The 576,716-nt window shown below is 37.1% G+C and overlaps 2 protein-coding genes across 3 annotated transcripts; both read left to right on the top strand.

The window, feature by feature from the left end:
* Positions 1 to 3,043: 3,043 nt before the first annotated feature.
* On the top strand, positions 3,044 to 59,109 carry MTR (5-methyltetrahydrofolate-homocysteine methyltransferase). 2 transcript variants are annotated; one of them, XM_050894801.1, is made up of 34 exons: positions 4,299 to 4,381; positions 7,219 to 7,229; positions 9,434 to 9,648; positions 12,826 to 12,915; positions 13,741 to 13,810; positions 14,973 to 15,065; positions 15,158 to 15,264; positions 16,538 to 16,597; positions 18,822 to 18,916; positions 23,466 to 23,566; positions 23,918 to 23,979; positions 24,844 to 24,911; positions 26,025 to 26,101; positions 27,245 to 27,357; positions 28,778 to 28,918; positions 29,580 to 29,765; positions 30,353 to 30,532; positions 32,520 to 32,636; positions 32,734 to 32,874; positions 36,025 to 36,114; positions 36,741 to 36,893; positions 37,459 to 37,566; positions 41,235 to 41,335; positions 43,964 to 44,031; positions 44,831 to 44,951; positions 47,908 to 47,989; positions 48,773 to 48,871; positions 50,094 to 50,169; positions 51,392 to 51,547; positions 52,244 to 52,440; positions 54,970 to 55,170; positions 56,413 to 56,605; positions 57,354 to 57,466; positions 57,600 to 59,109. In XM_050894801.1, exons 1-34 carry the CDS (start codon positions 4,299 to 4,301, stop codon positions 57,684 to 57,686), a joined length of 3,855 nt encoding a protein of 1,284 aa, XP_050750758.1. In that variant the 3' UTR covers positions 57,687 to 59,109. The 2 variants fall into 2 exon arrangements, with proteins under 2 accessions (XP_050750759.1, XP_050750758.1); XM_050894802.1 differs by lacking the exons at positions 4,299 to 4,381; positions 7,219 to 7,229 and adding an exon at positions 3,044 to 3,065.
* Positions 59,110 to 207,267: 148,158 nt separating this feature from the next.
* On the top strand, positions 207,268 to 548,626 carry RYR2 (ryanodine receptor 2). Its single transcript, XM_050893208.1, has 107 exons — positions 207,268 to 207,342; positions 207,487 to 207,606; positions 232,029 to 232,133; positions 254,988 to 255,008; positions 263,286 to 263,300; positions 273,007 to 273,081; positions 273,839 to 273,917; positions 275,062 to 275,174; positions 287,513 to 287,612; positions 291,064 to 291,160; positions 301,159 to 301,233; positions 304,601 to 304,757; positions 311,500 to 311,664; positions 313,265 to 313,386; positions 316,406 to 316,589; positions 317,304 to 317,439; positions 323,466 to 323,561; positions 330,866 to 330,984; positions 331,383 to 331,516; positions 337,585 to 337,826; positions 342,242 to 342,434; positions 344,168 to 344,384; positions 345,646 to 345,750; positions 349,931 to 350,034; positions 354,871 to 354,954; positions 359,832 to 359,991; positions 371,035 to 371,182; positions 378,622 to 378,830; positions 381,937 to 382,111; positions 388,303 to 388,511; positions 389,418 to 389,770; positions 390,829 to 390,943; positions 391,817 to 391,977; positions 392,655 to 392,814; positions 393,081 to 393,167; positions 393,954 to 394,180; positions 395,140 to 395,941; positions 396,475 to 396,675; positions 396,798 to 396,903; positions 401,270 to 401,413; positions 404,116 to 404,389; positions 407,216 to 407,330; positions 407,922 to 408,054; positions 409,260 to 409,363; positions 410,765 to 410,900; positions 411,596 to 411,782; positions 412,258 to 412,363; positions 413,640 to 413,760; positions 414,972 to 415,141; positions 416,146 to 416,366; positions 417,679 to 417,769; positions 420,970 to 421,110; positions 421,936 to 422,099; positions 424,410 to 424,488; positions 425,140 to 425,229; positions 426,336 to 426,473; positions 428,720 to 428,797; positions 431,742 to 431,817; positions 434,481 to 434,607; positions 437,997 to 438,112; positions 439,665 to 439,729; positions 441,767 to 441,888; positions 445,137 to 445,186; positions 450,337 to 450,397; positions 452,090 to 452,328; positions 454,676 to 454,757; positions 456,765 to 456,895; positions 458,662 to 458,982; positions 460,393 to 460,633; positions 461,050 to 461,137; positions 462,731 to 462,823; positions 463,156 to 463,326; positions 464,283 to 464,342; positions 468,585 to 468,719; positions 471,426 to 471,482; positions 473,030 to 473,142; positions 475,372 to 475,468; positions 479,820 to 479,923; positions 480,537 to 480,588; positions 480,737 to 480,790; positions 482,448 to 482,471; positions 493,372 to 493,471; positions 494,427 to 494,506; positions 496,546 to 496,622; positions 497,966 to 498,039; positions 499,619 to 499,636; positions 505,848 to 505,928; positions 506,935 to 507,023; positions 508,632 to 508,760; positions 511,331 to 511,435; positions 514,243 to 514,324; positions 515,460 to 516,763; positions 517,143 to 517,207; positions 519,072 to 519,219; positions 520,779 to 520,865; positions 521,716 to 521,934; positions 524,153 to 524,283; positions 524,926 to 524,968; positions 527,692 to 527,825; positions 535,612 to 535,672; positions 537,050 to 537,196; positions 539,107 to 539,241; positions 541,601 to 541,757; positions 543,613 to 543,677; positions 544,976 to 545,076; positions 546,612 to 546,663; positions 548,334 to 548,626. Exons 1-107 carry the CDS (start codon positions 207,268 to 207,270, stop codon positions 548,427 to 548,429), a joined length of 14,997 nt encoding a protein of 4,998 aa, XP_050749165.1. The 3' UTR covers positions 548,430 to 548,626.
* Positions 548,627 to 576,716: the final 28,090 nt, after the last annotated feature.

Below are 576,716 nucleotides of genomic sequence, written 5' to 3'. Positions count from 1 at the left end.
TAATTTAGTAAAATAAGAACAACACTCCGTACGATAAAGAAAAAGCACTTTTCAAGCTTAAGGGCATGCTCACTGCAAATCCTTGTAGGTTTCCTGCAAACATACCATGTGTTAGAGCTTCTCAAAGAAATAGTTCAAAAATCTTAGTAACTGCAGGTGTGTGGCAGCCTTGGGATAGGGACACGCACCGGGACTCTTAGCACTGCGCAGTACTGTCATCATTGAAACTAAATCAAGAAAAGGGACCTGAAATCCTCTAACATTGCAAAACATATTAAGGCTTAAGTTCTGTGTTGATACTCCTTTGTTGGATGATCTGATTTGATAATCACTACCCTTAACCACTCATTCCTCTTCCCTTCCCCCTCTGGAGTGTATCTTGCCTCGGCTGTGCTCATTCAGTTGTCTGTACAACTCCAGTTTCTCAAGCAAGTTAAACACAGTCTGAGGCTGGGCGGCTGCCGCCCTCTCTTCCTGCTGCTGCTCCTACAGCAGCTCTGGAGACCGTTCAGCCGCAGATGAATTGCATCAGAGACCTGTTCCCACTGAAAATTGACCTTTAAGGAAGAATTGTGTTTGAGGGCTAGCACCCGCACAAGGAAAGGCACGGAAATATGAGGATGGCGCAGGGTGGAATTTGGACTGACTTTTCACAGCACTGCACAGTCAAAGTGGCTCAAGCTGGTTGTGAAACTGCAGAATAAATGGGATGTGTGAAATGATCCTTTTCAAAAGCACTTTTCAGCTTTTTCTTTTTTTTTTCCTTCCCCCTGACCTACTTTGCAGCAGTTACACAAACAACTGCATCAGCACACGCAAGGACGTGCTGAGCTATGGTACAAAGATCTGTTGCCACAAAGCAACTGTGGAGACAGTGAGCTTTTTAACATGAATTGCTGCCAGAGAAAATTTTCATAGCATTAAGTGGCATGACAAAAAGGTCAGAAGTTGACCAAAAGCCAAGCAAGGAAATAAACACCCTAAAATCTCTTAATAAACGGTTCTCAAAGCATTGCTTATCTCTATAGTATAGGCAAATTATGCGTCAAAGGGATAAAATTTTTAGGAGTCCCAAAAACTCTAGGAGTACCTGACTTTTGCTTCTGTTTAGTGTATTCCACTTCTGTTGTTAGGCTTTTAAAGTTTATGGGCTTCTAGACCATCGCATCTTACACTGGAATTTTGGGACACATTTTTGCAGTGGGAGCTCGGACTGACCACTGCAATGGTTTGCCAAGAGGCAACGTCCGCTCTCCAGCGATGTCTCCTGGCATTCAAAACTGGAGCATGGACCAGCTCTACATGCTCTACATGTGCTCTGTGTGCTCTATATGCACTACAACTGAAGCTGGACTACTATCTAGTTGATTTGCAGGCTGCCTATATTTCTTCTGAAGCTGAATTAGACATATACATTATTTAAGCATAAAAGTACATTTTTTATATGTACTTGCATCACCATTGACCAAAGTGACAGCTGATTATAAAAGTTCCTAGATCGCATTGGACTCAAAGGGTTTGTAACCAACTGTTTTTGTGTCTCAAAAGAAAATTCAAGAGTAAACATTTAGCCTCCAGGAATCATCTACACTAATGGCTTTTAACTCATTTTGAGTCCCCTAAAAAATTTCCAGGGAAAATGCAGAAGCCATTATTAAGTACGGTACATTTAGCAACCCACACGCTCAGCTGTTAAAAGGCTTTACCGTTACTGCACAGAGCTGAGGCCCAGGCACCTGGAGGGAAGCAAACTCAGTTCATTCCTGTTAGCACAGAACCAGCAGCCTCTGCATCTTCACCTGCAGTATTTGCATTGCTTGCTTCAGTTACTGAACCAGCCGAGGAAAACAGAAAAGGCTGGTCAATAATCCATTTTACAGACTTCCTTCTTCTTTTCATATTTTGAACACTGAACTAGTTTAAATGACAATGCTGTTCACGTTTATTACTGGCATTTGAATTACTAACACTGTAAATGAGAGCAGCGGTTATTCCCTTGAGCTATTCTGACTCTGGGCAAGCAAGCATCCGCTATACAGTGTAATGCTTGTGAGGCTGCTCTGCAGCTGTAACAGGCAGGGATTTCTTTCTTTTAAAATATGAGTCCTCAGATAAGAAGCTGAAAAGATCTATCATCGGAAGTGAAACTCTTGTGTCAAAATAAGACACATTTTATTTGTTTTGTTCAACTGTCAAGCAAACTGTGCCTTAATTTGCTCGCTTCCTTTAGTATAAACTTGTTTCCAGGTTTACATGCCAGTAACATGCATCCACACATCACTGGCAAGTCTGATGTCCAGTTTATGTAAGGCATATTTACATCTGTTTCCTCTCAACACTAAGTCTTTAATTGCAATACAAGTGTTGTTGGCATTTGAAAGACTTATTCCCCCCCCCCCCCCCGAGATGAGGGGACAACTCATTTTGTTTAGCCCTGCCTGGCGGCAAAATCATCCCCCAGTTAACTACAGGGGCACCTAAAGCTATCGGCGTTTAACGTTAGGAGAGTTAGTTAAAGACCAGGCTTTGCTCTCCCCATCCAGCCGTACGTTTAAGAGCCGCCGTCCTCAGGCTGCAGAAAGAAAGCAAACCAGCTCCTCGGGTGAGTTTTCAGCCTGCTACTGCGGCTGCCGATCCAGCTTCAGCAGGTACTGCCGCTCTCCAGCCGCGCCGACCCGACCCGGGGGCAGAGGGCTCCCGGGCAGTGGCCAGCCAGGCCGACAACGGGCCTAAACGAGCGCTGCCCGCCGCTGAGGGGCAGCTCCCTGAGACCCGCAGCTTTCGCCTGAGGCAGCGTGTGTGTGACAGGCGGGGAGACACCCCCCCCCCCCGCAGTCCGTTCCCCCTCGGGCCAACGGCAGCAACGGCCGCCCCGCGCGGGGCGGCAGCCCGCGCTTCCTGCCCGCGCTCTGGGCGGAGCTCGCGCGTCAAGGTGTGACGCGGGAGCCCTGCTGCTCGTGCTCGCCTCACGGATTGCGCGCGAGCCCTCTGGCCCCCCGGCGCGGCGCGGCGCGGCGCGCAGCGGCGGTGACGTCTCGGCAGCATGGCGCCCACGGGGCCGGCCGGCGCCGACCCGCCGGGTAACGGGCGCGAGCGCTGGGGTGGGGGGTCGTGGCGTGTGCGCGAGCGCACCGGGTGTGGGGGGGAGGTGGCAGCGGCGGGCCGGGGCCGGGGCCCGCCACGTGCTGCTGTGGCAGCGGGCCGGGCCGGGGCGGGGCCTTCCCGCCTACGGGCGGGGGGGGACGGGACGTGGGGAGCCGCTGAGCCGCTTCCCCTCTCCCGGGAGCGGCGGGGGCTGCCGCAGCGGGCAGTGAGCTCGCCCTCCCCTCAGCATCTGGCGTTGGCCCGCGGCTCGACACGGGCGCAGTGGCACCCTGGGGCGGTGCTGGTGGCGGGGTGTCAGTTACTCGCAGCGTTTAACTTTTGCAAAAGGCGCGTTCGGCGGCTCGGCGTGCACTTCAGCGGGCCGCGCCCAGCCGAAAGGGCGGCGTTGATGGCGCTAGTGAATAAGGGCGCTTGTTGCAGGAGCCCCCGGCCGCTCCGGTGCTGAGCCGGTCCCTTGGAGTAGGCTTCGCTCTACTTAGAAGGGGTCCGGAGGGTGCTGGGGCACCCGCGCCGCCCCGTCGGGCGCAGTTAAGCCGGAAAAATAAAAAAAACCGAACTGCGTGAGAGGCTGCAGCTTGGTGGTAGGGACTAGGTGTGCTGCAGCTGCTCCGGCGCTGTAAGCCAAAAGTGTCATTTCGCGGGTTAAACCGAAGTCGTTGGAAGGGGAGGAGAAGTGACATCAGCTGTTAGTTGGCATTGTCGGTATTTTAAAATGGACAGTTCTGTCAGTGGCTGCTTTCAGTGGTGCTGCTACCTGCAGAGATCCCAAGCACTTTCCTTTTTGATATTTCTGAGGGAATGCCTGCTGCTGAGCCTGTACTTCAGCCCAGGCTTGCATCCCTTGGCTTGTTAAAGAGGCCCGCAGTCCTTCTCGCTGCAGAGCTGTGTGCAGCGTCGACTCCATAATCAGCTTTTCTGATCCAAGGTTTTTCCAGGTTCCTCTGGCAAAGGTGACGTTGGCCTGCCCTGCCCTGCCCTTTCTCCCATGCTGTTTAGGGCCAAGCCATGGCAAGTGACTGTCCTGCTGCTGCAGAACCGAATGGGTTTGGCTGAAATGGGAAACATGTGAGGGTGTTTCAGCAGCAGCTTGAGAAGTGGTGGCCGTTGGAGAAAAGTTCCGCTTAGGTGGAAGCAAAAATTGTGTGCTGGGGGTGTTTGTGGAGCCCCACTGAACAGGCAGAAGGCAGTAGATGATGGTGTGTACATCTGGCAGTGATGCAAAGGACTTGCATTTGGGAGCAGGCCGTCGGGAAGCTGAGCGAAGTGCTTCTCCCTAGCCTTTCAGTGGCAGGGGCATGCCACAAAGCAAGGCTGTACTGATCTGGAGGCTGGTTTGTTTCCCCATGGTTCCTCCCTGTAATGAATGTCTGATAATCTGTTGTGAACAGTTTAATGTCAGGAGATGGACAGTTGTGGTTATAACAGAGGAAGCTTTCTGAGCCTGGTATTTGCGTATTTAGCTAGAGATGGTGGGCACAACTAACAGGACTCCCCTGTTATTCTGAGACTTCAGTGACTTTTGTGGTTGTCGTTTTGCCTTTCAAGCTAACTTTGTAAATTCATTGGCCACACAAGTGTCTGTCTCTTTGTTACGGAAGACCTGAATGGTTCTTAAGACAAGTGCCGACACGGAAAATGCCAGCAAGGTGCACATAGGTACCCAAGGTGAAGTGGTAAGATCCAATGCTTCTCTCTTTGGATAGGCAGGGTAACAAATAACTTAGCAATAGGGTGCTGCTGCCCACTGTTGTAGAGGACCTGTCTGCCATCTGTTGCTACAGTTCATGAAACTCTTAATGTTGCCAGAGGGCATCCAGTTGAAGAAGATTTAATTAATTAAACAGCAAGTAATTCTAAGGTTATGAGCTGTCTGTGGCAGGCTGATAGCAGGAGCGTCCTTTCTAGCTACTATTGTCATAATTTCTGTGTGCTGCACAATAATTTTTTGAATGATGGAGAAACTTGTGCTTGGAGCTCGTGCGGGGCAATGCTGGTTTTCTGAATTAGGATGTGCAAATGTGGGGTGGCCCTGTTGCCTGTTAGGACAGGACCTGGTCAGCCTAGGAAATAGGGGGTACTGTAAGTGCCTATAGCTCCTGGTAGTTCTTCAGTTTGTGTTCTTTCACATTAACGTGATGAAAATACTATAATACTGTCACAGCTGAGTTGATCTTTTATTAAAAGCTTTGGAAGCAACTTGTAATCCTTTATTCCTTTGCAAGTACCTGTATATCAGACTGTTGTCCCAAAAATTCAGGATTCTTTTACCCGGTGTGCAAAAAAGCCGATTAGCACACAGAGTCGAGATATTTGTTTATTTCATGTCTGTGCAGAGATGGGTGCTAGGTGGTAACTCCACAAAGCTAACACTCCGTTAACATATGGTAAAACATTTTATACATTTTGAGCAACAGTTATCAGTACTTTTACAGTTTCGCTTAGTGACCCTTGTTCCTATTGGTTCTCGCAAGCCTCACCTCCACTTCAAGTTGCAGCGTGTTCCTTTTTTACTGCGCATGTTCTGTGAGGAAGGGGTTTCTGTTGGTAGGGGGCTCTCCCTACCCGAGGGCGGGTTTCCTATTACGTTAATTAGGATAGTTCACTCAAAGTTCAAGTAGCTCTTTGGTTGCCCTTGTGCTTATCTTGGTATTTCTTTACCCGGCTGACTTATGGTGTCATCTTGTTTCTCTTCTCAAGGTCGTGCCTCGTTAACTAAGCAGCATCCTTTGTTTTGTTTCTTGTATATCTCCAACATGACTATTTTATACTAAGAATAAATTTTTAATAGAAGTGCATAAATAATAAAAAACACCTTTTGAGAATCACTGCAGGCATCAGAAAAATGTGTTTTTAAGCAAATTACAAGCTTTGAAGTCCTGTTTCTTGTGGAGAATATGCGTTTATCCCTTCAATTCTGCACGTATGGCCTGTGTGTGGGTTGGGTTGGGTTAAGGAGATGAAGGAGCATCATCTTGCCCTATCCCCTGAGCTGTTTAGTTGCCACATTTTGAAAATGGAAGGTTACAGTTGGGCAAAGTTTATAATTGTTAGTGGTAGAATGACTGGAGGGGTGAATAGCTGTTCTACAGGGACACCTTGTGTGCTATGCAAACTTGGAAACATCTCCAAGGGGTAAAAGCACCCTGTCTGTGCTGGAGAGGGGAATTATGTGAGTTGAATGCTGAATTAAGATGACGCTACTTGTTTAGCAGAGCTGACTCCTAGCCTCCTCCCTGCTTTTTTCCCAAGGGCAGAGTTCAGCACTTTCTAGCATGGCTTTATGAATTGATCCTCTCTGATTTCTGGGGTCTTTTTGGACCTGTCTGCAGACTTTGTTTCCAACTTGAAAACTGCATCATCAGTGTGCCAGAGCACGACTTCAAGTAGTGCAGGCTCCTAATGGAAGAAGAGTCAAGTGTTATCCATAGCGAGCACAGGTAAATTGGGTTTTGGTGGGCTTGGAGCTATGCCGTCCATTTGTAAAACGTAGAGTCTGTGTACCTCTGGCACTGATGGCCACCTTCGTGATTTCCACCCTATTTCCTGCAGCTTTTTGAGATGCTGCTGAAGAAGCACAGTTTTTGAAAGCTTCTTCAGAATAAGGCTCTCGCAGAGCTGGGAGCAGAGATGAGGCAGAAATCTGTGCTCCTATAAGCAGAAAACAGTACACTGAAGCGGCATCTGTTCAGTGAGGCAAGCTGTAGAGAAGGCAAAACAGACTATGTGAGGTGCAGGATTTAAAACCAAACTGTAAATCTTTGTTTGCTTCCCAGTGTGTATAAGAAGATAGTTGGGAAGCATGTGGGTAAAAGGGACAGAAGCCTATGGAAAGGAGGACTGGTTCTGGGAGGGCTCCTGTGGCCCGCCTCAGCTGTCTGGGCTGCAGCTCTCAGCGTCAAGGAGTTGACTTAGGAGGCTACATTAAAGCAAAAGCAAGCTCTAATGTGTTGTCCTGGTTTCAGCTGGGATAGAGTTAATTTTCTTCCTAGTAGCTGGTATAGTGCTGTGTTTTGGATTTAGTATGAGAATAATGTTGATAACACATTGATGTTTTTAGTTATTGCTAAGTAGTGTTTAGACTAAGTCAAGGATTTTTCAGCTTCTCGTGGCCAGCCAGCAAGAAGGCTGGAGGGGCATGAGAAGCTGGGAGGAGACACAGCCAGGACAGCTGACCCAAACTGGCCAAAGGATATTCCATACCATATGACATCATGCCCAGTATATAAACTGGGGGGAGTTGGCTGGGAGGGGCGGATCGTGGCTCGGGAACTAACTGGGCATTGGTCGACAGGTGGTGAGCAGTTGCATTGTGCATCACTTGTTTTGTATATTCTAATTCCTTTAGTATTATTATTGTTGTTATTATTCTCATTATTTTACTTCCTTTTCTGTCCTATTAAACTGTCTTTATCTCAACCCACAAGGTTGTTTTTTTGGTTTTGGTTTGGTTTGGTTTGATTTTTTTTTCCCCGATTCTTTCCCCCATCCCACTGGGTGGGGGAGAGTGAGCAAGTGGCTGCATGGTGCTTAGGTGCTGGCTGGGGTTAAACCACGACATGTGTATGTCTCGTTGGGTTGTAGCTCTTGCAAAGCACAAGAGTTATGGTCCATGGGAGTCTGCACTGCAGAAGTACTTTCAGATACAATTTTTTGAGTCTTGCTTCTGAAAGCCTTTAGCTCAAGGACTGATTTTATTTTCATGAATAATTTGATGGTTTAACGTGAGTAGGTTTAAGCTCTTGTATAAGGACCTGCTGAGCCTGCCTGTGTGGTGTTCAAACTTTCAACTTGAAATGAGGGTGGCTTGCTTTTTTGTATTTTAATCTCTCTTCAAATGCTTCATACTTGTTATAGAGCAAATTTTATTTGGCTTCTCTTCTTGATGAGACTACATCTGATTTAGAGCTATTTTTCCAGAGTGTTGGTATAAATGTAACCTTGTAATACTTTACTGTTGGCCTCATCTTCTCTCCAGCGTATTCTTTTTTAACAGTACTGATGTCAAAACAGAAGTTCCATTGCAAGAATGCAGAAGGAAAAAAGTCAAATCAGTTAGCAGTTGCCAGTGATTTTTAAGTACTACTGTGTAAGTTGTAATGAGACGTAAGGATATTTTTGTGCTTCAGAAATCATTTGTTTTTACAAGTGTTTTGATGGTAGTGCATAACCAAAATGCAAAACAGGTATTTACTCAAAGTGAGTAAGCCCAAGCTGAATGAAGGAGAAAGATGAAGAATAACACATTGTTCATCTACATGGTTGTGAAAGAGAAGTGGGATCCCACTCTTGTAAAATGGGTTTTTGATAAAGAGGCTGTTTGATTATTTTGCTATATGCATGTAAGTGTGTCTTCATTCTGAAATGATTCTGCGTATGTTCTGAAGAGGAAAATAAGGATTACTTTTGTTGGGGTTTTTGGTTTTGTTTTTGTTGTTTTGTTTTTTTTTCCCCCAGTGTCTCAGATTATAGTTTTGGCTTTTTGTTTAATGTTAGGAATGGGCTTTGTTTGGGATCTTAAAGCATTACAATACTGCATCATCATTCCTAATGATAGCTCTGAAATTTCTATAGTTTTCTGTTTCAGTTATTGTTAGACTTACTCTGTCCAATATCTTGTAATTAGCATGTGATTTGCTTGATTTGTTTTCTTCTGGCATTGTTGTGGAGCAGAAGATCTTGCTGTGTTTGTGCAAAAGAAGGTAAAACCTGGCTATTATCTGTTGGTGTATCTTGGTGTTTGTTCACTAACAGAAGTGCAAAATGGTTATTTACTACTGTAACCCTAGAAAGAGGTGAATTTGGGACTCACTCGAAGAATTGTTTTTGCTTGCTCAGTTTATTTCTCCATCATTATGGTATAGGCAATTGAAGTAGAATTTTTTTTAAAATGAAGTTTACTAGTTTCTGGTTTGCACTTGTGTACCACTTACAGTATGGTGCCTGGTACCAAGAGGCAGCTCTGTGTTGCTGGTCAAATGTTGCTGTGGTGGAAATTATCACACTTTTCGGGGTTGGAGACTAGTTTATACAGAGAGTTTGATGTATGCCCTTGTGAACTTTTGATACTCTTTTTTTTTTCTGCAGCTGACTGTGTGCAGTCACTGTACTTAGGTGAAGGACCAATTGAGTCTAATTCTATTTAGATAGATGCAGCTGTTACCTGACATCAGCTGATTGGAGCTGTAGGTGAACTAAACCAATTACTGTTTGATTTCAGTAGAGCATTAGTTATTTTATTCTGTTTCTTAAATGGGAAGAGCTCAGGTTGCACAAATGTATAGATAGGGAATTTGAAAGCTGCTTAAATATTTGATTTATTTTCTTACAGTAGATCCCCAGAAAAGCGTGGAAGAAGAAATTGAATCAGTTCTGCAGGAGCGGATAATGGTTTTGGATGGAGGCATGGGTACCATGATCCAGCAACATGCCCTGTCAGAAGAGGATTTCCGAGGGCATGAATTTAAAGATCATTCCAGGCCTTTGAAAGGCAATAATGACCTTCTCAGTATAACTCAACCTGATATAATCTGTGACATACACAAGGTAGGTGGTTTTGATTTCTGTCTCTTGACAAGAGAAGGAAGGAGAATTTGGCCTCTGCACTCCCCTTTTCCATGCCACAGGCTACTGGCTCTGCTGCGTCTTTAGAGTGCTAGGTAACCATGCGAAAAAGAATGAGCAGATTTGACTGTTCTGGTTGTGTGAGCACAGCATTTGTGTCTTGGTTCCTGGTGTCACCCAGGCAGTATTGTTTTTAAATCCCTTTTTGACTTATGTCCCTGGTGCATTTCTATTAATTGTAGATTCTGATTTTTTTTCATTTTTCTTTCCTTTTCTCCTCCTGAACCAGCACCTGAAATGCATCGAAGTAGGACATATCTGAATTCTAGATGCATGTTTCTATAACTGCGTATTAAAGAGCTGTTAAGTGTGGCAGCCTGAAGCAGGCCTTTCCATAGTTAATGAGTATATGGGCTTCCTAATGAGTACATGTGCTTCCATATTCTCATTTTTTCCCTAGAATATTAATGTGTGGCCCAGAGAATAAAACAGTCCAGAGTTGATCGTTAAGAATTTGCGAACAAATTTTATTATTTCCCTATCTTCAATTAGACTTTAAAAAACAACTTCCTAAGTCTTGTATTTCTTAAGTTGCAGGTATTTGTAGGTCTTACTGTAATAATTGGAATGTTTGAATAGCATTGCAAGTAGTTGATATTCAGTTGAAGCCTCACATCTGTTCTGGGTTTTTCCAATTATTTATTAAAAAGATCTGTATTTCATTGATTAGAATTATAATTGGCTTATGTTTGTTGAACATGGTATGTAATCTGTGTTTTTATATTTACATTCTAACTGTCATTCTTTGGATTTTAAGAAAGATGAGTTGAAAAGAATCAGAGTCTTTGACCTATAAAAATTTCAGGAGGAAATGTTCATAGATTGAGTTCAGTCCCTAGACTGTCAACTGAGCTGTAGTGGTCATGAACCTTGGAATTTATAATAGCTTGTGGGTTTAATTGGGTAAGCTGGTTTAACAGTTGAATTTTGCAGGTTTGGCAGAGCAATAGTGATGTGACTTGAGAATGAATGTATTGAGTCAAACCAAGTAGCCTGCTGTCATCCCTCCAATGGCCACTTGTAGGTGCTTTAGGAAGAGTGTAAGAATAGAACAAGGCTGTGGCGGTCCCCATGCCTGCAGCAACTTTTGGGTCAAGTGCTTTCTGAGCCATGGGTGGTGACTTCATATTTTATAGCTACCAGTGGTTATTTCTTCTGAGAATTGGACAGAACTTGAAATAAAAGATTAAAATATTTCTACAAAGTAAATATAATCCCACTATATGTATGGTGGTGGTGGTTGTTTTTTTTTTTTTTTTAATGACCCAGTGAGTCAGATCTCACATATATCAGTAACTTGAAAAGTAAATGTTAGCTGTACCTTGTCTGGCAAAGTAAGATTCAGTGGTAAGAGAGATGATGTATTTTCAAAGGCAAAAATAATCTTCGTGCTTTGAACATATTGTTTCCTTCTGTGGTGGTAGACAGTAAAGTTGAAGGGTTTTTGCTAAAATGACAGATCTGAACTAAATAAAAGCTAGTACACAGCTGTACACATTTAACATCTTTCTTTATTCTAGATGATTTTCAGAAACTTCATTACTTGGTTGTTAGTGTACATGTAAGAACTTGTATATTTTCATCTAGCTATTTGTAGGTATTTCCATATGTAACCAGGAAGAGCTGAGAGAAAGGATGTTAGTTTGCAGCAAAACATGTTTTAAAGCAAACTTAATTCTTTTCTGCTGTCATTTGGATCAAGACTTTATTTGCCCTGTTGAACCCCCAGAGCTCATCTTCTTCTTATAGGAAAATCTGAGTGGTTTATGGTTAATGGCCACATCAGTATTTTTGACTTTCAGCACTTCAAATGTCTTCATTTCCTTGAGTATGCAGGGGTCGCCTAAGTGTTAACCTGATCAAAAAGAGGAATTAGGGAGGGAGGAGGACAACTGATAGAGGTTATAAAAACTCAGACTACAATCTGCAAAAATATTTCAGTTTGTAGTGATTTCAGTTTACTTCAGTGGGAATTAGACAACCAAAATGGAGCAGAAGTTTTTGTGAATTGTTTTGTGAATCTGGGCCATTAGTTAAACTTTAAACGTGATCTGCACAAAACATAATTCTCCTAAGCTTGTATTCTGTCCCAGTATGCTGTTGTGCTGTACAGCTCCCTTCAGAATGTTTAAATTTTCTGATCCTCTGTTGTTGTTTAACTGGTGCCTTTTCTGAGTCTGGTTTAACCCTAGCCAGCAACTAAGCACCATACAGCCGCTCGCTCACTCCTCCCCCTCCCAGTGAGATGGGGAGGAGAATCAGAAAAAGTAAAACTCGTGGGTTGAGATAAGAACAGTTTAATAACTAAAGTAAAACAAAATATAGTACTAAAAAAAAAAAATTGTAATGAAAAGGAATATAACAAAAAAAGGGACACCCCCCCCACCCACCCCCCCAAAAAAAACCCCCAGTGATGCAGTGTAATTGCTCACCACCTGCTGACCGATGCCCAAGAAGTGATCTGCCCCTCCCGGCCAACTCCCCCCAGTTTATATACTGGGCATGATGTCATATGGTATGGAATATCCCTTTGGCTAGTTCAGGTCAGCTGTCCTGGCTACGCTGCCTCCCAGCTTCTTGTATGCCTGCTTGCTGGCAGAGCATGGGAAACTGAAACATCCTTAACTTAGGATAAGCACTACTTAGCAACAACTAAAACATCAGAGTGTTATCAACATTATTCTCACACTAAATCCAAACCACAGCACTGTACCAGCTACTAAAAAGAAAATTAACTCTATCCCAGCCGAAACCAGGACAGCAGCCCTTGCTTGCTGATGGCAATTGGACTATGTCCAACCGTGTCGCTGTGCAAAAATCTAGAATGTGCTCCAGGTGCTGGACTCGGTGACAGAGGTGACTCTATAAATGTCACCTGTTAATAGAAAGTGTGGCTGACACTAAAACTCTGAAAATTGGTTACATGGAACACTTCTATTGCTTTGGCCCTCAGAGTAAGGCCTTCAGAGTTTGATCTGCTTTGAATTAGGAGATGATTTGTGACTTTTTGTCAACTGAAAGAGACAAAGTAGTTGGGTTGCTTTCATTCCGTATCTCAGTTCGGAAGGTCTTGGAGTTTTTTTCTTTCATGTCTTGCAGGAATATTTGCTGTCAGGTGCTGACATCATTGAAACTAACACTTTCAGCAGCACCCGAGTTGCACAAGCTGACTATGGCCTTGAGCATTTGGTAAGAATGCTAAATTATTTACACATTAAAATGTTAATCAAGATTTTTGTCTTAGCAGCCAAGATTAGCTTAGTCCCAGAGTCCACTGGTATTGTGTTTATTGACTGCATGCTGCCTCTTGAGCCATGTGATGGGGTTGTAGCTCATTTCTGCTGCTGTGGACAATTGTACTTACTGTGTGTGACAGTCATAGTGTGCCTCTTGTTGACGAAGGCACAGGCAATAATAATTTGTCCTAGATTTTGTTTGAGCATTCACAGAATGTCTCGGTTCTGTGAACAGGGATGTTTTGCTTCAGTCCTTCCAACATACCAAGTGCAACAATGGAACTGCTTTTTTCCTGGAAGTTATTTGCGTGGTGTTTGTGCTGGTGTATGTAGAAGTCCTTTCAAGCTTGCATTTGTCATACCTATTCTGTGTTATGTGTTGTTTTCAGAATTTGAGAAATATGTGAAAGAAAATACTTGGAAATATGCTACTTGAATACAAAGTGAATTTAAAAGTAGTTAATTTTGTCCTCAAAGTCCTGTTCTTCAGCTTCTGTTGACTTCAGCAGGATTTAATTAGTACCTTACAGAATGAAATTTTATGATTAGCAGCTGTAGGCTGGGGCATACGTGGGATGAGACCTGCCATGTAACTCTGTTGCTGAGATGTATAGAGCTGTTCCTTTTGAAGTTTTGTAATAGTGCTTATATGTATTTGTATGGCTTAGGGAGCCTTCAGAGTGTACTGCAAGCTACTGAATGGAAGTGTGTTTCTTTGAGGATGAGTTATGCTGTACTGAACTAAAGGTTAGTTGGTAATTTTCTGTAATTGTTCTAGGCATATCGGTTAAACAGAGTCTCTGCACAGGTGGCCAGAAAAGCAGCAGATGATGTAACTGCTCAGACAGGTAAGCAATATTTATTTTAATTTCTTATTCATTGTGGTTTTGACTGTCTTGCTACAATCTTTGAAATGTTGCTAACTAGAGGGTAGCTTGATGGTTTACATCACAGGGACATAACTTGCAGACACGCACACTTTTCATTTTAGGCACAGTAGCAATTTCACATCCCTACTCATATCACACCAATTTCAGCATGTTTGTAGGATCTGGTCCTTAGTTTGTTCTGCAGGATGGCTCTCCTGTGCCTGCCTGTTTTAGACTGCAGGCGATACATATCTTCCAGGTGTGTTTTAGAGAAAACAAATTCAGCAGGGACTGCTAAAGTTACTTAGGTTTGTACGGCACAAGTCTTTGTACTACAGAATTAGGATAGCTGATTGTAGGTAAATGTGGATTACCAGTTACTCCTAGTGTAAGTCTTGCGGTTTGACTTCACTCAGCAGCTACTGGAATGTGCTTAGTATGTGACCGTCATCTGTAAATGTGCAGTCTTTTACCTTCCGGGCTTTATGTGAGAGGGTGATAGCTCATTTACACTGCTGTAGGCAATGCTGTCTTTCAAAGACAAGTAATTTCCTCTTGTATTCTGGCATCAAACTGTATTTCAAGCTAACAGGGCTGCTGCTGCTGTCCAGATAACACCTTACTGATGTGATTCATAGTATGCAGTAAAAATGTAAGATTTGAAATACGCTTTAAAAAAAAAGTGAGGTTTTTTATGAACACATGCCAGAATATTCAAATCAGGTTATCTAGTGAAAAATTCCAGGACAGTTCTATGCTGTGCATTTAAAGTAATTGAATGAAGCTTCCTGTGTCAGAGACAAATGATACTTAGAAGAAAAATTGAGCCAATTGCCTTTTTCATAGATGTTCTTCTGTCTCATGTGTATACACTGAACATCTTGTTGGATAGGATTAAAACAAAAGTCAGCTGTGCTGTGCAATCTTGTGCTGATCAAACTCTTGATTTGAGACAGGAGTTTCCTGTTTTATAGTTCTTCATCCCTGAATGATATGCATGTCTTGGTGTCCTTGGAGTGTTTTTACATTGACATGGCTGTCATTGTAAAACCAGAGGTAAATTGTTTTGTGACGTGTGGTTTGTTGTTTTTTTTGGTTTGGTTCCCCTCCCCCCCCCCCCCCCCCCCGTATCTTGGTTTAGGAATTAGGAGATATGTTGCTGGAGCCATGGGTCCAACAAACAGGACACTCTCTGTGTCACCATCTGTGGAGAGACCAGATTACAGGAACATAAGTAAGTATTTATAACCATCAAGTTATTTAACTTAGGTGATGGTCTTGAAAGAGATACCTCCAGATGAAATTAACATCATTCCTGTTTTACAGCTTTTGATGAACTCGTTGAAGCCTATAAGGAACAAGCCAAAGGACTTTTGGATGGAGGAGTTGATATCTTGTTAGTGGAAACCATATTTGATACAGCCAATGCCAAGGTGAGACTCTTGGAAAAAAAAATACTCAGTAATATGTGTGTTTGGTGTACTACCTAAGGAAATTCAACGTAGTATTTGTAAGAGCTATCAGCTACTGCTTACTAAATACATGAAAAGACTCTTCAGTCAATAGCAAACAGGTAGAATGTAAGGAGGTGGTTTTTAATCACCCTTTTCCAGAGTTTTTCCTTTGCCTTTTAATATGTGCTGTTAGTATCTTTCTGGCTGTCTGTGCCAGCTGTCCTCTTATTCCCAGAAGCTCTGCTGTATTGCAAAACATCTCCAAATGCATCTGATGTTTTGTATTGTTCAGCATAAGCAGGTCCAAAGGATGCTTGTGATGCACACTGGAGACGGAACGTCCAGTGTATCTGATTGCAGGCATGGGAAGGCTTGTGAGACAGTCATGTTAAAATGTGGGTTTTTTGGGAACTCTGACACTCTGTCATCAGCTTTAAAAAAAGAACAATTGGGAGTAGAGGATTAGAAGGGTAAAATACGAGGAATAAGCCGTTGAAATATGCCACAATTCATGTGATTTTGACACTTCCTTCTTTATCTAATAATTGCTCAGTGCAGGTGGTGGAGTTGTTAGAGCGCTTAAAACTGTCTTGCAGTTTTACGTGGAAAAGTCTGGCTGGATATGCACACAGCGTTTCTTCAGGCTTTTGCCACAGGCTGATTAACGTGTGCAGTGGCATGACTTGCCCTTTGCAGATTGGACCAGTCATCATGAAGTTTGGCTAGGATCCTATAGGCTTAACATAGTGCTGAGCTCATGTTCATATGCAAATTTCTTACGCTAAGGAGGCAGGAAATTTTCAGGACCTTCCAAGGGGTCACTGCAGTCCTTACTGTTAAAATTTGTGCTGGTTAGAATCGTTTGCAAACTGCATGTCTAAACAGATTCAAGGGCAGTGAATGCGTACTGAGAATAGTATATACAATCGTGTTTGGGCTGGGGATTGTGCTGCAGGTGTGAGGGAGAAGTACATGCCGATGTGGTTTGGGTTTCAGAGTCGTCTTGGTCTTACTTGGCTACCCCATGGTACTTCCTTTCTACTTGTTACCAAAATGTGTTTTGGAACATCTGGAAGATGTTAGGGGTAAGGGCAAAACCTCTTGAATGTAGTCAGTTCTTGCAGGCCATATGAGGTAGCAGGTTGCATAAAAAGCCACAAAAAAATATTAGAAAAAAAAAAAAAAGCAAACCCCTACAAACTAAAGAACTCCCGAAACGTCCATTAATATTTTGCAACTTATTCTTCTATAGGCAGCTCTTTTTGCACTCCAGACATTGTTTGAGGAAGAGTATGCTCCCCGACCCATATTCGTAAGTATATATTATTTATTTAATATTTTACATATACTTAAGCTTGATTTGTGAACTAGCTGAGGTGGCAGTTAATTGAAGTGTTTTGAAATGAAGGAACTAAGTGTCTTGGAAATGAACTTTTTTCACATAATTGTGAAAGGAAAAACTCTTATGCAAAGAGCTTTATGAAATCAGCCTTGGGTAGCTCTGTCCAGCTTATCAATCTGAAGACTAAGGAATGACTTCATTCCAGTGTGTATTCATTCCGTGTATTTCCACAGGAAAAGGTCTGATGATGATTTTTTTTCAGGCTTGCTGTCTTAAGGGTAGTAAGAACCAGTGCTTCAAGGATGAAATTAAGCAAATTCTGCCATATTTTCAAGTAGAATATGAGTGGCCATTTGAAGTCAGAAAAGGTCTGTCTAACTCCACATTCTTTCTCTGAGATGTCTTTTTCTGACAGCGGGCAGTCATGAATGTGTAGGAACGAATATAGAAAAAGAATAAGCTTGTTTTGAAAGTTCCGATGTATTCTTCCAGTTTTCTGCAGTTTGCAGCCCAGGCTTTCTGATCTGCAGTTTGTATCTGTTTGTACCCTTTTGTTGAATGTGTTTACTCCTTCCTTGAACCTATGTTAAAACTCGTGTGGGACCCAGGCATCCACAAAATTATCTGTCAGTAACTTTTGCAGCTTATGAATGCACTGGTTTGAAAGTTTGCTTACTTTTGGACATTCTACCTGATAACTTCTTTTGTCTTGCCATTTGTCTCTTGAAAATCACAGCGAGCAGCTGTTCCATGTTCTCTTTGCTGCGTAGTCACGGCATTTATAGTCCTCTGTGAGAGCCTCCTTTAGTCATCTTTTTTCATCCTGAAGAGCTATTTAGCTGCTCCATACCATTCATTCATTATTCTTGTGACCTTTTTGTTTTCCACTTCCTTAAGTCAGAGGGGAATTAGAATAGCATACAGCAGTCAAAGTGCAGACATCAGGGATTTGTATGATAGCCTAGCGATGTTCTTTGCCTTGTCCATTCCATTCTTTGTAGTTCCTGACGTTTTACTGCTAGTGAGCTTTGAAGTTGCATTCATAAAACTTTCTTTTGTTAGTCAGATTAGTTTCTTGAGCAGTAAAGACTAGTTTGGAGGTGTCATTATGTAGAATTTTTCCTGTGTTCACAACTTTGTACTTGATCAGCAGTGAGTTTCCACTTTTTTATCATTCAAGTCAGTTAGCATTGAGAGTTTTCTGATTACGTAGAGTTGACTTTTTGTCTTCAATATCCTGAACAGAGTGGTCAGTGAGCTTGGTTGCCTCGATGTCTGCTCCCTTTCCAGTTCAGTTATGTTGAGAAGTACAACCCTTAGCACAGCGCTCTCTAGGATTCCACTGGTCACCTCCCTTGACTGAGTAGTTTCAAGGAAAGTAGCATCAATATTAAAGCATGTTTTGGAGTAAATAATGGATTTACCTTTGCATGGAGTCATCTAAACTCATTCCATCTTCTGGAAAAAAGATTTGTAGACTTGGGAAGTCTTTCCTGGCTCATTCAAATACCTCCTCAATTCTCAACTTTGTACTTGTTAGTTGGAGTCAAGACATTATTTATTATTTGCACATCTCTCTCTGTATAGTACTAAAGAAGTATAATTATACAGGTTAAGACTTTTATCTCCACTATGAAGTTGCAACATCTGATGTTCCCACGTAGCAAAAGGAGTAACTTGTTTTTAAGGCCAGTCTCCCCATCCCACGCCCCCACCAACTACCATCAAGCAACCTAAAGCAGTCCTGAGACCTGAAATAACATAAAGGGGGAGGTAGAGAGCATGAGGAGGATAGGAGAGGAGCTGTGACTGCTGATAGCTGCCTAAACAGGTAACCACTGCAGATTGGTTCAGAGGCCATCGTCAGAGTGATGCTGTGGTACTAATGCTACCTTGCTGCTGAATGGTTCATGGTAGTTTTCTTCCCCCCCCCCTTCCTTTTTTTTCTTTTTCTCCCCCCCGAGGCGGGGAGAGAGAGAGAAAGAAGACTGGTCAAAGGTTAGCCTTTCCCCTAGCTAAATATTTAAACGTTTATAGGGAGGAAAGGGTTTAATTTTTCTGTTTGGGTTGTGCCTCATCACCTTGAGTAGAGCACAGGTCCCTCTGCTTTGACTTTTAGCAGTTCAGCCATTTAAATTCTCGTTTTTATTGTTAATTTAATTCTCTCTTTTCTCTGTGCTCAATTGATATTTAGGTTTCTGGAACCATTGTGGATAAGAGTGGGCGTACCCTCTCAGGCCAGACAGGAGAGGCATTTGTCATTAGTGTTTCCCACAGTAAGCCACTTTGGTAAGGAAATGTATCTTTCTCTTAGTAAGTAATCTGTAGATTGTGATTCTTTTCTATTTTAACTACTTGCTTGCAGCTAAATGGAAGCTATGCTAACTGTGATCATATTTAATCACATGTATTGCTAACATGTTCTACTATGGTTCTGTCATGGTTTAACCCCAGCCGGCACCTAAGCACCATGCAGCCACTTGCTCACTCCCCCCCACCCAGTGGGATGGGGGAGAGAATCGGAAAAAAAAACCCTTGTGGGTTGAGATAAAGACAGTTTAATAGGACAGAAAGGAAGGAAAAATAATGATAATGATGATGATAATAATAATAATATGACAATTGTATGGTCTAATTCTTTTAGTATTACTAAGCAAGTGATGCACAATGCAATTGCTCACCACTCGCTGACCCATGCCCAGTCAGTTCCTGAGCCACGATCCGCCCCTCCCAGCCAACTCCCCCCAGTTTATATACTGGGCATGATGTCATATGGTATGGAATAGCTCTTTGGCCAGTTTGGGTCAGCTGTCCTGGCTGTGTCCCCTCCCAGCTTCTCGTGCCCCTCCAGCCTTCTTGCTGGCTGGCCATGAGAAGCTGAAAAATCCTTGACTTAGTCTAAACACTACTTAACACACTGATGTTTTTAGTTATTGCTGTCAATGTTATTTTCCTACTAAATCCAAAACACTGCACTATACCAGCTACTAACTCTGTCCTAGCTGAAACCGGGACACGTTCCCTCAGCAGAAATTATGTTTCCAAAGAACGCTGAATTTTTAAAACATTGCTTTAAATAATCTGTGGTTTTGTGTTTGCAACAGCCACTGAAATCACAATTAGGTCAAAGCATTAAAAAAAAATAATTCTGAAACTGTAGTTTGCCATCTCCTACTGTTTCAGATTGTGCCAGGAGATAATTCCTGGTATGGGCAGGGCTTACATCTCTTTCTTAGAGGGAAGCAGTGCCAGCTCAGAATATTTCAGGGTGGCTTGAAAGACCAAATCATAAGATTTCATTCCAGTGTTCTTTTTACTCAACTCTTACAAAAATGTATATATTCCCTGAGTGTTTTTCTCAAGAATGTGCATTATTGTTTTGAGAGCTCCTGATGCCTCCATTTACTTGCATTCTTTTCTGTTCAGTCAGAAAAGTTGAAGTAAGTATGAGATTAAGAGCTGTGACAATGCACAATATAGCAGATTTTGGTCATTGTGCAAGGTTTTGCATGTTAATTTGAATACCATTCCCTGTTTCTCTACTTTGTGTTTCTATGCCCTATTCTACTTCCTCCTTGCCTCATCTTCCTCTTTACCATTTCTTCTCTCAGATTGGTTCTTCACACAAAAACTTACACCGGAAATAGATGGTTTTTTCCTAGAATATTCTAACTTAAAACATTTAATTCACTGTTAGCAGTGCATGCCATGCACATTGTGATGAGCCATTGTTTGTTTTTACAACAAAATTCCAGCTAAAACGTGCAATCTGTCATCTCAGTGATACAAAAGCAGAAGACTGCATTCACAGCTTTCCTGACTGCCCTTGAGGCTCCACTTTCCCAGACCAGACGGTGCTCCAGAAGTAACATATGGAGCCTCTTGGAACAGGGTGGTAGTTGACTCCTCTCAGCATCACAGCCTAGTGATCCATATTTGGCATGAGTCTGTGTCAGATAACCTTGCTCATAACTCTCTCACCTCTGAAGAGGAGAGAAGGGCACTGGAGCAGAAATCAAGAATTTATTAAAACATATTTCATAAAAGCTATCATGGATCTGAATGCTTAGGGCCTATTTCTCATTTATGCGAAGGCTACTATACAGCGCTGGCAGAAGGGTTTTAGTTGTGGGAGCAGATTGCGTTTAATGTTGTTTCTGTTGCCAGATTGGTACAGAGTGGCTTTAGGGTTGTGAAAAAGCTGATTAATAGTAGTATCCTAGGGATCATGTTATACGTGTTCACATGTTTCCATTTGGGTTTTGTATGTCCTGTTTAGGGTGATGTGTTGTCCTTATGTCAGTTTGGTTTGGAGCTCCCCCTAAAAAGTGTGCACTTTGTGTCCAGTTGATATAGGTAGTAGCTGAGAAACTCATGAACTGTGCTTAGTAAGTGCTGAAAGATGTGTGGCAAGCTGCTTGCTATGAAAGGTGCTCAGATGTGGCATGAGTTCCCTTCATGTTATTTCGGATCCTGTGATTGTTTCTACTGTGGTAGCATTAAGAAGGCATGCGCTGAGCTTAGGGCCCTAATGTGGTGTTTGTTCTGGTCCCAAGGGCACTCTGCAGCCTTAGCTTTCACAGGAGCTGGTGGGTGACTGCTGTGAAGAAATGAGCAAGGGAGGGAGGTGATGTTTAAGATGAGGGTGTGATGGTTATTACACTAGGGTAGCAGTGATAGCATACCAGCAGTCTGGTTCAAGGTGACTGGCTTTTAAGGCATGGTTAATGGTTTGCTTTTCTCAGATGTTTTCTTTCATGATGCTGTTGAGTGCTGTGGGGAAATAATACAGGCCACAGAAGCTACTTATTGTTTCTGAATGAATGTGCATGTCTGTGCTCAGTTTGACTTGGCAGTTTTGAAACAGGTAATGCTTGGATGGTGTCGTGCTCATAGATATATTTGTCAGAAACCCCTGTAGTGGGTAATCATTCAGGCAGTCTGGAGGGCCAGTACCTAGCAAGTCAAGTGAGAACATCAAGGAGGGCTTGTTTGCTGAGTATGCTGGCTGCCTTTACAGTATCTCTCTGGTAAGGTGAGGTAAAGAGTGACAGGTGACTTTGTACTCAGAACTGGAGACAGATGGATATTAAATGTGGAAGGGAGAGATGAAGCTGCCTGATACAGGAGAGAGCTTGAAAAGAGGATGTGGGGAGTGTGAGCTGGAAGCTTGTAAATTGAATGACTTAACAGTAGGAAATACATTGCATTCATCTGCGTTTGGTAAGGACAGTCTTGTTAACCGTTCTTACCTTGCTTTGCTTTGAAAATCCTGAGGGATGAGCCCCCACTTTGAAATAAATTCCAGAACCTCATTACTGTAATTAATTGTGTATTCCCTATGCATGCTGTTTGTATCCAGGGGATCTGTATGAAGGATTTAAATATATGTAAACACAGAGTAGGGAAATGAGAATAGAAGGGTTCTTTTAAAGTTTTTCTGTTTAAATAGAATGGCCCTTCTGAGATGCATTAGAAAAAGCACTTCAAAGGTAGAGCTGGCTGGTTGAAAAAACAAACATATATGCCCACCCCTTCCCCCCCCCCCCCCCCAACTCCCCAAAAACCCAACAAAAACCCAACACCCCTAAGCTGTTGGAAGAAGGGGTTTGTGTATTGTTTGGTCTTATTACATGACTGTGTGATATTCAGGGCCCTGATTTTGGATGTTGCTGTGAGCCTCTCAGATCTCAAGGATTTGTCATTCTGTTCAACAAGTGAATCTGGCTGCAAGCATTTACTGCTACTACTTGTGCAGTTACCAAGCCCCTGCCTTCTCCTTGGAAACAGGAGAAAAGTCAAAAACCATTTTGTGCTCCCAGTGCTGTGCAGGGCTTTATTGCTTTTGACCTCTGGGAAACTAAGTGGGCATACATGCACTTTATTAACTTAGCTACCTCTGAGGCAGCCTCTGTGGCTCAGTTAGTTGGGAGATGTGGCTGTTGTCCATTTCTGTTTCAGTGGGTTAGCTTGCATCCTCTCTGAGACTGTTATTCCAGGAAAGGAGAAAGCTTTTTTACGTCTTCCTCTTCCAGCAGCACTGTGAGCACCTTTCGAGGTTTGCAGTGCTCATAAGATGGTTTCTAGAATGGTGCAGAGAGATCAGGAAACATATGTAAAAGATTTCTTACATACTTTCTGAAAGAGAAATCTCCCTTTTTAATATCAATGTAGACATTTTGAGTGCAAGTCACATTTGTGTATCTCATTGAATGAAAGAAAACATGATTGTACCTCATATACTGGTAAAATTGTTTGAGAAGCTTATTCATGCAAAAATACTGCTGTAGTGCTGTCTTGGTTACTAAGATGTAGCAGATTTGGTTGCCCTCCATCTTGGGGGAGGCACTTGATTTCTTCCAAGGTTGACATAATTTATGTATAATTTTAAAAGCAAATGATGAGTTAGCGGCTTGAAGCAGGTCTTGCTTTTTCAACCTTTGTCATACTTCTTCCTGTAGCACAAGACTCCTTTCCAGTCTGTCATTCTCATTCCACTTGTTCTCTCTCTCACCTAGAAAATACAGAGCCATCGTGTTGCTGCAGTTGCTGTCAAAATGCTGCCACTTTCCTCCTGGATTTTGAAATGAAATCTTGATTTACTGTTCCCAGTTCAATTCAGTCCAGCCCCCTTCCCCCTTGCGCTTTTCTTCCACCTGAGGGTTCTCCTTTTGCACAGTCTTGCTGTATTGATGATGATGATTAAAGACATTGGAGATCAGGTTGGTTTTGTTGTAGATGATTGTGGGAGTTAGCAGTTGCCAGCACTAACATTCGTCTGTTTTGTGTGTAAAAGGTGTTTTTACCTCAAAATAATTTTTGAAAATTTATTTTCCAGTATCGGCTTAAATTGTGCTTTAGGGGCAGTTGAAATGCGACCATTCATTGAAACAATTGGAAAATGTACAACAGCCTATATCATCTGTTACCCCAACGCAGGTGTGTTGGTGCAAATGTTTCTATGCTTACAGGCAGATGAAATGTAACTAAACCATTCCATCTCATTAGCAATAATAGAGTTGAATTAGCTTGAAAAGATGATTGTTTTTACTTTTAAAAAGAGATTAAGAATATTTTAAACTGCTGAAAGTAACTGTTGTTAGTTCTGTGACAGTGAACGCAGAATGCTTTCTTGCATAATTAATAATCCATTGAGTAATGATTGCAAGGGTGATGAGGCATTTTAGCCCTCATACAAGTGTAGCTACTTTAAATTTGTCTTTTATAGAATTTAATTCTGTTCTTGTGGGCTTTAAACAAATTGTAATACTAGAAAAACTATGTTTCAAGGTCTTCCCAATACTTTTGGTGGTTATGATGAAACTCCAGAAGTGACTGCCAAGCATATAAAGGTATGAAATACTTCTTGTGAGCGTGTCATATCTGACATACTAGTAGAAAAGAACTCTTTGCTTGTATTTTATGTGTATTTGTTGCGGTATTGTGGTGAGTTTTTTTCCCCCTCAGATGGCTCTATAGATCATGTGGATTGTTTATGGACAATTTGCTGAATGATAGTGATTTGAGATACCAGGTTAGGAAAAACTACTTAGGAAACTGAAAACCTTAATTACTTTCATGTCCTACACTAAGTAGCTTTCCTGCAGCTTGATCTGTGGATGTTACTCGTTTGCACTCCTATGTTCTTACTTTTACATTTGGGAATTGTTCAAAAAGCTGAGCAATTTTTATGAACTTGGCAGAATTTTACAGTTGTGTGTATAGGAACTGCTGATGTTGGTGGTGTTCCAGTGCAGGGTGTCCTTTCACATGCCGCTTGATCTGTGCAAGACAGAACTGTGTGGCTGGAGCTGCAGTGTGTCAGTGAGAATGCAGTATCTGCTGCATGTTAATTCCCTTTTATGATACAGTGTGTCTAGTCTTTGATACTCATCCAAGTTTTCATCTGGGGCTTCAGTATAAAGTAGGCCAGTTTCAAATGTAGTTTCCTAAAATTAGGTGCTGAAATGGCTGGTTAGCCTTGGGAATCCACATCTCAAAACAAATCCTAAAGAGAAGAAATAGTACTGATTGTTTTTTAATTTGATTTTTTTCTTGTGATTCCCCCAAATTGCTTAACATATGGATAATAAATATATAAAAATATATATATATTTTAAATATATAATTATGTATTATATATATTTATATCTATATTGTATATATAATATTCTTTATTAATTTGAAACAAAATTCTCTTTCCCTGCCCTTTACAGAATTTTGCTTTGGATGGTTTGGTCAACATAGTTGGAGGTTGCTGTGGTACTACACCAGCACATATCAGGTATCTCATGAGCTACAACTTTAGGTACACTGGGAAGTAAATTAAGTGCTGCTTCTGTGGAGCAATATTCCATGGCTTGTCTTAGAGTTTCCTGAAAAGATGGATCACTTGAATGCCAATAGCAGCAATATATGGAGGAGAAATAAGCTGGCTTTCATAGCCGTGTGTATCGTGAAGAATGAGTAGAGGCATGATTCAAACAAGGATTACACCTCTGCTGTTTTATCATATAAAATTGTTTCAGAATTACTCCTCCCTCTTTACCATCGGATAGAATAGACTTCCCATCTCTGCTCCCTTACGCCGTACGTTCCTTCTCTTTCTGGCATTCTTAGCCAGAAGGGGAAACTTAAGGTTTCCTTTGATGGTAGAAGGAAGGAAGGTGTGCGGGTGTTGGGGGAAATGTCTGAACAGGTGATCTGGGAATGCTGTACAGATGGTGCTAGTCCTGGCCAGTCAGAGGGAGCATTTCACCTCTTTCTCACTGAAAGTAGGTCAGTGGGAAAACCTCCCTTTTTCACCTGGGCCTGAAAGAGAAGGGGCCCTTGTGATTAATTTTTAGCCTGATACAAACTGGGAAGAGGTGGTGTGTGAACATGTAGAGGACACCGTGTGTCGCTCCTGACTGGAGCGAAGAGAAGGGGAATGTGAACACCATGGGTCATTCCGGCATCTGAGAAACGTGTCTCAGCACAGAACAATGTTTGTCCCTTGGTTCTCTCTCTCTGTCTCTCTCCCCCCCCCCCCCCCCCTTTTTTTTTTTCCTGCAATCATCAGCAATTGCTCAGCTCAGCAAATCATGAATATGGTAAGAGTCAGTGTGGTTGAGGACTGGTTCTGATATCCATCAAGTGTCCCATTGGCATAGTATCTCACGTTCTGTATTTGATAAATCTTCAGCTTTGTACATTCCCTGCGAATAGCTGATAGGATGTTCTGGGAGTATGTTTTTGCCTTTGGCCACACAAAGTGAAACTAGCTAATTAGTCTTGTCTGCTACAGGGCTAAATTGGAGATGCAGGTACATGTCTAGTATATTTTGTTTGAGTCTTGTCTGGAGTGGTTTAATTTTAATTGAAAATTTTACTCTACTTTCCTCTTTCTGTAACTCAGGAAAATTGCCAAAGCTGTGAAATTCTGTAAGCCTCGCGTTCCACCTTCTCTCTCTCAAGGATACATGCTGCTGTCAGGTAAAACTGAGTGTAACAGTTTGAGCTTTATAACTCATGCAACCTTCCTTTATAAATTTCTTTGCTGTTTTCTGCTGATCAGAATGACACTATGAGTTTCTGGTTCTACCTGAATCCAGCAAGCTTATGGATGTGTAACCAGATCTAAATCTTACTGCTTTGGCCAAAGGATTAATGGAACATTTTATTACGATCTTGTATAATATAACCAAGCCAGCATATTTTACTCTGCAAGTCTCAGACACTTTGTAATGGTGAGTGAGTATCTTTATCCTCACTTTGCAACAGGGGAGGGTCAAGCACAGAGAGTTCAGGTAATTTGACTACAGTTGATGACAGAGCTGGGACGAGATCCTTGTTCACTTGCTGTGAGAGAGCTGCCCTGTGTGACCTCAGATGTCGATCTAGTCATACTGGGACAGTGTTCCAGCAATACATCCAGGTCTAGAATGTCTTTTGTTTTAGCAAGGTCTAGATCTGTATGTTCCTCAGCCAGGGCTTCTTTTAAGCCTTTGGGCCATGTATCCAAGTAAAACAGTACCTTCTTTTTGGTCTGGTATTTTAATCTCAAAGTCAAATTGGTTTAGCATAAATTAAATAAATCATGGTTGGCTTGTGGTTTCATGCATTAGCTTATTCTGTTCTGCTGTAAGGTTTGTTTGCCTCTGAGTTGCCTGCTACCCAAGGGTCCCACTTAGATTGTTTCTCTGAACTTGGGTACGTGGTTAAGAGCTGTCCTTGTTTGTCAGTCAGTTCAGTGGGCTTCTTCTCTGGTGGTGGTAGAGTCATGAGATAACAGAGTTGGAAGTTGAGAGAAGGTGTGTATGTGCGTATATGTGCCCAAAGAATCGTAGCTTCACGTCATTTTATATTGGACAAATTGGTTGTTACTTTTTGTGGGTCAGGTAAATTACTGACTGTCATTCATGAAGGATAGAAACCTTTGGCATATGTGTTGGAAGTTGTTTCATTGCATTTCTTTGCTAGTTACTCATTAGATTTGTGCACGTCCTGATGTGCTGAGAAATCACTATTCTTAGAGAGACACCTCTATTTCACAGTTTAGAAAAGGGATTTTGTCTTTCTTACACAGTTTTTTTCTTTTCTGTTTCTACAAATATGTTCAAAAATTATCTTTTTAAGGTCTGGAGCCATTCAGGATTGGGCCATACACCAACTTCGTTAATATTGGCGAACGCTGCAACGTTGCAGGATCACGGAAGTTTGCTAAACTCATCATGGCAGGCAACTATGAAGTATACATTTCAACAATAATCTTATAGCTGATGCTCTGATTTTTCATTGCTCCATTGCACTGTGTTATTAGTTGTTTGTTTTGCTGGCACAAAGCACTATTCTACACCAGGTACAAGAATATGAAAACAAGGAGAATTTACTTTCTCACTGTCCTTTGGTTCTGTGCTTACCAGCTCCTAATAAATTTGTGAGAAGGGTTTTACAAGGCTTTTTTTTTTTTTTTTTTTTTAACAAGTGTTACAGGAAACATGATTTCCATTTTGAATTAAGTTACACAGCTGATGATGGTTTAGAAAATGTCCTGGTCTGTGCTGTAAATCCACAGGATTTACAGAGGAGGGAGGAAGGAAAGTGGGTGTAATCCCTCCTTCCAGCATGAGGGGTACCTCTGACTTGGGATAGATTGCGGCACTGTGCAGCCCTCACTCTCTTTCCCTCCCTTCTCCAGTCCTGGTCAGCATTATGGTTGCATCTAATCTTTATATACTTTGATCACTGGCTGCAGCATGCTACATGAGACTTGCTACAGAAAAAGGTGCTTAGAAGGTAATTGCTTTCTTGAAACAGCTGCAGGGCAGAAATGAAAAGGCTGGAGGGCTCATTCTTTACTGCTGTAAATTGTTACTGTAACATTCAAACAAATAGTAAAGCGACATTTCTTGAGAGCTGAGACTGCCCCAGAGTATGCTCTGCTGTTCTAGTTGATGCAATCAAAATTAAAGCCTTAGTTTGTTTTTTAGGAAGTTTGACTCTTAAACTCTTAGAAGTCATGAAGCAGGTTAGACCTATTAAATAAAGAGAGCTTTAAACACAGGTTGTTAGGGACTGTGAACAACTAAAAACCTTTTTCTTTTTTTGTCTCCTCAGTCTGCAGAGTGATAAAAAAGAGAAAGTGAACAGAGAGGGGTGTTCAGATAATTATGTGGGCTGGAGAGAAAGCTTTAGTATTTCCCTCTTAGCACTTGGTGATTATTCTGCAGCTGGAAAAAATGTAAAACAACCTCCAAAAATTAAGTACTCTGTGTTATAAAACAGCAGAGCTTATGATGCAAGACCCTTATGTCATACCAACACAGAGACTGTTTTCCTGTAATCTTGTGCAGGCAGAAGTCCTTGTTACCATGCAAATCTTAACTCATTCAATTAAGCATATGACCAACTGTCTAAAATCAATGACAATACCAGCATATTAGTTCTCTGTCATGTTTTTGTGAACAAATTAGTTATCAGTTGTGCCATACTAACAGCTTTTGTATGTTGTTGTACATCACAGACCATTTCCTTATTCTCTCATGGGATGTCTTATAAATTTTTACATTTTTGGCTGCATGCTTATTTTGGAGAAGTGAAATGTTATCCTGAGAATGACTAGGCTTTTTTCTACTGACTGTTGTTTTGGTTTTTCTCTTTCTTCTTTAGGAAGCCCTGAGTGTAGCCAAATTGCAAGTTGAGATGGGGGCCCAGGTTCTTGATATCAATATGGATGATGGGATGCTGGATGGCCCTTCTGCAATGACCAGATTTTGTAACTTGATTTCTTCAGAACCTGATATTGCAAAGGTTGTAATTGAGTCACTCCAAAGCACAGTAAAGAACATTTTATTGAGTTGGAAATTGCCTTTCAGAAAATTTTGATATTGATTTATTTATTAACCAGTTTAGGTGCTTAATAAGCACTTGTAGGTGTCCCCCAACAGGAAAAGGCACTATAATAGGGAAGGCCTTTGGGGGAAACAGGTTTTAACATTCTCTATCTGATTTTAGCTAAATATATACCAGTCCTTTTCATTGGTTAGAAAAGCCAAATGCAGGTTCCTTCTGCAGCAGTTATGAGCCATAATCTATATATTGGCAGTGCATAACAGTATTGCTTTCCACAAAACTTAAAATTGCTATGGATATAGGATGGTTTTAAAAGATACTTCTGCAGTGTGCATTCTCTAAAAATGAGTACCTAATTCAGAAACACAAGACAATACAGGGAGAAGTAGAGGTCTCTATATAATATGTGATGGAGTTGCCATAGAAGCTCTTGAGTTAAATTTACTCTGAGTTTTGCATTTAAAGCAAAGTGAATCTACAAATACCATCTGGAAACTTTTTGTTCATAAATGCTGATTAATGTTGTGTGCATTTTTATGTCCAAATGGGCAAACAGCATGTGGAACTCTAATTCATAACTTGTGGGTATTCCCCTGGCTTACTTCTCTGTTATTTACAGGTGCCGTTATGCATTGACTCCTCAAATTTTTTGGTGATTGAAGCAGGTTTGAAATGTTGCCAAGGGAAATGCATTGTAAACAGCATCAGTCTGAAGGAAGGTGAGGAAGATTTTTTGGAGAAAGCAAGGAAAATTAAGTTGTATGGAGCAGCTGTGGTTGTTATGGCTTTTGATGAAATGGGGCAGGTAAGTGTTGCTTTAAAGGAGAGGTGTTTTTCTTCTGGAGTGCAAGGCTTTCTTCCTCTTGTGCAAGACAAGTTTTGTTTCTTTGACACAGGTGTTCGAAGAGGTCTATATAGTCTTAGCAATAGTTTTGACCCTGATATGTAAGCATTTCTTATGCTGCTCACGTTTGAGGAATCCAAGTACTGCTTTAACTGTAGCTCTGCTAGCACAGGAGTGTGTCTCTTGCTATTCAGCCATGGTGAACTCTTCCTTCCTTCATAGAAGATTTTTTTTTTAGTTCAGAAACTGTGTTTTGCATGAGAGTGGAATCTTTGTGAATTAATTTAGTTATGTCAAAAAACACATATTAAACTTTGCATAGGATGATGAAATTTTGGGGAACAAAATTGTTTTTAATGAGGTGAGTCAAAACTCCAGCTACAGGTGTGGTGATATTTTTAATACAAAATTCTTTTATATAATCCTTTTCTAATATTTGTGATGTTCGGATTTTCAGTCTTGAGTCATTGGAACTGTAAATGATTTCTGGGGAGTTTATTTTTTGTGTTGTCTGTAAGTTTCATGTCAGAATTCTTTTTCTCTACTAGGCAACAGAAACAGAAACCAAGATTGCAATCTGTTCCAGAGCTTATCACCTCCTTGTGGAAAAAGTGCACTTCAATCCAAATGATATAATATTTGACCCTAATATTTTGACCATAGGAACTGGAATGGAAGAACATAACCTGTATGCCATGAATTTTATCAATGCTACTAAAACTATAAAAGTGAGTTGTAAGCTTATTTTAACGTGAAGTATTTTGCTGAGATTACTTAAAAATCTGTTGTGGTTTAGGCCCAGCCGGCAACGAAGCACCGTGCAGCCACTTGCTCACTCCTACCCCTCAGCAGGATGGGGAGGAGAAAATACAACAAAAGACTCGTGAGTCAAGACAAGGACAGGGAAGGATCACTCACCAATTATGGTCACAGGCAAAACAGACTCGGCTTGGGGAAAAAGAAATCAATTTAATTTGTTACCAATCAAATCAGAGTAGGATAATGAGAAATAGAACCATATCTTAAAAACACACCTTCCCCCCACCCCTCCCTTCTTCCCAGGCTCACCTTTGCTCCCCATTCCTCTACCTCCTCCCCCCTAGTGGCGCAGGGGGATGGGGAATGGGGGTTGCGGTCAGTTCATCACACGCTGTTTCTGCCGCTCCTTCCTCCTCGGGGGAGGACTCCTCACACTCTTCCCCTGCTCCACCGTGGGGTCCCTCCCGCGGGCATCAGCCCTCCAGAGCTTCTCTAACTCAAGTCCTTTCCACGCACTGCAGTCCTCTGCGAACTGCTCCAGCGTGGGCTCTCCCACAGAGTCACGGCCTTCTCCGGGCCCAGCCACCTGCTCTGGCATGGGGTCCTCCATGGGCTGCAGGGGAATCTCTGCTCCACCGTTAACCCTTCATGGGCTGCAGGGGGACGGCCTGCCATCTCACCAAGGGCTGCAGGGGAATCTCTGCTCCGGTGCACCTCGTCCCTCTCCTTCTTCACTGACCTCCATGTCTGCATGGTTGTTTCTCTCACATCCCGCTCCTCTCTTCACTGTAGCTCTTCTTCCTCCCCATTTTCAGCAGTCTTTTTCCCCTTTTTAAATATGTTATCCCAGAGGTGCTGCCACCGTTGCTGATGCGCTTGGCCTTGGCCAGCAGCGGGTCTGACTTGGAACTGGGGAAGCTTCTAGTGGCTTCTCACAGGAGCCACCCCTGTAGCTCCTCCCCTGCTACACAAACCCCTGCCACACAAACCCAACACAAACCCCAAATCACCACAAAACAGAAAAACACCCCCCCACCCCCAAACAACAACAACAAAACACTGCTGCAAAATAATACGCATTTTAAATTAGCGAGGGGGACTATTCCTCTGAAGTGCAGCCATTACTCAGTATTGCTGTATTTCCAATAGAAGAACTTCAAATAGTTCTATAAATATATTTCAGTCCATTATCTCTACTGTAAATATACTATATTAATTAAATGAGATAATCACATTCATGTTCTAGCTAAAAGGACCTCTTTGAAGGTACATGAAAGCTGCTTTTTAAAATTAATAAAATTTCCATTACTGTGGAAGGGATTTGTGCAGTAACCTGACTTTTTATTTAGCCAAAATGTGTGGAAGGCAGTACAGCAGTGAAGAGCATCACCTGAATACAGCCAAGGAAGCTGCACTGTTGTATTTTACAAGGCAACTTGATTGGTCTGGAGATGCTCTGTCAGTAGCAGTCTGGGGCTTGAACACCCCACAGGCTCTTTTGTCACCACAGAGCTTCTGGAAGGGAGGCTGCACCCTTGAGGTCAGCTGCTCAGCTACAGCCTGCTCCTAGACATGCAAGCAGGCAGGTTGGCTGCTCCTGTTTCCAGAGGAGTGGGGAATGGAAGAGCCATAAGTAGGTCTGCATGGGGAAAATCTGGAATGCTGCTGTGGGAGGACTGATAAGTTTAGAATAGCACCTATGACTATGGAAACCATGGTAGTTGCTTACACATAACTAGGCTGGATCCTTTCCTTTTACTTGTATTTTTTTCTACAGAGATTTGAATTGCTTTTTATGAATTTGAGTAACTAGAAGGATCTGGAACAGGGAAGAGAGAAAGGGTGCATAGCCAATGCACTGCAGCTCAGGGCCCAACTGCTTTATGGACTGAATGCTTTGCTTAGGTTTACTTTTTGGAAAGCACTTGTCTAAAAATCTGTGTGCACTTCCTATAGGAAACACTGCCGGGAGCCAGGATAAGTGGAGGTCTTTCCAATCTGTCTTTCTCCTTTCGAGGAATGGATGCCATTCGAGAAGCAATGCATGGGGTGTTCCTTTACCACGCAATTAAGGTATGATGTGCTTTTGGCTTCTGTATGTTTGCACTTGGCAGATGTGCAGTGCTATGTCTGACAGCCCTGGTTGGGGGATTTTGTATGTTTTTTTTAGTATGGCATGGACATGGGAATTGTGAATGCTGGGAATCTGCCAGTGTATGATGATATCCACAAGGAATTGCTACAGCTGTGTGAGAATCTAATCTGGAACAAAGATCCTGATGCGACAGAGAAACTTTTACATTATGCTCAGGTAACTTCCAATTTTAAGCTTTGAATAATAGTTAGCTTAGCACCTGGGCTTTAACACCTCCCTGCTGATGATAGGTTGAACAGCCTATAAACTGCGCGTGTCAATCTAACAGTGGGTGTTAGAAGTTACTAATGATTCTACAAGTGGTTCAGTTATTAATACAGAATAAAATGTGAACTCTGTGATAGATTGAGCCTCTCGAATTTCATAGGTGCCTTGAAAGATCCTGCACCAAAGTTCTTCATATGCTGCAGGAGACCAAGCTGCATAGGCGTTCTTTTTAAAAAAAACAAACCCAAAACCAGTAAGAAGCAAAAAATCCCCACCAAGCTCTCCCCAAACCAAAAAAAAACCCCTCACAACCAAACAAAAACCAGAAAAGGCCAACCCACAACTGAAGCAAATCTTGGTGTGGGAGCTTAATTGACAAGTGCACTGTGGGAGACAGAGTAAACCTGTCTCTCTGGTGGTAATGGTTTGCTTGGAGTATATGTAAAAGGTGAAGTAGTTGCCTGTGGTTCCTGGCTGTGCCATAGGGTTTCAGTTCATGTAACTCATGTCAAGAGTGAAGAATAGCTATTTGGTGTTTTGGAGATGCAGTAATGATGGTGGTGATAAAAGACAAAGATTACACACTTGAAGGTTTCCAGATTATCAGCCACAAGACAACTGGTGAAATCCTGTTTTGAACAGAACATACAGCAAAAATCTCACTGGGTTAGGTGACTCTTAGATTTTAAGTGCACAAGAAGGTTTGCATGCCCATCTTGTAGCTCCTGGAGGTATTATTTCTGTGCACAGCTTCATTTGTAGTTTGCCCTATGGTGGTGTGTGCTTTTTAGGAACAATGGCAACATGTTGAAAACCAGTACAGGAAGACTCTCCCTATCCCTTGTGCTTAGGCTATTTTAGATGGTGCTCTTAGTGTCTAATCAATTCACCTGGGAGTGATCTTGTCTATAGGAGCAGAGTTTTAGCATTAGGGTATTCAGGGTTGCATAACGTGGAAGAAAAAAAAGAAGGGGAATTAGAAACGGATTGCTTAAGCAGTGTGTCTGCAGAAGGCAGAATGTGAATTTAAATGGAGCATGAAAAGTAGAAATGGAAGTGGATGACGACTCCTCCTAGGTCTAGATGTTTGGGAAGCCATTGTTGGAATCTCTGCTCTTATTCATGGTGGTGGTTTTATTGTGGGAGTAAAACAGCCCCCAACTGCAAAAAAGAGAGACAGTCTTGATTCAGAACATCTTTAAAAGCTCTATTAAAATCTAACATAAAATAGTACAACTTTCAGGTTTTCACTGGAGGTAAGCATCCTGATTTGGGTTTCATCTTGGCTCTGGACAAATGTCAGAGTCCAAATAGATAGTCACTTACAGCCAATGAGAAGGATTATTACATAAAGTTTTGCAGTTTGAGGCTTATTTCAAAATATCTATTCAGATCTTCCTCTGATATAGTGGAATTGAATGGCTCAGTTCTTTTGTCTAAAGGTGAGTTTTTTAACACAAAAGTGTATTCATTAGTCAGTAAGTGCATATGTTCTTTTTATTTCCAATTACTGCAGTTCATTCTGCACAAAGAACATAGAATGTGCAGTCCCATTTCAAGTATCGCACCTCTAATAAAGTGCCAGTGAAGTTTCCTCCTAGTTCCTTCAGGTAATAGTAATGTACCTTGCCAGTGGCTCGAATGCTAGACCTGTGGGGAAAAATGAGGAACTTAATCCTTGCAGATTTAGGAGATCAGTCTTCATTTGAAGTTTGAGATTAAAAACCATTTTCCACAAAGTGTATAGCTGCAGACATTCTCAAACTGAAACTTTGTCCCATTTATGGCAATGGGAGTTGCGCTTCCAAAGGTGGGTTTTTTCATCCTCAGCACGCAGTATAATCATCCTGTTTTTAAAGGTCTGCATGTAGTGCTTGCCACTGTGGTCCCTGCATGCCCACCCTACAGCTTCATGGGTTATTTTTAGGTTGGAATGGTTCCCTTGCTAAAGTGTCTGGGCAGAGGTTGAGGAGCACTTGGTGCCTTTTCATTGAATCACAGAAGGGCTGAGGTAGAAAGGGACCTCTGGAGATCATCTAGTACAACCCTCCTGCTCAGAGCGGGGTCAGCAAGACCAGGGTGCTTGGGGACATGTTGAGTTGGGTTTTTAACATAACTCAGGACGGAGACTCTACAACCTCTCTGGGCAACATTTTCCTCCTCCTTTCATTCCCTTTTTACAAACTAGACCTATGAGGGGAATAAAGTTTGGCAATGAGAAGCTGTGAAGTTAGCTAGCATTCGTATAAACATCAATGAAAACTTGTTCTGGTTTTTGTTCCCATGAATGAGATCTTGTTTCCGTGAATTTTTCCCATGGCTTTATCTTTAAAAACTTGCTGATGAGCACTCAGAAGTATAGGAGGTTCATAAGGATTGAGAGATGTCCGATTATGTCGAATAACCAAGGGAGAAGAAATTACTTGCCTGAAGTGTGGTAGTTGAAGTAATGGATAGAATGCTCCTCCATGAGCCTTCCTGGGTGGGTCCTTACGAGCTTTCTTGCATCGTGAAGCCCTTTTGGCCTTTGCATTCATAGCAAAGGGGAGTGTGAGCATGAGGCAAAGAGAATATGCGAGAGTTTGGGACAGTCTGTGTGCATGAGAAACAGTAGTTCTGTAGGCTGCCTGGTTGAAAACACATCTGTGATATGGAATAACATAACCCATTGCAGTAGAAACTGAATTAGTGCCAAATTAATTAGAATTTTAAAATGAAGTGTAGTGTGTGGGCCAGGAATCAATTTAAATTATGTTCCCAGAAGTAAAACCCTTAAGATCAGTCATTTCATCATTTTTAAGAACATGAAAATTACTAAACTGCTCCCTTTTTTTTTTTTTTTTTTTTTTTTTTTACTTTTTCCTTGTTTGTTTTGTTTACATCTTCATTGAGGTATATACTCTTTGGGATGTAGACCCCTCTGTCTGTAGTATGTCACAGGTGTTTGCAGTATGATTTGCATGTGTATAAAAAAACCTTTGAATAATCTAAAATTATTTTATGGGTCAGTACTTGAAATTATCCTCACTTTTCTAAAAGTAAAGTCTGTAGTTGTACTTTTTATGCTTGCAAGCTCCTATGAATGTCTTTGCTTTTCAGAATCATGCCCAAGGAGGAAGAAAAGTTGTACAGACTGATGAGTGGCGGAAAAGCTCTGTGGAGGAAAGGCTGGAATACGCTCTCATAAAGGTGAATCTGTGCAGAAAATTGTCCTACCAATCAGCTCTGAGACATGATCTCAGCTCAGACTTTAAGGGACAGTTTTGGCTTTAAAAAGTCTTCAACTGCCATTCTTTTAAAAGCTATTAGTTAATAATGAATAATATATTTAATTAACTTCAATAACAGAGAAAATTCTGGTGATTTGTCTTTAAACTTTGCAAGTTGAAGATCTTTGACTCTTAATATTTATTCTGCTAGTGTTAGTAGAAACATACTGCTTCTACTTTGTAACATATTGCTTTTACTTTCTGGGGGTTTTTTTGGTCCTTTAACAGTACTGTACTGAGTGGCACTTGTGCTGAGGAAGAAATCTTTGAATGTTTTGGTTTTTCTTATGACATGGTTAAGAAAAACAAACCAACCTGTTAATACTGGGGACTCTTGCTTTGAATAACTTTATATGCCTAAGAACTACAGTGTTTTGTTTCCTAAGAAAACCTATTTTAAATACACACTTGAGGTATTCTTAAAGACTAGCTGTATCTAAAGTATCTGTTTGTACTTTCATTGTGATCTTTTGATGGGAGAAGGCAACTAAATAAAAGCTGTATTTCTAGTAAGATAAAAGCTTCTCATTTTTTTTTTTTTCCCAGGGCATTGAGAAGTATGTCACTGCAGATACAGAAGAAGCAAGATTAAATCAGGAAAAATATCCTAGACCTCTAAATGTAATTGAAGGGCCTTTGATGAATGGCATGAAAATCGTTGGTGATCTTTTTGGTGCTGGAAAGATGTTTCTGCCTCAGGTAATGAGAAAATGATTTCATATATTTTCCTATTTTGCAAAAACTAGCATTGTAAAATGTAGCCAAAATATTCTATGCTGGCTGTTTTTTCAGATATAGCACATGAATTGTGAAAATTCCGGTGCTGCTAAGAAGCAGTCCTATTTTTTCTTTACTTTGGAACTTTTTATTTTACATGTTTGTTTCCTTTCTTCCTGAGTGTTTTTGTTTTATTTGAAATGCAGTTTTAAGTCTGGGCCTGTGAAAAAGAGCAAGAGAGAAAAAAGATCCAAATAAAAATTGCTACGTTTAGCACCTTCCAAGTCTGGGCCTGTTTGTAGCTTCCAATTCTGTTGTGAGTGGTCCAAGAGGTTGCACTGTGAAAGCAAGTGTCATGTGTAGACTCTTAGTCCAGTAGGGCCAGCAGCCTGCTACCACAGAATGCTCTGCAAAGCTGGAATCTGGGTTTGCAAATGAAGTTTTGTTTATTGTTTGAATGGGTATAAAAGAAAGCTAAGAGAAATCTGAGGCTATTCCTATACCTGATCTTTATTGTTTATTTCCCCCCCTCTGTTTATCTATGCAGGTGATAAAGTCTGCTCGAGTTATGAAGAAAGCCGTTGGCCACCTTATTCCTTATATGGAAAAAGAAAGAGAGGAAAGGAGAGCCAAACGAGGCAGCATAGAGGAAGAGGCAAGACACAGTCCTTTGTGCTGTGACTCTCATAGCATGCCATGACAAAAATTGAAATTATTTTTTGCTAATGACATGTATTCAGCTTTCATGCTGGAGAGTTGATGCAGTCGTATGGAAACTGACAATCTTGGCATAATTTGAAGTAGGTCTGAAATTCATAAAGTGCAGATTTTGTGGAACTCTGCTTGGTGTGTGCCTAAGCTGTTGTCACAAGTTTCCTGAAGGATGCCATAAGCCTTTGTAGTCCCTTTATACCAGTGTTACTTATTTCTTGTATTTTTGTAGGCATTTAATTCTAGTGTTATTTATTTATGGTACTTCTAACTTTATGGCAAATTTTGCCATTTGCTTCTACTACTTCTGCCCTCAGTGAACTCTGGAACTCCCTTTTGCATGTTCAAAACCTGTTACCGTGTTTCTCTTTATTCAACTCTTCCCTTCCCCCTAGCCCTGACCATTCTCCCAGCTAAACAAACCAAATTCTTCCATCCTTTTTCTTCATAGCTTGTGACTTCAAGACCTCTTGTTATGGTAGAATAGTATGCTCATTGCATGTGTAGCCATGACCAAGTTGCAGGGGACAAGTGTTTATGAAAACAGGGTCTGAATATAGTTGTCTTTTCATATGTGTGTTTTTCCACCAGTTTCTGAAGACTACTTTTTATGTAATATATAAAATATATATAATTGAATTCAGATCCTTGTGGGCCTTTCCTTTATAGCATTTCCTGTTTCACAGCCAACAGTTGGTGATGCCTGAGAATAGTTTTATCAATTACCTGTGCATGTACTTGAAGTAATTTCTTCCAAATTTGGTTAATGGAATATGTGATAGGAGCATTGGAAAAATGAAGATATAGGATGTCCTTGTTTCTCCATACTGACGAGATTCTATTCAGTAGAAAAGAGAGTTCAGATGAATTGGACAAAATCCCCTTTTAAATACTCATGTCTACTGTTTCTTACTATATTTATAATGTGATAGGTGCTTACAGTTTTGGTGGTTAAATATTTCTTCTCTTGTCTTTGACTATCAAATTTAGGTTTGATGTACATTTACTTTTCTTTAGTTCTGTGGAACCTTGCCTTGTCTTCATGAGTTCTCAGAGACAATAGCTATTATCAGAATCTGGTATTTAACACACACACAAAAAAAGGAAGAATAGCAGAATTTCTCTAAACTGTGATATTTCTGTATTTCCTTCGGTATCCCTTCTGTGGATTTTTGAACGGTTCCTAATTCTTTGCTTGAAATCTTCTTACACGATACCTTTCTATTTGCTCTGGATCTGTTGTGTGATTGTCCAGCATGAATGTAATGAATACAGCAAATAATTTAGAAAGAAAAATGACCTGATAATCAAACCTGACTAATCTTAATGGAAGAAGGAGAATGCCTAGTCTCTTTTCCCATGCTCTTTCTGGATGCGAAGAAGGTGTCTTCTCTCCAGTATCTCAAGCAGATCTGTTCTCTGGCTGTCATGAGTCACCTTTCTATGTGTCATCTCTCTCCTGCTCATGCTGTTCTTTTTTATTTTAATTCAGATGACAATGCCCATATTTGGCACCTTCTGGTTTGTTCTGATGCTATTGAAGTCAGTGAAAATCATTACCCCATTGCTTCCATGAGCACTGGGTTAGGATCTGCTGTGAACCCTCTGGCACTTCACTTCTTTTTAGCCAGAGAATTAAGTGGAATTTGAGAGGTTCTTAAAAATATAGCAAGCACTCTGAAGAGACTGTGAGATATTCTGCATGGCTGAGGAGAGCAGGAGGGAAAAAGTAGGGCTTCTGTCTTCTTGCTTCCTCTACCTTCTGCTGGACAAGGGATGTAGTGCCTTCCTCTTCAAAAAAAATGTTGTCACTATATAGAGAATTGGTGAGAGAGGGAAAAACAGCTGCATCTATCTTCAAAGTTAGATGTTGACTTGAAGGAAAATGATTTGCAGACTCTGGTAGCTGATCCATCTGATGTTACCCAGGCTACTGTAACCTCCAGGACAGTTTTAGTCACAGACTGCTACAAAATGCAAAGCATTGATAGTTACATTTGAGGATAAATAGCTGTGGCTGTGGATCTCTAGCAAGTTTAAAGAAAAGAAGCCCTTTGGATGTGTGCCCAGAGTTTGAGGACCTCCTTGCTTGAGACAATTGAAATCACAGTGTGCCCTAAATAGGGTTTATTTAAAATGGCGTGTGCTCTGGCCCATGTTGTTTGCTGGCCAGCACAGATTTTCCTTCTCATGTGCAAATCCAATTTTTTTTTTTTTTTTCTTGGATATCAATCACTAGTTAAATCATCAGTAGTTGTTGGGTATGATACATGTGGGCAGCACTTTTTGTTTTTCCCCCAGTCCTTGATTAATCTCTTTCCCCAGTTTTCTCTTACGTTCCAGCAGTATGTTTTCAGCTGCAAATTTTGTTATTGATGTACTGAGATGTCTGACTTACAGACCTCCATTTTGCCTTCTCTGTTCCCTGGTGTTCTGTAAAACAGGAGCACTGGGGAGATAATAGATTTTAGTAAACAGCAGCATTGGTGGGGATCCAGAGATTTTATTCAACAAATGTATTAGGACCATGGGAAATGCTAGTATCACTCTTGGAAATATATTAAGTTTTTTCCCCCAGAAAATTGGAACTACAGAAGGTAATGTAGGCTCATGAAGTAGAGCGCTGCTCGATACTGTCCAGAAATATAACATGCTTCATAGAAGGATCTAATCCTCCAGTTCTGCCATCTGCAAAGGAGATGAGATACTGGCTGGAAAAATATTTTGTAGATTCACATAAAATGTGCTCAAGTTTCCACTTTATTTAAATTCTGTGCAATTTAAGTAGTCTGTTACTGGCATCTGATCCTGCACCAACTCAGTCATGGCACTGTGATAGCCTGGAGCTGCTCCAAATGACAACACTGATTATACAACTAAAAATGTATCGCAAAGGCCTATGTCCTGGTGGAGAATTGTTACAGGAAGTTCCACTGTTGCCCTGCTGGTAGGCCCCCTTGGTCAGGGCTGAACGCCATCTAGCCTAGGACCAGATTGTGACAGTGCAGCTTCCCTTCTTCAAGGAGATCCTTTTTCCAGCCTGTTTGTTCAGCTTGCGTAGTCTGAAGTAGCCTGAGCACTGCACTGAAATGTCTCCCTTGCTATTCATGTTGCATAAAAAATTAGTCTCTTCTGCTTTTGCTAATTCCTCTCATTCTTCTCAGCATTGCATTGAAAGATTGTTCTTGATGCACAAACAGGCATGTAATTATGAGTGTTCATACCCTTTTGTTCTAAGTATTTAATCTATTTTAATTCTTTATTGATGAGGTTTATATTTGGAGCAGAGGTACCTTAGGACTTCAGTTACTGCACTGCACAAAATGCTATCCAGATCTGAAATTTTTTATCTGCGATTATGTTTTTTTTAAACACAGGTTTTTGAATAACATGCGCGCAGTTTGCAAGAATAATTCTTGTGCAAGTTTTTATTACCTGGATCTTTTAAAATAGTTTTTAATATTGACTATATTACCTCTACTATGCTTTGCAGTTCCTTGTATTGCAGTAGGAGTCTCGGTCACGGATTAGGATTGCGCTGTTAAAGGATCTGTGCGAACATACTGAGGCTTCCAAGTAATTTAACTCTTGTGTTACGTGTTCGACTTTCAGGATCCTTATCATGGTACAATAGTACTAGCAACTGTGAAAGGAGATGTACATGATATCGGCAAGAACATTGTGGGAGTCGTTCTGGGCTGCAACAACTTCAGGTAAAGAGACTACCATTAGGTAGCTGGGAACACAACTGTATAAGGCTAGCTAATTAATATATCAGGCTCGCTGCAGCTGTGGTGATAAGAGGTGGGCATTTCTTGGGAACTGTCCTCTGTTCCCCAAGTTGTTGTTGGGAACACAGATCATACCAGCTATTGCTAATGGGGAGGCAAGAGGGAGTATAGCCTCCTCCTTTAATACTTTTTTCCTAATAAATTGGCATCTGAGGTGAATACAGTTTAACATCAACTGAAACATAGATGAGAGCATCAATTTTTGTATTTGTTTTATATTAGTTAAATATAGTAAGTATAATGTCTTAAACATACATATCATGTCTGAAGAGATCAGATATGACAATTGCAGTAGGCAAGACTACGTATGGGTTGTGTGTTGGGAAAAAGGAAGTCTTGTAAGATTTGAATGAACCTTTTAGTATGTTTTTCAAGCTGTTTGTTAACTATGAGGTTTTAAAAACTTGCTGGGGTATGTTTTGTTAAATAACAGATGAGATTCTCGTCCTGTTTCTGAGCTTCAGAAGGTAGAACTTCAAGAAAGGTCAGCTCTTTCAAGGCCTGTGTACATGCAGCAGAGTTGGCAACCGTGTTGGAATGAATGATCACATTTCCATCAGAGCCCTTTGTTAAGTGTCTGTCAAATGTTGCGCAAAGCTGAATCTGCTTCAGAACTCTGTCTTACCATTCGTTCCTTTAGTTTTGTTTTTGACTTGGGGCTGTAATTTGCTCTAAAAAGAGCCAAAATGATCTCTTTATTTTAAAACACAAAGGGTTGAAGCCAGTAGCAGTGCTGTGTATATGCAGTATATTCCATTTCATTATCTCTTGAAATTCTGTCAATTGGTTTCAGGCTTTCTTGAGCTTTATTTAGACTTACTGAACTGAAGCCATAGTGTTTTCTGTCACTATGAGTATGAGTGAGGCTGAATGAAGCTAGCAGGCTGGGGTGACGTACTTGAAAAAAAGAAAAACCTTGGCAATGGCTAGGGTTAATAGGAATAAAATGCTAGCAAGGGAAGTGCTGTGTCTCACTTCATAAAATGCATGCTTTAGTAAGACAAAAAAACCTTGATGTGAATCATCTTATGTTCCTGACATAAGCTATGATGTCCACAGAACCTTTTCGTATTGTCCAAATAACTTCAGAAATGCCACTGCTGTTGGTTAACCCTGGTAGGCAGCTAAGCACCACACAGCCATTCACTCACTTCCACCCAGCCAACCTCAGTGGGATGGGGAAAGAGGAAAGCAAGAATAAAAGCAAGAAAAATTGTGGGTGGAGATAAAAGATGTTTAATAAGTGAAGGAGAAGTGGAAGAAGAGAGAAAGAAAAAACAAGTGATGCAAAGGCAATCACTTGCCACCTCCCCTGGGGGGGTACACTGATGCCTAGCCAGTTCCTGAGCAAAAGATGGCTAACTCCCACTAAACCCCTTCCTCTCCCTTTTTATCGCTGAGCATGACATCATATGCCATGGAATATTTCTTTGGTTAATTTGGGTCATCTGCCTGGTTGTGTCTACTCCCAACCTCTTGTGCACCCCCCAGTCTATTCCCTGGGGGGTCAGAGTGAGAAACAGAGAAGGCCTTGATGCTGGACAAACGCTGTTTATCAATAGTTAAAACATTAGTGTGTTCTCAGCATTGTTTTGGTCACAGATCTAAAACACAGCACCATACCAGCTGCTAAGAAGAAAATTAAGTCCATCTCAGCCAGACTCAGTGCAACCACAAAAAAATTATTAAAAAAAAAGAAAAAGCCTCTTACACTTGAATTTTCTTATCTACTCTATCATCTGGAACTCTAATGTGTGGAAAATTTTGCCAGACTGTCCTGGTTTTGGCTGGGATAGTTAATTTTCTTCTTAGTAGCTGGTACAGTGCTGTGTTTTGGATTTAGTGTGAGAATGATGTTGATAACACACTGATGTTTTCAGTTGTTGCTAAGTAGCGCTTATCCTAAGTTAAGGATGTTTCAGTTTCCCGTGCTCTGCCAGCAAGCAGGTGTGCAAGAAGCTGGGAGGAAGCACAGCCAGGACAGCTGATCCGAACTAGCCAAAGGGGTATTCCATACCATAGAATGTCATGCCCAGTAAATAAACAGGGGGAAGTTGCCCGGGAGGGACAGATTGCTGTTCCGGCATCGGTCATCGGTGGTGAGCAATTGCATTGTGCATCACTGGTTTTTTTTCCCTTGAGTTTTTTTTTCTTTTTTTGTCATATTCCTTTTCATTACTATTATTATATTTCATTATATTGTTGTTAGTATTGTATTTTACTTTAGTTATTAAACCATTCTTATCTCAGTCCACGAGTTTTACCTTTTTTTCCCGATTCTCCTCCCCCTCCCACTGGGAGGGGGGAGGAGTGAGGGAGTGGCTGCGTGGTGCTTAGCTGCTGGCCGGGGTTAAACCATGACACAGACCCAGAAGTATTTCCTATATTAAAATTCCCAACGGAGGTCTTAAGAGAAACAAACAAACAAAAATCTCAATTTTAACTTCAATTTTAGGTCAGTCATTTACAGTAAGAGCATTGTATTTGCCCTTTAGCAGAAATTTGACCTGTTTTTTAAAGAATCTTGTGTCATCTCACTTCTTTTCACAGAGTTATTGATTTAGGAGTCATGACTCCATGTGATAAGATATTGAGAGCTGCTGTTGAGAACAAAGCAGGTATAGAGAGATTTCATTAGTACTCCTGATTTGTTTGATTTTTCAACCCCACTCGCATTTTTTATTGCTACTCATTGCATTCCTATGCTGTCTATGATTTGGTCAGACTATCTTCAGATAAATCAGAACTTTTGCATTAACAGTAGTAATTATTTAGTATTTGGCACTTCCGTGAAAGCCCGAGGAACTGTAAGCCTGTATCAAAAGGACAATGCCAAGAGAGATGTTTTAGTATTTGTTTTACAGATGGATAAATGGAGACTTGGAAAGGTTAAATAACTTTGTGTTGGGTCTTAAATCAGTAAAAGAACTTGGCATTCAGCCTGCGAGATCAGTGAGTGTGAAATCAGGAATTAATTGTTCTAATAAATAAGGAACTTTCTGAAACAATGAATTGTGTGGAACATAGGTGGTGAAGTTTGAAAGCGTTTGCTGTTTCTAAGAGCAGAGCTTATAATTATTTTCCCTTATTTCCCTCCTCAGTGCCGAACTTCTGAGGTTTGAAGCTTGCTAATCAGAAGTACTGTATATTTGTTGCTGAAACTAGAGCAGTAGGTGTTCAGCAGCTATGAAGACTGAGAAATATCTTAAACTGGGGATTTGGAATCACTTTCATTCTTGGAACGCTTTCACTTTCAAATTAGGTCAAACCTCGCTTCTAGACTAGCAACTACTCTGCTTTTTATCTCGCTATTATCTATCTGATGTATGAAAGAAACCTTTCTGTAATAATTTCTGTGTCTTTCTAGAGTGGATTTGCTAAACCTTTTGTGTATGTGTGTTTGTAAATTTGCAATAGATATAATTGGCCTGTCTGGTCTCATCACCCCTTCTTTGGATGAAATGATTTTTGTCGCCAAGGAAATGGAGAGATTGGCAATAAAGATTCCTTTGCTGATTGGAGGAGCAACTACTTCTAAGTAAGATATCTCAGTTGGGAAGATGGGGAATGTGTATGAAAATAGTGTTAACCACAGAAAAAGAAAATTTATAGCCATTTCTCTCTCCCTTTCCCTCATTTTCCCCCGACACGCATACTGGTATATATTTACTTAAGACTGAATGTTATTTCTTATATCAGAAGTCCTAGAACATAGGAGGTAAAATGCAATTGGGCCACAACAAATAATGGACATCTTAAACATTTCATTTTTGTGAGTGTTATGTATTTTGCAAGTGTATATTGTATGTGGAAGTACTATATTTCCTTCTAAAAGTTCACGTGCCTATGCATGTGAATACGGTTCTGTTCTTCTAAGGGGTTGAATGATCTGTTTCGATTCACCAAAGCATTCTGAAAATGCAGGATTTTGAGACTAGAAATGGTCATGTTGACATCAGGGAGCTATTATCTTTAAGAAAGTTAATGTATTTTCCTGGATCATTGTTCAGCACTGTGCTGACTGGGTTGAGCCCTCAGTCCTGTTCAAGGAGGCTGATAGGGGATAAATTCTAGCTGCTTGCCTTGAAGTAGTTACCATGTTGCTTTTGATAGACTGAGCTTTTTTGTTGAGATCTTGTTCTCTCAGATCCATTCAAATGAAATAATACAGCTGCTATGATGTCCTGAAGACCAGTGTTGACAGCTCACTGACACCTAGTATAAACAGTACCACAAATGTGTTTTGGGCATGTGTGATGGCCTTGGGTCACGCTTTGCTAACTGGTTTATGTACAATATGCTTGAGTACGTGATAGCTCAGAAGGCTGCAGAGGTCATTTCTTGCATAACTAGAAGCTGTTAGCAGTGTTGCTTTCTTTATGAGAGCAGCACATATTGTAGCAGTACCATTGTATTCTGTATTTTTGGCCTTAAGAAATCATCCCATAATTTGACAGTGGAGAGTAGGATCACTACCTGTCCTTATTGGTCCTCTAGTTACAATGCAAGGTTAACTGTATCCTTTTTCTCCTTGTCCATATGAGTCTCTTTTCCTATGGCTTTGATACTGATAACAAACATGGAGGTTTTTTCCTTAAAAAAAAAAAAAAAAAAAAAAAAAAAAAAAGCCTTACCCCCCCTTTTTTTAAGTGGAGGTCTTAGGAGAGCCATTTCTTCAGATCTTTTTAGTGTTTGTACAGAGGGCATTGTGGCCTAGTAATTGATATCAAATAACCAGCATCAAACAATTTTGTAGAATTTATTCACAGAGATGAATGTAGCTAACAGCAAGGCAGCACTAGTTTTATCCTTGACTGTGGAAATTATTGAAGAATATAATTTTGCATACATAAAAAATTTTATTCATGTGAACTGTTTATAAATATATACTTATGCATATGCCCAGACACATACAGTTTCTATAAAATATATGTCAAGTAAAGATATTCTTTATGGAAGACTGGATTGGTAATATATATTTAATAATACTTCCGCAGTCTTAAGTTTAACCTCATGTGTGCATTCTCAAAGGTTGTGTACATGTCGGAGGCTGCTAATGAAGAACCATCTGCACTTTTTCTCTGTAATAAGTAGACATTGTTATTTGGAATAAGGAGACCATAAGTACTTGGAAGGGTGGAAACTGAGGTTAGTTTGAAAGAGAGAGGGGCTGGATTTTGTCTATAGAATCTACATAATAGAGTTTCTTCATAACTTACAACAATGATGATGTTTGCATTCTTACTATAGTGCTTTGGTAAATTCAGATGCTGAGAAATAATGGTGACAGTTATGGTAATGTTTATTTTTAAAAAATAAAAAAATTAGTATGTGCTAGTTGATACAGTGCTACTGTAGGACCATGCCCTGTTTGTTTCCTTTGTCTGTTCCTATCAAAATAGAAGATACAATTTCTTTTTCTAAAAAATAGAGCTGCCAAGATCAAAAGTACATCACCTAGAAGCAAATTAAGACGATCCTGGACAGTTGGTTACACAGCTGTGTTGCACAGTCATCAGTAACCTCCATGTCCAAGTGCTTTAAATATTTGACAGAACCTGAAGAAAAAGGAGATCTTATCTTTGCTGTGGAAGATCGCTTCCTGGGCTCTGATTTAAATTGATTTAAAAAACGCTGTTTGACCTTAGCATTCAAGAAAGCAAACTGAGCTTTCGCCTGCAGGGTCTTTGTTCCTGCACTTGCTTGCACAGTTTGCCGGGACTCTGAGCAACAGGGGTAGTCAGCTGCATTTCGCGTGATAACTTAGGCCTCAGTTTAGGACTCCAAACTTTAATTTGATCAATGAAGTACTACAATATAGAAGGGATTCTTCATTATATGCTGAAGTATTTCAGTGAGGACTGGAATAGGAGTAAATGCTAAATAATTTGGATGAATTGGGAGTTTTTAATGTGAATGACTTGACTGACCAAGCAGGTGCAAATTTGTAATATTTATTGACCACTGGCAGAATTCCTTCTTCAGGTGAGTAGAGGGCTTGTGCCTCTGGTTTTGAAGAGCAGCATCGTAGAAATGGAATTGAATAATCATCACTGAAACATGTTAATGCTAATCCATAGACCCAGAAACTGGCATGTGGGAGAGAAAAATGTAAGATGAGCAAAAAAGATTAAAAAAAAAATTTTAGTTCTTGGTAGGCTTAGTTTGGAATATTCTCACTGAAATTTTATGTGACTCAAACTAATGAGTTGCTGATTTTCAGTCAGCTGGTAAGACAGTTGAGGGAATGTGAGTTGGCACATTATTTATGAAGCATTCTGATACTCTTTGAAGAAAAGTGTTTATGTACCTATTATTAAAATCTGGGTTTAATCATCCATGCATAGCAGATGGATGAATTGCTTTCTTCTTTTGAAGTTCTGGTCTATGCATTAAGTCAGGATTTATTTCGCTGGGGGGTTTTGTCTGGTTTTTGTTGTTTTGTCTTTTTTTGTTTCAGTTGTGAAATGCTCACTCTTTCTTTTTCATTGAAGAACACACACAGCTGTTAAAATTGCCCCACGATATAGCGCACCTGTAATTCATGTCCTGGATGCATCCAAGAGTGTTGTGGTTGTAAGTTCTAAATTATAGTTTCTCATCCATGCAAAAATATATGGCCTGTTTTCCTGTTGTGCCTCTCATCCTTTCTTCTGAGGCTTAACATTATGGCAGAAAACTGAAGAGGCACGACAGAGACCAGTTTCTAAACTACGTTGCTTCAGTTATTTTTTGCTGCCACGTGGTTATCTCATCTGACTTGTGTCAATTATTGTCACTGGATACCTTTATTTAAATACCCATTTCTCTTGCCAGGGTGACATGATTCACTCTGAGTCCTTGACTAGTTTTGAGGTGTTTTATAGTGAAGAGCGATGGGGTTAGATGTGAACTGCTATTCTCTCTATTTTGGATATATTTCTGAAGTTAGTGATACGGCAACATTAGTACTATGAAACATGCGGCTGGAGTTTTTTGGGATGAATGCTCTCTCTATCAGACAAATGGGTAGTCTTAGCTGGCAAATACCTGCTGGAAGGAAGTAGGCCAAGCTGTGTGTTGTTTTTACGACTATTCAGTCTCTAAAGTCTTGGAGTATTCTCCTCTCACGTCTTTCCTGAGCCAGACTTGGCTCTGCTAATATTACCTGTGTCATAGAGCAGTGTTGTCAGTAATAATCGTATTCTTAAATATGTTTTGAATCTAGTTTGCAGATTAGTGGTAAGGCTTAGTTTAGTGTTGTCAAGTGTAATTGGAAGCGAGTCTGAAAGACAGATGGCTTAGTCTGAAGTTCATGCTCTGTCCTTACTATAGTATGTTACAGTATGTACTTAGTGCTTTCTCTTCCCTTTTTTTCAGTGCTCCCAGCTCTTAGATGAAAGTGTAAAGGATGATTTCTTTGAAGAAATATTAGAGGAATATGAAGAAATTAGACAAGAACACTATGAGTCTCTCAAGGTACAAATGTAATTGATTTAGCTTCTTTTCTTGTTTGAAGGGGTTGGTACTTGCCTCATTCAGTTTCAGCTCCTTATGAAGACCTTCAGGTATATTTGTTCTGATTTAAAACATGCAGCAGAATTCATGGAAAACTTCCAGAAGTGCTTATGAAATCAAATTTTTTAACCTATAAGGGAAAATTCAGCATGAGTCTAACACATGCTTGGCAAATTCTTGATTGTCCTCAATGGCCATCAGTGGTATCTAGGACATCTCCATGGACCTGGCAGTCATGTCAACTTAACCAACCTACAGGAGACCAATGCTCTCCTGGAGCAGTAGCTGGAAACAGGGAGCTACACTGGGGTAATTAAAATGGCACTGGTTGCTTTTACTGGTACTAAGCCAGACTCTATTGAGTATTTTACACCACCATGCTTTCCTGATGTGTTCGTATTGTTTAGGTTAGGGATCTGAGCAGTCTCAAAGTAGAGAGCTGAGGCTGCTCTTTTAGGAAAGTGAAGAGAAGGAAGCAATGAAATGTGGAGGTGGACTGTGCAAATTAACAACAGGAAACAAATAACATATGACTCCTCTGAGGCCATCTTTGTAAATAAACACAGAAGCAAGCTGAAAGCCGTCTGGCTCTTACCTGGTCTCTTGATAAAGAAAGATAAAGCTTGAGGCCTCCTGCTGAGGACATTTGGCTTGACCAAGTTTAAGACTGTCTTTGCACAGGGAACAGTCCACTAAGCTGAGATCACTGAGTGCAGCACTCTCCTTTAAGCAGAGGTCAGCAGTGAATTCATGGGCCTTACTGAAGTTGTTAGAAATTTCCTGTGCCTTTCAGAAGATCTAGTAATTTGCCTAGAGGCATGCTGCAGTCACTGGTGGTGGTGTCACTGCAATCCTAAGCTTTTTGCAGGCAGTCGGAGAATATCTTGCTGTACCTGTATTATCATGTGTTTTGAAGTAATAAAGGAACTTTTGGTGTAGTTCAGAGGAACTAGGAATCTTGTAGGCCAGTTTCATTAGAAGTATACAGGAAAAAATAATGATATGGTTGTGATGTAATCTTACTTTACACTTGTGAACTGGGAGTTGTTGGAACTGAAACTGTCTGTGTCAGATTTGTCCCAAAGACTATTTTGAGTAAAACTCTGCCACCAAGTTAACAGTTACAGTTTATCTGTCTGAAACATGGCTGGCTTTGTGGAAATTAACCTTTATGTCCACACAGGAAAGGAGATACTTGTCTCTACAGCAAGCTAGAAGAAAAGGTTTCCATAATGACTGGCTATCAGGCCATAAACCAGGTCAGTTTAAATGTTGTTGTTTGTTGTTACTGTGCCTTTCCTTTATTTTATTTTATGTATTTGGTTTATATATATATTTAATTAGATTATGCTTCATTAAACTTCAGGATATAGTAGTGTAACAACTTGAGTAAATTGGTGTCTGTCTGAGCAGAGATTTTTTTTTGCATAAATGTGAGCGTCCTGTTTCTGCTTTATTTTTCACAGTGTATTTAAAAAATAAGTTAGTAGTTAATAAAAAAATTGGAAAAAAAATCCTAAAACAATGAGTTACCCATAACACCATATAATCAAAGATAGGTCTAATGCCTACTTTGCAAAATAATGTCGGACTGGCTCATTATAGCGCAAAGCTTACTATACCATATTTAGGGAACACATGTTGTGATATGGCATTTATATCAAATTCCTCCTTACACTTTTTCCTACCCTTCCCCAATCAGTTTCTGTACCAGTTTGTTTTGATTTTTTTTTTAAATTAGAGACTAGAAGTATAAACAGCATTCCACAAGAAGTTGCAACCTGCAGTGACATTAACACTTCACTGCTTTCTGTCACTTCATTTACAAGACTCAACAAAATGCTAATTTTCAATAGCTCATCTTAATAAAGGTTGTGTTATAATGTATTGAACAGCACAGACAAAACAAGTGCAAAGCTTGTGGCTACATCATAACATAGATCCATCTCGCTTTTTCACTTCTGCACATGCATCTGAACAAGTGTGTGGTAGTTGCAAAAGTTCTTATAAATTACGTATTAATTTACAGAACTATTCTACAGTACCACAGCACGTAATATGTCTGTGTATAGAAAGCGGGATTTGTAAATATGAAAGGTCTATGTCCATAAATATGTTAGGTATTGATAAGTTCCATAGGTTTTTTGGTCTTCTGAACTTTTTTCATTGGCCAAAATACTGGCCAAAACAGAAGTCCAACAGCTAGTAAGTGTTGATTTATACGAAAGAACAAAAGGCCTTAAATTTTCTATTTCAACTTTATATGCCTTTTATGCCTTTTTTTTTTTTTTTTTAAATCACATTGTTAACTGTAGAGTATGGTATGACTTGGGAACGATATGACAGTGAGAATTCTAAGACAATTACTTTGGAAGAGGTCATTTGAAGTGGTGGAGGCTGGTGAGCATCAGTTATGCTGCACATATAAGAGCAATATTAAATGATTTTCATCATGTCGGATTGTACTTCTGATTCCTACAGTTAAACCAAAATTCATTGGCACAAAAGTCTTTGAAGATTATGACCTGAAGAGGCTGGTAGAATACATTGACTGGAAGCCTTTCTTTGATGTCTGGCAACTTAGGGGAAAGTATCCCAACCGGGGTTTCCCTAAAGTCTTTAATGATAAAACTGTAGGTGAGTATTGAAATTGCATTTAGTTCACGTAAATAATCCTAACAGACCTGCCATGCTGCATTAAGATTCTGAATGTTTTGAAATACATAGGAATAGTGAAAACATGTGGAAACCTAGTGTCACTGAAATAATTTGTTTAAAGCAACACTTAGTGAACCAAGTGTTGGCAAGTGAGGCTGAAAAATAAATGGGGAAAAATGCTCAATCATCTTATTTAGAATTCACCTGCCAAAACACAGGGTGGTATTTTAATGACAGAAAATGGCAGCAGAGCACTTAATATATCTGTGTCCCCGTTGTGGGTGAAGATGGCAAGAGGGCTCTGCCTCCTGAAACTATTCAGTAGGCCTTGACATACATGATGAAAATGCAAGGGTGACACTGAAATCAATGTTCGGGGTCTGCTGCACTGTGGTAATGTAGGTGCACACACGTTCTCTGTTGCTCATTTTATTCTGCGTCCTCTACCTCTACTAGAATGATGCTGGCTGAATTTTTTTTTTTTTTCCAAGATATATGTTGTTACAGCTGTATAGACATAATCATACTGCTATCTCTCTGTTTGCTGTAGCTGACAGATTGTTGCAGTCATCAGAGAATTATTTGGAAAATGAGCCAATCTTCAGCAATTCTTAAACCCATTTAGCCAGTTGTGAAAACATGCTTTTTCTAAAGGGTTCTCTTTTTTTCTGATAGGTGAAGAAGCAAAGAGAGTTTATAATGATGCTCAAAATCTACTGAAAACGTTGATTAATCAAAAGAAATTACAAGCCAGAGGTGTGGTTGGGTTCTGGCCAGCTCAAAGTGTTCAAGATGATATCCATTTATATGCTGTAGAAGAGGCAGTGGGATCTTCAGAACCAATAGCAAAATTTTATGGCTTGAGGCAACAGGTACAATGACAGAACATTTGTTAAATAAAGTGTTTGGTTTTTTTTTCCCCCTGAATTGCAAGGATGTAACAGAAGTGCTCTATTAAAATCTGTGCAGAAAATGGTTGTTGTAATCTGTCTGCAGCTGTTGTCTTGCCATTGCTTTCAGTAATAACAAGGTCTTGTTAGTGATGACCCGGGTATTTATATTGTAGTATTTGTAGTGTTATGTATTGTAGTAGTTGTACAAACTGCTTTATAGATTTGACATCTTCAGATGTGACATGCATTTTCTGTCTTCATTTTAATATTTAAGATGTCCTAAAGCACTGTGCTGTATAAATTCATCACACGGATCCTTTGTGCTAAATTAGAACCTAACGAACCTTAATTCTCTAATATCCTGGATTCTGCCTTAGATGAGAAATTCTGCTTGAATGTGTTGAAGGTTAAAAACACTTATAATTAAAATACCTGGAAAATAAAGCTCAATGGAGATAAGTGTTTTTGATAGTCTTAATTTTAATGTAAAATTCCCCATACGAAGAGGCAGTTTAGAATTAGTTAGTTGGCTGCTAATTCTGATTGAGAGAATCATTATTTTAAGTATTCATGCTTGAATCATACTTACCTAGGTTTGCATTTATTTTGATAGATTGAACATTTTCAAGATATTCTACCTCTCCTTCTTCCCTACCTTCTGACTTGGCTTCTTCATAATTCACATATTCAGAGCCATCAAACATGGCAGAAACAAATTTAAAAACTACCTAGATTTCTGGAGTACAGTATTCTGTGAGGACAGTCCTGTGCCAATATTGCAGAACTGTACTAAGAAATACATGACTTTATCTGTTCCAGTTCCCTGGAACAGATTATCTGTTGCATGGAGATGGATCTAGTGTATCTTGACAATCCATGGCAGTTGTTTATATAAACTGTTCTCACAAGCTTTCAGGCAGGGCTGTTCGAGGGCCTTACGACCTAGTCAAACACTTTGATATCCCATGTAAATCAAGTTTACTACAGTTTCTTTTCCTGGCCTTTTCCCAGGGTTCTCCCAAGGAGAATATCTGATTTGATGTTCTTCTTGTAATGGTTTTTACTATTGGAATACTGTTATTTTCCTTAGTCTTTTTATCTTGTGTATTCCCAATTTATTCAGGCTTTTCTCAAAGGTTAAGGCCATGAAACTCTGTGCTATTGTGGGTACTGTTCTTCTGGACTCTACGTATTTTAGCTGCATCTCTTTCAATCTGGTGTACGTAGTAATTCAGCAGAGGATTCACCAGAGCAAAGTAGAAGAGAATAATTGTCTGCTGTTCCTTATATAAAATGTTCCTTTCAGTACACATAGTTCTCTCCAAGACATTGACGCTATTAAGGATGTGACGTAAATCTAAAAGTTGGAGATGCATTTAGTATTTTCCTTAACTGTAATCATTACAGAAGAACCTTAAAATTAACATCAACTTCACCTGTGTGGAAAAAGGATTTTTATTCAGTTTTATGGTACTTTCTGTAGCCTAGTAGGTTATAGAAACTAGGGAAACAGTTGACCGTTTTTCTTCATTTTTCAGGGGTGGAGGTGTTTTATTTGTTTTTTAAACTACAGTTGGGAGTGGGTGGAAAGCATTGTTAAAATTGTCATAGAATAAGAAAACTTGAAGAGGAATCTTCAGCTAAGTGATATCCATGAAATAACTTTTATCTCTCTGTAAATTGGGTAGATTAACAGGAGCTGTGCCACTTTTTAAATAGCAGTCATGTTCCCACAATGAATACGCTGATATGATCCTCAACTGTAAAACTTCTTGTTAGGTGCTATGGCCAGCATTCAGTCACCTCTTTCTATTCCCTTTTTTCCATTTTGGAAAAGGATCCAGTGAGTGGGATATTTCCTATTTGCATAAACCTACTTGAACTTTGCTTGGGATTCAACTTTTCAGTAGTGATAGATGCATTTTGTTTGTATTTGCGTGTGGCTAGTGTAAACCTACATCCTGGGACACTGTGTTGTCTGGATTACTGAGCACATGGTTTGTAGCGGAAGAAACTAGGAGGGTTTATAAACTCTCACAGCCATTCTAAAATGGGAATTACTGAAGAATTCTGCAGTTTGCGTAACTGGGATGCGAACTATCAGCCATCAGTTTTGCTAACAAATGTGGAATCGGTGAATGCTAGAGATGGAAAATTCCTCCTCTTACCCAGTGGCTGGCACAAGTGTTCCTTATTTTGTAATAATTTGTCTGCAGAATAAGCTGTTAAATCTTACCAGCTGTAAATACAAGCAAAACATCTCTATATGTGTGTTCAGCACAGCATCTCTCTTCTTTGACGTTTTGTTCTTCAGTGATCCAAACTGAAGAGAGGTGTTTTTCTTCTAATTCAAGTACAAGAAAGCCGTCATGGCTCAAAGACTAGTTAGGTGTTTGTCAGAAATGTCTTAAGCCATTTAGTCTTAAAAATAGTGGTCTTTAATAGTGCACTAATACGTAATATATTTTTTAAATGTTCTGATTTATTGCATTGTTATTGTTACTTTAGGCTGAAAAGGACTCTGCCTGCACAGATCCATATTACTGCCTCTCTGACTTTGTAGCACCACTGGATTCTGGCATCTGTGACTACTTAGGCCTGTTTGCTGTGGCCTGCTTTGGTGTGGATGAGTTATGCAATGAATTTAGGAAACAGGATGATGAATACAACATCATAATGGTAAAGGCTCTTGGCGATCGGTTGGCAGAGGTAAGAGGTTTTATCATGTGTTTCCTTGCAAATTTTCTGACTGTGTACTAGTTTGCTTGACAGGTTGCTGTTTCAAGTTTTAGCATAAACTTAGACTGTTGCCTGTAATGTATGCTCTACATTAAATCTGAGAGTGAACTGGTTCTACTGAAATTGTCTTGAGAGGAGAGTCCTCTTCTGAGGCAGAGGGGACTCTGCTGTCCGTATCTTCCAGCTGCAAAAGCATCTTTGAGCTCTTTATGAGGGTTTTGATGATTGATAGAATTTAGTAGATTTTAAAACAAGACTGTTTAAAAAGAACTATCTTTAAATCTTGTTTTATCTACATGAGAATGTGCTTGGACCCAGGTATGACCCACTGATTATATTCTTGAATTGCAGACATGCCTTCTGCTTTTAATGGTGACCATGCAGATGCATCCAGGGTACAAGTCTTTTGACTTAACATGTCTTAGGCTTAGACAGACATGCTCTTAAAGCTCTAACTGGTTTAAAAAATGCCGTCCCTTCCCTCCTACCTCTCTATCCCCATCTGCCTCCCCCCATGCTTACACCTAAGTAACTATGTTAAAACTTACAGCAACTTCGGTGCAATGCAAATGGGGTTAGCTCTAGTTGTGTACTTCAAGCTATAACAGAGTTTCAGAAATTATTATTACGTGCCATCTAAAGATATTTACTGAAGTGGAAATTCCTCCTGTACGCAACCACTGCTGGCAAAATAGCGTAAGCTGTAAGAGCAGTTAAGAAAAGCTGTTGCCCACTTTCAGCTAGAGGAAAGAGCTACAAAGAGCAGTGGCACTTACAACTGATACTAGCATGGATGCAAGAATGATGTGGCCTTCCATAGCTAGACCTGGATGAGATACCCAGCTAGTCAAGACCTAATGACTTCAGTGCTATAATGAAGTATCACTACCATAGGCTGATGAACTTCATCTTTTCTGGTTACTTGTCCACATCTTTACCTCTTCGGAGTATGTAGGATTTTAAAGCAGGACAACCAAAAAACCACTGTCTATCAATAAGAGAAAAAACTAAAATACTTGAATTAGCAAAATAAGTATTGTATGTGAATTTTAATGCTATCAGATTTCTCACCTATGATAAGAGCTCCCTTAAAAATTAAGACGGGAATGGGGAGAAAGTCTTTGTCATTGTTTGTCTTCATCAAATAGCTATTGCATCAGTCTGCACAAATTTAAAAAAAAAATAAAAAAAATCTTTGCATTCTATTCCAAGGCATTTGCTGAGGAGCTCCATGAAAGGGTTCGAAGGGAATTCTGGGGTTACTGTAGTAGTGAGCAGCTAGATCTCTCTGACCTACGCAGAATTAAATATGAGGGAATTCGCCCTGCCCCTGGATATCCAAGCCAGCCTGACCATACAGAAAAACTCACCATGTGGAAACTTGCAAACATTGAGGAAACAACAGGTACCTCTGTCTGCTTTACTAAGATTCTTAAACTGGTTTTATGCGAATGAAAGATTGAAATGCCAACAAAACAGCAAATTGGGTGGTGCAGAGCTACATAAAAACACCAAACTGAAGCGGTTGTGGGAATTGTTGTCTTCCCCTTTTCATTGCCATTTTTATTTTGCCTCATTCAAGGAAAAGTTTGCAAAATACTGCCAGTGCTTTTGGTGAAAGAGTTATGTCCCTAATTAGCAGATTGCATGCAAACAGGGTTCTGCTGCACAGAGAAAAATTCTAGCATCCTTATGGTTGCAAGAAGACATTCCAGATATAAAGAGGAAAAAAGCCAATCCAGCAGTGTATTTCCTGGTCCACAGAAACCTTGAGATGGTAACTCTTAAAAAGGAATGAATTCCATTTGTTTTCCTCTGATATTTTACGTGTCAGACATTTCACTGCTACTTCCACAATTCCCAAAATACCTTCCTGTGTTTCAAAACCTCTAGTTACCATTTGCCAAAATATCTAAGTTTTTTCCTTCAAACTGTGCAGGTATTCTACAGTAATACTGTAATGAAAGTCTGCAATATATTTAAAGCTATGTGTATTTTTTTAATAGTTAACAAGTGGAAAATGGTTTTGGTTTTAGTTCATCTGAAAGCTTCTTGGTTTTTGAGTTTGCTTGAAGCTGCCGCGCAAAAGAGGGTTCTGAATTTATGCTTATTATCAATTTAGAGAATAAGAAAATTCTCATTCTCTTTTCTAGGAATTGGTTTAACTGAATCACTAGCAATGATACCTGCTTCTGCAGTTTCTGGCCTCTACTTTTCCAGTCCCAAATCCAAATATTTTGCTGTTGGCAAGATATGTAAAGATCAGGTAACTTGCACTATCCATTGTGGTAGTGTTACAGCATTCAAAAACGCCTTGTGAGCAGATGTTCCAAAAATTTTTGTAAACAGTAAAAGCTAGAGTTTCCAAATCTTCATCATGTTTTGTGGTCCCTTTGCAGGTTGAAGATTATGCACTGAGAAAAAATCTGTCTGTGGCAGAGGTGGAGAAATGGCTGGGACCCATTTTGGGATATGATACTGAATAACTGTGACAACTTGTGGGCGAACATTTTCTTTTGATGGTCTATTCGCCAGACAGAACAAGAGAATCCTTCCCACTGAAAACGGCTTTCTTCCATCCATCCCAATAGTTTGTCTGATTGTTTTTAATTTTTGATCAAGGAACTTAATATTTCACGTCTGCCCTGTGCTCTTGGCTTGGGACCATGAATGTATTGCAGATCTCTTAGCCATAGCAATATACTTTTATTTATTTTTATTTCTTGCACAAATACCGTAGCTGAGCAGCTAGATGTAGTGTGAGATGTGGAAGCTGCAAAGCTCTCCTGTCCTCAGGAAGGCTTTGAAATCAGGGGCAAGAATTTCTATCCCGTTGGCTGTGGATGTACGTAGAACAGAATTTGACTTCTGTTATTTTAATGTGTTTTGGCAAGTCCAGGTACAGAAATACGATCTGATTTTTCTGTAAAGTCAGCAAAGGTTTTATACTGAGTGATCAAGAACAACTGAAGTACAACAGATCTCCTTTTTTAAAATCTGTCTGCTCCATGTTTAGGTCTTGTGATTAGGAACTTATGTTGTTCTCTGTGAATAATATCAGGATCTTAAATGACTTTGTCATTCTGATTGTAGTTAGAACTATCAAAATAATACAAAGTGCTGGAGCAATATCAGAGGTGCTGTATTATGACAGAACATGAAATGGGATGACTGAGCCCATGGAGTTGTCCACCTCATGCTTCCTCTTCCTTTCAGCAAGCCACAATCTGTTTCTCCTCTGTATAAAGGGTAATGGCACTTCCTACCTTACAGTTATGTTGTGAGGCTTAATTCATGTTTAAACAGTCTTTTGTATGTGAAAAGTATGAGAAGCATAATTGTTACTATAGACAGACAGAAAGCTTGGAGCTGACTTCAGTGTTCTACAAACTGTTTAGGCTTCCAGGTACCTGGATTTTAAAAGCAAATAGTAGCAATGCTATTGTAAGTAACAGTTAATACCGTAGGCTTATTCTTCAGATTTAACTCTGAGTGAGCTAATTGTTAATAGCTTTTAATAATCTCTGAAAAGTGCCTCGGGTATTATTTAAATGCTAATTTAGTAAAATATTATGACAGAAAACCCTCATTTTTCTGGTCTCTAATTGTAAAGAAAAGACCAATATTATAAAGAGAAAGTTCTTATAAATAGTTTGTAATCTATTAAGAGCTATATAATTTTTGTAATGTCTTCATCTGACTTTATGCTAAAAGAATCATCTTGTATCAACAGTTTAATAAAGGTTAAGCTGTCAATGGTGTTATCCTATTAGAATCCTTTAAATGGCAACAATAAAATGTGTGCAATAGTCTGAACAGATAATGTCAAAATTAATATGCACATTGTACCATGAATCTGAAATTATAAAGGCTGCTATGGGGTTTTTAAAGTAGTTGAGTAAGTGTGTTCTTAACGGAATGTTTTAGAATGTCTCATCCTTTAATGACTTACAAAAATAATTTCTAAATGGATCTCCCCCCCCCCCCCCCCATATCGAGGGACTTGAGACATGTCCTTGTTGATCAGCTGATTCTTGTTGCTGGAATGGTTCTTCAGTAGAATGCTCTTTTAGACTGCCAAAAATAAAGTAAAAAATTTTTAATATAAAGGGAAATTTGTTCCTGAAACATGTAGCCTGCAAAAATTGAAATCCTCTTTGCTTTCTTTTTGGTACTTGCACTTTTGCAAATCAATTCAATGCTTGGAATATCTCCTCTCCACCACTCTTCCATATTCTTACATTTGGAAGCAGAGTGCCCTATTAGTCTGAAACTTTGATCGTGTGAATGAGGTCAAAATTTGACTCGTACCGCTTGGTTGGTTTGTTTATTTATTTTCCTGAAATCAGTAGCACATAGTTTGGTGAGTACAGCTTTAGCAGAATCAGACTGACAGAGCAGTAGGTGCACTGCTGCGTAACAGTGGTGGTGTTACCGTGCGTACAAGCAAAGAGTTTCAAATGATGTGCAATTACTTATCCCTTCACACACGGCATCATACACTGAGAAAAATCTTCATCATTGCCTGCAAAACTCGTTATTGTGAGAACCTGTTTGGAAGAATTACTCATTGTTATTATGCAAATGTTTTTACCAAGGACCATTTCTTTAAAAGTTTGTTACTTTAAATTGTCAGTTGACACTTTGAATAAGGCAAATCATTCTTCTCTCCAGAACAAAGGTAAATTGTGAAGGAAAAGGGTCTCATAGTTCTACCAGGTAAGACTATTTTACTTCCATGAAACTATACTGAAAAGCCATAGTAAGAATATACCTCTCTGAAGTAATGAAATGGAGTGGATACTGCCCAGGAAAGACCGACAGTTTTAGAATGCATAAAATATTTTTTTGCAGTGCTTTTCTAAGTACTACTAACAAAGGTACAAGGCGTAAGAGAGGATGAAAAATTAAGAATGTTTTGTAAACAATTCTGGTTTAATTCTTGTGAATTTGGATACTGATTTTTTTTTTTTTTTTTTTTCTGTAAGTCAGGCCAGCACCCCAGAGATTAAGTTTTGATGCACATATCTTAATTTATGAGTGTCAGGAGGGAATACTATCCCTAAACCTGCCCCTTCATTATGAGGTCTCTTTCAGTGCTGCTGTTACTCCTGGGAAGATTGTAGTGCAGTTTATTTTGGGGTGAGGGTGCTACCATAGGTCAGGCCATTCCTCAGAAAACCCCCAAAACTCACATTTATTTTTTCTGTGAGTATTTGAGCATGTTTTTGAGAATCTTCTGCTTCCTTGTTCAACAACATGAACCTCAGTACACCCTTTCAGTTAATTTCTGCTTCTTAAAACACAAGTGATGTCCAGAAACTGAGGGGAATAGTGAGAGGCCTTTGAGGGTCTTACTTTTTAGAAAGGGGCTAGTTTCCTAGTAACTGTGACTGGGTTTCATGAAATGCTTTTTGAAATCTTTGGCTGATTTACCTGAGCATGCCATGAAAAAGTGGGTTCAGTGTCTTAAAAGAGTTTGAAAAGCAAGAAAAGAAATAACTTAGTTCAGGAGGCTGGTTCCATACAGAAACAGCAGCACATGTTCTCAGTCACTGGAGAAATAATTCCTGTGCCCTCAGTTATCATAGCCTTGTCATGGCAAAGCCTGTTCAGCCCCTCTACAATGTAATTTCGTTTGATTGTCAGGCTTCTGTAGGTGCCAGTTTTCAAATGAAGATACACTGTGAACAGAATAGAAACATGTTTATCCTGCTTTCGCGCATGATTTGTATACTGTCCAGCTAAAGGCAGAACTGAAAAACCAATGCAGGAAGCCTCCATGTTTGTTCTATTAATACCACCATGGCTGAATATCCTGAGATTTTTGACCATGCCACATGCCTGATATAAATAGCTGTGTGAAGTAGAACTCAGCTGAGATTACCAAACTTGGCATTTTGGATTTGTGATTCAACTTGAACCAGGATGGCAAAAGCGAGCTGGTAGTTACCCTTGCTGGCCTGTAGCTGCCATGACGACTGAGAAATGATAGGCCCTGTTCTCTGCCTCGCTGCCATAGCACCAGTGGGGCCTGTGCCTGAAGCTCCTCACCTCACGCCAGGGTGGTCTCTGCCATTCCTTCCTACAGAAGGAGCATGAAATCAGTGCAGGGAGTGTGGAGAGTCAGGCTTATCCCATCTTACTTCTTAGCTCATGGTCTTTTCTACCCCATCTCACTGTTGAATCAGCCTCCTCTTCCTCCTTTTCCCTCCAGCAGTGCCCCCCCATAGCTGCATGTCAGGGTCCTTCTGCCAAAATGGAATTGTAGGAGGTTTTAAATAAGTCTCTTTTAAAGTCTGAACCAGTTGCTGTTCCAGGAAGAGGAATTTTTGCCTGGCAAGTGTTGGACAACATTAATGTGGTGCTAATAGCTCTGCCTATAGGAGCCTTATACTATATATGTTAGTCATTCATAACAGCTAAGGAGAAGGCCATGAGATGTGTTAAACAATTCCCTATGTCTTAACAGCATCTTTAGTTATGTGGTTGTTTTCATCTAGATAGCAGAACCAAAATGTGTATTAATTGCATCCTTTGTCAGTGTACTGTTTTAAGCCCACAATTAATAATAAACTAATAATAATAAGCTAACAATAATAAAACTATAGAAAACTAATGTCACTTTCAACTGAAGTATTTTAATGGTATGAATTGTTCAGATGAAGTAAAGAATTTATTTGTGCCTTGCTGTTATAACAAATGCTTTTAAAATTCTTTAGGTAGTTGATGACAATTATTTTATGATGAAAAATTTATCTTGAGTACAAACTCAGGTTATAAAACACTAATCATTTGATTTAAAAGGCTTTACCACTGCTGTCTAGAAATAGCTGATAAAATGATTGTTAGGAGACTGGAAAGTTTGCTGCGCTACTTGGAGAAATTTCTATGCATGTAGGATTACCTACGCGTAACAAAAGAAGCTAGGGTGGCGTGGGATTCACAGAGGGTAACTTAATTTCAGAAGAACAGGCAGTCCTCTAGAGAGGAGCTGGAAGATTAAGAAAGAGTTATGGCAAACATATGTCTCTTAAAATGGGTATTCTCAATATTAGTCTTGCAGTAAGTGAAAATAAAGGCTGTAGCCTCTACCTTATGTATACCATCAGAGTATAAGAAATGCAATTTGAGAAGAATTTTTAAGGAGCTTTCATTAATCTCATGCATGCTTGGGATTAATGAGTTATATTTACATGTTTATGAGTGAGAGAAGGAGGAGGAAATAATAACTAGGTTGTGAACTTGTTCTAGGGTTAAGTAACAAGCTGTTAGAAAACAGGGGGGAAAAAACCCCACCTCTTGGGAGTTGTTGGAATCATTACTTAGGTGAAAGTTTTTGACAGAATTTGCACCTGACACTGGCATTCCCTGACTGTGGCAGAATATTGTGATACATGAAAATAAAACATCCTGCTTTTTCCAGGACTTTCAAAGATGTTAAAACTCTGCATCAGCTCTGTATCTGCACATAGATGTGAGTGCAATTTTGACCTGAGAAGTACTTCAGTCTAGTAGATAAAGTAGCACTGGGTGTGTAGATGTAATGGGTTTTTTTTGTGTTTTTTTTTTTTTTTCCTTACTCAAGATGTTTAAAAGATCTATTTTTTCTGTATTTGGGAGTGCAACTTTCACTTGATGTTTTGTTCTTACTTTACTCTTATATACTTGGTCTGTACTCTTTTCCCCTCTTCCTGCTCCACAATACAGGTGTGAAGATGTAACTCAGAGTCCTCTAATGGCCTGTGAGTGCTGCATGTTGTTTGTTTAGGTTTTTTTTAATAAAAAGAATACATATTATCTTGTTTTTGTTGAATTTCAACAAGGTTCTTGCCAAATGTCCTCTTGCCAGGAAGTGGACAACTTCATTCCTTTTAATCTGGCCATCAATTGGAAATCTAGGTTGAGGTTCAGCAGTGGAGTGCAAATATGAGGTCTAAAAACGTGTCAGTTCTCTGTGGTTGGTGGACTACTTCTGCACTTCTGTTCCTGTTACGACTTTGTGAGAACAAATATATACATATCTTTCTGTAGATTAGGGCAGCAGTGGTACAGGAAGTAAGAGAGATAAAAAGCTGCACTGTATGGCCAAAGGACTTACTTAGCAAACTGTAGAACGTGTACTCTAGCCACTGTTGTTGATCAGGCTGCGTGTTCAACTGCTGTCTCAATCTTGTCTGTACTCAGCTGCTTTTATTTCAGGAAATCGCTACTCATGAGATCTCATGCTTTGCTAAATACCGTACAAGGTCCTCTTCGCTTAATCAGGCATTTATAATGAATGACTTTGCAGTAACTATCTGCTGTTATACTTTTGGCTTTCATAAACCTTTCTGTAACCAAATGGATGGCTTTCTTCAGAATACTATTATAGAGCAAATAAATACATTGTTTCTCTAAGGCCCATAAGATCAGATTTTATTATCAACACCTGATCTAACAAGTTTACTCATGTGGTCAAGGGTTTGCAGACCAATCTCGTTAGTCAAGAGGTTTGCTACTTACAAAAACATGACCATGTTTATGCGTTTTATTTAGGAAATCAATGTAAGCACTTAATTTTTTTACTTTTACTTTCTTCCAAATATTGTTCCTTGCATCTCAGGGCAGCTAAGGGAGTAAAAGTTTTGATTCAATTAGACATTAGGTGAAGATGCTGTAAGACGGGAGTCAGCAGTCAGCTAAGCCTAAGTGAAAATTTTAGGCTTTCAGATGTTGGATCAGCAGCATTTCATGTCATTTTAGGCATTATGCTGCGTGCTTTGCCTCCTCCTTTTGTATCAGTTTCTCCCACAACTGAATCCTGCTGCTGCATCCAAATTCCTGGTTATTCCACAAGAAGTGTTTGACATGGATTTTGTTGAAGATTTTGATGTGCATTTCCAGGATTATTTTTCCAAAAGAGTTTAAAGCACCACACTGTAGATGAACATTTCAAGTTCTTGAACTGTAAAATACTTGTTTTTCCTCAAAAAGTCTCCAGGTACTGATGCATTTTTTACTACTCAGTGAACTGAATCAAATAGCCTGCATTTCCTCACAGCTCTAAGTATGTTAGAGGAGGGAGTGAAGAGTGAAAGGAGGTTTTTATGGTACTCTTATTCTCAGTTCTTGATTAGCATATCTGTCTGCTGTCACATTCATTGCTTGGGAGCTGAAGTGAGCTATAGAACACCTTAGCAGGTGTTCTAGTGTCTGATCGAGCTGCTGTTAATGTCTATGGAAAAATTACTACTTACCTGAAACACAACTTTGATCAGTCCTAATACAATAACCTGGAAAGAAAATTCAGCGTTAAAGTCCTATCAAAAACACTTGAGGACTAACAGGATGTGCTGCTAAACCTCCTTCAGTGGCTCAGCTTCATTGAAATAGACGGCTGGGACTATGAAAGTAATTGTTACTCTCATTCTGAAACACTTACCTGACAGCAAGTGATACCCTGTCAAGCCAGGAACAGACGGACTTTCCAGCTGTGGGCCCAGTGTGATCAATTGTAACCATCCATCTTGGGGCCGTTTGAGGGAGATTGCCGAACAGAACCAGCAGAATGGGTATTGGTTCTGTTTTGCAGTCTGAATGATGGGAGGTGTAAAGGTGCCTTGCTTCAGCAGACGAGGACTGGCAAATGCTCCGAAAATATTTTCATGATTTCAAGCCTCTTGTGATTTCAAAAAAAATACTGTTTAATGAGATTTTGAGCTTTATAGTCCTTGATGGTCACGTGGATATACATTGTGCTAACTTTCTATATACTGTTGGAGTTTCATTTGGCCGTTTTTAAAGAAGAGCTGCCTTTTAGTTAAATTTCCTCCTTAAATATATGTTTCATGTAATGTAATTCTACAAATATCGGCAAAATCGCAGTACTGTCACATCTTTCATGCTGTTTGTGCGCACAAAGTGCTGAGCAATGGCAAGGCAGCTGCTGTAGTATGGCTATTGCTAATCAATCCGAATAAATTTGAGAATTGTGTTATGGTTTCTCTCCAGAAATGTCGGCATGAAGTATACAAAAATCTCTTGCTTTTGTAGCTCAAATGAGGGCTCTGATGATGTGAAATTCTTGCTGTTATGTAAAACATCTTATCATGTGATCTCTTGATCTGTCAGTAAAATATGCCTTCATTATAAGTAAACTGATCATTTTTTCATTTTCTCATGGTACTTTTAATGGCTGCATACTTACTTACTTTGGAACTGGCAGGTTCATTCATCATTTTTTGCTGCTGCTGCTTCCATTCTTGCCACTGGAGTTTTTACTTAGCTTCCAGACTGTTACAGTTCTCTTCCACTCATGCTTATTTGCCAAGTAGCTTGGAAGTCAGACTTACTATTTTCATATCTTCTGTTGGAAATGCCACCAGTTGCGAAGAGGCCATGCTTTGCACTCAGCTTTATTGTTGGTGGGAATCTTTCTAAGCCATCTGCCCACAGGATGTCTTGGCCTTTATTGGCAGCTGCTTTTCTTCATGAAGTGTGAAGGTAAAGAATGGTAAAATGAATTCCTGTCTCTGGGCTACGGATTGGTTTCACAGTTCAAATTTGTAGATTTGGGAATGTACAAATAATAAGAAACAACAATGCATTCCCATCCCCACCCCTGCCAGCAATTGTAAGGCAGCCATGGCACTTAACACTTCATCTCTGTAGCCTTTGGAGTGGTGGTATGGAAAGCAGCAGTGCTGACGGAGCTTTTGCTGGAGCAGCTGGAGAAGTGACCTCTTGCACAGAGCGGTATCCTCCCCTCCCCTGGCTGAGGAGTTGAAGGTGCTGGAAAACGGAGGCGGCCAAGTAAGTGTGTGAAGGATGTAAATGTTTCTCTCTGTTCGGCTGCGTTACAGGGGTTTCTTTTTCCAAAAGGAGTCTTAATAGTCCAAAGCTTCTAACACTGCATTTGCTGATTGCTAAAAATGCATGGACGGTTTTTCTGTCCCTTTCCCAGCGTAGAATTAGTTTATTTACTACAAAGCTAATAATGATTACAGGATTGGAGGAAATCGAACATGAGACTGCTGCTAAATTTAAATGTAGCTCTTTGCATTAATAAGTCTGAAAAGCCAGAACAGTTAGCTTAAGAAGAAACACATGTGGTTTTGTTTTTGTCTCTGAAATAAGTTTTCCATAGGATGGTTTGTGGGTGCAGCAGCATGGCTATTTCCTCTGAAGCAGAAATTGAAGCACTTCTCTGTCTGTCACAACAATCACAAGCTTTTTAATATTTGTGATGGAGGATTTTTTTTTTACCCTGCTGTAAAGTGTATACCTGTTGCATTGATGGGTATTGGGCAAAAGCAATCATTTAATGTTTGATATTTCTATGTAAATATTACAATTACAGCTGTTAGGGGAATGCTGCCTACTAATTGTGTTCGGCCTCACTCCCTCCCCTTGGTGGCAAGCGGCATGCCTTTGCTGGAGGTTTGCTTGGAGGTCGGTATGAGCTGAGGAGAGAGAATTTTCACTGCTCCCCTTCTCCACCTTTGGTACAAGCAAAATCGAAAGGCACATGCCTTGCAGTAGCCCCAGACAGCACTGACATTAACTCCTGCGGTTTGGGAAGAGGCGTGCGGCTTTTCAGGATTCTTTCTGAGCTGCGACTGAAGGATAGTAGGTACCTGCCCACAGATTGCTGTTCAAGGGCTGAAAGTCCCACATCATCAAAAGTGAGATTTTTTCCAAAACTGGTATTGAACTTTCAGGCACTTCATTCAGGTACGCTCATTTTGGTCATCTGCATCTGCTACTGGTAATGATGAGCCAGTATTTATATATATAAAGCACCTATCACCATATTGATTAACATTCTTTGGAACCACTCTGATGGCAGAGGTAAGAACAGGAGTCAGCCTGTTGGTACCTCAGCATTTCTGTTTCCAAGCAATTTAAAAAAAAAAAAAAAAAAAAAAAGCCTCAAGACTTTGCTGCCAGCCTGCCTGGCTGGTGTTTGATACTGCTACTCCATCAGGGTTGGAGGGCGACCTGTTGTGAATGGCAACAGTTTGCACCATGACTTCTCCCAGCTGTGCTGCAGAACAGTGCAGGTGTTGCAGAAGGGAAGTGGGACATGAAGGCTCGGACCCGTTACCAGTCACGGTAGCGGTGTTTAAAGCACACCCCCACCCCAGCTGCAGAACTTGGCTGTTTCAATAGTGTAATGTTAGGTGCGGGTCAAGAGGTAGGTAAAAGCCTGTGGTACCTGCTGAGCAAGGGCCATGTTGCTGGCTGCAGCATGCGTGATGACCATGTGGCCATGCTGCAGAGCCAGCTGAAGCCCAGGCTGTCGTGACTGAATAGGTGAGTGCTTGCCATGCAATACTGCTGCAACGGGAAATAGGCTGAATGTTTGACTGCAGGATGCATAGAGTTTCTGGTGCACTCAGCTTCGGCATGGCTGTATGCCCAAGCATGGAGAGGAGAGCCAAGTTTGCACTTGGGAGTATGATGTAGACTCGCCCTTGTCTGATGGCTAGAGATCAGTGAAACCCTGTTCCTATATGACCCCCCTTCTGATTTACTGTGAAGCTACCATGCAAAATTGTTAGCACAGAAAGCAGATTGATTGCTTCTAATAGCTTGCGTGAATTTTATTCTTGATTCTTGGGATTCCTGACCAGCTGCTGCCGCAAAGTAGCTGCAACAATCATAAAAGTTTTGCCTGCAGAAGCAACTACTGTAGTGGAGTGTGGAGAGACACCGCTACTTAAAGGACTGGGGAATCGGCAGCCATTGGGAACCATGCAACAGAGCACTTGAGATATATCTTACCAGCCTGCAATTTGTGTTCTAATTTGAGCCCCAAAAAGGGCCTTTTATAAACCAATGAATATGACTCATTAATGAAATACTCATAGATAATGTAGGCTCTGTAATCTTTTGATCCTTCAATCAAAACTTGGACATTGGCTGAACTCCAGTTTGTAATATAAACCTGATCCATCTTAGAATGCAGTTGACCTGGCTTTAAAATATACTCTGTTGGTAGAGAGTAACCACACTACATTTCACAGTAAAATGAAACATTGCTTAATACAGGTACCCAGTTACTCTGCAGAAGCCAGATACACTGTACTGTAGGTTGTGTTTTATTAGCCAGAGAAATTGCTACTGATCCCAAAATTTGGATCTGCTACGTACTTTTTTTAATTCTAGAATGCACGAACAGTGGATGTTAGATTACTAGACACAAAGCATAGCTGAGCGTGTTGTATTTCCAAAGGCACGATAATTTTAAGAAGTAACTTCTTGATGGAAAAAATGATGTATAAGCATAAAATATTTCCTGCTTTCAGAAAGATAACTGGACAGTATTTATGTGAACAGATGAGGTAAGTACTGTGTATGCACAGATTGGATTTTGTTCCATAAATATGTATTTAGCAGGTGTGCCGTTCTACAAGCACAGCCTTATGCTCTATAAAGGAGGGCTAGAGGAGCACAGTGTAGTTAATCACCAATGCTTCTGTGGACCAGCATGAATATTCTTTCAAAAGAGTGAGAATTCTATGTTCAGCTTGGGAGTTTACAGCTTTTATATGCTATGCCTTTAGAGTATAGCTAAGTAGAGTTTGTAAGTCTTCACATGCTTTGTGGGGGATTGTATTCTTTGTTGCTTGTGAAATAGAGAATACCAGCCTCTCCTGCAACAGAAATGTTAATTAGGATGATTTATTTTTCTACTGGAGTGTGAACTTAGTCTTACCACATTTGATTACATAAAGGATCCATATAAGGAATAGATAATTAAGAAGAGGTGTCATTCATATGGGAAGAACAACATAACTTTGTCGACACTTTAATTATCAAGGTTCTTACTGAAGAATTCTTATCATCCATCAACCAAAAAGATTTGGTTTCCACTGACAGCAACTCTATTTTGCTTCCTTCATCATCCTTGATGTTGCAATAAGTACTGCAAATTTATAGGATGCACTATATTGTCAGGTACACATTTGAGAAACTGCTTATAATCAGCATTAGAGGGTAAGCAGACAAATGCACACACCATGCATGTGGAAGTTGGATAAACAGTTTGAATCTTTTTCTAGCTGACTAGTGTGCTGGTTTTGGCTGGGGTAGAGTTAATTTTCTTCATAGTAGCTAGTATGGGGCTACATTTTGGATTTGTGCTGGAAACGGTGTTGATAATGCAGAGATGTTTTTGTTATTGCTGAGCAGTGCTTACACAGGGTCAAGGCCTTTGCTGCTCCTCACACCACCCCACCAGCGAGGAGGCTGGGGGGGCGCAAGAAGTTGGGAGGGGACACAGCTGGGACAGCTGAGCCCAACTGAGCAAAACGATATTCCATACCGTATGACGTCATGCTCAGCATATAAAGCTGGGGGAAGAAGGAGGAAGGGGGGGATGTTCGGAGTGATGGCGTTTTGTCTTCCCAAGTAACCATTACACATGATGGAGCCCTGCTTTCCTGGAGATGCCTGAACACCTGCTTGCTGATGGGAAGTGGTGAATGAATTCCTTGTTTTGCTTTGCTTGCGTGCGTGGCTTTTGCTTTACCTATTAAACTGTCTTTATCTCAGCCCATGAGTTTTCTCACTTTTACCCTTCCAATTCTCTCCCCCATCCCAGCCGGGGGGAGTGAGCGAGTGGCTGTGTGGTGCTTAGTTGCTAGCTGGGGTTAAACCACAACAACCAGAAATAAAGGGTTTGAGATATCCATAGACAAACTGTGAAAAGAGGCATCTTTTTAACATGCTTCCACAGATATCCTCTGAACGGTGTTATCTGCACCCCTTTACCTTTAGATTATATTAGTAGTTATTTCACAAAAATGCAATTTGAGTTCCTTTGCTCCCAAACCTTCTCTTTTTGAGATTGCATGTTTTAATTTCCATGTGTTTCATTATTATAATAGTTTAGTAGGTTCTTTTGCATACAGCTTAAAATCACTTCTATTTTCTGTGTTTCTTAAAATTGGGCATATACATGTCTAGTGCAACACCATGGCTTATAATGGAATTATGTGAAAGATTGCCCTGCAGTTTTATTGTTCAGTAATGAAGACAAACTCCTAGGAGTTTCAAGATGACTTGATTTAGTTCTAATACCTAACGTGGTACTGAGTTGGATCAGATCATGTTCAGATATATATATATTATTTTTTTGACTACTTCTAGTCCCATTTTTCTGATTTTCACTGAATTGTGGTAATCCTATTGAAAGCACTGGAATGTTGTTGGTAAGGTCTATCCACTGGAAGCACAACACTTGAGGCTTCTCTGCACCGTTGGTGCCTCCAGAATTTTGCCTTTCTTTATTGTTTCCTACTTGAAATGAGATGCATTTAGTACAGAATTAATGATGACATTAAGGAGGGAGATGCTCTTGTATGAGGTGATGCGAGGCTTGCCAAATGCCTATTTAGACTGCACTAATGCACAGCGGGTTGTTCAAAGTGGAAGCCTGCCAGTGACCTACTGGTGGTGTTCGTGCCTGGAAGCTGGTGCTGTCATTGCCTGGCCCTGTCCCCAGCCTCAGCGCTCATCCCTGCTGGCACCAGTGCTTGTGGCTGCGGGGAGGTGCCTCAGCGAGCTCATGTGGCTGCAAAACTAACCCTCTCTCCGCCCTGCCTGGAAAGCCAAAGCAGCTGAAAAGTAACCCCCTCTTGTTTTACTATCCAGCTGCTTACTGTGAATTAAGAATGTCCAAGAGACATGCAGAAAGAAAGGTGGGCGAGGTGTGGGGACTATTATTTGGTAGGAGTGAGTGTCAGCTTAAATACACGTTAAAGCGTAGCTCAAGTAGTTTGCTAAATGGCAGTCCTGACTCCACAGTAGTTAAGGTTATGAATGTGGGAGACAGGGCAAAAGAGGCAGTCATCTTTTAAGCTGTAAGGTATGCTGCTACTGATAGGACACCTAACTCACCCTGCAAATGTTCATATTCCTGTTTTGCTGGTGATGTTTAAACTATTCAGAAATGCTTGCCTGAGAGGTGTGGTAGTGAGACCCTGAAAGTTCACAGTTCAGAATATACGCTTTTCTTTGACTAAAAGGGTAATTGACTTAAACTGATCCTTATCGCTTGACTTTGTTTATTCAGTATTGAACCACTGACATCTAAGGATTGTGTTTCAAGTTATGGCCTTGCAGTGAATTAAAAAGCATAGTAAAAATACCTGTGGGAGATATCAAGTATAACAGCAAGAAGTACTGTGTAAACAAATATTTTAGGCTCTCAAAGCTTTGTCGCATTCTGCTTATTCTAAGCACTGAAAATTAAAGGCTTCAGAATTGCTGAACTATTTGAAGGAGTAAATGCAGAAAGAAAGTCTTGATAGTTTTGCAAAATTTCTTCTTGTGGGAAGAAAGGCTTCTTGATAAGATCTAAAATGAAGTCCTGCCCAAATGTGGTCATGGAAGAGTGCCTGAGCATAGCGGTTTTCACAACAGCAGAAATGTTAACAGCAGCCATATTTCAATGAGGACAGCTACATCCTTCCAGTATTCAGCACGCTACTCCATGGCCCTTGTCTTCAATAGCTGCATCATGTTTTTGTGAGCAATCAAACACCTGCCACCCTGCTCAGCTGCAGAGGGGCTCTGTTTTACACAACAGTGTAATAAAATTGCTCTGCACAGTACAGAGAAGCTATGCCAAGACCAGTGCTGCTTTCCTGGTGCAACTGTGGCTGCACTCAGGGGTTTGTCTCCCAGGCTGTGTCAAGGAGGAACCCACCTCCTCCTGCCCGTCTTGCAGAACTAGGCCTGCAGGAGCCTGTAGATCAAATGGGAAATGAAGACGTACTTTTATTTTTTTTACAGTCACGGTAACTAACTGATGAACAAATCACCAAGTGCTAAAATAGTAAGGATTTTCTAACATATAACTGATTTACTGAAAGATATCAATCTTTTCATCTGCAATTACTGTGCAAGGAACACGTAGCAAAATCTCTGTTGTGCTATAGAGAAGTCAGATAATATGGTCAAAATCTGAAACTTGTAACTGGGATGGTACATTGTGGTGGCTCTGTCAACACTTTGCCTAATTTTAGGCAAGAACTTGTTCCCTTTTTTGCTTATTTTATCTTAATAGTACTTTTGGTCAGGCTAAAGGACTACTACCCCAAAATATATCTCTGCTCACTTACCGAGCAGTAATCGAACCAAAAGCTCCCTACTGTGGAGACAAATCTCATGAGTTTAAGCTGCAGAATAACTTGCTAGAAACAATGAGAATGAGCCCTCAATAGTGTACTTTGGAGCATAGTACAAAGCCAGTAATTTCACACAGATTCCCCCCACCCTCTCCCCCAGCAGCAGGAAAGACAGACAGGCACAAATGGTTTAAAAAAAAAAAAAGTCGAAATAACAAAACCTCATGCAAGTCCAGGTCATTGACGTTTGAATTTGTTCATGCCTAAATGTTACTCTATTAGGGTCCTACCAGCATATGTCAGAAAGGGTCCATCAATGTTACCTACTGTACAGGAAGGAAGGAAATTCTTAGAGGAGGGGACAGAGAATTAAAAGGACAGGGAGGGCCAGCTCTAGTTTGAATTTGTACCTGGACAGTGGAGGAAATGTGGGCTGCTGCAAGGGGCCTCTTTCCCCAAGCCAGCATTTGCTGCCCTTCCTGATGCTGTTGAGCGCTAGAAGGATGGTTCTCAGTGGGTTTGTGTCTTTACTCCCTGGGTCCTGCGAGGAGCAAGGCTTCCTCCTCCTTGCACAGAGGGCCGCATAGGAGATATCGAGGAGGTGAGACTGAAGGCAGGATCAGGGGAAGAGGGAGGTGACAGAGGGGCTGTACCCAGACTGATCACCATGCTCTGCACCCCATCATCCTACTCTCCTCCTAGCCTCATGGGGCTGACTGGAGCATGGGGTATCTCCCTTTCAGCAGTTTCCTTGCCACAGGAACGCACCAAAGGAGGACTGGGGCTGAAGTCGGAATATAGACACAGCCTAGAGTGAAGCTCTACAATTGCTCCCAGGTCTACTGCCTAAAATACAGCCCCACACAACAGATCCCTGGAGCCTCCTACACCCTTTGTAAAACATCAGTCCTTGTCCCTGAATCCTACTATCCCATTTCCTGTATTTTCACCTTCTTCATACCGCTGTTGGGTCTGAGCTCTTCCTTCCCGCAGCCTAAAGCTTCCCCTGGCATGTTGTCATGTGCTGCTGGCAGAGCTGAGAGCTTGGGCAGCTCTTCTGGGAGGAGAGTGGTTTTACAGCACAGCAACGTTACCCTAGACATACTCTATTCTTCTGGAGCTGTGTGCATTAGCATAAATGGGTAAGTGCAGGCACCTTCCTTTGATGTTCCCTGACCCTACTGCAGCACCGGGACATTGTATTAGCATGAGAGAGACCATGATTTTTTTTTGGCCTCCCAGCTGGCCATGTAAGGCAACAGCCATAGAGCACTTTCTGGCAGATCCATGTTGTTCACACAGGTTTCAACTGAATGCAAAACACTGCCACTGCATGAGACAAGCCTGCCTGGGAGAGCGCACTTTGCTATTTGCTTCAAAGGCTGCCTTGGTTGTGGGTGTAAGTGCATGCTATTCTACGCACAAGAGTAGCCATGTTGTGTAAGTTCGGGCACCTAATTTAGGAACGTAGCTGTGCTAGGTTCCCTGTACGGGCTGTGGAAAGAAAAATCCTTCCTCGGAGAGAGATTCAGGGCAGCAGCTGAACTGCTCTTCCATTCAGTGTAATAAAAATGACACACTAAAAGCTCTAAGCAAATAATTGTTATAAAAGCTCTACACAACATTAACTGGTCTGGTAAATGCCTACATTTGCTCTCTTACACATGCAGCTGTAAGGTCTGTGTTCCTTTACAGCTTCTTCAGTCTGTTTTGAATCTTCTAGTGGACTGCGGCGTATGGAATGGAAAATTAAAACTTTAGATTTATGTGTTGCTGCTTTGCCACTTTTGGCCACAGTAGAATACTTATGAATGTGAGATGACAACAAATATTTAGTTGTACAAGTAACTGAGATGGTTATATCTGGGAGCAGAGGGAATGGATAATTCATCACTCTAACAGTTTCTACGTGCTGGAAGAGACTCTGTGGTTTTGTAGCAGGGAAGTAAATAGAGAAGCACTCCCAGTCCCCCAAGCTGCAAAGACCAGACAAAAACTGAGCTGCTGCAAAGCAATTTACATGAGCATTGCCAGCATGATGGACACACTAGGAGTTAGCAAAATAGCAAGTGCAGTAAGAACAGACAAACCTGTGTGCATGAAAAATCTTGGTAATACACACATCCCTTTCCCTAAACTTTGTGTGGGGCCAGTTTTTCAACATTTTCTTTTTTCAAAAGTTTTAGCAAATGTTCTAAGTTTTGAAAATCTGTGCAGTATCTACGTTAGCTTGGGACTTGTCCAAAAATGTCAAAAGGCACTGCAGTCTTGATGATCAACTTGGGAAAAAAGCAGAGCAAGGCTTTCATGGTTTTTAAGCTCAGAAGAGACTATTAAAGTCATCACCTACTCTAATCTCTTCTACAGGCTGTAGAACCTTATCAGTTAATTCTGCATAATACCTTTATCTCCTATTTAAATTACATCATCTTTCTTAGAGGGCCATGTAGGCTGTAGGATTAAAATCTTTGTCTTTAGCTGGTGCTTGATTTTGTTTCAGAAATAGAGAGAGCTATAGATAATATGATTCCTCTTATGTGCTTCCAAACAACGACACAGCTGAAAAGCTTGAGCTAAGCTTTCCCCCTCCCTTAATCTTGCAATTGAGTTCTGCAATTTATTCCTTGTGAGTTGTACTCTGATAGTAAGGCAGGACCAGGGAAAAACACTAGGGACATTTCTTGCTAGCTTTCTCAGTCATCAGAATCTGTTCAGGGTCACTCTGAGACCTCTGAATAATATTTATAAAGATATAAGAGGAGAAAAAGCAGTTAGAAAGAGACTTCACTTAAATAAGTTTACTGGGAGGGAAAACTTAATATGCTTAAGTTAACTTTTGAGAGCTAAAGCAATCAGGTTTTTCTGTAAGAATTTAGATTTGCAGGGGCTTTCCACTATGCAATTATTCATCCGTAGTTGGAAAGGCAAAGATATGGTATAAAATCTGGGCAAATCTGAAGTTCTGTCTTGGTGAGCGCGCTGCCATAATTGTGTTGTCTTTAGCAAATTTGGAAGGTTAGGCATCTTCAGTGTTCAAGCCTGTTTCTATAGTACTATATATTTAAACTGACTAACGGTAAATCAAACACAGAGCCCTCACTTTGGCCAGTTATTAATGAAAAAATAATGTAAAAACCACTAGTTTGTTTCTACCTGTATTGTCAGGACAGAATAAAGTTGTAATATTCTGTCTGCACCTTTATTAGCTTAAAAATATATTATTCATCTGTTTTATTTACTTGTCTATAGTACAGTAGGTCTTCTGGCTTCCTATGATGTTTCTGATTTTAGTGTTTGGTTGGTTTTTTTTGAACGCAGAAAATGAAAGGCTAAAAGTGCTGAATATTCTGCCTGGGAACCTTGGCATCCCTCTTCTCATATGCCCCTTTGGAAAGTTTGTGGAGTACGATTTTGCAATTGATCAAACTTCACTTTCTGTGGTATTCAAGCAGTTTAGGAAAATTACTCTGAAGGCTAACTAGAGGGGATTTAATAACAAAGCTGGATATATAGCCAGCCACCTTCTCAATTTTAGACAAACATGATTGTTGATTCAGTATGTGACAAGTTACTATTTCTAATCAAAATGATATCTAGTATGATTTTGAAACCAGTCACCAAAAATACCTGTTCAACTAGAAGCAATTCTTACTATAAGCAAAGTATAATAATGGATTTTTCAGCATGTAGTTATATATGCGTACAGCTGACAATTCAGCAGCAAAATTAAAGATGGTAAAAGCTAAAAATCAATAGGCTTTGCGGGTAGAATTTAAACTGGGATAATGAATAAGTATTTATACTGAGTGGGAGAACAAAACAGGCAATCTGAAACAGTAATTGATATAAAAATACTAAAGATATGTCAGCAAAAATTTTATACAGGTATATGAAATTTCAGAGTGACATCCCTAGAAGGTATATTTTGAAAGTGGAAAGGTACACTTTGATAGTCCTATTACCTATTAATCACTGAGATGTTACGGGGCTATTAAAAAGTCCAAGAAGGAAAGAAACAGGACAGTTGAACATCTTTATCACAACAGTCATTTAAATAGGCTCAGACTTTAATTCCCTGTAGGCTGTTAATTGCATATCCACCTGATATCCAGTTCTGAAATTAGGCCTTTGTGTTCTTGATACATTGGTTATTTAAATACTGAATAATATTACTTGAAGGAACTAGGGCTGCTTTGCATCTAAAGATTTCTTTTAACTGGATTAAATTTTCTTCCATTGAAGTGAAAGAAAAGAGTACATCTCCCATAGATGAAAATTTTCTCTTTGTCAGTATTCATCCTTTCTCAGGCTAGAAACAAAAGATCGAAAAATGTTGTCATTCACCTGTTTCTGGGGAGCTCTTACAAAGAAAGGATCTTTTTATCTCCTGCAGCTTGTTCTCAGGGTGCTGTTCTGCCCCGGGTGCCTGCAGAGCTCCCTCCGAGCCCTGCGCTGGTGGGGCGGCAGGCACAGCCAGCGCTGTGAGGGGTGGTGTAGAATTAAGGTTGGTTTTTTACATGGCTTAAATTTTCACAAATTCAAGTGTTTGTGTAGGCATCACTGTATCACAAATTCAAGTGTTTGTGTAGGCATCACTGATACACAGAATGTATCTATCTGGGTTCCAGCATCTTCATAATGACTACCAGAAGTCTAAATAGCATTAGTGTATTTATTGTGATTCTTTTAAATGTGTCTTTCTGTTGTTATAGGGTCAATGTGAAATAATGTATTTTCTTTAACCAAAGTTAGTGAATTGCACGTGAACGTGAGAAAAAGAAGAATGCCACTTGAGACAAACATAGAAGCAGTCATGGACAAGGACATAATTTAGTGTATCGGTTTCCAAGTCTGGATTTCTTAAAAACATTTAAGAAACCTGTCATCTGTCATCTTCTCTACAGTGGATTCTGTTCTCTGATAATTACCCAGGGACAGTATTTGTATACTCAAAGATGTTTACTGAATTTCTTTTCTCTTGAAAGTTTTAGTTTGAAAACATAGATACAGCACGAGAGATTAATAGTTTCAGTATCTATATTGTTCAGAAAAATAGGGTCAAGTTACACTTGTTCTTATCGCTGGCTGTCCTTAGCTTAACACTGCTTCAAGATAGTGTTGAAATTTTTGGGCTAAAAATATCCACTATAGCTGACAACTAAATGGAATCAAACCTATAAGGTTGTTTTATGTAACACTGAAAGGGCAAGAAAAGCCAACAGACCCAGACCGAAAAGGAACCTTTCTACCAGTTAGCATAGCAGACTTTTAGATTTCAGCTCTTGAGTTTTATGTTTACTGCCACCCCTAAATGCATGCATGAGTGTCTGGAGAATATTACCAGTCAGGAGGCACAGAAATATACGAGCCTTCTGGTCACCTAAAGGAAATTTTATAGCTCTTTCTGTAGCCAGAGCTCTCTCTGGGGGAGGGCCACAGCACAGCTCAGAGCTACATTTCAGCTGTAGTTTCTGAATCTGTGACTGGGCTATGTAAGCTCAAATGTCTTATAATTCATATTAAAGAAAAATGGGAAATTCATGGGGGTAGGAAAGAAACAGAACTTATTTGTTGAGCAGAAGCCAGCATGTAGAGTATAATGGTCTTTATTTTGAGACAAAAAAGTAGTAACCATCTGTACAATGAAACTCATTCTGCAAGCAAAATATGTGTTCAGATGTAAGCTTCTGTGATTTCCTTGTCCTTTGATATTATCTAACCTTCTTTTACGCACTTTTTTTCTCCTACTGTTATGGTGTCTCTCTATCCCTCTCACTGTTTTGGTCTGTGGTGTAGGACTCAACGGTCAAACAAGACACAGTATCATGCTTTCCCATTGTCAAATACCTTTTGCTTCAAGGACTCCTTAAACATCAAGCTCTACTGTTGCTACTTATGATGCAAACCCTAAGAACATGAGAGTTTGCTGGTGCAAGGAACTTCCTCCTGGCTTGGCTGTTAAGCATTGCATAATTTCATTGCCTGTATAAACTGTTTTTTCAAATTTGATCTTTGATCAAATAGAGCTACTACCTACCTAACTCATACAAAAGTTTTTTTCTTTGCAGTGGTTTTCCCTAGGAGAAACCTTAAGAGATTAGTGTTATTTTCAAATGCTTTGATGTTCTGGGCTCACATCTGATCCTCTGAAATGAATTTTCCAGGAGGCAGGGGCTGATATAAAAGGAACAATTTCTTACTCTAAGTGCATGGCACACTCACTCCCTTAAATCAATGCTTGTATTTAAAAAATGTCAAACCCATTCAGAGTAATTACATGTGCTATTCGTCCTACAGAGAGAGGAGGAGAGTTAATTCTCTCAAATGAACTGAATATGACAAATATTAGCCAGGAGCTTATTGCTTATCTCAGAGATGCTTGGATACTACAGTGTTGAGGGGAAATACTATGTAAAATAGGAGAGGTTACTCAGAACTTGCAAGGCAACACTGAAGTATCTGAATTAATTCTACCAGAGAACAGTGTTTTCCTAGGATCAGGCCTCGGTGCACTAGATTCTATAACACACAAAGCTGAGGCATTTACTCCTGTGCCTACTGTTATTAAATACGACCACATGAGAACATCGATATGTTGCTTTCAGTTGGCACTGCTGCATAAGAAACTAAGCATAAGGCACAAACATGAAGTGATTTCTTACAATGTTTTCTTGTATGTGGTTTCTTACAATGATTTTCCTGTAACAAGAATTTTTTTCCTCTCTGGCAAATCAAGGAATGAGAGAACATGATGGCTGACACCAAGAGGATTTACTGTTTATATTCCAGCCCATGGATATACTCTAGAAACTGTAAGTTGAACAGCAAATTGTAACTCTCAATGAAAACTGTGGTGCAAACCCATGGAACGCAAACCTCTTTTTTGTGTGGTTTTCTTAAAAGTTTTTGTTTGTCTTTCTGCAAAACAGTATAATAGAAAGTGTGATATTCTTTCTGTGCTCTAAGGAAAATCAAAGACAGAATAAACGGCAAATGGGGGTAAGATGACAGTTAATTGGCCAAGATGAGCAGTTTGCTCCAGATGAAATAATAATCATAGTGGAAGGTGTTGGTGTCTTATTATAGGAGCACATATCTCATTGGGGCGTTTCAGGAGACATTTATTATATCAGAATTATGCCTGGGATGTGCCTGATCTTGCTCGAAGCTATCGCTCTCCACTGGAAATGCACGTGGTGCTGTACAAACCTAGGGATCGGTAATTTCCTGATACATGTTCCTGGATGTTACGCTGATGTCTCTTTCCTATAACAAGGAAAACATTTCCCTCTCACTCCCCTACTTTAATTCTATAATTTCCTTCCTCTAAAACATTGTTAGATAAATAAAGAGATGTGTAGCTGGCCAAGGTTGAATTGCTACCCATCGTGCTATCAAGAAACATCAGATGTTTGGATAGCAAGTTTTCTACAATTGTTCAGGATCAAACTGAAAAAAACCCAGAGTTTGGATCAGAAAGGAAATCTTCACCTCCTCTCACCTTCCCAGGGCCTGACTGGCAAGGAGATGGGGATTTTTATTTTTTTACTGTTCTTGAAAGTCTGAGGTGTATCTCACTTTCTTCAGTCCTGTGAACATTTTCATTAATAAACCCCTTGCTTTTTTAAGGGAGTAACGCATTGCTGATATCCTCTTGGTCTTCCCCCCCATCACAGTGCAATGTCTGAATTTCTCATCTTGTTTGTTGAGACTTGAAAGTCTTGTTTGTTACAATGGGCTTAAGTATGTTTATGCAACAGTGTTCTCATGGGTGCTCCCGTACTAACTGTTCCCCTTATGGCATTGGCTGTCTTCCGTGACAATGGCTCTGTTACAGTCCTGTGCATCTACATACTTCCAACTTACACTCAATGTGTAATTGAATTACCTGTAATGTAATTTTGCAGTCTGAGCACTGTATGTTTGGGATGGTATGCAAAAACAAATCCCAGGCATACTGGGTGTCCAGGCCAGTATCACTTTCCTTGTCACTGTACATTTCTCTGTGAAAAGGACCTCTGTGAAAGCACTGTTGCAGGAACTTCTTGCTGCCACGCTGCGCGCTCCGGGAGACGCAGACCTGGCAGACGTGGTGCTGCTGGCCGGTGTGGTTCCCAAGTGGCTCAGAGCAGGCCCCATTGCTTCATTTCCCCACAGAACACATCGCTTCACCCCAGAGATGTAACCTGCCGCTCCATACCTGCGTGTAGCTGTTGCATTGCCTTTTTGCTAATTGCCTTGCTTTTCTTTTCCTGGTCATGCACTGAGTTTTGTGTCATTTTAGAAAATGGGCAGCAAGCATATGAAGAGGTATTTTTTTACTGCTAATGTCACCACAGATGGGAGCACAGTCTCCCTGAGAAATCTACTTTGGATGTATTCCACTAAATGTAGGGAGAGAGGGCTTTTTCAGGAGTATGTAGTTTGTGTGATTCATACTCTGGTCAAAAAGATGGGGCTCATGTATTTATATAGTTTTTCAAAGGAAAATAACTTGTCTATTCTAGACACATGCTCAATGAGGCCACTCAGTTGCTGGGCCATGGTCTGTGCATATGAATCGATCCTCGTATATTTTGTCAGTTGCATACGAGTCAAAAACTTGTCCACAAATCTTTTGATTTGTCACATTACAAAAGTCCCACTTCTGCAGCCTTGTCATAACAAAGCCACCCAGAAGAATAAGAGTTGTAGGAGCAGGCCCTTTGTATGAAAACAAAATTCTAATATGTATTCTGCAAAATTTTTAGTAATAATATCCTGAATTACGCATGCTTAAAAGGAATTTTTTAGCACAATAAGAACTAATAGCAAGAAATTAATAAAGCAAAATCATTTTAGCTTGATAACCAGTTTTAAAAATTTGCAAGACACACAGTTTATGTGTCATGAAGTAATATCCCGAAGTAAGTTGATGGATACAAATAGATCTCAGCAAAATAGTAAGGAAGCTGCAACTGGCAATAATGCCAGGGTGACTGAAAATCTTTATTATCTCTACATCTAATCTTTATTATGTCAAGATTCTGTGGGATCAAGAACAAATCAAGTGTAAATCCAATTGGAGTTTAAACTAGTGGCTTTTGTATGCTACAGGGCAAATCTGATAATCTAAGAAAACTGAGAAAAATAGGCTTTTTGTACTTTGAAAAATGCAGTTACTGACTGTTGCAAGGTTTGAGGAAATGACATGGTTATCTCTGCTTGTGCCGAAATTTCTTCTCTAGTACAATTCCAATGATCTGCTTGCTTTTGCCATGTCTGAATAAGACTGACTTTTTTTCTTTTTAATAACGAAGAAGCAGAATATGTAAAATACTCCATTGTGTAAAAACAAATCAAAATACGTGACTGACTGTTTGATCTTTCTAAAATAATTAAACGTGGTGAGTAAATCCACTGTCTTTCCCCCTGTCACTGATTCTTTGGGCCTACAAATGTTGAAATTAAGGGAAGGCACAGATGAGGCTGATGGACAGCTATCACCTGATCCTGACAGGTGTCCTGTCCAAGCTCCACTGAGGAGAGACTGAAGGGTGTTATCATTCCCCTGAGTTAAGCTAAATCCATGACACCAAATGGAATATATATAACGTACAACAGTTGGGTTTCACCACCACCTCTATCTCATGTGTCCATTTTCTTTCCTACCCTCCTCTTCGAGGTCTTTTTCTGACCTTTGTGTGTGTGTTTTCCTAGGAGGTGTGACTTAACTGATTAAGGCTATGGCATGTCTTGTTTCACTGCTACGAACCCATGACTAAAAGGGCAGCTAAAAGCAGCATTGTAATCAGCAGACGCTGCTAGGAGTTTGCCAGGTTTTGGAGTGGTTGATAAGACCATGTGCTGGGTCTGTCTGTTTCCAGGTGCAAGTGAGTTGAAAGTAAGAGACGCACCAGAATAGAAGCTCTTTTTCTTTCTAATTTCTGTTCTTTTCTCCTCTTTGCTGTGTGGGCTTGGTTTGCTTTAAAGAAGTAGTACTGATTTCAGCTAACTATAGCTTTTTGTCCCAAAGGGACACATTGCCCTCTTTAACACAAAGTAGAAGGGGCTTTCCCTTATGAAAACTTTCTCTAAAGACTGCAAAGGCAATGGAAAATGAAAATTGTTTACTGTTCTGCTTAATGTGTTTTATTTTTTTCCCTTTTTTCCTAGTTTTAAGAAAAGAGTCAAAGCATTTTAATTTTCACTGTGAAACTAAATGGACATTTTGAAACTCTTAATCCAGGTGTTATACACTGTCATACTCAAATAAACACTTTTGATTCACTTTCTCTACCAAAATTAATATACTTCCCTGGTCATTTGACAGAAAAAATTCTCTTGAGCGTTTGGGGAATGACCCAACCACTCGGACCTCTGCCCGATCGGTGTCGCACCCTGAATCCTTCATAAAGCTTATTATGAAGAGCAGCTGTTAACGTTGTACCTCTGACTAGCAAGAACAATTTTATTGAATACCAGCAAATGTTACATGATCTCAGACAGAAGTCAAATGTACTTATAACAACTTTCTCCCAGCCCTTATCAGAGACCAAGATGTCCTCCATCTGCAGGAAGCTCCTCTACTACGTGTTTTTTAAATGGAGCAGACATAAGGCATAATCAAAGACTTTGCTCTCCACTATTTGGAGCATGGGCATAAGCATGCTACATAAATTTGAGAGATTCTGCTCTTAGTTTGGCAAAAAATAAAGCTGTGCATCATGCCATATGTGATGAAACAAATAAACTCAGCTCTGTGGATAGAGCTAGTTTTCTGTGCCACTTCAAGTGGACTAAATAGTACTTTTGAGCTGCACTTGCACTTAAAATGGGCAGAGCTCAGAGGGGGTGCTTTTGCAAGCACTGCAAGGGAAAATAAATGCATGGAAGTATCACTACAAATAGCTACCTCCTTGAAATTCAGTATATATTTAGTTCTTAGGTTGTTGCTTGCTTTCTTTCACCAGTAGTGAAGGATAATGAGCTTCATGGACCGTGGGAACCTGCAATTGAAGCAGAACTGAGTTATCTTGCAAAAACAACATTAAAAGGACAATGGGGGATCATACTTGAGGGGAGAGGAAGTGTAGAACTACCAATGTGACTACTTGGATGACAAAGCTTTATGTCAAGACTCATTAAATGCCCTCCTTTGTGCTTCTTTTCCTTGGCTAGGACTAATGTGTCATTTGAATGTTTTATCTTGTGTCATTTGAATGTTTTATCTTGCCTGTGAACAATTACATTTATGAATTCTGAGAGCAGATCCAAAGTGCAGGGGTCACTGCATGCAAAAGTCACAGTTGTTTCCCCTGTAGCCGAATGACATTGAAATACAGCTGAACATCCCAACCATTGCTCATACAAGCTGGGGCGTGGGCAGGATAAGCAATAGCAATATCACTGCAGAGAATAGTTATCCTAGAGCTAGTATTACCTGATGTGGGCAAAAATTGTTAAACAATTCACTCCCTTAAGGTCTTGCTTGGCTTTAACTAAAAATAAACTCAGCTGTCAGTAGAAAAGATCTGCTATGTAGCCTAAACGGGAGCTTGTCGTCTTGACCAGTAATAAAAGCACCTTTCTGCAATAGGAGAAAAGCAGTCGTAGTTCTGTCATTCTTAAAGTCTAATTCAGAGTGGATATTGCAGTTGGTGCTGCCATATTTGCTCTGATAGTTCCATCCTCACTTAATGCTAGCGTATATATGTATATGTGCGGTCTTATCTATGTGTATACGTATAGTCTCATTATACCTGTTCTGTGTGGTAAGACAGGTAAAGAATGTTAACATTATGTTTTAGGATCACTAAAGGCAGGGACTGAAATGGATTAGGAAGTTATGTATTCTTGTTAGCAGGATAAGCAATGAATCACAAACAAATTGTTGCCTTCTGCTAAATCAGCAAAAACCTGAATGTCCCACTGTTAATTGTTTAAGAGCTCATTTTAATAGTTCCCTGTAGCAGTCAGCTCAAAATCTGCTAATATTGTTCCAAAACATAAAATCCTTATTCTCTGCTGCTTTGTAGTGATACACATCTGGGTAATGTGGGTGTAAAATGTTATCATTCTGTTGTGGGAGAGCTTTATACCCACTTTTTGCTGGTGTCAATGACTACACATGCTAAGAGCCAAGCATGGAATCAAGCCTTTACAATAAAGTTCAATAAGCAGATTAGGCAGAGTTGTCAGAGAAATCTGAGCTGCAGTGCTGCTGTTAATGCCAGAAATCATGATGTATTGTTAAAAAAGCAAATGTTAATTGGACAATTAAAATCCCCATTTACGATATGCAGAAAAGCCTGGGGGTTCTGCTTTAATGTGAAGCTGAGTGTTTCAACTGAAACCATGCCTGCCTTGAAATGAAATGTGGACATTTACATATATACGGTTTGTAAATATACAGATATTTACAAACCTCTGATTTCTAAGTGGGTGACACTGCAGTGCAGTTTCCCTTCCTTGCTTAGGAATATGTTGGCCTGTTAGAAATGTTGAAGCTGGATGGTGCTTCAGTCTTCCCGTGGTTTGAGAACAATTGCTCTGCTCAGACTGAAACATCCTGCCCTGAGCTAGCCTTTTCATGCTGTGATTACTAGGAGGTTAGCCCTACTGAATTAGAGTAATAAAATCTCCGAAGCTATTGAAATGACCTTGGTAACCTCAAAGAGAAGATGGTCTTAAGTGGAGTAGGTGTGATTCTCTTGCTTTTAAAGAAGTAAAACCACTCTGCTCAGAGTGGCTCAATGACAACACTTTGCAATAGTTACTTCATATGATACGGTTTTTCTGTGATTACTTTGCTGTATCATAAGGCATACAATGCAGTGTCATATAAACATAGTTAACAGGCTGCACAATGTTTATTCGTTAGAAAAAGAGCTGTGCACTAAAAGGAGTGAAAAGAAAGATACTGCAATATTATGATTGATTTTAAAGATCAAATAAAGAAAAGCAAAAATAAAGATGGGAAATACCTGATATATTAGCTGATATTCACTTACTGTTTCAGTGACTACGAAATTAGTCTCTGCTGTCAGATGAGCCTGGAAAGCAGGAGCACCTTAGTTAAGAATTTTGGATGATGCAAAGAGAAAACAGTTCAGCTTGTCTGCACTGATCACTCAGTGAAATGCCCCGCATGTGAGAAGAATGGATCAGAATGTTAGAACTGTTTTTTAAAATCCCATATTCTGGGAAACGTAAAGGAACTTTGCCTATGGAATTAGTCTGAGCTGCATGAACTAGAGCAGAATCGATGAACTGGGAGGGAGAACCGAACAGGAAAAATAAGGTCTGGAGGGAACTAGTAGTCCTGAAAATTATGTGAACAGTTCTACAAAATACTGAATAGACACATCTAAGATCTTAGTGACAGTACAAAACAATCCAATTAAGAGGTGGAAAATATTTTTGAAACAATTAATGATCAGTGTTTTGTTGGACCTAACAAGAGTCATTGGGTTTTAAGCAAGATTAAAATAGATTTTTGTACATAATAGGAATACCTATTGTTATTACAAATCAAATATAACAAAGATTTTTAAATAGATATTCAACCAAGATCAAATATTTATGACTGGAAGGGAGGGGAGAACTAGCTAGTTCCTGTTTGCATCAGTTCTTTGCTTGCCACAGAAGGTGACCAGAAACTGGACTTCACAGATTTTAGGTCCAGTTGAGCATAGCAAACTGTATGTGTCTTTAAAATAACAACAGAAAACTCTGCATCCTTCCTTTTCAGAATTCAGAGTATTATGCTCTATAGATTTTGATTCAGATGCATTTCAGCATCTCTCCTTATTTTCTTCAGTAAGCAGTCACAAAAAGATGCAGTTTCCAGTTTCTAGAGGTGAGGTGTTTTATTAGTGCTAGGGGATGAGATACTAAGTGCCTAAACAAAATATTTATGTAATATAGTTTCCTCATAGAGCTTCAGAAAACAGTTTTCTTTTTAATTATAGAAGTAACTGAACCATACTAAATATAAATCTTGTGCTAAAGCAAGAATGTCTTAAGTACTGTTAATGTCTTGCTTTATTCTTAGTGTGTGATACAAGACTCCAATTAAGGAATTCTGTCACTCCTTTACAATAACTATTGTTTTTCAATAAATTAATCTGTTTTACAATTGTGTTAATGAATAATTTCTTAAAATCATATTAGTGAAATGGAGAATTGAATGTTGGTTATTTACAATATATCATTGTCCAGATACTGTATCTACAACAGTTAAGTGCTTGTTGTGACTGGAATGTAATCTCAGTGGTTTTGGTTCTGTTACCTCCATGGAACTTTCACTTCTTAATGGCTGCAGAGACTAATCTTGAGTTAAGAGCCAAACATTTTTTCCTCTGCATTACTGCAGTGGTGTTTAGATTTGTGGCTTTTAATGTCAAAAGGAAATTATAGCTCATGTATGCCTTTCCAGGCAGAGCAGCTCATGTAGAGGACATTAGAATGACTTAGAGGAAGTCTGGAATCAACTCACCATAACTACACAGAAAAACAAATCCTTTACCCTGTGTAATTATCCTATGTTTACGAAATTAATAATTAACTGTGAAATCTGGGGGCCTGTGTTTTTGCTGGTCTGTGAAATAATGGTGGGGAAAAGTAGCCTCATTACAGATTTTGCCTATGAGTATGTAGTGAATGTCTGGTTTTTTTCCCCAGTTGTCTGCACTGGCCTGTGCACAAGGTTATTTGCGCTTACATACAGTATTTAATGCTCATCCTTCTGACTTTGTCACCCAGTGAGGGAGCAGGAACAATACTCTCTCACTTACATGACGCCGCAGACATCACAAAAGCTAGTAAGAAGTATTCTAAGGTAAAAACCGAGTGTATAACTCTCAAAACTATGGCCTGAATTTTTTTTAACAATTATGAATAACAAATATATTAGTAAACCACTTTGCACACAATTTTTGACTCTAAAAAGCTAAATTAATAATTTGTTCACAGTGAACAGTGCCTAGTAACAGCTGTAATCCTGTACTTGTGTTGTCATAGTCACAATTCAAATGAGATGTCTGCATTATGACGAGCTATGGATCCAAGTTTTAAGTTTCAGTTCCTGGTGGTGTTTTGTGTTCTGTGTGAATAGTCAAGTCTTGGACTTTATGTTATGATACACTTGAAAAAGGGTACTAGAAATGGCAAATGAAAGGTAAAAATAAGGATATTAATCTAATGATATTGTGGTTTGCAGGTTTAATATTTACAATTGAAAGACCTTAAAAGTTTCCTCCTTCCCTTCCTCCACCTCCTCCTTTTTCTTTCCTTTTATTCTAGCAGCTTCTTCAGGCTACTACATCATCACCTCACACAATATTTATGAGAAAAATACATTTCAACTGCTGGTATAAAGGGTATTCAATTAGAGAATGGTCAATCCAACTGAGTTTTGCGTTGATTACCCATTTATCAGTAATTTATAATCATTTTAAGTAATGTAAATATTTCCCCATGGAAGTAATATTCTTTTCATTTTCTCTGAAGCCACAAGAATTATTGGTTACTTCTCCAGAACCTGCCAACAACTTTCACCTTTGGTAGCTAGTATCTGATGAATACCTGTAATGCAGAGAGTTCATTTTCTCCTAGCAGAAATTTCATGCTGTTCTTAGTGTTTGTGCTGTCTACCCTCGTCCTTCTTCCCCCTATGTACAATTAGTTGTCTCAGCAGCCATGAAAAAAACTGTTCTTTATCTCCTCAGAAAAAAATGCAAGTCTGCTGTATCACTGAAATTTCATTTTTTGAAAATGAAAGTGTGAAAAAACTGCCTTCTCAAACAAGTTTCTTTTGAGATAGACAAATCTCTTAACAATTATTTGTATTCCTCAAGTTACAGAGTAGCACTATGGCTACTAAAATTTCTCCCAGAAAACTGCCTGTTTCTTTAGAAACATGACTAGAGTTGTTAAATATCACACAACTGGACTTCATAGCAAAGACTGTCATCGTAGAGACAGGGGATGAAGTTTTCCTGGTTTTACATGTTATGTAGGTCTTTACTGGAAAACTATACAGCATTAATATCTAGATTGCTGGATATTAATAATAAGAAGGAGCGATTTCCCCTTCTTTGTTCCAGGGAGTTATTCAGGTCCTCAGACATTAACTGAATAACCATTCAGAATAAATCAGGAACACTGAACATCTAGATGCTTACTTGAAAAGATTTTGCAACACCTTGAAAACCTGATTATCTCCAACTATTTGTGACTGCATTGATTTTTGAGACTGACATATGGTTAACATAAATTATTAATAAAATTAGAATTACCTTCCTATTGCTTCCTTATCATTGGCTAAACACAGATAGAATTTCAATTGCAAGGACACAAGCGGAAGAAAGCACCAACACATCTCCATTTGTCAATAAAAGCGAGAGAGTTGGATATATCCTTATATATACATCATAACCATATAGTACTAGTATATAGTTACATAATGACATAACCTGTTACAAGACCTAGGAAACTAGGAAATTCTGTTTTGAGGATGGTATTTCATGTGCTCTTTTAATGTATATCAACAATATTTAGAAATATATGAAAAAAAAGAAATAAGAAAAATAATAAGAAAAAAAAAAAGCCTTCAAAAAACTATTTCTTGGTCTAGGGAGAGAAGTGTAGACTTCCAGACTTTGCCACAGCCATGTTCCAGACTACACTTAGGCATGAACTCACTAGCTGCAGCTGACAACAGAAGGCAAAGTAACATAAACGGTCTTAGAAAATGACTGTACGTATCAAAATGCAAAACGCAATTTTTTGGAAGACTTTTCCTGTAATTAAGCAAGATGTATAGGGCTTGCCTTTGCTTTTGCTTAAAATCAAGTTCTTATAAAAGAGGAAATGCTTCACTGTCTGAATTTTATTGTAACACTGTATTCCTGTGTAAATTCTTGCATACATGCTGTATATAGACTACAGAACATATACTTAATGACGGACATGCAATTAACATTTATACTGTATTTTATGTGTTGAAGATAACCACTAACTAAAGAAAATGCAGTATATTATTGAACTCTGGGGTGATCATGATAAGCCTATAACTACGTGGTCTTTGGTCTTAGGTATAATTATGCTTCCTTAAACTCTGCTAATCTGCAATAAAATCTCATTTTAAATTTAATGTGGAATTGGGTCTACTAATTTTATCCTTGTTTCCAAGTCACAGTTGGGACCTAAGCTGGCATAGATTTTACACTGCTTCCATTTCATTGACCACAGTGGTGTTGATTTATGACATGTGATAGGAGATGCAATCTCTAGTTTTACACCATTTGGAATAACATGTTTTCAAGATTGATATCTGGCTGAAAAGTCTGACATACTGTCAAGAAAGAACAGTGTGAGGAAGAAAGGACAGTATCTGCCCCATGTAATTCCTATTGGCATTATCTTATTCTGTGCTTCTAAGAAGAAAACAATAGTGTGGTAGTATATTCTGCTAGATGAAAACAAAGAAACACTTAGGAGTTCCCTTCATGTTACTGAACACTGAATGTTCACAATACTTATTATTACAGACAGCAGACATTGTTTTACATTGAGTGTGTGCTTACAAACATATCCATGCATCTTCTCCTAACATTATAAGTTTCCTAATTTAGGTGATTAAAATTTATGAAATTGAAGTGCTAAAATTCTTACAATAGTGTCCATTTATGTTTAGTTCAGAATCCTGCTGGGGGACCTCAGAAGCACTGTTGCACTGGTGCTGCTGTACTGCCTCTACATCACACAAAGCAACCTTTTTTTGGTCAAAATTGGTAAGGGCATACTATGGATCCTCACAGTGCTGCTGCCTTGATAAACTAGGGTTGCAGGAGCAAAAAACCCTTGCTGTGCAAAGGCAAAATGCACTAAGTAAAGTATCTGTCATAGCGACAATTACAAATGTGCATGGAGATGGGCAGATTTCAGATGGGATTTTAAGAAGAACATAGCAAGAACAAGGCAACAAAAGGAACAGTATACGGTAAGCAGCAGGTCACATAATGTGGGAGAACTTCTGGACTGAAAATTTGAAAGACTGCTTCTAGGTCGGATGAAAAAGGAGCAGACATACTACATGCATGTCATAAGACAACAAGTTAGCTAACAAAATATAAATTAGAGCTACAAGGGAACAACAATTTTCTTACTAAAACGTTTTGTTAATCTTCAGAGGCTGTGTTAAAAACTTCAACTTCCCAAATCAGTATGGGATTTTTTTGGCAGAAGTAGAAACTGGTTTTTTTCTGCATTTTTCTGTGGAAAGCACGGTTGTCAGTTGGTGATAAAAATCTTCAGACTTGTGGAAAACAGTGGGCATAATCAGATGTAACGTAGATTGAAAATGAGCAAATAAGAGTGGGGAACACAATGTTAACTGCTATGGGCTTGACTGGCATCTTGAGCTTTGGGACTGGCAGTCCTGTAGCAAAGTGCCTTATTCTTCCACACCCACACAAAAAAATGCAATTCCACTGAATTCCACCTGCAAATACCAGCCATGGAGGATGTTTATTCTTTTAGTTTTCCCACTAGTTCACCTAAGAAACAATTCTGCGAACTTTACATTACTTCCTGTTATGATAGAAACTACTGTTATTTCTACTTAAAAACAATCAGTTGTTTTTAATTATTCAATGCAATTAAGCATAACTACTGATTAAAGCCTCACATCAGCCAAAGTGCAGTCCTTTTAAAACACAACACCAGTCCAATATCCTGAAAACATTCCTGATTTTTTCACGCGGGTAGAGTAAGCCTGTGTGTTTTGAGTGGAAAGGGGAGAGGCACACACATTGTAGCTGATTTGTGTAGCAAGTAATGTAGAGGAAGTCAAAGCTACGTCCATCAGGAATTTACTTAGCTTGTTCAGGCGTTTTTGTTCGTGCTGACTTTACATTCTATGTGTATTTTATAACTATATTTAATATGCTTTTTGCACATGTGTGCATATAATATCTTGTGTATGGTGTATGCACATATGAATATTTGTCCTTGATGAATAATTTAACAAGAAGCTGTGCTTGCAACTACATTTGATCTTTATCACCCTGTTCAGAAAGTTTCCAGAAGAATCTTTTACCTTTATTACTTTTAACTTTGCTTCCTAAGTGGTGTGTGTCTCTCTGTTACTGCATAATATCTTTTGAACTAACTGGGAAATTCAACAATTTAACAGAGGGCTAACAGTATCATACATGCTCCTAGCCATTTCATGAAAATGGATGCATGGGTAAAGAAGACACCAAAGAGTATTATCTGCTGTCTGAAAACTGAGGCACACATTTCACTCATATTAGACATCAACAAATCTGCATGTTAGAGAAATATTACTGCCCTAGCATGGAGAAGATTCAGCTGGGGTTTGCATCTTGCTAAACACCAAGGAGTCTAATTATGAGCTTCAAATCTGTAAGAAACCAGGTATCATCAGTTCCACAGTTCTTGGAACGACTTCCATTACATCATGATGTTGTACTGAAAACTGTACAAAATGTTTCAGCCACTGATGTTATAGTGGACTATTTATAGATTTTTCTCTTTCTTTCTTTTCTTTATAACGTCCTTGCCTTACATGCAGCAAATAAAGCAGGCACTTAATCTACTACTCAGCTTCAAAGCACGATGGAAAGTATCCTGGATGTTCTGTGATCTAACCAGACCTTGGTCCTGTAAACCCATGTGAACTGAGCTTTACATCCATGTGAAATACATTCGCAAATTGTTGTGTTGGAACTGACTTGTTCTGTAAGTGGGATAAAGTACAATTGTATTTGTTCAATGCATCTTCATGAAACCTAATTTTTTAAAGTTATCCAAACTCAGGGCTTTTCCTCATAATATGGGTCTGTTTCAAGAAATATCTCTCAGTTTAAATAATTTGGAGGAAGGGATATTTAAGAGGTTTGAATATTGCAACAATATGAAAAAATGTCTTTCACTTTTATCATACTTAGAACAAAATTATTTTCAGTCAGGAGTAAGTTTGAGAGGTAAAAATCTCTTGAAGTCAGCAGTAACTGAAACCAGGAAATTATAAAGGAAATGCTTAAGCTGTCATAACTCTGGAGTTCATCTGTAGAACCTCTGTATTAAATACTCATACATTACTTGCTCTAGAGACCTTATAGCTGCTCTTGCAATTTCCAATCTGTCAGAAGAACAGGTTTTCTACTGCTAGAAGTAATGATAAAATCTCAGAAGTGTTTAATATTACTTTTTCATTATGTCCTTGAACAGTGTAAAGTTACAGATTATGGGTATGGCTTCTCAAGAAACACTTACCATGTCTTCTGTTATGCTAGCCACACACTGTTTACCAAAATTATTGTGATTTCATTATGTTTACTGGGTTTGGTCCTTCAAAAGCCTTCTGCAGTCACACATCCCTCACGCATTTTACTCTGTCAATGATCCAATGCTAATTTTACTATTTTTTAAGATATTCTACTGTCCTCACCTCATGACCATTAGCACAGCCTCTCCGCTATGTATTTATTCCAGAGTGCTGTTGATGTTAGAAGTCCTGCAGCTCTTGTGAGTTGCCAAACTTCTTTTCTACTGGAGGCCTAGCTTCCTCGCTGCTAGAACTAATGTGTCCTTCGTAAGTTATAGTCTGTACGAATGCTCATGAAAGATGAGCTATTTCATGGCAACCCTCTCCTTTACCCCATGGTAAATGCATGGTAGCTATCCTTCAAGTAAATTGTATTTTAAAGCCTTTCATTCAGCCTGGATTAAGCGCACTCACACAATGGTTAGAGGCCAACACCCAGTGAAGCCATGTTGTACCTTCCACCTCTTCTCCCTGAGAGTACTGTCGGCCGGCAAAAAACTCGCGCAAAGCCGTTTAAATTCTCCCTCTCCTGAGGTATCTCTCAATGCCGCACATCACGCGTAACTCCGGAGGGACAGACTTGCCCAGGCAGACACGGCGCCGGCCTACCCAGCAACTCCCGAAGGAGCTGAGGCAGACCCAGGCCCCGAGCGGCGTGAGGTACGTGTGACACGGCCGCCTCGGGCCGCTGGGCCGGGCAGCAGCCGCCTGAGGCGAGCCCCTGAGGCAAGCCCCCTGCGGCGGCGGCGGCGGCGGGGGGAGCGGGCGGGCGGGCCGTCAGCCGCCTCTCCGCAGAGCAGCCAGTAAGGGGCGCTGGGCGGCGGGTTTGGTGTGCGGAGGGAGCGGGCTGCGGATCACCTGCGGCAGCGGGGGGGCCGGGGAGCTCCGCCTCCCCCTCCTCCCCCGGTTAATCGCATCCCCCTCCCCCCGCGGCAGGCACTGGCAGCGGGGCGGCTGGGCAGAGCTGTCAACCTGCTGCAGGCGGACGGGCACCCGCACCCCGCTCGCAGCAAGGGCCGGGCTGGGGCTGCCGGCTCTGCCGCCCTCGCACTTGCCCCAGCCCGGTGCGGTGTGGCGCGGCCGTGAGCCTCCTGCCGCCGCCGCCGCCCGCCCGGGCACCGGGAGCAGCGCCCGGGCGAAGGAGAGAGAGGGCGAGCCATGGCCGAGGGGGGCGAGGGCGAGGACGAGATCCAGTTCCTGCGAACTGTAAGCGCCGGGCTTGCCTCCCCCACCTCCACGCTGGCGTGGGGCAGGGGGCCGGGGCCGTGCGGGCGAAGGGCTGCGGGGGGCGACGCCTGGACCTTGCCCTGAGGAGAGCTGTGGGGCGGGGGGCACCGAGACTCCGTGTGCGGGGGGGGGGGGCTCCTGCCCGCGCGGGGGTGGGATCCGGGAGGGGGCAGCGGGAGGCGGGTGCGCTCTGCCCCCGCCGCCCCGGGGGAGTCCTGTCAGGGAGGGCTCTGGGGCCCCAGCCCTTTTCCTCTCCACCTGGCAGCGTGTGCCCCCCGTACCGGCGGGCGGAGGGGCGATAACTCACCGCTCGCTCTGCGGGCGATGCCGGGATAAGCGGGCGGGGGGAGGCGGCGGTGCTTGCCCCGGGCGCGGGGCGACGGTGCGGCGGGGGGACCCCGGGCAGGCTGAGGTGCGGGCAGCCGGGCGGGGGGCGAGCGGCGGGGGCCTCCCCACAAGTACCTCTCCGCGCTGCCTTCCCACCCGCCGATGTGTTCGCGTACTGCAGATACTAACCAAGCAGCCCTCCCCAGCTTAAAAGCTGCAATCACACTCCTTTTGCAAACATAGAATTGAGAAAAAAGAAAAATCACCTCTCGCACCCCACCTCCTCCCCACCAAGGTTCACACTAACTTGCAGGGGTTCTCCTCGCTGGGCACAGACTAATACGTTTTCTTTGGTGTGAGCATCCTTTCTTTACTTCTCTTTTCTTCAGTCCAAAGCATGTTAAGGCGCTAGAGCATTTCTTCCCTCAGTTTAATTAATACGTTAAGACTGCTGCATTTTATGCTTATCTGGATTATTTTTCTTCAAGCAATGCTTTTATTTACCTTCTGGGCCATCTCCCAAGTGCTGTTTATATGCACAATCCTAGCAAGTTTTGCAGATGGGCATATTTGAATGGTGGTGTACACAAACTCTGTCACAGTTTGAGGAAAAATTGCTGAGACATTTGATAAGTAGGGCTAAAAACACTGAGACTGTAGGGTAAAGCTTAGCTTCCTTTTTATTTAGTACAATCTGTTTTAGAAAATGTTCATGATCAGTGTCTTGTAAGAAAATACATTAAAAAAGGAGGGGAAAGCAAGCCACATAATGTATGTGAAGCATATTCATATGCTGTTTGCAGCATTGTGAATCCTGGATCTCAGTCTTCTTATGTTTATTTCAGTCAGAAACCGTAAAATAATAGATATACATCCTATTATTCTTTTTTTTGTTTGTTTGAGAATTCCTAGGAAATCTGGTTTTACAGGGAATACAGCTGTTATGCAACACTGGCATGAAGATTGTCAACTTTTTTTCCTCTCAGCGTTATGTGACTTCTATTGTAGTGTTGTCTAACACCTAAAGACAAAACAGAGAAATACTTCTTTGAAAGATAATTTGTCATCTCAATTTATGAGAGTTTTATTATTAGTACTTCGCACTGGTAAACATTTTTGGAAGACTTGTACAATGGCAGTCTTACTGCAGGTTTGAATGTTAAGCTTAGCTCATGGAAGGGCTGTTATCTGAATGCTTAATAGGGAAAGAGAAGCAGTGAGCATGCTAATACTGCTCAGCACAGATACAATAATGTTAAACTACAGCACCTGACAGCAGCAGCACGTTATGTAAAACAGCACTCCTGATAATGTGCGTCAGGCTTAATACAGCTTTGGCAAACGCAGCCTTAGACAATACTTTAAAAAATGTTTAGAATGTTGTACTGGTGGTAAAATGACCTTGAACATGGTAAACTGAGGCATGGGGGACGCTTTTTGTGTAGTGAAATAAAAAAGGCCTGAGAAATATCCTTTTCATGTGAAGTTTTGAATCTCTAATCTGTAGTTGTATGTAAGTAGTGATTTTTACTCCTCTTTTCCTTCCACTTTGTCAAAGTTATGAACATTACTTGGAAAAGTCAGTTGCTTTAAGACATATTCTCGATGTAGTCTTCCTTCTTTCTATTCTTAGAAAGCTTGGATTAGTATTCTCTAAAGCTATTAGATGTGTTTAACTTTCTGAATGGCATTGATAGAAGGCACTGGAAATTGGATATTACCTGGTAATTGCTGCAGTTTCTCTTTTTAGTTATTTATTTTTAAAACAGTAATTAGGGACAGACTGATTCATAAATGGTTTGGTAGATAAACAGAACTTTTCAAAGAACACCTTATACAAACGAAAAAGCTTTCTGTGCTTTGAATACCTTAATGATGACGTCTGTAGGCCTACTACGTGTAAACAGTGCTCTTCATATTTTGTCCTTTTGATAGGACCTGATAAACTTTCTAAAATTGCGGGTTCTCTTTCTGATATTTCAAAATTACTGTAGCATTTTTAGAGTTTACCCTGGAATGTAAACACAATATATTATTTTTAATGTTTAAAGAGAAATATGAGATTTTATTCAATAAAAAAATTTCTTTATTTGCATTAAGCCACTAAACTGAATTTGTATTTGCCATCTACATGCTGATCGGTAATTTCTTTTTCCTTTCCTCTTCACACATTCCTGTTTGCCTAATGATTCCTCTTCTTGTTTGCTGCTTTTATTTTATTCTTATTTTTTGATAAGGTGGCATCATGCATTTCCTCCTACAAATTTGCTGCTAGGGTGGATTTCTGTTTCTTTTGGGAACAATTTGAGTTTGATACGTCACTTCTGAGAAGTGAATGTGACCTGTTAATGCCCTGGATTTCTGGAAGCATCAGTCCTTACATTGTTTGAGATAACTTCGGACAGACTGGAATTCCGCTCTATGCTGTTCAGTTCTCCTCAAGGAAATCTTCAATAGTCCTGTGAATTATATGCTTCTCCACAGACAAGAGTCTCCCTCGTTACTTTGCTGAATACTCCAGGTGGAGACGACCTTGTATTATGTGTAGCCTTTTTTAGGCTTGGACACACATTCTCCTGACTTCTCCCACTGAATGCACACATGCTGTGCAAGAGGAGTGAAGAGGAGCGAAGAGGAGCAAGTATCCTGCTCTTGCTTTTGTTAGTTGTGTGTCTAGAAAGGACTTCTTCCCTGTAGAGGATTTTTTTTTTTTTTAATATTAGAAAGGAGAAAGATGTGTACAAAAGAAACTTTCATTGTTTAGTCTTTACATTCAAGAATCTAAAACATTTATAGTTAATATGGAAATGACCTGGTTTTTTGTTTGGTGTGTTTTTTTAGGTGTGTTTTTTTTTTTTTTTTTTTTTTTTTTAGGATGTGTAAGTTGACCAGAGTGAAAATAATTCAGAGTTCCAGGAGAGACCAGAAAATGTTTTTGCCTAAATGCATAGGCTCCTTCCATAATGCACACATGCAAGGACTGTTTTTTGTGGTGCAGAACGCCCATAAGGGAAGGCCTTCGTGTGGCGTGGGGTGGTAAGCTGATGATAGGATTAAAACAACTGCAGTATTTCAACAAAATACTGCCTATGAATATGCCTTATATTGATTAAAGGTGTCCTGAATTTTGGGAGCAATATGTACCTAAGAGTGATGAGAAATGTGTAATTTAGCTATTTGATCTTGGGATGTTCCTGATGCCAGTACGTACGGTTTTCTGGAGTTTTGGAGTTTCTTAAATTAGAGGCAGGTCTTCTTTTAGATGTTTATGGTAGGAGGCACCACCAGGACACACTAAAGTAAGGTCAACAGGTTATGGTCTTTCTTACTGTCCTCTGAGATAGTGAAGACTACCATGCCTGTCAGAAATCAGAAGCATAATCAGTGTGAGCAGCACATTTTACCCAGGTCCATTGGAGTGGTCGTCTCCTTTTCATCTCTTCCTTTTTTTTAAAGATCGGAATGCTGATGTTCCACTGTGTACTCTCTTCTAGTGCTTTTTTCATTTGTTTAATTAGCAACTTGCAGTAAAATAGGATCTTTTGCTTGAGCGAACACATTCTGTGCTGCCTTATTTTCTACATGGACTTAATTGTTCTGAGTGTGACTGTCAGAGAAAAGTGTAAGGGTACTTTCCAACACTGGAAAAGTACTTTTAAATGAGGTTAAACATTATTTAGGATTCATGTTTGACATGCAAAATATTTTATTCACTCAGTGCTGGGATTTAATACTTCAGATAATAAAGGAATGGAGTTTATGGCAGAGAATTTTTCTTCGCTCTGAAATGAAGAATGTAATATGGTCACATTTCAAGGACAGGAATTCTGTGATTCCAGAGTCACTTCTGTTCCAGATATTCCTCGTTATGGCAGCATTTAAACAATGAATGTCACTTTAAATCTGACTAAAATCATATGCTTAGATGCCATCCTGAATGAAGATTCTGTGGAATTAGAGGACACAAGAGGAACCTGGAAAAACAAGATATGAAGATTATTGTAAATAAGTAACTAAACATAAGAAGAATTGTTATGTAAATCTCTCAGTGAAATAGAATAGAAAAAAATTCTCTGTTTTTAAATCCCTCGATGCTTTTCATATGCTGCTTATCTTTAATAGGGTTTATCAAAATATGTTAGATTCTGGTAGCTGCAATCATCAAATGTACAAACACGGCTGCCAGAATTCATTGAAGAAAATGCTCAAAAGCAATCTTGGATATAAGGAGGAATTTTAGAAGGAGAGAACACTGAAAAACACTTTGGCTAGCCTTTGTTTATTTTAAAAAGTATTTCTTGTACCTGTCAGTATGTGACTTCTGAAGATTCACCAGGGACTGGCACAAGAGACCACTGTTTAACAGCTCATGTGAGGGATGGCGTGGCTGAGATTGCAGCATTTGTACCTTTCTCTCTAAGGCACTGCACTGCAGTACAGATACCGAATATGATCTCAAATTCTATTTTGGAATTGAGCTGGACAGGCTGTTTGTAGTGAACAGGTTTTAGCTAGGACACGTAGTCCATTTCTTATTTGGGAATTATGTGTGGCCATTTTATATAAAAATTTTTTGATTCCAAAATTGTTTGACAAACATTTTATACCACCATTAAAATGATATTACTGGATAAAATCAGTTGTCTAGTCTGTGTACTATCTTGGTCAGTGTTCTGCATCTGGAAGTTGTCTTTATCAGATGTGTGAGAAGGAGGCTGAGGAAGCTCTGTAGCAAATAGTTGGTCCAGCAGGGAAGTTTCTTGCTAGCCCTGTGAGTTGGTTGACTGATGTTCAGAGAGACAGAGAGCTGCTCTTCCTTTCAGCGTCTGAAGATGTTTTGATGCATGGTGCTCTTTCATGTTGCAAAGGCCTGAGGAAAATCTGTTGCAGGAACTTAAGCTGTGGACAGACTTTAAAGAGAGAATTCCAGTTAATTTCTGACCCAAGATTTAGAATGGTCTCAAAAGCTATGTCTGCCTTTCGCTTCTCTATTTGAATGCTGTATTATTACAGGCATATTGTAAAGGTGTTTTTTTCTCTTACATAGCTGTGTGGAAGGTGCACAGGATGATTCTAATTCAGGAAAGTACGCCAGTCTTTCTTGTGCGGGGATAGGGATGTGTTGGAGTATTTCTCTGAATCAAGGTAAAAGATTGGAAACCGACTGTGTGGGGAAATACTGACAGTGGGCTGCATCCAGGAAGTACGTCAATTAAACTGAAAATACAGAGATCTTCTTCTTCTGATTTTTATACTTATGGGTGCTTCATGTTAAAACTCTGACTTAGTTTTGGTTTTGTTTTCTGAATTACACCTAGGCTTTTGTTTAAATTTCCTGAATTGACTGATAAAGTAGACTTGGCTTTGTGTGGATCACAAAAGAAAAATCAGAAACTGCATATGTATTCCTATACTTCCTAATAAAACTTAAGTGACATAAATTTATTTTGTTTGGTGTCATGGTATTAGTACATAAATAACCTTTGTTGAACTGTAAAATGAACACATTTTATCAGAGTGAATGAAAGAATTTTAACTTTCTCTTACTGTGGTTGTTGCGATTTTAATTGTGATTGATGGAAGAAGTCAGTGATGTATCTTCTATATTGTGGATATCTAAATATTTTTTTCTTAATTTGTGCACAAAAGGAGTAATATCTCTTTACTCATTAGCAAGTACTTACTTGCAAATGCTATACAGAAGTCTCATAGAATGGAGTTCTGCTTAATTGTCATAAATATGTACCACACATTTACTGCTGTATATTAAGTGTTGATAACAATACCTAAAACAAATACATTAGTCAAATGAACAAAATATTTTTTATAGCACCAGTTTTAAAAAATATTTGTTTTTTGCATATGTCAATTTTAATGGGTCTCATGGTCACCACTGTGAAGTGATGTTCAAGGTCTCAAGAGTGCAACTCTGATCCCCATGAAGATAGAACTATTGATTTCAGTGTAACTAGGACTTCATATCCAGACTTTGTTTGCAGGCAGAATGGCTAGAAATGTGCACATAATAGTTGTTCCTGTGTAAATGCAGGTTTGTTTCTGAAAACTACTACAAAACTCTATGGGAAGATTCAGTCTTCTGGCTGGAATTGCTCCTAGCTGTGGCACTGTTAGGTTTTCTTTATGGCTTACGTGATGAATCCCTTAACGTGTCACTTCTGGGAAATTAAGCTCTATGAATTTCTGGAGATGGCTGTCCCTTTCATGGCACTAACATATAAATAAAATTACAGCAATTTTCTGTTTGTATTTTATATTGGTGAAGGGCTTGCTCTTTTATCCATCATCAACAAGAATTTTGCTAATGATTGCAAGTGGACAGTTCCTCAAAAGAATAAGTAATTTCTAAGGTTGAATGGGTAATGTTTTCCTGTTAATACCCTTCTAGACTTCATCTCTGAACAAAAGTGGTCTCCTCTTTTGTGAGGAAGGTTCTGTATCTCTTAAATGGGAACTTCTTCTTGACATATAAAACTACCAAAAGCTGAGTTCTGCCTTGATTGAGCTACTTGGTTTGAATTTTCTGCTAGAGTATTCAGTGTAGGGGAATAGAGGCAGTAGCTAATGAAGTACATAATCTGAGCATCCTAATTTTCTTATATTTTGTCCAAATTCATGCATATGTATTATACAGATGGCTAGTTCGTTTGGTCTAACTTTTCCTTTGTTGATAAGTACTTGCATTCATAATATGAATTCTTGAAGTAGTATTAATGTTATTCTGAAGTAGGAGGAAGAGGGTATGATTTTCCTGAAGAACAAGAAGTAAAAAAACCCCAAAAGCTAAACTAGTAAAATGACTGGAAAAATGAAAGCCAGGGCAGACTTTCAGTCCCAGTGTCTTGTCAGTGCTTTTTCTTATTTAGATTAAAAAGCTTTAATAGACACTTTTATAAAATGTGGCAAATAAAACGATAAAAACTTAAGAGTAATGAATTTTCTTTTAATGAAAGCTGAAATGTGAACCCTGTTACTTTGTCCTTCAGACAGCTTGAAAACACCCATTTCAAACCTTAACTGTGGTCAGGTGGAAGTGAGAACAGAGCACTTTAATTATTGACACAATTTTTACCCTGGAATTTCTCCCAATAGCAAGGTAAGGATAGCCTGGCATAGTTTTCTGTCTCTGGTCTGTGTTCTGCTAAAGACCTATACTATGTTTTGCAAGTGTATGGCACTTAAACCATGTCTGGCTGTGTTGTCTGTATCGCTCTGGGAATGGAAGGCCTCTTGAAGAGGCTGCCTGTTGCCTGATGCATCTCAGTAAATGAGAAAAGGCATAAAGGAAGTAGTTTAGGTAACAGTTTAAGCCTTTTAAAGGCAACCACAGCAATGGGGAGCTTACTGCAATATTCTGTGCCCATCGGGGGCACAGCAGTGGTATTGCTTTGTTCTCATAACAAATAGAGCAACTTAAGGGCAGCCACTGCCTGCAACATCATCACAGAAAAGCTCACCCCAGTTTCCTTACAAAGACTAGCAGGAACACCCATGTGCTTTTACTGCAGTGTAGTTTTATGCTGCGCTCCCTTGTTAATAAGCGTGAGATTCATTAACTAATTATGTATTCACTTACAAAAGAATTCTTGCTTTTCTTTGTCATTTTTTACATAATAATGGTGGTGTAACTTGTCAGGTGAAGGGTTTAAACTCTTCAAATATGTTGCTACTTCTAGAGCCCGATAATATGTTACTCAGCTATAGATTTGAACAGATGTATGTTGGAGGCATGTACTGTAATTTAGTAGAAGCTTTGCTTAGCTTCTCAGAATTGCTTAGTAAAAACAAGCAAGTATTTATGTGCCTACTGTTTGGAAAGTTAAAGATATGACAGGTAAGATGTCATAATATGAGGTGTATTAACTTATTGACAGTTGCAATTTCTGTTTAAATGTAATGCTATAATGGTCAGTTTTATAGTATTATGTGTCTATAGGAGCATTCATACTAGCAGCTACATTAAATTTTAAATAAAAAGATGGGTTCACTCTTTCAGTGTTGTGGCATACTTTAATGTTTGTGATAGTCAGGAATGACTTCCTTATAAATACCATGTGCTTGAAGAAAATTGGAAATATAATAGGTTACCTAGTAATGCGGTAGACTTCCCAGAGGGACTTTGGCAAAAGTTGACAAGATATCATTCCGTAAGATGCATGGATCAGTTAATTTCTAACATGCAAGACATTTTAGTGCAGGAGAGGTTTTTTGTTTTGTTTGATTTGGTTTTGTTCATATCCTGAACACTGTAGGACCACAGAGAAGGAGTAACAAGATCATTACATTTCTGAGGCAGGTTTGCAGAGGATTTCAGAGTAATTAATGCTGTGTAACAACATACTTCTATTACCTGATTGTTTTTCACTTGACTGTGGGAAATAATACCTGATAGACATTAGCTGGCAGAACCAAATGCCAAACACTGGCATATCCTGTCTCTCTACCTCTGTGAAAACTTCTCTGGAATCCTGCTGTGAAAACTGAGTGCACTGAATTTGAAGAATGTCCCTGCTTAAATCCTTCTTTCAAAGGAATGATGGAAGAAAGCAACACAAAATTTGCATTGGCTGTCTGTGAGTTTCCTGGGGATTGCCAGAAAGTGGAGTTGTATTGGTGGAATCAAGCCACAAATGGCTGTCTCGTACAGCTACATTTCTTCCTTCCAAACCAGGCAAAGCTGGAAAAAATGACTGCCTGGGCTTTGTGTGGGATGCATTCTTTGGTTTCATAAAAGGAAAAAGGGGAAAGAGGAAGGTATCTTCCTTTGCTGAATATGCCAGAATCATTGGTGTATGAACATCTTCCATTCCTGTGATGGCCAAGTAGAATTCCTTATATAGGAATTTAGGTGGAGGAATGAATGGAATTTGAAGAGTGTTCAAAGTAAGCCTAGGTGATTGGATAGATCTGCTTAAGACTCGTAGACTCAGAGGATTCATTCACTGATAACTGATCCTCATTGTACATCAGGAATGTAGCTATGCTGATAAACATTTGAAAATCACCTATGGTGTGTTTATTTTCTAGCTGCAAAATGGAATAATTTCATTAGAACTAGCAGAGGCATGCTAAGCACAAGCTAGATGATTAAACCTCTCTGTACGGACACATGACCTTCATCCTGAAGCAGTCTTTGATAAAGCATTTGGTTCCAATGGTGACAGCAGCCACCTAAATACCCTGTACAGACGGATAGGAATCCTTTAGCCCTACAACAGTCATGAGAATGCTGTGTGGTTCTAACACTGAGGGTTAGACTGAAAATAAGCATCAATCGTGACTTCATATTTTTAACTATTTTCTGCATGTTTATGAAGTAGATTTTGCAATGCTAATGCATGGACAGTTATGTGCATTTAGGCAGTCTTGTTGTGCGTACCAGGGAGATGGAATGCATATCCCCTTTTCCATGCAACAGAAAAGTAAAAAAATTCACAATATGTGGTGCAGGGAAATACTCAGTGAGAATGAAATGGGGATGGAGAGAACCTTTCTTCTGGTGTTACAGGTAATTTAATAGCCCTTCATTGCTAAAGAGTTGGAATAATCTTCTTTAAAAGCTTGCGTTAAATAAATGTGGGATTTGCTTTTTTTTTTCCTGCCCCAGTTGACACTTACAGAAAGCAAAGACTTGTGTCATGATTTGACATGCACCAGCAGACAGCTGAAGGAACTGCAGTATTGCATTCATGCAGATGTGAAATGATTCGTTCATGAGAACTATCATAGCAAGTGTGGCTGAAGAGACCTAACTCTCCTAATAAAGGAACTGATAGAGATCACAGTCTGTGCAAATAACACCGTATGAATTTTCAGGGCCAGAAATGTTAGATAACGTTGCTGAAGTGTGATTGTTGAGGCAAAGAATCCATGAAACTGTACCATCACAGATCTAAACACGATGCTGGAATAGTAAGGATAACACGGATAAGAGTTGTATTTATTATTGCATACGTAAGAAGTCTGCCTAATTTCTTGTAGTCATAGAATTATGTAGCAAGTCCTTTAGAAAAGCTTGTGAGTAAAAAAGCACTAGTCTAGTATTTAGTAATTGCAGGAGGGTGATAGCTACATAGGTAAATCCAGAAAACTTCTCAAATGCTATAGGTGTTCCATCACGGTTGACTGAATTTCTGTAGGGTAAGCTTGTGAATTAATGATTCACATACTAAGGTGTTTTTGAGTAGGTCTTAGCATGATAGTCTGACTGCTTGGTCAGGTATGTCAGCCCTTATTTACTCTTCAGTCACTTTTAATATGTCTACTGTAGTGAATATGCATTTTAAAAGTTACTACTTTTGATACTGATATTTTGATGGAAGAAGAATCTTAAAGCTTGCGAAAAGAAAGGATTGCAAAACAAGTCATCAGTGAAGGCCTGATCTCCGTTTTGAGCTGACCAGGGTTCTTGCAGAAACATCCTGTAAATTTTGTTTTGATATGAGAAGGTTCCTGAAATCCTGTAGAAGAAATGCTGTTGCATTTTGGATAGTTTCAGAATACTACTTGCAATGTTATGCCTCCAAGTCCATTTCTGAAATCTGTTAGCAGTATCTCATACAAGATTACTGTATTTGTTTTGTACATTATCTGCTGGTTCATTGCTTTTGCGATTGCTTTTCGTTGGACTTTCAACCTCTGATTCCAAAACTTTTTGTTTAATCTCTCTCACTCTTCCTTTTTCTTGTCACAGCTGCTGAGATCTCTGTCTTTTGGTATTGGGTTTGATTGCTCTTCCTGATTTAAAGTTTGCTGCAGCTTCAACCTAAGCCTGTGGCAGAACTTGCTGTTGTCTTTAGTTACAAATTTAAGCATTCATTCAAATTGGTAGAAGGATATTTTCCTGAAGGGGGCTCTTAAATTTGGAATTTCTTCCCTTCTTTTTTCTTTTTTCTTTTTAATTTCCCTCTTGATCTGAAAAAGGGCAAGGTAAAGGTTTTTTCTTTTTTCCTCTCTCAGAACAAGAAAATAGGTGTATTAAAAATGTCACATGAAGTTTACTAAGTAGGAGAGAGGTTATAATGAGAACTTCAGTAATATGTGTTTCTCCACATTATTTGCATTGATGTATGGTTAGTCTGCATTTTCTTTCTCCTTTTCCTTTGCATGCTTGACATCTGGAAAGCTCATTGAGCTGAAGGACTCCAAAATTATTAATTTCAAATGAACAGAATTTGTCTAGAAAGGGAGAGGGATAGAATGTAGGAGGGAGGGATGTCAAATCTCATAGGTGAGCTTTGTCATCCTCTTGAGAGGCATAGCTTGTTGCCTGACTTTTCTCCAAAATAAAATAGATGCTTTTGCATAAAAGGTGTAATATACCTCTGAGTTTAGACACAAAAAGAAACACTTTCATTTTCCATGGAGTGGGAGAAGAAAAATGAGTAATTAGGTAGTGAGAATTAGATTTTCATGTTCCTAAAGGTGAATGGAGGTATCTTTTTCTAGGTGAAATGTGTAGCTCAATTCAATAAAAACTATATACCTGCATTTTTAAATACTGAAATATTTACACCTATTTATTGACTACAGCCAACTGAGAATGTAGGTATTATTTTCTTTTTTCTTCTGATTTAGGAATTTTCATACCTGTTTTAATTTACTGAAAATTAAATGAATGTGGTTTAAAGGTATATCAAGCTGCAATGTTGACATATTTTATTGATAATATTACAGGCATCACTTTATTCTGATTATGTCAGAAGTAATGTATGGCTCTTTTATGATGAGATTTCTAGTTGAATTCTAGCTTATAATTTGTATGTCAGCTGCAATTGCAGCTGAAGTCTCTGAATTTCTTCTTTCCTTATACTATAAATCTGTTAGTGAAGCAGAATTAAACACTTTGTTTTATCCCCATTTTTTATTCTGCTTTCTGTTCTACAGTTTATTTTTTACTTGACAGCTGCAAAGATAGAAGAGCATCAGTGACAATATTCTTCCCTTCCAAACCAATTTGTTTCGGGGGTTGCCCCTCAGGCTTGGTAAATTACCTCTCTGCAGAAGTCCTGTTCCTGGCTTAAGGAGTTGTTTGCTCTGGTCCTCTGCACAGAGGTACATTCTGCTGACTCTGAGAAAACCTCTAGGTGAGAGTTACTGTATCAGTTTTCTGAAGCTGTAATCCTGTAAAGTAATCCAATTAATATAATGTGTGAGAAATGCTCAACCTTCAGAACTTGATGGGGGAGATTTGTTTCCATGCATGGCATTTGCATTTCTGTTTACATAGGAAGGCCTTGCTGCACTTTTTGATTTACTAACAGAATAGACTAACATGGGTCACAACACACATTCAGTGAAGGAATGAGTTTAATTGGGTAGTGAACTGTGTAGGAGTGTGAATGCTAACAAAATTACTACTTTATGTACCTATGTGACTTCCTCTTGATGAGTGAGGTTTTTTATGATGATTTATGTCTGTTACAGAATTACAGTTTGACAATTGGAACCACATCTAGAGCTTGGGAAGCGCACTTTGTTGTAGTAAGTTCTTATTCAAAAGTTATGGTTTGCTATTAGTGGTTGTACCCTAGTAATTTTTTTTTTTTTATTGGGAGGGGCAGAGAAATGAGAAGTTCTGTGAGTGAAATGGATTTGTAGCCTTGTATACCTTTAAACAGAGTAATCAGCTGAAGAAAATCCTTATCTTCCTTTCAAAATTTCTAGCTGGATCTCATTTTCCCTGCCTGAGGAATAAATCATTTAAATGAAAGAAATACATAAAACAGGCAGGTTGGTATAACAGGTTGTTAAGGGTTATTTTATTAGCAAAAGGCTAGAAGAAAATACTTATTTGTACCAAAAAAAAAAAAATTTGTACCGTATTTTTTTTGGCCAGAAGCCTGAGAACAAATCCAGTATTACAAAGGCTGCTTCAAGTAAAAACCTGGCTCTCTTACCTATTGGTTAAATTATATTGCAATCCGAATGTAAATTAATTGATTTTAGTATAATATCTAGCAGAATAATCTACCCTGCATCGTTAAACATTTTATGAATCAATTTGCTGGTCCATGATTGCAGGGGTCTCTGTATGGCTATGTATGGTTTTTTTTATAAGTCTTGTTCTGTTCTCACTGACGTTAATGTCAAACCTCCTCTAGATTTTAACCAGAGCTGAATCATACACTAATAGCATTGTGTGCTATTGTATATAACAGCCTAAATGTGTCGAATGCATTCCTTGTCTACCATTTTAAGTACAATTAATATTTATCTTGCTTATACACCAAAAGTGTATGACCTGGCTTTTACATAATTAGTTTAAAAATGTGTATGCATTGCTAACTGTCCTTCAAAATATTTACATCTAATTATTGGTAAACTGTTCCAACTTTGCCACACAGATGTGCCATCTTGTCCAATTCAGCAAAGGTAATAATCTGTCATATGTTCCTCTTTTCTGAGAAGAAAGCTAGATTTTTCTTTTTCTACAGATCTCCCTGAAGTCTTTGTTAAGAAGCTAAATGTCATTCTTGCAGAGTAGCATTTGTAATTTGTGTTAACAGTGTGCTTTTGCTGTGTCCAGCATAAATTTTATTATGTCAACCACGGAACCCAAAGTCAGCTCTAATTTGGATTTGAGATTACGTATACTGTTTAATTTACTCAGGAAGTCATATATGCTGTGAGGGAGTGCTGCTTTTTTGCTTGATACATACAAAACACTTATTTTTCCTGTTTATTTCTTTTACTCTTTTACTGTCATATTTTTCTTTATATCTTTTTAAAAAATTTTTTTTCTTGGTCTGTATTACAAGATTGGGAGATCTGTCTTATCTTGAAGCTTTTACTTTTAGGTGAATACAATTGCTTTTGTGTAGTTATTGAAGAAAGTTTCAATTATACTTCAAGGTAAGAAACTATCTTGTCACAGAGTTTCTTAAACATCTTAAGCTCTCCTGCAATTTTTTTTGGTGTCTGCAAGCCTAACTAAAGCCTGTCTTGGGAATATCAGCACTTCATGGAACTGAGCTCTCACATTGCAGTGTTGCTCTTTCAGCCTCATGTGTTAACTATGGCAATGGAAATAGCGAAAATTATGCACACTTTCAGGTTCATTGTAGAGAGCAGGTAAATAGTGAAATAGGTCTTCTAGTTTTCTGAGTTTATCAGAATAATTTACCTTTTACTTGGCATGCAGCAGAATATATAATGAGAAAATATATAGGCATAGGAATATTCAGGTCTTTACCTTCTACTCGCATATTACTACTCTGCCTAGTCTAGCACTTCAACTCCTGGCTTACAGTAAAGCTGAAAGGCTTAAATGGAAAGATCTTCAACCAATTTTTGGTTACACATGATTTGCATGGCAGTATCTGGTAACAGTCCTTTTCCAGGTTATTTCCTGCTGAAATAGTCTGTCAGTTTCTCTTCATACTTACTGGGTTTTCCATACACAGAACCAAACCTTCTGTGCACCCTTGCATGTTTTATTCTACAGTAGTAATTGTTTTCCAGTTGTCCAGAGACTTCTCTATTATTGGAAACAAATTATTACAAATGATGGCATGGTCTCATTACTATGTTTACTTAAAATGTTGTATAGCACTTACTTTTTTTTCCTTAAACACAGGAGTTAATTTGGATCAGAGTGAAGAAGGAAAATCACAGATATTGATACTTGCTTGAAAATATACATTATTTGCTTTTCTCTTCTGTTTTTCTTGTTGCTGATTCATGGTGGTTCTTGACCTTGTAGGGATTTATGTATGACTAATGATAATGATTTATGTAAACTAACACATATCTGGAATTGAAACAAATTTTCAAACTTCAAATTCTTTCAAAAACACATATCTTTCTTTATGAAGAGCTAGAGGGCTGAGCCCTAAATGGTAATCTTTTGTCTTGAAGAGGATGATGTTGAGAAAAATGGAAGAATGTATAAACAACCTCTTGCCCTCTTTTAAAACTGACCTACTGGTATACATTGTTTTGTTCTCTTGGTCCAACTCTTGCTGAAGTAAAGGTTAATGCATTTCTTGATTTGGATTTAGTATTCTTTTAAAATGAAATATGTTTTCATATTAAAGATTTTATACCCTAAAGAGATAAGAGCATTGTAAAATTCTTAAACTCATTGTAGTTTTGTGATTTAAAAAAATATGGTTTATCACACTTTTTTCTTTGGCTACGGATAAAGAATTATTTTGAAATACTTTAACACTGTAATATTTATTATAGGGGAGATGGAAACTGCTTTTATGTATTACTTAATACTTTCTGTTTTCTAAGATTCTTGTGACTTTTTGGTTTGTTTTTTTTCAGTCAACCTTTGCTTTTTTAATTTAGGCAAGCAGGAGCTATACCTTTTCTTTGTCCTGTGAAATTCTGTTTGATTTGCTCCCCCCCCGCCCCAGTGGTAAGCAAGGTCTAGTCTGTAATTTGTGTTCCTCAGTAAGGAGGTACAGTGTAGTAAAATCATAAATAAATACATTTTTTAAGACTGGACATGTGTTCCTGAAAGCTGTAGTAATGTTTGGGTCAGAGAACAGAAAAGAATTTGGGGGGACTTGGATACTTCTGGTCTGGAAGGTAGCCCAAAACACCTCTTTCTTCCACTCTTTATGAGGCGAGGGAAACCATGTTGCAGAAGAGATTTCCATCACTCCACTCAATCTTGCAAGATAGAAAACAGATCAGAATTGGGCTACCCAGGTTTGGTGCTGACTTCCAGGAGAAATTAATTCCCCATTGGCTTTTCATTGCACTAGCTTCAAATTTCTCAGCAGCAAGAGAAAGCTGGTCTGGAATGGATTGTGTTTCTCCCATCAAACCCTCTGGTCTATGGAAGGCAGTTCTCTCATTGTACCTAACACTTTTTTGGCAGGTTCAGCTGGGAACGTGAACCTTTTACTTCAGTGCTAACAGAAGATTCTGAGGTCACACCTCCTGGTGGCCAAGGACTATTTCTTTCATTGGATGTGTAAGAGAATCCAAATGAGAAAGTGTGGTCAGTCAGCAACATTAGAATTCACTAGGTTTTGGCTGTGTAATTTCTGTTATTTCAATAGTGTTCTTTTAATACTCTATCTAGAGATGGTAGCTAGCTCTCTTAGCTGTTTGCATGTTATATTTTCAGATTCAGTCATTTGTGCCAAGGATTGGATTTTTACATGCTGTATGTTCAGACAGTATTTAACAAGTAGTAGAGGCAAACAGAATACAAAAACCAGTGCATTGTGATTAGCCCAATGCTGCAGAACATTAATAATTGCAGAGAGGAAGTCTTTGTAGCTGAAATGTGCACAAAGTCCATCATGATCTTTTGAAATTCAGGAATGTGTCAATTGAAAGTATCATTGTAACTGATGCATCACAATGATGCTCATGAACTGGCTCTGGAGGTTGAGAGAAGCTGCTGTTACAAGACCTGGAGGTGATCCAGGGGACAAACGGAGTATTATTAAAGATTAGCTGATAGAAGTATCATTCCCACCTGATTAGTCAACATGACATCTATGAAACTGTGGTACAGCTTGCAATGTGGAACTCTCCTCTCCAGTATTGTTTTAAATTGAAGACTTTTCTTATGGAGAAGGATTATTTTTAGATTGGGGGGGGTGGGTGTTTCTTTTGGGGGTTTTTGGTTCTTTGTTTGTTTTTTTTAACAGCATGTTATGTTACTAAGGTTGCTTAAGGGAACTATCAAACTACTAAGCCTCTTGAAAGGTTTTCATGAACTCTTTTTTCCTTCTTCTTTCTTTTTCTTTTTTCTTTTTTCTTTTCTTTTTTTCTGTTCTTCAGGCTTTGGGCATTAGAAATTCTGTTGCATTGTTCTGGTACATTTCAGTGCATTAGCTGCACAGCTCAGCTGGCATGGTTTTGTTGGCAAACCAGGCTAAACAGAGGAGATGAATCATGCAGTTTTTTAGTCGTGGAGCTTGCAAGATGAAGAATGAAAAGATAATTTTTTTTTTCCTGGAAGAGAATTGTAAAACATGAGAAATGTAATGATTTATGACTGGTCCTAACTATTTCTCTTTAATATGGATTGATTTTTAAAAAACAAATATTCTGATGTTCTTTTCTTTCTGGTTTAGCTTTTTCTTTGGATCATGTGGAGGGAAATCTGATGGGAGGGCCTGCAAGATAGTGGAGTCCAGGCAACTACGAAAAATTAAGTGCCACTTTGTTTAGCTACAGAGAGGTTGTAAAGATCAACTGTGGAACAAGTATTATGAATTGAGGCTACTTGTTGCTTAAGGAATTTTGGATCTTTGAAATATTTAATCAGTTTAATCTTTGATTAACTCTTACCCCTCTATCCTAACATTCGGTTAAGAATCTCTGTAGAAAGCACCTCCATGAGTATTGGTGATTATGAGTGAAGATGAGGGTCCTATCACAAAATATGTTTTTATTACTAGGGAGAGAGTGTGGTCTAGTTGACAGCACATTGGCTAAAGAGATGTGGCTTCTGATTTCTGGAAGTTCATCCTCTGAAGAGGAAGCTTAAGTACAATGTTGTTGGAAAATAAAACAACCCTCAGATCCCTCTTTAGGTATAAAAAAACCCTCAGCGAAACTGAAGACACAAAATTACTGTATATTCTACTTCTGCTGCTAAAACGGGATTTGTTAAAATGTGAATCAGTGTGTGTATTCATATCCAGATTTCCATCTGTAATTTGAAGACGAAGTTGCCTTCCTCTTGCTGTAAATTGCCTGGAGACTGATTGATCAAAAATGTGAAGTCCAAATTAATTATAACCGTCACTGTTTTCCTGCTGATTTTGACTGCTCCTGGGCACTGAGCAGGTGTTTTAATTGAACCTTGGTTTTCTTGGTGATTAATGCAGTCTGAATAGTTAAAATTATTATTAATGCACACTTGGCACTTTTTTGGATTTCTCACAGAATCATTGAGGTTGGAAAGGACCTCTTGAGATCATCTAGTCCATCTAGCTTTTGAACATCTCCACAGGTGCAGAGTCCACAGCATCTCAGGGCAATTTATTCCAGTACTTGTTCACCTAGAGAGGAAAAAAAAGGTGATCTTGAGTTCAGCCTGTCTTACCTCAGGCTTGTCAATAGTTTTAGAACCTACATTGGTCCAGGCAAGACAGCATGAACTGTCTATGACAGCGTGAACTGAACTATATACCATGACTGCAGGATTTTTCCATAATGAATAAAAGTACCCTTTTAGAAGAACTTCATAAAGAAAAGTTGTTCACATTCAGATTTAAAATGGTCAGTGATTAGAGTACTCTTGCAGGATCTGAATTCAAATTCAGTCAGTCAAAGTTTCCCTTATTCCAACTCTGGACATTGGGCAGTGAACTACCAGACCTTTTGACACATGCTTTTTTATTTTCCAGAAACAACATGAGAAAGAAATACAAAAACTTATTTCCTATTAGGAAGCTACCTTCAAACCTCCTTGGGAATTCTAATGTTAAAGGATACTTTTTTCAGTAATGTGTGGGTGGTTTGCTTTTTTTTTTTTTTGGTCTCTTCTAGTCTGATTGTGCTCATTCTTCATAGAAAATGTTAAGCTGTATTATGCTTTTTTAAATTTAAAGAAAATAATTTTTTAAGAACAGTACCTAACTGCTATATAAATCATTTTGGAGGAGAGTTAAATGCAAAGGGAAAAATATTATATGAAAGATCCTTTAGATTGTATTGTATGTAAAATCTTTTATCACTATCAGAGTGATTAAAAAGCACAATTAATTTGATGGCCACAATGAACAAGAAGAAGAATTTCTGCAAATCTCTATAAATAAGAAGATATAAAACTTGGAATGTTAAAGTCAGCTTTGATTTGAGAAATAAATGTTGAAGAGCTTTTTGCAAAGAAATATTTGGAGTCTTTAGATAGTTACACAGAAATATTGCATCACTTTGCTTTTGCAAAGCTGAATTTTCTTCCACTATGTGAATGGTGTAAGTCCAGCTCATGAGCTGTCATGATCTGACTTCTAACTTGCAGAGAGGAAAGTTTTACAGTTTGTTCTCTAAACCAAAGCAAATGTCCCACTCAATTCTTTCATCAGTGTTTCCTGATTAAGGATGGGGTCCCTAAGCTGTCAGACAAGTTATAACAAATCTGGCTGTATTTGGCACTGTTTCAGTGCTAGACATGATACTAAAGACATTAACATCTTGATAAGATGTTTTAATGTTTCTTTTGTGGTGCTGCCTTGGTGACAGCAACCAAGTGGTAGTGATGTGACGTGCTAGTGTAGATAACCTGCCTGTGGTTTAACCCAAATTTTACTTAGTTTTGCTCGAAGTGTAGTGTCTGTACTCACTTAAAACGACACAAGTTGCCTGTGATTTCTCCACCTTCACATCTCAGCTCTGTGAGAGGCATCCATAATGGGAGCTCTTAAAAAGTCATGTTAGGGATGGTTACATGGTAAAGACTTGTATTTTCTGTCTAGCAATAGGTGCTGCAGTATTTAAGTGACTGACACAAAGAAACTGTTGATGACTGGTGCTGGCAGAAAGCACTAATTTTGATTTGAGGTCTATCTCACAAAAAGAGCTCTGGCTTTGTTGGACTCTTGACTGCTTCTGTGGGGGTGTGTGTGTGTATGAGTATGGATGAAAGTACATGAATGTTTTTTCTGAGCATTTTCCTGTGTTTCATGTCAATAGGAAGCTACTGAAATAATTTAAACCATTGTCAGAGGTCCCAATCTGTAGTGAAGGATCTGCCGTGTGTACAGACTGGTACTTCTTGTCACCCTTTAGTTTGATAAGAGACAGTATATAAATATGGAAGATACAATTTTCCATGTAACATTTGTATTTGAATTCTGAAACAGTTGTATTTACCTCTTACTTCCTTAACATATGGGTTTGAAATAGCGTAAGGTGCCTTAGATTAGTAGTGAAAGTATACCTGAAGGAAATGAATTTTCAGATAGAATTTGAAGAAAGAGAACCAATTACTATGTCTTTCTTGAAGAACAGGGTAAGATATGCTAGGTAGGTCTGAGGAGAGGGGAAGAATGGATATCTTTCCTAGTGAGACAAAACCTGAGGAGCTACAATGTGTATTCAGTTATCAGAGGAAGGATCACAGCTGTTTGATGCAAGAGGAAACAAGAGACAGAATTAATTATTATTATCATCGATTGTATTACATAGTGCCCAGAGGGCTCAGCTGAGGCGAGGGTGCTACTATGCTTCTGTACAAAAGTGCGGTGAGTCACAGTTCCTGCCTGAAAGAGCGTAGACTCCACATAGGCAAGATGGAGAAACACTGAGATGAGATGAAGGGACAGGGAAATGAAGTAGTGTGCCCAGGGACACAGAGGATGTCTTGGGGTCCATTCTGGGCTCCTCTGGACTCACGATGACTTAGGATACAGAGACTTGGAGAGCTATGCCATTGAAGATGAGGACATACAATATGGACATTATGTGGGAGGATAGTGGAAGTCAGTGCATAGATTCAAGGCCTAATGGACAGAAGACTGAACAAAAAAAGGTGACTATTTGCAACTTATTCGATGGTTGTTATCAGAAATATGTGAAAAAGTCTCTGAACAAAATGTATAATACTGCTAATAATAGCATAGTTGGGAAAAAAACATTGCAGTTACTGAATTGGAAGTTCTAAATTGTGGTTGCCTGGTTGATTTGAAATAGTGCCTGGTCTGTACTGGTAATATTTAATTTAAAGTAGTATACGTTATGGTTCCTGTGTTCATGTCATATCAGAATAAAAAGACTGGGAGGAAGTTCTTTTTGAGAAGCCATTCTTAAAGGAGAAAATGGCAGGGGGGACACAACAATTATTCCGAGTAACTGTGTAGCCAAGTAATAACTGTAAAACATACATCCTGGAGACTTGAAAGTGTTGAGTCTTCTTTTACTGAGTGGTGTGGGAGCGTACACATCCTCACATAAAATAATATTTGAGCAGAATGTTTTGTTAGAAGTGAGCAGAAACAGCAACTAATTTGTGCATTGAACTCTCCCAAGTTTCAAGTGTTAATGGATAAGCTATAAGTCTGCTCCAGCCATGTATTGCAAAACCTGAAGGGAAGCTTGGCATCTGTATAATCTTTATGGATGTACATGTGGTACATGATTTGTTTTGATTCCAAATGGTTCTCAATGTCAGTTAAAAGAAGGAAGCTAGGCTAATAAGGAGTGTGGGGCTTTTTGGTTTTTTCGGTCTGCTCTGATTAAAGTAGTGGTTGGCCTAAGTTAGAATTTCCTGAAGCGCCTAAAAAGAAGTTGGAATTAGAATTGAATAAATATAGGAATTTTCAGAGAATGTTTCCAAGGAGATGCAAGTTGGCTTTGGAGGTAATTTTTAACTCTTACGTTTGTTTCTTCTGTGCACCTACAAAATGTGTTTTGTTTCATGTACATTGATTTGTTTTGTCATTCTGTGTTGCATATGTACTAATATTATAGGTGGTCAGTGCGGCTTTTATTTGTGCTTAAAAGTGGTCTTATTTAAATGTTATTTCTTTGCAGCTGTATTATGTAAATACAAGATACATTCTGGATGAGGAGTCAAAGCACACTGCAATTTGCTGTGACAGAGTATGACCATCCTTAGTCATAAAGACATATGCAGTGAGAAAGAAGGGTCCTTAATGCTAGCATAATTTAAACTCTTAATTTACACTTTAAAATCCTGAATGGTAGTTAGCTATTGGATTCCCTCCCTAAACTTCAGTATATTATCATTATTGTAGGAAATTTTGGATGAAATATTTCAAGTGAGGGTAATTAATTCTTAGAATCTGGTTATTCTTTTAGAAATGTCTGTTCTGTGGAAACAGTGAGAATTCAGTTTGATTTTTTTTGTTGTTGTTGTTTGTTTGTTTGTTACATATTGTGATTTGTTTGTACAGGCAAAAATAATGAAAGCAATGAATTAATAAGACATTACAGGTTTTTTGTTTTGTGTTCTGGTAAAGCAGTGAATTTGTAGTTGGAAACTTGAGTAAGAAAAACATTTGATGGTTTAACACAATGGAATTTTTTCTTTGTGGAAGCTGCCTTTAGTAAGCTTTGCATAGGTCAAGATTTTCCATTTTTGTTTCAGTAAAGTGAAAGAATGCTTTTCTAGCTATGTCTTCTGTCTGTCTTTTCCTAGTCAAGTTAGTACACAGATGTCTTGTCAAGGTATTACTAGGTTGGAAGAAAAATGAAAGATGATTTTATGGTTGTGGTTAAGTCCCAGTGAGAATCAAGACTGGTATTTTCCGTGGATTTAATGACTCACCTGAAATTTGAATGCAGATCTGTACTGGTGAATAAAAAAAGGCAAACAGAAGCAAAGATATGCAACCTGTAATACACTGTTTCTAAAATGAGCAGAAATACCATACCAAGATGGAATCTGAAGATTTAAGCAAAACAGGGATGTCACTCAGCATGAAGTACCAACTGTTTTCAGCTTACTTGGTATGCAAGAGCATACTTACAGATGACTCACAGTTAAAATGTCTTACATAAGATTGCCCAAGTATTTAGTTCACTTCAGGTGATGGAAAGACACTGTAAAATTAGTAATAAAAACTGTATCCAGTTGCTCTTACTGGTTTATAGAGTTTTTTTGATTTTTTTTTTTTTTTTTTTTTTGGGTCAGGCCCTGTATTACATTCATGGATATATGCTCCCCCCCCCCCCGCCCCACTCTTAAAATAGGCAAATAATGTCTTAAAAAGAATAGTTAAAAGAAATTATACGACACTGCACTTATGATTTAATGTCAGAGGTTTACTTTCCTCAGGAAATACAAATTACAGGCTAAAGCAGTGCTTGCTGTCTCAAAAGAAAGGCTATTCTAAGACTTCAACTCTTGCTAACATCGTGTATTTAAAAATCTGTATATCTTCTACTGTATTCCGCATCAGTGCTCCCAGAGAAGTAAGCTAGACTGCTTTTATCCTTAATTGCAGTGCTTTTATGTGTTGTATTTATTTATTTACTATAGATTACATAAGAACATAAAAATAACTGAAGACCAAGGGGTCCATTTAGCTCAGTATTCTGTCTCCAGTAGTGGTCAGTAACAGCAGGGGAAGAGGACAAGAATATACTCTGTCCTGGTGATACTTAGGCCTGGTGATACTGAATTTGGTAGCAAATTGAGTTCCGCAGCTGAAGTGGATGTTGCATGGGGAAGTGTTGCTTTCTGTTTGTGTTGAAGCCGCTGTGTGCAACTTTTAATTGATGATCCCTAGTTCTGGTACTGGAAAGGGCAGTGAATCGTAAGTGAAAAATTACTGCATGTATTTGCAACTATTGTAATAATTTTTGTTTTGTAGCAGGTTCAGTATTAAAAAAAGGAAGCGTTTTTGATTAAAAGAATAATTTTTTTCTTTTTTCTTTTTTTTTTTTTTTAAATGTTACCCAGCTTTACAACAGAGGCAACTTTTGAAAAAAAGGTTTTTGAGAAGTAACTGGGGTTCTTTGTATATTTTTTTTTTTTTTCCTACAATTTCACATTCCCCATCTACTTTTCCCTTTTTGTGGTTTTTAACTTGCACTTTTGTGGAAGGATTTGCAACTGCGGATTTCCTGACTTTTGTAATTATGGGTCCAAACAGTTGCATCTGCATGTAGCCTGTATTCTGGAGGCTTCCTGGTCCTTCGTAGCAGCAGCAACCTGCTTGTCTCTAGTTGTGGCTGTTGGGGAAGGCATTTGGGGAATTAGAAATATTGTCAAACATGCTTCTGATTTTCACCTGAAAGGAAATCATTACTACTTGCTTATTGTGTTTTCATCACTATGTTGAAATCTTTTTCGTCATGGATGCACTGCTATGCAGTTTTGTCTCTGCATCCTGACTGGGATGGCTGGGCTCAGCGTCGGGAAGCCCACAGAAGCGTTGCTGGGGGGTGCACAGAGAGGGTCACAGTGGCCCTGCCCAGCCAGCTGCTGCTGCCTGGGCAGAGAAATCCAAAGTCTGTGATAATGGGATGCACTGGATCTTCTCAGCTGGAGGGAGCTGACAGGGTCGGGGGTGAAGGTCAGTGCGCCGTAAGGAAAATGATATGGACTAAGCACTGATGTGTTTTGTTGAGGCTCTAGTTTCTGACCCTCTCCTTTGCCCCGTCATAATGTTGCTGCTCTCATATATTTGAGAGTGAGAAGTGGTTGAGTGGTAGCTGAAGAAACCTTCTGGAGTTGTGTGCAGCATTTTTTGGCAGGACACCCTAAGAAGTCAACAGCAACTGTGATCAGATAGTCATGGGTAACACTGTAGCCTGATGGACATACAAGGTGTGATCTTCCATGGTTGCACAGGCTGCCTATTTTCCTGTGCAGGAGAAGAGATCCATCCCCTGGCATACCTGTATTGCGAAGACTGGCAGAATGAGAAGTGATTCAAACCCTGGCCTTCATGCATGCATAGGTGAGCAGAGCAAACAGGGAACAGGCAGTGGGTTGTGCAGTGCTGCGAGGGGGCAGGCGGTCTGTGGTAGGCTGTGGCTAAAGTGCTCACCCTTTAATCAGGGTGGAGGACAAACTTACAGTCTAAACATTTTATTGGAAGGCAGTAAAATCTCTTATGCATCCTGTCTAGATTTGTTTTGCAGTAACGGTGCTTAGCAATTACAGGCGTCTTGTCTTTGAGTGCTGGAAAGTATTAACTAGTAAGTGCCAGTGTTCAAACAGTAAATCTTAGAGGTGGAAAATATTTTTTTTCTTTTTTATTCCAGTAGTTGCAAATTGTTTTAAAAAAAAAAAAAAAGCAGTATGGGTATTTTTAATTTGATTCTTATTGTAAAGAATAAGTTGAACTGTAAAGTGGTTTTTTTTTTTTTACCTATGAGAGGCTGCTGAGTTGATGAATGTTAAAGTGGGCTGCTGTCTTGAATTTGACAATAATAAGAAACAAGTCTTGAATTTGACAATAATAAGAAATAAGAATTCCATTAAAACTAAAAATTAATAGTTGTTGCCATTCCATATGCTTAAAATTAATTATAATAATAAGCTAACTACCTCCCAGTCAAATACTCAAACACAGGCTCTTCTTGAAGTTCCCAATCTGTTAGAAAGACAATGAGATGAAGGGAATTTCCTCAGGCAGCAAAGAAACCAGTGTTGCACCTGCTACTGCTCACTTTCCAACCAGGCAGCAGACATGGTTTGTAACACCCCCTGTAAAGATTTAGGGAAGAGAGAAAACAACAGCTGCTTTTGTTGGTAGCTGCGCAGTGCACATGACAGTGTCTGTAAGTATGAGGATGCACTGTGTGGTAACCAAGTGGTGAGCATCTCTGGTGTTCTGAAATGGAGGTCACTAATTCCCACCTTTCAGTGATGGCACTTAATGCTTGGAGATACTGAGGGAGAGAACTGAAAATACAAGGTTGGCTAAAAAACCTGTTCGTTTCAGGAGGAAAAATTGTAAGCTTTTAGGTTTCCTTTTAGTTGTGACTTTAAGAAAGGCATGTTTTTAAAGTTTGGTAATAGATCCTTTTTCTTACATAAGATTTAAGATTAAAATTCTTCAGAGCACCTCCATTACATTTTCAAAAGCAGTATATACTGAAAAGAACATATTATTTCATTGAAATTTAGGGGCAAGGAAAAGCATACATTATTTTTAATTATTAAGATATGAGTATGTGAGCAGAAAAGTCTTCAACTTTGGCTTTGAGGGTGATGTTGTCATTGAGCTTTTGGGTTTAAAAAAAAAAATTAAAAAAATAATTAAATACTTCTTCTTGCCCTGACAACAAAATGGAGAATTATCATTATATTTGTCATTATTATATGTGGCACTTCACACTATAAATAGGTCAAAGAATAACATTTACGCACACATATCTGAGTCCTCCATTTTTTTTTTTTTTTTTTTTTTTTGCCACTGGGCTGTGTATTTGTTTTAAATGGGATGCATGTGTCCCTGAGGGATCATGAGTACTCCCCTCCCCCCTGCTAGATGTACTTCTCACATCCTTAGGCTAATAGGGAGAATGATGCATTCACATTACTGCTCCATTTAAACAGTAACTGTTGATAAGAAATAAATACTTCATTCCCAAATGGTGTCTGCAGTATTTAAAGGTTTGGCAAGTTTTCAAGGGGATAGGCATGAATTCAACACTAAATTGCTGCTGCTTCTATGGAAAATAATGAGCTGTGTCATTTGATCAGGGACAAAGTGACTATCGAGAAGGGGTGATTTTGAGGAAGCAGCTATTAATAATAAAGAAAAAATACCATTTCTCATGTGAAACTGTCCCCATAGCTTGTATGTAAAGTAAATAATGTAGTTCACATAGTTGGGTGAACCTATAGAAATGTGGGTTGTAACAAACTCAGTCACTGTTTCCCTAGAAATCCTCACTGGTTGCTTTTTTGCTCTTTGCTGCTGCTGCTGGTATCCTTGCCCACCAGTTTGTCTTGTGGAAACACCTCCCTGTATTCCCTCGCAGTGCCCCTTGCGTAAGAAGCAGAGAAACAATCTTCCTGATGGGTTCACTGGCTGCTTTTTTTTTTTTTTTTTTCCTCCTCGAAGAAGCCACAAAGTATTGATTGCATTGTCGGTATTGAACTGATGGGAAGATTGTTGCATTAATGAATGGAGGTCAGTTGCTACTCTGTACAAAATTACAGTCTTCAATGATCTGTTTTTCTGGTTTGATCAGGCTTGTATTATTCAGTACAGTTCAGTTTTAATTTATACTATCACAATATAAAAGCTCAGGCAGATTTTGACATAGTACGCTGAACTGAGATAAGTATCTCCAGCTTGCTCAACCAGAAGCCTGTGAGACTTGCATTTTGTACCTTTGACGGAAACAGTTTTGCACTGAGAAGGCTTTTGCTGTGGTATCTGCTCTGAGATGAAGATATTCTCCGAACTGCCTGATAGTGAAGGCTCTCACTGATTTTTATTGGCAGCTGTACCTACCATTTTTTAAAGTCAAATCCTGAGCATGTAAGAGCTGTCTAAAAGTGGTGACAGTAGACACAATTTGCCATTTCTGTACTCCTTAAACTGCACATATTGTCTCTTGACATAAGCATTTCCCGTCTTATTTTTCACTCTTTCTGAAAGTGCCATAGCACCTGTCTTTGAACTGAGACACATCATGGATTTAGCTGTGGTTGCTGAGGCTCAGAGTCCACTGCTGACTTCTGTGAGAGATCGTCTTACATGTCTAAGGTCGAATATTTGGTGACTAGACCAAGTCCGCTAATGTACAGTTAAGCTAAGTCATGTCTTTTTGAAAGCAAAGCCAAAACCCTTAAGCAGCTAATATTCTGTTATGAATTAATAATTTCCTTCGACAATATGTTCCTGTGGCTATTTACCCTCACAGTTAAAACCTGTGCTTTCTTTTCCTATGACTTTTTTCCCTAATTTGTCCTCTAGTGATGTCTAATTACCAAAAGATAAACTTAGAATGCATTCATAACCTACAACAGTATAAATGGTTACAGTCCTGTGAGATATAACAGCAGTCTAGTTCGTACCTTTCTCAGGTTTAGTTTCGTGTCTGTGTGCAGGTGATTTTTCCTATGCAGTGGCTTCACCATAGATTACATTCAAATAGACACAATCATTTACCATATCCTTTATTATATGTATATCTCAGTTGCTTTTAGTAAATATTTTCTTCCTCAGGATTTTATTGTAGAGGTAGTTTCTCCTTTATAACCATCTCTGTTTTTGCTCTAGTTATAAACCATGTTTTGGGTTTGGGGCATGGTTTTTTTCTGTAATTTCTTCTTTTATTGTGTCAACTAACTTTTCAGTTTCCTCAGATAATTCAGTAATGATTTATTTCTGATTTTATTGGTTTTTCTTTCATTTTTTTCCTCAAATAAGGATCACTGATGTATTCTTTTAATTTGTTTTAGATGTTTAATTACTGACAAGTGATTAAATACCAATCCAGTTCAACTTGTATTCAGTGGGAATAATGTTGTGTTTCTTTTTTTTTTTCTGGTTTACATCTCTCAGGTTGTTTACATTTTCTTTTTGCCTGGAATGAGTAAGTTATGGTGTATGCATTTCAGAAGAAATCCAGTATGTGCTTTTTATCTTAATAAAGTCATGTGATCTTTCCAGTGTAGAGTGCATGAGTATTTTTGTAGGTGTCTGAATGTTTAAACACAGCAGCTTGGGTTATGTAGCATAATTAAAAAAAAAAAAAAAACAACTGTAGATTTTTTTTTTTTTTAGTTGCATGACTAAACAGATTTTATTTAGTTCACATGATTTTGCAGCGTACTAAGACAAACAAGTCAAAAGGTATTTGTCCTACAAATCAGTGCAACAATAGATCATCTACTGTAAAAGCCTGTGGTATTGATCTTGATTTGTAGTATCACAAGCAAGCCTGAATGCAGTCTGGTTGTTATGTGACATGCTGAAATGTCCCACAGCAGTGCATGTTAATGGAGGAAAGCACAGAGGAAGAGTGGAAACTGGTTCAATTTTCAATTTTTAGGGGCACAAATAGAAAGTGATCTTATCAGAGTCTGTCTTGCATTGTATATTTGGACTGTGATTAAATCTTACGAATTTTCTTACATGAATGATTTAATAAAGTCATTCACATTGGAGATTAGTCCTGTTGCTTACATAATGGTGATCTCACATAGTTCATTGCAGTGTGAAGACACCTGAAGTGCATGAGTAATTCTTGCTTGTGTCGGTTGGGAAGAAAAATATATAAAGTATATTGGAGTTGGGTGTATATGCAATCTTTCTTTATGGACCAACTTAAAATAAGATGCCTGCATAAGCACATGTGAAATTGTTGTGGTTTAAAATATACACATCAATACAGTCTTTGGATTTTCATTGGTCAATTAAGCTAAGCTAGGGCTTGAGAAGTGGGATGAAACTACACTAACGTAAAGCCACCTCTTTTCAGAAATTGTACCCTTTCCTGTGGTCATCTTTGTAGGTGTACTGTGCTTGGTTTATCCTTAATTTTTCAATTTCTTTCCTGTGATCAGGACACACAGTGGGGCTTGAGAACAAAGTGCCAACAGCATTCCATAGTCATAGACAGTACCAATAATGCAGTTATTTATGCTTTGTAAAACCCTACAAAAGAGAGATTGAAGTAGAGAAATTCTTAGTCTGTTAGTTATGTTTTAGAACCAACAATACATTCATAAACAACTTCAAATTAAAAAAAAATGTTAGCATTCACAGCACCCCTTTGCTGTTTCTCAAGATGCTAAGTCTTCACCATGCTTGAAGTGATTTGTATCTCTTTGCTGCCCACATTTTCAACAACTGTTGTACTGAGGCTTCTAGGTTAAACTTAAATGTGCCATGGTAAGTGCTTCTTCTGTCTGAGGAAACAAATGTCTCTTCATTGGAAAGAGCCTTTGTTTGCTTAAGTGACAAGCCAGTGCTCTCTAGCACTGTTTGCAGAGGGTTTCAGCGAAGGATATGCTTGGTGTGGCTGCTTCTTTTGTCCACCCAGGGTGGATAAAAATCTAGAACTATTTTCCTTCTGAATTCATGTCTTTGTTTTCAGTGCAGTTAGCTGTATTATGGTTCGCCAGGTCAGGTACTGACATAAATGAGGATGGTGTTTTTTCTCCCTCTGTCAATAAATATTAAACCAAGAACACTGAGATTACTTTTCAAGCATATGTGTGCGCACCTTGGGCTGCCTTTGCTTTGGTTCCAGGCATTATTGTTGGGTATGATGTTGAGGTATACCCTGTTCTGAGACTGGATTTTCCACTGTTGAGTCCCCTAATGACAAGAACAGAGGAGGCAGATATACCAGAGCAAGGGTTGATATTGTTCAGATTTGATTCCAAAGTTTGACTCATTCTTAGATCTACCAAATTTCTCAGAAAACTACTTGAGAATATCAAACTATCAATGACATTATGGCCTCAAACTGCTAAAATATTCTCTGAAATACTCTGTATAAAATAGCATGGGTGCCCCTGATAACTTCACTTTGAGAGATTTGTTCTTCTCTTCATAATGAAAACCATTATCTGTTTAAAGAGGTGTTAGGTGTTTATTATGGTTCGTCTTATTAATACCTGACTGTAAGAAATGAAGAATAATAAAATGAAGAAATTTTTATTAATTCCTGACCAACCATGATTAAAGGCCCTCAGCTGAGCACTTTCAATTGACTCTCTTCAGTTTGACTTCAAGTCTGACTGATTAATTGAAAAGGCAAATTTTAAAATATTTAATGTCAGGACCCTGAATCTATTTGGAAAGTTTATTGATGTTCTCAGTTGTCACTGCTGTGGGAGGAGTACCAACATGTAGGCTATGTTGTCTGGACTTGGCCTTTATAGTATTTAGGCATGCTGTGTTTGCTAAGACACCACAGAATTCAAGAGCAGCAATATTTATTTGAGTTCTCTCTGCCTTTAAACCCACAAATTCCAAAGTTGTAAATTTCTATTTATCAGCCCTCAGCTGTCCCAAATCCACAGTGTAAACAAGAAAAATTCAGTGTTCCCATCCTGCACAAAATTGATGCATGGTGGTTTTTGTTCGGTTTTAAAGCCGTCAGTGAATGCATGAACAAGGACACTGATAAACTTGGCTTTCTGTCTGCATGAGTATGAAGCTTACCTGGGAGCTCTTATAATTTGTCTTTTAAGTCCTTCTGTCAGTGTTAGAATAGATTGATCCATAATTCAGATTATTTTAAAAATCAAGTGAGCGTGTGTAAAAATTTGTAAGTAAATGATTTTTTTTTTCTTTTTTTTCCCCCATGTAGCCAAAATGAAAATGCATAGTAGATTTCTAACTTAAACGTCACATCCCTGGTAGCAGAAGCTACATTTACATATGCTCAAAAAATAAAAGAAAATTACATAAGCAAAATCCAATAGTTTGCTTTGCCGTAAGATCAACTCATAGCCTGCTTGGTAAATTAAATTTATTGCTAGCCTTTTTCTCAAAACCAAAATTTTGGACTAAATATTTTCAACTTGGAATTTTAGGTTTTATTCTTTGCTTTTAAAAATCAGATTGTACCAGATTGTGTCTTACATAACCGTCTCTAGGATGTCCAAGTGCTTGACTGTTTGCTGTGATTGGAGGGCTGGCCTGGATAGTGGGAATTTCAAAACTGCACCCTTAGGGCTTGGTGTCTGTAGCTGCTGCTCTTCCACCACTTCTGTGTAACACTGACAACTTTGGACCAACTTTTCATAGATGGTCATGTTTTCTTGACTATCCGATGTGAAATACCTGGACCTGATTTGGAGAAGTGCTGAGTGCTCACAGGTGCAACAGAATCCAGTATTGGATGTGTTTCGAACATGTAAATTGTTACGTTATTGTAAGTATTCCAAAAGCGCTGCTCCCAGGCAATGCATGTTGGGCACTCAAAATTAGTTGGTCCTTTTTACCTTCAGTTGGTCTTGAGTGCTTTTCCCTGTTTGTAAATTAAGGCGATGACATTTTACCTCGGAGGGCTTCTGCATGGGATTCTTCAATGCCTGTCAAGCTGTGAGGTGCTGGAGTGCTGTGTCCTATAGAGAGAGCACCTGGCAGGGTATGAAATCTGCTGATGGATGGAATGAAGTGGTGTGCGATAAAGATGACAAGACGTCAGGGCATGTACTGAACACCAGAGGTGAAACAAGCTATTGAACCTCTTTCATTCTGTGCACTGTTACAAGGCTTCATTCTGTGTGTGTGTGGGGAATATAATTTGCTCATAAAAATTATTAATAGCTACTTTGTAATCCATGTCTATGTGAGGCAAAGGATACAATGATACTAATCAGGGAAAATCCAGAGGGAATTATCTAATGCTATGGTAATTGTACACATATGGAGTGGTCCATTGGAGCAATTACAGCTATTATGCACACCTTGGCCTTCCGAGAAGTCTGTGTTTCCTGAATAAGATCAGAAGCTATTTGCCCTTTCTCTTTTCCTTCAGTTAATTCAGTACTGTCGTGGTTTAACCCCAGTCAGCAACTCAGCACCACGCAGCTGTTTCCCCCTCCCCCTCCCAGTGGGGTGAGGAGGAGGAAAGCAAAGGGAAAAAAAAAAAGTAAAACTCATGGGTTGAGATAAGAACAGTTTAATAACTAAAGTAAAATATAATACTAACAATAGTAATAATGAAATATAATAATAATAGTAATGAAAAGGAATGCAACAAAAAAAAGGGGGGGGGGGGGGGAGAAGAAAAAACCAGTTATGCACAATGCAATTGCTCACCACCCGCTGACTGATGCCCAGTTAGTTCTCGAACCGCGATCCGTGCCGCCCGGCCAGCTCCCCCCTGTTTATATACTGGGCATGACGTTCCATGGTATGGAATACCCCTTTGGCTAGTTCGGGTCAGCTGCCCCGGCTCTGCTCCCTCCCAGCTTCTTGCACACCTGCTTGCTGGCAGAGCATGGGAGACTGAAAAGTCCTTAACTTAGGATAAGCGCTACTTAGCAACAACTAAAACATCAGCGTGTTATCAACATCATTCTCACACTAAATCCAAAACACAGCACTGCACCAGCTACTAAAGAGAAAGTTAACTCTGTCCCAGCCGAAACCAGGACAAGTACTAATGCATTGATCTGGTGCTTTCCTTCTTGCTGTCTTATCTGCGATTTTTTTCTTCATGCCTTTTTAAGTTGTGTGTTCAACTGAAGATAGGTTCCACATCTTCTTCTTTACAGTAGCTAAAATATAAAGTGTACAGTAGCTTGATTTAACTTTGAGAAATAAAGAAACTTACTGGTATTGCATCTCCACATACATTTGGCAAAGTAAATGTGATTTTTATTTTTTCCACTCCCTTTCACCTTGCTGCAGGCATTAGCACATACAGAAAGTAAGTGTAGAATAAGCGTAGTGTAGAGTTTCTGCTTATTTTGCATAAGTGTAAATTACATAATACAGGGTGCAAGACAACAGAGATTCAAGATTTGTGTCTCTCTCTATACAAGTAGCTACAGCGTCTTACATCTAGTCAGGAAAGTGTGTCTTGTATTTCACATTCCCTGTACTAGAAAATCAGGGGGTAACGTGTCCAGTGTTTTCTAATATTATCAGCTATGCATCCAGCACTTAGGTTTATAGCCCTCACAGAAAGCGAAAAGTTCCAATAGGTTATACCTATGCTATGTCAAAGAAGATAAACTTTTTTGCATTTTTAAATTGTAGTGGGTTTTGTAATAACTAAAGCAAGTTATACATTTGCTGTAAATAAATATGCAAACCCTCTGCCATTTTCAAAAGCAGACTTTGTTCTAATGTTTTTTAAGAAATGGTATAATGGATAAATAAAATGAACATTTCAAAACTTTTTGTTAGTATCTGGCATTACTAACATACATAAAGAAAATGATCAATTTTATTTCTAACACAGGTTGGGTTTAAAAACTACATAGAGGGTGTATGTATGTCCTATGTATCCTATGATATATGTACCTATTATACAAGAGTATAATACATTTGCTGCTTTATGGAGCAATAGACCTCCAGAGATGGATGCAAATCTGTAATATGTGCCAAATGAAATTTTAGGTGTGGAAAAATAGAAACATTGCATGAGCTCTTCAAGCCTTTGGGTAGGGCCCCTCTGCATTGTCTCTTCTAACAGTGCTTACCATCTTTATCTTCAGGAACATGTGGCCCAGGTTTGTGTAAGGCGAAGCCAAGTAAGCGAGATGGAGTTGAAGGCTTTACCTCTTGGATCCATGATGTATTTTTTTCTCTTCTAGGTGACTGCCTAAGAAATAGGGTTTTTTAAGAATAGTTTCTCTGTTTTCTATTCCCAACATTCTAGTGCAGGCAAGTATCTTTTTATATTGTAGCAACACTTAGGCTGAATGACAGATTGATAGGTTAAACAATAAGTCTTAGAGGCATTCTTTCTATACAATTACCTTAGGTCTTCCTCCTAGGTGTGTAAAATAAAACTCCTAAATTTAAAAACTGTTGTTCTGTTTACCCTGTAACAGTACCAGGGGAGAGAAAAAAAAACCAAACAAAAAAAAAAAGCCAGGACAACGTAGGAGAAGGTATAGGTTCAATGAATTTTTTTTTCACAGACTCCTAGCTACTTTGACTGCCTGTTGGAAGGGGTCTTTAGAAATTCTCTGCCTCCAGAGAGCTTGCTTTTATAGCAGCTATAGTTCTTCCAAATTGACTCATGTCAAAAAGTTAGTCTTAAAATCTTATGTCCCATCTGCCAACTTCTCAACATTTTACAGGAAACACTTCCCAAGAGTGTCATTATATTCACCCTAGTGTGCTGGTTAAAAGGACTCTGGCTGTCATTGGGACACTAGCCATCTGGAGCGTGGAGAGAATTACTGTCTCTAATATGGTAACTGCTGGGAACCTCAGTGGAAGATGTGGGTCCCCTTTGTGCTAGGTGATTCACTTAAAGAAAAGGGGAAAAAAAAAAAAGCCTAGTTATTGGTCTTTAGAGCATGCAATTCACATTTTAGACAGAATAAAATGGATTAAAGACATTAAAGGTAAGGATGAGATAATAATAATAATAATAATAAAGCGGAACTAAGGAAAAGTTAGACTTTACCACAGAGTGAGCTTGAGTTAAGAGCAGTGAAATGACTTGTGAGATTGACAGCTGAGGTAGGTTTCTTTGTTCCAGAAATAATGGGGGAAAACCCCTCCAAATTAAGTAGCTTTTGAATTAAGTGTTATTTTACTTGTTCAGATGGTGTTTTTACACTGTAAAATAATCTCTTAGTTTCTGGTCAACCCTGGAGGAATTGTAAAAGCAAAACTTCCTTCCTGTGATCTCTGATGGTGTTTTATGGAAAGAACTAAATTCTATACTTTCCATCTGTTCTTTAGCACTGTCAACTGCTAGACACTAACTCATCCTACTGTTAAGAGTAGCAAGTCCCTTTGCTGCCCATTTCTGTCCTGGGTTTGAGTCCAGCTGGCTACCTAGGCTGCAGGAGAGTACTGAAGGAGAAAAGCTGCTGCCACCACTAGCAGCGGAAAGATCTGCAGGGCGTCTTGTGAGAACGGGTGCTTAAACAAGCTGGTGTTATTTTTCTGGGCAGAATTTTCAGATAGCTTCTGCTTCACCTGATTTCTGTGCTGCTGAAGTTGTAAAAAAGTAGGTAATTACGTGATCTATCTCATTAAACTAGAACTTGAATTTTATCCTATATGTAGGATGGTTAGGATTAATATTAATTCAGATACCATCCCTACCAGAAATTTTTCAGAATATGGAGGAAATCGTTATTCTAGTATGTTTTTCCAAGACAATATTGTATTTCCAGGTTTAGAATGATCGAGCAGATCAACAGACCACTGGGACAATAAGACAGTCTTCTCATTGTTACTGAACTTTTGTGTTGCCTGGATACTGATTTCAACTAAATACATTTGGTTTGGACTTACGATTTTTAAAGAGATTTAATCAGAAACAAAGACACTTGCATAACATTCCTTAGCATTGCATCCAAAAATGGTCACAAACTTGAAATGATAAACTGGATGTTGAATGTTTACTGCTTGTTAAAAACCATTCTGAGATTTTCACAGTAGAAAGAATTACCTTTTTATATAGGTATAATATAGTAAAAATATTTTGACAAAATGTAAGAAACTTTGAAATTGTTTCAGAGTGAGAAAGCTGATGTAACTGGTACCTGTGGCCCTCTGAAATGATTTTTACTTATTATTTTGTTTTTGATGTAGAAACATGAGTGAGTTTTCCTCCAGCCATCTGGTGACGTCTCAAAGTATACCGTAAATTAGGAAACACGTCTGAGTTTGTGTTTTGATTGCATGACTGGGTTGGGGCAAATCTTACCATGTATTCATGGTATCTCATATACATGGGTTTGTCAGGAGTCTGTTTGCTGATACAGCTATTCAGTGGAAAGGATTATCATATGATACCTTTTCCTTTCCATAGTTAATTTTTTAGCACTTGTGGCAAACTAATGTAATTCGTTGTTGGTGAAAATTCTGAAGGATAATATTCCTTACAAAACCTGAGTAACCTCTTCATTTGCTTGATTGATTTCCTCCCTTTTAAAAAAGGACAGAAAAGAAGAGAAATGCTGCTGCTTTCATTACTGTGGAGGAAATATATAACATAGCAGATAACAAATGTGTATTGACAGTAGAAGCACAGATATATATCGTAGTGGGTGCTGAGAGGGAAATTGAAGCAGCCCTTATATTCTGGCAGTCGGATAGTGTATTACTTGCCTGCATTCTACTTCACCTGGAGGACATAAGTTTTCATCCCAACTCCTTCCGCATCTTTTCCAAATCTGTGCAGCAAGATTGAATAAAATCACTATCCAAAAAGAGGACTTCATATGAGAATAAGTACAGGATGGAAAGAAGCAAAAACTCCTTTGTATTTAAAATCATTTGGAAGGTACAGAAGAAAATAGGTACAGATTGAAAATCTGCAAAATGTCAAAATATCAGAATTTCTTAGATGATACTGTTATTATGGGGGTGGGTTAAAGTATTTATTTGCATAGTGATGTGAAAGTCAGTCTTACACGTAGTCATTACTTTTTTAAAAAAGTAATCTCACCCATTGTATCACATTATTTTTGAAGTATGTTAGTCTAAAATTGCGTACCACTTGAAGGTAAATAGCAGGAACATGAACAGACGTGAAAAACTGGGAGTGGAAGCCTAGAATTAATATTGATCATTCTAATGTCTGCCATGTCTCCAAAATGAATTGAATAAAAGCATACTTTTGCCCCGCACCTTGCTAACTGGTGGAAGGATGATTTTAGTTTTGTACAATGTTGCCATTTTTTCCATGCTATATTTGTCTGATGTAACAGATGAGGCTTATAATTAATTACTTTCTCCTTGGTATGGTCCCAAAGAAATTTAACATCACAGGCTCATCAGTAAGTTATATCTGGGATGTGCAGTATTTGGAATTGGTGTTTCAAGTAACAGTTTATTGGAGAATACTATTAGCAAAAAAATTTTGGTTTCTTAATGTTTGTTTAGTAATGGCAAGTGAGTTATGGAGATGTGAGGGACAAATGGAATGCCATACCAATTATTTAATTGAGCTGTAATAACTTTTAGTGTGTCTTTGTACATGGAAGGTAAATCACGCCTTCTAATTTACTAATTCTCTTTATTTAGTAACTTGGATTATGTTGTGCAAGGTAATGTTCTTGTGAAATACTTATTTCGTAAGAAAAATGTAACTAATAAAGTGACACAGTACATTTATATAGCTTCTGTAGACTTCAGTAATGGACTTGAAGACTATATGTCATCTCTTCTTAGGGGGCCTTGTGAAAAAGTTTTCCCCATTGTAAGAGTATATTTCCAATAATGTCAATAACATTCTGAAAGTTACCAGCAAAATACCATTACAGACAGCATACACAAATCAATATAAGACTATCTTTAGATTGATGAACCTGCCCAGGATGAATAAACATACAATGTATGTGTGTGCTCACATGAGAATTTCATCAGAGGGTTGTGTCAAGGTGACTGTGGACCAACTAATATTACTTAATCACCTGGAAGAATTAATTCCACTGCTCAAGGTATTAAGAAAGGCTGTTCCAGCATTTTCTTATGCCATACATGCAGCCTCTTGCTTAAATTATATTTAAATTCTGATAAATAACTGATTTTTTTTTTAAATAAGCATATATTAAATGAAGAGAATCAAGTGAATGTTACATTTTAATTGTGTTAATGAACAGAAATCTAATGCATTATTTACGAAGAGATAAGGAGGTGTATTTTATGTGTCTAACTCTTCTTCCTCTGAGAACTTTTTCTTCATTATTCCTTTACTAAAGCTTCACTTGGCATGTAAGTTCCAGTAGAGCTTTGGTGAAACTGCAGTACAGAAGTTGGTATACATTAGAATTGCACTGTTTTTCTGTCAATTTGCAGGGGTTGAGGATGAAGAGATCATTGTATTCACATTAAATTACTTATTTTCCAAGTTCCAGGTTTAACTTAATGTTAGAGGTCTAAAAAGCAAATTACCGGTCAGTGTGTTACACTGGTAACATTAAAAGAAATGAGACAATGTGGCCACAGGTGAATTTCTTTCCTAAGTGCCCTACAAGAAAATGTAGCAAAAAAAAAAAAAAAATTAATAAAAAAATGCTCTGGCATAGCTTTGATGAAAGCCTATAAAACCAGATAGTCATAAGGAAAAAAACAGGAGAGCTCCAACTAAGACCTTTATTTGGCTTTGGAAGCTTTGCTTTACTGAATATTTGATGAAACAGACTGCAGAGCTCTGCAGTACAAGTCTAGTCAAATCCCTGTTGGCAGTTAAGAGTTAGTTGTCCTTTCTGGGATTTGCAGTGATTGAATCTGCCCACATCCCTGTCTGACAGAGAGGAGAGAGGGGAGGCAGAGACAGCAGTGAACATAATAAACAATTAACTTAAACAGCACTGTTTGAACTTTGGGTGCTTTCAGAATGCTGATACTTCACCAGCAAAGTAACCCGAGACAAAGTTCTGCCAGTAAAACAAGATATTTTAATCAACCTTCACTCAGGAAGGGTAGAACGGTATATGACAATATGACTCAAACTTTGCATGCGATAATCCCCCCTTTTAAACTACTATTGGAACATAAGGGAGTAAGGTCTAAAGTATAACATCGTTACATCTGTGCCCTTGCTGTTTGGAATAACTTAATGTTATAATGGATTTGACAATGTTAGCCTCCTCACTTCTTCTTACAAGGTATGCAGTTAACCTGTGGATGAGATTTTAACTACTACTGTTATATGCAGAGAAGAAAATATAAACATGTATGGCCTAGATTTTGGGAACAATAGAAAACACTAAGAACTTAAAGGCCACTTGGAAATCTTGAATGTTTTCATATTGCATATGACAGCCAACTGAGATAGGGGGGGGAAAGCGTGGAAGAAGAATCCACAGTTCTGTTTATGCACCAAGGATTTTGTACAGGACTGATGGGTGCAGGGTTGGAAGAAATGGAAAGGATGGAAAAATAGTGACCAAGAAAGCAGATGGGTGCTGGGGCAGGAAAGGGAATGAGAAATAGATTAGAGAGGAATAACAGAGTTGAGATAGGAGAGGGCAAAAAGAATGAAGAGAGGACTACTGTGTGAAAGGAGCAGGGAAGAGCTGAAGCAACTTTTGGAAAGAAAAATAAATAAAGATGATGTGGAGGACAAAGATGTAAGCAGAGACAGGAAAAATAATAATGGGATGGAGAGAGAGGAACAAAAGAATAAATATAAGGAGGAAGGTTGAGTAAAATCCATCTTGCCAAAACCAGAAAAAAAAAAAAGTATCTTTTTTTAATGCTTATAAAAGCTGCTGTTCTAAATGTATGCTAGCTGTGTAGCTCCCATCCTGTCCACTGATCTCAGGAAAGGATGGTAGGGCTGTCAAACAATAGTGCATGCAAACTTATAAAAAATGGAGAAATATCACCTAATGATAATAGGAAAAAAGTCAACTTGTGCTCTTAATTTTTAGTGTGAAGATTTCAAGTACTATAGCACATCTCTTGGTAAAATCAGCATATTATTTTGATGACATTATGAATTGCATTTATAATGGTCATAGCTAATGTGAGATATTGCTGATATTTTTTCTTTGGTGGTTTTAGAATGTACACTTTGTATAAGTGCATGAAGAGACCACATACATGTATAATAATTTTATGTGGTAGAGATACAAAGGCTTCTCTATTTTGAGGTGATTATAGAAACTAGGAAATTCTGTAGCAAATCTTTACTTGAGTGTAAGAGAGGGTGAATAAAACATAAATTTTGTATAAAATATAAACTTGCAGGAAGTTTACAGGATTACCTTTAAGTTCGTAGGAATATAGCTATATACAAGTTGCCATAATTCTCCTAAGTATTTTATTTCAAGCTGCAAATAATCTTTTAAAACATATATTTGTGCATAAACTTGTGCAAAGTATTAATGTCAGAGTAATTAGGCTAATAATAATGATTGGGATAAACATGATTCAGTTTGCCTTTTCTGCTCAGTATGTTCCCACTCTCCTGGAAAAATTGATTCTAAACAGATCCACACTTTTGCATGTGGATCTGTCCAACAAAAAGAAATGATTGGAAGGTTTCTTAATTCTTAATCAAGCGTATGTATTTTCATCTTCCAAAGTACTATGCCAAGAAGATACATTTGAACCTTAAAAAACTTTTTTTTTTTTTTTTTTTTTTGGTGAATACCCTTGGTGTTAAACAGAAAGTTAAGCTTAAATATGAAGACTTCCTTCATCCTTTACAAATGTGGCAGTATGGGCTCGAAGAGAACTCAAAGGATAATCTAATATAAATACCTTCAGCAAGAATGAGACCATAGCAAACAGCTGTTACTTCTGGGCATTCTAGCACACACATAAAATATTTAAGATCATGTATGTTTCTGAGACAAGGAAAATACCTGTGGTTTTATGTGGCAACAGATTTATCTCCTCTTTCTCTGCTGTTTTGAAAAATTAAGAAAACTAGGTAGCCTTCCCTTGATATAATACAATTTAGGTGGTCTTTCAGATATAAAGGTTAGTTAAGGGGTTTTTTTGTCATTTAAAAAAAATTATTCTTGCAGCTGGTCAAACTGGAAGAAAAATAGGAAAAGTATTATACAACATAGCTAGTTCATTTATTTAGATACATAGTCCCAGGATGTGAGCTTGGTTTTTTTTTTTTTTTTTTTTGTAATAATTGATATGTTGCTATCTAGTACACTGAGAACATTATCAAACAATTATTGAAATGGTCTTCAAATTAATATGTAATTGTGATATCTAAAAAAAAATAATCTGAATTCATTTATTGTGCAAGAGTATTTTTGGAATCCAAAGTACTCTGTTGTGTTCACTATTGATATTGATGCACCTTATAATTTAAAACTGTCAACCAAAATTTTCCAAAATGGGCTATTGAGATAAAATTCCTAGCTTCATACTTTGGTGTCTGATTTTCAAAAGAACTTGAGTAGGCCAATGGTTCTCTGAAGGATCCACAGAAGATATTGTGCTTTTTCTGTCATTCAAATCTATTTTTTTTTTTTTTTTTTTGAACTGATGCTTTCTTTATGAACCTTGGTTCTTGATTCAGAAAAACACTTAGAATCTTACTCAAGGCCCACTAGGTTTAAGGTACATCCTTGAAGCCAGGATGCACTTCAGTGCTTTCTTGAATTGAGGTATCAAGGAAGTAGTGTTTTTCCCCTTAAAAATCTTTGTAATAGCAAAAGAACATCTTTGCAGAGACTAAAAGACAGCTCTATTCTGAAAGAAAGCTGCTTGCTGATTTGCAAAAGGCAAATGTTAATGGATTTACACCATTCATGACTAATGTACGATAGGGATAAAAAATGAGAATAGAAATGCTGAAGTGATTCCAGTGTGATTACATCCAAATTATACTGCTTGTTTCTTTCAGAACAGAAAACAATGGCAGGCTAACGAGAGCTCTACTTTTTCTTAATACAATAAAGCTATTAACCAACTGGATCTGCAAACTTTTGTTTCTGCAGTTTGCATCTGTTCAAAAGGCATTATAGAGATAAAACAGTTAATTTCTATTAGCTCCTGAAGTCACATAAAAGCTTAGAAAACTACTGTGGGTGCAGTTATATTTTCAGTGATGCATTACTTCATCCAGCCTTAGGTCTAAAATAATAGCATGAAGTCACTACCTGGCCATTATCTCCTTTCAGTAATATGCTGCTTTTTCAAATCCCATCATAAAATTATTTATGGATTATTTGCAGAATTCAGTCCCTTCTTTATATCAGATTTCAGTAAACGTAATAGTAGTCAGGGACAAGACAACACTAAATATCTTCATGCGACACTGCTTTTGTGCAGTAAAATAATCTTATCACTTCTGGGAATGACACTGAGCAGGTTCAATTATGGGCAGGCAAGCTTGAAGCAGAATGCAGGGTTTTACGTGTGTAAGCTTAGTGGTGATTAAAATATTTAAGTCAGCCAGGGCTGTAATTTGAGACTAGTGTTTTCTGATTAATATTTGCTGGGGTTGGGAGTGGGGGGTAGGGACAGGGACCAGGAGGTACCTTTTTCCCCAAGCTGGAAAATGTCAGCATCTAATTTTGAAACGTTGACTTTTTATGTTTGTTCTTTTGTTATAATAAACTATTTCAAGGGACTCCAGAATTAGAAGATAGCTTTTGATAGAGGCAAAGACTGCATCTTCAGGTGTTTTCCTTTAAATACAGCTCTGACTGTATGTAGTGCTGTCCTGCAAATCCCAGTGAAACCCAAATTCAGTACCTCACTGCTACTTGCCTGCTCTGGTTGTCATAAGTGTGGGGCAGAGTAATGGAGATCTTCTGTCAATCTTTACATATTCGTACTGTCCACTTGTAGTGTGTGTGTGTGTGTCTTGTGCTGATGAGAGATTTAGGAAGCTGATGCAATGCAGTGCTCATGACACTGTTGTGGTGTAGCCAGATCAGTCAGTAAAATTGCTGTGTGTTGGATGAGACTGGCATGCAGATGAGAGCGAGTTGGATCAAAGCTGAGGAACTCAGAGAAGATGTTAGTTGGCAGAGGGAATCGACCAAGATCTGTTAGGCATAATATCAGATGCTGTGGCCAAGTACTGAGTGCCCTCTGTCAACTGTGTTCCAAATCTGGGCACGTGGTGACTCCTGCTTGCTACTGGGTTGCAGCAGTAGCAGCCACCACTGTTTCTGTTTCTGTTTGGCCAACTGGCCTCTGTTACTGTACTTTGTCAGAGCTGCAGCTTTCCAACAGGGTACAAGGTCTTGCAGTTCTTTTTTTATGTGGTTTGCTTTTTCATGAGTTCATTAGGTTTAATCTACGGTGTAATTACTCTTCTTCAAATGGGCAGGATCTACCTACCTGAGTACTGATACTACAGCAGCTAAAAGAATATGAATCACTCGTTATCTAAATACCTATGAAGTAGCTGTAGGCAGGAACAAATGCTGGTTGTTTTTGAGTCTCTTCAGGAGTTCTGTGTTCAAGTTCTCATTAGTTTTTCTCTTAAGTATACACCGTGTTGGATTTGTTCAGTCATTCTTCCTAGCCTCTCACCAAGAGCTATATATAAGCTAGCAATATATGCACTATATTCCATGACCGCATTGTCACAAAGGAACAATTCATGTGTGTTCATGACAGCCAGAATGTGTTGGATACTGCCTTTCATTAGGGAAAAAATTACGGCATGCCAGTACTTTCCATCTAAAGAATGTGTTTAAAAATAGACAGTGGTTCTAGAGAATTTCCAGGCTCACAAATAGCACACGTGCTACAGTTTATCTCCATTTCCTGAAGGAACACCATCTGAGTGGCGAACTGAACACTGGTCAAGATAGTAGGGTGTTAGGCTTCAGAATAACTAATGACGAGCCATGAGAAACACCAGGAAAGGTTATGATTATTTTCTTCAGTAATCTTGGATCTTCCTGAATGTGTTGGTGCGATTTGTTTTGTTTGTTTTTAAAGACCATCATTGCCATTACAGTAAGTCCAAAAGCAGTATTCAAGTATTCCTGAATTTACTCTTATCACTAAAATATCTCTTAGTGGTACAAGCATTGTAAAATAGGAGTAGTTGGTTTTCCAGACCTTAGTTGGTAATTCAGACCTTGATTTATAGTTCTTTTAGTCTTTGTGTAAGAAATTGGGAAGAGGTAGAGAGATTAAGAATAGTTCTTTCATTTTTATCGATCAATTTTAAACTGTTAGGTAATATTTTAATTTCAAAATTTTGCTGATTTCTTCCATTTTTATGGATTATGCAGATTGAAAATGTTAGGTCCTCACAATGAATATACTGAGTCAATACATCTATTTAGTGTGTGTGATATGTCAGAACTTTATTACTTTAGTGATACAAAGGCACTGCATGTTTTCTTTTGAATTGCATCCATTGCAATCATGGTGATGGCAGATTGATATGTTGTTCGCTGTTTGGTGGTGGGAAGCACGAGATAGTAGAAAAGTGGAAGAGAACGTCTGTCTTGGAAATGTATTGGTTAAATAGTTCAGACTTTTGTGCATTGTACTTCCACTGTCTTTTGCAGTCTGATGTACGCATTTATCTTAACAGTTTTTTCTCTGGCAGCAGCTAAGACCTCATGCATCTGGTAACACAACAACAGGTATATATGATCAGGAGGTCATATGGTCTGAAGCACTGGGCTACATTATTAGGCTAGGAAATATGTTACATACCTTGGCTTCTGTAAATGCAAGTCCCCTGGCAGGTAACATACTCTTAGCTGCAGTGCAGCAGCCATTCCACTGCTTTATAATCCTCTGATAGATCTGTATTCCGCTTTAATTAGATAAATATAAATTGAACTTAATGGTAAGATTTATCTGATGTTTGTGTCAGCATGCTCCTGTGGCAGTGTCATGTTTTCTGGCCAGACAGGCAGTAGAAATGGAAAGCGGGGCCTATGTGAAACCAGTGGAAGAATAACTATGGCTAGTGGTGACAGAGAGGGAGGTATGTGGCCTTGGTGCAGCTCTGGGACATGCTCAGCCATTGGGATGTTTTGTGAAGCTTTTTGTCATGAAGCTGCTCAGCCCTTCTAGGTATTTCAAAAGGGAAAAGCTGCCGTGACAGTAACCACACTTTCTCCTCCCTCTCTGGGTATATGGAAGCTTAAATTATTTCTTCTTTTATCTGTTTCTGTGAATTCGACAGTTGTACCAGAGGTTTATTCTATGCAATTTCTGTTCATATAGATTATTCTACTATTATTAAAAGTTTCCTGAAGGTTTTTTTTTCCGGTCACTTTTGTGTAAAAAATTTCTATTGCATTTAAAACCTTGCTGGTGGAAGTACACAATTGCATATATTAATAATTGCATCTGTTAGCTAGGTTGTATGTAGTCTTAATTAAGGCAATTTCATCTGCCAGAGGGCCTTGTTCTTCTTTATTAGTCTCAGATAGATTGAATTTGCATTCAGCTGACTACAATCAAAGATTTCTAATGAAAATGGAAGTCCCACAACAGAATCTTCTCTGTCCTGTTACCTAAACATGAAACTAGCTGTTTATGCTCCCCCCATGTCAACTTAAGATACATAGGCAAGCACATTGTAACTTGAAAGCCTCACAAGCAACATTTTACTTTGACATTCAGTATACACTGCGTCTCTGAAGCCTAAGAATGTCCAAGAAGCAAAGTGTTGCTTTTGAAAATCACAAAATTATCTCTTGGAGTTAGGTATATGGTATTTCTGGGATGAGAAATCTTGACGGATGTTTATAGTTAGTAGTCAAAGTGTTTGTTCAGTTAAACAGTTTCATACTCTGCACAGTGTACGGTAGGTTCACATATATCTGCCACATAAATATGGCATATATTTACATATTAAATTTCTTAGGCTTAGTTGTTTTAAGTATCTTAACGTGGTGGAGGAATCATTGTCTTGCCTCTCGCCTTTTCTCTACTTCCTGTGGTTAAAACCTGCCTTCCAGCATGAGTTTTACTTCTTGGTGCTATTGTACCACAGGCACAATTCTCTCGAGCAGGGAGAGCCACTCCATGACCTGAAGAGTCTAAACCTGAAAAGAGAATCAGGCTCAGAGCTTGATCAGCATCATGTTCACTGGACCAGTCTGATTCTTTTTCTTTCCAACCTACCTGTTTTTCCATTTCAGACAAAAAGACTGTTGACCTAGATGATCACATACCTTCCTTGTGCCTCTCTTTTAAATTGCCACATAGGACTAAATTCATTGCTGTCTCTCCTTGCAGTTATATTGGCAAGTACTGTCAGTGTCTTCCATCTTGCTGCATTCCTGCTGGGAGAGACAAGGCTCCTTGAGAGAGTAAGACAGGCCAGTTCAGGATTGTCTCCCTTGAGAGTACTCCCAGTCACTCTCTATCCTCATAAGGGACCCCTGCTTCTCTTTTACTTGTAATATTCAGGAGCTCCACTGAAATCAGAGAGTGATGCCAATGCACAGATGAATGCATACCATACGCTTTGTGAAGTTACTAGCATGGAGGGCCTTTGCTCAGCTTTAGCCACATTCTTGACACTCTGAAAATCAGTACAGCTAAATGGAAAAGGACATTTGCATCTTCCTTTTTCTTTTTAAAAATTTTGCATTAGATATTCCAGTTTCTCAAAACATATTAAACAATGGCAAGCAAAAGACATCAGAGAAAAGAGATGAATCTCTTGAAATGATACATTTCAAGGTTGTTTAAAAATGCTCAAGCAGTAGCATGTGCTTTAGCTAACAAGTATAGGAAATTGAGATAAGTCTCATTTCTACATAGCCTACCTCTCTAGGCTCAGTGGCTTGTGTCCAAGATCCTTCAAAGAAGGGTCTCATTTTGTATTTAAAAAATCTCTGTAAAATAATCTAATCAGAATACATTATGTTTCTACTTTCTTTTCTCTAAAGAATGAGCAGTGGGGGATTTGGTATTCATGGCTTCTACAGCTTTGGAAAACTATATAACAGCCCACATAACATGCCTTTTGTAAATGTGTTACAAAGCTTCAACAGAAAGATACTTGTACAGCATATAGACTTGCATTTGGCAAATTAGGATCTTGTAGTTTGTTACCATTAATTAGAGGGATGTTTATGTTAAAAAATTATAATAAGAAGCTTAACCCTTGGTCATTGAGCACTTGACTCATAAGGAATTTTTCTTCCCCCCAGACCAGAATGATGCAACTATTTCCAAGATCTTCCTGAGAGTGATTTCTTACCCTAAATTACCATCGGAATTGCTGTATCTTCCAGACAGAAGTTGCTTAACTTTACTGTGGGACATTAGGACAAGTTCGGCTCAGTGTAATGTCACATGATACTTGAAAAAGTGTGTCAGGTGAAGCTGTAAAGCTGTCAGGTCATTTGAGGATTGTGAAATTACTACTTGAATAAGAGAGAGCCTTGGATTAGTCCCTTTAAAATATAAAGGGAGAAGTAAGGATCCCCTTGGCCACATTTGCATTCAGTAATAAAATGCAGCTTGAATTAAAGCCTCACAGCATACATATACACAACTACTGTGAATGCAATAGCAAACAGGTCATCCATGTGACAGTGCTTATGCAACTGCTTTTATGATACATAGTGAGGTATGTCCTAAATTCTTGAGGGAGGCAGCAAAAACTTTGGAAGAAAGGAAGGCAGCAGCCAACTGCTTGATTTGATGTTCTCTTCCTTATTGAAAGCTTGCCCTCCTGCTGGGACTGTTCCTCCCAGCTCCACTCCCACTCCCCTGCTGGATGTGTGTAATAGTATATTGCGAAGATCTAGAGAACGGCATAACTTAAGTCTACCCTTAGTAAAATTTATAGTGTTTGAGAACTAAATGGTTACTTGCCTAGCATGAGAAAACTTATTGAATATCCCAGGAAAATAAGAAGACTATGACAAAGACGCATGTAACTATACAGTGGCCTCTACTTAGTAGTTGCAATGTTAACAGAGTGGGGAAGAACTCAATTCTGAGGATCTGCATGGGTGGAAGATCACTGGGTTATGTATGGAGGCATACCATAGTAAAAATAGCATAATGGTGACACAAAGGAACTTATTTTGTTGAAATCTGTGTTTTTGGCATTTGCTTAATTTCCGGTAAGTTCTTTTTAAAATCTAAATCCTTGTTTACTCGCAAGTTTTATGGCGGGGGAGGGAATTGATGCCTTTGTTTCTAAAATACTTTTGTCTTTCCTGTCCTTTAAAATCAGCTAAAACCAAAACACAAAGCTGTGCAGATGAATTCACTTAAAAAAGTCATTAGAAAATTTAGTGGTCCAGTCCATTTAGGATCATAGCTGTGGAACTTGCTTTTCATTCTACTTCTATCTGACTCTCACTGCAGACTGGGAATAAAAGAGCTAGAAGAGCACATCATGGTGACTCAGACATCCAAACTTCTTCCTGTGTCTTTATGGCCCCTGAGTTTTGGACACCATTGGAATGCACGATATCATCAGTGGATAGTAAAATAAAAGGGAAAAGAGGAAAAAATAAAATGGTAAAGATCATTGGTGAGACGGAGATGGGGAGCAGGCTCAAGGCTGAGAAGAGCAGGAAAATGTTGAGGAGATTGGAGAAAAGGAAGGTTTTTTGGATGAGGTGCAGGTGAAACAAGGAAGCAATAGGAAGATAAAGAAAGTGAACAGAGACTGGAAAATAAAAGTTGGAGGAAGCCATTCCAGGACAAGAAGTGAGGAAGGCTTTTGAGGATGAAGAGTAGAGCATAGTAGAAAGAAGATAAGGTGGAAGGACTTATTCTCCTGTGAAGAAATGGATGAAAAGCATAAAGAAACTCCATCCTAAGACAGAGTGAATGATTGTTCAGTGGTTCCACAGCCTGTGTTGTGTAGGCCATGTGACTGGGAAAGAGACATCGCTAAATTAGAGGGAAATCAACACTGCAAAAGCAAGAAGAGAGCCTTACAAAGAAGAGAAGACTGGGAAAAGTTTAGGTTCTTGGAAAAAAAAAAACCAAACCCAAACCCCACCACCAATCCATTCTTTCATCCCTGTCCACACTGTAAGGACCCTGAGGACACTTGTAGACATTACTGTCCCTGCACAGCCCCTCCCAGGGCTCCCCCCAACCTGCCCATGGCCCAGGACCCCATTTCAGCCCCCCAGGGCCATCAGCCCCTGCCCCAGCTACACTGCAGCAGGGCTCGTCTCCAGCTCCCCACAGCCCTGCCCTGCCCAGCCACGGGCCACGCTAAGCCATGCCCACCTGTGAGCCCACATCCTAGCCTGGCTTTGGCCCATCCCCGGGGAGGTGCCCAGTACCTGGAGTTGGGGCTGCTCCTGCCTGGGGGGTGGGATGGGCCCTGGCTGCCAGGCCCTGCCCCAGCAGCCCCCATGGGGAGCGTCCTGCCGCTCCTGGTGCCTGGCCCCCATGGAGCTGTGCCTTGACATGCACGTGGCTGGCCCTTGATTGCCTAATATGTTTTTCTTCTACTTTAAAACACTGTGAGGTCAAGCAATGCTGATGTCAGCGTTCATGCATTATTGGGAAAATGCTGATTGAGTTGCATGGAGCATGCAAATTAGAGGAGCAAAGTTTGTAGAGCATTGGTACCATGCTTTTATTAGACTAACTAAAAATCCCAAACGTTTGGATATACAGTAGCTTTCCTGGGTCTGATCTTGTCTGTCTATGTCCTTAAGACTGTTCTTGTGGTCCTAAAACTACTGTATATCCTAAAGGAGAATACAGTCTACTAAAGAGCTGAAGTTTTTTTTCCTGGAGGGAGGTTACCAGAAGCAGTGTTGCTTATACCTTTGCTGGTGAGTTGGAGGGAGAAAGTGGAAGGTTTGCTGATTGTGCTGAGTTGCTTTAGTTTGTAGACTAGAAGTGTGAAATTTAAATGCATAACTGAAATGAGAGGAAAATTGCATAAGAAATAAGTTTTGGATGAATGTGATGTTATCCAAAACAGCTTAATATTCTTTTCTCATATTGCAGGCTTTGAAAAAATGAGAGAGGAATATTTGTCCTTTTAGGAAAAGCAGGTAGGCTGGTGAAGATACTTGACTAGGGCATAGCAGAATAAAAAGAATGTAAAGCCTATTTGTTTAATAGTAGTCCTCATGTGATTGTGTACTCTTTGTTGCCTTGCCTTCAGAAGCATAAATCAAAACTTGAAACTGGCTAGAGAACAGTAAAAATAATGAAAAGTAGGAATAGCAATATGACACTAACAAATATAGATTTTCTTTTTATAGATTTGAAGGAGTCAAAATTCCAAGATAACAGTGAAAACTGGTTGTTATCTTCTAGTTTGTACGATAATGTGAGAAAAAAGGAATGCTCTTGGAACTGTAGTGCACCAAAAAGGCAGTAACGCTTCAGTGAAGTTCCCAGTTTCATTAATATCAATTTCAAGGAACTGGGTTTGAAGTCACTGCACAGATCATACAAGGGAATTCTCAGGAGTGGGCTGTTCCCCAGGCTCCCATTTGTCTCACTGAGCATTCTAGTCGAGGTAATGATAAAAACAATAATTAAAAAGTCATATTTTCTGTAGGATTGGGAGGATTGAGTTGATCCCTTGCAGGGTCAGGAGGGTTGTTTTTCCTCAATATGTAATGTTGCACAATTGATTTAAGCCCACAGTTGTTATTACTTTTTGGTTACGTTTCATTCTAAAGCTGTTAATCAGTGTGGTTGCTCTAATGCAATAAAAATCGACATACGTGATAGATGTTAGCTTTCATTTAATGGCTGTTTTTTTCCTTTTTTTCCTTTTTTCTTTTTTTCTCTCCAAATAGTTCATTTGTTTGAAACTTTTAGTCTTGAAGTTACTTCTTGCTAGTTGATCTGGCAATTGCTTAACTGCGCTTCCAGTAATATTCAATTTATCAGTGTATTCAAGAGGATAACTTCAATTATTTTCCTTTTGCTCCAGATCAGAGTGTAAATGGTGTCACACAGTTGAAAGTTTCATAGTTGGAGAAAATAGAAGTACTTATTTGAAGTGAGAAAAAATACTGGGCTGCATATACAGAGAAAATTGCATCTCTTTTTTTAGTAATGATAAAAATAACAAGAATAAATCTTGAACTACATTCACACACTTGCACATGCAGCATAGATACAGAAGAATTATTTCAAATTGGATGATTTAATTTTTGCAAAACCAGCACAAGGCATCAAAATCACCTATTTAGTGGGGCTCAGTATGAACCAGTAATAGGATATAGCTATGAAGAAGGGAAATGAAAGTGTGGGATATGTCAAGCAAGGTATTTCCAGTAGACATAAAATTATTAATACCGTTGTATTAAGTCAATGATGAGAATTCTTCTGTAATTTTGCATGTAGTTCTTGCCCCTATTGTTCAAGTGTGAATTTAAGCTGGCGCAGGTAAAAGTAAAGGCTGTGGGCTGATTATAGCAAAGGAGAGACTGTTTTATGAGAGATTTGGAAGAGCTTGGCTTGTTTAGCCTAGGACAATAAAAACTCAGAGTGTGGCCTTTAAAAATGTCGCAGGGGTAAACATCAGGGAAGGGTAAGAATTGGTTAAGCTTAAGGACACTGTTGGCACTAAAACAATAGGGTATAAACTGACCCTGAATAAGCTTAGCCTGGAAATTAGGAGAGGGTTTCTAATTCTCAGAGGAGTAGGACTTCAGGCTGCTACTAGGTACAAAGATGAGGGACAGAAGAGAACTATGGTAAAAGTGGACCTTAGGAGGTTGGTGGATACCCTCAGATGATAACTGTGATGATAGAACCAAGGGTGGAAGCAAAGGCCCAGGAGCTTTCCTGCAGTTTTGTTTTTGTTCCTGTGCACATGTTCAGATTGTTATTTCACTGGAGAGAACTAAGAGAGTTATCTGGAGTACTTTGCATATCGTTCTGGAGACAGTTTTCATATAAGATCCCTATTTGTTCTATTTCTGTTCCAAGCTATTGAGGAAGTAACGAGTTGATAGTTCCTTTTTTTAAATTACTGTGATCAATATTTTTTCAATTGGTGAGGTATGCCTCATTGGTGTGCCAACATTTAAAGTGAACTTTAGCAAGCTGAAATACTCAAGCTAGTGCAGGCTCTTCCAGACATATGAGTTGTGTCCCTGCTCTGGCATTGCCACCAACAGTGGTGACAGTAGAGAGGTATGGGAAGATGCAAGAAGCAGCAGCAGCATAGGAGGAGAGGCAAGGATGCAGCACTAAGAAAGTGATGATAGGGAGGTGAGGAGGCATCCCTAGCCATTCTGGGCAAGGACAGATGAGGTGGGCAGCATCAACAGGCAAAGATGCAGTGTTATGTGGCCGGGAGGGACAACAGGGAAGGTCAAGGGTGGGAGGTGAGAAAAAAGGGAAGAGAAAAGCTGAGAACCCAGGGCTGATAGGACAGTCCTGTGAGAGGTATAAAGAAGTACACAGGAAGAGGAGAAAGTAGTTGTGGTGAGTCACATCCCAAAGAGCAAGGTGAACAATAAGATGCATTTGCTTCCTAGTGCACTTGAAGTTGACTCTATAGAGAAGGATTTTGAGAGGATGATATTGCAGATAACAAAAGAGTTGTTCTGTGCTGGTGTAGGGATTTGTTCCATCTTTGCTGAAAAGGTGGGAAGTATGTGTGGATTTCTGACTTTTAAACTATCTTTCTGCAATGCTTTCTTCTCTAGATAATTTTTTTCTAAACTTTTTTTCTTACTGGGTTCTGCCTCATGTCTTGGTTGGGCTCCCTTGTTTAGTAGGGGAATAGTTGACTTGCTTATCATGTAACCCTTACAATGAGAACTCTTTGCTGTAAGCTCTGTAGTAGAGGCGGGAAGTTCTCTCTGTGATCTTGTGTTCTTTAGGATATCTCTGGTTAATCTGTATCTTGTTCTTTTTAAGTTGTATCTCTGTGCCATGGACACAGTGCTCAGGCATTCATAGTTGTTTGAAATGGCTGTGCTGTGGGCAGTAGAAACTTCACACGGGCATGTGCAGGCCTAAAATCACAGACGTTGCCTCTGGGCAGTCTGGGAAGCCCATCCCCAGCTGCCATGGGCTCCCAAACCTCTATAAAAACTACCAGATATGGCTGGCTCTGACAGTTGTAATATGTTGATTACTTTCAACAAGTAATTACATCAGGGGGAAAAAAAAAAACCCAAACCCAGACTGACTGGTATATGCAGTCCAAAACAAAACCACAGTTTTAAGTAGTATAGTCACATCTTTCCCTTTTTGCTGTTCTTGAATGCTTTGCCTGATTTGCCTTAGCATCTCTAGGAAAAAAAAACAACTTTTGTGTAAGATAGTGACAGCCACTGAGCAAACAAGAACCATTTAAGCCTTTCCTTTTCTTTGGGTTCCCCAGTTGTGTTCTTCCCCTCTTACCCCAATGTGGAGAGTTTGAGAAACCAAAATATAATGCAGAATTCATAGCAACTCTATTTCTTGTCAGGAAGCAGCGCCAGAAAAACAGCACATTGTGTAATGGCTCCTTATGGATGCTGTAAAATCCTTGAAGAAATCCCATAGAATATAAGGATGTATATGTACCTGTATCTGTGTATATGGAAAACTTCTGAAAGGGACCTACTGAAAAAGAATGTTGATTTTCAATCCACCCTTCACCTTTAGGTGTAAGGTTCCGTGTACCTTTAATAGAATTTGCTGAATTAATTTTTGAAGGTTTTTGTGTATTAATTATTCTGCCTCTCACTAATGAGTAATGATCTTCTTTTTAATAATAATGAAAAAGTGACAATAGCTGGCAAAGGATTTGCTTCATTTATGAGAGTACTATGCTAGTCTTTCAGACACTGATATATAAATTAGGATGTGTCCTGATAATTTATTACTGACGAAATGCCGGAAAGATTCAACTGCTTTAAAATATACAAAAGTGAAGAGGAAAGGAGAAAGAGAAACAGAGTGATAGTCTGTACAGATTTCTTTTGAATGTATGAGGTTAAATTGAGAGTACATATTAAGATCATGTTCTGTATTCTTTTACAGATCAGCTGAGCAATGTGATGCTGTGGATCTACACAGATTGTATTGTCAGCATTATGTGTGTGAGCTTTTTATAAGGATGAGGTCATCTAAGGTTATTACCTTATTTAAACAGATAAACTGTCAAGTTTGAAGATAAGAGTATTTTTTTTTTTTAATTCTGTGACACTTTCACATCACTTTGCTTAACAACTGGTTACTTAAACTTATATAAGAATGTAAATTTGTTATATAATATGATTTTCCAGCTTTACAATGCAGAGGTTATTACTCTTCCTACCAGAAGAGTAGAGTATTCCTCTGCCATATTACTCTTCAGGAGTTACATTAGAGTGAGTCTTTAGGACAGACTCCAGGAAATAACAGAACAATAATTGACTGTCAGTATGTTGGAAGCAATTGGTAGCTGAATGCAACTCGTCTCAGCCTATTAACAAGGATGCCATTTAGTAGTCCTTAAAAGGTGACGGAATTTTGTTTGCTGCTGCCTTCATATGTGTAACTATTAGCTGTGGCTAGAGGTTTATCTAGCCATATGAGTGCAAAAAATTGCTGCATAAATATCTATTGAACAGTGTACAGTTATGTAACTTGGCACTTAAGGGTTGTGATAGAGGAGAGTGGTGATAACCTAAGGAATTTGTGAAGGGGGAGTTTAGCATTACCCAAATGTTCTTTAAGACTGACACCACTTCTTTGATGAAGGGTGACATATGATGCCTATCAAGAGTAGATGGAACTCTCTCTCTCTTTTTTTTTTTTTTTTTTTTTTTAATGTTACATTAAAAAATGACACTGCTGATAAGAGCTCAGAAAGTTTATTCTGGGGCATTAAGTCTGTGTTGATTCAAGGGGAAGAGTGCCATCTGCAGAGTCCTTAATCTTGCCTGTTACAACAGCTCCCCCATTTCCATCATGCCAGCAGTGCTCAGATGTTGGTAGACAAGCTTTACTCTTAGCTTGTGAGATCTGATGTGCTCAGCCTTTTCTAAAGAAATCGCCTAAAACCTGCTTCAGAGCAGACTGCTTTTCCATTGTTGTACTAAGAAAACTTTATCTATAAGCTCCTTTCCCCAATATTGTCCAGAAAAAGATTAAGATGCACAACCTTGTCTTTACTTTGCTTTTATAATCTTCTCTGGATTAACTATAAGGGAGTGGGGGAAAAGAGAAATAAAAAGAATGTAGCATGGAGATGAGTATTAGGTCAAAGTGTTGTAGATGGATCAAAAGAGCAGCTGCTGCAATGCAAAAAAAAGCACATGCTCCTGCCCAAACAACCAACAAACAACCAACCAAAAAAAAAAGGCAGGAGGCTTTTATTTCTTTATGTTTTTTTTTTTCCTGGAGATGGAACTCAGTTACTCCATAGTCTGTGTACTGACTGTGGCTCTCATCACTGTTTCTTAGGCGGGGAGGGAGATGTTCTTTTTGCTTCCATGAATAATGGATATCAAAAGTCTCCTTTTGAAGATGCTTCATTTAGCATTCTTTCCTCCATGTGGGACAATCATCTAGATGTGTGGGCAGGTTCTAACAAATTTCTGTAGACTTGTATTTAATGTCGAAGCTTCAACTGATGAGCTGTGTTTCCAGAATGCAATTAAAAAAGTTAAACGAAAGAATGAAAGAGACGTTAAATGAAATAGAAGCAGAGAACTTTGAAGCAGTAAAGCAAAACAGAAAAAGTGTTTTCACTAGAAAAAGAGACAGAATCAAGATACAGCAAAGGAGAAGGATCAGGGATGCCAGGAAACAAGACTATTTCTGACCACAGTGGCCAGTGACGTAACACAAGATAGGTCTTCACCTAGCATAAGGTCACGTTGGCAAGATGCAGAGACCCTGTGCATCTTGCCAACGCTCACATGATGCTCACAAGCACACTGCAGACTGGCAGATAGCAGTGACTATCAGTGGCAGATGCCTGAAACCTGGGGATTAGAGCACTATTTCTGTATTTATATAAACGCTTCTCCAGTGTTTCTGAAGCATGTAAGAAAGGAAGAGTGTCTGAACATTGTCTTTACATCTCAGCAAGAGAGGCAGAGCCATGTAGGAACTGGGATTTTCCTTCATGAGGAAAAGAGATATTGCTGAAATTTTGTAGCTTTCATTGTGACTTGAAATCGGAGTTCTAGTTGGATTCAGAGGAACCGAGACAGAATCCCAGAGAGTCTGCGCGCCTTGCTGTAAAGTCAGGCAGTCGGCAGAACAAGCCCACATGGCACCATGCTTGGTTGATGGTCTGGCAAATCTGGCAGCCCAGTAGACAGAAAAAGGCAGAGAATGCCAGGAAGCAGGAAGGCTGCCAGCCCGGAAGCTTAACCTGCAAAGTGGGGAGCAAGGGGCTCAGAAAGTCGGGGAGTCCATTAGGTCTGGTGAAGGAGCGGGGCAGTTCAGCTGGCATGCAGTTAGGAACCAAGCCCCCTGTGTGTCTCTAGGCAGAGAGGGTGGGAAGTGTCTTCAGCTTTCCCAAGGGAAATGGAGAGTTTTTCAAGTAAAATCAAAGTTTTCATGTGCTGTGATTATTTATTATTATTATTAAGGCAAGAAGGAAGAAAGTTTTTACGATGAGGGTGGTGAAACACTGGAACGAGTTGCCCAGAGAAGTGGTAGATGCCCCATCCCTGGAAACATTCAAGGTCAGGTTGGACAGGGCTCTGAGCAACCTGATCTAGTTGAAGATGTCCCTGCTCATTGCAGGGGTTTGGACTAGATGACCTTTCAAGGTCCCTTGCAACCCAAATCATTCTATGATTCTAATTTTTTTTTTTTTTTTGGACTCCATTTTCCCCAAAACAAAAATAAAATTGGATTTTAGTGGAAAAATCCTGACCTGGTACTTGCATGTTTTGATAGTTTGAAAAAGAGTTGCGTGTGTTTGTCCTTAAGCTTTGGGAGGGGGTGGATATGCAATGAAAGTGTTTTTCTTTTATGCATCCCTTTGATCTGTTCATCTTTCTGGCCCACCTCACCTCCATCTGTATGTTTGTTCCATCTGATATGCAGATTTGAGCCTTCTGGGATTGAGTTGCTTCTCTGCTGTGCCTAGCACAGTGAGATTTTGAGCCAGAATCCCTAATTATTGAACAATATAATCTTTGACAGTATTTCAGGTAAACCTCTGAAAAGTAAGTATGTGAGAGGCTTTTTAATTTTTTAGAAAACATTGGAGAACTTGATCACAGGATGCAATGCATTGAGGCTTTTCCTTTTTTTATCATAGGAAAAACTTGTCAATGATTTTGGGAGATTTCAGCAATCAGTAAAAAAAAAAACCCCAAAAGGCAGTTCTCTGAGCTGACCTTTGCTGCTTTATCAGAAGTAGTGTCAGTAGTTCCAGTGATGTATTGGTGAGAACATGGGGAAGGTAGAATAGTAATGATAAGACAGGACTTTTTCAGAATATTATTAGAACTAGATATGAATTCTGGAGCAAAACCATTTAGGAGGTCAGAGGTGAAGTAAAATCTGTATGTGTAAAGAGATTTGTATTAAAGCATAGAAGATCTGGTTTGTACATTCAGGTATGCATTTCACTTGTGTCAATTTTGTGCCTTTTAAATTTGCAATTAAAATAAGGAATACCTTAGGAGTGGCATGATTCTCCAACAAAGAGCTGCCAAATCTTGAGCCTGGAGATTTTTACTACCTGAGCTCACTTGGATGAGAAGTCTGTATCCTTTAGATATTTCGTGTGCTGCATGTTGTCCATTAAGTGATTTTCTTTATGCATCTTTTTTTTTTTTAAAGTTGAATGTACAACACAGTGAATGCATGTGTGTGAGAATTAGGGCATGTATAAATAAGAATGCGTCTGGTCTAATTGGCAAGACTTTGCCTAATGAGTTTCAATAGTGCAAGAGACATTTCCAAATGGTCAAATTAACCTCTAACAATTTTTGAAATAAGGATTGATGGATTCCTGGAAAGAACTCAGTTGCTAGATTATTTTTTAACATAGCTTTTCTTACAGTTATGCAGCTTAATTTAGCCAGTAGAAGAAGATTTTTCAGTTATTTCTTCCTAAGTGTAATTTTATTTTCTGTGAAAGTATAATTGGAAATGGATGATTTTTGCAAAGTTGTTGGCAAAGTAAATGATGCTTTAGCAAAGTATACAGAAGATGTTCCTGTTCTCACTATAAAGTATAAAAGACCTAGCTACACTGTAGTAAACAAAATAAACATTAACTACAGCTGTAGACAGAAAAATATTGTATAATGTAAAAAAATTATATGGAGTGTGCAAGTATTTTATATGGCATGTAGGTTCATCAAAGTAGAGAGGAGATATGAAGTCTTATATTAGCCCTACTAAAGTAAATGGGGGGCGGGGGGAAGATGAGATTTTGTGTATACAAGGCCTTCTTTGTTTGCCTGTTTTCTTTCATCCTATATGTGCGCCTTACCTTATGTTCTTAGTCAGTCATAGCTACATCACAGTACAGTTGCGTAATGTGTATGTATATTGGTCAGTTTTTTCTGGATTTTCAACTGCTAGCAAATGCTCCTTCAGGTATATTTTAAAAAATATTTCCTAAAATACTTAAACTATATTGGTTAATCATTTTGCAGAGTTGTGGGTTTTATGGTTTTTTTTGATTCTTCTCTTACTTTATGCCTGTGCAGGAGCTAAGCTCTTCTGGAAATCTGTTAAAATGACAAGTTCTGAGTCTTCTTGAAGACTCTGGTCCATTTCAATTTGAACTTTCAGACACTGTGACCATCCTAAAAAAGTTGGCCTTTGCATAAATTAACAAAGTTAAGTTATAAATTGAGTGAATAGTAGAAATCATTTTTTATGTATCTTCTTTCACAACCTATGTAATAACCCAGCAATAAAACTTAGATGCTCTTAAAATCCTCTAAGACAGTTTCCCTCAGCATTATTTTGGCTCTTTAATTGGAATAATAGGTATAGGATTTTTAGTCTGTGATTTTGGTGGTAACTTTTAAAATACTACATTTATTTTCATTTTGGTAGTTGGCACTTGGCAAAAGCTTTTCAGCTCTCATCACATAAAAAAATAAACAAATAATCGAAGCAGTCAGGAGGAAACAAAGTTCAAAGAGTTGTACATCTTGTTTCATACTTTATGGGTTCTAAAACTTTGTGTGAATGCGCTAATTGGGAAGGAAGTTTGCCTGGGACCTCTACCTGGATTTCAGACGATAACAGATGGACTTAAGTCAACTTTATTTTCCAAAGGGGCGCGAATTTTACTTTTGCTAGTTCTTATTTCTCTTTATTTAGACCTGTTACAATTATCAGCATCAACACTCTCAAATACTTAGCTCAGCGTACAGTGGATATGAAGTTAGCTGTACAACTGCCTTCTGGATGTTAAAGAATCTCATCAATGGCAGTGCGCATTCAAGAGCAGCTGGGAGTCAAGCCTAGGATATTGACCTGGCAGACCTCTGGAACTCCTTGGCTCTTCTGTCATCTTATGTAGATCTCGTCCAATTCAAATGCCACTTATTTATTATGGTGACAACTTTTACAGTGTGGTTTTTCTGAATCTAGCTCTATGACCACAGTATGACTATACCATTTTTTTGTACTTTGATGAATTACAGTGTAGTCCAGTAAAGTTTGTGGTATTCAAGAACAATCTTTGACTTATTTTAGAGGTACTTTTAAAAATTACTGTACTACTGTTATAAAACTATAATTTAATTAGTAAAATTGTTAACATAAAACTATGAAAGCACTTAAATCCATGCAGGGTTTACACTGAAAATCTAGGGAGTTTTGCTTCTCTTGGCAATTGTTTTCTGCTCATCAGTCAGTGCAGATGTTCAGTCTGGGTGGAGCAGGCCATTTTTAGCCTTAGCTCTTAATTTGTGGTAGAGATTTTTAGTATTATTTGCTTAGAATGATATTCTAAAATCAGTATGTATTTTTAATATGCCTGGTCATGAAACTTTGTCTTGTAGCATTATTTCATAAGACAAATGATATTTCTAAACCAAAATAATTCAATATGAATTTCAATTCACTCTTTATATGTATAACCAACTAAGTCAAAACTTTAACACAGCCTTGTGTGCCATTTGTCTCTTCCAATATTTTATTACATTCCATATTTTTAAGAGTAATCACCTTGAGAAAGAAACCATCTTTTTCCTTAGAAGTTAAATAGCCATTAAGTATATGCTTCTTAATTATCCTGTGTTGTATGCATGCCTTTCTGGGTGTATAATTATGCTGATAGGTGCTTATTGCAGTATAATTTATGCCTAAAGTACCAGCGATAAATGGCATTTTTATAATTTTATATAATTTTCTTACTGTAGATAATTACATTAAAGTAATTACATTACCTTAATGATGTGAGTAGAGTTGTACTATTTCACGTGAAAGCCACAACCTTTATGGCATCTGTGTAATTTACATATAGTTATGTATGGTTAATCAGAATAAAAGGAGTGAGTTTGTCATACAAAATAAACAGTCATTCTCATCTCTGATCCTTTAACTTTGTACTTTGTGACCCTCCAGTTACTTCATTCCTACATCTTTGCTTAAGACCATCTTGATCCTGCAGAGATTTAAGCGTGCTTAACTTTATGCACAAGGGACTTCTGTGGTGCTGCTCAAACTTCATATGTCTAAGTGCCTTTGTAAACCTTTGCAGGAACCTTTATTGGAAGTTGCTGCAGGACTCCTTTCTCTTCTTTCAGCATTCCTGATTAAAGCTGTATGCTTCCACTTACCACAAGATGCAAGCCATTACAAGTTAATAATTAAAATAGCTTTTTATTGAGCCATCTGAATTATGTAGGCCTAATAGGAGTAACCATGCAATTGTCAATCTTGTTTTTGTCCTGCGTCATGGTATCTAAGCTCCTTACTGTTTTGTACATAATTCTAGAATGGTACCTAACTTAGATAGCCAGCCCCTCTAAGGGGGAATCTTGTTCTGTATGACTGTCAGAAGGAAATGTGTCACTCAGCACTATACATATTGCTGCTTTACTGGAGGTCTTTGTTTAGGTGGAAACAGTGTTCCTAAATTAAAGATGTGTTTGTAGTTTATGTTTGGGATGCCCTGGATATTAGCATTATCTGATAGTGACTTCTTCCAGTACGTGAATCCGATTCTGTGACATAAAATTATATTAGTATTACATAATTCTCTTATTTTCCCCCCTTTCCTTTCCTCTTCTTTTTCCTTTAAACAGACTGCTGTCTTCAAATTCCTGTTCTAAAATTCCTGGCAGTTCATGAGAAATCTTTCAGCTGACTTCTAAGCAAAAAGGTTTTTAGCAAGTAGTGTTTGACAGGATCAGATATCTGTAGTATTTAGTAATGTTTGCTGAAAGAGTTTTTAATTGTTCAGAGGAAAAATAATGCCACACAACAGTAATCTGAATGCAAATACAGTGAAAAACTAATTATCTTAAATTCTTTACATATACCAAGTTGCTAATTGCATTATTGCTTTTAATTGCTGCTTGTGTCCAATTTAATTCCTAGAAATTACTTTTCTTGTCCAAATCTGTAGATGAGCAGCAGAGCTAGTAAGGGTAATGCTTAAATGTTTTTCTTAACTGTATCTAATGGCAATAAGGCTGCACCTACGTAATTTTTCTGTTCATCAATATTCAGTTATAACATTTTGCAATAAGTATATGAATGTTTTTATCACCAGAAGCTGTCTACCTTTATTCTTCAGGTGAACATCTAAGGAAAGCCCATGTTCTGTTTTTTTTCTTCCTGTTTTGCCTTATAGAGGGCATATGACCATATCCAAAGCCTGCAGCGAGTGTTCAGTATCTGAACGTATTTGTGTCAAGCGGCTGCAGTGATAATAGGCTGCGGATGATGCAGTCTGCATTGTTAAGTCTTCAGGGAGCCTTGCTCTGATAAACGAAGCTTCATTCCACTGCCGCATTTCAAAGAATAAAGGCAGCAGAAATAAGCAATGTTATAAGTCCCAGATTAAGTTAGAGAGATGCACAATGTACGAAAGAGCTTTTTGGTCTGTGACTAAATACACGATTTTTCATGCACGTTGTCTTTGTAAGAAAAGAAATGTTAGTATTTTGGAAAGTCTCTTGCCTCCCCCAACTCCTTGCAACTTTAATCTGGGTTCAGTAGCAAGGCTGTCTTGCATTTTCACAGTGCTTCCCACCTTTACAAATATTTGTTGCCATGAAATTATTAACATTTTTACACTATTGCACTGATTTGGAAAGATGTACAAGGAAGAAATCCAATTAAGTAGATTCTTGTGTGATGGTTTTCAGCAATGTTTTAATAGCCTAATTACTATTGCAAGGCTTGACAAATAGTTTTAACAGTAATTATTTATGTAAACTAAAAGATAGCCTGCCATCTTTGAAATATTTAAGTGATCTCATACAATTTCAACTTGTACAATATGATACTTAACTCTTTCCTTACTGCACTGGAATCAAGAATGTTACTGGCATGAGTGTCAGGGCTGAGGGCATTAAAGACGTAGTGTTGCTACAGAATTAGTTTATTTGTTAATGAAACTAAAAGAAGTGAAGCCTTTATCCTGCTTTCCTTTTCTTCTTGTGTTTTGAATATACTATGAATTCCCATTGCTCTTCATCATTTTTTCTACCAAAAAGCTGATATAACTTTTGTAATAAAGAAACACAATGCAAATCTCTCTAACTTTAAATAACTAGCTACTAGAATATGGATAGCATAGGATCTGAGGTTAATTTACTTGTCTGTTCCTTTGCTTCTCTGCTGAGTAATAGTCTAGAATTGTCGCCAGCAAGGCTTTGGCTTGGCTTCTGGCTATAGCTGTGTAGGATATGTGGTTTGTTAGAGTACGAGTACAGTCGGTATGTTAAGCATTAAGAGATTTTGACCTTTTCTGGGCGTTCCCTATTTGAATAAAGTTTGATGGCGTACAGAGAGAGAGATATTTTCTTTTTGCAGTCTTATTTATAAAAACTGAGTCTCAGTTTCTGAATGAGGACTGGTAACACAAAGCACTAATTGGCATTGCTACAAACTTTGCCTCGGCACTTCTATCCTTCTCCAAAGAAGTATATCTTCTTTCTTCTTCTAGCTCGCCCAAAAGATGCAGACAGGTTTAGAGCCCAAAAATGCCTGCTTGCAACTTAGTGTAATATATAGTTGGTCAGCAGGAGCTGGGCGCAGGTAGCTTAGTGTGCCTTTAACAAATACTGTCTTGTTTCAGCCTGAACTCCTTGGCTGTGTGGTTTGCTGCAGCGTATGGAGACATCAGCGTTCCTTTTATGTAGTTCTTGGCAGCATGAAGAAGCTTGGAGCTGCATAAGAACCTTTGTAGATTTAGCCCTTTGTTAGCAGGGTGTTTTGTTGCTTCAGCAGAAAATACAAATTTAAAAGACTTAATTTCTAAACCGGTATTAAGAAAATACAATTTTTTTGAAACCTTGCTCCTGGTGCTTTTGTTGGAATAAGGAGAGAAGTGAAACTTAGCAAAAAAGATTTTTTTTTTTTTTCTTCTTTATCTCATTGTGTTGTAAACATTTGTATTTTGCTAGCAGAATCAGATCAAGCAAACTGTACCTATGGTAAAAGCTGTAGCAACCATAGACTTTCAGAGCTGTATTTCAGTTTCAAGAAATAAATCTTGAAACAGTAGCTATAAAACTCCTTGCTGAATATTTGGGTTTTTTCATGGTTGCCCTTCAACGTTGTTTATTATAAGTTTGAACATTTTTGCTTGTGATTTTCTTTATATGGAGACTATGAAAATTATGAATAGAATTTATATAAATTTAAAAAGTATTGTTTTTCATTTGTATAATATTTAGAAATTGATTTTGTTTGATGTAATTATGTCCACCAGCCTTTTACCTTGATTATGCCCAGACTGGTATATCAACTTAGCAAACTAGCAAACTTAGCAAAATCTACTTTTAGGTTGGTTTGTGTTGTTACAACTAATTGAAATTTATCCCACGGCTATTCCTTAGCAAAAATGTTACACAAACATTTGTTGCTATTAAATCAATAGAGGTGCATAGTTCCATTAAATACTTGATAAAATTCTGATGTATAGTCAAAAATGTAGCATAGATAACAGAGAGATTACTGTTTTGATAGACTTTATACTCTTTAAAAATCTCTCCATAAATTTAATATCTATGAAATGAAATTTTGTTGCAAACTTGACTCTGTCATCTCCTAATGACAATTCCAAGCGTCAACATGACCAACTATGTGGTTACAGCATGTTCCTTGCATAAGAAACAAGTGAGTTCTGTTCTTGTACTATTTTTGTGAAATAGCCAAGATAATACAATGGAAAGGAGCAGTGGAATCCAAACACATTTGTATACGTACGTATTCGGAAAAAGGAATATGTGGGTTGTTAGTCATCCAGAGTCTGTGAATACACGTTCACAATAATCAACACAACACAATAACAGTGAGTTAGCTTGAGGTCCTGGATAGTAGTTCTCATTGCTAACAGATCAAATCTGTTACATCTGGGTCTACGTTTCTTGTAGAAATAAAGAATGTAGCCAGTAAATGGAAGAAGATTGTGCTAGTTACATCTAATTTGGACCATGGTTTTCTACATGGTGTTCTACTTAACTTGTTTTGTTCAGTGTGCCAGTGGGTGGAGTATGGAAAGTCTATAGGGTTACATTTATCTAGGTGAAACTTCAAAAAATTGATAACCAGAAATGGATAGCTTTCAAAAAAAAAAAAAAAAAAAAAAAAAAATTTAATAAGATGCAGATGCCCTGGGTATATCCCTTTTTGCAATACTTATCTTCAAAAAGAATACTATTTCTTTCTGAAGAAATATTAATACAAATCCTTATTAGGGTATTTGATCAAAAGTGCAATATGTGAAAAAAAGCAGAGATCAGTAATCATCTCAAATTATGCAGTAAATAAGTCAGAGGTTTTTTGGTCATAGTTTTTAAAGAAAGTTAGCAATATAACAGATATTTGGTTGCCACTTCAGGGGTTATATTTTTAGTTATTTGCTGAGGCTCTCTGTTCAATTGCTCTTTCTCTGCTTTCTGGCTTCTGATATTTGTTGCTTTCAAAGCTGGTATCCAGAGGGCATGACGGCATCATGATGAACAATAATAGAGCAAAAGGTAGTATAACATATTTTGGGGTGTCATAGACTATATGGCCAGGAGGAACTTTTGTAATTTTGTTGTCTAACCTTTAGGTTAGCACAGAACATAAAACATCACTGACTAAACTCCATCTCAGATTGCCTCTAATCTTTGAAATGAACAGAAAGAAAATCGCTGATCTGAGTATTTTGTCCTAATTCTAATAATTGAGCCTATATAAGGTTATATATAAATATCAAATATGGATAAACGCTTAGAGTGAAATTGTTCTTAATTGTATTTAACATATGTGCTCTTTAACTTCAGAAGCTCTGAACAATGAAGCCCTATGGAAGTCATTTGCACATTAATGAACTCTATTTTTCCTTCTTTGTATTTAATCTGGACAGCTTTTGTGATTGCTTACTGCTTTTAGTGTTTTTGTTTGTGGGGTTTTTTGGGTTTTTTTCTTGTTGTTTTGTTTTGTTTTTTTTTTTTTTTTTAAGGCATGGTAAGCTGTTTTGAGAGCCATCTGATTGCATAGCATAGGAGATTAGAAACTCTCAACGGGGATTTTGGACTGTTGTGATACAGTATTTTTCTAATGATAAGGAAACTGGAAGGATGGAATTGTTTTGATTCTTCAAGGCAGCTGTAATCTTTTCTCACCTTTCCTTGTAAACAACATCTCTGTTGTGGAGAAAGTGAAATTCAGAGTAGGAGAAGCAGCGGCAATATGGATTTGAGTGAATCAGGCTTTGAAGGATGGGAGATGCTAAGGATCAGTGCAGAGGGGGAAGAGCTGAGATCTGAATTCCCTGTGGATTGTTGGGTCCTGCATGTTATATAGCATGTTTTTCCTGCTTTCTTTGCGCTGCCAAATGCTTTTTGCCTTCTCAGATACTACCCTTGATATGTTGCTTAATGTAAGGTGAAGATGCATGGGATGTTACTGCATTGTAAATTTAAAAATAGTAATCCGTGCTGCAGATGCAATAGAATTGGAGGTGTCTGGAATGTAAATTAAAATTAGACAGTTTTGTGAACCCCAAATCTCACTGTGGTGACTTAGTTGCTGGCAGCACCAACCCAGTCGCTTGCTTGCTCACCACCCTGAATGGGATGGGGGAGAGAATTGGAAAAGCAAAACCAAGAAAAAACTTGTGCGTCGAAATAAAAGGAGTTTAATTAAAGTGAAGGAAAGAGGTGGGACACACCCACCCCTCAAGTGAAGCAAAGGCAATCACACCACCTCCCAAAAGCAGACTGATGCCCAGTGAGTCTCCAGGCAATGGCTACTTTGGAAAGACTGTCCCTCAGTTTTTATTGTTGAGCATGACATTACATGGTATGGAATATTCCTTTGGTCAATTCGGTTCAGCTGTCTTGGCTGTGTCTCCTCCCAAACTCTTGGTCATCCCTAGCCAGCTCGCTGGGGTGTCAGAGTGAGAAACAGAGGCACCTTGACACTGTGCAAGCACTGTTCAGCAACAGCTAAAACACTGGTGTGTTGTCCACGCTGTTGTAGTCACAAATCCAGAACGGAGCACCTAATGGGCTGTTATGAAGAGAATTAACTCTATCCCAGAAGACCCACTATACTGACTGATCCATCTTAGACACTCCTGAAGCACGCTCTCTGTAGTACATAAATGCTGATAGTAGTGTGTATAGACTTGTTAACTAAGGTCTCAGTTCTTTATCTGTGTTCATGAGGAGTAGCACATTCATCTTACTAGTTCAGGTTCTGCATAGGTTGGGACTGCTTATAGGAAGAGTCTTAGAATCAGCTTTACACTATAAAATCAGTGATAAGATCTCGTTTCCTTTTCTGCTGCATTGCTGTCTACAAGATGGTGTAAATGGACAGATGTCATTGTTACATAAGCTTCAAAGCACTTATTTTACTAAGTATTTTGAAATTGAATTGATTCTTGGGTAAAAAAAGTTTTACAATTAATTTGAGAAACTGTGAACCTCAGGCAAACTGTCTGAAGTTTTATTTCACATCTGCTCAAGTTCTGTCATATGTTTTTAAAACCTACAAGAGGCTGAATTATCTGGGGAAGTAAAATTTTATAGTGAAACCATTGCAGTCAAACCTATTGCAAATCTCTGTTAGAGGTTAATTGTCCATTGTTTCTAATTCCATTTCTCAAATGTTTTGATCTTATTCAGAGAAGACATCTTGGAATAATGCCTTGTCTCTTAATACTATTTTCCAATTTCTTTTACCCTCTTAGGATGACATTTTTAGCTATCAAGTTCTCACCTTCTGAAAATTTGAATAGATATGTGTGAAATGAACCTGATTTTTCCTTTGCATCAAACTAGTTCCAAATGAACATACCTCCAACTGGAGTAATATGATGGTAAATCAAGGTGGATGTCTGCAGTGTTCAGGTTAATAAAATAGCAATTTGGAGTCCTTAATCTGAACTTGCCTTTTGATTGCCTGCATATTTCTGCTCCAGTATTAGTGATATCTGATCAGTCTAATTAAGTTGGATTTTGTGCTAAAAGAGGATAAAATGAGAATTTTTTAAAAGGTTACCATTCCTTGTCACACCTGAGTTTTACTTTTGACATGTTTAAGGTTAACTTATACCTGGACATGAAATTTCCAATACTAAGACTTTCAGAAGTTAAAAACTGATTTGGGTTCAATGTCTTGGTTAAGCAAAGCTTTGACAGTAACTGAGGATTTCACTCCAGATGTCATGGGCCTGAGTGAGCCTTTGATTCCAGTGCCATAAGAAGGATGCCAGGTGAAGAAACACACTGTGGGGCACAATATGTGTGTGAATTTCCTCCTGAGCCTGAGAAAGATCCTCTAGCTAGACAGCATGTCCTGCTAAAGACGTTTTTGTTTTTTAGCAGACATGGCTGGTTAGAGAGGCAGTTGCTGACTCTGGAAGGGATGTGAGATTTCACAGTGAGCAGTTACGCACACCCAACTACTTGGAGTAAAATTTAGCTTCCTCTTATTGGACTGTGACTTATCCAGAAATGACTAGATAGAGAAAAGAAGCTTCTTTTTTTTTTTTTTTTTTTTTAAAATCATTTAAAGTACGGTAAATACAGCATAGTAAAATGATACATGGCAGTTGTAAAGTCAGGGAAAATCCCCTTTAGTTAGTGGTATTATCTCTGGAATTTGAAGTACAGTCAAGAATGAACTTTAAAACTTATTTTCCTTCTTCTTCTTTTAACAAAAAAACCAACCAAAAATAATGTTGTTAGACTTTCTTGAACTTCCCATTCTCATTTTTGTTTGTGATTTCCAAGCCCAACTTGGAACCACCATTTTATGCTAGGTTACCCTGGCATGGTGCTCTGTGTTCTTGATATCTTTTCTTCATTACATATTTCTCAAATGACTATGAGACAAAGTAATCTTTGCAGAAAGACCTACTACTCTGTATTTGAAAAGCTATTATGAGTAGCTGCTAACATAAACATGACAATGTTTAGGAGAAAAAAATTGCTTCCCATATCCTGAATTCTGGCTGCTACCCACACGTCTCTTGTCAGGGGACATGATGTCTGATTAAAACAAAAGAGATTTTCTCCTCTCTCTGGAGATTTACTAAAAGCCACAGATGAAATATCCGAAAGAATTTTCCAGGGATAAATTGCTTACTCATGTTTTAAACTTAGTTGTTGTGCAAGACTTTTATAATAAAACATAATTATTAAATAAGTATGTTTTAGATATACTGAGAATACTTGGATATACTTAGAATATCTGTTAGAGATATCCTAAAGGACATGAGAAAGGATTTAGTTTATGAGAATGAAATGAGTATGTGAAAGAAATGCTGGTTTTTTATTAGTCAGCATATCAGTTTCTAGGCTTGTTCTTAATTGTAATAGCTTCCACTTGGAGACTATGATTTGTGGAATTATATGACTGTGCTGAACATGACCCTCTTGAAAGTCACATTCTTTGTCAAATGATGAGAAATAGAGCAACTGATTTAATTCATACGTTAATTTTACGAAGTTTTCACTGAAACAGATTCTTGATTACTCCATTTTCATGCCAGAACTGAAGAGCTAGGAGGCTCTCCAATAACACTGAGGATATAGTGTGCATTTGGCATGTGTGTGTATGACTTTTGTGCAGCTACCTAAGTAGAAAATATATAATCTTTTGAGAGGGAGGGCAGTAGGAAACAAGGGATTTTTCCAAAATGATTGGTGGACTTAGGAGCACAAAATCAAGTCATTTAGGTGCTTATGAAAATCCTCCTCTTCAGTGCCAATGCCAGACTTTGGTTGAGATTTAGAAAAAGCTGAGAGGATGGGGAGTGGGTAATGCTTTCAATCTTCTGTTCTTGGAAATAATCATCTATTGCAGTAATCACAGGGGAGGCAGAGGAAAGAAACTGTAAATCCCTTACAACTGCTAATCCTATCATTGTTAAATTTATGTTAAATGCCTGTGGAATCTTAACATGGAATTTTACTGTGTGCCATTTGGAAGACCAAATGTTAATTCCAATCAGTATTTTTTAGGGAGAGACATGTATGTTAAAGTTAAGGCAAATGGTGTTAAATGCATAGCCACTTCTGTTTAGTGAAAATGCTTTGGCAGAGTCAGCCTGAAGTTCCTAATTGCCTTTGTGCTAGTAAAGAGCAATTGCTTTTGTTGTCTCTTGTATAGATAGGCTCTTGTACCTGTTTGCGCTGGAGAAAGGAGGCTGAAAGTAAGGGATGGTGAAAATCAATCATCTACACAAATTCTTATTTATTTTAGAGAGAAGAAAGAGCCTTAATAAAATGTATTTGTTACTGTTCTAATATTTAGACCAGATAGTACACTAATTCAGCTTTAATTACAGTTGATGAATTTCTTCAGTCTTGAGCACATGGAATGTTAGGAAAATTGTTTGCCTGAAGCACCTTTATTAAATAAGCAGACACATATATATTGACCTTAATCTTGACCTTAACTGAAGGTAATAGCATTTTTCCCTGTTTTGGGGGCAGTTTGTGATGGCATTGGAGGATGCAGGCTACAAAGGAATTAAAGATTTTATTTTCCAGATTTTATTCACTTTAATGAGGAATCAAAATTCTTCTTAGCCTGCTAACTACTTTTTAGCTATTTTTATTAAGATTTTCCCTTTGCATGTGTCAGTAGTACCTTTAAGTCCTCGAGGTCCCAAAGAGCTGTACAGATTTCTATTTCTAATATATATTACAAATGAAAAATGGTTTGTTTTAAATTTTAACAAGTGCATACTGTTCTTTAGGGAGTGTTTACATACTAAAATGAAATTTTGTAGTCTACTTACTAAATGTTGCTATCATTTCCCTGAAAAATTGCCAGTCACACTGGGTGGAATTAATCTCATCTTGATGTAGGCATTGAAAAGAGATCAGATAAATTGCACCCTACAAGGGTCTGTTTTCCGTGTTCTGATCAGAAGATGAGTTTCATGTAACTAATTCAGATGTCAGTACCTACATGATGGTTGTCTGCAAGATGAATTTAATCCATTTTGATTAAATTGGGGTAGGGGAGATATCTTTCACAGTTCTTATCCCAAGGTTCATTGTTGGGTTTTGGGGTTTTTTTTTCCTTTTATTTAAAACCCTCAATCTTCATTTTAGATGGGACCATTTATAGAAAGTTTTACTGTAAGACAGTAAATTTATTTGAAGCTGCCATTGCGTGAGGAAGCAAATAAGACTGTGTTTTATGGAAACCTCTGTATTTATGTTTCAGAGAGAGCTACCTGCCTGCAGCTTCCACTGACATTAGTTGAACCTACAGGTTCACAGTACTTCTGAAAACCAGACATTGTGTCTTTTTTTTGGAGTTTTTCTTAATCTAACTTAAAGAGTAACCATGTGCCATGAATCTGACTTCTAGGTTACTGAAAAGAAACAAAACTTAAGACAGAAAATTACAAAGTTACCTTTAGACTGGAGGGGGAAGAGTTGGTGGACAGTGTTTTTATGGTGATTTTGTATCTCTGTCGTAGCAGACGCTAGAAACTCTGCCTGAAGTGGGGAGATTTGCAAATATGCACACCAGTGCCTTGAGGTTCAATGGACTAGCATAAAAAAAACCAGAGAAAAAAACCCACCTACCTGCAGTAGTGTCCCCTGAATACACGCTTCACTGATGTTGCAGGGCATTAATAGACTTTTGTCATTCTGATGTAGGGCAGAAAAGGTGTTCACTTTATGTCCAGCACTCCTTACCTGAATAGAACACAGCTCAAAAGCGAGTGCAGGCCCTGAAGGCAATGGGAGAATCATAGAATCGTTTAGGTTGGAAAAGACCTTTAAGATCATCACTTCCAACTGTTAACATAGCGCTGCCAAGTCCACCACTAAACCATGTCCCTAAGTGCCACATCTACACATCTTTTAAATACCTCCAGGGATGGTGACTCAACCACTTCCCTGGGCAGCCTGTTCCAATGCTTGACAACTCTTTTGGTGAAGAAATTTTTCCTAATATCCAATCTAAACCTCCCCTGGTGCAACTTGAGGCCGTTTCCGAGACCGACACCCACCTCGCTACAACCTCCTTTCAGATAGTTGTAGAGAGCCATAAGGTCTCCCCTGAGCCTCCTTTTCTCTAGGCTAAACAACCGCAGTTCCCTCAGCCGCTCCTCATAAGGCTTGTGCTTTAGACCCTTTACCAGCTTTGTTGCCCTTCTTTGGACACATTCCAGCACCTCAATGTCTTGTAGTGAGGGGCTCAAAACCGCACACAGTATTCGAGGTGTGGCCTCACCAGGGCTGAGTACAGGGGGACAATCACTTCCCTAGTCCTGCTGGCCACACTATTTCTGATACAAGCCAGGATGCTATTGGCCTTCTGGCCACCTGGGCACACTTCTGGCTCATATTGAGCCAGTTCTCGACCAACACCCCCAGATCCTTTTTGACCGGGCAGCTTTCCAGCCACTCTTCCCCAAGCCTGTAGCATTGCATGGGGTTGTTGCATGGTCCTGCTCTCTCTTCTGCCGTAACTGCTTCCTTCTGCTCTTCTTCTGGGTGCTGCTACAAGGATTCAAGCATCCATGTTGTGAAGCAGATTAAAGTAACTGCTGTCCCTTAAAACTGGTCGTTGTTTTCCTTTTGTGATTGGGTTGTTTCCACCTGATGCTCTGCTGCCCGATGGCTGTGCTGTTTGGAGGGGCAGCATGGGTGCATGTGAGGAGGGATGGCTGGGGAACTGGACGAAGGGGTTCCAAGAGATGGGATGAAGAGGAGGGAGAGCCCAAGGGGAGGAATGGGACTGCTAGAGGAATTGATGCCCCTGCTTCTTTTAGTGGCACCAATTTAATGTGAAATCACGTCTTTTCATGCCTGTTCTAACAGACAGGTCCGCTTCTGATATGACCTCTTAATCCTCAATCATGCCACCAGTGCTTGAAGAATCACGTGAAAGATATTCTGATACTATGTTACTTTCCAGTAAACTGTTTATTTTGCCATTAAAATTAAGGGGCCAAACTCAGAGCATGGCTATGGCCCTGCGCTGCCAGGGGGGTTGGTTACCCTCTGGTCCTAGCATACTGTGTAGATTTACTCCCACAGGTATAGAAGCACTCAGGTAATAGAATGTTGCAGCATTCACTTCCTGCATGCGATTAACCAGATTAACAAATAATGAAATAATCAGATTGTAATATGATCTATGCTATTTCATTGCATGGTAGCTAGTTTTCATATTAAAAATAGCAAAGTCAGCCATGAAATCTTAGAACAGCTGTGTGGTTGATATTTTAGCTAGACAAAGGCCATTTCTGTAAAATTTGAAAATTAAAGTTCTCTCACATGTAACCCTATCAAAGTCAATGCAGGATATATTTCAGATAAATTTATCTCAGTTTTGCAACATTGCTATCCCTGGTAGTTTGCAAAAGTATAATAATAAAATATTACCAGAGCTCAACCTATTTGTAAGTATATGTGAGGACTGCAATTTCAAGCTTTTTAATTTATTTTTAACTTTTCAACAATAACTAAACATATGGAAATGGAATTCTTGGAATTCAGTGAAACTGTTGGTTCCTTTATTTTTGCATCAGCTACCTCACTTTTATTTTTCTGCTGAGTGTGGGCAGGTATTTCCAAAGTAATATACATTTTGCTGTGTCATCTTGTTTTGAAGAGCAAGACTGGCAATATAAAAAGAGTAGATTTTCTGTCTGCCTTGGTCTTTAAGAGGAAAGAATCCTAATTCTCTTCCTTCTTGTGCTAGTATGATAAGCTCAAAGAACCAAAGTGTATGCTTGCTAGCATAAGGTGAGTTTAAAACACACAGCACTGCACATTAGTATCAGAATTTTATAATGTATTTTCAGTAGCTGTTCAGTCATGGCCTTTTATGAAAGGTATTTAGGGTTTTTTTAATTGCATAGCTTACATTTCAGCAGTTTATGTTGTGGGACCACTGCCCTTTTCAGTTGCATACAAGAACTCTGGTAATTCTAGCAATTATGTACATGAGAAATTTATATGCAACATAAATATGCAATATACCTATTCTTTAATAAGCTTTTAACTTCATTGCAGAGACTTAAAGTGATTCTCAGGGGTACTAGCTGAGGTTCTCCAGTGGTCCCTTTGTGGTCCCTAGGAACATCTGATTAAGGCTGTTAGAGAGTAAGTATGGAGTAAGATATTAATAATGTAGGGTTATAGTGCTTGGCAACTATGGATTGATTACTGAGTATTTCTAATTTTCTACTAAAACCTGGCCATTTCTCAGAGCTTGGACAATTGACCTTCTTTCTCAGTTTCTCTGTTTGTAGCTATACATAATTGTTTTGCCTTTAACTGTAAAGCCAATTTTAGGAAATATATTTTCTTTTTAAAGTGCATTGCAAGTTAGAAAATGTATGCAAGTGCTAGTTATTTAATATTAGAACATTAATTTTTAGATTGTTTTTAATGGAGAACACTTTGCATATAAATTATCAGTGCAATTCTCCATACTCTGCTGTTTGGGGTGAACAGCAAAAAGACAAATCTTTCAGATTGGGATGGTGAAATGTATTTGATATAGAGATGTGATGCATTTCCATCCATCATGGCTTTATCTCTTAGTATCTGAATGACATTGAATGTGACTTGATGCTTGTTCACTACCTCTGTCTATTAGCTTCATTTTTTAAGGTTTTGACACTGCTTTTATGCAGGTTTTCCTTCGACAGAGCTGAATAGTGACATCTGTCTGTTTTGTTGTTAAAAATAATTTTGGACAGATGTTTTTTCCTGGAATAAACTGCAATGCATGAATATTGGGTACTATAGAAGGAAAATGTAATAGCTAGTAGTTAATATTTCTTGATTAGTATTCTCTTTTTTCACTGTACTCTACAAGCTAGTCTGTCATGCACTTATTGGTACAGATAGAATTTCCATGATCATCTACCTGTTTTGCATTTAAAGTGAATTTAGATTTTATGAAAGGCTTCAGGAAGTTATCCTCATTGACAGAAGTCTGTCTGAGCATCCTACAGTGTACACAGAATTTTTTTTGTCTATTTCATGTGCCACAGCTCTTCCACTGAGGAACCACATGTAAGAATGAGAAATAGTTTTCGTGGTGGTTGGTGGTTTGTTTATTTTGTTGCTGTATGTTGTTATTTGTTTGGGGGGGGAACGACACACGTTGTGGTGTTTTTTTGTTTTTTTTTTCCCTGGGGTTTGTTTCTTTTTTTGTCTGTTTGAAGACATTGGCATCTCAGCTAAGGTTACTATCAGGAGTACTAGCTGAATTTAACTATAGTAGTTATTTTTAGGTTGTCCCCAGCATTGAGAAGGAATAAAGTTAAGACTTCATGAGAGTCCTTCCTTGGATTTGTTCGCTGAATCCAGGTTTTAGATGAAACATTTTAGCCTTAATGAACCCACTTCTGAAGAAACAAGTTTCACCAGAAAATGTAAACCTTATGAGGTCCTTGTGTTGCTTAGACCTTCCAACAGGCAAATAACAACTCAAAACAGAATAAATGTGTCAACATAATGTTGATATTTTAGGTAAGTATTTGATATGTTTTATAGTCCTGAAGTGTGCCTTGCAGAGCTAAAAATACCCTCTGAGTGAAGGATGCTGAGGGCATCGTGCCCAGAGGCAGGATGGCAGCTTCCAGAAGCAAGCGGAGGGAGGCAGCAGTGCTGTTCTCTGACTGAAGACGTTCTGCCATTGTCTGTCTGGATGTTGTGTAGCTGTTCCATCAAAGCGTTCCTTGGGATAGCCAAATATAGCTGTTGCATGTAGAGGTGCTTCTCCTTTACATTTAGTGGCATACGCTTATTCTAGTAGGGTAAGTACTATATAAGCTGATTCAGTCAATCAGTAACCCGGAGTGAGGCCTACTTAAGATGCCCTGAAGGTAAAAGCTATAGAGACATTTGAATGTTTGGGACTACAGTCTCAAAAATCTGTATTCGCCTAGCTTCTGTGCATCTCGGGTAGCTGGATTTGCTCTCTTCTGTGAAAGGAACCCTAAACATTTCCTAGAGAACGAGATGAATTAATGCTTTTCAGCTCAGATCAGAGGTCTAATCGCCTGTTTTGCTACTAAGCAGAGAGAGAGTATTTTTAAATTGTACTCTCAAATTTTGTGCTCTATTTTGTGTGATTGATTGTACTTCACAGTTATCTTCAAAAGTACTGAATGTACGCACCACCAGTGGCTGTCATTTTGTACCTGGTATCTTGGAAAGCCACGATGTCTGAAGTTGTTGCGCTCTTCTACCTCCCCATGTGGCGTAATACATCTGTAACTCTACTGGAGTTAGAAGTTTGAAAATATTTAAAAAAATACTAGTTTTCATTTCTGACTGATACCACATAAAATAGCTATAATACCTCACCATAGAAATAGAACAACTTCATACTTTATTATTTGCATGTAACTTCATGCAACAACATACACTGTTACTTTTTAAAATATCAGCTGTTTAAAGCTCTTTTATTAACGACGGTTTTCTAGGTATTTGTTGGAATCTTAGTTATCCCTGTTGTTGTGTTTGTCTTTTTACAAAAAGACAGGAACTTTTAATAGTTGTGGCTGAGGATATAACAAAGTTCCTTTGTTTTAAAAAAAAAAAACCAACTCTGCCCCCTCCCAGCCCCAACCTGCTGAAACTTATTACAGCATATTTTTATGTGCTGTTGTATGCTACTATTTATTGTTGATATCTATGGTGTTAAATATTTACTTTAAATCTTCTTGAAAGACACTGTGAGTTTCTTGCAGTCAACACACATCTTTACCAAATATAAGATCACATTTTGATTTGCTAAGTAGAGCCTGGACAGTGTTAGTTTTCCTTGTAATGCCTAGTGAAAGGAAAGCTTTGCACTCTCTCTCGCAGTTCAGCACTGAAATGAAATACATAATTTAGGAACTGACAAGCAAGCTTATAATGTCCTAATAGAATTGTACTTTTTATTTTTATGCCTTATGCATGTCTGTAGCTACAGAGGACAGAGAATGTACTATTTGTTGGCATTTTTTATAGATGCTGCTTTTCCATGAGGCTAATAATTTTGTACTTCAGCACTTTGTATAATCTTTGAAATCTTTTATGCATATTAATTAAGTAAAGATTCCTCTGAAGAATCATAATATTTAGAAAGAAATGGGATATTTTGAACCTAGCTTTTACCCTGTGTATTTTTTTTTCAGTGAATTGGTTTTGTTTCTATAGAGCCATAACATATGTCATAACTTGGTGATGTTATCTGTACTGCACCCCACCATTTAAAACAATGACTGTGGGGAATGTTAAGCAAATGCTGTTCTGCAGTCACTGCTCTGTTTAGATTGAATGTGCAGGATTTATACATAATACTCTGAAGGTTTATTTGTATATAATACTGTATGGGTGTCTCTTACATAGCCTTGGAAAACAGGTAATAATATTAGACCAAGGTGGGGAGCCAAAAACATGAATAGTAAGGATTCATGGAGCCTTTCATACCAGACAAAAGAGATTCAGGATTTTTCCTAGATAAGGTGAAAAAATATTCCTATAATGAGTCAAGTCTGGTTTCCTCCAAAAGCTCATACATCAGTATCATGTTACATGAGATAACCTTTAGTATAAACTGAGACGATGTCAGGAGACCATTTATTGAAAAATATACTGCTCAGCGTTGTAACTGATGCTAGAAACTATGTGTTAGGGAGATAATTTTTTTTCCAGAAATATTGGGAAGGAGGAATTGAAGAAATGAAGCATTCTGCCAGCTAAGCTTCTGAAGTTTTTTTTTTTTAGATGTGGTGCAGAAATAGACAAAAATAAAATGTTCAAGCTAGTAATTGGACAGTTTGAAGCCTCTAAGAAAGTTTGATGTGCTGAAAAGTGTTATTTCTTGGGATTTTGATGTTCTTAAAAAAAAATTATTTCTCATGTTATTGATATGTGAGTAGTGCTGAAAGAACTTTTTTCGATTGCAGTTGGTAGCAGAGGAAAAGCAGGACTTGCAGTTATTCAGTAAACAAATTCAGGGCTTTGAGAAGAGAAAGAAAATAGCTACGCTACATACTTCTACCTCAAACCAGTGGGTGTATTGTTTTGTCACCTATCTTGGTGCCGAAGTTGATCTCTTGCCTCAGGTTTGCAAACCTGATTACTGATTCAGCCAAGTATCCCAAAGCAGAAGAGTGCTAATTGTGACATTAAAGTATTAATGCAGCTTTTTAATTGTAGAAAAAGATTAAATATTAAGACACGGATTTCATTTCTGCATGAAATTAAAAGATAGAAATCTCAAAGATCATTTGCAATTAAAACTGCTGTTGTGCAAATTGCTAGCAAAACTCAATCTGTTCAGGGAAAATGAAAGCAAAATGAAGCAGAGCCAGAGGAAAGTATGTAGAGAACTTATGAGGTAAATGAGAAGATAGTGGCTTCTTAGTGCAGGAAAATTTTAAGGCCAAAAGGAAATTTAATTGCTCTGAGAGGAATAATACATCAGGGAGGGAAAAAATAGAATTATAGAAGCTCAGGAACTTTTTTTTATGTGAACATATACATTGGATAACAATAAAATGTAGTGTGGAAATTGAAATAAATTTCCTAACCATTGTAATGATTAGCCTCCCAGTTCAGATCTGTGTAAGAGAAAGCAGGTGCATTTAAGATGGAGGGAATTTAAGGGAATAATATGATGTGATATCTGCAATAGCAAGGGATTTATTCATTGACCCAGGAAATCCCTTGTAGCGTCTCTTCCTGCATCATAAGCTTCTCCATTCTAGGACCTAAATATTTTTTTTCTAATGTTGCATAGTAGAAAGTATAGTTTAGGCACTGGACATGATTTCTGAAAATCTTTTATTAGATTATTGGCTTTGTCACAGACTTTCAATGCTTCATGCAGGTCTTTTGATTCCTGATGCTGGATACTACTGCTAGTAATAGTTTTGCTTCACAGATGTGTTTTAAAGGTGGTATTTCAACAGTAGTTGTGAGGCACTCAGGTAATTAATCATTTAGGAACTTAATGTCACGCAAGATTTTGCTACCCAGCTGTCTCTTTGAGGCAATGACTTTTGCTCTGACAAAAAGTGGATGAGTGACTTCTGAGTGGCGCTGACCAATGCTCCTCTGCAAATTCATGAGGAGAAGGGATTTAGGACTCTTTCTGTAAAACGCCAAGAGGTAGGTCTTGGTGCTTCTGCTGTCAGGCAGGCAATCCACATGGGGACTTTTACAAATCTAGGGCAACTCTACTCTGCAGTAGATTGTCACTGAAAGCTGCCAGAACAGCCAAAAAGCCTCTGATAAAAGCATAAAATAACACCAATAAAAGCAATGGAATCTGTTAAGAGATGGCTCACTGGGTCTGAGCCAAGCAGGGTGCTATGGATAGTCTTAGTTCCTGGAATTTGCAAATAGACCCAGCATTGATTGGTGACTGAAACCTGACAGTTTTACATGCTTCTAAACAGACTTAGTAATAGATCTGCAATCAAGTGTCATTATTTTAATGTAATTCCCTGTACAGAATGATTGAGAACCTTTATTAGCTTTGTATCACAAAGTCCCAAAGCTAAAGATTGTCAGAATGAAGGAAAAGAATGAGTTTAATTATGCTATATCCTTTGCATACCTCATTGTGCTTTCTTCTATTACTTAGTGGTCCAAGTTGACTGATATTTCAGTTGAGAGATGTGAAACATAATCCTGACTTTTGAGGTTTTGGTAAGTTATGGATAGCCGTGTTGGCCCTGTTGTGGCCTTGTTTAAAGTAGTGTGATCTTTTAAAAATGTTTTATGAATTTACACAGACAGCAGTGTTACAATGTGTGGAAGTACCATATTCTTATCCCCATGTTAGGGATAAGGAACTGAGACAGAATATTGCTGTCATCAGAAAGGAGAAAATATTTAGTCTGTTGCCTTACCCAGAAAACCATCACTTCTTTGTATGTGTATTTCCTGTTTCAGCTAATCGTAATATTTGAAGAGTTGATGGACATACACTCCCTTTTCCTGTGATACAGCATTTGTAAAATAGAACAAATTCCATTTTTCCTGTTACTTCATCTCAGTAGTGAATGGAAACAGCATCAGGCTGATTAAGGATAGCTGTTGCTTCCATATGGATGGCAGCTGTGCTTCTTGTCTGCTGGAGAAGTTGTTTGTTGCTTGGTCAGAACTGAAAGGCAGCTTTTAGCTTGTCCTGGGGAAGGGGCCTTGTGCAGCCAAGTGACAAGTTCTTTTTGCTCCCTTCTGGCTGTGGGGCAAGTTTATACTGTGAGCTTATACTGCATGCTTCATTTTGAGCAGTAGAGTGAGGGGAATTACTATTCTGATTTTCCACCGATTTGCTCACAGAGGGAAGAAAAGTTAGGGTGGCAAAATAGGAAAACCTACGCTGAATCTCTCTATTTCTTATTTTTGGGTGAATAAGGGCTGTGATAATTTAGTCCTAAAAATAAAACCCTTCATTTATTCCCCTCCCACCCCCACCCCCCAGTATCATAAGACATTTCAATTACTGTTAGTGTTATAAAAGCTCTTAGTGTATGTCCATGTGTATTTGTATACAGTGTAGAGACATTTATCGTACTTCAGCTCCCCATTATGTTACACTCTGCACAGATGCATAACAAAAATCCAGCTCTTGCTATGTGTTTATGTCCCAAGCATAAGGCAAGATGGATTCTAGAGGCAGATGAGATGTAGACAAGCACACAGCAAAGGGAGACACACACAAAATTATCTTTGTGATCCCCTCACTGATTGCTATGGCTGTCCAAAAAAGGAGCAAACACTATGGTGGGAGATGAATTTTTTCATCATGAGTGTCTGTCACCTTTCAAGAGCAGTATGATCAAAGCTAATTTTGAAGCAATGCAGCATTTCCAGGAGTCTGTTTTCATTTAACTGGGCCATCTGATTTTGCATTCGTTGCATAAGGATAATGTTAACTTTACGACAATAATTCTATTGCTTGTTGCTGAAATAGTTATTTGCTCTCTGGGAGAAATCCTTTATGTTCGGGAACACTGCTGCCCTTCTAAAAGAAACTGTCACTTTGAAAATCGTGTATAATACAGCAAACCAAATTTCATTAGTTTTATTACTAATGATGACTTAGCCTTCAAATACCTTCCCAGTGTCAGATCAGTCTTTATTTAGAAGTTGCCTCAGGGACTCCTTTTGTTTCCCCAACCACAATTGCATAGCAAACCTTTAGCGATGACAATTGCTTACTCACATAAAAATTGTGAAGTAATGCATATATGCATTTCTAGTTGTATATAATGTTTTTGAAAATGTAAATTGTATTTCTTTTATTTTTCATATCATTTCCCTGTTCAGCTTATTCTGTTCTTTAAATTAAATTTGAGCTGACAATGATCTCCCACAGTTTGTCTACCACCTCAGATTAGAAAAATATGTGTAGCTGATTTTTCTCTTCATTCAGTCATCTAGTCCCCCAAAAATGCTGAAGTTGAGAAAGGAACATTGCTGAAGCCATTTCCAAAAGCTAGGTGACAAAGGGAAGCCCTTTATACCAGGGACTGGCTGCTGGTTAACATTATACTCTTGTTAACATTATACTCTGAACATAGTAACTGTGTCCTCTTAACTTTCACTCTTCTGTTTTTATAATTTGCTTACACTTTTTTTTATTTTAATGTGTTCATAAGAATATAATAAGTTAAGAAATGCCCTGCTGGGTCAGACCACTGGTCCATCTAGCTCTGTATTCTACCAGTGGCAGTAAAAGGTGCTATTTCAGGATGATACATGAGCCTGGATGCTTTCTACAGTCTATTCCCCTCATACGTCTCCAGCACCCGTAGTTGTTGCAGTGGGGCTGTTAGAGGGGACATCTCTGCATGTTCTCTTTATTGTCTGTCCATGGAGAAATTATTGACTACCAGTTTTTTATCTACCTATACAACACCCTGTGAGAAATTCCAGAAGTTAGCTATAGACTCTGTGTTTAAAAACAAACACCCCCCCCAACAAAAACCAATGGAAAAAAGCCACAAACCAAACAAAACCTCAAAGTGGGTGGATGTGGGAGAATTTCCTTCTGTCTGTTGTAAACTTGGCGAGGATTTCTTCAAATTCTTCCCTCTCTTCCCTTTATTTCCAGTACATTTGATCTGCTTTCCTCTCCCTGTTTGGACAAGCTTCCAGGTTTTTTTAACTGTTGATCTTTTTGCTGAGATTGTCTCCTTTACTTTTCTGTTGAGCTGAAAAGGTGTCTATCTGCTTGTTTTCTTTTAGAACTGTGGTAGGCAGTTTTATCTGGTGATCTAGTACAGTGGTTTTTGAACAGCCTGTGGGCTGTTTGCAATCTTACATGCTTTTTTGACCACTCCTTTTGGGTTTTGTTCATTGTTTTGACTACTTGTATCATTTCTATGTTGTGTCCTTTCTTGAAATTGAGTGTCATTGTGTTGGATTTATTGGAATGCTCCATCTTTTTTTTTTTTCAGTGTTAATTCTAATTGTGTTGTGATTACTCTTAAAGATCAATTTTTCCACTTACAACTTGATCCAAGTCATCCGCTCCACTTATGGCCAAAACCTGATGAGCATCTCTTCTTGGGGGTTTGAAGACTAGTTCTTTTAGGAACCAGTCACTGCATCAAAAAATTTTGTTTCTGCATCTTGTCCTGATGTGACATTAGTCCAGACTGCATATGGGTAGTTGAAATTTGCTGCTTCTGCATGTCTTGAGTTTGTTGTGTCTCAGATAACATCTCCTGATCAAAGTAATTGTTCTTGTTAGGGAATTGGTATTATGGTCTCAGTGCTGTGTTTTCATTACTTACCTATGGTACAGACAAGGTGTTTTGTTTTTTTTTCTGTTCCGAAGATATTTTTAACTATTTGCATTTTTATTATCCTTTATGTATAATCTCACTCCTCCACCTGCAGATACTGTTCTGTCATCCCTGAAAGGTTGGTAGCTTGGCAATGTTGTATCCCACTGATTATATGCCTTTCATCATGTTTCTCGAGTACCTGCTGTGCTGGGGTTGTCATTTGATGCCTGGCATTCCAGTTCTCCTATCTAACACATTTTTAGGCTTCTAATACTGTTGTAGAAGCATTTATAAGTTTTGTCTGTACTTTGTTGTTCACTATTGCATGTGCTAGTCAGCTGGCATTGCAGGTGGTCCAACTTGCCTTTCCGGTTTATTCCTTTTTTCCCCAGTTCTTAACACACCTCCTCTTGTCACTGTTGTCTCATGGTTGCATTGAGACTCAGCCCGTTTCTTGTGCCTCACACATGGATTTGAAAGCATTTCAGAGAATGCTCCCATGGAGGTCCTTGACTTCAGTTTCCTGCCTAAGAAACTGAATGTAGCCTTCAGAACACCCCTCCTACACTCCCCTTCTTCCTAGAGTAACAAAAAGGATGGTGACCATGATCACCTCGCCTTCATGCCCAATTATAACTCATCTAACTTTCTGGCAAGCTCTGCGGTCTTTAGACTTGGCGGATGAGTTATTGGCCAGTCCCCTTGGACTTTGCAAACGCTCTCACAGAATCTCCCATTGCTACCACTGGCTTTTGCCTATTATGGCAGATTCCCACAGCTGCAGGAGCCTCCTCAGTACAAGAGGATGCTGCAATACTGGCTCTCAGTCCAGCATGAGCACCGCTACTGCTGCAGCATTCTGCTACATCTCATATATGGACTTTTTTTATGAAGAGTGCTAAAGTAAAACATGCAAGAGACGGGACACGTATCACTTATTAGTTCAAAATGTGATCAATGTTTCTTTCAATGAACCTGTATGAACACAACTTTTTTTGTTGTTTCACAATAAATTAAATTGGAACAATGACAAATGAAAATGATCATTGTGTAAAAGATGCCTGTGCTTTGAGTATGTTTCTCACATAATTCTTTTGCATTAACTATTCATGCAAAATAAGATGAAGTAGCTCTGTGATTGTACTGAAGGATAGGTTTGGCCTAATATTATCAGTTTGTCATAAATCTGAACTTTTGAATATTTAAAACTTATTCTTTTTTAATAATTCTTGAAACTTTGATGAATTCAAGTAGTATCTTTTAACCTATGCCAACATCACTTGTTCTGATTCAATATATTTGCATTTTTTTAAACCCCACATAATTGCTTCTCTTTATTGCTACCATATGCTGATATCTTCTGATATTGAAATCGTGATTGTTTCTTTTCCATATCACTAATTCCAGCATTTTAGTTAATGCTTTGTATTATTAGTGGAAATAGCAAGGGAATATAATTTGTTTTTTTTTCTTCTAAATTGTATAATGAAATGGTTGTATATTTCTTTTCAGCTAAGTCATTATTGTTCTTAAGCAGAAAAATCAGCCAGGAGACAAAGGAAGTATCCCTCAGAAAGTACTAGTCATTCTGAGCATACATTAGGGTTAAATCTAAAAGCCAGAAATGTGAATGTGTAGGAATGTGTATTAAAATATTTGTCCTTTTCAGATTAGGTAAGAGGTGAGGGAGTTAAATATATCTTCTGTATAGTTTTCATTTTAACTCATAATGTGTATGAGTTGGTTATGGTTTCTCGAGGAGACTATAGAAAAAAAAATTGGGTTGTTACAGGAAAAACAGATTGCTTTTTTTTTTTCCTTCATGTACCTAGAAAAAATGCTTGCACAGTTCAGAATATTTTAAAGTATTAGAATTTTTTTTGTCTATAGTCAATGTTACAAATAATAGAATTAAGCACTGTCCTGTTTTACAAGTGAGTTCTAACTGTATTTCAATATATCTGTGCTTCACAGTATTTAAGATACAGCTTTAAATTTTAGTTCAGTGTGTTTATTACTTGGAAATTATACTTAATATAGAGGGCTTACAGCTGGGCTATTTTGAAGAGTGAAAATTTTATTTCCAGTAATAGTGCCTTGGAAATTACGTTATGAATCAGAGCATTTTATTAAGATGGTTTTGCCAGCTCAAGTAAGAGATTTGTTTTTGCTATGCTTTGTCTGAAATCACATACGTAAACCACTTAAAGCCTAGACTAACTCTGTTCATAGAACAACACTGTCATAATAAATGTTTCTTATCTATTCCTTTGATCTCAAATTGCTTCATGGAAGAGAGGAAGAACCCCTGTAATGTGAATGGGGAAACAGAGATGCAGAGAAGTGGCATGATCTTGTGAGGATATAGGACTGAGTGCATACTTTAATAGAGTTAAAGTTTATATATTGACTGGTCTATTCGCTGTCTCCCATCGGACCTCTTCTCTTTCCATCTGTGGGTAGACACAGCCCAGACTCAGCAAAACTTTTTGTCTAACTTTCCATTTATTTGAAGTAATGTAAACACTGAAGAGCTAAATGCTTTTTTGAATCCAGGCCTCTGGAGGTAGCTTCTTTTCCTTATTTCAGAATCCTTCAAAAGAACTCTGTATATTACAAGCAGATTACTCTCTGGAATGATCTGTTGAATTGCTGAAGACAAATCAGCTGTCTGGGCTACTGGCTGGGCTATTTGGTTGGCATATCAAACTCCTGCAGATTGTTACTCATGTATTTGAAGAGAGAAATTGTGGTGTTATTATTGCTCAGTTTGTTGCTTAAGTAACACAGATGTTTGCCTAAACAATAATTTTTAATAGATTTTAACTGTGTCCAATTATCCAAGCATAATTTACATAATTCCACAGACAGTCCACTGTCTTGCAAGGAGCAGGGACCACGTAAAAGAGGTTTTAGTCTCCTAACAACTTTTAAATTAATGAATCTGCTAATTTAATCAAGAGAAGAGAGGCCACCTCATTTTAATGTTGAAGTCCAGGGCCCTACCATAAGCCATCCTCCATCCAGGTGACACATTATGACTTTCTTGTAAGTTGGTCTGCTGGATGTCAGGGCTTTTCCCCTTGGACCTGTAGATGAGGAACCACTATTGTACTGGCTTCTGAAGAACCAGAATTATTTCCTCTCCAAGTCTGTCTCAGTTCTTTCATCTGTAGTGTTTTAAAAATCATGTTTATAATATGCTTCATTTTTCAGAGATACTTGCAGTTTTAATCCATACTTGGCCTCTGTGTTTAAATGTTCTCATTTCTCTTTGCCAGTTTTTTGGCTTATGAATACTGTTTTGATTTCTAAGGGTTGTCTGTTGTTTGGCAGTTAAATATTAACAGTTTAATGTTAAATTTGCATAATAGCAAGAATGACTTAAGCGCTTTCATTTCAAGCAGGAGGAGATCTGATTTCTTCTGTGAGTGGAGGGATGGAAAAGGAAATGCTCTATCAAATAGTTATATTGGTTCAGTGTCATTTTTTTGCCATTAATAAGAGTATACCTATAAATGTGCATTTTCTGTAATAGAAAACACAGTTCTCCATTAAAATATAACCATGCTTAAAAGTCTGGAGGCATTACTCTAACCTCCTTTTTGCTGCAAGAGGGCAATGATTAGGAAAAAAAAAGGGGGAAAAAAAAGGAAAAAAAACCCTTTCAAAATTAAAATTTTATCATATTAACTTGAGGTTTTTTTCCCCTAACAAATCAATAAGCCTTTTCTTGAGTTTCAGCAACTCTCAAGTGCTAAATTTATCAAAAGACTGTTCAGATAATTTCCTGCTTTTGTGGCTTTCTGCAAAGAATGTATAAATTATTTCTCCATAATCTTTTATTATGCTGAGTCTTAGATTGTTACTAAGCATGCTTGAAAGTCTTCCATAACTTGCTTAATTCTGTGTATCCCCTATTTTGTGACTGGATTGGACAAGACTAGACAGCAAACACAAAAATATCCTCTCTTTCCTGTATTTTCTTGTTCTGCTGCCCTCAATTCAGGTATTCTTAGTATTTCAGTGTTTTTTTCCTTCCATGCTTTTTAAAAGCCTCTTGATAGTGTTGTCTTGGAGGATCCTTGATTGTACATGAGTCTATAGCATCCTTCTGTTAGGGGCCTGGGATATATAATGTCCTTAGTTTGCTAATCTGTGTTTGTGACAGATTGCTGTAGTTGCAGGATAGTGGTCATGTGGCCACGTATTGTAAAGCTTCCAGCTATTGTGGTTATTTTGTGCCACTGGATTATACTATACTTCTGTTTCTTTCTGCTGTACCCTTTGTCTCACAGTCCCCTAGTTTGAAGAATATTTTCCTACTTTATATCCTCTTTAATCAGCAAGTAGTTTGTTAATCCTTCACCTCTGTTTCCCATGTTAGTGAGTCAACAGGAGGTTTTGTGGATTTTTCTTTAAACATTTTTTTCCTCATGGACTACTTTATTTTAGTTAAAATATAAAAGGGATTTTTTGAACTAGGGCAGTCTGAAATGTAAGGAAGTCCAAGGAAAGTACCATGACTGATGAATTGCTGTCATTTTTGTTACCATTTTGGCTTCCGTCTAAATAAGTGGTTGTAGATGCAGATTTGTAAAGGGGCAATTCTGGAACTTGCAGATACTTTTTGAGCTTTAAATAGCATGTTCTGTAGGACACAAGTTGGAAGGATGTGGGAACAGTACTTTCTGTATGTCTGGATGTTAGTTCCTTTAATCTTAAAAGTCCATCCATTGTTCTAGCAGTATACAACAAAAAAGGAGACTTGGAAAATTAATGTGGAGGAATTGTTCTTAATGTAGATTATTTGTAACAATAATATAGCTGATGTTCGTATTAGAACTAATGTGTAAAATTCTAGAGAGAGACAATGGACTTACCCACAGAACCAGGACTGGAAAAACTGGAGATGTTTGTGCCAGCTTTGCCACAGCGTTCCTGCCCACCCAGAGCCTCAGCCCTGACTGACAATGCCTGTTCTGCAGGTATCAGAGGAATTGAGTGTCAGTGTGCATTCGGTCACTGGCCTTTCTGTAGGGACTGTAGGGCCTTGCCAATAATGTACACAGCTGTAGTGCCATTGTTTTGAGATGTGAACATTGTCTGTGGAGAGCAGTTCCCTTGACTTTTTTTTTTTTTTTTTTTTTTTTTTGGTGGCCCATAAAACAACTATCAGAAGACAGTATCAATTACTGTCCCTAGTGACTGGTTTAGGTAGGACTGAACATCTATGGTTTTGTTTCTCCCAACACACTCTGTATTCTTAATGCCTTCTCTTTTGGTCAGGAAGAAAGGAGGCCTGTCATTAATGAGTTATTACCACAAACCTGGCTACAGGAGTGATTGCCACCAGGCTGGTCTCTGATGCACTGTGGCAGAGGCATGTGTATCTTAATGAAACAGAAAAGAGGATTTGCCTTTGTGCTCTTTGTAAAGAGTGTCTTTGGGGTGACCTAGGGATTTCATTAAAAGAGAGAGGAAGATACATCAATAGATTAAGTGGCCCTTTGGGACTTGAAACTCACCAGTCTTCATTCAGTATGGAACGGTCTCCCTGCGTCTGACTTTATCTCAGTTGGTCCATGTCTCTTCAAGCAGTTACAAAGAAAAGGCTCATCTGTACTTGTCCTTCAATATTTACAGCAGTTTATAACACAACATGAAGGAGAACATTTGCAAAGCTGGATTTTGAAGTCCATCCAGTGGTATTCATAAGATTTGAGTTTTTGAAATAAACACAGTAAAAGGCAGGCAACTGTAAGTTGGGATGTTTGGAAGTGAATAGTGCAAGCATGTAGTGGTACTTGCCTAGAAGATTCTTTTAGCCTCCAGCAGTTTGCAGCTCGTGGAGTCAGACGTGATGTCCTTCTGTTTTAACACAGCACTTGTAACAACGTAAGTAGTGCAGCTGTCTGCTGGAAGTAGTGCAGTATGTGGAAGGACAAGCCCATTAGTGTTTTGCAGTAGATGGAGCTTCTGACAGAGTTGAAGTCCAATGTCTGTTCACAGAATTGACTTGCCGCTCACCTAAATACTACATGCAGCAACAGTGAGATTCAGTGTCTTCCCCCTCTAAAAATGCTGCATGTCCACTTTTGAGATGGCCCCTTTTAACTTACTAATGGACTACTGCTGTGAAAGGTAGTCCATTATTTTTGCTAATACCAGCTCAAGTCTTTTTCTTGGGCTTTTTTTCTATGTGGTTTCATTCCATCCCTGAATAGTCACAGCACATTGCCAACCCAGATGGAGGATTCTTGGATGGGCTTTCCTAACAGTTAGTAAAGTCAATTCTAGTAATTACCTGATCTCTTTCTAGAAAGATTTTTGAAAAGACACAAGCTATATAACTGCTGATTTATATTATTACCTCCATTTATGTACAAGCTTAAAGTATAGACAATCAATTTGCTTCACTCATGGGCAGACTCAACTGAACACTAAGGATCTTGTTACTGTGCAATGATTTAAGTGATTTAATTATAGTTTGCCGCATTCTTTATTACTGATGGAAGCAAATTTCTCAGGGGCTGAACTTTGAGAACTCCATGGTTATGGATCAATAATATTTTTATTTTCTTGAGAGTCTGTGCATCTTTCGTGTTCACCCCATTAATTCCTTTATTCCAGTAATTTTACTAATTGTTTATGTACTGCTTCAGATTTCAGCTGTTGTATAAAGGCATTAACTTCATTAGTATGATAAAGTGCTTTCTTTCATGTCATAGCTCACCACTGATGCAGCTTTTCTCTATTCCCATTTTTAAAGACTTTGAATAAAAGCAAATAAGCTTACTCTAGTTTAGTAATGTAAGAAATCTGAGATCTCAGCAGACCCTCAGTGCCAATAAGAAAGGACTTTATCCTAAGTTTTACATTTAAATCATTGTATGCCATAAAAGTTTGTAGTTGTCTTAGAGATTCAAATACAAATGGAAGTACCTATTTGATGTATATGATCATAACATATAGGCCATATTGCCATTAGCATCATCTAGTATGTAGCTTAATTAAGTTAATTTTTTTTTTTTTTTGATACACAGACAAGGGACAAGGTGATTGGCTTGAGTTCACCTTCCTGTGAGCTCTGAGCAGAGATGCCCGCTGCAGCCCCTTGAATTCAGTGTGGTTGTTTCTCTGAGATCTGTCAGGTGCATTTAACTGTGTGCTTGCCAGCAGTGCTGGTCTGAACTGCAGCATCCTCACTGTGCTGGAGAAAGACCTATGTCTGAATAACTGCTGGCAGAGCTGTCTGTGGCATGCATGGGTATTCATGTGCTCAATCCATGAAGGTTGCAGAAGTGAGGCATTGAATGTATTTGTGTTCACACTTAACCTGGCATGAACTCAAACTCAAACTCAGACTGAAGTGGTTTCTTTACAGATTTAACTGTGCATAAGGGAAACCGGGTACTCTCTCCAGTTATAATTTGATAGTGCTAAGATATGTGATAGCATGTAGTCCACTATTTGAGAGGATGTTTGAGAGGGCTGCCTGATCCTCAACAAGGAAGAGGTTCCCCTGTCCTGGTTCACAGTGTGAACAGTGTGGGATTTGGATCTTGAATTTAAACTCCACCTATGAGTAGAAACGTGGAGAAGGGAGGTGGAACCATAGCAGCTTGTCTGTCTTCTCTGGTATGTGATGGCTATTCACCCTGTCAAGGATTACAATAGTTAATAGAGCTCCTGGAAATATTTTCTTTAAAAAAAAAAAAAAAAAAAAAAAAAAGGCAACATCTAAAAGGTGTACTTCCATTGGCTGACTGTCCTGCACCACAGCAATGGTAAAAATAATGTTCTTGCATTGTTCGTAGCTGTGAATTAAACACTCCAATTCATTATGTACACTTTTACTAAATGACTGTATTCTACAAGTTAAAAAACTGAAGCAGGTAAAAATTTGACAAAACCCGAACATCTAAATGCAATCAGAGTCATTTTCTGTAGCTGGAGATCATAGATTTGCTAAATTTGGCACGTGTAGAGGAAAATATGCCAAAAGATAGCAGCAGTGGTGAGGCAAGAATGAGTCATCTCCAGTTCTTGAGAACCAGATGGAATTTTTTTTTTTTCTTTTAACTGGAGGTCAATTTTATAGCTATAATAATATCAGAGCTCATTGTGAAGACATTTTTTTACCGGAAAATGGTTTCTGCTAAAAGCATTTTTCTTTTTGTATCAAATGTTTCTATTTCCATTAAAAATTATAACTTTTGTGCAAGACAGAAAATGATGTATAGGTTTTTGAAAGGCAAGTATTTTTTTAATAGATGCAGATTGCAAAAACAAGGAATGATAGACCAGACTTTAATATCTGTTTCTCTTAATAACCTTCAGGAAATGTTACCCCCAATTAATTCACTTCCATGGAATTTTGTAAATTTGTTTTAGGGAACTCTAGGATTAAAAATAAGCAAAACAAGCTCAACAACACAATTATTGAAAAGAACAGAAAGAGAACACTCTCCTTGCCCTGCAAGGAAGAAATTTGTGGTTTTATGGTTTCTTTTATGTACTCTATAGAGAAGATTTTTGTGGTAATTACACTTGTGAGAGCTTCTGGCTGCGGGATTCAGCAGTAGGTAAGACAAAGCTGTCTTATTTTCAGAATAAATAGAGAGTCTTGTTTTTGTGTATCATTTAAAAAAACAATTATTTATAGATGACTAAAGGAATTTTGCATAACAATAGGTGAATCATATATGATTTATCCTGGGAACATCAACTTGTTAAAAATGGGAAAATATGATCCTAAGTAAATTGTATGAAACGAGAGATAACATTTAGCCAATTATCTTAAAAACAAACAAACACAAACAAACAAAAAGCCATTCAGAACAAAACCAACACCCCTTCCCCTCCAAACCTGTCTTGAGAAAGGGAAACTAACAAACACTGGTTAAATTCAAATTAAATCTACTCTTTATCTTTGTCAGTTTATTTGTCTCCCATTCCAGGAATACCTGGCCAAAGTGGTTACTTGGTTTTTTGGCTGAGAGACCTTTTACAGTCATAAATTGTAACAAGATTTCAGTATCATACTATATTCATTACACAGGGAAAAATAAATGCAGTTCATTAGCCAGTCTTCCAGCTGACTTTCTCTCACACTTGGTGTGGAAGCCACAAGGATCTTCCTAAGCTCTGTTGCTGGTGCTTTGCAGTGCAGCACGTCTTCCTCCCTCCTTGTGTACTTGCATCTGCTCGCTGCCTTGAAGAGATGAGAGAAGCAATCTGAGATGAAAGGAGAATGTGGAGCAAGACATGTCTCTGAAGCCGAGAGCTGCAGGCATAGCGCTCATGTAGCTTCCTCATGCATCCTTTAGAAATATCTGAGTGCTTGTCTAGGTTTAAATACTAGTAGCATGTACTCTTTTACTGGCCCAAGATCTTTAACAACTGTTCAGGAATCATCTTCCACTTCTGAATGCATGCTGCTAATTTGTGTGCAAGAAGGTGATGACTATGTTCGTGTGGAAAGGACTACCAAAATACAGCAAATTAGAGGTTTAGGGGTTTTTTTCCTCCATTTTTGGATGTGTTTCTTCATGTTTGGTTAGAGGTTTAATAGGAATTTCACATAAGCACAAACCACCCTCTTTTATGTACATATTTACTTTCACATTCAATTATCTATTTAAAACTTGCATGGTTCTTAAGGATCTTAATCCCCCCCGAAAGGCAGCTCACTTGTGCGTAATGGTTCTTGGAGAAGTAGCTTGTTTTCTGGCCTTGCCAGGGAGATTGCTTAAACACTCTTAGAAAATTAATATAAATGTTCTAAACTGTAAAAGCCTTTTAGGCAGCAACCAGCAGTAACATCAAATAAAATGCTTGTGCTATATTTGCACATAAACTCTTCTTTTTACATAGGAATTAGACATTTATATTTGCTTTTTAATACAAAATGTTTCCAATAAATGTTAAGGATTTGAGTAACAGGTACAGCTTTGCTACAAGGGATTTTTGAACTGTATGGAGTTTTCCTAAAAATTACATGAAGGCAGTGTAGTGTGAAAATACATAAACTTTCCTTGAATGTAGAAGTGATTTTCTTGTCATTTGCTATTCAGCCCTTCTTAGAGCCTTCCCCCCCAATAATTTTCCTTTTTAACCAGGTACTACATTTTTTTACCATCTCTAATTAATACAGAATTAGGATATACATACAAATTGGCAAGAGGAAAAGCAAGAAGGCAATGAGGAAGGTGACAATAGGCTCAAAGCAAAAATTAAGGGAAATTGTTCTTATACTTGCTTTTTAACAAGACAGGAGTTGGAGGAGAATGTATTGGTTAAGGCAAGAGAAGTGAATAGTTTGGTAATTAAGATGCAAAGGAACAAGAGCTTGGAGAAACTGGTGCAGAACAAAATGCAGTGGCAGAGAGGTGTTACTGAGAAAACCAGGACCGAGTGTCGGTTGGGATGTCTGAGGGGCGAGAGATCCAAGCCTGACACACAAGTTATAAGCCGAAGAGAATCATGGCATTGCCTGCTGTGATTGTGCTGGAGACATCAAGATTTTGGCATTTTCTTGCATGGACTGTAAGCATGAGCAGATGTCTTATTTTGGAGAGAGGAACTCATCTGATGCAGTGAGATCAATTCAGGTGTTATCTATTTTGAAATGGCAATTAAATTGATGCTTGTAGACAGTTTCTTAACACAAAAGTGTATCCATCAAATAAACAGAGGACAAAACAAAAGCTAGTATGTTTAGCATCATTAAGCTTTGCAGCAAGTGCTGTACAGTGCCAATCCATTTCAGGCAAGGGTGTTCAGCACTAGTTTATTGTGTTATTTCTTAGCATATTCTTTATATGAACCTTTATTCTTATTGCCCTTGTGCTTCCAAGTGGGTTTGTAAGATCTATTTTCTTTTAGATCAGCATGCTACAATTAAATGCACCTCTAATTAAAATTGCAGATACTTAGCTCTGTTTCTGGGAAATGTTGCTGATATGATTATATTTTCCTCTGTCTTAAAAACTCTAGACTTAGTATATGTCCCGTGTTGTTTCATTACTTGGGAATAAAAGGAGGAGGAACATGAGAGAGGGGGTTGAAAAAAGTTGGTTTAGGTCTTTGGAGATAAGGCCAAGAATATAGAATCATATGTTTTGGAGGAGAGCACTATAAAGCCTAAAAAACGGTGGTGGTTTTTAAGAAAATATTTTGCTTATGGTGAAGCCACATATACACTTCAGGATTTTTGAAAGCATTCTGTATTTGCGTAAATATTATTAGAAGAATAATATTTTGAGAAACTGCATTCCTATAATGAAGGTCTAGATAGCATATCTAATTGCAAAAATTGAAGGGAGTTGAATGTTGAAGGACAATCCTCCCCACCAACCCCAACTTAACTAAAACACGTCAAAACCCAACCAAGTCAAATCAAAACTCCATCTCCTTTATAGTAATTTAAAAAGCTGTGTTGTTTGTGCATGATTTTATTTTTTTTCAACAGAACTAGCTTTTAGCCACAAATAACAAACACTTCTACATGCACAAAACCCCAATCAATTTCTGGTGCAGATTTGATACCTCCAATGTATGTAGTCATTTCCTTCAGACATGCTTGTATTTTATTTGGCAAAACAAAGTCTACCACTGAAAAGCAAACTAATATAGTTTGGCTGTGTACGTGCCATGAGTCACGGAGAGACCCCAGAAACTCTTCAGATTTTGCTTTTATCATTGACTTTGCTCCCTTTTTGTCAAGCTGCTAAATGGAACTGAACAGATGTGTAGGCCCATCTGGGTAAATGAAACAGATGTAGTCACCAGAAGAGATTTTCTAGGCTGCTAAAATAAACATATTATTGTAATATCTTTTTCTTTGAGTAAAATGTGTCTTGTTAAGACACACCTTGATTACTTTCAATTTGGTATTACCTATTTTAGTAATGATTTAAGTCTGGTTTTGCTAGGTTCTGCCTACCATTAGCAATATGATACAGTGCTATGTGTTCCTGCCAAAAGCAACACCTTCCAGAAAGCTCTCAGCATGTCATAAAGTAAATATAATCAGTCTTACAATGATATATTATTAATGTAAGTATTTCTTGAGAAAGCCAAAAATGAGAGTTGGAACATCTGTGCACTTTTTATTTTTGCAGTTTGTGATTCTGCCTCTGTGTTCTTATCAATGCTTTGATTTCCTAGTGTCGTGGTTTAACCCCAGTCAGCAACTCAGCACCACGCAGCCGTTTCCCCTCCCCCTCCCAGTGGGCTGAGGAGGAGGAAAGAAAAAAAAGTAAAACTTGTGGGTTGAGATAAGAACAGTTTAATAACTAAAGTAAAATATCATACTAACAATAGTAATAATGAAATATAATAATAATAGTAATGAAAAGGACTATAACAAAAAAAAGGAAGGGGGAAAAAGAAAAAAACAGTGATGCACAATGCAATTGCTCACCACCCGCTGACCAATGCCCAGTTAGTTCCCGAGCCACGATCTGCATCTCCTGGCCAACTCCCCCCTGTTTATATACTGGGCATGACGTTCCATGGTATGGAATACCCCTTTGGCTAGTTCGGGTCAGCTGCCCTGGCTCTGCTCCCTCCCAGCTTCTTGCACACCTGCTTGCTGGCAGAGCACGGGAAACTGAAAAGTCCTTGGCTTAAGATAAGCCTACTTAGCAACAACTAAAACATCAGAGTGTTATCAACATCATTCTCACACTAAATCCAAAACACAGCACTGCACCAGCTACTAAAAAGAAAGTTAACTGTCCCAGCCGAAACCAGGACACCTAGTTAAGTATGTGTGAAAGAGTTCAGGCTTTCAGGTCTTAAAAAGTCATCTTAAAAACATCCTTACAAGTTTGTCTTTGAGTAAAGACTGAGCCTGAGCATTTCAGCTCAAAAATGACTCCTTTCAGAACAATTCAAATGCAAATGAGGTTTGCATCCTCAACCGCAGTAATCAATGTGAAAAGCTATACAAACTTTTAATTCAGTTTATTACTATGGAAATGGTGAAATGACCAACCAGGAATCTATGATGATTTCAGGGAGGCAGGTACAGAAGGATTTACTCTTTCAAAGTTGGGGAAGTTGAAGTAGAGGGGACAACAGCACAGCAAGTGTTCAAGTGTTGTAGATCCCTTTTTGTTTCAATGACTTTATTCTTAGCAGGTAATCTGGTCCTCCACTATATATTTAACTGCATAAGTGTTAAGTGTCTGCTGTGCTGAACTCTCTACTAACGTTTTTACTACCAGACGTTCCTACTGATGACAATGGCTAGTACTTCTGACTTCTGTAGCGGTGCTCTGGACATAAATCTTTTTGGTTTTCTTTGCTTATTGTAGCAGAGATTTTTATAACATAAATATTTATCTTGGAAGGAGAAAAGAAGTTATTCTTATTAGATGATGTCAAATTTTCCTTTCATAGTTCATGGATTTGTGTTACCTATAGCAGAGAAGTATCTTGTCAGTTAACTTGTACTTTCTCACATAACCATTGCAGCATTTCCTTTCTGAAGTACTAAGGCCATTGGTTGTTCATTACGGTTCTCTGTGCTGTGCTAGTGACCTGCTTTAAACTGGTTTAACTCCTGCATGCTGCAGTGTTTTCAAGTGGTAAGGCACAGAGACCTGTACCATTTCATTCTGTAGGCTTTGCTCTCCTTTAATTTTCACCATCTTTCTAGTTCAGTAGTAAGTACAGGCTTTAGCATGAACCTAAAATGACGTCAGTAATGAAGTAGAGAATATGCTATGTTTATGTAAGCAAAGTTTGTGGTTGAAGTTATCTGCCCTTATCTAAATATCTTGCTTTGCAAAGAGATTTTTTTCATTTTGTTTTACATCTGCAGTATTGAGATCAATGGCCTGCTCAACAAGCGTAATGAAAATCTCTACCTAGCCATAAATATTCTTAAAATTTATGACAGCGTATGGGGAAAAGACAGAATTTTTATGTCTAATTGCTACTTAAGGTGAAGTATGGGGGCTGGAGGCCAAGTAAAATCAGAAACCTTGAATTTTAACTTTTAACTACCAGTAATACTGATTTGATACTGATACATGTGTATGTCTGTGTGTGTATGTATGTAAGCATGCATAAATCTTGTTCAATGGTCTGTATGCTGTAATGCTAACAGTGTGCTCTATCATGCCTTGGGCTTACCAGCTTCTTCTTTTATTAAATATCCTTTTCTGCTGTGGTAGTTACTGTAAGAGTTAGTGATTTATGACCTGTACTTTAGTTCTGTTATCTCAGGTCTGTTGTCTTATGCCTGCCCACAAAAATTGGACCTGAAGACAACTGCTAATACTGACCTAAAACGAGAGGTATAGTAGGATTTATGCCAGCTATTCAGTTTGGTTTTTTTCTTCTTGATATTATTCTGTTGCTTAGGATATGATTCATCTGATCTAGAAGTTTATGTCTGAGGTACTCATCTAGTTTCCCTTTTTAGTCAAGAGAGTACCTGAAAACACCCTTTTCCCTTTTTTTTTGACCATTAAACAGAGCCTAATGGCTAACTTGGACATAGACATCTAAAGCTTGACTGCAGCAATCCCACTCCTCTTTCTGGGACAGCTAGCTGTGTGCAAGCTGGACTGCCAAAGCCTCACCAATTTACACTTTCTTCGCAGAGTTTTCATCAGCTTTTCCTGCTCCATCTAAATGTTTTGGAGCAGCTGGCAGAGCAGTGGAGAGACGGCGGGCTCGTGATTCATGCTAGCCGAGGTCTCTATAGATCCTGGGTTCCCTCAGGATTTGTTCGTGTTGTCATCACGATGACTGTCTGCTACCCCTCAGCCGTTTGGGGGCTGAAGGTGCTACATGCACACACTTGTAAGTTAATACAGAAACTGGGGAGCAACTGATCTTGTGACTGAGGACTCAGGGGGTGTGAGTAGAGCTGGAATGACCGGTTGATGGTTTGTTCTGAATACCGAGCTTTGCATGTGATTCAGATTGAAATTAGTATGCTGAGGTATTCTCCTTTCCTCAGTTTTTATGTAATTTGACTAAGGCAATGGGCAGTGAAAGTGAAGCCCCAGTCCACAGTGTGCTATTTGTTTGTTGTTTAAGACATAGCTGTAATTTCAATAGCCATGCAAAGCTTGCCTAAATTTCTTTAAATTTGATGCCTTGAGCTATTGTGAGTTAGTTTTCATACTGCCACTTCACTGAAAACACGAGACTGTTCTGTAGAAGATGAATGTTTCTCTGTTGCCTCTTTACCGTCAGACAAGTGGCTATGAGCATGCTGAGGCTGGGATTCATCTCACCTAAACTGGGACACCTAAGTTTTGGTCACCCCAGCTTAAGCTGATTATTGCAGAGTCCACGGAGAGGAGGAGATACCTGCAGAGGGCAGTTCATCACGACTGTCTTAAATTCCAGTTTCACAAGAAGGTGCCTCGCTTTCTGGAAAACCAATCTCCCGCCATTGGCTGTAAAGGGAGCCGAGGCTGAGTAGATGTAAATGACAGATGGTAGCTAAATAGACTTAGTTGAGTGAATTTTAGGTGCCTTAAGTTAGATACGATGCATCCTACTCTAAATGGTGTGCAGGAGCTCAGTGAGCCAAAGGGACTCAGTAGAGCCAAAAGAAACATATAAGAGCTCATGGTTCTTAGCCTCTTTGATATACAGATGGTTATCAGCCTAGCTTTGCTGCTGTACTTAAAAGTTGTTTAAACAAACACTAAAATTAGTGAATATAGAGGGCAAGCATTGAAATATAATCGTGACCCGAAATGAAGTTATGTGCATTTACTGTGTTCGAGGCAATGTGAAAGCTTTCATGGGAATGTGAATTACACCTATGTTTTAACAGTAGATGTTAACCATCAGTTGACATGCATGAAGGAATGAAAAATAGTAACACAAAGTGAGTCTCTGTAATAAGTAGGCAAGTTAATATATTAAGTTCTGTGGTTTAGACATATGTTACGTTAAGTATTAAATTTAAAAGATATTAAAATACAACTCTTTAGTCAGGTAACATATGCAGAAAAACAGCAAGAAACCCCCCAGCATTAAAAATCCCAGCTTTGATTTTCTTTCACTCAGATAAAACTGTTATTCTGAATCCACTTTCCTGGTTAAAATGTTCTTTTTCTTTTTCTCAGTTTTCTCTGATTTACAATTAATGTAATAGTGCAATTTTTAGTGAGGGTGGCACCTGATAAATAGCAGCCTGTGAAAAACAGGCTATACATATAGCTTCATACTGGAAATAAAAATGTTAATTTTGCTCTCTTCTTTAGTAACAATTCTGACAGATTTCTAGGAGGCCTTCTAGTATCAGATGCAGCTCATATAACATGATACTTTTTACTGTCTGAGTACTCTCAAAGTACAGTGGAAGCAGTGACAGAATTTCTTACTGTAAATAAGAGTAGGAAAAATGGAGTTCAGCATATGATCATGAAATCAGTATTTGAGAATTTGTATTTTCAGCTGTAGTGAACCTGCTTTCAATGTTTGTTTGTTTGAGGAAAATGTACTTTTAAAATATAATACAGAACCATTAATTCCACTGTATAAACAAACATGGCAAGATTTTGTTGATGTTTGTTTTTTCCTCTCTTTCTTAGTTGGGAATAGAGTGAAGCATACCTTTTATCCTATATCATGTAAAATATATATATGGAAGAACAAAAAATGAGTATACAAATATAAATTTGTGGTTTATAATGTTTAAGTTTGTGCTTGTGCATAATTTTGTGTGTTGAAGCATTTTCTGGGGAGAGTTAGAGTAGAAGCAGTTGAAAGATACTCCTGCTGTTTCAATATTCTTGGTGATAATTTTCCATTTCACTGGGTCATATATGATAGCTGGTGAGTTTGTTCAGGGGAAGAAACAGGAAATAAAAATCGGACTGTCTCTGAACGTTACGCTGCGACATGTACATAAGCTTGAAAGATATTTTTGCACCTGCTTAATAACATATTTTTGGGATTCACAGTTCACTGCAGCCTTCTGTCATTGCACCTGATTAAAATCTGTGAAGAATTACCTGCTGACATGTGAACCTGGTGATAGAAAGCCATTTTCCTGTGTATCTGAACATTCCTTAATTTTTCTTGGTTAGCAGTTGCTGCAATATACAGTGTTCTAGTTGAATCTCACAGCTTTTCCATGAACTGTTCAGTTCCACAGCGAGACTATGAAGGACTTGAGATAAATGATTAAAAATTAAGAGTGCCCTGCAAGCTGGGGTAAAGAGAAATTCTTTTAGGAACCCACAAATTTTTACTATTTCAAAAGACAGGCTTAGCACAGAATGCATCAGGATCTACTTACTGTTCTGTTAATACCTGCATAGAGTCTTTAACAACCAAATCTTCTACTGCAGTGTGCTTTGATTTTTTTTTTTATGCAGAATTTGTCAATCCAACATATACTGCTACTGTGCTGAATATTTCAATCTTTTTATACTAATATTATTTTTCAGTCTATGAAAAAGAATGCAAATGGAGTGACAAGACAATTGCTACAAAATTTATAGTATATTTTTCTCTGGAGGAGGCATTCTTTGGCATTGTCAAGTACTGATTGAGTAGTAGCAAGCTACAGCACTTGGTAAAGTACAGAGGAATATCCCATGCTCACTAAGACCCATGGATATGTGGCTGCTTGATGATCTGGACCTAATTCTGCAGCAGAAATCTGACCATTGGCAGACCCTGCATGGCAGCTTTGGTGTAAAATACAAAATTCAGTGTTTCATATGTTCTGTTTGAGGAGGAAATAATGCAGTTAGGATAAGAACTGTTCAGGTGTTTTGATATTCAGTGTACTGTTTGTTTTGAGATGTGTCTGTATTTCCACAGATGCCACAGATCCTCCCCCCGCACCCCATCACCCATTCAACAGCATTTTAGGAGTTGCCAAGAAGTAACCTATTAGTTTCAGAAACAGCAAGCACAGGGGCCAGGTAGAACACTTGACTCCTGGCAAAATATTTTGGGATTATTGTAGCACCTTGCCTAGATGCATCTACTACATTTAGGAAAGACTTCGGTCACTTTACACCCTCTATACGTGTTCTTTTTTAAATTATACAAAGTGAAGGACACATCTGGGGGGCAGCTGTTGCCAAGTCAGCCCTGTGATCATAGTATGTCTTGTGATGTGTCAAATGAAATGAAGATTTGTTAGTTAATGGCATTATACTTTTCCTAGGACATATCAGGGCAATTTTATGGATTACATAACAATGGTTTAAAACCTAATTTTAAAAACAAAATAATATTTTTCAAGTTTTCTTTTACCATAAAAGTGAGGTAAAAGTAGAGCTGACAAGTTAAATAAAATGCACAATTACTATTGTCTAGAACATCTTTCCCATGAAGTAGGATTTACTAAAAAAAGGACTCTACAGTGTGGTTTGTCATACTATGACTTGATTAAAGTTGTAGAATAAATATGGCTTAACTACTGTGATTCTAAATTTGGGTAAAATTAACAAGAATTGTCAATGCAATCTGTGCTTCCTTGCTTGAGGAATGTTTTCCTCATAACGTTTTTCTTGTAAAGCTGGGTACCATTGCTAGGGCTGAAAATGTCTGGCAACAAAAAAATGACCCTGTAAACCTCCCCAGAATTAGCTGAGGCTTAACTTCCTTGGCTATCCCAGTGGTGCTGCCTTGACTGGCAGCTGGTAGTATGGGTAGAACACCCTCCCCAAAAATAGAAATTATTTTATTTTTGTCACACAATATGTGTATAAACTGCAACGTGCTAGGTATAATGATTTATTCTTAAATGTGATCAAGATCAGGCCGCTTCTCATCTTCTGTTTGGTATTTTGACTTTCCTGTGTTAGTACACTAAGGTCTGGTACTGCAGCTTAACGGGAAAGGATCCTTGGTCTTTGTTTTTCTTTGCTTTCTTTTTCTTTCTTGAATGCTATGGGTTTTTTTGAAGATATCCTTGCAAAAATCATCAAATGTCTGTTTCCTTGACATCTCTGGGTATGTGGAAAGGGCTACCAAGCCTCCTTTCCTTCCTTTCTTCCCACTGCTCAGTGTGGCCAAGTATTTGCATCATTAGAACTGAGGTACAGCAGAGATCAGAGAGGCTTTTTAAACTGAAGTGTGTCTAAATTTTTTCTCTGTAAAGACTGCTACTTGTTAGTCCCAACTGCTCCATTGCAGCTGTTCAGCCAGAACACTCGGTTTCTTGACTGCTCCCTTTACCCGTCATGAGGTACTGAGCTCAATCCCAGTTGGCACAAGGTGGGTGCAGAAGCAGATCAACTAGCAAAAGGGGGGAATTCCTGCCCTCAGGTGGGCTGTGGCTCTGCTGGGACACTTGCTATGGCCTGAATCCCCTTGCCTGCTCTGGGGGCACCACTGCTTCTGTAGCGCTCTCTAGTAGAAAGGCTGAAAGCTCTCATGAATGTGAAGCTGGCAGCATCCCTCAAGGAAGTCCTTGTGCTCACTAAACAGAGGGGAAGGAGGAAGGTAAATAATATATCTTGTTAGGGAGGCTCATCCTGAGGCCTTTTCAAGGGTTATTCTGGTGGCCAGGGAGTTGACCTGAGAGCAGGACTGGGTGTGAGAGCAGGGCAGAGGTATTGGACATGTCTGTGTACAGTGTAACAGTGTCAGGGCTGGAAGCTGGGATGCAAAGAAAGGATCCTAGGATGGGGAATGGAAGGCTGAAAGCAGGAGATATGATCAATGGAAGAAAGACTGTAAGGGGAGGAAGAAAAGAAAGAGTGTAAAGTGTTGTGTGAGATAGGAAGAATAGATCATCGTGGGAGTGGTGGGGTTAGAAAAGTGAGGTAATAACAGAGAATACAGCTGAGAGGATTAATTTCCCAAGAGATGTCTGGAAATCCAGAGGCAAATGCCATGGATTCTTTTTTCAGAGATGGATAGATAAGAAATTAAAAAATCAACCCATAAAAAGTGTTTCATATTCAGGGGAGAGTGGTGATCTGTACCTGGTGTTCTCCTGCTGTACGTAGCTCTGACTTGGGTCCCTGGGAGTAGTCAAAATCACTAATCATTGCTCTCTGAATATCTTGGTCCCTGTTTGTCCTGCTGCTTCTTTTTATCTTCTTTACTTGTTGAAGAGAAGAGCAGTAAGTTTCCAATATCATGCTTTTGCAAAATATGATTACTGTTCAAAGCTGATGACATTTCTCATAAGCAGAGGAAAGATATCTCAGCTGCAGGCCACAGGCAGCCTATTGAACCAAGTACCTGACGTATTCAGTGCTGCCCGTTCCCAGGGCCCTGCAGGTAAAGCCACCAAGCAGACTTCCAGCTGGTTTATTTTAGTGTAATTTTTTTTTTTAGCACTGTGCTTATGGAGGCTTTTTTTTTTTGAGTAAAGATTTGAATGTGCAAGTTTTCAGTGCCTTCTTGGGAGACTGTGTGTCTGGACCACTGGATAGTTCTCCTGACATGGTCTGTAGCTGCTGCTTAAACTCATTCTTGATGGGGAAGAAAAAAACAACCCCAACAAACCATTTCATGCTATATATAAGTTTTTGTTTCTTTCCTGTGACAGCATGTATGTGATCTTGCACTTATTAATGGTATAATTTATCTCAAAACTGAATTTGGAATAGTCTTGCCTGGGAGAATTTAGAGTCTAAGCAAATAAAGCCAAAAAGGTGTGGAAAAGGGGCTTAAGCACAGGGGAATAAGTTGACTAATAAATTATAAAAGTTTGGTGGGAGATCTGGGAACCAAATCCATCTGCCACTTCTCTCAATTTGGTGTTCTTCCCCTCAGCTGCACTGTCCTTACAGAATGCAATTATTTCCTGATATCTAGTCACTGTAGTTGTTTAGATATAAAGTTTGCAGTTTAGTGTTTTAAGACTGCCGCAGTCTTTATTTTGTACATTGATGTTTTGAGAAGTAGGTATATTGGGGCGGGTTAAGAAGAGATAAATGTAGAACAGCAGCGCTGTTTGGAGGCAGTGGGGTAGATTGGATATTGGTCCCTTTTCTGAAGGGACAACCAATCTCTTTAATGGGAGGCTGAAAATCTCCCTTATGCTTGCTTACGTAGTGAAGGTGTCTAGGAACTGGGTTTTCAGTGTTATGATTGCTTGGGGTTTCATAATATGATACAGCTCCCGCTGTATGATGGCCCTTTTGTGGCCAGCTGGGTAGAAATTGAGTGTTGGTAATAGCCCTTTTGGAGATGTTCATGGGAAGATACCACATCTCGTCTTAATAATTTTATTAATGGTCTGCAGGAAAGAATAGATCATAAATCAGAGATGCTCAGAAGAAAAGTTGGGAACAGCAGTCAGAGAATTTTTCAAAATGGAATTAGTCTAAGAAGGAAGAATTCAGAAAGGTGGTAGACTTCTCATGGTGACAAGAAAGCATCGCATGGGAAATGTGTGAAGTGAAAGGGTGAATCTCGTAAGTTAAGAGCAGCTTCAGAGTGAAAGCAGGGAGAAATACTGACGGAGCATTACATGGCTGAAACAGATGAAGACTAGAATGAATCTTTAACCTTGCTCTAAAAATAAAAAAAACACAGTGGCAGGTGAGTCTTTGGGAATTAGAGAGGAAAGGTTGCATGATCGATCGGGCGGCTGCAAAATATCAGTCTGGCAGAGCACTGAAGTGGAATGATTCAAGAAATACTGCTGCAAAAAGATTAAGGGAAGAGGAAGTGGTCTAGGATTGAATGTGCAAACTCAAGCAGATGGTCATATTACTGACTTAGCCTCCTGAGTCTGCTTGCAAGATACAAGACTGAGGGCTGGTGAACTTTTCTCATGTATTCTTGCATGAAGGGGATGATGCAGAGGGGAGGTTTTCACAGTCTGAGTTGGAGTGAGAGGGCCTTGTCCATGAGAGAGGCGTGTTCTTAGAGCCTTCTTGCTGTGGAACCTGTTGTTAGGGTAGGAGGAATACTCAAAAAGGAATGTGTTCAGTTGAGTCTAAGTATTGTGTGACCTTGAACAAATTATTTGTTTTAACATGTGCCTCTGTTCTCCAGCTGAGATTAATGAACTCTTTCTCAGAAAAGTGTTGTAAAACTAAAACCCTTCAGTGATTATTTTCAGATACAGCATTTTCAGATACTGATGAGAGTCGGGATTTATTAGCTTGAGCACCATGGGGTTATAAGATACTTGGCGTTTGTTTAGAGGTGGCTTGTTAACTGCCTGACTCAGATTATAGACGCAATCTTGTGTTTGCCTGCAGAACCCTGTGGACACTTTTTCTATCATGCTCTCACCTCTCTCTTTACTGGTACTGTTACTCACACAGCAAGATCAAATATAGCATAGCTATGTCCCATGCTGTAATCACACCTTTGATTTCAGAAGAGACATAGCCTGGAACTAGTGAGTGAGGTTGTAATGCAATAGAATTCTTACCAAATTCCTAAAATAAGTGGAATGACATCAGAGATACATTTGACATACTGGGGCTGTTAAGAAGCTGTTTTGTGTTTAATTTGGTATTCATACTTTATTGCAGGAGTGGTTTTCCACCACTCCTCTGTCAACTGTGTCAGATGTAGAGTTAGCCATTACTAACTGTGGTTACAGACAGATAAATTTATTATTCGACACTGACAGCTGAACTTGGCATTTTTTTAGGATTGTAGGACCACAGAAGCTAATTGGTGAGAAATAATAAAATGAGTCATCTCAATTGGAAATATGTTCATTTGCAGACATATTTTTAGTAGAACTCAATTAAGAACATACTAGCACAGGCGTACACAAGGCCATTGCGTGCTGAAACCACATTTGATACCGTTTCATGCTGACTTGGTAGAATAAAGAGCCAGAAGAGGAAGCTTTGAGATTACATGTAGACAGTACATCTGTTTTCAGTGTTGTGTGCACGTTGATATTGCTAGTAAGTAGTTTATTTGAGGAGGTGGTTAGCATGTGCAATTGAAGGGTACAGACACCTATGATATCACTGCAGTGCCCAGTCAGATCAAACTCAGTAGTACGTTTGTTTCTCCACGAAGCACTTTGCAGAGCACAGAAGATGCTCTTGTTACCTGGGCGTGCTGGAGCCACTCATTCAGATTTGTTCATTGCCTTCTGGTCGCGTGCTTCGTTCCCCTCTGGTGGCTGTGGAACCCGTAGACCGGGATGTGCGCTGTGCCTGAGACACTCTGCTCGGTATTGATGCGCAAGTCCTAGATAAACTCTGCTCTGCCGTATAGCATCACTCTATACAAGTGGTGCATAACAAGTTTTTTGCCTTGTACGTAGTGATTGCTTTGTGAAAAGTGAAGACTTTTTCTGATAAGTGCTGAATATGAATCAACATGACTTAAGATAGTTGGGTTGTTTTGTTTTTTTTTTTTTACTGCCATGTGTCTTTAGTACTGCAGATCACCATGACTTTGCTGTAATCTTGCAAAATTATTTTGATGACTAAGTTAAAGCTTTTTGGGGAAGGAGGAGGAGATAACACGGTTATTGTACTAGCAGGCTGCTTCATAGTACTGTATCGAGGACTACCAGCTAGTCTGGTCCTCTGGAATTCCATCTGTTCTGCATGGGGTTTTCTGTCTCAAAGGATAATTCCATTGGAATAATGTTGAATTCTTATGAAATTACTCCTCCTACAGGATAAAACTAAAACATGTACAGTAAAATGTGTCCAGACTATTTAGAATTGTGTGACCAGAAAAGTCATCTCTCTTCCTTCTCATCCTAAGGCAAGTTCAGGCATGCATAAATCCTCCTGACAGAGGTTTTCTTGAGCAGTTTTTATAGTCTTATAGTGATGAAGCTTCTAAACTGGTCTGTGAAAATGCTTTGCTATCCTCAGAAAACTTCTCCCCAACTGTGTAATACTAGTTTTCTTAATGCAATGAGGAACACTATTACCTGTCCTCTATTCCATGTTTTATTGACAACAACATCATATACTTCACATTGTTGCCATATTTCCTCACAGTCTAAGCAGACTGCATCCGAACAGTTTTTCTGGATCTTTACTGGTTTTTTTTCTAGGTATCATCAGTCTTGTTGCTCTCTGTCCTTTCTCTATTTGAAACGAAGGGTCAAAATGGCCGTTTCACTTCAGCTGAAGCCTTACCGGTGTTGACTGTAACGTCAAAGGATCACTACTCTTGTAGTCACATGCACTTCTTTCCCAATTAGCCCCACTTTTTGGCTTCTATACAGCTGCCTGCTGTTGTTGACTCATGATCAGCATTTGGTTCACTGTAACCAACAGATCCTTCTCTATACCACTGATGTCCTTTCATTGCTTTATATCCTGCATCCCTACCTAAGGGATGTGCACTGCACTAAGGTTGTTTTTAGCTCCTTATAGGTTGTTCTCCCTTAAGAGAGTCTGAGCACTAATTCCCACTGGTCAAGGACATTACTATTATTATTTTACTATTAACTATTACGACGGTCATCTGCTAGCAAGAAGCTAGTGGAGTTGTGGTTCAGATACAGTAATCAGAAGTTTGGGTCCTTTTCTTACCTCTGTCACAGGCTTCCTTTGCATTCAGATGTCAGAAGCTCTGGAGTCATCTCCCTAATAGGGTGGTATTTGAAAATAGAGTTTGGTAGTTTGTTGAAGACACTGGTTGATCAGTCAAGAGTAGAATTAGCAGTTAAAGTAAGTAATGCTACGCTCTGAGCATTTGTGTTGTTGGTATCTCCTATAGGATTGTTGAAAAGATATTTAATCGCTGTTGATCATAGTTCTTGCATGTTATGTACATGGTGTTTAATAAATCCTATGCATCAAGGCTTCTGTTTTTTGTCAGCAGGTATTTGGAGACGGAAAAACACCATCTTAATTTGTTACTTGACTTCTGCATTATTGCTTTTTACATTCTTCCAAAGCACAGAAAGAAAGAGGCTCTGGGGCAATTAGTAGTAGAGCTTCCATCAACACTGAGAGTTGTCTTATGTGCCACTTGGTGTGTGTTTATTCAGATGCCTAGCATAAAAAAAAAAAAAAAAGTCTTTTTTTTTTTTTTTTTTTTTTTGGCAGGTCAGATCACTAGGGTCATCTTAGGGGATTGATTTGTGGTTCCTATTATTCTATTAGCATATGGTTGCCAGTAATTGTGCAAGTCTTGTACTTGATGGCCTATAGGACTTACAAACTTTTATTCTACACTTTAATCTAGTGCTTATCCCAACAAGGCAAAGGGAAATTGAAGAAAAGTTTGTAAGTCAAGAAGTATTCTACAATTTCTTTAAGCAGAAAGCAGTTTGTACAGGCTAAATTTCTATTTGTAAATCTACTTTTAAAGTATGTGTGGCACCTATACTCATTGCACAGTTCAGTTGCGCAGCTGAACAGTAAATGGGATGCGGTGAAGCAGAACTGTGCATATGTGGAGTTTGAGGAAGCTATTAAAGACTGAGCTATTAAAGTCTGTGCTGAGATCCTGATTTATAGCATATGGAAGCTGATGGAAACATTCCACTAACTGCAGTATTTGCCATATAAAACAGCAGAAGTGAATTTGAATGTACAAGCATAACTTATCAGTTTTAACCTTTGAATGCTTAATTTTGCAAATGTGACATTCTCTGTTCCATATGCAGTTTCAGAATTGGTATACTGTCATGAAGCAGTAGAAACACAGAGTCAGCATTACATCTTTAAGGGAGGTAATAATGTATAATGGGTCAGATAAGGAAGAATACAGCAAATTACTTTATATTAGTAATAGTTCATGTTTTATTTGCTGCATTCTCTACAAAGGAGTAAAATATAAAATAAAGGAAAATACCTGAAAAATGTTGCCTATTTTTGTCCTGGAATGGAAGCAAACTGCAGATGCCAAGGTCATGACATAATGAGATGAAGCACCTTGGGCTGAAGCACATATATGTTTATAAATAAATTTATTACTTGTAGTGTATTGCTACTTTATTTATCATCAACTTTTCCTGCAGAGATTTTCAGCAATACTAGGAGTTCCAATATTGTGCTTTTCTTGCATGGTTAAAATAAAAGATTTGGAGGTAGTAATGGCATAGAGTGTAAAACAAGGAAAGACATACAGTAGGAAATGATATTTTGCATTCTCAAAGAATGCAAATAAAGAAATTATTCGATCTTATTCTATGCTTTGACTCCCTACTAAACCAGTACCAGACAGGAATTCAGAAGTTTTAAAAGTATGTGTAATTATTAAAAGTTTAAGGTACTACAATGTGCAGAGTAATAAAAAACCCCAAACAAACGAAGAACATTAAAAAACCCCAAACAAACCACCAACTAGCAGATTTCCAGAAAAATGCCACAATGCAAATATTCCACCCTCAAAATCACAGCTATGTCCATATTGAAGAGGTGCTAACAGCTATAGCACTGTAGATGATGCCTACCTGTGGCAATTCAGCCAGAGAGTTTTAGTCTTTTAATAGAATTAACATATTGAGAAGGTTAAGGATTAGTTAAAACTGACTTCGCACAGGAGGTATCAGTTTTTGGGGTTTAATAGGACAGAGTAACACTGTATGTTACAAGGAAATATATATATATGTGGGTGTGTTTGTACGTGTGTGTGTCGAGATATATATGTTTTGTTCAGTTATAACTTGAAATTGCTGATCTTGGATAAATATACCTAGTCAAAACATTCATGTTGGAACATAACATGCCCACATCTTTACATGAGAAACTAACCTTTTTCTTGTCTAGGTAGTATATATTTCATGTAATCTTAGGAGATTTGAGTGGATTTCACAGAAAAGTCAAATAATCTCTGTAGATGAAAGTAGGTGCTATTAAGGAGCCTTGGGAACTCGCTGTTTTAATATTGTTCCTTGGCAGCAAACCCATGCTCTTCCCTCATTAATCTGGTCTTCTGGAATGCAGTTCTGAGCCTGCAGTTTGCCAGTTTATGGCTGTTGCTGGCAGCATTTTGGTTTTAGGAGTAATTTTTAGCTGTAGAAACTGTTATGGTGCTGTTAAAGGTGGGTTGTTTTTTTTTTAGTTGCTGGGTCCTCTGCTAAATCATTTAATTATTTGTTTAGTTTCTGTGAGTATAAAGATTTCATGAAAATAATTACATAGCCCATAATGAATAGATATAATTAAGAATCTGCTGTGTGCTGCTCTTTGTTCAATAACTGTCCTTGCTTTTTCAAAATTGGATTTTTAAAAAATAAATAGGGCTTTGTGGCATAGGTAACATCTACCTGTTTTTTCAGAATGCTTCTTGAAGAATCAGAATGATAAATGCAGTAGTGTGCTTATCGAAAGCTCATGGTGTTTGAGTCAGTGCAGGTATCTGACATAACACAAAGCAGAATATATTTTTGCTGGAAGATACGGTATCTTTAAAACTATGAACTGGTGTACTGGCTGATGCATAAGGATTTATCAGGATTAATGGATTACTCCAAGATGGTACTTGGTCATAATCTTAAAGCACTGTATATGGCTGGTTACATTAGGCTTAGCTGCATATTGCCTTTAGCAAGTTCATTTGCAAATTTGGGAAGGAGAATAGCTTTCTGACTCAGGTTATCAGTTTAGCAATCTGAGTACCATTTCTGCTATCCCGTAGGCATACTCTGTTATTGTAGGTAGGCAGTATCATCTTTGCTCCTTACCTCCCCATTTGTGGCATGGAGATAACCGTAATTCCAAATTCCCAAGAGTGTTATGAAGCAGATGAGACTGTGAACTGAAGGATGAATGAGAATGGATGGAAGAGTCATCCATTAAAGTATCTAAACTAAAGGGACAGCTTCCCAAGTTGGATTCACCCTTGCAGTAAATGCAGATATATCTGAGACTGTGCTCCATTGTTGTTATGGTGACTTACATTGCCATGTGCATTTGACAATAAGCTGCAGCACCACTGTGTGCACAGAATTTGTGTGGTTACTGGCACCTACTTTCCCTTACTCTCGATACCTTTTTTCCCTATCCAAAAACTGGAAAAAAAGAAGACAAAGCAGCATCTTTGGGCTTACTAATGAAGGCTGCTATGGTGATAACGAATTGGGATGAAAATACTAAAATTTTCCAATTTCCATGGAGGAAACTGGCAGATGTGTATCAAAGTGATGATTATTCAGCAAAACAAGAATAACAGAAATATCTGACAGTGGAAATGTCTGCAGGGGTTTTAGGTCTGTGCTATCGCCCCTTCTTCCAAACTGTGCTGGAATTTTTTCAAGACTCTACTATATTCTGTATAATCTATGTCTGTTGTGGTTGTTTTGAATATGAAGTTTAAATCAAATACTTTTGTTACAGCAGAATACAGATACTTGTTTTTTAATCAGATTTTAATTAGATCAAGTATATGCTAAAATCATTTCATTAAATATGACAGACATGCACTATTTATTAACATTGTGTTACCTTGATCAGTTACGAAGACCTGTAACTGTGTTGTGGAAGACTAGGTTTTCTTCTTTTGGCTATGCAATTAATATTGGCAATGTGTAGACAAGTATTTCTCCATGTCTTAAAACACAGTTTGTCCAAGAGTTTAGAATCCAAATGGATCAAAAGTTCCTACAAATGATTACATTTTAGCATTAAACATCTGTACTTGAAGTTGGCTTCTTGGAATCTCTTTAATTTTTGTCTCTGTTTAGTTTACTGTGATAGTAAGTAACTCAACATTTGACAGAGATGTTTAAAAGAGACTAATATTCTTGTCAGCCCCTTTGTGTTGCCTCTACCCCTGAATTTTCAGTCTTGTATGAGGAGAGTTAGGAAAGAAGTGGATAGGAGTGTATCTGGATACATAATGATGTATTTGCTTAACTTTTGAAGGCTACAGTTATAGCCCTTTGAAACATAAATTACTTTCATCAGTTCTAATCTGACAGTGACTGACAGAAAAAATTATGATGATCTAAAACCTCATCTGCATAAGGTATGGATGTGAAAATGCTCAGAAGGTAATAGGAGGAAATGAACCAGTTTGAGACATCTCATAATTCAAGATTTAAGAATATTTGAGAAACATTTTTCTTTAATAGATATTTAATATGATGCACACTGTAGCTTTCTTCATACAAGAGCAAAGTGACCTTCAGTGAAGGTCTCTTTGGAGGTGTGACTTCAAATAAGGAAATTATGCATTTTTAGCTCTCCTGATACTGGAAATGGATAGCATTTGCTGACTTGAAAACAGGTTTAGAAAGACAGTGCTGAGATGCTTACCCACTTACCAGTCTTCTCTAAAGAAATGGAATGGAATTATGTATCTTAATATAATTCTGCAACACAATCAAATTGCATATCTACAGGAACCTTCTGAACATGTAGCCAGAAAGTGTTGGAAGACTGAATCCAGGGTAGAGTTTGTATTAGATTCTTCTCTAATGATGTGCACAGAAATGCAAAGTAACTTAAAGCTGGGTGTATATAACACATAGTTACCTGTAATCACTTTTCACTTGATCTGACAATGGCATTGCATCTTTCTTAACCTTCTGTGCCAATTTTATCAACCCCACCTTGACTAGAGTGAGAAATTCCACAACACTAGGACTTTGCGGCCTGAATTAAGAGAACATTTATTGTAACCATCTACACACAAGCCAAAGAAAATGTAGCAAAACAAAGTTGTGATTTGCTTTATTGTTTTAATGAGCATGTCCTGCCAACCCAGGAATTAACTTTTGAAAAGGGCATGGGAGGGTAATTGATTTTCATTAATTAGTAAACAATTTTTTAAGAAATCAATCTTTATTTGTGAGCTATGTATTTAAAAAAATAAGCCATGTACTCTGTGCACTGTACAGCAAAGAAGAGAAAATGTTTGCAGAATGAATTGAGAAAGCTTGTGTGTCAGGAAATTTAGCAGTTGCTATATTCCTGTTCTTAATCCTCCATCAGTCAGCATCTACATTATACATGTATGCTTGGTGATTGTGCATAATTGATTTGCAGGAAAGGATATGATGCATTAGATCATTAACTGAAATTAAGTATGTCAGGGACTTGCCCCAAACCAACTTATATTTTTGCTGCTGTCAGCATAGAGTCGTTTTTGTAGACGGGCTATGTAGAACACTTTTCAGACTTTCTCTGAAAGCACAGCGTACAATGGTAGAGAATGGGGTAGTACAAAATGAAATTGGTGGTTCATTTCAGTAGAAAGTGGCCTTACTATGCTGTCTGCCTCTGGCTATGGAAGTACGATGTTAGCATCTTCTCTAGTGACCCTTTTTTGAGACAACTCTAGCACAATGTATGATGGTGACAGGGTTACTGGAGTTTGCATTCTGCTGGTGTGGTTATTTAGAAAGAAGAGCTAGGAAGAGAAAGAGGAAGGAGAATGTGTTTATATAGCTGCAATATAACACCGCTATTTTTTAACCTGAAAATAAACTTCTGTTTGAATCAAGTGTAATTAAGATTAACAAATACTAATTTTGCGCTTTAAAAAACAAAACCAAACAAACACCACCCCCTCAGTCCCCCACGAAAAAATGCTCTGGGTTTTAATAGAAGCTACTTTTACAAATAGTACACAGCAAAGCTTTTAACTCTGTGTATTTTGTCTTCTAGATCCTTGATTTTTGGCCTTTAGGGATTTTTCTTTATTATTTACAATTGTACATTGTGAACTGCACATATAACATACGCACGTATTACATTTTCTGGATTTAATGTCTGACTGGAAGCAGTTCCTACTTTTTGCCTCTACAATTGACTGTGGATCACAAGCAATATGCAGCTTGGGCACTGTTGCTGGTATACAAGGAAAATTGGTTTACCTACACTTAGGGCTAGGGTTTGCTACATGGGGATGATTAAAAAAGGTAACATGAATTAATTTTTAAAGTGTCTGATTAAACTCTATTTAATCTCCTGTTCTTTTCAGAATTAAATATACCTTAATTTAGTTTAGTTTAATTACTAGAGTGAAGTAAATTAAACCAAATAAAAGGCCAGCTTAATTCAGGATGAGTGTTTACAAGTGGCTTCAAATTACTCAGTTCAATTTAAATTCAGGCATTTATTTAATTTGATGAACTTTTCTAAATGTCCCTATGTAAAACGCTGCCTAGAAGAACAACTTTTTTTTGGTAAACATGCCTGCCTTCATGCGTGCATTTTTGTAGTCTCATCCTGTTCTGCTTCCAGTTGCATGCTTCATCCTATAGTTTTATTGTTATATTACATTTTATTTACAGTGTTAAATATGACCTTTTCATTCATTCATGTGAAATTTATTATTGGAAACTCTAAATTTGCTTCATAAATGAATGGGCAGAATACACAGGGTGATACTATTTTTTCTATTCTTAAACAGAAAACCTTTGCTAGAAAATAGACTCATTGCAACAAAGTTTTCTTTTTAACTTAAACCATATTTCTGCAAATGGATTCTCCAGCTCATGGTTATGTTACTTTGAAGAACTGGGATTTAAATAAGGGTCTGCTTCTGTTCTTTCAGGTTTGTTGACAAGATCTTCTTCCACTGTATTACTACAAGGATTTAGTCCCATAACATATGTATTTCATACATACTGACTTTTGTAACAGATCTTGTTGGGTCAGATGCATAAACACTGTTCTGTTTTTGTTTGTTTTTTGGTAGGATGATGAAGTGGTTTTGCAGTGCACTGCAACTGTTCACAAGGAGCAACAGAAATTGTGTCTTGCTGCAGAAGGATTTGGCAACAGGCTTTGCTTTTTGGAATCCACATCAAATTCTAAGGTACTGCTGAGTGTTTTAAGTGTCATGTATGAAGCAAGGATATATTTATAATATTGCTTGCTTTGAAGTACTATACACAAATCTGTCTAGGAGAATGGACAAATCAAATCTATCATAATATAAGGAATATTTAATCCCCCTTTGAAGTTTAATTGTTCCTTTGTCATGGCCCTTTGGGTGGACTCTAATGCTGTGCTTGCTGTTTTGGGCTCACTTCAAAACTAGTTAGCTGCAGAAGTCCATCTCAGTAATGTGCTTGTTATTTCGGTTGTCTGAACTCAGTTGTAGTAAGCCGCAGTGCAATTTTTGTGTACTGCAATTCGAAGACAGATTTGATTACTCTGATTTTAAGTCCACAGGAAAGAGAGTGGTTATTCTATTTGTGATAAGTTTTTATTCTGTGACATGTATGTTGAGATGATTATTACTTTAAGTCCTTCTAATTCCCTAACTGAGCAGAGTAATAGTGCAAGTATCAAAATTATCTCATCTAATCAGTTTGTTATCTAAGCCTATTATAATTCTGCTATATATGCAGTAGATACAGTAGTTTGAAAAATTAACTTTGCTATTTGTTGCAAAGGAGGGGTTTTGTTTCACTATCACATATGCTCAAATACATGTTTTGAAGACAAAAATGTGCTTCTGAGGGCAGAACTGGTTTTGTGACCAAAGTAATGGGTATACTTGGACACTTTATTTATATAAAAGGAAGAATGTTGTTAAAATATAAATGTTTGATGAGAAAATAAAATAAAAGTAAAGCATCTGGAAAGACATCTAGAAAGATTTAGAGCAAAAAATGATGTTTTTTATCTTGCCAACTTCCATAACATCACTTTGATTCTCTCTGATACATTGCAGAGTAATGCTTCATTTTCTGTCTCATCATTTTGAATGTTTTATTCATAATAATAAATTTTTCACTAGGATATTAATGATTCATTATAATAGCAGTGATCTTGATGAATTCATTCGTGCCACTGTGTTTTAAGTGAATCTTTTTAACAATAAAAATGTGCTGGGATAGAAGTGGTTGCAGTGCTAGTTGCCTGTGAGGCTAGAAAAATCTATTTAATGAATTTATTATCATTCAGTAAGTTTAGATATTAAATCTACAGTCTCTCTCTCACTATATAAAACTCCTGAACCTTCTTGTCTTTAAGGAATACAGTGTAAATTTCATGTCCATTTCCTGTGCTTGCTTGTTGATGCTGCTTTTTCTTCATGTTTTGTGAAGCAATATTTATTCTGCTCATTCTGCGTGAGCTTGGGGGAAAAAGCAAACAAAAGAAAACCCATGCCGCTCATCCTTGTTTTAATTTTTAAGGGCTGACAGTTTCTAGGATGAGCTCATTTGAAGTCATTTGGAGATAAAAATACTGAGGGAGCCATAAAATTACCAAATCCTTAAAGCAAAGTTGACTGTAAATAAGAGTAAACAAAAACGTTTTTCTTCCTAATGTCTGTGTCCATACAATGTTACTATTGCATTATATAAGGAAGAGCATAGAAAATATTACAAGAGGCATATGATAATTTGAAAAAGCTTCCAGCAGAGTTCTTGAGCTAGTTAAAAAATTTTCCTGGATGTCTTTAAGATCGTTTTCCAGTTGTAATGGGATTGTGATGCACTTTAACGCAAACAGTGGTGTGGCATCTGAATTACAGCCAGGTATCAAGGACGAGGTGCGAAACTAAGCACCAGTAATAGGCCAAACACAAGTAACAGACCTCAGCTATCATCCTGGACTTGCATTCTTGAGAATGCCTTATACAATCCCCTGCTTTTCTCTGGTATCCTTCAAGATGTGGCTCCCGGTGGTGTAGCTGATGTTTTATTAGCACAGCTTATTCACATGCACTTTCTTGCCCTAGGACCATTGAATAATTCACACTACAAAAATAACGGTCAAATTGAAGATATATATTGATAGAATAATTTGGCAACTACTGACTATTAATACTTATCCCATTACAACAATAACACTGGTAGGCCCATTATGAAAATTGCTTAATGAATTTTATTTTCTTCTGTTCAAGTTTACAACACAAGTGTTTTCTTTGGAGAGTCATGTAGATTCCCTCAGCGTCAGAGAACAGCAGATTTTTGAAAACATCATACTAACAAAAGATGGATGATGATAGTTGGGCTAAATTAGCAAACACTTTAATAAGCATGATCAGTTCACATGTGTTCACATTTCAAAACTGTTTCCAAATTCCACTTTCTTCACTTCTTTTGGAAGCAATCCATGCTTGTCAAATCACTTTACTGAGCAAAAATACCCTCTTTATTTCTTAACTCTGCAAATCTGTTTTTTTTTTTCTCTGTGTCTTGTAAGGTGTTTGAATTTTAAATAAGGAATTCATTCATATTTGGAGCTACATTACAGCTTGTTTTTAGGCTTGAGGTTGGTTTCTTTGTAGCAAATGGAGAGACATCTTTTGCTATTAAATGTGATAGGGACTCTTTCTGAGAAGAAACGGATCTTATCACAAAATGGCATTTTATGGAATCAAATTTCAAAGTACAGTTATATTTCTAAGTTTGTGAATGTTTTTGTGCATTGGTTTGGTCATTCTTACAGGAAGAGAGTTGGAGTTGTTTAGCCTAGAGAAGAGAAGGCTCCGGGGAGACCTTATGGCGGCCTTCCAGTACTTAAAGAGGGCCTACAGGAGAGATAGGGAAGGACTCTTTATCAGGGAGTGTAGTGACAGGATGAGGGGTAATGTTTTTAAACTGAAAGAGGGTAGATTTAGATTAGATATTAGGAAGAAATTCTTCACTGTGAGGGGGTGAGGCACTGGAAGAGGTTGCCCAGAGAGGTTGTGGATGCCCCATCCCTGGAGGTGTTCAAGGCCAGGCTGGATGGTGCTTTGAGCAACCTGGTCTAGTGGAAGGTGTCCCTGCCCATGGCAGGGGGTTGGAACTAGATGATCTTGAAGGTCCCTTCCAACCCAAGCCATTCTGTTATTCTATATCGTCTAGCAAGTGCTGAGCAAAGGGTTAAAACAGTAACTCCAGGCTATGCAACTCTTAGTACAGCACAGGAGGCTCTTGCCCTTCTTTGCTGCCAGGGCACACTATGGGCTCATGCCCACCTTACTGCCCTCAGGCCCTTTTCTGCAAAGCTGCCTCCCAGGCAGTCAGACCCCAGACTGGGTCAGAGGGTACTGGGTCTTTGTACAGCAAATGTGTTCTTGATTTGAAATGAATTATTTGAGCCAGTGGATTGGATTGCAGTTGTGAAGGACACACAGAGGGACTAGATTCTTTATTAGTGATAGCAATAGCCTTGGAGAAATCAGGGACGTGTCTTTGTAACAGTTCTTTTGAGTTCTGCCAGGGACTATTCTCTAGCTTTGGCTGATAATGGGATAAAAGCTACTTTGCACTTTATATTATCTTTATTTCATTCACTATTTTAACTTGGGAAGGCAAGTAAGATCAGTTGCTACACTTACTCTGTAAATGCAGTTTATCTGCTACTTTCAGGAGTAGTGCAGCTTCCTGATTTTTGGTCAGAGCATGTCACCAAATTCCTCAAAATGATCCAATATCTTCAAGAGCAAAATAACAGATAAACAAGATGTCAGGTCTAAATTATGTGTAATTTTATTAATAGGAGACAGTTCTGAGTATAAAACAATCAAGTTGGTACAAGATAAACGCATGACTACCTCATCTATAGAGGTGTAGTAGCTCAAGTGAAAAATAATTATATTTCAATCTCTACCAATTTCAAAGCAGATCTATCTCAAAATAGATGTTGTTCTAGGGATAGGTTATGCATTCCAAATGTATAAGAATATCAGATATATAAACCATCAAAAATTTTTAACGTTCAAAAAGTTGCAACAGCAAGAATAACAAAACACAAAGATGACATGCTGAAGACAAAATTTAAAATGCTTAGTTTCCTTATCTCATCCCATTATTTCTCCAGCAGGACTTGTTAAATCTATAGCATAAGTCTTAATTTCTTAAGTAAAAAGAAGAAAATAAGGGATGGGTGTCAAAAAAAGCAAAAAAGAACATAAACTGCTTTTTTGACAATGGTCTATAAGTAATTTTGTTTCATCAATGTTTTCTGTACTTTTAAATCTATTCCTTGTGTGGAAGACCATCCCTTTTATTAAAACAAGAATCATGAATAGTTAACTTATCTCAAGGACTAGTGAGATCTATTTCTTTGCGTTTGAAAATTGGATTGTTGCTTTTTATATATAAACAGATTGCTAATATGAGGAAGTCCGTTCATTAAAAGATTATGCTGTCTGCTATTGAAATAATTTTTCTTTAGACCTAAATAATGCACGGAGTGTTGAAAAGCAAACAAGCTGGAGCTGTGTTTTACAGCTCCTGAAAACTAAACCTGTCCATGGTGCAGAATGAAAAATACTCAGCTCTGGGCCAGTCACAAATGTGGTTTTGATCCCTTGTGAATGACCGCACAGCAGAACACCGAGAGGGAGTTACGCTTTTCTAATGGCACAAGGTGTTTTTTTCTCTTGTTTTTATGGCAGGTGGTAAACTCACATACTTTAATTCCATGATGCTCTGAGATATAGAAGAACTGCTTTACATCATTAAAAAGGACTGATAAAAATTATGTCTTTTTTTTTTTTTTTCCTCTTGAGCTCTGAGCAATTTGAACTTGAGAAAGGGAAGCGTAACATAGTGAGGGTTTTTGAAGATCTAAAAAAAACTCCCAAATTTTAAATTTTTTTTTTTCTCTTTTTCTTTTTTAAGAAGCCAGTAGAATGTGTGATCCTATGGTTTGAACTTTCCACTGAGCTGTGAATTACATTATATATAATAAGTTACAGCGCTGAGAGAAGAGTCTAAAAGCTTATTATACTCTTAGTAATTCTGTTTGTAAAGTGAGGAAGGGCTTCACAAGAAAGTAGGACTTTGATAACTTTTTTTCCATTTTTGCCTTTGAAGGGTCACTTCTCTCCTGTGGCAGGGCATGGCTGCAACACTAGGAAAGGTTCTGCAGATTTGGTGCTGAACTGGTGTAGGCCAGTTGGCTGGGGCTGTCTGCTCCGTGACCCAGAGCTACATGTATCAGTGATGTTCCATTCTTTGTTGGTCCCTAGATGCTACTGTTGTGTGAGGGGATAGAAAATAAAGCCTGATGGTAAGACTGGCACACTGTTTCTTGTGCTGCCAATACCAATTCTTTGAGGTTTTTCTTTCCCCTTTTTTTGGTCTGTTTTCAAGAAGTCGGTGAACCAGCAGGAGCTGGACAGGTGGCTATGCTGGAAGGGAAGAGGAGAATGAGGGGACGGAGGGTAGAGAAGGATGGTCTCCTGGCACAGACAAGGTTACAAGGAAGTACTATTCTCCACTATTTACACAAGAAATGTCCATGTCAGCAGTCAAATTCTATATGGATGTGTCTAGAGAAGGGTGTCATCCTCAACGGTGGACAGGGACTCCTGTACCCTGATTGCCTCTGGGAGAAAACCTCTTTTCTCCATTTGTCTTTCAGAGTGTAAGATCTGAAGCCTTTTTTTGTCTTGTACAGCAAACGCTTGAGCATGTTCTGAGTGGCCAAGGCAAATAATCTTTCTGACTCCAGAGAAACTGGGTCTGACACTCTTTCTGACAGCTGAGAAACAATACCTGTGCTGTGTGCAGTTTTTGATTGTGTAAATCCAAATGTATAAAAAAAGCACATGGTATCCATTAATGTATGGGTGCAAGCAGACGCTTTTTGAGCAGTTACTGACATAATGAAATACTAAGTTTTTTAGAATTTGATTCACACTGACGAATCAAATCAGTGTTGTCTGCTTGTGTTTACAGTGGATCGTTCTGGGAATTTGCCATACGGTAAGGTTTTCTTATTTTTGATAGTTGCGGTTCCTGTCTGTGCTTATGTTTCCATTGTATCCTTCTAAAAAAAAGTAAAAAAAGACTGTCAGGGCTTTGGCAAGGCTTTGTAGCTGCACCTCCAAGGCCGTTTTAATTGCCTTTGTGTCATGTTGCCAAAATGAATATTCATATTTAATGGCAAAGATGGCACTTAATCTTATGTAATCTCATGTTCAGAGGACTCCATTTAGCAGATGTTCACTAAGATCATTGATTTTAATAATTTAAATAAAAAGTTGGTAATAAATTTATGCATATTTACACATTACTTGCCCTACTTTACATACATAATTTAGACATAGGTAGAGGAAATCTTCATAGGCGTAAATCAGACAGGATTTTGTTCAATGAGTCATTCTTTCCCAGGAAAATGCTTCTCTATAGAAGCAATGTAAATAAGAACATAGTATGTTTTACTATATTTGTATGTAGTTTTATGTAATACATAATTTATATAATTGTAAATATTATATTTATTTTTTATGTCTATCGGATTCAATTTTTATTCCTTTTAAATCTTGTATAAATCCTGAGCCTAAATGCAGATGTGTAGCCATATCCATCAGACCTGATTGTGATCCTTGCACTTAATCACACAAACCAACAGAATTATTTCTTGAAATGGAAAGTGAATGTGAAACATTCAGACTATGAAAGACACTGGGTCAGATCTCCATGGATGTAAAGCAGCAACAAAAATATGGCTTTATATCAGCTGAAAACTGTGTGCAGTATTAGTAGGCATGGTAGTACAACTTAGCATGTTTGTACTGTCATCTGTAATGCAGGTAGTTTTTAAAAAGGAAACAAAATGTGTGATATCTGGCAAGGCGTCACAGACTAAATAGTGTAATCATAAGAAATCCAATCTAGGAAATCTTATTATTCTCTTTGTTCAGTTTGTATCTCCTGTTGCAGCAGATATTTAGAATTTGAAATACATACAGGAATGGATTATTCTGATCTTACAGAAATGTTCATTATCAAATTGTGTGTTGTCAGAGATATACATTGAGTTTTAGCTTAGTGAGACACTATTTACTACCAAAAAGGAATGAAAAGCTCTTCCTGTCTACAAAATGTACCTTCATAAATGTATAAGAGTTTCTTTTTCAATCACACCCACTTATTTAATATTTAAAAGTATGATTTTACTGTAGACCAGTTTTCTGGATACATCTACCAATAATTCTACTTTGTTTGTTGGGGTTAACTCTGCATGCTCAATGTTAGTGATTTAGAATCCACGGGGTTTTATTATAAGACTTAAAATGTATTGTGTTCTTGGGATTTTTTTGGTCAAAATGTATTTTAGAAATATTAAACTGTTATCAATAAAGCACTTAAAAAAGAACCTCCAAAGGAAAGTACTGAATACCTAAATATGCTGGTAGAGTGCATGACGTGTAACCTGAAAAGGTAACAACAAAAGCTGAAAGATAGAATCAAAATAATTTTGTAGTTAAGGGGAGTTAATTAGGTGATGATAATACTCCAAGTGATAGCACTGAATGAAAGAGTAGTACATATGATATGTATGCATACATTATGCCTGTTATCAACTAACCAATGCAAGACAAATTTCAAAATGCTCATTTTATTTTTAATATTAATGATTTGTTTCATACTGTTAGGAACATAGGCCGTCCAATCAAGAAACTTAACCCAAAGCTGTATAATTTGTGTAATTTAACAAACAAAACGTGAGTTGTAATTTCTCCAGTCAAATAAGTAGTTTGCAACTTTCTTCATTATCTAAATGTCTGTTGTTTTTTTTTTTAATTGTGGGGGAACTGATGTAGGAATTAAACTTCTGGTATGAAATAAGTGAAGACGACCTGAAAAATCCCATTAAATCAGTTTCCTTTATAACTATATATCCCAGTAACTGTTTAGGCCTCTCATTTAAAGATTAAAATATAAAAAGAAGCAGATATTATGCTGGAAAATCTTGTCTGAGATGCAGCTGTGACACAAGCACCATGATGTAAGAAGGTCAGATATGCGGTGTACAATCCTGTAATTGGTTTGGTGAGTTTTCTGCAGGCTTCTGAAAACCTGGCAGTTTGCTGTGATTTAGCTTCTAAGTCCTACCCTTTTTAGTACTGTTCCTATTAAAAAGGAGAGTCGCTGTTACTGCATGATGGCTTTATCTATTTGCTTTTTGAACATTCTGTTCAAAGCAATGCCCTCACACAATTGCATAGTTGATGGGTTTTGGTGGTTGGGGTTTTTTTTTTCCCCCATTTAGTATAAAAGTCTTGGGACTCTTAATAATCTTGGGACTAGGTGTTAAGGACTGGAAACAGATTGTTTGCCTTCACCAAATACACTAACTGTACTAAAATACCATAAGAAAGCCCTTGAAAGATAAATGAAGTGATACATAGAGCAAAGCCAGAATATTTTGAGGTGGGAGTTCTTATTTGCTGTACATTCATGTCTGATGAAAGTTACAGCTGATAGCTGTTCAATGCAAGTGCGGCCCCGGCAGCTTAGGGCTTGCTGCATTACCCTGAGTAACTGAACATCACAAGGTTACACAATGGCATATTCTGCTAAATCCTCTAGAGCTCAGCATTTTAAATATTTTCTCTGATGGATTTATAGCAGAATGTACTTCATTAGTGCACACAGAGTAGTTACCAAGAATTGTTTGAATGTTAATCAGGCTGATATGTAGCTGCGCATCTGGAAACCTGAAAAAACAGATTCATAAATCTGTGTTTCAAGCTAAGAACACATGAAAGTGCAAATGCTTATTTTAAGCCCATTAGACGAACTTTTGTCTGAAGTAGCAGTTTCAAATTAGCTATGCAGCCCTGCTCAACACTTGAAGTCATGGTATTGTTACTTTGTACTCAGTATTTTTTAGCACTCTTGGACTAAATCTGGCTCAGCAGACTCCTATGAATAATCCTAGCCCAATGGGCTCTCAGAAATTAGGACGAAGAAATGTGGCCCATTAATGAGGGAATCTATGTGTTTCTTTGAGGTAAGTAATATCAATTACATCTGAAACAAAACAAAAAAAAAAGAATATCAAAGACTTTGTTTGTTTGTTTGTTTCTTAAGACTTTTTGAAACTTTTATCTTTTGGGTGGTGATTTTCAAGATTCTAGGCTTTTCCTTCTGGTTACTTCCCCATGAAAAATGAGGAAGAAGATTTGTGCTTTTTTAACAACAGAGGGAATGCTGTAACTTGCTATTGTAACAAGAGTATTTGCAACATTAAATTGAGGGAGTTTGTTTATAAATAGTCTGGATTGGAAGGGGGAAATTGGGCAAGTGGAAATAGTTTGGAGGCTGAAGATGTATGTTTTGTGTCCCTGTGCTTGAAACCCAAATGCAAGTTGTTTTTAGTAACTTTCCTAATGCTGGCAGGGGGGTTGCCATTTACAAATACAAGCATAACTTTTTCTGGTTTTACAGGCAAAAGAACAGTTGCTTTGTTTTGCATTAAAAAACAGAGGCCAGATGGTAAAAAACGTGATTATGGTCTTAAAGAGTATGCATAAATGGAGAAAGTCAGAGTTCAGGCTGCTTTTCCTGGGTATTTAATTGTTTTTGAATAACTGCTGAAAGTTTGCTGTTTGTTTGAAAACCTGTAGATATGAGTGATGAACATGCAGTTGATACATGAACCGTGAATGGTACAATGTTTACAGCTGGTGATAAGGCAATAATCGAGGGAAATGTGAATCAAAATCAGTAACAGCCATCGTTCAAATCGCTTTAGATAATATAGGATGTTTAGATAGTTTAGGATGCTTTAAATGGCCCAGGTGTGTATTGATTGTTAAAAGACACAACAGGGACAAGTTACTTCTGTATGAAGTAAAATGCCAAAGCTCTGTGACATGTTGAGTACTGTAAGAGAAAAAGAAATAGGAACAGCACCGGACTTGCATGAGAAGGTTGGACAGAGGTCCTAGAAAGCAAACAAATATTCTGCTCAGTGCAATATGAAGTATGAACGGACTTGCCAGGAAACTATTTGAGTGCCAATTATTCAATAAATTGGAAAGTCTAGTAATACAGAATTTCTTTCTCTAGTGTGGATAAATTAATTAAGTATTAGGCAATACAAAAAGGTCCATAGAAATGAAGTACAACTGCAATGAGGTCTTATTTTAAATAAGAAACATGCCTAGTGTGTTTAGGTGTTGTAAGAATAAAGCTTAATATGCTTTGAGTGCCATTATTTGATATGTGATTTGGTCAGTAGTACACTAACAATTAATTTAACCTCTTTTGGCTGATGCAGTTGCAAGTATGTGTACAGATTAATGACTATAAAAGTCGCACTTTATAAACTCAAAATGTCAAAAGAATTCTTTCCCATTGTGTACGTTTCCAGCTTATTTATCATGGAGGTTAGGTGTATCTATAGTTTCCATTAAAGCTCCTATTTTCACATACACATAACTGTCCACATAATTCTTATTAGAATTGTTTTATTTCTATAGAAAGGTGGATTCCTTAGGAGAATTAATTAAGAAGAGTTCTGGTTATTTTGGAAAATTTGCAAGAATGTGGAATTTTTTTAAATTTTATTTTTTTTTTAGAAAATAAAGCAATACCAAACAAAGGCATTGGAAAGGCTATGTTAAATCCCCAGCATAGACATGCACCTTAGTAGAGGAGTGGAACATCTTTGGTTGGCGGGGTGAAAGTTGAGATATTGGCAAAATAAAATTAAAAGCATCTAGAAAATAATACGTGGTCATGCATAATAGGTATCTGCAAAGGTCTTAATACTGTAGTTAATATCTTATGTGATGTCAAAATGTGAAATTTTGAAAAGGAAGAACTTGAATACGGTAAAGGAGGAAACTCCAGGTTGGTGAATGATCTAAATGAATGTGATAGTCACACGTAGGGGTGATATCTGTAAACTTCTTGTTATACTCCCTCCTTGAATGTGTATTCAAGAGTAGCAGGAAAAGAGTAAAAGTCCACATAGTTTGCCAGGTGCTTGAGACTGTCTTTACCATCTCTGAATTTTTAAGCCTCTTACTTTATTACCTCTTGCGTAATTCACTTCTGAGGCAGGTGGGTTGTTTGCTGGGAAATGCGTGTGGGTATTTCTGTCTAGACGGTACTTTGTGGCAGCTTTTTGTGCTGGTATGTTACTGAATGATAAGCAAAGAGTCCTTTAAAGCAGCAGTTTTTTGCTTAACGGCTTAGTAACAGTATTTTGGCACCTTACACCAAAAAAGGACAAAATTTGAATCTTTAAGAAGCTGAACAATTAATCACTAATTAGTCTTCCAAGCTTTTTGATTTTGTAGTTAATAAAGGTGCATAGTAAAATAAGTGTTTATTTTTTTACATCATTGTGGCAGGTTGACCCTGGCTGGATGCCAGGTACCCACCAAAGCTGCTCTATCACTCCCCCTCCTCAACTGGACAGGGGAGAGAAAATAAAATGAAAGGCTCATGGGTCGAGATAAGGACAGGGAGAGATCACTCACCAATTACCGTCACGGGCAAAACAGACTCGACTTGGGGAAAAATTAGTTTAATTTATTACTAGTCAAATCAGAGCAGGATAATGAGAAATAAACCCAAATCTTAAAAACACCTTCCCCCCACCCCTCCCTTCTTCCCAGGCTTAACTTTACTCCTGATTTTCTCTACCTCCTTCCCCCGCCAAGCGGCGCAGGGGGACGGGGAATGGGGGCTTGGGTCAGTTCATCACATGTTGTTTCTGCTGCTCCTTCTCCCTCTTCAGAGGGAGGACTCCTCACACTCTTCCCCTGCTCCAGCGTGGGGTCCCTCCCACGAGAGACAGTCCTCCACGAACTTCTCCAACGTGAGTCCTTCCCATGGGCTACAGTCCTTCATGAACTGCTCCAGCATAGGTCCCATCCACAGGGTGCAGTCCTTCAGGAACAGACTGCTCCAGTGTGGGTCCCCCGCCGGGTCACAAGTCCTGCCAGCAAACCTGCTTCAGCGTGGGCTCCTCTCTCCACGGGGCCATGGGTCCGCAGGTCCTGCCAGGAGCCTGCTCCAGCGTGGGCTACCCACGGGGTCGCAGCCTCCTTCAGGCATCCACCTGCTCTGGTGTGTGGTCCTCCATGGGCTGTAGGTGGATATCTGCTCCACCGTGGACCTCCCTGGGCTGCAGGGGGACAGCCTGCCTCACCATGGTCTTCACCACGGGCTGCAGGGGAATCTCTCTCTGCTCCGGTGCCTGGAGCACCTCCTCCCCCTCCTTCTTCACTGACCTTGGTGTCTGTGGAGTTGTTCCTCTCACATCTTCTCACTCCGCTCTCTCTGGCTGCAATTGCTGCTCCCCTGTAACTTCTTTTCCCTTTCTTAAATATGTTATCCCAGAGGCGCTACCACTGTTGCTGATGGGCTCGGCCTTGGCCAGCGGCGGGTCCGTCCTGGAACCCGCTGACATTAAGTTTATTGGACATAGGGGAAGCTTCTAGCAGCTTCTCACAGAAGCCACCCCTGTAGCCCCCGTGCTACCAAAACCTTGCCACGCAAACCCAAAAGTCGTGCAGTGTATGGTCAAATGCAGTGCCATGCACAGTCAAACAGCGGCTTTATACATTTGCACATTTGCAGATAAACTACAATTTCTGAGTATACACGGTGAAATTTTTTAAAATAGATATTTATGCTTGAAAGTATTATAGCAGTTTTTGTAAGCAGTGAAACTCTGACAGTGTATGTCCCTAAATCCACGAAGAATTTCCTGGCAGATAGTCCTTGCTCTTAGGACTCCTCAAGTCTTTCTGTCCCTGACCCAAATATCTGCTGGAGTTTCTCTAAGGCTACAAGAATTTCATGATTAAAGACGTATTTTTTTGAGTAAACAACTTTCAATGTATCATTCTAATTGATTTGCTTCACATTACAGAGGTGAATGTGTATACCTTTTAAGATAAATGCATAATTTTTGATATAATTATTATTTTAAATCAAGTAAATCAGATCAAAACAGCCTGGGGTGCAAAAGAATCTGGAGAACATTACATCCAGCCTGAATCAGGATGGACATGTTACCTTTAAAAAACATATAACAAGAGGGACAAAATGCATTAAAGAACTGAGGTATGGTATACTATTCATCCTCATAAAGTGGCTTTATAGTTTATTAATTTTTTTGCCAGCCAGTAGGGGCTGGCACACCTAAATTTGAATAAAGCACATCTAGCTTCTGTAATGCTGATAGACTGAAAATTCTGTGGGCAGTTGCATTTCATTTGTTTTGAATAATTTTTTTTAATTGAACTAAGCACATGAATGAGTTGACTCAAACCAAAATGTATGCATTATTCATTTTAGTTATAAAAACTGTTTTATTTTACATATGTAAAGAAAATATTGACTGTTAATATGCAATTTAGTACTGTAAGTGCCCAAGTGCATTGTTGCATCTTGCCACAAAGGATTTTGATAGCTGTGTATGCTTTGCTACTTTTAAACTGTGTTGCCCAGGAGAGAGCTGATGATGCATCTCCTTTCCTTCGTTTAAGGACAAGTCAGAGGTGACTCAGAGCATAAATTCCCAGTCCCCCATTCCAGCAATATTTGACAGGCACCAATTTTCCTAGTTACACAGGTTGACTATTGATTTCAGCAACATAAAATGGAAAGCATAATAGTTGAAAACTTAGAATAAAATCCTTAGAAGTTAAAAATTGGTGTCCATTATTATGTTTTATAGTTGATAGCTTATGAGATAGATAAGCAGGTTTTGCTTCTCTCAGACATATAGTTTCACGTTCACGGCAAAGTGAATGGATTGCTCATTACAGTTGGTGTAGGGCATTTATTTGGATTTCATTTTTACATGTTATAATTCCACTGTGAAGATTTCAGCTATGGGATAAATTTAACAGTAAGAGAATCTCTGCAAATAATGTCCTATTGGTTATTATGCAGAGGTAAGATTTCTACTGAGACAGGTCAGGCCATGTCAGTTGTTACAGCCACAAAAGACATGCACGTTTGCCCTACTTGTTTGATCTTGAAAGATTATAGGATTCCTACTTTGAAATATGATTGTTGTAATGTGCATGGTTTATAGTAAATCTGGTCAGAGATTAGGAAGATTTTCCTGTTGAGTGTCTGCTATGCTTTCCAGAAAGGGGCAAAATAGTATTTTATAAAGATCATCTTTCTGATGCTGCAAGAATCAAAAGGTAGCTGCTTCCTTCCAGGTTCTAAAGCAATAGTACCCTCCCAACTAATGATATCCTCGATTTTTCCATTACTTGTTGCAGTAGCTACAAATACAACATAATCTCTAAGAATAAAAGGGAAGTGTAAAGTTTTGAATAATACACATAAGATTAGCATAATAAGGTAGAATTTGCAGGATCAGCATGAAGTTAAACAAAAAATGTTTTGTTAATTCGGATGTGTGCCTAGAATGTCTGTAGCACTGTTGATCCTATGAGATTTTTTAATTTTATTAATTAGCATGGAATTTTCCTAATTACCTTAAAAATTAACACATTTACACTGCATTAGGGTGATATACTATTAGCTAATGTTCATCTAAGCTTCTGGCTACAGCAGTGTATGTTGTAATGGCTTGTCCTGGTTTCGGCTGAGACAGAGTTAATTTTCTTCTTAGTAGCTGGTACAGTGCTGTGTTTTGGATTCAGTGTGAGAATGATGTTGATAACACTCTGATGTTTTAGTTGTTGCTAAGTAGCGCTTGTCTTAAGCCAAGGACTTTTCAGTCTCCCGTGCTCTGCCAGCAAGCAGGTGTGCAAGAAGCCGGGAGGGAGCATAGCCGGGGCAGCTGACCCGAACTAGCCAAAGGGGTATTCCATACCATGGAACGTCATGCCCAGTATATAAACAGGGGGAGTTGGCCGGGCGGCACGGATCGTGGCTCGGGAACTAACTGGGCATTGGTCAGCGGGTGGTGAGCAATTGCATTGTGCATCACTGGTGGGTTTTTTTTGTTTGTTTGGTTTTTTTTCCCTTCCTCCCCTCCTTTTTTTTATATTCCTTTTCATTACTATTATTATTATTATATTTAATTATTACTATTGTTAGTTTTATATTTTACTTTAGTTATTAAACTGTTCTTATCTCAACCCACGAGTTTTACTTTTTTTTTTTCCCTCTTTCCTCCTCACCCCACTGGGAGGGGGAAGGGGGAGGCGGCTGTGTGGTGCCGAGTTGCTGGCTGGGGTTAAACCACGACATGGCTGTTGAGTTGATTGACCTGGTTTATCCATTGAGGCTGAAATGTAGGTGTATGGCTCCTTACCCAATACTACTTTTATCTGTTGCTAAGAGTTTTAGATTTTCAGACAACAGATAAAAAAGAGAAACAGCTCTCAGTAATGTAGATATGTTGGACTTATGTATAGTTAGAAAGGAGACCAGAGGGAGAAATGGAGGATAAGAGGAAAAAAAACCTCTTTATTTATCCTTTTTAGAGATGGAATGTATGAGGCCCTAAATCTGTAAAGAGAGTAAACATCATACCAGTAATTACAACTTCCAAGCAGTTAAGACAGTCTGCTCTGTTAATAATAGCCTGTCGTGGTTTAACCCCAGCCGGCAACTAAGCACCACACAGCTGCTTGCTCACTCCCCACCCCCAGCAGGATGGGGGAGAGAATCGGAAGAGTAAAAGTGAGAAAACTTGTGGGTTGAGATAAGAACAGTTTAATAATTGAAATAAAATACTACTACTACTACTACTAAAAAATTGTAATGAAAAGGAAAATAACAAGGAGAGATGTTGTGCCTCAACCCCAGCCAGCAACTAAGTGCCACACAGCTGCTTGCTCACTCCCCCCTCCCAGTGGGATGGGGATGAGAATCGAAAAAAAAAGTAAAACTCGTGAGCTGAAATAAGAACAGTTTAATAACTAAAGTAAAATAAAATATACTACTAACTAATAATAATAATAATAATAATAGTAATGACAAGGAATATAACAAAAAAAAAAAAGAGAAATAAAACCCAAGAAAAGACAAGTGATGCACAATGCAATTGCTCATCACCCACTGACCAATGCCAGAGCAGCAATCCGCCCCTCCCAGCCAACTCCCCCCCTGTTTATATACTGGGCGTGATGTTCTATGGTATGGAATATCCCTTTGGCTAGTTCGGGTCAGCTGCCCCGGCTCTGCTCCCTCCCAGCTTCTTGCACACCTGCTTGCTGGCAGAGCATGGCAAACCGAAAAATCCTTAACTTAAGATAAGCCTACTTAGCAACAACTGAAAACATCAGTTTTATCAACATTATTCTCACACTAAATCCAAACCACAGCACTGTACCAGCTACTAAGAAGAAAATTAACTCTATCCCAGCCGAAACCAGGACAAGAGAGAATTAAAACCCAAGACAGACAAGTGATACAAATGAAAACAATTGCTCACAAGGAACCAACCAATGCCCAGCCAGTCCCCGAGCAGCGGCCCCCTGGCCAACCTTCCCTCTAGTTTTATTGCTGAGCATGATGTCATATGGTATGGAATATCCCTTTGGTCAGTTGGGGTCAGCTGTCCCAGCTGTGTCCCCTCCCAACTTCTTGTGAACCCCCAGCCTACTTGCTGGTGGGGCAGCATGAGGAGCAGAAAAGGCCTTGATTCTGTGTAAGCGCTGCTCAGCAATCATAGAATCACAGAATGGTTTGGGTTGGAAGGGACCTTCAAGATCATCTAGTTCCAACCCCCCTGCCATGGGCAGGGACACCTTCCGCTAGACCAGGTTGCTCAAAGCACCATCCAGCCTGGCCTTGAACACTTCCAGGGATGGGGCATCCACAGCCTCTCTGGGCAACCTCTTCCAGTGCCTCGCCACCCTCACAGTGAAGAACTTCTTCCTTACATCTAATCTAAATCTATCTTCTTTGAGTTTAAAGCCATTACCCCTTGTCCTGCCACTACAAGCCCTTGTGAAAAGTCCCTCTCCAGCTTTCTTGTAGGCCCCCTTTAAGTACTGGAAGGCTCCTATAAGGTCTCCCCAGAGCCTTCTCTTCTCCAGGCTGAACAAGCCCAGCTCTCTCAGCCTCTCTTCATAGGAGAGGTTCTCCAGCCCTCTGATAATCTTCGTGGCCCTGTAACTAAAACATCCCTGTATTATCAACACTGTTTCCAGCACAAATCCAAAACATAGCCCCATACTAACTACTGTGAAGAGAATTAACTCTACCCCAGCCAAAACCCACACATAGCCTCATGACCCTTGACAGCTCTCAGGATCAAAGTTGTTTCCAAAGAGCAAAAACTGAAAAATTGTAACATAAAACTTTGATGCTGCTTGCAAGCATAAAAGAATTGTACTTCTGTAACAACAGCCTAAGTAGAAATAGGTTTCATATGGATTTTTAAAGGAGATTGTGAGAGGGGAAAAACCCAAGAAGCAGTTTCCTTCTGAATGTTGTTATACCTTCAGTTCGTACAGCTTAAGTTTCAGGTAGCGCATTTTTCTTTGCCAATGAACTGTTCCACTGTGACCGGCAGATGACATTCACTACCTGAAAATAAGAGTAGGGAAGGATTTTGGTCTTCACTGTTGTGCTAACTCATATGGGGATAAAAACTAGTAACTCCTTGTGATAAGACATAGACTACTGTAGATGAGTGTTTACCTCTGATATAGCAACAGAAAGTATGCTCAGTGTATCAAGATTTTTTGCGCTGCTGGATTTGTCAAATCTAACACCTCATTTGTGAGAGAATTCTGCACTTGGAAATGTGGATGAAATAGGGAAACTTTGTATATGTGACCACAAGAAGAGAATCTTTTTTAAAAATTGAAGCAATCAGTTTTTTAGGTCAGATTAACAAGATATGTTACAATACAGGTGATCAGCATGTAGTGGCATAGGCAATCAACGATTCAAAAGAACCACTGAGGACTTGGAGCTGTCTTGTGTTCTAGACTTTGAAAATGAATTGATTGCAGTGTATTTGGGTCTGACCTCAGTTCCACCACTAGCTATTTTTCCCTGTGTTGGTCTCCTTTTCCCTTGGTTTTTTATTCTGGACCCTATTCTGGTTTCATCCTCCTGGTATTCCTGTAAGTTTTTCAGTTTTATCCCCTGAAACAGCTGTCCTGTGAACAGGGAAGCTTGAGAGCTTTCAATTGTTAACAAGAAACTTTTCACTATGTGAAAAACGACAATTTTCAGGAAGTAGAACTTGACCGGATTTTCAAAGTTTTTCCTAGAAAAAGTGAAAAGCATACTTGTGACAAAAGGCCACTCCCTTGTCAAACTGCTCTTCCAAAAACATGAGGGCATTACAGTTTTTAGATATCATAACATAAAAAGTTTTGAATGTTGAAAATGTCTCTGCTTTTGATGGAAACAACTTTTTCAGATGGAATATCCTATAAATGCCTTGTACAGAAAGTGATGGTTTCAGACTGAAATAGTCATAAGCAACTGAAAGCAAGTTTTTTGTAGGAGGTGGCCAGGCAACCTTCACAGTCTGCTAATGATAAACACACAGGAGCTTGACACTGTTATTGAAAGGTCCTCTCTTCTAGAACTGAAACCGTAAGACTCATAATTCATTCTCTGTCTTTTCTGTTTTGGGATTTGGTGAATATGATTCATCCTATTTGGCTGACAGGACTTGTCGTCAAAGCTATGTATCTCTGTACTTGGTCCATCTTTTCGATGACAAGCTTGAAAACATGGAAAGCTATGCCTTCTATGTAGAGTCCTAGAAATGGATGTTTTTACTTGGTAATATTGAGTGTGTTTCATCACTGTCACCAGACAGAATCTCATTTAAGTAGAAAGGACTGCCAAAAAGACTGAGATGTATAAATTTAAATGTAACTTGAAAATAGATGATGGGTTGAGTTTCTTTCAGGCTACTCCCACAAATAGGACTACAGATGTTTTGCTTAAATTCTGTACTAAAATTAATCTTCTGAATCCTCCTACTTGGATTCTCAAAGTTAGGCATCTAATAAATGTGCTAGTTTGTCATGGTTTAACCCCAGGCAGCAGCTAAGCACCATGCAGCCGCTCCCCTCCTCCCCTCTCCCAGTGGGATGGGGAGGAGGATTGGGGAAAAAAGTAAAATGCGTGGGTTGAGATAAGAATAGTTTAATAACTAAAGTAAAATAAAATATACTACTAACTAATAATAGTAAAAATATAATATTAATAATAATAATCATAGTAATGACAAGGAATATAAAAAAAAAAGAGAAATAAAACCCAAGAAAAGACAAGTGATGCACAATGCAATTGCTCACCACCCGGTGTCCGATGCCCGAGCAGTGATCCGCCCCTCCTGGCCAACTCCCCCCTGTTTATATACTGGGCATGACGTTCCATGGTATGGAATACCCCTTTGGCTAGTTCAGGTCAGCTGCCCCAGCTATGCTCCCTCCCGCTTCTTGCACACCTGCTTGCTGGCAGAGCACGGGAAACTGAAAAGTCCTTGGCTTAAGATAAGCGCTACTTAATAACAACCAAAACATCAATGTGTTATCAACATTATTCTCACACTAAATCCAAAACACAGCACTGCATCAGCTACTGAGAAGAAAATTAACTCTATCCCAGCCGAAACCAGGACATAGTTTTAAAAAAGACATGAACACCCACATCTCATTTTTTTGACAATGATGCAAACTGTGGATGCTTTGTAAATCAGGCTGCTTAGTTAGGTGGTTTTTTAGGCACTGATGTGTGAATATTTAGCGTACAGTTAGAGATGAAATACCTGTCAGTCCATTTCATTGGGAATTTGGTTAGAAGAGAAATAAAAATAACTATGAGCCTAGGAAAACAACTAGGAAACTTGCAAATAACTAGGAAGAGAAATAAAGCTGAGGTAAAGCTGCTTATTCTTAGAGACAGAATTGTGTTTGCTGATGCGATTTATTATTCTTCAGTCTTGTACTAATATTTATGAGAGGCAGAAGTTCAGTTTACATTCACAAGATTATATGCATCATATTATATGAGCAGGTCATATGTTATTGTGGCTTGTTAGCACTGTGTGATCATCAGAGTAATGACAGCAGGACTGAGTTTTGCATCTCAGCGTCTTGCTTTCATTGTCATCACACTGGAGTATGGTATGCTTGTAAATAATAATTCACTAAACACTGAAATAGTGTGTAATGAATACATCCAGTATCCATGATTCAGTTGTGGGTTGGACTAGAGTTAGAGACATTTTTAAATAGCATTTCAAAAGCTTTACTCAAAACACCTTTTTAATAAAGGGTTTGATTATCTAATTTGCAAATCTGCCTCCCACAGAGTAAAACATAATTTACTATGCAAATATTACTACAGAAAATTAGTGTACACAATAAATATAGTTTAAAACAGCAGGAAGAATAAAGAATTCTCAAATTTTCTAAATAATCCAGCAATTAATCCAGTAAGAGATAGGCTTTAAAAATTGCAGATGAGAATTACATTGTTTTAATTTGTCTAATTTTGCTGACTGTACTATTACAAACAATGATGAAGGATCAATAGAAAAAGTTAATAGTAACTTATTATTTTTCTCCTAGCAGTACTGAATCTCCTTTTGAAATTTAATATGCAATTTCTAGTTAGTTTGTGTAATAACCTATTTTTATCAAGCTACTTGCGTATTAGGTTGTAATTATGACTGACTAGATTGTCTAGACAAATAATTGACAAGACAAATCTTGTAAACAAGAACTAGCAGAAAAATCAGTAATGTTTTAAGCTCTGAGAAATAGTAGGGTTGCTACTTTTTACTTTTTAAGTCACCGGGTATATTTTATGTTAAAAACCATTAAAATATAATTGATTTTGCAAATGTGTCAAAAATAAATTGAAAATAAATTGTTTTGAATACTGCCACTGTTTATCAGAATTTTCCACTGATCTTTTGGATTAAAGTGATACAGATCTCCTGGACTGTCCAAGGACCTCATTACATACTCTGTCACAAAACAAAACAAAAACCCCCCTTTTGGAATACGAACTATTTCTATGCCTTCATTTAGAAAGTTACTGCAGCAAAGATAAATACAATAAAAATTGGTGGAAAAGAAGGTTGAGGATTACCAATATGGTTATTTATGTCTGCTGAGACATCTGCTTTTGAGCACTGATCATTTTTTGGGGGTATAAACTGTGTTCTGCTCTCAAAGTAAAGATTTATTACTACCATTAAACTGTTGAAAATTTCCAGCTAGTTACAGGTTGTTTTGGTACTTATTAAAAGCGCATTGGTGGGTCGTTGTTACACATGTAGCAAAATATTTTCTTTAAAATTCTGTATTATTTAATAGTATATTCATAGTCTAGCAAAGCAATCACTCAAATACCTGCCTACACATTTGACCTGTCCTCAAAAAAGCCTGATACTGCAAACTGATTGCTATAGATTTTCCTTTCAGCCCCTAGAATATGCAGTTACTTTCCAGACTGGGAACTAAAAACTACTATGTAATTTGTATGAAGATATCTTTCGATAGGGAATGTTAGGCTGCCATATAACACAGAATACCTTTATGTTTCATATTCCTTCCTCTGTCTGTATGTGAGGTAATATGAGAGATAAGGTAGATAATCAGAGGACTGGCAAAGACTCTGTGTTTTTCCTTCCTCATTTTTATTTTATGCTTTGAAGAGATGGAAAATGCACTGTGAATAAATTTTTAGTATAGTTAAATGAGGGTTTAAAAATTACCTGGAATTATTATTTTTTGAAGGGGACCATTCAGAATTGGAACCTTCAAGCTGTGTCTGTATGCTAGCCTGAAGCCTTGTCTTCTAAATCCAGAGTTTGAAAGCATCAGCATTAGAATGGACTGTATAGGGGTGAGCAGAGCTGTAACTGTCTGAGCTAAATATGTTGGCAGTTCTGCGTCTGTCCCATGTATGTCCATGCCGTGACTGTTGTACACTGTATGCAGCTATGCCTGTTGGGTCTTCAGTAGAGCAGATTTGGGTGAGAAACTGCCAGAGAGGAAGAGTCCGATTCACACTCTCACCGCAAGCATCAGTAGATGCATCTTCCTTCAGCTCTCAGGGGAAACACATTGCTCGCTGCGGGCCACGGAGTGTCTAGGCGTTCATGCAACAGAGATGAGGTGGGATAATGTGCTCTCCCTTTTGCCTTGAGAAAAAGAAACTGGTTCTAACATTTTGCTACACTGTAAGAAGGAGGTGCCTCTTTCACTTAATTAAAGCAAGACGATCTCATACGGTTCTTCTTTATTACTCTCTGGCTGTTCAAAGTGTGCCTTACTCACCTGCTATGGGAATAGCTGAAAAAGGTTCATTGGGACTTCATTCCTCAGTTTTCATGGGGCAGGAAGAAAATGCTCATGGCTATCTTGAACATAAAGGAGAATGGAATTGATGAAGGAGGATGATGATGAAGGAAGCCTAGTTATGTTGGCTTGATCACTGTGTGAAATGATGCAGGATTTTGCGTATTTTAGAGTGTATAAACTGTAGGGTAGGTTTAGTAGTTAAAGATTTTGCTGGGTCACAAAATTGTATGTGTGAGACATATTCTGCCAGCAAAAATATTGCTTTGAATAACAGTAATAACAGTAGGAACATTGTTATGGAGACTTTGTTTGCTTATATATGTTTGCTTATAACCAAACAGATATAGAAAATGTAGCCTTGGCTCATTTCTGAGCACAGTGTAAGAAGCATCTTTTTCTGTTTTTTTCAGACTCTTATTTGTCAGTCAGTCTTCACTGGGGAGAATTGAGGGCGAGCTGGACTGTCAGGCAGTTCATTTCTGTGAGGCTTTCTAGAATGGAAAACTGTACTCATGTTTACTGAGCAGAAACAACACCTTGCAACCCGCAATCTTTGAGTGCTCTCTTTCCTGCTTTGTAAAATAAGGGCTTATGATAGTATTTACATTACAAGGATGTTTTGAAGAGAATCTAATTAGTTGTCTGTTGGCCTAATACTAACATGAAAAGGACTGTTGTAGTGTCTGAGTAACTACAAAAGAAAAACGGTAACGAGAACACTGACAAGTAAGTGGAGGCCTGATTCTAAAAGAGTTGGCTTAAAAATATTTCATGCCTAAGTATCATTGCATAAGTCAGTAAAAATCCCATGCAAAAGAAGATGCTATTTAATGCTTTTTGATCTGGCTAAAACTTTAATTTAAAATATCGTTTTATATTAATTTTGTTGAAATATAAATAGTGGATTGTAATGAAAGATCTATTAGTTAATAAACAGACTTGAATTACTGTAGTAGGAGTGATGAACAGCAATTTAATAAGCTATTAAGACTGTGAGGTATTCTGAGTAAACTAACTTTTGAAAAAGAGGGAATGAAATGGTTTTGCAACTACTTTTTACAATTTAATGTTTGAGGCCTTATAAGAGGCCTCTTCAAACTGTACACAGTTTGAATAAATGTGCAGTTTTACAGCTTTAGCAGTAAAAGCATTCAAGGTGTAAAAACACAATTTCCAATAGTCAGCAAAAGTATTTCTAAACTAAAATGTGCAACTAACATGAAAAGAAAAAGACAAGGAACATGAAAGAATTTCTGGAGGCAAGAAAATGTGTGTAGGAGTTGCATATACTTCTGTTAACAGAAGAAAAGATCCCCACATAAAATCTAATTTTACTTTGCTACTTTGTAACTTAGACATTGCTATTACAAACCTGTTTCAATTTTATTACGAATTTTTATGATAGTCTGGAAAATTAGCTTTTCAATAGCTCAATGATTTTTTTTTCAGTCATGGCAAGTTAAATATTTATAAGACTCTCTAGCTTTATCCCACTTAGAACAGAATATGGTAAAGCATACTGTGCTGCAAGGCTGAGAAGCTACTGACTTGGCCTTGATACTCAGTGTCTAATGTTTCTGCTACAGAAAATTCATCTTGACCTGGGACCATCTTAAGGATGAGTTCTGCCTACTACCAGTAGCCTAAAGACTGAATTTTGTTTCCCCCATAATCTGAGAATAATGTCTAAGACACATGTTCCATATACTAATGTCCAAGCAGAGATTTCACCGCTTTGCTTGGCAGCCTTTGACAGTGCTCTCTACTCCCAGGGTGGATTTTTCTCCCTAATATCTAATTGTAGTTTTCTTTGGTACAACTTGTTTTGCTGCTCCTGTTCCTTTCACGGAGCACCTCCAAGAAGAGTCTGCCTCCATTTTCCTGTAATCACCACTAGATTTGTAGAGAGAACCGTAAGATCCACCTCTTCTCTCTCTCTCTTCCGTCCAGGCTGATCGAGCTGAGCTCCCCCAGCCATACAGGGTGAGTGCACCAGCCCCAACAATCATGGTGATCCTCTGCTGAACTTGACGCAGCTTATTGGTTTCTTTCTTTTATTGAGAGTGGGACCCAGTAGCCCAGGTGTCAGCTTGCGAATGCTGAGCAGAGGGGAAGAATCGCTTCCCTTCGCTTGCTGGCTAAGCCTTAACTGTTGCAGCCCAGTACATGGCTGGCTTTCATAGCCTCAAGGATATAGTAGATCTTTCAGATTCATGGAAAGCATGGGAAAATAGAAGCATTGGAAAGTGCTATTCAGCAAATCTGTCACTAATGTGATGTCATGTTTTTCTTTCACCTAGAATGTTCCACCTGATTTGTCCATCTGCACCTTTGTGCTGGAGCAGTCCCTGTCAGTACGGGCCCTCCAGGAAATGCTGGCTAACACAGAAGAAAAGGCAGAAGGGGTAAGTTATTAAACATTCACTTTTTTTCATCTTGCAAAATCGAACAATTTTTTTCCCACTCTACCACAGATTTCATGACTGGCACAAGCTTATAGCATCATGAATTCCTTATGTTTAATTTTCCTCCTTTGCTACAGGAATGGTCTGATTTTTGAGAAATTCTAAACACTTGCAGCTTTCCCTGAAGCTTGCCAGAGTTGTAAATTCCCAACAATTTCAATGTGCTCTGGGTCAGCATAGACCTACAAGAATGTTTAAATTTGAGATCTCATAATATGAAATATAAAGCTTGATCACTTCTTTAGAACAGCTAAGCTTTCTGGGGATTTCTGACTGTATCAAGTGAGACTGTCAAGTAGTCTTAAAATGGCTTGGATGTGTGCTGTTTTTCTCTGGAAATAATGAAATTGTTCTGTGCGGCCTGACCTAAAATGTCCTATAACTCACCTTTAGAGCTGGAAATAGAATGTTATTGAGTCTCGGTAGACAAGAAATATGGAAACTAACACATTTTTGCAGTCTGGAAGATGAAGGATATAGGAATAATGTTAATTGTTTGACTAGCAAATAGGTATTTACAAATAAATCATAGTGGTGTAATTAATGTTGTCTGCTGTGTAATTAATATGATTTGTTTTGATGTAGTTGAGTGTTCCATATACACCCTGTAGGGTGTATATGCTATGCTCCAGCTCAAATTTGAATGCCACGCTCCAGCTCAAATCCTATAAACTGTAAGTGAGGAAGAGTGACTGTAGGCCCAGGAGTTATACAGATAAAATGAGAAGTAGGGGTTAACCGTAAGTCTGTTACTCAAGAAAGCTGGCAGGAGAGAAGCATGCCTCTGATATTTCTGGGAATGCCTTGAGAAAGCAAACTTTAATGTAGTCAGTCCCATAAAATGCCAGGCACTGAGACTGAAAATGGTATGTGGGAAATCAAGTCCAGGAGCAGTCCCATGAATGATCCAAAGTGTGTGCTGTCAGTATTTGTTCGAAGGACTGACTCCAACAGCAAGAGAATTCAAAGCACATCTGAGAGAACAGGTAGTACCAGAGTAAGCAGATCCATGCTTCTAAATGGGGACCCCTCTTCCCTTAGTTTGTAAACACTGAAACCAAGAGTAAGCAAATCCACAGGAAAAAAATAAATTCAAAAGAACAGGCACATACAGGCATAATGTCAAAAATCACAGTCCAAACCCAAGGATGTGCAGTGATAACTGTGTACGGCCATAGATGTGAAGTAGAGCAGCAGTTTTCTTGCTGTTTATTCCCACCAGATGTGGGCAGACTAAAGAAAGTGTAGGGGAGTGCGTGTTAAAGTAGTGCTATAGGGCAGAATAGAGTGAATGAAAAAAACACTCAATTTTCGAATACGAAGTATTGAAACTTTTTTAAAATCATAACATTAATTGGCAGATTTTCTGTTGGGCTGTCTTTAGCAGAGTCTTGGGGCCAACTGTTAAGTGAATATGTACTCTTAATACAGAGATCACATCCAGAGAACACAGGATAAAGAACCAAGTTCTCTGCAGAATGGTTAGAAAATGTGAGCTCGGGGATTCTGCTGGGAAGAGGGCAGGCTAAAGAGAGCTTTGTAGAGGTCTCAGGCGGAACATTTGCACTAGTTCTGGACTATTTTCTGCACTAGATGTGAGCAGAAAAAGACTTTTGTAGGGCACAGTGACTGATGGGACCTACATACTCCAAGCTGGAAGAACCATGTTTGATGGTAATCTGGTATTTCCTGGAAACAATTATTGATATTTTCTGTGCATCACTGTGAAGGTCAGAGTTCTGGGCCAGATATCCGTGCCTAAAGAAAAGTGATGGCAGTTGTACTGATGTACAGTGCTCTGTATGCATGGGTCTTCTGAGATGCGCACAGGAAAGATAAAGCAAAGTGTCTGAATGTGGTCATTATGTGGTTGTTACCTGTTCACAGTGTAGTTTACTGTGCTCTCAACACATTAAATCCCAACACTAGCAGAAGATACAGAGCTACGGCTATACCAACCCAGATACCTGTTGTTCACTGAATAACAAATATATTTCTACTGCAAATTTTGCCTGGCTTCTGTGCAAATGCATTAGGAATCTGCCTGTGTGTCTCTTGCATACTGATATATTGATATTAGAAGAGAATAATCTAGAAAGTCGTAGCTTGTAGATGAACAAGCTGTTGTCAGTGTCATTATTTTTCTTTCTAGTAAGTCTCTGAAAGTCAAGAATAATGATAATACTAAAATGCCTGAATATGTACTTGCTGATAAATTAACAGAACTGATATTTGGTATCTGTATGTAGTTTCTATGAAAAATATATGAAGTTTTCCTGTGCATTTATAGGTATTTATCATAGGGCAGGTACTTATGTAGGCAGCTTCATATTTGTTTGAAGTAACTCTTAGAACATGTAGTTTTGCATTTAATGACTGATGTGGTTACTTTAAGTTTTATGAGAAGAGGTAATTTTGGGCATACATCTGAAGCACTATTATCTTCCTGGAGCAGCATTTTTTATTTAGAGTTAACAGTGGTTTTTTTCATTTAGGAGAAAAAGGTATAGCAATTTCTTGAGAGATTGTTACTATAAACTGGATTCAATATGACCTTAGTTTTCTAATGGAAAGAATCCTGCAAAGGGAGGTCTTTTCAGTCCTCAATTACTTTTCATTACATTAGAAATCATTAAGGCTGCTGTGTTGAAAAGTGGTCTCCTTGTGCTTCTTTCCTTTTCGTGGTGTGTAATCTCTTGAATGCTATGTTTATATAATAGTATTCTTATTATATAACAGGTAAGTCAGCAGTAAAGAAATGGTTGAGTAATATGAACAAAATCTCATGCTGGCTAACTTGAGTCAGAATAATAAACAGCTTTCCTTGTGCTTAAGAAAGAATAACTATGTGCACTACCTGGATTTAATTTTAATTCTCAATTAGTATGTATTAAATGTGCAAGATTACCTCTTCAATAAATACCTACCTTTTTAGTGCAAGAATCCCAAAATGAGAATTTCCATACTTCATGAGATTAGTGATCCATCTATCTGAGTATACCTACTCCTCTCTCCTGAATCAGCTAAATGCTAGTATCAAAGGCAACAGTGGAAAATGAGTGGAATTTCATCAGAAAGAATGTGTGTAGTGCTCTGTTTCTTCTAGCCCCAGGCACTGAGTAGTTACTTTGTGCTCTGAGGTTTTATCATTTCCCTTTAAAATACTATGCTTAGCTCTGGCAGTTTATTAGAACATTGAAATTCATAGCTTGATTGTATGCTTTTGGTTTAAAAAATAAAGCCACAACCTGTTTTGTTTGCTCAGGCAACATTATTTGTGCTTTTCATTTTAAACAGGTAAATTTTTGATATTGCTGGGGACATGAGTGCTATATGCATGTACTACTTTTATTGTTAATTCATCCACAGAAAAGAACCAGAAAAAGGGAAGGAAAAAGGGAGGAATCCTGTGGAAAGAGAATAGTAAATAATCACATAAACGAAGACTATCATTATATGTGTGCCCAGAGTCTGGGCCCTCGTCTCTGAGGCAAGCCGAATTATAGCTGCTCTGTCCTAGGTGGGCCTACAGCCTAGGTATTATTTTGTAATTATTTTGACTTGTTTTTTGAGTGTAACTTTTTATTATTAGAAAAGCAGGTGAAATATGAAAATGGAAATCTTTTTTTATAAAGCATTTAAGACCAGAAAAAGCCTTCAGGGCATCTATTCTTAGCCTGGTTGTTAAATTTTTCCAGTGAGCCCTCTTTGGAGCCCAGTGCCTTGTTTTTCACTAAAGCTTGTCAGACTGAATGATCCTGAGAAAGCGAATCCACAGCTTTTTGGAATAATTTAGGAATGGTCACCACAGATATTGTAACTGTGTTTTTCTTCGGATTCTTTTTACTCTGATTATTCGGGGGTTGGTTGGTTTGGTGGTTGTTTGTTTTTTTTTTTTTTTTAAATTGAATCTTCCTTTACTGGATTCAAGAGCTCTAACATTTAGTGCTTTCTCCTTGTGAAAGTGCTGAAATGCCATAATCAAATCAGTTCCTGGAAGTTTTCACTAATTTTCTTAGGAAATGAAGCCTGGTCATCTATCCATTGTATTCAGTAACTTCTGAGATTTCTGGACAATATAAACAATATTAGAAACAGGGGTAGATAGTTATGTTCTTCCAGATGTGATGGATATTGGGTAGGAGAAAGGGACCTAACTTTACGTTCCTATAGGAGGAAAGGAAGGCAAAGTTGGCTGTTTTACATGACCATCAACGGCTCTTGTGCTGGTGTACCTTCTGCACTGCTGTCTTTTGCTCAGAAGAGGTGCCACAGGTATGTGGGAAGGAAGTTGCCAGGTTTCAGGTGTGAGGAAGGGATTTATAATTTTGTGGCTTCTTTCAGTTTTGAGTTTTAAACATCTTTTTCATAAAAGTTGGACAACAGACCTGTACATAGTATGCTATTACCAGTCTCACCTTTTATGACACGGAAAATAATTTTCCTATGTCCTACTCGAACTGTCCTGCCTTTATATCCAGGGATTGCCTTAATTCTTATTTTCAATATGTCGTGTCTTGCTGATACTGATGATTCACAGAAGATCTTACAAAGACTGGTACCTTTAGATGCAGCAGACAGATTTCAGCCATGATATATAGCAGGCAAAGTAGGTGATGACGCTGGTTATTACCAGTTTCTTGGCCAAAATCAAGACCAGCATGCATACTCTTGAGCAAGCTTATTTACTTTAAGTCTCTATTGATGACATACAGGTGAATTTTCCAGATTCTACAAAATTCTCCACCAAGTCACTTTTCTATTGTGTGACAGTTCTAGAGCTGCCAAAAGAAAAGGTATCCGGACATATTTGACATGAAAAACATCAGGTATTTCCTTAGCCTCAGTTGCCTCAGCAAACTTTTGTCTCAAAGTTTTTTGAAATCGTTCTTAAGCAAACACGCTGCATAAAAAATAGCTATTAAAATAAAAAATTGCCAAGAGGGTATGCAAATTAAAATGGAGTGTAAGGTAACCTTCATAAAGGCTATTGCTACTAACTCTTATTTGAAATATATTTCAAAGGTTTTTTTTTCATATGCTTCAATATGATTTTTTTTTTCTAAAGGGAGAATTTGAGGATTCAAAACACTGCTACTGTCTGTATTTATATAACAAGTGGCTAGTTTGAACTTTCGTTCTATTCTAATGCATTTATTACTTCAACGAGATCAAAAAAGTTTTGGGTACAGTAACTAGGTACAGGAAATTAAATTAGCTTGGCGTTTAACGGACATTTTGCTGTAAGTGAACAAGCACAAAGTCACCTATATTTTATACTGGCTAGAACAAAAACCTGCTTTTCTTTTGAAACCAGTAAGAGCTTGTGATTCCTCGAGTTACACTTGCTTTGCTTGGTTTTCTGAAATATACCCATCAGTCTCATGATATAAATAACGTACTACTCTTTTGCCTTGTGATGTCTTTTATAGTCCTCCACGATAATTATCACAAATGAGGCCATTGAAATTTGAAGACTCCAGATTGTATGTTACGTGCCATACCCTGGTGAATAGATGAGAGAGAGATGTATATATATGACACATATAAATCCACATGGTACATGACTTGCTTTCACCTGCTGGTATGGTGTGCATCTTTGTGTGGATGAGAGATGTTATGACCCATGCAGAGGATTGTTGTTCACTGCACTTTTTCATTGGAGTGATTGAGAACTCTTGGTAAACTGTCTTTCACAGCAGCTTTAATTATTTCTGTCAGCATTGGTAAAGCATTCTTTTCACTCTGGTCTGCCAGAAGACGAGTGAGTGCCAAGCCATCCCAATTTTATTGTTGTACCGTCCATCCATGGCAAAATCTCATTTCATTGGGAGGGTGTAGAGTAAGAGGCGCCTACTCTGGTGAGAGCTTCTGGAGCTCCTGTTTGCTGATCTGTGCTTTGTTCTGCCAACAGGAGATGTGTGCATGGGCTTTTTTTGTTCAGGTATATATAGAAGAGTATGAGACTGCTATGGGGTTTGGGTGTTGTGTTGTTTTTTGTTTTTTGGGTTTTTTTTTTTTTTTCAATTTTATCAGCAAAGTGGGTGGAAGGTTCAATTCTTCTGCTAATGGCTAGGCTTCATGCTACATGAATTGCTCACTAGTAAAATCAACTGCACTTGGAGTGTAATGTTCTTATATTGGAATTGTGTTTTAATAACTCTTGCAGGACAGATGCACTAAACTCACTTATCCTGTATGGAACCAGATGGATTTCTCTCAGTTGCTTCTGTGTCCTTTCACATCAAGTGTCATCTTTTTGATTGCTTACTAGAAAAAATGTACTACTGAAATAAGTAAGGATTTCTTTGCGTGTCATCTGTAGCAAGAAAATGAATGTATATGTAGTTACAGTTTCTGTATTTTGAAAGACACCATATACTATGTACTAGAATATGTCAGGATAGTGTAGGGCTCTCTAGCATTTATATTGAGATGATTTTAAGCGCTTATTCAGGAAATCACACTGTATTTGTTCTTTACTTTCTGACTGAAAAACTCTGAGTAAACTTGAAGTCTTTTTTGCTATTTGTCTTCCTAGACTTCATTACATAGAAAAAAAATTGGCTCCTATTTGCCTTAATACGCTTGAAATTTGTTTACTTTTATGCAAAATGAAATGTAGGGTGAAATCCTTTGTTAGTTTCCTGCAAATTGATCTTAGTTGCCATATTATCTACTGAACACTTCCATGTGCAGTTTTCTGCATTTTTTTCCCAGTATTTGCACAGCAGCTGTGCTTTTCTACTACTGTATGCCATGGAGATTTTCTGTGCTTGGAAGCTCTATCCTGTCCTCTTGGTTGGTAATGAAGATGTGACTCTGTCAATGCCACTATCAACTCCTGAGGGATGGTCTTACATGGGATGGGAGGGTGGGAGAAAAAGAAAAGACAAAGGATCTTATTTCACATTTTCTTTCTCAGTAAAGACATTTAAGCACTTACAACAAATGCAGCATGAAGACTTCATGCTAAATGAATGTGCTGGAATTTCTCAGATCTCTTCTTTGACTGTTTGCACTTGTGCCATTCTCAGAGAGGCTGAGGTTCAGAGCTGGAAGTAGACTTCTGTTTGATACTTTTGGGTGTTCTGCAAACCCATCTGAAGCTGGACACTGGTCCTGAAAGCAGAAAACTGATGTGCAAGATGATGTTTTTGGAACACTCAGGCACTGTTGCAGTGGGTTTAAATGCAGGAAGAACCGGAGCCAATTCAATTCTGCCATTGAAGTGGAATGGAAAAGCTGTGCATTTGAGGGGGAGACAGTGAAGATGACCTAACTTTTCCCTGAGACTGCAGCTTTGCACAGCTCCAAAGTGGACTAGACACAAGGATTAAAACAAGAGTTGGTTCAGATTCCATGTGGTCCTAGGAAAGAAACTGAGAATAGCTGGACAAAAAGCTACCAACTCAAAATGACCGGTGTGGAAGTCACTGAAACTGGCACTTTGATGTAATGATCTTCCATGAGGACAGCTGAGAAATATTGGCAGAGAGATTAGGATGTGGAACTTAAGGTGTGCTGTGGGGCTTTTAGCTTGGATGAGAAAATAAGGGGATTGTCTGTTTCTCTGCTTTTTACCGGTCAATTCCATAGGTGTTATCCTCTTGCCATCTGTAACCTATAGCTAGCTAACATAAAGGATGGCAACATACTGATGCTATTCAGTAAAGATTCTCTGTTAAGTCCTGGAAGAGTTGGGGGGGGGGGGGGCGGTAGTTGGTTGTTTTTTTTTTTTTAAATAAAATTTAAGCACAGAAATTGAAAATGATACAGTAAAATTTGTCTTTAGAACCACAAAACTCATTTGTTGCAGGGGTTGGAAATGATGTACTAAATGGTATTTAGGCAAAATACAAGATAAAAAGATACACCCCCCCAAATCCTCACATTCAAATGCTGTTCCAGAATGCTGAAGAGTCTCAGTTTTGCTACACAATCCTATGTAAAGCTGAGATGGTCTCTTTAACCACTCGTTTTCTTAATGCTACTAGATGGTTCTCCAAAGCTATTTACATACCGAGTTTTTAAACCAGGTCAGTCTAGCTAAGCAGTTCTAATCAGTAAGCTAAGCAGTGATTGCTAGTTGTATTTTTTCTGGCTTTGTATGTCTTCATACCTCAGGACTGATTTGTGTAGGTGTTGAGGACTGTAGCTGATGAAAGCTACACATAAAATGTAAAATGATGTTAGAAATCAGGTCCTAGGCATCTGAACACCCTGGTTTGTGTGTGCTTTGATTTTAATGGATCCATGCTTTAGATTCTTTAAATGTATTGTTATGTCATCTGGGGTATTGTGAAAATTGAATTAATATGTGAGATTAGCATTATAGTAGTGAACATCATAAAATTGATGGCATTTAATCATTACATCTTTAGAAGAGTTTTTTTTATCAATATTCAGTACAATGGTTGCACACTGAGCTGGGACGAAATAAAATAGTGACCACCCTCTCTTCTACATGTTGAATGAGGCAGAGTTGATGTTGAAAAGACAATGGACATGTGGAAATCTGTGTCATAAGACAGTGACAGGAATGGACTGAAATTAAGGTTGCATAGGTGACTTTTGTCACTTTCTGTCTTTTCACTGTTTGCCTTATTTTTGTTAACTTTTTTGGTAAAAAAATAGCATAATTCTTTTGAAAATGCAAAAACTTGATACTTTAGCTTAGTAAAAAGTGTTTTGAAATATAAATTGTTCATGATTATATATAATTCTTGTCTGTTACAGCTGTCCTATTACTGACCGTCCAAAGTGCAACTTTACATTAATCTCACAGTTGAGGCAAGGCCTGGATAGTGTGATACTCAAACATTGCATTTTCCTCTTCTTTTGCAATGCACCCAGCTGTAATCTGAATTATTTGTAAAGCCCAAGACCTTACATTAAATAAACTATAACTTTCATTTTTGCCAAGTTATACAATTATATTGAGAATGGAAATAATAATTATGCAATATTTTTAAACAGATTTTTTATAACACTATGTAAACATCTCATAATAGATATGAAAATTCTCCAAATCTACATTTGTGTTATAATGGCTTCTTGTAGGGATAGCTTTCTGCAATACTCGGCTAGGTGGATGCAACGTTTCAAAAATAGAGGGATCCTTTGTCTCATCTGAGTGGCTTATAATAGCAAGTTTAAAGAAAATTTAGATGGCTGGCGCAAAATGCTATCGGTGTAGGAAACGCATAGCAGTGCTATGCAGGCTGGGAGTGTGGAAAATGTTAATGGTGTCTGCAGTACTGCGTAACAAGAAAGTGGTCTGCTATCAGGCAGCTCCGTAGGACCTCAAAGCAGCTGCAGCTGGAAGATTACACAGGGGATTCTTCCTCTTGAAATGTGTTCAGTGTGGAGGTACTGTACCGATACCTTCTGTGGTAATTAACCCCTCCCCCCCCCCAATCTTCAAATTCAGTCAAGATTTTCTTAATACAATTTTGTTTCTAACTCTACTTATCTTTCAGGGTTCAACCTTGAGGTGCTTTTGATGCTAATGATGCTGTATATACATCATTGACTTCCGTACTGTTCAAGTTTCATGTGAATAGTCCTCCCCAAAGGGGTAACGTTTGAACAGCAGCAACATGGGTAGCATTTAAAAGAAAAGAAGAGATAGAGCTGGGATTGTGAGACTGGGTAGGACTGAACAGACTGGATTCCTGTCCTGAACAGGAAATGGGAAGCAATTAAGTTTGGGGAGGAGCAGGGTTCATCTCTGTATTGCTTGTGTGGTGTGTCAGAGTTGGAGATAAATGTGCATGGTTTCCTGATGGTTGTCACTGAACATTGTCGCTGAACAGGTCTGGATACGTACTATAAGCATGAGGATACATCTACATGTATGTAACTGCATCTCCCCATGGCAATAAGGAATTTGAATCCGTGGTAGCTACATCACTGAGTGAATCTACAATATCTTAGCAAAAATGACAGGTCTGGTGAGAACAGGTGTTATTTCACACCTAACAACAATTTGTCTGTGGAAAAATGATTTATTTTGATGCCCAGCCATTCCTTAGCAACTGTGGTAGTGTTGATTCACTGAGAAGGTATGGTTTCTGGTTTTGGAAGGTTGTCCTGGAGAGCCATCAAATGTTTTGTTTCAATAACAGTAGTAAAACCAAAGCCTTCCAAGCAGGTGAGTGTATCGGTCTATTTCAAGTATTTAAGTACTACCCTGGTGTCAGAGTTACACTACTCCAGGTCTAAAGTTAGCAGGCAGATTTGGTTTTTGTTTCTCTTTTATCATAGAGAATTACCATTTTTAATTTACTTATGAGGATGGCAACAACCCTTGAATTGGGGATGGGGGGAAGGAAAGTGAAAGAAATGAAGGAGTTTAGGACCAGGGGTGTGAGTGAACAGAGGAAGGCTGCGAACAGGGAGCAGCTCTGTTTGCAGAGGTGAGATTCTGCGTCTGGGCTCCAGGTGCCTGATTTATAACCTAGGCCAGGACCTGAGCGCAGCAGAGGCTATGAACCCCTGCTCTTCACAGGGGCACCATCTTGCCTGTTTGAATGGCAGGATCACCCACCTCAGCTAAGCTCCCCTCAGAGCAGCAGGGTTGCAGGCCTTGGGATGAGCTCAGAACTCAAGGGGAACTATAAACCAAGATCTTGCCTCAGTGTGCATCAGGATCACTCAGCCTTTCCTAAACCTGGATTTTAGTTTTGAGCGTTTGAGGTACCACTCTGCGGGCAGGGCCTTGTCCCAGCAAGGGGCAGGACTGCAGGCTCCTGGGCAGTCCTGGCTGGGAAGGGAGCTGCCGACCGCAGCAGCCTGTGCTGCCAGCCTGCTGAGCCGCCTTTTGTCTCTGTGATGGGTAACAGGTCCTGCACCAGGAGGCTCCATTTTGGAGCGTCTGCAGGATCTCAGCTGCAGTAAAGGCTCCTACTGAGTTCCTGCAGGCAGTCTGGATTGAGTCCTTCCCCTTCAAAAGCATGCCTGTTAAATATACTCTTATATACATACACATACATACATTTAGGTTAAAAAAACTTGGAGTATGCTCTTTTTGACTCTTCCTGAGCTCTTTGTAGGTATCTGTCCTTTAGTTTTCAAATTAAAATTGAAACCTGTGCTTTTAGAATACTGTCAACATGGTAAGTGAGACAGGGAGGTATTATCCCCTCATTCGTTGCTTTTGTAAGGCCTTTGATCTTGATCCATAAATGGCTTTTTGATAAACATGTGGTAGTTGCTGAGCTCTGAAGATTGTCCTCCCTTTCCCTAGCAGTCTCCTCTTTCTGCCTTGGCTGCAGCCTTTTCCAGTGTTTGCTGGTTAGACAGTTAGTTGCCCTTTAGTCCTCCAAATAATTGTCATTCTCTCTGTGCATAAATAGATAAGACTTTGTTTCCCTTTTTCATGTGATGGTAGTAAAAGCTCACTCCTTACTTCTCTTTATGGAAACAGCGTACTTTGAAATAGGCAGAGCAAAGCAGAAAAACTTGAAAAGAAAAGGGGCACTCAGGCTGCTACCAGTAAACCTGACTTCTCTTAGGTTGGGTGTTGTCATCTGCTTTAGACCTAATTAATTTGGTTTATGAAGTCCTGTATTATTGTATGTGATTTCGTAGTTAATGCTTGTTTGTGCACATACTGCTGATGGTGTGGAATGTGCTTGTAATTATGGCAGTACACGGAGCTTCCACTTCTGAAGCAGCCTTTGGTAGCCTACAGTCTGTTGATAAATATGCAGAACACTTACTTTTCTTGAAAGAAGTTTCTATTTAAAAAGTATTGCAATGAGTCACAGAAGATAACGGTACATACAGAGCAGAAGGAAAGGGACAAATTTGGAAATCCTGTTTTTTCACAATTTTTTTAGTGGTGATTATTTAACATGGTAAATTCACATAACCTAGTGTATATGTAGGTCATTTAGCAGCAGACTATTTTAGTTAACTGTGTATTTGTGCATTTTTGCTCTTTTCGTAAAATTCCATTTCCAGGTGATGTTCGTTTGTTAGCTTATAAGCAGTTTGCTGTGTATAGCTCTACTTCTTCAAAAGAACTTGTGCATTTGTCCAAATTGTAATAATGTCAGTAACCAATAAATGCTTTGGCTGTTCCAAGGAATTTCAGGTGAGGTTTCTTATTCTCTCTCTCCTCAGCCATGAGTCACTATTTTTTAGGTACATTACTTAGTGAAATACAAAGCGTTCATTTTAAAGAAAGAACTTGTTGGTGGGTTTGGAGATCTTCAGAGGAACATATTAGGTAGCCAGCATTTGCCTCTGCCTAGAAGAAAGACCGCAATTCTGTTTCTGTAGTGATCCCACAGGGTGCAAAATGCTGAGTCCTTTCCCAGTTTGGCTTGAAACTGGAGTCAACAACTCTTGAACCAAATATTTAGCAGATCATTTTTCCTAAGTCCTGGAACTATCTAATGTATACAGGTGAGAGATTTTGCTGTTTGTTATTTTTCTAGGAATGGTGTTCGGTAGATTTTTGAAATTCTGCCATTCAAGTTTCCCAGTGAAAATTTGAGGCAAATTGACTTAATGTTTAAATGCTTCATCCACAGTGAATTTGCTTTTTTTTTTCCCTCTCCTACACTTGTAAATGCAATGTTTTGGATAGCTTAATAAATGCTAAAATATTTTTAGAGCTTTTTACACAGAAATCAAAAATTTAAACACAATAATCTGGGTATCTTGGTGTTGAGAATCATTCATTTCAGATCAGAAATATTCTTGTCTCTGATTACTTTGGTAGTTCACTAAATTCTGTGAAATATTATGTTGCTGAATTTTTTTTTTTTTCTTCTTCAAGTAACTTATTCTGTTGTTGGGGAGTGATGAACATTCTGTAGTTTCATTCAAATTTTGTAAGGTCAAGGAAAACGTTCTCAATGTTTCTGTTAATTTGGGTCGAATATGCCGTGAACCAAACTTACAGAACTTGGTGTGAAGTCTTTTTAGTTGCACTTATGTTTGGATAGGAAAAATAGTCCTGTTGTTTCACAGCTAAGCGTGTAAGATCTGTAAATTGATTATACCATAATTGCATACTGGAAGGTTCTAACACATTTCTTTCAATCTTTTGGTACGTATTTCAGACAGTGAATGCTACAACTAACCCACTCATTTGACTTGATGTTGTAGCCCTACATCCTCTATATCCAGACTTGACATTGCACAGCCTTTTTATAGTGTTTGTCCACTGAGGAAAATAACATATAGGAAACATCCTTATATGCTATTACTGCAGGAAATGCGAGACTCCGGTGCTTCTTGTGACTCTCTGAAATTGCAAGAAGCTGCAAAGTAGAAAATAGAACTTTATTAGGGAACTGAGACCTTTGTGTGGAAATGACAGTTGAAACACAGACTTGCTCCAATTCAAGATTGCACACTGTTTATCCTTTTTGTAGCTCAGATGTCTGCACCTACCGATCTTGCCTAGTCCATTCTCAACTCATGAGTACCATGGCATGGGCAGGGAGGAGACAGAGCACGTGTGATAGACTTTCTACTAAGATTTATTCTGAAATCCCAGTGACTTTTCCTACTTTTTCCAGTGAAATCGTAATCACTTTCATAAATGATTTCAGGATTTTTCTGGCTTGATGTAAAACAGTAGAGAAAATAATACCTTAACACAGAGATCTCTTTAGGACATTTAAAAGTTCAAGCAAGGGACTAATGGAATAAACTGATTTGTTGATCTTCACAGTAAAATTTGATCATTTCTGCTTGATACAGTTTATCAGTGAAGTACAAAAATTCTCTTATATGCTAAAACATATAGGAAAGCATTTCTGACCTTTCTTTTTCTTTTTTTTTTTTAATTTGTTTACTTGTTTGTTTTTCTTCTTCTTTCTTCCCCCCCCCCCAGCATCGATTTTCTTGTTCAGAATGTCTTTTACCACAGGCCACTCTTTGAAACCTTTTGTGAATAGGACAATGTTCAGGGGCTTTCCTTGTAACTTGAAATGCAAATGTCCCAAGGATTTGGAGGCTACAAATATAGTGGGTGGTTTGAATGCAATACAGTAGGAAGCATTTTCTAAATTCTTTATCTCATGCTTATTCTGCATGTGTTTAAAGCAGTTAGGAATTTTGGGTTCATAGCCATTTCCTTTTTATAGTCTAACTGCATTTCATGAAGGGTACTTTCAGCACTTTTGCTTCTTAATTCTGGGCGGATTTTTCATTTCCATCAGTTTCCTGTTTTTCTTTTGGCATATTGGATGAGTTCAGACTGCGGGCAAGATTAGACTAATCAAGAAGTCAAATTCAGAGAGCCAAGTATGAAGGAACCCTACTGTAGGTGGGATTTGGAAAGAGCTTCCTGAAAATGAGATCAGGAAGGTGATGATTAAAGGGAGTGATGACATTCACTAGTGTCTAAGGGAGGACTTCAATCTGTGAGGAAATGCTTAGCTAAAAGTTTCATTTGTTTTGCAGCTTGATGTAACCAACTTCTGTTGCCCCTATGCATAGTTCAGCGAGTTTTTAATAAATAGTTTTAATATAAACCTGACACTGATTTTTGGACTGATTTCAGAATACAGCAATAAAAAACAGGTATCTGTTTCTTTTGCATTGGAATAACTTTTTTCCTCATATTTTTAAAAATTTCTTTTGATAGCCTTTATTTCCTTCATTTATGCTGTTATTTTTGATCTGCTGCGTGTTTTTCCACATCTGTGGGTTCGATAGTTTTTATACATTGTTGTCTCATTACTGACAGAAGATCTTAACTTTGGAGCAGAACTGATTGATCAGTATACAGCCTGGTTACTGACACTAATATCTGACTTTTCTTTCCTCCTTTAGTAACATTAGTTCCAGAATGTCCATGTGTTGCTATAAATGTCACAGTCTCCCCCCCTGCCCCAATCCAGTTACATTAGAAAAGCACTGAAATACAGACAGAAATAAGTCCTGGACGACATGAGAAAATAGCCATAAACCAAATATTTCCATTAACTTTTATTTAAAAGTCTCAGTTATATCATGGTAAAGCATTGTAATTAAGGCTAGGAGTTTTTCAGATTTGTGCACTCATAAATCCATGTCAGACCTTATTAAGAGAATGAAAGCATTTGATTGCACACATTGTGTGTGCATTCTAAGCTAAACTGTTTCTGTAATATGAAAAATTTTAATTTCACAACCTCTACTCCAATATTTGACAACTTCATTTTTCAGGAAAATGCTGTCTGCGGATACCCATCAGTTAGGCAGAGTTCCAGCTAAATTGCATCATGAGCTTATTAACTCCCATCTAATCATCCAGTCATGGCTGATTAATCACTTCTCCTGGTGCCTTGTTTTAATAAAATCTGTTTTTCGTGCCACTGACCAGCAAACTGCTGTCTAATTTTATGTGTGGGGTAGTCTTTGCTGAAGGGAGCAAAATACAGCCCTTCTCCTCTGATCTGAAGGGCCTTGTGTGAAGGAATCATCACGTGCAATGTCTTGCATGTATAATTCTCGTTCCGTGTTTAAGGGATGGGGAAGATGTGTGTTTCCTCACAGAGCTGAAAAGCTTTCCCATGCTGCGGGGAAGGAATGGAGGCTTTTCGGGACAGGAATGCAACTGTAGCTGGTGGATTTTTGAATATTCAAATAATCTATCTCCAACTGTGGAACTCTGAATTCATTAATTACTTTGTATTAGTAAGCAGCAAGATAACATGGAGAGCTGGCAGCTTTATAATTTTCTCAGCATGGGAGGAGGCGGAAAGTAATTTCATCCCTCATACAAATGGAAAAAGGTAACACTCCCTATTTCTTTTAATAGGTGTTGTGTATATTAATGAATAAGCCAAGTTATCAAGGTACTGCCTTAAAAAAAATATGAAATTGGCAGTTAAATGCACTCTTGACAATTTAAGCTCTCTGATTTACACTACAGTAGCCTAGTTAATAACATATCTGAAAGCTAACAGTGGTTTTGAATATGACAGGCCGAAAATTTTTTCAGGTTTGCTAGCAAAACCCCCACACATAGGAAGAGTCAGAAACAAACTCAGAGGTCTCTTAATATAATGAACCAGAGCTCTTTTAATTTCCTAGCACTGACCAGAAAGTTTTCTCTTTTGACAAGTCATAGATGCAGTAAGGCAAGAATTATTTTTTTACTCAAACTTTTGAGCAAAAAGTCCAAACTGTAGCTTCTTATTTCTGTAGTTTATTTGAGTGTTTTCATTGGTCTAAGGGTTGTCTACAGGTGCCAGGCATAACTCACTGAAGTAACAAAATATTGCAGCAGTAATTTTCTTTAGAAATTCTTTAGATAAGTCCTCATCAGACAGTGGTGTGTGATGAAGAGAGACAGAGCTGTTATGTCCAGCAATGTTAGCTTGTACTTATTGCAAGGTCTTTGTATCATGCAGATGGACTTACTGGCTACCAGTGGAAAGCTTTATGAAAAGATGAGGTAGTTCAGAGGCTTATTCTAATTAACATCCTGACTATTCTCAGCTATTTTAGAGATGCCGTGCTGCCAACAGGAGAACAGGAAATACAACAGGGAAAAAAAAGGTGCAAAACTTTTGCAGATAAAACAAATACTGTCATTTTCTCCTCAGTGCACCTTATTTAGCATCAGAAGTGATTGTTAGCAGGCCATTTCAAGTAAGGCACAAAAAGAATAAGACTTGGCTTTGATCAACTGCACTTTGATCAAATGTAAGTACTGGAAAAAATCAAGAAGTGCAGGCGCTGTATTTTTGCATTCTGCTTACCATCAGGGAGAGGCAAGGACAGGAATAAAGTCATTATCTATTTCAAATCACACAATCATGACAAGCAAATATTTCTAGCCTGGCACGTGGGCTCTTCTTTTGCGTGTGCCATATTTGGAATGAGGATATAAGAGGACGTATGGCATAAAAGCAAACATTCTTATCATCCCAGACAAGTTTCGTATTTTGGAGGTAGATGGCAGGCCTTTTTCCAGCCTTACCATGACCATTGGATCTCTAAGGTGCTCAAAGTTTTCTTTCTAGGATGATGGTCAGTAAAAACTGACTTTGGGAGAAGATAAATTAGTTTATTTCTTCTCAGTTAAGTTTTCTGATCTAGGTTGCATACAGAGAAGGAGCTAAACCAAATAAACATGAAAGCACAGCTCATGAAGCATCTTGAACACAAGAGTCTGCAATGGAAGACAACCCTGGGCTGGAAGAGAAGACATATAACCAATTAACTTGTTGAATATTAAATTCAGGAAATCAAGATGTCTATGAAGATAATCAAGTGTTGTAACAGAAACAAAAATACAATTCAATTTGGAATCCATCTAGTTCAATTCTAGTTACGCTCATCTTGCTTATCTCTATTAGAGAGTTTTAGACAGAGGTTTTGCTATATGTTCTCAGTTTCCTCAACTGAGAAATGGAAAAAAAAAAAAATTATTTTTCTAATAAGATTCCCCTGCTTCAGTTCAGAAAAATGAGTGTGAGCATAGAGGAAGTTATAACATCCACTAGCTGGAATGCATTGCTTCATTGAGATTTCAGGTCACAGTCCCATCTGTGGATCATGGCAGTGTATCTGTTGCAGTTTTCATAAATACTTGTAGAGAATGTGATTAGCCATAGTCAGCTAAGATTCTCCTATACTGTGTGGAATAAAGTTTCTTAGTGTTTTTGTACGCTGCTCCAGCAGATGAAAGAAAACAAAATACAGAAGCCAGAGTTACAAATGGTAGACTGTTTTGCACAGCTTAAAGTAGCTTACTTTCCAGCTTTGTGCACTGGTAGTTAATGTTGCTGTATTAGTGGATGTTCAGCACATGTTCTGTGAGCTTGCTTTATGTCAAGATTTAAAAAGTGCGTGTGAGAATGACTCCTCATAATGGTGAAAAGGTCCCTCTTTATTTCTCTTCATTTAGTTCATGACTCCTTATGACAAGAGAAAATAGGCTTAACAGAACTACTTTCCTGCTGTTTTAACTGGCTTTTATGTCTGGTTAATGTAATGCTGGATATCTGCAGTGCTCAGAAAAAGTTGTTGGAAAACCAGCCCTCCAGTTTGGATTAAATGCATTTAAAAAGAAAGCTTGGCTGAAAAGATTGGAGCTCTTACATGCCTCTGAAAAGAAGTCAGCAAATACAGATCACTCCCTGAAGTTTCTGGATTAGCATTGCAGTAAATTATTAAATTGTGACTGTATGTTCTTCGTGGAGGACTTCTTACTCCAGTTATATGAAATTCGAAGGGAAGTATTAAGACTCTGTAGTATAGTGTTCTCATCTAGTTCAAGAAGAGAAATTATTTTGTAATTCTAAATGCTGTCTTTGATCTATTGCTTAATTCTTAGAAGGCAATTTTGCATCCTTCTTTTTTCTCCTTATAGCACTACCTGTATTCTTTAGACATATGGATGTATGGGTGCCATACCATTTTAGTATCCATAAAACACTACTCTCTAGTTTGAAGTGTCATATTTTCTACTCATTAAATTAGTTATGTTGATGGCTATTTGCTAGCAGTAGGCAGCGAAATAATTCTTTTATGTTGAAGTTAGTAGCTTTCTGTAAAATTATTAATTGCAGTGTAAGTAGCTCACTATCACTAAGTAAATTCTAGAGGTGCTGTATCGTTCACCTTTTTGGTAACTCTGTGTCGTGGTTTAACCCCAGTCAGCAACTCAGCACCACGCAGCCGCTTCCCCCTTCCCCCTCCCAGTGGGGTGAGGAGGAGGAAAGGGAAAAAAAAAAGTAAAACTCGTGGGTTGAGATAAGAACAGTTTAATAACTAAAGTAAAATATAAAACTAACAATAGTAATAATGAAATATAATAGTAATGAAAAGGAATATAACAAAAAAGGGAAGGGGGGGGGAGAAAAAAAAACAGTGATGCACAATGCAATTGCTCACCACCCGCTGACCAATGCCCAGTTAGTTCCCGAGCCACGATCCGTGCCGCCCGGCCAACTCCCCCCTGTTTATATACTAGGCATGACGTTCCATGGTATGGAATACCCCTTTGGCTAGTTCGGGTCATCTGCCCCGGCTATGCTCCCTCCCAGCTTCTTGCACACCTGCTTGCTGGCAGAGCACGGGAGACTGAAAAGTCCTTGGCTTAAGATAAGCGCTACTTAGCAACAGCTAAAACATTAGGGTGTTATCAACAGTATTCTCACACTAAATCCAAACCACAGCACTGTACCAGCTACTAAGAAGAGAGTTAACTCTGTCCCAGCCGAAACCAGGACACTCTGGTGTTCTCATGGCAAGATAATAATTTCCCACATTCCCAACTGTCTTATGGCAATGAACCCACTAAATTTTGATATCTAATGTTAGCCAGCGTCATGTTCTTTTCTTCTAGAAAAGTCTTCTGAGTGCCCAGATACATGTGGAAGGACTATATCTAAGTAGCATACTGCATTTGAGGTATATATGTTTTAACATAGATTCTGCTTCCTCTACTGGAGGAAATATTGTAAAGGTAGATAGTCTTTGGATAAAGAAAAAGAGAAAAATCAGTATATACCCACCTAACCATTTTCTTTTTCCAAACAATATGACTTAGTGATCAGGAGAGAAAATGAGCCAAAAGAAGAATAGTTATTGAATTCCATGGATTTGGATTTATTGTGACAAGGCAAAATTTACTGTGCTTCATAAAATAAATGATTATACTGTTCTTTCAGACCGTGGTTAACATAATGTATGATTGAAATAAAATAGTTCACAGTGTAAGATACCATAGTGAGAGGGAACTTACAGAACTGACTGCCAATCCTTGCCTGCCATCCCCCCAACCCTTCCTGAAGTTTAAACCTTCCTAGACCAGTTGGAAGATCTGTACCTGCTAACAGGTCAACAGCTCAGCAAAACCTAAGTAGAGTAATTTATGGTAAGAACAGGTGATTCCAAGTCCAAGGAGCATTAAGCGCTCCAAAGAGGGAGGTCACAAGATGTGGTCTGGTAGAAGGGAAGGTTAGACTTTGTTGTTGTTGTTGTTGTTTGGTTGGGTTTTTTTCTTTGTTTGTTTGCTTTTTTTTGTTTGGGTGGTTTTTTTTTTTTTGGTTCTCCCCCTGGATTGGACTAACATGTGCCTAGCAAAAGGAGCTTTGAATCTTCATGGTTCCTGAATTTGGATGCATACTGGGAAATCCACGGGAAAAGGGGTTTCTGTGGATTCTATTCTGTGAAGGCAGACAAAAGATGGAGTTGTCAATGTGAGGTATAATCTGTGTTTAGATGTGCTGTGAAGCGTCTGCTTGCTTGTTATCTGAATCATAGCTTAGATCTTAGATACAAGCATTAGGCTGAGATATCCATTGTTTCCTTTCATTTCTGTTTGTGAGCTTTACATCTATTTTGTCTACATTAGGACAGTTACTTAGATGTGAGTAATCTTATTTACTTCTAGATTTACCTAATCTGCATTACTAGGAATTTCCAGGCAAGTAAATATATTATTAGGTCATGCTTATGCCTTTTTTTGCCCCGAAATGGGATACTAAATGTCTTGAAGGTCACAAGTCTTCTGGAATAGGTTCCATAGGGTAAAAGCTAACAAAATTTTATCTCCATGCATTGCACAGGCAAGTTTTAGAACTTGGGACAAAGTGGTCTGTAAGAAAGAAATGTCTTTTTGCGACTTCAGTAGCTGGAAAAGCTCTCCCACAGATGGCTAGAGAAAAGGGAGCACACCGGATCCAGGAGGGCTCTGAAGAGGCATACAGCAGAAGGGCTATTGAATATGGCTACAATTAAAATTGCAACATTTTATTGTAGTGTGTGCTATACCATGCTTTGAGAAGCAGATCTCTTTGGATGCATTCATAGTCTTTCCTGTATGACCATCATGTAGGTGTCAAACTGTAGGGTTTGACAAGTGTATATGCACAGTTCAAGTGGTTGTCCTGAGAGACTGCCAAATAAAGGTGCCTTTGGCATATGCCAAAGCCTGTTGACAATTCTATTTAAAGATGGGTATACCAATGCAGATTTAGTGTGTACAGTTTATAAATACTTGGCAAATACTGCACTTTACTGTTGAAGCTAACTGGTGTCCATTAAACTAAAGTAAATAGACAATTCAGCAATTATAAGGCAATTGATTGTACAACTGATAATGTATGTTGCACTTTGAGTGAATTCTTTCTGATACCAATTGTGGCTGCCCTGTTCACTTAAATTTTGGGACAGCAAGAACTTCTCAAAGTAAGGCAATAAAGTGTGAATCAATTCACCTCTTTCTAGCATTGTCACACAGTCAAATTGCTTGTAATACTATGTTCTCAGTGCATATACAATTTTAACAAAACTAAAAATGTATCAAAACCAAGGTAATAAATGAAAGGCTTGTACGTGAATCTAACTTGGCTATTCCTTACTCCTTTTTTTTTAAGACATCATAGTTATATTGTTTGCATTTAGATTTAAATCATTGCTTGCTTTTCTACTTATCAACATCTTTTTATATCTTTTCTTATATTGCATCTATTTTAGAACACTAGGTGTTTTTTAGGAGGAATTTCGGCAGCTGTGGTTTATAACAAAAGTCACAGTAAAGATTATTAAAAAAAAAAAAATAGAGGCAAATCACAGAATTTCTATTATAAATCTAAATGCAGTCCAAATCTCAGAAGAGAGGTAGGAACTGTCAAACTAACAAATGCTTATAAGTTTATCATGTTAATTAGTTGAAAGGTCAGATAGTGTTTTCTAACCTTTGTGTGCTAGCAGCATTGAACAATATTGAAAATATAAAACTCCATTTTAATTGAAATGTATATTAAAAATGAGAAAATATACTTTACATAAAACTATTTTAATAGTCGAGAACTAGATACATTGCCTTTTATTACAGTAATTTTACAAGTAAGCTGGAATCTAAATACTACTGATTTTGAAAATTGCTCATGGTTTGCGCTAAGCTATCTTAAATTATTGCTAAACTTTTATGTGGCATCTGCTAACAAAAGGTCAATGTGTACCTGCAGTAAAACCACAGAAGGCTTGTTATGCTGTGGTATTTTCTGTGCTAAGTGCAGAGACAAATCTACTTCAGATATACTGCTGTTGGTGCCAACTAAGTTTTTAATAGGTAGTGCCATACTAACCTTTCTGGTAGCTTGAAATGTGTTATAGTAGATATGCTCAATCCTTTCTGAGACTGTAAGGTGGTCCAAAGACTTTTCAGAGAGAGTAATTTAAAATCTGTTTCCTTAATGAACCTTGAAACAGTTTTGTTAATACAAAACCTTAAGCTTTCAGAGTGATTCTCTCAGTCCCCACAGGAAAAATGAATGACATTTTGGTGTGCTGTTCTCTGTTCTTATGCAAGATATTCTCTTATGCTGCAGGTTGTAGGGTCAGGGTTTGACAGGTACCCCCTAATTTCACCTTTCATACTTACGGCATTCATTAAAATGGCAAACCTTGAATAGCAGTCACTAAACCTTTTCAAGTGAATAATGTTCACTTATGACAGAGCTTTACTCAAGAGAAAATGGAGATACTTTTTGTGGGAAACTGTGTTCTGTGTTTTTGACTGGTTGGTACTGAATACAGTGTGGAATTAATTCAGCATCGGTCTTCATTTCCTGCCTATTATCTGATATTTAGATGGACATTTTGGACTTCCAGAATTTGAAGTTCTTCCCATAAAATAAAGACAAAAAGTGAAGTATTGGCATTTTAAAGAGGAGATGCCAGGAGAATAGCTTCTACTCATACATTTTCTTTCATACTAGATACATTTCCGAAAATGTGAAATGTTAACTTCAAAATAGACTTTGATATGCTGTATTTAAGGAAAGAGATTTACTGATTTCTTGCTTTTTCTTTCTACAGCTAGTTGATGTGGAAAAATGGGTATGTGATTCTGTCTTTTATTCACTTGATCCCAAATGTTTCATGTTGCCACTGAGTCTAACCTGTCTGTTTTGATACCCTCTGTGTTCATGACCCTTCAACTTGCATGGCTCAAAAAAAGAGGCGAATACATGGTCATGTAGGATCTGGACATTCCTGAATTGTCATACCAAATTTCATGCTACCACAATGACTTTTCTCTCTTAATTTGATTGTAGAATCATGTAATATAAACATATGATTATTGCCTGTCAGTTTTGAGCCTTGCTGTCTAATGTTATAACTCCATTCTGTAACCCACCCTGTCTTTTCCAGTATAGACACTGTAATCCTAAAATGCATGACAGTAAGATAATTAATACTGATAAGTAATGTGTGATGCCATATCTAGCTGCAAATAATGTATATAAAAAATATTTAATAATGGAGAACAGCTGCTACAGAATAAAAAAAATCATTCATAGAACTTAACAAATAAAGTCAAAGCACAGTTCTCTGCTGAATGTGTTGTTAAGGCCTTTCCTAATGTGTCTGTGTATACCATGCATATTTGTTTGGGCATCTGATATAACTCCCCTATATGGGACATATTTACGTATGTTTTTCTCCAATGTAATCTCTAACATCTGCATATGTGTGAGTTAGTGGTCATAAAAGTGTGTGTAGAGTTGTTTGTTCACAGTTAAAATATTAGAAGCCTCTCTGAAAGCTTGGATCATAATAGGCCTCCTTGATTTCTTAATACTTAATTAGAGCTGCACATGACCAGAAACCTCACATGTCCTTTGGTATATGGCCAATAACATAGCTAGAGCACTGGTCTCACTTTATTTCAGCCAGACATTAGAGAATTTTAATCTGTGATTATTACATGTTTATAGTAAGTAGTGACAAGTTATAGCTTGCTTGAGAGTCCTGTAGGTAAGTACGTTGTTTAAATGGTGGCTTAGGCTTTTCAACATCCTTTCTACTCATGTATTCCCAACTATCTATGTCATGTGACTTATATATGTAGATGTTTATAATATTTATTAAACGATAACTGTAGTTAAGTATTAATTTTAGCTAATTGTATCACTATGACAGCATTATCCGTATTCTGTGAATCTGATATTTGTGACAACCAGCAAATTTTTATATGGATTGATTTGGAATGTTTTTAAGCCATAATGATGGTCAGGTTATCTTCTCATTTTGTCCACCTTTTTAATTACAAGTGAGGGCGTTTGGTTCTAAATCTTTAGATTCTGTGTTTTTATTCATATGAAGAATTTTGCTATAAAGAGACAAACAGCAATAAAAAGGAAGTTCAGTAGTATACAGGCACCTGGCCTCATACTTCATGATGCATGAAAACTTGTAAGCCAGAAGTTTATTGGTTACACTTTGACATGGCTTGTTTTTGACTGAAGTATTCAAAGAGTGTGTTCTTGGAAAATACAGTATTACCTGCATAAATACAAGTCAGATCTGCCTTTTTTTTTTTTTTTTTTTTTTAGTTCAGAATTTAGTAACATCAAAATCTTTTGCTTTGGAAAGACTGCTTCACGGAAATATGTCCTTAAACCATTTTAAAAAGAAATGGTTCCCATGACAGCAGAGCTAAATGTTTCGTTCCAAGTTACATCGGCTAAAGACTTTTCCTAATAGACCAATTCTGTAATCCAGACAACCTCCCAGCTGATGGCGATGGAGTGGGTGCTGGCTTTACTTCAAATATGAAATTATTCGATCTCAGAGGAGCCCCAGTTTGCCCTGTAAAGCAGCTTTTAACCCCCTCTATAATTCCAGAGTGTTACCAGAGGTCTTATGGTGGACTGCAGATGTACATACTGAATTAATGCAGCAGAAGGCTAGCTGTTGCAGAGCTGCATTGTCACTGAGGCCAGACACCTCATTCTAATACATATATTTCTTCATAAACCGTTTTCCAATGTAGAGCACACAAGATAAACGCAAGTGCATTCAGTTATGTCAATGTATCTGTGGACACCTTGAAGCCCAAGCCCAGAGCCTAAGTTAGACAAGCTTCATGTCAAATTAATGACCAAATTAGTAACTGAACCTTGCTGCAAGCAGTTTCATGCCGTTCAAATGATAAGCTAAAGTCATCCATTTCTAGCTGTTCCAGCCTGTAAAGTGTGCTAATGAAAATTTTGGAAGGAATTACTCCAGTTCTGCTGTGCTTCTCCTGCGAACGACTCATTCCTTTGGTGATTTTGTTCCAAAAATCTTTATTCTACTGTAAGGCATGTGCTGTCAGTTGAAGCTAGGTAAGAATTAAATGGGCTTAAGACATTCCTTGAACCTTTGGCTTTTTCCTTTTGTCTCTCAGCAGGTGTGACTGTGAGGGCTTGTAGGTCTGCTTCACTGCAGAATCAACAGATTAAGACATCTCGCCAAACATAAAAACTGATGGAAGTAAGGCTTACCTTTTCCATCCTGGCCCCCATTTCATATTTGAAAATGGCTTTTCTGCTTTTAATTAAACTACCAAGGGGGGAAAACCCCAACATTTGATCAGAGGGATTTACTAAATTTCGGCTGAAAGTTAGAAGACACTGAATATATCCTATTTACAGAGAAAATAACAGTAATGAAATAAGCTGAAATTGAATAATGCATAGTGAAAGGAATTCCTTTTAGTTTGCGTGTCATTTTCTCTCAATTTATGAAATAAGGGAAATAATTTTAAAGTGTCTGCTGTGAATTAGCAACTATTGATGTTTGTTTTCAAATTTGAGATTTCAAGGTGGATGTTGTATACTTTAAGGGTTTGATTTTTAAAGGACTTCTGTTCTCATAAAAGCACCTGAATGTCTGTCTTGACTTTCAGAACAGCTGCTTAGCACTGTAACAGAATTCAGTGTAAGGAGTGGGAATTTTCTAGGGCATCTATGGTTTCCGAAACCTCACCTTTTTTACACGTTTGCCTACATATAGTTGGTGAATTATTTTGAAAATTTGGCATTAAGAGCCATCAAGAATGATTGTTTTCAAGACAGATTACTCTGAAGAGCTTTTTACCTGAAAGAAAACCAAGTGTATTGGTTCTTAAATTTAGAGTGCAAGGGACAAGGATTTTCATCCTTACACTGGCTAATGGCAAAGCTGTGCTAACTATAACATTGTAGGATTGTCTGCAACTTTTAAATAGACAGAGGAACCTCTTCTGCTGAAGGTGATGGTAAATCTTTTTTTCTTCCCCACAAATAGTTATTGTGTTAGCTCAGTTTTATGCCACTAGTAAAACTAATTTTCAGTTTCTTTGGAGAAAAGAAACTTGCAGAGTAAGGAAACACACTTTAGACACTTTTCAGAAGAATTGCTTTCATTACAGAGACTTCTGAGTTGAGAAGTGAATAAATTCTGGCTTTCAGGAAAGTGTGGACTGGATAAATATAACAAGAACAAGTGGATTTTGGCTAGAGGAAGCAAGCTAGGGTTGTTGTAGAGTTTGGAGTGAGTCACAAAACAAAACTTCATCAAGACAAATGGTTGCAGTAATATGTCTTCTGTGCCTTTAAAGTAACTAATTGCACATCTATGCTTTATAATCAGTGTGATTTTTCAATCATTAAATGAACTATCTAAGGACTTGATCTTTTTTTTTGAGAATTTTTTGTTCACACTAAGTTCATTTACTTAAATATAGATTTATTTGTCAGAGTACTGTGGTGGGAAAATATGCTAATTGTGCACAAATATTTGATCCCCCATTTTAAAGAATTTGCATTCAAATTTTAAATATAACAGACTGTAGAGGTGACTCAGTGTAGGGAGTAATATCAGCAATGTTAACATAGGATCACTCAGTTATTCTCATACAGATCTTGAGGGAAAATGGGAGGAGATAGCACTGTATGATGTTAAAATGAACAGGCATATCGAAATGGAGTGACTATGGAAATACTGCTTAAAATGCCACACCTATGGCTATAGTTTCAACCACATCTGCAGTTCCATCCTTAGTGTACTGTATATTGAGTGGATGCTAATTCACAACATCAAGAGAAAGTAATACAAACATTTTCTAAGTACACTTTTTCTTTCTGGAAGAGATCTGTGTGTAAATCTAACTGAAACTTATTTTAATAAAATAGTAGCATTTCCAACTGTATACTAGGATTCTTTTGGTATTTCTCCTTTGGTCCATATTATAGATCTGAGAACTTCAAGCTGTGTTCTGTGTAGTAATTACTGTGAATTGCAGCAAACTCTCTGCTTTCAGTTTACTAGTTCTCAATGCTTCTTGATTAGGTTAGTTTAAAGTTCTAGTATTTCTATGTAAGCAAATACAAAACTACAAGAATAGTACAAAAGATATAGTCAGGAAATAATCTCTAAATTAAAAGGATTTTAAAACTAATCTTGGCAAATTTGCTATAAAAAGTCCAAATAAATTAGCATTACTATTTTGCTCTTTTCATCTAGCCAGAGAGCCCAAGAATTAAGGTGAGATTATGATAAGTTAGAAGGTGTTTGAACAATCATAGTAAGTGATATGCTAGCCAAAATCTGTCCAAGGAGCCAATTAATATAATAGCTGCAAACAGCTGTAAATATTTACATTAACAACACATCCTTAGTGTCCTCAGATAAAGCTTCAATAAGTTTTAAATTTTATTAATTCATTTATTGTATTTTGAGAGAGAGAGAACAGTTAGGATGATGGATAGAATGATGAGTGTTATGTACCTCAAATCTAATAATTTGAAATCCTGCAAAGGTTTTTGTTTGTTTGTTTGTTTTGGGTTTGGGTTGGGGTTTTTTTTGTTTGTTTGTTTTTTTTTTTAATTCATATTCCAAGCCATACAGGTAATCTGGCTGCTGAGTGCTAAGTTTAGTTCCTCCACAAGGATCATATTCATGTGACACTAAGCACTCACATAGGCATTTGTCCCCAAAAGATCAGATAGCATATGCAGCTGAAGACTTAAGTCAGTGGAATATGATTATCCAGTTGTTCGTTACATTCAATTACCAGTCCTACCTCTCAGGATAACTTTTGAGGAAATTGGATGCTAGAGAAACAGGTGCATGTAAAACTCACAGCACATTCCGATTTCTTGAACAAGTGAATTCTAAAGGTGAAATGGTGTCTTCGATGCATTTAGTCATCAAATTTGCATTGATTTCAGTAGGACAGGATTTAACAGAGACACTTACTTGTAGTGCAGAAGTACGTCAGAAGTCCAGTTATTACCTTGTTTCTGAATGCTCAGTAGAGAACCTCCAGCAGATTCTTGAATTTCAGTATCTGATACAATATAGGTGTTCTGTACTTAGTTCATAACTGGTCAGCTCTTCAGATATTGAAGGCACTTTTGGCGTTTACACTGTAGACAGTGTAGGGTTAGCAAGTTATGTAGACTCCTAATTATGGATAAGGCAGAGAATCAAACACTTCTAGTGCGTAATTGGTCCCATCCTACAGAAAATGTCAGCTTAATAAAACAGATGAATTGCATTCTAGAAATGACTGTCTCTTCCTTGACTGTAAAGTAAGTCTACACAACTAGCTGAAATCTACATAGTGCAGATAAATCTCATCCTTAATAACTCTTAAGACTGAGCTTGTTTTTAATAGTGTTTCATGCTGGATATTGCATACATCCATAGGGTTTGTTAGGGTGTGTAGAATGTCACATTTCAAATGTAAACGTGACCAAACTCTACTATCATCAGTGCCGCTCCACTGATGGAGTAGGAGCTTTGTGTATAACTAAAATAACGTCATCACAATTTGGTCTCTTCTTTTATTTTTAGCTGAGTTAGTGTTTAAGTGTACAACAATTATTTGTTGTACTTAGTGATTGTATCAGTCTGTCTTTTTATCACTTTAACATTTTGGTGTTAGTCTTTGGCAAACAATACCTTTCAAGAGCAATGGATGTTAGAATGACATTAAGAAATTGCAAGTTATAGGTCTGTTCTATCTGTTTAATTTTCAAATACACATTCTGAATTGCTAATGTTAGTCCAGAAACTTATGTACGCTGTCGTGCTGAGGCACAGAGAGCAAGGGTGGAGGAGCAGAAAGTTATTCCCTCTGCAGAGGATGAGTTGGAGAAATCTCTTGTGTAACAGCCTGTTGCCTACCTGAAGTGCATAATTTCTGTTGTTTTGCTTCAGGGTGTGTTTTTGGTTTTGTGTGGCCCCCCCCCCCCCCCCCCAAGCTGAGAGTTAATGTTTTTCAAAGTAAGCGTTCTCCTTTAGCTAAGAAGGGATTTGGTCTAAAAACTTTGGAGAACGTTCTTGCAGAAGGGTGTGACAGGAGTACCTAGAACCCTCTGCCCAGTCCATTTGCTGGTAGCTGGGCAGCTGAGGCTGTCACCGTTCATGGCACGTAACTTCTCAGGCTTGGCCTGGAGTTTCACAGGGGCATTTTCTTCGCGTTTGTGGACATAACGTGCATTTAAGTGTTTGCCATGAAGAGAAAGCATTTTTACAACAATTAAGTTTCAGAGTATTTCTTCCCCTGGTGGTTTTGAAGCAGTAGGTGGATATGTGTGTTCAGACTTTCCTCACCCACTCTTGTCTTTCAGGTTTTCTAGCTTGAGGGGGACTGTTCATGGCACTTTCTGTCTCTAAAAATGACATGTAAACCATCTTCAAAATTATTAAGGAACCAGAGTAACTCTAAAGAACACGATATGACAGATCCAAACAGATGACAACTGTTTCTCTCTCATTTGTTACAGTTCATTTAATATGTCAACTGAAGAGAATGAATTGTTAAATCTGGTCTTCCAAAAAATCCAGCACAAGAAGCTGCTGTATCATTTTAGTAATCAACGGAAGAGATAAACTATTCACTTTAATTTGAAGCTAGTTAAGAGATTACAATCAAGCAGTTAAATAAATTATCAAGAAGAGAACCAGAAGGTTTCACAGAAGGACTGTTGTTTAATGTACTTGTAATATGGAAAAAGCAGTGGGGTTGCGTAGTTCTCAGAATAAAATTTCATAGATGAATGACAGTTGGAGGAGGCTGAGATCTTTGATGGATTTTATCTCCTTGATAAACTGACAGCATGATGGCAAATGAAAGTCAGTATTGACAAATATAGGAAAGGTTATATTAGAATTAATCATGTAATTAACTTGTTTCTAGATTAATGAATTTACACACACACCCCACTGTATACAGCTCAGCAAAGACTACTGGGAGCCACTCAATAAAAGCAAACAAAATATTGGGGTGACAAGAAATGGGATGAATAATAATGCCAAAATGATCATACTGTATTTTAAATGCTTGCTTTTGGGGACGGTGGACAGGGTGCGTGATCTTTAGTTTTGGTCAGTTTGTTTGTTTGTTTCCAAATGTCTACTACTACCAAATAGACCTGGAAGACTTTTAAGGAGAGAAGTCTTTGAACCTTTTGGTATTATTAGGTAATACTTTTTTTTTTTTTTTTTAGCTAGAACATCTTGTACATCTTTGAGAACAGATACTTCTGTTTTAAAAGCATGTATGAAATGAAAGCACCCAGCCTTGCTTGAAAGCTCTCCAGTTAGACTCTCTTTTCATGTAGGATAGAGATTTGCTGCCAAACTTCAGTCCTTAGCTTCAAACTTTATGATATCAAAACATGAACTGATGAGGTCAAAAGAGGAAAAGGTGGCCATAGAACTCTCACAAACAAAAATAAATCACTGCATGTAACGTAGCATATCACTCTCCTTTTATTCTTGAGCAACCTTAATGAAAATTAACCTAAAAGTTTCCATAATCTTCTGACATCAGTCATGTGGCACTGAATTTTTTTTTTAACCACTGCATGAAATACGAGTAACACTTTAATTTTCTTAATTTATTGTGCATTTACATACGATATGTTGCTACAATAGTGGTGTTGCTCTCCAGCACTGCACTTTGAATGCAGGACTGTACAACTCGCATTGTACTAAGTTAGAAACTATCTGCAGAGCAAGTTGTTTAAGATGATCAGGCATGGCTCCTGTTTTATCTGTACTGTGTTTTATCTTTAAGCAATAAGTATTTAATGTGCTATATTATTTAAAGTAAAAAAATTCTAAGAAAACTATTGCATAAAAAAATGATGAAGCCTTGTTCTGAGCAGCTGTTTTGCTTTCTAGCACGAGCTATAATTATGCTAATTGCAATGATAAATGTTCCTTTTAAATGTGGTTTGTAGTTCTGTGTATCCCACTCACTTTTTCAGGGAAAACAAATCCCATTTTTAAGCACCTGAAAGCAAATATTCATTTCACATTTTCTCTTTTTTTCCCCTTCTCATGGCTCTACAGAAATTTATGATGAAGGTAAGCAAGTTAAACACTTGGTATTATACTTTCTGTGAATACCTACAATTTAATTTAATTCATTCTTTTTCTTTATTTTTAACATCAACATCAAACTTGCATTCACTAAAATAGCACGTACTGAATTTTGTAAAAGTTTGGATTTAGAACCCACAATGACTCTAGCTTGGATTGGGGTTATGGTTTATTTAGATCATGAAGGACCAAAGGCAGGCACTTTTGTGGAAAGAGGAATCTGGGCTGGCTTCTCTAATTCTCAATTCTTCCTTACTCTTTCAGTGAGAATGCAACACTATCTGGTAAATAAGAAATCTTGAGACAATGAATAAATAACAAACAATGCAGTAAAACATTTGGGCATTTTGGGAAGTGGGAACAGCACACTGTTTCTTCTGTCGCAAGAATGCTGTTGTGATGGTGTGGTGTCTCAGTGGGGTGAGCGGGGAGCCCTTGGGCCGGGCTTTCACTGCCTCAGGTCAGTAAGCATGTGCAGGAGCTCTGCTTCTCAGTGCTTTTATTTTTTATTTATTTATTTTTTATTTATTAAGACTATGACAAGGCACTTAGTGAACCTCCAAACATTTTGAATAACTGACATTTGAATAATTGGGTGTGATATTAGCCAAGATGTGTTGGTTATCCATTTTCTACTTTTTCCTTTACTTATCAACATCTATTCCTAGTTCATCTTCTAAAATGATTTGTTTACTGATTTTCATCCCCTAAGAGTCTGCTGTTCTATGGTATGGTCTTGCTTCATTGTCAGTCTCCAAAAGGGAGGAATTCTGGGCTAGATAAGCAGTGCTATTTTAAGGGCTGGATTTAATGATGTCAGAGGGATTTTCTTAGCATGACTCCTCTGCTGATCCATCTTTTCTTCCCACTTGGCTGTCTGTCTTATTCTTTATCTGTGAGTTTCTTTCTCAAGTGACAAGGATGATTCACATTCCTTGTATCATACAGCAACAGAAAAAGCTTAGGCACAATCCTTAACCTGTGAAAAATGCCCTCCTCCTCCACTTACTTAGCTCTAAAATAACCAGGAAGATTTTTATTAATTCCTTCTATCTCCTGTGCAGTGAAGGAGGAGGAGTACGGGGAAAGAGAAATCTTCACTAGGCTAAGGGAGAAATCGATAAATTTTATACTCTCGGGCAATTTTTTTCCAAACCGCTGAAAGTGCTTGAAAGTAGGCATTTGTAATGGAAGTATTGCCTCAGCCATAAATATAAATGTTTTTTTTACATAGAAGGCTGGAAACAGATGATCAATATTATTTATTATTTATTTTCACTGCTGTATCTGCTTTTCATTGATGTGAAGTTTCCCACTGCTGGGAAAGTGATAACATAAACGTAGTGTTGGAAATATTAATCATGAGGTATATTTGAAGTGTTTCTAATTACGTGGCTGTTTATTCTGCCTTCCGACAGGTCAATATTAGCAAAATTGGGATCATTTAGCGTGGTGCTGGCACAAATGTTTATCATCATTACCAGTGATTCCAATCTTTTTAATATAGATAGTAAAATATCTCTGTGTCCTTAACTGAGTAAGCATGCTCATGATTTTTATTGGCCAGTTGATTTATTCAGGTTCAGATTTTTATGTGATATTTATATAAAGCATAATTACACATTTTCATGCAGCTTTTAAAGCAAGCCATCCTTAGGAAACCTATAGTTTAGCTAAACTCTTTTTTCTGTTCTTTGGCTTGGCACGACACAAAATAGGAGGTAACTGCTGATCATGTCAATGACAGATGTTGGTTTTTTTTTTTTTTTGTGTGTGTGTGTCACAGTGGCCATCATTATCTAAGAGTAGGTACCAGCAGAGTCATCACTCATGCTAATCTCCATACCTGAATTTTTGTAGCACTTACTGTTTTGTAATGAATTCCATGAAAAGTCAATCAACTAAATAGTGATTTAAAAGTAAGGTGTAAAGACTAGAATATGTATAGCATATATAATGTCTTGATAGGTTCAACTTCCTGTTTGTTATTCCATTATAACATGGTATAGAGGCTACAGTGAGACAAATAAAGAGGTTTTAAACTGGTTTGAATTCACCCTGTGGTGTTGCTGTTATTTGATACGAGCAGGGTGAAGGAATATTACCACAATGCCACATGTCAGTGAATTGATTTACTTTGCATCTTTAAATTCTAAGCAACTAAATGCTGAGGGTTTGGTACCAACCACTCGAAATGGCAGCCCAAGAGCACAGTAATTGCAGAAGGGTCTCATTAGCATTTTTGTTTTTTGGTAGAAGAATTTAAGGCTTCTGGGCCTGGATGCTGTTACTTGGGAAAGGAAATTCTGTCTTTTTTGTGTCAAGATTTTTAAAGAAAATGGATGCTTCTATGAGCAAGAAGAACAAGTAAGACTCCTTGGCTCAAACTCTGTAGCTTTGTTTGTAGTCTTTACCGCTTGCAGCATTTTCAAGTTCTCCGATGCTGCTGGAGATGTAATTTCCCAGCGTTGCTATTTCAAGTGTGAATTGTTTAGTTTTGCCTGACTAATCTTGTCTCACAAGCCTTCTAGCTCCGTTCCAGGGTTACTTCAGAAGTTCTGCAGTGACTCAGCCTGTTTCCACACATTCTGTTTTCACCACTGCTTGGGGTTTTCTGGGCTCTTTGGCCGGCATTCATCCCACAAAACTGAAATGCCTGACTTACAGCCATGGATATCCTAAGCTCCCTGTGTAACCACAAGCAGAAGCATAGGTATCATCAAAGAGTTGCTCAGATTTTAGGTGGGCTGAACTACTGACCAAAAGTGCCTTTTTCTCTCCACTGGCTGTTTAGTTGCCTTAGGCTAAATTAATCTAAGTTTGTGTTTTGTCATCAAGAAATTCTTTTAGCTTTTCATAAGCTGTTACTGATCATGCTGGTATTAAGAAAACGAGCCTTCCTGTGTTTTCCAGCTGGCTGTTGCCTAGTATTAGAAAGAAGCTCTCATTAGTCATCTGAAGTTGTGTTCAGTATGAAAAAATTTAGATGGTGATATAATTGTGGGGAGAAAGAGGTCTCATCGAACACTTATCTGTGGTGGTCTCCAATTCTAGTCAGCTTGTAGGATTGCGTCATCACTGCTGTTTTTAGATAAATCCTGGCTTCCATCAGCATTGGTCTAGAACAGATTAAAAAATTGCATATTAATAATGAAATCAATAGATGAGTAGTTTTTACATTGCTATGGAAACATCATTTTGAGCATCCTTTCCTCTACAGAAATGGTTGTAACATCATGCAAATATTTATGTGTAGAACCATAGTGAGATGGTTTTAGACTGTGGGACATCCTTCCCTCCTATTGCTCCCAGTTCCTTTTAGTCTTTTTCCAGTTTCTTTCACTTCATTGCTAATTCTGCCATCATGGAGTTTTCCTTCTCATGAGTGAGGACTCAAAAGCTTTCAAGATCTACATTTATTCCACATCCTTTCAGTACTTTTCATTCTATCTTGCAGATTACTAAATGGGAGCTTTAATTTGTTTAAATGCAGGAAGCCTTGAAGAATTATATATAAACAAAGCACATGTTCCTTGATGTGGACTCATAGTTTTCTTTCTAAAGAACCAGCTCAGGTTAAATACTTGTATTAGCCTGCTGGTTTAAAAACTTTCACCAGCCTGTTGAAAAAGGCATTGAAAAAGGCCAACAGCCTTACATCTCTGATCTTTACACTGGTAGTTTCTGACTGGGAACAGCATAGTCCAGGGCCTAAATACACTTTTACTCAGAATGCATGGTAGTTGATTTTTTTCAAGCCAATACTTGTGATCAGACCCACATTTCCTATTTGATTTCTCTTTCTAATGGATCAAAACCACAATTTCATAAATATAATGACTGCTCCTGAATGGAAAATTTGGCAGCCCCAACATGAGTCCCAGGGAAGGGACTTTGAGAAGGTTCCATCACTGGAAGAAAATGTGCTTTGTTTATATATAATTCTTTAGGGCTTCCATCACTGGTGGGTGCAATTTCCTGCTTGGTTTATTTTTGTGGTGGTGATGGCTTTTAATTTAAAAGAGTTCAAAGCAGGTAACTGTAGGATATTCTGTGTTTAGTTATATACTTCTGCTTACGCATTTGAACCAAGTGTCTAGATTTAGAGATAGGATTTTTTTTTTCCTCATTCTGTAGTTTTCTAACAGTATAAATGTTAGAAATAAACTACGGAGCTTCATGAAATTTAGAACACACTCATGATGGAGAAAATAGTGCTTTCACATTTATATTTGCAAGTGGTTTTGTGGAAGTATAGGTGTCCTCTGTTTGACACGCTGTTGTCTCCAGCATCTATTTTAAGTGTAAGATGGCCATCACTAGTAGAAACAATTAGCTTTTCCCCTCATCCAAATGTGTCACATTGATGTTTAAATATGAAAGTTGGCAATATTGTTATTTTAAATACCAAGTTTGTGTGTTTTGAAATTGCTGTTCCATTATTACATGTTGTAGTTTTAAGTTGCTGTTAGCATTTTAAGTCTGTGACAACGATAAATTCAGTAAGCATTGATTTCCCAGTTGGCATTGGCAATAAAGGGTTAACTTAAGCTTTGTTTCAGAGGCTTGCTCCATTTTTATGAAGTGTAAGTACTCAGTGCTTTAAAGGACATTGTTTTACTCCAGTGTATGTATGAAATAGTCACTAAAAGTCGTATTTGAAACTTTTAATGTTATCTTGCAGTATTTGCCTTGGAAAATATTTGTGAAGAAAAACAGGGAGCACATTGCTTCTTTTACTGTACAGCTGCTCTCACATGTTAAAAATTTTCAGTGCTGTGAAAACAGTTGTGTAGTATTTTTTTAGAAACCCATTCAGAGCAATATTGAGTGGTCCTAAGTTCCATCTAGACTATTTGGGCTGGTGTTTCCTATGGCTGGGTCTGGGGCACAGAGGAAACACCAGGCTAAGCAGCTGGTTGCAATTAGGTTGTAATTTACCATTACTGTAAATTATATGGATTGCATTTTTGAAGGATTTACTACTGATGTCTTGTAGCTTATTGTTTCACTTGATTTTTTTTATTTTTATTTTTTTAAGTCTATCAAAACTATTTGTACTGTCATTTTCCCTACAGCATGTGCCACTAATTCTGTTCTGCTGTTATGGGTTCATCATGGAATGAGGCAGGAAAAGCCATTACATCGTTCTTAAAAACTCACTGTGTTATCTTTTATGGTTTTCTAGAGAGTGTGCTTCAGTTCCTGTGTTCTTGTGACACATTCACTAGTTTTAAATTGCTTTCATGGGTGACTAGAATTGTCTGAATAGCTACGTGCTAAATGCAATTGCTGTCAGGCTTTCTCAAGCACTAGATTTCTGTATAATGACAATGTTACAAAAGCTTTGTCTGTACACACACAAAACACTGAAATAACTATCCTGTTTAAGTACATGCTTTCACATGTTTGTCTTTCTCTGGTACCTCCCAGAAGCTCATAGCTTTTTCCCTTTTCATACATTTGGAGATTGTGTAGACCTGTCAGCAGAGAAACGTCAGCATTTACTTGCAGTAGAGTACTCATTGGTCTAAGAAATGTTTTCTCTAGTAGAAATAAGGCTGTTCTCTTGAAAAGAATGGAAAGGTAATGGCTATTTGACTCAAAAGCTCCTTGGATGCCACAGGGCTATTCACTAGTCTCTCAAAATTCTCATCGTAAGTGAGGTTCCGAGAAGCACAAATGGCTCCAAAACACTTGTGCAATGTCACCATGACTAATTTCCTGCAGCTTCTCATGTATGGCTACAAGTGTAGCAATGCAGCCATAGGCACAGTGGTGCAAGTGCTACTGTGTGAATTAACGTCAAGGAAATACCTGTTTTAATCTGTCAGGTGATTGCATGTCTGTACATATGACAGTTGTGTACATAGAAAATTGTACAGATATAAAGGGTTTGTTGAGTCATGTAGAACATATCTTACTGCAGGATTGGTATTCACAGTAAAATATATGAATTTTTGTTCAATCTAATTATAAATATTTCACGGTATGCTGCTTCCATCATGTGCACATTTTACTAGATAGTTTGTAGGTTATAATTTTTAAGCTTTTTGGCATTTTAATCCTATTTCTATTAAGAAAACAGGAAAATAAATATTTCCCAATTTTAACTTGTTTTCCTTCTTTTTTTTTGTTTCAAGATGACACTCTTTACATCAAATTAACCAGCTCAGATCTTAGTAGGCTATTCTCTTTGCCTGGTCTAACAATGCATTGAACTTGAAAGCTGTTTATATATTTTGAATGCTAATTTCTTCAGCTCTAATTGTTGTTGTTGTACTCTAAATTGCCTTTGCTTTGGCAATGGCTTTTGGGTAATGAGATAACTCCAAATTAATCTTGTATTCCAGCTGCAGAAATATTAGACTAGAGATGGGCACTTTATATGATGTTTTCACAAGCAATGTGGATTTGCCCTATATGCTTTCAATCTCAATCTATTGACTGTGGTGTTTACCAGTTCTGAAGGCTTTTCAAGTCTTATTCTAAATCCCGAATTCTTGGAGGATAAAATAAGAAGGGTTTTGCGTTCATATAATTGGTACTCCTGAACGACATAGCTTATAGAACTTCAATAGATAAATTCATCTTTGAACACAAATGTATTTTTATCCAGCCTGGTTTTATTCAAGAAACGTATTGCCCAACTTAGAAATTAATCTGAAAATTGGAAATTAAAAACATAAAGCAAATAAGACTCGTGAGAAATAACGTGGTGGTTAGAAATTTGCTTGCATTATAATGCCATTCATATATTAGTGCAAAAATGTGTGGGCATTACTGATTGAATTAGTCAGGATTGTGGCTTCCAAGAAGTCTTACTTGCAGTGTCTTCTGAACTATTAGTATTTGAATATTACTAGAAACTTGGTGAAACTTCAGTGGCACACCTCATCTTGGAAAGTTGCATCTTTGCCGTACAAGTCCAATTGTTAACTTTTAAATTTATTTTATTTTATTTTTTTTTTTTTAACATGTGAAAAATTTACAGTTCTCTGCAACATTCTAGGTAGGAATGGATTATTCTGAAAATCAAAGCCTCTTTCAGTAGACAATCATGGCCCAACAGCTACTTACTATGCAGTTTCTGGCATAAAAATAAATGCTGAGTATTTAGTTATGAAATGAGCCTTTAAAATAGGAAATCAGCTTGTAGGTATGTACATATCCTGGAAGGCAGGCTCCAAAATGGAAGGCAGTTTCATAGTACCAGCTTTGTCTTCTATCCTCTCCTGTGTTTTTCTGTTTCATCTTTTCACTTTCCCTCCATGTGGATGGCTTGATTATAATTGCCTCTCAGAAACCTTTAAGTGGAAAATGCTTGAAATGTTTTTTGCAACTCTTTGTTGTCTGTCTAAGAAACAGAAACAGCAAACTTGCTTGCATTTTTTTAATAGGCAAAATAATTGTGGTTAAAAAGAATTACTTTAGTCCTCTTGGGAAAAATTATCTAAAAAACCTCTCCCCCATTTTTCACAAAAGTCATTGGAATTTTTTTGAGCCAACCTTTCTCCTGTTCGGCTACAAATGGGCATTTAACAAAATAGGTGCTAGACAGACAAATCAATATGGCCAAAACAAGGGCAAGCTAAGATATAGCTGTGATTTTGTCGATCACACTATTCCTCTCATCTTTTGTACAACAGGTAACCAAATCTGTGTGTTAGATATCAAATTTATGGCTAGTAACACAGAATAATTTTGATCAAAATATCAGTGAAATTTCAAACTTTTGTCCTTATTAGTGACTTCGTTTGGGTACCTATGCCTGCTGTTGATAAAGCTTCCAGGCAAATCTGAAATATTGGTAAGGCAGTATGTTCACAGCAGTTTTTCCCCTCTTCCCCAATGTGATGAGCAGTAGACATTCAGCATTCATCTTTGGCACAATGGGCCTGATGTTATCAAATGTCTCGTTCTTTCCTTGTGCCTTTGGAAAAAGTGGTGGTAGTAATGGTAATTCAAAGCTAAATCTTCATGTCTTACTGTCAAGACTGTGTCTGTGACAAAGACCATGACTTTCATTCTTTCTTAAGAAAAATTCATGTCGTTCAGTCTTCCAGAGAGATTATTGAATGTGCCTCCCTGCATTTTGACTGCTATGCAGTTTGTTGAAAGTCTAAATATACATTGTGTCCACCAAGATGCTCTCTTCTCAATAAAGATAAAAGCCAGAAATTCCTGGCAGTTTCTTAAAAGTGCTAAAATTATTTTTTGAAGTGCTTGTTCTTTCACCACCTATTCCTCTTTTTTTTTGTTCTTGACCAAGTAACTCAAAGATCAACAAATATGCTAATGGATAAAAGATAAGGAAGGACAACCAGTAAATGAGGAGGGGAAATAATTGTGTGTTGCCACCATAGCCAGGTTAAATTGATCTTCAGCACTGAAATGAAGCTGCCAGAGAGATAACATAGTATGATTGTTTCCAATTTATTCTGTAATGAATCTGATGCTCCAGTCAAACAGAAGGTCAGTCTACTGTGATAAAAGAAAGGGTATAAATGCTGTATATAAGAAATTAAATTAGGAGTCCTATATGAAAGAATAATGCTGCTTATGGAGTTGTCACATTTGTAGACTCAAAAATATGTATTTATCGATATTGCTTGAAGAGTGTGATGTGCATAATGTTACGTGAGGTGTTCTGCCAAAGGAATATGGACTTACACTCTTGACAGTGTCTTGTCTGACAGTCTCTGCTCCTGACCAACGTCAGTCAGCTGCAACTCAAGTCTAAGGAATTCATAAATCTTCAGCAGAAGCTGAAAGGTTGCTCATGCTTTAACAAGATTTATTTATTCTTTCATGAGTGGTTAAACTGATTATAGATAAATAGAAACTGTAATGAAAACATTGTGAAAAAAATGGTTGCAGTTTCTTGGGATAAAAGTGAATTTTATCACTTTAATTTTCTTTCACTCAAGATTTATGCTGCATTTCTCAAGAGGAACATTTACTCGGGCATGATTTCTGAATTTTCAGAACCCCCAAATCCTGTTGAGTTAGCTTGGATGTCTTTGAGCACTTACCTGGCCTAGCAGATAAAGAATTCTGTCTAATAGTATTTAAACACTGTGGAGCAAGTAGTCTGGAGGTTGATAATCTTCAGTGTGGTTGATATATCATTAATACTTTCTGGTAAAACAGAGACAATACTCCAGAAGCTCCCTCTGCATACCTTCTGTATAGAAAAGTATATCATTTGGAGGGAAAATGGGTGAATATGCAGAGATTTAACAATACATAAGGGTGTAGAGGGTAGTGTGACACGCATCAAAGCTGCTGTTCTCTAGAGGCTGCCTGCTTTCAGCCCAAGGAAGAAGGATTCAAGCTTCTAGAATATATTTCATACCAAATAGGTGACGGTACAACGTACACTATTTTCCCTCATCAGTGAATTGAGCACTTCTAATAGAAAAAGTCAGTAGCTTCTAGATTCACCTGTCCAAATTCTACCTTAGATCTGTCCCAAGGACTTAAAAGGTCAATATATTAAGAGGCAATCAAAACTGGAGAACACATTCATAAAACTACCTTCTTGAACTAATCCCTGAATAGCGTTTTATCAGGAAATTAACTTCTCTGTCACAGATTGTCCAGAGATTGATAAGGATTTCTTTTTTCTTTCTCAAAAGGCCCCATTTTATTACAACATACAAGTATATCACTTCTCTTTATCTTTCAGTCTGCACAAGGTGGCGGTCATCGAACGCTACTCTACGGGCATGCAATCTTGCTGCGCCATTCCTACAGCGGCATGGTATGTAACAGGAGTTGATAGCAGCAATGATTTCTTTTTTGTATGAAAATTATGTTTGAAAGTGCCCAGACTACTGCCATTTACTGAAATCTGGAGAATTATTCACATCAAAGAGGCATTTTACCCATGGTTAATGGAAACCTTTGTGAAGGGTAGGTGCTTAGAAATACGAAACCAAGCTGGTCGTATCTGGGTAAGTGCTAAAACTAAATCTGGCTCCATAGTGATGAGTTCTCTGTTCATCAGTCTATTTTGAGTTGGTGATTTCTCATGTCTTTTCCCTTGGATATTGCATATTGCATAAGCTGTGACTGAATCCACAGCTGGCATCTGGCTGGCAACCTGAACATATGTTGGAGACTGAGTGGAAAAGGAAATTCCTTCTTGCACATATTTTGGACAGAAGCCTTACTCTTCAATTCCCTGATGAATTATACGGGTTCCAAACTCGTTAACTACCAGTGAGACTTCATGGAGCTGAAATTCGATGCAACCAGCTCCTCTATTTCCACTCTCAGTATTCCCATCTCAGTGGAAAGATAACCTGGATAGACTGAGAGGTTATTTTAGAACATATATCTTTGTCAAGTCTCCTTGAATGCTATTCAGTTTATCAGGTATATGTGTTCTTGATAGTAACTAGTAGGGATAATTTAAGAATAGTTAATCCTGTGTTAGTAGGTTGATGGCTTTTTGTATTTCAGTGGATTATCAGACATGAGTGGAACTAGTAATGCATGTTTTTTTCTTTTGATAGTATCTGTGCTGCCTCTCTACATCTCGATCTTCAATGGATAAGCTGGCATTTGATGTAGGATTGCAAGAGGACACAACAGGTAAACACTAGTTTAAAAGACTATGTGATGAAAAATACTTTCAGTCTAAAAATCAGAATAGAGACCTATAAATACATATAAATGTAAAAATAAGACTATTTTAAGGACTAAAGAAACAAAACTTAATATTTCTGTGTTTTACACATTCAGTGTCTTATCTTTACATTTTCTAATAGATTATGTAATTTCTTTTCTGTGAGATATAAACATGCCTATTGATACTTAAGTATAAAATTATAATATTGAATATAAGTAAAGGAATATTCCCAAGTTGTTATTCCTGTAGAAGCCTCCTGCTGAAAATTTTTTAAACTTGTATTATTTTACATAAAGATTCTATTAAAGTTTTAGAACTGCTGGTGACTTGGATTTATTTCTGTTTTTAAGACTGATATAGCTTCTTACAATGCCATCAGTTTGGTGTAATTGTTTAACTTGAAATGATAAGTTTGCTTGTTTTTTAAAGCCTTGCTCTAGCTAGGAGCAATAACAGTAATAACAGCAACAATTGAACAGTTCCGAGATCAAAGAGATTTTTTCTGAAAAGCATACTTTTTGTTCAAGAAGTATATCTGAAAACAAGGTTTATCCATGGGAACGGAATTTGTGACTTTAAGACTTAAATATTCTGGGGAATTAGAGACACTAACAGTCAGTAGAAGTGAAAGAATATAATTGAATTTGGATTTATGAGATCTTTCAAATATTATTTTAAGTGATATTGTAGATGCTTATTTTTATTGCCCTTAGTGATGGGTTGCTCCACTTATTTGTCCTAATTCTCGGTGGAATATTCTTCAGTGTCTTTCCCAGAACCTGGAATGAAGGTGACAGGGAAGCTCTTTAGCAAAAGCAGCCTGGACCATGTTGCCTAGAGAACACAGAGAGGCGCCTCCTTACTCAGCTCTGGAATCACTGTTCCAGAGGTCTTGCTGTCTTCTGTGTAGGTGTATTATTTCCAGCTGAGTTTCTGACAAGGTGGTGCAGGAATGGTATTAGTTATTGAAAACACATGGATACTTGGTTTATTCAACTGAAAACTGGGTCAGAACTTTAGGACTGAGATAAATGTGAAAGTAATGGCAATAAAGTTGGGCATTTTCTTTCTAATTTCTTTCTCTGCTATTACTCAATAACGATATAGGTGAGGCATGCTGGTGGACCATCCATCCTGCTTCCAAGCAACGATCAGAAGGAGAAAAAGTGCGTGTTGGAGACGATCTTATTTTAGTCAGTGTCTCTTCGGAAAGGTATTTGGTAAGTTCTGTAAGAATATCTGTACAGTGCTTCCTCTACAGAAAAAACAGTTAATAAAAGTGTTATACTAAAGTCTGGTTTACATTTCCACCTCCACAAAAGTATAACTTAAGGTGTTTAAACTGGTATTTGATACCATTTTGCAAACCAAGACACTGAAGGTCTGGAAAGTGTGACATTGATATGTGACTAATCTAATTTGTGTTCATTTCAATAATGGAATAGAAGTTGAAAAAATTACTTGTGAAGAAAAAAAGAAAATAGAGAAAAAAGAAATCTGTCCAAATTGCATAATTGAGGTGTTTAGAGTCCCTATGAGTGTTCAGAGGTTAACAGCACTATCATATAAGAATTAAAACTTTATACCAAAATTTTGGAATGTTTAACTTAGGTACATAGCATTTTGTGGGCTTTAAAAGGTCCATATTTTCTTAGGATTGTGTACAGTGTAATATATACAGCTACTGACATGTCATAATTAAATATAATTAAAATATGTAATAATTAAATAGAATTGAAATATTTTAGAACTTTCTGTGGTAGCTGCTTTTTATCACTGGTTTAAATAACTTTCTTCCTCATCAAAGTAACTCACATTTGTTCTGTAATGAAACACTTCAGCACTTTAAGATGAATTTCTTTTTGTATTCCTGGTGTTGCAAACACCTGAACTATTCTATCTGGGAAAAAAAAAAGAGGAAAATAAGAAGAAAATCAGTCTGCTGGAAGCTTCTGTAAAATCATCTCCAGTGATTTGGCAAATGCAGCTACAACTAAAAAAATGGATCTTTAAAGAGGAAGTGTTTTTAGCTTTGTCAAGAGGACTGTTTCAGATCTGCATACAACATTAAAGTTTATTCTATGTTATTCACTTTTTATGCTACGAAACATTATTTCTGAGTTTTTTACAGTATTTAGAAAAAGAAGTGAAGAGTTTAATAAGGCTTAAAAAGAATGTTTTTCTTCTTTTTGGTAAAGTTGAAAAGGTTCTCCCTTCTTTTGGAAACACATAGAAAAATGAGAATATAATTATTAGAATATAATTGTAACTTCTAATTAGAAGCTCAGTAACTCATTTAATGAGTTATTTTTTGTAAGTAGACATTCTGACAACTTTCCGATCATCTTTACATTTTAAAATTATTTTTAATAACGACTTTTATGAGAATTGTAATTAGACTTACTGGAAAAGCAACTTATTGTGGACAAAATTAATGAGAAATCTAATTCATGAAAAGGTTTTATTTAAAGACATTGAATTTCTTTGAAATTCATTGAATTGCTGAATTGGGTTGCTGAAGTTGAATTTTGCTCCAGATTGTGTCTCTGTGTAGGTATATGCCTGAACTCATACTTTCTGCCCTCTAATTAGTAAATCAGCTCAGCCTTTTATATTATTTAGGGTTTGTGCCTCAACTGTCGATTCTCAAGGCTGTCATATGTACTTTTGCACAGCAAGAGACATGATGCTGACTGCAGACTCATTTTCCTCAACACGTGGTGTTAATACGTATACTGCGTCTTCCATGCAAAGCATCAGTATACTAAAAATAAATTATATTTTCCATGTAGAGAAAAATGACACAAATCTATGTTCTTGATATTTTAATCTCTGTATTATAGTCTTAAAATGGTTTAGAGCTAGATCTTAATGAATAGTTATTAAACTTTTTTCAGTTACACAGCTCTGGTTTGATAGTAAGAAGGAGCAAGGACTCAGCAAATTAATTTTGCTCTTACATGCACTCACCCCCACATTTTTATGAACAGATGTTTTCCCAGACTAAATTAAGAGCTGGTGACCGTAGCTTCACAATCATAAAAATATATGTGTTTTTGCTACCTACTCAGTAGTTATATTAGCACTGCAAATAAAGCAATGATACTTGACATATACTAAAAATTGTATAATGTTTAATTATACAATTAAACAAAAATTTAATTTGTATAATACAAGGGGAGAGAAGAACTATGTCAGCTTCATAAGTTAGTCTTCCAGTTGTCCGAGTGCAGCTTAATTACTTAATTTTTTTTCCCCATTGACTTTGTGACTTTATGATCTCAGTGTAGTCAGTATATTAACGTTTAGACCTAATTTGGTTGGCAACCACTATTAAGTATTAAGAAAATGTCAGGACTTTCCTATAGTTTCCCTTCGCTGCTTTCCATCAAAAAAAGATTTTGGGACAATTGACTTTATTTTTTTGCCCTGAAGAGTCATCTTTCTAATTGCAGTGAACAAGTGCTAAACTGGTAGGAAGACTAGTGTTAAAATAGTAAGCTAAAGGTCCAGAGATGTGGATTTTGGGTGTTTGTTGACTCAGCAATGTCCCTGGGCAAGTCATTCAGCTGCTCTGACTCTCATTATCCCCACCTATACAATGGGATTTTGGATGCTTATTTTTCTGTGTAGAATTTCTGAGGAAAAGCACTTACGTAAGTGCTTGTGGCATTATGTAATGCGTGAGCTGCACTATTGCCAGATCCTTCAGAGGAGAAACTTGGCTCTGCTGAACTCTGTTAGCATAGAGCAAAAAGAAGTTCTGCTATAAATATTGCCACCATTTAAGTTCAAGCCAGAGTTGCTCTGTTTCCTTTCTTGAGGCAGTGCAGCCCAGAACAGATGTAGTATTTCCAGCGTGTTTCCCCATCTTGTACATAATAGTATGTACCCCTGCACTGAGGTTTGCCTATGCCTACTGTTAATTATATACCATGATTGCTTTCAAAATTGCCAATTTTCAATAGTTTAGAAATTCAATTAATTATAGTTTCTTTCAAATTCATGAAGCCTCTGGATAACTTAGTCTTTTAAACATAATTCAAGAAAAATTCCTTAGATGTGAAGTTGAAATACAAAATGCATAAATGAAGACAAAAATGAAAATTAGTATCAATGAGGTCAGTGTTATTCTGGCTAAGAAGTCAGGGAAGAGGAAAAAAATCCCAACTTTGAATCTGCAGTGCACAGATTTCAGTATAATGCAACAATTTCTGTACTGTGATATATATGTAGTTACTGAGTTGCTGTCCTGACTGTAATGCTGATCTGCAGCTGCATTACGCAAATCTGTGAACAAGTCTTGAGGTTTATTTCTTTGACTTAAATGCCCCCCCCCTTTTTTTTTTTCTTGAATACTGGAAACTAATATGAAACTAATTGGAAACTTTCCTTTGAAGTGTAAGCTTTTCCTTGAAGATTTCTATCACGGTTAACTGATGACAGAGTTCCCTTTCAAAAATAATATCATGCAAATTAGACCAAATTATTTGAAAGGTGGAGCTGATATCTGTCATTTGTCCGGGACAGGGGGACAGGTTCCTGAGTATTGGAAAGGCACTCCCTCTGCATCCTCTTGCATCAAATACATTGTTGTCCTGGTTTCGGCTGGGATAGAGTTAATTTTCTTCCTAGTAGCTGGTATAGTGCAGTGTTTTGGATTTAGTGTGAGAATAATGTTGATAACACACTGATTTTTTAGTTGTTGCTATGTAGTGTTTATGCTAAGTCAAGGATTTTTCAGCTTCTCGTGGCCAGCCAGCAAGGCGGCTGGAGGAGCACAGGAAGTTGGGAGGGGACACAGCCAGGACAGCTGACCCAACTGGCCAAAGGGATATTCCATAACATATGACATCATGCCCAGTATATAAACTGGGGGGAGATGGCTGGGAGGGGCAGATTGCTGCTCAGGAACTAACTGGACATCGGTCGACAGGTGGTGAGCAATTGCATTGTGCATCACTGGTTTTGTATATTCTAATTCCTTTAGTATTATTATTGTCAGATTATTATTATTACTATCATTATTTTCCCTTCCTTTCTGTCCTATTAAACTGTCTGTATCTCAACCCACAAGGTTTTTTTTTTTCGATTCTCTCCCCCATCCCACTGGGTGGGGGGAGTGAGCAAGTGGCTGCGTGGTGCTTAGTTGCCGGCTGGGGTTAAACCACGACAATTGTTTATTTTCAGCTCTTAGTTTTCATTCTCTTATTTATTATCAGATACTTGGGACAGCTTCTAAATATCTGTAGCATTTGTTGGTGCGATAGTACCAGGGAACACAGCAGTGTGTGATTTTTTTTTTTTTTTTTTTTAATTTTTAAAATTTTATTCTCCCCTTTCATTTTTTTTCTAAAAGTATGAAACTCAGCATTGGACTTTGCTTTCTTCTGTGTAAGTTCACAATTCCATCATTTACTTTTTGTTGAAAAATAGTAGAAAAGGTTTTTCTTAAAAATAATTTGAATCTGCATAAACAAACCTGAAATTAGTGGAACCAAGGTAGTATTGAACTGCTCTGTTACACTGATCATAATGCGGTTCCCACAGAGTCTTTATACAATTTGAAATGTTATTGTGGAGGCTGGTAGATCTTCCCGATAATTAAGGTTGTCAGGCTGCTCTGCTGTATAAAATCCTGCTTCCAAGTGCTTATAATCAAGTGGTTGTAATGTAAAAAATTATTCATTAGAAATAGTAGCATCTATTTCTGTTATGTTTTTGGGTTTTCTTAATCAGTCTGAGAGAATTTTTTTTAGTTCATCCAGAAGAGGTCAGATGTCACTGAGCTTGAAGACAGGGAAGAAAAAAAAAAAATTCACATCACTAAGAAAATTAATCTCGTTTTCATGAAAATGTTGAGCATCCCACTCTTTATAGCAAACACAGAAAATTAGAAGGAGCGTTCTTGATATCACAGGTGTACTTTTTGCTAACTCTAAAAAAAAGAAAAAGAAAAGAAAAAGGAAAAAAAAGGTAACAAGCCTTTCCTTGCTTAAACTTAGTAAAGAAACATTCCCCTGAAATAATGCAGCTTGGTCATGCCCAGGGAAGATTTTTAAAATTTTGTTTTAGTAGCTAAAAGTCTGATGACTTTGTCTATTTTGCATAAGCTAGACCTCTTGCACCTCCTGTATGTTAATGAACTGTTTAAACTCCCTCTACAGCGAATAATTAAATACACCCCAACCCAGGTGGAACCAGATATTCCTTGTAATGGGTAGCTCAAGGTAGGGATGAAGTCAGGCACTGTATTGACAGCTGAGAACTCAGTGTTTTATGTGCTGCCAGTGATCTGCTGTCATTTAAGATATGTGGAGGAGGAAGCTATGAGAAAGTAGAACGAACAAAAGGCAGGTGAAGTAGCAGGGACAGGAGACTGGGACTGAAGTGGGAAGGAGGGAAACTGAGTGGGACTTGATGACTGGCTGAAAAGATTGGCAGCTGAAGGCAGGCAGGCAGTAAGGGACTAAGAAATCATCTGCGACAAGAAGCTGTTGACAAGGGAGGAGTGGGCACCTGCTAGTTAAAGTTGTGTTAGAAATTTGGGGCAGAAAACCTGTGCCGTTTTGGCAGGGAGAATTGATAGAAGAACCAGTGGAGTGGGACTGGGAATGAAGGACGACGAGAGATCTGTAGAGGAGTAGGCTGGCTGGGGAGAACCAAACCGCTGGACAAAGATCCAGAGAGGAGAAAGTCTGGGGCCAAGAAATGAGAAAAGAATTGGGGGGCAGGAGTTGTGGTGAGTTTCTGGAAAGAAGTCTAATGCTGGCTGACATGGGAAGGAAAAGGTTGAGCAAGAAAAAAGCCAAAAGGCCATGTGAGGCTTTGCAGGTCTGAAGAGAATCTTTTGAAGCAGGAGGAGGTCCTAATTCTGGGTGATAAGGTAGGCTGTAACTGGGTTGGGAAGCTGGATTGGCTAGGTGAGAGATATGGGACTGGGATGAAGATTTGGAGAGGAAAAGAGAGTGGGAGAGGCCTGGAGCAATTAGGCTAGGTAACTGCTATCAGCAGCTATCTAGGAAACCCCTTGTATTAAGGCACAGCAGTCATCTGTGGTGTGCTGACAGCCTACTCCTGTCCTGATTTTGTGTTAGTTTAGGTGGTTTTAAAGTTTCTTTCTCTACCTGTGGTTCATGGGGGTGTCAGTGTGATGCCACCTACTGTAACTGTGGGTTTTTTGCCTTTTTTTTTTTTTAGATATAGGAAAATTACATGTAAATTATACCACAAAAAATAGTTCTCTTAAGTTTTGAAAAACCACAGGCATTAGAAAATGCAAAAATTGTGGCACTGATATATTTTTATGAAATCTCTTAAATATACAGTCACACTGGCTTGTTATGGAACACTATCTCAGTGCTGATAAAAGTTTGATCGATGTGTCAGGGCTGAGTAGCAGAGAGGCTGTGGAATGAAGCAACTTTGAAGATGAAATTTCAAGCTGGGAATTGCAGGTGGAGGATTGGTGGTATCATGCTTAGTTAATTATTTTCCTGGAGAATTAGATTTTGTACCAGACTCTGCTGTGGAATTTGCTGAGCAGATCTTCTTTTATACCAGGCTTGCTTTCAAGAGGTCACTAACTGTTCATCCCTTACCAGGAATATTCCTTACCTGAGTTGTGGCTCTGAGGTCTCCTCCTTCTGCTAGAGGTTGAGGTCCCAGAGTTGCTCAGTCTTGATACCTGCAACTGAGGTGAATGGAAGATGTACCTTGAACATTAAAACTGCATATAGTGCAGTCTACAGTGGGAATTAAATAGGTCCTTGTCACCTCAACTTGGGCATCCTAGATTAATGAAAATTTCTTAGTGTAATCTATGTACCTCCACTCCCCATTGGAAAATGGGCTATAATGCTACTCCTTTGGGGTTTTGAGGAAACGAATTCATTAATATTTGTTGTGTTTTGTGAAATGCTGTAGTTGTTGGTAGCAAGAGAAAAGCCTGTGAGGAAATTAATAATTCTCTTTTCAAAGCTTTGAAGAATTGACTATATTGAATAAAGCATGAGGCTGCAGACTGAAGATTGAGGAGAAAACAAAGCATTGAGCAGCTGTTCATGAAGTGAGCTCCTTCATCCTGTATACACAGTGAGGCAGCACTTGTGGAAAAAATTGTACAGGATCATGCCATTGAAGACTGTAATATGATGCATTCACCAGAAGCCATTCTTTTTCCATAGACTACTTTGTTCGACATGTCCTAACTTGTGATGCTTGCTTCTGTAAAATTAATATTTTCTTAATGAAAGCTCTTGTGTCTAATCATACTAAATAATAATCATTTGGAAGCATAGTAGCTGATGTGCTTCAGGCTTTTTGATGTTATAGTGCAGAAAGAAAGCTAACATAAAGAGGGGGAATGCAGACTACCCCCATCTACCCTCTGTGGGATCCTTATGCTTTCCTGCCATGCATCTGCAATTACCTGCTGTCAGCTATGTGATAGTGGACTAGATGATTCTTGATGGCTGAGTTGTAATGGTGATTTCTGTGTATCTGTGGGTTTTAGCTACTACTCTCCCTTTGCTGATGGTACATTTATGCTGAGTGGAGGAGCTGGAATTGGTTAGTATAGTGCTGGCAATTCTCTTTCTTTATCAATGGAAGAATTCTCTTTGCTTGTGGATTTGCTGGCCAACTGTTTAAACCGCTTCAGAGAAATGCAAACAAACCAGGATTTTGTAGAGCTTTAAACGCATCTGAAATTTCCTAGGCTTTGCCTACTTTGGGTCAAAACTTAGGTTATCATTTTTTGTTCTGCATTTTAAGTTTACCCATATTTATTCAAACTTTTTCAAAGTATTCATGGATGTTTCAATGAATATAAATGTATTGCCACTTTTTAGATGTAAACACAAAAAACTAATGATATAAAAACTTTACACGGATGCAGTTATTACTTCTAGTTCTTTCCAATATCTCCCTTCCTTGTGACTGAATATTTTCATTTATTTTGACAGTGTCAATATAATACTCAGTGTTACAGAATACTTTTTCACTGACTCAAGTAATAAATTTTAATAGAAATAACACCTGGTAAGTAGGAAGATAACAAGTGGTTATCTTCTGGTTCTAGAGACAGTGCATCTAGTTTAACCTTTGGATTTTTGCTGAAGCTTGCTAATTCATCATTTTTTTGAAGCAAAATGTTTTTCCCTTCCTAATTAAAAAAAAAAAAGAAAGGGAGTATAGTTTGTTTTGCTTCTAGTTATAGATACAGGTACGTACTTTTTGACTTCTTTCCCAAGATAGAAATATCTCCAGTGTGGACATCTTCCAGTTTTGCTTTGCCAGGTCTCAGACTGACTAAGGAAAAGTAGAGAAGCATATAAAGTGCTCCCCCTCGCTCTGATGCATGTGTTCTCACTTGTGTACCTGTCGTGGGAATGGTGTCTGTTCAAGACTTGGAACATCTCAGAGGTTCTTGGGCCATTGAGGATAGGTGCCTAATGTTGTGGTTTAACCCCAACCAGCAACTAAACACCACACAGCTGCTCACTCACTCCACCCGTGATGGGATTGGGGAGAGAATTGGAAGAGTAAAAGTGAGAAAAGTCATGGGTTGAGATAAAGACAGTTTAATAGGTAAAGCAAAAGCCACGCAGGCAAGCAAAGCAAAACAAGGAATTCATTCACCACTTCCCATCGGCAAGCAGGTGTTCAGCCATCTCCAGGAAAGCAGGGCTCCATCACACGTAACAGTTACTGGGGAAGACAAACACCATAACTCTGAATGTCCCCCCTTCCTCCTTTTTCCCTCTAGTTTTATTGCTGAGCATGATGTCATAGGTCTGGAATATCCCTTTGGGCAGTTGGGGTCAGCTCTCCCATCTGTGTCCCCTCCCAACTTCTCGTGCACCCCCAGCCTGCTCGCTGGTGGAGTGGGGTGAGGAGCAGAAAATGCCTTGACTCTGTGTAAGCACTGCTCAGCAATAACTAAAACATCCCTGTGTCATCAACACTGTTTTCAGCACAAATCCAAAATGTAGCCCCATACTAGCTACTATGAAGAAAATTAACTCTACCCCAGCCAAAACCAGCACACTAAATGGTTTGAAACTGCTTCTCTGTCCTGATCATTGTCGTAATTTTAAGATAGTTAGAGAGAAAGGGGAAATAGCAAGGGCTGTCAGAGTCTCTGTGTACAGAAGACAAATAGATTGAATTGGATCATGTCTGTAGCCTTTATCTCTGCACCAGCTGGTACTAACTTTTGAAGCAGTGTGGTCGATGCTGTTGTTGTGTGCAGTACTTAAGCATTCTGGGAAGTGCTCTGCTTTGTACACAGTTCTCAAAATGTACCAGAAAAAAAAACTTTATTATTTTTCTTTTGCTATTCTCGCTATTTGAAGTGGCCTGAGATTGAAGGCAGAGACGTCATGATGTAAAGTGCAGATAGAAATAGATACTGCTAGATGAGATGTCGGTATTGACACACCTTAGCCAAGAGGAAGCCTGAAGCAAAAGTTTTCCTTTCTTTATGTTTTTCTCTTTGCACACATGCACGTTTTGGAGAACAGAAACTTTGATGCAGACTGACTGTGAAATTTAAAATACATCATCTAGTTATTTAGAGCTATTGTAAACGCAGCTATGCTGCTGCAATCACTGCTGAAGGGTTCTTCTGGAAATTACCATCTGATTCCTAAGCTCTCCAGTGAGCTTGAATACACTGTGTTCTTCTTGAAGACCTAGGAAGAGAGATGTGATTGTGTTACTTTTCTGCAGAGCAGTACAGAGTTTATAACATGACGGTAGGTTCAGTTGGGAAACCTGTAGTATTCTGGGAGATTTAAGTCTTGAAGTTTATCCTTGAGAAGCTGCTTGTGGACTGTAGTGTTAACCTGTATTCATAAAATACCATAATTTAATTCTGAAAAGTGATTAAAAACCTATGGCAGGTTAAATGCTGGTTTAGGAGATTACTAGTTTATTAGTAAGGAAGAAAAATCTAGCTTTTTGGTTGAGCCTGGACACCAGTGCAGAAAAGATGATATTTGGGTGAGACACAGGGCTGAAGGACCTGCCTGTAATGGTGAAGACCCATACCAGGATTAGAATAGACAGCAGGATTCCTGAACCCAACATATTTCTGCTTTGCAAATGTTGTTACTGCATACTTGAAAGACGTGCTACACATGTGGTCCTCATCAATGATGGCAACCTGCTACTTCTGCCAGATACTCTGTTATGCCAGCTAGCAAAGATCTGTGTAGTAGGTATGGACACTGTTCAACATCAGTGTGTCATGTCCACATCCTGGACATTGCGTTATGGGATTTGTTTCATTTTGGTAGTTTTATTGTGCTGTAAGTACAAAACCAAACAGATAGGCTCCAAATAAGTTATAGACAGGCAGCAGATTGCTTTAAAACAACATTGAGATTATAAAGCATAGCATTGAAAAGTTAGGCAATGCCAGGATTAAGAATGGCATCTCTAATCTGTTAGGATTTTTTCTATACATTTGACGTAATTGAATCTTTGAATGTCCGTTGACAGGGTACTTTCTCTACATAGTCAAAGCTTCTTTTTATTGATTGCTATGGATGGTTCCAGGGGATGAACACCGTAGCTTATGGAATTGTAAATGTCAGAATGCCTGCCTTCAGTTGTAAATTGGAGGATGCAGCGAGCAATCTAGGGAAGTGAAGGAAAGAAGAGAATTGCAGAGCTATACTCTCCATTTCTCTGCTGTGGTGATCATGTGTTGTATTAGGTCATTTAAACCATACTTTTTAAAGGTATAATTCTCTGGTGACTCAGCTTGAGACATCTGGGTTATAATCAGAGCTGCAACTGGAGTCAAATGAATGGATAAAAATAATAGGTGCTCTGAAGAGAGTTGTCAGCAATGTATTTTTGTTCAGTGTCCTATCTATACAACGGAACACTAATTCAGTTGATACCATGGTGTGTGAAAATAAGTTCATTAACATGTACAAAGCACACAGTTAAAAGAAGTGCTCTGTTGATGGCAGATCTAAATGACAGAGGAGTTATCCTCTTCCTCTTTTGCCTACCCTGAATGATGTGTTTTCCTCAAAAAGTAATATTTCTGCTTCACTGTGCTGATTGAATTGCTCATTGTCCCTAATTGGAATCTGTGTAGTGATCTCAGAGGAAACCTAACAAAATTAAGGCCCACAGGGCAGGAATGGGACTGGAGGTGTGCTGGGGATTGTAATCTCTCAGCCTGGTCTGCCATTGACTAGATTATATAACTGCAGTAAGGGGAAAATAAGAGGTGAAGTGGTGGTTTGTTCATTGAACATCCTCCATTACATGTGCTGAATGACACTGGTGCAGTGGAAACATGGCTTTTGTGAGATCTCTTACTTTGTATGTCATTAGATGTTATGGGAGCCTTCTAAATGAGCTGATGCGCTATTTCTTGTACTGCTGTGCACCTAGAAGATGTGCAGGCAGGAAGCCAGAAGAACTCTGCACATGTCATTGGGAATCTACCCCCTTCTGATCTCCATTGCCATTTTTGTCTTTTGCATGGTTAATAATTTTACCCAGAAGGTGTTAATGTTGGTCAGAAGATACAGAAACAGAGACCAATACTGCTGTATAGACACAGTTACTGTCCAGTAGTTTGAAAAAAAGTTTTGATAAAAGTGTCTAAATGTTACTGCATTTGAAAAATTATTACCTGGTAGGATAAACAGTATACTTCAAAGCAGCAGCTTATTTATAGAATGCTTGGTTCCATAATCTTATATAATATTATGTTGTTTGGCACTAACAGTGTATCAGTGGAACTGAGTGACGGTGTGGGACAAAGGATTTTGCGTGGATGTGATATATAATATGCCTTGAGATTAGAATTGCTGAGACAGTAATGTCATTGAACTAGTTGGAACACACACACATGAAGAATTCTGAGAAGAGAAAGCACCTGTGACATTCACTGTAAAGACCTGCAACATTGGCAGAAGATAGGGAGTAACACAGTAAAAGAAGAGCATCCATTGAATGCTTAGGTAGGAAGCGAGCATTTCAGGGAAAGATCATTTCAGATTTGCTTGGATCGTGAAAACTTTGTGCAAGAATATATTTTGGACACTCCCTTAAGTGCCTTACAAAGTCAATTACTTGATTACTTGATTTCTTTGATCTGATGGCAGTTTTAGGAAGCCAGTGGCCCACAAAAAATAATTAAGTGGTGAGTTACACTTGAAATACAGATTAATGTCACATCCCAATATTCAAACTTTGTGGAAAATCCCATTGCGTATAGAAGGAAGAACACCGCATCATTTAATAATCAGTTCTTCAGAGTGTTTGCTATGGTCTAAGACCCAAGCAGCTGACTATTCTGTGCCATTTATGTATGTCTTTTTGAGGCAAATATGCTGTTATTATTCTAGCTTTATTTTTAATTTCCCTTGAAGAGTACCCAGGTCTGACTTTGTGTTTACTTATACAGTCAATAGGAAAAATTTATGTATGAAAGAAACAAGAGAATGTTTGATACTATCATTGTATACTGTAATGAGATTTTTAATTAACCACAAATAAAAGCCTCCCTCTTTCCTGGTTTTAGCATCTCTCTTATGGCAATGGTAGCTTACATGTTGATGCAGCCTTCCAGCAGACGCTCTGGAGTGTAGCACCAATCAGTTCAGGAAGTGAAGTTGCCCAAGGTAAGATTGACTCAACTTTAATTATTGAAAGACTGATTGTAAATGAAATATCTGAAAAATCAAATTATTCTGCCAAGTGTGGGAGTGGGTTTCTCTTATGTAAACATTCAGTCCCATAAATAAATATTCTGAAAACAGAGGGAAAGTTATACTGAAAGTGACACTGATAGTTTTCTACATATTTTTTTCTAAATACTGAACAGCTCATTCAAATCTCATTTTGCTAAAGGTATGATAAAATTCATAACATTTTTTTTTTTAAATGACTTTTGGTCCTGGTTTAAAATATTATCTCAGATTATTCTGATGTATGCAGTCATGCTTACATGTTCCTGAGACCGAGTAAAAAATGGGCAAGAGGACTGGAAGTAGGATGTGAAATCCTAGGAGTTAAGACTGGGAATGGTTTTGTGGGGAGCATATGGTTGGGAAGAAAAACAAAAGGAGGGGAAAGACAGAAAGAGGCTAGAACAACTTTCAAAATTTGTTTATTTTATTTAGGAATTAGGAAGGGTTTTTTTAAATGCAACTTCTGACATGAAAGGACAAGGATCCCTGAATTTATGCCATGTTGGTTTCACAAAGAAAGAAAATCAGTCTTTTCCTTGAAAAGTCTGTCACGATGTAAAGCCTAGTGATTTCTAGTTTCCTACAGAATAATTGTTTTGAGTAGGTATTATAATACAACCTTAAGAAGGTTAAAGCTGCAGGTCCTTTCTTTCTTACTCCCTGGGATTTTTGGGTACTAGTTTTTTGAAAAGGTAATACACTGAAATTTCACATCAGTTCTTTTTATCTGGCATATTTTAAAACACAGTTGTGGAATGCTTTTGCAGCTTTGCTCATTCAGATTTCAGGGACAGCATTGCTAACACCTCCATTCTATATATTCGCTGTGTTTTTAGACTATGATAATCATTCTGCGCATTCAGATGCTCTGACATGGCTTCTAGTGCAATCTGTTATTAAAAAAATGCTAGTGCATTGCTTAACAGTGTCCTAAACTTTATGAAGAAAACCTTCTCCTCTCCAACTTGTTGCTCCTTCATACAAACTCCATTCTCCTTGTCCTCCCACTGCTGGCAGCACTGGTGTGGCATTCATGTTAATAATCCCAGTACAGTTTATTAGCTGAGACCCAGATTTGTGCTGTGCCACATCTCTTTGGTTGGTGAACCTCACTAGTGAGACCTACCTGGCTGTTTGGGAAGCAGAAGTCCGCAATGATAGAGTATAGTGTCATGTTATGCACTCATACCCACAGGAAATCATGTGAAAATGATGTAATATGATTTTAGCAGCTGTGCATTTCTCTGCGTATTTGCTTGTTCTTTGTTGCTGTGCCTTTCCATTTTCACTTTTCTCAGGTATAGACATTATCTTCGTTAAGCAGTATCTTTTCTAGAGAAGATCAGCTGGCTGGTGTCAGAAAGAATTAGAGCAAAAGCCTTATTCTAGCAAAACTGGCAAATGTTCCTGTAATCAAAGTTGTCTTGTTGTGAAGGGAGAGTGAATCTGACACTTAGTGTGTAAGACCTTACTCTATATGCCTCAGTAAAACTGTGGCCAAACTGGAGAAAATTACCTCAAAAAGAGGGAAGAGTAAAATAAAGCTGATTTTGTTAGTATCTGCAAAATACTTTGTCATCTTCATAAACAAAATGTTAGCGTATAGGAATAACTACACTACAATACCCTCTTTTAATCAAAACGTCCCATTAAAAACAGATTAATAAGTGAAACACTTCAGTTAAATGAGATTACTTTGAAGTGAAAATAATGGATAAATAGTCTGTAAAATGAAGTAGGATATTTGAGGTAGTTAGTTAAAAGAAAATTATTTCTTCTTACATGCATTTCTGCAAAACTGGCTTATGCAGAAGTTAGTTTATTGTTTAAGTCGAAACAAAGCTTTAGAGTCAGATCAAGTAATTTTGCTAATTCTGTACTGTGAAGTGGATGGGGGGCACTTTAAAAACAAAACAAACCCCCCCCCCCCCAAAAGCTACTTGGGGCAGAACTTCTCCAGAATTATATTGACACAGGTCCATGTAAAAATCAATATATGTAACTACTGTTACCTGGACATACCCCTCTGTGTCCAAATCAAGAATTTAAAAATTCAATGCTAAAATTGGCCACATAAATACTAATTTGGTATTGATTTCAAAGATTTAAAAAATATATCCTGAAATATTCCCTGATATATATTCAGGAAAAAGATTCCCTGTAGCTTCAAAATAAACCTGTGAAATGTCTACAGTGTGACTGTTGGGTCTTCAACACCATTTCCCTGTACAGATCTCTCTTACTGCACAGCATTACTTGTTAATATAGACATAGCTTCAAAATATTATTCCAATAATATTTTTTTAAAAAATCGTTTTGTTATAACACTAAACCCAAGGAATTGTGTTACCACATCCTGCTCAAATGCAGAATTTGATATTAACCAGTTCTAGCAAGAAGAGAAGAGGAGTTTAGGAAACAAACAAATGTTTACATTTAGCTTGTCAGACTGTAAAAATACCATTGAATTGCACTTAAAATCTACTAAGTCTTAGTATTCTTCAGTTATTAAATTATAATACAATATTTGTAGGATAACGTAAAATTATATTTCTTTTTAATGTCACATCTCTGATGCAAAAAGACTGATGAAAAAGCATCTATTTTGTTAATATCTTTACTGATTAGGATTATGGCCTTATTTTCAGCTTCTGGCTGCAGTGTCCTGGCTCTTCAAATATTGTGATGCTCCGTGTATGCTCTGTGCCTTAGTTTGTGAACACACATATCTGTACCTGTACGCTGTAAAGCCAAATGTTTGGCTTTGAACCTGCATGTGCAGTGGAGGTATAGGCAGTATAGGAGTTTCCCTTTGGAGACCAAATAAATTGTGATTGTAGGTTGGAAACCTGAAGTCAAGCAGAGCTTAGACTGGATCTTCCCAGAAGTTTTTCTCACAGAAAACTTCCAAAGACACCAAAAAGGATTTTAAAGTTAACTAACTAAATCAATCTTTGTTTTGTTACTATATAAACTGATATCCTTAACTTAAATCAAATCCAAAAGTGAGTAGGTAAAATGGAAGAGAAGAGTCTCCCACTTTTTCTGTTGTTATCTGGAGGGAAGTACTTGCTTCCTTGTTTCCATTGGATCAGTCTCTTTTCTGAGTTGCACTGTGTAGAATCCCCTGTCTGTGGCTCTCTTTCTCCTGATCCACCCTTTCCTACTTGCTGACTTGGAGCATTTTTTCATTTGGCAATGTTCAGCTGGCTCCCCCGGGTATGAGATATCTTCCCCTTCTTCTGACTCTCTTTTTAAAGTAACATAAAATACCAAGAGAAAAAAAGGAAATAAAACTGATAGTATTTATTACAGTTTGAACTATAGTTTTACGTGTTGCTGTGGTCAGACAAATGCACTTGATTTTCTCCCTTTATTCAAGGATATCTGATAGGAGGGGATGTTCTGAGGTTATTGCATGGTCACATGGATGAATGTTTGACAGTCCCTTCGGGTGAACACGGAGAAGAACAAAGAAGGTAGGTTTCCAGCTTAGAATAATAACAAATGTTGCTGAATCAATATTAAGTGTCACTGATAGTACAGATTTTTGAAGGATATTGTGATGAGATGTATTACTTGTAAGAAGGAGTATTGTTCAGATGAACTTTGGACATGAGCCTCTTGCATTTTCTTTTCAGTATTGCTCAAGTCTGATTTCACTTACCAGGTGTAAAAGCAATAGTGATTTTTGATAATTTATTGTTGTCTTTACTGACTTAAAAACACTGTGAATGAAATATGTTCATTTCTTTACTGCTGATTTTTTCTGTAATCACAAAAAATTCCTCAGGATAGGGTATGTTAAGATTACTGCCCAGTCCTTCAAGGCTACTAATCTGGGTATTGATCTCAGGTGTACCTGTCACCGTAGTCTAGAACTTAATCTATGGTTATTTTCTTGACTAAAGGAATCCTAGAATGGAAGTATGGAAGTGATCGACAGCTCGGTATGTGTCTCTCTCAGTTAACTAATAAATCCAAATGGTGAGAAGACTGGCACTGAAAGTGGCATGTCTCAGTGGAGTGATTACATGGGTGAATCGAAGTCCTGCTTATTTGCTCTAATAAAATATATCCTAAGCTTCTTATCAGTAGGGCTGTGTCATATGATTTATTCCTACCTTCAGCCTGAAGATTGCTAAATGATAATGTTGATTTTGGAATAGTTTGTTTAATGCAGCATATTGGGTAGCTTCATTTCCATGACAAAGAAAGTGCTATTCATTCATTTCCAAATGAGTTTTCTTGGTTTGCAAATAGAAATGTATTTTTTATTCTATTTTATTCTTATTTCTAAAGATAAGAACAAGACACTGGAAGCTCTCATAAAATATAGCAAAAATCTTCTATGAATTTTTAAATATTAATGCAAAAAACTTCAGTTTTCTCATACAGCTGCTAACCAACCCTTCCTGGCCATTTCTTATTTTTAGACAAGGGAATAGTTTTCGCACACAGAAGATATTTCAAAATACTGAGATTTAAAATGTGATCAGCTCATGTTTTACTTTTAGTTACTATGTGATAGATCCATTACAGCTTGGAGTTTATTGCTGCTATTATTATCCTCACCCTGGAAGTGATGAATAGATAAGATGATAAATAAATACGATCCTATAGTGTTTGCTCTTACTTCAGTCTAAATCCTGCAAAATTCCTTTTAAAAATTGTAGTTGCAGTGTAATTGCAGATTTATAGGATGATCAAGCACTTCAGTAATGAACTTTAACATTAAGAACACACTAAAAATCTGTCTCTTCAACAAGACTAATATTATATATAAACCGCAATAAAGGAGCATGAAGTTGCAAGTTAAAAAATTCATTTGATCTGCTTGTGCATTCACATGATGCATCTTTGTGTCCTATAACACGGGAAGAATAAGGTTCATTTCTTAAGCTGCAGACCAGTGCTGTAAACAGATCAGATCATTATTCTTCTTTCTGCAGCGTCTACCTTTTCCCCTATCCGTCTAGTACCCCAAAAGAAGCAGAGCTAGTAGACAACAAATAGTACCTATGTCTTTGTCTTTGTATTTCCTGAGAGCAATACCGAGAAACATTGATTCTCAGTGCTTCATAAAAACCAGATTTGATCTTCTGAAATTTTCTTGTTATTCAGGAGCTTTCTTTAATAAACAAACAGAATAAAAATAATTTTACTTTTTTTTCATATTCTCCTTTTTTGAAGTTCTTCTATTGCTTTTCTGAAATATTTTTAATGATTTTTACTAATAAACTTAGACTGTAATCTATGATTACTTTTAATTTTATGGAGTTAGGTATAATCGCTCTGTGCCCCACACTTTCTCTCTTAAATTATTAGTAAATTCAATTATTGCTTAAAACCTCTATACTTCTATCTCTAATTAGGACTCTTGCCTATTCAAAATAATATCTAAAAGGATAATTTGTGGCTCGCTTCAGTTTTCAATATGTATGCATACCTTATTTTGATGGGTGGTATTTAACTGCTGGTAGAATTATATTAAAAAATATGGTAATTTTGGCAGGCAGGAAATTGTAAGATAAATTATTTTATCTTTCATTTTAATTTAAGTTCTGTAACTTTTGCACATAAGGCATGTTAAAGTATGATATATTTGGAGTATAATAATTCCATATTATCCTTTCATTGCCTTTTGAAATAGTCTGGTGATAGATTATTGTGGTTGTGCTTGGTTTGTTTTGTTCCAGCATATGCCTGAAGAGCAGCTCTGCTCTGCAGAATGGCAGTGTAAAGGAACGCTGAGAAGTTCCATCTCTGTTGTGACTCACTAATTCCTCTATCTCATTTTTATTTTTCTGCAAAGGCCTCCTCTTTATGCCTTTTCAAATAAATAAAAGATCAGACAGTCCTAAAATAACAGTTTTATTCTATAATGTCACCTGGTATCTAATCCTGGGAATGAATAAATTGTTTTGATGTAAAGGATCCTCCTAGGCAGTTTCTAAAAATAACTGCTGTTTTTCTCTATTCTTAGAGCATTGATACAGTTACATAAATCTGAGTATAAAAGTGTTTCAAAGATTACCAGAAGTCCAAAATAAAACACACGTTCCCAAGCTGTTTATACTCTTGTGGAACAGCATTTAGCACAGTGGAGACCTACAATACAGTGACAGTGCAGATACTGTATTCATGATTACAGTACCTAACAAAGCTTCCTCCGAGGCAAGGTCATCCAAATCTGCATTGGAAGAGGCCTAGTACAGTGGCAGAAATAGTCATATATACAAAGCTTATAAAATTCTCTTGTGTGTGTCACAGTTTTTTCTGAATGTATATTGTGTTTCCTTGCTTAATTGTTGAGCATGTGTGTCCCTCCATGTGGTCCTTAAATTGTACTACTGTGATCACTAGAAGGTAGGGTGGAATCATTGTATTTTTGGAAGAGGGACTTTGGTATTGAGCGGTGAGATGCAATTGCACAATGAGCAGTGGAAAAAGAGCAGTGTTCAGGGCCCGCCTTTGACGCAGGCAAAGCAGGTGTTTGCCCAAGGTGAGAGACTGGTTAGGAGGACCATTTTGTTCCCTCCCTCCAAGAACTGAGATCCAGAAACCTCCTTTGGCCAGTAATGGGTAGTCATAGTGTTGGTTCTTGCATGCACAGCCCACTCTGTACTGTCTTCTGGCCATGGCCCCTCAGTTCTGGAAGGAGGGGGAGCTGTCATGGGGCTGCAGGCTGCTAGAGCAGTGGCTCCTCCCTTGCCTCCTCGCTCCTGCAGGCAGCGGTGTTGTGTTGTCTCAGTAGTACGTACCTTCTGCCCTGGCAGCAGCAGATGCAGGCGTACGATGGGGGTAAGCACAGAGACAAAGTGCCTGAGCTACCTGTTGCCAAGGCTGCTGTGTCTTGGTGCATTTAAATTCCCAGTGAAGATGGTACCTGGGAGAACTGGTCTGCTGCTGCTGTCCAGCTGAATTTGGTCAAAATTGCAGAGAAATCTTGAGTTGTCTCTGATACTGCTGCCTTTTATGTAGTGATACTTGGCTCTTGATTTAACACCAGTGAGACGTTATTCAAAGATTGGATCTCTGAACTATAAATAGTTCAAGACTACTTTGAGTATTTGTGTAGTTGGAGACTCGGAGAACTGATCTAAACAGATTCTTGCAGTAGTAACTCAAGAAAAATAGTAAAATAGGATTTTATTGCCTGAACTATTCCCCCCCCCCAAAAAAAAAAAAAAAAAAGATCTAGCTGGAATCAGAAACCTTAAAACAAGTTTTAATAATTCTAGTGGCTTATTCACCATGCAGAAGTCTCTAGGCTGGGGGGCTCCTATCCACTCAGAAATGTACTTTTCCTTGGGAAGCAGTTTCAAGTAGATTCTGCCTGAAGTTGCTAGACTTAGTTTGCTTTGTAATTAAAAAGCATTCCAGTTGGAAGCAGTACAAATAGAGATATTTGTGGTAATATATTGGTTTACTTGATATTACACTAGGAAAAAATAGTGGTATTGTGTTTAAAACACCACAGGCAGAGTGGACATGACCCTGGTAGTTTTCACTCACTCTGACCCAGATAAAAACAAAAAAGGAACAGGCAAAAGTTAAGTATGTGCAATTTCATTGAATTAAATACAATTTACTGCACATTCTAGTTAGGTATGTTGCTGGTTTAAGGACAGTGTTTAAAGCCTTGTGCATAGAATCCTTAAACTGTGTTTCTTATTATTTAAAAAGCCTTAGTTATCTATAGCAAGCTAGACCTAAATTTGCAGTGTTGTTTCTGTAGCTCTTCAATTCAAATTTCAGAAGCATTTCCAGGTAGAATAAAAAATAAATATAGGTATAGATATACAAGAGAAGGCATAGTATAATCAGCTGGATGTTCTTCTGGTAGTTACTTTGATTCTATTTATCTTCAAAGCCAGGGGAAACTTCTGCAGCAGCACAGTAGCTGGGAGTCTGTATTTATCTTGACTCCTTTTCCTCGACTCTCTGCCCACATGGTTTGTGGCCTGGCTCCCATCATATGAGCTGACAGAAGCAGTCTGTCGGTTGTGCGTATGGGAATGACGCAGACCCACAAGGATTTCCTTGATTTATGTATTCTTTCTTGAAAGAAATGATTGCATAGTCTCCTTTCCCACCCTTTTCCTCCTGTTTCATACATGAGAAATTTGTTAATCATTTTTAATACTTCTTTTTTGGGTGGGGTGTTGTATACGATTATCCAGCAGAAGATTTAAATCACTGTTTGTATTACAGGTACCTTGAAGTGGTCTTTGCTTTCATTTGGCATCTTTTAATGTTGAAATTGTGACACTTTTTTTTTTTTTTTATTCCTTTTTAAACTCTTATATGGTAATTATAGTATTGAGTCTTCACTTGTGAATTTATAATATCAAAGGAATGAATAAATTTATTCTAATTATGGTGGAAGTTGGTATTTAGAGCAGGTATACATTGAAGTGCTCCTGTGAAATTGTTTACCATTGTTTCACTCTTTTAATTAAAAAACTTTGCAAGAAATGTTCATAATAAATTCAGGTTGTGCAGCAAAGATTTTAAAAGTATTGTAATAAACAAGATGATTTATTTGGTCTGTTGTACCCCAGAAAGGCTGGGATCTGGCACGTGTGAAGGATTATTTATGACTGAAACGTGAACTCAGAAAGTTTTCACCCAGCAGAAATCAATAACCTTTCCCCCACGCCCAAAACAACCCACGAGCCTTGAATAGTAATGGTTGTGCTTTTATAAGTTAATTTGAAAAAATCCACAGAGCTCTTTAGTGATGGATTTTTCAAATTAAAAACAGAACAGCCTTACCTGTCATTGAAGGGAGTGGAACAATTTCTTTAACTTGAACTTTGACATCTTATTTGGATTTATTCATTTGCGTATAATCCAGGTACAATATTGTTATGTTATTTATGCCATCTTTATGGTGCCCTGATTCATTCCAAGTTACTGAGTTTTACTCCATTATTTCCTTGCTATGGAACTTAGGATTTACAGCTTCTTGAACCAAGACTACTTCAGCAGTACCGAAACACTGTCATTTAATGTAATTTATTTTAACGTCATTTAATGCCCATTTGTAGTCAGTGAATTTCACGGAAATGATTGCCCTCTCTCTGCTCAACAATAATAAGAACATGAATTCAATAATGATCCTCCAGGGGTTTTGTTTCGTGGTCGACTATTTTAAACCTGTGTAATTAATTCGTTATCGTAACTGGAGATGAGGGATTCAGGTATCGAGCCTCCTTTTTGATGTTTACCGTCGCTTTGCCTCTGCATCGCACCTCGGGAAGCTAGAGGAGAGCGCTAGGAACGAGCGAGCAGGAGCGGGATCCGTCCCCGCCCGCTTGCCGGCCCTGCCGGCGCTCCTCGGCGCGGCCGGGGCGCGGGGCGCGGGGCGCGGGGCGCGGGGCGCGGGGCGGCGCCTGCGCTGTCCTTGGTGCTGGAATTACGGCCCGAGCGCTCCGAGACAAGTTAGGAGGCAAGTTCCAGCTCCAGTGACTGTTCATGTTAAGGGTGTGTGTGGGGGGTGTTAAATAGATTAACGGCATAGTCAGGAAAAGAATGATGTTTTGGATTTAACGTACAGCCATAGGTCAGACGAAAAATGACTTCATTGCGCCAACTAACTAGCTAGATTAAGGTTTGTAGTAAAGATGAACTGAAAATTCTCAAAGGTTCTGAATTCCTTACAGATATTTTCATTTGCAATAAACGTGGTTAATATCCTTACTCCATAAATGTAGAATACGCAAATAAAGTGCTTTGAGAAGAATAGAAAAAAAACATCAAGAATTAGTGTTATGGGTATGGCTCAGAAGGTATAAGGTGTCCCAAGCTTTCTAGGGAAAGACTAACACTGGTTGTAGCTCTTGTTGTCCTCTCTTTTTCTGCTGTTATTTGTACTTTCCTCATGCATTTACGTTACTTATAATTTCATAATAAGGTTTTGTAATGCACAAGTTTACTGCTTGGCAAGTAATGTGCATCTTCTGTGCACCTTGCAACTCAAAATTTTATTTTCTCCATCCTATCAGTGTAAATCTGTAGTAACTCTTTGATAGTCAGAGAATTTTTGTGGGTTATTCACACGTCATTAAAAGCAATCTTTCATTTCACCTAGTAATACCAGTATCTGATATGGCTTACCAGTGTCAGCTTCAGGAAGGATTAAAATGTTATGAATCATACTTCCTTTTCAGCACTGAACTGTTGTCAAGAGTATATAAAAATAAATGAGGTGCATCCTATCAAATAATATTTTTATATAGAGCAGGTACTAAGGAAGTTGGTTTGAGCAATCTCAGAGCAGTTTACTACATTTATTTTAATGGAGTTAAAAATGAACTTTAGAGTTCTTAGAACAAAAATGTATGAGATGGTCTAGGTTATGAATTTATTCAGCTGCTCTGGGGTGATGGTTAATATACATGCTGTTACGGTGAAGGCAAAGTGACTTGCCCTTCAGTGGAGAAGAGAGATCTTTTTATTCAAAGCCACCTTTTCTTTACCATATTTTCTGTAGAGGAGACAATATCTAGCTAAAGATGCAAGAGCTTACACCCTATTCTAGTGCTTTGTGCCAACTTGTTTTTTTGTAGCATGTATCCTCTTTCCTGCCCATACAAAGCCTTGCTGCTCCATCCTTGACCCCAGTCTCTGGGCTTCTCCTTTTGCTTCTCTGTGGGGATCCGTGATCCCTAGCCCTCCAGTCCCCAGCTCTTTCTCAGTTGTCCTCCAGATTGCTGTCACTTATTCTTTTGCTGAGGCTTTGCTGCTACCTTTTTGACTTTTGTCCCTCAAGTGCTATCACTGTCTTTCTGCCTTCACTCCCTCTGTTGCTACTGTACCCATTCATTCATATGGAAATAAGAGACAATCCCAGGATCCTTTTTATTTCCTTTGGTAAACAAATTGCACGTTTTTATTTAAGATTTCTTCCCTTCTGTTCCTTTCCCATTTTCTCATCCTACATGACCATTCCAAGACTGATAGTTCCCCTTTGAAAGAACAGAGAAAGCAAATAATGGATGGACAGTCACATAAAAGAAAACTACTTCACCCATGAGAAGCTAATCTTTTAAGTTCACAAAGTGAGCTTTTTTAGATGTTTAAAATTACACTGACCCAACTGCTATGTGTAATCCAAAGCTAGCTTCAAAAGAGTACTCAGACTGAGAAACTGGTGACAGCTTCCAGGTTTCCACTGTGAGAAAGAACTTCATCCCTGAAAAGTAACAAGGTACCAACTTAAAAATGAAATATTCTGATTAATTTAAGGCTTTGCTTCGACCTGATTTTTCATATATTTAATGACTTGAAAACTGCTGAATAAAATTGTTAAATTTTGTATTATGCGAGTGCAAGCATTCCAAATGCATTTTTGTCAGTGAGGTTCATATTGAAATAAGCCAGGATGTAATCAGAATGTTTTGACTCTCAAAAAAACCCCCCAACAACCACCCCACCCCCCCAAACAAACAACCCACCCACCCCCAACCCAAACAAACCAACCAGGGTGACATCTGATCTGTTATTGTTTAGATGTTACAACATGAGCCCAGTCTGTTCATTGCAGAACAAAAATTTGAACAAATGCCTGAAGAGAAGAGACAGTGTCTGAACAGAGAAGCGGCTGAATGCAAGATTGTTTAGCATTTGCATTTTACTATACTAATGAAGGTCAATTTCAATAAAAAATAAGATTGACTTTGAATTTCGTGCCCCTCTGTGAGAGAGATATGAGAGACTTAGTAATACCTGTCAGCTGCTCCTAGCACTGCAACCATTGCAGCAATGACTAAGGTAATACATGGAGAAAATACTGGATATAAGGTCAAGGTGAGGATTTTGTACATGTTTATCTATAACTTCTTTTTGGTACGTGGAGCATGTGCCAGAGTTTCTATTTATACATGGGTCACAAATATTCAGAGTGAGTGCTTCCGTAACTGTAGTGAGGAATATCTGTTTTGTATTTTGACTCATTTTTTCCCCTGTATAATTTATCTTCATTCTTTTGCAATTTCTGGGAGTGTTTATTTCCTTAATACTTTTTAACATATTCCAAGATGAATTTTAGCACATCTGTAGTTTCATGTATTGTTAACAGTACTGAGAAGTATATTCTAACTCACTATTTCTTTTGGATTTGAACCATCTCTTTCGATGCTGGGTTGTCCTCTGTGCTAAGCATTCAGTCCCTCTATATTATATCCACAGGAGGACTTTGGAAGCTAGAGCCCAGTAAATACTAGGTACCTGATTCCAAAGTTGTGGTCCTCAAAAAATTGCCTCTAACAAACAATGGGAAATGCCTACAATTTCAATATTAATATTCCCTAAAGTTATGCCTCTGGCTATTTTTGGCAGTGCCTGATCTTGGCTGAAGATCACAACATTTATTCAATCCATAAGCTGTTCCAGGATCCATAAAACTAGGCCATTCTTTGGCAGGGTTCCCTGACATGCTAGATCTGCTAAGCATAGTGACAGCACTCCTTTGCATAAGTGACTCCTTCATTCATTTTCCCAAAGGAAAGGCCTAGGTTTTTAAATTCTGGCAGTGTCTTAGGGCAGAAATAAAGGTGCAGGCAGGAAGCAGTCCAAAGAACGGCTGCCTAAATCTAGAGTGGCAGTGCTTAATACTCACCACATTCCTCAGTGTTTACTTTGAAGAGAAGCCAGGTTACCTACTCAGGGCTTTTGGTGACCATAAATCTAAACCATTTTGTGGATCCAATACAGATCGCTTACCTGTGTGTAGAATAATGGAGGAAAAAAAAACCCAACCCTAACCTTTTTTTAGGCTTAATTGACTGTTTTTTAGAAGCACTTAGATTTCTGGTTATACGCAGGAACTAGAGGGGTCATTACATATTAAAATTTGGAAATAGGAAGCTGTTAACATCTGAGATGTGTGAAGACTATATCAGTGTGGTTGTGAAACTTCAGGTGCTATGATAATAAAATACAGTGCCAAATAACTGAATTTTCATAATTCAGTGTAATAAGTTGCGTGGTTATTTTAATAGTATAAGCTATTATAAGCTAAGTATAAGCTAAGAGAAAACACTACCTTTCTTGTGAGATATATGCAGTGATCACAAATCTTTATCATCATTTGATATTTGTTTTTTGTTAGAATCTAGAAATATTGTAATTATCAGGCTATTGATTTTTTTTTTTTTTAAGTTTTTTCCCCATGGATTCTCTATCCTTAAAACACTAAGAAAGAGGTCTAAGCAAACACTGTATAAATCTTGTTGTTATGAATATCACAATAATGGATGCTAAAGACAACTAAAGAAAATTTGAGTAACTAAGTCTGAAGGTTTAATTGAAAAGACCTGGTTTTGAATCTGATAACCTTTGAATCTGACAGTTGCAATAATTGTTTTGGCAGTCTTAAAATGAGAGATGCAATTAAATGAACAAACAAATACGATGAAATCTTCTAACAGAGCTGAGCATTTAGTCTGTGCCTTTGCTTGGTTTTCAGAACTGTCCATTATGAAGGTGGTGCTGTGTCAATTCATGCTCGTTCCCTTTGGCGACTAGAGACTCTAAGAGTTGCGTAAGTAAAATTTCTCTCAGAAAAATAAGTCCGTTTGGCAGGGCACTTTTTGTATAGTAAGAGTGTTCCTATAAAATCAAATTGATAACTGTAAAACCAGACTGATAATACTAAAATCATCGTCAAAAACTGCTCTATGTAACTTTCATGAAAAATTAAACAACTTCTTGTAGAGTGTGCTGTGCGCGTTTTGATTGTTTTTTTGAAGTTGTTATAGCTGTCAGTGAATTCACAATTTACATTTTTAACACATGTATGTGGCATAATCAGAACTGTTTTCCTTAAAAATAATAATTCATGTGTGCCACCCCCTAACTTGCTTAAGCCATTTGGAAGTCTTAAAGGCAAAAATTTACAGAAACAATGCTACCTTGCATTGTTGGAAGTGTTGGAATGATAGTAAGGAATTGTGCCTTGTTTGTTAAGGTAACTGCACTGTAAAATTGCACTTAAATTGTATTACAACATGTGTTTGTGATAAAATTTCTAGTGACTAATAAATGATTGCTTTTTAGAGATTAAATCAGGGCAGCTTAGGGAAAGGTTACACTCTAATGATGCTGTTTTCTGTGTGTGCATTTTATTTAATAGGATGATGTTAAATGTCATTGATAGGGCAGTGAGATTTTTGCTTTGGACTAAAATTGACCTTGAGAGTGCTTAAGTGGCAACAGTGAAACTGTGGAAGGATCTCTGGCTTTTTATTCTCCTCATTGCATGTACTTTCCTAATAAGCAGTGGTACTGGAGCAACATGGGGATCTGAGAAATTACAGGTTTCTGTTACGACTGTCATATATCTCACTTTGCCAGGCATTGTATACAAACTTTTGAAGTGTAAACTTTTGAACATATATGGCTGAAAGAAATTGTGAGAACTGTCAAAACAACTAAGCAAAGGCAGCGGTAATCTTTCTTTTTAAGGAACATGACTTTCTTACCAGGGGAAAAAACCCAAATAAAATCCCAAGAATAACACTCTCTCCTACAAGTCCCTCACCTCCCTATTTTCCTGTATGATACTCTAATAGCTATATACATTCATTGCTGAATTGCAGGCACCTTACCATTCGTGCAAATGCTTCAATTTGTAACTTAGTGTATGCATGCCTGAAGTCCTCCATCAGTTCTAGTCCTTCCCAGAATGACTGCAGATATAATATAAATTCTGTTAATTTTATATGATTCTGAAGGAATCATTGTTTCTGAACACTCCTCATTAGTGGAGAACTCTCATAAAAATTGCCTGGGCAGTCTGCATGTGCAGACTGACTCTTGGGATGCCCTGCCACGGGACGCCAGATACTATCGCTCAGTGTTGCTTTCTTTCCCAAAAGGTGACAGAGATCATATTCTCACATGGCAGAAAAGAATTTTTAATAGTCAGAAATGGCTTCACAAGATACTTTCTGCTCAAAAGGCTTTTCTTGTAAGTGCATGTGAATTGTCCTTTTTCCTATCCTGCAGGCACTGAACTAGGGGCATGGCTCAATTGCACTACATTTATTATTTTCTTTTTCTTATGGTCCATAGCTATTGGGTCCGAGAGAAAATTGAATCAGACTAGAGAAAAGGCAGCTCCCCAGCATGGCCCGTAGTATGAAAGGTGCAGAGCTGATATGTTTTACCAGGCCCAGCAATACAATAGCTGAGATTCATGACCTGACATTTTACTTAATTGAGAAGCAGAAATTGTGCTAGAACACTGATACTTAGATGTGCTTTTGTGGAGTATACTGACTTTGCTATGTAGAAGACAGAAAAAAAGAAATGCATTTCTAAGATATAAAGCTTCCATAGTTCCTTCCTCCCCACTGTCCTCTCCCCTCAACTTAAACAGAAGAGACTATTTAGTTTACAAAAGAAAATAGTTGAGGGGAGAACCCCTTCATTCTTTTGACCTCTTTAAAACAAATAACTAAAAAGGTTTAGAAGTTTAATTAGTGAAGTGTAATAAATCCTGTTACAAAACAAGGCAGGTATTGCTCTTGCATTTTAAAAACTCCTGCACTTTAAAAATGTCTGCCAAATCAGTTTTGCATACTTTGCATACAGTATGGCCAACTCTTAAGAAGACATGCTTAAACAAATGGATATTTGTATTCAATAGGTAAGTGCTCTAATCTGCTACATGTATGTGTCAGGGAAAACGAAAATGACTTAAACCTGTGTAAGTGCGAACTTAAGGGGTTTTCAGACTAGTGCATGAATATATACAAAACATATGCATAAAAACTTTTTGTTTTTAAATGCTGTACCTGGAATTACTTTAAATGCAAGTAAGAAGATGCAGTAATACAAAATTCTGACATGGGAGTAAGTTTATAATCAGGTTACGTCCGTAAGGATGTGTTTGTATATTTCATTGATATCATGTGAACATTTGTTGATAATTTTAAGCTATTTCAAGCCACAGTAAGCATAGAGAATTACTGGGATGTGTGGAAGCACATCAGAACCTTGACAGTATGTCATAACTCCATTATGATGGGCATTTTGCAAACACAAAATAAATATATGATTTCCTCTCCAAAAAGCAGTGTGCACATACATCTAAAGTGTAAACTTTTGAAGATGTAAGACTGAAGAAAGTTTTGTGAAGATCCAGGAAAACATCCTAGCTGTGGCAAATTTCTAATCTAAGGAATATTCGAGAAGCCTTCTGAAAAGGCTTTATGAAATGCATCCTCCTTAGTAACCCCTACGCAAGTTTATCTTCAGGAGTTAATTGGGAAGAATAGAAGACCTGACTTTTCAGTTTAAGGCAACAAGTTAGAAACCTGCAACCTATATTTCAACTTGAGGAGTTCTTGGGGATCTTAGATAGAAAATCTTTGCCTTTCTTCCTTCATTTCCTCCTATAGAATATGAAGAATCTGGGCCAGTCTTTGTTTAATAATTTTTAAAATTTATTTTAGAAGGATTTTTATTTATTTATTTAGCTATTTTATTTTTTGTGCAATATTTAAGTGTGCTTAAAGTGTGCTGACTACTGAAAGGAGAGTGCTCTGGGAGAGTGAACAAACCTGGCTGCTGGTAGATGAAATGTTGGAGAGGGAACTGGCAGATCTAAGCTCTTTATGTACAGCATAAGCCTCCTTTTCCGTAGGCGGTCTGTGTCTTCTCTCAAGAGGAATTCGGTCGGAACCAAGGCAGCCTGTGCAAAGGAAGAGGTTAAGGTTATTTATTAGAATGGTTTTATAGGAGATAACCACAAAGTAGCCATTTTCTAGCTGATAATCCAACATTTAGAATTTTATCCTTTTACCAACTAGTTGGCAATATAATGTACTTTAAAATATTTTTGCCAGTAGTTAAAATCTATGTTTTGTTTCAAAAACCCAAACATTTCCTATGAACTTTCTTAGGTGGAGTGGCAGCCACATTAGATGGGGACAGCCATTCAGACTAAGACATATAACAACAGGAAAATATTTAAGTCTCCTGGATGACAAGAGTCTTCTTCTTACAGAAAAAGAGAAAGCGGATGTAAAATCTACGGCATTCTGTTTTCGGTCTTCCAAGGTATGGAATCAGTGTAGCATTAATATAACTAGTAGTAATTCCAATCTCTTTAGTAAGCAAGATTTAGATATTTCCTATTGCATGAATTATTGGAGCCTTCTACCTTTTCACTGACCAAAAAAACCCAAAACTGACTATAATTAATATCTGGAAAGCTTCTTTTATCATACCTTCTTTGGGTAATGCTACCTGGCTGTTTGTTTTTGGGTTGTTTTTTTTTTTTTTTGTACTGCTTGCCCACTTTTGAACAGTTTCCTCATTTCTTCCTTGTTTTTCTGATGAACTTCCCTGGTACTTCACTGCTTATATCTGTCGGCTGACATAGGAAAAATCTATAGTATTGTGGGTTATTTAAAGTAAATTAGAAAATCAGGATTTCTTTCATCAGATACTTTACTGTAGTCTAATTTAAAGTTACCATAGTTTGAATTTTAATTTGACACCTTCAATAAGCATTTCAAGTTCAGAACAATACTTTGTGTAGTGAGTAAATGGTTTAAAATAATACTATGATAAATTCTTTAATATCCTTTGATTTCTCATACTTTTCACTTGCAACATGATGTTGCTGAAAATTTTTCAACAATTATTTTTTTTTTAAAATTTATCTTTTAAAATATATAGTAATAATAAACAGAATAATCCAATAACTTCTCTGTAGCATTTACTTTATATATTTTTAATTATTTGTCTGCTTAGAAAGATAAGAAATTAATATATACCTGAAAGCAGGTACATAGACTTTTGCACTCTGATAACAAAGACTTTAGTTCAGGTGATTGTTTTGAGACCCAGACAACATATTTTTTTTTAAACTAGTTAGAAAAGCCATAGAAATACTTAAATATTTTAGGACATTGCAGTGCAACTATATTAGGGAATTCCTGTTGCAGTTACTGTAGATCTCAACAGTTATTCTCCTTTGAAGCAAGAGGGATAAAATAATTCATTCACTGATTCTCACGATGGAGTCTTCAGCGGGGGTTACTCCAAAAAGAATAGAACAATATACTGTGCTCTACTGTTACATGGATTATTTAGTCTGAAAAATACTTGAAGGCAAGAATTGTTAGCAATACAGAGAGTATCTTTTGTTGATATGGAGAAGGTGGTTCATCTCTATTTTCTGAGTAGCATATGCACATGTGTTTTGGAGATTAGACAATGTTGTATTTGAAGTTTCTTCATTTGTTTTTTTCAACCTGAATTTGGAAGTCTTATTTGGAAGTATTTTGAGGATTTATATTTTGAAGTAGTTTTGTTCTACAATGTTCAAAATAAAAAGTTAACATTTTTTGATTTAGTTGTTAAGTGACCAAACCTATTCTATGCTGAGCAGAGCAGAAATAAAAGGCTTTGGGGCATGTAGAAACATGTTATGGAAATCAATTCTTGAAGTGACATGAGAGTGTTTTAAAAGAGGTCTATAAGATAATCAGCACGACAGATATAATCTTACTGATATTTAAATATGGATTTTCAAAGAAATTGGAAGTTTGGAAGATCATATTTGATGTTAATTTTGTGGATATCAACATTCATTTTAACTAAAGACTTATTTGGAAGGAATTATGGAGGTGCCACAGAGGAGGAGTATATGGTTTGCTCTTCATTGCTGAGGATGAATCCAGTCTCCTGCTTAGGACTTCTTAAAGGAGTGTCATGTTTCACTTTATTAGGATACAGGCATTAAAAATTTTTAGGTGCCTTCCCTCTCTGGAAGAGAGCATTAAATAAATATTTCAAAATTATAGCAGTCCTAGAAAGGCTTCTGTAGAGAAGGTAAGCAGCTTCAGGGATCTCTTTTCCTCCAAGCATGTATGGACAAACCATCCAACCTTTTACTTGTGTTGTTGCATGTAGTTAGCCCAAAATAATTATTCCTGGATAAGAGGCAGCCCCTAATCTTCTCTGTTGAATACAGTGCATTAATATTTGGGAGTATGTCAAGTGGCTAGATCTTTCTTATAGGAATTTCAGTCCTTTTTTGCCACAGTCACTACTTTTCAGGTAGTGGAAGGAAAAATTATGACGATCCCACTTGTTGTGCTATAGATAAGTTAGCTCTAAATAGGCAAAACCAGATATAGGGGAACAACACCCTTATTTGCAGTGTTAAATACTCAGTTCCTTCAGGCATGTGAGTAGATGATAATTTCAATTTCCAAATGAAAAGCAGCTTTCATGTTTGCAGAGAAAATACTGAAAATGTATGCCCTGTAAATCTGAAGATTCAGATGCAAGTGTAAATGCTCAACATTTATTGTTGTTTTTACCGTTACTATTTGCAAGGGCTTCACTCATCATTTTAAACACATTAGCTTGTCAGTACTGCATTTAAAAAATAAGCAGAAGAGAAACAGAAAGCTGAAGTTTTCTATAAGATGTCTTATATGAACCAGAATACTTTTCTCAGATGCTCAAAGTAACACACACACACACACACACATGTACTTTTTTTTTTTTCCTTCCCCCCCAAAACACAACATTCTGGTACAGAAGTTGAAAAATCAGATCAGAATCTTCTTATGTGTTAAAATTCTTTAAATATCTCAGCAAAATAAAGAAATGTGAAAGTTTAAAAACATCACAAGCCAAACAGCACTCAGAAGATATGGATATTCTGAAGAGCTAACAGTCTCTTCTTTTTTTTTCTGAGAATTGGGATTTATGCTCTGGTTATGATGTATTACCGTAATAATTATCATTAAATGAGAATTATATTAGCCTTTCAAGCACCTGAAATGCAGAAAATTCTTTTTTTCTCTCTTGCAGTCTTGCTTCACTCAGCACAGGACGTCCACAGATATCTACAATTTATTCCCCAAACATATGACTCTTTTACAGACTTGAGTTTGTAGTGATTAAGTTCTGTGGATTTTTTTTCTTTCCTCTCTTGCATTTGCTAAATGTTGATTCTTTTTGATAAAAAACATTAACTTAGTATCACTTTTCCACTGAAATAATGTAATTTTACTAATTTAGAAATGTTTATACATTCTGTACAAAGTCTGCTTTTCCTGTCCACAGTCTTTTCCAGTGGACAGAAATACATAAATTTTAATAAAATTTTATGGCTTGTATTTTTATATCTTCACCTGTTTCTTAATAAAATTTCATAGGAAATGTATTAATGTCGGCTTAAAAAGCAGTCATGAATTAGCTTCTTCCAGTCAGTGAGATCTGCTATAATGTCAGTCCTGAAAGCATGCCACAGAAGGTATAGGTTGGGTCAGACGAGATAAAATTGAAAGGACAAGCCTTAATCATGGGAATCCATTTTGGAATGTTATAAGGAATTAAACAGAAACATTAGAGTGAAATAACACATTTAAGGCAAGGCTTCATAGAATAAGTTTTTTCAACATTAAGATAAAACCGTTTAAAATAATTTTGTCCATTTAGCCCACAACAAATGTGGGAAGATTGGCTTGTATTCTTGTATGCATGGAATAAAAACTGTTTATAAAGAGCACATCCTTCTGGAGAAAATCTGGCATGTTGTTCAATAAACCTGTTTGTTTCCAATGCATTCTTATTGCTTTGCATTACTGAGGTGGTTTACAGACTGTTGCAAAAATCAGTTGTTTCTGTTTGTTCCAGTGTAATGAATGAAGAATTTTGATCTTTGTTGAGAAAAAGTTGATGGTCTGAGAATGGGCCTAGACTGCAAATAAAGCTGAAGCTTTTCTTTGTAAATATGCTGCAGGAAGAATTAGCAGATGGTTCTGTAATGACAGGTTATGGTAAGAGTTTAGTGGGCTGGAAACTTGCATCACATAATGTCTATACCAATATGCAATTATTAAGTGGTGATATGGTGATTTCTGATGTTTTTCAGATCCTGATTTTCACTGATGAACAATTTTACAGTAGATAATGAGACTGATACATTATATGTACTTCCTCAACTACCTGCTGTTTATTGGCATGAATCCAGCACTCCATTCAAATCTTCCCTTTTATAAACAATTTGTGGTTCCTGTTCATTCCCCCAAAAAGCTCAATTTCTTGAAGCTCCCAAATGAATGCTCTAATGCCTGCTGCCCCCACACCATCCCCTAGCTTTCCATTTCTCTCCTATATTTAATCCAGCTTTTGCTGTATGCTTTCTTGGCTGCTATGCTTATTTTGCAGGAAAGAGCTCGATTGAATGTGATTGAATTCAGTCTGGGCTCTAAACCTACACGCAGAGTTGTCAGTGTACTTACATATGTGAGGACAGAGATCTTGTTTGGCAAATTGTTGACACTGCAATTTTTATGCTAAGTAAATTTAAAGTTAATTCTAATTGGAATGAAGATTTCAGTATTGAACCTCTTCAATTTCTGTTATAGTCAGTAGATTTTTAAAGAAAGTATGGAATAATATTTTAAATTAATAATCCCTCATGTTATTGACAGTGCTTTTTGAGAAAAATTGTGAATTCATATATTCGTATCTTAAGAAATCAGTTGCGAGAGGAAGACTTGGAAAAAAAGAAAATCTTACAATGTAGAAGCACCGTATGTTCACACAGGTTCACACTATGTTCTAGTTATGAAGATAATTCGAAAGACTGGAGCTTGAAATCAGGCTGTCGTTTCTTCATATGATAGCTGGACCTAATTTATTTTTTCCTGTATCATCATTTGTGTGCAATGTCCTATTATAAGTAGCTTTTCAATTTCCAACTGTTATTACATTCAGGTTATTTATGCTAGCTTCTGAAAGAATTGAATACAACATTTAGAGAAATGATATGAACAAAATAATGAATCAGTAATGAAATAGAAGCACGTGATAACTCAGTAATCGGCATCAGATGTATTAATAAATCAGTTATTACCATGTATCAGTGGACAAGATTTTAATAAGAATTTCAGCACTTAAGGAATCAGGCATTTACAAGATAGTGAAATTAACATCTGTATCCAGAAACAGTTTAATAATCTGAATTGATGAATATATTATATCTGGAAGGTTAATGTTATAAAAAGTAATAATAAGAATTTCACCTGAGTTTTGGTTTTTTTTTTTTTAGTCTTCAAAATGTGTTCATAATTGTAGGGTGAAAATCTAGTTACATGACATCTCCCTTTACTTAATAAATACTTTTAAAAATCCTTTAATAAATCAGAGATTGTTTCCTGTTCATTTCAAAAGTCCAGTCTTTGTCATCTTTTACTGTGAAGCTGTCTCCCCAAATTGTCAAGGCACATGTGTATGGTGTAATCATTCTCCTAATCTTTCCTGGTTGTAGTAGGATAGAACATCTAGAAGTTTTTGTCTCATTATTTGGAACATTACTCTGAGGAACTGAAGGAAGTGGCTTGTCCTCTACTGCTGATCAGGAGAAGCAGAGAAGGTTGAGGCTGTATTTGGTTAAGGGGATCATCTTGCACCCTGAATGTACGGCCTAGAATAGGCCTGCAATTTGCACTGGTGATTTTTTGAACAGTGGTGAAAATTAAGCAGCTTCTTATCTGGGCATGTGTGAGCATATACAGAAGCAGAATACAGGGAGTTACTGCACTGGTGGACCGGTGGAAGCTGTGAAAGGGAGAGCAAAACAGCAACTGCAGTATTATAGTAGTCTCAGCTTCAGCTGCAACAGTTGTAATGTATTCCGTCTCCTCCCAGAAGAATGATGAATAGTTTCTATGTCAATAACTTGACCACATATAACTAATGAGTCAAAGTGGTTTTGGTTACTCTCAATGCAGAAGATTTTTGCCTAAAATGGAGCTAGTGGTGACAGCCTCAGGAACAGGCAGATCCAACTTGCCATGAAGAAGGTCGAAGTCCCCTGAGAATTTTTGGGCACAACAACATCAACATCCTTCTTGCAGTTAACAAGATATATACTGATCCTTTGTAACATGTTTTTTCTGTACTTACCTTTGAATTTAACAACTAGTGCAGGCAGACAAGAGGTATATCAGTCGGTTGAACCATATGCTTTTGGAGAGATTAAATGGATGATCTGCCATGAACCAGGATGCATAGGCTGTTTGTCTTATAAACTGATATCTGTGAGGAAGGAGTTGGCTCTTGGAGGAGCTAGATATTGGGCAACACCTCAAATTACAGTTACAAACTATAGCATTGTTTGGGATCCTAAATTTCCTCTCCTGAAATGTCTGCTGTCTGTATAGGACACCAGCTGGATTGATGCATGGTCATGCCATTCTTCTTTTACAGCATGTCAACAGGCCAGTCACAAACACACAGAAATGGATTTCTTTTCTCAGGAAATACCGAGCCCACTGTTGGGCAGTAATGGGCAGTGACAGGTTAAAGGCCATCTCTCTGTGACAGTTGGAAATAAATTGTAGGGAGGTGCTCATCTTTTCCAGGCTGGAAAAAAAACAAAATCCTCAAGAAAAAGTTTCTGGACGTTAATGCCTGGTTCAGCTAGGGGATTCAATGTATTTGGTGGTGTTTTGTAAGCTTTTATGTTTCGATAATGACATGTACTGTCAATTAAGATCCTAGTGCTTTCCTAGGCAGGTGAAATGAATACAACTGGCTTTCCTAGTGTAATAAGCTAGGTTTTTGTGTGGATAGGATCTCTCTCTCCATCTTTTCCCCAAATGATTAACTAGAAGTTACACTTTCACTGTTTTTTAATCATTTCCTTAAAGAAGGATCTCAAATATTCTTTTAGGTTCTGTTCTGGACAATTGCCTAGTATTCAACATTTTGTGCAAATATTAACATGTTGGTTATTGTTCTTGTATACATTTTTTTTCTTCTTCAGGAAAAGTTGGACACGGGGACAAGAAAAGAGGTGGATGGAATGGGAGCACCTGAAATAAAATATGGGGATTCAATATGCTTCATACAACATGTAGCTACAGGCTTATGGCTCACGTACCAGTCTGCTGATGCAAAGTCTGTACGAATGGGTTCTGTGCAGCGGAAGGTAAGACTGTAAATAGGAATGCATTTCATTCAGTCACAGTCTGACGGGGGCGGGGGGGGGGGGGGCGCGGGGGGAATGAAGGGAACTACAGGAGACAGCTAATTTCTGGATTTCAAATATTTTAAGCATGTCTTTGTTTCATTGTGAAAGTTGTTTTTGGTGGGTTTTTTTTGTCACATATTGAAAAGTTACATGATGTACTGAATTGTTAAACTGAAAGCCAAACAAATGCATGTGTTAGCCTATAGACATTAACCCACAAACACTGATAAATCTGGATATACTTGATGTCAAACTAAAATATATAGTAATAGCCTGTACGATATGCTAAAATTCCTTTCTTCAATGTGCTGTAGTTTGGATTGAGGAGGGGTTTAGTTCAAAGTCTTTTCTTTCCATGTTGTGAGCGTATTACCTTTTGGGCTGGAATGTTCAAGTCTTGAGCCCTGAGGGATTTCTTCTTTTAAAGAATAACCATGGCCAAGCAGAATGCTAGCTCAGCTTGATAAAGTAGGAAAAAGATTCTTTTACAACTTAACACATCTTCCAGAAGCTACATTTGTGTTAGTCTTTATTGTAAATGTAGAACTTTGCAGGAAATTATTTCTCAGCAAGGAAAAAATGTTCTAGCCTTCTTTTAAAAAATAAAGTAAAATAAAATGTGATGTTTATCCACACTGTAGTATTTTCTATGACTGTTTTACGTGCCAGAACTACAAAGCTAGAGCAACATCTGGTATACTTGGAGGGTTATGCCTTAAAATTTTTTATATATATGTATAAAAAACTTGTCTGTGTCATATATGTGTATATATATATACACACACCCCTATATATTCTATAAATATTTTCTATAAAAATAATATATATTTACGAAACAGTGTTTATATACATGTAAGATTTTGGTGATTATAATATTAATATAATTAATAATTATAATAATTGTAATACTTAAAGAATTCTAAAATAATTCAAAATAAGATACATTATTGAATAATTTAGTAATGTGAATAATTTAGCAATGTAAGTAATAGAAATAGTTTGTGTGTGTGTATGTGTATGAAAAAAACATTTTTACCTAAAATAGTTTAAAATATTTATGTAGATTGGATTGAATACCTTCAGAGCCATGATAACTAAACATGAAAAACTGTAAGTTATTGGTAGTGACTCAAGGCATAGTCAGAAAAGAAGGCCAGTAACATCCTTGGAAATCAGGACCAGTAAAGAATACCTGTTTTGACCTTGTCTGTACTTTAGGGATCTACTGCTGTATAGGGGAACTATTTTTAAGGTTGACAAAAACAAACAACAAACAAAACCCCTTAGAGGTTTTTTTTGGGTTTTTTTTTAGTAAAGTATATTGTTTACAGAAGCTGTGGCTTTGAGATTATTATGGCACTGAACCTGCTGGCTCAGTACAAGTGTGTCCTTGGACATGTGGAAGTAAAACATGGGATTATCTGTTTTTAATTAAATTCTTTTTTTTTGTATGTGACTTCATAATTTCCTAGCCTGCCTTACTATGTGAGTTTTCATACTTCTTATTTGTCAATAATGTTTCATTTTGCAGTGACTGCTTTTTACTTTTGTATTGCAGGCAATAATGCACCATGAAGGTCACATGGATGATGGTTTAACATTGTCCAGATCTCAGAATGAAGAATCCCGTACAGCACGTGTCATCCGTAGTACAGTCTTCCTTTTCAACAGGTTTATAAGGTGTGTTTTTAAAATGATCTTTTAATCCCTTTTCTTTTTTTTCCTCTTTTATTTTATTCAAAGTGGCCATTAACAAAACAGTGAACAATTTAGCCCTCAGAAAAAACAGATGAATACTTCTCAAACCAGACTTTATGCCAATTCTTTATGTGTTATCAGCAGAGATGTACCTTAAGAGGTATTAGTCAGTTTCTTTTCTCTATCTTCTAATATTGATTTATTGTTCAACCTTGATTTGAATGCATAAACGTACTGAAAATGCAAACCATAAAAGAGAGATTTTTCCTTGCCAAAATTTGCTGTAAGTCATGTGGTGCATAATTTAGCTCTTTCTTTTCTAAGTATGGTTTTTAAAAGTGCTCTTCCTTGAAAAAACTGGAAGAAGGAGATAACTGTATAACTACAAATTTATACAAGATACAAATATACAGAATAAGTTCATAGTCTCAAGAAAAAGTTTTTCTTAAAAGTATGAAATTACACCTTCTTTCTACTCTCCCATTACACTTTCCTTATTTGTTACCTTTTAATGCTGCTTGTTTCTTTAATATTTTGCAACGTATAAAATGTTTTATTTTATAATATTTTAACCATTTAAAAATACTACCAGATTTATGCAATTTGCATTTACCTTCCTACTCCAAATGTTCTCCTAAATAACACTGATAAAATGCTAATTCTCAAATGTTTGTGACTTCAGTAATTGATGAAAGGCCCCTCTCATCAGTGTAGCTGGCATTAGAAAAAGGACGATATTCAATAAGACTATATGGAATGATAAGAATTTCATAGGAACTCATTTGTCACAAGAAGACAATGTGGGAGATGGTGACCTGAAGCAACCATGTTCTAAATCAGTGCACAGATGAAGACACAGGCATGTCAATTTGTTGAAAAACATTTACCCAGGTACTTAAATAACAACAGAGGAAAATGCCTGTCAGGAGAATTGCCCACTGTATGACATTTAAAATGTAAAAGAAATAGAAGCCCTAGGTCACTTTGTAAATAATACATTTTCTTAGAAGCTTCTAAGAATGCCATAAAAGATAAGGACAGAGAAAGGCAATTTAATGATAAAGTTTCACAGATCAAGGTACTGCTAAATTACAGTGGAGATTTTTGTGGAGTGCATGGGGAGTCCAAGGTAGTGTTTAACAATTCAGTTTTGGCAGGATGTTACTCCAAGAAGAAAAGGCTGAATTGGAGAGGATCAAAAGTATTCTCGTAAGTGCATGCCCCAGTTCTTTCCCACGAAGTCAGTAGAATATATGTATTGCAGATAATGTGCTCACAATAAAAATTAAGTTTTAAAGATAACTTTTGTAGATATCTTTTTGAAACACTGCATTATTTATTCTAAGAGATTTTTATTCTTCAGCAGTAAATATTCCTACTGAATTCATAATGTTTCCTAAATTTAGAAGTTTTCCAGCCCTAGTTCACCAGTTGAGATGAAAATAGTGACATGCCAGTTAAAAAACCCCAATCAAACAAAAACCCAAACCAACCAACCAACCCCACCCCCTACCCCCATCAGTGTTGTTTTAATCCAGCAAAAAGCAGAGTACAAAATGGGGCTTCTGCTCCATATCATGGCCTGGAGAGGAATCCTAGGAGCGAGTCGAGTGCTATGCAGCTCGGGAGAGAGGACTGGCGAGGACGATCGTGGGTCAGGTTGCTGGGGACCTTTGGTGCCTCTAATGAAAGAAAAGGCATTTGAGCACAGGGCTGGGAGGACATGGCGGGCTCCTCTGCCGGCTGAAGCTCAGTGGTCTTTAGGTCAGCATAAATGGAGCACCGGTGAAAACAAAAAGGACCTCTTTGCTACATAGCTGGCTTTTACTCAAAAATATGCTAGCAAAAAAAACTTTTTACAATGGCAGAATTGAGAATGAGTCAAAAGAGAAATCATGCGTGTCAAATAAGCCCCCTCCTCCTGCTCTCCCCCACTGTGTGCCACCAGGGTGGGCCCTTCCCTTCAGGGCTGCTCCTCTCCCAGCGCTTCAGGGCCCTGGCTGGCTCCTGCAGAGTTTCAGGATCCTCCGGACTTTTCCCTCCTCCCTGAGGATGGGCGCTATGTTTGCAGGCCCTCAGCACCCCTGGTTTCTCTTCCCCTCATGGCCCCTCCTGCTCCTTCCAGAAGGTTCTGGCAGGCCTCCTGCAGCCCCTGGCTGTGGCAGCCCCCCTGCCCAGCCCCTGCCCACCACTGACTTCCTGAGGGGAGCCAGGGAGGTGCAAGGGAAAGCCCTTGCCTTCCACTTGCGGCATGGTGCTGGTGAGGCGTCAGCTGCAACAGCCGCATTTCAAGAAAGATGAGGTTTAAATGGAGGAGAAAGGTATATCGGGGTCTGGAAAGCACAATGCTGAGGAAAAATTGGATTATGGGGTTCGTTGGAGATTCAGCTAAGCAAGGGGCACGTGCAACATGGATGAGAACAGTTTGTCCCCCACTTCTAGGAGATGATGGTCATAGACTACAGCAAGGCGAAGCTTGAAATCAGGGAAACAAAAAGGCTAATGAAGTGCTGGGACAGAGTATGTGGAAAAGCTGCATCTTCCAGCACTGAAGATGGCTTAAGAACAAGTTAGAGACATGCTTGAGAGCCTGTCTGGACTAGCTGGGCCCTCTTTGGCACCGTAGGACTGGTTGTTTTGCTTCTGTCCATTCCAGCCTCATGATGCTTTGAACAGGTTTACAATAACTTCTCTTCATCTTTTGGTCGGCCTCTGATACTGCTAAATGCGTAGGTAGAATATTAAAATGTGTTCCCTGGATTTCAAAAAAATTTAAGAGAAACAACATTTTTGATGCTTCCAGTTTATGTTTGGGAAGGGAGGCGTGTATCATTAAGTGGAGAACGGGGCAGACATAAATAATTTTTGAGAAGTTATGTGGCTGTAAGAAAATTAATTGAGCTTTGGCATCTAAACAAACTTTGCTTTTAAACCAATAAAGAGTTTAAACGATAAAATAAATTAATTTCCAATACTCAGGAGACTTTGCATCTGCTTGTAGGGGCCTTGATGCTCTCAGCAAGAAAGCGAAGTCTTCCACCGTTGATTTGCCTATTGAGTCAGTCAGTCTGAGCCTTCAGGACTTGATTGGCTACTTTCACCCCCCTGATGAACATTTGGAGCATGAAGACAAACAAAACAGGCTCCGAGCACTGAAGAATCGCCAGAACCTCTTCCAAGAAGAGGTACTTCTCTCGGTTTTACTCCTGATTTTCCAGCATGTTGTCTGCAAGTATTCTTTTGCAATGTCTGTAGTGTTGATGTCTAATCTGGAGTATGTTTGCAGTGGTTTTTTTGTCCTGTAAGAGTCAAACTATTTGCTACATTTATAATCTCTTTAGATCTGTTGATTTTCCTGTATATTTAAAGAAATACATTTAAAGCCTTACTTCCTTTTCCTTTTTTAAAAAAATTAGATATTAATATGACCTTGTGCCCTGAATTCTAACCATAATTTACGCCGTATGTGTGAATTAGTTTCTTCTGTTATAGTTTAATCTCTTGATGCAGAAGGATTTTTTGGTTTTATAAGCATGCTTTAAATATTTTGTTTAATATTTTCTGTTCTTTCTTTGGTAGTGATAGTTGCCTATACTTAGTCAGATGCCTAAATGCCTTCCAGAATAGAAACTTGCCTAAAATTATGTCTGGAATACTGTTTATTATTTGTTTTATTTTGACCATCCTAAATGGTAATTTTTTATTATCACGGTCAAGGAAAACTTTTGCATAGGGATTGCTTGTTTGACTCCGCTTGTCTGACTCCATGTATATAGTCCTGTGTTTTGCATATCCTGCCTTTCATGTTTTGTTTTCTTAGATTTCTGAAAATCTTATGTGTATGCACCTAAACAATACTTTTTTTTTTTCTGTGACAATCTGAGCTTTTCCATTTTTAGGGTATGATCAACCTTGTTCTTGAATGTATTGATCGCTTGAATGTATACAGCAGTGCAGCTCATTTTGCAGATGTAGCTGGGAAGGAAGCTGGAGAAGCATGGAAATCTATTCTGAATTCTTTGTATGAATTACTAGGTAAGACATGTTATGGGTTACTTGAATTGTTTTAGCTCAAAATAATACTCAGATGAAAAGAAACATGTACCTGTTTTAGTATAGAAGAATTTCCACTGTGTAGAAATTTAGGATACAAATTAAACAAGATTTTTGCATTTCCAGGTCCTTGCATGTGCTTAAGAATGAAATACACTGAAAACACTCAAATGATGTGATTTTTCTAATAATATTTATTATGATAAATAACATGTTTCTGACTTCAATTAAATGATTGATTGCTTTTTCATATCATCATATTGCTGATGTGTCTTGTATGCTGCCCAAAAATGTGTGAACAAAATATATGTGAATATGTCATTCCTGTGTTAAGGAGCCATGACATTGTGGTCAGTTGTGTAGAAGTCTACGATTTTTCAGACGTCTGGCTGCAGAACTGCAGCATGAATCTAAAGCTTCTGTAACCAAGACCCATCTTATTAGTCAGTAACGACCAGTGACTCCAGCATTATACTAGGATACAGCGTGCCATGGAAAGGTACACTCTTTTAGATGCAGTATATCATGAAGGTCTTGTCCACCTGCAGTCACTGAAAATCTCCTAATACCTTCTGTAGGTATCTAAGTGTTAGTTGGTGTCCTGGTCAAATTTCTATTTAGGTAGTAGCATTTAATTGCCTGATTTGTGTGCTCACCAATTTGAATTGCATATGTTATTTATGTTCCACTATGACTCATTATACAGGGTTATTAAACCACTACTATAGCTGCCTGCATATTCACTCCTGCTGAGTTGTTAATTGTCTACAAAAGGAAATTTTACTGCCTAAGAGACCATTTTGTCAGTTCCTTGCTCCTCTGTCATCAGGTTTTCTCAGTGTCATAAGTAAGCCTAAGTAATAACATTAAGATTGACCCTAAGTGACTGAGGACAGTAATGTGTCCCTGTCATTAAGCAGTCCTTTGTGCAGGCTGCAAAGGTGTGCCTATGCTGCTTTCTTGCTGTAACACACCAGCTCTAATGTGAGGGCCTGCTTGCCTTTAAACTTGCACGTGTTTTGGCAAAAGCTTGAGTTTGGACAAAGTCCTCATGCAGGATTGTTATCTTACTTTCCAGTAAAACATAAAGCATTTTATGTGTCATTTATACTAAATCTCACTCCTGAAAAATTTGGTATTGAAAAGGTATACAAGTAAAGTTATGTTATACATCAATTCCATTAAAACTCCACAGCTGAATACTGAATTTGTAAAATGAAGTGAGTCAAGTGGTTAGGAAGTGCCCAGATGAATGTAGTGTGTATATTATTAATTGGCTCTTTTGTGGATATGCATTGTGAAACATGATCACATACTAGTTTTTCTGTAGGACCCATTCCTTATTTAGTGCTCATTTATTATTAGTACTTAAAATACTTATTTTTCTCTTTGCTACTCAGTGTGTGGCATTGAACCATATTTATTGTGAGCCTTTTAATTCATGTTTGGAAAACAAAGCTATTATCTTGGAGTACTTTTGTGCCATTTATGATTAGTAATCTGAATAATTAGAACTATTAATAAGTGTTCTGTTGGAAACTTCTGTAATAAGGCAAGTAGAAGGTATTATCTCCCATTCACTCAGAGGAACAGATACAGAGAGAAATTTAGGTAAAAGACTCTACCAATGCTAGTTCCCAAATTAAGAGCTGTGGGATCTGACCTTTTTTCAGAATATTCAGCAGTATTTCATGTGTGCAAGGCATACTGAAAACTTGCATTCCTCCAAAATCAGAGGCACAGAAAATGAAATTTTAATGGCATGCCTCACTTCACATGAACTCTCCTTACTACCCAATGTCAAAGTAAGGCAACTGAGGCAGGAGTTCTGTATATAGTACTGTTACAAAGCTTTTCTATAGTCAAAGTAGGTTCATCATCTTGTGCTCTTGAAGAAGAAAATAATCTTGAGGAGGAAGAAAAGGATATCCAGCATATGGTGCACAGCCCTTGATAAAACTAATGAGGTGCTTCTGTCTGGCCCACTACCTTTTCTGTTGGTGGAAATAGAAGTTGACACAGTAAATATCATTGAGACAATCAGAAGCCCTCGCCCATGATCTCTCAGAGCAAAGAAAGAGCTAGCTGAACAGTGGCTGCTGTCACCTAACCACAGGCCGTTAGGGTAGAAGGTGGTTCCTGTGGCTAAGATTCAGGTTGAGGAGTTGCTGAGATCTACCACCTCTATGTAGCTGAAGAGTGTAGCATGATGCATATGCACAGGTTGCAAGGGTGACCAAAAGTGGCATTTGCTAACATTAGACTGGTAGACTTTATGAACATTATAAGGTAATTTTAATGGTTTTGGTTTGGATTTCCATGGTTTTTATAGTTGTAATATAAATACATCCTCTATACACCTCTCTCCAGTTCTGTAACTTGCAGCATAGTGACAAGTCAGTGAGTCAGCATGTGGGTCAAAAGCGGGACTGAAACTTCAGATACATTGGACTGCTTTGATTTCAGCTAAGAGTAATTTGTAACAATGGTACGCTGTTGTCCTTTGTATTGTAATTCTATATGAAGAACTGTTTCAGAGGTAGATGGGAGTTTTTGCCGGTGGATTTATGATATTTGATGACTGAGAAATTTTATGACTTAGCAGCATGAATTATATTGTAGGTTCTTGAGTGTCCAGATCCTTTCTCTCTTCCCCCCCCCTCATGTCTTATGTTTTCAAGCTGGTATAGGCCTTTCTCATGTTTGTTTGCATGTTACAGCTCCATTTTTCACTTATGTTTGCCAATGTCTGTCTTCATTCAGAACTCCATGGTCTGTTATAGAAAACGAAGAAAATATTTCTTGCTGTTTTCACTATATTTCAACAAAACGAAACAACCCCATATAGCTTTGGCTATCTTCACGCTTGCAAACAAGCAGATTGTTCAGTCTGAATTTTTTGAAGGTAGCTCAACCATTGGCAAGCGGAAAGGGTAGCAAATTTTATCTTTAACAGTTAAAATTCGGAAAGGATGCATGAAACTAAACTAAGCTTTCACAGTGAAAATAATACTAAATCTTAGTGTGAGCTTCTCATCACAGCAGTACTACTGTTATGTTTTCCCTCCCTCTGCTGCTCTTTACTCACCCTAATGCCTGTATGAATGCTTGAAAATGTAACTTTATGTAATGTGGTTTTGGGGGATGTCTGCTTGTCCAACCCTGAGATAAAAAGATCATTTAGAAGGAACATTGGTAAAAATTTTACATCTTAATCTATCTTTCAGCTCATATATGCCCACTAAGTAAAGTGAATCTGCTTTAGGCTTTTTTTTTTTTAAGGGTGATTATTTCATGTATACTAATGGTAGTTATTTGATTTATTAAGAATCAATTAAAGAAGTTATGGCAGGAATTATAAACATTTAAAAGTATCTAGACTGGATCCAGAGAGTTAATGTCTCAATGAAATAAACTGAAGACCTTTTAGAGTGTAGATGATGGAGTATAAAAGTCTGTGGTTGGGTTATTCATAGATGTAGGGGAGTGTTGAAGTTTTTGTAACAGTTTAGTTTGTTTTATCTCTTGTTACATTAAGCACAGCTCAGACTGGAGGAAGTAGTGGCTTGATTGCTGAATCATTTCTCTAAGTCTGAAATTTCCAGTTGATAAGGCCAGAAAATTCTTTCTGAAAGAGTCTACTTGTCCTGTACCAAGTATTGTTTCCGTAGACTTATAGTGAGAACAGTGCACAAGCTTTTCTTGACTTCCCAGTCTCCGTGCCCCTCCTGCCCCCTTATGTTACTTCCCTAACTGCATTATCTTCTGGCAGCTGATGCTTAAGAAGCCTGGCTTTGATCTGGCTATAATGAATTTGTACATTGCTCTGTTCCGAATAATGCTGGAGCTGTACAGTAATTGCATGGATGACAAATGGATATTGCTTGCTCAGTCCTGCTTCAGCAAACAGTACTTTGGTTTTGAGTCCGCACATAAATAAAAGTAAACTGTGATGCCAGAATTAATGGCTGTTTTCACGTCATTGACATTGTGATATATTTCGCTGTGACGAGAACGGAGGCATTTACAGACTTTGAGTTGAGACTGGATACTATTGCATATAAAAATTATAGAATCATAGAATGGTTTGGGTCGCAAGGGACCTTTAAAGACCATCTAGTCCAACCACTCTCATTGTAAAAAATTCCTTCCTTATCTTCAATCTGAATCTACCCTCTTTCAATTTAAAATGATTGCCATATCTACTAAGGCATTTGTCCTTCCTCTATTACAAATACATACAATCACTGTGAACTTGTATTTGATCCTTTTGTATCACCAAAGAATGCACAGGAGTATATGTAATGATGTGACTTTAATGTCTGACTGACCACATCCTGTTTTTTATTTCTTTAAAACCGAATGCTAGTCTTGTTCAGAGTAGTGGGCGATAAAAGAAGCAACAGTTGGATATTATTTTTTGTTTTCAATGTTAAGTGGCTGTGTGCCTCATTTAATGCACAGTTTTAACCACTGAATACTAACCTTTCACAAACTTCTGCTGAGCTGCATTTATGAAACCATCTGTGTCTTATTACTGTTAATGAAGTTAAATGTATTGATGTTGTGTTAAGCAATGAACTATTACTGCCTTCATTTTATGTTCATACCTGAAGCACAGTGAGATTATGTGGCTTGCCTATAATCAATAAAAAAAGTCACTTACAGAAACAGGTGTTCCTTAGTTCTAATCTGTGTGTTTTAACAAGATGCTCCTCCTCTTATGATTCCCAAGTATTTTCAAATAACTATGGTCATGATTAATTAACTATGTAAGATTTCAGAGTATAGATTTTTTAATCATATAATACAGCAAGAGAAAGGGTTTTTTTTGTTTGTTTTGCTTGTTAAGGGTTGGTTTTTGTTTTTGTTTGTTTGGGGTTTGGAGGGTTTTTTTGGCTATGAAGCAATTGGATTGTGATCTCTTTCCTCATGATGCAGAACTGTCAGTGCAGTGACTTGTTTGCAGCTAACTCCAAGATTGCTTTTGCCCTTTGCAGATACAGTTTCATATCATATTCATGTCACAAGTCTGTAAGTTTAACCTTTTATAAATGAAACGGCATAAAAACACAGTTGCAATATAATATAGTGAATTTCTGCAGCAATAAAACATAGATTTTAGGAGGCCATTGCCTCTTAGCGGGACCAACAGTCTCTGCTGCTGAAAATAACCATAGAAATTTCAGGTTGAAATAATTTTTTGGCAGAATTGGAAAACAATCTTAAGAAAAGCAGTTTGCACCGTTCCACACACCAAACAGAAACATTAGTGCCTCACTCTTTTTTTCGGACTAGAACAGATGCTTCTCTGAGAGCTTGTGTGTATGCACATACATGCAAAGGCACATATTCCAGGACAGGGCAGGCTTGTGGGTGCCTCCAGTGTTCAGTGAGATTTCTAGTCAGTTATACCCACCAAGTCAGTGCATGCATTCAGTCTACTTCAGCCTTCAGGATAAAGCATGAGGGTGAAGCAGTTTCAAAGCAGTTACTTCCTCTCTACAGCCCTGTCAAAAGTATGACAAACAGTTCCTGGACATCTATCTTGTTTTAGTTCCTATTATTCTTGAATGAAGGTATTGTATCAATAGAAAATAATTTACATTCATCACCTATGTTGTTGGCTTCACGTTCTGCTCTTCCAATGTTTCTTGTCATTGCAAGAATACTGTTTTACAGAAATTTGTTTCTACAGTAGCAGCTGACTTTGTGGTGTCAGTACTGGCTACTTCATGTAGAGCATTTTGCAGGGATTATTGAGATGATTGTAAAGCCAAAATAATTCGAATACCTTAAAGGTCAATTTGATGCCAAGGGTATTTCTTATGCTTAAATCTAACTATCACTCACATTATTTAAATTTAAATCAAGAACATCAATAATTAAAGATTAAGAATCTATCTTACTGGATCCTTCCTGGCAAGACAAGACAGGGATTCTTTTAATTTAAATGGACTTATAATTGTGATTTCCCCCCCCCCCCTCTCTCTCTCTTTTTCCGATAGCGGCTCTGATTCGAGGGAATCGTAAAAACTGTGCTCAATTTTCCGGATCTCTTGATTGGTTGATCAGCAGATTAGAAAGACTGGAAGCCTCTTCTGGTATGCTTTTTAGTATTTTAACTTCCTTATTTGACCAGTTTTTCATTCTTTAAAATTGGAGCTATGCTTGTTAAGTCTAATTAGCATGAAGTTCTTTCTATGAGAGAATAAATTATATTAATAAAGTGAGATTTATATTTGTAACATTTTTACGTATTGATTTCAGTTGTAGTTCTACCTTAAGTTCTGGCAGTCTTTCCTTTTCCTTGACCAATTGGTTGTAATGTTATCTTTTAATTCAGGCAAACAAACCATTTGGCGAAACAGTTTTTCTACGGTTTCAGTTATATTAAATTGCTTTCTCTCTGATTCTAGTACCTTCCCTTCTCTTTGGAAGTCTGCATGTTTTTCAGGATTTGCATCGAACTAAATAGAATAATAACCATATGGATAAATATATATTTATATAACATATAATATATAGTATAAATATAATAAATATATTATAATAATATTATGAATAAATATAATAAATACCATATGGAATGGATATAATTTGTCTCTTCTTGAAGGACTGTAGTGGTAATGTAGGGAAGTTCATGTATTCCACTTGAGTATGTGTAATAGATGGTCTTCAGAAGATACCTATATGTTTGCATGTAACAGTGTTAACTCCATAATACATACACATTCCCATTTTAATCACCTCACCTGAGGTCTGAATTTCTGTTTGAAGTTAACAAGGCGCAGCATGCCTGAGATTTGAGAATCTGGGAATTCTGTCTCACTTTAGACACAAATTCTTTGAGCTAGCTTATTTATTTTCTTTGTCATTACCTAATGTCTTATCTTCCTCCTGAACCACTATGTTAACCCCTTTGTGTCTATGAGATGCAATTAGTCTCTGTGGTGCTTGAAGTGAAAGTAAATGAAGTTATGCTGAGCTGTACTGTACTTCTCACTGAAATGGTGATCCTGGGTTCTGTTTCCTTGGAAGCAATCTTTTCTCCATAAACCTGCTCTGCCAACCAATTACATTGTATTTTTAAGTTTCCAATGGATTTTTTAAAAAAAATACTGCAACTAAACTTGATCAAAAAACCTCTTTGGACTATATTGGAAAAATATACTTTTTGAGCAGAGTAAGAAATAAGTAGCGTGAACACTGCACTTTAGATGAATGTAAATAATATCTTAAGAATTTGTCTTGGCATTGAGAGCTTGCTACTGTGTGCCTCTTTACTGTCTTAAATGTAGTTATTAACATGTATATGTACGTGTCATTAACATGACATATTGTAGTCTATAACAGGACCTTAAAGGTGGCTATCTGGATTACCACATTTGGCATGTGCTTATTTAAAAAAAAAGGTCTCAATACTTATTAGAATAATTATTTTGTGTTTTTTTAACAATACTGCTCCATTTTCTTTAAAAACATGTGTTTGAAACATGCCACTGTAGTTTGATTTTTTTAAACAGATGGTAGACAAATCTCATTGCATTAAAGAACCTCTGCTAAGTGTATCTCAAAGTTACTGAAGAGATACTAGGACTATGTTTCTGCAATTAATAGTGTTGATTTCATGGGAGATATTGGAGTCTCTTGCCCCATTTCACTGATATGAATACAAACTTTTTTTTTTTCTTACATGAAGATTTAATTACTGTTCTTTTCACCATGAAAATATGCCAAAATTATGTTGTCTAGGCATCTGAACAGTAGACAGTAATCAAACTTGGACCCAGCAGCTAAGAAATGAGATTCAAATAGAGTGATCAGTTCTGGTCTCTTAAGACTGATTTTTGACTCTTTTCAAGCATGCTTTTCATGAAGGTGATTACGTAAAGATCAAAAACCAAAGTAATACTGTTGGTAAGAAATGTCACTGCAGCCTGACACCTCCCCCCCCCCCCCCGCCGTGTTTTTCAAGGTTAGTAAGAATATTTATTGGAATAAAAAAACCATGTTTTGTTTCCCCAGTTGTTCATGGTGAAATTATTTCCTAAGAGATCTAATTTTACATCTGGAAGTCTCAGGGCTAGGATTTTCAGAAATAATGCAAAACTTTGCGCTCAGCTTTTGGAGGTTCAAGATGAAATTTGTTACGACAGCTCTAAAAATGCTGTATAACATGGTTTCTGTTATGTATATATGCATTTTTAAAAATTAATCTCAAAGTAAAAATAAGGTTTTAAAATTAAAACCTAAATGTTTATGTTTATGATATTATAGTAAGGTATGAGATTAATTCTGTAAACTGCAAAGTAATCTGACATTGTAGTCATACTGCATAATGAACCTCATGACATGCTGCAAAAATTCTGAAGGTACTAATATTTGCAATGCTCGTTTGCTCTGAGTTTTCTTCTAGGAACTAGGCCACTTGAACTCCTTCCCCATATGTTCTGGTAACATAACTTCCATGTTGCCTTCAAAACTGATTTTATAATTAAGACTTTTTCTGGTTTTGAGGGAGTCAGTTATACAAGATGCTAATTATGCTGTGCTTTAGTTATCTCGAGAGGCACAGTAGGTTTAGCTTTTAGTATGTAAATGTGCTTTTGTGATTTTATGTGGGATGCTTGTTTGCCAGATATTAAGCTTTATATGGCTTGATTGGGATGAGGATATTCACTGTTTTAATCTACAGTGGTAGGTCTACAATAGGGGGAAATACTGGATTATATTACACCTTTTAGATAAGAATACCTGGCTGCATATATTCACCTAAAATAATTCATTTTCTAAGGTAGAATGTTTGTGAGGAAGAAACACCATGCTCTGTTAATCACACCAAAATTAAGTTCACCTTCAACGTTGAAGTTGTCAGCTACATCTCCTGCAGGTGTTTTCTTGAATGTGTTGCTATAAAGATTTGATGCCATAAACTATTATCAATAAAATTCCTATTTTCACTTTTTTCTTATCCTTGAACTAAAAATGTTATGAAAACAGAATAAGGGCATTAAATATATAAACAGCAATTGTGAGTTGATCATACAAATTAGATTAGAAATCGATTCAGTTCCTGATCTTCACTGAAGCAAAAGAAAGAAAATGAAGATTTGTCCAAGTATAAATGTGTCTGAGAGTAGATCATGTTAGAAGTGAGATATCACAGGAGCTGAGTGAATAATGCAGTGCAAATGCTTCAGCTGTCTCTTCAATGCATAAATTAAGATTAGATTAGTCTTTCACTCTGAAATATATTCCAGATGGGATTAACTAGTCCTACTAAAATTTTAAAGGTATTAAAACATAGGTAATAAAAAATAGAATAGGGCAAGTTAGTAATCTAATATCCTCCAAGTGCAGATTTTTGGAACCAGGTAATATCAGTTTTTGAGTTTGTGTTTGTTTTTTTTTTTTTAAGGGCACGCACTTTATTCTAGTATTCTACAGTATGACATTAGAGGATTCAAAATGTTGTCCTGAAAATATATGCTTCCTTTCATCTGTTAGTCATTAAGAAAGAATTTTGACTCATCTTTCTCATAAACTCTGCATATCATACTGTTTGTAATATTTCTATTAAATTCAAACTCTTCCTGCTTTACTGCCTTGAGCAACTCCAATGAAATTGGAACAGGTCCAATTGTCTTTAATGTAGACAATCTAAAAGTGGATCGGTCCAAACAGACATTGTACATTCACGTGCAATTTTTTCTGAAATAGAGGGAATTTGCCCTTAGAACAAAATGTGTTTGATCATTAGCATTCAGATGCTGCAGTAATTGAAGAAGTTGCTGTGGCAGCTGGGTCTAATTGATAACATTCCTTTATTATTGAATGTTTACATCTTCAAAGTATTTTTACTTCTGTTATTGAAAAGGTTAAGACTAGAAAATGAACCCTGTGTACTGTCTTAAGACAAAATTAAGATTATGAATCTACCTATACAAATCTGAAAATTCCAAGGTTACCACGCTTACATTATGTGGAATCATTTCATATTGGATTACTGTTTATGTTGTTAAAAGTGTGTTTCAATGGTACAATGAGAGGTGGCAAACTTTAAATTACCACATTTTGAACGTAGTGATTTCCCTGCATTCCCAGATCATGTGGCACGCAATAAAGTTGTCGATCTTGTTACAGATTACCCCTCTAGATTGAGGATCCTTTTGTAACACTTTTCATACCTCCCTAGGTACTTTTACCATGTTCAAGTGACCCCTGCCTGTCTAGTTGGCAGGCTGGGTGGATTGTGCTCCTGCTATGTTGCTACAGGGCATCTACTCCTTTAGCTTGCTCTCATGACTTTTAGGTTTTTTTCCTTTTTATCAATATTGTTACTGTCAATATTGGAAGTATACATCTATTGCAGCCCAAATCATACCACTGCCAAATTCAGGTTTAATATTTTCTCTTATTTGTAGTTGAGACTTTCTGCTTATACCTTCAGGGCTACAGAATCACTTTAGAAGTTCACATCTAGCTCATTATATCGTGGTTGTAACTTTTTTTGGAGCCACTGCACAGAACAGGAAAATTGTCTACAATATCTTTACAGGGTCACCTACATTTTATGTTTACATATGTATGACTCCGTCTTCAAACATACTAAAACACACACTTTGTTTGAAACCTGTTTACCAGATAAATCAAATTGTCACTGCATCTGTTGTCTTCCACCTTTACTACATTTCAGTCCTTGAGTAATCTGTATACTTTATTAGTGATGACAGCTTATCTTCCTCCAGATCCCTGGAAAAAACGTTAAATAGTATGGGGATAAAAGGTGATGATGCTGTAGGTTGTCTGAGATTAAAACGAGAGATCTGAATGAAGTCAGATGGCTGCAGCCATGACTGAAGTCACTGGGAATTCCAGTCCTCATTTTAATTTCGATTTTCTTGGGAAATAAAAAATAAAACTACCTTTCACATAGCACGTAATTTAAAACTAGCCATTGTCTCTTCTGGCAGAGTAACTTGGTCTTAACAAGGATGGGAATCTAAAATCCAGTTTAAAGAAAAAATTTAAAAATCTTTGTTGACATGTGCCTGTTCATAACATTCTTCATATCTTTTTATCCCTCTGTAAGAAGTCTGCACAGCCCAATTTCTGTCCTTTAGTTTTTCTTTATGAGGAGGTCTACAGTTTCTTTGGCTGTGTTGGTCTTTTTACTTTTGTTTTTAATAGAGCTATACCTTGATCCAAATGCAAGTAAGCATAATACAAGTTGGTCTGAAATTAACAATAAAAAAAAAAAATTAATAAACTGAAGGTATTTCAGTCTTTGCTGGTGCATAACAATGGAACATGTCCTAAGTCTACGAATGCATACCTTTGCATAGGTAGGCTATTTCTATAAGTTGTTAATGGTGTTTAATATTCCTTTCCTCAGTAAGATACTTGAGAAATTCTGCAGATGGGATTTTCTGCTGATCTGATAAAAGACAATAGATTAGACTTGGAACTCCTGACCATTTATATTCCTCATAAATAATGGCTTTAATATGAGTCTGTAACTGTTTCATAGTTATTACTTATTTCATTGCATTTCATTATTCACCGCATAAGCATGCATTTCATACTTAGCAGAAACAGATATATTGGTTCCAACTTTTTTTTTATACTCATTACTTTAAATTCTGTTCAAAGTTTCTGGTTTTCAGCTTTTCTTTTAATTTTTGCTTGGTTGTCTCTGAAATGCTTGCTCAATTAACTTTTAATTTTTGGTTTGTGAGAAGCTTTATGATCAGTTAGTTATAATGTTCCAGACTACATTGTATTGTTACTCAGGAACTATTTAAAAAAGAAAAGAAGATGTGTGTGTGTAAAAATTCCCCCGATAAATCAAAATACATATTCTTTTTCCTTAAATATGCATTTCTAATTTTTTTTATTTTTTACATATTGAAAAGCTTGTTTTTATTGTTTACAAATTCAGAAAACCTCAGATGCATGCTGAGGACAGTTATGTGGATGAACCACAATCTTTCAATCTTAGATATTAACTGTCATTTACTTATGATACACATTTTTTCAGTGGTTTATTAAAAAAACAGTGGAAATCTAACAGAAAAGCACTTGCTCCCCTCTGTAAGGTTTAGATCCAATCTGGAATGTTAAGGTGAGAGGGAGGCAGCTGATCAGCATAAAGAGAGTTTCAAATCTAATATTTCTGTGTCATCACGCTGTCTTGGCACTGAGACTAAAAATCTGTGTTCGGTTAGTAGCTGTTTGGAACTGTTTTTCCATAGGTGACCCTGGTCTTACTCAACTGTAGGAGCTGGTGATCTCTTCCTCACTAGGATCAAAGAAAGACCAGAGTACTCTTACTGAGACAGCTTTTTTTGTCTGATGAATTTTTTTTCCCACACCAAGGGGGGTTTACAGTGCTCTATTTTTCTTTTACTAAAAGAGAGCATGGCAAAGAGCAGAAGACTCATGCTACGGATCTTGCTTTGCAAGGGTTAAGCTGAATATTTGGAGCTATGGCTTGAATACAGGGATGAAGACAGAATGATGAGAGATGTACAGCGCAAACAGGAATTGCATATCTCTAGGTTTAAGACTGCTTCTCAGCTTTCCCTCAGTGCTCTGATTTTTCTCGCTGTGGCAACAACTGTAGCAACTGATAATGATGAACCACATGTGTAATATTTGTCTTTGCCAAATGTGGAAGATCTCAAAGCAAGTGATGACTTGATCCAGTACACATAGGAGCCTGTTTTACTGCTCCATTGCAGGGAACCATTTTAAGGCGAATGATTCTTGATGGCAATGACTACTGCTTTATTGGGATTGGAATTGCATTTAATTGAGGGGCCACTGGAGATTTAGTGGTTTTTACTTCCTTGCACATCTTAATTTCATGCTAGTTTCTATTTGTTTGCTCTTTTAAGAACATCACTGTGGCTCCCCGTATAGCTGTTACATACACAAAGTTATACACAGTGGGCCAGTAGACTGGGAATTTACATCTGCTCTCTAATTCAGAGGTATATGATTCCATTAGTGGTTCATATCATTTTCTAAGGGAAGAAACAGAAAACTGTGAATATGGAGAACATATTTTATGTATATAATATGTATGTAGTGTGAAGTCTTCACCTCTTCACTGCAAACCAATATTTTGGCGAGTTTGTTTGAATTTGTAAGTGTTGATCATCACATATTTATTATGAAAATTTCACATTAGTTTATAGTTTTTTTCCTGTCCTTTCTGATTTTTACTACATTCACTTATTTTGGGAAATCTAGAAGTACATCAATCCTATTTTGGTTTTGTTTATCATATACAATGATTTTTGAAACTATTCCATGTTGCTGAGCAATATATTAGGAAGTATTATGTGCAGTTATGATTTTATATGCACTTTGACTAAATAATTCTTCTTTTTTTTCCCAGGAATTCTAGAGGTTTTACACTGTGTGTTGGTGGAAAGTCCAGAAGCTCTAAACATTATTAAGGAAGGACATATTAAATCAATCATCTGTCTTTTGGACAAACATGGAAGAAACCATAAGGTAGGCAAGGAAGAGACAAGTATATTTAAGTGAACATTTGTGAACAAAGCAAGTGTGTTGTTCTGTGTAGAAGTTAGATTTCAAATACTTTAATACTGTATTCATAATTAGGAATGCAGCTTTTCCTAAAAGGCATATGAGCAGTTTGAAGAAGCAAACGGGAAAGTTATCTTCTTTTTGATGAAAACATTGATACACACTAATTCTCAAGGGAAGCAGGAAGAATGTGTCTTAATATTGTTAGGAGAATTTCAGAATTGTAAAATAAAACTATGTTGGATGAATTACACACCCTTACATGTCTTCCAGTAACAAGGTATATAGCATTATATTGTCTGAAGTAACTCACGGTGATTATGAAAAAATATTTAAGATTAAAAGAATCTATTTTTTTTTAGGTTTTGGATGTTTTGTGTTCTCTCTGTGTTTGTCATGGAGTAGCTGTGCGGTCTAATCAACATCTAATCTGTGATAATCTCCTGCCAGGAAGAGATCTGCTCTTACAGACACGCCTTGTCAACCATGTGAGCAGGTAAAAAGAAAAAGAAAAATCTATATCTATGAACAAAGCAGAATAAAACTTGTGGTTAAAAGAAATGGTCACTACAGAAAACCTGTTTTACTTCCAAAACTTTTGTTAAGATATTTTATTCTTACTAGGATTTTAAATACTCTTTGCAGTATTGATTAGAATCAAAACATCGTTCAGAGAGAGCTGCCGCAAGCTAAAGCGGCTCTAAACTGCTTTAAGTCTGCAAAACTGTAGTCTCTTCTAAAGATTCTTGTCTAGATCTAGCTATGCTTTCAAAGTATTGTCAGCCAGTGTCCTGTGGTTGCTTTATGTTTGTGATCTTGTGAGGATTTCCTAATCACCTTTGGTCAAAATCAAGAACTTGGTGCCAAACACCTTCACCAGTGCCTGGGATATTTAGGGAGTGCTCCTATCCTTCCTTCCACTGGCAGAGTTGTAGAAGCTACCTTCCAGCAGGCATTAATAACGAGATGAAGCTAGTAACATCTTAAACTAGCAAAGTAATATTTACAAAATAAATGTTTATCCAGAGTTTGAATTTATGCTGAGGCAGAAGAATCTGGCTTTAAGTGAAGATTCGTGGGATCTTCCTCTGTCTCAAACTTATGTCTATTTTAAAAAGTGTCAATCATTAAGTGAGAATAAAGGTTGAAACATAGAAATAGTACTTATAATTCAGAGTTCATAGGTTTTATTAGATGCTGAAAAACATAAAAAATCCACAACTGTATATTATAAGGAGGCCTTTTCAAGTCTAAAGGTGAAATGAACTTGACAATTTTATAGCTAATATATTCACTCATATTTTTCATAACCACATGTGACTTGACTTCCCCCAACACATCCAATAACACACCAACATATATAACACATGGAAAGATGGTGTAATGGGAATCATTCCATGTCAGCCATAAATTTGAACAACTGATAAGCTAAAATCACCAATGAAAACTTCTGTTAAAAATGCATGAGAAGAAGCTTTAAATGTATGGGTACTTATTGAGCTTCTGAGCTGACTTTGGATCTCGTACAGGGAAGGTAGAGCTGTCTTTCCCAAATATGGCTGTAGACAAAGCAAATGTAGTTAATACATATTTTTTCTCTGCATTAGAAAGTTGTGAATGAGAATATTCATATTCTTGCAGTTATAAGGAAAAAAAGATTATTTTTTCAAAAGTCAGAAAGACCAATGAAAATTGAAAACACTTAGTGATAGACTGAGACGCAGCAAAAATAATTAGCAAAGGAACTTTCTAAGATATTGCTGTTTAACATACTTTTCCAGGGGAGTGGAAAATTCTGCTCACAAACCTCTATTTGAAAAGAGTAAGTTGGATGATTAGGTCGATTAAATTGTGGAGTCTGGACAAAGGCATAATAAAGCTGATACTGTGTTCAGGCAGGAAAGGTTCATTTGGTGATCTTACTAATAACTTACAAATGATTTGACTTTTCTGGAAGATAGCTTTTGTCAAACAGGTTTTGTTTATATTTTTAAGGAGATTAAATGACTTGTAACAGGGGAAGAGTATCTATACTTAAACATTTGGCAAAAGACACCCCATATACTTCTAGAAGGAAAGTGTATTTGTCATATGTGATAAAACAAGTTATTTATAAGCAATCACATCAGTAAAGTCTGCTTTTGCACTGACTTGTATTTAACAGCCCGTATCGACCCTTCTTCCTCCCCTGCATTCCCTACGCCAGAAGGCATACTGTGCACCTGGGGCTGGCTTAGAGCTACATTTTTGTTTATTAGGCAGCTTGTATGTAGAAAGAAAATATTTACAGAAGTTATAACCCAATCCAGTGGAGGGCTGTGAAAACTAGATACATTCAGCTTAGAAGTGTAAAAGATTTTTCGCAATACGGGTAACCAACCATTGAGGAAATATAGCTAGCATTGATTTTGGATACTTCTGTACTCTATGACTTTAATTCAAGATTGGATGGCTTTTAGTACAAAGCTGACACAGTAATGATTGTCTGGAGAACGATTTTTTGGGATGAGATTCTAGATTCAGTATTATCCCAAAAATCAGATTAGAGAAGCATAGTTTTCTTCCCTTTCTTTCACCCATGACCTTTAGATGTATGACTCTACATATTGCTATTTAACTAGATACTGAATAAGCACAAGTAACAGTTTTGCCTTTCAAGTATTCTTGTGAAGTACCTTAAAATCATCAGCAGTAGGAACATCAAATTAATATTAAGGATTGGTACAACCACTACAGATTACTGCATTATACAAGACTTGGAATAAGGAAGGAAGAGATACAAGAGAATTTTGAAGTAGATTGACACTTTACTTTTTTATCTTTGTAAATGTTATTCTCTTGAAAGGATAATCACTGTTACAGAATGAAGTTTGCTATGTAAAATTAAACCTGCAGTGTGTACTTAATACATTTCTATTGGTAACTGGTGAATAGCTGTCATTTTTGTTTGTAGGATTTAACATCTATTAAATGTTCAAACACATAAAATACTATTATTGGTATCTGAGTGAGGATACTGTTTCAGTTACTGAAACAAACACTTTTTTACTTTAACTGTATAGAGCATTTTCCACCAGAATAAATAAATAAATAAATTTGCTGCCTTCTGGGAGCTAAGGTCCGAGATGTTGCTGAGAGGGTTTTGCTACTCTTTCATGTGGGCACGAATGACATCACAAGCTGGAACCTGGGCAGAATCAAGGAAGACTACAAAGCCCTGGAGGTGCAAGCGAAAAGTATTGGTGCCCAAGTTATCTTTTCTTCCATTTTACCAGTTGGAGGAAAGGCTGCAGCCATAAATAGATGTATAATGCAAATCAACTTCTGGCTTCGTGGCTGGTGCCATCATGGGGGTTTTGGCTTTTATGACAAAGGGACATTCTTCGATGACTATAGCCTGTTAGAGAGGGATGGGATCCACCTGTCTAGAAAAGGCAAAGGAATCTTTGGCAGCAGGCTGGCCAACTTGGTGAGGCAGGCTTTAAACTGAAGGACTTGGGGGGTGGCATCCAAAGTGGCAACACTCACACCATTGCAACCAACTGGGAATAAGCCAGGCGAACCAGAGCAGTGACAAATATTCCTTAGCTGCCTCACAAGATGACAACCAGGAGACCAGCCACCTCAAGTGTATGTATACCAATGCATGCAGCCTGGGGAACAAACAGGAGGAACTGGAGCTCCGTGCCCAGTCAGAAAGTTATGATATCATAGGAATAACTGAAACATGGTGGAACAACTCATGACTCGAGGATCGTGATGGATGGCTATAGGCTGTTTCGTAAAGACAGGCAGGGAAGAGGAGGAGGAGGAGTCACACTATATGTTAAGGAGAACCTTGAATGTATAGAAGTCAGCTACGGCGATTGTGGAAGCCCTATCAAATGCCTCTGGCTTGAGATCAGAGGGGTCATCTCCAATGGGGATCTTACAGTAGGCATCTGCTACTGACCTCCAAACCAAGATGATAAGGCCAACAAAGCAATATTTGGGTCACTTAAGCAAGCTTCAGGTCAACAGAACCTGGTTCTTATGGGTGGCTTCAACTACTCAGACATTTGTTGGAAGAACAATACAGCAGCTCGCATGTCATCCATCAAGTTCCTGGAAAGCGTAGAGGACTGCTTCCTCATACAAATGTTAGATGTACCAACCAGGAATGAGGCACTGCTGGACTTGCTACTCACAAACCCAGAAAACCTGCTTTGTAATATCTCAGTTAGTGATAGCCTTGGCTGCAGTGATCGCAATATTGTGGAGTCTGGGATCCTGCTGAGCATGCTGAAGGTTAGTACTAAGACAAAGGTTTTAGATTTTAGAAGAGCAAACTTCAGCTTTTGGGAGGGATTCTGTGGGAAGCTTCCATGGAGGATAAAGAATCTGGGAGTTTTTCAAGAACGCTCTCCTGGAAGCACAACAACAGTTCATCCCCTTTAACGGTAAGGGAAGTAGGCAGAGCAAGAGACCCCCTTGGCTTAACTGCGAGCTTCTGAGTCTGCTCAAAACCAAAAGAGAAGCATACCAGAGATAGAAAAGTGGACGAATACCCATTGAGAACTACAAAGGCATTGCCAGGGTGTGCAGAGATGCAGTTAGAAAAGCAAAAGGTCAGCTCGAATTGGAATTGGCCAGAGATGTCAAAAACTACAAGAAAGGGTTCTTCAGGTATGTCAACAACAAGCAGAAACAGAAGGAAAATGTTGTCCCACTGTTAAACAGGAGAGGTGAATCAGTCACCAACAACACTGAAAAGGCAGAAGTTCTCAACACTGTCTTCACCTCTGTCTCTACCAGCACTGTTGGGCTCCTGGCCTTGGGAGCAAAGATCCAGGTTGATGCAAACACAGACCCACTGTCAGTGAAGGAAGAGTTGGTATGTGAACTGTTACAGGAGCTTGACCCCTACAAATAGATAGGCCCTGACATTATCCACCTGAGGGTGTTAAGAGAGCTGGCTAATATCATTGCGAGGCTGCTCTCCATAATCTTTGAGAAGTTGTGGAGATTGGGGGACATCCCAGAAGACTGGAAAAAGGCTAATGTCACCCCCATCTACAAGAAGGGGTAAAGGAGGATCCAGGAAGTTACAGGCCCATCAGTCTTACTTCAGTCCCTGCGAAGGTTATGGAACGAATCCTCCTGGGGGCTATCACAAGTCAAATGAAGCACATAATTGGGAAAAGCCAGCACAGATTCACCAAGGGCAAATCGTGCTTGACAAACCTGATTGCCTTCTATGACAAAGTAACCTGCTCGGTTGATGTGGAGCAAGCGGTGGACATTGTCTGCCTGGGTTTCTCCAAGACTTTCGATACGGTTTCCCACAGCCTCCTCCTAGAAAAACTGATGCGTTACAGTTTAGACAAGTGGTCTGTGCGGTGGGGGGGCGGAACTGGCTGACAGCCTGCACCCAGAGGGTGGTGGTAAATAGCTCCTTTTCAATCTGGCAACCTGTCACAAGTGGGGTCCCGCAGGGATCGATATTGGGCCCAATGCTGTTTAATATCTTCATAAGTGATCTGGGTGATGGGATCAAGGGTACCCTGATGAAGTTTGCCTGTGATACCAAACTGAGTGGGGAAGTGAACACTTTGGAAGGGAAAGCCACCCTGCAGGAAGAGCTGGATAGGCTGGAAGAGTGGGCTAACAAGAACCTTATGAGGTTCAACAAGGACAAGTGTAAGGTCTTGCACCTGGGAAAACATAATCCAGGAGTGCAGCACAGGGTGGGATCTACCCGGCTGGGGAGCAGCTCTGTGGAAAGGGACCTGGGGGTCCTGGTGGACAACAAGCTCAGTGTGAGTGAACAGTGTGCTGCTGCAAGCAAAGAAAGTCAACAGGATGTTGGGTTGCATCAACAAGGGCATCACCAGCAGAGATAAAGAAGTCATTATCCCACTCTACTCAGCGCTTGTCAGGCCACACCTGGAATACTGTGTTCAGTTTTGGTCCCCACCATACAAAAAAGATGTGGACAGGCTGGAGAGGGTCCAGAGAAGGGCCACAAAGATGATCAAAGGACTGGGAAGCCTGCCATATGAGGAAAGGCTGAGAGAACTGGGTTTGTTCAGCCTTGAGAAAAGAAGGCTTAGGGGAGACCTTATCACTGTGTTCCAGTATTTAAAGAGTGGCTACAGAGAGGATGGAGACTCCCTTTTGACAAGGAGTCACATGGAAAAGACGAGGAATAAAGGGTACAAGTTACTCCTGGGAAGATTCTGATTGCACACAAGAGGAAAGTTTTTCACAATGAGAACAATCAGTCATTGGAATAATCTCCCCAGGGAAGTGGTGGATTCCCCAACACTGGACACCTTCAAGATTCAGCTAGACAGGGTGCTGGGCCATCTTGTCTAGACTGCGCTTTTGCCAAGAAAGGTTGGACCAGATGATTCTTGAGGTCCCTTCCAACCTGGGGTTCTATGATTCTATGGAATGAAATTACTTCTATTGTTTTGATCACACAAAACAAGCATGAAATTTGAGTGTAATGAAAAGTCTGTGGTAGTTCATCATGTTCTTGAGATAAGTTTTTAATAACCACTTTTATTCTTTCTGTTTAAGCATGCGACCCAACATCTTCTTGGGGATTAGTGAAGGCTCTGCCCAATACAGAAAATGGTATTATGAGCTTATGGTGGACCATCTAGAGCCATTTGTGACCGCAGAATCAACTCATCTACGAGTGGGCTGGGCTTCAACAGAGGGCTACTCACCATATCCAGGGGGAGGAGCAGAATGGGGAGGAAATGGTGTTGGTGATGACTTGTATTCCTATGGCTTCGATGGTCTGCATCTGTGGTCAGGTATTCTCCTGGGTTTTTTGTGTGATTTTGTTTTGGTTTGGTTTTTGGGTTTTGGTTTTTTTTAAATACTAGAACATTGTTTGCAATTGCAGTGAATTTGTTTTCAACAGCAGCAAAGTGAATCAGATGTTTCAGCTGACACTAGGAATATACAGAAACAGTACTCTATATCAGAATATGTTTTAAGTTGACATTGCATATTGAAAAAATTGTTTTATACAAAGTGATGCAGACAGACTAATAATTTATGTTTCAGCCTGGGAATTATTTTTGGTTTTGTTTTCATAGTAACTATAAAGATTTTATTTAAAACTTCAAAGGTGCAAAAAATGAAGTCTGACAAACAGTTGTCTGGATTTGTAATTCCTGTGTGATAGTGGAAGAACAGCCTGAGAGATTTAATTCACAGGACTCTCTCTTTTTTTTCTTTTTTTTCTTTTTTTTCTTTTTTTCTTTTTTCTTTTTTCTTTTTTTCTTTTTTCTTTTTTTTTTTCTTTTTTTTTCTTTTTTTGTCAAACAGATTTTTAATATGGATCTTTAGTTTAGAAGTTTAGAAATACTTTAGAGGTGAAGAAGTTTTTTAAGTATGCTTTTTGCCATACATTTTAAAACCAGATATTTTTCTGTAGTGATATTTTATTTACATATATTAAGACTGACTGTTTATTGCAAGACTTGCAGAATCATATTCCTAGCTTGCATATGGTGTGTTTGGTCAGGTATTCATCTTTAAAATTATTTTGGCCCAGCTTGGATCTATTAGTTAATAGTAATTTCTGTATGCAAATTCTAGTGTTAAAGGAAGCTGAACTGAGTATCTAAAGTATTTGTATTTACTGTTGATTCTGCAAATATCTTATTCTCTCTTCAAACTGGGTTAGCTCAGCAAAAGAATAAGAAAGCAAGCTTGTTGTCTTTTTCTTAATCTTTTTCACATAATTTAACTTTTGTTAAGTTAACAGGTATCATTTAGAATGGGCAGTCCTACACTTGGACAGTCCTAAACTTCTTGAAAAAAGTTTCTACTGTGGTTTCACCTTGTTGAGGAAAAATTTTTTCCTTTGATTTTGAGAGATTATTGGGCCGTGGTGAACCGTAGAACTGACTGGAAGCTAGGTTAGGCTCATTGGATTGGGAATTCTTGCCACTATGAAGATATGAGCAAGTTTTCTAAAGCTCCTTAGCAGACAAGAGAGACATTTTAGTGAGTCAGCTGTATGTATCATTCAAGGTCTTTGAAGTTTTGAGGCATTGTGGCTTGGTACTTGGAAAAGAATACAGTTTTACATTTCAAAAGAATTTTCCAATCAAAATAGCAATGGATTGTATTATTAAGTAATAACCTATCGACTGGAGTGGCATCTTAGGAAAGGAACTGCCACTTTGCCTCTCATGTATAGTGAGAATTACTTTGGAACAATGATGCATAATTAATGGTGTCATTAAAGCTGTGTCATAACTGAGTTTGTCAGATAAAGTATTATTACAGAAGAACCAGAAAATAATAAGCCAACCAAAATAACTTTTGTAGTTAGAGTCCCTTTTAGGGAGGAAACAAAAGATTATTGAAAATCAAAATGATTTTTATACCCACCAGAAGCTTTTTAATCAGAAATGACACAAAAGAATAAATGAACAATTGTTTGTGGTTCTCAAGTCAATAATCCAACCCAGTCAAAAAAGTCAGACCACCTTTGTATATGCAATTTTTATATATTAATCTCTGTTGTGGATGTGGTTGGTGGACTTGAAAAGATTTCTGTCTTCATTGACATTCTCATGTAACACATACCTCTCAAACTTGGAAGGACTTTAAGTAGTTGAATGTTGAAAATCGTGGCCTTCCTTTTTCTTCCACAATCCCAGGCTGCATCTTGGTAAATCTCTGCAATGACATTTTAAAAATAATCTTCTGAGCAAGAAGCATTGTCCTGGTTTTGGCTGGGATAGAGTTAATTTTCTTCCTAGCAGCTAGTATAGTGCAGTGTTTTGGATTTAGTAGGAAAATAATGTTGATAACACACTGATGTTTTTAGTTGTAGCTAAGTAGTGTTTAGACTAAGTCAAGGATTTTTCAGCTTCTCATGCCCAGCCGTCAAGAAGGCTGGAGGAGCACAGGAAGGTGGGAGGGGACACAGCCAGGACAGCTGACCCAAACTGGCCAAAGGGATATTCTATACCATATGACATCATGCCCAGTATATAAACTGGGGGGAGTTCGCCGGGAGGGGCGGGTTGCTGCTTGGGAGCTAACTGGGCATGGGTTGGCGAGTGGTGAGTAATTGCATTGTGCATCACTTGTTCTGTATACACTAATTCTTTTATTATTATTATTGTAATTTTATTATTATTATCATTATAATTATTTTTCATTCCTTTCTGTCCTATTAAACTGTCTTTATCTCAGCCCACGAGGGTTTTTTGTTTTTTTTTTTTTCCCGATTCTCTCCCCCATCCCAGGGGTGGGGGGAGTGAGCGAGCAGCTGCATGGTGCTTAGTTGCCGGCTGGGGTTAAACCACAACAAGCATTTACTGCATTAATGAATAGCACCAATAATTTCTACCCCTGAGTTTCTGTTCTGGACCAAGGCTTTACCAGAATCACATTTAATTTACATTTGTTTCTTCGGTCCTGCAATTACTTCTCTAATATGGAGAAGTGGAACTCATAGATTTTTTTAAAGCCTAAGGCCAGAAAAGGCACTTAGATCGTTTGGTCTGACTATGTGTTCATCAAAGACCAGTACATATTTCTGTTAACAGTCAGCCTTGATCCCAATAACCTGTATTTGGCTAAATTTTAGTATCTAAAAAGGCATCTAGTCTCAAGTAGTATGCCTTAAGGAGATGAAGTATCCACTCTTCATTGATAGCTCTTTTAGAGTTTAGTTATCCCTGCCATTAAATAATTGTCCCTTTCTGTGATTTATTTGAAACTAACTCTCAGCTGTTGTGAGGTTTTTCTCTGCTATTCTCTACTGTACTCTGTGAGCTTTGGGATGTAGAGCTGGTAGAAGGTAGTTTCCTTGCAAGCCATTCCTATACTGTGACTGCTACTCTGTTTCTCAGCAGTGTTTCCTATAGATTTCTCGATTTGTGAGAGGCCCTTAGGCTTGCTCCATGTCATTCCCCTGTCTTTGCTCATGGAACTGACTATTCTTACAGCAACTGAGCTAAGGACATCCTGTCTTGAAAGGGTGTAGGGAAGCAGCAAGAGCATCTGAAAACTTCCCCCCTGCCCCAACTATACTGCTGACTGCCCTATCAGGAGGGGCAGATTGCACAAGAGCATCTGTCCTACAGTCTGCAGATTATGTGGCAGTATCAGGAAGTCATTTTCCATATGTAGAGTATTGGAAGTGTTGTTATTTATTTTTCCTCAGGGGCGTGGGTGTGGTGTGTCTATGAAAATTTACCTGCAGAAGAATTACTGAAATTTTTCTTTTATTATTTTTGCTGCTGTTAAAAACATATGCCATCTTCATCTTCTTGGAAATACAGTGCTTTTAGTTAAGTCGTTCATGTTTACAGAAGTTGGACAGCATAGTTAAAAAGTTAGTGCTCTGTTCTTAATATGCATTATGGTTTATCTCTTGCACACATTGCATTGTATGTTATTTTTGGAAAACATGTCTAGAGATATTTTCATACAACTTTCATGCTTTTCCATAAATTTTCTGTTGTAGATGGCAGTAAATTTCAGAAACATTCATTTTCTATTTCTGTATCCTATAGGTTATTTCTCTTGGGAAGCAGATGTGCTTGTGTAAATGTAATTTGATGCAAGAGAGAATGATTCTTTAGAGTTCATACAAAACTTAGGAAAGAAAAATACATATATTACTGAATATATATGCCTCAAAATTGCTGCTGTCTTTTGTATATGCCAGAAAAATGCTGGTTTGCAGTTTGATTATGAAACTGAGTAGTATCATCTTACACAAGTTTGCGAGGGTACCATGATGTGGCCCTTAATAACAGGAAGTACTTTTGCTTAAATAATTTGAAGTATGATACTTGTCCTTATCGTGAATAATGAAGCATTCTTTAGTAAAGTATACTAGGTTTCTTATTGGATACTAATGGTTGTTTTTCAATTTGCACTTCTACTACTGTGAGGAATAAAATTTAGTTTTCTTGGGTTTGTTTATATGGTATCAGTAATTATTTTCACTTACATTAAATGTAATTTAATTGTATTATTTATGATTAAAATAGCTTTGTAGATATGATTGTATGCTTCTATTCACTATATTGCAAGCTTAAAATCAAATCATGGATGTTATAGGTTAGATATTTGTGTATTAACATGTTTGTGCTCTATTGCTATGTTTTCTCTCTCTTTTTTTAGGCTGCTGTGAAAACCTGTACGATTTTCAGAAGTTTTGCTAAATGTGTCTCCTTTACTTCCATAGGTTGTATAGCACGAACAGTAAATTCTCCCAACCAACATCTGTTAAGAACAGATGATGTTATTAGCTGCTGTTTGGACCTGAGTGCCCCCAGCATCTCTTTCCGGATAAATGGTCAGCCAGTTCAAGGAATGTTTGAGAATTTCAACATAGATGGCCTCTTCTTCCCAGTTGTCAGCTTCTCTGCAGGAATAAAGTTAGCATCCCATGTAGTTTTTGTTTTTTCCCAGTCTGATTTTTTTTTCTGTATATGTGAATATGCTGAATATTTCCCTGGCTGTCTTTGCGCTGATTTCCCTTTCTGACATCTGTTTCTTCGGCACAGTTCCAGTTCTTGGATAGTGAGAGCTACAAAGGAGTCCTGAAGAGATAGTGCATCTGTTGTTTTTCAGCACACCAGAGTATTCAGGTGGTTTGCAGATAGACCTTAGAGACAGCTTCATTATAATTTCTTAGCTGACACATTGCTACACATTCACTCCAGGACAGCATTTTACCTATATGGGAAGAAGAACATCTTTGATATTAAAAATATATTTGCCCTAACTCACTTGTTATGAGGTAGTAACTATTATTTGAAGATGCATTATCTGCACTTACCTTAAGAAACGGTGGTGATACACTTTCTTTTCAGCAGGATGAGTTAATATGAATTCAGTCAATCGGTGTTCTGGTTGCTCTACTGGTTTTCTATAAAATTTCAAGTCACACTTGAGGTGCCAGACTTCTGCTTCCACATATTGAATAGTTTGAGACTATAATATTAAAAAAGATTGTATGATATTCCAGCGGGGGAACTAACTTTAGCAGGACTGGCAAAGGTAAAGGCTGAAAGCTGATTTCTGTTGGACAGAGCCATGCTCTGTGAGGGATCATTCAAAGACTGGTGAATACTACAGAAGCTAAGAGCTATCACACAGTGGGCATACCAGCCTCTCATTCCAGATGCAAAATGCACTTCTTTAGCCTTTGCCCTGGATAATACAGGAGATACAACATGGTAAAACGATAGACATGTGTGCTATGAAATGCAAAACTATAAACCTGCATGCTTTATCTCCATCATGAGAGAAATATTTGACAGATATTATTCATGTGCTGAGTGTGGTTTTGGAGAGTGTTCTGGTATAGCATTGACAAAAATCTTATAAGATACTCAGTAAATAGAAAAGAGACAAAATGATTCTGTTGTAAGGCTAGTTTTTTGGCTGATTTTTGATTCCTTCTGGATGGCAATGTTCTGGGAAGATTTTTCAGTATTATGTCATTGCTACTTCATGATCACCTCATTCATTGAATTTTTCAGTAACAAAAAACCATGACAAATTCACCATTTTGTAATGAATAAAAGAATGCTTTCCCCTCGGTTTCTACTAACATGACAAGTATAAGTTTTAGGGAAGATAATATAGGAATATTTTGTATTGTTTGCTAAGGATTTAGTGTTCTGTGAGAGAAAAGAAAACTGTATTCTGTGGAGTTTTCAGGCTCATTTCTCGAATGAGAGAGAATGGAGAACTCCTCAATGGAGAGTTCAGAGGTGGTTGATTGATTACTCTGGGTTATAATCTCTGCCTTCTGAGACTCGAAAGGCTGCTACTTACTTCATAGGTGTGCTAGGTAAACTGATTATTCTCTCTCTCTCTGCATCTTCTCTTTTGGTCTCATGATTTAGAATACTTTTATGGAAGTGGAGATTAACTGAAAGAAAGAATTATTTACTTTTCCCCATTTTTTTTGCACCTTCTACTTCATAAACTCCAGCACTAGTTAGAGAAAGTTGAACTGTAAACAATGCAAAGAAGCTGCAACATTGAATTTTTTTTTTCTTTTTTTAAAAATAGCGTTCAATAGTTGTTAGGCTTACAAACCGATTAGGTTTGACACCAAAGTTGTCTCAGTTATCTAAAGTAACTGTGATGTTTACAGGGTACGTTTCTTGCTTGGAGGTCGCCATGGAGAATTCAAGTTCCTTCCTCCACCTGGATATGCCCCGTGCTTTGAAGCTGTCCTACCGAAAGAGAAGCTGAAAGTGGAGCATAGCCGAGAGTACAAGCAGGATCATAGCTATACAAGAGACCTGCTAGGTCCCACTGTCTCTCTGTCACAAGCAGCTTTCACTCCAGTTCCTGTAGATACTAGCCAGGTATGGAAACTGAAAGACTGCATTTTCATTTTTAAACACACATATTATAGGCCTGTGTTATTTCACACTTGATTGAATTTTAGGCTTGTCTCAAACTTGTTTTTTCTTGGGATTTGGTTGGTACATTCCATTGCGAGAAGCTGATAAATGGTGCGTAAAGTCCTTATAGTGCTCACTAGAAACTTCATATATTTCAGTTCACAAACACTATAATAAAGAAAGTTTTACCTTTAATATTAGAGTAGGCAAAAAAGAGTATTTGAACTTCTTATTCTGTTACTAGACATTTTTATTACTGTTTAATTACAATTACTGAAAACTTTGCATTATGATAAGACTTCTAGACCAGCTTCAGCTCTAATTCTTTACTGGACTTGCAGATTACTGAGAGTGGCATTTGACTCACTGTGGGCAGTAAATGACATGCATTGAAGTTATAGTTTTAATTTTGTTTTACATAGTTGCAAAGAGCAGTAATTCTTTGATACCAAAGAGCTCCATCTCTGATCACAGAAAACAAGAGTTCATTTTACACTTGATGAGAGTTTGAGATGATACAAATTTTTGTACACTATGTGCTCAGATTTTACCGTATTTAGGAGCTCGTTCCTAAAAAAACACATAAAAAAGAACAACTGTGCTAGTTTGTTGCCATTATGCGCTAAATACAGCATTCTACATGTCATGTAATTACTGTTCTGTAACACCAACAATTAGGACAACATTATCATGATTCACAGCACTATATATTTGAAGTCTGGTTTTTGAGGTAAAGCAGACTTGATTTCAAATTTTGGAGGTTGAGTGACATGCTGTCCTGATTTCACTTGTCACTTGTCATCATCATCTAATTTTTTTTTTTTTTAAATGGGGTTCAGTTCTCAAATGTTTATATTTGTCTGAAGTGTTTTTCACAACATTACCTTGGTTGTTGAGTTTTTTTAGCATTTCTTAAGCTGAGAAATAGTATTGGTTTGAGTAGTTTCTAGCCAGCTGCCAGGAATGTATTCCGTGCCATTTGGAGGTGTTGGGATTTAAAACTATTTTCCCTTGCTGGTCAAACTCTGGAACTTGTAACTGCATAGGTTAAAGTATTTCTGTTGATCTAAGAATTCTCGCTTACTTCAGTCAGTAAGAACTGAATGATAATTTAGGTTTAGTTGAGAGATCTGGTTTGTACAAAGTTTGTCTGTTATGAAAGTTTGGGTGGCACTGTCAAGCAACTTATTTGTAATAGCCTCTTTCTCTCTTCTCTCTTTAGATTGTTTTGCCTCCCCACCTGGAAAGGATTAGAGAAAAATTAGCAGAGAACATCCATGAACTTTGGGTTATGAATAAGATTGAACTTGGCTGGCAGTATGGACCAGTATGTAGCTTCCAACTTAATTTTCTGTTAATTACATAGTATTATTCAGCACATTGGTTTCAATGTGCTAATGGGACTGCATTTTTTTCCATTCTTCCAAACTTAGTAAGGTTTTAGACCCTTTCCACCAGAAGCAGGTGGAAACCAACAGTGCTTGTGTATTTCTGAACCAAAATTCTGGTATTAAAGCTGTTTGGTGCTGAAATTTTCAGCCACTCTAACTACCAGCACAAAAAGCACGTAGTGGGTTTTTCACCTTCTGTTTGTTCTTGGGGCAAGAAGTTTAGTTGCCTGGTGGAGTAAGCCAATAAAAGCAGTTATTCTTGGTTCTCTTCACATGTACTGACTGACATAACTCTTTCAGAAGTCCCAAACTTACTTTTCATGAAAAATAAGTATTGCTTATAGGAAATTCCGTTAAATCTGCTTTTCTCCTTCCTTCTCTCCACTTCTTCAGGTTCATGTCTCTATTAGGTGCTCCACATAGCTATTTTCTTATCTCTTTCCTACTTTTCATGGATTATGACAGAAAAAAATATGTGGCTTCTGGCTTTGATACAAAATGCAGTCTATTTTGTTGATTAGATTTTTTTTTTAATCAATCATAAAAAAAGTATACAAGCTAGTTATTTGGATCCCAAATAGTGTTGTTTATGAAGAACTATTGCTGTGAAGAGTATATAGAAACATACAGTAGATACTAGATGTAAATGTAAAACCATGTATGCACATATAGAAACACATATGTATTGTGGTTTTGTTACTAAAAAGATTTTGGTCTTCTGAGGAGTTCAGATTACAGATTTAGTGTAACTGGGCATAGGTATTATATTTGGTGTAGCATATGGCAGTACTTAAAAAGATTTGATTAACAGAGAAGATCTCTAGATGTTGTTGTTGTTGCTTTCCCCACCAAATCAAACACAAAACCCCAGTTAAATTAATGTATCAAAACATTTTAATTGTGGTATAATCATACCAGCTGTGAAGCAATCTGCAGGAACTTTTAGGGTACCATTACTTACCGTCAAGAATCTAACTGTACAGTTGAACACTATTTTAATTTAAACAATATATAGTAAGTATCAAGTTAAGCAGTGATAAATGTTGTAGTTATATTCAGAATGAAACCAGGTGCTAAATCTTTTAAGTTATTCAGCTTTCTCTCTTTAGCTTTAGTGTTCTATGGTTGGATGTGCTCACTTTGAGAATGTGGTAAAGTATATGCTGATCATCTTCTGGAGATTGACTCCTTTATCATATTGGTTTCTCACAGATGATTTCATCAGTTTAAGCCACCGTTGCCAATTCTAGTTATCTGAATTGATGCACTGCAGTTATTGAGTACTGAGGGAAGGCACGAAACAGAAATTAGCTGGTTTAGACACACACATATGAGTCCTCTAATCTTAGTTAGATTTGGTCTTTTTAATTCAGAGCAAGATGCATTATATATAGTAGCTAGTGGCGTTTTTTCACCAAGTCAAAAAGTTTAAAGGCTAAAAGACAGAGAATCTGTAGATTTAAATGTCTCTCCAGATTATGAAAAAAATCTGCTGTAGATTGCATTTTATATTCCCTCCTACATACCTGTTTCATCAGCTCTGTGTGTAGTATCACCAAAGTGATACCCAATATTGCATGCAATATTACTACTTCATTTTATACATGTAACAAAGTAAAATAACAAGCTAAGGTAGCAAAATTAAGGACTTTTTTTAACTGGCTTGGTTATAAGTCTGAATATGAGTGGTATTTAGGTGTCCAACTTGAAATCATCAGATGCATCTGCATATCTTTGTTTCTATTAAACTTCGCTGTACATTTAAAACCAGCCACAAAAATTAAGAATTGATAGGTGTCACAAGTTCTGCCACTTATATAATATATTTGCAAGCCAATAAATTTTTATATTGTGCTCAGAAAAAAAAAGGGGGGTGGGAAGGCAACCTACAAAATATGTTGAATATATAATAGAAGTATTATACATTGTAGCTGTAGAGTGAAAAGAGTGTCACTAGGGGAAATTCAATTAACATTGGAATTCTGAGGAAAACACCTGATGTCCAAGATTTAAATTAGCTGTACACAGATCTAAAGTAGTCCTATTGGAGACTATACTGAATCTTTATTAATGCAGGTTACCATAAGTCTTAGAAAGAAATCTGCAAATAAACATTTTCAGTGTCCACTAAAAGATGTTTCTCATTTTAGCTGCTGATGATTTTGATCAAGTAGCTTGACAGTTGAATTGCTTGTATTGCCTCTCCAAAGAACATTAATCGCATGAAATGAAGATAAATATCCCCTGGAGACTGTAAATATTTTTCATTCCAAAACATAAACAAATGACTGCTGTTCAATTTGATAATTACTATGCGCTTAGATCAAAAAGCAAAAATATGTTACTCAGAAATGTTATAGAGAAATGTGAGTTTTTTTCATGAGATTAAATAAACTAGATTGAGTAGTATTGCACAGTTTAATTATTGTTAGAGAAAAACACAGAACTGACAAAAACAGATGATAAATAAAAATATATTTCAGCTGTCAGTGATTCCTGTTCATATTCACTCTGTGGGTACTCATGTATAATTAACACTCAGGACTTGAAATTAGAGAAACTTTATAAATAGGTTACAGTTTGCAGATGACTGTTGTTCCTTCCCCTGCTCTAACACACAATGTTTATGTCCCAATATTATGATTTTATTTAAGTGTAATCTTGGATACTGTATATGGTTTTATTGCCATGATGCTAGAGCTTTTTCGTTTTAAGACACATTAAAATATCCAAAGAAAAGCTCTTTTATTTGATGCAATATGCAGGGCAAGCGATCAGTTTAAGTGTGATAGATTATTTTTCTGAAAGTCAGAAATTTCATGCCAGTTGATATGCTACTGACTTTCGTATCCTTTTTAAACATCAAATCTGATCCTGTATATGAACAACAGATCAAGCTGTTGAGAACAGATTATATCCGGTTCAATGGTACGACATCACTGAGAATTCCTGCCTTGTTCTTTTTTCAGCTAAAATAATTTAAAAGCCATCCTATATTCACCAAATGAGTAAAGATCAATTTGGAAAAAGTATAACAATTAGGCTTCATAACTTCAGCTGTTAACATTCCATTTTCCAGCAGAATTATCTGATTGATCAGAAGTTGTTAATAATGTTATTTTTCAATAACTTTCACTTTGCAGCTTTAAAGATTAATATAAATGGTGAGCTTATGGTCCATGAAAGATGGACACAAAAGTGTTTTAATATATGTATAAAAATGTAGTCTCAACTGAGAAAATGTTAACACTTTCATTGGGATCTTTTTGCTAATATTTGCGAACTAATCTTTTTTTTTTTTTAATCAAGCCTTCTAGCAAGACATAATCTTTGTAGATTTTGTTGACTGAGCTCTAGCACGGTAAAGATGCAAAGCTGAGAGCAGTAGAATGCTCGGTTATCCTGGGGTCTCAGGTTGCCCTTCCTACTTATGGCCAGTATTAGACTAAAACTGTATAGAAGTAGTGCAGGTTAAAAATGTTTTTGATCAAATTTTTAAGTTTATAAAATGTAGGATTTTGTAAATTATAGTCTTCATGACTCTGCTGTCACTACAGTAAAAGCAAATCAATGTTCCAATCATTTGTCACTGCTGAACAGTTGTGTTCTGCTTGTATACTACTGGACATAACTAAGAAACAAACATTTTCTGAATTAAGAGATAGGGTAGATTTATCCTTTATATTGTTACCTTCGTCGGGTAAGGACTTCAGTAATATTCATATCAACGTATTTAGACAAACTGGATGTATAATTTTTCAAACATAGTGCTGAAGATGAGTTGTTATTTTATGGCTGTATGTCAAAAACTAACATAGATTGCACTATTCTTGAACTTTGCATATTTGTTGTGAACATCTGTATAATGAAATGTACAAATTAGCATTCATTCCACTTGAGATCTGCAAATCTGAAGTTTATTTGCAAATGCAAATTCTGCCTTACTTGAACAGAATGATCATGCTCTGAGAATACAGAATACTTTCTGTTTTGAAGTGTTGTTCAGTTTGAGTAATTCTGACAGGATCAGCTTTAAGTACTTTGTGTTCTGGACTGTTTTTAAATTTCTCCTAGTTTTTAAGACACGTTAAACTTATTTCTTTGCTGTCTTTTCAGGTTAGAGATGACAACAAAAGACAACACCCGTGCTTAGTGGAGTTCTCAAAATTGCCGGAGCAGGAAAGAAATTATAACTTGCAAATGTCACTTGAAACACTGAAGTAAGTTGCTAGAACTTTTGAAGCTTGTAGTGAGAGTTTCCTAAGGAGTTGCAGTTTCCAGAATTATAATTTGACATGGAATTACAATTTGACGTGTAGGTGAGGGTAATAATATGAAAATGAGGGAGTGAGATACATTAATGAATGATGTATTTAGCATTGAAAATGGCTTTGATAGTCTTTTTAATATCTATGGGATTTTAGAATTGTTGTGGTAATTCTGATTATGAAATGGCAACTCAGGCAGTTTTCATCTAGTTTGGAGGAAAGAAATAGATCCAAGCTTTGAAAAAAATCTTTGCTTCTTATTTAGTTTAATTCAATTTAGTTTAATTGATTTTAATTTTCTTTATTGATAAAGCACACTTTGACAATCAATAGATATTTTTTGGATATGACTAATGATGAGCTTTGCATCAGGACCTCTCGCTGGTATTTCTGTGTCATCTGTGCATATTGCCACAAAACAGTAGTAGGCATTCCTCCTTTTGTGGATGAGTGGTGTCGTGGTTTAACCCCAGTCAGCAACTCAGCACCACGCAGCCGTTTCCCCCTCCCCCTCCCAGTGGGGTGAGGAGGAGGAAAGGAAAGAAAAAAAAGTAAAACTCGTGGGTTGAGATAAGAACAGTTTAATAACTAAAGTAAAATATAATACTAACAATAGTAATAATGGAATATAATAATAATAATAGTAATGAAAAGGAATATAACAAAAAAAAGGAGGGAGGGTGGGAAGGAAAAAAACCAGTGATGCACAATGCAATTGCTCACCACCCGCTGACCAATGCCCAGTTAGTTCCTGAGCCGCGATCCGCGCCACCCGGCCAACTCCCCCCTGTTTATATACTGGGCATGACGTTCCATGGTATGGAATACCCCTTTGGCTAGTTCGGGTCAGCTGCCCCGGCTCTGCTGCCTCCCAGCTTCTTGCACACCTGCTTGCTGGCAGAGCATGGGAAACTGAAACATCCTTAACTTAGGATAAGCGCTACTTAGCAACAACTAAAACATCGGAGCGTTATCAACATCATTCTCACACTAAATCCAAAACACAGCTCTGTACCAGCTACTAAAAAGAAAGTTAACTCTGTCCCAGCTGAAACCAGGACAAGTGGTTAGATGTGTGAATGTCATGGAAGCTCTCAGGTTGGAATGCTAGAAAATTTCAGTGGGATGTTAATGAGTTTCTTCAAGTAATCTAGTTATCTGGCTCACAAAGATACAATTCCTCATCTTAACTTTGTCAATCAAGCAGGTGTGAGTTCTTTGCTGCAAATGCATTGAAAATCTATTAGTGTAAGTAATTTCTTCCATATGTAGCATTGTGTGTAGCCAACGTTAAAATATTTCTCAAACTGATAAATGCCCAGTGGTATATGTGGTTCTCCAGTCACTCCTATTTGCAATCCATTGAAATCTATTCTTTTTTTTTTTCCTTGTTAAAATATAGTTGCTTTTTCCTATTCAGAGCATTAACAAGTGGTATGACTTTTCTGGGAATATTTGTACTATATTATTAAAAAATTTGCCATGTAAACTGATAGTGCAATATAGTGTTTACACTCATAATATAAGGCCTTTATGTCCTCATAGTAGAAAGCTAGGTAGAATACTCCTCCTAGAATTTGTCGTAGTGTCCTTCTCTGGTCAGCTTCTCTGTGCTATTTACTGATCCACCATTCCCACACTAAGTAAATTACTCGACAAAAAACGTATTTATGACCGTAAGTGTTAAACAGGTTTTGGAGGGATATTTTGGCATTGTTTAGAGATAAAGCATTCAGAGGTAAGTGGAACTCCATTGGTGGCAAGAAAATAAGTTCATATTTGTCTTCAGCTAGATATTAGAATTTCAAGGAAAGCTTGTGAGACCCCTGTCAACACAGCAATGTGCTAAGAATCCAGAATAGCTTCTTCCTTTCCATTGTATGAAACTACAAAAGATGATGTCATTAACTTTCCCTACAGTTGGATCTTTTGCTAGAATAATCTATATAATATGACTCAGGCATCATAAAAATCATGCTCTCAGAATTACATGCAGACTCCTAATGTTTCACTAAATATTAAACAAATTTTAGTAGTCCTTACATGACTTCTGGTTCAGGACCCAATGCTTTTCTAAATCTAACCCTGACAAAACAAAAAATAATTTGGTTCTATAAACATATAAATTATGGGTTACTTTTATTTTAGTAATTTTATTACTTACTCTAGAGAGAGCCTTTTCATAAAGCATTCAGTCTTTCTATGGATTTCAAAATTTGTATGCTTACTGAGCTCAGTCTTCATTACGTTCTTGTATTAGTCCTTGTTTTCTAAAGTATACAGTTCTAATTTTACAATATCACGTTGTATTTATCACGTAGACATCTGTTGTTCAGGGGCTACAATATGAGTGTCTCGCCCGGTTCATTTCTGCAAGCTTGCAAAGGTGGAAAAATTAGTGCACTAATCCATTCTAGATGATCCATACTGTGATGACTTGAATTGTAAGCTACTTTGACTATTTCTTTACTAGATGTTTCTAGTCTACTAGCAGTCAACCTCAATGGGGGAGAACGGGGAAGAGGGAAAGAAAATGTTCATTTAAAACTTCCTCTAGTCAGCTATATGCTGTATTCTTTACAATTTGCATCACATTGCGTACTACATACTTGAAGTAGTTGCAAGACATCAAGAATAACTCTTACTGTAATTGGGTTTTTTTGTTGGTTTGTTGCCAGTTTTGCTGCCAGCTCTACTAGATGAGAGAGGCAGAAAACAAGGAAGTTCTCAGTCATATTATCTGACACAACATTTCTTTTCAATGTATTGGGATCTTTGTATATTTTTCAGTATGATGAATACTTTATGAACTATAAAAATGATATACTATATGAAATGTCAATATTCAGGAATGAGTCACCTCTGAAAATGTCATGGTATTAAAACATGCTTGCTCATACTGTTTCTGCACATTCTTATATATATTTTGTAGTTTGATCTTGTATTTTTTTTGATGCTTACTATTTTGTGACTGACTTTCCCATTTCTACCTATTTCCTCAGTTGTGTGTGATAATTACATGTATCAATATTATGCCGAGGGCTGCATTCAGCCACTTCTAGTTTTCTTGTTTAGCTTTGAAGTGCTTTAGGGGTCTTTCACGTTCTACCAGTATGGTATGCCTTTTTATCCTCCTGTGGCTCTCTGATTTGAATTTGCTGTGTCTGGGTGGAGATAATGTAGGGTTCAAATTCCTGTCTTACATTACAAGAAAATTAGGGTTACCAGGGGTTAGCTCCTCTGTACTGCTTTCCACTGTTAGATATGTTCTCTTACTTATGCTGGTGATAGCTGCATAGTAATCATGTACGATTTATGCCAATTGAAATTTAGCTGCATGGAGTATTCTTAGCAGATAGTGTGTTTTGCAGGAGGTGGCCACTGCATGTTGATTTCCTCGTATCTGATTTTACCATCTAATTTTAAATCTGAGTTCACAGACCGTAACAGTAGGATTTACTTCATGTAGCTAGCACTAAAAATATGCTGTAAGAATCTCCTTGAAACATACGATTCGTCTGCCAAAAGAAATACTACTAGAGCAATATTTATGCTCTTTTTTTCCCCCAGTGAGTTCAAGAGCTTAAAGCAAGACTACAAAATATTGTTTTAACTAGCGTCAAGAACAAATAAAACCCTTGTTTTCCAGTTTTATTCCACATTGGGAAAATTGGGAGTGGAGTCCAAGGTTTACACTTGTGATTTCTTCTGCGTAATGAGTTTCAATCAAAGATATGCGTGTTACCCTCAGATTTTGAGAAACTTTTGATCTGACTTCAAAGTGGACTCTGACTTTTGTCCAGGATTTCTTTTAATTTCAATATCGGTATTTTAGTAATGCACCTGGGCTAAAGGAACTAAGACTTGATAACCCAATATTGAACATAAATGCAGGAACAAATAATTGATAAGTTACAGATCAAATCCTGGAGACAAATGAGACTTAAGATTTATACTGTTGGATAGTGTGACTGTAAGGAAAGGAAGAGGTCTGAAGTAATCAGAAACCCAGTTAATACTGTCAACCCTGTTGTAAAGTTATGTAGAGAGTGTTTGTTTTGTGAAATGAGCTGCATCTTGCAGAGTCAGGCCAGAATGGGCTGCCTGGGTCAGTGGCTCTGTGGTAGAAATCTTGTGGTACAGTATGCACCGTGTCTAGCTTGAATCCTTTTCTCTGAACTAGATTAACGTGCAACATCCATACCAAGCATTAAGATGGCAGTTTTGGCCTAGTGCTTATCATGCATTCTGCTGTCAGTCCTCTCTTCAGCAGCATGTCCTAACAAAATCCAGATCCAATTAAGATCTCTGAATAACAGCCTCTCTTTGTAAAGAAGACGCATTCTAAGGATAACAAGTGACATTTCCTGCCTTTTCTCCTTTCATCAGCTTTGAAATAAATAATATAACATAACAAGATTTTGATATAAAGCAGTATGAATGAGTATATAAGCAGTATGAATAAATATATAAAGCAGAAATATATATTTCAAGGGCAGGGAATCTTTCAACTGATACCTCATATAGATGAAATAGACTCTATGATAGTTCCATTTTGAAGTAGTCCGCTTATATTTTTACTAAAATTTTTCGGAACATCTTGTGGCATTTTCTTAACACTATCAGAAAGCTTATTACATATACAAAAAGGCTGGTGTTGATCTTTCCATATTATATTGTTGTCGTTCCCATAGGTCTCATTTGTTGTATAGTGCCATTTATATACACAACAGCAGCTCTGAATATAGAAACATTGTCAGTAATTTATCTCTGATTTCTGTGTCCTAGAACCCTGCTGGCATTAGGCTGCCATGTTGGAATTGCTGATGAACATGCTGAAGAAAAAGTGAAAAAAATGAAACTTCCAAAAAAGTAAGTTGAAATTCAAATGCATCTTTTTGTAAGGCAGTGTGAGTTAAGTGAACTGTATTTTAACAATTTGATATTTATATTGCTAGTTTTATTGGTACTTGGGTATGTATGTATACATATAAATTTTCAGAAATTTACACACACCTTCATCCACACCTTTTCTTTTAGATGTTTATGATCTGATGTGTAGACAAAGTTTAAGTTTTCTGTAATTCATTGAAATGTCTGGCATTCATTGTTACATAGTTCTTTTATACATGGAGTGTACTGCAGAAACTTGATAAAGAATTTTTACAGCAAACTTGTCAATACATTTTACTGTCTTGCACATATTTAAAGGTAATCCTTTTGAAAGTCCTAGAATGGCCATCTAGTGACTTGAAGTGGAGAGAACTGGTATAGCTGCCTGACTTTTTTTCCTGAGTGACTGATTGGCAACAGCATTGGTAGGACTGGGCTCAGGCTGGTATGGTATAGTGGCCTCCACTACTGCACCTCTGAAAAGAGCTCTCATGGCCCAGCCAAAGTGCCCTGGCTTCTTCCTTAGCAGCAGTGCACCCCCCAGTTTGGGAAGGAAGAATTTGGGAACTTTAATACAGTTGAAAGTAATGGAATTGTACTTGGTGATAAGCGTGTAACAGCCCTATGGCCCAACATACATTTGAGCCCATGGGATAAAGGAGGATTATAATGTGTATAAAACCAGAAAGGTAAAGGTCACAGTTTCAGTATGAGAGAACTTCCATGTGTTCTGTTATTCCTGAATTTAAATTAGTAATTTAGTTTCCGTAGTTATGACTAAGAACAATGGTAAGTGCTAGTTGCTAAGCTGCTGTCATCAGTAGCAACTCATAGCTGTTCGCAGGGATGTGCTCTGTGCAGAAATAGATGTTCCTCTGCTATTGCATATCTCCATTATTCGCCGTAGCGTTTCACTGACCCATACCTTCATATTCCATACACTGCTTCCCTAAGGCCAGTATAATAACACCAAGTCCATGTTTAACTAAAGCATGCCTGCCTTTTTCCTTTTGTGAGCCAAAAGCACGTGCCCCATTCTGGCAAGGTTCCTGCAGGCTTCTGGGTAATACTTTACTACAAGGTAGCTATAAGAATCTGGACCCTCAAGTCTTTGATATATACCACACTGCACTGATTTACATACCATTGATACCACAGTTTCAGAATCCCTGATGTGGTCACTTCACAAGAAAGAATGAGAAGAAAAGCAAGGGATTAGTTTAAATTCCCCAAAACTCTTCTCCAGTTGTGGTATCCCAAAATAACTGCATATAAGACTAAAAGGAAGAGATATCTAGGGCCTTCTGTATTTTTGTTCTGAATCTCCTGGGCAGAAACGTATATGCATTTGCAAGATTGTTCAAATGAATTAGATTTGATGCTTTTGACAAACTGCAGCTAAATCTGAAGTCTGAAGAAATTATACTTCCTAATTTAAGAAAAGTGATAATGCTGAGTCTTTTTAATGTCATTAACAGTCATGACTTTAGAAACCTGAGGTCCTACCATACAAGAGTTGCTGTTTCACAGTTAGACTAGACTTAACCATAACAAAAGGTTACAGGAGGTAGTGTGTGAAAAGCGAAATTTTTGATGGGAGATGTCACTTCCTGTGTTTGCTAGTTATTTCTGTTCCTGTAGATGATACAAATGCGTTATCCCAACACTTTGTCAATTTTCCCATGATAATTTATTAAGTGCTTATATCTGCTTGACACAAAAACTTTATGCTATTATGAAAAACAAAAGCAACAGACATCACTTGAATGTAACTAGCTCATCTGCTCTACTTTCTAAGAAATTTTTCAACCTTACTTTGTATATTCTTGTCTGTTTTCTTAACCCTTTGCTTTTTTTCTTTTCTGACATCCTGTTGTAACAACGAAGATTGTAAAATGCTAAGAACATGTTTATATTTGTGTCAGTCCTACAGAATTTTGGCATCACAGCCACACTGGTTACAAGTTGAGGAAAATCACATTTTTAACTGACAGTTATGCCAGAAATTTGCCTTTTCTAATACAGCATCACTCCACAAAAGAGCTTTTTTGGACCATTTTGAACAACTAGCTAAAGTGTACTGCAAATATAACTGTTGCTGATGGAATTCTCTTTCTATTAGGAAGTTTTTTCCTGGTATAACATTACTTTAGGTTTTTGAATAAGACGTCCTTCAATAACTTTTTATTTTAAAATAACTCCCTGAAATATTCAAAGTCTTTATTTTAATAAATTCTAAATATTTAGTGTTTCTATGGGTTAAAAAAAAAGTCTAAATGAAATGGGAAAGGAAAAAAGAATTGTCAGAATGAAAAGAAAAAAGTTTTCTTAAAACCATTTTCGCTATATTTAATTTGCTCTTGTAAAACAACTCACGTAGACTGCTGAAAATCTTTAATCAAGAGAGCAGAGTATGGACTAAGATCACTTGAAAATGTCTACCACTCTTTCTGTAACTTTAGGTGGTAGCACAAATAAAAATTCCGTAATGCTTGTTATAAATCAATGGCAGATCAATATGGTAGTGATGATGTGCTGTTGAAGCAGTGAAATTTACCTACTTCTTAAAAAAAATTGTTAATATAAGGCCAGCAGAGATACTGAGCAAGATAAGAACAGTAAGATACTGATGAGCAGATGACCGGGCAGGAGCTGGGATTTTAGTTACTTGTTTCAACTAGTAACATTGGTCTGCAGCTAAAGACAATTCTCCAACATGAATTTGTACACACCATATGCTTTTGTTATTTTCCTTAGTATCCATTGATATGTATTCTTGATGAGTATTCATTTGCATCCTGAAATAGGGTGTACACATCCTCTGTGACAAAATTATGAGCATCCTTTGAGACCCCTGATGCTTTGACCCTGCTCTTACATCAAAATAGCTGTGGCTATCGTAGGTTTTATATGCACAACATAACACTTGTGCAGGGGAGCATGGCAGGAAAGAATGCAGTAATTGCCAGCCTGACAAACATGTTAATTCTGTATGATTCACTATTTCCATTACTGTCTGGTTTTACTCATCTCACTGAAGCGACTTCACAGCTACCTGAGGAGGGGTAACTGTTAGCTAGTGTGTGGGATAGCAGCACAACTGCCAACTGCTTGCTTAATTCTGTAATAGAAATTTGCTGATTGGTAACTATATGAATGGTTGATTTTGGATTGATGTTCTTGAATTGTTGTTTTCAGACAAATTTTTTTTTTTAATGTGGTAATTTTGAAGAAAGGTCCAACCTCATGTTTATAGATGACAATCCCCCTTAAATACTTGCTTGTTTTCAATTATTGTTTTCAACCAATAATTTGTTTAAATGGGTTTTAGAATAGTTATCACAGAAGAGAATTAATTAAGATTTATGTGGTATTTGAATATTTTAGAATATAAATGGGGATAAATACTGTTTCTTTTTCTGGATTTCTCTCTGTCAATCCAAATAATGAACATACAAGAAAATGGCAAAGTTGTTTAGAAAATAATTAGACAATTATTTAAAGTAGCCATTCTTTAAACACCCCAGCGCATATAATTTCAGTGAGAGAATGTTCTTGTTTATTTTCCACAGACCCCTTTCGTTATGACCAAAATAGGGCTTTGTTTTGTCAGTATGCTCGAGAAGAAATACTCAGGGATATTCAGGGCATGTCCACCAGCTCCGGCCTGGTCTCTTCTGGGGCCGCAGGGAAGCACCAGCTCTGGCACCTGGAGTGCCCTCCCCACCCCCCCCAGCCTTGGTGTCTGCCAGGCTGTTTTTCACACTTTTTTCCTCACTCCTCTCTGCCTGTGCAGCGTTTTGCCCTTTCTTAAAAATGTTTTCCCAGAGGTGCCACCAGTGTGGTTGAAGGGCTCAGCTTTGGCCAGTGGCAGGTCCCTTTTGGAGCCGGCTGGAACAGGCCATGTCTGGCACTGGGCAGCCCTGGCCTCTGCTCACAGAGGTCACCCTGCAGTCCGCTGCACCCCCCAGCACCTGGGCACCTGCACCCAGTACAGCCCCTGTCTGTCTGTCCCCCCACTTTTCTCTTCCTGCTCCCCTTCCCCTGCACATTCCCTCATCAGCTGAGGTAAGGGAGGCAACGTCCACTACCATGATGGTGCCGCATAGTGTTGTAGGTTTTCATTGTAAATTCAGTAAGTCCTAATGTGCTGCATTCATCACCATATGCATTACATCCTTTATTGAAGAAGGTTTGGTCATAAGTAAAGTGGGAGATGACTGTAATTAATTCGATGGGAACAACTTCATGAAAGTAAACAACACTTTGTTCTTAGGAGCGCTAAAAATAGTGAGGAAGCTGTTGCTCTGTTCTGAAGTCACACTTAAATTTTAAACATTTGCTCCTGTGATTTGAAGGGTAGTTAAGGTATGAAGTATTATAAAAACAAACTTTTATTAGACAGACTTCATATGTGATCTTGAGTAAGCCATTTGACCTGCTCTGTCTCTCACATCCCTATATGTGATAGGAAGAATATATTTTCTTGCTTCAGTAGAGCATAGATAGAATTTAATAAGTATTATGAAGTGCTCACAGGTAACAATAATAGTGTTCATATAAGTATTTAGATAAGCAACATCTTAATCTACTACTTTAAATATGTGAAATTACTAAAATACTTTAAAAACATTTTTAGTTCAGACAATTTTGGGTAGCTTTCATTACCAGCTACTTCATCCCATCGAGATGCAATTAGCTTGAAACAAAATCAAACGTCAGTGCATTATTATTCTTTACGTTCAAAGACAGATTATTTATGTAGACATATTGCATACATGTCACTTCTTTTCTTTGCAGTTTCTATTAATTTTTTCTTACTGAAAAGTAACTGCAAGTTCTGTGTATTTTGACAGCTACCAGTTGTTGAGTGGATATAAGCCTGCTCCCATGGATCTGAGTTTTATCAAACTGACCCCCTCTCAAGAAGCTATGGTGGATAAACTAGCAGAGAATGCTCACAATGTGTGGGCAAGGGACCGTATAAGGCAAGGCTGGACATACGGTATCCAGCAGGTAAGTGCTAACTTCAGTCACTTGAAAAAGCACTTATCTATTGAGATATTTCACAGTTAAATGGGAATAATGGGAATATAAAAGCAGGAAGAAGCAGCTAATGAATGCGAGTCTGTCAGTCAAAGAAAGCAAAAATACATAATTAAAGCAAGCCTGCTAAATCTTGTCTCAGGAAGAGACACTTCTTTTACAAGCAGTATTAAAAAATTGGTGATATATTCTTGTATGCTATCTAGATTTCAGGGTGAGAAAATTGCATGCAGGAAGTTAATATGCTCTAGTATTTTAGGAAATGTAAACATTGACTTTCAGTAGGGGAATCATTTAAATGTTTGCAGTCCTGGGAATTGAATAATTTTGTTTATCCAGGAAAATCAGAATGTAAACTTCTAGTAATCACTTTGCTAATATGTTGTATTTCTGGCAGAGGCCATGTTTAACTGAGAATAGTTAAGTCAGTCTCCAAGTTCCAGTCCTACTTCAGTGGTTTTGTTTCAGTGAATAGGAATGCTATGTGGTAGGTATCACAATGTGTTATAAGGGAGGGGAGTAAAAATTAAGCATGGTGGATTGTTAAAACAACAAAACTCAGGGTCTTTGTTTTAATTAAAAAAAAAAATCAATCAGGTATACAGTGAGCCTAATTTATTATTTTTCAAGACAGCTACTGTATCAATTTTCCCTTAGGAGTCATATTTTCTATTCTTTTGTGATTATTTGTGAATTTTGTATAGAGAAAGGTGTCTTCAGTTCTGTTAATAAATGTGTGGTAGCATATCACAGTGAAATTTTAGGAAAATTCACCTCTTGGGGAAAAAAAACGGGTTTTCATGGTTTTGCGCTGAGCATAAAAGATCATTATTTTTGCAAAAATGAGAACAGCTGTTTTGTAGGTACATACTCTTTCCTGCCTACAAACAATGTTTGTGTTTTTGACAAAAATTCAAGTTATACATTTGAGTTTGGCACATTTCGAATTTTTTTTTCTACAAGATCAAAACTCATTCTATTTGCAAAGCTTTTGTATAAAAAAAAATCTGGTTTTATATATATTAAGTTAAGCACTTAAATTCACCTCATCACATACTGACAAAGTACATTTATGTATGTGACAAAATATATGCCACATAGCATTTCAGCATTGTCCATTATAGTATCTTAATATAAAGCTCTCATTTTGGTACTTTGTAAACTATTTAGGAAATCTATGTTCTGTATTTGGATCTAGGCAGACAATGAGCCAATTCTTGTGTTTGCAGACTGGAATGTATGTGATATCCCCTGCTAGATAGACACTGAAGATAATTCAGTGTTGGTGCGAATTGCTTACAACAGGATTAAATTTTCACCTAATACTGCATCTTTGCGTAAGGGAAGGTGGCCCTTTGAAGTGCTGTTAACATTTCTGATAGAATATTAATCATGAGAAGTGTTGAAAGTGATGATTCTCTGTTGTCAGGAGGGGGGAGCAGATTAATTCATTTTGAGCCCACTATTTCAATCCTGTGTTTATGGAGGCAGTGCACAATTAATTTCTAGAATGAGAGTCTGTATGTCTCTAGATGCTCAAAAGACATACTTCTGATATATTAAAGAATGCACTCAATAATTTACACCATGCCTCCCATATTTTTTATTCTCCTAGAAGCCAAACACTTTCAATACAGGGCCTTGCCAATCAGGAGATTTGAAATGAATGAAATTTGGGAAATAGTTACAGCTTTGATAGAACCCTGACATATCCCAAAATTAAATTCAGTTTTGCAACAGAATTTATTGGTTAAGACGAGTTAAGAAGTTTCTGGAATCAAATGCGTCTCTTAGCTAATTATGTTTCTAACTAGCATTGGGAAAATTTAAACCCACAACTCATATGTAGTCATGAAAGTTTCTTAGATCTTAAAGACAATTTAACCTACCCTGTGTATCTGTATATCTTTGAAAAAAACACAAATAATTTTGCCATATTTATTGGAGTGAATTTGCAGTTAAGTTATATGCTTTCTGAATTAGTGAGATATTACGTAAGAAAGACAGTTAAATGATGCTGTTAAAGACTTTTCCAGTGTTACTGGGTTGGGAATGATAAGCAAAAGATGTAGTGGGAGTGGGTGGCAATGAAAAAAAGTTTCTCCTTTACATCTACACAATGTGTTTATACACTGTCTTTATGTATGTTTTGATGTGCGTGTTGATATAGAAGGTTCTGCTTTTGAAGAGGCGTGACGTGATAGTAATAAATCATTAGTTTTATTTTTATTTAACTCCAAAAGGCAGTGCAGTTGCCCCAGGCCACAACTTTGGTTTAAAAAAAAAAAAATAAAAACTTTGATTAGACAAATCTAGTACGGGATGTAACCTAAATTAAACACTTCAACTTAATGTCAGAAGAATCGTGAAGTCTGTCTTATGTTCTCAGCGCTGTGCCCGGGGAAAGAGACTGACCTTACTGTTGAATCTAAAACCTTGTAGCCCTGTGAAGAGACGTTTTTGAGGCTCACTGGGAGAGAGCAGAGTGAAAGAGGAGGACTCTGTGATCTACTCACTGAACAGCTCTCTGTATTTTATATACTGTGTCTTAAAATACTGTCCTGAGGGCCAGCCTTGGAACTCAGGTCTCCCCTAGACTCCCTTCCTAATAAATGCCCTGCTCGCTGGATGACAAAGCTCAACACGCAAATTAAATCTGCGCTTACTTATTACAATTTATAGTCTGGTGTGAGAAAACTCGTGGAAGATAGAGGTATAGTTTTGAACCCCTTGGTCTTGTAATTACTGGACTGTGCATTACCCATTTTCCATGAATATTTTAAAAATTGACACCTATATCCTCAAAGATATCTGACTGAACAAATAGGAATTAGGTATCTAAATCCATTTTGATGGCCAAGGACAAGTTGTTGTATAAAGAGGTTATCACTATCGCTTAGACCTGCTAAGTTTTAAAATAAAATGGTAGCCCCTAGTTAGGTTTTCAGAGATGTTTTAAGCAGTCAGTGTGAATCAGGCTCTGATTTTGACTACCAGGTTGTGCTCTGAAAGAGACTTAGACAAATGCTCCTGCTCTAAATCTTGACTGGACTTAGGTATATGATCAGTATTGAACTGTTCTTCCTTACCAAGACAAAGACAATTATGAGCATGCAAAGAAGAACCTGGAGAATTTAAAAGTAAAAAGCTTAAGTGCCTATGAAGCTGATCACATTCGGAGTTGGGAAGCCACTTAATCAGGGTTTTGCAGTCTTGGGTGCTTCTGCTTTAAACATCCAAATATTTTGTTGGGTCTGATGCATTCAAACTGACTGAAGGATTCTGTGTGCTGAGTGGGGCACTGTTGTTGAGAATGTAACGCAATAGTACAGTGAACAGTGTCATAGTTATGCTTTCAATAGAGGATGGTCATTAAAGATCATCAAGAGCTCAGAAATATTCATGACTTTCAGGAAAGAGATCAACAGGATCAGCAGTATACTTTACTCTCTTATTCTTGGCAGACAAATTACAGTAGTCTCATGTACGGTTAAACAGGTAGATGATGTCCCTGAAAACTTTCCCACCAATAGCATGTCCTGCAGAAGCTGCCATGCTTGGGGTGTTGATGTTGATTTCCTCCTAATTAAATTATTTTTCTCTTTTCAAATAATTAAGTTTATTTTCTTCTGGGGAGAAGACAGGCAACTGAGTTCCAAGAGTGCTTACAATGTGCAGATAACAAATACCATTCATTAAAAGTCAAAAGAAGAGAGCAGAATAGCAAGGTGCTCCTTTCTGGGTGCAGTGCAAGGATGCTTCTCACTTAGCTGACATACATGTCACATGGCAAGCTGCTAGCTGTTGTCCACACTGCTACGTGCTTCTGCTTGACTCCAACAATGGGTTTGTTTCATGGGCTACATTTTGTCATCCCATCATATTACTGTGACATGTTACGGTACTGTAATAAAGTGACGTGATGTTATGCTGCATAATACTATAAACAGATCTTGCAGAGCTATGAAATAGTTTCTTAAGGGAAAGAAACTTACAGGTGTTTGAAAGTAGATGAACTAATCACTGGGAAATATGTTATAAACAGCAATCGTGCTGTGGCTGTAGGATGGATTAGATGATGTAGGAGGTCTGTTCCATCATGAGTGCCTCATTTTGGGATTATATAATATGAAAAAATTAAAGGGATACTGTCAAGTAGTTAATGTATAAACCATTTCTTTCCTGTTATAAACTGGTGGGGAAAATGCCTTCCAAGTTCCAGATTTTTTTCTTCTTCTAAATCCACCACTGCTTGTCAGGATTTTTTCTTAACAAGAGATGGCTGCTCTTCGTGCATGACTATACATAGTATTTTTGTTCTGCTGCTGCAGAGCCAACCAGCCAGCCAGCAGAGGGAGCACAAGTTAACTAATAAATCCTGTTCCCAGAACTGTGCTGACAGCTGTGATGACACTGATGACAAACAAGTAAGTATTTTTTAATAGGACAGACTCACAGTAGCTTATTGCTCCATGAAAGGAGCAGAAGGAACAAAACAGGTAGGAAAAATACATATTTCTGCTTAAAAGAACGTATTACATAGCAAGGGTAAGTGGAAAAACAAGCACAAAATCAGTATGAAAATACTTGACAGTGTCCCTTTAAGGAAGAATGGGATTGCCTGCAGCTTGGTCTTCTCTGAACTGGGAAAATGGTAAATAATCAAAGACAGATAAAGGAGATAGATCCAGGCAAAGGAGCAATATAGCCTTGGTGTAAATCAATTAGAATAATCACATTTGTGCTATGGGAGAGGGCTTTTTTTTTTCACATATACGGATTTTGACATTATGTCCTATCATAATTACCTGAGTTTTTTGTTTCGGTATTTTTAAGGAATTTTTCATAACAAGCTGATTGAAAAATAGCATTGAAGTATAAAAGGGTGCATTTGTAACTAAATCTTCACAGTCAAATGGAAAATATTCAGAACTCACATAAGTTTATCCATGAACTTACAGTATTGGTTGACATTCATAAAACTGTGATGTCATGTATACAGGAGAATCCCAACTTTTATGTAAGTAAGGAAAAAACAGAAAGGGAGAGAAAAGAGTCAAACTTAGAGATCAGAAAGCAAATGAAAATAATTTCAAGTACATCAGCTACCCCCTCCCTCTTCCTGAATACATGACTTTTAAGTCTCCCCACTGATTGTGCGGGTCACAGCCAAAGATTCTGACTTTCAAATTTTGCTTATATGCATTGTCACATTTGCAGATAGCTTAGTCAAAGGGTGTCTTGCTTTTTCTTCGTGTTGTATTGTGTGTTGTGGCTGAAGAACCTGACAATCAAAAACCTTATTTATAGTGAGAAAAAATATATTAAAAAACCCCAAAGCTTTAACAATTGGTTATAAAAATCAGCAACCTAAAAAGTTCTTCCCACTGTGTGAAGAGCATCTTAAAAAAAGATGCTCTGCACTTCCTGTGCTAGGATAATGAGTCAGGACTGTGAAGCAATTATCAAGTCTGATTTCTCTTTGGCCCAAAATGCAAGACAGTTTGGTCTTTTTAAGTCAGGATGTTATTTTTTTTAGATTTTTGTAGAAAGCATATGACATCACTGTTTGATCAGGTGTTGGTCTTCTCAGACTGCCTAGTGTTGCAATGCAAGAGAGGCACTGTTTGGAAATTCAGACTGGGGAAATATGGATGTATGGGAAAAATCACAAGTTGAAAGCTTGTCACTTATTTTGTCATTAAATATATGTAAAAAGGCATCTTGTCCTTGTAAAAACTACTTGTGTTACCTCACTTTCACATTTTACATTATTTATACTGATATATTAGTTCCTTCCATTTATAGTCAGGGCACATTCTGCCAGGCATTCCATATGGGCACAGTCCTCAGTGAAGATGGTAGAAGCTGTACACAGATTTCTAAGGATACACATACTTCTAAGGACAGAATTCAGCTGCTAGTATGCCAGGTTCAGAACACAACTTCCGCTTTGGGTGGATACATTTAGGATATTTGTTAACATTGCCAAGAATATGGCTTCATGAGGACTTTATTGTGCTTTCCACTTCTAATGACTCTGGAAACTTGAAATGACTTACTTAGTAAATACCAATTTAGAATTATATTTTTCCTTTTTCCCCTATAAAATAATTTTTAATTTTAATGGTTTATGGTTAAACATGAGCTGCCATGATAAATGCAGAAAAGCTAGACCTCTTGATAACAAGATATGAAATGTATGGTGTAGGTAAATGATCCTGTTCACAGTGTATATGCTGCACACTCACACGATGGCTCACTGAGCTGGGTTTCTGACAGCATTGCTGGCAAGCTCACCAGTAGCATTTGTTGTGGCAATTGCTCAGAAATCTTTGTGGAAGTGCAAGATTCGTAGACATGGCAGCAAGCAGAATCAATTCACAGCTGTGGAATGAGTGTTTTCTGATGGTGCAAATGAAGCTAGGAAAACAACAGCACGTCTGTCTCACTGAATATGTGCTGAAATACATTTGCTTTGTGCTTGTCATTTAACAGCCTTGGTTATGAGAACAAAATCATTTCAGTACCACACAGAATATGTATCTGTACAGCTCTAACACTTTAAATCTCTGTCCTGGTTTCAGCTAGGACAGAGTTAATTTTCTTCCTAGTAGCTGGTATAGTGCTGTGTTTTGGATTTAGTAGGAAAATAATGTTGATAACACACTGATGTTTTTAGATGTAGCTAAGTAGTGTTTATACTAAGTCAAGGATTTTTCAGCTTCTCATGCCCAACCAGCAAGAAGGCTGGAGGGGGCACAGGAAGGTGGGAGGGGACACCGCCAGGACAGCTGACCCAGACTGGCCAAAGAGCTATTCCATACCATATGACATCATGCCCAGTATATGAACTGGGGGAGCTGGCTGGGAGGGGCGGATCATGGCTCGGGAACTAACTGGGCATTGGTCAACGAGTGGTGAGCAATTGCATTGTACACCACTTGCTTTGTATAGTTTAATTTTTTTAGTATTACTATTGTCATATTATTACTATCATTATCATTGTTTTTCATTCCTTTCTGTCCTATTAAACTGTCTTTATCTCAACTCACGAGGTTTTTTTTTTCCTGATTCTCTCCCCCATCCCAGGGGTGGGGGGGCAGTGAGCGAGCGGCTGCGTGGTGCTTAGCTGCCGGCTGGGGTTAAACCACGACAATCTCAAAACTTGTGATCCCATTAAATTATTATCAGGTTTTTCCTGCACTCTTCCTAGTCTGTGTTTTCATTTTTCAGTCTTCTCCTGTCTTTCTTTTTGATAGGTACTTATTTATATATGTTTCTGGTGTCTTTTTGTTCCTTTTAGTCTAGTGATCTGTGCTGTTCCTGAACTTCTCAGAGCTTTGGGAAGGCCCAGGAGTGCACAGGTTTGCGGTATCACATTTATAGCTCTGAAAACGATATTATTCTTTATCATTTCGTATGTCTTTTAGAGGTTTATATGAGGCTTTGTTTTTTGTTACCGAATTACTTCTGAAGAGTAAAACTTTATTACGCACACTGTATCTCTTAATAGGTTCTTCTTTTAGAGCCGCTTATAGAATTTGACTGTGGTTTTCAATGCTGCTGTAGACAGTATAGACACTCTTCTTGTTTCGTTCTTACTCTTACATGACATCTGTCTATGCAAGTTGCAAGACCAGTTGCTAGATCCAGTGCGCTAGATCAGTTATCTGCGTGTCACATACTCATTGAACGCATGAATGCAGTTCTGTACCTCTCAGCTCCCAGCGTGTTTCCTCTGTGAATTATTTTGCAACAGTGCTCATTACCTGTAATGGAAGTTTTAAAAGGCTTGTTGATATTTGTTGGTGTGTATGTTTAGGTATTTTTTTCTGTAGTTCTTTTCTATTACTTTTAAGAACTATATTCAGTTAGTGCCATTGTTGACCAATTATCGCCTATTTCAAATCCATTTATACCCTAAAAATAAGTATAGGTGTGCCAATTCGAATAATTCTTTGTCTATCATTTGCTGTGTATAGCAAAATCTGTAGTGTACACTGTATGAAGTGGTACTGACTTTTCATGGTCAGTGTTACATCACTCAAGTTTAACACTATTTATTATTAGTACCTTCCATTTACAGTCAGGGTACATTCTGCCAGGCATTCTAACTTTTCATGGTTGCAATGCTTTCTTTTACTTAAGTAACTCCAAATTAAATTCTAAATGGCTAATGCAACATTTGTGTTGCATTAAATGAAGACAAAGTTGTGTAATAAAATATATAGGCTTTTTTCTTTTTCCTTTTTTTTCTTCTGTGATATGATAGGTTCTGAATTCAAAACCAAAGAATTATGTAAACTTCATGTGTGCTACCCAGCTCAAACCATTTGAAACAGAATCTTGTCAACAAGCTTACTTAAGTTTTGGGGTTTTTTTCTTCTGGAGGAGATCTGCTTTTCTTTTTCTTTCAAATGACTCAGTGAACAAGTAGTTGCCAGACAAACTCTATACAAAACACAGTCTTCTGATGAAGTATTAGACTGTCAAACCTGGAAAATTCTGGCAAAAAAATTAAAAACTTAGGCTGAGTTTTCCTTCTCTTAACAGTCTACACTACAAAACAATAACTTTTCAGTAGTGAATAGGAAGACTTAAGTCTATGTACGAATTGCAAATGTACTCAATAAAAATTACCACTCTTAGCTAATCAGTTTTCTTGTTGACTTGATTGTGACTGTGCAAAGCTCAATCACTGTATAGGATCATTCTCTTGATTAGCTACACTTAAACCACAGAGGTGCAGAAGATCATTAGTACAAAAACTTATGATGAGTATATCAATAACAGTTCTTAATTCAGCAGTAAGTAAAACATTAGATAGACATATCATAGGAAAAAAAGAACAAAATTATTAAAAGAAAAATCTCTTCTCATATTCATATTTAAAGAAGTGACCAAAGTCTTGAATGGGTGAAAAAGGTCACAATATTAAATAAAATTAGACCCAAGAAAAAAAAAAAATCTGTAAAATGAGTTTGCTTAATACTTATGATTTCTTTATGCCTTTTTTTTCTCTGATTTTGTGCTTAGGCATTTCTAAAAGCACTTACACTATATTTCATTATCATATATTGTTATCAGCTGATTGCCTGTATGTTAATGTGTGTTAATGGTTGCTATGGCAATTACCAGTGCATTAGTCTAACTGTATATCATGGATAAGAAGTTACATAATTGTTGTTCCAAACTTCTGATTCATATTTTTAAAGACACTATTTCATAATATCTTTTGGACTTACAGTGTTTCAGAGGAAATTATTTCTCTTTCATGTCCTTTCCAAGACAAATAATTCAACCCATGGTGTTTCCTCTCTGATGTTGATGTGAATATTCTTATATCAAATTGCTTATAACATTTACTTCAACATTTGTTTGGTCCATTCTGTTCTGGAAGCAGCCCTTTTCCACATCTACCAAATTAAATATTGGAAAAAGGGGGATGTCAACTTAAGTGTTTGGAATAAATATGGAAAGTAGTCCTCTCAAATGGTCCTTGTGTTGGCCCTGTCACTGTCCTTCCCACTTGATACGACTAGAGCTGATATGGTGTAGTAATTTGTGTTCCCAGCAATGCCTTATCTTTATCTTTCCATTAGCCCTTTTAGCATATAGGTAATGCTTGTCCCGTAATATTTCTTCTCCTAGAAGGATCACTGGTAGGACCAGATTTCATCAAGCACTGGTTAATAACTGCACTTTAATATTTATTCACCATGATAAGGCAAAAGGCAGATAGCCTTGTACCTAAGCATTTAAAGGACAACAAAAGATGCCTGCAAGTATTTGTCAGAATGGATGTGCCATTTCTTTTCTGCCTGCAAAGGTAGAATGAAAACCACATACAATCTTAAAAGTAGAACTGTAATGTTATAAAAGAAGTAAGATACTTTCACTGTAGGCACTGTTTTCTAAAATAAGAGGCACTATTTTTGCACTTCTTAATAAGTTTGACCAATCATAAAAGCCTCTCAATATCTTTGGTATTTGTACCCAAGAGAACAAACAGCAAGTATTTTTTTATATGTCCAGTCTTTAATTTTTTTTATTTTTTTTTAAATAAGATACTAGGAAGAACATGGAGAGTTCTTTGTATGGTTTCTCTCACTGCCAACAAACGCTGACAGGATGTGAGAAGAAAATGTAGACAAGGAAACAATTCTATTAGTCACTAAAATTTATGTTAGCCATATAAGTAATACAGTTAAGCAGTGCTTTCAAATAAGATAATTTTGCACTAGAGGAAAACCTAATCAGTGTTGTGTTAATAAACCTAAAATAGAGAGATTAAACCTTACCAATACATTAATTTCAGCTGGAGGAGAGGTTACATTAAATTACCTATTACAAAAATTCTGCACATTAAGCACGTTAATTATATTCTTACAAGACCCTTTATTTTGGAAAAATATGTGTTTTAAGTATTTGACATAGTAAGGCACAGGCTTATTATCTATTTTATTATTTATTAATTAGTATTGCATGTATTAATAATTTTTTTATTAGTAGTGTTTTGTTCTTTTGTTTATATCTTGCTTATTCTTTGGGGTTTTTATATATCTTGTTTAGTGCTATAATTAAAAAAAACCTGTATATTTGTGGTACAGTAATGTCTCAGCTTTAGTTATGTACTAGCTTCTTGTTATGGTAGCTGCTTCATAAACAGTGTACAAAATATAATCCCTTTGACTTTTCAGTCAAACTCTTTGCATTTATCCTTCTTGTTGTTGTTTGTATTGTTATCCTATTAAGTAAATTTGACGGAAAATGAAAGCAGGTATAAGCCACGCGGTTTCGTTTGTTTGTGTATTACTTGCTTTTTTAGTAAATTCAGCGTTGTTGCTAGTTTCTAGACTATTGCAACTTCTTTGAATCCTTGCTGCATTTGCAGTTCCATGATTTCAGTTGGTATAAATAGTAATTTTTATACTGCTGCTATAGCACAATTTTGTCTCTAAGACAAAGCACAGTTTCTGAAATTGAATTGATTTTTTCGTACTTACGCAGGATGTGAAAAATCGACGAAATCCTCGCCTTGTACCTTATGCTCTTTTGGATGATCGGACAAAGAAGTCAAACAAGGACAGTCTTCGGGAAGCAGTCCGCACCCTTCTAGGCTATGGTTACAACCTGGAAGCTCCTGATCAAGATCATGGTAATTAATTTTGTTGTTTTGTTGTCTCTCTCAAAAAAAAAATTGGAATATTCCACTCCACTACTGGATTTGTTGGTCCAGTAAAACAATCTGAACAGGTACGGTGTCTCCAAAGCTAATAGGTGCTTTTCTCCATCTTCTGTTGTTTATATTTCCTTTTGATCTTACTTTCCTTATTGTTTCCTTTTCTTGTCCTGTGGCCTCACATAAAAATAACATTTTTACATTTTAAATCAGTGATACAATTTCTCTGTATTTCATACACTTCCTTTCACGATTCATTTTGTAGATTTGATAGTTCAGATGAATCAAAATTAAAAGCTTAAGCAAGTGAAATCAGGTTTGTGAATACTACAAGTCACAACCCTAAAATACAGAAAATCAGGAAAACATGTTTATCATCTTGCTCAATATATGGTCTTATGCCAGGGAATAAAATGTATGGTTGCATTTTAAATATGTGCATAAATACCTGAAGTTCCCCAATCTAAAATTAAGTTTTTAATTAAAAACTTTTTAATTAATACTATATTTGTTATTTCAAGACAGAATAGCAAAATTGCTAAGCAAAAGATCATATGTAAATGCAGTAGATGTGCATTTTATACTCCTACAATTTTAACTCTAAATAATGAAGAATTTTACAGTTCATGTACAATCTTGTATTTCAACACTTAAAGCTACAAGATGAAATTTTCAAAGACAAATGCCTACAAACCAAATTTCTAGACTTGCAGTTTGACATTCACAGAATTAGATAGTCTGTTAGAGCATTTAAGCTTCCTGGACTTTCTCAGGTCTTTGAAGTTGAATAGACTATAAGTAAATTTTAACTCACTTCTTACAAATGTTTTCTTTGAATTTGCATCATTGCCAGATTGAATATTTTATTGATACTGTGGGCAGTATTTTCAGCATACGTAGTCTCAGTTTGAGACATCCTAAACAGGAAAAAAATGGAAAACTATATAAACTTTTAATAAAGAAGTTTTAAAGAAACAGTACACAACATTTACCTCAGTAACTGCAGAATATAAAATGTTGAGAAAGTAAAAGAAATCAGGAGACATAATGTACAAATAAAATAAATTATCTTATAGATTTTGGCTTTTAAAACAACAGTTTTCTGTCATGCTGAGATCCAGTTGTAAGACAGAACACGAGAGGGATATTCTTGGTACTGTACTGTCATTCTGGAACACTAACTGCGCATACAGAAAGGAAATGGTAACATAATAGTTATAACCCCTCAGCAACCATATTCTAGAAGTTCACTTGGAGATAGGGAAATATGGAATAATCAAATCAAATTTGAAACTTACATCCTTATAGTCTCAGCAAAGTGTGGAAAATTTGAGAAATGTGTCTAAACTTTATCAATATATTGATTAATAAATTATTATTTTTCCTGCCTTATATAGTGATAGTATTGTTAAATTTGGACCTATTTAGGCCATAGACCTTCAGTAAAGCATTTCTGCAGATGATCTAAATCGTACCCAAAATATACGCAGGGAACCTGCCATTTTCAATTTCTTTTCCAAAGCACATACATGCTCTGATCCTCAGGTTTTATGAGAGGCTGCTATTAGATTACACTTTTAAATATAAGGCACCACTGATACCATGAGTGTGTAACAAGGCTGGATTGCTGAATGGGCAAAACAATGTTTCCTAGTGGAGTAGATTGTGTTGGTGGCAAAATGCCATGGTTTCACTGTTAAATCTGTTTATGCCTAGTCTGGAGAGTTTAAGGCTGCTGCATAATCTTGTAATTTCTTCCTCTCCCACTGTGGAAAGGAGATGCTGCATAGAGAGAGTGAACATGGCTTCTGTTTGGTTCTGAGAAGGTGGGTTGGCTGGTGTAGGAGGCTTTTGCCTCTTGTGAAGGTAAAGGGGCTGTCTAGTGGTGTAGGGTGAGAGGGAGAGAGAGCACACTCATTGTCCACAATTTTCTCCAAATCCCACTGAACAATATTAATCCCCTTTCCTCGTTTTCAGCTCTGAGAACCATGTGCCCCTGCCTTTCCTTTGGAATGAACTGCTGGAAAATTTTATTTTTTTCCTTATGATGCAGAGATCCTTGAGCTAGTTCTGTGCATGGAGTTACTAATGAAATGTAAAGAACACAATTGCAATCCTTGCGTCTGAAAGGTGTCATCAATCCTGTTGCAAAATTCCCAGAGGAAAGGACCTGCAGAACAGTGTCCCACAAACTGCTCTTAAACAAAGACTGGAATTGCATTCAGCAAAAGATTTTTATACTCATTTTGGGGATTTAGATTTTACAGTTTATGAGCCTCTCAAGTTTTTGAGGTGCATAAAATGTGTCATAGGGATCCTCTTTCATCAGCCAAAATCCATACTGTTATTAAAGGATTTAGAGCCCTCTAGTGGTGTTCTGCATCTTCATCCATTAATTTTATTTTAAACATTGATTTACAAAGCTCTATAGTGTCATTTTTTATGCTTTATTGTTATTATTACTCACTGGTTTCCCACAGCAGCTGTATTTTTGGGGTTGCTTAGAATCTAGAAAGCATTAGGTTACTTAGACTCTAAAAAGACAACAAATTCTCAGTTCCCATGCTTTGTGGTGGTTCATCTCCTGTATAGGTGAGGTACTGAGGGTTTTCAAAAAGTGTTTTTAAGGCATTAATTGTGTAGACCATCAAAGAGAAAATTTTACTGATAAAGAATTACGTGGCGGAGAGTTCAGAGTTGCTTACAGGAAACTTAATGAGCCTGACCTAACTGAAGTCAGGCATTTGGTGGCATGAGAAGTGATAGTAAGTTCTGAGGGATGTGATTTTATAGGCTATTCAAGATAATATTGGAAATGTGGACCTTGATGTGGCTGAGAAAACAGAAGAGAAAGGGAGAGGTTCTTAACGTGGTCTAACAAACAGACAGGTAGGTGCAGACATATTTGAGCTTATAACAAACTCAGGAAGAGGAGGAATTACAGTGATCAGACTGGAATGATGAATTTTCAAGGGCTGCACAGGCTTTAATACCTTGCAAATTTGTGGAAGAAGATCCAGAATGCTTTAGGCATTCTTTTTCCTAACCTGAGAAAAAAAGTCAGTGATCCCCGAGTCATGTGATCTGATTAACAGAAAGAAAGCTGTATAAAATACCAGAGAATAGAGTAGTTGAGAAAACCTAAGGAAGAAAGATCAAGGGTTTGATTCAGCATTACTTCTTGTGCTTTGTGAAATAATTTTCATCTTTTTAAAGTGTGATTTTTGTCATTTCAAGCTACCTTATGGTTTGAATTGATAATAAGGTCTTGGAAAGAAGTGTCAGAAACAGACTGTAGGACTGTGTAGTAAGTAAGGAACAGTGAGGGAGGTTTGTATGTACTCACCATACAAGATTGTAGTTGAAGCTATTTTAGCAGAAGATACTACATAAAGAAAATATGTAGAGTAGGGAAAGGCAGCTCAGTGAGGGAAAACTCACTATATATTGATATAATATACTGAAGGAAATCAGAAAGAAGATAGGATTAAAAGTGTTTAAAAAAGATGTTAGGAATGGCCATCTCCAAGGCACCAAGTAGGCTTATGAGTAGTAGTATTCAATATTCATGAGTAAATGTTCTTAGGCAATTTTTGAGAACATTTTCCATAGGTAGTAGGTGGATGCCACATAGCTGTAGATGAATCAATAAAGGCATTTTTTCAAGACAGTATTGTCATGGTTTAACCCCAGCCAGCAACTAAGCACCACGCAGCTGCTTCCCCCTCCTCCCTCCCAGTGGGATGGGGAGGAGGATCAGGGAAAAAAGTAAAATGTGTGGGTTGAGATAAGAATAGTTTAATAACTAAAGTAAAATAAAATATACTACTAACTAAGAATAATAATATAATAATTGTAATGAAAAGGAATATAACAAAAAAAAGAGAAATAAAACCCAAGAAAAGACAAGTGATGCACAATGCAATTGCTCACCACCCGCTGACCAATGCCCGAGCAGCGGTCCGCCCCTCCCGGCCAACTCCGCCCTGTTTATATACTGAGCATCACGTTCTATGGTATGGAATACCCCTTAGGCTAGTTCAGGTCAGCTGCCCCGGCTCTGCTCCCTCCCAGCTTTTTGCACACCTGCTTGCTGGCAGAGCATGGGAGACTCAAAAATCCTTAACTTAGGATAAGCGCTACTTAGCAACAACTAAAACATCAGTGTGTTATCAACAGTATTCTCACACTAAATCCAAAACACAGCATTTTCTTACTAAAAAGAAAATTAACTCTACCCCAGCTGAAACCAGGACAAGTATGTTCAGTGCAGTGAGGGAAAGAAGAAAATTGGAGAAGTGAGTCTAAGATTTGTGTTTTTGCGAATGACGGAAACGAAAGTACATTTCTATTGAAACAAATTGATCTGGAATGCATGGTGGGATAACACAGGAAAAGGGTGGAAGTGGGAGCAAAGGAGAGGGATAACCCACAGGAGAACTGGGATGGATAGATGGAGAGTTGGATCAGAGCTTAGAGATCCAAGTCCAAAACTTTATTGTTTGTTAGTTGTCAAGAAAAAAGGAGAAAATAGATTTATTTATAGGTCTTAAAGCAGTACATGTACCAGCATACTTTTTCTCCCTTTAAAAATCTTTGCTTATACATTCCACAAATGTTATAAAGCAGAAATGTGAGGCATAAACTAAGCTTGTTTCTACTGCTGTTATGGAGCAGAAGGAATAATATGTTTACATTTTTACCCTTCCCTTGAGGTTTCTTTTCTCCTCTTTCTCTGAAGCAGCCCAATAACAACCCAGGTTACATTTTTTCAGTATTTTTTATGCCATTATTCTTTCATGGAATAAGAGAATAAGTGAATACATTTAGAAGGAATAAGTTGAATGTGTCAAAGTTTAACTTTAGCCTCCTTTGAAACTCTTCATGTAGCCATTTTGGTCTTTGAGAAAAGATAATTACCTGACAAAGAGTGAATTTTAACTTAAACACTCTTAAACTAGCTTGTTATGAATCACTTGCCATTAAGAGAATTTTGGAATGAAGCACAGTAAGCTATGATAAGATAAGCACGTGTGATCATGCTGCAGATACTTAACCAAATGAATCAGTGTCTGTGAAAGCTTTTGTTTTCCCACAGCTGTTAATGTTATTTTACACTCTGTTGCACTAGACAAGAAATATGAACAATCTCTTTTTCTTATCTCAGCTTGACAATTGACAAACAGTAACTTTGAAGTGAGAAGTGGCAGTTTTTAAGGCACTCTGAAATCTTGTAGTCATCTGACTATCTCTTCAACAGTTTGAAAGAGAATAAAGGAGAATAGTCAACACAATTCAAACTTGGCATCTTGTTATTTCTGTTATTTCACTAGCTAAGTAATATTTTCTAAATAGTGCCTTGACTGTGACTAGGTTTTCCTTTGTTCTTGAACAGTAACTTGCATTGCCTTGAATAGGAGTTGCCTTTAACACTACTTTTATACCCTTCTTAAGGGCATCTTTATTCTTTCCAGACTTGCTGCCCTTTATCTTGACAGAAGTTAATATATTTTTTCCTGAAGCAGGAGTATAATTACTTTAGGATTTTTGTTGTTGTTAAAGCTTCATGCAAGACTTCCTTTTATGATTCCTACCCTCCATTTTCCATTGTTTCTGCAAAAACATCTAAATTGCAACATTCCTTCTATTATTTATCATAATAACAAAAAATATAGTAATAGATTTTTGTAACAATGACATACTTAAGACATCTGACTTTTAGAATATAAATGAGAAGATTAGGTGAATTGATCACAGTCTTTAAGTAAAGAAGACGTCTCAGTTGAGGAATCTTGTCTCAAAGACAAACGTTTGTCTTTTATGGTGGTTGGAAGATTAATTTAGTCTGCATTTTGTTGGGGTTTGTATGTTTGGTGTTTTTGTTTTGTTTAAAATAACTGAGAGCCCAGTTCACAGAATCACAGAATTGTTGAGGTTGGGAGGGACCTCTTGAGATTATCTGGTCAAGCAGGGTCAGCTAAAGCAGGTTGTCCAGGGCCATGTCCAGATGGGTTTTGATTATCTCCAAGGATGGAGTCTCCACAACTTCTCTGGCAACCTGTTCCGGTGTTCGACCACCCTCACAGTAAAAAATGTTTTCTTGTGTTCAGATGGAATTTCATGTTTTTTAACTTGTGTCCATTGCCTCTTGTTCAGTCACTGGGCACCACTGGGAAGAGTCTGGCTCCCTCTTCCTCATTCCATGCCACCAGGTATTTATACTTATAAATGAGATTCCCCCCTGAGCCTTCTTTTCTCCAGGCTGTACAGTCTCAGCTCTCTCTGCCTCTGCTCATAAGAAAGATGCTCCAGCCCCTTACTCATCTTTATGGCCCTGTGCTGAACTTGTTCCAGTGAAAATCGGTGTCTTTCTTGCACTGGGGAGCCCAGAACTGGACCCAGCACTCCACATGTGGCCTCACTAGTACCAAGTAGAGGGAAGGATCACTCCCGTAGACCTGCTGGCAAGACTATTCCTTACGCAGTCCAGGATACTTCTGTCATTCTTTGATGCGAGGCTACATTACTGGCTTACGTTTCACTTGTCTACCAGGACCCTCAGGTCCTTCTCTGCCGAGCTAGTTTCCAGCTGCTGAGCCCCCAGTGTATTCTGTTGCCTGGGTTTATTCCTCCCCAGGTGCAGGACTGCATTTCCCCTTGTTGAACTTCATGAGATTCCTCTCAGCTCAATTCTCCAGCCTTTTGAGCTCCCTCTGAATGGCAGCACAACCATCTGGTGCATCAGCTGCTCTTTCCAGTTTTGTGTCATCTGCAGACTTGCTGTGGGTGTACTGTGTTCCGTTAGCCAGGTCATAAATGAAGGTGTTAAATAACATTGGCTCCAATACTCCTGTAGACCCCAGTACCCCTGGGGTACTCCACTACAGCACCCATATTGGTCTGCCTGCATATCTTGACCCATAAGTTCTGAACTGGCTCCTGAACCATTCCAAAGCAGTTCTCCATGCATTCCAGCTGCTCTCTCACATAAAGGGCAACTCTTCCTCATAACCTTCCCAGCCTGTCCTTCCTAAACCACCTGTATCCATCCGTCGTAATACTCCATTCATGTGAGTTATCCCACCATGTTTCTGTGATCCTAATGAGGATCATAGCCCTGTAACTGCACTCAGACTTCTAAGTTCTCCTACCCGTCCTGTCCCCCTCCGCCCCATGCTAGATGAATTAGTGTAGAGTCTCTTCAGAGAAGTACTCAGGTGTGCTGATTCCCCAGAACAGGCAAGGGCGCTTTCCTCATAAGGCTGTTCCGCAGGCACTTTCTTCTTTTCATGCCTATGCTCAAAGGGATTCCTTTGCCTTTTGTTTTCACTGCCTTCATTTTGTCAGTAGTTGAATACAGTACTTTGTGTTGGGTTTTTTTCTTTACTACTTTTTTTATTTTTAAAACCTTACAGCGATGAGACTGGACATGTGCAGTGGGATAATGGAAAAATTCAGGATCTTCCGCACAGAAAAGACTTACGCAGTGAAGGCTGGGAAGTGGTACTTTGAGTTTGAGGCAGTTACTGCAGGAGACATGAGAGTTGGCTGGACCAGGCCGGGTTGTCTGCCAGATCAGGAACTTGGCTCAGATGAAGAAGCTTTTGTTTTTGATGGCTTTAAGGTTTGTATATGTTTATCTGTAATAATATGTGTGATTGCAAAACTTTTAATTTTGCATCTTATTCCATGTGTCATTGCCTCAACTTAATTGCCTTCTCTTCTTTCATTTGTGTGTTATGAAATTATTTCTCTCTCTCTTTGAGGACCTAGGTGGAATAAGGAGGATCAATGTCACCTGCAAAATTAACAGGGTTTGGCATTTCTATAATTTTTTTTCACAGCTTCACAGTATTTGTACAGTATATATAAAGCATTGAAAATCTAAGTGACTTATGCAAATTCAAAATGCTGGCAGAGCTGTAATTAACTATGAATCATTTCTTTTAATTTTTACTCTGTTGTTCTCTCTATAAGAAGTACCATTAGGGAATAAATATGGTTAAGATTATTAGCAGTAAGTGTTTGAGGCAAACTTTGATACAAGTTTTTTACAGGAATGTAAAAGTTACAGAGTGTGGTGGGTTGACCCTGGCTGGCTGCCAGGTGCCCACCAAAGCCACTCTATCACTCCCCCTCCTCAACTGGACAGGGGAGAGAAAATAAAACGAAAGGCTCGTGGGTCGAGATAAGGACAGGGAGATCACTCACCAATTACCGTCACGGGCAAAACAGACTTGACTTGGGGAAAAATTAGTTTAATTTATTACTAGTCAAATCAGAGCAGGATAATGAGAAATAAAACCAAATCTTAAAAACACCTTCCCCCCACCCCTCCCTTCTTAACTCCCAGGCTTAACTTTACTCCTGATTTTCTCTACCTCCTCCCCCCGCCAAGCGGCGCAGGGGGACAGGGAAGGGGGGTTTGGGTCAGTTCATCACACGTTGTTTCTGCTGCTCCTTCCTCCTCAGAGGGAGGACTCCTCACACTCTTCCCCTGCTCCAGCGTGGGGTCCCTCCCACGGGAGACAGTCCTTCACGAACTTCTCCAACGTGAGTCCTTCCTGCGGGCTACAGTCCTTCATGAACTGCTCTAGCATGGGTCCCATCCACAGGGTGCAGTCCTTCAGGAACAGACTGCTCCAGCGTGGGTCCCCTGCGGGGTCACAAGTCCTGCCAGCAAACCTGCTTCAGCGTGGGCTCCTCTCTCCACGGGTCCACAGGTCCTGCCAGGAGCCTGCTCCAGCACGGGCTTCCCACGGGGTCGCAGCCTCCTTTGGGCATCCGCCTGCTCCGGCGTGGGGTCCTCCACGGACTGCAGGTGGATATCTGCTCCACCGTGGACCTCCATGGGCTGCAGGGGGACAGCCTGCCTCACCATGGTCTTCACCACGGGCTGCAGGGGAATCTCTCTCTGCTCCGGTGCCTGGAGCACCTCCTCCCCCTCCTTCTTCCCTGACCTTGGTGTCTGCAGAGTTGTTCCTCTCACATCTTCTCACTCTGCTCTCTCTGGCTGCAACTGCCACTCCCCTGTAACTTCTTTTGCTTTTCTTAAATATGTTATCCCAGAGGCGCTACCACTGTTGCTGATGGGCTCGGCCTTGGCCAGCGGCGGGTCCATCCTGGAACCCACTGGCATTAACTTTATTGGACATAGGGGAAGCTTCTAGCAGCTTCTCACAGAAGCCACCCCTGTAGCCCCCCTGCTACCAAAACCTTGGCATGCAAACCCAATACACAGAGACCTAGGTTTTCATGGAAATCCTTACAGTTTAGGGAAAATGAAGTGTGACAGAACCAGTAATTTTTGCTCAAATTTAACTCTGCATGAGACAACGGCAGATGGAAATCTACTAGTAAAAGTAGATTGGAAAACAAACTATTTTATATGTTACTGATTTTCATCAGAATAGATTAAAAGACTCATTAAAACTTTTTTTTCAGTATAAAGGCAAGTGCAACCGCTATCCAAACTATAATTGCTATTAAGGCTACTGATGACTCATGTCAAAATGTTTCTTGTATCTGATGTTGGAATTAATTTCCTTTATTAGTATTGCAATATGTAACAGAAATCAACAGTATTCCTGGCTGTTCCTGGTCAGATCAAGCTCTCAAGCTGTATTTTATTCATGTTGTTGGAATTTAATTTTTTCCCCAGTCTTGTATTACATGAGAAGATGCCTTAAAAAGAGAACTGAAAAGTTGTTTTTGTAAAATATCTGATTGGCTTAAGTAAACTATTCAAGTCCTGTGTCTTTACTAGAATAGCTGTGTAGTAGTTTGCCTTCTGAATCTTAGGTTTTGACCTTTAGGTCTCAATCCACAAAGCTATTTTGTTGTCTTTGATTTTGATGTTGTCTTTGATTCTCCTCTTGGTTGGAGAAAAGCTTTTGACCTTCAGGCTACATAGAAAGGCTCATTTGTTTTGTAGGATTTTCAGGATGGATACAGAGGATAAAAATCTACTTGTGATGGAAAATATACATAGGGAACCTATTTGTTATTAACACTGCTTTGTTTTATGCATGTTACAATAGTTCTTAATAGATGTTAATTTATTTGAATTCCAATCCAAGACCCCATCCAAAACCTTTGCAGTTTTTGAGTTGAAGGTCAGTCATAGGAATCATTAATCGTGCCCTCAGCTACTCTGGAATCTATCAGAAGCTCAGAGTGCTTGTCCCATCCACAGACAATTCTGTTCCTTCCAAAATCTGGTATGACAGGAAGTTTAATTTATTTTGTACACAACATTTTAGAATTATACTTAAGGAAAGAATAAAGTTTGTTTGGAAACAATGAATTTATAGGCTACTAGATTAAATAAAAGCAAATGCTTAAAAAAAGTTTGTGAAGCAGCTATTTAACATTGTAATTGATAGTGTATTGTTTTCATTACAAATCTTTCATGGAGCTTCTGCAGAAAAATAAGCCATGCTCTTACTTGTTGCTCAAATGTTGAAATAGCAATTTTCCCTGTCAGCTCACTTAGCAACGTTTTACAATACTGATGTGAGGGGTGCTTGCAGGAAGTTAATTGCTGGATTTCCATTTTCAAAGTCAACTTGGAGTACTCACAGGCATTGTTTTGGAATGATATGCTGTGAAAGTGTTAATTTTAGTGCCTTCTTAATTGAGGGGGCTAATTGTTAGTTGTACCACTAAGGGAGAGAGGAACACATAAATTGTCACTACTACTCTTTGAGATTCTTTTAAATCCTTTTCAGGCACAGCGGTGGCATCAAGGTAATGAGCATTTTGGCCGCTCTTGGTTGGCAGGAGATGTTGTTGGATGTATGGTTGACATGAATGAGCACACTATGATGTTCACCTTAAATGGTGAAATCCTGCTTGATGACTCAGGTTCAGAACTTGCATTCAAGGACTTTGAGGTTGGTGATGGTAAGTACTGTAATACATTGTGCTGTTAACTTGCTGTTGTTGCCCAATTTTTGCTCTGGCTTCCCTTTAATGTGGTGTGCTTCTTGTTTTTCTGCCCCCCCCCTCCGGGAACTAATCCTTGTCCTTTTCTCTATTTGATGAGTATCAAGCCTTTGGAAAGGAGGCGTGCTGGGTGTGAGGATGAGGCAAGGCCTTTTTCTGTGCTGCACTTTGCAGCCGTCTCTTGTGATCAGACCTTTTCACTGTTTTGCAGGATGTGTCTGAGATTGCAAATTCATGACCTTTAACATTTCGTCTGCACTGCAGCAGGTCACCATATGATATAACAGAATCATAGAATGGTTTGGGTTGGAAGGGACCTTTGAAGATCATCTAGTCCAACGCCCCTGCCATGGGCAGGGACATGATCCAGGATAAAGCCAGCTGGTACAAAGTTAGCCTCCAAAATTTTTTACTTAATTCTAAACCAGCAGATTGAGTTTTGTGCCTGTTGTTGTTGTGTTCTTGGTGCAGCTTTCAGAGTCCACAAGCCAGTTGTAGTTTACCGTGAAGCTGTAGCTTATGAGATTGCAAAAGATAGCAAAGATTGTGAGGTTGTGTCAGGTGCCAGATTGATACTATACCACAAAAGTATTTTTGTTTGTAAATTTAATTACATACTTGTGTGCGAATAGGTACATAAAAGGGTAAGAAATTACATTAATGCAGATAACTGCCTAAAATTTCTGAACTATGGTAACGTAAAAAAAATTACATTAAGCTTTAATCTTTCCCTTTCATTTGTTGTAGGTACGTATATTCTGTCATATGTATTATACATCTGTTAAATAATATATCTGTGTCTGAGAGAGAAAGTTAATTTTTTTGAACAGTAAAAGCTGCAAATGATACTTTTGGGTTACTGATCCCTATTCCCAGGGGAAATATGACTCTTATAGCTGTTAATTAGGCAGTTCCCTGCTTGAATTTTAACCACTTTCATCTGGATTTCAGAGTATTTTACTTTCAGCAGTTCTTTGGCTGCTGAAATTTTTTTTTTTCCTTCTGCCATACCATAGGAATTAGGAATAATCTGATTTCATTTAAAATGAGATAATTGCCACTGATTTTATAGACTCATATCTCTTACTTTACTGCCTTCAGATTTCCTTAGAAACTGTGGATAACATGATTGAGGGAAAGGGATGCATGAATTGGCATACTGTTAGTGGTATAAGCATAAAGTCATCCTGGTGCCATTAAATTGTAGTGATTTTCCAATTATTAGATGGTGTAATCCCACTGAGGAGTGAGGGATTCTGAGAAACTGGAATTCCATGAAATTCTGACGGTAGCCTGTTTGACCACTATTTTGATTTCAAAGTTGATGAAATCACAGTGGTGTAGTTTTCATGGTACTTGTTTCTATCTGCAGGTTCAGATTTAAACAGATCTCTGAGTCTGAAACTGCTGAAGTAGTTCCTGGTTTGACATGGAGCCTGAAGGCCTTGGTAACCATGTCAAAGACTTAATGTCAGTGTCAAGCCTCTCAGATTTTTCACAATATCCTTGTAATTTACATTAAGTTCCTCTAGTGTCGTGTTTGTAGAAAAGAGCTTGCCTTTGAAATAAGATCTCCTATTCTGTTTTCAAAGCAATGTGCTGATTGATCTCAGAAATAACAACTCCAGATCAATATTTGTAAATATTATGGGTATTTCATATACAAATCGGGGGGGGGGGGGGGGGGGGGGGAGGGCATCTCTATGTATGCGTGTGTATATACAAACACACATATGAAATACCCAAATTAAATATAACTTTTATACAGCTTTCATTTTTTTGTAGACTGGCTTTAGTTTGGTTTTGTTAATGGCTCTTGCTTAAGAGCATTGAGACCCTTCTGCAGGTCGCTTCTATCAGTGAGTCATGTGCATGACGTGCTGCTGCAGAAGGAGACCTTTTGCTTTAGAAAAAAGATAGAATTTCTGATCAGAGCCCAGTGTCCTGCTTTGAAGGATGCAGTCTGACTATAAATCAGTCCTGTAGTTTTAATTTACTTAGGAACAGTGAAAAGGGAGTATGGCACTCTGCCAGCTTACTAATAAGGCTCATGTGCTGCGTCTTAGATTGTGTAAGAGGAGCTCCTTGGGATTATGGCAGACAAATTTGTTTGTGAGATACCATCTCAGTAATAAAATTGTTAAACATAATTGCATATTATTATGCATTTGTGTAAGAGAAATTTCACACTGTAGATACGAACAAGTACACTGTGCAAACCAAATTTTGTTTTGTCAACTCATGATGTCTGTGACCATGAACTGTTTGTAGTGAGTGAGTGACAGATTCGGTCAGGAGGTTCATCTTGTACTCTCAAAAGTAGAGAATGTTATAGAAAGTGTTGCTGTCCTATGTTTTTGCCACGTGTGACAGACAATGCTAGGGGGTTACTTTTCTAGTGGTAGTGTTAAAGTCTTTCTACTTGTTTTGCTATTTCATGCAGTAAAATAAAAGTTTTGCTCCATAGCCCAGTTATGCACCTGGAGATTGAGCCAGGTCATGGGTAAATCATCTTTTCATGTAGCCTCCAGCATGCAAGGGCTACACAGGATCTGTGAAGTATCACATCTAAAATGGCTGGATACCCATTTAAGGAAGTGTACTGAAAGTTAATTTTTATTCCATAGTAAGACATGTAACTGCCTTACCAGCACACTCCCTATGAGATGAGATGCCATATCTTTACCAGATATGGAAGAGCCCTGAAACACCTTAATGACAACTATACTATTGGCAAATCAGTGCAGAATTTCACCGGAGACGGAAGTAGTGCTTCCATGATTAGGACTGGCAGTGGTATTTATATTCCATTCATACAGAGCAACAGTTACTGTATAGTTATGATTACTTGCAGGAGTTAGCTACATGTACAGTACTGTTCTGGCATCAGTGAAATTTGTATTGGTGAGAGAGATTATCGTCTTGATTCCATATTGGCTATAGTTACAGGGTTGACACAAAATACTAGATTGAGTAAAAATATCAATGAGAGTTTTACCTGTGTAGGAATTTTGTTCTGAGTTTCTTTGTTTTCTTTCAGGGAATCTTGCAAATACTCATTTACATTTTATTTATGTGTGCGTAAAATATTTACTTCATGTCTAAGAATGAATCTATCTGTGAGATCTTTTTTTCCTGAGCCCACAGGAAAAAGCATAGGTAGAAGAATTAACAGTTTATGTGCATTTTATTTAGGAGGGGTAAATATTAATAATATTTTAAATATTTTACATATTTTAAATATTCCTGTTTGATTTAGTTTTGTGTCAGGTATACATCTCAGTCTTCATGAATAGAGTTGATCATCTTTTCTTGGATTTTGGACTGCATCTAATTATCTAATCAGCTTTTTCTATAATGTATGCTTAGTGAATTCTGCTGATAACATCAGCTGCTATTGATTTTTTTTGATTTGTAAAACGATTATTTCCTGTTTGATTTGAGGGCTGTAATAAAGAGGAACTGGCTATGTGTTAATTCTCAAGGTGCTGGAGATAGAGCTTGCTACTTCCTTCCATGAAATATTTGACCTGTGCAGAAATATAAAACAATTGTTCATATATAAAAATATAAAAATAAATAAATATAGACTTATCTATATAGATATGGCACGTTCACAACTGGTCAGTTTACACCTCCTTCTCTTTGAACACTTTTTTTTTTTTTTTTTTTTTTTAAAGCTTTTGTTCCTCTCTGTTTTCTCTGAAAATATAACAGTGTTTTTACCAAAAGTCTAGTTAGGTCACTATTTTGTTTTCAACAGCAGTGGATAGCAAATGCCTGTGGATACATGTCAGAACAGCATAAGCAGATAGTGATACAGTCACCCAGCCTCCAGTGATTTCTGGTTCAGGAGCTTACTGAGGCAAACATGATATGTTTGTGTTGAATAGCCCTGATGGTTTGTTTTGTTGGTGTTTTTTTTTTTTTCTTTCCCACAGGAAAGTCTCTAAACACTTTTTGAATTAATGTGAGCTTTCAGCATCCATGATGCTATGTGACAGAGAATCCCACAGCATTCCTGTGAGGTGTATAAGGAAGTTCCTCCCTTTGTTTTGAAGCTTGCTACCAAACAGTTTCTTTGATCGTAATTTTTGTTATGAAAGACATTGAAAAATCATTTACTGTTCACCTTCTCTATGCCACTCATAATGGGCATATGTATCATACCCCTTTAATCTTTTACTTTTTTGAGGCTGAAGTATCCTAATTTCTTTAATTGTTGCTGATAAGAAAGCAGTTTCATTTGTGTTGGCCATTTTCAGATCTATTATATCCTTTTTGAGATGTGGAAAGTAAAACTCTACATAAAATTCTAAATGTAGGTGCCATACATCCTGGAAACATCTGAAAATATTTTACATCAATAAGAATTGGAAGTTAAATGGTGAGGTGATTCAGACAGACAAAGCACATGCTTTAGGCTGCATATACCTATGTGGTTTATAGCAAATCTTATGTCATTTTTGGTTACTATTGTGAGGATTCATGCTGTCACAACTGTTTCTGTGAAAACCCATTCTCAAACAACTTGATGTCCATAGAAGGTTGTTACTGTTCTTGAGTGATGAGCTGAGATTTGTAAGGTTATTGAAAATAGAGTTTTGATTTTTGGCTTTGCTTAAAAACTTTTGTAACAGCTTATGGATTCCTTTAACTCAACAGGGAGCCTAGTAAATTCTCCCTACTAGAGCTGCTGGGCTTTACCACAGCATATATGTATATATGCAAATGTAACTTTCCTACTTATGTGTTGTATAATACAATTTTGTTTCATTTAGTGCTGGAAAATACTCTTTATTATTGTCTGTCATTGGATTTGCACTAGCAGAATGGACATAAATCATGTTGTCTAAATCATCTATGTTATCTGAGAAGTTGATGCCTTGTGATTTAAGAGCCTTGTTGTGAACATAAAAATCTGGACTTGAACTTATGACTAATAGTGTATATCCTTAAATTTATTGGGCCTAATACACATACACATGATAACCAGTCTTGTGTATCTGTAATAAAATCTTCAAAAGGTGGTACTGAAGGCTGATCTTTTATCTGGTGAGCAGTCATTTTTGTAGATGGTGCTCTGGAGTTTGCTTTTGTTTCTAAAGAACATATCATGAACAGATATTCTGCCCTTTTTTTATCTGAGCAGCCTAAAGAAAAGTGAGGAACTAGTTGTATTTTGTCCTTATAGCCTTCAATACCTGGTACATTCACTTGAACCAGAATCATTGAACAGAGCTTCATGTTTCTTGTTGATACAAAAGAAAACATTTTGTTAATAGCTAGGTCAAATGAATCTACAAAGCGGTTTGTAGCTGTGGAAAGTCAAAATCAGGATGAAAAGGAACAGAAGAAATAAGAAATTTTCTTAGATTTTTAGCCTGTGATGCTAAGCCTGAGGGAAAAAAAAAAAAACCCAAATGGTTATTTTAAAAGTGCAAAGGTGTCATAAGTGAGTTCCCTGTGCTAGTGAAACAGTAAGAAAGCAGATGCATACAAATGTGAAGCTGATTCAAAAGTAAAAACAAAAAACCCAGCTGAAAACCAAAACCAAACTACCTAAGTTTCATGAAGCTACAGTATCATATTGTCAATTCTCATTATCCAGAGCCACGGTGTTATGAATTTTTTAAATTATTATATTTTTTTTTAATCTACAGCATGCAGTTGGTGCATATTTGTAATTTTTTCACTACTATAGCTGCATGGACAAGCACTATATTACTTTTAAAGTAATTTTTGAGGTTCTCTCAAAATACCATGACTAATGGAATTTTAGAAGGAATATCAAAAGTAGTAAGACTTGGAGTAAAATTGGCAACACTCTAGCAGCTCAGCAGAGAGATTAACCAAGAGCTGGTTGTCAGACTCCTTGAAGTACTCTTAGATTTCTGTGAAGTAAATTGAGTGTTGCATGAAGAGGTCCATGGCTATTAGAGAGCTTTTATTTTTCAGAATGATATTTGAGATACAGTACTTGGTGACATGCAAGAGGGGATGTGCTGTCAATGACTGCTTGCATTTATACTGTTTGGTTTTTTGATTTTTTGTAAATTGTTTTTTCCAAATGATTTTTAATTGAGTTGTGGAAGAGAGCAGTTCTCTGATGTTCATGATACCCACGTGTTCTTTCATCTTGTTTTAAGGATTTCTACCTGTGTGCAGCATGGGCCCATCTCAAGTGGGAAGAATGAACTTTGGAAAAGATGTCAGCACTCTAAAATATTTCACTATCTGTGGCTTACAGGAAGGGTATGAACCCTTTGCTGTTAATACAAACAGAGACATCACCATTTGGCTGAGTAAAAGGCTCCCTCAGTTTCTACCAGTGCCGCAAAATCATGAACATGTTGAGGTTTGTGATCCTATTAAAATGTTTCTAGACACTTCTTCCATGAATATGTTTGAATTACGTTTCTACTTTTGCACTTCTAGGCAAGATTTTTAATATGATATGTTGACCCAATTCTGGATGAACCTTGCACCTGTTACAAATTTCTTACATTCAGTGGAGTTGCAAATAATGTAATTATTTGCTTGATAGTATTTCTTCATCCATGAAATCTGTCATGTGTGTAAACATGAGATTCTCGGAGACAAATTCTACAAGATGTCCTCATTAAGAGCTCCTTGTGCAGTGAGAACTATGTTTGTAAACAACTTCCAGAAATTGGGCATTTCTGCATAACAGATACCATGTGTTCTGGTGTACACACTTTGTGAAGTGATTTTTCCATAACTAATTGGTTTTGATTTTAATAAATATTTATTAGCCAATTGTGTCAACACTTATGTCCCAATCAGTTATGCATCTTGATGGAACTGAATTCGTGCCTTGTAAGTCTACCATGAAATCCTTCTGAAATTGATGAAATAAGAATTCTTTTTCAGCTGATGTGTATCGCACTGTAGTATTTAAGTAATAATTTGTATTCTTGCATATGTACGTGTATGATTTATATTAGTTGGTTTGTGTTGTTTTGCACAGGGTTGGATTTAGGTTGCAAAGTGATGATGAGAAAGGTCATTCCTTTGCGAGTGTTTTTTTTTTATTTAACAACGGAAGAACGAAACCCTCCGCTCCTCATAGTATTTATTTCCCCTTAAAATGGCAGCAGATGATTACAATACATATGACCGTTGACAGCATACTGTTGCAAGTTTTGCAAGTCATGGATGCTTATTCTAGAAACATAAGCTGATTATTTACAAGGGGGGAAAAGCATCAGCTTCAAAACAACTACATCTTTACATTTGATAGGTGATGAGAATTGATGGCACCATAGACAGCTGCCCCTGCCTGAAGGTCACACAGAAGTCCTTTGGTTCACAGAACAGTAAAACAGACATCATGTTTTTTCGCTTAAGCATGCCCATTGAATGTGCTGAGGTGTTCTCCAGATCAGCTGCAGGAGGGTTACCAGGCTCTGGTCTTTTTGGCCCGAAGAATGACTTGGAGGATTATGATGCTGATTCTGATTTTGAGGTTCTAATGAAAACTGCTCATGGTCATCTAGTTCCTGACCGGACAGAAAGAGAAAAAGATGCCACAAAACCAGAGTTAAACAACCATAAAGATTATGTTCAAGAAAAGCCTTCACGTCTTAAACAAAGGTTAGTAGCACATTTGGCTTGCCTTTTTTTTTCTTCTTTTTTTTCTTTTTTTCTTTTTTTTTCCTGTTTCTTGAATAGTAGAGGAAAATGCCAGTCAGGTCTGCAAATATTTTTCCCTAATTCTGCCCTAAATTTGGGTATAACACAGTAGGCAGGAGAGTTAACCTTCATGTGATTAAATTACATCATATGCAATGTATAGATTAAAATTAAGCAGAAAACTGAAAACATTTTTCAAGCTATTAGAAACCTATCATTTGGTTTATTGTGAAGGCTTTTGTGATCATCATGTGAAGTGCACTCTAAAACCATGGAGATCCATTCTGACAGAACTAGGAGGTCTTCAAAGTGACACGGAACGTTTTTTCACATAGCTTCCAAAAAGCTGAAGGTGTTAGATAATCTTTATAAAGAAATGTATATTAGCTTCTTATCTCACTCAATGAACCAACTAATCAGAAGAATATTCTCTAGTTGACACGTTCATTCTCCCTAATTTTTCTTATGGAATCAGGAGCAGAACACCTAACTTGATGCTGTGGAGATGCAAACACTGGGCCATTACCCAGACAATATTACTGCAGCTTTCCATTCCTTTTCTGCTCTTCTTTATCAAACTTGGTTTGTTAAATATTTCAATTGCAGAATAAATCAGGGCATAAGGATGGTATTTTTAAATGCGTGAAGGTCATTTAAGGTTCCACGTTATTCCAGAGTGACATAGGTGTTTAACAGCCTGATAATTTTTTAAGTTATGTGAGTTTAGTTTCCAAGTAACTTTTGAATATATAGTTTAAGCTCAGTATTCATTTAAGTGCTTTTAAAAATGAGCTTGTCTCTTTCTCTTTTCTGAATAATTTATTTTGTTTTAATCTACACGGAAGTAATAAACTAACTAGTGTTTTGTATTAATAATGTAATAAATACTATGTATTTAGGGCTAGCATAATAAATATCATGTATTTAGGGATAATATATCAATGTAAAATTCCTTTGTGTATATATATTGATATATTGAGCTTTTCATATAGATTTTGATTTTACTTATTTTATTACAGATTTATGCTCAGGAGGACAAAGCCAGATTACAGCACGAGTCACTCTGCACGGCTTACTGAGGATGTGCTAGCAGATGATAGGGATGACTATGATTATTTGATGCAAACTTCCACGGTATCGTAACATAGGATTGGTATTTTAGCTGTTAGCTTTTTCTTTTTCTTTTTTTTTTTTTTAACAACTACATGTTTTTGCTTGTAAGAGTTTCAGAAACTGTAATTTTCAGGCAAAATTTTTAATTTAAATGTCTGTGGTAGTCCTGTACTACTGAAGTTGAGACAGCTATGTTCCTTTTGTTTTGACTTGTCAGTCTAAAACACTTTCCACATGGAAAGCCGTAAATTAGTTGAATCCATTTTTGAAACTACTATTGATAACACCAAACATAAAAGAGGAAGAATAAATAGTTCTAGAATAATGTAATAAATAGGAAAAAGTGCATTAAACTAATAGGTCAGTGTTCAGGACCATTTGAAAACATCTATACTAATTTTACTCAGCATTTATTTAATAGAATTCCAAGTGAAAGTTTTGTACAGGTTTTGAGTATCTTTCTCTGACAAGATCAGCTCCATAAGCACTCACTCTTCAATGTTCAAAGGGAAAATACTTCTCTTTTGGATGTATTCTCCTCTTTCTAAAAGATATTAGATACTAGAAACTGAGTCACCTACAGTATAAAAATTGTAGCTGCAGTACAAAAGTAGCCTACAATGCTAGGACGCAGAAGCCTACAATACAAGCGTATAAGCCGCATCTTTAATCTCTTCCATTTTTTGTTTTAACATACATATTTTGTTGGCTGTATTTTGATTTGTGTTTATATTCTTTTGTTGCTTTGCTTATGAATTGTGCTTGAACAAACCTATGCAACTTTTGAAAAGATGATATGTTTTCAGATTTTAGAGCAACAAATTAATTCTGAATCGAACCGATACACTGGAAACCAAATACTAACATTTACTGACATTATTTTTTTATTGACAGTACTATTATTCTGTGAGAATATTTCCTGGTCAAGAACCTGCTAATGTCTGGGTGGGCTGGATTACATCTGACTTTCACCAGTATGACACAAGCTTTGACTTGGACAGAGTGCGTACTGTCACAGTTACACTGGGAGATGAAAAAGGGAAGGTTCATGAGAGGTTGGTTACAATTTTCGTAATAAGATACATATTTTATACCCATAAAAGCAACTAACAATTTATAAACTGTAAATCCACCCCATTTAATGTAATTAGGATGATGTAAAAAAAAAAAAAAAACAAAACCAACAAAAAACGTAATAGGAAAAAGTGTACCTTGTTCTCTCCTCTATCTTGTGAAGAAACAGTGGAGTAATGATCTAATCATATCAATAGGCACTGAAAAGTAAAATAGTGCAGCTTTTCAATGTAGTTTCAGACCATGATCCTGTGAATATTGACTTCTGAACTGGTACAAAGTAGAGCAAAATACTTTGTAGTATTTTTGAGCGGGCAAAAATTAGTACAACAGCTCCTCTCAGCACTTCAGCTAGGGATCCATGCCAGAAACTTTGTGTTATGCTTAACGTTAAATGATTTAAAACATTAACTTGCAAAGTCAGTTTTGTCTCTTGGAATTTTACAAAAGATTTGAGCTTGTTCATATTTTGTCATCTTCCGTTTTTATTTTTTTCAATTATGAAGTCTAGGTTTCATTGAATTTTGGCATTGATTATGATGGGATCCACTGTTTTCAGCCACAAGGCCCTGTTGGTTGCAGCCATACAAAGTTGTTCTTAGTCCACTACATAAAGTTTACACACCATCCATGAATAAATTTGTCTTTTGACATTCAGTATAAAACGCAGCAACTGCTATATGGTGTGCGCAGGAGAGAGCATGAGCCCTGGACAAGGACGTAATAATAATGGTCTGGAGATTGGTTGCTTGGTTGATGCTGCCAGTGGCCTGCTGACCTTCACAGCTAATGGCAAGGAACTAGGCACATACTATCAGGTGAGTGTTTTTTGATGATGTCTTCCAGTGGGAAGGGGGAAAAACAAATCCTCAGGCTGCATCTTATTAGAAATGTTTGTAAAAGATTGGAAGAAAAAGTAATTATTGCTGTTATGGCAGGGATTTTTCCCTCCTGTTTGGATTTTCTGGGGTTTTATTCAAAGGCTTGCACTTATTGACTGTCAATACAGATATTAGGGGCTTTTTAATATGTAATAGTGTTTTGCTGTCTTCAGTGGTTATATATTTGTGCATCTTTGATTTAGGTTGAGCCGAGTACAAAGTTATTTCCTGCTGTATTTGCTCAAGCCACAAGCCCAAATGTTTTCCAGTTTGAATTGGGAAGGATAAAGGTAAATAATGCTTGGTTTTGTGCAGGTTTAGGACTAGTATGTCATATCAAATAATCTTTTTTTTTTGGCCATTTGTTGCCTGTAATGTGTTCTTGGTATTAGGCACATTTTTATGATTCCAAGTGTTTGCAGTATTGCCATTTTCATTCTTACCTCAGTTTTAAATACTTCATGTATTTAAAATACAGTACATTGGATGAGAAGGGTTGTAACTGATTAGAATTGGCAGAGGGTATTGCAAAGTCCTGTTGAATTTTCTGAATCTCGTCCTTCATGATGAAACAAAATCATGGGGGTTAGTAAGGCAAATCTCTTATTCTACAAACAGAGCATGGATGACTGGTGTATCTGCAGATTAGGTTAGGGTTTTAAAATACTTTTAAAGTACACTTAAACAGTACACTCAAGAAAACAGCTGAAATTTATTTCCATGCTTTGGATACATAGATATCTAAGAAGTCAGAAGAGGTAAGAAAAGAGTGGAGTTTAATTTTAATTAAAAAAAGAGTGGAGTTCAGATCTCTGGTCCAAGGAAGTGACCACACATTCCATTCAAATTTCTATTTCAAATTTAGCTATTTTAAAAAATCTGTTACTGACAATGCTCTCTTGATGCTAATCTGCCAACAATTCACAGCTGGTTTTACAAACTACTAAAAATGTTGATTTCCTGTTGCACTGTACTTTACTGTACAATATGTTGAATATATTTCTTGAAAAATATCATATATTCATTGTTTGGTAAAGAAGATGAAACTGATTGTCTCTTCTGTTGGAATTTTCCAGAATGTAATGCCATTATCTGCTGGCTTATTCAAAAGTGAACACAAAAACCCGGTCTCTCAGTGTCCTCCACGTCTCCATGTCCAATTTCTGACTCATGTGCTTTGGAGCAGAGTGCCAAACCACTTCTTGAAGGTTGATGTCTCTCGGATCAGTGAACGTCAAGGCTGGATGATACAGTGCCTGAATCCTTTGCAGTTCATGGCCCTTCATATTCCTGAAGAAAACAGGTTGATGTTTGTGTGTTGAAGTATATCAGAGTTAGGTTGGGATTATGAAGCCAGACATGTAATAAAATTTCTATAAGAAAAGCCCAAGGTCTTCTCTGTATTTATAACACATATAAATAAAGGCAGTGTGTTTTGATTTAGCTAATATTAAAAATTAATCTTATTTTTCAATGTTTTAAAATCTGCCTCCTTTTGTTGTGTTTCCAACCTCTCCTAGTTTCTCTCCAAACTCTTTAACAAACTCTAATAACTCCTAGTATATGTAGGTTTTGAAAGAAAATGAAAGGAAGTCTGTTTATGAATTATTAAATAGAACCTGTAAGATAGGCAAAGATCTGTTTTTGTAGAGATTTTTTAAGATATGTGACCAATTATTCCATTACTTCAATTTTCCTAAATTTAGTTTAAACAATTGATGAAATTTAACTTTGTGATTTCCTTGTTACCCAAATGTCTCAGCATTTTGCCAGTGCCAAAACTGAAAATAAAATCACTAAAAAATTAGGTAAGAATTCTAAACAAACAACCCCGCCCCTGAACCCTCTGTAAATGAGCTGGTTAGTCTGTTGCCATTTTGCAACCCCAGATCTAAAAACAGTAAATGATATAAATATCTCAACTTATACTAGTTTTAAAACCTTCATTTTCAGTTATCCAAATTCTTGTTTGTAGTATGAAGAAGTATTCTGTGTTAAGTAAATAATTTTGATCTTTCCCCACTGAAGGTAATTGAAGTTGTACTTTAGGAGTGACTTGAATAAATTCCTGATTGAACTTTGTTATTAGTCCTTGATTCTTAGGTTGACAGTGTTTCTCGCATGAAAGCTGAAACGTGGAAAACGTCCATCCCTAGAACTGATATTGTGCTAATGTTATCCTTAGGGAGAATTTTGAATTCCTTCATTTCAGTAAGTTTTTGCACTGATACGGAATTTACTGTATTGTTTTTTTCTCTGCAGAACAATTGATATTTTAGAGCTGACAGAACAAGAAGAATTGCTGAAATTTCACTACCATACCCTCCGATTATATTCAGCTGTTTGTGCTTTAGGCAACAACCGAGTGGCCCATGCTATGTGTAGCCATGTGGATGAATCTCAGCTCCTGTATGCTATTGAGAATAAATATATGCCAGGATTATTACGTGCAGGATATTATGACTTACTCATTGACATCCATCTCAATACTTACGCAACTGCCAGGTTAATGATGAATAATGAATTTATAGTTCCAATGACAGATGAGACCAAGAGTATTACTTTGTTTCCTGATGAAAACAAAAAACATGGCCTCCCTGGTATAGGTCTTAGCACTTCATTAAGGCCAAGAATGCAGTTCTCCTCTCCAAGTTTTGTAAGCATTAGCAGTGAATGCTTTCAGTTCAGTCCTGAATTCCCTCTGGAAATTTTAAAGGCCAAAACCATAGAGATGCTGACTGAAGCTGTTCAGGAGGGCAGCCTCCATGTCAGAGATCCAGTTGGAGGTTCTACAGAATTTCTGTTTGTCCCTCTCATCAAGCTCTTTTATACCCTCCTAATTATGGGAATCTTCCACAATGGGGATCTGAAACACATCTTGCAGTTGATTGAGCCCCGGGTTTTCAAAGAAGCAATGAGCCAGGAGGATGAAATTGATTTCTCAGAGAAGGAGCTGAGTTCAGATGAGCTCAAGTCAGAAGAAGGAGAGGAAGAAACCAGAGGGGAGCAAGTGCCAAAGGAAGGACTTCTTCAGATGAAACTTCCAGAACCTGTTAAATTACAGGTAACAATACTGCTGTGATAGTGGTTGTTCCCATTTCTTCACAGATCCTTTTTTCTTCACTTGGTAATTTCTCTTTCAAGGAATACAGCATTTTGATGTTAGTTAAATAAAGAAGTGATTTCCTTACAGGAAACAACAAGATTTAGTATCTTCCTGATGATATAAACATGTTCACCATAGATCAAACAACTGTTGTTTCATTAAATAGAATTACTTTCTCGATGACATTAACAGGGAATTCTTCATTTTTATGGATCCAAACAGAAAAGAAATTCCCTAGAAGCAAGGAGCAAATCCATTGTCTTATAACTTTAATGAAAGTCTCAATGTCTGAGGCACTTAAATCTCTTGCAGATGCCAGATATTTCTGGTGTAGCTTTACTTCACATGTAGTAAATGACAGCATTAAAGATTTCAGTCACTTTATTTGATAGTAACTGCTGCTGTAAGGAATCCATCCTTATTAGCATAATATACAGAAGATATTTCTTAGCTTGCCAACTCTTCTTTCTCTTACGATACTGTTTTCTCAGATGTGTCATCTACTTCAGTACCTGTGTGATTGCCAAGTACGACACCGAATAGAAGCCATTGTAGCATTTTCAGATGATTTTGTGGCCAAGCTTCAAGAGAATCAACGCTTCCGGTACAATGAAGTGATGCAGGCCTTGAACATGTCTGCTGCCCTGACGGCTAGAAAAACAAAAGAATTTCGATCCCCTCCTCAGGAGCAGGTACAGCTTACAATGGACAATTTATTTTTTGTTGTGCTGTATGCGTGGCAGAGTTCTGTTTGATTTCAAAGTTTTTCCTTTTGGAGATCAGTGTCATTTGCCTTTCCTTTGTATTGCTTAAGATTAACATGCTGCTGAACTTTAAAGATGATAAAAATGATTGTCCTTGCCCTGAAGAAATTCGGGATCAACTCTTGGATTTCCATGAAGACCTAATGACACACTGTGGTAAGTCTTGTTACTGAATAGTTTTACTTTTTTAATTATATTAGTTTTAGAAGCAATTTTTCTAAATAATTTTACATAAGAAACACCAACTAAGTAGTCTATAGATTACACTATATCAATTATAAACACTATCAAATAAAGATACTCAACTTGTAGTCAAAACCAAGGAAATGTTCTTATCTTCATATCTGATCAAACTAGAAGGGAATGCAGTATGTTTTGCTTCATGAGGGAAAAGGGTTTTTTTTCACCCATACAACTCTGGGAATTTCTTTGGGCTTAATGTATCAGATAATGCTGTAGCTCACTTGTTATTCAAGGGACTCCTCTACCCTATTCTCTCTTCGTTGCATTCCCTTGCATAGGTTGGTACAGGTCATCTTTGCTGTATCAAGTTGACTATAGCCATGTTAACCACAATATAACATAGTATTAGTGGCTGATTCTCAGACATCAATGAAGATATAGAAGTTTATTATCTATTGAAATAGACTAATAATCAAAAGGCGCAGTTAAATTTCTGTGGTTTTGATTTCTTCACTTTAGTTAATAAAAAACAATTAAATTCTATGTCATATTAAAATGCGAAATTTAGTAACAATTTAAATACAAAAATACCAATATAAAAATGAAGCGCCAAAATGTGTATTTTAAATGTCAAGCTCGTATCCATGAATACTGCGAATTCAGTTGTAGAGTAGTTTTGTTCAGAATGTGTGCTTAGTTACATTTTGCGTTGAGGACTTTGTTTTCCTGTTTGGAGGATACTCATCCCTTCATTTTACTTCAGTATGCTATTTAAAAAAAAAAAAAGTAAGAGAGGCACTTAGCAGGCAGCATGAGCAGACAAGCAGCTGAACTTTCACATCATGTCCCATTAGCTAGAAGAAGCTAATGGAGGGAAGTGTGTTAATATTTTTTTAAACTAATACTCTGGTTAAGGAAGGAGCTTTGGACAGGAAGATCTCTGCACTTTTCCTCCTGAATTGCATTCCTTATTGATCCCAGTTTAACTGGAAATAACATGTTTAATTATTTAATTCACTACCTTAAAATATTCAAATAAAGAAAAACATGCCGTCAATATTTGACTTCATAGTACATGAATTTTCTTTCTTGGTAGAGCAAGCACAGCTGATATCCTTGTGTATCACAAGACAATTTGGTTAGATTGGTCCATCTCAAAGATATTTCTGTTACTTAAAATAATCACAGATTTATTAAGGTATCAAATATCATGGAATGTGTTTAATGCAGCCTCCTACTCAATGCTGAACTCAGACCTGGTTGCTCAGCAATTTTTGCACTTGGGTCTTGAAAGCTTCTAAGCGCAGAGATTCCACAATGTCTTTGGGCAACGTGTCACAGGGCTTGAGTGTCCTAATGGTGATTTTTTTCTTTTTTCCTTATGTCAGTTTGGAACCCCGCCTGTTTTAGTTTGACAATTGTATCTTGTTCACCTCAGAAAAGAGCATGGCTGCATTTTCTTGCTAACTTCCTTGTAGGTTTTGGTGGACTGCTATTAGGTCCACCATAAAGCTTCTGTTCTGCAGGTTGATAAACCCAGTTCCTTCATCCTCTTCTTATAGGACAAGTGGTCTAGGCACCAATCATCTTGATGGGCCATTGTTGGATGCTCTCCAGCTCTTCAATGTTTTTCTTGTATTGGGTAACCCAAAACTGGATGTAGTATTCCGGATGTCATCTCATGAGTGCTGAGTGCTGGGGAATAATCACGTGCCTTGAGATAGTGATTATGTTTCTGCTAATACGGGATGTTTTTATCTCTCCTTGCTGTTAGAGTGCACTGCTGACTGGTGTCTAGCTTGCTGTCTAACAGGACCCCCAAAGTTCTTTTTGGAAAGATGTTTTTTTAACCAGTTCATGCCCAGCCTGTATTGTCACATGGGGTTGGTCTGTCCAAGTTGCAAAACTTTACATTTGTCCTTGCTGAACTTCGAGTATTCTGTCAGCCTATTCCTCTACCCTGTTGAGCTTCCTGCCCTTGAGTGTGTTTTCTGCTCCCCCCAGTTTGTATCATCCACAAACGTGATGAAGGTGCATTATGACACTTCAAATGAAATATTTTTATTTTAAATGAAACATGAAAAAAGAAAAAAAAAAAAGGAAGATTCGAAGTAAACTGTCAGTTGACAGAAAACAAAGATTAAATAAAGAATTTAGAAATAACATTTGAAAGGAGAAGAGGCTTTATCTTTCTCTTTGATTTTTCCTTAGTCTTTTACAATCATTCTCCTCTGTTCAAATTACTTGGTCTAGTTTTGTCATTATTTTTCTTTTCTTTATGGGGAAATAGTAATTTGCATAATCTACAAGTAGAAAATTAATTTTGTGGGTCAGAGGATGCATTACAGTAGCGCAGAATTAATTGCTCTGTGTATTCAAAATATGGCTGTTGCAAAATAGGTAAAACAATTACACATCCTGAGTCCTATGTTTGGTTGATTAGCCAGCCACCATTTGGGGATTCACATCTTGTGAAACGGTTGAGAGACAATTATATTGACAGTTTGCAAATCAGAAAAGTACAACTAGAGCTCAGGGGACAGCATAACTGTGGGAAAACAGACATTTCATTTGAGTAATTTCAGAGCATCTCTGTGTTCTAATTGATAAGACATTTCAGTGTCTTTACTGTTAATTAGTTTGGTTGAAGAGACTGCCATCCAAACCATTTTGTAATATGATTTAGTGTAAAATATGAAGTTACTGATGATCCTTGTTTAGTTTAGCATCAATTACTCTCTTAGGACAAAATATAACAAAATAACTTTTAATGGAAATGGAACTGTACTTAATGCAAAAAATCAGACAATTAAGAACAGATGCAATAAATTGAGAAGAATGATGTAATGTCGTGAAGAAACATCCTATAAAATTCAAGACTGCTAAAGAATTCCCCACAAAACCCTTAACTTTAGAACTTATATTGGCAACTAAAAAACCCAGAAAAAATAGATGAATGACCTTTTTACTTTGAGCTTATTTTAGTGTGAGTAATAGGTATAGGTCAAGATTTTTAATTCCTTTACAATGTATTCATGAATGAATAAAGTTAGAAACCTGAGAGAAATGAGCTGACGGGAATCCCATGAAGTTCAGCAATAGGAAGTGCAAAGTCCTGCACTTGGGGAGGAATAACCCCATGCAGCAAGGACAGGCTAGGGACCAAACTGGAAAGTAGCTTCGCAGAAAGGGACCTTGGGATCCTGGTGGACAACAAGGTGAGCATGAGCAGCAATGGGCCCTTGTAGCAAAGAAAGCCGACAGCTGAGCTCCCCAGTACAAGAGAGACATGGACACACTGGAGTGAGTTCAGGGAGGGGCCATCAAAGATGATTAAATTCTTGGAGCATCTTTTGTACGAGGAGAGACTGAGAGGGTGGGTTGTTTAACTTGAAGAGAAAGCTCATGGGGGGATTGTATGTGTGCGTATAAATACCTGTTGGGTAGGGGGAGTAAAGAAGGCTGAGCCAGACTTTCCTCAGTGGTGCCTAGTGACAGCACAAGAGACAATGGGCACAAATTGAAATACAGGAAATTCTACTTCCTTCCCCACCCCCCGCCCCGTAGGGGTGATGGAACTCAAGAACAGGTTGCTCAGGGAGGTTGTGGAGTCTCCACCTTAGGAGATATTAAAAACCTGACTGGACGTGGTCCTGAGCAACCTGCTCTAGTTTCTAGTTGAACCTGCTTTAAGCAGGGAGGCTGGACTAGATGATCTCTAAAGGCTCATTCCAACCTCAGCTGTTCTGTGATTCTGTAAAGACTCACATTTTATTACATTTTTATAGCTTGTTATAGGAATATCATGAAAGAGCCACTGTATTGTGAAGGTGGCTACTTTCTTCTGACTGGTCACTAGAAAGTATATTTATTGTAACTTTAGTTCTTTCACTTCTATGATATGTTTTACCTAAAAATCTCCTAGTCCTTACTAGTATCAGTTGAACCATACTGTGTCAGTAGGGACTATGTCTACACTTCTGAGCTACATATGTCCAAAACACAGGCATCAGCGTTAGCATGGAAACATGCATACTGGGGGAGCTGACCACAGAAATATATTAACTATATATTTTATGTATAATAACACACAATTTATACAATACCTTAATAAGATTACATGATCCTTATCTGCAGTTTCCTGCCTTGCACATATACCTGATCTATACTTGTTCCAAACTGCTGGTTAAGCATATCCCATATCAAACTCCTTTGTAGTTCTAACAGAGCAGAACAACATAGTTCAATTTGATAATGTTTGTACATACAAGATACAAAACATGTCTGTAACTTGTTTAATTTTATTCTTTTACTATTTAGTGTATATTTTTTATTTCAGGAATTGAACTAGATGAAGATGGAACCTTGGATGGAAACAGTGATTTAACCATTAGGGGTCGCCTCCTATACCTTATGGAAAAAGTTACATATCTGAAGAAGCAGCAAGCTGAGAAGCCAGTTGATGATGATGCTAAGACGTCCTGTAAGCAAAATTAAATCAGTTTATTGTATCCTGATTCCAAATGGCAAAAGAAGCAGGGGAGGAAGTTCTTCATATATTTTCAGCCAAAACAAGATGGATTTTTAGTGAAACATCTGTGCACCTTAAAGTTTGTAGCTCTGACTCAAAACAAGCTCAGATGGAATTTTTATGATAGGCACATTTGTTTCCCAATGGGAAGTAGTGGAAAATTTCTTCCACTGGCTTTTTTGCCCGTGATCCTTTTTCAAGTCATAATTTTTCCAGAATGTATCTTGGTTTTTGTAGAATTAGTGCAGACTTAATAATTGTAGCAAGGTCCTGATTATGAGAACTTGCTCATAAAATCAGCTGCAGCAGCTTCAAATCAGTATTTGCATGCAGATTACCAAATTAAAGAAGACTGTGCAATTAGACCATAATCTGCAAAGCTGTACTTAGGAGAAGCCTCCCCACCCGACCTAAAATTCAAGATTTGCTCACTGTGATTCTTCTTCTGTCATTTTTCTGACACTTTCTGCCTTTCCATCTTGATAGGAGTCATTACCAGTGGCATCCAAGTTCTGCACTTGGTGCCAATTGATTATGGAAATTTTTTTATTTTTTACTTGTCAATGCTGATTTTATTTTTATGATTTTTTTGCCTTTATTATAGTGGGTGGCACTTTCAAATGTCTGAATTTTTTATGCTGCTACCCTACTAGCAGGAATGAATTTCTGGGCACACAGTTTAGGTGTTCTGACTTTGGTAAAAAACTTGGTTTCCGTCACTGACTACACAGAATTCCTAGGGAGACTGGCCTTTTAACTTGGTTGCTTAATGTAAGTGCCTAAAGTTATGGACGAGAAGATTTCTCCAGGGTACTTATAATGAGATGGCTTCTTAGCTGCCAGTTATTAGTGTTAGCTTAGTGTTCTTTAAGTAGAAATATTTTTGTCCTAAAAGTGTGCCTTCTAGCTTTGCAGTTTATAACTGTTATTTCAGTTGTCAGGCAGTGATAATTAGAGGCTAGGTCTATGCAGAATGTGGTGATGAATCCTACGGTTTCCTAATTTTTTTTCTTGTAGTAAGCTTAAAGCTCTGCAAAATCCGATTCTCTCTCTCTCATGAAAGGTAGTATTATATTAAACTAATTAAACAGTATTGCGGTGGCTAGGCTGCTTGGGTTTTTCATTGCAAGCAAGATAACAGCCAGACCCACAGGTAGGTGGGATGCAGTATTGCAGTTACCAAAACAGGAGCCGAATAACAGCCTGCTCATGTGATTCTTCACAAAAAACAAAGGAAACTTTCTATTGTGTCCCTTATTATTATTATTTATTTCAGTCCTTCTGAAATACCAACCCAAACACATTCCATTCTTTTACTTATTTTTAAAGTATTTTTATTCTAAAAAATGCTATGCTGTGTGACAATGGAAACACCTATAGTACAGTGTTTGGACAGTAACAATAAAATACAGTACTATTACTCTTTTTTCCCCTTACCCTGTATTAGCACATCTTAGCAGAAATTCTCTTCTTTGTTGAACATTCTCTTTTCTGTAAACTGTCCCTTCAATATCTTTAAGTACTTTTACTTTTTTTTGTTTGAGTTTAGCATCTGGTTTACTCCAAAATCATATTACTGTCTCAACACATAGATTTCTAATTTGAAAATATTTTTGATGTTTGGTCTGCATCAGCCACCTTCTTCAACATCAGGATATTTATTAGGCAGTTTATTGAACTTCAGGAGGGATTATCAAGTTTCCCTTGTCAAACTTTCACTGTTATCCGCTTGACATGGAAATAAATCGTTTAGTTAGCTAAGTACTAAAGGTGAAATTCTTTAATGTATAACTATCAGGATATCTCAGGAGGATCCTGAATTGATCTGACAAAGTCTTGCAAACCTGAATGGAAGTTCCCTGAGATGGGAAAAAGAACATTATTCAATTGTCTTTATCAAATACTTTGTCTTGACTGATAGTTCATGAGTAATTTTTCTAAACAGTAGTCTCAAATCTTAACTGACATTCTATAGCTTGTCTATTTTAACATATGACTTTCCCAAATATAAATATACATATATATCCCAACTAATAAAGATTGTCGGTGAGAATACCAGATGTGGGTTTCTTGCTTCATTAGAGACTGAATTAAAAATATGCAAATGATGATTTGCCATTTATTTGAATGGAGTCTCTTCATTTCTATTTCTTTTGAAGGGCCTTTGGTTTTGGCAAAGGACTAAGTTAAATTACTCTGTTTTGTACATTATAAAATTTTGAGTGGATGCAGAGCTTAGACATGTAAATAAATAATACAGCATTTACATGTGCTACCAGTATATTTTTCCAGTCTTACTTCATAATGTGTAAGAAAAACCCTCAGACCTGAATTCCTGGAAAAATCTTGAAAGCAATGTGTAGAAATACATCTGGTGACTTTATGAGCATCTTGTATGTCTTCATAATTTTTATGTTATCAGATTTATTTTCTGTATTTTAATTTTAAATATAGGCTTTTGATTTTGAGATGTTTCTGCTTCTTTTGTGAGATTTTATTTTCCTTTGATAGTCTGCTAAAGAAATACCAGGAAGAAGGTCCGTCTTAAGAATTGAGTTCGTTCCAATTGCTGTTGCGTAATGGGTTCTGAGGGACTACTGGTAGAGAGATGAGTAATTAATGGTAATTTTGTGATTTATGTATTTTCTTCACAGCTACTCTTCAGCAGTTGATTTCAGACACAATGGTACGCTGGGCCCAGGAATCAGTGATAGAAGACCCGGAGTTAGTGAGGGCCATGTTTGTATTGCTACATCGCCAATATGATGGTATTGGTGGCCTGGTTCGAGCCCTACCAAAGACCTACACCATAAATAGTGTGTCTGTGGAAGACACAATCAATCTTCTGGCATCCCTCGGCCAAATCCGTTCCTTGCTTAGTGTCAGAATGGGGAAGGAGGAAGAGAAACTTATGATTCGTGGATTAGGGTAAATAACTGCAGTGTAACTTGTCTTTATTTACAGATATTTGTTGTTGTTTGCTGTATGGTTATGGCCAAGGTTATACATGAAATTTGAATGTGAATATTCTATATGGGTGTAAATGCAGACACTGGTATCAGTTGTGTAGTATCTTCAGTTGTAAGATACAGCCTTTTCAGCACTGTATGTATCATTTTTGGAGAGAAGCAAATGACATCTGTAAGACTTCTTGTGAGAAAAGTTGAAAACATGTATGTAATGTTTTATGATATTACAAAATACATCTTGTTACCATATTTTAAATAGTATGGCTGTGAAGAATTCTATCAGGAACACTGTCCATTTTATATGAATGCAGTGACTGGTAGCTGTTGACACATACAGTTCCCCCCAGCAGTCAACTAATGGAGTTGTGTCTACATAAGTCTGTACATATGCCATCTTTTTATTGCACTGAATGTAGTTGGTACTATTTGAACTATGAAGTAGTTCACCCAGTCTTATTTTTCCTAATTATATGATTAATAATAGTAAAATATAGTCTAATAAAGACTACAATTGGAGAAAACAGTAAAGACAACATGATCATCTCTACCAGCAAAGAGTTTGTTTTTTTCTCTCACTTTTTTTAAAGAAATGTTACCATCTGAGAGATGTCTGGTGAGATTAAACATCAGCTGTGGTCTTCTAGAAATCCCCAATTAGCAAGAGCGATGACAACCAAAGATAGCCTTATATAAAGAATGCCAGGAATGCAAGGAGAAGAGAAGCTTTTGTTGTGCAAAATACCTTTTCTTTTTTTTGAGCTTACTGAAAATCACAAATATCCAAATAATGTCTATACATAATTTTGCAGTGCCCGCAGGTTCCATCAATGTTCCCCTGGTTGTTGCAATGTTCAGTGTACTCATGCTAACACTTTGGCAAAGGGGAAAGTCCATCACCTGTCAAGAGACACAAAATATTGGTATCCATCTTTGTACTTCAAATTTGAGTTGTTATATTTCACTTAAGCTAACGAAGTCTAAAATGAGTGATTACTAGATTTTGGCATTGTTGTGCCTGGAAAAAAAAAACAATCCCGGAGGGGTTTTCATTTCATGTTCTGCTTTCTTTTTGTTCTTTTGCATTTTTTTCTGCTACAAATCAAAAGCTAAGGTTTTGTGAATCTGATTTAATGTTTTTGGTGATATGTGAAAGTCTGGTGTAAGGAAGAAAGAGTACTTTCTGTTAAGCTCGTGTTCTCGCTGTCTGTTTCTATCACCCTTCTTGGTAGCTTCTATCATAGTCTTGTTTATCTTGTAGGTTACCCAGCTGTGCCATTTGTACCTTTTATAGCCTAACCTGGGCTGCATCACCTATTTAGAAATGCCAAGTTTTTTGCTATGAGTGGAAAGTATTCCTTTCTTCCAGCTAAGAAGTGGAAGTGTCACTCATTCCTGCTTAAAAACTCAGTTTCCTCAGAAATGCTGTTAAGATTTTTTTCTTAAGTGTGGCATTTCATAATGCAGTCCACAGTTAAACAGGACACTGAAAGTGGATGTATTTTCCAAAGTAGCGTAATATTGCTGACCAGCCCCTGAAGTGATGTTTTGACTTTCTGTACTGTATTTCTGTAAAACAAAGCTACTATAGACAAATAAGAGTTTAGAATGACTTGGCAGATTGATACCATCGAGGTCTTTTTCCACAGCATGAAGCATTAGTGCAGAAAGCAGATGTGGTATGGATAGCTTTTGGAGGCAGGGCCTATCCTCTGTCATCTCTGATACAAAGTCCGGTTGTAGGCTTTGGGGGAAAAAGATCAGCTAATCTTTCTGGGAGTTACTGAGAGTCAAAAACTCTGATAGTACCATCTACATCAGACATACTGCATGCATTCTGTTGCATGACTGATAGTTGCGGATTTGTAGCTTTTAGAGTGATGGAACAGTCCTCTTCATGTCTAATCTTTTATAAGGCTGAAATTTTCCTTGCCTGATTGCAGGAGTTTTAGGTCAGAAAAAAAAATCTGCTATAAAGCGTACAATGAAATTTGAACAGTTGTCAACAGTATTTTCTATAGTGACTTGCTAGTCCTTTTCTCCCATGACCTGATTGCTTTTACATTTATTTATGGGTTGTGTGTGATTTCAAGACTAATTACAGTTTTTAGAAATTTAATTACTTTTTAAACCAGACATTTTTATTGGACATAACATGTCTGCATAAAATATTGACATTATAATCTTCAGGACTGATTTTAAAGTATGTAAATCTGTTCTGCTGAAATATGTAGGAGAGAAGAGTTCTTTTGAGCAGTAACTCATGAGCTAAGGTTAATATTTATGCAGCTTCTGTTTCTGATGCTTAGAGGATAGCTGGATATACATTCTCTTTCCTCTGCAATTGTTTTTTCTTGGTTTTGATGGCAGACGTCAAATGTCTCAAGGTTGAAATATTCTGAAAAGAATGCTTTGTCAAAAATATTGATTAAATGAATTTAAAATTTAAGCTAATATAGCAGTTTTGATCATGCTCTTGTCAGAAAATAATTTTACATCTGGTATGGAATTTCTAATGAAAATAGAAGAGCATCCTACTTTGGTGTAATCAAGTGGTGATTAGGGCAATAACTATAATATGGGAAAAGAAAGGTCAGGTTCTTCCACAATGTGCATAGAAAAACAGACTATCAGGAGAGATTGAGGCTCAACCTGAAAAAGTCCCTGAGGTAATTTTTCACCTCAGGTGGTGAAGAATTGCACAGTAAATCAGCTTTGCAAATAACATAATAGGTAAACTATTGGTCCCTAACATTTTAATCCAATTTTTTATTTTGTTTTCCTGTAGAGACATCATGAATAATAAAGTATTTTACCAACATCCAAATCTCATGAGAGCTTTAGGCATGCATGAAACTGTCATGGAAGTGATGGTAAATGTGCTTGGTGGAGGAGAATCCAAGGTAAAGCAATTCACTGTTAGAAGACAGAGACTTTAGAATGTAGCTGTTCAAAGCTTTATCCTGTAAGGCGCTGAGCAGTCACTGGAAGTACTGAGACCATAACCTCTTACTAATTTCCATTAGCACAGTAGTTGACTAAGTTTTTAGAAGAATCTATCCTTTCATTCTGGAGGAAGATATAATTAGCATTGTAATTGCAGATGCTTTAAAGAAAAACCTGCAAATAGGACTTTATATGCTTACTGGGTTTTAAAGGTGAGATCTTTTTAGAAACTAATTAAAAATCGATGCAGTATTACTCTGTGAATCTGAGCATTCACATTGTTTCATGTTTGAATCTAGAATTTATGAGTGATCCCAGCTCTTGTTTTTCAAGCTTATACCTTGATCTTTGGGGCTTAAGGAGTTATTTACTTGCTGAGAAAGCCCTGTTGATTCCAGGGTAAAACCTAAACAGTTAACTTCACTGAGGTGCAATGAGTACAATGCCTAAATATGAGTGTGTTAAAAGGCTGTTACATAAATGGTCTTTTGCAAGTTTTATGCCTGTCTTAGAGTTTGAGCTTCAGTCTGTTTTTATTTGCTTCTTAGGAAATCACTTTCCCAAAAATGGTGGCAAACTGCTGTCGTTTTCTATGTTATTTTTGCCGCATCAGCAGGCAGAATCAAAAAGCTATGTTTGATCATCTTAGCTATTTATTGGAAAACAGCAGTGTTGGCCTTGGTAAGTAATAAGTGTGTTGCTTTTGAGATTCAAAAACAAAATATTAAAACTTTCTGCTGTTTTATATGTATATATACACATTTATATATATATATAAAAAACCGCCTGTGTTTTTGTGCATCCCTGTTTGCGCCCTCTGTTTGTGTTGAAGTTTCTTCTTTACCCATTGCAAAAATGTCTTCATTAACTGTATTGCTAACTCCAAACAAACCCCTGACAGTAGCATTAAGTTGAGGTAATTTAGTATACACTTTTTTGTATGTGCGTGGACATTAAGAGAGAGCTGGTGTTTAGTTGCACATTTTGAGGAACAGAATAAAATCCAGATTTTAATGAAGCGAATCATAAATATATGTTGGCAGCGTTTCATTAGGGCTTACTTCTCACTACTCAAGCTTGCTCCCCTGCACTTTCTTCTGTAGACTGTTCAGTATACACCCATGGCAGTGGGAGAAATACAGAGTTCATTTGCTTGGGTATGCATGTATAGATACCCAGAAATGAACCTTGAAATTTTCTTAAAATGTTAGCCTTTCTTTTCTAGGCTGAAGTGTTATAAAGGAAATACATTTATCCTTTATTTAATTTAGTACTTGTAATTGAGAATATATAATTATTTAGAATCATCATAGTAATTTTTTTAAATGATCACAAATTCCTTATTAATGTATAGGTACAGGACAAAAGCATAAACTAAAAATCTTTTTGGAGAGAAAGTGCCCAAATCAAATGCATTTGGAGCTTTTTCTAATGCTATAATGACTGCCATTTTTTAAAGAAATAGATAACCTATAATCTTATATTTTAAAGCTCAAAGATATTTTCTATTTCAATACATTTGATAAAATGTCAGTGTTTTAGATATAAAATCCCGCTACCTTTTCCTCAAAACGAAGTTGTGTCAGTTAGCAAAATTAGAAAGAATGAGATCTTAAAACAAAGTATGTGATGAGAATAGGAATGTGTAAGAAAAGTTGTTTCTAGCTTGAACATCTACATTGTATTTTCATTTTATATCAATGTCAGATTTCATGCAAGTGCATGATGATTTATTATAAACCGAGTGGTATAAATGATATGCTTATAATCATGTGCTAACTAATGACAAAATGTTGTATTTTATTTAAAAAAAATAGTTAATGTATTTCCTATGAATTTGTTGGTTTTTATTAAGTTGGTGTTGAAGCTAAATGTTATTTTAACAGCCTCTCCTTCTATGCGAGGATCAACTCCTTTAGACGTTGCAGCAGCCTCTGTGATGGATAACAATGAACTTGCACTAGCTTTAAGGGAGCCTGATCTGGAGAAGGTTGGTAGCTTCTTTATCAAGCATGTTTTTCCCCTGTAGAGAGGGGAAGATTCCTGTTTCCTGGAGTAATCAAAATCCAAGATTGTAAGAATTATATGGGAGTTTTAGGTACCTTTCAGAGGACGACTATCAGGATCTTATTGTTTGTTCTTTCTGTTGGTCTGGATAGTTGAACTGAGTTTATGGTTATTACATACACAGGTGTAACCAAAAGGAATTGCCTTAAGGGCAGCTCTTTCTTTGGCAATAGTTCAGTCCATACCCAACAAAACTTCATTGCTAAAATCTTTCTTTGTTGTTCTGTCTTGATGATGACATGCAGTGGTGGCTTAATGCAATAGGGATTACTAGAAGCCTTGTGACAACTTGTTACAATATATGACAAATTTTCATAGAGATATCTATCTATATCTATCTGTATTTTTCCCTAACATTTAAACCTGCTTCAGAAAAGACTGAAGGAATTGGGATTAATTAGACTAAAGAATAAAAAACTGAAGAGAGCATGTGACAATTGTGTAGAGTATGTAAATTGCTGCTGCAAGAAGGAATAGAATAATGGTTACTATGTCAGTAGTGGATAAGAAAAGCGGCTTAAATAATGGAAAGACAGATTCAAGATACACATTAAAAACCACTTTCTAATGGAAGGTAAGACAGTGGAATACATTGTCCAATTTGTTCTTGAAGAGTTCCAATTCTGGACATGCTATAACCTTTGTAGGAAAGCATCTGTCAGGAGTAATATAAGTGTAGATGATCCTTTCTTGAAATAGGAAGATGGACCACGTGTTTAAAAGGACATTTTTAGACTTATCACTCTTATAAATGGTCAGCAAAAAGAAGCTGTCTGAACTGGTTAAAGGCTATGCTTACAATTCTTACAATTCAGAAAGGAGAGGGCCGACTGAAAACTACTACTGAGACTATAGGTCTGAATTACAGGGAGTGTTACTGCTATGTGTTTAAAAAGAAAGGAAGAAAAAAGGCAAGTGAAAAGGAAAGGTTAAAATAAAAGAGTAGACCTGTGAGTTATATTAGAAGACGTGTTTTCAAATATGGATAGTGTGTAGTTGGGGAATATTACAAAATTGACTAATTTGTAACGCTCAGGGTTGCAAGAGAAATGAGATATAGATAGCAAAGCAGTAATTTAGAGAGAGGAAAAAGGAATTAAGATAAGTAAGGTCTTGCAGTTCATGGCAGAAGTAGGAAAAGACTGGGAAAGTGAATTAAGAAAAAGGCTGCTCTTCTGATTTGCCCAAAGTATGATATGGTTTTATCGGAGATAATAGAATGTGGACACCATATCTGAGACAACGTATGAGGATGCTTCCCTTTGAAACTGCACTTGTCTTCCTTTTCACAATTAATATATTTTTCATCTTACCTTGCTTTTAGGTGGTTCGCTACTTGGCTGGATGTGGATTGCAGAGTTGTCCTTTGTTGATTTCTAAAGGCTACCCAGACATCGGATGGAATCCAGTTGAAGGAGAGCGATATTTGGATTTTCTTCGTTTCGCTGTTTTTTGCAATGGTAGAGTAGAAGCCTATATATTTTATAACTTCCTCTAATGTTCAAATAAGTTTGTCACTTAAAATAGTAATACAAGCCAGCTTGATAAGTTACCGTAGATTTAAAGGACAATTTGCAGAAAGAGTAGAATTATGCAAGACACACAGTAACTTAGATGCCCATTTCACAAGTCATACAGGGTCCTACGAGCCTATGCCTGATTTTTTAGATCCATCTTTAGTCTTTGAAATGCCCACACCTCCTTTTGAAGTAGAGCAGAAAGTCCTAAATCTTTTTATGATAAAACTCATGCTAGACATAGAGCCAACCCCCCATCTTTTGAAGAAGATTTAGATAGTCCAATTTTAGTGTTTAGCAGCTATATTCGTCCCCTCAGTAACTCTCTCACTTGACTGTGACTCTTTACTACAAATCAGTAGCTTCGGTGATGCTTTAAACATCCTTTGTTACATAGTTACTTCTTTGGCTCTGTTTAATTTTGAATTAAATCACATGTTTTATTTCATAGCTTTTATTATAATAATAGAGGAGTATGTTTGTGTGTTTATGTAACTTTGTCATGATATTTAAACTGGTTTGTAGTTGAAAGTATCGACTGATGCATACATTCTGCACTTTTGTGTACCTTTTTCTGATTATGTTTCAGGAGTGTTTTTGATATAATCTTAAATCTTGATATTTGTTCTATGTGGTAGGAGAGAGTGTGGAGGAGAATGCTAATGTTGTAGTCAGACTGCTTATCCGTCGACCTGAATGTTTTGGTCCAGCTCTAAGAGGAGAAGGAGGCAATGGGTTACTTGCTGCCATGGAGGAAGCAATACAAATATCAGAAGATCCAACAAGAGATGGACCTTCCCCAAGTAACGGATCTAGTAAAACCCTGTAGGTGCAGTGGAATTGCTTACATTGCCATCATTTTTGTTTATTTGTTTTATAATCTTAGTCATGAAATGACTTGTTTGTTTTAACATGTGAATTATCAGCTGGATTCTTCCTTGGATTCTATGGAGGGTAGAGATTTGTATTCTGCCAAGTAGTGCTTCCTCTGCACTGTTAATTTAAGTAACTCTCTCTAAATATTAAGTCCTCTTTAGAATTCTGTTTTTTCTTTGTCAGTCAGTTAAGAATCAATCCTCTGATGCAAAATGAGACAGATAAATGGTAACAATGCAGATGTCACTACAATCTTTTAGGGACAAATTCCATTCTGTGTTAGTCTGCTACAAGTCCACTAGTTAACAAGAAGCCACTATGTGTAAGCTGTTCCACCTATAAGCACATTTTCTTTATAGCTGATGTAAAAACTTTCTTGTATTTTTTTCATCTTTTAATTGTATTAACATTTAACTAATTACAGTGAAATGGAAGAACAAGAAGATGACACTATTCACATGGGAAATGCAATCATGACCTTTTATGCTGCTTTGATTGATCTCTTAGGACGTTGTGCCCCTGAAATGCATGTAAGTTTTATGTCTTCATGCATTGGAAAGTAAAGGCATAGTTGTTTTACTGATTGTTTGGTGGTTTGCTGTTTGGCTTTTTCACAGTAACACGTTATCAGGTATTAAAGCAGTGGTATGGCTACATAGTATCTTAATGTACATAATGTGTTCATCTGCTAATTTACAGGGAATTTCTGCAAACCATTCAGAACCTGTTCTTTTTAAAGGAATTCTTCCATTGCTTTTCCTATTACTGTTCCCTGTGGTTGGTCTTCAACAACTTTCGGTGATTAATATTGTTTGATTGTCCATTGTGACAATCAAACTCCTCAAATTTCCTGGTTTGTTGTGATGCTGTAGAGTTATTTATTTTTTTTAAACCACAGTTTTACTCTCTTCATATACTTATTTAAACAGACTGTTTAAATTGCATATAAAAGAGTAAATATTATAGGGCATTCTTTTAAAACGTAGGAATAGGCATTGTCCCGGGACATACACATCGATATCTCATAATCTTTATTTACACTGACAAACCTTCTCAAAGGTAAGATGTCACTATTTCAAGCATTAGATACAAAGAATTAGACACTCACACTATAAAAACAAAGCCTGTACCACTTAGTTCCTAAGAGCTTGAAACTATTTGAAAATATTTGTTTACGATTCAAAATACCTTCATGTTCTTCAGAAATTCTACTTAGTTACGCATAGGTTCTCATTTTACCTTCAAATGTGCCCTAATTCATATAGATCAGTATAAATCAGTATCAGATTTGTGCAGAGACCAATAACTTGAGGAGAGAGATATCCATATAATAAGGTCAGTGTATGACTATCTGTTTTGTTTGAATAAAAAAATTGTCTTGTTTTCTCCCTGTCTCTTGCCTTTTTTAAAACAAAACTAAAACAACTGGGGTACCTGAAAGTGTTGTTATTTGGCCAGGACAAAAACCTGGCTTTTTTCATCTGAAAGTTTCCTTTTGCTTCTCCCCTGCCCTTCCACCATGTGCTACATTTTAATGCTTTGTTCATCTACTTTACCTAACGTTCCATTCTGAAAATAGGCTTAGTCTTATTTAATAACCAAACATGTAGATTTCTAGACTTTACACATTTGCATCCAAAATACAGCAAATAAATACAGATTGCGTGAAATTTGCATTATTAATTATAATGCGATTTTAAGAGCAGTCATTCTTGTGTATCTATGGTTCAGGAAGTTTCGAGAACATGAACACATATAGAAGATAAAAAGAAGACCTTGTTAATTTTTTATTTGTCTTTTCCTTAGCTAATCCATGCTGGTAAAGGGGAAGCCATTAGAATCAGATCAATTCTACGGTCTTTAATTCCACTGGAAGATTTGGTGGGAGTAATTAGTATTCCCTTCCACATGCCAACCATAGCTAAAGGTAAGATGATTATTCTACTTTTTTTGCTCCCATCCCATTCTTATGTTTTGTAATTTAACGACATATTGATACTCATACTTCTCTCAGCATTTAAAAATGTTATAGAAATTAAACTATTATGTGAATTAGAAGAGAAATCATGTGTATTTCAAACATGTTTAAAAAATTCTTCTGCATGCTATAGGCAATAATTCTGTGTACACTTAAGTCACTGATGTAAATCCCATTTATTTAAATTCAATCATGAAAATCTATTACAACTTTAAAAAGAAATTTAAAAATGCATACTTTCTATTTTTCTAAAATATTTTTTAAAAATTACAGTCTCTCTTCTTGATAACGTAATCCTTAGCTTTTGCTGTTCTAATCCTATCAATTGTTTCTAGCAGATCTTACTAAGACACCAGAGTTGCTCTTCAGCAACTATGGTGAAGTTATACGTGACATACATATGCAAATGCATTTCTTTGTGTTTTCTGCCTACACAGAATTGATTGCAATAGTGGAAGCTATGTGAGCATCAATATAAAAGGGAAAGGAATTATGTCCGCTTTTTTGGGTAGCGAATAGGTTACAGGAGAAGAGACAAAAATATCAATCATTCTATTACACCATTATTTATTTATATTCCAAATAGTGATAGATCTATAGGTGATATCTCAGTAGCATAGAGTACAGCTCATAGATACAGAATTGTTTGTTTTGAAAATGAAAGTATCAAAATTTAAAAATATTTCAATTAATTCCTTTCAGATATTTCAGAAGTTTTCAGATACAGAGGACTTTTTAGCACAATCTTAATTCATTATACATTACAGATATGCTCAGCAGTGCTGCATTCCTGGGGTGTTTAATGTAGAATTGTTGTATTTTTTACTTTCTATCTGCTTCTTCTAAGAACTAGGTAGTTCTGTAGATGAATTAGTATGTTTTGGGTACTTATCATATTAGAGTATCAACTGATAAGAATCCCTTAATACACAAAGCATGAACAGAAGAGCATGTATGGACTTTGGGGTCTATCTGGGTAGAATTTGCCTTACGGATTCTTTTTCAGTTAACTACAAATATGTTGCCTGTGTGTAACAAAACCATGGGGAAGATGCTTAGCTATTAACAGAGACTCAAACCTCTGACAAGTTGTAGCATGACTGCGTAGTCTGCTGGTGAAGGATGATCCTTGTCATTGAAGTCTTATTTCTTCCTTTTAGATGGTACTGTGGTGGAACCTGACATGTCTGCGGGGTTTTGCCCAGATCACAAGGCAGCCATGGTTTTATTCCTTGACAGGGTCTATGGAATTGAGGACCAGGATTTTCTTCTACACCTTCTTGAAGTTGGCTTTCTGCCAGATCTTCGTGCTGCTGCTTCTTTAGATACAGTAAGCGTTTAAGTCTGTTGTTATTTTTGTTCTGTCTTACTGAACACTGCAGCATTTTTCATCCCTCAAAAAAAAAATTTTTTATTTCTTCATGTTGTCTTCTGCATTTCTCAAATGCTGGATGAGCTGCCTGTTGCTGCTGAGCTTTGACAATACCTGAAGAACAGTGAAGAAGCGTTCTCCAGAATGATGCTCACTTTATGAGAGCCCCCATTGATACCCATATCCATAAGAGATGCAATGCCTTTCCCCAGGAGACTTTCTGAGCTTGTGCTATGGAATCAAAATCAGATAAGCTGCCAATGAAGCATGTAACAGAGTCTTTTTCCAGAGATATACAGAAAGTGTTCATCTCCATGCATTTGTTAGGGACACCTACATTGTTATTTAGGAAATCACTAAATTTTTGTTTTAGTACCTCCTCAAAATTGCTGCCTTTTTTTCTGTGAGTCTTATTCCTATCTAATTTTTCTTGGTCCAGAAAGATCAGATTTAGAGAGCTTATATGAGGGCTAAGACATGGGACTTTGATTTCCCTATTTGACCTTTTATGTCAACATTTTTCTGAAAATAATTATGTTGTTATTTAAGAAAGAGCAGGTGAGGATTTTTTCCTCACTTGGAACTTGGGCTTGATTGTAACACAGAAACATACTGAGTTTTGTAAATGCAGACTTGACTGGTATTACCTGATTTTGGAGTGTTCTGTTAAGCAACTATGACATTCTTTAATATGGTCTTGAAAATTGTTTTGTTTTTGAATGGCTACCTTTAGTGTTTATGTTTTTGTTCATTAAAAACCAAACAAAACAAAAGCCATCTGTGAGACTTCAGAAGCAGGAAAAGAAGCTAGGCATCCAGCTTCCAGTAGGTATCAAATCCTCATTTGTGTGTTGTGGAAATTTCCCTTTTTATAACTACTAAAGAAAAACAAACAACAAGTTCTTGTAATTTGTAACAACATTGATGAGACAAATCTAACTTCTGTCCCATTTAATTCATAGGCTGCTTTAAGTGCTACGGATATGGCTTTGGCTCTGAATCGATACCTTTGCACAGCGGTCTTGCCTCTGTTGACCAGATGTGCTCCTCTTTTTGCTGGCACAGAGCACCATGCTTCCCTCATCGACTCCTTATTACATACTGTGTACAGACTCTCAAAGGGATGCTCTCTTACCAAAGCTCAGCGAGATTCTATTGAAGAGTGTTTGCTGTCTATCTGTGGGTAAGAAAGTACTCCAGGCTGTACAGGAATGCTAATTGATAAAGTAACCTATGATATTTATAATACAGGAATGCAGAACTATGCCACCAGTAGCATAATTGAGAATTTTTTTTTTTTCTGGCAGATGATGGTGATATTTTTAAATACACTGTATTCAGTTTGCAACTTTACTAATCACTCATATGCAGTCCTCAGTTATTTTGCTATTACCGAGTTTTTTAAATTAAAACCTTGGCGATTAACTAAGAGGACATACTGCAAAAAGACAAAGCTCTGGAAATGTGGAATTGTGCATGCACTGAAGTGCCATTTAAATACTTATAGCTGTACAGATTGGCAGTATGGTTGATGATCAGTAGATTATACAGTTCTATGGAGAAGTTTATTTATGTTGTGTTACATTTGAAATCCTAATCAATGACTAGTATTGTTATACCTCATTATTGACAGGACAAATTTTGTCTGGCTATCTTGCAGTCTCAAAAACAGTGGATTATTATCCAATTTTTTTATAAGCCTACAGGCTCAATTATCAGAAGTTGACTAGGCACTTATGAATTCAATTTCTAATTAAAATTAGCAACATTTAGGCTTTCAAATCGCCAGAGGTTTTTTAAATATTTCACCATAATTTTTTTACATAATGTGGACATGTGTTCAGAAATGACAGACATTTATATTATAGTACTGTACAAACAGTACTGTATAGCATTTCTTTACAAAATATACCACATTGACCATTTTATATATATATATTACCTTGGTAAGAACCAATAAAATGGACCAGTGTTTGCTATTTATCTGGAAAGGTTTAATGTCCATGCCATTCTAAGATACATGCTATACCTATTTCTTCTGTCCTTCCAGTTGGTGCCCAGTGCTGTGTGTCTTGTTTAGTACATCTAAAGAATTAGGGTTCTTATGTCTTTATTAGTTTCTAGGATATTTTTAAGAGCCATTGAGATATATTACAAAAAATTAACGTTATAGCCTTTTCTCATGGGCATGGTGATTGTAATACACAATATCAAAAGTAAGTATTTTTTTCCTGATTTTCTCTGTCTGTAGATCGGATATTTTCTCTGCTTTTTTAAAGCATTTGATTTGCAGCTTGTTCAGAAGATTTTCTTTGGTATGCACTTGTTCGCTTTCTTTCGGACAAATTTTTTTAGTGCCACAAGCAAAATCCTATTACTTTATGCATTTGAAGAATTTTAATGGCATAGAACTGACAGGTTGGTTTAATGTATTATTGATTATTTACATGAAACTATGCTGGTACACCCTTTTGAAATGGTTTGTCTGCTTTTAGGCAGTTGCGGCCTTCCATGATGCAGCATTTGCTGAGAAGATTAGTATTTGATGTTCCTCTATTAAATGAACACTCAAAGATGCCTCTCAAGGTAGAAGTATATTTAGTATTCAACAGCATTCTTTGTAACAAAATGCAACAGAAAATACTTGCGTGGAGAATATTCTCTATCTTCTTTGTTACATAATCTCCACTCTGCAATAATCTAAGACCATAGTTCTTAAAGATAAATTGCTGCTTTGACAGGAATTCAGTCTAATTTACATCCATCCATATGGAATTAGGAAGTCCGTGTCTAATGTTTGCTTCTTTTAATTATCTCCTTTTTTTTTTTTAAGCGCATGTGGAAACAGAATAGAAAAACCCTTGGGGGTGGGGGGCAGAATCCAGTGCAGAAAGGAAGATAGCAATTGATTGTACTCTTACTTCTGCCCTCTGTGTTGGTTTTCCCTGCTCTTGGAAAACAGACTCTTTTTCTGTGGTTTGTGCTTGGAAATCTAAGCAATACATGTGTTTTTTTTTAATAATCTTCCATTTTGTTTTCAGCCCCCAAAGGTTTCTCCATATCTTTCGATTCTGATTCCTAATGCACAAGAAAAATGTGGTTTTTCCTTTCTGAAATGACACATTCTTAAAGATTCCTCAGATCATTTCCCACCTTACCTACTGCTGCTTTTCTGCAGTCCTTTTTAATGCTTTCCCACCACAATTTTGAACGAGATATTTTATCTTTTCTTATTTAATGTTTCTTTATGCTTTAAAAGCCACATATCAGGATTAACTACATTTTACATCTGATTTCTTTGCCAAAATACTCCTCAGAATTCCGCAGGCTTCTACTAGCCAGATTATGATCTCTGACCTCAGATGAGGAATTTAAATCATTAGTCTCAAAGCCAGGACCTGCTGCATGGTCTTTCCCCTGCCAAGGACTTCATAATTTGGTTGTTGTCCCCCAGAAAGTTCTCAATCAAACTAAAGATGCCGGAGCAGCCATTCTTTAGTGCCTATGTGTGAGAAAAGCAGTTGATAATTTAGTATACTGCCCTGAAAGGGACCTTTCTAATGCATTATGACATTTTATGTGCTGCAAAAAAGCAAATAGTAACTTGGCACTCCCTGTGTGGCTATGGTCCTTCGGGTTTTTCTGGGGGGAAAGAACAACCCCAGCTCCCTGAGATCTGTTCATCTAGGACAGCAGGTTTTTTGATCCTGAGGGTCATGACTGCAGTGACTTTCCCATATTGCTGAACTGAACAGGAAGGAAATAATATTTAGATCCTTTTGGCAAGTCAGGCTTCGGGAGAATATAGATATGAAGAGAACCATGGTGTTAGCATGGGCAAATGATTTTGTCCATTGACACCTAAACAAGTAATAGGAGTTTCTGAGGAAAGTGAACTCTTTATCTGAAGATAGAACTAGAACTTTTCAAAGGTTTCACTGACAGTAAACTGATTTTCAGTGATTTGACAAGGGACTCCTACTTATATCTACTAATGTGTTTCTGATTTGAAAGTACCATGCATATTCCTTATGGGCTTGTGCTAGCAAACAGGTTATAGTAGTCTAAAGAGACAGCTACAAGTTAATCACACATCTGAAAATGTAATTTTGAATGGGAAGAGAAGAGGAAATCATGAAGGCTAAATCAGAATAGAGTGCTATCTACTGTGAATACCTTTGCTGGTTTCTACGGTTAAAAATTACCTCAGTTTAGGCAGCATGTGAATTCAAATCTGTGATGCTTTTCCTGTATAATTTGGTGTGAACTTTCTGGAATAGGGCTGCCTTGTTTTTATTTGCTCTTAAATCATATTCAGTGCTTCATCAGGGACTTCTCTAAGAGTAAACCTGCCTTTGCTCTTGGCTAGATTTAAAAATATATACATATATGTTAGCACTCACATGTTGTCCAAAAGCAAACCTGAAGTCTGGCCATTGTGTAATAGAATTTATTTTGAAAAAAACATTTTCAAATACATCTTAGACTACTAGAGCCTGTATTTCTGAGACCCGTGTGGTTCTATGCGAATGATAAAACTTCTGTCTTTTTACATTATATACGCATGTTCTTCTTTCCCTTTTTTCTTTAATCGTCTGACAATTTAAATAATAAATAGATAATAACAGATTATTTAAATCTGAAGATATACAAATGCATTATATGGATTGTTTTTTTTTCTGATCCATGAAAAGTGTAACAGAACTGCACAGTATTGAGGTTATATTTTTGGTTATCAAAATCCTTACTTCTACACATCAGGACTTTTTTTTTTTTTTTTTTAATGCCTGTCTTTATTTCTGCACAGTTATGTTATGAATATCTGCATTTTTTCCACCTTGGCATTTGTTCTGACTGGAAAAAAGGGAATCCTGTCAGCTCTTTACTGACTGTCATGTGTAATATTTTGCCAACATACTTTGCAAAGTGATGTTGAAACAATTCTCTTTTTCTCTGAGGAACTGTGAAAATAAACTCTGAATTAAAATTCCAGCTAATTTTTTTTTAGAAAGATCATTCTGTGCCTTAGGGAAATCTGCCCCTGAGTAGGACTAGGTTTACATACTTCGCTATTGCCAGAATTTTTTTGTTTGGGATTGCCTTTACTGACAGATGTATAACTAATTTTTCCTCTTCTTGTCTGTGACTCAGGGACGTAGAGGACACATTAAGCACAAAATTTGTGATGTTTTAGTTTGGCAAATACCCAGTAGCAGGTCCTTGCACCATTTGAGTCCCTGATAATCTGGAATCTTGTAACCACTTACGAAGAAAGTATCCCTGAAATATGTATTTAATGAAAGAGAGGAAGAGAGGATAAAGCTCCTCTGCAAATTGTAATAGAGGGCAGGAGATCGCAGGTTTTACAACTCACAGAAGAGATGAGTCACACTTGGAGTTGTTGTTGAATAGCTCTCAGACATGTAAATAACAATTGGGAACTAGGTGAAATCATGGTTCTACTATCTTACCCACCAAGCAGCAGTGTTTGGAATAGTGGCACACAGATGGAGGTGAATTCTTGTCTTCAGCTGAGCTGTCAGAGTTCTTGTGGTGTTGAAAATTATCCTCTGTCACGTGCTTTTTGCATATGCCACTAAAGTTAAAAGAAAGAACTGCTCATTCTGTGTGTATATCCACCAATGATTTAAAGAATAGATACACAACATGGCTTCTTGATAAAAGTTAGAAATTTTTCTGGCAGTGTCTGTGTAATGGTTGAGTGCCAGAATGGAAGAACATTAACAGTTATATTTTATTTGCTTTCAAAATATGTTCTGTTTTAGTTGCTGACAAATCATTATGAAAGATGCTGGAAGTATTATTGTTTGCCAGGTGGATGGGGTAACTTCGGTGCTGCCTCAGAAGAAGAACTTCATTTATCCAGAAAGTTGTTCTGGGGTATTTTTGATGCTTTGTCTCAAAAGGTAATTAATTTTAATATCCATCTACTACTATAAAGGCCTTACTGTGTAACCTTTTTTCTTTAATCTGTCATTTTTACCCAGCTTTTATCAACACTGTATTATCCACTTTAAAGGGAAAAATATAGGCTTTAGTAAATTTAAATGTTCCTCTTATAGCTTCTGCTTTAACGTAGGTATACCATTTTGACTGCTTATTAAAAAAAATTATATAGCTAATGAAGTAATCTTGAGGTGTATCTGTACAGGTCCACTACACTTCAGAGCCCTAAAAGCAAATTCAAGCATCTGCAGGTGACTGAAAGCTGCACTTTTCTACCTCACACACTATCCTTCCTTAAACCAAGAGCATAGTCCTTTGCTTAGTAGTTGTTGTTTCATCACCCCTGAATCAATTCTGTGTTGAACAAAAGTTTAATAATACGCCTTGGTATGTATTTATTGTTCATTCTGTCAGTGTTGTTAACCAACTTGCTTAAAATTTCATGAGTTTCATTTCAAATCTAGGTATTTAGAAATGCTATGCATATTTCTGTGCTATGTTCTCTTCCCAGACATCTGAAAAATGCATAGTGTTGCTCCCAGTGAAGTCAATACTTTTCCCATTTACTTCAGCAAGAGCAAGACTTGATCCTAGCTTTTATCTATAGTGTATAATATGCTTTGGACAGTCAATTTCCTTTATTTTCAGAACAAAAATTCAATTTCACACTCAGAAAAAAAAACATTCTGTGGCTGCTTGGTTTCACATATAGCTGTATCAGTTTCAGTAGTGATATTGATAGCTTCCATTCACTACTCACTTTCTATCCCCTGTGTGTTCCACAGAAGTATGAACAAGAACTGTTCAAACTGGCTTTGCCTTGTTTGAGCGCAGTTGCAGGGGCCTTACCTCCAGACTATATGGAATCAAATTATGTCAATATGATGGAAAAACAGTCTTCAATGGATTCAGATGGGAACTTTAATCCTCAACCTGTTGATACATCAAAGTAAGGAATTATTTTGTTGCAACTGGTTTTTTTTATCATGAATGTGTAAAAGAGAGGTAGAGTGTTGTTGGGTATGATGTGAACTTATAGATTTTATTCTCTTCTGAACACTTATCTTCTAGATAAAATGGAGACCTTAACTTTATATTTTTATTTTTTATTTATGTATTTATTTTAAATCATATAAAGCAATAAATATCCAGTTACATAACTAATTTCTTGGTCAACCTAGAACATTTTTCATGCATTTTCAGCCTGAAGATAGAACTGTCCAGTTACCTTTGTATGGCTGCTGCAAACAAACCAGTATGTTTTTAGGAGCAGAAAAAGTAGACTAGGCTATATCATCCCTGCCATTATTAACATATGCCCAGACACCAATTCCAGTGTGTGTGAATCACAGTGTACCTACGGCAAATGATGAAGATCATGCATTCATATAATCTCTTTTCACTCTGAATAAGGGGGAATTGATCAGAAAGATCTTTGTTCTCTCTAGGTAGTCAGACCCTGACCGTGCTCTTTTAAGTACATTAGCCAGACAAAACACATATCTGAATGGGTTTTTTGTGCCCTGATTTTTGACTACAGCCAGTGCCCATTCTCCTTTGTATAGAATAGTCTTACAGCAGTGTAGTTATGCACTGTATCTTGAAAAATGCCACTTGTAAGACATTTGCTTCAATTGCCTTTGTGAGCTTTCTGTCTGTATTAACATTCAGAACACAGAATGCCCTCAGTAGATTGATACCTTTGTTACAGCATGCTTGTACATATATGCACATTGAAATATGGTAGTAAAAGCCGTAATCTAGACTGGAATGCAGAAATCACATCAGTGACCATTAAAGTTCATTTGTCTAAGATGTGTTTAAGATAGATGAAGATTTAACAAAATTTAGTAAGGATATTATGCTATCATTTAACTAATCGAAGATGACTTTATCTGGTGTCATTTCAGAGGAAAAATTGTAGATATCCAGAGTATATTTGAAAAACTCAGAAAATGTTACTTAACATTACCTAAACCATCAGTCACCTCATTGCCATAGGAGTCAACCATTCTGTGATGATTCAAGACAAAGAAAGCACTACTTTTATCAGTGTCACTTCCAACCTGTTCTATATTCTTTTAACATGCAAATCCTGCGTCGCATTGCTTACTAGTCCTAGACCTATTTATATGAAGCTACAGATAATATGAGCTTATTGTACTCCTCAATTTATTGCATTTCTGAAACTATTCAAAGTATTATACCATTAGTAGAGTTCCCCTCAAAATATATGCTTCCAAACAATAAAAAAACCTGATGACCATGCTGGATGAATGTTTTCTGACCTTTGTGTGTGGTTAGGCTCTTGCAAACTGTTACTGTGACATAATTTTGTTTTACCTTTCTGCTTTTTCCCGCCCTATGACTGAAGATTAAGAACCAGACTCTTTTACTTTGCAGTAGATGGCACTGTAACACTTTTGCTGCCAAAATTCTTTGTCTTAGGAGGGAAGATTTTGCTATTTCATAAGTGATCAAGAAGCAATTATTCCCTTTCATTTGTAGGAATGCAGATGCAGAAAAATACTGGTGTTTGATAAATTATTTTTGGAAGAGGATTCTGTCTCTAGTGCTTGTTTGACAGTTAAGGATAGCTACTTTTCCTTTACTGCTTAAAAAACTTTAACTTCTGCACTCTTGTACACTTGTTGAAGGGCTAGTGTATTTATTTGTGTTTTTTTCTATTTTTAATAAGGATTTTAATATTTTTAATATTCACTGCGGTGTTGGAAAATAAAGCCTTGAGCATATAACTTTTGAGTTGTCGTAAGTTACAGTGCTTCAAGCATATAATAAAATTTATAGGAATATATGAAATAGATGATGTGTTTCAAAAAGGACTGTTAGCACACTTCGTTTGTAATGGACACGTGCAATAAGTTACCACCATATTTCTGAAACTATGGGTCATAGTTATATCTTTAATCTTAAGAAAATTAATGTTAGTAATAGAAATATGTGACAAAAAGCATGAGCGCTCAGTATCATTATTGATTTTTTCCCTGCACATGAGTGTCGAAGAAGTAAAATTCCTACAACAGCTGTGGTTCTCATTCAGTGCCCATTAAATAACTCAGATTTTTTCCTTGATTTAACTGGAGCTTGGAGCAAACTGTATGTGAGGAAACAGAGCACAGTAAGATGCTTTGAATGGATGTATGCACTACTGATTATTTATTTGAAAGTGTTCTTCAAAACAAAAGCATTCACCTTTTAGCATGTGTGATATAATGGCTATTTTTCTCTTCACTTTCAGCATTACAATCCCTGAAAAGCTAGAATATTTCATTAACAAATATGCAGAACACTCTCACGACAAATGGTCAATGGAAAAGGTAAAATCTGTATTCCTGTTAAAGCAAAATCAGAATTTTTATATGAATCCATTTAATCTTTAAAATATTTTACTCTGAATATTATTATTTTTCATAATGCTACAAGTTGGTACATAGGTAAGATACAAACCTATATTTTCTTGACATGCATTTGGGGGAAAAGTTCTGCAAGTACACATGAGTATTTCAAAATAGTGTTTCATCATTTCATTGTTTTTATTGTTGACTTTTGAATAAATATACTTGCTAATTGTTTAAGAGTTTTATTGACTTGAAATTTCAATTTTTTAACCAAAAAACCTCTTTAGGGTTTTTATTCCTTTGTGCAGTTTGTGTGTCCAGTATTAAAAATAGTTCCTCAACTGTAACACAGTATTCTGCTCTATATAAATATTTAAAAGAAAAATGTATTGAAATGTTAGCTTTGTGTAATCATTAATTTTCAAAAAAATGGCATGCTACATAATTCATTTCATTATGTGTAGATAATATAAATGTTGGTTGAGAAAATGTTGAGAAGATAGTAGAAAGGAAATTTTAAGAGAACAGCTCTGCAGAAGCATTGTTCAGTTCCTTTGTACCAATAAAAATAGAATTTTTCATAATTTTTTGCTTTTCCCCGTTTTTTCCTCTCATTATTACTATTTTCAGTTTGCCAATGGATGGACGTATGGTGAAACGTATTCTGAATCTGCAAAAGTGCAACCATTAATGAAACAATATAAGTTACTATCTGAAAAGGTAAGGAATTTGTTCATTCTTGATCCAGGGTGATTGAAAGATTGCTTCATTCACTGTGAAAATATCACCTTGTGCTTACATCACTTCTAAAAAATTTGTTTAGAGTACGTCAGCTAATGTGTGATTGTTGCTTTCCTCAAAATCTCAAAAAGAGATAGAAGGGTTTTATTGTACAATAAATAGGCCACTCAACCTGTTTTCTCTCATGGCTGAATTTACATGGCAGAACTTGTGGTGAAACTGAGGTCTCATATTGCCAGTATATTTTTACAGTAAGGTCATACAGGAATGCGTACTTGCTTAGTGAAGACTTAGGTTTAGGCTTTGTCTGGTCTCCAGCAGAGGGCCATGAAGATGATTAGAAGGCTGGAGAACTTGATAAATGAAGCAAGGCTGAAGGAACCGGGTTTGTTCAGCTTAAAGAAGAGAAAGCTGATGGGGGTATAATCTCGTTTTCCCAGTAACTAAATGCTAGTTATAGAGAAGATGGATGTATTCTCTTCACAGGGATGCACAGTGACAGGACAAGAGGCAATGGGTGTAAGTTTCATGACAACTTAAACATTGGAATAGGTTGTCCAGAGAAATGGTGAAATCACCTGCACTGCAAATATTCAAGGCATGACATGGCAAGCCCTAGATAACCTAATCTTGATAACCGTTGATAACCCAACTAGATTATCTTATCTGACCTCAACAGAAGGTTGAGCCAGATGATGTCCAGAGGTCCATTGCAACATAGACTTTTTTTATGATTCTATGATTATGGTTTTTTGTTTCGTGTAGTAGACAAAACACTGCATTACTCCTGATAATCACGGCTCCACCTTGGAGTTCATATCTGAGCAAGCCATTAAGAGGGTTATCCCTATGATCATCAGCTTCCTGCAGGGCCAGAATTCTTCTGCCCACCTCTGAAATGATAAATAAATTTTTTGATATCTTATATGATTCATTTGCTTCTTTGCAGTATCCCTGGGCCATAAGGGCTGATTTCAGTACATTTCTTTGCATCTCAGTATAACCAGGCAAAAGCCCAATGGTTATTTTTTGCTCTGTACAGGTACATAATAAACAAGGCAATTATTGCGTGTGCATTCTTCTAGGAGAAAGAAATTTATCGATGGCCAATCAAAGAATCACTAAAAACTATGCTGGCATGGGGATGGCGAATTGAAAGAACACGGGAGGGAGATTCCATGGCACTGTATAATCGGACGCGTCGCATATCTCAAACCAGTCAAGTGAGCCATTTTATTAAAAACTTATTTTAAAAAAAGTCATGCAAAATCTGCTGTCCAATCTTTGATTTTAGAAGTGATGAAATAAACCCGTAGCATAAAAATATGTGAAAGCATTTTTCACAAGCAATTGTACAATTCTGAAGATTGGTTTGGATCTCTATTCACTGAAGCTGGAACTTTCTTTCCCTCTTCCAAAGTAATATGTTAATAAACATTTTCAAGAAAACTGAACAAAACTGAAATAGGAATGTATTTGTTCACTTGATTTAAAGTTAAGTACATTATTTAGGGGAATTATTTACATCAGTAGGTGATTATGCATTAATAGTGAGTATTAATATGATTTTAGTCTGCTATTTTTTGGAATTTGGTGGCTATGGATGCCTTTAAGCATGTTAAGAAATAAAGTACATATAAAAATTATTTTTATTTCTTTTTTTAAGGAAAATTAATACAAACATCAATGTTAATGCAGCATAAAGTTTACATCTATAGACAGCCAAAATTCTGAATTTTTTTTTTTTCCCTTTAGAATAGCCTTCTTAAATCAAAATGCCGTAAGGATAAAATGGAGAAATACTGGCACAGTATTCTCTTAGAGCTCCATATACTTTGCAATTAAACTGGGGAGGGGAGAAAAATCCCCCTCTCATTCACACAGACACACATGGAGCCAAACAATGGGGGAAATAAAATGGAGGGAAAAAATCTTTCCCTCTTCTTTCCACTCAGCTCTGCTCTATTTACATGTGTGAGTGGTGATATGCCTGTGAAAAATGAGCAGTTGAACCTGCCTCTCTGCTCTCTATAGACACTAGAAAGTGTATAGCAAGTGATTTGATTTAGCACTTGGGCTAAACTACACATTATAGTTTGAACACTGTAATTGCCTTCCAAAATTCTTGACTTCCAAATTTCCTGTCTTTTGGGTGTTTATAATGCCAGCCCCAAAGACTATGCTGACAGAGATGTTCGTATATACTTTAAGCATAAGGAGCTCATTAGAATGAATAGCTTTACAGTTGAGATTCAAATTATATCAACATATGAAAACAGCTTTTGTAGCTAAGTTAGTCTTCCCTTACTATAATGAAATTACATAACTTTTCTAGAAGAGTTTCTGAAGCCCAGAATATTTCTATATTTCAGAGTACACTGTCATATTGATACTCATACTGTGTTTAAAATGTGTTGTGCTGTCATCACACACACACACACAAAATAGCATTTTCCTGTGTGCAGCTGAGAAATTTTAAGTATATTTAATCAGTATCTTCATGTTAATGTAACAATGCTTGCATTGTTTGCTTTAGAAAACAATACTTTATCAGTATTTATTTACTGTATGCTGCTTGTATGTCCTTTGTGTTATTCTCTATTAAAAATACCTGCCTTTTGAAAGGAGGCCTTTGAACTTCTAGGCCTTGTACATGCTCATATACATGCATATGAAAATAATATTGGACATAGGAACAAAATTCTGGACTGTTCTTTCTAAAGGAAGATGTACCTGTAGGGAACATGCATCTGTTATGGCAGAATCCATAGAGGAAAGCCCAGCAATGCCCCTTTTCTACCCACATTTCTTGAATCAGTGGCTTGCCATCCAGGGAATCTCCGTCATTGTTTATCCTTCTTCAAACATTTGTGTCAATGTAACAAGCAAACCTGTGACAAATTTAGGCAGTAGAAAGAAAGAATGACAAAATGATGATATTTTCTGAGTGGGGAGGGGGGACAGAAGGAAAAAGATATGTATTTAGTAAATTCTATTCCTACATGTAGAAATAGGGTTGAAAAGCCAAATTCAAAGTTCGATTTTTGCCTGAATTCACCTTAAACTAAATTGTCTGAGATTTCACCTGCTGAGAAAAAAAAGATCTCTAGAAAATGCAGAGATTTAATCATAACATATAGTTAATAGGACAGGATATAGTACAGCATTATCCACAATAAGTTCAACTCTTAAACAAGTTCAAGTGAAATTTGCATTTGAATGAAGGGGAGTTGTGTCTGATGGCTGTCTGTCTTGGGGAACAAAATATGTAGACCTTTGCCTAAATCTCACTTAAGTTTACCACCCTTGATGTATTTTCAGTTGGGCTACATAGGATCCTTTTGCTCTGTAGAGATATACAAGTAACTTTTTCCTTAAGTTCTTTCATTACTTTCAGTATCTTGTTAATGTTAACTTCTTCATATCAAATGCTTGTATAACTCCACTGTTTTGCACATTTGTCATTCAGATCTCTGTAGATACAGCCCATGGTTACACTCCTCGAGCAATTGACATGAGCAATGTCACCCTCTCCAGAGACTTACATGTAAGTCAGAAACACTTAATAAGCCTAACCTTTTTTTACAATTTAATTTTTTCTTTTCTGCTAGTTTATTTTAAACAAATTTGGTGCCTTATGTTACTTTCTTTGATATGCTTTGATTTTGGTTTGTTGTGGGGTTTTGTTTTTTTTATCTTTTTCATCATTGCTCTTTGATCCTCTGTTGCTTTAAAAAAACATGGTTCATGTTGAAAAGCTTCAAAGTTTATTTTAGTCCTGGATTGATTTTTCCCAGCTCTCTCTGTGAACATCTGTCGTTTTGAAGAGAATCCTGTTTAGAGCAGCTTGCAGCATCAGCTTTTTTCTGTTTATCGTTCATTTCTCCACCATCTTCCCACAACATTTTGTCATTGTTCTTTTTTCTAAACTGAAGAAATAAGAATCAGGAACCATTGTTAGAACAAATATTGTGAGAATAGAGAAAGAAGAAGTTGGGGGTAGGATTTTGACAGATCTATCAGTAGACTGCTGTTATTTGGAACAATATTTTTTAGGTGGTAAACAAATGATGTTTCTGTCTTTAGAAAGTTAGGGGTTTTCTCATGGTGTTTCATGGAGTATGGTGCTAGTTTTTACAGTCTACTGATTTACTGTGAGTATGGTTACAATATTATGTAGATAGTTTTAAATTAGTTAGCATTTGTGTTTGTACCAGTCTAGTGATGGCAACATGGCATTCAAAGCTGGCTACAAACAAATCCTGAAACACAGGGTTAAGTTTGCCCATACTGAGCTCTGTCATAGTGCAGTGAAACAAGCAGCAGTAGTAATTGGCTAACTGTACGGTATATACTATACTGTGCCTCTGATCAAATTCTCACACTGGATTTCCCATCCTTGATTCCTATCTTGTAGTTTCCAGTTTTATATTTCTAACCATTATAGATTGCTGACTAGCTTTACAATAATAAGAATTTGCTGCCAATTAACAACCATACTTGCGTTAAAACATTCAGTAGATTGCTGATCATTCCAAAGAGTTAATAAAATTGATAATTGAATAACACTACTTCTATCATTACACTCTTACCTTAACTGATGGAACAGCTTCATTATAATTACATCATTTAACATTTGTGTAGACTCAGTGTAGTGAAAAGGCTATGCAGACTTTGTTTAATGCTCATGAAACAACTCCTGATGTGAACATCATCATAGTATTATGATGCAGTAAACCAAACCCAGAGAAAAGTAACTATCCTGTCACAAACCACAAAAGAAATGGCATTAGAACTTTTATTACTCCCCTGTTTACTCTTTTATGCTATACCCTTTAACATTTGTCATTAATTTTATTTCCTTTGTAGTCCTCAGCTATAAAGCAGAGCTGGTTGGCTTTATGATTCATTTGTCCTTAATTATGAAGAGAGGTCTTCTTTGAAACCAGCTTCAAAATCTGTTATTTGAAAGCTCAGCAAGTTTAATTCAAATGCAATTTCAGGTATTAATTGTCCTGATACTGTGATTCAGGAAATATCCAAACATGGTATTAATGAGATCTGAGTGTTAAAAATCAACTGTATGTAATTCTGAACTTTTTTTAAATGTTTATTTAAAGTTGGAGTTCAGGGTTAGATTCTTCAATCTTGTTTTAAATTGCTGGGAAAAGTTAGTTGTTTTGAACAAAGTTGTTTGTTTTTTTCCACTAGCACATAAGAATCGGTGCTATTTAATGTTTACATAATCCTGTGCATATACTGTGCTAGCAGGGATCATGACCATGTCTGAAACTGTAAGTCTGGGAAATACTTCTCATTTTGGTCTTAAGTTGTCGCCTGGTCACATCCTGGCTCCATAAGTAGCTAGGTCTTGCTCTGAGACCATCCTCATAGCACCCTGCTTTGCAAGGAAGGAAAACCCAGACTACACTACATTCTTCCAAGGTCCTAATCTGGATTATCAAAACAGCAGGACCAGAGTGTGCATCATAGAAGGCATCTACCATACAGGAGAGATATGTGTAATAATGGATCCACTGGAGAAAAGTTATGAAACAAATTGTCCTATAGACAAACAAGATATGGCCGAAAAGTTTCAAGTTGTTATCTGAATTCATGAGTATTCTGCCAAATAAAGAAGTTGGTATTCAGAAATACTGGTTACTCAAAACCCTTATTGAAGATGAGAAGAATGTTTCTGTAGGTCCATGAAAGAAAAGTGAAATCTACAGAAAATTCCACCACTGCATACAACTAGAGAGTATACAATCAGGAGGACAGGAGAGGTGCGTTTAAAAAGTTGTTTCATGTTGAAATAGTGGTTCCTACTAGTTAGAGACTGGAGAGCTTGTCTGTGTTTTGCTTAGTTTGGTGTCTAGCTTCTAGTTTACCAGTCTGAAAGAGTTTGTTTTATAGGAAGAATTTACTTATCTATGGTGCACACTGGAGGAGAATTTCATGCTGAATAAAAAACTGTGGCTGTGTCTATGGAGTCCCTAGTAAAATGGTTGGTGCTTTTAACAGTGTGCTCACACAAATGAGTATCCGCCTCGACCAGGCTATATCTATGGGTTTATAGTCAGCCTGCCGCAGCCAGCAGGAACAATCTTGATTCCGTCCTCTGGCTTACTGTTCTTTGTTTCCCTTACCAGGGCCTTCAGGGGGTTTTTGCTGGCATTGTTTTGAGAATCAAGTCCCCGTCTGACACCCCAGTACTCTTTCCAGACTATACTCCTCTTTGTGGTTCTCCCTTTTTCATATTAACAGTTTTCTCTTCAGCATCAGGTTCCTAATTCCTATACATATACCCATCCTACCCAAATTCTGTATCATAATTTTTCAATAAAAACTCATTTTCAGTGAACCATTACAGTGTAATTGTACTGAACCTCCCAGAGAACAAAACTTGTTATTTAATATCAACCAGAAAATTGTCTTTCTTGGGGGTTAACCATTGCAACACATATCACTAAGGTCTCCATTTTCCTAAGGCTATGGCTGAGATGATGGCTGAAAACTACCATAACATATGGGCAAAGAAAAAGAAAATGGAGCTTGAAGCAAAAGGTAATATTAACTATAGGTATTTACAGTATTTTAAGTTCTCTATGATTAGCTTAGGTCATGTATTTGAGAAAACAAATTGTAAAAAAAAAAAAAAAAAGAACAGCAAATATAAATTGACAAAGAAGAAACAACAAAGTATCTATTGTTAATTAAATATTTTGTGATTTTTAGTGCCTGAAAGTTTTTATAGTATTGAGTGTAACAGTTCCTGTTGAAGTAGTTTACCAGTTCAAATATATCAAAGGAAGAGAAGTCAAAGCTTGTAAATAAATTTAAGCTACACTAATAAATTTTCCTTCTAGCATTAATCTTTCAGACTATTGCCCAGTGGGCTCTGATTTCATTTGAATTACTTCTTTTATTGCAGGTAGATCTAAAAGGGTGTTTACTAAGAACTGCACATATCATGTATTGAATTGACAAGTGGATAAACCTAGAGCAGATTCTTGATTCCACATAAAATTTGCATGTGCTCCATGATCTCTGCTTACCTAAATGACAAATTTTGTCATGTATTGTGTAACTTACTGTTTTTCCTCTGTGTTAAAATAATTTCTTTACTTATTTATGTTAAAGCTAAATTTTTTTTTCTGTAGATAACATTATATTTGTACATGGAGGAAACAATATTTGGAGAAACAGCAAGTTGTCATTTGCAAATGGCTGAAGCTAGGGTTTTGTCTTATCCAAAGGTGTCAAGTCTAATTGTATGCACCAAACTTGGCCTTTTTTTTTTTTTTTAATTGTATGCTTGCTTTTTTTTATTAGTTGTAAGCTTCCAGGAAAGATACAGTAGTTAAGGTTTTATGAAAAAGTAAAGTTCCACCTGGAAGTGCCTGTGATAAATCACTATGAATTTCGATGCCCTTAATTATATTTGCCCTTAATACAGCTTTTATTTTAATTTTTATAGCCTTTTTTAAAAAACTTTCTTCAGGATAAGTAGCCACAGGATGGGCTAAGTCCAGGAAATCATAGTCTACAGGAAGACTAGATATTTAAATGGATCTACTGTATTTGGCAGCTTTGAAAGCAGATTTTTGCCTCTGAGCAGCACTTCAATGAGAACACTGTATAGTATTTGTAGTGTTGTGCAAAGGAGCATAGTACTGAGAAGGCCAGAGGTGGCTATAGTGAATGAAGGAGTGGCTTCTAATGGAGAGTTTCTTCGTGTGAAAAGTAGATGTATTTGTCAGCTCAGCAAAACCTGCCCCTCAAGAATGTGGGGTTTTTCCTCCAGTATATACATATGCTAGTCTTGAAATATTTTTTTATATATGTGTAAAGAACAGAACAGTAATGCGGACTTCACATACAGAATACTCCTATTTTTCATTTAAGGCTTTTCACATACACAAGTATGTTAGCCACCTGAAAATTGCAAGTGTCATTCCCCTTCACTGAACACTTTGCGTGTGTTAGTTATAGTTGAATGATCTATTAGAGTCTTAATGACTTCTCTAGATAGGGCATGTATGCTTACTATGCTTATATGTATTTTTGCATGTCTGTCTTCAGCTGTAATAAGATGGAATTAGATCACATTTGCGATAATAGAATAAAACCCAATCATCCCAATGTTAAAGGCTGTACTATGTAAAAAACCCCAAACCAAACAACCCCCCCCCCCCATCAGACGTGCCCACTAGGTTACCATTTTGCATGTACTTAAATGGATTCAGGCAGGACTAATGGAAAATTTTAGAATATGTGGCTTACAAAGTCACCTAAGGATATGTCTCCAATATTTTCTAGAGGGAATTTGTTCCTTTTTTTAGTATTATTACTAGAGACTTGCTGTAGTAGTTTTTCTGAGATAAGTCTGATCATTAGCCTTACAATTTCCTGGGGTTTTGTAGCAATTATCATAGGAATTTGTTGTGTTCTGCTCTATGATGGTGATTTTAGAAGGTGAAATCCTAAGAATGTTGCTTTTTATGCGGATATTTATATTAATAATAGCAATTTTATTCTCCTGCCAAATTAACTATCTACCTTCAGAGAGTTATCAATACGTCAGCTATTTGTAAGCAATACAAATGCAGTTTATTCTGTTTACCTCTCTGTTTTGGCAGCATTCTTTTGATCAGATTGGACAGTGGTCTGAACCACATTTGAATAATGTACTATAATTTTCTGTCTTTAATTTATTACTAGAAAGTAGAACTGTATCACTGTCATATTTTTAGATATGCGTATATCTTGGTAAACTCCATGAACCCTTTTTGCTGTCATCAGAATGTTTAAAAGCAGGACTCTGTATATGTTTATATATTTGTTTATATCTTGGTTTTCTTATGAAATGATCTGTTATTTATTGAAATATTTTCAGTTTCATTAGATGAAGTTGTAATTATAATACACATTCGTAACAGTTAAGCACTTTTTTCTTCTTTAAGGGCTTTTGCAGTAGGTTCAACATATTTACCTGGCACTTGCAGCAATTGATTATGTTAGAACTATGCTTGCAGCCACGTCTTAAGTTTCTATCTGAATATTTTTTAGGTTTGTGTAAAGAAACAGAAAAGTGCATTGTTGTTATTTCAGACTAGATTTTACTGTAACGTGCTATGTATTATTATGACATTGCTTTTACGTACCGGGACTTACCATGTCAACAAATAACTCTCTAACTGCTTTTTAATTCCCTTGGTGTTCCATAGTAGGAGGAGGCAACCATCCTCTTCTTGTTCCTTATGATACACTCACAGCCAAAGAAAAAGCCAAAGACAGAGAAAAAGCACAGGATATTCTGAAATTTCTACAGATTAATGGATATGTTGTCTCCAGGTAATTCTCTGTTCAGTATTAGTGTCACCGAAGGTTTCTAATACTCCTCAGTAGCTTTTTTTTTTTTTTTTAATTAAAAGAAAAATCTGTGGTCATTTTTAGGTTTCAGTACCTGGGAGTCAGGATGAGCTCCTTCATATAGAACATTGTAAGGAAGAAATGGTTTATGGAGTTAGTTGCAGGGTTTTTGGAAGGCACAAGCAGAGTTCTTCAGAATCTCTGCGTGTCTTCTGCCTCTCCTCTCAACTTTGCAGCATGCTTTTTCTTTCTGGTGTGTCTCCGTACATACAACTGTTAGTAAACTTGTTAATTTTCTACAAGTGATAGAATTATTAAGTCTTCATTACAGGTCAGGCACATGCACTTCTCTAGGAATTTCTAGGCAATTGCTTTGATAAGACAGACCATTTTATTTCTAAAATCTACTACTCATTTCTTGCAACTGAGTTAATTTGTACTGTTATTAAAATATTTTAAAAGTGAAAAGTGATGTTTTTAAAAAGTTTTTTTTAAACAATCCACAGAGTAAATGTAATAATAGTGAATAAATGTAGTAATCAACAGAACATTCATAATTCAGTATGTATACATGCTATTCTCTGCAGAATAATATACATAATTCCTTTTGGTTTTAATAGGACATGTTTACCTACTAAATGCAGCGTGAATAAAATTTTAATTAAATTGGAGGCTTGTCTGCCTCATCAGCATGGCTTAGGAAATGTGAGTCACGAGGAAAGGCTGAAAGCATATCTGAGATTTGTATGACTTGAACATTAGTAAGTGAATGAAACAGTCTCAGAGATGGATTTAAGTAATCATTGTGAACTAATTAGCTTAGCACATCTACTTAAAATCTGCCTACTTCCTTTATTTTATATCACATATGAAATTCAGCCCATTTATAGAGTCCCACAGCTAATCTAATAATTCTAGGTACAATCAGGGTAGCTGGAATAATTCGATTTACTTCCCTTCGATGGAGTAGGGTGTACAAAGAAGGATGTCAGTCAGCAAAGGTGTCTTTTCTCATCCCCTGTCAAAATGACAAAAGACTCCTCAGCTATATTCAAGGTTACATGTTTCTTTTTGACTAATCCTTTTTATTTCTGTCTAACTTAAACACAAGTGAAAAGTGGTTTTTGGAGGAGTGGAAGGCTAAGAGGGATGGTAAGATAATTGTTAACTTGGACACACCCATCATCCAGTAAATAGTTCCTGCTGCATCTACATCCTCCTGTGCTAGTCAAATGCAGGTTTTTCTATCAAGTTAAACTCAATGTACCTGCTGCTCCTGTGACCACCATGCTGTCTAAACAAACAAGCATCTGATTCATGTTTTTCTTTGGTCTGCTTGCCACTTGACTTTCTGCCACGTATGCCTTGCACACATTTCTTTCCAGTCTTTTATTTGACAGTGACCATTCTAGTCTAGTGCACCCTTATGTAGATGGGGTTTAGGGAAGATACAAACACTTGCCCCCAGCCAAAACCAGCACACAAGCACATGGCACTCAGGCGCATGGCCTGTGACCCATGGTCCCGCTCGAGCTGCTGGTGCTGAGCCCCTCACTTGCCTTACTGACACTGCCCCCCCACATTAGCTGTTTTGTGGGACACAGCATTCCCACACCAGTGGCTGGCAACTGGGACTCCCACTTACTCCAGTTACAGACACCACAGACCAGGAGTGCCTTACCTTCCCCACTGTCTGACTCCAATTGCTAGTACCAAAGCCATTCACGCCAGTCCCCTGCAGTAGCTGGCACTCTGGGCTCAAAGTCTGTAGGACCCATAGAGATGTTCCCAAAAGCTATGGCCTCTCCAACTACTGATGCTGAGACCCTCATTCACTCCTGTTGCTGGCACCACAGGCCTGGGGGCACCTACACCCCAAGTCTGACTCAAGTTGCTGACCCAGTATCCACTCACGCTGGTCTTGCCAGTAGCTGGCACTTAGTCCTCACAGCACACACATACACATGGGATAGGGAGTGAGATTACACAGAGAGATAGCTGAGAAAGGATTTAATAAGAAGACAGGACATACTCTAGTGATGAGGTGCAGGGCTCAGTCAGACAACTGTGTTGACAGGCCATGGTTTACATGTGACCGGCCCCTTTTATACCCCTTTTTGTCTTTTCTCTCCTTTGCTCTTCCTCGATCCTCCTCCTCTGCACATTCCATCATTAGTTTGTGTAGTTCCACTGACCTGCCTCAAATATTCCAAATCCTCATGTTCTTCATGTCCCCTCCTCTTAGGAGTTACAAGGCCAGGTGGCCCTCTCCAAAGCTGTGCCTGAAATTTCTTAATGGCCCATTAATTAGTAACTGGAGGCTTTCGGTCTCCAGCGTTGTCTGCTTTATCCCTTGTCTACCAAGTTTGTGTCTCTATGTGTTCTTGTTTATGGCTTCACTCTTATTACTCCTTTTGCATTGAGAAGGTCCTTGATCAGATAATCTTAATGAAGTAGACACTATTGTACCCTTACAAGTATCAGCTGACAAAGCTGTTTTAGTTCCAGAATCTCTTTTTCTGAAACTGAAGCCTACCATCAACAACGTTCTGATTTAAAGCAGAAATGTGCACTACATAGGCAGTTATATTCAGTAGGTATACTTTTTTAACTTGCAAAATAACTGAGTACTAATGTACTTGGTGCCTCTGACAGTGAGGTGACTGACTCCCTTGCTGGTTAAGCATGGCTTCTTCATGTGCCATCATTAAAGTCCTGATCCTGCAAAATCAAGGCTTATGTCATTGCCAGCTTGTTGCTAGCAGACATCAGGCCACATCATGGAACCACCCTCTGCAGATTCATACTTGTTGAAAGAAGATACGCTTTTCATATCAGACTAGTAACTATGATGGAACATACTGGAAAAGGTAAACCGCAATTCCATCACTTTGTTTTGGTTTTCCCCTGATTTTTCACAAATGCTACATAGCTATTCAAAGTTCTTCTATTACAAACAGACTTTTGGGGAAAAGTTATGATGAGGGAGACTAGATTTACTTCTGGTTTGGTTGCTTAAATCAAAGTATTTCGGCGGTTTCAAAACTCCCTCACCGAAGAATCAATCCCTGGAGAGAAATATAAGACAGTAATGCCTTACAAGTAAGGGAAAGAAATTACCATGATACTGGATTAATCTGATTGACTGGTCTCATTTTTCTGTAACCTACTTGGGAAATCTGAGTTGTATCTTAACAAATTGCTCAAAACCTAAATAAGCGTAAGAGTACTATTTACTTCAAGCACAGAACAATTCTTATGTTAATAAGCAGTTAATCATTACTAAAGAAAATGGCGGCAGACTACATGGAGAGGTAAGACTGTTTTGAGTCCTTCTGCATGTGTGAAAATTGACTTGCTTCTTTTTACAGAGGACTTAAGGACCTGGAATTAGACACACCTTCCATTGAGAAACGCTTTGCCTACAGTTTCCTTCAGCAACTTATAAGATATGTGGATGAAGCCCATCAGTACATTCTGGAGTTTGGTATAGTACTCCTTGTGCATTTTCTTAGGAATTATTGACTAAGATGTTTGGTATTATAAAAACAATTAGAAAATTTCCAAAAATGACACATTCTGGACTAGGAGTTTTCCCTCTAGTTTCCTATAGTTGATGAAGATGATGAATTTTGGAAAGTTATGTAGTTCACATATTCATTCCAGTTTCCCATATTCATTCATCAGATGGAAAGTGTTCAGCCAAAATTTATAATGACTTTCATTCTTTGAAAAACAAAACTAGCTGCCTCCTTGTATTTATGCACAAATTTATAATCTTTCACATGTGCACATTAATATTTACTATTCACATGTAATCGCCTTTTCACAGAACAAATTAAACCAGTCATTTTTACCGTTCTGAAATTTTCTCTGGAGGAGGAAGTTGAGTAGAGAAACTTCTTTAACAAGCTCCCACAATGGGAATGTTCTTTCACAAACACCCAGCATGTGTTTCATCAACAGTGCTATGAAGGAAAGGATTTGACTTGATCTGCTTTTGTTAAAGATAAAAAAAATAAAAGTTTGGTGACCCAAGTCAGCTTCTTACATGAGCAGTAAAAGCCAAAAAACCTGGCCCGATGCAGCTTCTGTGTGACCAGAGTTGCAATGCCACATAACATATACCATGCCTCATGTCTAGGCATAGATGCTGTAATTGACAGTATTAATGGCAGGAACAGCAGGGAGATTGAATAAATCAACACTCATCTAAAAGCCTGTCTAGCTTTAAAGTGGAAAATATCAAATTTATGAATTATTATATGCCATGGTTACTTACAGTAGCAAAAGTCTGGCCTTGATAACTCATTGGGTTACTTCTGCTGCTAATGCCTGAGTATCATGGCTTCATTCTACTTAATTACATAGATTTGGCATAACTGCAAGAATGATCATGAACAAATACTGAAACAGTAGAAACACTGGTGGAACAAATACCATTCATGTCCCTCAATGGATTAGTAAAAAGAAGATAATAAATAAAGGATAAATAGTCTGGGAGCTGTACTAGATTATGTCTGTATAGAGTATTTGATTTTTATAGTAATGGAGGAAGTGAAGCAATTTTAATTTTAGTTGGGTGGTTCTAACCATTAATTTTGTTCTTTAGACGAAGTCCACAAATAAGTAGTAAAAATTCAGTAATTCTGTTTCTCCTGGGAACAGCTGGAGAAAGGTGTTCCATTAGAATCTGAGTTCAGGCTTCCAAATTGTCACCAATAACTAGAAAAATACAAACATAGGACCAGATTTTCATCTCACAAAAATATCCATATCTCTTTGGACTATGAGATGTCTACACTTTTATGAAGATTTGGACAATTATTCTTTACACATTTTATTTGCTGTAACTTTTCTTCTCATGAGGTAGTCATAAAATGCCACTTTAACTAGTGTGTATACTGCTTGTGGTATCTTAAATCTACATCTAAAGACAACCAGTATTATTTGTTTGTAGTGTACACTTTCTAAGAAAAATGCAGAGTAGACTGTAATTAGGATATATGACAGGGAGCTTAATTTTCTTCTCTCTGCAGATGGTGGCAGCAGAGGCAAAGGAGAGCACTTCCCGTATGAACAAGAAATCAAGTTTTTTGCCAAAGTACAGTATATCTTTGCTTATTCTTTGTCAATGTAGTAAGTAGTTGAAGTGAGAAAGTATTTGTTAGTGAACATGATTATTGTTGTTATCGTTGCACTTTCCTGTGTTAAATTCATTATTTTATTATTTAAAAACTGTAGTAATAAAAATAGCTTGAGAATACTGTAGGATGAAGTATAGATGTGAAAAAAATTACAGGACTATATTCTTATTCTCATTATTTCCTTGCTCCTGTGCAACTACTCATATGATGTTATATCATAACCTCCCTACACTTTCTGTTTACTGGCTTAGTCTAATTCTGAAGATTTTTCTCTTTTACAATCTTCAGGCAGATAAATGTGAGCAATAGTCACTGGAATTAACACAGCTATGTGTCTGTCAGTGTCACTTTCCTTATTTCTTTCCATGCTTTAAAACTATGCTGATGTCTCCATCACGGAATCACAGAATGGCTGAGCACTGCTCAAGCAGCGTCACCTAGAGCAGGTTGCCCAGGACCATGTCCAGACGGCTTTTGAATATCTCCAAGGGTGGAGACTCCGCAATCTCTTTGGGCAACCTGTGCCAGTGCTCAGTCACCCTCACAGTAAAAAAGTGTTTCCTGGTGGTCAGAGGGAACTGACCAGGTGTTTCAGTCTGTGCCCATTGCCTTTGGTCCTGTCATGGGGCACAACTGAAAAGAGCCTGGCTCCATCTTCTTTACACCCTCCCTTCAGATAGTTGTACACATTGATGAGATCCTCCCTGAGCCTTCTGTTCTCCAGGCTAAAGAGTCCCAGCCCCTCAATCTCTCCTCATTTGAAAGATCCTCTAGTTCCTTCATCACCTTAGTGGCCCTTCACTGGACTCTCTCTCCAGTATGTCCATGTTTCTCTTGTACTGGGGAGCTCAGAACCAGACACAGCCCTTCAGATGTGACCTCACCAGTGCTGAGTAGAGAGGAAGAATCACCTCCCTGGACCTGCTGACAACACTCTGTCTAATGCAACCCAGGATGTTGTCGGCCGCCTTTGCAGTGAGGGGGCATTGTTGGCTCATGGTCAGTTTGCTGTCCACTGAGACCCCCTGGTCCTTCTCTGCAAAGCTGCTTTCCAGCTGGTCAGCTCTCAGTGTGTACTGGTACCTGGAGTTATTCCTCCCCAGATGCAGGACTTTGCACTTCCCCTTGCCGAAAGTCATGAGATTCCTGTCAGCCCAATTTTCCTTTTTGCATCAAGAAAGTTTTACACATTATAAATTAAGAAAATCTGCTTATGCCTTTTGCATGTAAAAGCTTGTATGGTGTTTGCGTATTCAAAGTGCCTTTTGAATTCATTAGTGAATAAGCATTTTCTAACCCTGATATCCTGCAGTAAATTGTAATATCAATACCTTAAAGTCCTCCCATGTGGTACTATTTGCCAAGTTCATTGACTCAGAAGCTAGCATTCCACCTTCTTTTGAACCAGGCTCCAAAAAGGAAGCAATTGCAGATTTTCTTATTGGCTGTTTATTTTGGATCTCCTCTTGGCTGACACCTGCAGTGGACACTGAGTAATGGTCACCACATGAAGTAGACAGGAAAACTTCTGTGGACAAGCCCTTAATGAATGAAGATGTTCTTGGAGTTTTATTTCATAGCATCTAGAATTAAGTGCCTTTAGTGCACTGACAGTTGTAGGTGAATTTTTCTTAAACCTACATTAGAAGGCATGAACAGCAATAGCTGTGTCTGGGTATGCGATACTGGAAAAATCTTAAACTGTGAGATAAAATGAAATTTTAATTTCTGCTTTTTACTCCTCCTAAAAAAACACAGATCAAGTCCCAGAGATAATGTAAAATTTTTTCTGCTGCCTTTCCTGATGACATTTTAAGTGCCTTGAATACTAAATAAATTCAAAGAGGAATAGATGTTAAAGAAAAAATACATAGAGATTTTAAAACAGAAAACATATTTGAAATCTCCTGTCTTTAGTTGTGACTTACAAAGAGTAATACAGAACATAGTAAAGAAAGCCCTGAGATAACCACTTCTTTCTGATGTAATTTCAGGTTGTGCTCCCTTTGATTGATCAGTATTTTAAAAATCATCGCCTGTATTTCTTATCTGCAGCAAGTAGGCCTCTCAGCAGTGGAGGCCATGCCTCTAATAAAGAGAAAGAAATGGTGACAAGGTAAAACTTAAAATAATATTAATGTGTATGCATATGTGTTTTTGTCTTTAAACAGCAGCAGTTGATTGCGGGAAAGTGAGAAGTGGGAGGCAGAGAAATATTTTAATGAACACGCAAATTAAACTTTTTTCACGTTCTTTTCCTGTTAGGAAAATTCATTGTATAAAAAGAAGAGAGGAGTACAGAGTTATGATTATGTGCTCTTTTAAAGGTAGTGGTGATGGTTTTAGCATGGAAGGAACTTAAATTTAGCATTATGTGCAACAATACATCAGTTGCACAGTCTCTGGCACAGGCTATACAATTGTGTATCGGTTTTCACTGTTGGAAATAGGTATATATGGAAATCATTATTCCTGCAAGATTTTGTGGTAGATTTAAAAGTCAAACTTATATATAACTGAGTTTCAGTAAGTATCATTATTACTGTCCACCATAAAAAGTAAAAATGAGAGAGGTGTATTCTTTCTGCTCTTTGGTTTTCTAAATAGTAATAACAGTAGTAATATGAGAGAAATATCCACTTGATCCTTTCTCTGAAGTTATCCATTTTTTAGACCATCTCTCTAAGATATTTTTTCACTTCTGATTGAATTGAAACCCATATTTCTCATTTAGTAAGGTGGACTACAAGCTTCACACAGGACCTACTGCATATGTGTAATGTACAGGTATCATGGTTACCTTCTTAGCTGTTACTGGGTACTGAACCATGCAAAACTGAATTGTTCTTTGAGGCTGACAGCCAGTTGATGGTCATACAGACATGCGGGGTTTGCAAGATTTTGTGAATACTGAGTGAAGTTTCTAGCAACAATACTAAGCATAAGTAAATACTGGCTGTCTTGATCCTGTGTCATCTCATGGACTAATTTGATCTGGCAGCTTGGCTGAATGGCATTCTTCAAAGAATTAAAAAACTCTGTCAAAATGCATGCATCTGGATAATTTACCACTCTATGAGCTGCTGTTTTTCTGTCTGTAACATCCTGGATAACAATATTTTCACAGTTGTTAAGTCATGCCAATAAACCCCATACTTCTGGAACATGTCAAACATGGATATATCAGCATACCTGCTGCATAGATTCTGCACATATACTGTCTAGCTGTGTGACATTTGTGAGCATGTAGCCCAGGAAAAGGATCAGAGCTGCTGCCATAATTAATTGAGTTACCTGCCATCCAGAAGTGCCAGTCAAAGAGAAGAAAACACATGCAAGGAAACCTTGGATGAATGATAGCTATAACCAGTGCTATTGAGCAGTTTCTTTCTTAATTATCAAGACACAAAGATTATAGAAAGTACATTATATGATCCATTTCCTGAAGGGTTGTTTTGGGCCATTTTAATAGATTCCCAACATTTTTTTGTGTTGGTTTTTTTTTTTTCTTCCCCCTACAGTATTGTAGGGTGTTTTCCAAAGCTGAATTTTGGATTTTCTGTTGAGTTTTCCCTTTAGATTTGTTTGAGTGCAACTCATATGTAGGATTTTCTTCAAGCTAAGGGCAGTTCCTGGCTGCTTTTTTTTTCCAATGAAGATAAGCTTGCATTCATTGAGCTATGGAAGAGTATAATTTTGGGTATTGATAATGCAGTGACAGTGTTAACAAGTGCAATAACCATTCCATGTTCAGCAAATACATTAAATCCAGATCTATTTTGCAGGCAAATATGGGTCAGACCTTTTCCTGAAATATGGTGGCATTATATTCCATCTTATTTGTAACCAGCCTCTTCAGGATTGGGCTTTTTGCATTTCTCATCCATTAGACCATCTTACAAGTCCTTGTACTACTGCAGTTGTATAAAATTAGTTCTGGACATCAATCTAAGTACTGGTCATTTGGACATTTTAATTTATTTATTTAACCTAAACTAATTACACAGGAGATAATAGGTTCAGTCCGACTTTGTGAAAACATAGCATCTGCTGAATGCTACAGTCAGTTGAGTAACTTTTGTATGTTAGAAAATAAGATAGATTGTGAACTATTTAATGTCTTTGTTAGAATGGACACAAGATTTATATGATGCTAACATGCCTCTGTACAGCTTTTCCTGTTGGACTGGGTGAACCAGGATCCTCATAAAAGAATATATAGTGTATGTCTGCCTCATGGAATAAAAAGTGAACAGACATCCCTGAACATGCACCAACCAGACTCATTTCTAAAACAGAGCAGTTGCTGTTGCTATAGTGGATCACTGTGCGCTGGCTAATTAGCTGGATTCAACGCCACATTAACTTGGCTGTTCTGATTCTGGACATAAATGTTTCCATTTGGCACCATGCTCTTGTCTGTCAATGGAACAACATGTTCAGATCTCATCCATAAACTGTGCAGACATGCTTATAGTGTCTTTTGCTTTTAAATCAGAGGTTGATAACTAGCCTGTGTGCCTATAATTAAATAGCTTAATAAAATGACATTATATTGTTCATGTCATTTATAGTAGATGAGGGGTTTTGCAGCATAATAATAACACCAAAATTGATGATCTTCTCAGAGAAAATTCTCAGACTGAACTGGATCATGAAGATTGAGCTAACCCCTCCTAAATCTGGAGGCCAGGTCAATTTGGGTAGGGCAGTGTGCTCCTGCTTCTAGGAATTAACACAAATCTTCATTCTTCATTGTTCTGAACGGGGCACTGCTCATCAGCACAGGAAGTAATTCAAACTTGTGAAATGAAATCATTGATCATATGCATTTTTGTTGGTTTTTAACCATGTAAGAGGCTATTTCTCATGTTAAGTGTGTTTAAAAAGCAATGTATTTGAAAAGAAATTCTCACTGTGTTCAAGATGACAAGATCCAAATTGGACTAGTTAAACATTTGCCATCAAACACTTCAATTAATCTGATTTCCTTACCTTTTGTTTTCAAATTGTCAGTGGTATCCTGAATAGCACACTGATGACCACATTTTACTACTTAAAGCTTTGATGGTTATTTCCTTGTGGGTTATCATATAGGACGCTTTTATATTAATTAGCTTTGCTTTTTTATTTTTTGTTTCTTTAATTACAATATGTGCTTATTTAACCATGTTTGTTAAGGATATGCACTTAAAAACTCTTTCTTTAGTACTCTGTCCCACATTCTGCTCAGATAATTGATTCTTTCTGCGTGACATCATGTTGCTTTTCCTGCTCATATATCAGCTGTTATTTTTTCTTTCTTCTCCCCCCTTATTTTTTCCTTTTCCCTTCTCTTCTCTTTTATTTTTCTTTTGTCTTCAGCCTGTTCTGCAAACTTGGAGTTCTTGTCAGGCATAGGATTTCACTGTTTGGTAAGGAGACCCTTGACAAATACTAGCATGGCCATCACTTGGTTTTCTTTGCCATTTTTGCATTGTGTTACGTGCTGCTTTGTTGCATGCTGCATGGCTGCATGGCTGAAATGCATGGTCTTCACAGACCACTAATTGTTTAGGCTGGTAGATCACAGAATTTATTAGATGGAATAAAAAGCTTTTGTAGTTATCAGTTTGGGTTTTTTTTGTTTAGTTTTCTGTGTGTCTTAACTAATATCTGGATTTCATTATCCTACCAAAGAATTTTGCTGAGTTAATTATAATTACTAATTTGTTCTTTTATTCTAAATCGTTTGGGAAAAACAGAGCATCAGAACTGCACATTTGTATTGGAAAGTCATTAAGGAAAATTTGTAGTGGGCTGAAATGCTTAGTTATGCTCTCTGGGATTCTTAAACATTCCCAGATGTGCTTGACTCCACATACGCATGTGTACTATCTTTCTGGTATTATGTGACTGTAGCAGGAGCTCGGTGTTTGTCTTATGCCATGTGAAAATCACTTAATTGAAGTCAATTTGAAGTCTGTATCAAGTGTATACATTATGCAATGTGTGGCACAGTCATTTACTCTGCAGTTTTTTCTTATGCCATGATGATAGGATAGTTGAAATAGTACATCCTATGCATACATAGCTTCTATGACGGATGCATTGCAAACTTCAGCATCCATGAACATACCTAATTGGGTAATTATCTAGCGAATTAGAATTTGATTAAGATAACATGCATCTAACTCAATTCCTACATATTTCATTCAATTTGAAGGGAAGGAACTCACTTGCTGCAGCAGTGTGGTGTTTAAAAAGCTTACAGACTGTTACGAAAACCATTAAACTGAGAAGAAAGATCGGAAGTTATTTTGGGATATCGCTTTTAAATATGTTTTGGGATGAGCTGAGTGGATTTGCCTGTAAAGCCAAAAGATCATAGGAGGAATGGAGTTATTTCTGCAGCTGTGTGGCATTGTTGCAGCTTTTTCTGAAGGGTGGAGTATGTCACAAACGTATACATAAACTCTGGTTTTTACCCTAGGTTGTTTCATCAAAGAATGAACTAGCTCAGGTATACTATCAAAATTTTGCAAATCTTTTTTGTTATTGTGTGAATTTTGTTTTTCGGACTTTTTTTCTAAAATGAGTAACAGTTGAAGTTAAAAATCTAAGTCAATGTAACTTTCTTCAGTACTAAAGAAAAGATCTTTTCCATTCCACATCTCAGCTTGCTTATTTCATGTTGTTTGGCTGGATTCAAGTGGTAGAGGAGATAAGTCAGATGGGATCAGATGAGTATTCACTATGGCTGAAGTTTGTTTTTTAACTCTTTTCCTAGTGTGCAGTAACTAACAGAATACAAAATCTTTATGCCAACACAGAAGTGTACTGTAGTTTTTCCATGAGTTATGACAAGGTCACCATAAGACTCTGGAGCATGGTCATTTACTGTGGACCTACTAACTCAAGTCAAAGTCACCTTACAGTTTGCCTTACCTTGACAGTGAATTACATCATGTTAGAAAACACTTACTTCAGCAAAGGCAAAGCCTGTGTAGAAGAGGGGAAAATGCTCATGAGGACAGCCTCTGAGCACAGCTGGGGCCTAGAAAGTTATTTGTGCGTTTTGGAGGCATCTTGAATGAGCAAGAGTTGCTTGTTAATAACCTTTATGGATAGTGGGGAGTTTGCTATAACAAATAGCAAAACGCTATATAGTTTTGCGATATAGGTATTTTATATTATTGTGAATTTGAATGGTACTTCTGAAGATGCAGCTGCATGTATGAAAGTCATAAGTAAAAGTCATGTAGCTTAAGCTGTATATAGAAGTCTTGATAAAATGGGAAATTAAGCATGCAACTCCTCCAGCATGAACTTAAACAGTTAATCACATTTGATATCTAAGAGTGTCACTGAGATTATGGAATTGTAAGTCAGCATGGAATTATTATTTCTTTACACTGTGAAAGTAGATTTTGACCCCAGTGATTTACTGTTTGGGAGCTGTAGCTGTACATCAGTAAGACTGTATTGATTTACTTTCATTAGTATTAGTGGGCTGAATTTGAAAGTTTTTAGTGAATAATTTTGGTGAATTCAGCATTTGAATTTATATTTTCTCAATTGAAAAAACAAATTTATATGACTAGTTTTATTACTTTTTATATTGTTTAAATCTCCAGTAAGGTGTTCTTTCTATATAAGTATGTACGTAATTTAAAAAAAAAAAAAAAAAAAAAAAAATCTTCATATTGGTAATACAGACCTATGTAATCTGAAACAAAGTTAGCTGAGTAAGACATCAGATAAGAAAGGCCTGGTTTTGCTCACTCATTTTTGGGAAGTTCGAGAAATTAATCAGAGGAGTTCCTAAAAAGAAACAGAAGGCTTTCCCTGCCTAATGACATCCTGAATTTATAAGTGTCCTTCCAGTGAGGCATCCTGGAATCAATATCCATAGCACTTTTGCAATACAGCAACATTTCTTCCCTTCTGATATAATAATACAGCTTTCTAAAATATGTAGAACTGTACCTCAGATTATTAAACTCAGTTGTGCAGTTCATGGGATCAACTGCATGTAATACATGCTGAACGGTGATCCAACCATAAACCTAATATTTATACTAACTCCTGGGATACTTTTAGCCTTAAAACCTCTTGAACTCATGTGGTTTAGTATTTGCATATGTCCAGCCTCTATTGTTTTGTGTGAAGAGTTCCTTTAAGGAACAGCTCGTTTCAGTTTTTATCCTATTGAATTGTGCTTATCACCTGCTCCCCTTTCATGATGTAATGGAATTTTACATACTGCACGTTCATTTCGTGCACTACATCAGAGTGTTCTGTATCTAGTTTTCAGGCTTCTGAAAACCGAGGATATTTTTAATTAATAAAAAAAGAATATTTTTAATTTAATGAAGGTATATATATACACTGTGAAATATTGGCAATAGTAACAAAACTAGTTTCGTTAGAAAACCCCTCGTTTTAGGTTTCATAACTCAGTTTAAAAAAAAGATGGCCTTCTGAAATTGACTTCTGACCTCAGGTTGGAAGCAAACTGATTCTTGAAATGTTCAATTTAAAAGGACTTTTTTTTAGTTTTAACTGTGGCATTTTAAGGTAAAATATTAAAAAAACCTTTTTTTTGGTGGGTTTTTGTTTTAGAAACACAGTGAAAACAACTAAATTCATGACATTGAACAAAAGCAAGACACACAATTTCCACTGAACCTAAACCTGTCTTTCATAGCAAATTGCATTTTCTAAGATTCTGTAACAAATCCTGCCTGAAGGAGACATTCCAGAAAAGAAGTTTCATGATAATTTTGACAGTCTGTTTTTAGTATTACATGGATAAACTCTAGTATGTCAATGTTTAGATTGAAGGGGGCTGCATTTATCATGGTCACTGAATTCTGCTCTGATATCCCAGTCTGTGGAACCAACCACACTGCGGTATCTGCTACAGCGATATGGCTAAAGCTTGTCTGGTTTTCTGAATAACTAGATGAATTTCTGACCCTTCCATCTGGTTGCAGCATACAAAGTACCTAATTCTTGATAAATACATGGCTCTTGAAATGTGTGTACATGGTACAGATTGCCAATGTAAATTTTCAGGGAACGGGAGTAAGCGTCTCTATACTGCACTGTAGCATGCAGCGTATACACACCTGCACGACGAATGTTAAGATACTATTTTATGACAGTCTAAGTCCGGGTTGCTTTGAGTACTTCCCTCCATCCCTGTCATTAGCACAGTCCTGCACTCTCTCCTTCATCAGCACTGGCATTCATATCACCAGAGCAGTAAAATAGTAAGGAAAAGAAATAGGAGCTGACAAAAAAATTCTTTTGGGGTGGTTTTTTTTGGTAGGAGTTTTTTAGGCCACTTCAGCTTTCTCATCTGCTCGCTATATCATTGCGTGACTGCCAGTGCAAAGAGGGTGGGGCTGCCTGGCTAGGGGCATCCATGGAAGCTGTGATTCAGGTTTGTTTAATCTGCTGTGGATGAACACCACAACAATATCTCCTAATTTGACAGCATAGAACAACATTCTCAGTGCTGCAATAAACCTCCCACTCCTTCCTTGCAATTTGTCTTTTTCAATCTCTATTTCACTGAAGCAGTTCCTAATTTTAGTTGTATGTTTGCTTATATTTTCAAGTGAAATAACCACCAGTGAGAAAGTATAGTACACTGTATGTAGATGACAGTATTTTCAGAAAACTGTCTTATCTTAAACATTCAATTTGTTTCTTCTTTTTTTTTTGAGAAACTTTAAATATATAGAGAAGCAAGAAAAGGTATTTTCATTTTTGCAGATATTTAGATTTTTTTAAAAAATATAAGTATATTAAATAAGCTCTGTGTCAAATTTGTGTAGCCTAAATCTGTCCTGGATTTAAAAAGTGAACTTTACAGGTGGCTTGTTGTCTTGGTTTCGACTGGGATAGAGTTAATTTTCCCGGCCGAAACCAGGACACTTGTACATGACAACATCTTGGGATGTACATATGCATACAAAGCATGTTGTGTCTAAGTTCTCTTTTTACATACATAAGTGTGAAAAAAATAATTGATTATGGGAGATGCATATTATGTCAGAGACTGTTACTCATGTGGGCCACACCTGATCCTGCTATAAATGGTCGCAGCCTATTGGTAACACTAGGGAACTAACCTTTTCGATGACATTTTATATAAATATTCTCTTCCTGCAATAGCAACTTGCGAAAGTTAACAGCTTTTATGTTACTGAGGGGGGAGATAAATGTTCAGAGAAGCTTGAATCAATTAAAGCAAAATTTATAGAACTTAAATGAAAACCAGACAATACACTGCAGCTCTAATTAACCCCACATTTAAGTGCTTCCATCTTGACTGTCTCAGCTGTTTGATGAGAGATGCTTTACTGCCTCTAGTTACTGCATTTGTGTAAACAAGGCTAAGACAACAAACTGCATGTTTTTTAACTTGAATGTTAAAATTATGCAGAAGTTCAGTTGCTCTTCTGCTATGTCATTTACTGTTTCATTAGAACCAGACATACAGTTAGCAGAGTGTAGGTATGCTATACAGTATGCTCAGCTTAATTGGTGGATAATTTTCCTCCCTGTTTAGGAAATGATGCAACATCAATAGTCAACTGTCTTCACATACTGGGCCAGACCTTGGATGCGAGGTAATACTGAATATATTTTCTAAAGTACGAAGAAAATCACTTAAGAAAATAATGTGCAGTCAGATTTGGGCTACCTGTGTAAGGCTACAGAATTTCAAAACTCAAGAAGTTATAGTACTGAAAAGAATTCCCATTGCAAAGTACGTTAATTACTAGTTAATTACTAGGGTTTGGCAGGACAATATTTGTAGGTTACACTTTCAACTTCAGATCTATGGTGTCCAGGAACTGCTGGCTGTTAGTTCATCTGGTTTTAATCATGTGACCATCCCAAAACCGCAATAACATTAGATATATTTTATTCTTTTGCTGACACTGTTTAATCAAAAAATTCAGGAGTTAAATGCACATGGAGTGCAGTAAATCTGTCTCATAGAGTGTCTTCGTTGCAAAGTTAATTCAGGTTCTAATTTGAACAAACCCCCCCTTTACATCGAATTCAGTAGTACTTTTGAGTTAAATTGATCTGCTTGAGCCATTGTGAGGTTTATGGATGAGACAATCTTGAAATATTGGAGGGTAATGTGTTGCTTTTCATTAACCGTGCAGTCAACTATCTGTGCTGATAGATGACTTTTAGATCTTCGCAGTTGTGAAACAAAGCATGATGGTTTAAACTACCTCCACAGTAATTTAAAATAACTTTTGTCACTTTGCATTTACTCTCAAAGAATTGACTGGATTACATGCAGAAGCTCTTTTTCTCAGTGTCTTTGCAGTGGCTTAAATGAACAAATTTTACTTTCCATTTGCTATGGGGTAGAGTCATGATCATGGTCATTAATATGGCTCAGCTGTTGCATGGTAATACTTTAGGTTGCAATATCTTGTTTTTTTGTCATAAATTGTTCATGCTCTATGCAATCATACAGATGGAATACAGATATGGGTGGACGTCAGCAATTCAGCTCTTGGTAGAGCTGTAAAAATAGCTCCAGACAGGGATTAAGGGATTCATGGATGTTACCTGAAAGTCTGAAAATATTGCCATTGAAACTGTATATATTCGCTCTGTAAAACAAACAAACAAAAAAACTGGACTGTTATTCAATTTACAAAAGAATTTCACCTGGATTTATTTCACGCATGCCTAAATGGAAACTTTCCTTAAACAAAGGATCTCTATAATTAAGCTAGTTAAAACAAATAAGGTAATAATTCTCCTGGATTATATCATTACATAACTAACTGTGGTGTTACAGTTATGTAACCAATGCATTTATTTATTTAAATTATTTAATTTTAAACAGATTTGGTTGTTTTTACTCATTCCTTTCTGATGCTCTTATTCTGGAGGCAGAAATATGACTCATCGTTGGGAAGACTTTCTGAGTTCTAGCTTGAGATAGTTCTTATCTTCCTAGAGTCATAAATTGCAGACTCACTCAATCTTCTTTTTTGTTAGGTGGGTTTTTTTTTCCCTCTGAAGGCAAAGGAATCACTTAATTTATAAATTTAAAAGGACTTTATTTTCTCAACAGGAAACCAGATAAAATATACTTGTGTTCTGCAGGATACCTATGAAATGTTTTTTCAGTAGGTTGTTCTGCTATGAGAAGATTTTACAATATCAAAAGATAAAACATTTTTCTTCAGATCTTTATTACTATTTCATATAAGCCAAGACTGGGCTTTATTCCATGCTTGTCTAATAGAATATTCTTTTTCATTCATTTTGCATGCTATATACAGGACTGTGATGAAAACTGGTCTGGAATCTGTTAAGATGGCATTGAGAGCATTTTTGGATAATGCTGCTGAGGATCTGGAGAAAACAATGGAAAATCTTAAGCAAGGCCAGTTTACACACAGCAGAAACCAGCCAAAGGGAGTTACGCAAATCATTAATTATACCACAGTTGCTCTCCTGCCAGTGCTATCTTCATTATTTGAGCATATTGGACAGCACCAGTTTGGGGAAGATTTGATATGTATGTATTATTTAGAAGTGCCATGCCACTAAAATATCTGTGGTGTCATGTAGTAAGCATTAATAGACTCTCAGTTCTATTAGAGAAGGACAAATCCTATGTCATTTTGACAAAATTGTCATTTATTTGATCAAACATTTGCTGTAATCGACCTAGAACAGTCTGCAGGTTTTAGTGGACTTTGTGTAAATAATAAAGCAGATGTGGCTGTGATTAGACAGTCAGAAGACTCAATTTTGTTTATAACTTTACCATAGATTTACTGTGACTTTCTTCTTGTGTGAAAAGTTACTTTGTCTAGTTAATTTGTCTTTGTCTATAAATGAGGTTATACTACGAGAATGATGTTATTCTGTCATACATGCACGTTGACTCAGTTTCAGTTAGCGGGGAAATTAGGTGGGTGCATCTTAGATCCTAAGGAAAAGTGGAAGGAGCTCCTGAAGAATTCAGGCACGGGAGAAGGGAATGTGTATGAGATTTCCATAGAGATTCTGATTATGGCAGATTCAGTGTCTTTTATTTTCCCAAACCCAGTCTCTGCAAGACAAAATTTTGCAGTCTGCAACACAAAACTTAAATTTTATATATCTTAGGAACTCCACAGGAATTCAGCTGTCCAGACTGCACAGGGGGCAATTCTGCTCTGTATAGCTAACTCAGTTACAGAAATAACTGAGAGAAGGACCTGGAAGAAAGGAATATCAAATTATACTTTTTCTCTCTTTAGAATCTGGAAAAGTATTATTTAAAATAGCATTAAGAGAACTGTTTTTGAAAATCTGGAGTTGTATTGATGGATCTGAATGTGATGAGATGTAAACACACACTTTTCTCATTAAATTATTTTTGTAAAATTCAGGAGACTGTGACAGTATCCAGGAAAAATCATCTGTGGGGTTCACATACATCACTTGTTCATCATAAACCACTTTTTCAGATATCAGTGTGTTCATGCCTTGTATAGTTTTTGGTCTCTGGTATTCCATGGTTTGGAACTTAATAATTAGCCTTTGATACTTTATCACTTAAGTAGGTATTCTTAATCAGCTATTCTACATACATCACACTGGTGTCAAATACCCAATTTAGAATTCATAAACTGAGAAAGAATAATTTAAATTGTGCCTACTTATTTTGTCTAGAGCATAGTCGGAAAGGCTAATTTTTCTTACACACAACTTCTCTTTACATCTTGTTAAGAATAAGATTATCTTATTTGTACTACTCTGATGATGAGCATCTTGACCTGGTACTTGTATGTAAGAGTGTTACTACATGTACAGAGTACTCCATGGTGTGTTCATGTACAAAGGCAGGTCAGTGTACCGGAGGTTACTCTTACTATGTAAAAATACTCAACTCCAAGATGATCCGAACTAAAATCACAGTATAGTAAAGAGCCAGGCTATGTAGCTTTGATGCACTATCTTGTAGACTCTCCCAGCCCATTAAGTCTTACCCTATTTTACTCCCAACATTTCATTGAATATTGGGGGAAGATATTAGCACTGTGGGAGGGACTCGAAAAAAATATATATGGAAAGAAAGGGAGTGTTGTGCTTCTTGATGGTACTTACTCTGTTGTTACGCTATTACTGCAGATTACATTGGAAAAGCATTTTTTTCAAATAGATGTTAAGATTATTCTCACATTTTTGTGCCTGAAACATTTGATAATTTCAAAACATGCTTTGGTGAAGTATTCATAAAATCTAAAGGAGTATTTATTTTTTTAATCCTTTGTCAGTCTGAAGTGTAAATTAAGTACATGCTATTAACTGGTATCTGTGTCTAAATTTAAAAAAAATATAAACTGTGATTACAATAATTAAATATCTGTTTAATGGGATTACCTTTCTTTTGTAATGCACTTTATACAGTGGTGTTACATTTGTCAATCATTTTGTTCCCTAATAATTTTTTTTACTTTCAGCACTTTATTCGATTTACCATGAAACTTTCTTAAGTACTACAGACAAACTAGAAAAGATTCATTAACACATTTTTTTATAGCTATTAAATTAATAAATTCTCAGATTATGCAATTAGATGTTATCCATAAAGAGTTGGTATGCCATTAATTTCAGAAAGTTAGGGCGCTAGTGAAATATGTTTACTGTCTTAGCTGGTAACTTGGTATTGAAGTAAATGGAAGTTTTGAGTAAACACTATGGCACTCAGTGGTCAGAAGACTTTTTGTGTTCAGAGAGTGATTTCTGTGGATTGCCTTTGATAGCTTAATATTATTTATTCAGTTATTATCAAATGAAATGTATTTTAATTCTACAGAAATTTATTGCAAAGAAAAATCTCTTTATACCTATCATTTTCTTCTTCTCTTTAGTGGAAGATGTTCAGGTCTCCTGTTACAGAATATTGGCCAGTTTATATGCTCTGGGAACCAGCAAAAGTATCTATGTAGAGCGGTAAGAAGAAAAAGTTTTCCTCTATTTTTAATATTTGTGTTTATATTTAGCTTCATGAATGTGCAGTCCAGAAATGAATACAGGAAGATATTGTTGTTGGAAAGAAATCTTGAGAGAAAAAAGGTGCACAGATGTTAAGTGGAATACAGCTGCATGTATTATAATGCACTTAAAATGTTGCATTATATGTTTGTCAAAATATATTTCTTAATGAAAACAAAAATTACAAATAAAATTATCTGACTTTACAAAAAATATCACTTGATTTGAGGTTCAACTGGGGAATTGTAAAAATATGTCATTCAGCTCAGCTATTATTATTCTTCCTTATATATTGTTTAATTGTGATGGATATTTCTTTCTCATTACCCTAAATTTAATTTAATTTGTCACTCATACAACACTACTTCTTTTCTAGCTCAATTACCCAGGGAAATGAGGCTTTATAGGTGCTTTTTTGTGCATCTGTGTATCAGCTAACCTCCCTCCAAGTTACATTTGGTCTGTGTAAACCATATTCGGCCAAAACATAGAGGTACCTAGATTATTCAGTTCTTAAAACTGAATAGTTGCCCTGTCATGACTAGCACTGTTCTGAGGGAAGGCTAAACAGAACTCGTACATTTCAGATATTGGCAGCAGTAATCTAGGAAGTTCATATATCTGTACACTGTCTAGCAAATCAACCTAGTGCATAACTCCAGACCAGCCCCATGACATACTCTTGCTTACTTGGTGGCAGTATCATAGGAAACATTATCAAGAAAGGTGGGGACCAATGTTTATAAGTAACAAAATATGCATCTGTGGAAAACCACAGGTCTCATTAATTTCATAAGGGATATAAAATTAATTGATTTTGGTATTTGGCAAATAAATGATGTGGGGTTTGTAGTCAAGACGAAATATGTCAGTGTAAGTGACAATTTTTGTGTATGATTGTCTACAACCGTTATCGCAAGTGAAAAGCACGTAGCATGCTCTTTATAGATGTATCTGATGGATGTATGTTTTGCTTGTGAAGACCTAATGAAAAGGAAAAAAGGAAGAAGGAGCAAACAGGATAAATAATAATGGGAATGAAGTTAGATGTAACAAAATGAAGTTTAATGAGTTAGATCTAGAAAGAATATAAGTTCCTAAAATGAGATAAACTATAGACTGAAGGTGAATCTTGTTAAATCACAAGATCAGTTTGGAGGCCTTTTTTTTTACTTGGAAGTTCATGAGAGTCCTGGATTTCTGTCATCTGTGTGGCTCAACTTCAGCAGCTAAGGCTTTCTCACATATCTAAAATCTGCTCTGATCAACTGAATTGGAAATCAGAGAGAATAGTTTTAGGTGTCCCCTGAAGGACTCAAGTGAAGTGACAGGGGATCACTTACTTCTTCCTAGAGACAGGCTTTTTACAATTTTGACACACTTAAGGAATTTTGATTATCAAATAAATGTTGTCATATATTTGAAGAGATTAGACCAATGTTTTTGTGCAAAACTGTCAGAGTTATTGATCAGTAGAAGCAATTTTCCACTCTCTGACGAACTTGACTTTCATGCTAGACCAGCTAGCCTGATTATTACTATTTTTCAGAAAAAGGAAATGATATCACTCAAACAAAAAGTATAGTTGTATTTGGTCTCTTGGGCTATTCAGTAGCTTTTTCTTAATAGTAGAGATTATAAAGTCAGTAAAGCTGAGAGGAAAGTAATAGAACAGAAGACTTTGTTATAATAACTTTGGGTTTTCCCTACATGTTTGTCATTTGCTCTCAGCTAAGTAGGCCACCTTTGACATTTATGTCTTAACGTTTCATTCATATATTAGCAGAGGGTTGCTGGACTTCAATTTCTATTACTTGTTCTTGTGTTGATGATCCTAATAATGTAGTGGCTTATCTCTTTGAGATGAGCTCATCTTAGAATAAAAATAAGGCTGGTGTACAACTACACTGAGGTGTAGTCAGTCGTCAAAGATGTGTATACTTAACGATGTTTGTTAATTCACAGGCAACGATCAGCACTAGGAGAATGCTTGGCTGCTTTCTCAGGTGCCTTTCCAGTGGCTTTTTTGGAAACTCATTTGAACAGACATAATATCTACTCAATTTACAATACCAAGAATGCGAGAGACAGAGCAGGTATTTCCAGAAACTCACATGATGGTTATGAAAACACAATTTCACTATAAATCCTGCTTGCCTTAATACATGTATTTTTGCATACATTTTATAGTGCAAGAATTTTCTTGTAATCTCTTGGTTGTATTTCTTTCCTAAATCAATGAGCTACGTCTGGTAAAACCGATTATTTTACGTTTCTAAAGATACTGATGTTTTCATTTTGAGATACCATTCTCAAAATACCACTTTGGAATCAATTTATTGAAGGGACTTCGCACACTTTTAGTATCCCAGATATTATATATTTGTTGATAAAATTATATATTCTAATCAGTAACTTTAGTTCCTCAGTTTTCATAGGCAATATTGGGTCCCTAAAACATACATACTTGCAAATGAAGCAAAATACCTTTGCCTGTATTAAGTACATAATATACCCTTAGAAAGTAAGTACATTGCAGAGTAGTATGTAAATTGTTTTTTCTTTGTTTGAAATACAAGACAGTACAGATACTTTCCAGTAACACTATGTATGTTTATTTTGCATATACCTTTTTGTTCCATTCTGAAACTCTTGATGTTTCTTATGCTAAAATGTAGTTGTTGAGTAAGGTCATACGCACTACTTGTTCCTATGGTAAATAGAAGTTACAGTAGAACTGTACAAACTCTGCATATATGTTGAGCGTGAATTATATCACAGATATGTATAGGTGACGGTGTGTAAGATGCCAATTTATGATGGCATCCATTTTATAACTTCACCTTTATTTTTAAAAAAGGGAGCATACCAGATTTATTCTTCAAAGAGCTGTAGTATCTTATCAACAAAATATCAACAGCCATGCTTACTTACCATATATATTCTAGCTATTTTAAGACATCTAGAAAGGCAATCAGCTGCATTTTCATTGATTTTTAACAGAAATCTGAATTTATTTTCCAAAATTGCATTAAGCTTTAAGGAGACACTGCGATGGCTGTGTAAAATGTATTTGGGTTTAAATAGGAGAAGAGACTGTTTTTAGAAAAAAGACTAGCCTTAGGCTATGTTGGTACAAACATTTGGATTCAAAAATTGCAGGCTAAATTTTCGATATATAGATGTCTGTATATCTCATTGTATGTGTACGTCAGGATGTTAGACATTCAAGAGCTAATAGTTGTGCTTACAGACATTTATTTGTAGATGAAAGAAACTGCCTCCAAAAATAAAGGCAACTGCACTGCCTTTTCAGAGGGAGGAACTGATAATTCAAATAACTTGAAAAGTAAACATTTACAATCAGAAATTCACCTCTGGAAGTCAGTTTCTCAGAATCTGCTCTACTTATTGTGTCAGGCAATGATTTTTTTGCCTTCTATTAACATTCCAGGTCTCGTCTGATGTGTTGTGGAGAGATGTTTCATTGTATCAATTTGTTTCCTCAACTGCAAAACTTATGTTGGAAGAAATTCTGAAATTTAAACTTTATTTTTAATATAGCAAACTGCATCTGATTTCTCTGAATTCATTCCGTAATAATTACATTGTTGAAGCTTCCATATAGTAATTATTTTTATTATAGAAAGTTTTATTATTGAAGCTTATATATAAACAGTTTATTGCTCAATAGTATGAAAGTACCTGTTTTTTATTGTTGTGTTTGTTTTTTTCTCCTTGGATCAGAAGGGCATAAATGTGAATAGAAAACAAAAGTTGTACGGAATAGCAATTGAAAAGAATTATTTTCCCTCTATGACTTAGTTTATTGATTTTTGGATTATTTTTTTTTTCCCAATAGTTCTCAATTTGCCTGCTAGTGTAGAAGAGGTTTGCCCAAATATTCCTTCCTTGGTGAAGCTAATGGAAGAAATTGTGGAACTGGCAGAGTCTGGTATTCGTTACACACAAATGCCACATATCATGGAAGTAATACTGCCTATGCTGTGTAGTTACATGTCACACTGGTGGGAGCATGGGCCTGAAAACAACCCTGACAAGGCTGAAATGTGTTGCACAGCCTTGACGTCAGAGCACATGAACACTCTGTTGGGTAACATATTGAAAATCATCTATAACAACCTTGGTATTGATGAAGGAGCCTGGATGAAGAGATTAGCAGGTAAGATGTAAAAATAAATAAACAAGTAAACAAGCAAGCATGTGTGTGTATATTCAGAATGTGTCTGTTTATATACACACACTCTGAATTACTCTGTATTTACTCTGTTAAACCTGGAGTAGAACAACACTCATATTTTTATGTTTTTAAACAATACAGATCTTGGTGAACCAGAAACAGTAAGTATACAGAAAGAGCAGTGTAAGCAGTATGTTTTAATCTCTTAATAAGTAATGTAAGAAGTACATTAGACTATTTCTTTTTCCTCAGAAAATGCACATATGCATTGTGCAGTATATTGAATTAAAGGACTATAGTTATTTAGCCCATTTTCATTATATATCAAGTTTCCATTTGCAGGCATTACACAGTTCCTTGCTATTCTATATGAGTGCTGGATCCTTAAAATATTGTTTTGAAGCTGTATATCTAACATATTTATTACAATGTAATGTGGAAATGCATATGTCTTTTTAGTAATCCTTACATTAACTTCATTGTGATAACACCTTAAAATTTATTTAAAAACAGTTTATTTTCAATGTTACAATCTGTAAGGAAAAGTCACTTCAGTGTTGTGAATTCAGTTTTTCAATTAGGCTTTCTTATGACTTTTCAGTACTTACTGTAGTAGTAATTTCATTCATGGTAGCAGTCTGGATTCCTAGTCTTTTGAGGGTTAGTAATGTAATGCACTCTAAGGATAAGTGGTAACTGCGTAAAATTCTTTGTAATCTAATGGATATGTTACAAATGGTTTTGCACCAATGGGCCCAGATGAAATGGTAATTTACATATTCATTTTTATGAGTAGATTTGCAAAAAGCTTGTGCTAACAAGTCTCAAATGGCTGGTTGATGGATGATTGAATCAGTCTCATTTCTGTCTACACACAAGCCTTCCAGTGTCCTAATGTGCATAAGAAATATGGCCAGGCTGTTTCAGTAGGTTTGCAAATAACTAGAGAATGCTTTCCAGTTCTACTTTGCTCAAGCTAAAAAGCAAGGTTCAAAAGAGGAGCCAGTGGCTGAGAAAACTTGTGCGTGCACTATGTAGCTATATATGTATCCACCCATACATACCATTAAACCATTTCTAGATTACTCAATAAAATTATGCAGGCAAATACCAATATGTTGACAGAATGCCAGTAAAGACGCATTTTCAAGTCTTATGATCTTGCAAGCTTAGTCTGTGAAGTTGTAATTTCTGCCCTCATAGTAACAAAGTGAATTGACTATGTGAAATCCTGACCACATTTAATTCTTGGCAAAACTTCTGCTGATTTCAATGGGGGCAGGATTTTACTCTGTAGCCTAGAAATAAGATCCAAGAAAGAGGGGAAAGAGAAAAGTTTTTATTTATATTTTGTGGCCAGGTATATATTATAATATTCATTGCCTTAAATAGTGTTTTCCCAGCCCATCATAAGCAAAGCGAAGCCACAGCTCTTAAAGACACACTTCCTGCCACTGATGGATAAGCTAAAGAAAAAAGCAGCAGTGGTTGTATCGGATGAAGAACATCTAAGAGCAGAAGGCAGAGGTGACATGTCGGAGGCTGAACTGCTCATCCTAGATGAGTTCACCACTTTGGCACGGGACCTCTATGCCTTCTACCCTTTGTTGATTAGATTTGTGGACTATAACAGGTATGTGGAGAGGAATAGGTCAATGAATCTCGTAAAATCTTCCTGTTTATTGATACCGTCTCTTATCTCTTGATATGCCTAGCACTGAATTAAAGTAGCTTTTACTCAGCCTGCCAATCTTGAAGTTGCTCAAACTGATGCTTTATGACTTTTAGGAGGAGCTGGGATCTTTTTCAGAAGAAAACTGAAAAAAAAAAAAGGTGCAATCCAAATCTGTTGAATTAAACCTAGGATTAATGTAAACGGATTTTAAGGGTTTTGAAATAGGACATCAAAGAGCCGCTGCTACCAGAAAGGATTAAAAGCATGCATGCTTGGTTTTGTTGGCTTGTATCCTTGTAAAATGTTGAAAACTGGTTTCAAAGCATAAAGCCAGTAAGGATCATCTGCATTTGTACCCTTTTACCAAATTTTAGGGCAAAATGGCTGAAAGAGCCCAACCCTGAAGCGGAAGAATTGTTCCGCATGGTGGCTGAGGTCTTCATTTACTGGTCAAAGTCTCATGTAAGTAGTTCCTTGGTAAATACTTGTTTTCCTTAGGTTTCTTAGTAGGCAGATCAATTATTTAGTGGTTATGTTTGGGAAAACATTTAATGACAGAAGTGAAACTGCAGATGGGAAGGTATTAATGGCTTTCAGTTTTCTGACACTTTTGAAATGCCTGAGTAGCTAGGGGAGTTGATGGGTGTTTTGTAGCATAGTAACACTGATTGTAGATATTTTTCGTATAAATTCTGGTTTGTTTGTTGTGGATTTTGATTTGGTGTTTTTTTTTTTTTTTTTTAAGCTTATTGAGGTCTGTGTCCTTACCCTTCCCCCCCCCCCCCCCCCCCCCCCCCCCCAATCAGTTATTTTCACCCCCAAAGCCTTTTTGTAACCAGGATGTATGGCTACTAAACTAGTAGTAGTTGTCTCATTAAAGTCCATTTTCCTAAATTGTACAGTCTGTCTGCTTGAGGCTCTTGGCAGAGTTACAATAAAAATCATGTGGAAAGGTCCTCAACACGACTAGTGGAACAAGAGTTTCCTGTAGGAAATGTGCAACTCTATTTACAGTCACTTAATTCATGTTGCAGTGTAGATTTGTGTTTCTTTAATGAAAGTTAAAGGTATATAATTCAGTTATTAAGCCTAGGTCTGTAGCTGGATTGAGTGAAGGAAAGTCAGTAAGTGTTCTAAGAGCAAGGAAGTACCAAATATATCTTACAAGTAATTCTCCAAATAGAATATTTTTTTTCCTAGATGATACTATTTCATTTTTCATAAATTTTACCAGTTAAGTATTTCTTCTTAATTCCACTATTACAAAACTTACCCTTATTCTCAAGTCCGATTCCTCTGGTTCATATGCAACAACCAAGGGGTCTGCATTAGGACCTAATCAGGCACCATTACTGATAGTGCTTAAAAAAAAAACCAAACCCACATGATTCATGTGAATACTGGAACAAAAAAACCCAAAAGAGACTAAATACTTTCAGGCATTAAATCTCTGAATGGACTGTTGTCTATACTAAATTTTTTTTCTGCCATAACTTCAATTCACTCAAGTTTGGGAAAGAAGATGCCTTATTATTTGTGTACTTGCGCCTGAATTTGACTGTAAGATTTGTTATAAGCAACGCTGTGCACAGAAACTGGTTACACGGTAGATAGATACTGGATCATCAAATTACTTGTATATTCAAAAGTTCAGTCTTTTATTTAAAGTTTCTTATTTATCTGAATATAGTGGGATTTATAATGGGGAAAAAAATAGAATGGATGATTTACTAGTAAGGGAAAACCCAGACAATATTTTTGTATTGAGTTAGCGGAGGAGTGAGATTTTTATCATAGCTGTTTCATAGCCAGAGAAACATTTCTTTCCCTCTAACATAGGGAAAAAACCAAAACACGCAACCCCCTGAGCTATGTCATGTAAGTAAAGCTGGAATTCAAGGCCATTAATGATCATCCATTAATTTTTTCTGTCCTTGTCTTATCTTGTGGATTTTATAAATTTTCAGTTAATTTATATTTTTATTTAAAGTCTGTTTAGATAGATTCCTTATATATCGTAAGTGCTTCTAACTGAGATCCTCTGTATATTTCCAGAATTTCAAAAGAGAAGAGCAGAACTTTGTGGTACAAAATGAAATCAACAACATGTCTTTCCTTATCAGTGACACCAAATCTAAGATGTCCAAGGTAGTGTAAAGATTTTTATATTTTTCTTGTTGCAGAGGGGAAGGAGACAGGAGGACTCCAGAGAAGCACTTTTTTTTTTTTTTTTTTTTTTTGCTAACAATATCTGTTGAAAACACTGGGTTGAGAATCAAAACGTAGTTGTTTGAGAAACACAGTGGACTTTCAAGATACTGGTGCAAAATATTGGCAATGATATAATGGCAGTTCCATTGGATAGGGTTGCAGCTGTATAGGTAGTAAGGAAATTGTCAAACCAGAGACAAGTACAAAGTTGCTACTACAGTTCTTTTATTTAATATTGGATTTTTTTCCATCTTTGCTTTATGCTGCAGGCAGCAGTTTCTGACCAGGAGAGGAAGAAAATGAAGCGAAAAGGTGACCGGTACTCTATGCAGACCTCTCTCATTGTGGCAGCACTGAAGAGATTACTTCCCATTGGCCTAAACATTTGTGCTCCTGGAGACCAAGAGCTAATTGCACTGGCCAAAAATCGATTCAGTATGGTAGGTGCTCTTTTTGCACTTCTAAGAGGTAGAAATATTTTACTAATGAAATTCTTTGAATATTTTCCCCCATGCTCATTCTTACAGCATGACACAAATAATCAAGACTATAATTCTGTTATATAAAGGCACAGTGGGTGACTATGGTAAATGGTAATCTACGTATTGTTCTCATTTTCAGGGCATAAAACATTTCTGTTTGGACATACTTATTTTCTAAATAATCAGTATATGAATAGAGATGACATTCTTAAATTAAAACAGTTTTTTCTCTCACTTAATTTTTAATGCTAAATTGTGTTTCTTATGTTTTATGAAGCTTGAATTTGGAAATGCAAATAAGAACTGAATGTTTCCTAACTTCTAGGCCCAATATCATAACTAATTCCTTTTGATCACTCCCATGTGAATGCAAGAATTTCTGTAGGGATAGACTGTTTTAAAAGTGATTCTTCTAGGAGTAAACTCATAGTGCAATAATGTGATTGTATTTTGGAATATACTCCTTTCTCAAGTTATGATACTTTATACACCCTAGTGGGTTATATGACCTTCGGACGGCTGAACTGAATGTTTATAAAGGCTAAAAGATCTCCAAAAGAAACAGAAATCAAGTCAGTGAAGGCTGTGTTCATGATATTGGTTTCATTTGGTCAAACTTTGGTTAAAGTATGTATATATGTATATACTAGTAATTTTAATTCAGACTTGCATTTAGTGGGTTACTGTGGACAAATATGAACGATGCCATTCAGAACTTGTTCCTGTGAGCTTGGATACGGCTAGCTCTGGCCTGATACAAAAAGACGTATTACCGCTGAGATTTTCCTCAATCTTCCAAATTGTCGGTTTTATTCATCATCTGAACTAAGCCCAAGGTTAGCATTTATATGAACAATATCTTTTCTTAATTAACTTCTATTCCTAATTGATACGATTTTGTAATTTATTGACAGAAAGATACTGAAGATGAAGTACGAGATATCATCCATAGTAATCTTCATCTCCAGGGCAAGGTAATCTATATGCAGTTTTTAAACATGTTTTTTTTCTTTTGAATTCATTTGTTGGTGCCTTATAATGACAACCTGCCTTGGTTCGTTAGGATAACTTGTAGTCCCGTTTTCTCTTCTGTCAAGTAACTTGTTCATGTCAATTGTTAAATGTTAGGTTTTTAATGTGTTTATATATGCATTATATACAATAACATGTGGCCCTTCAAATTCCTGCCTGTGCACACCATTAATATGAAATTGGAGATGGAAGCAAGGTCTATCGCTATTTAAACTCTACCTTCTATTATTTGGGATGGAATCTGCAAAATGCTCAGTTACTTTCTATCAGTTTGAAGTGTAAAGGAAAAGGAAACTGCTACTTTGGCATACTCTGTGAAGTGAAAAATCTCCACTTTGCTCAGTTTTGTTCCTGTTTTTCAGCACAGGGAAAAGAAAGTATTTTGGAAAAAGTGTAGATTTTTGTTATTGGATTCCAATCAGTGCCAGATAAATAGCCCTAGGGAAAAAGTCCTGAACTGGCCCAGTGTAGTTGAACTGTCTTATTAATGCTTCAAATAATGGCAAAGAAGAAGCCATAATACAGAAGTGTAATAAAATGATGTACGTTTCTTCTCTATTGAAGGAAGATGGAATCGGACCTATGGATGGTGCTTTATTTAGGATTGTCCTTTACTTCCTCCCCCCACCCCAGGTTTTATTCACCTCAAGGAAAAAATTAACTAGTATTTCCTGTGTTCATTAAATGGTTACAAGAGAATAAACATGTGAGTTGGAAATCTGGCTTTTTTTTCTGAAAGGGTATTTAAGAATCATCCAGAAGTCTAGATTCCGCTGCAATTCAGTGCATGGCAATAAAAGTTTGGGTTTTGTTTTTTTTTTTTTTTTTTAAATGACTTGGTAATGGGATGGTTCTTCCTGAATAATATCTGAAGATTAATTTTCTCCCATCTTATGTTTTCTGTATATTGCTGCAATGTCAAGCAAGGTTATGTGGAGGTAGGGGTTTCTGGGAGCTCACAAGAAGATACATCGTTTTGCAAAGCTAACAATTAGCGTTTTTCATAAAATATTACAAATAAAAGACCAATAGCTTTAAATTATAGGATTGCACATGGAAAAGTTTACCACTGAAAAGATTTGGTTAAATCCTAGAAAAAGCTTGAAATACTTATCCTGATATAGCAAATATTGTTATATACTGAGAAGCAGAAGAAACCACACAGGCAAAGTACTAGGAAGAAAAGAGCATTTATGAAGATCTTCATGAGCAACAGTACTTAAGCAATGTGCATGTCATGAACATACAAACCTTAAATGTGTTGTGATTTTGTGTGTGAACTTCAGTAATGTTTTCTTAATGATGAAGATAGGTATTTTTGTTTTGACGTTTTCAGTATGTGTATAGTGTCATTTTGTGAGCCATGCAGTTGTAAGTCTTGCCTGGCATTTCATGCTGCTTCTTAGCACTTGTCCTCCTGTTTTAAATACTTCAGTTTCTATTTTGTTTCTTTAGGGTTACATTCTGCATACTGCTATTAAGAAATTTCTGTCTGTTACTGCTTTTTTGCCTTGGAGTATATATACTTCTTAATACCTTGATCTGTGCTTTCTCTTCAGAAACTTTCTTTGCTTCAATTAAAAGTTTACTATTGTTCAGCAACATATCACCTCCTCTGTTTATAACACATGAGAGTAAAAGTACTTTTAAATTTCATAAATTGATGAAATTTCACGGTGCCTTGATAATTAAGAAGGAAGTAATCTTAGCTAATGCAAAGTGCACATTGACAGATTTTCCAGTTGTAAACTTTTCAGCAGTGACTTTGGATTTTCCTAATTGTAAAAAGAATTCCCAGTGGAAGATGACATTCTGAAAGGGAACCACCTATTATGAAGCTAACAAAGCTATAAAATAAAGCTAGCTACAATAGCTACTTAGCTATCTGCATATTGCTTTACTAGCTTTGAAGAGCTCTGGTTTTGACCTGTATGTGAAAAGTAGTCAACTCAACTACGGTCAAAATATGGCATTTCTAGGACTTCAAAACTTCAATTTATTATTGTATTTATTATCTTTATTATGATTTGTTATCTATTGCTAAGTAGTTTGTTCTCAATGTCTTGAAATATATATTTTCATGAATCATTTAGCAATGACACATTCTAGAATTCATATTATACCTAAGTGTATAACTTAATTCTTTAAAAGTATAATGCATAAAGTTAAATTCAGTAGCTATTTACAAAGTACAATATAATTTATTCCGTAATTCTCTGATGTCATTAGTACACGTCAGATACAGTCAAGTATGATGTTTCTTGTTAAGAAAAATGATGCCATTGTGCTATATGCATACACTACACTTTTGTTGTCTGATTGAGTTAGACATAAAAGGAATGTAGGCCAAATGGTCTTATAAATTTAAATTATTATTTAATGGTCTGAATTAATATGTAACTTAGTTATAATGATGTTTGTGTAAGGTGGCTTTCAAAACAGAGGAAAAATACCACTTTTCGGAAAGGCTGGTTTTCTTCCAACCATAGCAATATTCTTTCTTCAAATGGTGTTTTCTGTTAACCACTTTTGCTTCTCACAGACACCATGTTCTGTCAGTTATGTTAGAGCTAAAATGTAATTTATCTTGATTTCTTTTTGGAAAACTGCACTGTTTGAGAATCATCCTTCTGAATCTTTAGCTATTAATGTTGTGGCGTCTATTTCATGCATTTGTCTACCTTTGTCTACACATGTCTTCACCCTGTTTCTGTCTTTCCTTTCCTTGCATGCCTGCATGCTGGTACTCAGTACCGAGCCTTTTATTTCAAGAAATTGATGACGAAACTTGCATTCATTTTGACATGGATGAAGCTCAAGTCACCAAAATCTTCCAGCCATGCTAATTCACACCTTGAAATGTCAACTACTCATACCCTTAGAAAACTACCTATACAAAAAAGCTGTGCCTTGATAGGATGTGAGGAGTCCTCAGATCAAAAGACAACTCCACCTGTGATTAAAAAGTCTTTTGTGGACTATCCATTCATGATGATCCAGTCAAATGCTCACACAAAGACTGTGGATGTGACAGTTGTTAAGAAATGGAAAAACCGAAAGGTGGAAGAAATGCCTGCCAATTGTGGCTTTCTAGGTTGTAATAAGCTATTATTGAGCGACTGTGTAAGTTTATAATCATTCCTGGAACTTCAGTAAACTGTGTATCATAAGATGTTCTATGGAGGTGAATTAGCATTATTGTCTCATCTTAGGCACAAATTGAAATCTGGATCCACAAAGATATTTTAGAAAAGTAAGTGTTGAGTTTAAGCCCTATTTGAATCTGTAGGGTTTAGGCTCCTAAATGCTCTAGGAATCCAGGCCAGTGTGACTTAAACCTAAATTGCACAATCAGGAATGATCACTGGCCACAGCTCTTGGTAAAATGGGTTATGCATTGCATTTGTCTTCAGTGTCATTGGCACAAAAAATGGTTGCAAAGTGTGTTGCATCAGTGTTGATTAGCAGAAGCACTGGGGAGACAAAATGAACCAAAAAAGAGATTGCTAATGGTAAAACAGAGAATCATAGATCACTGAAATGGAAAAAATGAAATGTAATGAGAAAAATAAGAAAAAACATTTTGCTTCATACAGTTCTTTATAATTTGTAAGCTAATAAGCAAATGCATCTTGAATTCATTTTTCATAAATTAACTTTTTATTTTTTAGCTAGTAATCAGTAAAATTAGGATTTTTCTAACAATTAAAAAAACTAAAATGAAAAAAAATTAGACATAAATAAGACTAATATTGCTAATTTCCATGACTGAAAACTAAGTAAGTCCAACTAGTAGAGCAAGAATTTCATTGCTGTTTGGTTTAATAATTGAAAAGTCAGTGTACGAAGTTATGGCTGTCTACCTTATAGTCATTATTTTTCCTCAAATAATATATTCATTGTTAGTGCCAGTGCTATTTATTGGCCCATGATCATTTGCTCTTTTATGATTATTAGACTTTTAGTCCTCTGGAAGCTCTCAAGAAACTTAGCACGAATCAGTCTTTAGTTTTGTTCTTCCAGTCAGTGTAGTGGACACTGCATGGGTTAGCCATGTGAAGGTGTGGATTAGCCATATAAAGTGCTTCTGTTGTCCTTTGAAGCAGTTTCTGTACTAATTAAACTGCTTGACCCTACGTTTGGAACATTTTTCCTTGGTGACATGTGAAATCTTTCTCCTGCAGCTTGAGGATCCTGCCATTAGGTGGCAGATGGCACTTTACAAAGATTTACCAAACAGGACTGAAGATTCCTCAGATCCAGAGAAGACTGTGGAAAGGGTCCTTGATATAGCTAATGTACTATTTCACCTGGAACAGGTTAGACACATTTTCCCAATTCCATTGCTTCTTAATCTAAACAAAAGTATTCAGCCTTTCATTTATACTTTCACCTGCTGTATTTAATGTTGTATTCTTTTTTCTTCCTTTTTGATGGCTACTGTTTACGTGCTTTGCCTTGTGTTTTGTAATCCAATATCGTGGTCATATTGATCACACAGTGTGTTTGCAGCAGCTCCAACAATCATTTATTTGGAAAAGGAGTAAGAAAGTGATACCTATGTTTTAGCTTCCTTCTGGTGCATTTCAGCTAGCAGGAAGTATACACTAAATTGTCCGTGGACCATGAAATGTGAGTAAAAAACAACTTAATTATTGAAAAAATGCCTTTTTTCAAGGTATCTTTCCTCAGCTGAGATTCTTGAATTATTGAAGTAGCAAGAAAGTTAAAGCTGCCTACATAAATATCCAGTTAGAAGCAGCATATTATAGCTGTATGGAGTAGGACAGTCAGATGATTTGATACACAGCTTCTCTAGTGGTGGCTTTAGAAAGCTATTTACTATGTACTAGTTAAAAAAAAAATTGTAAGAAGAATGTCCACTTGACAAAATCTGTACGGAAGTTTGTGTGAATGTGGGCAAGAATATATGCATTTAGAAAATTAAACTGGCATTGAAATTCAGAAAATTCTTGATAGTTTGGAAGTTTTAGCAAGACTGCTCTTTGGTAGTCCAGCAAACTGCTTGCATACGTGAACTCAGACTCGTCTATGCTGGTGCAACGGTGAATACAAACCAAGGTTAACCTGGCCAGCTCAAATATTCCTTGCTGCATTCAAGAAATAGTAGCAGCAGGGTGGAGGAATGATTTTTCTGAGAAAGTTCTGGCAGCATCTTTAACGTGTTTCAGAATCTGGAATGAAGCTCTATTGTTTTATCTAATATTTTTTGCATAAATATATGAGCTTCCCATGTGACCTGATCTACAGTAACTTTCCTTAAAAAAATTCTGTAATTTATTTTGTGTCCTTCTTCCCACTAGCACTGATAGAATTTTGTCTTTTGTCTCTCTGATTAAACTTGTCCCCAGAAATAGGTCAACCAGGAATAAATGTTGGAAGCTAAGTGTTTGTTGGTTGGTTTTGATTTTGGTTTTTTCCTCCCCTTGGGACAAGAGTCTATTACTTATCTTTAAGTTTTTAATTCTTTAAATTTTGAAATAAAAAAATCCCCTATGTTGGTACATTTTACAAGTCAAAGACTACTTGATAAATTTAGTTTTCCCATTTTACTTACTGAATTGTTAGCTATTTTACACTTTAGATTTGTTCTGTGTTTTCTAGGCTTTCTTTTTTAGAATGTACTGAAGAAACAGCATGTTAACTTGCAGGGTATTCCTAGTGGCAGAGATGAACGCTGCTGGTTACACCATAGACTATAAACTGACTACATATAAAATTTGCTCAGGGTTTATTTTTTTTTCCTTTTCAAAGAATATTTCAGAATTCAAGGCTCTGTTGCCCTCTCATTAGGTTAGTTGGTTTCACTTAGAAGCTTGGCACAGGTTTTCAGACCCCATGTCAGGAAGTTTCCATATTGTGATGAGATCACTGGTTCAGTCAAGTAGGAATCCAAGAGATATGTGAAAGTGCTTGTATATGCACTGTGCAGCACTTGATTGCTAAAAGCGACTTTCAGAGATCTTGGAATGCACAAAGTGTGTTGATGTGAATACCTGTGTCCTGGCTGTTGCATCACACAACTCTTCTTCATATATTTTGCCAGCCTTAACATGCACTTGCTTCAAGTTCAGCAGCCTTACGCAGTTTGATAGAAGAGGATGAAGAAGAGTCACTAAATTTTACCTGTTGTTGAATATGTGTGGAGAAAGCAAGAAGTGATAGAATGTGGAAGTAAATCCATGGCAATCACGGTTAGCCTACTAGAGAGAGACAGGAGAATGGCTGTTGATTTGAAAGGATATAGGGTGGCTGTGAGGAAGAAGGAAGAGTAGAGAAAAGCTAGAAATGTGGGGGACAAAAGGTCTTGTCTTTTACCCTGGTTTTATCAAAGTTAACCAAGCTGAAAGGAAATTGATTAGCATGTACAGAGTTGCATAGTTCAGCATTAGACTCTTGCATTTGAGTTCAAACAGCAAATACAATCTCTTGTTTTCTGTCATTTTAGCTATACCATCATGTATATAAATTGGTTAAGCTTGTGTTGTTTGGAGAAATTGATCAAGGGAGTGAAACCCAGGGTATGATCCTTGTGTTTTCTATGTTCTGTCATAGGATCAATCTCACAGCGTATAGAATCCAGCAGTAGTACAGAACAGGATGGGTTCCCATTGTAATACCAGATCGACATTTCAGATCAATCCATCTGATCAGACAAACAATGACTTATAGTGAAATAAATGCTGGCTGCTTTTATTCTGGGTACTTTGCACCTATTTGTTTAAAGATTTGGCCCCACAGCTTTACTTATTTTCTGTGGATGAGTGCTCAGGTGCTTTTGTTACTGAAATGGGTAATTCAATGTCTTTAAAAATAATGAATATGTCAGCACTGGGTCTGTTTTTATGATAGTCTTGAGTAATCCTTTGCTCTCCATATACAAATACTCTGTTCTCCATATATACATACTCTGAATGCTTTCCTTATTGCACTGGCAAAGATCAGTTCATTCTTTGTATTTTCTTTCCATGCACAGCTAACTCCTTTGTTTTTATTATTTTCAGAGATCTGCTTGCATAGGCCGAGGCTATTTCTTTTGGGAAAGTATAGAGGGTTTTATAGTTATTTGTGAAGATATTACTAATTACCTAACTTTCACATTTGGGTTTGTCTGACTTCTAAATTATTAGTGCTGACTTTGTTTTGTGACTGTAAATATGTTTGCAGTGAACACTTTTCTATCCTTTCTCTTAACAAATATTTTTCATTTGTATTTTATCTTTTGGAAGGAACTTGTTTTAGAATGTCACCATTTAATCTTACAAGTGTAATTATCCATTTCACTGAATGCTTGGCAGTATTTTAGTCTGTTTAATTAGATGTTTATCATTTAACTATGACTATTTTTTCATATTTCACTAAACTAGAAAAGTCCTCTTGGATAACTATGTTTGGATTGAATATTGAGTCTACATAAACATCATCATCACTACATATTTTAAATAAAATGCTTTATTTTATTACAAGGGAGAATCACCAAGTCTTTCAGGGTAGAGATGCTAACTTCCATTGACTCCTTTGATGATGTTGGGAGGCAGAGGAGCTATTATTCCACCAGCACAGTTGTCCATAAAAAAACCCAAAAAACCCCCCTGCAAACAAACAAACAATCCTACACAAAAGACATCCCCCTCTTAACTCTACAAGACTTGTGTAGGTTAAATCAAATGATATAATCTTTATGGAGCAGTTGTGAAGTAAATCACAAAAACTGTGAATGGGCTGTGGGAAAGGAGTGATCTGTAGCTCAGCCTGCAATCATAGTTCCCAGTTATCCAGTCAGGCTATATACAACAGTATATAGCCAGATAACAGATGCAGTTGCTCTTCTGGTCCACAGTAGTCATTTTCTTCTGATGGAAATAAGGATGGAAGGTGGAACAAAAGAAACTGAAAGAGCAAAAGATGAGGATGGAGCACACCCAATTTCATCTCATGCTACTGTACAGCCAGGATGCAGAAAGAGGATATATCGAAAGACAGAGCTGTAATATTATGAAATGTAGCTGAAGTATTTTGGAATATCTTATGTTCATTCTAGCTATGGAGATTCACAGAAGGGATTTAATCCGACCTAAGTCTTAGTGCCTGTCTCTCATTTTTAAAGTTAATTCCTTTCCATTGTAGCTGGTCATGGTAAATATTACAAATAAAAGATTAATTGTATTTAAGACAATTACTTTAAAAGTATTGTCTGAGGCAATGTGAAGGTGTACAATTTACCTGTACATATGTAAAGAGTTATGTATAAAAGATAGAAAGAGTGAAGACTCTTTGTATTAAAAGTTAAGGTTTCCTGAGAGATGGCCTCAATGATGATAATATTCTGTCTAAAAGGTGTAAGAAGTAGGGTGAAATAAAAAAGGACAATATCTATATCATACAAGGAAACAGAAATTTTTGCTTTTAAGCTTATTTTCTAAATTCTGATTCTACAATTTGGCTTATCACTTTAACTCTGTCCAGAACACTTTTCCCCACCTATTATTCTTCTGTTATCTTTCCACTTGTTTTATCTGTTATCTCACGTTTTTATTATTATTATTATGCCCAGACAGTAGGGACATTGCCACATTGTTTATTTTTCCATGTGTATTTTATGTAACAGGTTGAGCATCCTCAGCGGTCCAAAAAAGCAGTGTGGCATAAGCTGCTGTCTAAACAGAGGAAAAGAGCAGTAGTTGCCTGCTTTAGAATGGCACCATTGTATAATCTGCCAAGGTAAGAGCTGTATTTGTTCTATCTTTCACAAATGCATTTATATTAATACAGTGCTATTTGGTGAGATCAAAAGGAAGACAAAAATATAAACCAGTAATTGATAAACTTCATAGTAATGTACTTTGTATATTACTTTCTTTTAATAGATCTAATTACTTTCTTCTAATATATCTTCTGAAAAGAATAACAAAAAGTATAATTTTAAATTTCTGGTTCTCTCCTGCTGTTATTCCACCTGTTCCTCCTGGTATGTTTTCTTTTCTGAAAAGTAGACACCTCTCATAGGAGATAAATGCAGAAACAGACATATTGGTGTCACTGTAATATTGTCATGGTTTAACCCCAGCCAGCAACGAAGCACCACACAGCTGCTTCCCCCTCCCCACTCCCAGTGGGATGGGGAGGAGGGGGAAAAAAAAAAAAAAAAGGTAAAACTCATAGGTTGAGATAAGAACAGTTTAATAACTAAAGTAAAATAAAATATACTACTAATTAAGAATAATAATAATAATAATATAATTGTAATGAAAAGGAATATAACAAAAAAAAAGAGAAATAAAACCCAAGAAAAGACAAGTGATGCACAATGCAATTGCTCACCACCCACTGACCAATGCCTGAGCAGCGATCTGCCCCTCCTGGCCAACTCCCCCCTGTTTATGTACTGAACATGACGTTCCATGGTATGGAATACCCCTTTGGCTAGTTCGGGTCAGCTGTCCTGGCTCTGCTCCCTCCCAGCTTTTTGCACACCTGCTTGCTGGCAGACCATGGGAGACTGAAAAAATCCTTGGCTTAAGATAAGTGCTACTTAGCAACAACTAAAACATCAGAGTGTTATCAACATTATTCTCGCACTAAATCCAAAACACAGCACTGCACCAGCTACTAAGAAGAAAATTACCTCTATCCCAGCCAAAACCAGGACAAATATAATCTTGGGAGATAAATTTCCTCCTAAGCCATGGTATAGGTCTGGAAATATGGAGTTACCTTCATTATTAGATGCTAAATGTTCTATATGCAGGAAATAAACTGATACTATTTATCTGAAAACTTCTCTATTTATTGTGCACTTTTGTGAAGAGCATTCTATTAGACAATAAATATATGCACATACTCTAGGCATTTCACACCTTTTTCTGTGGCTCCTTTTCCTCTTCTTTCTTGTTCAATAGAGAATGGGATCTATAGTCAAGCAAGTTTCAGAATCCTGAGATTCTGGAAGGAACGAACGTTCAGAAAAAGTAAAAAGACATCTGTTTTTTCATGCAATTGCTAAAAATAATTTCCAGAACACTTGTATCTGATTTTTTCGACATAATAATGTTCTTGGTTTTTCCCAAAAGTATGCATATTATTACTATTACCTTAGTTAGTAGGATGAATCACAAAGTCTGTCCCAGGAAGCACAAGGGCATGAGAATCATCCTAGCTTGAAATGAGGCTGCTGTGACAGTTGAAAATAGAACAAAGATATTTCCATCTGTAGCTGTTCTTAGTTTAACAAGTAGGTCACCTGCACATAACTAGCATTCCTGTATATTTTAATTATACTTCTTCCTTTTCAATACATGAGACTGGCAGTTGTTTAAAAAAATTAAGGTGATTGATAAAATTCTTTGTGGAGAATTGGTTGTCACACAGTCCATTTTGCATTGAATCCTCAAGAAAAAAACAAAAAACAGTAAACATCATCATTGTCTTACCTTCTTTTCCCTAGCCTCATCATCCATATAATTTCATGGAGTTTGGAAAAAAATGGTTTATTATTTTAGATATGCAAGTCTAATCCTAAACATTATAAAAATGCAATTATTTGAGCACAATCAAAAATTATCTATTGCTGTTACCTTAATATTTAAATTAAAATAATATGAAAATATTTTATATTAAAAATAAAACTCATTAATGTGGCAAAGTAATTAATTTTATTACTTGTGTTTAAATTTCTTTGAAGTTCTATTTATTAGCTGTTTCTAAAATAATTATTATTACATTTTAATATCAATTTTACAAGTTAATGGGACACAGTTTTGAATAGAGCGTTTTAATGTAAACTTAATTTTTAAAATAGGTGCTTTCGGCAGGTTTTACCGTAGAAATTCTGCTTTCCTTTTAAATAGTAGTTGTAATGACTGGACAGTTCTTCAAGCTAAATGAAATTCATATTGACCGAATCTTCTCTTTAGAAGTTTACAGCTTTTGTTTTAAAATGTCTCTTTTTAGGCACCGAGCCGTCAATCTCTTTCTTCAAGGCTATGATAAATCTTGGATTGAAACAGAAGAACACTATTTTGAAGACAAACTGATAGAAGACTTAGCAGTATGTCTGGGTGCAAAGGGTTGTGGGAATGTATTGTGGATTAACATTCATCTTGAATAATAGTAATTTTAAGTCTGTAAGGTACATAAGATATCATCTAAGCTATCTCTGCCCAAAGGGGTGAGCTATAACCAAGTCACTCTGACAGGTGTTAAAAATTACAAGCGATGGAGATTGTAGAACCCCCTCAGGCAGTCTGCTTCAGGGCTTCAGTAACCTTTTATAAAGCTTTTTAAACTTCTGTCTAAATTACGTGCCGGTTGCTGTCCTTCCCCTATCTCTTATCTTCTGCCCTGTGGAGAAGTGGAACAGCCTATTCCCTTCTTTCTTTGCAGTTAACCTTTATATATTTGAAGACTTCATAACCCGCATTAAAGCCATTTAAGTCAAAAAGTTAGAACATGAAACTAGAGGAATTCTAGTCTTAGATTAATCAGTCCCTCAGAAGCAGACAGAGTCTGCTGCTTCTTCACAGAAGAATCCTCTTGTCAGGGAGGTGAGGATTTTTCCCCAACAGTAAAGTATTAGAGCCATGTCTTTAGCCTGGTAAATCTCTGGGGTGATTTTCAGTAAAGCCTTGTGTCCTCATCCCTTACAATTGTCTCTCAGAAATTTAGTTCTTTTGAGGGCTGGGCAAGAACTAGTACTAGGAAATGATTCAGTCCCTGGGAGGTCCAACAGAACACAGTCTGAGATCAATTTTTTCATTGTGAGGAGAGCCTACTCTCTGCAATAGAGAGAGGAAGCTAACTGGAAAATTGCTATTAGAAAAAAACCAATAATTTGCTTTTACTGTTTAAAGCTTATGCTTAAAACCAGCTACCCAAGTTGTGAATAATTTTGAAAATAAGGATCAAAATAGTGAAAGGAAGACCAGCAGCAATGAGGTCAACACAAGCAGGCTATGGAAGTTCATTTTTGCCTGCACGCATGCAGAATTATTTCTTGTGGCATCCTTATTGTATGATCAGGCATTGTGAAAAAGCAAGAGACTTCTGCAAATACTTACTTTGTATACAACCTTTTAAACTATTATCTTCACGTGTCCCAACACACTGCAAAAGTTTTAAATAATGCACGTTCATTGCCAAGAATAATTATGTTTTAGCAGTTGAGAGCATGTGTGTGTAGATATGGAATGTGGAACAATATAGCTCTTTGCATGTGTGTATGTATCTGCAGGTATGTATGTGTGAAGAAATAACCCAGCATGGTCCTTTGGTTACACTCTGACATAAAGGGTTCTCTCCTTACCTCCTCTATGAAACCACATCTTTGCTAAGTTTATGAAAAACTCCCTGCTGGCAGGTAGCTTATGTAAAAAACTGTCTTACAGAAGACCAAACCAGACTGGATTGGCTGCTATATCATCCTTTAGTAAAGGACTACAGGCATTCCCTTGTAATTCCTCAAGCATACAGATAAGTGTGTCTCTAGCGGTCTCTTAAGGAGAGATGTATTACACCTTTCATTCAAAAGAGCAAACAAAACTCTGTCTTTTAAATAAATTTCTATGACATTCTTGCTGCTTTAGAGCACTTTCCTGGAGGGTGAGAGTTTGAGGTTCTGCTGTTCAGCTCTGTGGAGCTCACCCAGACTGTTGTGTGGACTTCATGAAAGATGTGGTTGTGATGCTGGTGAAGGTTCTCTGTCCCTCTTAGAGAAACTGTACCCTGGTGTAGCAAGGAATTAAAGATTTATTGGACTGTCAAGATGGAATCACAGCCCAGGCTGTGGTGGCAGAACTTGTCTGGAAGGGAAGAAGGGAGGAGCCTTGGGTTCTCTAATGTATGCGTGAAGGATTGTCTGAAGTTTCTGAACTGTTCACATATTAGGTAGAAAAGCGGAACAATCCAGGGCCCAGAAACTATAGCCAAGACTTCCTGTCCTTTAACTCTCTGTAGTCAGTAAACTACAATGTTGTATGCTGTAGTACGTTCTTTCTCGGTATTGAGAATCTTGAACTCTCTTTTCTGCTAAGTAAAAATAATTCAAAGGGAGAGAAATGCAGTAAAAACTACCTCCTTCCTGACTTTGCCAGATCCAGGCAATTTATAGACCTGTGGTAAGGGCTTTTTCTGGGATGTGGGAGATAAGTGTTTGAATCCCCTAAAGCAGAGGACTGGACTAAACTTGCAGTTTTGTTCCTTGAATCTTCTGTCCTTAAGTCTATTATACAAAAGTGGCACTACTTCTTCTACCTCTGTATATTAAAAGAAAAAAGTATACACAAGTCCTCTATTTGAGGAGCTTAATTCTACTGTTTCTTAATTCTGATCCAACAGATCAAGTCTCTAAGGGAACTAGATTTTTAATGTTTTGATATTAAAATCATAGGATATTCAACACTGTCTTTATTAATAGTTAAAATGCTTCTGCTTTAATTAAATAGGTTATATGAACACTTAAGCTTATGTGATAAAATTATTGATTAGCTTTGTTGGTAGGCATTACTGGATATAATAATTTATAAGAACAATATGTTTAATGGGCATTTAATAATTAGATTATAAAAAATTTAAATCTTTTAAATCTTCAACATTTAGAAATGGACACTAAAACTGACGCAACTTTTTATCCTGTTATGTTACTTTCAGTTAAAGCTTTTTATTTTACACTTAAATAACTATAGGCAAATGTCTCAAAACATTGAAAATTAAGAATACCTATTTCCCAGAAACGTCGGAAAATCATTTGGTTCCAGTGTTCATACTATGCTTAATAATGAGTTCTACTTAACTCGGTCATTGGTGAATTTGATCCTCCATTTAGTTTGAATTAAATCTATGAAAACTAATAACTTGTATTAAACATTAACACAAATTCTGCCCTTTTGCTTCATCAGTTTTGATAATATTAGAGAGGTATTCTGGTTGATAACATTACCAACTGTTGAATGCTGCCATTTAATTAAACAGAAAGGTCAGCCTCCTAAATGTGATTGAAATAAAGAGCAGGGGAAGACCTCCATAATTGTGAGATATAACTGGAGTTATAATTTGCATTGTTCAGATCTTGTTATTGATACTGAAAATATTGTCACATATTTCAAATGTGAAATGAACCTTGTATTGCCATCATAGACTAGCATGTGAAACAATCATTGTGCATATATGTCAACTAAAGTGAATTCTCAGCTGCATCCAGTCATATTTGGTACAGCTGAGTGGAAAAGGTGAACTTCACAGGCACATATCAAGTGTAGCACACACAGAGATCTATAAGCATTCCCACAGGAATGGGTTTGACACTGGCCCACACAATTTTTTTCTTAATAGGTAAAAAATCCATTTTCCTTACATCTGTCATGTGACCAACCCTTCCTTATTGCTAACAGATAACATCTGACATTATAATAACTTCTTACTTGTGCAGTCTTATCAATGCATGGAATTCTTTTTATCTGTATTTTAGTGTATACTGCTAGGTGAAAACAAGGAGGAAGAGTGGGCATAATTTATGCAACCAATTTTTCTTTGAGCTACCCGATGCATTGTAGAAAAATATGTCTGGACGAAGCAATTTTATTACTAACTTGATATGCAGAACTTACTTTCTGAAATGTCTTTTGGCAAAAGACAAGAAGTCAGAGGACAGATTTTTTTTTTTTATATAGATTCTTTTCAAAACAATGCTTCGGTGGTTGCCATTATAGTATTTCGGACTACATTTTTCTTTTAGAGTGAACCAGCTAGAGCTGTGTAAACCTGAAAGCAAAATAGCCACATGAAAAAAAATATTTGTGTGTGTATAGATATTATTGAATGATATATAATATTTTTTATACATTATTGACTTGTCATCTTCTGAAATTCTACATCCTGCCAGCATTACTGTTGTTGGTACATATGGCTCCTTCTGTCTAAAACTATTGGTGAGCTTCAATTTTGGATTTCTTCTCCCTCAAAGCCTCTCAGAGTTCCTCAGTGAACATTATACCTGGCATAAGACTTGGCATAAGACTTGGAACAGAGGATTCTAATTTCTGATGAAGCTTGTTAACATAGAGAGGAACAGACAATGTAATAGCAAATGATGCATCTGGTTACCACTTGTTCTGGATAAAAGCAGTAAAAGGTTTAAGTTATTTTCAGAATCTAGGGAAGAGGGTTAATTTTTATGAGGAGAGGAAATCCAAAGCTTTGCAAATGGTATCATCTTTGTAAGTATTCATGGTCGTAAAGACGGTCAGGATTCAGGCTTTTCATACTTTGCTTGGAACTTGTTTCCTCCTGGTTGTCCAAATCAAAATTACATATGTGAGTATTTAATGTTTAATAAATTGCACAGACTAAAACATTTTTCACTATAGATAATTGAATATACTTTTAAAATCTCTTTTTCCCTAAAGAAACCTGGGGAGGAACCACCGGAAGAAGATGAAAGCCTTAAAAGAGTTGATCCTTTACATCAACTTATTCTGCTATTCAGTCGAACAGCCTTGACTGAAAAATGGTAGGGATGGTGTGAGAGACTGCAGAGTGTATGCAGATTTTCAGATTACTCCTGTATTTGAAGTTATACATGTCTCTGTTCAAGTGAGATTGCATAGGCTAGGCCAAAACATGTGCGCATGTACATACGGTGAGTTTGATTTACACTCAGACCTCTCTAGCCTGTGGTATGTAAAGAGGTTTTAACATGACTGATAATGAGATGCAAGGAGTTTTCTAGAGACAAATATATGCCCCTATACACTTTTTCACAGTTATGGATGCTGTGTTCAGGACTTACTACACCTCTCTCTTCTGTCTGTGTTCCCTATTGACAGTTATATTCTGAATGTGAAATATAAGTATTTTCTAGGTATAATTGAAAAATTAACTATGTTCTCTTCATTGGAAGGTGTTTATGAATTTCTGAGCACTGTGTTTGTAGCTGGCTTTACTTTTCAGTTTGTATTAGTTAATCAAGTCCTCATTTTCCTAAAAGACTTTTGGAATTAATTATGAGCATAAAAATCCTTTAAAAAGATTTTTAAGGTGCTTAAAAATATTTTGGTGCTCCAATTCTACTATAATGGCTTTAATCTTCCTCACTTTCCCTTTCCTCTCTCTCTATTAACCAGCAAATTGGAAGAAGATTTCCTGTATATGGCTTATGCTGACATTATGGCAAAGGTAACTTTTTTGCTATCTTTTGCATCTTTTCTGTCTTAGTAAAATTAATGAAGAAGATCAAAAGAAATTATGTGTAAAGTGAAGGAAGGCTTAGCCACCCCACCCCCCTTGACTTATCTGTAAATATTTTCTTTCTACATGGTATCAGAGCTGCCATGATGAAGAAGATGATGATGGTGAAGAAGAAGTGAAGAGTTTTGAAGTAAGATTATACTTGTGTTTTGTTTTGCTTGTCATGTTAGACATTATTTCATAGCTTCCAACTGACATTTATGTTTCTTGGTTCATGGCTTACTGCAGCTTATTATGCCAGTGAACTGCATGTCAGAAGCTGGATTGGCAGATATGAGTCACCAGATTCATAGTAGTAAAACAAAAACTTATGTAGTATCACATAATGTAAGATTATATAGAGAGTAATTTAACGGATCTTACATGTTTATCTGATTGACTTTAACTTTTTAGTTATTGACAAGAAATATTATGGGTAGTAACTTATCCTCGAAGTCTGACAATAACAGGCTGTATTTTGTAAAGTATCACGTTCTACCTTTAGTTTGGATGGTTAAAATACTGAAGTAATACTGCTTTTTGCAGTAGTCATTTACATTCAGTACCAGTAATTTATACAGTATTTTTATGTTCACATATATGTTAGTGCTTCTTAGTAAAAGGTGAGCTTTTATTCATCAATACTGCCAAGCTTTTTCTTATGTTGAGAATAGGAAATCAGTATTTATTGTTGTTTAATGTTGAGTTTTTAGTGATCATCGCTGTATAAGGAAACACTTACATGAGTTGATTACAAGAGTAAGAGATGAGTCCTTGTCATGTGTTTGCTCTGGGATCTGTCTCTCTTTTTCCATTAATAAAACAGAGTTTACAAGAAATTTGTCTGTTCTGAGGGGCACTGAGGGAATTAGCTTGTTAATATTTTTAGTATTTTAATATATTTTAGCATATTATAATTCTGACATTAAAAGTTGTCATATCTTTCAAATCAACTTATATTTAATATCTTTACTAAAACACAGGAACATGAAATACATGCTTTTATTATTTCTTCAAAATATTTCTAAATATACTAATGGATTAGATATAAAACTACCTGTGCTGTTTTGAATTTTGAGGAGTGGTTTGGGGCATGTTTACTTTTACTCCCATTGCTTCGCACACATCAGATGTTCTGTATGTTTTCTACATGGTGCTGCATGAGATAGGAGTGAATTATTTAAATATGTATTCCCTATTTGGCTGTATACAGAAATCAGAAAGAATACCAATACCAAATTCTTTTCAGTCACTCAGAAATTCTAGTCCAGTTGAATTACAACTAACATAGCCAATATATAAATTTCTGTTTCTTGGTAAATATCTAAGTATGAATCCAAATTTCAGTGCTTTTTTTTGGTTTGGTTTAGGTTTTTTTTCCCTGGAAATGCAATGTATGACGTATCATTGACTAAACAAAGAATATTTATTTCTATAAGCTTTTTTCAGTTAGCCCATGCATGCTTGTTAGATATCAAAAGTCTTGTGCTTGTAAATGTGAAAATTTACAAATAGGAAGTCATTGAGGTGAAAGAACAAATTTATCAGTAAGGGATTTATTAGTGCTCCTTACCTAAATTATAATGGGTTCCTTATTCAGCATGCAACTTTATCTTTTGAGAGAAGATCCTATTAATTTGTTTCTCATTATTATTTTTTCTGTAGCTATGAAATTTATGTTCAAATAATGTATTAATCTGTTCAAAAGACAATTTTGTGTATGTATTTGGTCAGTCACCTGCAGAAAAAAAATTTTGGACTTCTTTTTCTTATTACTATTTCGCTTCTTGTCCTTGCCCTTCCTTAAGGTGACAGGATCACAACGCAGCAAGGTAAAACAAAAAAATATATGTGTATTTGTCTGGGTCTAATTTTGTGATTTTTTTAGGCCCAACATCTTGGATAAGTTCGACTAAAGGGTCTTGAAAACATTTTTAACATTTCAGTTCCAGCATGACATCTCTACCAAACCCTTCTTGTGCACAAACTCTTTTTAAAGACTCCAAGAATTATTTATGCAAAATATGTCATATAAAATTATGTTGCCATTTTGGGGAAAACAGACTGTCGTTTGGCCTGTTTATATTGTTTTGCTGTTCTTGCTTTTTGTGCATCAGTTATCTTCTTTCTGGTTATAATTTAATTTAAATGATTAAAATCATTTATTTGGCTCTTAAGGGAAAGCAGTTGGACTTTTCTTCTGTATCTTAGCAGACATGCATTTCTGATACAGTAGTAGAATTGTTTCCAATGTTTGTCACAGAGAGAGCATCAATTATGTTATAGTTTATCTGTGATTCAGATCCTTTGGAATAGACTGAGTCCTTAGCCTTCATTGTGATAGTATTTGATAGAAACTCCATAGCTACTACATACCTGAAGTGATTCCTAACTGTTCCATGTTTTCTCTAAAAACATAGAAGCAATAGCTCTGAAATTTCACAATGTTAATTTTTTTAATTGACTCAATTTCTTACACGGTCTTTTGTGTCTCATCATGAAAATCTCACCATTTGTTTCTAAAAGGTGGCCCATGGCTTAAGCACCAGCCTACTTGCCTACTTCATGCAAGTAGAAGTCTTAGTTCCCATTGTTGACTCAGGCTGCTTGCTGATAGCGCTGCAAGGTTGATGTTCTGAGAGGAGGTATGGTGTGCGGGGTAGCTAATTTTTCATTCTGAGGTGTTTAAATATAGTTTTTTGTGCTGTGGCTAATGGCAGCTAGACTAAGTAGAGATGACTTGCTTGAGATTAGGAACGCACAGATTTAGCTGATGGTCAGACTCCAGTCAGTAGCTTCAAAGTTCATTGCCTATGGCAATATGGGGAACAATTATAATCTTCTCCATTGAAAAGAGCAAGATGATTTTGGTGTCTTGTTTGCTAGCGCTTCTGTTAACATTCAGTTCACAAAAGAAAGAGGTTCCCATACAGCTGTGGAAAGAGAAGATGTATTCCAGGATCAGCTTCACTCTTACTCCTTCAAAAGTTTGCACAGATCTGTTCTACCTTCATACGATAAAGGTATTATCCTGGAAGATGAATGTGCTCACACAGACTCACAAAAAGTTGTTTAAAAGGTATTGTAATTGCCGCAAACACAAAGTACATATTACAAGACCCCAAAGGAAGTCCTCTTTGTTTCTTCCAGTAATTCAGCTATTCAAATACTACATGTCTATCACTCTGCCTACGTGGTTACCGTACACTAAATGCTATATGCTCCATAGAAAATTTTCTGTCTTGCTGATTGAGAAGTGTTTTAAAAGGGAAAAAAACACAACAATAATAATCCTTGGTTCCTTCATGCATGACAGGAAACAGTTGTAAAGATATGAGACCATATATACCAGTTCTGTGTATGTGTGTGTGCATTTCTGTGTTTCTTTCTGTCTGTCAATCTATCTGTCTCAAAGTTCAGTGTTGAAGGCAGTTCTTTTATTCCATGCTCTGTGTGCATGTGAAAAGACTGACTGTTCAATCTGTATGGGAATAAAACTCTACTGCTCCTCTAGACTTTAAAAATGTGTGATGTTTGAAGTCCTGAATCTTTTCACAGTCAGAGCAACAGAGACCTTTGGGCAAGCTTAGAATGTGATAAAAATGATGGGTGTACTTTATTGGCAATTTTCATGCCCATATCTCATGCAGTGTAGTCTCATTTTTGTACAAATAATCTGTATTGGGATCACTGTGTGGGCAATAGGGAGGTCACAATATAAACCCACGATAAAGTTGCCTGTGCGTTACTCTGTGCCTGTCTGCATTTGCCTGCTAGTATTTGCTTTGAATTATTATGATTATCTTTAGTCCGTGCCCTTTGTCTCTAAGTTAACTTTCTATCATATTGAACAGATGCTCAATCGACTCCCTGTAGAGTTGGTGTCACTGTCCCCCTTGATTCTATCTGATAGGAATTTCTTTCCAATCAAAGTATTTCACTATCTGAATGCAAATAGCTTTCTGCATTTGAGTCACTGACTCTACTGGTTTGCTACATATTAATGTGCTCTAAGTACGAGTAGGATGGGAACTCAAAAAAAGGAATCAAAATGTATCTGATCTTTTTAGAATCAATTGGTTTAAATTGGCTCTTCACAGGAAGGAAAGAAATGAGGGAGACAGAGCTTCCTATGTCAGTTTTCTTCATCCCTGTTACTGGTAGCAACTTTGTTGATAGACTGCTATATTCACTAGGTTTTTGTCAAAATGATACATTGTGCTGTCACTTATCTCAGGCACAGAAAGACTTGCAAGTTTCAGTATGTACAAATAATGCAAGCTCTTAATGCTCTAGCCCATCCGAGATGGTCACTGTTGTCTCTCGCTGTCACAAAGCCTGCAAAAATGGAGTGACCATATACCATGTATTTACAATAAGTAACTATTTTTGTTAAAGAATGATACAAATTAAGGTCAGACTCAATGATCAATGTATCAATTCTTAGGAATTAAACATTCCAATTAGTATGCAAAAATGTGTTTGTCATCAGTATTTCCTACCCATAATGGAATGGATGCAACCTAATACGTGGTTTTACTCTGCACAACTATAGGATAAGTTATTTATACATAGAATCATAGAATAGTTTGGGTTGGAAGGGACCTTGAAAGGTCATCTACTCCAACCCCCCCTGCAATGAGCAGGGACATCTTCAACTAGATCAGGTGGCTTAGAGCCCCATCCAACCTGACCTTGAATGTTTCCAGGAGTGGGGCATCTACCACCCCTCTGGGCAACCCATTCCAGTGTTTCAGCACCCTCATTGTAAAAAATTTCTTCCTTATATCTAGTCTAAACCTACCCTCTTTTAGTTTAAAACCATTACCCCTTGTCCTATCGCAACAGGCCCTACTAAAAAGTCTGTCCCCATCTTTCTTATAGACCCCCTTTAAGTAATGGAAGGCCGCAGTAAGGTCTCCCCAGAGCCTTTTCTTCTCCAGGCTGAACAACCCCAGCTCTCTCAGCCTTTCTCATAGGAGAGGTGTTCCATCCCTCTGATCATTTTCGTGGCCCTCCTCTGGACCCGCTCCAACAGGTCCATGCCTTGCCTGTGCTGGGGGCTCCAGAGCTGGATGCAGTACTCCAGGTGGGGTTTCACCAGCGCAGAGTAGAGGGGCAGAATCACCTCCCTCGACCTGCTGGCCACGCTTCTTTTGATGCAGCCCAGGATGTGGTTGGCCTTCTGGGCTGCAAGCACTCATTGCCGGCTCATGTGCAGCTTTTCATCCACCAGTACCCCCAAGTACTTCTCCACAGGGCTGCTCTCAATCCCTTCATCCCCTAGCCTGTATTGATACCAGGGCTTGCCCCGACCCAGGTGCAGGACCTTGCAGTTGGCCTTATTGAACCTCATGAGGTTCACATGGGCCCACTTCTTGAGCTTGTCCAGGTCCCTCTGGATGGCATCCCATCCCTCAGGCATGTCAACCACACCACTCAGCTTGGTGCTATCTGCAAACTTGCTGAGGGTGCACTCGATCCCACTGTCTGTGTCATTGATGAAGATATTAAACAGTACTGGTCCCAATACGGACCCCTGAGGGACACCACTTGTCACCAGTCTCCATCTGGACATTGAACTGTTGACCACTACCCTCTGGATGTGACCATCCAACCAATTCCTCATCCACTGAACAGTCCACCCATCAAATCCATATCTCTCCAGTTCAGAGAGAAGGATGTTGTGGGGGACCATGTCAAAGACCTTACAGAAGTCCAGATAGATGACATCTGTAGCTCTTCCCTTGTCCACTGCCATAGTCACTCTGTCATGGAAGGCCACTAGGTTGGTCAGGCAGGACTTGCCCTTGGTGAAGCCATGCTGGCTGTCTCGAATCACCTCCCTGTCCTCCATGTGCCTTAGCATAGCTTCTAGGATCTTCCCAGGCACAGAGGTGAGGCTGACAGGTCGGTAGTTCCCAGGGTCCTCCTTTCTACCCTTTTTAAAAACGGGTGCAGCGTTTCCCTTTTTCCAGTCACCAGGGACTTCACCTGACTGCCATGACTTTTCAAATATCATGGAGAATGGCTTGGCAACTACATCAGCCAATTCCCTCAGGACTCTGGGATGCATCTCATCAGATCCCATAGACTTATGTATGTTCGGGTTCCTGAGGTGGTCACGAACCTGATCTTCTCTTATGGTTGGAGGGACTTTGCTCCCCCAGTCCCTGTCTTGCGGTCTATCCACTCGAGAGGTGTGGGAAGAGACGTTGCCAGTGAAGACCGAGGCAAAAAAGTTGTTGAGTACCTCAGCCTTCTCCTCATCCGTTGTTACCAGTTCACCAGTCTTGCTCATCGGGGGTGTACGCTTTCTTTGACCTTCCTTTTCTGGCTGACATAGCTGTAGAAGCCCGTCTTATTATTCTTTACATTCCTTGCCAAGTTCAGCTCCATCCGCACCTTGGCCTTCCTGACCCCATCCCTACACAACCGGGCAGTGTCCCTATACTCTTCCCAGGATAAACTACATCTACTACAAAACCACAAACTTATGGTTATGTAAGATTCGATCAGTTTTTACATGTTGTCATAACAGGGGCAGAGTTCTTTTGTTCTTTCTTACCTACTGATGGTGTTGATATTGTGCTATTTGTTAATGCCAGGACCTGTCTTTTTTCTCCTTGTGCTCCCCTTACCCTATTTCCATCAGTCACTGGCTTTTTTATTCTATGCAAAAAAAAAAAAAAGTCTTTAATCCAGTTGTTAGAGAATTCATGGTGTCCACTACTAGACAGTCAGCCCTTCACCTCTCATTTGCTCCTACTTGTTCGCAGTGTTTTGATTCCCCACGATCTAATGGGGAATAACATAGGGTCAGTGCCATTAATACATTCTTTGTTAAAGGGTCAGCTGTGTCTCAGTTTCTTGCCTGTCTGGCAAGGCTGTTTTGGGCTATATGAATAACCACCCATTGACTATGGGAAATGTGCAGCAAAAGTCTTGTAGAGAATCTCTTTTCTACAAAGTGAATAATATACCCATGCTTTTCTCTGGGTTTCAGTTCAGGGGCTTAGTGATAAATGATGATTTAAGGCTATTCATTAAGATCTTTCATTGCATCCTCTGGCTGCTTCCTATCTTCTGTGTTTATCAGCATCTCTTCCCCCTACATTGTTTCTGCTGCTTATACCAGCATTAGTGTGGTACTTTTCAAGAGTACTCCCAGACATCCATCTGTCCTGTCTTTCAACTCAAACACCAGCTGGCACTCCATGCTTCACTGTTGTAGCACAACAGAACTGGTTGAGATCTATGTAAGGCAGGGCCTTTGGCAGTCCTGGGATAAAGGAGTGATGTACTTTGAAGAACAAATACATTGTAATGATTACGTGACCATTTGTATCTTCCAGGTTCTTTGCTTATTTTTAATGCAGTAATTACATAATAACCTTACCAAACTTATCCCTGTACATAAGATTTTCTGCTCCAGCTAACTGATTCAATTCCAGTCATAGTGGAATCTTCTAAACGATCCATTACCCCTTTTTTTATTATTGCTATAGAGAGTTAGACATCTGTCAGCTATTTCAAATACGTCGAATTTGTCACCCAACTTTAAACAAGAAAGAGTGACACAGTTTGAAAGTAATGTGTAGTTTTATAGCTATGTACCATTGGAGAAAAAATTGGAAACTGAGAATACATAGATTTGAAAGTCACCCAATACAATATTTTTCCTTTTAGAGACTCAATACTTTGTCAGTTCCTGTCTACCTGAATCGGAATGAATATGTTGAGTGGTCTCATCAGCATGTCAAGAAAATGGAGGCAGTATGTAGGAAACAAAACTAACTTCCTTGCCAGGAGAATGACAGTATAAACATGATGACTTCAGTAAAGATATTGCTGCAAGCTGAAATGGAGACATTTTAGCCAAATCAAAATACAATGTGTAGTGAAGGTTTTATTTCAGGATATCTTTATTTCTGTGCATTAGTAGCTCAGATTTAATGCTGTTTTAACACAGAGTAGTATTTTGTTTAGTTTAGTATATGTTTTTTTGTTTGTTTTATAACTATATATTGTATGAACAAAATATATTTGTAATATAACATTAAAGGTTTTAATACAGATTATTCAAATGCTAGGAAATGTGAAATATAATGTTGATAAAACAATCCTTACTTTGTGCCCATATGGATCATTGCGCTGACTATTGATATTAAGTAACATAGTTATGTCATAAAATCTAATGATACGACACGACAAATTTTTTTCCTCCCAGGCATTTATTACTGGGGAGAGTCAGCAGAACACCAGTACTTCTTTCTCTGAATATTGGTGTGAATACAAGAAATAATTTTGATGAATGATTGCTGTAATTCTTGTGTCTTTTCACCTGTTATATTATGAAGCATATAATAGCTTTTTGCTATCATGTCTGAAATTTGTTAAAAATTCATTAATAAGATGGTTCTTCCTCTTCAAGTCTCTTTTTTTCCCAGCTACTTTTTAGAACAATGTTACTTCCTTTCCTCTCATCTCACCGTATTACAAAATACTTATGCTAACACCCAGAAAGCTGAATGTTGTTTACAGCCAATCAAATGAAAACAGCCTTTTTTGCATACATGTTTTTCCTAGCTACATTTTATTTTTATTGTTATTATTTGTTTCACACTAACAGTGATAAAGATGAATGCAGGGAATATTTTCAAATCTTACGAAGTCATTGAGTTAAGATAGAGTAGATAAAAGCATATGTTTACTTAATAATATTTAATAAATTCCCTACTACAGGAAATCTACTGGTGTTATAAAGTCTTGTAAAGAATTATTACATTCAAAATAAATAGCTGTAGTTTTGAGGAAATTAAAAAATTGCTAACAGACTGCCACTGACTGCATATATCTAAGAAAGTGGTTAATTTATGAACCTGTTTATCATTTTCAGTGATGATACTTAGACACCACTTTCAAGTATTTTCAGAAGTATTTACTTGTATCATGGAAGTAATATCAAATGTTAGAAGGCTTATAGATGCCTAGCATTCAGACACATCAGTATTCCTAAACTATGGAAGAGTACATAGTTTAGGAAAGCACAGCAGATGGCGGAGAAATGGCTTTAGAATGGCAATTCATTTATTATGAAATTAACTTTTGAGATTAATTGTATTTTAATTATTTTATGTGCTACCAGTTTAGTAGTCTCTAAATTTCCTGTTTGTCTTATTCTTATATTTTACCATCTGTACTTTAAAGAATTCCTTTCGTTGTGTGATAATCTGGATAATGACAGATTTCAATATAGAAAGGATACTTCAACTCAGTGAGGTATAATAATGGATATCATATCAGCTAGTTAAAAATTACTTTTCAAATAGAAAAATATTTTGAGGTTGAGACTTTCAGCAGAAGCAGAAATATGAATATGAAATAGAAATATTTCTTTAAGTAATATGGAAAGCATATTTGATAAAATAAACTCCTCTAACACTCTTAAAATCCTACATATTTAATCTTCAGGAATTATAATGCATTATGTTTTCATTTTGTGTATACTCTTTTTAGAGCTGATGAAGCCCAAAATGAATGATTTAGGAAAAATTCAACTTTATGTATAGAACATAAAACAGCATGTATTGAGCTTAAAGGCTTAATATATATAAAGATTATATGTATAAAAATATATATAAAGATTCTGTTTGAGTACTTGATGTTATATTTTAATACATAGCTTGTACTTATGCATGCCTGACACTGAAATTAACAGATGTTTTGCCAGTGTAAGACCTGTCTAATAGGATTTATTCTCTGGACTAAACAGAGGTCTTGAAAAGTATAAAATATGAAGACAATTCAAAGGAGAAGCATTCATTTTAGAATAGTTGAGTTGAAAGTAATTTCTTCCGTTTCCATCTTTTTGTTTATTCTGTTTACTCTAACTATTTCATAATTTCATATTAAAAAAAAAAAAAAAAAAGAACGCTTTGTAGAAGTAGGATCATACGCCTGCACTCCATGGCTGCAAGCTTAGTGGTAGCAGCAAACAAATCTCTCCGTATGGCTTAGCTCCAAGGGAAAGTCCAAGAATCATTCTTTGTATGGATTACGAGAAAATAAACAATTTCAGTGGCACACTTGTCAGTTAAAGCTCCTGTTTAGTTTTTGCAAGTTTGTTGCCTACAAATTCAAGCTAAAATGTATTTAAAAAACAAAAAAAATAGAATGAAGTAGAAAATGTTTGAATCTCTGCTTTCAAAGAGTATGATGAAGACGTTTCCTTGGTTTGGTAGGTTGCTGGACAAAGTCTATAATGTGGGAATACATGTACATACATTTCTAAGTGGTCAGCTTTTTCCGTTATAAATGGAAAACACCCAAGATAAAATAGACTTGGTTTTCTTTGTGGTTTTTTGTGGTTTGGGTTTTTTTTGGTTTGTTTTTTTTTTTTTAATTCTGGTGAATTACTTTAAATGTTTCATTTAGTATGAAGTATTTTTGCTTTTGTTGTGATGGTTTTGTGAATGACAGAAAATTCAAACCACTGGCTAATTATTTTAGTAGTTTTCTTGACATCAAGTGGCAAGCACAATAAAGTGCAAAAACTGTGCTGGTAGCACAGACAACAGCGTTAGCAGTAAGCACATCTTAGAGAAATGGGGATACCTTGACCAGCCAGCAGCTCTATTAATTTAGTATACTTTGTATGCAATGGGTGGCCTACTTCATATCAGCGCTGCCATCACATATATAATATGTATTAAAATTGCATGAAGAAAGCAACGGTGAAAAAGCATTGTCAGGCTGAAGAAGGAACCCTGATCTTTGGGGCTTATCATCAAAAGAAAGGTTGCTTTTAGAAGAAATGTTTGTGGTGCTTTTTTGTTGGTGGATTTTTTTGTTTGTTTGGTTGGTTTTTTTGTCTGCTTTATTACTAGTTACCTAGACAGCTTGATTTCCATGGAAAATGCCACTCTTCTCACTTTAAGCTGTTTGGCAATGCCTGTTGCTATTGTTCTTCTGTAGTGCCATTGCAAAAAGTGTGCATACCCGTTCTTTTAGTCTGTAGATTATGCAGATGCATCCTCACTATAAGCATTCTTATAAACTTATAAAAAAAAATTGTATAATGAAAGTAATATAGCTGATATTAGGCTTGTGAACAAAAGTGAATAATAAATCTTGCAATGGAAGAAAAATGAAAGATTGTTGGGTCTAAAACTAAAAGTAACTAGAAATAGGAAGTAGTTTTTAAAAAAAGAAACACTGATCAATTTTCATGGGCATCTGAAGCAAATGAAAATATTTTATTGTAGCTATATTGAACCTGTGATGTCATGATTTTCTGGTGGTTTGTGCGTGTGGTGTGTGTGTGCGTGTGTGTATGTGTGTATGTTTCTGTTTTGTTTTTGTTGAACTCCCAGGAAGAGGTTTAAACATGAAGGCAAAATTTCAAACCTTAGCATGGCTAAATATGAAGCAAAGCTGCCATTTTTTTTTTTTTCCTTTTTGTGCCTCCATCTAGATCTGTCACATAATTTAAAGAAAAAAGAAAAATACAATTTAACCACAGGAGAGCTAATAGTGTGAAAAAAAAAACCCTGATGAATTTTGTTTCCGCAGCACGATATTATCAAAGATTTAAGAAACAAATTTGCCAGCCTCGGCGAGAACTCTCTGGTAACAGCATAAATGTCTGTGTTGGTTTGCTTTTGAGTTAAAGGTTTCTTTTTCATTCATTTGAACATACTTCTCTTTTTTACCTCTTCTTTTTTAGTTTATTATTCATGCCCTCTATTTAGCAAGCCTTCATTTTTTAAACCTCTTCCATCTTCCAATGTCTTTTTTCCGTAACTTGGATGGAAAGTTTATGGCAGCAAAGCTGTCATTCTGGCTACTTCTGCTGCAGCTGTTCCTGCTTTTAGGTCATACATATTTTGGGCGTTGTGTTTTTGGACATGATACTAACTGATTGTGTCATGTTCCTTTTGAGTAAGCTTTTTACCACGCCATCTGATGGACTCACTGTCATAGGGCTCTATGCAACTTCCATTTTGCAACTTATACTGCTTAGTCATCCTCAATTCTCCAGCAAACTTCAATTAACTTGGTAAAAGCTCAAACTCATCTGGAATTAACTGTGCCTTTATGTTTGCTCTTTATGTTCTTTATGTTTTCGGTAGTAGTTTAAATTATAAAGAACAAACTTCACCATTGCTCAAGCAACGCCATGCAGTATTGTTTGTTGCCGCTAGAGAATGTAAAATATAAAAGCACAGTGTATTCTATCAAATATTCTGTTGGTAGGGTGGGCGATCTATATTGTAATATAATGATATGTTTTGAAAAAAATTCTGAGATGCTTCTGTTACTCTGGTATTCAGCAACAACTTGCAACTCAAGAGCCGCATACTGAGCAGTATGAAGTTATGGTCATGCTATAGAAGATTATTAAGAGTATGAACTGTTGCACAAAAACATGGCACAGAAGTGCAAGTTTGATATATGCAGTATATATACAATGAACATGGGCTTTGAACTAACCTAATGATTTACAATTGAGATGACTCTTTTCAGATAAACTGCTAAAAGCATATTAAAGAAAAATACCAAGGGGAGAATATTACTTGAACATGTTAAATATCTGTTCAGTAGCATTGTTTGTATTAAAATGGTCCATGATGTTGCCATAGAGCCCATATACTAAGAGAAAACCAAAAACCTTTGGAGAACTGATAGTAACTGAAGTCCTCATCTTAAATGACTGGAATTTTTATTCAGGAAAAAGAAATGGAAAAGCAAAAACTTCTGTATCAACAAGCCAGACTGCATGACCGGGGTGCTGCTGAGATGGTTCTGCAGACAATCAGTGCTAGTAAAGGTAATGTTTTGTTGTATAGATTACATATTAAATCTTATTTCTAATGATCTTTGAAATGATTGTAATTCTTATTGGGCAAAACCTGCAGATGTTTGGCACTGAAGTTTGCATTCAAAATGCACCCAAAGTTTTAAAAATTATTGACAGCTAATCCAGAAAAGTCTAATGAATAATTCTCATGAGGTTATTGTTGTGGTTGTTATTATTATTGTTATTAATAATTTTTCTAGTGATGATTGAGAGGAAGCGTGAAAAAGTTCATAGCTTTAGCAGTATGCAATGACAAAAAGGTCCCCAAATTCTGGGATGTGTACAGTTCTGAAGTAGGTGTAGACTTTGGTCCTTTTTTCCCCCCCTACTCCCCAAATATCTACTTTATTGGTGTACTTTGATAAAACATTTCAGAAGTGTAAATGATGCTTTTGTCCCTTAGACACCATCTTACTCTAAGGTTTGATGCTTTCATTGTCTGTTCTGTGATTTGTTTCTACAGTAGTGATGTTTTAAAAATTCCTGTTTACAAATTTCACTTACTGTAACTAAATGCTTTGGATCACTGTCATTTTCTGAAGAAACAGGAAAAAAATATCTAGACTGGCATGCAGAGGAGACACATTGTTAAACTTGAAAGCTGGCTTAAAATTGTGCACCCAGCCTTAAATCAACTGTTGGGTGCTCTAGCGAATGAAACATGATTTTTATTCGTTGAGCTCAGTTCTTCCTGTCTTATATCTTGCTTCTTTTGTGTGCTGTGTATACATTACACTACGTCTGTAGGCACTCAGGAATATACTAAGTCACACTAGAGATTGTGAGAGAAAAATAGGTCTGTTTTACAAGAGAAACAAAAAGGCCTCTCCTGATAAATTACCATTTAAGTCATTGTACAGATAAGTTAATAGAACATTCTTATTTTTATATATGATCTAAAAGTATATTTAAAAATAATTTTAAGGTGAGATGGGGCCAATGGTTGCAGCTACCCTAAAGCTAGGGATTGCCATCTTAAATGGAGGAAATTCTACCGTTCAACAGGTAAGGTACTAATTTATTTTCACCCATTCTAGTCAGTATACATCTTTATACCATGGTCATTATTATTGTAGTAGTGCATTATGTAATGTGACTATTTGTCAGATGCCGTTTATCCTTTTACTCTCGTTCCCAGAAGAAAATAGTGTACAAAAGTACCTTGTTTGCTAGGTATATATTTCTTATTCATATACATATAATTAATCTACAGAATACAAGGCTAAAAGAAATTTGTTTTGTACTTCAGCTGGAAGGGGGAAATTTTATGTTAAATCATTAACTTCTAGAGGAATTCTGTGGGAGGGAAGAATTTCTTGGGAGATTGCCATTGTCCTGTAGCCAGTAGAGCAAAATTGCTGACCCCAGTCTTCACCAAAAGAAATGTTACACAACTTCAGAACTCCTAGCTTATGCCATGGAGAGTCTTGGTGATAAAAGCAGAGAACTCAAACTTGATTTACTAATCTATAGTAAGATAATGTGGTGAACAGTGGACAAGTCTGATATGTTAACGGTATTCTGCACTGTTGAAGAGAAGTGACTGATACAGAGTACATTCAGTGTTCTGTACTAGCTGAAGATTCCTGAGTCCAGAAAACTTCATACCTGCCATTACTACATGGCTGTAGGACAGTTTGAAGAATACAGACAACTGGGAACAGTTAAGATCCCAAGTTAAGCAGCCACTGAAGCAGCTCAATGCAGCCAAAAATAATGTTCTTTTCAGGGGCTATCATTACCAGCAATTGACCAGAAAAACCACAAATTGTGCAGAAAATTATCTGCTTGAACCATTGCCAGTTGTTTGTGATGTCATGATATTAAATTACTTAGGAAAATCATGACATTTGTACATAGTTATTTAACCTGAATTTGTAATGCTACAATCTAAATTTTTTAAAATTATTTGATAAAGTCTTAACTAGTCAGAATGCAGGAAAAAGTTGTTAGTATGGTTACAATAATAGTAATACTACTAGTCTAAATTACATACTTGTAACATAAAAACGTCAGTAATACAGTAGAATCGCTATTTTTTCAGTTGCCTCATTTCTACCTGCTTTCTCTGGTGTTATGCTCACCTTTCCGATTTTCCTTTAGGTCCTAAGATCAACTCTTCAGTCTTCCTTGTGAAGAATGGTATGGGTGGGGGGAGAGGTACAGAAGTGGTTTTGAAAAGTCATCACCATCATCCTCTGGAGTTCTTTGCTTTGATTAGCACGGTGTTGATGGGAGTGTTCTTTTTCTGTGATCTTGGGTCTACTTGGGGTTATGCTGATATGTTTTGTTAACGCTTTCTCCTTATGTGCTCTTTCATTTTGGACGTTACTTAATATCCATTTTTTCTATTATTTTTGTTATTTGCAAAAAGAGTTTTACCTCATTCACAAAGTGAATTCTTGTAACATTCCTACTAAGATTTATCTTTGAGCATTGTGATTTTTGTTCATAACTGGGACCTCTGGTTTCATCCTAGATCTTCACTCAACAATACACTGCATTCTAGAATCAGAGTTCGATCCACTGAATAACTTCTTGTTATTGCAATCTATTATCAGATAGGTATTACACATTACAGTAAAGCTACTACAATGAATTTAAAAAATACCCACATGACTACTAACATGCTGTTGCAGCTAAAATAATCTAAAACAAACTGAGGTTATGACAAGCCCAGTCCAGTGCTGAAACGGTAGTGTCAATACAAATTTGTGGTCTAGTAGTGGCAAGATTGTATTTATATTAAACACTAAATTCTGCTGGCTGTGTTGACTTTAGTTACTATCTTTATTTTCCATGTTTTAGGAAGGAATATCCAAAATGGATGACCTCTCTTTCTGTAAAGGACATGAGCAATAAATGTTCTTTTTATTTTTGATACCTAGATTTTTCTCTGCAAGACTCTTTTATCTAATTTTAAACATTAGAGATATTTCAAAACACCAGCATCACTAGTAATCTAGAATTCATATAGTATTAAGTGAACTAGATTAACACATAGTATAAATATTCTCTGCGTAAATTATTTGTGTTTACTGCAGAAAATGCTTGACTACCTCAAGGATAAAAAGGATGTGGGATTCTTTCAGAGCCTTGCTGGTCTTATGCAGTCCTGTAGGTAAGAAAATATCTACTTTAAAATTCTATTATTTTGCATTTAGGTTTTATTCCACAGGATTTATAGTTTTGGAAAGATCCTCTATGTACTTTTTGCAAACAACACCTGGGGACTATAATGTGCTAGATTTGTGGTAAAGGACAAGGTGGTGCTCATGGTATGAAAATCTCCATATGATATGGATCTACCTTTGTAAAAGAGCTCTTTTCACAAATGTTTATGGCATTTGTGTCTACTTGAGATATGCCAGAAAACAACTCCAGAGTTAGGAGCATTCCTCAGGGGCGAATTCCTAACTCTGGAGGTATCCTGTAATCCTGTAGAGACCAGGTTAATGATCAATGTTAAGTAGTCATAAAGCTTTTGGGAAAACCCAAGTTTCTTAGAAATATTAACAGGACTTTTTAGAAGGCAGAAAAAAGAATGGATTATTGTGTTTTAATAAACTGTGGAGGTACTGTGACTTTTTTGTCCATTCATGCTTCTTGACAGTTTATATTGATTTTATATATATAAATGTATATATATTTAAATGCTTTGTATGTAATTCCTAAGAATAAACCATATCAATAAATAATGTATTAATGAACATAAAACATAGGACTAAAAGGGGCTTCCTGGATCAAGTTGTTCAGTCTTCTGTTATGTCAAGGGTACCATGTTGTATCCTTTTTTCTTAACACTGTCTTTGGCCAAGTTTCATTTTGAAATCAGTGAGGTTTCTTGCCAGCAGAACTACTGCTGTAGTTCATCTACATTCATCTGACTTTCATAAACATTCTTGCTTATGAATGAAAGTTGTCCATGGCTAGCTGACATGCTAAGCCATGGAAGACAGAACTTTGCAGATTCACAAATGGAAATATGTAAGAGTATACATTCCTTAAATCTGATTAGTTGAATACATATTCCCTTTTGGCAGCTTCAGTTTTTCAGAACGTGGAGGGAGACGAACACTGAGTGGAACTAATAATGACATAGTTTCTTAATGGACCTTGCTGCTTGGGATGAACTGGGCTATAATATAACAGTAGTCAATAATATGGCTTCTTTGTAACCCCTAAAATGAGTATGTATATCATAAACACATACATTCCCTTTTTTTGGTCAATCATGAAGAGCTAAATTCTATTGTCATTTGCAGGGCAAAAGCAGGTTAAGTCTGTAGAGCTGAGTTTCATAATCTTGTAGCAGACATATATTAAGCCACTGAAATGTATCTTCTTGACACCAGTATGATTATATACTTAAATGAAATCACAAATCCTTCTCTATCTTTCACAAAATGAAATATTACATATATTTAATTAATCACAGGACAAATGTAATTTTTCTCATTGCAGTGTTCTTGACCTAAATGCATTTGAACGTCAGAACAAAGCAGAAGGCCTTGGCATGGTGACTGAAGAGGGATCAGGTACTATTGATTTAACAGAAATGATCTGTGAACTTTTCTCTTTTACATTTTGCAGAAGCAAGATGAATTTGAAAGAACCCTGTAAATATATATCTGAAGCCAAAATATGATTCCTAAGAGTGGTTTATATTTAATTGGCCTACCTAAGCCCATGCTTGTCAATAATAAATCATTAGCATGTGTTGAGTTTCAGAACAGTCTTAGAGAACTCTTACCCATCATTCTGAAGAAGCGAAGACATTACATGTAAAATTAAAATCAGATTCTACTTATAAACAGCAGTGTTTATGCATGTAAAACATTTCAGAAGTCCCTAACCAGTTTCAGCATAAAATGAAATTAAGAGTTCCCACCTGATTTCTTAAACTATCTTGGCTGGAGTGAAAAACAGACAATTTAGTTAAGCTGTAAGTTAAATAGTAGAGGTTGAGGGAACTGTATCTGCTGTTTGGAAAAAAGTCTGCTGGGAAAGCTTTTTCTTTGAAATAATTCTTTTCTGTTTGTCTTTGGGGAAATATTACAAAATTTTTGCTTTACTTTTGACTTTGAACCAGTTTGGATTTCTACCTTCTGTGTTGTCAGTTCATTGTCAATTTCTTTCTTCTGTCTGACAGTAAGTTCTACTACTCCCTTACTGTGATTGTCTGGAAACATTAGGTTCATTCTTATGTGACTTAATAGAGCTACCAAAGCACATTTTTCCCCTTATCTTCAGTATTTTTTACGATGCATTTTTATGTTTAAATCCTACAGTGACCTAATCTTTTAACATGTTTTTATCTTAAAAACAAGGTAAAAAAGCTTGACTGTATAATCATTATTGCATTTGGAGGTTCATAATTCATACCTACAACACTGCATATCTCATTGGCTATTGTGCCTGTAGCTCTTTTATGTGGCATATTTCTTGAATATTCAACTGCTCGTCTCAAATCAAAATCATGAACTGTTAAATTTGACTGAATGGCTTCAAGACCAATCATAAATGCTGCTTCTCCGAAAGTGCTCCCACAGTTTAAATTATAGATCAAATCCTGCTAGACTTATATGAGTAAAGAAAATAAAGTGAACCCATGTGGATAAAATTTGGTCACAAGAATGTGGATTGAGCACTGGTGCAGCTATCTGGCATATAAGGTTTTGGCCGTTACTTTCATGTTTTACTGAAGATTATTCTGCACAATGTTTTGCTCTTTTGGACAACATTTCTACTACTAAATAATTAAATCTATTATTTATAATGTTGGATTTTGAAATGGACTGTCAAGATATAGGCTCATTTTTCTTTTGACTGCTGCCTCTATTTCTAGAAATGACTGATTTTGCATGCAAATATAAATAAATCTTAAGCGCTGCATAATCAATTCTACCTATGTTAGAGTATTTTTGTGCTTCCTCATTTGAGGGATTTTTTTTTTTATTTTCTGTTTATTTGATCTTTCTCTTTTAGTACAGAACTAATTTTGCCAAAACCAATACTAACTATATTTTGTATTTGCTAAAACCAGTTTCTCAACTTTTTTTCTTTTTTCCCTGTTTCTTTTTCTTTGAACTAATTGTCCTGTCCTCCCTTCCTCAGTCATCACTCATGAGCGTGGTAATTATTAAAAACAACTGCCTATTCTTTATTTTTCCTGCTCTTAGCTTTGTGTCAGCACTGTACAGCTCCTGAACACCATTAGATTTTTTGTTCCTGTAAGACTGTTAAACTAGTGAGTTCTTTTCTATTATTATTACAATTGTGTACACCAAAATTCTTGGTTTTTGTGTCAACTCTCCCCACTTTGTTCTTCCTCCCTTTCTCAGGATTTGCACAGTGACTGGCACACTAGATGTAAGAGCAGCAAGCTTTTTTAAACTTTTTTTTTTTCTGTTCTTTTTTAGTTCCTTTCATTTTAGTGAGCCCAGTATTTGCGATGGATGAATGTTAAAAAAAAAAAAGTATACCTATACATACACAAAGCCTTGTGCTATAGTCCTCCTGTAGTATTTATGTTGTGTATTGAATGTGGCTTTATCGCTGCATTGATTTGTGCAAGCACAGGAAATCAGTGGTGGATCCAGTGAGGATTTGAGGGTGGTTAGTAAGGAGAGGACTTGCCGCTGGCTAGGTTTATGTAATGCGGTCAGGAGTTGATACCAGAAAGAGGTGGTGCGTCACTAATTTAGAGGAGTCAATAATGTTTACACGTGGTTCTTCCTTGCTCTGAAAGCTACTTGATGTGTTAAGGTTCCGATATCTCAAAGGTTCCTTACTTCAAGTAAAGGAAGAGCTTTGTAGGAGCAGTTGCCATGAGATGTTCCTGTCGCCATAAGAAATGAGAATTTAAAATACAAAATGTGTATACCATTCAGCAGAAACAATAAGCTCAAACACAGCAGATGTCTTTTCATTAGCCAAATGTTGGGGAGCGGGATGATCTGGATTTTTATCTGTTTTCTCAGTGGAAATTTTTTCTTTGACAGATTAACAAAATTCTACACTTAGGATCAAGTGTTTTCGTTTTCTTTGTTACTGAGCAGCAGCAATGTCAAGATACAGTAATCACACTATGTCAAAGATTTCTTGGCACAAAGGGATAATATTTGCTAACAGCACCTTTTTTATGTATTAATATCCAGCTACTGAAAATTCAAGAAAACAGAACAAAGCAAAGCCAAACCAAAGACGACTGTACTTTTCCTTTTCAGGGTTACATTATTCTTGATATTATGCTACCTTCAAATAATAATAATTTTTTATATTATGAAGCACACCTTTTTCAAATCATTGAAAAGTAGTTTACATAAGAGCTGTACAGGTACTGGTATTAATACTTGATAGCATTATGAAAGCCCAGCCAGTGTGTCTGTGGGGAAACTCCTGTAGTGAACAGTTTCAAAGTATCCTAGATTTTATGGGATACTTGAGATCATATGTCTGTTTGCAATCCTATGAATAACCATCTATAAATACTACAAAGGAAGAACAAAGATGTGGAAATGTTTTCTCCCATTCCTTTTTTTGAGGGAGATACTTACTCTGTGAGTAATTAATTACTCCTCAATTAAAGATCATTTTATTGATTCCCAAGGGAATGATGGGATGTAAAATGTGCATTGTAGCCTGTTTCTCACGTCATCTGAATCTGATGCAGAAGCATATTAATGAGTAATTGTCATTGAGTTTACAACCTATAAGCCTGAAACTATTCTTGCCAAAGTCAAAGAAAAAGCTGTTGACCCTTATGGGAATAGAGTCAACTTTTCCTCAAGGGCAGTGCTTGTTTTGGGTCCCATGTCAACCTTGGCAATAGGTAGAAAGCCCTGTACTGAGTCAACATGGATGTGAGATTTATTGCTCTATTCCAACTGTTTCTTTGTGCTGTCCGCATCGTAAGCTCCTTGTCCTGATATTCCTCTGACTGGTACTACCTTCCCTTTCCAAACCCTGGAACCCCCACTGGTAACAACATTGATGGTTCTTTAGCAAATGTGTTTCTTACTTGTTTTTGTGATGTACTCAATGTTGTTTCTTCTGTATGTATTTTGTTTTGATTGTTCTGTTTCCTTTTCAAAAAAGGGGGGTTCAAAACCAAAGACCTGTAGAAATGCTTATTATCTTGCAATGGTTTTTCATTTTTCATTTAACACTCATACTCTATGCTATTTCACTGTGAGTCACAAAAATCTTGAAAGTGCAATGTTTTTCTTCTTTGGAGAGACTTGTTTTACTTACCATATGAAGTAAAAAATTTAAGATGTTAAGTTTACACTTAGATTATTTTACCTTTTTTTCCCCTTTTTGTCAGGAAAGCTCTATTTTTACTTTTAATCTTTTAATATTGTATCATGGCATTATTTTGTTTCTCCGTAAGTTATCAGAAGGCTTATTTTAATAAACTTTTAGAATGACATTTAATCTGATGATAGTAGGTCTTAAAGGACTTTCTATTAAACTGACTGAGAGCGGTACACATGCCATACAATAAATAGCTATAATAAGGGTACACATCAGGGCTATTTTCAGCCATTAATAATGTGAAATCAATAAATATGCTTTTGTCCTTCACTAACCTAGTCACACTTAAAGTGAATGTTTAAATTCTGCGTGATCCACTGTAGCCTACATTGGAGGTGTGTTTTCCACCTTTATATCACTGTATTTGAATCAGTGTTTGCATTTAAAAGGGAACTTAAGTAGCTTCAGTTCAGAGAAATTGTTATGCATCACTCAGTGAGAAAACAAGTGCTTTTCTTATTTGAATCAGATTATTGAGAAGTCAAAGGCATGCAGCACTCACAATCCAACCCAATATTGCCCCAGTCTTGTGATAAGAATAAAATCTTATCTAAACTTGGTTTATCATGAGGGAGCTTTGCTCTTGCTTAACAGCCATCAAAAAAGAACCCTGTTCCTTTTTGAAAGCTGAAAATATTTGTTTATTTCTGTAATAAGTAGCATCAGACCAATGTTTCTGAGTAGTAATAGAAGTCAGATCTTTTCCATTGAGGATTTAAAAAAAAAAAAAGAGAGAGAGAATTATTAAACTTGGACACATGCACTTTCAAGGAAGAAAAACATGTATTTCATTTTTCAATGAAATCTTATTTTGATTTCCTACACATGATACCTCTGTTCCTATATATCAAAAACACAAGCTACCAGTTTTGTAAAAACGACAGGCTTAAAGCCTTCATGTGTGTAGCCATATCATTTACATACAGCATGAGCAATGGCAGCATTTTAACATCTAAGCAAATATATGCTAGAATATACGTCATATCAACAGAAATTAAAGAACATGGTTTCGTGACAACCTAAGTCATACTATATGCAGTGTGTATGTTTGTAAGTACATTTTCTATGCAAATCTTTGTGTGTACTGGCATGAATTTGTGTGCACAGCAGCAAAGGTTGTTCTCTTAGATTTTATAGAAAAAAATGGATCTGCACTTCAGTTCTGTAGTTGCCGGTGAGAGACCTCTTGCAGTCAGTAAGTAACATCTGAAAATGAAAATTCCTGTCAATACCAACATTGGTTTCAGTCAGATTTTGATCAGCTGTAGAAATTGAAAACCAGGATTATTTTAAATCTTAGTGTGGCCAAGCTGTTTGAAACAGGGTTTTTTTGCTTCATTTTGAAATATGTAAAAGTATTTCCAAAAGGAATGGACCTTTCAGCTTATGTGATATGATGTACCTAAACACCTTCTGATTTTGCAGAATTTTGTAATAACTTGTATTCATTTTGTGATTTCTTTACAGTGGAGCTAAGTAAAAGACCCTTCCAAACCCTTCCAATATTAAAATTGGAATTTATTTTATAAAAATTCCTAAATTGCAGTGGGTGTAATAAAAGCCAGAAGAAGACTTCATAAATTAATCTGTATAATCATTTTAACTTGAGACTTGTTTTACTTCTTCTGAAAAATCTTACTTGGTAAGAAGGCAAGAAAAATAGAGGTGGAAAAATATTAAACTGTAACTTATTCTGTAGTCTTATTCATACAAATGGCTTCGTTTCAGTGATATCTTGATATGCAAGAAATACATGGTTGGGCCCTTTAGGGGCTTGATTTTTCCAACCATAATACATCACCAGTTTTCCTTGTGAGTTATTTTTTAAAATCATTGCTGTCTCAGCAGTCAAGCTACATGCATTACATGTGTGAAGGTACAGGCTCCACTAAATATTTGGCTTTCTGTAATGCTTATTTTTGCAAAATATAAATATTCATCTAGATCAACAAAGCATGTGACTCCAAGTGTAACTTTAAACGTGACAGGAGTTCAGTTAAAATAAAAAAAGAAAGTGACTAATCCTGTGGGATATTCTATACTCTGGTGTTTGGCCAGCAACATATGAAAGTATCTTGCACAGGCATCTCTTGATTTTGCCTTCTTGCCTTCTCGGGCATATATTGTATGTATACATTAATCAGCACTGACAGAAACAATCATCTATTTTTCATTGTTTAATTAACTGAAAGGGTTTTCAGTTTTCTGTGACTGAAAAACTATATATCTGGTATTTATATCTGGGATGGAGAAAAATGTCATGGAATGTCATTTATAGTATTTGGCTCATTCTCAGAGAAAGAATTGCATATTGTTTGCCACTGCCATAAGTACACATCTGGAATTAGGAGGAAGAGCATTTTATCTTTCCCTATGTGTTGGGATATACTTTGGTGATATGTGCTCTTAATACCAAACATTATGTCTTGATGGCAACAGGAAAGAGTGAAATTCTGTACTTTTAAAATATTCATATTAGTTTTCAAAATGTTTTTGCTTCCTAATCCTACCGTTGTACTGAAGCTTCTCACTTTAAAATTCACAGGCTGTGGATTAATAAGTCCATTAGCTTGAACTTGTAATCATTCATGATTTTATGTAAAGTTAAACTTCTGATCATGTTTGTGTTTGTATATATTCCAAATTGTACTAAATACTGTTTAGAATTCAGCTGTAAATAATGTAATTATAGTAATATAATAATTAGACATTATAAGACATTATAATTAGAATTATCCACCAATACAACAGTATGTCAGTAATTGCTAATGTAATTATTATTTGCTATAACCTTTTTGAAAAAAGCTTTTTTTTCCTTTTAAATTTTAATTAATTTACTCTTCTGGTTTCCTTCTGTTCATGCACTAAAAATATTATCTTTGTAGACATGGGATTTTGGAGTTCAGATAAAAGCCTAAAATATGTCTCCATTAAAAAAAATCTTCCAAATTCTTTTGCAGTTTGCTTACATTTTTATCTCCTTTCCTTTTGTCTACAAATAGCACTTGGCCACATATTCAAATGATGTATATTCTTAAAAAGTGGAAGTTTTTATGGCTTCCATTTTTGTTGCCATACACATTCCAAATACTTTTCCAAAGTCCTAAATGGGAATTTCCTTACTTTCAAAGGTGGCCTTTATTGTTTTGAACACCCATGTTGTTGTCCTCCTGTGTCATTTTATTAGCTGTTCTACATTTTCCTCAGTTGTGATTGTTTTCCTGGGTGAATGCTTCTTTGTGCTCTTCACATGTCGGTATACAAAGTTAACTGTATGTATTGATGTAATTGAAATAATGGTATGTTAATTGAGGGCTTTTTTTTTTTTTTGTGAAGAATCAAGGAAATTATTTGAAGCTTTATACATTTATATATTAGCTATTTACCAAAAAATGAACTGAAGGGCCTAATTCAGTAAAGCACATTGGCATTTATTCTAGTTCATCATAAGTTTATTGCTTTATTTTGTCAAGGGAGACAAATGCCCAACATCCATTTTGTGTCAGCAGCAGACAGGTACTAAATCCTCAAATATTTCAGCCTAAATAATTCTTGAGAATACACACAGCTGTAATTTTCATGGGTTATTTTAGAGTATTTTAAAATCTAATAGTTTATTTGAGGAATGACTTTCATTACTGTTTGAGTAAATCTCTTTCTGTATTTTTAAGTACCTTGTTTTGTGATAAATGGGAACCAAATTTGTCCAATCCTAACCTTTGTATGTAATGCAGCATTCATGCCCAGCAAAGTCAAACAAGAATGTGAATCATGCATTATTTGTAAAATGTTGCCAAGCTCATGTTGCCATATTTATAAATCAAAAGTTAAGTTTCATAATTTAATTTTTTTTAACCAAATTACTATCTGCTAAGCACAAGTCATACGTGCTTCAGATAGATTGGTGGTTATAAATTTTCTCTCCCTTTCTCTCTTTCTCAAACTTAATTATGGAGATTTTCTTCAGGGGCTGTGGGGTGTTACTTGGCAGCCTGTGATAATCTGCTTCCATCTGGCCTTTCTACAGGAGAAAAGGTGATGCAGGATGATGAGTTCACCTGTGACCTCTTCCGCTTCCTTCAATTGCTTTGTGAAGGACATAATTCAGGTTTGTGGGCAGGCTGCCAGTCAGCTAAGCCAAGGTGATGGTAACGAAAGAGAAAAGCTCTTCATTGCGGAAGGTTTGGCAGCCTTCATAAAATATTATGAAAGGTGGAGTAGCTGCTAGACTGTACATGAAAGGAAAATATTTATGTGGAATTAAATTGCCGTTTTTTTTAATCAGCTTTAACTTTGTAGAAAAGATAATGGTTTCCAAAATGATGAGTTTTGGATCTTGACCTACTAGGAAAGGTAAATTTATATAGGAAAATGTACATGGTTTATCACTTCTAGACAGTGAAGATTCAGAGGAAAAACATAACAGGAAGGTATATTTATTGTTCTTTAGCATTTGTATGCTTTCTGGTGTGTGTTATTTGGCACTAATGTCAGTTAAAATTGTATGTGAAATTACAACAACATACACAATACTTTTCTTGAAGAAGTAGCATCTATTTTAAAAATACAAGAACAAGTTAAACAAATACATGATATTAAGCGCATTTTTGTTATTAACTACATTTCCCTGAGTTCTCTGTGTCATTATTAGGGAAGAAAAAGAAGAAGAAAAAGAAAAAAAAAAAAAAGATAATTTTTTTTAGCCATTGGACTTATTTATGACTTTGTGGTCAGAAATTGTATAATTATGTAATTTAATTTTGCTTTTGCTTAACAAAATATATACTAGGTGTAATTATGTTGATATTGATGGAGTTCTAGAGATGTAAAATTAGTCACAAATGAGACGAAAATAAGACCAAGGTAAAGTTCCACAGATGAAACAGATAATCAAGCTTGTGGTTTCAGAAGTTCACTGGTATGTGATCTCTGCAATAAAATGCTGAAACTCTTAAAACGGTTTGTTGTTAAAAAAAAAAAAAAAAGAGTTAAAAAAAATCCATTCCTTTAAGCTATGCTTTCCTAGATCATGTTAAATCAGAATTAATTTGCAGGAGTAGTTTTGTAAGTCTTAAACACTTAAATTTAAATTAAAATTTTATTTGAATTCTTAGATTTTCAGAATTACCTGAGAACTCAGACTGGTAACAACACAACTGTTAATATTATCATTTCCACTGTGGATTACTTATTAAGAGTTCAGGTAGGTTAACTTATATACTAATTAAGTAGATGACAATAATGACTTGCATCTATACAATATTTACCTTTTTTTAAAAAAAATTATCTCATTTATTTTGATCATAAGGCAGAAGTTTGTATGTGGAGACTCTGAATTTCTTAATTTCTCTGGAATTTCCTTCAGCAATACATGGTTTGCTGCCACAAAAGTTCTGTTTACAGCAAAATCAAACTTCATCCTTATCACAAAATGTTCAGTGATTTTTTTTTATCAGTTTTATTAGAGGAGCACATTTATTTGTCATGACATTTATTCTGGTCACTGTAGCCCATGTGGATGAGAAAGGCTGTAATTCTCTGCTGATTACAGTCCTTTAAGAGTTGTTATTTTGTACTGTGAGAGTCAAAGGGGACAAAAGTGTGAAAGGCTGATTTCAGCCATTATATGCAAGAACGCGATGGAGTCTGTTAACCAACAAGAGCAGGCAGAAGGTAGATACATGCTCAGTGTATCAGTGAATACGATTAGCCAGTTGTTGACTGAGACTACCCTGTGACTGAGAAGTGTTTTGTATTGTTCAAGTTAAGCTTCAGCCAGCTGCTTTTTCATCCATGTTCTGATTTAGTCTGAACACTCGGCTGCTGTATGGATAGTCATGGAGTGAAGCATGGAGTGAAGCATAAGAACAGCGTGTCATTTTCTAAGGAGGAAAAAAAAAAGCAAAAAGCAGAAGGCTAGATTAAAAACCCTTCAACCTTCTAATTTGAATTATCTCCCTAATCTTTAAATATGAAAACTTTACATTGTCACAACCCAGTAGAAAGTAATGAAAAAAAATCCAATTTGTTTCCAGATTGGAACATGTGAAAGACATGAAATCATATTTTGTGATAAATGTTAGTCATTTTTACCTATTATTCTCATATTTCTGAAATTCACTGTGCATGATAATATATTTTGTTGTGGTTTTTTTTAATTTATCTAGTTAAGTTTTCCCTTTAGCCATTTATTTACTGGATCTGAGAATTCCAGGCTTTGAAAATTGGTGGTTTTTAAGTTGCTGCTGTTATCAACATAGCTTTTTTTCCTTATGCATTCTGTAGAAGTTATAGGGACAATACAATGATTTTCATTCCATTGCTTACTTTTTTGAAACTTTAATAAGCTCACCTTTGAGGAAGACTGAAAGAGGAATCATGCACACAAAGCAACATTTGCTCCCACTATTGACTAGGTTTCAAGCATGCAGTATAAAGAGAGATTGTTTAATGAACAGCATGCAGCGTGGTAGTACTACTGAGTACTCCTTTTCAGAATGCAGGTGGCTGTATTTCTAAGAGCAGATACCAACAGATCTAATTTTTTTTTTATTTTATTTTGAGGTTTGCTGTGGGGTTTCTTAATCATTTATTCCAGTTTATTTGTTTTCCTATTGATTCCCTTGAGCTGAAACTACAATTCTTGAAGTAATACTTGAGAATCATTGTGGGGTCATTTCAAACCTTTATAAACTAAATATTTTTCAGAACTAGAATGCTATACAATGTTATTTTTCTTTTCTTGATGAATAACCACTTAGAAGCAGTTTGATTACATAATCTCTTTGTGCTTCTCACAACTGTTTTTTAGGAGTCCATTAGTGATTTCTATTGGTATTATTCTGGGAAGGATGTTATTGATGAGCAAGGACAACGAAATTTTTCCAAAGCCATCCAGGTTGCAAAACAAGTTTTCAATACTCTTACAGAGTATATCCAGGTAAATTAGTTTCACTGGAATTTTATGGATTTGAAAGAAAATTAATCATACTTTTGGCATGAAGATGTAATGTAGCTACATATAACACAGATAGAAATATAATGTAGATGTATTTATGGTTCAACATTATTTAGTGCATTTATTTAAGCAGGAAGTGAAGTTTTGAAATATGTATATAGCTGTCACTACTCTTGGAATCTTAGCAATTTAGTCAAATTTACAGTTATTAGGAAATAATCGTCCTTTGGTTGTGTGGTGGGTTGACCCTGGCTGGATGCCAGGTGCCCACCAAAGCCGCTCTATCACTCCCCCTCCTCAACTGGACAGGGGAGAGAAAATAAAATGAAAGGCTCATGGGTCGAGATAAGGACAGGGAGATCACTCACCGATTACCGTCACGGGCAAAACAGACTCGACTTGGGGAAAATTTAATTTAATTTATTACTAGTCAAATCAGAGCAGGATAATGAGAAATAAAACCAAATCTTAAAACACCTTCCCCCCACCCCTCCCTTCTTCCCGGGCTTAACTTTACTCCTGATTTTCTCTACCTCCTCCCCGCCCAAGCGGCGCAGGGGGATGGGGAATGGGGGTTTGGGTCAGTTCATCACACGTTGTTTCTGCCGCTCCTTCCTCCTCAGAGGGAGGACACCTCACACTCTTCCCCTGCTCCAGCGTGGGGTCCCTTCCACGGGAAACAGTCCTCCACGAACTTCTCCAACGTGAGTCCTTCCCATGGGCTACAGTTCTTCACGAACTGCTCCAGCATGGGTCCTGTCCACGGGGTGCAGTCCTTCAGGAACAGACTGCTCCAGTGTGGGTCCTCTGCGGGGTCACAAGTCCTGCCAGCAAACCTGCTTCAGCATGGGCTCCTCTCTCTACAGGTCCACAGGTCCTGCCAGGAGGCTGCTCCAGTGTGGGCTTCCCACGGGGTCGCAGCCTCCTTTGGGCATCCGCCTGCTCCGGCGCGGGGTCCTTCACAGGCTGCAGGTGGATATCTGCTCCACCGTGGACCTCCATGGGCTGCAGGGGGACAGCCTGCCTCACCATGGTCTTCACCATGGGCTGCAGGGGAATCTCTCTCTGTTCCGGTGCCTGGAGCACCTCCTCCCCCTCCTCCTTCACTGACCCTGGTGTCTGTGGCGTTGTTTCTCTCACATCATCTCACTCCTCTCTCTCTCTCTGCAACTGCTACTACTCCCCTGTAACTTCTTTTCCCTTTCTTAAACATGTTACCACAGAGGTGCTACCACTGTGGCTGATGGGCTCGGCCTTGGCCAGCAGCAGGTCCATCCTGGAACCTGCTGGCATTAACTTTATTGGACATAGGGGAAGCTTCTAGCAGCTTCTCACAGAAGCCACCCCTGTAGCCCCCCCTGCTACCAAAACCTTGCCACGCAAACCCAATACAGGTTGTATGCAACATAGTAGAGTTTTTTTATTTTGTTTTGTTTTGTTTAATTTGGCCTAGACTGCAGCAGTGTTATCCACTTTAAAGTCTTCACTTTTAATTCATTGAGAAACTACGGTCAGTGTAAAACATAGTTGCTGTTTAGTCAACAGAACATTAGATTGTATTTTCTGTCAGGAATAAGTCTGTTTTAAGGCATCAATGCTGTGTTTGAAATACTGAAGTCACACATTACATTTGAGAATTGTAGAGATGTACTTGAGGTGGACTCTGCAATAAATGAGATTGGGATCAATTCTGTCAAAATAACAATATAGCAGTTATTCCATGATATGTTAGGAATTCAATGTAATTTAGTTCTTAATTAATTCCTCATGTAAATCAGTCAACAATATTACAGTTTGTTTCTGCATATAATAAGCAGGTTAGAGAGAATCTCATTAGACTATTAGGTGTCTATTATATTGTTTTCATTCAAATGAAAATCGTTATTAGGAAGATAGTATTTTATAATTCATGAGGATGAAATGTGATAGAATAGGACTGAATAAATATGCGTAAAGGCAGCTTATATACATGTGTGTACATGTATTTAATGTATACATATTTGGCAAATCACAAGTAGCATTGTTGGCTGGTAAAGATTTTATTTGTTATTCATTGGATTTTGTATTCCTGCTTTTCAGAAGTTGGAATTTTTGGAAGAATATTCTTTAGCACTGTGTTCTACAACAGCTAGAATATGCTGGGGAAAAAAAAATCAGGAGTCTGATTCTCTAATCCCTTAGGCCAATTTTGCATTAACCTTCTATAAAGTTATTCCTGATTTACAGAACTACATAGAGAAGAATCAGCTTGAAGATTTGTACCCCTTTAGCATTTGCAGTTTGAAGTTGCAAGCGGATATACTTTTTGTGGTTCTGAATTAGTAAATTAGGACTTGCTAAAACAGAGGCAGAATGGTTATTAGGAATAGGCATTGCTTACAGTCAGTGTTATTAAGTAGATGATTCTATATATGTTTAATTTTTCATAGCAGTTACTAAAGGACAGCCCTGAGCTATGCACTGCCTGTATATCTTTCTTCCTGTTTTTGTTGAGTTTCTTGCAAATAAACTCTGCTTTTTTTTTTTTTTTTTTTTTTTTCCCTGAACAATAGGGTCCATGTACTGGGAATCAGCAAAGTCTGGCACACAGCAGGCTATGGGATGCTGTAGTTGGTTTTCTTCATGTGTTTGCCCACATGCAGATGAAGCTGTCTCAGGTATCTTTTTGTTTTACTTTTTCCTTTTTAAGTTATTAACTTTTTTGTAAAAGATAAACAGATTGTTAATGTCTTTGAGTCATTAATAACAACAGTTAATAGGGGAAATATGAGGAAAAATAAGAGACAGAGGTGATACAATACAATAGAGTTGAGGGAGTAAATTACAAAATTGTAGTGGGTGTGAATAGCAGACCTGTAATTGGATTACTGGCCACAGGCACAAAGCCGATTAGATCAAGCTGCAAATGAAGCATACCACCGAAGTTCAGAAAGAACTAGCCAGTTCTTGTCTTTCATACCAAAGTTCTGTCACAGTGTTTTCTGCAATTTTGCACGAGCCTTTTATGCAGGACCCATCTTCATTGATGTGTCCTGCATTGAACCCTAGTTCATCATTATTGAACCCTAGTTCAACACGTCTGCATCTAAGGCTTTTCTACTCTTAGTAGAGAAAGAGAGTAATCAGACCTTAGAATGGCTGAATTGCTTTTGGATGTGAGTACTCATTTCCTAAACTATAGAAATAGTGTAGGGGACTGGCATAGACAGCTCTTTAGGGGGGTAAAATTAGGTGAAAAGAATCCTATCCTTAAACAGGGCATTTTTCAACTTCTTACCTTTTTAAAAGAGTTACACATTTTAATTGAATGTAGTGATTCTAAATTTTTTACTTAAATGGACATTCTCAGAGAAAAGTGTCACAAGCTTGTAAAGGTTTTAGTTGTTGTTAAGGAATACAGCTATGAAGGCTCTGAGGTTTTTAGATTTCATTATTTGGCTCCAAAAGTATCCATGTAAGTATTCTTTGCATAAATTAAAGTGGTCTTGCTCAAATGATTTTCCTCCCTGCCCTTGGGACTTTATGGCTGAAAGTAGGCTGATTGCTTAGATTTGTAGACTTTGTGCTACAGGTATGCTTCTCATTCCTTATGGCTAAATAGAGGTCTTCTTCCAGCAAATGGCATCACAGTGAAACCTGTTTTTCAAGTGATGCATTGAATTTCTACTGAAGTGTATTTATAAGTGCCTGTAGATACTGTCCTGGTTTTGGAACACCTTTATTATTTTAAGAATTGAAAAAATAGTCAATGTTTGGGTAGGCCACGGTGGTGGCTATTGTCCTTTCTTCCTGTACCACTACAGCAATATGGAAAGCAGTATCTAAGTAGTTACTGACAGCAAGTCAAACACATGGTAGCTATGTGTTGATTAAGAAATATGATGTGGCTATTGGCAAGATTTGTTTTTACAGTAATGACAAGTTTATAGTCTCTGCTGTGCCCGGAGTGGCTTCAGAGCATCTTTTAATTACTGCATCTAGAAAATAATGATACTCATCCTGCCACTTCGGAGAAAGCCAAGAAGCTTTGCACAATGAGATCCATTGTAGTGTGTGGAGTTACTCATGCTGTTCTGTGGGATGACAGAAACACAGTCTACTCCAAATGTATGATAAATAGTGATGGTGTCTTTCTCTTGTGTGGAGCTCAAGCTTTTGGGAGCTCCTTTAGGGGGCCAGCAGAGCCTTGGGAAAGACCAGAATAGATATGGGCTCTTTTGTTCATTTATATTTATAGCAAGAATATATTAATAAGCTTTTCAGATTCTATGAAATACCAGTTTTCAAGGGTGTAGATTGTGGCTAAATGGATTTATAAGGAGTTGCCATATGGCTTTGTCTGTAAGAGGGGCCTGCCTAGGCTAAGTATTTGTTCTTTGTTTTAAATCGGGAGTTTCCAGAGCACTTTTGGAGAATATTTGAAACAAGATTTAAATAGGAACAAAACTAAATCACTGTTTTATTTGGTGCGGTTTTTTTTTTTTTTTTTGCATTTTCCTTCTCTAGTCTTGTACTAGGAAGCAACAAGGTGATATTGGTAATACTTCTTAAGAAATCTCTGTAAGGCAGAAAATGAAAGTAAAATTTTCAATGTAAATGAACAAAGATCATCCAGGTTGTAAGCAACTTTTGAAATAAGAAGATTTATAATGAAAATGTACAAGGCAAATCAATTAGAAATCTTCATTGTTTCCAAATTGTGCTGTTTTCAATCCAAGATCCAAATTGCCATGAAGTACCTTGAGTTTGTTGTACTAATCACTGAAGTCCAGCAATGCTCAAGTATGCTTTATCAATGGCGTGATGCAGCAATGTATCACTGAGGAAGAAATTAAGTAGTTGAATAAATCTATCCAGATAGACTCCAGGTTGAAATCATTGGCAAGTGAAATAGTAAACTTGATAAGCCGAATAAGATAAAAGATGGCTAAAAGAATCAATATCATGTCTATTTAAGGATATACTAATGGAACTTTATTAATAAATATTTTGAAATTTTATTTCAACTTTTCTTTCTCCCAAAATAAGTTCAGTGGCCAATAATAGAATCACTCACTTTGAATCATGTTACACTTTGAGGTCTGTGTGCTGCTGCCATTATTGTTTTTACAAGTCTTCATAGCTGTAACTTGATTACACCAACAGCGACAATATTTTAGCTGACATGAAACGTTAAAGAGGCATAATCTGTGAGCTTGACATACCCAGTTATTGCTTTAAATTTTTTCATCACCTTCAGTTTTCACTTTATCTTTATTAAATTACTGTCTTCTAAACAGATGATTGTGTAAATGATGCTGTAAATGTACTGTAAGGAATCAAATATATTTTCACTGTATTACCAGCTTTAACACTACTAGCTTCTTAATTTCTGAGTCTCATTTTTACAGGGTGAAATATGCATGCACATATATAAATGTCAAAGAAGTCAATAGATATTATATATATTGTGTTCATTATTTAGGATTCCAGTCAAATTGAATTACTGAAGGAATTAATGGATCTTCAGAAGGATATGGTTGTCATGTTGCTGTCTATGCTGGAAGGTAGTAAAAATTTAATTTGAAATCCTCTTTCACAGTTGTTCTAGCAAAGTTTTTACCTTTGTGTTTTTCTTCATGTGAGAAATAATGCTCCATTTTCCTTTGAGTTTTTAATTTTCATGTCTCAATTGTGAGAAGAGTTGTTAGGTCTTAAAGTGAATGGGAGATTTATATACTGTAGTTGGTATAGTTTATATTAATTCTGAATGTCAGAATTGTATAAAATCCAACTCTGGCATGAGTTTTACTTTGTTTCCATGAACTTGGCTTCTCTTTTGGCTTAGGTGAAAAGTTTTTTTACTATTGAAGTTGGAATCCTGAGTTCTAGGAACTGAACCATTTATCAGTCATTTTATTAACACCTTTACTATATTGCATGCATTTTGGTAGTGATCTTAACCATAAAGAACAGGCTTTGATTCATCTAGTGACTAGATTCAAGGTCCTTTATAGCTAGTACCTGAAATTATGATTCCTCAGAGAATGTGATCATCGTCAAGAAATACTACTATTTCTTTAGCTCCTTCATGATATTGTATTAGTGCTTCCAATACTGGACTAACCAGACATACACACAGATGATCCAAAGATCTGTTTTTCCTTTTTGCTTCTTACATGCTATCACATTTATTTTCTTGAGAGAACTGGGAGGGCACTAAATGCAGCATAGATTGCAGTGTAGCATGCATTGCTACTGCTACTGCTTTGCTTATAGAAGGTCATTGAGAGGCAAAATAAATTCTTAGTGTTGTAGGCTGTGCTTCATGAGTAACCTACTGAGCTGCTCATCCTAACTAACGTGACACTAGTTCTGTCTATGTTGCACTATAGTAAAATTCATAGTATGCTGCCTCATGTTTAGTACTGTATTAAATGTAACAGATGTGTCTCTGTAGGGCTTGTTAGTTCTTCCTTTCTTTAACGGCAAATACTTGGTCACTTATGTTTTTTCCAAGTCTTGGGGTAGTGTTATTAGTAAAAGATTTCTCACTTTTCAGCTAGCTTTCTCATGTGAGTGTGTTAGCCAATAGTTTATCATTCTTACTGTTTGATTATTTCACTAGTCATTATTATACACTTCTCTTTGTCAAAACATTTGCTGCCATCAGTATCTCTAACTTCATGTCATCACATCTAGGTAATGTTGTGAATGGAACTATTGGCAAGCAGATGGTCGATATGCTTGTGGAATCGTCCAACAATGTGGAGATGATTCTGAAGTTTTTTGATATGTTCTTAAAATTGAAGGATTTGACTTCCTCTGATGCATTCAAAGAATATGACCCTGATGGTAAAGGGATAATTTCAAAGAGGGATTTTCACAAGGCAATGGAAAGCCATAAGCATTACACCCAGTCTGAAACTGAGTTTCTGCTATCATGTGCTGAAACAGATGAGAATGAGACTCTGGACTATGAGGAGTTTGTGAAACGATTCCATGAACCTGCCAAAGACATTGGCTTCAATGTCGCTGTTCTCCTGACCAACCTGTCAGAACACATGCCCCATGATACCCGCTTGCAAACTTTTCTTGAACTGTCAGAGAGTGTGCTGAATTACTTTCAGCCTTTCCTTGGACGCATAGAAATCATGGGCAGTGCGAAGCGCATTGAACGAGTCTATTTTGAAATAAGTGAGTCAAGTCGGACTCAGTGGGAGAAACCTCAGGTAAAAGAGTCAAAGAGACAATTTATATTCGATGTTGTAAATGAAGGTGGGGAGAAAGAAAAGATGGAGCTTTTTGTTAATTTCTGTGAGGATACCATCTTTGAAATGCAACTGGCTGCCCAGATCTCTGAGTCAGATCTGAATGAAAGGTCAGCAAATAAAGAGGAGAATGAGAAAGATAAGCCTGAGGAACAGGATCCTAGAATGGGTTTCTTCTCTCTCGTGACCATGAAGTCAGCATTAGTAGCTCTCAAGTATAATTTAATGACTCTTATGAAAATGCTCAGCATGAAGAGCCTCAAGAAACAGATGAAAAAAGTGAAGAAAATGACCATGAAGGACATGGTCATGGCTCTATTTTCTTCCTATTGGAGCATTTTGATGGGCTTACTACATTTTGCTTGTAGTGTCATCCGGGGCTTCTTTCGCATCATATGCAGCTTGCTGCTTGGAGGAAGCCTAGTAGAAGGAGCAAAGAAAATCAAGGTGGCTGAACTATTAGCTAACATGCCAGATCCCACTCAGGATGAGGTGCGTGGGGAAGGAGAAGAGGGGGAGAGGAAGCCAACAGAAGCTGCATTGCCTACAGAAGACTTGACAGATCTGAGAACTTTATCAGATGAGAGTGATCTACTCTCAGATATATTTGGTTTGGATTTGAAACGAGAAGGTGGACAGTATAAATTGATCCCTCACAATCCAAATGCTGGTTTGAGTGATTTACTGAGCACTCCCTCCTTAGCTCCAATGCCTGAGGTGCAGGAAAAAATCCAGGTAATTGTATCTTTTATTTCTGCTGTATGTTTCTCTCTTTCATATGTTAAATATAGTCTTGAAACAAAACTTCCATCTATGTTTTTCTGGGTTTTGTGACATGTTTTTTAAGGAATCACGTATAATTACTGGTGTTTACCCTCTCTGACATCATAAACTTGAATTCCCACAGCCTTCTCTAAGTACATGGGGTTTTGGTTTGCTTTTAATTCAGTGTTAAAATGTCTCTTCATTAATGTAAATTGAAGGATCATCTTCTATCAGGGTTTCAATTGTTTTTTTTTTTTAAAAAAAGCCTAACATTCTGCACTCTGTGTTTCCTTTTAACTAACTCTGTACTGTATAATAGTGTTTAGACACTTTTTTAATGTTTCTGTAGGAGCAGGTGAAAGAAGATGAAAAGGAAGAGAAGGAGGAAACAAAATCTGAACCTGAAAAAGCAGAGTATGTATTACTTTAACCTCTGATCCTACGAAATGTGGTTTGTTTCACTGAAAAAACAGCTTGATTTGTACTTACTTCTTTGCCTTTAATTTTGTGTCCATTCATGTTCCACAGTTAGGATTTTTTTAACGGTCCTCCACATCCGTGCACATTTGCAAGGAAATGCGATGTAAATAGCATCACTCAGAGATTTTATGAATTTCCCTCTTCCAGCAGCATTCTTTGTAATGTCGATTTAGTTTCTTTTAGAATGTGTTTGAGTGATTAAGTTTTTCTTGGCAAGTCTGAAAGCTAGAAGAAAATCTCTTGGAAAAATTGTAAGAGCACCTGGGTTCCAGAGACTTGTTACCCTTCAGTGGTAGAGAATTAATCTGTTTTGGCCCTCCCATTTGCTGTGACCTGTTTTGAGTTATTTGGATTTTGCAAAACCTTAATATCCCAATGTAATTTTAATGAATTACTGAGTACTCTCACATCTTTATGAAGAACAAGTGTTAGCATTTGATCAATGATCATTTTAATCTTTTTAGGATACGTTAAAATCTAATGTTAATAAGATTATCTTAGAATAAAAATAGTGGAAAGCAAAACATGGTGCTTGGTTTTAACTGGTAAAAAGAATGGCACTCCATCCCTGTATTTTATGGTTCCTGATACATGTGCAATTCTGATAAGTGTACAGTTCCTGTAGCTGATATGTGACTGTCAAAATTCTAAGTGGGTCCCTTAGTCTCAAGCTCTATCCTTATTGCTCTCCTGGGATGACAAACACTTGCCAGTAACAAAAACTCTTCTTCCTAATCAGTACAGCAAATTTCTAACTAACTCAGCCAGTGTAACTTTGTGAAGGAGAGTCTTGCTGACTTTTGAAGATAGCTTCACTGTTGATTGCTGTGCTTGACTGTGTGAGTTGTAGCGATACCTGTATTCTCTGTGAGGAGTGCAGTGCCTGGCCCTATTAGCTGCCCTGAAGCCACTCCTGACATAAGACAAACTTTCAGGTGAACTTTCAAGTGAAAGTTTGTTGAGTCTATTTTAGTAAGAGAAGCAGCTTAGGACATCAGTTACTCTGTTTGTAGATAGATACAGAGAAATTAATAATGTAACTTGTAAGTTGCCTATCACTCTGGTTTGGCTTCAAATGGACTTCTGTGATCCTTTCATCTATCATGCTGTCAGGTCAAATTAACTTCTAAGATAATTCACAGTTCCTTAGATCATGTGTTTGGAGAAGGCAGCTCACTAACTATGACTTTCTGTAATCGGGCAGCATGGTGATAATCACACATCGAATGCTGTCAAGCTTTCTTATTCCTGTCTCCTCCTGGAGTGAGTACTTATGAATTCCTCAGGTGGGCAGAAATGCAGAATTTAAAACTTGAGGTTTGGCTTGTAAATGCAAGAAGAAACAAAGTTTTCTGCAACCTTTGTGGGAACCAGATAGTTCAAGTGCATGAGGTTGGAGGGAAGCACTTAGACATATAGACACTCATACAGACATACAGCTGTCAGCTTACAAACATTTGTCAGCGCAAGTATTAGCTGCACCATTATGAAGCAGACCCTCAGGTAATAAGGTTGACAGATTCTTGATTACCTGCCTCTACCAGTTAGCATCCTCACTTCAGGGTGCCAAACCAGTAAGTTTAGTTATCTCTAGACTTAACCAGACTGTCACCCTTGCCAGCGCTTTGGGCTGAAGAGGGACATGTCTCCTTGTTATTCGTGTGTGTGAACTGCATGAGTCATGACTACTTGAGCCTCATGAAAAGATGCAGTGGCCTCTTTCAGGGTGTGGTTTTAATTTTTTGTTTAGCAGTTTTATTAACTTGACATAATATTTTGGCTTCATTTGTGTCCTAAGAGGAGAAGATGGAGAGAAAGAAGAGAAAGCCAAGGAAGACAAAGGGAAACAGAAATTAAGACAACTTCATACTCACAGATACGGAGAACCAGAAGTTCAGGAATCAGCTTTCTGGAAGAAAATCATTGCATACCAACAGAAGCTTCTTGTAAGCTGTTCTCTAGCCTATGTGTTTAGCTGTTGGCAGGGATGTGTACTACCATGTTATTCTACCAATGTAAAGACAAATTTGCATCTGATGAACCTCATTTTTCTATCCACCATCATCCATAAAAAGGACATAAAGGCAAAGTTTTAACTGGAATGTTAGAGAAAAGAAACACACAAATAGCTTAGTAGACAAGATATTCATTCTTAGGAAGACAATTATTGTCCAAAACCCAGACCTTCAGAGATGCCTGCCCATCACTGGAAAACAGCCATGCATTTTTATATGAATAAAATGTCCCGAATTTTCACAGCAGCATGTGAGCCTGTAGGATTTGTCTTTCCCTGAGACACAACTTTGGGAAATGACAAGCTCTCCTATAAAAAGAATTTATTAAAATATAATGCTTAGCCTAAAATTCATATGAAAAGGTGTTACAGATTTTTTTGTGAAATAACAAATTATTATCGGAGAAACTTCTCAAAACCTGTGGAAAATAAGACTAATTAAAATAGTATAACTGTATCTGAGAGTGTCTCAGTAAAATATGATATCCCTGAGTTTGCTGTAGAACTATTTAAAATCCATGCTTTTATTATCTGGGAGATTCCACATATATTCTGTGAGGCTAGTGTGAAATGCAAAGCAAAAAGAAATATACTTTTGCTATATATCTAGTAGATACAATTATGTAGGCACAGCCTACTTCTAACATGAGTAACATAGCAAAACTACAAAACTGCAGTCACAATCTTAATAAGGAATTAGGTGTTTAAGTTTTGCTTTTGAACTCAGATTTATTTTTTAGGCTAATCATGTAGCAGTCATGAATTTCATTTAATTTTTCTTCTAATAATCTCATTTAATAATTCACTAATAGTCATCTATGGTTAGGGCTGAAAAATGGAGGAATTCCCATGTGAGAGTTAAAACATTCAAAATGTGTGCTAGAAAGATTTTTGAATTGTCAGGAAGGGAAAAGGTACATTTCTGCAATCCTTTTGATAGCATCATAATGTGAGATAAGCTTTCTACTCATGGTACTTAGGTCACAGATGAACTTTTTGCTGATCTGGTAAAAACGCAATTGAATTTGGAATAGAAAAAGATTTAAAATAAACTTATATGCAGACATTTTTGTTTCTTGGTAAAAGTAACAATTTGCCATATGCAAGAATATTGAAGTACAGGGAAGACAGAGATTTCTGTATTACTATTACATTACTATTACATTGTGATGTCTCTGTGTTGTCTCTAAGTGTATTGAGAGGATAATGAAAAAGATGTAAAAGGCAGTTAGGAATCCTTCATCCCTTTCTGCATTGAGTGAAACAAAAGGTCCTTTATCCATTATTGCACATATGGAGTAGGAGAGAATTTGTACAATACATCACTCAAAATGTTTGTTTTTTTCTTCCCCCCCCCCCCCCCCCTCTATTTATAATTCTGTTAAAAACCTCCATAGGGGAAACAAACAAAAACCCTCCATGCAACAACCTAATAATGATTATGGTATCATTATTAGGCAAAGTGTATTTATGTTCTGTTTCTATTTTCAGAATTATTTTGCGCGAAACTTTTACAACATGAGGATGTTGGCATTGTTTGTTGCTTTTGCCATCAACTTCATTCTGCTTTTCTATAAGGTAAACTTGTCAAGATATTACTTTTCAAGTTTTATACTGAAAAACATTCAGGTTTTGTAGACAATATACTACGGTAAAAGTGCCTAGCCTAACAGATTAAATACCTGCTTCATACTGCCACTTCAGAAATCTAACATGGTGAGAGTTAAAGCGTTTGTGTGAAGTAATAGTAGACTTCCAGTACACAAATAGCTATTGGCGAAGTTGTGTGCTGCGACAGAAGCAGCAGACCGAAAGGCGTACCCATGCCTCAGATGCTCCATTTCACAGTACAGTGACTCAGCCCAGCCCAGCCTTCACTGGCAACATAAACTAATAGACGTCAGCTGAGATGTTTTCTTGTGCCATTATGCTCCCCTGAGAGGGTGTGTACAGCAAGAAGAAGTCACATCGTCTTAAGCTGCCTAGAATATCACTGATCTTCTTTGTCAAGACTTTTAGTATTGTTAATACAACTCTAGAGTCTTCAGACTTGAATCAGTTTCTGGCAGAGCCCTGCTAATAAAGACTACATGTGGGAATGTCAGGAGTTGACTGGGTTTCTTCTGAGAGGGCTATCCCCTTTCCTGAATTTGAGGTGGTAAAATTCAGCATGGCCCAAATTTACCACCATGGACAGAGAGTGAAAAAAAAAAAAAAAAGAAAATGCACACTATCACAGATCGGTGTAACAAGATGAAAGAGTCTCTGTGCGGTATTCTCTGTGGACATTTTTATGCAAAAAATGCTTTCCTCACAATTATATTGTCCTTGGTATCATTGTTTTCAGTTATACTACTTAGCTTGTAGTAGTGTAAAACTCCTGTCAAAGGAATACAGCTGCAATATTAAGATTAAGTGATTTAAACAGGTCTCCACTTCTGCTGTGACAGAAGAAAAGGAAGTTCCTGTGGTATCTGCTGGTGAAAGTACCAAGTTGAACAGCCTGGAAAGCGACAACCAGAGGGTCATTGCAGTGCATTATGTCCTGGAAGAAAGCAGTGGCTACATGGAGCCCACGCTGCGGATTTTGGCCATCCTACACACAGTCATCTCATTCTTCTGCATTATAGGGTATTACTGTTTGAAAGTAAGAAAAACCGAACGTTGTTTTTTCTTCTAGCTCCCAACTTTTTTATCCATTGAGTGGTATAAATTGAACAAAGTCAACTTTGCTTAAGCAGGTTGAGGGACCATGTAAAGAAACACTATTCTGTGAGCGTAACCTGTACAGAGATTGTGTGTTAGGTGATATGTGAATTCAGGAAGTTACAGGCCAGAGCCTGATTTGCTGTGCTGACACAGGACTGTAGGATCAGCATTTGCACTGTTACCATGTCAGCCAGACAATTACAGCAACCTGTATCAGAAGCTGCTTGTGACTGTCAAAGACAAGCTGTGAATGCACGTGGCCAGAGGAAGCTAGATGACAGTGTCTGCATTACTAGTCTGTCAACTGGGTCATTTGAAAAGCATGCAGCATTTTGGACTACCGCTACTGCATGTTGTGGCTGTAGACAATGCCTACTTTTCATACACAATCTGGTGGTAGTGTTTTGGCAGGAACTTAAGCATCTTTTAAAGGAATATCTTGCAGAAGATCTCTGTTAAGGATGTAAGAAATAAAGATGCCACCTTCATTGGCAAAATGCTGCTTCTGGTTTAGGAAGACCAAATGCCATAAATCTCTGGAGCTGGGAGGAGTATATCTGGGATGTACTTCCCCCGTTTTTACACTCTTCCTGAGGCAAAAACTATAGGTCAAAGTGCAAGATAGTACTAAACTATATGAACCTTTGCTATGACCCAGTATAGCTGCTCATTTGTCCTTACAATTATAATTTCTTTATTAAGCTTTTATGTGGTCCTTGATATTTTTCTTTTCCTCTTTTAATGGATAATACTTTTTCTATGCTAAAAAGACACAATCTGCATTTGTAGTTGAGGCAAATGGTCATCATACTACTCCATTAAGTGGTTGATTTTCATCTCTACCTTAAGTGTCTCTGCAGGTCAATAAATACTAAAATACATTTTCCTGTTTCACTGGTTGGCATGCAGCATGACAGCTTAGATTTCTGGCTTTTGAGATGTCCTATTCTCCCACCTCATAGCTTTTTTTTTTCCCACTATGACTTTTTATGCTACTTTCCCACATTGTTTTTTTTGACTAGAAAGGAAGGACATTATTATTTTTATTTGCCGTAATGAATTGCCTTCTTTCCAATTCTGAAACCCTGAAGAAAAGAATAAATATGGTTTCAGTCTCTGTCTTTGGAGATATACTGCTTTCAAAATTAAAAATCTTCGTAACGGCAGGTCTGTGTATGATGTCTTTGCTTCTGGAGATTGCTCTGCATGAAATCCACTAAATTTTTCTCAAATAGCTATCTGAAAATAAGATTGGGACTATTGTTATTGTATCTAATGCAATCACCATGTTGCTTGAGTAGTCTACTTTTTATTATTACTATTTCAGTATACTCATGTCCAGTCTTGACTAGTAATACAGTCAAGGTGGGTAATGCAGGGTGGGTGAATTTTGGAGACTTGTGAAATAATTCCAGGGAAGACTAGGGTTTATTTTTTGTTGGTAACAGATTTCTAAGAAAAATCCACTCCACTGGGACCACTAGTTACATCTGCCTTCTCGGAATGTACTTTTGAATGTCATCCAGATGATGAAAGAGTTGTAGGTAAAGCCTGATCCTTACTGCTCAGGTGTCTCAGCTGCTGGCAAAGAACCACAGAGCACAAATCAAGTATATGGAATGTGAATGTGATTTAAGGATTTTTCTTTTTACTGCTTCCAGTCTTTCTTTGCTGTGAAACCACTTTGCTTCCCACTATGAAACCTCAAGAATTCTTTAACAAATGAAAGGCAACCTCTAACACCTCTGGGTATCAAAATACAATCCAAAACTGTGATCCCAAATTAGTATTTTGGAACTAGAATTTCTAAGCATTTAAAAATTATTTTTATTTTAGCTCTCTTTCACTTGACTAGCTCCAATAGCTCCATAGCACTGAAGAACTATTTTTATTTGAAGGATCCCTTTTCGGGGTTTTTGGCCGTCTTTTTACAACTGTGTGGTACACTGTAGTTATATGATTCTGAATGACCTGGTCCTTGTGCATCTATACCTTTGCAGTGTTCTGGGCAACTGTCAAGTCTTTAAATTTTTTTAAATACTATTTTTGCTTTGTTCAGTTTTCATACTTAATTTTTCATAACAACCATCTTTTCTTAAAAATTTGCAGACACCTCAGTGCATTTTAAATAATTCCTGGTATTTTTTCAACTGCAGGTTCCACTGGTTATTTTTAAGAGAGAAAAGGAAGTGGCAAGGAAATTGGAGTTTGATGGGCTGTATATAACTGAACAGCCATCAGAAGATGATATTAAGGGACAGTGGGATAGACTTGTAATCAACACACAGTGAGTTTTTACCTAATCTGTCTCTTTATAGCTTTGCAAGGAATTGTTCTTCAGTCTCCACAATTATATAGTTGATTATCCAGCTTGTCTGAAATAAACAATTGTGAGTGGTATATTTCTAGCAAGGATATACAAAATATTTCAGGCACCTGTTATACTAATGTTTACTATTACTTTTTAATCTTATTCATTCCCAGGTTTTTGCTTTAAAATTATTTCTGTTCCAGAAAAGAAAAAAAATGGCAATGAATTTCTTTTGGCAAGCACAGTGATGATTGTGTATTGCTGTCAGTTCGAGAGTGTACTGTGCTTTGCATCCTTTTAGTGTCCCTTGAAGGCTCTCCTTTAGGAACATATTTAAAGTTCTGACTCTCTGCCTGGTGGAACTGTGTGATCCAACTGCTTTAGAACCCTGTCTGCAGGCGTCAGCTCTGCCGCTCTTTCCCAGCCACGTTAAGATGGTAGACTGAATGCCATTTGGCAACTTTCATTCCAGTGACTTCACAAATGACTAGCTAGCAACAGCAACAACAAAGAGCCTCTTAGAAACAAAATCAGTATGTAATTTTTATGATATCTTAGTAACTACTGCATCTTCTCATGATTGTCTAAAATGTAATCTTGTTTATCTGTGTTTTTCAGGTCTTTTCCAAATAACTATTGGGACAAATTTGTGAAAAGAAAGGTAAGGTTTATTTTTAAAAATATATATGAAGTTAAAATAAAGTTTTAATGCATGTTTATTTTCATGTTTGAAGAAACGTGGACTACACTTGTTTGAAATATAACTTTGATTCTGTGTAGATTTCCGTATTTACCATTTTAAAATACACAGAATTCCTTACCTCATGCTTACAACTACTTTTGTGTGGATTGGATAGTTATTCTTTCAGACTTTTTCTACATACAGCTTGTTGTGTAAAACAGGAATTCAAATACATTCATGAAATTCTGTGGAGAATTTCTGTGTACGCTTGTATGTACATTGCAACATACGTAAATTGTTTTGTCTGTGTGTATTTATGTATTCACCTCCATGCACACAGAATAGAGAGTCCCTCGCCCAGGAGAGGGTTAGAAAGGAATTTAATAAGAAGACAGGACAAACTGAGATGTTTAGGCACAGGGCATAGTCAGACAACTGTACTGACCAGCAAACTATATACATGCATCTGGCCCTTTTTGTCCCTTACCACTCTCTGTTCCCACACTTGTTCCTCCCCAAATCGCCTAAATCCATCCCTTTTCCCACCTTTGCTTCCTTCCTATAACATCCAATAGTAAGTTCTGTGCAATCCCCAAATGCTCTTCCTTCGCCATCCCATAATGTATCCCACATCCCTTGGCAGTAACCCTCTTAGTCTGAAAGGTGATCTGGAGAGCTACTCCCAATGACTCATCTTGATGGATTGGGACACCTGGACACTGGGGCTGAGGCTCTCCTGGGACAGCCCTGGGAGGGACCAGGCAGGGTGTCCATTCATTGGGAGTCTGTAATTTGGGTTCCTGCCTGCCATTGTGCCCCTGTGCTCCTCTCGGCTTGAGGAGATGGGCCTTTAATGGGCTGATGGCTCCTGTGATTGGCCTGGGAGTAGCTGGGCAGGGTATTCTTTGGACTCTCCCCCAACCATTGTCTCTCTGTGGTCCCTTGTGAGTGTGCAGATGAGCTTTTGTCACATAACCTAACAATCTGTCTCTCTCAAAAATAGTCCTCCGTAAGCAGAGACTGTTGAAGTTAATTTCTTATGAACGTTATGTCAAATGTTTTTTCAGCTTGCTCTTAGAAAATAAATGTTATGTGTATATTATGTATATATTATGTATAGCTTACAACAAGAATAATCTTCCTAGTGCATTTGGTGACAATTGAAAAAGAGGATGTTTATGTTGTTGGACCAGATTTACCCCTCCTTCACACCGTTTAATGCTAATCTTGAATCACACTTTTGGAAACATGTCTTTTTAAATACTAGTAGCTCTTCGGCTTCATAACAGTTTTAGGTCAACCTGTCTAAAAAATGCTTTGAGTTGTGTATTCATTTTGCTGTTGAAAGTATTTTTTTGCATATTTAAAGTTGTTAGATACATATTTCTATCTGCCTATCTAAGCAAAGAGGAGGGAGTAGCTTGCACAGAGTACTCAAGAAAGAAAATAAAATTCTACATCACTTCTGTCAATGTAGTAGGTCAAGGAAGGTTCCTATTAAAAGGAAAGGAGCATGGTTTTAAATTGTGTGGAAGGTTTGGTACTTGATCTTTAGCTGAGGAACGGCTCTGCATAGATTTAAGTGCCTTCAAATACAGTATTTGGCAAAGAATGTTTTCTTTTATATGTATTTATGTTTATATATAATATACTTAAATCCCCAGCCTAGTGAATGATCCACAGTCATGAAGTACTGTTTTCAGGCATGTGAGAAAGAAGGCTTGTCTCTAAAAATCTGCAAAAATATCAATAAAGATTTGAAGCATTGCTTACTAGAAAGCTGGTAAAATACCACCTTACCTGCAGGAGTCATTCAGTTATGATCTTGTTATCCAAAATTTTGTATTTCTTTGGGTATTCTTTTGAAAATGAAGAGAGGCAGATAATATTTAGGAAGGAGCTGTGTGTTCAGTGAGAATGAGAGCAAGTAAATGTTCATTTCCAGAAAAGTTTCATATGAAACGTTAAATTTTGTAAGAAAGAGATGGAGGATAGTTTGAATTCACTGAAAATCATATTGAGCTGTAACTCTCTGTTCAAGATCTTTTGATTCCTACAGAGTTTATGTGTATTATAGTTTCATTGCATTATTAACTAATAAAAATAAGATCATAAAAGTATGCAATGGAGCTAGTTAATAAGTGAGGACATTTTTCACAACTATTTCAATGTGAAATACTTCCCCTTAAAAGGAAAAAAAAATAAATCCAAAATTCCCAATGAAGACGTTCAGGTTATTTAAAAACCTTTTTAAACAGAATAAATATGTATCTTTTTTTTCTTCTTCTTAAAAGGAGTAACTAGTAAGGGTCAAATACTGTCTTTGAGAAATCTTATTTTAATCAGAGCTTTTCACGTAGCTAGGATATTCAAAACATCTCTGTCTTGTGAGACCTGACAGTGTATTTTTTTTTTGTCAGTGATGATATTGATTTAGTTGTTCTCCTCCTGCTGGGTTGCTTTCCTTTTCCTGTTTTCATTAAATGAGTAGGAACATCTTATCTTTGACACCCACCTCTTGCCTCTATTGAATTGATTGCAATTGAGCAGGAAAAAAAAAATATTACTGACTGATATGATAAATAGATGGAAACAAACAGATGAAAAAGATTGTATATGTTAAGCCTCTTGTCTTCAGAAACCAGGCTAAAAAACAGGTAGTCTACCCAACTGATTCTCTTGAATATTCCTCCTACCTTTAGGTCATGGATAAATATGGGGAGTTCTATGGCCGTGACAGGATCAGTGAGTTACTAGGAATGGACAAAGCTGCTCTCGATTTTAGTGATGCTCGAGAAAAGAAGAAACCAAAGAAGGATAGCTCCTTATCTGCTGTGTAAGCATTTGCTTCTCGTTTGTTTGTGTGATTGTTTTTTTGTTTGTTTGTTTGTTTGTTTGTTTTTTAGTTTCGGGTTTTTTTGTAAGTTAAAATCAAGCATTTAAGGTTTGTCATTCAGCTTTGAATTTTCTTGTTGCTCTTTTATGTATGGCTATATAAGATAAATCAATTCTGAAGTTGAATGATATAGTAAATTTATTTCATTATAGACAACATATATGCAGGACTCCACTGTTTTTTATGTATGAAGATTTAGTTTAGTGCACAGCTGCTTGAATGCATCACATTCCCACTGTTTTGATAGTGTCATTACAACTGGGCTGGAAACTCCTTTTCATAGTTCTCTCAGTTCAGCTCAGGTGGAAAGAATGGGCAAAACTGGCACTGTGTGTTCTGATTATGAAGAATGATGGAATAAATTTAAGTGATAGTGACCAGTAAAATCTAGGAAGTTGGATGATTAGTCTTCACATCTTTTTATAATTTGTTTTCCCTAAAATGTGTATTTGCCTATCATCTGAGAGACAGACCTGAAAAAAAGCCCCTAGGCATTCAGAGTAATTACATTCATTTTCCTTCTTAGGGAAGTGACATCCTCAGTTTTTGTAAAGCACTGCAAAAATGTTTTTTCCAGTTCTGCGTTATGAAAAAGATATTCAAATAGATAGAATATTTTAACAGATGGACTTTTAATGCTACAGAGATTCTAATGTAAGGGTTTATTTATAGCTTTCTTTAAAAGCAACATTTTATCAATGGGTTTGCAAGGATTATATGAGGTAGACAGTGGGACCACTAGAAGATTAGAATTGCATTGAAGCAAGGGCTGATTTTGTAAAGATGGATCTTTAATATCCGTCTTTTGTAAAGATGGATAAATAAACCTGGAGTCCATTTAAACAATCAGGTGCAGTGTTAAGGCTCAAGGACTCTGTGGCATTGCAATACTAAATAAAATTTAATATTGTGGCAGAAGTACTTTCCAGAATACTTTGTTACCTGCTGTTTTGCTGCTGGATTATAGTAGGACCCATGCTTGAGTTTAGAAAAAAAATTTTTATTTTTATTACTTTTATTATTGGTATAAAAAGAAAACAAAACTATGTTCCCTTCCCTATGTGCTCATGACTCATATTTGGGAAGAAATTTGAAATAATGTTTCTGTGAATACTCTTGAAAAAACAGACCAGAATGAAGCAGTTGGAGAAGGCTGATGAAATACTTAATTTCAGAATCAGGCCTGAAGGATGCCAGTTTTTTGTTATATCTCTAACATCTACTCTGTGTTATATATGTTTTAAAAAAAAAAAAAAAAAAAAAATTATGACCTCCTCCATCTTTCACGTTCTCCCTGGAGAAATCATTCCATACTTAGATTAATATGCTGTGGGAAAATAAACAACTGTGACAGAAATTCACAGAACCATTCGCATAAAATTCATATGCTTCAGGAAGGTACCTGTATCCACTTTTTACCAGTTTCAAAAATGAACACTGATGAAGCTACTAAAACTTAAGCATATTCCAGATTCAACATTTGAAATATATTTACAGTGCAATGAAGAGAGAGATGGGAAAAGCACTGGAGTTGAACCCTTACTGCACCACTTTTGGGCAAAAAAATGGAGAATGATATGACTTGGTGCAGATCCCAGCTCTAGTGCCTCTGCTTCTGCATGTGCCAGCAGGAGGTGGCCCAGACTGAGGCCGGACCAGATACCTATGTCTCTCTCAACACAGAAGGGAAATGCAGCATGTAGCATTTCCATTCCCAATACAAATGAACCAGGTTTTTCTCTGTCTCCTTGACCCCTAGCTCGTAGTGTTCCTTCCCCTTTCCTGTGGGCAAATAACCTGGAATTCCTTTCCATCTGTCTTTCTGCAAGGGACTCCGAGCAGTCTGCTTGCAAGTGACCATGCTCCTTCAGAAGCTCCTCCCTGTCCCACTGATCCACTGCTTAAAAAAAATCCACAGTGTACTGTTACATTTTAACTCTGGAAGAGCCATGCAGCTTATGGATGCAGTCATGAGTAATTTTTAAGTATATATATTTAAATTTATAAATATGTATTTAAATACTTAAATAATTATTTTAATATATTGCAGTATTATTTAAATATAACCAACTAAGGAGGATGATGCAGTTGGAGCTTTTCTGTAGATTAGACAGTAAAGACAGTTCAAATTTGCACTCTGGGATTGAGACAGTGCACTGTTTTTCCATGGAATGTCTCCCTTCTGGAGTGGATGGTGTTAAACTAGCTGCAGCATGGATGAAGTATATTTGAGAGAATAATATGAAAGATAGAAAGATGGAAGTTATTTGTCAGAGGTGTCATAGTGAGGATTACCTCTCAGTCCCTTTACCTTCCTAACTGCTGTTGGTTCTGCAGTCATTAGTCTAGTCAGTCAATAGAAGAGGCAGCTGAGGCTCAAGCATCTGCAGCAATGAGTGACATAAGGCTAATTTGGGGGAAAATAAGCAGGGCTTCTGTTGGATGCTCACGTGGTAGAAGAATTCTTCCCCTTTCAAGAAGAGAAAAATGTAAATAATTTTCTCCTGGAAGATGTGAGGTTTCCATAGTTTGCTGAGAAGATGAACCATATCATAAATGTGAAGTGTACAAAGAATGAGTACAGTTGGTCTCAGAATGTGAAAGAGGTTAAAAGGTCTTATTCTTCTTTGTCACAAGAAATGATAACCTAGGTTTTCAAAAGATTCTGAAGCAGGTAACCCCCTTGTTAGTAATGTAGTATCTTGGAGAACAGTATTGTCTCTGATAAACTAGTAGACTTTTCCCTCAGGTGACAGCCTGCCTCTTGCCCATAATGGTTGGTGAAAAAGTAAAGGATTTTATTTGAGGTAGTTTCTACACCTGAAGTCCCAAGATGTATACCCGATATGATGTCACAACAGGATTTACAAACCTGTGGATGTGCCTGTTTGTCCACATAGAAGTGTATATCTGCAAGTGGGTAGTGGCTTCAGCCTTCACGGTTGAGAGGCAGGCATAGTTACTGTTAATGTATAATGTCCAAATTCCCAGCCTGTTCCATTGAGAGGAATGATGCATATGTGGGAAACTCAACTTCAAGCCTTTCTGCTTACGGATGCTAACATAAGATACCTCCTCCTTCGATTATTTACTTGGGAATCTTAAGCCTAGTGGATCCTTCCAGAGGCTAGTAATAATCTATTCTATGTGCTGTATCTCCAAGGCAGACAGATAACTTAAAGACACTGAGTAACTCATTGTTTTGGTTTGGTTTGGTTTGGTTTGGTTCAATGCTTTGTTTTTGTAATGGTCAGCTGGCACCATTCTCTATAACATGTCACCTGCTGATTTTGTTGAATGCCTGGCACAAAAGGAGTACTATTTTGACATAGTGCAATAAAAATGATAATATTTCCTACCCAGTTGACCAATTAATCTAATGAATGTTTCTAATCTGGTGGGATGCTTTCTGTTGTACAAATAGTAACATTAACAGAAGATCTTCCTAAACACCTACATTGAAACTCATTAATTGGTAAGAATGATCATATTTTCATTAATGATTTTTCTTACAGCTTTAGAAAGATGGGTTGTCCTTCTGAACTGTTTTCTCTGTTAGATTAGCCTCCTGAAATGACCTGAAAGAACCTTTAACAGAAAATTTCAGTGTCTGCTAAGAAAGTTAATGTGAAGAGCTAACTAATTAAAACTGACTCTTCCCAGTTTTAGTTTGTCTGTCATTTTGGAAAAAGGTTAAATGCTGCTGCAAGGCTATTTTTCAGTTGGAATTTATAGTAATGATAGTTGTTCCTCAGCTGGCAATGCCTTGTAGCTGCTCTGAACAGCTCTGATGTACAAATATTAAAATGATGCAGGCTGAAAAGTTCAGAATTTTCTGATTCTAGTTAACATAAGTATCATTTGATTGCCTGAGGATTTTTTTTTTTTTTAAAGGGAAGAATAACTTTTGAAAACCCACTAGTTATACTTGGAACACCTGAATGTAGTGGGCCTTAAGAAAGAAGCTGTAAAAAGTTTGGGTGTTGTTGAAGGTGATGAAATACTAGCACAGGTTGCAGCCAAACGTAATACAGGCAATTTCTCACAATTTTCCTATTATTTATTCACATTGTGCATTCTCACACTGTGCCATTGTTCACCATCACTAAACTCAGCTACTACAACTACAGTACTACAATGTATGACAACCTGTTCAATGGTGCAGAAAAAAGTCAGCTAAAAATTCATGCAGACTAGGAAATTCACCGAATATACTACTAACTAATGATATTCCAAGGGAAACTTGAAACCATACTGTTACTTTCTCATTCACAGCTGTATAGTTTAATTTTATATGATGTCATATTCTTTTAAGTCTTTGAGCTACTTGGTCAACGTAGTGAGCAGAAATAAACAGAAGAATGCAGTGTTATGCATGTTGTTATTGCTTTGCTATCCATATCAGACTAACTTTAAAAAACGAAGATATGGAAAAATGAACAGTTCCTTTTTCCATATAGGTCAATATTCACATTATTTTTAGGAGCTCTACAGCCATTGCTGTTTGTAAAATATAAAATCATCAAATTAAATGGACTAGAGATGAGTTCCCCTGGTGCTGGGTTTTTTTACCATTTCGTGAGAGGGTATCCTGCCTGTCCATAAGCAGTCCTGTCCGTGGTGTTTCATACGTAAGACAAATACAGTTATGAATAGGTGGAATGTAGTAACAAGAATATGCCTGACACTACAAGTGAGTGGTATTGGGTCAGAATAAAGTAAGAAATTAACTTGCTACAATAATATTTTCAGAAATAAATTTCAAGAGGTTTTGGTTCGTTGTACCACCTGAATATGTTATTGAACACTATTTGACTGAGAAACTGTTCTTAACACTTTTGACCTTTTTTTTTTTTTTCCTTTTCCTTCTTGGACGGTGTTTTCTATAAATTTTTATTTCTTTAATAACTCAAATTCGGGGCTAGAAAATTTTCTTATGACTTAGGGTTGATGAAAATTGTATCAGACTGTTGTTGGAAAAGTCATTTGATTGTTCAAGAAGCATTCCTAGCTTTGGTGAAATGGCAGCATTCTACATTCATCTTTGAGTACTCTGTGGTATCTGGAGCATCGCACAGTTTGGGGACCTTTGAGACTAGCGTGATTCTAATAATTTCTTTCAAGATATGAATGCAAATTTTGCTATGGATGCATCTTTCCATCCTTGTAAACTTGAAAGCCTGTTAGAAAAAAAACTTGCAGCTTTTATTTCTCTATTGTATGTAGTTTGTTTGTTATACAAATATCATCCCTGCAATTCTAATCAGACAGTAAATGTCACCCAGTAACTATGGCCTGAGTTACCATGGACAAAACTCAGCTGAAACCTTAGGCTTTAGTTTCTACAGAGTTGCTGTCTACCATGAAGGGAATAATGAAGCAAACCCAATTGCTGACCATGCCATCAATGTACCTAGTAAACTGCGATCAACTCTCATTCTTTAAAAAAGTTTTGTGCCACCTTATGGGAAGTTTTAATTTGTTTACCTAGTAATTTGTTGCCTTTGCATAGGTAAAAAAAAAACAAACCAAAAAATGAAATGGTAAAAAAGAGAATTAAAGTCTGTTGAATCTTGTTTAACTAGATAACAGACTCTAGAATTCACCATTAGTCTCTGTGCTTGTTATTCTTGTCTTTACAGAGCATTAATAATATAACTGTGCTCTTTTACCTGCTCTGAGCTAAATGTATAGTTCTGTGGAAGTTCAGTGAAGGCAGAAAAATATGATTCACTGTGAATAAAGGGTAAAAAAATTGACCCTGAGTTACTGTATCATCTAAATGTTTTCTGCATAGAAGTAAAATGTATGTATGAAAGATCTGTCGTGTGTATATTTGAGAGCAAGGGTCAAATCTTTCATAAATCAGAAAACTTCTACTACATTTGTTGTGCTTTTCCCTTTTTGTTAAAGTAGACTAATACACTTCAGAAGGAAAGATGAATTCTTAATTAAAATAGACTGTAGACTATTTGGAGTAGAGGTCTTCATCTGTTTGATTTAATGCTGTTTTTCAATTATAGTAGCTCCACTTATATCTATGTAGTGTTTATACTATTACACAGGAAGTTCAACTTAAGTCTTTTACCTTTTAGTTTTATGTGTAAAAATGGTGTTAATTTTTGGTTGTATTAAAGAGTAAATACTGTTGCATATAATACAAGTAGGAGTTTGGTATTTTGATGGCAAAGTATTCCTTGGGAGTGTAATATTCAAATAAAACTATTACTTTTATGTGGTTAGTGGCTCTGGCTATACAAGTAAGAGTTTTGGAAATCAGACCTTGATAGACCAGAGTTTAACTCTTGGTATTCCATCTAAGGCCTCAGGTAATGCCGTATAAACATCTGGCACAGAAGTACTACGTGCTTTCATATATGGTAGGTGTATGACATCTGCTAGCATTATTTCTACTTGTTTAGTCATTGTCAGCAGCTCTTCTCTTTCGGGAACACTGAATTCACTCACATTTTAAGGATAAAAGTAGAACAGATGACATTTTTCATGCTATTATTTATATTTGTTCCTGAATTGTGATCCAGGTTTAGAATTTTTTTGGGGTCAATATAATACAGATGATCCAAACCTTTCCAAAAAGAAAAAGTCAAAAACTAGAGAGGACAAGATACAGTTACAAGAAAAAATGGTATGCATCTTGTTTGGTAAGTTAGTTGTATCACTTCTCTATAGAGGAAAAAAAAATACTTCAAGCAAATGAATGGGTTTATTTCTAGTGCAAAAAATATAGCCTAAAGTTGAGACATTTATTTGGATTGATAGAGGAAGAGGAGAATTAACAGCTAAAGCTATTAATTAAAGAAATACAAGGGAAAGATTTGGAGAGAATAGTTTACAATATCAATCTGTATAACATAGAAGCTTGTTGAAGAGAGGAGAGCAGTAGAAGAGGCTAACTGGCTAATATAACAAAGCAACAAAAACTGTGGAAGAAACTGGGAGCCCAGACCTGGAGCCAGCACTCCAGGTGTGGCCTTACCAGTGCTGAGTTAGAGGGGAAGGATCACCTCCCTTGACCTGCTGGCAACACTCCTCCTCATGGAGCACAGGGTACCATTAGCTTTGTTTGCAGTGAGGGAGCATTGACGGCTTAGGCTCAACTTGCAGTCCACCAAGAACCCCAGGTCCCTTTCTGCAAAACCTTTTAATATACATTTCTCTTTCATTCACATTTATTCCTGATATCAGTGGGAAAAGCAAAGGACACAAGCTCTGAGATACATTTCACCTCCCTTTGTCTGTCTTTAATGTCATCTAATTGTATCACCCAAGGTATGCTATCATAACTAATGGTAAAGAATTGGCATTTTGGGGTGCAAATTCTCTGACCTTTTTTGACAGCTACTTTAGGCTTAGATGGGTTGCATTTAAAAAACAAACAAACAAACAATCTCTTTTTCTCCATGGATTATAAAGACAGTTCATTTCACTTGTACGTATATGATAACATTGTAGACATCGATCAGCATTAGGTCTGATGAATCCAAACCAGTATGTATTAATTTGTTTTTCTGCTTTTTTTTTGGACAGGTCCATTCCGGAGTAAAAATGTGAATTAGAACAAGGTTCTGATGTATTTCAGCTTTTAGAGACATAGATTGGCTGTTGTCTCCTGTGTTTATGTGACAATACACTTCCTACAGATTGTGTTGCATATTTTTCTATTGTGTTTTGATATAAAATGCAATTTATTTATTTATTTTTACAGGCTAAATTCCATTGATGTTAAGTATCAGATGTGGAAATTAGGAGTTGTTTTCACTGATAATGTAAGTTTATCAGTGTGTATATATACATACACACACACACACATATATATATGTATGTATTCACCTTCTAAAAAGCAATATACGCTTGTTAACCCAAAGTGCTTCAAAGGGAGGTATGAAATACTCTGGATTATATTTAATTTACTACACAGATGAAGAAAATCTTGGAAACTTAAAACAACATTGCCGAAATCTTTTCCCAGTTACATAGGTATTAGTCTATAGAACCTCAGTCAATTCCCGCCCCGCTTCTGATATGCTGTAGTCAGGAGCAATAAGCAAGCACTGCACTGCAGAATTAGAAAACTGACTATATAAATTCTAAATGCCATTTTTCATAGTGTTCATAAACTTTATGAACACTTGAATATTCCTGGAGCACAGTCAGATAGGTATAGTTAATGCACGTGGAATTGCTAAAATTTGTATTACTGAAAATGGTAGTAGGATGTGACACAGAATGAGGCTGTCAATTTTAATAATTTGAAAAAATGAGTCTTTAAAAACAAAAAAAAAGCAATGATAAACAGGACTGACTGTTAAAATACCTTGCAGTTTAAGAAGTCACTCATTGTGTGATTATTAAGAGTCTTATGATTATCACTTGCCCAACTCAGCTTATTTTACTGGTGGAAAAAATGATTGGGGAACAAATTATTTTGGAACTAGGACTGCTGGAGAGTGAAAGTTTAAACTGACTTTAGTCAGGAAGAGTGGAACACTAAGTCTCCAGGTCTACAGACAGCATGATCTGTAAAGAGTCAGTTTGTTCAGGATTAGGTTTTTTCTAAGGGAGGGACTGTAATTTCTCTTATAAATAGGTACTTGTCTTTAAGTCCAATAAAAATTAAATGATAGAGGAAAAGATGAAATTAACATTTGTAGTCATAGTCAGTAAACTACTTAAATAATACTTGTATGTTAAAGTAGTAATTTCAGTAGTTTGAATTAATTATAAAATTCCTTTTGTTGCTTGCAGAGTCCTTTCATTTGTCATTAACCACTTTAGGGCTTTAATATTTTAATGTAATTATTTAGAAATTCATTTAAAAAATATTTAAATCAGAAAAACTTTTTACATTAGAAACATTAACAAATAAGGGTTTGGCCATTTCAAAATTAGTTTTTACAAATTAAAATTTAGAATATGTCAATTTTGACCATGTCTTGTGAACTATGTATTTGCTGATTTAATATTTTTGCACAAAGAGAAAATGCTCAAAGATCTCTAGCAAATTCTATGTAAAAAAAAAATAATTGTTTTCTAGTTAAAGTAAAGCATATTCAAGCGATTTCTACCTTTCCTTAGTGTTTTGAATTAAGCTAAAGATAATAGCCATGAGTTTTATTTTCTGATGTACTTGTTTTTTCTTTTAGTCTTTCCTTTACCTAGCGTGGTACATGACCATGTCAGTCCTTGGCCATTACAACAATTTTTTCTTTGCTGCTCATCTCCTTGACATTGCAATGGGATTCAAGACATTACGAACTATCCTGTCATCAGTGACCCACAATGGCAAACAGGTATCAACTGTCATCTATTATCAGCTTTTTTACTTAAGGAGTACACAGGAAAGGTCACTTCATGACTTAATTCAGCTGCTCTGCAGATTGACAACAGAATTGTTCTTTCATCATGAAGTTTAGAACTTGGGTCAGTGGGGAAACTAGCCAGTGGGATTTATAAGCATAAGAAAACAGGACTAGGATGTATGACAGTCTCTAGCTGTTATGAGCAACATAAAGTTGCTGTTTAAAATTTTTTCAAGATTTATCTAAAGAAAGGTCCAGTTGAGACCCAGTTGCTCTTTCTGTTAGAGGACTGTTTGAGAAACTCGACTGTTTGAGAAACTCAGCTCTTTGATGATAAGAAATCTTTTCTTAAAGAAGCTATAAAATCTGAAATTGCATTTCTGATTTAAGTAAAAAAATAACTAAGGCTTTTCATCTACTGAGATCTGTTGTAGGAATGGCATTTAATGTAAACTGAGACTTAGTGTTCCTCAAGTCTAATGGCCTTCCTAGTTCAAAGGACCTTTGTAAACAATTTTTAATGGTAAAAAAGCCATCCTTGGACTGCTTAGAAGATCTTCCAGCAAGGCAGCTAATATAATTCTTATTCAAGTGGGCTAGGAATGGTAACATAAAGTCTTCTCTGTTGTGTGCTATTGTAGTAAGATGGAACTTGAGTTCTGACTTTATACAATGTAGGTGCTTTAGAAGTCTGGTGGCAAGTGCCATTTTGAAATGTATTAGTAGCAAGTTATTTTTCAGGGTTTTTGTTTTTATTCTCTTTTGTTTTAAGCAAGTTTGATACTAAAGAAACATAAAATCATCAGCAATGATTTTTTATAAAGGCAAAGGGTGATTGATTTAATTTAGTTCTGCCTTCAGATGCACTGTCCTTATCAACATTTTTAAAGAAGTAATACACATTTAAATGGACACAGTTTATATTTCAAAATAGCTAGCGAAGCATATGACATACAGAAGATTCTTCGGCATGAACTCATCTTGACAAACTGTTATTTGTTTTAATTTATGTGGCAAACTTAAGTTTCATTTGTGGAACAAAAATTGTGTCTTGAAAAGTTACAGAAAACAATGTAGTGCATTCTTTGCCCTTTAAAGAACAGAATTTCTTAAATTCTTAATTCTGATTTATTAAAAGAACAAAAAAGCAAAAAAATCAGTCTGCACTTGAAAAAAACTGAAGTATTCTACCTTTTAAAAATAGTCCTGAAGTTTTTGTAAATTATCTATGAAGTAAGGGGGCATTATTTATGATAAGGAACTTTTTAGGTCTGGCAGCTATGCAAGTGAAATATTAGTTTGCAGGATATTGCAGTTCACTTCCAGCTGCTTTCCATAAAGCTCAAGGCAAAATTGTAATGATGCTGCAGTTGAGCTGGGATATTTGTTGCTGCTTTTCTGAGGTAGATATTAAAATATTAGGAACAGTTTGTTTTATATGTGATTTCATAGATGTAAACAAAATTGTTTCAGTATTAAATTAATAGAAATACTACATTGCAATTACGTAATAGGTGATATTAAATAGTAGTACTATTGCTATTAAGTAGTAAACTTTCAGATAATTTTGTCTGATTGTGTGGCTTTTATATGATTCTAATGGATTGCTTGATAGTGTGTGTATCCACTAGATTTTGCAAGATTTGTCTTTGTAGTTGTGTTTCTGAAGCATAGTTTTCCTTCAAAATAAAACAGGTGAAATGCACAGTCTTTGCATGAAAATATGCAGATATGTTACCAAATATTACAAAGATACGCAAAGAGACAGAGAAAAAGTAAAGAAAGTTTTCCTTCTGCTAGTACATATAGATTACTGTTACTTTCTTTCTCTTTTTGCAAAGAAAATTATATAGCCTAGTTCCATGGTAGTGTTATATCCACTTTATAATTTTGTCTTCCAGCTTGTCCTAACAGTGGGATTACTGGCAGTAGTAGTATACTTGTATACAGTAGTGGCATTCAATTTTTTCCGCAAGTTCTACAACAAGAGTGAAGACGGTGATATGCCAGACATGAAATGTGATGATATGCTAACAGTAAGTCTTGTTTTGCTTTCTGGATTTTACCTTCTTGTAATTCCTATTCATACAGTCGTATCATTAGCCAGCAACAGGAAAGACTATAATTAAAGGCAAAGGAACAAATATAATGAACATCCCTAACAGCTAGATATACCCTGTGTATGTTAAACAAACACATCTATAAATGAATAGATATACCCTGTGTATGTTAAACAAACACATCTATAAATGAATAGAAGAAATGTGATGGGATTCTTTGCTATAGTTTCTCAAAGAATGAAAAACAACTACAAGCTGTGAAGCTGAGCCAAGTCAGTTAAAGGGCAGTACTTATGTATCTGGAGGTTCTACAGGCCATTCAGGAGGAGGGTCAGTTATAGGCAAGGACTTTCGTAAGTAATTTAGGTACTGAAATGCTTGTTTAAGCTTGGAAATCCATCAGTTTCCCTTCGCATGAATTGCCATGATTATCTTCAGTTGGCAGTTCTGTTACTGAAATCTCTTCTGTGCTCAGAACCACTGAAAATTATTTTGTACTTACTGAGACAGTGCCAGGCTTTGCAGTTGTGGATGGTAGGTAGAGCTTAAATCACGAAGAATTTCTAAGACACGTTGCCATTAATATCCTTCTAAAAGCAATTATGTACCACAAAATTAAATATATTTTGATATGTTATGCAATTTGAATCGCTTCCAGGGAACTGACACCATTTAAAAGCCCAATAATTAGATAAACTGTGGAAGCAGACTAGTATGTCTATGTTTTTGTCCAGCTTGGGACATTCAGCACAACAAAGACATAGATAAACTGGAGCACAAATCAGTGGAGGGCCGCTAAACTGCCAGGTGCTGGAGCACTTGCCCTGGGAAGAGAGGATGAGGGAATTGGGCTTGTTTGGCCTGGAGAAGAGAAAGCTTCGGGGTGGGAGGGGGAAGTGTAAGAGCAGCTCCCCAGTGCCTGCAGAGAGGTTATTGGGAAGACAAATCCAGGCTCTTTACAGCAGTGCGTGGCAGGAGACCATGGACATAAAGTGGAAAAAGATGTTCTGACTGAGGAGAGCCAAGCAGTGGATCAGGTTGCTCAGAGAGGTTGTGCAGTCTCCATCCTTACGAGGTTGTAACGACCTGACTGGATAAAGCCCAGAGCAACTTAGTCTTAGCTTATAGTGGACCCTGCTTGGAGCAGGATTTGGACCAGAGACCTCCTGAAGTTCCTTCTGACCTGACCTGCTCTGTAATTCTCTGAAAATACACTTACAAAAAAGCTATAATATTGTACAGAAAAGAGTTAGAATAACATGTGATATGCTATAAAATCAGGGTTGCCTTTTGTAAAAGCAGTAAGACTTGCAACGTGATTTGAAAAAAAAAAACCAAACCAAAAAGAAAAGTACAGAGAATATATTTTTATTTTTAGAAATAGAAAAACACCTTTTAAAACTTTTTAGATAACTAACACTACATTCACTCATTAAGTTAATGATTGACTTTCAATGGTGAAATAAAAACTCTCTCTAAAAATTGTTAATTTTTTCAGCCATTGGTCACTCAGCTTTGTATGTTACTGTATCAATTTCTTACATAAGGGATTTTGAGGGTAAGTGTGGCATAGAAATAAAAGAATGGTTTTTTTGTATGGTTAGGTTTTAGGAATTAGTTTTTGTTATTGTCATCACTACTTTTTGCTAGAGAGTGAGAATACTGGACCCATAGTTTGCAAAGCTACTTGAAGAAGAAGAACCAATCCCCTGCTCCAGACCTCTGAGAGGGATATCATAATTTTCTATTAAATTATAGCATGGTAAACTGGAAATTTTGCATTGTCAGCATCCCACACAACTGTACCGAGAGACCTATTATATCACTTTTCAGATCATAGTTTCACAGTGTTAGTCTCAGACCTTTTCCATCATTAGCCTGTCCTCTGCACAAGCATTCTCAAAGGTTTTTTGTTTGGTTTGGTTTCGTTTTTTAAATTTATTTTGAAACACCAAAGATGGGGAAAGTCATTCACTTTTGAGCTAGGAAAATGGAAAAGGAGATGGCTGTGGTGATAGTGATATTTCCTATTTGCACATTACTGAAACGGTTATACATGAATCACGGTGTGCTGCTGGGCTTAAGGTAGTTTGAACCTTTGATCTTTTTGAACTGCGACATAATGACAGACATGAAATACTGCAGCTCCAGCTGCACAGCAGCATTTCACCTCCCTCAGAAATATACATAACCTCAAAAGGGAGAAGGAGATGACTTGACATAGCATAGTTACTAGACCGTAGACCAGTTCTGCCAATTACTGACTTTGCAACAAAGGGTATTTTTACTTTTAGCTGCAGACAAACTTTGTATCTCTTTGTTTTGTGTTTTCTAGTGCTACATGTTTCACATGTACGTTGGAGTACGTGCAGGTGGAGGCATTGGTGATGAAATAGAGGATCCAGCAGGAGATGAATATGAAATCTATCGGATTATCTTTGACATCACTTTCTTCTTCTTTGTGATTGTCATCCTGCTTGCAATTATTCAAGGTATATGTGACCCATGGTGACACTGAAAGCGTTATTTAGCAGTACGAAGATCTTAGTGCTATGGTAATCACACACCTAAGATTCAACTAGGACACCAGGGCAGATCATGCAGCACAGATTTATATAGTAAATCACACTCAGCTGGCTTTTATCCGTATGCTGTTCCTCCTAGTCTCGGTAAAATCAACAGGCCCTAACTGGATCAGTGGAAACAAAAGAAGCTCTTTGCTGTGAGAATACTGGTGTCACTACAGTTTCAATCTTGTTGCCCTTTCTAAAAGCCACCTGTAAATGATCAGCAAGAGAAGTGATTAGAAATCTTGTGGCATACCTTAAAATTGTCTTTCAGCATAACCCACCCTTTGTGAGCTTATGTGGACAAAATCAGTAGAGGGTGCTGTCAGTATTCCCCCTGCCAGCATCTAATGTTCTTGACTGTCTGGCAAATCTTCAGATTGGTGGTAGTGGTGTGCAAATCAGAACATAGCTTTAAGAGGTTTAATCTTTTCTTACATAAAAACCTCTGGTGTAATGCCTGCTTACTTGAACAATGTCAAAGAGTAAAGAAAGATGCTTGAAACAGCTTTAGTATATCCTGGTTAATGCCAATGGAAAGTCAGCTGCCATCAGATTAGCTTCTGAATTTGAGTGAAACTGTTTGACTGGTAGTGTGGCTCTCTGTTGTAATCTGGATAGTGGATACTGAATTTTGGGAAGTCAGGGTTCTTTCTATTATGTTTTTATTAATGACATTTCACGTTATTACCTAAAGTACTTAAAAGCCCCATTTTTTTACATACTGTACCTTCAAAAGATTGTCAAGAATGCACAGAAGATCATCTTTTATTAAAGTTTGCACAAACTAATAGAAGTATATTTTTGATTTTGGAAAAACATGTAATGATTTTTGCTAGGTCCAGTTGCTGTTATAAATAGTGATACCTTATTGCTTTCTGTCACAGTTAGCTAACTTATGATGATTTTGACAGCAGTAAGAATGCTTTTACACTTCCTACAAGGAAGTTTAGAAGGCGTCTCTGAGCTTGTGGTAAATTGTTTATAACTCTTACTCAAGCAACAAGTTTTTTAAAGGGCTTGGGGAGGATGCAAAATTTTTTATAGCCTGAAGTGGCATATCTCATACTGTTTGTTTGTTCATTTTGTGAGTGGCTGAAGACTAGAGGCCTTAGCTGTCAAGCTTTGAGTATAATTATCATGTGGTATTCATCAGTTTTACAGCACAGTAGTGTCAATAATGGTTGTGGACTTAGTCCTTATTTGTATTGGTGTAAGCGAAGGGAGAATCATAAAGAATTTATAATCTGAGCCATAGAGCCTGTGGTGGTTTTTCTTCTTTCTGTATCTGCCTGAAATGACCCCTTACTTCTGTAGAGCTCTGACAGTGAAACCTCATACTACATGACAACCATAATGAGAGAGGGTGCACAGAGCTCTGGGCCTCTCTGCATCTACCGTGTAATAAATCCCTGAACTCTGTTAAACATACAGTAGTATTCTTTCTGTAGTAAAGCCTCTATCACTGTAAACCCACATGCATCTTCATGGACTGAGTCAAGATTAGAGTACTGTGAATAAAACAGAAGTCTGCTTGTCCCATTTTATAATTCCAAATGGTACTGCGAGCCATGTTACTGGTAGCTATTTTCTTTGACTTGCTCATTTTTGTTCATGTATTGAGTTGGTTTTGTGGTCTTTGGAATGTATATTGGCTTCTATTATTTCTGCACAAGATTCTCTTTTAATATTCTTTGTCAGAGTTATCCCTGGATTTCCAAATATTCTTTGTCACAGTTCTATTCTTGAACACTAACTATCATTTTAACTTAAACCCTAGGTTTAATTATTGATGCTTTTGGTGAGTTAAGAGATCAGCAAGAGCAAGTTAAGGAAGATATGGAGGTAAGAACATCCAATTGCTGAACCATACCCTATTTTCAGGTTTCATGAATGTCTGTTTTCAATCAAAATGTGATCTAGCTAGTGGATAGTTTTTCAAACTAAGAGGAGAATACAGTTCTGTACACGGTCCAATATCATACAATGTCCTGGATGAGATTCTACTCTCACATCTCAGTTCATTAGATGAAAATAATAACTGAGATTTTTTTTAAATTGACTATTTTTGTATCTATTAAAATGTAAGAACTTAGATAAGTAGTTCTGTTAGTACCCAATAAAATTCTTTTTAGACAATTTTATGAAGAGAAAAGTCTGCTAGCATCCCGGTTCTGAATAGCATTTACCACTCTGCTGCCTCCTGTGAAAGAGGTATGCTATGCTTTGACAGGTGCTAACTGCTACCTTGCATGTCTCTTTGCATGGGACACAAATCCAAGCTGTCTAATCTGATATTCTGCTCTAAGCATACTTTGACTTTGTTTGCTGGTTCCTAGTATGGATTTTTTTAATACCTCCAGATCAAGTGTGGCCAATTTTTTGCTGTCAGTGATAAGTTAACAAAAATTCAGACAAAAAGCCTAACAGCTTATTTTCTCATGACTTTTTAAAGTTTAAACTAATCCCTGTATCTTCATTTTTGTAAACAAGAAAAATCTTTATACATTGCTGTATATTATAATGAATTACATGTCTGTGGCTATTTAAGTCTTTTGGATCTTTGGACTAGAGTTTTCTAACACAGTGTTAACACTGTGATGTTACAGTTCATCTCAGATGTAATTTTCTTTGGTTAATCTATATATGAAAGTATCCTGTACTTGGTGGTTCTCTATTCTGTCATTTGACTATAAGAACTCAGAATAGTGTTGCAAACCTACTGTGTTTTGTAATCTAACCTTTGAGCATATTCAGTTTCAGCTGGACAAGCACAACAGGCATTGAAGTAAATATTGCCGTAAGTTACAGTGAGTGCTACTTAGTGTTAAAGGAAAAAAAAAATCAGCTTTGACCGTTGTATGCCATTCTTTCTCCTGATACCTGTTCACTTACAGCTGGCAAAGATTTTTTTTTTTTTTTTTAAACAGTAAGAAGCTATTCAGATGGCAGTTAAACTTCTATTCAAGTGTTTTGGCTGAGGTATCCAGTCCCAATCATTAAAAGAAAAGCCTTTATGTTCAGCACATATTATACATGATGCATTGCCATTTTCAAGAAAATTGTCGCATTTTTATTGGCCTTTTCTCAAAGGGGGACAGGGTTATATAGAGACTTGAAGTGCTCTGTATTCTTTCTTTTAGACGAAGTGCTTTATTTGTGGAATAGGAAATGACTACTTTGACACAGTGCCCCATGGCTTTGAAACACACACGCTACAGGAGCACAACTTGGCCAATTATTTGTGAGTATGGTAAAAATTGACTCCTCGCTAACTCATGACCCTTGTAGCCTCTGCAAGTACCTGATTAGCTCTCTTACATAAGTAAGAGTCAGTACTGTTTGGCTTTGATGTGCACTCATGCTGTCTGAATATGTAATTATTTGGCAATGGGAGCAAGGAATGAACAAACTTCATTACCTTGTTTCCAGGTTGGTTGTGACACATCAAGTTTGTGTGAGCTAGGAGATGGAAACCGGGAACTTAGTATGTGGCTGTGGAGGTGTTATAAAATTGAGTATGTTGTGTAAGGTACAGAGGAACAGTATGACCTGGTCTGGAGACTGATGGAGAGAGTGCACAAGCAAAGGAGTAAGGCAAAAGAGGGAAAACTTACATTGGACAAAATATTTTAAGTAAGTGGAGTGCTGAGGCTGACTAAGAGAACCTGGGACAAAGGAGGAAGGGGAACTGGAACGAGGAGCTAGAGAGGGGAAGGATCAGACCAAGGGCATCAGGTCCACCTTTGGAAAACCCAAGCAGAGCATCAGTGACCACTAAACTCGGTCTTTTTAAATCTGGAAATAAAACCATTGATCAGGTCCACAATCACTGTATCATACTGTTCCTTTCCTGTCAAATACATATGAAAATCCAGTACCAAAGTGTATTTTATACTAGTGCTGTCAGTATGAAGCAACGGATGGATTGTGACTTTGTGTCTATAAACTAGCACTGTATGTGCACAAAATAATGAGACTGTAAAGTCAAACATCCCTATAAAAAACTTCCACCTGAAAAACAGGTTGTGCAAACAAAATACATTAAAAGCACCATCATGTGGGATTTCGTTCCTGCTTACAAAGTACTACACAAATAACATACTATAGCATACTTACTCTGAGTGCATCATCCTAAGGAAATTGTTTTTGATATTTTTGTGCATGATCATATTTTATATTTTTACATATGTTTGGAGAGAATGTATATTACGGGTGAAATTTTGAAATCATCACCTAGTATCTATCAGATATCTCAAAACCCCAAGTCTAATCTATTTTTAAAATTACAAGTTCTTTTCTGCTCATGTTGATCTTGAGTTACATACACTAGTAAAATGTCACCAACCTATAATTTCAATAAGAGAAATCTCTTAATCATCTTCAGCATTTCTTATTCATTGTGGGGAGAGGAAAAAAAAGTTCCAATGACTATTCTCTGTCCACTTCCAAGTTGGTGTTCATGCGCAAGAAAATGTCTATTTTAATTTTCAGCTTAGAAAGCTTAGAAAATCTTCATTTAAACTGAGTTGCTATTTACTGTAAATCAAACTGAATCTCTTGCATTTTAGCACGCTATTCATTGAACAGTGAGTGAATGTCAACAGTGTCAGGAAAGTGTATTTAATGTGTCTGGGAATATTATCATAAATAGAACTCTGGAACTTGTAAGTCCATGAACAGCATTATCACTGTACATGCTGAAAAATATCCATCCCTCTGTGGGTTGCCTCATGTTTCCAAATATTGTATTCATAATAGCTGTTTCTTTGCTTGTAGGTTTTTTCTGATGTATCTTATTAACAAAGATGAAACAGAGCATACAGGACAGGTAGGTTGAACAACTCTATGAATGTCAACAGTTATTAAATAAGACTGATTCTAAAATAAAAGTCATTCAGGCTTGGCAAAACTAAGAGTATTCTAATGAATAGCTCCCTATATGGTTTGTACCTTAATTCTCATTCTTCTAAACAATTCTTAGGACTTTGGTTGCTTAATGTTAGATTGAGTATCAATTCTGTAGTACTTTCCATTCCTATTTTGTTATCTGACCTGTTATTCTTAAATTGTTACTTCTACAAAATGTAAATAAAGACTATAAACAAAAAGAATGGGAAACAAAACATTTAAGCATCCTGTGAAAGCAGCACTCTTCGTTTCTCTCTGTTGATCCTTTTTTAGTCTTTGTCCTTTATTATTATCTATATATAATCTTCTATGTCTACATTCCTGGATAAGTCCATATGAAAGAGCTTGTGCATATATTTAAAATGAACCTGTGAGAGGAAACTTCTGGTACTTAAAGTCAGTTAAAAAATGTATCAAATTTACAGACTACTGTTTTTTTCTAGTGATAGTCTTGCAGCTGACTAAGCAAATGTTCCCGTGTTGCAGATCAGAAAACAAAAAACCTGAAGAGCATCATATACATAGCCCTACAGATTTGGGTCAGAGGGATGATTTGCTATAAATCTATGTAGGTTTACTCTTTCTGAACTCTGATGTACGTACTGGGCAATTATAATCATCTTCTTGCATAGATCTTCTCAGCTTTGTCCAGTATCAGATTTTATGTGTTTGCTTTGCTATTTTTGAACATCCATTTGTCATTTGAGAATGTCGTATTAAATGAGATTTTTTAAAAAGTCTTTTTTATTTGCATTTTCTTTTTTCTTGACATACAGTGTGTCCTACTATATTCACTGAAGCCAGATTTCTACTAACTCTTCAGTTTTGATACTGTGAGCTGATAATTTGAAAATTGAGAATACTTCATACTACATAACTTCTAGGGACATGGTTTAGTGGTGGACTTGGCAGTGTTAGGTTTATGGTTGGACTCGATGATCGTAAAGGTCTTTTTCAACCTAAATGATTCTATAACTTGTGTAACACATATCCTTTCTACCATGGATTTTGTATAATAAAAAGCACATTTAAATGGTGTGATTAAAATGGAAATAAACTGACATGTCCTTTACTATTCTCCGGACTGCCTAGAGACAGAGCCTTACCTGAACACATAATCAGAAAGAAAAAAAAAAAAAAAACACCACTGATTCAGAAAATATTGCTCTTCTAAGAAATACCTTTAAAGGCCATTTTCATTTATGTATTGTGTGTAGGCATGTTTTGAAATGACTGATGCAGAAATTCAGTCAAATTTCTATGACAGAAAATATTGTGCTTACCCTGGTATTTGTCTCGTGACAAGCTTTAATTGAGCTTTACAGTGCTCCTGGATGTGCAGTAAGAACTAAACTGCCTGGTCCTCTTCTATGTGTTTTTGTAGTGCTTTTTGACTAGGTGACAAAAATCTAAAAGCTACTCTAAACTGATGAAAATCATTAACATGATTTTGTAGATTGATATACAACAACCTGATATGCACAGAATCAAAAAAGTGAAGCAGTATATAAATAAAAGAGAAAAAAAAAAGTCATGGTTGGTGCTTTCTCATTGAATCAAGTTAAATTATCTAAATTGTGTTTCTTTCAGGAATCCTATGTATGGAAAATGTATCAAGAACGGTGCTGGGAGTTTTTCCCTGCTGGTGATTGCTTCCGAAAACAATATGAAGACCAACTCAACTGAGCAGAGATGAGGATTTCCAGATGAAAATATGTCCATGTATTTCCCAACTCTTTTGGGAATGTCTAACAGATTTCTTAAATCCCCAAAGCTGTGTGCTTTTTGGAGCACCAAAGCTCTGTTTTTAATGACCCAACTGCGCTTTTATTTTCTTGTGTATTTGCTTTGAGAACACTGGAGTAAAGAACAATGAAAAATAACAGCAGCTCTGGAAAACAAACCAACCACTTGCACACACAAAAGATATCCCTATACATAACATGCACACATAAGAAGAGACTTGAGACAGCTTATTTCTGAAACTGCCAGATGATGCCCTTGTCTATAAGATCACACATGGGGTGACATGGTAGCAACACTCATTCAATCTGTTTATTTCATCATCCTGGAAGGAACTATATGTAGTTCACAGAGCACTGTAAAAGATTGTTGTGGACACTAAGTTGTGGGGAAATAGTGCCTTACTATATGTGGGTTGAGCTATGCAGAAGATGAGTGCATGATGACATCATATTTTTTTTTCTTTATGTCTTCCCTTTCTTCCAAGTTAATATTTATTTTGTGGTTTTGGTGGGTTTGGGAGGAAGGGATTTGATTGTGCACATCTTTTTAAAAGACTGGAGTGTCTCAGGACAAGATTAGGTTATTCTCATCAAGTTCATTTCACATTTACCCTCTTTAGCTTTTGCTCTTATTTTGGTAATGCTCTGATACAACACTGCAACTTTATGAAATCTTTGTATGAAAACAAGACGACTGCAAAAAACACTTTAACAAGAAATGTTTCATTGCATGTTTATTATGCAAGTTTAAAACAATCAAAAAACAACCTTCAGAAGCAAGTTGATCAACATGAAAGAACATTCACAATAATTATATCCATAGTAATAAAGTGTTGTGGGCTTTATTGTACATCTGGAACAAGTGTCATCAGCCAACAATGTATATGTTATGAATTTGACAGTAGTTTTGGTTTCTTTTCTTTTTCTTTCTTTCATTTCTGCCACCTGTGATCGATAGTGGAGTTGAAGATTTTCTTGTTAAATTATTTTTTAAAAGCAAAGCTGAAGCAATATCCATTCAGGGACTCCATCAGTTGCATCATGAAACACCAATGATGTGTACATCACTCCATTTTGAGTCCTTTTCAATTGTAATGCCAGTCTTTACAAATAAAAACAGAGATTCAGAATGGAAACAAGCTGGTTTTGGTAGCATTTGAGGTCTTTGGTATGGAGTCTTTTTATTAATCCCTGAATTAATTACACCCACTTCAAAACAGGATTAAGCTGCTGTTTCCTTAATGAAAGTTTTTGGTTTTGTTTTTTCTCCTGGACTTCTTGCTGTTCTGTTGCTCCACTTCATTTCTTTATGGGTCACAGTTTTGTCACAAAATAAATTAGCTGTATCAATATTCAGTTATTACTAAGAAAAATTTTAACTAAAGAAATAATCCTTTAAAAATACTAATTCTGTATTCTTAAAAGCCAGGCTTTCATTTCAGCAGATTGTGAATGTTGCTACTCTGAAATTGGGCTCCTGATGAGGATTCTGGTAAAATTCTGTCAAATTCTGCAATATTTGAGGCCGGAGGCTGGGCAGGCTGGTGATGGTGGGAGGGGCAGGTACAGCAGCTACAATTTGTATTCAGGTTTTAAACCACCCCCACCCAGTTTGGAGTATTCATTCCAGCTTTGTTTCCTCCCTATTTGGCACAACTCCATAAAACACTTTTAATCAGCCTTTCTGGGTTTGCATATAAGATTTAGAAATGGGGGATTGCAATGATGTTCCTCTTTGGGTGTACAACATAAGAATAGTTGTTGTTTGACACACAGGCACACACACTATTTTGGCTTTGCACATTTGGTTGAGAAATATGTAGCTAATGATTCTGACTGATATTTCAAGATCCCTTTGTCTTGAAAACAAATTCAAATGGACTTTGTAGGCAAATACCAGAATAAAAGTGACATGTTTCCTCAACCTCAACTTCCATGTCACAAAACTTCTGGGGCATCCTTGCTGTTGAATCCAGTATGCTGTTTAACAAATGCACATGAAGCCACACCTAAACACTAGAGTCTTTCAGGATGAGATCTACTGATTATATGGTGATGCAAAAAGTTTCTTTTTAAGTATGAAAAATCTCTATTTATTAAATGAATTATAGCTTTCACAGAAGCAAATTCCTACAGCTAAGAACTGGTTCATGAGAGTTTGCAAGATTAGTATTCACTGCTGAAAAAGGATGGGAACTGGCTTTGGCAGACCTTCAGAGCCTGGTTCATGCTGTCCCCTCTGCAACGGCTGTAGACCTTCCATGAGTCCCTGAAACTTGGCACTTCCTGTTGCGGTCAGTGCACAAAACTTGCCACTGAGAGCCTTTTTCTTAACGCTTAACACATCTAATTCAAGAAAAGAAACTCACTTTAAAAATGAGAGTACATGTCATAGGAGACTGGTTTATTTTAAAAGTATGTGTTTCCTGTGACTCATACTGTTTCTGACACTAATGTGCACTTTTAACGGGATGATAATATTCAGGCAGGCCACATACTACATGATACAGACTGTGGTGTCCAAGTTAATACTGTTTAATTTGTTTTAGACTTAGACAAAGTTGAAGTGAATTCTTAGATTTTATTAAAAATTACTGAACTTACTGTGACAAACGCAACTTCTTCGAATTTTTGTCTTGTAAAAGAGTCAGTAAAATAAGCAATGTGATCATATGAACACAGCCAACCAATACAGACAATTCACTGCTTTAATAGTTGTATCAAAAGAAATTAACATTGACATATGTGTCCTATATACTAGCACAACATACAAGAGCAGGTAATAATACGTCACTTGAAGACTGCAGTTTTAAATCCAAGAAATTCAATTATAGTGCTTAAGCATATGGTATTTAAGATAAGGTTATACCTACACACATATTTGTGTATGCTAATGTTTTTTTCAGCTGTTAGCTGAATTTACTAATTGTGTCAGTAAAACTGTAATTTTCAGGAGGAACTCTTGCCCTTTATTGAAGATAGTAGAGAGAGAATTGTTGCTGTTTACCTCTGAATGCCAAGAGATTTGAGAAGAGCTCTAGAACTGATGATCCTAGTGCATACAGGTGGATTTCAGCAAAGAAACAAAGGAATGAATGGCAATGGAAAAGCAGAGTAAAATGGAAGAGTAGTTGAGGTGTGATTCATTTGTAGAAGTTGTTACCCATTTATGTATTGTTCCACTTAGAAATGGGTTACCTGACATTTGTTACACCTTCTTCCAATACTCTTATGTCTTTCCTTTCCCTAAAACTTTGAAGCTTAAGTCTGTGTTTTTTACTGAGACAATCACAGAAAATAGAAGACAAGGACGCTGTAATATCCTTGGCTCGTGCATTACTACAAGACTAATCCCTTCATTTTGCCACTAATGTGCTATTTAAGTTGTTATTGAATATCTTCATTTGTAGTATCTTCCTACTGTTACAGGACTCTTACTAATGAATAATAGCATTTCACTTATGAATTGCATTAATGTTTCTTTCTATAACTCCTTTGATAACATTCAGTGCCTCTTCAGAGGCACTGAATAATTCCCTTTACTTACACAATCACCTGTAAAGCATTCATAAGATATAATATTTTCCAGGTTTTTTTATTTTCTAAAGTAGAGTGTGTATTAATTTTTTTGTTCATTAGCAAAACCAAATATAACTGTGGTGTCCAGAATAGTCTCTGTCAAAGGATAAGACATCTGTCACAGAGAGCATGGGTGGGTATGTTCTTTGATTAAATCTGTCTAATATTTATGCTCATAAACGTAGCTCCTTCAATCTGTCTTCTTAAGTCATAGCCACTTTTATTTGCTCCTTTTTCAGTTTTCTTCAGCTTTTCTAAAGACATGCTAAACCATAGAGGCTTTGTTGCAAATAGAATTTCAAATTATATCATCTTACAGTCACTTCTTACTCAAGAATTGCAAGATATTTAAGCACAAATATCCATTTATAGGTGAGCACTTTTTTTGCAGCTGCCTCATTTCTTCTTTTTTTTTTTTTTTTTTTTTTTTGAAGGCCCTTTTTATGTGTTTTCTGGGTCAGGGTTTTCTCTGTCGTCTGCATGGTGTTTTAACTGTACCTATGCAATTTCTTCTATCTAGTTTTCTTCACAGTTATCTTTTTGTTTATTTGGATATTTGTTTAGGCAAAAGGATGTGTCTCTCTTAGGTGGTAAAGACAACCCTTCTCAGCAGTTGTTGAAGATCTCTGGCAGCCAAACAGCATCATTCTGCCATGCCAATGGAGGTCAAGAGTTGAGGCAATTTTTGATATGAACAGCTTGCTTTTGTAATAACATAGCCATGGGCTGATCTGCATTTACAAAGGTTTGACCTGTAGATTTTGGTGCTGGATGGGAAGAGCTGAGCTAAAGTTCTCCTGAAAAAAGCTTTGAAATTTCTGAAATATAAGGTGAAAAACCTCAACAATCCACAATTACAACAAACTGAAGGTCTTTGCTATCAATCCATTGTGTAAATGCTCTAAGTTTGCATGCAAGATGTAGTTGCTGTGTTGCTTATTAGAAACTGCAGTTATATAAACTAAATACCTCTCTCTTAGATATATGTTAAATAAGGACCTTTGGAACACTGAAAGGTGGCTAAATAATGCTGGATCATGCAATCTGAGATTTGAAATAAAAGGTTTTGATTAATTGTTCTTTACGTAGTGCTAGTAGGATAGAAGGAAACTGCATGAGTTGAATGTATTGAAAAAAATAGAACCACCCAGGGAGAATTAGAGCATGGAAAGTCCTGAAGTAAAAGAAAAAATGATGAGATGAAAAAAAATAGCATGAGAAATAAAGAATATGAAAGAAAGGTATTTCTTTCATCTGTTGAGAAATGGGATTTCGTCCTGAAACCTTCAATGAGATCTGCTTCTGCACTAACTGTTGTGATGGAACTTCTGTATTTCCTGTTAAACTCTTAAGAACTGGAAGTATTTTTCTGTGATACTAGATGATGTCTAGAAAATACACAGATAACAAGCTTTTCTAAAAATAGCTTTATAAATGAGAAGAGTTGAAAACCAAAATTTTTATGAAGCAGGGTTTTTTTGCATTTAGGTACATGTAGATTAATTTTTAAGGTTTTTATGATTTATTTAAAAATAAATTTTTTTTGTGCTATAAGTGAGCTTCAGGATCCAAACCAAGAATTAAGGTCTTATGGTATCAGTTGCCATACCTATTCATAACAAAACTATAGTCTTTAGCCTTAAAGAGCTGAAAGCCAGAGCAAAGCACAAGAGACAATACATAGATTCAGTATATGGACAGGAAAGGTCAGGTTTACAGTAGGATAATATCAGGAACAGAGTAGGTAATGGTGAAAAATTCATCAACTGCCTACTTACTAGGTTATCTGCAGGCAACATAACTGAGAAGAAAAAAATTTTCTAGGAGAAGTCAGTTGGCCTTATGCATAGCAAGCTTTTTTGAAGTATATTCTTTTTTCTGTTTTTTTTTCCCCTCCAGTAAAGTACTGCTGCATAAAATTCCTCAAGCTCCATTTCATTACAAATATTTTTTTTCATTTTTAATCAATATTCACTCAGTGTATAAGATTTAGAAAATATGCTTGCTTTTAATCTTTGGAAAACATTCTCATTTTTGTAGCTTGGTGTGTTTGAATTTCAGACGAAGATGCATGTTTCAACTGTTTCTTCACTCTGTGTCTTTGAAGGAAAAATATCCTGCTATTTAACCACTCTGCATTCATGAGCAAAAGAAGTACCTGACTAGTGCTAGCATCTTTTTCTCCTTCCTGCTCAGCTTTTGAGATACGCTAGAACAATGCTATGAATTGCTTTAAAATTATGTATTGGGCATTAACCCAGATCTGTCACACTCCCTGCTCTCTCAACAATTACTATGCTAAAGTCTTGTGATTCCTGCAGCTTCTTCTTCTGTAACACATGGCAGCAGAAGGTAGAATTCAGCGAAGTATGAGGGTTTCTTTACTTTAGCACGTGATATTATGTCAATAGGCCTGAAGGTTTTGTAAAGAAAAGGCAGCAGTGTGAAAGTAATTTGAATTGATTGGGAAAAGCTGCTGAGCACTGACTTCACTGTGTTACAGTTAAGTGCACATTGTAATAAAAGATGGATAATTTGATTTTTGAGTGTTTATAAAATGTTACTCTGATAAAGTAGATAGTGAAGCGAGGCAATATCCAGGAATATCAAACTCCTTAAGGAGCTCCTAGTAAGTGGACACCTTGTGTCCTACGAAGGCATCACAGTTGTTTTGCTTCCTGCAGTTTAAGGAATGGAAAAACAAAATTAAAAGGCTTGAAATTATTTTAAATCTTGCAAAAACTAGTAGTGAATAGAACATGATGTGAGCAAAATGGAAGAAGTAAAGGTTCATGAACTGTTGTTATATTTCTTTGGAGATTAATAAATCGCAGTAATTGTGAAGAAAGTGTTATTCTCAGCTTTGAGCCATACTGTGCCCGTCGTGCTGATCAGCAGGAAGGTAGCAGAATGGATGACATCTGGCTTAAACAATGGCATCCAGTGAGGCTGCTGTTCTGTCCTGTGGTAACGTGCCCAAGCTAGGCTGAGTGCATCCAGTTCTGAAGGAGTCCTTTCCCCATCTACCTCAGTGCCAGGGAAAGGACAACTGACCATCTGTGTTTTCTCAGTTTCATTATTGGCTCTGTCCTCTGGCAGCAGACTGCAGACTGCAGACACTTCCTCATAAGAAGAAATTAAAGTTAAATTAATTAGGCAGCTGCTCAGTGCTGACAACAAGACATATCCCTTCATCATGTGGCCCATCCAAATGGAAGGAAAGAAATATATCCACTGACTAGGAAATAAACTAGTAGTGTAACTGGACCATACAGCAGGCAGCTGATTTTTGGCTCTGTCCAAAGAAGATAAAATTTCAGGCACTATGTAAAATATTGTGAACATTTTAGGTATCTACAATCTATATTAGAATAAGTGGCCTCATAGATTTGATGTAACTACTGAGCTGTTTTTAAGTGCTTCACAATGTTACACTAAGGTGTTAATAAACCAAGTTGTTGCTATTGAATATGAATATAATGTTAAAACCCAAAACTCAGTATAGTTCCTAGCTATTTAAAAAGGTTATTATCCATGGTGCTCATCTACGTGCCCCGCTTTAAGCCAATTCAAGTGATAGGTAAAATGATTATCTTTCTCTGGAGTACAATGTTTTAGAAAATAGTGGTTTATAGTGTTCTGTGCACATCTGGAAAACTATTCAGTGTTTAAATAGATGTGGTAGAATGGAATGAGCTTGGGACAGGAAATATAGACACTGAATTTCTTTTCTTCACTGGTTCTTTATGCTTGGACAAATGCAGAATTAACAATAATTTAAGAATGTGAAGATAGACCCATCATCTCAGAATTTGCCTGTCCCTGGCTCAGCCTTCATTATTCTTGACTGTAATGAGGCAAGTTTGCTTTCTGTTTGCTCAGACTTCTGCCCTATATCAAGAGGTTAATATCACATACTTTGCAGTACTTGGAAGTGATTATATACAAAAGCCAAAATAATCCTGGATTATTTCAGAGAAAAATGTAATATAATTTTCTTAACTGTTAGTCTTTTGCAATTTAAGAAGCCTATTTCTTGTTTAAATTTTGCTTCTACAAATGATTTCAGATTCCCTCTGGAGAGTCACAGACTGTTATGGTTAATATCCAGATGGAAATCATTCTTTTTATCTTCTTCCAAATCTTTACCTGTCTGGATGACACTTAACATCTAAATAGTGTGCAAATATAGGATAGTTAGAGACTTTCCAGTACTGAGTGTTCATGGCAATCTCCAAAGTATATAATTTATGGTCTATAAAAATGTTGCTTGTATATGCTTCTTGGAACTGATGTATAATTAATTACTTTTTTTGTCATAAATGTAAGGAATCGTTGTGCAATCTGCAATTGCCGTAGCCTCTTATCTGGAATTATTTGATTTTTAAAAAAATCAAGGTAATTAATATGCTTTTAAGACTAATATGCACATTTCACCCAGATCATTTTTATGCAGGCTATGAATTCCTTGCCATAGGAATCCAACAGAGTTAAAAAAGGCTGGTTAAAATAAGCTTCTGAGGAGCTAATCTGAATAATACTGCTCAAAATGTGCTTCTGCCTGGGAGAACTGTTCGAAAATAATTCACATTAAATTTTCCTCCTATTGTTTGCTGCTTAATTTGTCAACTGGGGCAATGTAAGCTACAAAAACTAGAGCTGTGAAAGGAACTTACTGTACAAGGCTGTTATATAGTTAGCATTTTGCATATATGATCAACTCTTGATGAACTGTGGTCCAGTTATCCAGCTCGCAGATTAACCATGACTTACATGTAGAAACATCTATGCTGGCATTGTTTTGACCAACTTGGACCTAGAACCTGTAGACAAACTTATTTGTTGTGCTTGTTGTCTTAGCACTGTAGACTGATGAAACTCAGATGTCCCTGAGCCCTGGTCACACTATCTGATCACTCTTTTTGCCTTTGCATGCTCATTGTATCTTTCTGTGGCTTAATTTGCATTCCCAGGGTTTGGATTATTTATATTACCCTAGATCCCTGTTTCTTTACTATATGTAAATTGTTATATGCTCCAGAAACACACAAGACTATAGCCTGTGGGGCCTAAAAGTAATGCACCAGAATTAACCTAATATGGAGAACTTGTTGGGGCACGATGAGTTCTGGCTCAGGCAGCTGGATCTAGGGTGCCATATCTCTAGGTTACATGTTCCCTTCTTCTTCTCTGTGGGCATGACATGCAGAGAGAGATGATACATATGTGTTGAGTTGCATGGGAACAATGAAGGGTTCCAAACAACTGTAGCAAGCAGGAGGTGGCAATCCTGAACAAATAAGTGAGCCAACTTAAAAAACTTTTACACAATCCTGAATGGCCCTCAGGGAGCTAAATGTCTAGGAGCAAGCAAAATGAATTGTTTTGACAAAATGAACTTTATTCTAGTTACATGCTTATCCAAGGACAACTGAGAAACATATAAGAAGTAATGTGTGTGATGAGGTTTAGGGAAGTCTCAAATGTACTGTATGTATTCTGACTGTCTGTGCTATGCATATATGGCAGAGTTGATTACATGGCAGTGAAAACAATCCTGCCTGTGCAATGCTCTGTGTGGCCTGTCTAGCTGGAAAAGGGAAAATCTGGCATAAATGCTAAATAGAGAAGAATTAATGCTTTTTGTGATGGAAAAGGAGCCTGTTTGATGCATACAGTTACCATTAGATACTTTATTAATGCTATTACATGGTGAAATTATACAGTACCCTCCTAAATGAATATTCAAAATGAAATTAACTTACTCAAAATTGGACCTGAAAAGGTTCATGTTTCTGTATACTGCTTTTGCAATTCACCTGTATTCTTAATATGATATGAATTAATCAAGCTGGTCTACTTTGGAGGCATAAAATAAGCTTAAGAATAACGTTAGGAAGAAAGGTTTATTTTATTTTGAGTCTTGTAAAACCCATACTTCTTTACAGTTTAAGTGAAACTGTGAATCTCCCAGATTTTCTTATGAGTAATGGTTACAATAGTGTGTTACAGCCACAAAAGTTAATCAATTTCTAAGGAAAAGAGTGTCTTCATTTCTAAAAATTCATGAAGACAGTATTGGTCTGATAAATATTTCTGCTTTCCTCCAAAGAGTATAGCCTTTGAAAAAAGTCAATATTGTGTTTTTAAAGACAATTTTTTTTTGGGGGGGGGGGGGGGGGGAAGTCAACAGTACAAAATACAAAGCTTAATTTCATTACAGAGAGAATAATATAATTGTAAATAATAATCCCTTTTCATACTTAGTTTTATTAAAGATTTGAATAACCATCTTTTAATGTGAAAATTCATTTGCTATTTTGAGTTTTGTATTTGTTGTAACTGCTCATCATTTGTTCGCCTTTCCTATATAAGGTGGGTTTATTTGTTGTTTTGCTTCAACAAATTAGCATTTGAAGCATTTAGAAGAAAGTGTGTCCATGCCTGGCTTTCTTCTTTTGAAAATGCATTTTCTGAAGGGAAGATTGTTTAATTTCTCCTAATGAAGTTCAGATTCTGTATCTGGTTGAACCTCTGTGGAAGCTTGTTCTGCAGCCATAGTTTGTGTGACAGAAACATCTTAACAGTTCTCCATGTTTATATGATTACTGGCACTGTGGGAGGTATTCAATGGAGTTTCTCTAAAAATATACCTCTTTTTTGGAAGGTGTTAGTGGTTTTTAAATGTTCTTTTTTTGGTGATTACTTTTCCTGGTAAAAATTCTACGTTCCACTAAGACCAGACGAATTTCTTTCTCCTACAAAAGTGGAAAAAAATAGAGAACACAACAGAGAACATTGTTATGCCACTGTATAAATCCATAGTTTGTGTACATCTTCAATGCAGTGTGCAGTTCTGGTCCCCTCATCTTGAAGAGTATGTAATAGAATTGGAAAAGGTTCAGAAAAGAGCAACAAGGATGACTGAAGGTATGAAATGTCTTCTGAGCCATTTACAATAGCTTTGTACAAAGGACAGTTCATTGCATAGGATTCTTCAGTGTATAAAAGAGATTACTTGGGAAGAATATGATACATTTACAACAGAAGTCTAGAAAATCATCAGTGTCCTGGTGAGAGTGGATGGGGATTGGTTGTGCTAGACTATGTACAAGGGACAAAGGGACTAAATAGTGGGTTCCTAGGTTTAGTCTGGACATTAGGAAAAACCTTTTCACTTGGAGGGGGGTGCAGCACTGGAACAGGTTATCCAGGAACACCATTCTTGGAGGTTTTCAAAGTTCATCTCTGAGTGGGAGGCTGGACTTAAATCCATAAGTCCTATCCAAGCAATATTTCGTTGATTCTGTTAGATGGAGACATCAAACGTGTTCTTATTCTTCCCTAAGCATCCAGTTATGGAGACAATTCATTCTGGATTCAGGTTGCTGGGCTTTGTGTCCATTTAGTCAGATATATTACAGCCACTCCACTGTTGTATGTCAATATCTATCCTAAAAGTCTGTATAGGGCTTTTTTTTTCAGAAGTACACTGTGATTTAGAAAGGTAATGGAAATAGAAAAGGCTTTAAACACCGGAGTAACATATTTTAATTTTTGTTTACCTGGAATCAATTTCTACGTTCTCAAAAATTTTGAAAATAATTCTAAGATTTAAATTTTATGACTGTCATCCATGAAAAGGAATAGGACGACTCCCCTTGAAAGGTAATAATCTGAGTATATACTTTCTACATGACAAAGCCATGGTTGTGGTTCAGTGCCTGTTTTAAAGAGATTGTAGTGCTAACAGAAGTGTTAGCGCTTCTAACAGAAGGCTGTTACGAAACAAATTTGACAATCTGCTTTCATTTCTGTTTTCTTCTCCTCCCTGTCAGCTGTCATGGCCTTTACCTTTCTGTTTCCCAAAAGATCCGCCTGTGACCTAGTACATTGCTATCACACTATAACCCTGTTTATACTTATATCTGGAAAGAACAGCCAGCTAAAATGTCCAGTATTCTCTTAACAAATGCAAATTGTCACCTTGTCAAGATTCATTGCAAAGAACACCGTCAGACATTGATCTTGCAAATTGCATTTATGAGAGTCCTACAGTGAAAACAGGTTTTATGGGAAAACCTTTGTTTTAGACAAGAATTAATTTCAATATTTATTGTTAGTATTTCCTGAAAGCATAAGACTAGAAAATAAATAACTTTAATTTCACTATAATTTATCAGTACATATTTATTCTCAGTTTTTTAAAGCTTTTCTTAATTAGACAATGCAGAATCAAAATCAGCATCATGTATTTCCTTAAATTCATTAAATGTGTACATTAATAGAAAGTATTGATTCCATATTAAAAGCAGAGAGAAATAATGAACTTGTCTGGCTGTTTCCAAGGATGAACCCTTATTCTGAAGAAAAATGTCAGAGAAATTGACATTTTAATGTTAAGCAATTTAGATGTACTTTTTTTTTCCTATCTGTATTCTCTCATTGCTTATTAGGCCAGCAATTTTGGTTTTCATTTTCCTCATTAATGAAAAGCATGTCACTCAAAAGATCAGTGAGGGCTGCCAAGTATGTACACAATTTTCTAAATTATTTCATTGCTCTTATTCTTGTCTTCTTTCCTGTTTAATGTTTGTAGATGACACATTAAAAAAACCAACCTAATAAGGCCATCGTGTCTGTAAGCTGCCAAGTGATTCCGTGCTAGAAGATTAGAAAACATTCATACAAAAGCTCCTCTTAAAAGTATTTTTGCATATTTAAAACACTGTTTTATATTAACTTGTATTGTACCGCCAGTAAAACTAACTTTTATGACATCAAAAAATATTTTGAAAAGCGGCAGGCTTTCTACATGGGGAAGGGCATATGGAGACACTGGCAGCACGGTCCTCAGCAACACGAGGACTGTTGAGTGCTGTACGGATTCTGCTAAATCAGTCCTTGGACTTTCATGAAGTTGTTCTGGAAATGTTCGGGATGTGACAAAGCTGCTATAGGGGCTATAACACCACTCCTCAGAGAGTAGATGTGCCATTTATTGTGCCTTATGCATCTCTCACATGTCATAGAATGAAAGAGTAGAAACAACACTACTCCAGTGTAATGACTGTATTGGCATGCAGCAAAGTGTTATGAGTATATTCTGCAGGAATTTAACATAAGGTGAATGCTTATCCTCATCTGAGTGGAAATCTCTGGTATATAGGGTTCTAATTTAAAAAAAAAAATAAAAAATTCCTGCTTTTATTCTGGTTTTCCTGATCTCCTTAGCTTAAGCTGTGGTCCTATAAACATGCCCCTTTCCTCAGAAGGAAATATGTATGGGCACTGTGGCACAAAAAGCAACCCAAGTTTTGTCTTTGATCATGTGACTCACAGCTGGCTCTTGCATCTCTTTAGAAACCAAAAATCTGATCACCTTATTAATACTTATAAATTAAATATAAACTTTGCAATTATAAATACGTGTCTCAGAATCGCTTCGCAGTCAGTCAACGCTGTGGATACTTCAGCATTCAGTGTTCTTTGGTTTGAGCACTCATGAAAAATGCAGATGCCTTCAGTATTGAAACTGTGACGGTTAGATGTAAGGTACTGTCAGGACCACTGATGGTCAGTAAGCAGAGAGAGAAAATGCCTGGAAACACTGAAGCTGTTGAAGCTGAGGTAACTTGTGTTACCTTGAGCTGTGGTGTCCCTCCCTATGGTGCTAGGGGGAGGAGAATGCCTGGGGTGTGGGATACCCCTGAAACCTCCCTAACACAACTGGAAGCAAATACATTTAACACTGCTCAGTTTCTGTTGCCAAGGGATGTGTTTCCTCAGATTTGCTGGAGGAAAATTGCAGGACAAGGGGGCAGGGGGAAGACTGTGTGCCCCTTTTTGGTGTTGTAAAGGCGTGACTGAAAATGTCCTGTTTTCTGTCACTCATTTCAGTTCAGGACTAGTGAATTAAAGGAATTCTAGACATTTGTAGTGTAAAGACGTTTCGCTTAAAATAGTTTGAAGTAAGCTGTATGAATTAATGTGTTGTGGAACGGAACCATTCTCTGATACATTTAAAGGCACGCAATCTCTTTAACATGGTGCAGCCATTTTAACTATTTTCCATAGTAATTTCTCCTTTTGGCTGTGTTGTATTCAACCTCATTTTAATTGGTCTGAATACTCCATTATCGATGCCTTACTTTTTATTGATTCCTTGCAGTGTTATCTTTTCAAGAAGTTAAAATACTGTTACAGTGGCATCCTCATTTGTCACATTTCATAGCAACTTAGAATTCATTTTCATTAAAATACTTTGGTTTTCCTTCTAAAGTCAAGTTAACGGATAACAATTCTAGAAAAGACCTATTAGTACATCTAGTTTATCTGGCTATTCTGCAATTTCAAGATGTTAGCACTTTTAAGAAGCTGTTAGAAAAGTATTTTATACTGGTGCTAATTCAGAGATTGGTTTGTTGCATTGAGCAATCATGAATTATGAGTGTTCACATTATAAGAGCAGATTGTCTTGGGGGCAGTCTAAGCATTCAAGGGGTCACAGAAATAAGAAGATGAATTCAGTAAAACAAAATCAACAAACTAATCATAATCAATGAAAGAAAGATGATCAGTAATTATGATCAAAACTTTTTCTGGGAAAAGGGAATGACTTAGAAAAAATATTTTTAATGACTTAGACAATTAGATGTCTTCTACAGAAGTGTAGAAAAGCAATCAAAACTGAAAGCTCATTTATAAAGTAGTAAAGTTTCTGAAATGTAATTGTTGCCTTAAGGAAAAACGTTTAAAATAGAAGGTTTGTATTACATGTATTTAGAATGAGTCTTTTTAAGCAGAACAGGGAGCAACCTCTAGCTAAATGAGACTTGCAAAATAAAACTAGAATACAATGAGAAAATGGTTGTGTTGCAACAATTTTAGAAATGGCAGAATTTGGTAGAGGGCAGATATATCTCTGAGCACTGTTTGTGTGGCAGTATTCTAGCATGCTGTCTGGTTGTGGCTGAAGCGATTCAAAGGCTGGATAGTAGCTGGCCTGCATGCTGAGAAACACTTAGCCTCTTTTATATGCTTGACTGTATGCAGTCACCAGGCATGCGGCAAAGACTGACTGGTGGGGAATTAGAGACATAAACATGATCTCCTCAGCTTCTCTGGCTTCTTACAGACACAGGTAGAACACAATTATTACCGGGATTTACCCACTGGGAACTCTGGAGGCTTTGTAACTAAAATGACGCCCCAAAATAATTGAACCACTGCAGCCCCGCTGTTAGAGTTCTGCAGGAAAGCTGAAGAAGCAGAAGGCTTCCACACATCTTACAGATTTTTGGAGAGACCTCTAGCTTTTAAGATAGAAGTATAAGGAGACATCTTTATTTTCTGAAAGGACAATGAAGAGTTTCTCTATTAATCTGGTGAATGCTTCCGGCCAAAAACTTCCTTCTTTACACTATAATACAAGATAGAATAATGTAAAAGTAGCCTGGCATCTCTGATTCATAAGGATAATGAAAAAAATAAATAATTTTTGTATATAAAATTTGAAACCGAATATTTGTTAGTAACCTCAGTCCTTTTAATAACATGGTTACTGCTTTAGGAATGAGATAGAAACAATAACTTTTTTAAGGAAAAGAAATCACCATAAAATCACCAGGTATTTAATATTTCCATTAAAAGAAAGAAAACGTAACAGGTTACATCAATTCCTGCATTTCCGTCACATCCATGTGAAGTCAATGCTGGTTAATATTAAGGCAGATCTAAAGCAAAGCATTAGCAGTGTTTTTTAAAAAACGGTGAGTTTAACCTCCAAAGGCACAGGCTAGACAATACAGCATTTAAGACAAAATATTAATCAAAATATTAAAATTGGGGAAATGTGGTGATTTAGGCAGTGCCATGGGACGTTGGAGATTTATGCTGTCCTTCAGGTTCTTCTATGCACTTCCCATAAACTTGTCACTTTTTCCCTCAGTCTGTATCTAGTCCATTTGGCTCATAGCATGTCTGATTCCTGGAGTAAGGTGAGTGCCCAGCTGAATCTGAACTTCTGTTCAGGCTGAGACCCAGGTGTGCACCATTGTCTGGTGTCTGCGGACAATAAACAAAGGCCCTTGGGTAGAGTCTGCTGGGGCCCTGGATGTGTAGGTGTTGCACAACTCAGTGAGACGAATGTGGCACATTAAATGAGGAACGCCTTGGCACACTGGAGCAGAACGTGGCACAGTTATTCAGCTTTTAGTTTTTCCTCCATCGTTTCAGAAAGAAATTAATTTTAAAAATAATTGTAGATTCTTGCAAGTTGGACAAGGGGACAATCAGAGTTGATGGTATTATTACTTTTTACTTCCCAAGTGCTTTACAAGTAAAGCAGACTTTATGCTTCCTCAGTTGCTGAAGAAAACAGCTCTTTGGTGAAAAATGACAAGCATGTAAGAGTATTCAGAAATACCCAACCAAAGATACAGTCAAGGGTAAATGCAGGTACATCGTGTTCGCCCCTTTCTTGTTTGGTTGCAGTCAGGTTCACCAGTGCAGTACTGCATAAACCAACTAACTTGTTGAATACCAGATCCTACTCTGAAACTGCAAAGGAGTGCAGCATTGAATTAATTTAAGAGTCCTGGGTTGGCTTGTCAGTTGTCTGTCTCAGAACAGAAGGGTATGATTCCTAATTTTTTAGTTTGAATTTGAAGGGTAAGAGGGTATAATGCAACCTGATCATGTACCACTAATGATGAGCAAGTTTTTCGGCACTGTTCTAAAATCCCCCTTCTTCCTCTTATGTCATACAGATGGCTGCAGGAGAAATGTGAAGTAAAAATGAGATAGGGAAGAGAGAAACTGAAATTAAAATGTGAGGGTTATAGGGAAAGATTTCAAGAAATTAAGAAAAAGCAGAAACACATAAGATAACGATGAGAGAAGAAAATATAAATGGACAAGAGAAATTCCCTCTCCCCCACCTCCCCAAAAAGGGGAGCTACCATGGCCCCAGCTTACTGATGGCCAGAAGATCCTGGTCAGGTCTCTCTCTACTTGATCAGAGTTAATGATAAGCACATGCCTGTGTGCTTTCTGTGTTCATAGTACTGGTTTTAGCTGTTGGCATTCTTGTACAGTACCTCTTGAGCAACCAATTTTACTTTCCTCCCATGACTAATTTTAGTGCTGACTACTTACAAGGTTCTTTGTCTTTTTGGTCTTTGGGGACAGAATGGATTTACACAGTAAAGTGTTCAGCTGTGTTATGTGACAACACTATTATACCCATCGTAGTAATTTTAAAGTAATGTACTTATGAATCCCACGTGGATCATTCTACAAAGGCAGCTCTTGTGCTGCAGGCCAGAAAATGAACGCTACCTAAAGCTTGATGGAAGAAGGCAGCATTAATCTAAATATGTATGAAACCATTACAATCTACGGCTGTGTTGTCTAAGTAGCTACACAATACTTATTTTCTCTCTGTTTTTTGACTAGAAACACTTTCCCACTGTTTACAAGCTCTGCAAAGAGATTCTGATTTTTTTCCTGTTTACTGATTTTCAGTGTGTGAAAACTGCTGTAAGAATTTTGCTAAATAACTTCTTGACTATCAAAAGGGGAAAAAAAGGTTTCTATTCAGAACTACCTACCTTTTCTTGAAACTCCATAGCAAATTTCTGTGAATGTGCTTCAAGTGCTTTCTTTTCCCATCCTTTTTCACTGTTTCAAATGCTAACTCTTTTTCCTTTGTCATATGGTTTTGCTTGGTTAGTGGTTAACCTTTTTCCTCTGAGGTTTCTGCCAGTCACAAGGCTGTTTAGCTGTCTTTTCGAAACACGGAATTCCAACTTTTTCACCTGAAAATTTGTTTTTTCTCATTTCTGTATTGTATTTTTTGTATTTCTGTTAAATTTTTGATTATTTGATAATCTCTAAAGTCTCTGTGGGTACTAAAGTTTTCTAACAAAAATTTCAGAATAACATACACACCACTTTAATGAATGTAATGTGTATCAGACATGAAGGAAGAGAATGCAACGAAAAGTAAATAATCCAATGCTATTCCCAATTCTTTGTTACCTCCAGCAACCACTAAAGTTTGAATGTTATCACATACTTACAGCTGCAATAAAAACACATCTTCAGTAGAGCAGGATATAGTGTTCCTGCTCTGTTAATGTCAACTCTGCGTAGGGTTATTTATACAACATTTTCACTTAAAGCTTCAAATATAAATGAATTAAACATATTTACCTCTATAAGATTCCTTTCATGCTTTAGAAAAAGTAATAGAGAAGAACAAAGGAGTCAGAAATTTGCTTATTTTGCTTAGTATCTTTTCATGGTTCATTTAACTCACTAATATTGATTGTTATGTAGTAGAAAAACAATGAAAGCTTATTTAATGTTCATTTAATATTCTTGGGAAAATTCCAGATATGTTGAAGTGGGCTGGGTTTTCTCTTATGTATAGGACTGAGATCCCAGTTCTTGATATGAAAAAACTTTAGAAATCATAAAAGAAATCATAAATCTTGATCATGAAAATAATAAAATTCAGATTTTGGGCTTTACATTTCATATACTGTCCTTATCAAATATTTTTAAATATCCTTAAACATTGTGACTATTTTATGCATTCATAGTAGCTGGCTCCTGCAATTGCTTGTTTTGGTTCAAGCAGGACTGCAGGAACATAAACCTTCTGTAGACTTTTATAGCTATGGAGGCCAGTGACAGCTTTAAAGGAGGACAGGTTGTGAGACAGTGGCCTTGGAAATTTGTATGATTACTCTGACTTCAGTCCCTGAGAACAAGGACTTCCTGCTAATGTTGAATTCACTTTCATTCATATAATTTTAAAAGCAGGAGAGAGCATAAATCCAATTTTTTGTGTAGTTTCTGTATAGCATAGACTGTTAAATTTTATACAATTGTGGATAACATTGTATTTGAAGAAAGCATCTTTCAGAAACCATACTTTTCTGATCTGAAGGCAGCAGACTACACAGTAACAGACTTTGCCTTATTTATTCCAATGCTTGATCAGCCTCAATTATAGAAATTAAAACCTTATTTATAATGTTACTTCATCAAGTACAGCAAAAAGTATTTTTTCTGTGCTTATCTAAAGCACTTTTTCATACCCTATTTTTCATGCCCACAAAGATGCTTATTCTCTATTGAGTCATCTCTCAATTTTCTTTTGATAAACTGAGCACACTGAATTCTTTACATCTTCCTCTGTTAGATGATTTCTTCAGACCTCATTAACTGTGTGTTTTGAAAAGCATATTTTTTCAAGCATGGGCAGCACAATCATATGCATTATAGAAGCAATGTGGTATATCTCTATCTAGTCTCATATACAGAGAGAATCAAGTGAGCACTCATGGCTTATTTATGCTGCTAGGGTTTGTTTAAATCCTTTTTAATGAAGCATCATGCTGAAAACATTAATATATTTGCTTGAACAATATGACTTTTGCATCTTTTCCAAACCCACTGCTTTCCAGGATAAGGTAAGATTGTATTCCTTATTCATGAATCTGTGACTTAAAACTATTAAAAATGACCAAGCAGTTAAAATCCAAAACTTTATATGACAGTCCTGTCCTCATTACTGTCCTGCTCTCATCATGTAAGAGTTATTGAGCTGTGTGGCCTTTGCACAGATAACAATATTTAAACTAATTTCCAGTAAAAGTACTGCTGGATACGAAACGCTGATTCCTGTGGAATCCGTTATGGAAGCTTTCACTTCTGGGTCTTCTAAAATGTTGCAAGAAAATGTTTTAGGTCAATTTCTGAAAGGAAAATAATTAATAATTTATACTCTCTCTTTATTTAAGTAAGCAGTCTTTTACAGAGCTCTGAAAAACCTTTGGATATCAACATTCAGGCCAATAGCTGCCCACCTTGCCTGGCCCAACTATCCCAGGACCTTTAAGCACCATGATCCTGCCCACTGGCCCCTCCATGCCCCATCCCAACAGCCATGGGAGTCCTTGGAGACCCACATTTCCTTTCTTTTCCCTTTGCTCTCCTCTCCACTCCTTTTTTTTTTTTTTTTTTTTTTGAAATGGCTAAAGAGCAGGATGAAGGACCACCAGTGATCTTTCTGGGTTGCTTGAGGCTCTACCTCTGTGAAGAGACAGCACTTGCAAGGGAGTGTCTCACAGACAAAGAAAACTTTCTATTCCTTACTGCATGGGCTCTGTATGGTTCCTGTACCTTTGGAGGACATTTTGGTAACGACTTCTAGATGCTGGGAGCCCTAGGAACTTCATTAGCATGGAAAGGGTGCTTCACTTAGCATTAGTTGAGTTTCCTCAAAGGGACTGATTATGCATTTTCAAAAATTGTATTATGAATAGGAGCCTCTTTTGATGGCACTTTCTCTTCAAAGGAACTGATCTTTCCATTGACATCTGTTATTGTCCCCTTCTGAATTCCTCTTACAATGTTTAGGGGGCCCAGAGGAAACGACATTTTAGCTGACATTTGGAAGGCAGGGTTTTTTACTTATTTAATTTCTTCTGTTTTGGATGCCCGTCATTCTTATTTCCATTCAAATTAATTCCTGCATATTTAACTGCACTGATATTTTGGCTGATGTTTTGTGGCACCAGATGAATTCCCTGTTGAAGTGTGGCAGCCACAGCAGCCTGTTCAGGAAAGGCAGTACTGTCTGTGGGATAAACCATATGGCCAAGTGCCAGGCCTGCCTGCTTCCTCCAGGCTCTATCACCAGTAGCGCATGTAAGTTATAATGTCCATGTGTAAGTTATAACAGAACCATCTTCTGCCAAATTTCCCCTGTGGTGGAGCATAGCAGGAAGACACAGAGGTCAACATCTGCAGTACCCTGTTCAGGACTGCAGAGGTGCCATCAATATCCTTGCCAGCAGTGTTCCCTCTTCCATACTCTGTCATTACTCTCCCTCTCCTCAAATACTTATTCACTCTTTGCCATGTAAAACTCCTTCAGCAAGTTGGAGTGAGAGTAGTCCTTGCCCCTGCTTCCCTTCACAGTCGTTTATGGCTGCTCTCAGAGCGGTGCTCTGGGAAGCGTGAGATGGAGCATGTCCTTGGCAGATGGCCACAAGCACGCCAACCCTCTGGCCAGGGGAAAACCAGGTGTGCTGGTTTTGGCTGGGATAGAGTTAATTTTCTTCATAGTAGCTAGTGTGGGGCTCTGTTTTGGATTTGTGCTGGAAACAGTGTTGACAATGCAGAGATGTTTTTGTTATTGCTGAGCAGTGCTTACACAGGGTCAAGGCCTTTGTGGCTCCTCACACCACCCCACCAGCCAGGAGGCTGGGGGTGTGCAAGAAGTTGGGAGGGGACACAGCTGGGACAGCTGAGCCCAGCTGACCAAAGGGATATTCCATGCCATATGGCATCATGCTCAGCATATAAAGTTGGGGGAAGAAGAAGGAAGGGGGGGACGTTTGGAGTGATGGCGTTTTGTCTTCCCAAGTAACCGTTACGCGTGATGGAGCCCTGCTTTCCTGGAGATGGCTGAACACCTGCCTGCTGATGGGAAGTGGTGAATGAATTCCTTGTTTTGCTTTGCTTGCCTGCATGGCTTTTGCTTTACCTATTAAACTGTCTTTATCTCAACCCATGAGTTTTCTCACTTTTATCCTTCTGATTCTCTCCCCGATCCCACCGGGGGGGAGTAAGCGAGCAGCTGTGTGGTGCTTAGTTGCTAGCTGGGGTTAAACCACGACACCAGGTCACACCACCTTGGGCTGATTTCAGAAGGACCAACCTACTCTTGCCTTTCAGAATGAGGAGCTTCACTTCTTTGTGCCAAAGGAAAACTCAAGATGTGAATCTTAACTAAAGGGACGTTACCCTGCTAAATCCCCCCAATATTAGTGAGATTAGTATTTAACTACATTAGAATGAAAACTGCTTATATGGGGAGAGATTTTTTGCTGTAATTTAAAAAATTATGTAAGGATAAAAGATAAAAGTTTGTGAGCATAGTTGGTATGAGTATTTATACTCTTAGTCACTGACTGAAATAAGTGTATAGAACAAAACACTGTTGTGCTGCATATAGTGGTTAGAAAACCGAAGTGCTCTCCTGGAGACCGGTATATTTTTGTCATTTCAAACAGTAAGATGTATGATATCTCACTTACTGTCCCTACTTTTGCCTACTTTTTCACAGTTGTTGCCAAATGTAGCGATATTGTTACCTGAGGTTTCTTGTCTGCAACACAGAGAAGTTAACATCATTGACAAAGTAATTTTTAAAGACTCAAAAGTGGAGCACCGTTAGTTTTTTGACAATTTGCTAATTAAAGCAAATCAGCAAAAAATCTAAGAAAGTTGAAAAGCGTGCACAGGGAAAGGAAATGGAAAGACGAACATCAGATTTTCCTCTGAGACTGTTGATCCTAGAATATTAATCTGTGAACCCATGCAATTAACCATCCACCAGCCTGATGATTGGTACGAAGTGGCATCTTTATCAACCTGACAGAAACACTGTGTTGCCCCAGCATGAAAATGAGACTGTTTTCAGAGAATGTACAGGAAACCTTGTCGTAGGTTTGGACGAAACCTCTGCAGTGGCTGCTCTATGTGTCCCACCTATGTGAAGTGCCTGTTTTGGTCTTGTTTACACAAGTGTAAACAAGTGTAGATAGAGTGCTGATGGAAATGAAAATGTTTTTATGTGGGTCTGGCTGAAGTACATTAATGAAGTGACTGCAAATGTTTGTTGTGGCCACTCCTTCCCTAAGCATCTGGTTCTTCAGCGTGGTTGATTGCCCGTCTTAGGTTTCAATTAACCCAGAACTCCAAAACCAATAACAAAAATCAGCATTTTTAAAAAAAATTTTTGTTGTGTTTTCTTAAATTTCAGATGCAGACAGTTGTAAAAAAATCACCAGAAGATTTTGAGGTAAAAAACTTCAGGTTTCTCCTTAGAAATATTCAGATGGAAGAAATTTTCCTCAGCAGTTTTCACATTTCTTAGCATTTTAAAATGTGAAAATCTACCAGAAAGTATCCTAATATTTTTATTACTAGGAAAATTATGTCATTAAAAGGCCCATATAATTTAAAAAGAAGTGTAAGAAATAATATGTAGAGCGCACCATCAATACACACTTTCTAGATCCTACATTTATGAACAGTTGTATTTTGCATCAGCAACATTAACAACTGAACTCATGTGCTAGTAACGCTAATAAGGAGGTGTCTGTTTTTCACCTACACTTGGAAATAATGAGTGGAAATAATAAAAGTTCATTCCTGAGAACATATTGCACTAATCATTCAGATTTTATAACAGACAACTGGAAAAAAAACCAAGAGGCTTTCTTTATGTTTTAATATTTTTTATGAATGTCAAGCAGGAAGTTTTAACTCTTGAAAGAGTTTGTCTTTTAAATGTCGCTATGAATATTATTTTCTTCCACAAACCTCAAGATTTTTAAACATTTTTTTTATTCTTTATTGAAAATATATCATGGATTTATTTGTCATATTTTGGATCTTTCTGTCTTTGTTCAGTTCCTTTGCTGTACTGTATTGTTCAGTTAGGTGCTGAGGTAATGCATATATTTTATTTGCAGATCTGTAATTAGAAAGAAATTGTAATTTCTCACTGAGCACCTTTTGATTTATGTGAAATAAGAGCTACTTTGGACCTGTAGTATTTAAGAAGGGACCAGAAATTTTAGGAGTGTATAATCTGCTGTAGGGACCCAGGATTCGTTTAAGAGAATCCTTAATGAATGGAAAGGTTAACTGTTATCTAACTAGTGATATCATTAATCTGAGTGAAAACTGTGCTTATTCTGGCTTCTTTTGTAAGTACCATGCAGTAATGCCAATAGCCCCTAGAAGTATTCTATTCAATGTTTTGGGGCTATTTTACTGGACATTTTATACCTATCTCTTCCGAGAACTTTGGCTACCAATTTTAAATGTTACTTGTTTGATTTCTGTTATTTTTCTTTGTGTTAGAAATGTGGTATCCATCTCCTGACCTCTTGACATGAATACTTCACTGTAATTCTAAAACCAGCATGTCATGGTCATATGATGTTTTCACCACAGATTCAGAAACCATTTTAAAAATGTACTTTATAAGGCGAACCTGATTCTAAGGGTCATCCAGAGCTTGAAACAGCAATTTCACATGTGAAAATAATTCAGTAACACATTGATTCAGTCTTTGATTTCAGCCTTTCACGGCAACATTTCTTAAAAATAAAAAACTGCATAATAATTAAAGAACTTAGGCCTAACATCATTTAATGGTTCTGACAGAGCTGCTTGATTAAAGACGCCCAGAGAAGATTAATGACTGCAGTAAGTATACGACCTTATGGCATCTCATAAAATTGTTCTCTGAAAAGTTTAATGTAGACTTAATAAACAGTAATTATTCCTTCCTACCATATGGTTGATACCAGCTATGTGAAGGCGGAACCCACTTGAAAAACTATTCACAGGCTCGGGTAAGTTGAATAAAAACATTAATTACTTGTATCATGAAACATAAGAGGTGATTGCTCCTAGGGGATATGTCATGCTAATAAAAATACTTGCTTTCAATGGCAAAAGAGTTGAGAAATGTTAAGAATTTTTATTTCCATAGAGATTTCTTCATGAGAATATCAAAGCATTTGAAAGATGGGTAATTATTATTCCAATTTCAAACTAATTAATATGAGAAATTGAGAAAATAAGGGCCAGAATTTAAAAGTTATTTTTGTATGTAAAGATAGACACAAGCATGTGAAAGATGCTGATTTCCCTAAAGTGTTCCTTAAGATTTTGGGTGCTTATTCCTCTGGGCATCCATTGGTTTCATTGGGAGCTGATCGAAACCTAACTCAGTGGCAAGCTAAAGACCAGAACATAGAACAATAACTTAAGTATTTCAGACTCTTCTGGAATCAGATTACAATATTGCACACCAAAACCAGGAGTCCAAGCCCTGGGAATTAACTGAATTTTTCTGAAGTTCTACATTATTCAGGTTGAAAGTAACATTTCAGATTGCTTAACTTTTAGTCATTAGCTGAGGTGATAGGAGCCAAGTAGTCTCTGTAGGCTGCATCTGTGGAGCTTCCTTTAGATTATCTGATCCGTCCTCTGGAGAAGGCTATTTTTCTCTGGTTGGGGTTTTATAGTCACTTCAGTTCATATAGTTCTCCATGAATTGCTTGTACTTTCAGCATAGGTCTTTAACTCAGTGGAAAATGATAGTTCAAAATAGGAAAAAAATATTACAGGAAATACAGTACCTTACTTTATTATACCTTATTATATGTGTGCAGTAATGGTACGTTTTGAGTCAATAGCACAGTAATATTAATAGAGCTCAAATAATGCTCATTCTCTTCTATGCTTTTTTGTTACGTTACTCTGTCTTACAATGCTCTTGCGTGGTTTGCATTCCCTGTGCTTTACTTACTTATTCAGAATCTCAAAAGGGTCGATGTTTGTCAAATCATACTCATCAATGTCTGTCAAATTTATTTATCCTCCTCTTCTCTCTCCAACCAGAAGGTTGTTTTCCCCATCTTGTTATTGTTTTCTTTCTTCTATGAAAGTGTGTCAGGTTTCTCCTGTAACAAAATGGATCAACAAATAATTTAAAATTAGTTTGACATAGTGCCCTTTAGATGAATGCTCTTTCTGTGAGTTTATAAATATAAATATACCTGTAGAGTCCTAGTTTTGTAGTCAGAAGTAGTATATCATGGATTGGTACTAACTGAAGACAAATTGGATCCCACTGTTTAATTCAGTAGGAGCTGAGTTAGTCCGCGTGCGTTAGAAGCATTTATTGCCCTTAAATGGAGATGGATCTAGCTAGATTAGCTGGTTATATTCAGATATTTCAGAGTATTTTTTTCCGCATGCAAAATTTGTATGCTGTTATCTCGGCTTTACAGATCAGATGTGCTCATTTTAGTGGAGTCCGGGGCAAACTTGTCCCTATTGCTTTTATGTTAAAGTTGGAAATTAATTTATTGTAAAAGTAAATCTTAATGTAGTGGTTTCTCACTGGGAATCAAATAGACAAAGTGAGCTATCTTGCAAGTCCTGCTTGCTTCTGTACCAGCTGAGGTCTCACTGAAGTTAGTCTTTCTGCTCCCTGTTCTGTGTGGCTTGGGTAGAGGGGAGGACACGCAGTAGTGCCGGACTTCAGGGCAGGCCAGATGGGAAAAGCCATGGTGTTGTTCAACAGCCTGCCCAAGGACTTTTCCCCTCTCAGTGGAATAGCCTTCCAGTTGTAACCAATTTACTCCAGCTCAGTGAGAAGACCGTTACTCATAATACTAATCCCAAACCTATTTGTCACTTCAATTTCACATAATCATCAATCTGAAAGTTTAAGTGTCTTTTAAGTAGTGTATTATTCTGCACTACAGGAAACCACACTGCTCCATAACTGAGTTACCAACCAAGAAATTAACATCCATGAAAATATTCACTGAAAGTATTGCAACTTTTTTAACAGCATGAGAAGAAGTTGGGTTTAGGTGAATGTTTAATAGCCACTGTTATTAAAGGCTTGTTTAGTAAGTAGTTATTTACTCATTTATACAGGCACATGGATCCTACAGTGAAGGATATAGTGTGGGAACTTGGTCAGGAAAGAAAAGATCTTTAATAACAACATGAGAAACTGAAAAATATTGCAAGTGAAATCTTTTGAAACATGCAAGAAGAGATGTTCAAATGAGAGGAGGAAGGAGCGTGATGCCTGCTGTGCTCCTTCAGAAATGCAGATTCATTTACTTCAACACATTTTTGCATGTACTTTTTCCAAGTGGTGCTGTGTTATTCAATTCTGTATGTCAGTAATGTCAGAGAGATGTAGCGGACAGTTCATTAGCCTCGTTAGACAAGGCAGCTGCAGCCCAGGATAATAGTGAATGAATGACTCACACTGGCAAAACAGAAGACAGGCAGCATTGCTTCACTGGCTTCATTACACTTTTCTGTCACTTGTGAGGAGTGCTAAAATTGATACTTGGTTGGAAATTGCTCTTGTTAGCAAAGACAACTATTTGCCTTTTCCTTCTTCACCTCCTAACAAGTGTTCTGCTTTCTAATGGTCTAAAATCTGAGGGTGGCAGAAAGCCATAGACCACGTTCCAGGTGCCTGCTACTGATAGCTACACAGGCCTCATAATAAAACTCCCGTTAGAATGCAAATCAATTTATAAACTAACAACTCCTCTCTGTAAATTCCCCATTGGCTCTATAATTATCTTTGCTACTTAATTATTGATTATTAGTGTGCCAAATCCTGGCTTAATTTGTGTGAAGAGTATAGCCACTGGCAAGATAAGGATATAATTTGGAGATACAAATGCACATTCCTTTTTAAAAAGCAATCTTTGCTTAAATGGACCAAGAAGAGATATTTATGTTGTCTCTCTCTTCAGTTGTATATTTTGCAGTAGCTGCTGACAGACATGCATTGGCTTGCAACAACCAGATGAGAGACGTACAGGCTGCAGAAGGTATGGTTCAGTTTGTATGCAGATTTATATTACTTCTATGAGATCGAGATTACTTTTTACTCAAACTTCCTGCTTGACATTCATAAAAATCTTTTAAATGAACCTTCCAAGATTCCTCCTAAATTTAAGTAATCACAATTGTCTTCAGCCCATACCTGAGAAACTATGGTACAGGTTGGCAGACTGACTTGTCCAACCTTATGCAGTAAATCAGCAGAAGAGACACAAGTAAAATCCATTTGTCTTTTATTACCAACCCTGCATTTTATTACCAACCCTGTGGGGTGTTTGTTTCTGGAAAGTACTTGCAGCATCCTCGATCTGTTGCATGGATGCCTATTTCTATTTGCCAAAAGCTGCCCACTATATGACCAACTATGTAAACCAAACCCATGAGCTCTGTCTCTGTCCCTGTCCCTGACCCCAGTAATATGAGTATCTGTACTGAAACACTTGCCTAAGCTTTTTTGCTGAATTGGAGATTGGTTCTTGGGAATTTGATCTGTCTGATGAAGGGGGATGGTCCTCTAGATTGGTGTCAAAATGAGTAGTCATGGGGGGGCTCTTTTTTCTCAACACAGTGAAGCCTAAGCACAAGATGTGATGACCAGGGGCTTGATGTTAATTGCTGTGCTAAATGTTAAGCAGAAGATATTATGCAGCTTTTGGAAATGTTAGGGTGTGCTTGGAACAGTTTTGGAACGCTTGGGTTTTGTCCCTGGCTTAAAGATACATGGCCTCCCATACCTTAAACTGGAATCAGCCTGCCTTCCAGTTTTTAGGAAGCCTATGCCTGTTCTGTCACTATCAGCTCATATTATTGCTGCTCTGCAAGCTCACAGAAAAGGAGATGACTTTTGTTTTGGTGCAGGGTAAATGCATGCTCTACATTTGGCATTTCTGAATCTGATCTTGGTATATAATCTTTTGAGTTTTAATTCTTTGCTTCTAAGTGTATTTAATGTAAGTCTAAATGAAAAGAGATCTTCGACTGTGATATTTGAGAACACAACCCAGAAGCACCTGGGGAGAGAACTGACAAGGAATGAAGGAAGAAGAGCACACAATTGAAAATGCTATCTAGCAAGCGAAGAGCACTAAATGCACCTCTGAACCTCCTATCTTATAAAGCACATAACAAAGTTAGGAAGGAACAGAGAGAGCCTGCA

This window comes from Gymnogyps californianus, chromosome 3, assembly GCF_018139145.2.
Source record: "Gymnogyps californianus isolate 813 chromosome 3, ASM1813914v2, whole genome shotgun sequence".
Taxonomy (NCBI): Eukaryota; Metazoa; Chordata; class Aves; order Accipitriformes; family Cathartidae; genus Gymnogyps; species Gymnogyps californianus.
The sequence above is the reverse complement of the archived record's forward strand: the minus strand, read 5'-3'. Positions and strand labels throughout refer to the sequence as shown.

Bases quoted from the DNA above. Each gene is read 5' to 3' on its own strand.
- MTR (XM_050894801.1), top strand. From the start codon at position 4,299: ATGGTGTGTACATCTGGCAGTGATGCAAAGGACTTGCATTTGGGAGCA. The intron at 18,917-23,465 runs GTAAGGAAATGT...TTTATTTTCCAG, and splicing joins TCCCACAGTAAGCCACTTTG to TATCGGCTTAAATTGTGCTT. The intron at 44,032-44,830 runs GTATAGAGAGAT...AATTTGCAATAG, and splicing joins TGCTGTTGAGAACAAAGCAG to ATATAATTGGCCTGTCTGGT.
- RYR2 (XM_050893208.1), top strand. From the start codon at position 207,268: ATGGATTCTCCAGCTCATGGTTATGTTACTTTGAAGAACTGGGATTTA. The intron at 411,783-412,257 runs GTAGGTGCAGTG...AACTAATTACAG, and splicing joins AACGGATCTAGTAAAACCCT to TGAAATGGAAGAACAAGAAG. The intron at 450,398-452,089 runs GTAATACTGAAT...TGCTATATACAG, and splicing joins GGCCAGACCTTGGATGCGAG to GACTGTGATGAAAACTGGTC.